This window comes from Neofelis nebulosa, chromosome 8 (assembly GCF_028018385.1).
Source record: "Neofelis nebulosa isolate mNeoNeb1 chromosome 8, mNeoNeb1.pri, whole genome shotgun sequence".
NCBI classification, from domain to species: Eukaryota; Metazoa; Chordata; class Mammalia; order Carnivora; family Felidae; genus Neofelis; species Neofelis nebulosa.
In genome coordinates, this window is record NC_080789.1 from 7,002,547 (window position 1) to 7,563,025 (window position 560,479).

The following is a 560,479-nucleotide window of genomic DNA, read 5'->3' on the forward strand; positions in this document are numbered from 1 at the left end:
GACCGACTTCAGCTCAGGTCACGATCTCGTGGTCTATGGGTTCGAGCCCCACGTCGGGCTCCACGCTGACAGCTCAGAGTCCGGAGCCTGCTTCGAATTCTCTGCCTCCCTCTCTCTCTCTCTGCCCTTCTCTCGACCATGCTTTGTCTCTGTCTCAGAAATAAATAAACATTAAAAAAATTTTTAAACAAACAACAAAAAAAGAGCTATTATTTTCTCCCTTTAAATTGGCAAAACTGTAAAACTGACAATGTTCAATGCTCAGGTGGGTACAAGGAACCCAGTACTTTCAATCACTGATGAGAGCAAAATTTGGCAACATCTATTCAAAACACACATACCTTTTGCCTCAGCAATTCTATTTCTGGTTATCTACTACAGAGAAATACCCACTCAGGCAGGCATAAATGAGGCATGATCGAGGATGTACTTTGTTTTTAAAGATTCTTTTTTTTTTATGTGAGGGGGAGGGGCGGAGGGAGAGAGAGAGAGAGAGAGAGAGAGAATCCCAAGCAGGATCTATGCTCTGCGCAGAGCCTGACGGGGGGTCCATCCTTGACCCGGGGATCATGACCTGAGCCGAAATCAGGAGTCAGATGCTCAACCAATGGAGCCACCCAGCCTCCCCATATGTATTTTTTTTTTAATGTTTATTTATTTTTGAAGGAGAGAGTGTGACCAGGGAAGCGACAGAGAGAGAGGGAGACACAGAATCCGAAGCAGGCTCCAGGCTCTGAGCTTCAGCACAGAGCCCGATGTGGGGCTTGAACTCACGGACCGCGAGATCATGACCTAAGCCCAAGTTGGACGTTTAACTGACTGAGCCACCCAGGTGTCCCGTATGTCTCTTTTTTGTTTGTTTGTTTTTTTCTTGTTTGTTTCTTTGTTTTAATGTTTATTTATTTTGGACAGAGAGAGAGAGACAGAGCATGAGTGGGGGAGGGGCAGAGAGAGAGGGAGACACACAATCCAAAGCAGGCTCCAGGCTCCAAGATACCAGCACAGAGCCCGACGCGGGGCTTGAACTCACAGACCACGAGATCATGACCTGAGCCGAAGTCAGACGCTCAACCAACTGAGCTGCTCAGGTGTCCCTGTCTCTTGTTTTTAATAGCACAGAGTTGGAAATCAGGCCTATGAATAGGTGAACAACTGACATACGAAATATGCTATATCCACATTACAACTTCTTTCCAGAACTAAAATGAATCAGATCTAGATGAACTGAGAGAATGATCTTGGAGAAAAAAGGGAGATGCAAAACAGCAGGTATGATAGAAGTCAGGTATGGACACCCTCCCCCAAAATTTCAGCCCACAAATTCAAATGTGCAAGAAATGGTAAAATAGCACACTTCTTTCTTGTTACATAAACATTTTAAACTCCAAGCTCTCAAGGATCCTCTGTCTCCCTCTCTCTCTGCCCCTCCCCTGCTCACACGCATGCACGTGCTCTCTCTCTCAAAAATAAATATTAAAAAAAAAACAAAAAAAAAAACAAAGGGGCGCTTGGGTGGCTCAGTCGGTTAAGCGGCCGACTTCAGCTCAGGTCATGATCTCGCGGTCCATGAGTTCGAGCCCCGCGTCGGGCTCTGTGCTGACAGCTCAGAGCCTGGAGCCTGTTTCAGATTCTGTGTCTCCCCCTCTCTCTGACCCTCCCCCATTCATGCTCTGTCTCTCTCTGTCTCAAAAATAAATAAACGTTAAAAAAAAATTTTTTTTTAAAAAACCAACAAAAAACAAAACTCCAAGCCCTCAAGTTTGTGGGAAATGAACCCTAAGTAATTCTTGAGGCATTGCTGCCCCTCACCCTCAACCCAGAATTTTACCCAGATTTTGCGCAGTGCCGAGGCTTGTGAGGGTGAGGACTGTGTCTCCGTCTTCTCCAGGTCCTCTGTATTTGGCTCAATGACCAGCAAAGAACGCCACTCAGGAAATGTCTGGAAAATGCATGCGATGGTCACACAGAGGATAAGTGGCCGGGCCCGAGATCCAGACTCCTGTCCACTGCTCTCTGCTGTGCAACATACGCAGCCCTGCGGGGCCCTGTGCTGGGCTGTACCACACTTGGTGATCTCCCCCTTCCTACTGAATATTGTCAAGGGAGACCTAGTGGAGAGTCAGGACTTTCACCTTCGATCACAGGTAAAAAGAAACCTCCCTCTCATGGTGTCTGTGGAAGCCACAAGGGGAGGAGCAGTCATGAGGCACTCCCACCCTTACCAGCCAGACAGCAGGGAGGTATGAGAGGAAGACTTGTAGGGAGCCGGAACTCCCACTCCTGCTAATTACCCTGAGGGCTCCCCACCCCGCTGCTTACAGTCAACTGAGGCTCAGTGGAGGGCCTGGACCTCTTTCCTCACTTGCAGTAATAAGGACGCTCCACCATTTCCCCTGCAGGAGTGGTCTCAAAGGAAGCTACCTTAAAAAAAAAAAAAAAAAAAAGTTTAGGGGCACCTGGGTGGTCTCGTCAGTTAAGCTTCGATTTCAGTTCAGGCCATGATCTCATGGGTGAGTTCAAGCCCTGTGTCTGGGCTCTATGCTGACAGCTCAGAGCCTGGAACCTGCTTCGGTTGTGTTTCTTTCTCTGCCCCTCCCCTGCTCGCACTCTGTCTGTCACTCTCTCTCTCCTCCCAAAAATAAATTATAAAAACATTTAAATTTTTTTTCTTTAAGTTTAAATAAGATCCAGGGTCTCCTAACATAATATCCCAAATGTCCAGGTTTCAATTAAAAAAAAAAAAAAATCACTCATCATGCCCAAAACAAAGAGTATCTTAAACTGAATGGAAAAAAAAAAAAAAATCACTAGATGCCAACAGCAAGATGATAAAGGCAGAATTATCTGTAAAGATTCTAAAGCAGCCATCGTAAACATGCTTCAACAAGCATTTATGAACATGCCTGAAACAAAATAAAAAATAGAGTCTCAGCAAAGAAACACTAGATAGAAAGGAGAACCAGATAGTGATTCTAGAACAATAATTGAAATAAAAAGCTCAGTGAATGGGCTCAAAAGCAGAAAGGAGAGGACGGGGAAAAAGCCAGTGAACTGGAAGGTAAAACAATAGAAATTATCCAGTCTGAACCACAAAAACAGACTGAGGAAAAAATGAGCAGAGTATCAGGGACGTGTGGGGCTATTTCAAAAGATCAAACATCATGTTATCAGAATGTTAGGAGAGAAGAAAGAGGGCAGAGCTGAACAAATACTCAAAGAAAACTTTCCAAATTTGGTGAAAGGCATAAAATGACAGACTCAAGAAGCTGAGCGAACTCCAAACAAGATAAATCCAAACAAGTTTACACCAAAACACATTATGGTCAAACTTCTGAAAACTAAATAAAGGAGAAATCTTAAGAGTAGCCAGAGGAAGGGCGCCTAGGTGGCTCAGTCTGTTGAGCATCCAACTTCAGCTCAGGTCATGATCTCACAGCTTGTGGGTTCGAGCCCTGCATCGGGCTCTGTGCTGACAGCTTGGAGCCTGGAGCCTGCTTGGGATTCTGTCTTCCTCTCTCTCTGCCCCTAAGCCACTCGCATTCTTTGTCTCTCTCAAAAATAAATAAACATTTAAAAAAAAAAGAGTAGCCAGAGGAAAACCAACTCCTTACCTACATGGGAAAATCAACTCAAATGAGAGCTAATTTCTCATCAGAGGCCACAGACACCAGAAGAAAGTGACACAACATTTTCAAGTGTTGAAATGTCAACCCAGAATCCCATATCCAATGAAAATGTCCTTTCATTGGATGTTGGAAGAAATCAGGAAATTCCCAGATAAAGGAAAACTAACAGAATTTGTCACCAACTGATATGCTCAACTGACTTCTGATAAAGGGCCAAAAGCAATTCAGTGGAGGAAAACTGGCTTTTTAACAAATGGTTCTGGAGTGATTGGACATCCACAGGCAATAAAAAAAAAAAAAAAAAGAATATCTAAATCTAACATGTTATACCAAAGTTAATTCAAAATGAAAAATGCACCATGTACTTAAATATAAAACATAAAACTTTCATTTATTTTAAAGTTTTATTTGTTTAAGTAATCTCTCTACCCAACGTGGGGCTCGAACTCAGAACCTCAAGATCAAAAGTCACATGCTCTTCCAACTGAGCCAGCCAGGCACCCCCAAACATAAAACTTTTAGAGAAAACAAACAAACAGATAATCTTCTGAATGTAGGGCTTGGCAAAGTGTTCAATTTGACACCAAAAGCACAATCCATTAAAGGAAACAACAGTGGCAAGAGGGGCTGGGGGTAGTGGGTAGCCTTTAACCTACATCTATATCAACACATCCGCCCCAATAAAGTAATCTGGTTTGCTACAGAATATTAACGTTTTCTTAATTTGGAGTAAAATGTTTAATGTAAGTGTAAATAGGGGCTTAGATGCAAACATAGGACCAAGACAATCTCCTGGATAAAATCTAGCCCACCTCCACCCTCAACAACACTGCTACCCTTCACTGGCTCGTGATCACTAGGATCTACTCTGTGTGACATGTGATAGGGATTGAGGTTACAGAAGTTAACAGGATTAGGGGCCCCTGGGTGGCTCGGTTGGTTGAGCGTCTGACTTTGGCTCAGGTCATATCTCGTGGTTCGTGAGTTCGAGCCCCACGAGGGGCTCTCTGCTGACAGCTCAGAGCCTGGAGTCTGCTTCAGATTCTGTGTCCCCTCTTTCTCTGCCCCTTCCCCACTAGTGCTCTGTCTCTCTCAAAAATAAATGAACATTAAAAAAAATTTTTTTTAAGTTAACAGGATTCTCATAATCTGATTGGTAGACACAGGAAAGAAAACTAATACTTATCAAACATCTGTGTGCTTTGAAACACTCTCCTAGGCACTTCACATTATCTAGATGATCTCACTTACTCCTCACAACCCTGGGTGGTAGCCACCATTATCCCCATTTTACAGATGTGAAAACCAGAGTTCATGGGGGAAAGGTAACTTGACATACAGCTTGTAACTGGTATCAGGAACGGACAATAAATGTTTTTCACCATATACTACATTGCTTCTAATTCTACAGAGGTATTTGTTTTCTGTACTGTCCTATTTCCCAATCTTCTAAAGTCATTTTTAATAAAGACAAATAGGTTTTTTTTTTTCTTTCTGTTTTTAAGGTGATGAGAGCAAGAAGGCATTATTATCTGGGCTTTACACATTTGAGAAATCATCAGATTCCATGTTTTCCAGCAGCTTTGTTGAGATATAATTAACATAACGTAGAATTTATCCTCCATCCGTGTTAAGTGCACAATGTAATGAATTTTAGTTTATTTACAAAGTTGTACACTGTGCCACAAACTAATTTTAGAGTATTTCCATCAGCCTCAACAGAAACCTTATGCTACATTCGCTCCTCGTTTCCACTCAGCCCACTCATCTATATAGATTTGACTTTTCTGAACCCTTCATATAATTGAAATCATACGTGTTTTGTATCTAGCTTTTTCCATTTAGCATAATGTTTTCAAGGTTCATCATAGCTACAAAGTATTCCATTGTATGGATATGCCACATTTTGTTTATCCACTTTTTTTTTTTTTTAGATCCATCCAATTCACAGATTTTTGGTTACTGTGAATAATGCTGCTATGAACATTTGTTTATATGTCTTTGTACGGACAAATGTATTCATTTCTTCTGGGCAGATACCTAGGATTGAAATTGTTGGATCACATAGTGAGTCTATGTTTAACTTTTCTTCCAGGGATACATTTATTTATTTTTTAAAGTTTATTTATTTATTTTCAGAGCGAGTGAGAGTGGAGGAGGGGCAGGGAGAGAAATCCCAAGCAGGCTCTGTGCTGTCAGCACAGAGCCCAACGTGGGGCTCGATCTCCCCAACCGTGAGATCGTGACCTGAGCCGAGATGGAGAATCAGATGCTTAACGGAATGAGCCACCCAGGTGTCCCTACGATTAACTTTTTAAGAAACTGCCAGACTGGTTTCCGATGTGGTTGCATTATTTCACATTCCCGCCAGCAGTGAAGGAGTGTTCCAATTTCTCCACATCCTCGCCAACACTGACTATTGTCTCTCTTCTGTCCTGGGCATTCGAGTGGGTGAGAAATGGCATGTTGTTATGGGTTTGACTTGTATTTACCTAATGACTAACAATGCTGAGTGTCTTTTTGTGTTATTCGTTGATCGTTGTGGCTCTTCTTTGGAGAAATAGCTATTCACGGGGCGCCTGGGTGGCTCAGTCGGTTAAGCGGCCGACTTCGGCTCAGGTCACGATCTCGCGGTCCGTGAGCTCGAGCCCCGCGTCGGGCTCTGTGCTTGACAGCTCGGGGCCCGGAGCCTGTTTCGGATTCTGTGTCTCCTTCTCTCTGACCCTCCCCTGTTCATGCTTTGTCTCTCCCTGTCTCAAAAATAAATAAACGTTAAAAAAAAAAAAAAAAGTAAAAAAAAGAAATAGTTATTCACATCCTTTGCCCATTAAAAGAATAAGACTTTATTTTTTGGAGCAGTTTTGGTTTCACAGCCAAACTGAGCGGAAAGTACAGAGATTTCTCATATACCCCTTTCCCCCACCCCACCCCCAGACTCCCCTACTATCAATATTCCCCATCACAGCGCAACATTCGGTACAATCGGTGAACGCTGACGTACCATTGTCATCCAAAGCCCATAGTTTGCATTTCGGTTCACTCTATGGGTTTGGACAAAGGTATAGGACATGTATCTACCACTATAATACCATACAGAGTCTCATTGCCCTAAAAATCCTGTGTTGTGCCGATTCATTCATTGATTCCCTCCACCCCCTCCCCGCCAGCCCCTAGCAACCAATGATCTTTTTATTGTCTCCATAGTTTCGTCTTTTTCCCTTAAGCCTTGCAGCTGGAATTATACCGTATACAGCCTTTCCAGGTTGGCTTATTTTCACTTAGTAATATCCGTTTAACTGTCCTCCGTGCCTTTTCATGGCCCGATAGCTCATCTCTTTCTAACGCTAAAGAACACTCCACTGTCCGGATGTACAAAAGTGTACTTACCCATTCACCTCCTGAAGGACTTCTTGGTTGCTCCCAAGTTTGGGGAATTATGAATAAAGCGGCTGTAAACCTGTGTGTGCAGGTTTTCGGGTGGACAAAAGTTTTCAACTCCTACCCATCACACCAAGGAGCGCGATCGCCGGATCATATGGTTGAGAGCGCGATCACTTTTGCGAGAAACCGCCAAGCCGACTTCCACAGCTGCTCCACATCCTCACTGCCATGCGGTGCTGTCGCCTTGGCTTGTTTTTAAATTGGGCTATTTGTCTTTTTATTGTCGAGTGGTAAGAATCTTTTACATGTCCTAGATAGAAGTGCTTTATAGCATATACATATACGATTGGCAAATAGTTTCTCTCCAGTTTGTGGGTTGTTTTAGGGGCCTTTTTTTTTCATTGAAAAAAAAATAATTCATGAGAGTTACTAAATTCACGATAGTGGTTACTCCTGGAGGAGGCAGGAGCATGGAGCGGGTTAGACTGCGGCAAGGAGATGTAATGATGTAGGTGGATATAATGATGTAGGTGCTGTGAGAGACAGAGCACAGACTCCGGGGTCAGCTCCTGGGTCTCACACCAACCCTGTCAAGTAACTTCAGCTCTCCGTCTCAGTTTTCTCATCTGTAAAATGGGTCTAACAGTGCTTGTTCCACTGGTGTGGTGTGATGCATAAACAAGTTAATGCCCCTGGAGAACTTAAGCCAGTGGCTGTCAAGAACACAGTATGCTTATATAAACTTCTTAAGGTGGGCCCGGAGGTTCTGAAGTTTCCATTTTCTTCTAATGCTTTAAACTTGAAGACGGTGCGTGCTTTCTTTTAACGCACAGCACACTTAAATGCACAGATTCATTTTAAAAGGTGCTACAGGAACAAAAATCTGATTCTTAACCCTTTCGAATGGGAAAGCCTGGGACAGATGCCAGGGCCATGTTCCATGCAGCCCTGGCTCCTGCTCCTCCCCCAACACACTCACAAGGTGCCTCCCAGCTGCGCTTGGAGGTCAGGACAGGAGGGACACATCACGTAGCAGGTGGCCCAGACCTTACACCTCAGTTTCCTCACCTGTAGAAAAGGGGTGCTAACAGAACCTCTCTGATCCATGAGTTTAAATACGACCAGGTGGAATACCTAGCGCACGTTAACTGTTACTTTTCCCCGGGATGGTCAGGGGTAACCTCAATGCCAGCAACGACGGGGATACCCAGGATGGATAATGCGAGGCTCCTTCCAGCCCCAAATTTCTAGGCTGTTTTTCAGAGAGATCCACAGTTTGGCACGAAAATGTTCTTGCATAAAATGGGGCTGATGATAGAACCTACCTTCCCGGGGTGTGGAGAAGCGCCCCGAAGCTAATGGCCAGGAAAACGCTTTGGCATCTACACAGCCCTTGCAAAGAGTTGGTTTAGAGGGGGGAAAAAAATGTTGTCGCAGAAAAACCGCACAGGGGCCAGGCCATCGCCACGACAGCCCAGGCGCCACGTGTGCCTCCGCCGCCCTCTGGGGCCGCGGCCAGCGCCGCGAGGCTGACCGGCGAAGCTCTGCGACGCCCGCGCGCCCCCAGGCGCAACCAAAGGAGCGAGGCGGGCAGGTGGCCGGCGCCACGAGGGGGGAGGCCGGGCAGCTGCTCGACAGCCACCCTGACGCTCGAGCGTCCCCTGGCGGCGCGATTATGCCACGCTTAGGACCACCAATGTCTGAGCTGAAGTTTCCGCACAGGAGCATGCGCAGCCCCCAGCGGCCATCACCGAGGCCTCCCAGCCAATCAGAGAGCCCGACAGCTCTCCTCCCGCCTACCCGTGTCGTTTAGGGGCACGGCGTTCAGTTTTAGCCAATGAGAAAAGATTTTCGTCCTTAGGCCGTACTCGGGGGAGGGGTTTCTTTAGCAAGATGGCGGCGAGCGGCCTCCGGCGAGCTGCCGTTGCGGCTCCCACTTCAGTGAAACCCGTTTTTAGTCGGGACATGAACGAAGCCAAGCGGAGGGTGCGCGAGTTGTACCGCGCCTGGTATCGAGAGGTGCCGAACACTGGTGAGAGGCAGCGGCGCACGCGGGGCTCCGGATGCAGCCGCCCAAGGTCGCAGCCGTCCTGGCCTCCCATTTCTCCCAGGACGAGCTGAGGTCACCGACTTGGGAACAGGCGACTCTGGGTGCTTCAGGGGAGGAGGGTCCCTCGAGCATTAGTGGACCGGATCTGGCGGCCGCGCCCGAGTCAGACCAGCCGTGCCCCGCATCCGGATCGCGCTTCTAGGCGCCCTGGGCGCTTTGGCCCTTTAGTAATTCTTACCGAACCCGTGGGAGGGAAAGCAGGGACTGTCATTGACGTGCTTCATTTTACAGATGAGGCACCTAGAGGCGAAGTGACGCCCCTGAGGCCCAGAGCCAGCTCTTGTTGGATCTGGAACCCAAAGTCAACCGTAGAGTTCCTGAATATATGCACAGGTGCCCATTAGGTTATGTAAACAAAGTGGCCGTAGGACTTGAGCGATCATCCCCCCACACAAAAACAGACAACCAGAGAAGGGACGTGATTTTCCCAAAGTCATCCAGTTAAGTCAGTGATGCCTCTTCCAGTCCAGGTGAGATGAGTGTCCTCCCATTTCCAGTTTCCCAAGCTTGTTCCCTAGATCTGTCTGTGTGTAGTATTTCTCAGGAACTCCTCCCCCACCCCACTAATGGCCTGCTCCTACTACCTCCCTGTCCCCTGCCTTCACTTAGATGTCGGAGAACCAATCTGTTCACCCGAAGGATTGAAATAGAAGCTCCCTGGGTACAGAGATTCTGTTTTCTTATTTTGGTATTCCAAAAGGAATGGAAGGAAGGAAGGAATGACAGGAACATTGGGGGAAATTCCACTAAACCGTCAAGGGCAGTACGAATGTCATTGAATGGGCTGTCGATATTTTATTTTGTTGATTTGATTTAGTTTAGTTTAATGTGGACTGTCAGTGCCAGTCTGAGAGGGAAGGTGTTTTTAAGCAAGTTGGAGCATAATAGCACCCTTCTGGGCTGCCTCTTCCCTGCCTGTGAGAAGCAATGGAATGTGGTGGTTACAGAGACTTGCCTCCAGACCTTGCCCCTTAATATAGCTGTATGACCTTGAGCAAATGATTTCATCTTGCTATGCCTCAAGTTTCCTCGTCTGTAAAATGAGCATCATGATAGTCCCTTCTTCAGAGAGTAGCCCTTATTAAATAGGAAATATATCTAAAGTGCTTAGGGTAAGTCCTGGCACTTAGTTAGGCATGCATTGAATGTTGGCTGCTACTGTTATTATTATTATTATTATTATTATTATCACTGTTATTTATAGCAGGAGCCTCCATGCAGAATCCAGGTTTGTTTTTTTTTTCCATCTTTATTTATTTATTTTCGAGAGAGAGCAAGAGAGGGAGAGAGAGGGAGAGAGAGAGAATCCCACACAGGCTCTGGCGCTGGATCTCACAAACCATCAGATCATGACCCCAGCTAAAATCAAGAGTCAGATGCTTAACTGACTGAGCCACCCAGGTGCCCCAGAATCCAATTTTTTGATGTATGAGAACTGTTTGTTCCCCAGTGTCCCTGACTTTTTGAGAGGTTGCCAATGACCAGAACTTAGACCCACAGGATACTAGGGAGGGAGAAACTTGAGTGCACTGCTGGTTTGGGGACTGCAAATTTAAATGCCTTCAGGGCGCAGGTGGATGATAGGTATAGGGGAGTGACTGTAGCAAGGGTGTGCGGATATGTGGGGAGGGGGGCGGTGTATTCAATTGCAGATGTTTAAAAACAATGTTTGCCTGGCAGAATACTTCTGTGAGTGTCCAGAACCCTTTCTTTTTTTTTTTTTTTTTTTAATTTTTTTTTCAACGTTTTTTATTTATTTTTGGGACAGAGAGAGACAGAGCATGCACGGGGGAGGGGCAGAGAGAGAGGGAGACACAGAATCGGAAACAGGCTCCAGGCTCCGATCCATCAGCCCAGAGCCCGACGCGGGGCTCGAACTCACGGACCGCGAGATCGTGACCTGGCTGAAGTCGGACGCTTAACCGACTGCGCCACCCAGGCGCCCCCAGAACCCTTTCTTGTTGCAGAGAGGAGCAGGAGGTGGGGAACGAGACCCAGATGCAGGAAGAATGGTTTGCGTAGGGTTAAAAAAAAAAAAAAAAAATCCGGTGGCTGAGTTGAGGATAGATCCACTTATCCACCCTCAGGAACCAGCTCTTTTTAAACCATCCCCTCCCAGGAATTCCCCTCAAATACTGTTCGGGAAGATAAACCCAGAGTCGGAAGGGTCCTGACAGGAGGAGCCTAGAGAGCAAGGGAAGGAATGAGAGGGAAGGGGTTAAGGGGGTGGTACATTCTTATGGGGAGGATTGGTGGTCTGTAGCTGGTCAGTTGCTCAGGCCTGTGTCTACACCAGTGTCATACTATCCATCGTTGGGATTCCAGCTGAGGACCCAAAGCAAAGAATTGGGAATAACTAATAGCATATATAGTAACTAACGTTTATTGAATTGCATACATAGAGCCCAGCATTATGCTAAATGCTTTACATTGCTTTCTTTTAGGGTAGGTTCTGATTGTTTCCCTGTCTTTCAGAGAAGAAAACCGAGGCATGTAAATGTATCTCACAAAACACCATTAGTAAGGGGAGGAGCGTGACATAGGAGACCCTGACTGTCCAGCTGTTACACCTGGCTCCTGCTGTGGTTTTCCCTGCATCTCAGGGGACCCAGTTATGCCGCACTTGGAGAGCAGCCACGTGCCTGGGTGGCGGCTGCCTTGCATGGGAACACAGGGACAGAACTACCTGCCGAATCCCTCCACTGAAAAAATATTCACCTGAGGCTTGGTGGTTACAGAACAGGAGACTTTCTGTAGAAACCATTTAATTTCCATTTCATCGGGTATCTCTTGTACTACAGGGTCAGTACTAAATGCTTAGAGATACAAATGGGAATAAAACAACCCTGCCTTCAGGGGTCTTATGGACTAGTCAGGAAGATCGGCATATATCCAGATTATTAAAACTTAAAATAGATGTATGGGGAATAAGTGCTGAAAATTTTAACAGCTAACATTTGCATTAGCTTTACTGTTTACAAGATGTTGTCACTTGAGGGGCGCCTGGGTGGCGCAGTCGGTTAAGCGTCCGACTTCAGCCAGGTCACGATCTCGCGGTCCGTGAGTTCGAGCCCCGCGTCAGGCTCTGGGCTGATGGCTCGGAGCCTGGAGCCTGTTTCCGATTCTGTGTCTCCCTCTCTCTCTGCCCCTCCCCCGTTCATGCTCTGTCTCTCTGTCCCAAAAATAAAATAAAAAACGTTGAAAAAAAAAAAATTTAAAAAAAGATGTTGTCACTTGAGTTTTGCCATGGTCCTATAAAGGAATTAAGTCAGAGGTTATTTTTTTTCGTATTTAAAAAAATTTTTTTTTTTTTTTAAATTTTTTTTTTTCAACATTTTTTATTTATTTTTGGGACAGAGAGAGACAGAGCATGAACGGGGGAGGGGCAGAGAGAGAGGGAGACACAGAATCGGAAACAGGCTCCAGGCTCCGAGCCATCGGCCCAGAGCCTGACGCGGGGCTCGAACTCACGGACCGCGAGATCGTGACCTGGCTGAAGTCGGACGCTTAACCGACTGCGCCACCCAGGCGCCCCATTTAAAAAAATTTTTTTAATGTTTGTTTATTTTTGAAGGAGAGAGAGACAGCGTGAGGGGGGGAGGGGCAGAGAGAGGGAGACACAGAATCTGAAGCAAGCTCCAGGCTCTGAGCTGTCAGCACAGAGCCCGACACGGGGCTCAAACCCATAAACCACGAGATCATGACCTGAGCCGAAGTCAGAGGCCCAACCAACTGAGCCTCCCAGGTGCCCCATTCTTTCCTATTTTTAATTTTTTTTTATTTTTTATTTTTCTTTTCAAAAAAATTTTTTTAATGTTTTTATTTATTTTTGAGACAGAGAGCATGAGCAGGGGAGGGGCAGAGAGAGGGGGAGACACAGAATCTGAAGCCGGCTCCAGGCTCTGAGCTGTCCGCACAGAGCCCGACACGGGGCTCGAACTCACAGAGTATGAGATCATGACCTGAGCAGAAGTCAGACGCTCAACCGACTGAGCCACCCAGGTGCCCTTCTTTCCTATTTTTTAGATGAGGAAACAGGCTAAGGAGGCTGTACCCTAGGTAAGGTCATAGTTCACAGAGGTGTGGAGACCTTACCCAGCTTGTTTGACCCCTGAGCCCATGCTCTTTTCCAACACACTGGGCTGCCTTCCCATCTAAGGATCTCCCAGCGCCTGTTATGAACGCTACCAAGATGAATTGGAGCAAACAGCTAAGAACTATATCACTGTCTTCCTTTCTTAACGTGTCAGAGCCTTTCTGACTCAGAAGAACCTTAACAGTAACTTTGGGAAAACACACAGAGGCTGTAGAAAAGGCACCTTCATCCAGAAGGGCCACATTGATATCTTCCTCTTAAGCCTCTCAGATCTTTTAAATTACAGTTTAAATATTCAGAATTCGAAGAATAAGCCAAAGAGCAGTTGGAATTAATTTATACCAGGGTTTCTTGACCCATTTGTGCTGGATAATTCTTTGTTGGGGGGGGGGGTCCTGTGCATTGTAGATTAACAACATCTCTGGCCTCTACCCACTGGATGCCAGTAACACTCTCTCCTTGGTTGTGACAACCAAAAGTGCCCCCAGACATTGCCAAATGTTCTGGTGGGCAGAATCATTGCTGGTTTAAGAACCACCGAGTTAGACCAAAGAACAATTCCGCAGGCTGTAACTATTTACCTCCCGCAGCCTTTCTCACTGGTGGGGGGCTTGTTCAAGGGGTTGGGATGGGAGGAGGGAGATTAGGAGAAAGCTATGGAACTTGTCTCTCTAGAGACAAGGGTTCTTAACCTCAGAGGATGGGCATTCAGGGATCTGTGAACTGACACTGTAAGCAAAACTTGGCGTTTGTGCCTGTGAACATTTTCCTGAGGAGAAGGTTTGTACACCTGATGCCCTGGTGTGTGGTTCAGGAGGTCATGAGGAATGAGAGAAGATGGACACCAGCCCCCCTGGTACAGAGGGACCTTATTTTTTTAAACTCCCAAGGTTGGACAGGAATCTAATATAAAACTGCAGGAGACATAAGCACTGACAGCAGGGGAAGATTCCTCATATTCATTTCCTTTAAAAAGCACCAGATTGTAAATTAAAAAAAACAAGGGCTTTTGGGTGGCTCAGTCAGTTAAGAGTCAGACTCTTGAGGGGCACCTGGGTGGCTCAGTCAGTTAAGCATCTGACTTTGGCTCAGGTCACGATCTCACGGTTCGTGGGTTCCAGCCCCGCGTCGGGCTCTGTGCTGACAGCTCGGAGCCTGGAGCCCGCTTCAGATTCTGTGTCTCCCTCTCTCTCTCTGCCCCTCCCCAGCTTGTACTCTGTCTCTCTCACTCTCAAAGATAAATAAACATTTAAAAAGTTGAAAAAAAAATGTTAAGAAAAAAGAGACTCTTGATTTCCACTCAGGTCGTGATCTCACGGTTCGTGGGTTTAAAGCCCAGCATCGGGCTCTGCACTGACAGTGCAGAGTCTGCTTGGGATTCTCTCTCTCTGCCCCTCCCTGCTGGCACACTCTCTCTATCTCAAGATAAATAAACTTAAAAAAAAAAAAAAATAGAAAATTAAACCTGAAAAACACTAAACCTGGATTCCAGGTCCAGGTTTGCCAATAGTATGACATCAGACAGGTACCCACAGTGCTGTAGGCCCCAATCTCCCCAAGTGGAAAGGTTCTAAGTTCCTGGGTGCTTGTTGGTTTGCATTTGTTTTTGTGTCTCTTTGTCTTATTATCCCTGTGTTTCCTCTTTTCTAAAATTCCTACTATGATACTGACTGTGGTGGGAACCTAGATTTAGAGCATCGACCATTTCTCGTGGGGCCAGTCCTCCCACCACGATTGATTTGAAGCTGCCAAAGTGAAGTCACTGAAGGCCGACTTGGGAAGAGAGCCTCCATGAGAGCCAGCTCCATCACACCGCTGGAACCGAGTTGAACTCTTTCCAGTGGGAGTAATTTCTCTCCTCTGTTAACACCTATGAAGCTGGGATACAGCTTCTCCTATTATTTTTCCACTGTTGCTTACTCCCTGGTTGGATCAGCATGGCATGGGATTTCCCTCAGCAGAAGCCTTATTTTTCTAACACTGCCGCTAAATTAGGAGTAGAGTTAAAGACTCAAACTTTATTGTTGATTAATTCAGTCACTACATAGCCCTCATGGTTTTCGGAGCTGGCTTTGAGAATCCTGTAGACTAGAGTGGACATGTCCTAGGAATGGCCACAATGCAAGGGGTCCTCACCAAATGAGCACACAGGTCTCAACCACAGGCTCATTCTAGACTGTGAGCCTTGTTTATGCTGTTCACTCAGCCTAATGCACCCCCTCTTCCTAACTCCACCTACCACACAAGGCCCTGTTCGTGCCCTTGTTGTCATCCGCAAATCCACTGAAGGCTGACTTCCAGAGGATGGGAACACAAATGACTAAAACCTAATTTTCAAAGGACATAACATGGGCCTCCTCTGAAGTCCCAGGTCCCTAAGTCTGTGCCACTATTTTAGGCACTTCGGGATTGCTGAATATGGTGATTTTTCTTTGCGTTCGTGGGTGGCTACCTCTGACTATAGAGTTTAAGAGAGTAGGAGTCCCATCGTAAACTGCTCCTTCCTTCCCCCGAGTAACCTAATGTGGTGGTCGTCCCTGGCTGGACTGAAGCCCCTCCTCTCCGCACAAACACTCAGCAGGCTCCCTCAACCCTAAGCTTGTGTGCTGCACAGACCTATACCCCCATCACTGTCGGTTAATTTCAACCCTGTCCTCTTTTGCCAGTTGTTCTCTGTAATAATCATGCTAATGTTTTTGAGAGCTTATTCCATGCCAGGCATGTTCTAAGCATCTTGTATCGTCTCCAGGAATCCACAGTGGCTCTGGGGTTATACATGCTCTTTTTTTTTTTTTTTTTTAATTTTTTTTAACATTTATTTATTATTGAGAGACAGAGAACACGAGCAGAGGAGGGCCAGAGAGAGGAGGAGACACCGAATCCCAAGCAGGCTCCAGGCTCTGAGCTGTCAGCACAGAGCCTGACGCGGGGCTGGAACCCACAAACCGTGAGGTCACGACCTGAGCCAAAGTCAGACAGTTAACCGACTGAGCCACCCAGGCACCCCAGGGGATTATACGTGCTCTTCATCATCCTCATTCACTCAGAAATAAATACTCTCAGGCACAGAGACGTTAACGTACGCAGGATCATGTAGGTGACAAGTTGACAGAGCTGGGGTTTGAAGCCAGGTTGTTGATATTCAAACTACACTGTGCTGCCTCGGGTCTGGTCTCCTCAAACTAAACTCCTTGAGAGCAAGCGCCGTGTCTCAGTCTTCTCTACAGCCTCAAGCACCTAGTTTAGGGTCAAGCAAATACTTGGTGAATGAAACGAATGGGGAACCTGTTTGTGTCTATGAATATCCACTGACTCAATTTTTGTAAAACATGTCTTGATCACATAGTTTCTACCCTGAATCATGTTTTCTCTTTAGTGCACTTATTCCAGCTAGACATCACCGTGAAACAGGGACGGGATAAAGTTCGAGAAATGTTCATGAAGAATGCCCACGTCACGGACCCCAGGGTGGTTGATCTTCTGGTCATTAAGGTAACTGACCCCTCCTGGACTGACTTAAAAGAGCAGCCACCTTGTCCAGAGCTTCTCAGTCGTCCCGTTTGTCTCCCAAGCCTGAAAAGCAACTACTAGGTCAGCTACTTTTGCTTAGGGTTTCAAAGAAATAGATGAACTTAGAGGTTATCACCTCTAAGATTGTTCAAGAAAAAAAAAAAAACACTGGGGTTTGCATTTTTAAAAAAGATGAAAACATTTAAAAATTTTTAAAAAGGAGGAGGAGGCGTGTGGGTGGCTCAGTTAGTTAAGTGTCCGACCTCTGCGCAGGTCATGATCTCACGGTTCGTGAGTTGAGTCCCGCATTGGGCTCTGTGCTGACAGCTCAGAGCCTGGAGCCTGCTTTGGATTCTGTGACTCCCTCTCTCTGCCCCTCCCCCGATCTCACTCTGTCTCTCTCTCTCTCTCTCTCTCTCTCTGAAAAATAAATAAACATTAAAATTTTTTTTAAATAAAAAAAGATGAGGAAAGTTTGAAATCTTCTTGAACCTCCTTCCTGGAAGTTACTGCTTCACTGCGTTGCTGCTTACAGCTGGAAGAGGCAGGCAGGTTAGCTGAGCCCTGTGCACATAGTTCAAATCCCAGACCTGATTCTGTATCTCCAGTCAGTCACATTAGCATCAGTGCATACTTTAGCACGGACCAGTACACCACATGGAATGTTAAGCAGAAACCAGCCAGTCAGGTTAGGCAGTCATGGGGCAGGGGCCTACTGACCTGGGAGTCTCTCCTCTTGGAATCAGTTAGCTACAGAGTTAAAGAATACTGGAGAGGCCTTAAAGATCAGCTAGTACAACCACCTCATTTTCCAGATGCCGAAATGTGGTCTAGACCAAGGATGTTACTTGCCCAGAGTCACTCGACAAGCCCGTGCAGAGCAGAGCACAGAATCCTGGCCTGTATGGTGGTATTCTTTCCAGCCACTCTGACTGAACACCTCTCCCCTCACCTGTGCAGGGAAAGATGGAACTGGAGGAAACAATTAACGTCTGGAAGCAGCGGACACACGTTATGCGGTTCTTCCATGAAACAGAAGCGCCGAGGCCGACGGATTTCCTGTCCAAGTTCTACATTGGCCATGACCTGTGACTCAGTGGAAAGGTGCATGTTGACATTTAAATATTTTAGAACACAAATAAACTCAGTATGTGATGGTCACTTCCTAATAGAATTCCACTGGTGAGCCAGGGGGAAGTTCTCCTTCTGCAGTCTCTCTCACTTTTTGCCTGAACAAGTGGGGTCTTACTATACACACCACCTGTTCTTTCCCTTTCCTCAAGTGTGGTGTTTCCTATAAATCAGACTCTCTTTTCTCAGAGCCTTGCATGTCAGTAAACAGGAAGGATGAGGCCATCTGCTCAGAAACCATCATTCCGGGTGTAAGGCTGGATGACTCTGTTAATTTAGCTGTGTTTCCACAGCCTCCAGGATAGCTTGGTGTCACGGCACAGATTATCCAGAATTAGCTCTTGCCGTTCGGGAGAGATGAGAGTAACGCTGAGCGGCGCAGAGTTAGGGCTGACGGGCTGGGCTGTTCCTCCCTGGGCTCTGGAGAGAATGGCAGCTCAGAGGCCCAGCCCCTCTACCGGCAACAAGAGTCAGTTCTTAAAATGACATGAGCTTCCTACCCAGTTAGGCGCTCTGCTAGGAACACAGCTGTTTAGTGCACAGACAACAGAAATAGCTCTACTGTTTGCAGATGGGACTGTGGCTCCAGGGACAGGAGAATCAGTGTTGACGCAGATTAAATAACTCATCTTTGTTTGCTTTTGGTGGTTCCTTCCCTGGGCGACTAAATGCTGCAGATGGGTTCATTATTTGAGTCCACAGTCACCCTGGGCATTGCCAGATTTTTTAGCACCACCAACCCCTTTACTATCTTTTCATCTAAGGAACCCAAGTGTTGAAAGATTCATTCTAAGAATGATGTTTTAAAATTTTTTAAATTTATTTTTGAGAGAGAGAGATACAGAGTGCAAGGGGGTGGGAGGAGATGGAGAGGGACACACACAGACTCTGAAGCAGGCTCCAGCCTTCGAGCAGTCAGCATAGAGCCCGATGCGGGGCTTGAATCCATGGACCGTGATATCATGACCTGAGCTGAAGTCGGATGCTTAACCAACTGAGCCACCCAGGCACCCCTAATAATGGTATTTCTTAAGGAGTTTTAAACAACGCTTATGATTAGCAGGTGAAAACTAGCCAGCATTCCTCAACACAAAAAAAGCTGGAGGCTTTAGTTAGCCTGTGCATCTTTACTGAGGGGAAAGTTTCTGCTGGGCTTTTGTAAATAATGAAAATAGGTCCAAGGCACCCGTAATTACTTTCGTAGCTCCAGAGGGGCCTGGGAATCTTGGGTTATAAATCAAAGACCTGTTATGTTCAGCTGCTAGAGAAAGGTCAGCAGGGACGGGAAACGGCAACTAGGGTCTTCCTCATATTGAGACACTTCAGCCACCACTCAGTCATACAGAGCTGATATTTATTATGTTTATTCGTAAGTTGATTGTGCTCAGTGGATAGTACATTTTTGGGGAACCTCCCAGAGCCTGGGGATCTGGGGTATGGTCACAGACGGTGCAGGAGGCTTCGCTGGAGTCAGGAGGCTGAGGGGTTTCCCTGGGCCCTTCTGCTGATAGGGAAGTAGGAGAGGCTATGAGGATCACCATATCTGAATTAAGGGCTGTCTCCTTTCTGTACTTCTTCCATGTCCTGTAAGAAAGGAAAGTAGCAGTGAACTGGGCACGGAGCAGCGCTCTATCCACACACCAAAAAGAGAATTCCAGGGAGGTTCTACCAAACAAGGCAGGAGCAAGGCAGTTTTATTCTCTCATACATGTACCGAACATTCACCGGAGACCAGGCACTGGGGGCCCAAAGGTATAAAAGACATGTTCCTTGGGGCACACGGCTGGCTCAGCTGGTAGAGCATGAGACTCTTTCTTGACCTTGGGGTCATGAGTTCAAACCCTATACTGAGTGTAGAACTTACTTTAAAACAAAACAAAACCCCCTGTCCCCTGCCAGGAGGAAGCTCATTGTCTAGTAGAATCTGGAGGTGTGTCTGTGTGCTTAAGTATATAATAGTGTCACAAGAGGGACTGGGCAGAGGGCACAGCCTCACTTTCAGATGGAGGAATGAGGGAAGACTTCATCAAAGATCATGAAGAACTGGCGAAAGTTAAGAGTAGTGAGAAATAGCCTTCCAATGGCAGGAAGAGTGAGCCACTGCTCGGGGGTGGGTAAGCCTGTCGGTAATTCAAGAAACAGTGAATAGTGGGGAGAGGTGTGTGGTTGGGAATATGGAAGATGCGGCTGGAATAAGAGGTGTGACCAGATCATGTGACCAGATCATGGCAAGCCTTGAATCCCAGACTACGGAGCCAGAACTGTCTTTATCTACAACAGAGAGGCAGCCAAGCAGCCCACGTTAGAGCACCAGAAGCCAAGACGAGAAAGGTGAAAAGGACAGGCACCGGGGGAAAGGTTTGTGAACAGCCAGGTTGCGGTGCCTGTACAGCCTGTACAGGTACGGAGTTTGGTGACCTTGCGAACCATGGTGAGGATGTGCAGTTTCTAAATTTCAACGTGGAGAACGAAGCTGTTCGGGGTGGGTGTGTAAAGCATATTAAACCGTTAAGAAAACTTACGGGTTGAGAGAACGAGGGTACATAAAGGGCAAATAAAAAGGCTGGTTGGGATCAACTTGGTCGGAAAAGATCCCAGTGAAGTTCTAAGTCAGTAAGATAGTTGTCCTCATCCAATGTAGAGAAAAGGCAAAATAAGACCATCAGCCAAGTGAGTCACTTTACTAAGGGTCTGCACTTCTGCTTCGAGTGAGGGAAACTACTACGGGGCCAAACTGCATCACAGTTCAGATGTCCCACCCCACTTCCTGTTCCCAGTCCATGTAGGGGAAAAGAAGTCTCACCTGTTAGTCATCGTCGTCGTCATCCTCTGGGACAAAAATGTCATGCTCCTCAAGTAGAGCAGCAAAGTTCTTGCTAATGAGCGTCCCGACATAGAGAAAGGGGATCACAATGGAGAACACACGGAGAAGGCCGAAGGACATCTGCGGAGGGTCAGAGTGGTGGCTGTGAGTTCCAGAGCCCACTCTGGTGGGACCACAGAAGGCCCGGCCCTCAGGGGCACTCCTGTGGACCCCAGACCTGTGATAAGCAACTACTTGATTTTAAAGTCCTCGGAAAAAGAGCAAGAAAAATAATGCAAAGAATTGATAAGATGATGGTCGTCAAAGTGGATACTGGGAAGAAAAGTATAAGGCATTCTGGACATCTAAAAATTAGGGCACAACCTGGTAATTACTTGCAGATACAAACAGGTAAGAAAGTGCTAAGAGCTGGACTGTGGAAACAGAGCTCACCAAAATTTGAAGACACCAAATACATGAAAATGGATTACAAAACAATGAGCATGTACAGTGAAAGGATACAGTCCTTTAACTGATTCCCCAGGGCCTGAGAAGTTTAATTGCACCACATTAAATGTTCAAAACAACCATGTTTTGAAAAGTGAGCATGTCTTCATGCTAAAAGACTAGCTGTTTTAGATGGACTAAGGGAGTTTCAGTATAATCTCAACATATCCTCTCATATTTTCCTATGGAGTTTCCAAAAAGAGTTTTTTTTCCAGCTGTGCCTTTTTATGCCTTTTGTGCCTTTTCCCTGGCCAGACTAGCTTTAAGAGAATTTGTTTTTGTTTTGTTAACTCCCACGCAGCACCGGAGTCAAAAAGCAAACTTGTTTGGCTTAAAGGGCTGTTTCCATTTTACTTAGAAAAATCCAAGGGTACTCAGGGCACGTGAGAGCATTCAGTGGTGGAAAAAATAGGACCTGGTGGAGGTGGGCGGGGGAGGAGGGTCGACCAGCAGGAAACCTGGATTCCAGGACCTGACGGGCTGCTCGCTTTGGAGTCTCACTGGCTTCACTGCTTTGGCCCGATTCTTCATTTATAAAAACTGACTGTAATACCTCCTGCACACCTCTCAAGAGTTGCAAATTACATGAATTAAACACTAGGTCAAAACTCCTACGAAGAAAAGGTCTGTCCCACGTACAATTTATTTACAAAGTCCTTTCACAACTCGTTATTTCATCCCATCAACTCTGAGGCTGACAAGAAAGAGTGGTTACGTGATTTGTCTATACTGGGTGCATATAGCCGAGTCGTGTGGAGAACTAGCGCACCGCGCTCCCCACGATAAACTAGTGCAAAGTAAACTCGGCTCTCGCTCCCCCACCCCTCCATCCTCTGTCTCCTTGCGTCCAACTCAATCAACACCGGGATCTGACCCGACCATCTCCTCCCACCTGTCAAAATTCGCAGGGCATCACTGCTAAACTTTGTCCTTGATCCGTCTTCCGGTCTAAGGCGGTGGTACGATTGGCCTTTGCACCTATCAGTCGGCGTCGACCCGCACACACTCCCCATAATGATTGGCCTCGGCCCCTTCGCCCCGCCTCCAGGCAGACACTCACTTTCACCGGTTTGGGCAAAATGGCGCCGCTGCGAGTAACGATGACTGACCTCGACGGTACCAGGCTCCGACCTGAGCCACCCCCTCCGGCGGAGACATCGCCACCTTTCCTCAAGCTCGGCCCGCTCCGTAAAGCCCCGGATCGGACGGATGCCAATGCCAGCCAGCGAGCCGCTGCGGACGCCATCTCCCAGCTCCGCCCCTAGCTCGGCACCCGGGCCCCACCGCCCAGCCCCTGTGACGTCCTCAGGGAGAGCACGGCCGCAAGCCTCGCGAGACTCTTGAGATCAGACGAGAGGCCCAGCTCTCACACTTGCGCAGTGCGCCTAGTTCCCTATGCGGTAGAAAAAAGGCGTTTGTTACCGGCCGGACGTGGTGACGTCGCGAGGAGGATGCCGATGCCCCAACAGCCGGCTGATTCTGGGCATGCCGGGCGGGGTCTTCTGGCAGGCGGTCCTCGTGGACCCCTCGTAGTGTTCACTCCCCCAGAACAGCCGGGGTTTGGCAGAGTGGGTGATTGTTGAAAAGAGATATCACTTTAATTGAGCTTGAAACAATTGTATTTCTCTTTTTAATATTTAAAAAAATATAAATTTATTAGTTGTACTACTTGGGTGATTTGGGAATTTTATTTCTTGCCAAGGTATACGTTCTCTATAGGCACATGTAAACCATAACTGAAGGGGAGAAGTGGGGCTTTTGCACAAATTTGTCAAGTGGTTGTTAAAATAAACTTTGAGGAACCAAAATGAGTAATAAAAACCTAATGTTTTATTCATATAAAAATACTGTAACCATAAGAAAGATAAAAGCCTATAGTGTCTGTGTAGAAAACAAGGCGCAGTGGGCTGTGGGACTCCTGTACAGGGTTCGGAAGGGAGCCCCTCTTCTTAGGACACAAGCCTGGCAGGAACCGGTTCTGGACTCTGGGTGGCCTTGGGCGTGCTGGACTTAAGAGGCTGTCGGTCACAGCCTCTGGACCTCGTTGGCCCTGGTCAGGCTACCCAAGGCCCTAATAAGGGATTGAGAGTCTACGAAGGGGCAGACTGTGTGTATGGAGAGGGGGGGGGGCTGTCTTGACCAGGTTCTGCATCTTCCATCCAGCCACTGCTGCCTCACCTCTAGGGCTCAGGCTAGTCTGGCTGCTGGCTCTCTAGACGCAGCCACTTTGCCTCCCGAAACAATCGATAAAACACTTGGCGCCATGCTGCTGAGAGTAGCAGTGAGAGGGTCTTGGCAGATACGCGCTGGCTGACAAGCAGGATGGTGAATGAGTTCCTAGGAGGGGTTCAGGGCTGGGAACAGCTCTCTGGGAGCAGTTAGAAGAATTTATCCTGGTGTTCAAACTCCCAGAATGCCCTCGACTGAAAACCAAAATAACAACCTGGCTTCCCCAGGGAGCCACATTGCCTCCTCGCTTCTTTGGCTTCCCACTTGGCAGCTCCAGGAGCTGGCTGCTAAGGACAGAATACAGGAAGGATTTCTGCTGACATAAAAAGCTCCCAGCCCGTCTTGGGACAATGACCAGCACCATCTATAGACAAGGCAGCCAGGGAGAGAAGATGGGGGCCCCAACACTTGCTGAGAAGAATCAATCCCTCTTCGTTGGCTGAAGGCCCTGTCCCTCCAAAGGGCCCCACCCAAACTGCAGTTCCTATGCCCAGTCTTCCCACCGCTCAGGAAGAGCTGGGCCCCAGAAACCCCCAGGACAATAAATCCACTTTCTCTGACAGTGTCAGTCCCTCGAGCCAACATTTCAGCCAGCTTCTGGTATTTAAATGTACACACGACTCCCTGTGTTAGAAGTTGTGGTTGTAGAGTCTGTTGTTAGAAGTTGTGGTTGTAGAGTCTGTTGTGTAGGTAAACAGGCAGGGCAGCCTGAGGCCATGCAATAGTCCCCACTTCCTCCATTTCATTAACATTCCCTGAGAGCGGAGCAGTCCAGCACAGAGTCAGGAGACTTGGGTCTGGCCCTGTGGTTGCTGAGCAAGCATCCGATCCTCCTCTCTGGGCCTCAGGAAACAAAGGGGTTGCAAGTAACGATTCCTTGGTCCCCCTCCAGGCACAAAGGTGGATCTGGAGCCTGGAGGAGGCCTAAAAAGCAGGAAGGAGAGAACCCTCTCAAAAAAAAAAAAGGGAGAGAACCCTCCCTTTAAAGAGGGAGAAAACCCTCTTTAAAACAAATAAACATTAAATTCCTGGAGAAGCACTGGCTCTGGTGTCCTGACCAGCAGGACAAGGGCAGAACCCAAAGAGCCGAGGCTCAGTGCCCATCCTGTCTCTCACGTTCTGGCCGGCTCCCCCGGGCCCTCTGCATCCACCTCTGCCTCAGCTCCGAGATCTCCTGGCCATACCAATTGTGCAAGGCAGAGAAGTAGAAGGTCTCAGGGAACAGGGGGCTCTGCCTCCTGCCCAGGAAGAGGCTGGCAGGGCCCTGCAACTCCGCCAAGCCCTGCCCTGCTGGCCTGCTGCCCCTTTCTTCACCCAAGTCCACAGGGCTGCAATCCTTGGAGAGGGAGTGGCCGTTTTCCAGGCCCGGAGGCCGATGGTCAGGAGCCTGGGGCTTATAGCGGCTGGTAATGGCCTTCCAGGATGAGTGGCGAGGCAAGGCCAGACTGTGGCGGGCATCTCGCAACTGGCTCTCCAGCTCGCGCACCACCAGGCGCATGTAGCCAAAGCTGGCCCTGGACAGTGCCTTCACCCAGGCCTCCTGGGCCGCGGGCCCATCTGCCGCGAGCAGGTGTGGGCGCACACCAGGGGCGTCGAAACGGATGGCGAAGGCAAACTCCTCAGACATTGGAGCCTCGGCCAGCTCCACCGTGCAGCCCTCCAGCACCACCAGGCTCAGCGGGGCCCTGCTCTCTCGGCTCTCAAAGGAGAACAGCAGGTTGCCTTTGAGAACAAACCAGCACCTCCGGCCAGTGCCACTGGGAGTGGGGGGAGTCCCTGCCCCGCCCCAAGTGCGCAGAAAGCCCGTATGGTCTGCTGGGGAGTCGCTCAGTGCATAGTGGGCTACACTCCTCTCGTTCAGCTTCATGGCTCCCATAAGAACTGTGAGGGGAAAACATTTTTAAAAAATTTAAAAAGGGGGGGCACCTGGGTGACTCAGTTGGCTAACCATGAGTTTGAGCCCCGCATCAGGCTCTGTGCCAACAGCTCAGAGCCTAGAGCCTGCTTCAGATTCTGTCTCCCTTGCTCTCTGCCCTTCCCCACTCGCACTCTGTCTCTGTCTCTCTCAAAAATAAAATAAAGGGGGGGCGCCTGGGTGGCGCAGTCGGTTAAGCGTCCGACTTCAGCCAGGTCACGATCTCGCGGTCCGTGAGTTCGAGCCCCGCGTCAGGCTCTGGGCTGATGGCTCGGAGCCTGGAGCCTGTTTCCGATTCTGTGTCTCCCTCTCTCTCTGCCCCTCCCCCGTTCATGCTCTGTCTCTCTCTGTCCCAAAAATAAATAAAAAATGTTAAAAATAAATAAATAAATAAAATAAAATAAAATAAAATAAAATAAAGGGGCGCCTGGGTGGCGCAGTCGGTTAAGCGTCCGACTTCAGCCAGGTCACGATCTCGCGGTCCGTGAGTTCGAGCCCCGCGTCGGGCTCTGGGCTGACGGCTCGGAGCCTGGAGCCTGTTTCCGATTCTGTGTCTCCCTCTCTCTGCCCCTCCCCCGTTCATGCTCTGTCTCTCTCTGTCCCAAAAATAAAAAAACAAAAAACGTTGAAAAAAAAAAATTTAAAAAAAATAAAATAAAATAAAAACATTAAAAAAATAAAATAAAAAAATGGCGGCGGGAGAGGGCCAGAGAGGGAGGCAGCCTCTGTGCTCCTGCGGGGAAAAGAACGCTGGCTCTGGAGGAGACCTGGGCCCCAGCTCTGTGGCCTCTACTCACTTGCTGTGTGCCCTGAGGCTCTCACTGTCTTCATCTGTGAAATGGGCTAGCCTCCCCTGACTTTTCTCTCAGAGGGTTGTTGTGAGGGTCATGGAAAAAACTGGACACCAGAGGGCTCAGAGAAAATGATAACGTGTACCAGACCAGGAGGTATGGAGGGCTTTGACACAGCTTTTTAAAATCCAAAGAAAAAGGTATCGGCTGAGCTGAAATGGATCCTGAGCCCACAGAACCCATAGAAATCATTATGCTTAAACCATCCCCTGATCCAGGGGCCCCTCAGCTCCAACCCTGAGGCCAAACCTCCAGGGTTTCTGTGACCCTCCTGGGCCCCTGCGGCCTCTCATTCGTTGATGGCGCAATTACCAGTTAGTAAGAATCTGCAGCCTTCAAGGCCAGATGAGCGCAGGGTGAGGCAGGCCTGCCCCATTCCTCCATCAGCGGGGGCTTAGATGGGGATCTGTGCAGTAAACAAGAGTGCGGTACAAACACAAGGCGTGGCTGGGTAGGACCGTCCTCAGCCATTGACTGTCGGTGCCTCACGGATCATAAGTGACACCTAGTTCAACTGTCCTCCTGACTCATGAAAAACTGAGGCCCAGAGCAGTGAAGATGAACTGCCCAAGGCTGCATGACCAGCGAGAAGCAGAACTTGGGTCTCCCGATTCCCTCATATCTTCTAGGGGCAAGCCTTGGCAGTGACTCACTTACCAGCAGAGCTCGCAGCAAGAGGGTAGGGGCTTGGCTTGTCTGGCCACACGCCACGGCTCAGCCCTTCGACTGTGTGGTTCCTAGGGCACCTGCAAAACAATTGTCAAACCCAGTGACCCCCTCCTAGGGGATGAGAACTCCTGCTCAGTCTTAGGAGCCCAGTAAAACCACCACCTCTTCCAGGAGGCCTACCCTGATCATCTCCCTACCCACCCACTCACCCAGGCCAGGCCCTTAAATAAGGAGCAATTGAACATCACTTCTCAGAACTCAGTACTCTACTCCCTAAGGCTAGGTCAGAGTTAAGTGTCCTCAGCTTCCTGCTTTTCCCTTCTAGCACATGTCGCAGGTTGGCTTTAAGTCACCTAATCTGAGAGGTCTGTCCTGATGGCTGTATCCAAAGTGGTCCCGATCACCAAGGTGACCTGATCTAAGGTGACCCAACCAGCAGCCCCCTCACTTCTGTTTGCATTTCCTTCATGCCACAATGATCGATCTCATTTGTGTTTACAGCATTATCCCCAACCCCAGAATGGGCAGGACTCACCTTGGCTGCCCGCCCCCCTCTACCCCCCTCCACCCCCCCCCCCCCCGTTTGACTTCCAATATCCAGGAAGAAAGTATTCAAATAAGTGAGAAAACGCCAACGGACAAAGCAGCCCCTCCCTCCTGGAGCCTAAATTCAAGCGGGGAGACACAGTGTAAACAGACAAAAGTAAATAATAAATGAATGTAAAAATGAATTACGGAAGAAATAAAGTAAGGATCAGTCATGATAAGGCCTAAGCGGGGGCCCACGAGGGTGGGGTGGTCGCAGGAGGAGGAGGAGCTCACTGAGGTCTGCCCCGGCCGCGCCTTGTGTCCGCCCGGCACCGGGGCGCGGAGAGGGGCTCCGGAGCAGGAGGAGCAGGGCTCCCGCCCCCGCCGCGAGCCTGGGGAGGGGTGCGAGGCCCCGACCGCGGAGCCGGCGGGGAGTCGGTGCACCGCGTCTCGCCGGTCTTTTTGTTAGAGGAGCTGGACGGGCTGGGGCGCCGGACCCACCGGCCTGGGGCCACCGGGTGGACCCCTGACCCGCCACCGCCCTAAAACGGCGGTCGCCTCGCGGGGAACCTCAGTCTCCGGGTCCGCGCAGTGGGGCTGCCCCGCCACGTCCCCGCTGGCCACGCCCTCCCAGGGGCCGCCTCCTCCAGAGCCCGCGGGGCCCGCGCTCACCTCCGCGCCGACGGGCGCGCCGAAGCCCGGGAGGGCGGTCCGCGCGGTGGGCTGCGCCCGCGGCCTGGGGCGATCCGGGCTCCGGCCCCCGCGCCTCCGCCCGGGCGGGAACGTGGCCGCGGACGCCCCCTCCCACAGCTCACCCGGGGATCTGCGAAGCGGCTTCTGGATCCACGCGGGAGGGAAACTGAGGCCGGAGAGGCCGAGACTTGCCAGAACCACGGAGCTGGTCAGCGGCGGGCGACCTCGAACCCAGGGCCCCGCCGCAGGCCGTCCGCGGGCCTCGGACCCAGCCCACCGCCAGGAGAACTCGGAGTCCTTCTCTTCCCCTCTCCAGCCCCCTCTCCCCGCCCGGCCCACTTTTCCCACTGAGCCAAGCCTGGGACGGCTTGGGCCCGGCGCCTCCTTTGGGCGGGCTCCTATCCAGTCTGCGAGGCCCCGCCGAGCTTCCTGGCAACCCCACCCGGCTCCAGAAGCGCCCACATTTCTGTTTCTGGGGATTATCGATTTCCGCTTCCGCCACTCCCACCGGCCTGCAACCCACCCGCGGTCCCCAGGGCTCTGCCTGGAATTGGTCCAAGGGTAGGCTTGTGGTGAGGGTTCCCCGAATGCACAACCAAACGCAGGAGGCTGGGGGTTCCTGACGGCCCTGGAAGCCGGGGAGGTCGGAATATCTGCCCATGAATTTGGTGGTTCCCAGCTCAGAGCTCTAGCCTTTGCAGTTCCTGCAGCCTAGAATGTTCCTTCTTGCCTCTATCCCTCAGTTCTAACTTCTCGGGGCTCCTTCACACCAACTAGGTCTCGACTTAAATGTCCTCTCCCTGACTATGCGATGTCAAGTAGGCTATCCTCAAGTTTATCACATCCCTGGGGTGTATTTTCATGATAGCGCTAGCCACTACAGAACATTCCCTATACTCATGCTTTTATTTCCTGTTTATTATCTGTCTCTCCCACTAACTTTTATTCAGTTAATAACAGAAACCATAACAAATGTGTTAGAAGGTAATAAGTGGTATGGAAAATATAGGAAGTCACACGGAGCTTGGGAATTGCTGGAGCAGCGAGGTTGCAATTTCAAATAGGATGGTCAGGGTAGGCCTCACTGAGAAGGTGGCATTTGAGAAATACTGGTAGGAAATAAGGGAGCCAGTCATGCCAATATCTGCAGGAAGATGATTCCAGGCAGAGGGAACAGTTAGTGCAAAGGCCCTGAGACCAGTTGTGTTTGAGGAACCGCAAGAGTGTGGCAGAGAGGCAGGGAGGAGGGGGACAGCAGCAGATGTGGTCAGCATGCGTGGGGTTGGGCTTTGTAAATCTGTGAGTCTCCAGACTGAGATGAACAGCTGTCACAGGGTCTTGAGCAAGGAGTGACCTGAGGTATGTTGTGAAGGATTACTCCAGGGGGGCCTTGGTGGCTCAGGCAGTTAAGCATCTAACTTGATTTTGGCTCAGGTCCCTGAATCAGGCTCTGTGCTGACAGGTGGAGCCTGGTTGGGATTCGCTCCCCCTCTACTCATGTGCACGCTCTCTCTCTCTCTCTCTAAATAAGTAAATAAACTTTAAAAACATATTTGACGAGGGGTGCCTGGGTGGCTCAGTTGGTTAAGCGTCCAACTTCAGTTTAGATCATGATCTCACAGTTTGTGGGTTCCAGCCCTTGTTGTGACCGCTCAGAGCCTGGAGCCTGCTTCAGATTCTGTGTCTTCCTCTCTCTCTGCCCCTCCCCCTCTCATGCTCTGTCTCTCTCTGTCTCAAAAATAAATAAAACATTAAAAAAACCACATTTCATGAATGAAGGAGGGAAGGAATATGTAGAGTGCCTGGGGCCAGTACAATGCGTGGCTGGCCCAGAGTGTCAGGTAGGGGAGAGCCTCCTGGCTTTGCAAAAACAGTGCCCTACACCATGCATCATGGCATTTTCTCACTTCTTTTCTAAAAAGCAGGTATTCACTCCATAGTATTTATTAAGCGTTTACATTGTGTCGGGCACTGTACTCGCCTTCAGGGACTCCGCAGAGGTGAAAGGACTAGCCTCTCGGGGAGCCACGGTAGTCAGGTCACCCAGTCCATAGACTTGCTCCGCGGGTGGTGCCTGCCTGAGGTGGGCGCGGAGAAGGAACTTGAGGGGGCGGGGCTTTGGGAACTTCGGGGGAGGGCTTACGGGCCCACAGGGGGCGGGACACGGCATTGCTAGGGGGATTCTGATAGGTTCCGCCGGGTAGGCTTGCCGCCGTCAGGCTCCGCCCCCTGTGGAACGCTGTAGGCAAATCAGGTTACAGCAGCAATCGGCGTTCCAGAGGCCGAAGCCTGTGGCAGTTCTGGGTGCGTCCGCAGGGTGAGTTCCGCGAGCGGGGCACTCTGAGGGACGGTCCCCGCGCTAGGGCTGCTGGGCTGCTGTCCTTGGGGACGGGGTGGGGATAGGGTGGGGGCGGGGGCAACCCAGAGCCGGTGGGAGTCCGAAGCCTGGTCCCAGGCCGACGCCTCCGTTCTTCCAGGGCGTCCCAGAGGCGGTCGCTGCCTTTTTCTGGTCCCGGCTCGGCGGAGGGCCGCCCGTGGGGCCGGGGGTTCCCGGCACTACAGAGGGGGTGGGGTCTAACGTCTAAGACATCTTGTTTAGTATTTCTGAAGGAAGAACCCAGGCTCGGGGAAGTGATAGCTGGGGGCCGGGGGTGGTGAACAGTGAGGGCGGCTTGTGGGATCCACGCTCAAGGTTGAGAGCGGTAGAGCTAGCGAGGCAGTAGTGGACCCCGGTGCTTACCTAACGTTTACCTTCCAGAATCCAACGCATAAAGCTGGTGAAAGGAGAGCAGATCCGGTCGGGTCCTGAGACGCTGAGTCCAGAGCGATGTTGCTGAAAACAGGTACCTACGCGGGTGGGGGTGGTTTGGGGAGGGCAGGAGACCCGATGGGGATAGGGGCTCCCCGGAGGAAGTTCCAGCCCTCTGGTGTCTGGGCCTCTTTCTTTGATGTGGGTATGTGGGAGACATGTTCCTCTCTCTTACTCTTGGAGCTGGGCCAGCAAGAAGGAGATGCTCCCCACCTAGGAATCAGTTCCCTTCCAAAGAGGCCACTTCCTTTCTCTCCCCTTCTCCCTCAAAGTACAGAGAACCTGCTTTATGTGTTATCAACACCGCAGTAGTTGTTCCGTAGATGGCTAGATGCAGATCCAAACCTGGCTAATCTCTTAAGCCCTTCTGAGGCCTTTTGGGGGTCTGTGGTAGAGAGCAAAGGGCCTTGGGTGAGACTCAGGAGACCTGGAGTCTGGCTATAGTGCTCAAGTTCTGTGTATACCGAGTTGGGGGAGCTAGTCAGGGTGCAGAAAGGACACAACCTCAAGTGTTAGTTTTTTACCGATTCCGGCACTGCTGTGGCAATAGCAGGTGGGGACTCAGGCCTCAAACACATTGCCCTGCCCCAGGCACCATGAGCCCATTCACTGTAACTGCTGGAGAGGGCAGTTACAATAGGAGCTAATTCTTCTCAAGCCCAGGAGTCTGGTTGTTCCCCTAATGGGAAGTCCAGCGGCCTCTGCAGAGCCCAACAGCATATGGGTGGGGTGGGGCGAGGGCTGGGGCTAGGGGAGCCACTGACAGTCATCCTTCTGACTCCCCTGCAGTGCTCTTGCTGGCCCTGGTGGCCCGGGTGCTGGTGCTAGAGAATGGGCTCCTGCGGAAGCCACCCATGGGCTGGCTGGCCTGGGAACGTTTCCGTTGCAACACTGACTGCGACGAGGACCCGAAGAACTGCATCAGGTGAGCGAGGTCCACACCACCTAACAAGCCTTGCCTAAGACCCCGGGGAGTAGGGGCAGGGAGTGGAGGGCAGGAAAAGAGCGCCCGTGCCAGAGAGAATGCAACCAGAGGTGACCTTTGGGACATTGACAGCCTTGTGACCTGCTTGGGGCTTCTGTGGGAGCTGTCAGGCCTGTGGGGCAGGGGCATTGTGGCGGGCCCAGTCCCTGAGATCGCTGAAAGGAGATCATTGCTACAGCCAGGCTGGCTCAGTCTTGCAGCCTGGGGCCAAACGGCTCCTTTCTTTCCACCCTGCTTATGGTTCTCATAGCCTGGATTCACACTCAGATCCTCTGAAAAGTCTGAAAAGCTCTGAGGAAGGGGGTGGGGGGTGACTGAGCTGCCCCATCCCCTGCCTCTCACCAGCGAGCGGCTCTTCATGGAGATGGCCGACCACTTGGCACAAGACGGATGGCGGGACCTGGGCTACACATACCTTAACATGGATGACTGCTGGATTGGTGGGCGTGACGCCAAAGGCCGCCTGATACCAGATCCCAAGCGCTTCCCCAATGGCATTGCCTTCCTGGCTGACTATGTGAGCCCCACCCCAGCCCTGCCCTTTAGCCTGGGGTCCAGACCAGGGTCTCCACGCAACCCCCCCCCCCCCCCCCCCCCCCCCCCCCCCGCTCAGGGCTTATTTCCATAATCTCTCTTGACAAATCACAGTCTGGTGGGGAAAACAGATAAATGGACAGCTAGTTTCGGCCCACCGTGGTGGGTAAGAGCCAGGAGGGGCATCTTTTCCAGCCTGGGATTTCAGAAAGATTCACCGGAGGAGGCAATTCTTGAGCTGCTATAGAGAGATGACATTCGAGGCAGAGGGGATGACAGAAGCAAGGCCTGGAGGCCAGAAGCTGCCCATGGGAGGTGTGTGTTGGAGTGAGGAGAAGGACCACAGTTGGCAGAAGACAGACCAGCAAACACACTCTTTCCTTTCGATAGTGGGGAGCCGAAAATTTTCTAATGAGGACTGGTCAGATGTGCCTGTGAGGTGGCTCCCTGCGGGTCCTGCCTAAGCCCACTTGTGTCCTCAACCCTCCACAGGCTCACTCCCTGGGCCTGAAGCTGGGCATCTACGAGGACATGGGCAACTTCACCTGTATGGGTTACCCAGGCATCACGCTAGACAAGGTGACTCAGGATGCTCAAACCTTTGCCGAGTGGAAGGTGGACATGCTGAAGTTGGATGGCTGCTTTTCGACCCCCGAGGAACGGGCCATGGGTGGGTCCTGGAGCTGGCCAGGGGCCATCAGGTAGACAGGGAGGGGTGGCCATGGAAAGCTCACTGGGGCCTACCTGGCCAAGCTTGTCTGTCTGTATGGCCCCCAGGGGGTAGTATTTGCCAATTCCCTGCATCCAGAGGCTGGGAGAATTATTGCCTCCCAGGCTTCCTAAAGATGGGTTGGCACCATGCCCGCCCAGGAAGTGTTTGTAGCTCTGGGTACAGGGGGAGGCACCTCCTCTTTTGGGCCTCAGTTCCCTCACATTCGGTGGGAGGTTTGGGCTGAGGCCCCAGATTTCATCCTGTGCCTCCTCAGGCCTAAAATGTAGGGGTGGGGGTTTTCCAGGATACCCCAAGATGGCAGCTGCCCTGAATGCCACAGGCCGCCCCATTGCCTTCTCCTGCAGTTGGCCGGCCTATGAAGGGGGCCTTCCCCCAAAGGTAAGCCATTCCGTGAGCCCACCTGGCAATGCTCCCCACACCCAAGCCTCCTCCCCTCCTGTGCAGTCAGGGTTGCTCACATCATAGTTGCCGGTGTGCTGATTTGTCAGTCTAGGAGAGGGTTCTGAGTGCCCCAGAGGGGGCCTCAGCCAACCCCGGGTCTAGAGAAGAGGAGGCACTTCTCAGGTGGGCCGAAGGGATGGGCGTCCAGGGCATGGAACTACATGTCATATGCTGACACACATCATCCACCCAGTGGTCAGAATCCTGGTTGTACTGAGTGGGCTAGGACATCTAGAAGGCTAGTGAGGCCATGCAAGGGGGGCTGAGCCTCTGAAAGGCATTGTGGGCATATCACCAGGGGCCCTTTAGCACCTAGGACACTAGAAAGGGTGGGATCAGACTTGTAGACCCGAGGGAGAATGCTGGCAGACGGCGGGGCTCACTGAGAGAATACAGGGGTGGGTGTGCAGTAGCGAGGGCTGTGGGTGTACCAGCCTGGCCCCGTTCCCCGGGCTTGGCCCCAACGGGCATGAGAGGGCAGGGCAGACTTCCGGCACCAGCACAGGTGGAGATGAGGCCTGGGAAGCCCCAGGGCAGGACCCCGCTTTCTGAGACCTTCCTCATCGTGATCTAGCTCAGGGCCTGTTCTCTTCCCCCTTCTGCACCCTGTGTGTCTCCTGCTGAGGCTCCTCAGCCCCCGTGCAGGCCTCCAGGCAGCAAGGCGTGACTCTGCTGCTGGACTCTGCCATCCCCCGACATCCAGGTGAACTACAGTCTGCTGGCAGAAATCTGCAACGTCTGGCGCAACTATGATGACATCCAGGACTCCTGGAGTAGCGTGCTGTCCATCCTGGACTGGTTTGTGGACCACCAGGACATACTGCAGCCGGTGGCAGGCCCTGGACACTGGAACGACCCAGACATGGTACCAGCATGGAGGGGGATGGCCCAAGGCCTGCGGGCCGCGACAGACCTGCTCCCCCACTGCCCTGTGCTGTCTTCCTGGACGCTCACTGCCAGGTTCTAGATCAGTGTCTCTGAAATGTGTCCTTGAACTAGCTGCATCAGACTCACCCTGGGGGCTGGTTTACATGTCTCTTCCCAGGGCCCCACCTCCACTTTTTGGATCAGGATGTTCGAACAGGGCCTGGGAATACCCATTGTTAACAGTCTTCCCTGGCGGTTCTGATGTTTCTTGAAACCTGAGAACTTGGTCTGTAGTGACTCTTGTGGGACACTATTCCTCGGGACAGTGAAGATAATGAAGAGTCCACATACTCCAGTCATTCCTTCCCTAGACTGTCCTTGCCAGGCCTGCTTCTGACCACCTTTCAATGCCCTGTGCCCTCCTCCCCTCCCACAGAGCCTCTGCAGGCAGAGTCGGCCCCTCACACCTACCTCGCTCATAGCCCTGACTTCAATGTTTTTTGCACTTTATCTTATGACTTGCTAGCTATCTCTTCGTTTAGTCAACAAGCATTTACTACCAGTGATTACAATAATTACAGACACCAGGCCAGATAGACACCTGGAGAAACACCAATTAGCCTGCTTTCGAGTTCTGGTTCCCGCTCGGCCACTTACCCTGCAGGTGGGTGACTTGTGGCAGAAGCAGGGACTCTGTCCAGGTCTGGTACCTACCGCTGCCACCCTGACTGTATTTTTTTGACTTTAGTGTGTCGGTGTATACATGCTTTTGGCAGCAGGACTCCACTGGATCCTCTGAACAACCGATGCCATGGCATATTACCACCCCATAATCTTGGTGAAATAAAAAAGCTGAGGCTCAGAGGGAGAGCGACTTACTTGACACACCCCGAGGCCACGCTCCTAGGGAATAGTGTTCGCTGAACCAGGCCCCACAGTGTCCTCCCGCTCCATCTTCTCTTGCCTGGGCTACGTGTCTAGAGTTGGTCCCCGTGCCCACTTTCCTAAAGAGGGCAGAGCTGACCGATCCCCTCCTCTGCCCCCAGCTGCTCATAGGGAACTTTGGCCTCAGCTTTGAGCAAGCCCGGGCCCAGATGGCCCTATGGACAGTGTTGGCAGCCCCCCTCTTCATGTCCACGGACCTGCGTACCATTTCTGCCCAGAATATGGACATTCTGCAGAATCCACTCATGATCAAAATCAACCAGGATCCCTTGGGCATCCAAGGACGCAGGATTCTCAAGGTACTGGAGCGTGGGGGGAGGGAAGGGGAGGCTGAGGGACTAGGCCCCCCGCTGAGAACAAGGTTGCCAGCCTGGAGGTTATGGAAGGCTGGGCCTCAGATCTGCTCAGCTCACCTTCCTGGTTGCATTCGGTCAAGGATTCCACCGGGAGCTGCTCCAACCGTCCCCCCATTTGCCTGGGTGAGAACAAGGCCAGAGCAGGACAGCTCATGGGATCTGGGAAAGGGAGACATTACCACACAGGTGCACACGGGAACAGTGGGGCCCCTAGATTTGGAAGTACGAGACTTCTGCACATGTCTGTGATGTCTGGCAAATAGCTAGGGCTTCCTTCCAGAGCTTAGGAGTTGTTTGAGCCAAGGGATGCAACTACTACTAGCACTAGACTAGCATTTACTATTTATTGAGCACCTACTGTGTGCTGGGCACTCTGGGTCCCTTTTCTGAGAAGGTAAATACTTCCCTGCTTAACAAACGAGCGAACTGAGACTTGAAGAGTCTAAATAACCCAAGGCCACACAGTTGGTGAAGGGTACAACAGAACTTGACCCGAACAGCATAGAGCCTCCCAGCTTGTGCTCTTTGCACAGATCCTCACCTCTCTAGTTAAAAGAAATCCACACAACTATAGAAGGCACATAAAGAACTGGTGATCCCCAGAGGAGGGAACTAATCCTGCTGGAGGAGCTGATGGTGGAACCAGGCCCACGGACCTTCTGAAGGACGGGGCATCACCCTCCCGGTTCCCCGGGCAGAGCTCATCAGTCTTATGGACAGTGTCCTCCGCTCCAGTGCCAGCAGCTGCCCACGTCTATCCCTCCCGTTAGCCTATGAACTGTCTGAGACAGGACCTTATGCACTTCCGTCTGTGTTCTAGCGTGGGGCCTGGCACAGATTAAGTGTCGGGGAGCATCTGCTGAGTCAGGGAAGAATAAGTTGGGGGTGCTGGAGGGCTGGGGTATCCTCCAAACTTCTGCATGACATGGAGCCATGGGTTAGGGGGACCCAAAGCTCAAAGGAGGGCCAGGGAGGGGATTTCGGGGCCTGCCTGAGCAGGGAGCCCAGCCGGTAGCCACCTTCTGTGTCCAGGAGAAATCCCACATTGAAGTGTACGTGAGGCCCCTGGCCGACGAGGCTAGCGCCTTAGTCTTCTTCAGCCGCCGGACGGATATGCCTTATCGCTACCACTCCTCCCTCGCCCAGCTCAACTTTAACAGCTCCAACACCTATGAGGTGAGTATCCTACTACCTGTGGGGCTTCGGGCTTCCCCGGGTGGGTGTTGCTGGGGGTGGTCCTCTGGCAGGAGCGCAAGAGGCAGCTGCAGGCATCGAGGGCTGTGGCTGGTCCCCTTCCGGGCTCCCACTTCTGTGGGGCACGCTGGAGACCCACCCCAGACAGGCCAGAGTCCAGGCTTTGACACCCTCTGAGGGGATCTCTGCAGCCATTCTTACATGAGTACCGGCGATATCTCTTTCCACTACAGGCCCAGAACGTCTACACGGGTGATGTCATCAGTGGCCTCCACCCTAAAACCAACTTCACGGTGGTCATCAACCCTTCAGGGGTAGTGATGTGGTACCTGTATCCCATCAGGAAGCTGGGGAAGTCCCAGCAATGAGGAACTGAAACATGTGACAGGCTGTGGCGGCATCACTGAGCCCAGACCATGGAGCCTCCACATGCCGAGGGCTAGTAAGTGGGGTTCTCTGACACCCAGGCCCACTCAGTGACCTGGCCCCATGAGACCCAAAGTGCAATCTGAGGGCCAGGTTCCACACCCTGCCCAAGTGTGAACCTTCTTGGAAACTTGTCTTGGGGCGATTTCCTATGGCCTTCCTGGTTTCTACCTTGTCTGCATAGCCCCAAAGATGTTACTGAACAACTGAGCCAGCCTCCTGAGCCCCCACAAGCAGGGCCACTGATACCCTCCGATCTTCTTTCTGTTGACTCTGAAATCAGGACTTGGAATTTTTCTTATGATTAGGACTGGAGATCTGACCTCTTGTCAGGAACTCCCACAAGTTGTGTGATTGGTTTGCCGGCCTGGATAAGGCCTTGCAGGCTAACACCAGCCAGGTTACCTTGGTTCCCTCTGGTTACCAATAAAGCTGTTCTTTAATCGGGTAGTTGCAATATGGACGTGGGGTCGTGGGCACCTTCAGTTAGGGACTCTGGGCAGCAGTGCACAGGGTGCTGGTTTGAAATCTCACCTCACGTGGAAGATGTGTGGCATCTTCTGGCTCCTTATTTTCCAAAGTGACCTACAGATTATACTTCCTAGACATGCCAGACTTGCCTCTCACCAGGGAGCCATCCTGCTCTGCCCAACTCAAGTGGTGGTGACAACACAGGCAGGCACAGGCCTTTTGTCTCGCGCACCCCTTCCCCACTCCCTTCAGACTCACTCCTCAGCCCTGCTGCTGCACACAGACCCTGATCTGCTAAGGATTTTGCATTGTCTTCTGCACCTTTCAGCTCATGTCCCCTTTTCTGCCAGGGCTTCATTCAGTGGCACTCTGGGTTTGGGTGCCAGTGAGGGCCAGCTAGCCTCTCTCCCACCGGGCTGCTGCAGTTGGTCCTTTGCCTGGCAGCACCCCCAGCCCCTCCATTCATTTCTCTTCTTCTAACCTGGCTTCAGAGGAGGTTCAGACCCACACCCACCCCCCACCAGTGTCCGAAGACAAGTCTAGGGCCTCTTTGTGTCTTTTTTTTTTTTTTAAGTTTTATTTATTTATTTTGAGAGAGAGCACGGGCAGGGGAGAGTCAGAGAGAGAGGGAGGAGAATCCCAAGCAGGCTCCGTGCTGTCAGCACAGAACCCAATGTGGGACTCAAACTCAGAAAACACAAGATCATGACATGAATCGAAACCGAGTCGGACGCTTAACCGACTAAGCCACCCAGGCGCCCCTCTCTGTATCTTAAAATATATTTCCTGCTCCTCCTCTTCAGGAAAGTAAAAGAATGGCAGGTTCTTGACTGCCTGCCTTTGTTGCTATTTTCCAAGCCCTGTTCCTTTAGCTAAGGCCACAGGGTACCTGTGGTCCCTGATGGTTCTTGTCCCCATTTGGAAAGCTGGCAGCAGAGCAGGCTAGGTAGGTTTTCCTTGGGCTTGAATGTGGGAGCACACAGCGCCCCGGGTCTGCACTGTCTGGCCCTGTGGAACTCTTCTGGGTAGATCTCCCATACCCCTTCCCTCAGGGTTTGAGATCCTTGTGATGAGAACAAAGGCAAGAGTAATGTAGTTTAAATGAAATCTCCTTACAGCCTGCAGCCCACTGACAGATACCTGAGACATGCAGTATGTGACATTCCTCAAGGAGTCGATGGCTGCCTTAATGCCTCAATGTTTATATTTCATTAAAAACTAAAAATAATCTTGTCTTGACACTAGTTAAATCTTCAGTGTCCTATAAGACCCTGCTTTCAGCATACAGAAATTCCTTAGAAACCTCCCCTGCCTCTACAAACTTAAAGTATATAATCAGTCACCCCTCACACTTGCGGGTGCAGCCCTTTCTGCCCACGGGTTCTGTCCCTGTGCTCTAATAAAATCCCCTTTTTGCACCAAAATGTCTCAAGAATTCTTTCTTAGCCGTTCGTTCTTGAACCCTACTTCAAATCTCATCACTGGTATTTAGAATACGGTGTAAAGAACTTACAAGTACATATTTTACAACGTCATTTAAGATTACTGGGGTTTCACTGATGGAGTCTGGAGTCATCAGAGAGCATTCTCTTTCCCCAGTTGATGTCTTAAGGCTGTGGGTTACTTAGAAGGTCAGAAACCTACCACATCCCAGGCCTCTGTCCTTGGAGGCCTGTCACCCCATGCATAGCTCCAGCTTTGGGTCTTGATCATAGTGCTGTTTTAGCCAAATGGAATGGTCTCAGGTGGGTACACTTCTTTGGCCAGTCCCAGGAAAGAAGTCTTTCCCACTACCCTGGGAAGTGGCAGGGGATGGTGGTTGAGACCATGGACTTGGGAGTCAGGATTAGGGAGCAGCCTTCCAGACTGAGACACGGTTACATGTCTTCACTTGTGATATAACTTGTACTTTTATCCTGGGGGTGCCTGATTGATTCTATCCTTTTAGCCTTCATGCTGTCAGCATCACACCCTGCCTATCTTCCAGGCATTGTTTTATTCTCTTCTACCCACAGCCAGTTAGGGACTCAATTTTTTCCCAGTTCAAGGCAGTCTTGTTTGGATCCAAGGGCACACCTCTTCTTTTAAGAATTATTTTATTATATGGGGCGCCTGGGTGGCGCAGTCGGTTAAGCGTCCGACTTCAGCCAGGTCACGATCTCGCGGTCTGTGAGTTCGAGCCCCGCGTCAGGCTCTGGGCTGATGGCTCGGAGCCTGGAGCCTGTTTCCGATTCTGTGTCTCCCTCTCTCTCTGCCCCTCCCCCGTTCGTGCTCTGTCTCTCTCTGTCCCAAAAAAAAAAAAAAAAATTATTTTATTATAAAAATTTTCAAACACAAAAATAAAATGGTGCAGTGAACCTCCATGTACCCATTATTCAGTTCTAACAACCATCAATATGTGCCATTATTTCATATCTCTCTTCCCACACATACTTTTTCCTTGTGAGCTAGAGTATATAAGTATAGAGTATATTAAGGTCACCTTAATATATGTGACCCTAATACAATTTTCCTGTCCAAAAAGTTAAGTTTTTAATAATCTAACAACCATTCTGTGTTGTTTTTGCCAACTGTCTCAAAAATATCTTTCTATAGTTTATTTGAATCAAAATCCAAGCAAGAAGTCAACAAAAAATGGTCCAGTAATAACCACCAAATGTTTGTTCCCTCCATAAAAGCAATGAAAACCTTGCCACGTATTATCAGAATCAACTTTCATAGAACATTGGAAATTAACCAAAAGTCTGCAGCAGCCCAGAGAGTATTCAGTTAAGAAAGACAGTTGAATCTTGGTAAGAACAGAGCAAGCTTTTTAATGTCTTTTTTTTTTTAATGTCTTAATTTACCCTAGTATTAAATTTTAAATCAGCTAGTTTAAATATGTTCGAAGAGCTAAAGGAAGCCATGTATAAAAAACTAAAGGAGAGGCACCTGGTGGCTCAGTTGGTTGTGTGCCCAGCTCTTCGTTTCAGCTCAGGTCATGATCCCAGGGTTGTGGGATCAAGACCCATGTCAGGCTCAGTGCTGAGCGTAGAGCCTGCTTGAGATTCTCTCTCCCTTCCTCACCCTCTCTCCCCTCCTCATGCTCTCTAAAAAAATAAAAACAAAACAAAAAAACAGAACTAAAGGAAATAATAAGAATGATGTCTCAGTAAATAGAGAATATCAGTAAAGATATTGAAGTTACAGAAAGGAATCTACAAGTTGAAAAGTCTAGTAACTGAAATATATATAAAAAAAAAAAAATTAACTAGAGGGGCTCAACAGCAGACATGCCCAGGCAGAAAAAAAATCAGCAAACTCCAAGATAGGGCCATTGAAATTAGCCTGTCTGAGGAACAGAAGAAAAGAAAAATGAACAGATGCTCAGAGACCTACGAGACACCGTGCAGCATACCAACATACACAGAAGAGAGAAAGGGCAGAAAGAATGTTTGAAAAATACTGGCTAAAAGTTCCCCATATTTGATGACAAAAATTAAGCTACACGTTAAAGAAATTCAATGAATTTGCCCTCCAGATAAGATAAACTCAAAGGGATGCATACCTAGACACAGCATAACCAAACTCTCAAAAGACAAAGGCAGAGTTTTGAAAGAAGACAGAAGCAAGTCATCACATACTAGGGAAAATACTTGACATGAATGAAAATGAACATAAAATGTACCCAAAACACTAAAATATAACATACCAAAACTTATGGGGTGAAAGTAGTGATCAGAGGGAAATTTATAGCTATAATTTGCCTCTATGGAAGAGAGAAAAGACAACGCCCACAATGGGAGAAAATATCTGCAATTACATATCTGCTGAGGGACTTCTATGTAAAGTATATGAAGAACTCTCACAACTCAATAATAAAAAGACAACCCAATTTAAAAATGGGCAAAGGATCTAAACAGACATTTTTCCAAGGAAGATCTGCAAATGGCCAGAGCTCAACATCACTAACCATTAGGGAAATGCAAATAATAAACACAAGACACCACTTCACACCTAGAAAGGTGGATAGAATAAAAAAGTCATAGTTATAAGGATGTGGGGAAATTAGAACCCTCATATATGCTACTGGTAGAAACGTAAAACTGGTACAGCTACTGTGGAAAATAATCTGGCAATCCCTCAAATGATCAAATACAGTTACTATATCACCCCGAAATTCCACATCTAGGTATATATCCAAAAGAAATGAAAGCATATGTCACACAAAACCTTGCACACAGATGTTTACAGCAACATTATTCATAGCAGCCAAAAGGTGGAAAGAACCCAAATGTCCACCAACTGGTGAATGAATAAACAAAATATGGTTAACCATACAATATATTATTATTCAGCCACAAATGGAGTAAAGTACTAACACATGCTACAACATGCATGAACCTTGAAAATTATGCAAAGGGAAAGAAGCTGGTCACAAAAGGCCACATACTATATGATTCCATTACTTTGAGGGTCCAGGAAAGGGAAATTTGTAAGACAGAGAGTAGATTAGTGGTTGTTTAGGGCTGGGTGGGGAGAATGGAGGGATAAGGGATAACAATTAAAAAGTACAAGGTTTCTTTTGGAAGTGATTAAAATGTTCTCTCTCTCTTCTTTTTTAGATTCAGAAAGAGAGAGCACAAGCTGGGAAGAAGGGCAGAGGGAAGAGAAAAAATCTGAAGCAGGATCTGCGCTCATCATGGAGCTAGACAAGGGCTGATCCCATGACCCTGGGATCATGAGCTGAGCTGAAATCAAGAGTCAGATGTTCAACTGACTGAGCCACCTAGGCACCCCTGAAAATGTTCTTGAATTGACTAGAGCCATCGATGGTTGCACATATCTGTGAATACACTAAAACCCATTGAATTGTTGGGGCGCCTGGGTGGCGCAGTCGGTTAAGCGTCCGACTTCAGCCAGGTCACGATCTCGCGGTCCGTGAGTTCGAGCCCCGCGTCAGGCTCTGGGCTGATGGCTCAGAGCCTGGAGCCTGTTTCCGATTCTGTGTCTCCCTCTCTCTCTGCCCCTCCCCCGTTCATGCTCTGTCTCTCTCTGTCCCAAAAATAAATAAAAAATGTTAAAAAAAAAACAAAAAAACAAAAAAAACCCAAACCATTGAATTGTATACATTAAATGAATTATAGTATATGAATTATATCTCAATGAGGCTGTTAAAAAAACTCACACCAGGGGTGCCTGGCTGGCTCAGTCAGTAGAGCATGTGACTCTTGATCTCAGGGTTGCAAGTTTTAACCCCATGTTGGCTGTAGAGATTACTTTAAAATCTTTAAAACAATGACAACAACGATAAAAAAAACACACCCACGTCTACTGCAGTATTATGCACAGTAGCAAAGACATGTAACCCAAAAGTCCATTATTGGATGAATGGATAAAGAAAACTAGGTATATACATACATATTATTTTCAGCCTTAAAAAGAAGGAAGTTCTGTCACATGCTACAACATGGATGAACCTTGAGGATACGTTAAGTGAAATAAGCCAGACACAAAAAGACAGATACTGTATGATTCCACTTATGTGAAGTTCCTAAAGTAGTGAATTTTGTAGAAACAAAGTAGAATGGTAGTTGCCAGGGGCTTGGGGGAAGGGAAATGGAGTTGTTCAGTGGGTATAGAGTTTCCGTTTTGTATGCAAAAATCCTAGAGATCCACTACTCAATAAAGTGAATATAGTTAACACTACTGAAATTTACACTTAAAAATGGGTAAGATAAGCTTTCTGTTCTGTTCTTACCTCAACTTTTAAAAAAGAGATATATCTCTGAGACTCAACCAGAAGATACCCAGCATTTTAGGGGTGCTGGCTGTGGAGAGGCTCAGGTCAATAGGGTCCAACACAGCTAGGAAGTAGTACATGAGCTTGTGAAGAATATGCTCAGTCTGGATCACACACAGGACAGCAGCATTCCCCAGGAATGCAACAATGAACACAAAGAAAAGGGGAGTCCAGTCCAGATGCGTACATCTTCCAGGCCTGGGATGCCCAAGAGGAGGATTGAAGAAGGATAGGACTGGGTATCATTAGGAATGGACATCCTCCTGCCATTTTCAGACCTTGTGCATATCAGTGCAAAGTAACATTGTAATATTCCTTTTATCCCATTCAATGTTATCCACACTTTTCTGCCATCCTTACCTCATTATCAGATGGCTCCAGGAATGGAGACAGCCTCTCCCTTTCCCATATCATTTCCCTCCAAAAAAGGGTGAACAAGGAGAAGGGAGAACATAATCTGTCAGGTGGATATTCAGGGTAAAGAGTAAGAATTTTTAAAGTGGGGTAGCTAAATAAGCTATCCCTCATGTACCACACCCCCACTCAAAAGTGCAGACAAAAGTGCCTGGTGGGAGATATGAGATTCAGCACCACACACCAAGGAGACTGGGAGGGAAGAGTCTTGACCACCAATGTGTCAAGTAATAGGTGTACAGACCTCAGTCCCACCTTGAACCCTGCAGTGGCCTGTGAACTGGCTCCAGCTCCTCTTAGCCACAGCCTAGGAGACCCCTGGAAAACTCTGTCTTAGACAATCACCCACAGACAAGAGAACCTTTGTGGAAGTTCATGCCTCCAGTAGAGAAGTTCTAGCACACCACTGGAGAAAGAATATAAGAAACTGGACTCACTGGAGAGGGAAAGAGGAACAGTTTGACTTTACGCACATCCCCCTTCCCCCAAGGCTGCACAGCTCATGCTAACGGAGATATTCTTGGACCTTGATTTCCTCCACAGGGGGAAATGCAAGCATGTGAGGGAGTACATGGCTTCCCCAGCTGTGCAGCATGTTGCCAAATGGGTCTATTTCTCACTCACTCCAACCAGAGTACTAAGTCATAAGCTGCATGACTTGAGGGTGGGGAAAGGCTGGGAGAGTGACAGATAAGACTTTCAGGGGGCATTAAAGGGAAATGGATCCTACGTGTTTCAGACTCCAACAAGAAGCCTGCCCACAAGCTGCTGGGGAGACCTTGACTGCAAATCCCCCCAACTGGCCCAAAGGCACCCCTGGTGATCCATGCACCTCACCCCACACACCTTCACCCTACAGCTGGCTCTCTGTGCAAACTCTTGATGGTGGCAAGAGTGAGCTTTGGCAGATGGCTAGTGAGCACACATGGAAAGCCAGCCTGAGTCTGCAGATCAGGGGAAGACCACAAACTTGAACTCTAACCCTACCCTTGGGAAAAAAAAAAAACAAAAAAAACAGGCTGTCAGCACTCTTTCTGGTACAGGATCAAGAGAAGGCAAACAAGCTTAAGAATTCTGACACAAGTGGGAGCAAGAAGTATGGAGGAGGTGTATTCATAGAAAGTCTGAGAAAGAAAGCTTCAGTCTCCCTAGCACGACTGATAGGAATTTCTCCCCTGAAGTCAGTTAGCAAGAGCTGAAGGAGGTGACTGCTACCACAACATGAAGACAGCAAAGCAAGACTTCAAGGAACATGAAGAATCAAGGAAACATGACACCCCCACAGGATCACAATCATCTTCCAGTAACCAACCCCAAAGACGTGGAGAGCTGCATTTTATCTGACAAAGAATTCAAAATAGCTGCTTTAAGGAAGCTCAATGGGCTATAAGAAAACACAGAAAAACAATTCAATGAAATCAGGAAAACAATACATGAATAAAATGAGAAGTTTAATAAACAATAGAAATCATATCAATAAAAAACCAAACAAATTCTAGAGCTGAAAAATACAATGAATGAGTGAAAAATGCTACAGAGGGCATCAGCTGCAGAATGAATCAATCAGGAGAAAGAATCTGTGAATTACAACAAAGGGACTTTGATATTACCCAGAGAGTGACAAAGGAAAAAGAAGGCAAGAGTGAAGAAAGCCTATCTGATCTATAGGATGCCATCAAAAGAAGCAATCCGCAGATTATTAGAGCCCCAGAAGGAGAAGAGGGGGAGAAAGGGGGGGGGCGGTGGGGAGGGGGGAGAAACCTTAAAGAAATAATGGTCTAACTAAGTAGAATTTAAATTAAAAATAATAATAATAATGGCTGAGAATTCCAAAGGTCTCAACTTCAATAGATCTCCTCCAAGATACATTAGGATAAAAGTGTCAAAAATCAAAGACAAAGAATCTTAAAAGCAACAAGAGACAAGGAAGAAGTCAAACTTTCACTCTTTACAGACAACCTACATGGAAAATGTATAAAATACCTAGGTATTAACCAAAATACCTCAGTATCAAAATACCTAGGCATCAACCAAAGAGATAAAAGATATGTACGCTGAAAACTATAGAATGCTTATAAAAGAAATTGAAGAAGACACAAAGAAATGGAAAAACATTCCATGCTCATGGATTGGAAGAATATTGTTAAAATGTCGATACTACCCAGAGCAATATGCACATTCGATGTAATCCCTATCAAAATAACACCAGAGCTAGAAAAAACAATTCTAAAATTTGTATGGAACCAGAAAAGACCCCAAAGAGCCAAAGTAATGCTGGAAAAGAAAACCAAAGCTGGAGGCATCACAATTCCGGACTTCAAGCTATATTACAAAGCTGTAATCATTAAGACTTTATGGTACTGGCACAAAACCAGACACATAGATCAATGGAACAAAATAGAGAACCCAGAAATTGACCCACAAATGTACAGCCAACTAATCTTCAACAAAGCAGGAAAGAATATCCAATGGAAAAAAGACATTCTCTTTAGCAAATGGTGCTGGGAAAACCAGACAGCAACATGCAGAAGAATGAACCTGGACCATTTTCTTACACCATACACAAATATAAACTCAAAATGGATGAAAGGCCTAAATGTAAGACAGGAAACAATAAAAATCCTAGAGGAGAAAACAGGCAACAACCTCTTTGGCCTCAGCCACAGCAACTTCTTACTTGACATGTTCCCAGAGGCAAGGGAAACAAAAGCAAAAATGAACTCTTAGAAGAGCATTAAGATAAAAAGCTTCTGCACAGTGAAAGAAACAATCAACAAACTAAAAGGCAACCGAAGGAATGGGAGAAGATATTTGCAAATGACACATCTGATAAAGGGTTAGTATCCAAAATCTATAAAGAATTTCTCAAACTCAACACCCAAAAAACATATAATCCGGTTAAGAAATGGGCAAAAGACGGGGCGCCTGGGTGGCGCAGTCGGTTAGGCGTCCGACTTCAGCCAGGTCACGATCTCGCGGTCCGTGAGTTCGAGCCCCGCGTCAGGCTCTGGGCCGATGGCTCGGAGCCTGGAGCCTGTTTCCGATTCTGTGTCTCCCTCTCTCTCTGCCCCTCCCCCGCTCATGCTCTGTCTCTCTCTGTCCCAAAAATAAATAAAAAATGTTGAAAAAAAAAAATTAAAAAAAAAAAAAAAAAAAAAAAAAAAGAAATGGGCAAAAGACATGAATAGACACTTTTCCAAAGAATACATCCAGATGGCTAACAGACACATGAAAAGATGCTCAACATCATTCATCATCAGGGAAATACAAATCAAAACCACAATGAGATACAAACTCACACCTGTCAGAATGGCTAAATTAACAACTCAGGCAACAACAGATGATGGCAAGGATGAGGAGAAAGGGGAACATTTTGCACGGCTTGTGGGGATGCAAACTGGTGCAGCCACTCTGGAAAATAGTATGGAGGTTCCTCAAAAAATTAAAAATAGCTCTACCCTATGACCCAGCAATTGCACTACTAGATATTTATCCAAAAGATACAAAAATGTTGATTTGAAGGGGCACATGCATCCCAATGTTTGTAGCAGCACTATCAACAATAGCCAAATTATGGAAAGAGCCCAAATGTCCATTGACTGACGAATGGATAAAGAAGATGTGGTGTATATGTACAATGCACTATTACTTGGTGATCAAAAAGAATGAAATCTTGCTATTTTCAACAACATGGATAGAACTAGAATGTATTATGCTAAGCAAAATAGTTAATAAATATATGATTTCACTCATATGTGGAATTTAAGAAACAAAGCAGATGAACACAGGGGGAAGAAAGGAAAAATACGATAAAAACAGAGAGGGAGGTAAACCATAAGAGACTATTAAATTCAGAGAAAAAAGCTGAGGGTTGCTGGTGGTGTGTCGGGTGGGGTGTCCACTTGGAGGTGGGCTAAATGGGTGATGGGCGTTAAGGAGGGCACTTGTTGGGATGAGCACTAGGTAACATAGGTAAGAAATGAATCACTAAATTCTATTCCTGAAACCATTATTACACTATATGTTAACTAATTTGGATTTAAATACAATTGTAAAAATAATCCCTGAAATAATAATAATAATTTTTTAAAAAGCAACAAGAGGGGTGCCTGGGTGGCTCAGTCGATGAAGCATCTGACTTCAGCTCAGGTCATGATCTCATGGCTCGTGAGTTCAAGCCCTGAGTCAGGCTCTGTGCTGACAGCTTGGAGCCTGGAGCCTGCTTCGGATTCTGTGTCTCCCTCTCTCTCTCTGTCTCTCTCCCACTCTCTCTCTCTCAAAAATAAAAATAACATTAAAAAAAATTTTAAAGCAACAAGAGAAATGAAGAGTGTAACTTACAAGGGAATCCCCATAAAGCTATCAGTGGGCTTCTCCGCAAAAACCTTATTGGCCAGGAGAGAGTGGGATGATATATTCATAGTGCTGAAAGAATAAAATTGCCCACCAAGAATGATCTGGCAAAGCTGCCCTTCAGAAGTGAGAGAAAGATTACCCCAAACAAACAAAAGCTGAGGGAGTTCATCACCACTAGATGTGCCTCATAAGAAATGTTGAAGTTCTTCTTCAAACTGAAATGAAAGTATGCTAATTAGTAACATGAAAACATATGAAAATATACAACACACCGGGAAGGTAAGTACAGCTGACCCTTGAACTACGCAGGGCACTGACCCCTGCAGAGTCAAAAATCCCCTTATAATTTTTGACTCCCCAAAAACTTAACTACTAATAGCCTACTGTTGATCAGAAGCCTTACTGATAACATAGACAGTTGATTAACACATATTTTGTATGTTATATGTATTATATACTGCACTCTCATGATGAAGTAAGCTAAAGAAAAAAATGTTAAGAAAATCGTGAGAAAGAAAAAGTACAGTACCATATGTGTATTTATTTTAAAAAAATCTGCGTGTAAGTGGGCCAAGCCAGCTGGGCAGTGTGGCCTGGGATGGCTATGTTCCACAGCCTGGTGGTTTTTGGCTTAGTAGCAGTGGCCACCAGGAAGGTCTGCGGCAATGACAGTGGCCTGGAGGTGAGCTGTCCCATCCGCTTGGAGGTACATCACTGGCCTGTGGCCATCGGCAGCTGCAGCTACATGTGAATGCACTGGCTTCTGGGAAGCCAAGGGTGGGGATGGGGGCCACTGTGGGAAGGGGTCCACACCCAACCCTGGAGGGAGGGGCCCAAGGTCTATGGCTGCCCTGGCACAGCCCTGAAACCCATCTGGAGCACTGAGGGGGCAGGGGTGCTGGGGTGCAGGGCCCCCTGTGCAGCACTGTGTCTGCACACACAGGGCACCTTGCATCCCTGCCTGGTCCTGAGTCCCCTGCAGTTGCTGACAGTCTCTGTGGGCCTCCCCAGGTACCTACAGAGCAGCAGGTATGACCTCTGCACCAGTAACCTTCTATTCAGTCTGTGATGACTGGGGTCAGCAGTTGTAAATAAATGCCTGTGGCTTTTGCTGTCAACTGTAAAAAAATTCCACGTGTAAGCAGACCTGCACAGTTCAAATCCATGTTGTTCAAGGGTCAACTGTGTAGTCAAATTCAGAATGTTCTAATACTGTAATATGGCAGTGTATTAGCCATTTAATTCTAGTATAAAGGTTAAAGGACAAAGGTATTAAAAATAATTATAACTACTTGGGGCACCTGGGTGGCCCAGTGGGTTGAATGGCCAACTCTTGATTTCAGCTCATTGTGCTGACAGCATGGAGCCTGCCTGGGATTCTCTGTCTCTCTCTCCTCTCTGCCCCTGCCCCGCTTGCACTCTCTCTCTCTCTCTCTCTCTCTGTCTCTCTCTCTCTCTCTCTCTCTCTCTCTCTCTCTCAAAAATAAATAAAAAACATTAAAAAATAGTAATTATAACTATAATAATTTGTTAATGAATCCACAATATAAAACAAGGTAAACTGTGACATCAAAAACATAAAAAGAAGGAAGGTAAAAGGAGAGATTTTAGAGAGGGAGGCAAACCATAAGAGAGTCTTAAATACAGAGAACAAATTGAGGGTTGCTGGAGGGAGGGGAGGGCTAAATGGGTGACAGACATTAAGGAGGGCACTTTTCAGGATGAGCACAGGGTGTCATATGTAAGAGATGAATCACTGGGTTCTACTCCTGAAGCCAAGACTACACTGTATGTTAACTAACTTGAAAAAAAATGCTCATAAAAAAAGATAAATAGGGGCACCCAGCTTGCTCAGTCGATAGAGTGTGTGACCCTTGATCTTGGGGTCATGAGTTTGAGCCCCACATTGGGTGTAGGATGATTTGAAAAAATAAAATCTAAAAAGAAAAAAAAAGGAGTTTTGCATATGGTTGAAGTAAAGTTGTTACCAGCATGGAAAAGACTTGTATCTATAAGATGTTTTATGCAAGCCTCATGGTAACCATAAAGCAAAACCCTGCAATGATAGATAAAGGCAATGGAATCAAAGCATAACACTACAGAAAATCATCAATTCACAAAGGACGACAGAAAAAGTCGTAGAAAGGCACAAGGGAACTAAAAACAGCCAGAGAACAATTAGTAAGATGGCATCAGTAAGTCCTTACCTATCAATAATTACTCTTGATATAAATGAATTTAAAAACAAGATCCAACAATATGTTGCCTACAAGAGACTCACTTCAGCTTTAAGGACATACATAGGCTCAAAGTGAAGAGATGGAAAAATATATTCTATGCAAGAGAGAGCAGGGATAGCCACACTTACATCAGACAAAATAGACTTTAAGCCAAAAACTATAACAAATGACAAAGAAGGTCATTATATAATGATAAAAAGTTCAATTCATCAAGAGAACTTAACAGTCATATATGCACCCAACATAAAAGTAACTATATTAAGCAGATATTAACAGATCTGAAGGGAGAAATTGACAACAATCCAATAATAGTAGGGGAATTCAATACCACACTTGCAACAATGGATACAGACTGAAAATCAAAAGGAAATGTTGGACTACCAACCCAATGGCCCTGACAGACATATGCAGAACACTGCATTAAACAGCAGAATACTCATTCTTCCTAAGTGAACACAGAACATTTTTCAGGAGAGATAATATGATACGTCACAAAACAAGTCTTAGCAAATTTAAGATTTAAATCATACCAAGTATCTTTTCCAACACATCGGTAGGAAACTAGAAGTCAATAACAGGAGGAAAACTGGAAAATTCACAAATATGTGGGAATTAAACAACACACTCCTGAACAACCAGAGGGTCAGAGAAGGAATCAAAAGAGAAATAAAAATATCTTGAAACAAACAGAAACAAAACATACCACATGCACGGTAAAAGCAGTGTTAAAATAGAAAAGTTTATAGTGATAAATGCCTACGTTAAAAAAAAAAGATTTCAGGTAAACAAAATTGATAAGCCTTTACCTAGACAAAAGAAAAAAAAAGAGAGAGAAGACTTAAATAAAATAAAAAATGAGAGAGCAGACATTATACATGATACCAAAGAAATATAAAAGAGCATAAGAAACTACAATGAACATTTTTTTTTTTTGAGCAGCAGACAGAAGTTTATTAGAGTGTAAAATCAGAAAGTAAGAATAGTAGGGAAGCTCTCTTTACAGAGAAGGGGAATTTGAAAGTGAATGCCCCACTACTAAGAACAATTATACACCAAAAAGTCAGATTATCGAGAAGAAATGGATAAATTCTTAGAAACATGGACCTAACAAAACTGGATCATGAAGAAATAGAATATCTAAACACACATAATGAGTAATGGGATTGAATCAGTAATCAAAAATCTTCCAATGCAGAAAAGCCCAGGACCAGACAGTTTCTCTGCTGAATTCTATCAAACATTTAAAGAATTAAGACCAATCATTCTCAAAATCTTCCAAAAAAAACTGAAGAGAAGGGAAGTCTCTCAAACTCATTTTACAAGGCCAGAATTCCATGATACTAAGGACAGATAAGGACACTATAAGAGAATAAAACTATAGACCTATATCCCTGATGAATATAAGTGCAAAAATTCTCAAAATATTAGCAAACTGAATTCAACATCATATTAAAAGGATAATACCATGATCAAGTAGGATTTATCTCTGGGATGTAAAGATAGTTCAACATATACAAATCCATTAATATGATAATGATAATGTTGTTGTCTACCACATTAATAAAGTGAAAGATAAAAATCATATGATCACCTTAATAGATGCAGAAAAAAATTTTGATATAATACAAATCCAAACATTGCTGAAAGAAATTAAAGACCTAAATAAATGGAAAGACATTCCTATTTGTGGATTGGAAGATTTAATATTTTTTTAAATGTTTATTTATTTTAAGAGAGAGAGAGAGAATGCCAGCTGGGGAGGGGCAGAGAGAGGGAGACAGAGAATCCCAAGCAGATTCCACACTGACAGCACAGAGCCTGATGTGGGGATTGATCTCATGAACACTGAAATCATGACCTGAGTTGAAATCAAGAATCAGACACTTAATCGACTAAGCCACCCAGGAGTCCCAGAAGATTTAATATTGTTAAAATGTGCCCCATATAGATCTAACAGATTCAATACAATCCCTATCAAAATTTCAATGGCCTTTTTACAAAAATGGATAGCTGATCCTGAAATTCATTTGGCAAGGGACCCAGAATAGGTAAAATAAATCACGAACAAAAAGGAACAAAGTTTGAAGACTCATACTTACAATTTTAAAACCTATTAGAAAGCTACAGTAATAAAAACAGTGTGGTACTAGAATAAAGATAGACACATAGATCAGTGAAATATAGAGTCCTGAAATACACCCATACATCTATAGCCAACTAATTTTTGACAAAGGCACTAAGACCAATCAATGAGTAAAAATGGGTCTTTTCTTTTTTTTTTTTTTTAAATGTTTACTTATTTTGAGAGAGAGAGAGAGAGAGAGAGAGAGAGAGGGATAGAGAGAGCAAGCAGGGAAGGGGCAGAGAGAGGGAGAGAGAGAATCCTAAGCAGGCTCCACACTGTCAGCTTGGAGCCTGACATGCAGCTCAAACCCACAAACTGTGAGATCGTGACCTGAGCCGAAACCAAGAGTCAGATGCTTAACCGACTGAGCCACCCAGATTCCCCCCAAATTGGGTCTTTTTAGTGAATGTAGCTAGGACAACTAGCTATCCACACAAATTAATTTGGTCTCCTACTTCACACCATATACAAACAATGAATTCAAAATGGATCAAAGACCTACATGTAAGAGTTAAAACTATAAAACACTTAAAAGAAAACATAGGTGTAAATCTTCACGACTCTTCATTAGGCAATGGTTTCTTAGAAATGACACTAAAAGCACAAGCAACCAAAGAAAAAATAAATAAATTGGACCTCATTAAAATAAAAAAAAAATGTGTGTCAAAGGACACCATCAAGAAAGTGAAAGACAACACACAGAATGGGAAAATATATTTGCAAATCCTGTATCTGTTAAGAGTCTATTTTTGGAATATATAAAATACATTTACAACTCAATAATAAAAAGACAAATAGCCCAATTTAAAAATGGCAAAATATTTGAATAGACATTTCTCCAGAGAGATTATACAAATAGCCAATAACACTATGGAAAGATGCTCAACACCATTAACTATCAGTCACTGTGTAAAACTATCTGGAAATTCCTCAAAATATTAAACACAAGTTACCACAATGACTCAGCAATTGCACTTGGATGCATATACCCAAGAGAAATGAGAATATATGTCCACAAAAAGACTTACATATGAATGTTCACAGCAGCATTATTCCTAATATCCAAAAAGTGGAAAAAACTTAAATGCATGTCGACTGATGAATGGATGAATATGTGATATATCCATACAGTCCATACAATATATATTTGCACTGATACATGTTACAACATGGATGGGCCTTGAAAACGATACAAAGTGAAAGAAGCCAGCCACAAAAGGGCTCTTATCATAGATTCCATTGATATGAAATGTCTAGAATAGGGCAATCTATAGAGCCAAAAAGTAGGTCAGTGGTTGACAAAAGGGAATGTGTAGTGATTGCTAATGGGCAGGGGGTTCTTTTTGGGTGATGAAAATGTTCTGGAATTAGATAGTGCTTATGACTGCACAACCATCTCTCTGTTCAAATAACTGATGTGGTTTCTGTCTCGGCTGGACCTTGACAGGCACCCAAAGAGCCTGTAAACAGCTATGCAAGGGTCCAGTTGAGAGACAGGAAGGCAGGGGACAGGGGGTGGTTGCAGTGAAGATTAAGCAGAGGGAATGGCCAGACAATCCATAACTGAGTGGCAATGGGGAGAGGACTGCTAAGGCAATATGCATAAGCCAAGGACATGCTGTGTTGTCCTGGTTGATAAGTACCTATTCCACTCCTCTGTCTCTGGCAACAGTCTAGCATTTCTAGGCTTCCCTGAAAAAAGGGAAAACGAGAAAATTGGGTTCCTGTTTAATATTCCCCTAGGCAGTCCCTAGATAGGGTGTGTGTGGGAGGGGTCCTACAAAGCTGACCTCTTGCTGAAAGAGACCCTTTGTCTTTCCGGGTTGGAAGAGAGGCATCTGAACTGACTTGAATGTGAAAAATAATAAATTGGGATGATTTTTCTCATTCAAAAGATCGCCCAGTTTATAGAATGAGAACAAGTTGCATGTAGTGATTTACTTACATAGTCTAATATCTAGATTTAAATCTTGGCTCCGCTTAAAAACTGTGCAATCTTGAACAAGCTACTTAATTTCTCTGTTTTTCCATTTCCTCCTCTGTAAAGTAGGGATGTTAATAGTTTATATAGGATTATTGCTCAAGAACTACATGAGGTAATTTATGTAAAGCACTTAGAATGGCACCTGAATAAGGAATTATCCATGCCCAGTCTTCTTTATGTTGTAGGTTTTGTCCCTAAGCTCGGGAGCCCACTGCAGGAAGCTGTGGGAAGTAATAGCCTCTCCCCATTAAGGGGTCCCCTGTCCCCATCTCTTCTTCTCTGCTACTAGTCCTCATCTTTCCCTCCCACCCTTTTTAAAAGAGCAATTCTAGGTTTAGTGAAAAATTGAGCAGAAAGTCAAGTATCCATATATCCTCTCTACTCCCCAGGCCTCCTCCACTGTGTCCCCTATTATTAGCATTTTGCATTAGTGTAGTACATTTGCCATAACTGATGGCAATATTGATATGTTATTAGCTATAGCCCATAGGGTTCTCTCTTTGTGTTGTACATTCTATGGGTTTTGACCAACCTATGACATGTAACCACCATTACGAACTTCACAGAAGTGTCACTGCCCTAAAATCCTGGGCTCCATGTACTCATCTCTCCCACCCGCACCTCAACCCCTGCAACTACTAATCTTTTCATTGTCTTCCTAGTTTTGCCTTCTCCAGAATGTCATAGAGTTGGAATTACACAGTATGTAGCCTTTTCAGATTGGCTTCTCTCATCCCACAATATGCATTTAATGTTCCCCCATCTTTTCATGACTTGATAACTTATTTCTTTTTATTGATGAAAATATTCCATTGTACATGGATGTACCACCACTTATCCATCCACTCAGCTACTGAAGAAGAACATCTTGGTTGCCTCCAGATTTTGGCAATTATGAATAAAAACCTTCAGGTGCAGATTTTTGTGTAGACATAGGTTTTCAGCTCATAAGTACCAAGGAGCTCAACTGCTAAACCATACAGTAAGAATATGTTTTGTTTTATAAGAAACTGCCAAATTGTCTTCCAAGTGGCTGTTTCATTTTATACTTCTACCAGGAATGAATGAGAGTTCCTGTTGCTCCACATCCTTGCCAGAATTTGGTGTGGTCAGTATTCTGAGTTTTAACCATTTTAGTAGGAATATAAGGGTAGCTTATTTTTTTTTTAATTTTTTTTCAATGTTTATTTATTTTTGAGAGACAGAGAGAGACAGAGAGTGAGTGGGGAAGGGGCAGAGAGAGAGGGAGACACAGAATCCGAAGCAGGCTCCAGGCCCTGAGCTGTCAGCACAGAGCCCGATGCGGGGCTCGAACCCACGAACCGTGAGATCGTGACCTGGGCCGAAGTCAGACGCCCAACCAACTGAGCCACCCAGGCGCCCCAAAGGTAGCTTATTTAAACGATTTTTTAAAATGTTTATTTATTTCTGAAAGAGAGACAGAGCATGAGTGGCGGAGGGGCAGAGAGAGAGAGAGAGAGAATCAGAAGCAGACTCCAGGCTCTGAGTTGTCAGCACAGAGTCCATCACAGGGCTTGACTTAACGAGCCATGAGTCATGACCTGAGCTGAAGTCGTTCACTTAACTGGCTGAGCCACCCAGGTGAGGGGTAGCTTATTTTAATTTGAAATTCCCTAATGACATGTGATGCTGAACATCTTTTCACATGCTTATTTGCCATCTGTATAGCTTCTTTAGTGAGGTGTCTGTTCAGGTCTTTTGCCCATTTTTAATTGGGTCATTTTTTTACCTTATTGTTCAGTTGTAGAAGCTTTTTTTATATTTTGGGTACTCTACCAGATGTGTCTTTGTAAGTATTTTCTCCCAGTCTGTGGCTTGTCTTTTCATTCTCTTGACAGTGCCTTTCACAGAGCAGAAGGTTTTAATTTCAGTGAAATCCAACTTATCAATGTTTTCTTTCATGGATAGTACTTTTTGGTGTTGTTTCTAAAAACTCATCACAGGGGCGCCTGGGTGGCGCAGTCGGTTAAGTGTCCGGCTTCAGCCAGGTCACGATCTCGCGGTCCGTGAGTTCGAGCCCCGCGTCGGGCTCTGGGCTGATGGCTCGGAGCCTGGAGCCTGTTTCCGATTCTGTGTCTCCCTCTCTCTCTGCCCCTGCCCCGTTCATGCTTTGTCTCTCTCTGTCCCAAAAATAAATAAAAAACGTTGAAAAAAAATTAAAAAATAAAAATAAAAATAAAATAAAAACTCATCACAAAAGCAAAGGCCATTAGATATTCTCCTGTGTGATCTTCTAGGAGTTTATAGTTTAGCCTTTTACATTTAGGTCTTTGATGCACATTGAGTCGATTTTCGTGAAAGATCTGTTTCTAAATTCTTTTTTATTTTTTTCCAGCAGGTGCATGTCCAGTGTTCCAGTGCCATTTGTTGAAAAGACTATCCCTTTTCCACTCAATTGTCTTTGTTTCTTCTTCAAAGACCAGTTGACTGTATTTGTGTGGTCTGCTTGTCCATTCTTTTGCCAATACCACACTGTTTTGGTTACTGCAGCTTTAGAGCAAGTCTTGAAGTTGGATAGAGGCAGTCCTCCAAATTACTTGTTGTTCTTCAATATTGTTTTGGCTATTCTTGATCTTTTGCTTCACCATATAAAATTTAGGATCAATTTTCTGGTATCCACATATTAACTTGCTAGAATTTTGATTAGGATTACATTGACTCTATAGATCAAATTGGGAAGAACTGACATCTTGACAGTATTGATTCTTCCTATCCCTGTACATAGCTCTGTTAGTAACAAATGCCCTTAATTTTGAGGAAGTATTTCTTCATTTTTGAAGGATAGTTTTTCTAGATATAGAATTCTACATTTTTATTTAAAAAAATTTTTTTTAAGTTTATTTATTTTGAGAGAGAGAACACATGTAACCTGGGGAGGCACAGACAGAAAGGGAGAGAGAGACTCCCAAGCAGGCTCCGTGCTGTCAGTGTGGAACCTGATGTGGGGCTCGATCCCACGAACCCATGAGATCAAGACCTGAGCCCAAATCAAGAATTGGACGCCCAACTGACTGAGTCACCCAGGTGCCACTACATGATTTTGCTTTTAATACTTTAAATATTTCACTGCATTCTTACTTGTATAGTTTCTGAAGAGGAGTGTGATGTAATTCTTATCCTTGTTCCTCTATAGGTAAGCTTTTTCCCTTCTAGCTTCTTTCAAGATTTTCTCTTTGTCTTTGACTTTTTTAATGACTTATTTTATTTTGAGAGAGAGAGAAAAAAAATCTTAAGCAGGTTCTGCACTGTCAGTGCAGATCCCAATGTAAAGCTCAAACTCACGAACCATGAGATCATGACCTGAGTTGAAATCAAGAATTGGACGCTCAACTCACTGAGCCACCCAGGCGTTCTGATATATATTTTTACAGTTTTAATATGATATGCCCAATTGTAGATTTTTTGGTATTTATCATTTTTAGTATTCTTTAAGATTCCTAGATTTGTGGTTTGTTGTCTCAATTTTGGAAAATTCTCAGTCATTATTATTTCAAAAATTCTTTTGTTTCTATCTTTTTTCTTCTTCTAGTAGTCCCATTACATGTATGCTACCCATTTTGTTTTTTTTAATATCAAATATAATTTATTGTCAAATTGGTTTCCATACAACACTCAGTGCTCATCTGAACAGGTGCCGTCCTCAATGCCCACCAATCCTTTCCCCCTCTCCCACACCCTCCATCAAGCCTCAGTTTGTTGTCAGTACTTAAGAGTCTCTTATGGTTTGCCTCCCTCTCTCTCTGTAACTTTTTCCCCCTTTCCCCTCCCCCATGGTCTTCTATTAAGTTTCTCAGGATCCACATATGAGTGAAAACATATGGTATCTATCTTTCTCTGCCTAACTTATTTCACTTAGCATAATACCCTCCAGTTCCATCCACGTTGATGCAAATGGCCAGATTTCATTCTTTCTCATTGCCAAGTAGCATTCCACTGTATATATAAACCACATCTTCTTTATCCATTTGTCAGTTGATGGACATTCAGGCTCTTTCCATAATTTGGCTATTGTTGAAAGTGCTGCTATAAACATTGGGGTACAAGTGCCCCTATGCATCAGCACTCCTGTATCCCTTGTATGCTACCCATTTTGTAATTGTCCCACAGTTCTTGGATATTTTGTTACATATTTTTCATTCCTTTTTCTCTTTGCATTTCTGTTTTGGAAGTTACTGGTGATATATGTTCAAACTCACTGATTATTTCTTTGGCATGTCCAGTTTACTGATGATCCCATCAAAGGTAATGTTTCATTTCTGTTAAAATGTTTTTGATTTTTAACATTTCCTTTGATTGTTTCTTGAAGTTTCTATCTCTTAGTTTACACTTTCATCTATTCTTAAATGTGGCCCACTTCTTCCATTAGAGCCCTTAGCATATTAATCAGTTGTTCTAAATTCACAGTCTGATAATTCCAACATCTTTACCATTTATGAATCTGGTTCTGATGCTTGTTTTGTCCAAGCTGTGTTTTCTTGTCTTTTGGTATGACTTATAGTTTTATGCTCAAAGCCAAACATGATACACTATGTAAAAGGAATGGAAGACAATAGGCCTTAAGTGTGAGGCTTTATGTTTGATACGGTTAGGAGCTAGACTGTGTTTGCTGTTTGTTTTGGCTGTAGGTATTAAAGGTAAATTTCCTCTGGTGTTCTTGTTTTTATCTCCCCTGTTATCTTTGTATTTATTTCCCTAGAGACTTTCAAAATATGGCCTGAGATATGCAGTTCTTTCATTTGTAGTCTCCTGTTATGATGCAGGGGCCCTACTGATGTGGTAGTAAGGTATTGGGGGAAGGGAAGCATTCTATAGTCCTATGATCAGGTGTCAGTCTTTTTTGTTTTTTAATGTTTATTTTTGAGAGAGAGAGACAGAGCATGAGTGGGGAAGGGACAGAGGGAGAGAGACACAGAATCCAAAGCAGGCTCCAGGCTCTGCGCTGTCAGCTTAACTGAGGTGCCACCCTGGGTGCTACCTAGGCGTCCCTAAATTTCAGTCTTTTAAGGAACCCATGGGCTTTGACCACAAGTGCTCCCCAGTTGCTGGTTTTCCCCACCCCCTTAGTCAAGGCAGAAAGGTTAAAGGACTGGACTTAGGTATTTCCTTTCCCTGGGTCAGTTAGGCTCTGGTTAATTAGTTTCTCTTGAGGGCAGTCCATGTTAAGAAAAACATAATGCTTTGGGTTGCTTTTGATATAGCTAATTTTCTATTCTCCCTGCTGGCAGCACACAAGGATTTTTCTTCACTCTTTACTGTAAGGGACCTGGAGGGCTCCTGGAGGTAAAACTCACAAAAATGTCAGGCTCCTCCTAAAACTAGGCCCTCCTGAAAATTTTAACTCTCAAGTTTGTCTACACAGAGCCTCCAGCAATTCATCAATTACTGTTAAGTCTTCCCACCCAGGTACTGGCTCCATCACTGGGGTTCCTTACCTGAGCTTTTGCTTTTGGTAAGTTGTGACTATTTGTGTCCACCTGTCTCTCCAATTTTGCAGGTGGCCCTCTGCCCTAGGACTTCCATTTTCTGATGGAACTAAGAAGATGTGTGGTTTGTTCAGCTTTTTTTGTTGTTGTGAAGATGGGAGTGTTGACTTCCAAGCCTCTTCCATGCTAGACCAGAAAACCTTGGTCTCCTATTTAAGAATCAATCTATGAAGTGGATTTTCAGGCAAGAAATTTGCACAAGGGCACAACTGGTCTCCTTACTAAGACTAGACCACATGCCCAGACCAAGGGCTTTCCCAGTTGGGGCATCCTCTTCTCCACGAAGCCTACAAGACAACCTTAGGCTGAACGGAACCTCTCACCTAAACCCCGTGCAAACCTCTATCATTGCACTTTTGTCAGGAATTAAGAGTGTCTTTCGTATTCATCATCAGGTAAAAGCCAAGGGCCTAATGCCAGCCATAGGTTCAAGGGAGAACCTAAGCTTGAGTAGAAATATTTCTAAAATAGTTCTCAAATTGAGATACATCAAGGCCCACACGGGGGAAAGTAAGACCATCAGAACAAGCTTAGAGATCCAGACAACCTCCCCAGGAGGACCACACAGAGGGTAGAGTACTTATCTGCTGCTGTCCTGTATTTTAGGGCTGGGTGGGGTCCAGGACAGGGTGGACACTGGCAAAGCATAATAAAACCATCGATCGCTGGAGCAGTCTTAGTGCGCCTCAAGATCAGGACGTGTCAGATTCCTCTGAACACGGGGCTGGCATAAAGCAACCTCAATAAGCATGTGGCCTGGACTGATCCTTAGAAAGCCCGGAACCCAAAATTGGGCAGCACGACGAACAAGGGGTCAGCCCACAGCTCTTACATCATTCTATCCCTGTCCCCTTTCCATGGAGAGTCAGAGAGCAGGCTCCCCAGCTTAGGCAAGTACTCCATCAAGGGGATTCAGAGATATCTTCACTAAGATGATCTATCTGTCTCGGAACCAGACAATGTACTGCTGAAGCAGGACAAGCGCAGAGCCCAGACAGGAAGCTGAGAAGTCTAGGTATGTCCAAGCTGCCTACTGGGGTGGTACCAAGGCCCCAGCGCCAGGCAGTGCATATCTCAGATGCCCTCAGAAACAGAGAGACCAAGGGCGTGCCACAGGTATTGCGACAGCAAGCGGACTTTAATCGAGGGTGTAAAGCCAGGGTGACCCCAGCCTCTTCGGTTACACTAGCTTCTCCTTTCTCCTCAGGACATAGGCAGGAAGGACGCCTGTTTTCTACCGAAAACCTAGAAATCAGTCTCCATCCCCAAGCTGTATGACGTGGACGGATTCGGATCTCTCTCACTCTGGTTGGCTGTTTTCAAGCATTTTCCTTCCTTGAGAACAGGAGTCTTCTCAGGGTCATCTATGTCTTGAGCCACCTTGGAATTAAGCTGCCTTTTCACTCTTCCACAGAGATCAGAATGGCCAGCTCCCTCACCCCTTTTACCCTTCAAATCTTCACTCGGACATTACCTACTTGACAAGGCTCTGCTACAGTCTTCTCCCTCTGCCAACCCCCCGGCATTCCCAATCTCCTGCACTTTGTTCTGTATGTTTTCATACAGAACTCTTATCAAGTTCTCTGTTTTTGCTTTTTTCTGCAGTTTGTGTATGATGTGCCTAGTTACATCACATAACCTATATATTGACTGTATCTTAATATCACTAGAATGTGACCTCCATAAGAGCAGGGACTTTTGTGTGGTCACTGATATCCCAAGTGCACAGAAATAGGACACAAACGGCATTCAGTAAATGAGTGTATGTCAATGAGGAGCGAAACCTAGGCTTATCTCCTGCCCCGTCACTTCTTAGCCCGCTGTGTGCCTTAGGCAGTTTGTTTCCCTCTCTGCCCCAGTTTCTCAATCTATGAGATTGGGGTCCGTGCACTCACCTTGCTGGATTACGCCCGTGAAATGCCTGACAGGGTGCTTGGCATGAGCATATGGTTAACAAATGGGCTGGCCCATTGATGTAATTACCGCCCCTCTCAAACTCTTCACTTTCCGTGTTATGAGGACCCTTTGCTCAGGGGCATCACTAAGGCAGCTGATGTGATGAGGGGTTTGTGATGAGGGCACAAGGCCAAGAAAAACTCAAAGGTCCAGGATTCCCTCTTTCCTGTACCAGCTTAGCTGACTTGAGGGCAGCTAGCCTCAGGCCCTCCAACCCCGACCCCCAGTTACATGGCAGCAAAGGATCTGGAACCAATCTTCCGGTCCTGTGAGAAATCTGAGCCCTCTTTGACCTACTATACCATATCTGATACAGTTGATTTTCTTAGCCCTCTGACCACCAGGGATCAAGCCCACAACAAGAATGGGACTCAGCGCTCACCAGGACCCCACAGATGTGCAGACAGGATCAGGCCACCACATGCACAGGAAACGCTTCCGACTGCCTGGCACCTGTGGGATGAAAAGAGGATGCTAGGGAGTGGGTTCCTCCGTCAGAGGTTAGGGTCGCAGGCTCTGGAATCAGCCTGAGTTCATGGCCTGCCTCCACCACTCAGTCATTGTGGATTCTGTGGTTTCCTAAGGTCTCCAAGCTTTAGTATGCTTAGCTGTAAAATGAAGGCATTAAAAGTGCCCACTTGACTGGATTGCTATGGAGACTAAGTGAGATATGTTCATAAAGTACCTTAGCACATTGCCTAGCACCCAGCTTTAGTAATGATGTTTATTCACTTTCAAAGGCCTTTAAACACCAGGTGAGTTCTATGGAACCACCTTGCCAGTGGTGGCTTTGGCCAGTAGGAACCATGTAAACCATGGCTGTGAGCTAGGTAGAGGTGAAACATAATCGTGCCTTCAGGACTGTTCAACTCAACCAGCCAGAGAAGGGGCAGCTTCCTCTAAAATCTGCAATGCGAATCCTCTCTAACAGCCTGCCAAACGAAACTTATTCTGCAAATTATAATCTTCAACTTGTGGCCAGAACTTGGTGGAGTATATATGTGTTATAAGTGTATATCATAAATCAAGAAACACAATGTATTCACATCTTTATTCCCTCAACAAATGTTTACTAGACACATGCTCTGTGCAGTGCTTTCTGCTAGGTGTCCTGCAATGGGATACAGTCTCTGTTCTCAAGGAGCTCACAGGCCATGGGGGAGACGGGCACACAAATAATCTCAATAGGTTTGGCACAGTTTTTCACCAGAAACAATACAACCTCAGTAGAAGGGCAATTACTCTGGAAGGGGAGATGAGAAAAAGCTTCTCAAAAGAAAGAACTTCTGGGCTATTTTGAAAGATGACTAAAACACAGTGGGGAGGAAGGCATAGAGGCAGAGGCCATGCCCAGTTCAGTGTCTGCATTTTGTTCTGCTCAGCTGGATCACATAGCTGGAGAGGTCACTGGAAGGGCCAGACCACGCAGGTCCTTAAATACTAAGGAGCATAATGTGATCCATGTATACAGTAAACCAGGACTTTGGACTTAATCCTGAAGGTTGCAAGGAACCACTGCACAATTTATAAGCAAGGTAGAACCTAGCATATTAATTTATCCTTCGCGTTTAAAATGAGAAACACACAGTACACAGGCATGTAGCACAAAATCGAAAGATCCAAAAGGGTTTAGAGTGGGAAAAATTCATCCTGTCTCTCAGTCCTTTCCCCCAGCCATGCAGCTCCCTCGCCCTGAGACAACTCCTGCTAACAGGGTCCTGTGGAGACGAGGCTCCATCACTCTGGCATGTGCGGAAGATGGTGGCAAAGTAAACATGCTGTTTCGTGGCTTTTTTTTTTTTTCCATTTATTATCTTTTGGAGCTTAATCCCTATTAATACATTTCCAGTTACCACATTTTTTTAAATTGCCCAGTGAGAGATATTTAGATTGTTTTAGGTTAGCATTTCAGAAGGTGCCCGCCCTCGGGCCGGGACCTAGAGAAGGGAAGAGAATCGTAGGTGGCACAGCCCTCTGCCCTCCCCGCCTTCCTCCTTGGAGGCGGGCACAAGACTGGAGGCGGTCAGCTGTCCTGACCATCCTGGCCAACACACTAGGGATATCAGGGTTGGCAGACTAGAAGGCATAAGGAGCTGAGCCTCGAATGATGTGGTTGAGTTGCAGCACCTATCTGGGTCTGCCCGCCTCCTGAAATATTGTTATGTCAGGAAAATTAGCTCCTATTTATTTAAAACAGTGTAGTTGCTTTACCTGTAGCTGACCGCACTCCGAATTGAGAGAGGAGTTTCCTTCCCTCTTCCCTTTCCTTTTTTAATCCTGCTTTTCAGAGATTCCACATAGAGGGGAACCCAATGAGGAAGGCCAGGGACCTAGTTTTATAACTGTATTAATCATATCTTTTATTTTCCATATTCTGATACTAGGACATCTGGGGACTTGCAACCCCTAAAGGGACTGGCCCTTTCAGGGTTAGCCAATTTCTTTCTTCTTTTTTAAAAATTTTTAATTAAAAAAAATGTTTTTAATGTTTATTTACTTTTGAGAGAGAGAGAGAGAGAGAGAGAGAGCAGAGGAGGGGCAGAGAGAGAGAGAGACTCAGAATCTGAAGCAGGCTCCGGGCTGTCAGCACGGAGCCCGACATGGGGTTTGAACTCCCAAACCTTGAGATCACGACCTGAGCTGAAGTCGACGCTTAACCGACTGAGCCACCCAGGCACCCCTGGGTTAGCCAACTTCTAAAGATGGTAAGCAACCTGCCAGTGAATGTGTCTTTCAAAAGGAGACCAACCATTCTGGGGCCATTCCCCCAACCACCTCTCTCTCTCTCTCTCTTTTTTTTTTTTTTTTGATATATGGATTGCTCCTTTATTTGTTTGATTCAAGTTTTTATTTAAATTCTAGTTAGTCAACATATAGTGTTATATTGGTTTCAAAAGTAGAATTTAGTGATTCATCACTTACATAGAACACCCAGTGCTCATCATAATAAGTGCCCTCCTTAATGCCCATCACCCATCTAGCCCATCCCCCACCGACCTCCCTCCGTCAACCCTCCATTTCTTCTCTATAGTAAGAGTCTCTTATGGCTTACTTTCTTCTCTTTTTTTCTTCCTTCCCATATGTTCATCTGTTTTGTTCCTTAAATTCCACGTGAATGAAATCATATGGTATTTGTCTTCCTCTGACTTATTTCACTTAGCATAATACATTCCTGCTCCAACCACCTCTTTTATCAGGCTCCACCTGCTCTAATCACCCCCAAGCCAGGTACTAAACAACCAGGGACAGCCTCTATGCCCCCAAGCCCACTGACATTATTCAAACTATGCAATCCTAAACCTGCTTACCCTGCCTCACCTGTTCCTTCCCATGGAGACCACAATAAAGGCTGTGACAGTTTCCCCCTTGTCCCTGGTGCTTCCCTGTGTGGCCCTCATGGCGTGGCACGCCCTTGCCTTCAGATCTATAAGTATAACAAACTACCTTTTCGATGGCAGCTGTCTCCTGATTGGTTGCCCTTACCATGCCTGAACAGTAATAAAACCTATATTAAAACCAGGAACTCTTTTCCCTGGATCCTCCAGAAGAGTGGCAGAGTGAGGCAATTACTAACAATGAGTTCCTTTCTTGCCCTAAAGCTCTAAACAGTAAGTTCTTAGAAAACAGGGACTATATTTGAAACAACTCTGTCTCCTCTCTACAGCACTGGAAGTAATGCCTCACATCAAATAATGACCCAATAATGGTCCTCGGAGAACTCACAGTTCCGGGCAAAGACAGACATATAAACCAGCAATGAAAATTACTCTGTAAATGCTCTCTAATGGAGTCGTGCACAAAATAGAGTGGGACAAAGGAAGAAATAACATCTGAATTTGGTTGGGAAATGCAGGAAGGTTTCAAAGAGCATCTGGGTTGGGACTCAGCAGATGACTAGGACTCGGCCAGGAGGCCAAAAGGAGAACAGTATTGCAGTCGGGAGAGGGGTAAATAGAAAGCATTCCAGACACAGACATGGTGAAAGAGGAGAGCAAGATGCATTCTGGTAACTTGTCTCCAAGATGACCGTTACCTCCTTCTGAGATGGAGGATAAAACTGTCCTTGTTTTTTGTCACAACTCAAAAATCTAGCTCCAGGGGCCTCAGCTATGGCACTCAAAGATTTGTCAAATGAGTACTTAGAACCTAAATGGAATTTAGGAACTATGTTCAATATTAGTAATTATTTATTAATACCCAGTCCAATTAATACTGTCTCAAGTTTAATAAAAAAAAGCCGATTACTAAATATTACACAAGTTTTTAACTATTAACTATTAAATACATATCGAGACTAATCAAACTGCTGGTCAAATCTCTCCCTTAGACAGAATCCCTTCTTCTGGAGTCATTTGGGGACCTTCAAAAACAAGTTTATTCTCTAAGAGTCCATGGTTGAGTGTGCTACACCAACTCCCCTCTCCTAAAGGTGCTCCAGGTAAAGGTTGGGATGGTTGCCACATGTTTTACTTTCTACTAGATGACTAGGTAACCTGTACAGTGTGAATTTGAATTGGGTGTTTACATTCTATACATAGTCACACATACATAGTTTCAAGCAAGCAACCCGGCAGTGGGCAAGAAAAATCAAGTCAACACGAAGGCAAAGGCTCTCTAGTATCCTCTGTGGAAACCCAGATCCTGAGATTGGGATTAGGATGGTTGCTCAAGAAGTAGAAGGGATGGAGGCAGGAGAATCTGAGAGGTTGGGGAAGGAACTGGCAGTCCTCTCAAGGAGTAGGCTTTGGGGTCCTGCTCCCCAGTGCTCAGGGGTGTGGAGTTGGATCTCTGACAGCCAGCTTCCAGGCCCCATCTAAGATTCTGGGGGCATAAGGAAGCAACCCAGCTATCAGACTTGATGTGACTGCCTGGACTGGGCAGTAGCTGTTTCAGAAGTAATCTGATGCCTAGAAGGGCCTTCTTGGCATCTTGATGCCACATAAGATCTGGATAACTTTGCATAATCTTGGGAGTTTGGGGGAGCCCACCAGCAAGGCAGATGGTGGGGGGGGGGGTCTGGATAACAGAATTAAAAGAAAACAAAGACATGCAGTATTTCCTGCATATATTAATCTATAGGTTGAAAAATCCCACCAACTACACATTTTCCTCTTGATTCCTCAGGACAGTCAAGCCCGAAGTTTCTGCAGGCTGGCAAGCGTCCACCTATCTAGGAAAAAGAGTATTTGGGTGCTTGTTTTGTGGGTCCACTATCAGTCCAGAGATAAAAGGTCTTCTTCCTTTCCTTTCCTATTCCTAATAGGAAATGAGGAGGCAAAGTACAGAAAGCAAGAGCAGATTCTGTATTGCAGCTGGGGAAGAGACAGGAAGAAGGTGAATCCACCAGCTCAGGGATGAATCAGGAAGGAAGCATCCAAAATGTCAATGGGGACCCGAATGACCCAGCATTAGTGCTTTCAGCACATAACAGGCTTAGCTGAACTCTCGCTGGATTTGTCCTAAGCAGAGCAAAACCGGATCCCTGTGAGTACACGGGACCCAAAGCTCTCCTTGTAGGATGCGCTTGTTATAGAAGGAATCTGACTCTCTGCATCAGGCAGTGGGAGCTAAGAGTAGGTGTGCCATACAGCCCCCAATGGGTCCAAACTGGGGCTCTGCTTGGTCCCATCTCTATACAGTTACCACCTTTGGTTGTATTCCAGCAGCTTGGTGAAACAGGTGAACAAGTTCCCTTTGCAGGGGAGTCCACTTTCAGGAGACTTGGACCTGCTTACCCTTCTAGGTTGTTGGACCTCACTTCAAGTCTACCTGGTACATGTATGGCTAGAATGAAGAGCAGAAGAGAAAGTCTACTTGCTACCCTTTTAGAATTCTAATCCCAGAATATGCCTGTTAGACGTCAGTTATTTAGAGAACTATTCCAGCATAAAAGAGGCCTCACTCCTTGCCCCTATTCCCAACTCACCATCACATTCCAGCACAAACCGAAAAGCTGAATGAGGGGAACTTTATTCCTGCTCTGGTTTGGAGAATCTCTCCCTCTTCCTCTCCTTGTCACTTCTGCCCATGTAGAGAGGTTTAGAAGTGAGAAAAGAAGAAACTGTTAAAAGAAAAGAAATCCTCATCACTTCCCTCAAAAATTTTTAAGAGAAAGAGATCTGGGGCCTGTGACCCATGTTTAAGATCCATATGGTCTGAGGCACCTGGGTGGCTCAGTTGGTTGAGCATCTGACTCTTGACTTCTGCTCAGGTCACGATCTCACATTCGTGGGATTGAGCCCCACGTCTGGCTCTGCACTGACAGTGAAGAACCCGCTTGGGATTCTCTCTCTCTCCCTCTCTCTCTCTTTCTGCCCCTCCCTCGCGGTCTCTTTCTAAACAAACAAACAAACAAACAAACATTAAAAAAAGATCCATATGGTCTGAATTCTCTGTTTGGAATCTTTAGAAAAGGGTTATACCTATGTTTTCTCTTTTTACTTCTTCCCTGCATGGTTATCTGGACATACCAGCAGTCCCTGTACCACTGACACTCCAGTGTCCCAGACCCATGACTCTGTGCCAGTAATTTCTAATAGGAATCCGTAGCTACTTTCTATATTATCATGTGCCTTCTTCAAGAAGATCTGTTCTCTACACACTGGACATGAAGCTCTTTTTCTCGGAAGGGGAAGAAGGATGGTCCTTGACTCGTCTCATTGTTGGGAAGAGTTTTAAGGGCAGCATATCCCAGACACTTAACAGTTCATTTTAATTCTAATATCCACTCATTCCACAAAGTGTTTCCCGAAGTTTGTTCCACTAAATAATAGTTTTTCCAAAATGTTTAGTGAATAAAATAGACTAAGGTCAAATAATTTTGAAAAAATATGTGTATTTTGAAAATGTCTCCCTCTTAGAGATTTATGTTCACTAGTATATTCAAGGTGCTGAGAAGTCATGAGGTAAAGAAATCTGTTTACCTGGCTTTTTCAAATATATTTGACTCAATAACCACCTTTTCCACATAAGACCCATTAACATCCACCAACTTCCTTAGGAAAAGCTGTCCTTGACAACATAGGAGCATCTGGTTTCCTAATTGTTACAATGAGGATCAATCAATAACTCTAACCCGTTTCAAGGAAATAATCCAAAATTAAAAAAAAAAAGCTCTATATAAGAGAAGTTAATCACAATGTTGTTTGTAATAGCAAAAACCTGGAAACAACTAAAATATTTTAAAATAGGGATTGAGAAAATATGTAATGGTGCAGCCATGTAGCCACTAACAATATTTATGAATAATTCTTTTGTTTTTAATTGTTTTTAAACGTTTATTTATTTTTGAGACAGAGAGAGACAGAGCATGAACGGGGGAGGGGCAGAGAGAGAGGGAGACACAGAATCAGAAGCAGGCTCCAGGCTCTGAGCCATCAGCCCAGAGCCCGACACGGGGCTCGAACTCACGGACCACGAGATCGTGACCTGAGCTGAAGTCGGCCGCCCAACCGACTGAACCACCCAGGCGCCCCTTTATGAATAATTCTTAAAAACCTATGAAACTCATCTAACTATACATTAAGTATATTCAATTTTTAATATATCAATTATACCTCAAAGCTGTAGGGTTTTTTAATTCTTTTTTTAATGTTTACTTATTTTTGAGAGAGGAAGAGAGACAAAGCATGAGTACGGAAGGGACAAAGAGACAGGGAGACACAGAATCCCAAACAGGCTCCAGGCTCTGAGCTGTCAGCACAGAGCCCGATGGGGGCTCGAACATATGAACCGCGATCATGACCTGAGCTGAAGTCAGACGCTTAACTGACTAAGCCACCCAGGCCACCCTACTTCAAAGCTGTTTTAAAAAAAAGCTGGGGCGCCTGGGTGGTTCAGTCAGTTAAGCGTCTGACTTCAGCTCAGGTCATGATCTCGCGGTTCATATGTTCGAGCCCCCATCGGGCTCTGTGCTGACAGCTCAGAGCCTGGAGCCTGTTTGGGATTCTGTGTCTCCCTGTCTCTCTCTCTCTCTGCCCCTCCCCAACTCATGCTCTGTTTCTCCTAAAAAATAAACATTAAAAATATTGTTTAATTTAATAAATAAATAAATAAATAAATAAATAAAAGTTATGAAAATGTAAAGTGTCAGGTGAAACACTTGTATATACAACATATTCTCAACTACACACAAAATATTCATAGAAAAAATATATGATTTAAATGTCTTCTGGGTCTGGTAATATTATACACTAGAGCTTCTAAAACCTTTTGGTATATAGTATCTAAAAACACTTGATATAATATTTTTAAGGCCTCCTTTTAGGCGGCTTGATGAGCCTGTAAGAAAGCAAGGAAAGGCCAATGAAATTAGGAAGTCGGTCAAGGTAGCAGAATAGTGAGTTTTTAAGAGGCTGACAACCTCAGAATAGTCTAAAGTAGTCCAGAATGATAGTTCTTGGCAGGGAAGGCATTGACCCCCAGGGGGCAATTATGAAATAACTGGGGGATTTTTGGTTATCACAATTAGAGGCCACTGTTGGTATCTGACAGGTGAGGGGTCAAGGATGCTAGACGTCCCGAAAAGTACAGGGCAGTTCCTCACAACAAAGAATCGTCCTACACTCCTTCATGATTTTCAAATGAATCTCTGGCCATCGATGTAGGTGAAACACATGCTTATAATCATTTGAGCCTAGAGCCTAACCCTGCATTACATGATTTTAATACATGCAGAACTTTTCAGGAATTCAACCACTGTGTAAATCAAGGGAAAACGAAACTTTGTTTTATTTGGAAATTTGTCAAGGATTGTTCATCATTTTGGAAAACGACATTGCCAATAGCATTGCCACCATGGTATTCAAGTCACCAATACAACACACATGGATCATTTCTAGTGTTTATGAATTTGGTGAATCTACATACAGGAGGTGAGCACTTGATTACTTTGTTATGTCTTCTAGTACACTGGAATTTGAACATTTATATATTAAAATACTTAAAATTTTACTACAAACTAGTTTTATATTATTTCTTTATATCACATTTATGGCATAATTTATTGATTTTGGTTGAAATGGTATGGAATCATATGCAGTTGTCTACAAATTTCCTTCTGATGATCTAAAGGAGACATTACAAATTATTTGTTATGGGAGGGGCATGTGGGTGGCTCAGTCCATTGAGCGTCCAGCTCTTGGTTTCAGCTCAGGTCATGATCTCACAGTTCATGAGTTCAAGCCCCATGTCGGACCCCACACGGACAGTGCAGAGCCTGCTTGGAATTCTCTCTCTCCCTCTCTCTCTCTCCCTCTCTCTCTGCCTTTCCTCTTCTCGCTCTCTCTCGCAAAATAAATAAATAAACTTAAAAAAAAACCAAATTATTTGTTATGGGGGCAGTCTGATGGGATTGAAAATCACTGCAGTATATAATCCCTACAACTTGCTTTTCTTATTTTAACAATAAGACAGAATTTTTGCATATTTAGCTTTAAGACACCATAGTTTATATAAATACTATTAATGACCACATAGCTTATTTCCAATTTTGTGATGTTAGAAACAATGAATGTAATTAAATCTTCCCACACACATCTTTGTGCACAGGTGCAAGCGTTTCTCAGGAATAGATATTGAGAAGTGAAGCTGCTAAATCAAGAGTAGATATCTTTTACCTTTTAAAAGGCACTGCCAGATCTCTTTCTAAAAATGCATTCAACTTACATTCGCACCAATACTGTATAAAATAACCTTTCCCCACATGTGTTCCTTCCTAACACTTAAATTTTTCTATCTTTTTAATATTTATAAATCTTTGGAGATAAAATTGTTTCTCATGTCAAGTTGCCTTTTCCGAATACTAGTGAAGTTGATTGAACATCTTTTGAAATGTTTCTGAGCCACTCTACTGCCTTGGTTAATTGGGATTTCATATCTTTTGTCCATTTTTAATTTTTGGTTGACTTTTAGGAGTTCTTCATATATTCTAACTATAAATTATTTGTTTAACATGTATGTCGGAGATTAACTTTCTCCTATTCTGTTTTCTATCTTTTAATTGTGGTCATACAGATGTTAAAAATTTTGATATAGTCAAACTTATCACCGTTTTCCTTTATTGCATTATTGGGTTTGATTTTCTTTTTTGGGGGGGGTTGATTTTCTTAAAGAAGGCTTTTCCTAATCTAGATATCATTTTCTTTTTGTTTTAATTTTTTTTTTTACATTTATTTATTTTTTGAGAGACATAGAAAGACAGAGCACAAGTTGGGGAGGGGCAGAGAGAGAAGGAGACACAGAATCCGAAGCAGGCTCCAGGCTCCGAGCTGTCAGCACAGAGCCTGATGCGGGGCTCAAACTCAACAAACCGTGAGATCATGACCTGAGCCGAAGTCAGATGCCCAACAAACTGAGCCACCCAGGCACCCCTAGATATCATTTTCAATGGACACATAATATTCCATTATATGGATGTACCATGATTTATGAGATTCTCTCTCACTATTGGAAATTTAGTGATGGGCTGGTCCATCCTTTCACTAATATAAACAATGCTGTGAAAAACAACTGAGTATTCTACTTGATATTTCTTTTTAAACTTTTTTTAAGTTTATTTATTTATTTTGAGAGAGAGTTTGAGCAGGGAAGGGGCAGAGAGAGAGGAAGAGAGAGAAAATCCCAAGCAGGCTCTGTGTTGCCAGCAAAGATCCCAATGAGGGGCTTGAACTCATGAACCATGAGATTATGACCTGAGCCAAAACCAAGAGTCCAACTGCTTAACCAACTGAGCCACCCAGGTGCCCCTCAACTTGATATTTTTAACATATTTTCAGGCTTAGCAAACAGCGCAATAAATAATTTCTAGAGGGGGAGGGAGAAAGGCAGGAAGCCTTTTCCACCCTACATTCAAGGTTTGTTTAAAAATGCAGCCCATCGATGGGGCGCCTGGGTGGCGCAGTCGGTTGAGCGTCCGACTTCAGCCAGGTCACGATCTCGCGGTCCGTGAGTTCGAGCCCCGCGTCGGGCTCTGGGCTGATGGCTCGGAGCCTGGAGCCTGTTTCCGATTCTGTGTCTCCCTCTCTCTGCCCCTCCCCCGTTCATGCTCTGTCTCTCTCTGTCCCAAAAATAAATAAAAAACGTTGAAAAAAAAAATGCAGCCCATCGGGTATCTGAGTGGCTCAGTAGGTTGAGCCTCTGACTTCAGCTCAGGTCATGATCTCACAGCTTCTGAGTTCAAGTCCCCATCTGGCGCTGGATCCTCTGTCTCCTTCTCTCTGCCCCTCCCAGCTCACGTGCATGCTCTCTCTCAATAAATAAACTTTAAAAAAAAAATTACAATGCAGCCCAATGTCAACCAAATTATTGGGGAATTAGCTCTAATCCTACTTCTTCTTTGGCCCATCTAATCAAGAGTTGACTCAGCCTCCCCCTAAGACTGCCCTTCCACAGGGCAACACTACGTCAGACACACCTTTAATCACATACCTGAGTCTACCTTCCTATTCTGACTTCGGTTTTCGGGTGCCACTTTGCTTGGCGAGTCTTCAAGGTTTAATTCCTGGAAGATGGTGAATGGCTCTGAGAAGATGAGGCAGGGGGAAGAGAAGCCTCATACCCAGGAGGTTGGATTGCCACAGATTTGCCAGTCCCAGCTCTAATTCCAGCAGGTGAAACTTCATATCCTGGAGGTGGGGCTTGATTTCCAGCCCCTGGGTTTTCACTTCCAGTCGGTAAGGTTTCGTTTCCGGCTGGGAGGGCTCCGTATCCCACAGGCAGGGCTCTGTATGCTCCTGGTGGGGCTCCAGATCCCACAGGTGGGGGTCCGTATCCTGCTGGTGGGGGTCCGTATCCCCATGGCAGGTGTCCATATTCCACCTGTGGGGGTCCATATCCAGCCTGTGGGGGTCCATATCCAGCCTGTGGGGGTCCATATCCTGCCTGTGGGGGTCCATATCCTGCCTGTGGGGATCCATAGACAACAAATGGGTATGCTGAGAAGGAAAAAAAATCAGTTACTCATTTTTTAGAGTGGACAAGGAATGGGTAAGAAGGAGAAAGACAAAAAAACTATGCTGAAGCAAACTGACACAGGATGAGAACTCAGGCAGAGTAATGCTAAAGCCAGATCCTTCACCAGGTGAAGGCTTTATCATTTCCTGTTGTGGAGGGATTCAAATTAACATGAAAATATTCCTACAGTTATATCTCTACATTACTTATACTTGTGCTCAGATACATATTTTACTTAATAAATTTTATTTGATTATGAAGAAAGTAATACATGCTCAATGAGGAATATGTATTTGGAAAATAGAGAAAAGATGAAATTTAAAAATTACCTATAATTCCACTATCAAAGACAAAAACTTAGTATTTTGGTATATTTCTTTGTAGGATCTGTTAATATTTTTTATACAATCACAATCATAACAACCATACAACTTTTTATCTGGCTCTTTTTATTTGGCATTATAAAAAAGTCTTTACATTATTAACACTTCATAAATTAAAAGCTGAACAACATTTTATCACATGGATAGGTGCTACGTAATTCCCCTGTTCTAGAAGAGTGCGTCGTTTCCAACTTTCTGATTCATATTACAATAATCATGGGTTGTATTTATTTCCTTGGCTACAGTCCCAAAGTGGTTTAATGAGTCAATGAATGGACAACTGTAGAGTTATTTTGCTGTAATCCATTTTTATGTTTGAGCTAATTAGAAAAAACTTTAAAAGAACTGTCTTAAAGATGCTCAAAGACTAAAGGAGAATGTGAAGAAAGTCAAGAAAATGATGTATGCACCAAACAGAAATATCAGTAGAAGTGGAAAACTTAACAAGAAACCAAAGCAAAATTCTGGAGCTGAATAGTATGATAGCTGAAAAGAATTCACTAGAGGGGTTCAAATTCAGATTTGAGTAGGCAGATGAATGAATCTGTTAACGTGAAAATAGAACAACAGAAAAAGCAGAGATTGAGAAACAGCCAGAAAATATATTGAAGAAGAGTGAACAGAGCTGAAGGACCTGTGGGATGCCATCAAGCAGACCAACATACACGCTGTGGAAGTCCCAGAAGGAGGAGAGAGAGAAAGGGAGAGAGTAAATATCTAAAGAAATGATGACTGTGCACTTCCCAAACTGGATGAAAAACATGAATATAAACATCCAGGAAGCTCAATGAGCTTCAAGTCAGATGAACTCATACAGATCCAACCGAGATGCATTCTAATTAAACTTCCAAAAACCAAAGATAAAGAGAGAATCGTGAAATCAGCAAGAGAAAAGTGCATCACCCAGATACAAAGGATCCTCAATAAGACAATTAGCAGGTTGCTCATCAGAAACTTTGGAGGCCAGAAATAAACTGTCAAACAAGAGTCCTCTATTTGCCCAAACTCCTTCAAGAGTAAGGGAGAATGGGGCGCCTGGGTGGCGCAGTCGGTTAAGCGTCCGACTTCAGCCAGGTCACGATCTCGCGGTCCGTGAGTTCGAGCCCTGCATGAGGCTCTGGGCCGATGGCTCGGAGCCTGGAGCCTGTTTCCGATTCTGTGTCTCCCTCTCTCTCTGCCCCTCCCCCGTTCATGCTCTGTCTCTCTCTGTCCCAAAAATAAATAAAAAACATTGGAAAAAAAAATTAAAAAAAAAAAAAGAGTAAGGGAGAATGAAGATGTTTCCAGATAAACAAAAGCTGAAGGAGTTCATTACCACCAGACTGGCCCTGCAAGAAGTGCCTCAGGGAGTCCTGCAGGGTGACCTGGAAGCACACCAGACAGAAATCTGAAGCCATATGAAGAAATGAAGATCTCAGTAAAGGTAAATCGCTGGACAATTATAAAAGCTAATATTACTGTTAACAATGGCTTATAATTCCATTTTTTGTTTTCTACATAATGCAAGAGACTAATGCATTTAAAAGAATTATTAGATTATGTTTTTAGGCATACAACATATAAACACGTCATTCTGTGACATCAGTTAGTATACAAAACAAGAAGCCAACAGACATGCATGTCATGCTCCAAGGAGAACCCAAGGAAGGGCCGCATTTGGGGGCCCGTCGGCAGCCTGTCAGGAAACCCTTTGTGGCCCACCAGTAGGCTGTGGACCACATTTGAGAATCACTGTGGACAGGCACAACTGTTAGAGGGTACAGAGCATAAAGCCGGAGTCCTCAGTGAGGTTGAAGGGCATGGCATAAGCATGATGGCTATACGTGTGTGAAGCTGGAAGGGGGAAGCGGGCAAGAGCACACATTTTCTGCTCAGGCTATATGCAGGAAGGGACTGCTCCCACTAATGGAAGTTGCCCAGCTATACTCTGTATGTGTACGTTACGGTTAAAAGTAAGCCTGAAACTGAAGCCCAGTCACTTGCTGACATGCCACTGGGTTTCAGTCTAGAAACAAAGTCATGGACTTCCCCATTTTCCAATTTCCTAAACCTCTGCTGTTTCTCCTACAGCAGAGTTGGAAGCAAACTAGCAGTGAAAGGATCTTTGAGCCCCTGGCATACTTTTCCACCTCCCAACAAGAACTTCCCTGCCATACCTTACCTGGACAAGGCATCTGTTGAGTGCACATCATGTTCCCCTGCCCAGTAACTACAAGCAGTCCTGGAGGGCTGAACCAGTAACTTGCACTTCCAAGTGGAACTCCTCTGGCAGCTGAGAAGACAAGTTTGGCAAAATAGAGACTCTAATTTGTTCAATGCAGATGTACAGCAGCCACCAACCAATTAATAGGGTATTAACCATCATCTTACACAAGTGTCCAACAATGCTCCTAGGATATAAGATAAAACACATACACCTCCCTTGTCCTGAACTGTATGCTTTTTGAGGGCAGAGACTGTGTCTTATTGGCCTGTGCTTATTCAGGGCCTAGGATAGCACCTACCATAATAAATATTCAGAAAAAATTTCCAACTGAGGCTTCGATCAAGTTGGCAAGATACATCTATTAAAAACCAATGTAATGGCAACGTGATACAGAAGAAAGCACTTCTGTTTGTCTCCCTCTGCATCTCTCTCATAAAGATCCTTGCGATGGCATCTGGGGCGCACCTGGATAATCCAGGGTAATAGCCTCAAGCCCCTTAAATGAATTACATCTGCAAAGATTCTTTTTACAAACAAGGGAACATTCACAGATTCTGAGGACTAGGCAAGGATATATCTTTGGGAGCTATTATCAGTCTACTACACTAATTTCTGGCATCTAGCATCTGACCACAAGTAATAACACTGCTTCCAGGCCTGGCCCATGCAAGCTTTCCAGGTGAAACATTTGTTCTATTTCCCTCTCTGCTGGCTAGCCAGAGAGGCTGTGGAAGCCATGTGTTAAAAATGGCATAGACCCTATTACCCTGAGTCCCTGAAGGGTTATGTAGAACACAGCCCCCTTTTATCCCTGCTGATTGACCTTTATATAAGCAGCAATATCTATTGTCTTAAGCTATTGATAATTTGGGGTTTATCTGTTTTAATAACTAGCATTATCTTAACTAATTCATTCTAAATCTAAACTTATCTAAATCTAAATCTAAAGTTATCTAAATCTAAATCTAAATCTAAACTTATCTAAATCTAAATCTGAAGTTATCCTCCTTTTCAATATCCTATTAGTATCCTTCCCAGAAATATTATTTTACTAACTTATATGTTTGCGTATTTCTTTTTTTTTTTTTTAATGTTTATTTATTTTTGAGAGAGAGAGACAGAATGCGAGGGGGTGGGGAAGAAAAAGGGGCAGAAAAAGATGGAGACACAGAATCCGAAGCAGGTTCCAGGCTCTGGGCTGTCAGCACAACTAACAAGCCATGAGATCATGACCTGAGCCGAAGTCCGATGCTTAACCAGCTGAGCCACCCAGGCACCCCGTTTGTGTATTTCTTATATGACTCTCACTAGACTGTAAATTTAACAAAGGCGGGGGACTATGTATGTCTTGTTCACTATTGTGTTCTCAATCATCTCAATCATACCATAGTGTTTGGTATACAATAAGGGTCAAAGAGTCAAACCATAAAGTATGATGGGTAGTTAATTCCAAAGGCCTCATGGAAGCCCATCTCACAATCCCTGACTCTTGCTGGGAAAGCAGGGGCAGGTTCCCACACCTAAGCCGTGATATAATCAGACCCAGAGTAGGTTCAGACATTTGGTCAAGTTCACCTAAGTTGCCTAAACCCTTTCCAAGAGGCTATGCAACTGCTAGGACTCTGTACCTAGCTTTGCAAGCCAAGAAGCATATCTTAATAAGAGCACTAAGAAGTTTCCCTCAAGTTGCCCGATCCTTAGCCCATAATCCTAAAAATAAGCTCTCTCTACTGTGAGGTGAAAAATAAGGGCAAATTCAGGACCCAGTATGCAATTACTCTGAGTTTTCCAGACATCTGTAGCAAAGAAGAACTGGACTTCCAAGTACCCCCTGCCTCTGGGTTCCACATGGCCATACTCTGTGAGCCAGGACACCTTGTTATCCAACGTCAGGCTTTAGATGCTGTCTGCCTTCTGGACAGTGAAGAGCTGTTGGCTGGGTTCAGTATGTGAACTCCTTGGTCTTCATATCTTGCACTGTATCATTAAAGGTAATATTAAACATTTTCTTACTCCTCAATTTCCTGTATATGGCTTCTCCACCACCTGTCTTTAGCATTTCTGTCTTGCTAAGACCACCACGAACTCAAATTTCCACATGCAATGCACACTTTTCAGTCTTCATTTTATCAAACATCTCTGCAGCAGCTGACAGATGACCGCTCAGTAATGCTTGAAATTTCTCTTTCTTTTTTTTATTTTATTTTATTTTTTTATTTATTTTATTTATTTATTTATTTTTGGGACAGAGAGAGACAGAGCATGAACGGGGGAGGGGCAGAGAGAGAGGGAGACACAGAATCGGAAACAGGCTCCAGGCTCCGAGCCATCAGCCCAGAGCCTGACGCGGGGCTCGAACTCACGGACCGCGAGATCGTGACCTGGCTGAAGTCGGACGCTTAACCGACTGCGCCACCCAGGCGCCCCGAAATTTCTCTTTCTTGATTTCTGGGGTAATAAACTCGATTCTCCTCCTACCTCAGTCGGCCCCACGCTACCCATCCCTTCGATGTTGAGGACCTTGGAAGACCATCCTTTATTCACTGAATAAGCCTTTCACTCACATGGCTCCAGAGACGACCTGTGTGCTGAGGATCTCCAAATGAGTCTCTAGACACAGTTCATCTTTGTGGTTCTGAGCTGCCGGTCCACTGGCCTCTAGCATTCCAGTGTACCTCACTTCAATATGATCCAGCGGTTAAGGGTATAGGATCAAAAGAGCACAGCATCACTTACATACTCTACTTATACAGTATTTCTGCCAAAATGCAGGACCTGCATCTAAGCATGAAGAAACAGATAAACCCAAATCTACAAAACAATAAGCCTGTATTCTTTTAAAAATGTTAATGTTGGGGCGCCTGGGTAGCTCAGCAGGTTAAGGGTCTAACTGTGGCTCAGGCCGTGATCTCATGGTTCATGAGTCTGAGCCCTGTGTCAGGCTCTGCGCTGACAGTGTGACAGTGCAGAGCCTGCTTAGGATTCTCTCTCTCCCTCTCTCTGCCCCTCCCCTACTCATTCTCACTGTCTCTCTCTCACAATAAATAAATAAGCTTTTTAAATAAATAAAACTGTCAACGCCAAGAAAGACAAAGAAAGGCTGAGTCCAGACTAAAAGAGACTAAAGAAATAGGACAATTAAATTCAGCGTGTGATCTGGGATTAGATCCTGGATTGGAAAAATAAACAGTGCGCCATAAGAATTAGGAAGAGTGATAGGTTAATCATTTGAATTTGAATATGAACCAAATATTAAATAATAACATTGTTTCAGTGTTAAATTTTCTGAATTTGATAAGTAGACTTAGGGTAGATAAAAGAATACCCTTGCTCTTAGCAGATACACACTTGAATACTTAGGAATGAATGAAATGAACTTTGTAACTTACTCCCAAATAGTTCAGTAAAAACAAAAACAAACGAAGAGTAACATAAAGCAAATGTGGGAAGATGTTAATGATGGGTGAATCTAGATGAAGGGTCCATGAGAGTCCACTGTAAATTCTTGCAACTTTTCTAAATACGATTTTTTTTTTTTGAAATAAAAAGTTTAAAAAGAGAGTGAGAGTATGTTTAGGGTCCAGATTCTAGCTCTATCAGTTTCTACCTGTATAGCCTTGGGAACCTGTAGAACCATCACTGACTCAGTTTCCCCAGTTATCAACTGGGGACAATGATTGTACCTACAGCCTAAGTTTTTGTGAGGATTAAAAAAATTGACACATGTAAAGGGCTTGGAACGCTGCCCACTGTATGGTAAGCATTCAATAAATGTTAGTATTATTAGATCTAAAATTGAACTCGTTTCCTCTCCAACTTAGATGGTCTCTTATATTCTTAACTGTGGTTTATAGTATCATGATCCAGTCAGTCTTCTGAGCTAGAAAATTCATTCCACCCTCTGGTGTGTCCCCAGCACTTTGCCCATGCCTCTAGTTTGGAATATTTGCATGTGTGTGTCTCTTCTAGATTGTGTTCATCTCAACTAGATTGGAGTTGGGGTGGAGGCAAGGGAGAAAGAGAAAGCATTCCGGATAGAGCAAATTCCAGGGCACCTGGCTGGCTCAGTCAGTAGAGCACGTGACTCTCGATCTTAGGATCATGAGTTCGAGCCCCATGTTGGGTGTAGAGTTTACTTAAAAAATAAAATTAGGGGCGCCTGGGTGGCGCAGTCGGTTAAGCGTCCGACTTCAGCCAGGTCACGATCTCGCGGTCCGTGAGTTCGAGCCCCGCGTCAGGCTCTGGGCTGATGGCTCGGAGCCTGGAGCCTGTTTCCGATTCTGTGTCTCCCTCTCTTTCTGCCCCTCCCCCGTTCATGCTCTGTCTCTCTCTGTCCCAAAAATAAATAAAAAACGTTGAAAAAAAAAAAAAATAAATAAAATAAAATAAAATAAAATTAAACAAACACATTAATAAATAAAGTTATCCAGGTAGAGCGAATAGCATGAAGGCTCGGAGATGAGAGAACAGGGCACAAAGAAGTCCAGCTGGACTGGAGTACAAAAGCTGAGACAGTAGGGGCATGAAGTGAGACCAGATTGAATAAAAATGTACCACAAAAAAGATTATTTGTTTTCAAAGTCTGAAAGAGTTCTCTGGTACATCTGTTAGATCAGTGCTGTAGGGCTGGATAGTACCTCTTCCCTCTTCTCATGGAAGACGGGGATTAAACCCAACAGAAGCAAAGGCAAAGCCAGAGAGGAAAAAAGACAAAAGGCGTGACAAAGGAAGAAGAACTCAGGCAACTGGGGATTCCTGATCTGAAAATGAGAGTACGCAATGATGTATGAGACCAACATTTAAAAGGATAAAAGAGGGGCGCCTGGGTGGCTCAGTCGGTTAAGCGTCCGACTCTTGGTTTCAGCTCAGGTCGTGATCTCACAGCTTTGTCGGTTCGAGCCCCACATTGAGCTCTGCACATCCAGAGTGGAGCCTGCTTGGGATTTTCCCTCTTTCCCTCTCTCTCTGCCCCTCCCCTTCTCACGCTGTCTCTATCTCTCTCAAAATAAATCAATAAGCTTTAAAAAGTACATTAAAAAAACATTTAAAAACGGACAAAAGATTATCAGGTATAATTAGTGGTTCAAGTGTCTGAGTATAAACTTCTGCTAGCCTGCAAACTCCTTTAGGACAAGGAGGGGCTGAATAATCTTGTTCCCAGCACGTAGTATGGTACTTGTGCCATAATAGGAAGGCTCAGAAAATGCCTGCTGCATACGTGTGCAACTACCAGCTGCCTGACGTAGAGACCAAAGTCGTGGCTGGGTAGCGGTCCTACTTCAATTCCGCAGGCCTCCAAACCCCAAAGTGTTTAGTGTCTTTATTAGCATTGCTCACCGGCAGAGGCAGCTTTCACCATCAGCTGGGCAAATTCGATGGCACCTCCTTTTCTGAAGGCTAATTTAAAAGTAGCCTGTCCTTCCCAGCCACCTGGGGGAAGAAACGGCACACGCTAAGATGCTGGCACCACTGGTCGGAGAAGGACAGCCCCAGACAGAGAGACAAGCACTACCCGACAGAGCAGTGCAGCTTTCTTTGAATTCCAGCATGAGCCAAGTCTGAATCTTAAACCTTCTGGAAGCTTTTGAGGGAAAAAAATACACTTCTGAGGGGGAACACTCACCATCCGGAGCTGCCTGAATAGTCCCTTTAATGTAGTTGGCAGCAAAGACCGGTTGTTCAACGGTGCAGTTACTCATCAGATCAAATGGCATCATGAAAGAAAACATGGGATCACTGACTAAGTGTGAAGTCACGAAGATCACCTAGGAGAGGAAAGAAACTTCGGAGAAGGCATGCAGCTTGTCCACGGACTGAGACATATTAGACCAACTCTAAGGTCGAGGCTGTCTGACATGCCGGCCTGAGAAACATCACCCGTGTTCTTCCATATTCTCCAACATGGAAAATCATAAAATGCCAACTTTGAAAGTCAATGTTAAATCTCTCTCCATTTGAAGGAAAACAAATGTAGCGGTAATAGGTCAAGGTAGAAGTAGAATTACCCGGTATGAAGTGAGAAACAGTGTCCCCCTCTTTGTCCCACTGAAGAGACTGGATCTCTCTGGTTGCTGTGGGAAGGAGAGGTCCACATCCTGAGACTGCATCAAGACACTGCAGAAAAGAAAGGGCAGACACCACACGATTTAGAAGTTATACGAAACGACGCGCATAAAGTTCTTAGCACAATTCCAAGCCCAGAGTAAGCACTCAATGTTAGCTGCTGCCGCTACTATCACTATTGTATTGAAATAGAAAGGAATTTAAATCTTATTCTCTGACTTTTCACACTTACTCCTCTCCCTCTTTACCACTGGATTCTTTTTTTCTTATCAAGCCTACCTTCTTCTTAATGTTTATTAAGAATAACAAATGGGGGGGGGCCTGGGTGGCTCAGTCGGTTGGGCGTCCGACTTCAGCTCAGGTCACGATCTCACAGTTCGTGAGTTCGAGCCCCGCGTCGGGCTCTGTGCTGACAGCTCAGAGCCTGGAGCCTGCTTCACATTCTGTGTCTCCCTCTCTCTCTGCCCCTTCCCTGCTCATGCTGTGTCTCTCTCTGTCTCAAAAATAAATAAACATTAAAAAAAAAAATTAAAAAAAGAAAAAAAAAAGAATAACAAATAAGAGTGTCTGGGTGGCTCAGTCGGTTAAGCATCCGACTTCAGCTCATGTCATTATCTCACTGCTTGTGAGTTCAAGCCCTGCGTCAGGCTCTGTGCTGACAGCTCAGAACCTGGAGCCTGCTTCCGGTTCTGTGTCTCCCTCTCTCTGCCCCTCCCTTGCTTGAGCTCTGTCTCTCTCTCTCTCTCAAAAATAAATAAACGTTAAAAATTTTTTAAGGAATAATAATAAAAAATGTATTAAAAATAATAAATAATAATAATAATTCTTATTCTTCATATGCAGGAAGTATAAAGCACTGTGCTAATGGAAATGTTTCTTTGACTCTCATAGAAATGGCAAGACACACAGAGTACTCCAGATTCCTCTGACATGTTATTCCCTCTGCCTTTTGTGTTCTCCCCTCACTCTTAACCTGAGAAACTTGGACTCATCCTATTCCCACTCATAGAATCCTATTGGGTTTCTTTTCTTTCTTAGTAATTATTATAATATATATATATATATATATATATATATATATATATATGTTTATGTGTTCAATGTCTTAACTAATGATCCTGCCTTTGCACTGTGGCCCTAGCAAACAGTGGGTGCTATTAAATATTTATTGAAAGAATGAATGAGTGAAAACATGAATAAACATAATAATGCAAGCAGTAATATCACATACATCACGTTAATGGCACAAAAATGTCATAGCAATTTAGTGGAAGGAGGGATTAGCTTTGGTTGAAATGACTAAGAATGACTTTATACAAAGGTTGAAGTTGTTTCTTTCTAAGTTTATTTGTTTATTTTGAGAGAGAGAGAGAGAGAGAGCGCGCATGCATGCGCAAGTTGGGGAGGGACAGAAAGAGAGAGGGAGAGAGAATCCCAAGCAGGCTCCACTCTCAGCACAGAGCCCAATAGCCCCACATTAACCAATAGAACACGTTACATTAACCATGAGATCATGACCTGAGCAGAAATCAAGAGTCAGACGCTTAACCAACTGACCCACCGAGGCACCCCTGATTCTTAAGAGAAGAGTAGTGTTTCAGTAGGCAGAGGTGAGGGTAGGGGATGATCCAGATGGGGCGCAAACAGCATGAATGGAGGTGCAAGAGCAGCATTAATGGAGGTATGTGGTGGAAAGCAAATTGCACACTTGGGAGCAGCCCACCTGTGTGGATTCATCAAAGCAGCATGGAGGTGAAGGTGGGAAGAATAGTGAGATCTAGCTCGAAATCTATGCTGGAACTAGAGCCTGGAGATATCACTTAATAGGCAAGGAGAATCAATCAAGGAGGTGGTGGTTTATTAGAGGTTAAGAAATCCTAAGGGGCACCTGACTAGTTCAGTCAGTAGAGCAGGCAGCTCTTGATCTCAGGGTCATGAGTTCGAGCCCCACATTGGGTGTGGAGATTACTTAAAAAAAAAAAGAGGGGCACCTGGGTGACTCAGTCAGTTGAGTGCCCAACTTCAGATCAGGTCATGATCTCACGGTTTGTGAGTTCAAGCCCTGCGTGGGGCTCTGTGCTGACAGCTCAGAGCCTGGAGCCTGCTTGGGATTCTGTGTCTTCCTCTCTCTGCCCCTTTCCCACTCACGCTCTGTATCTCTCTCTCTCTCAAAAATAAATAAACATTAAAAATTTAAAAAAAAAAAGAATCCCTAGAATAGTCTTGATGTAAGGTAGTAAGAATTGGAACTAGGGTGGTGGTATGCTGATAAAAAGGGCTTTTTAAGACAATGAAAATATGATGTCAGCAAAAATAGGGAACTCCAAAAGTCAGTCCAGAAGTTTGGAATCTAATCAAAACCTTATAACAACTGAGAGAATGTTTAGTCAAGAAAAAAATAGCTGAGTCTGATAACAGAGCTTCGTGACACTTACCCCAGTACCATCTTCCAATCCCCAGCTTGGCAATAGCCTTAAAAACAACCCACATTCCTGGTGTAAGTACTGAACACCAAAGGGAGCAGAATAGACCTTATTCTCAAAGAACTCTTGTTTTAAAACTTGTCTGGTGGCTTCCTGAAGGGCAGGCTCCAATGGTGTGTGCCTAATTCAGAACTCTCCCAAGACTGAGGGGACTACTCAGGGTCCATTTGTCAAAAACATTTCAAGGTAAATGTATTAGTTGCTGCTGTCTGGGGCAAAGGATGAATTTAGTGCAAACAAACTGAAAAGTTAGGGAGGAAAGAAAGGCTAGAGAATGAGATACTTTGGGGAATAAAGGCTTTGAATAGCTCTGACGTATTCACGGGAAACTAGAAAGTCACATCCATGCCTTCCGAGGCCTGGGTTCATGCTCAGATGGGAACTGAGAAGGTCCAAAACTTTTACCTCTGGATGACAATGAGGCTCTGTTCAAGTAGGAAGTGAAAGCTAAGACAGAGTTGTAAACTGCCTGGCTGAGTGATAAAGACATGCTCCAAACACACAGGCAGAGCCCATCTACAAAGGCTGGAATTTTTTATTTATTTATTTTTTTGTTTCCAGATATATAAGAAAGTTGTCAAATCACTAGTTGGCCACTAAGTTAATATAAAAGAGACTTCAGTGCCTGCACGTGACAAAGACTGTAAGCTTTAAAAATTTTATAATTTAGAAAAGTCACTAAACAAACAAAAAATAAGTACAGCAAGCAGCAACAATGTACCCTGAGGAAGAGAGAAAACCTGATTTCCAGAGTTGCCATATCATAATCTTCTAAATGTCTAGTTTACAAAAATTTTTTAACATTTTATTTTATTTTTTGAGAGACAGAGAGAGAGCATGAGCAGGGGAGGGGCAGAGAGAGAGGGAGACACAAAATCAGAAGCAGGCTCCAGGCTCTGAGCTGTCAGCACAGAGCCCGATGTGGGGCTCAAACCCATGAACATGAGATTGTGACCTGAGCCAAAGTTGGACACTCAACCTACTAAGCCACCCAGGCACCCCAAAATGTCTGCTTTTCCACAACAACAACAACATCATGAGGCATGCAACAAGAAAGTATGGCCCATATGTTCTTCTGTAAACAGAAAATGAAATTAATAGAAAACTGCCCTTGAGGAAGCCCGCACATTGGATTAACTACACAAAGACTTTATTCTTTTTTTTTTTTTTAAAGGAAACCTACCCCCAGTGTGGGACTCAAACTCATGACTCCAAGATCAAGAGTTGCATGCTGTACCTACTGAGCCAGCCAGGGGCCCCATTAGACAAAGATTTTAAATAAACTCTTTTAAACATGTTTAAAGAGTTAAAAGAAACCATGTCTAAATAACCAAAGGAAATAATGAGAGCAATGTCTCAAAAAGTAGAATATCAATAAAGAGATAGAAATTAGAAAACTGAACCAAATAGAAATTCTGAAGTTGGAAACTACAGTAAGTAAAACAAAAAATTCAGTAGTGGTGGGTTTAATGGCAGATTTCAGCAGGCAGAAGAAAGGATCAGTGAATCTGAAGATAGGTCCATTGAGAATAACAGTCACTACCTAAGTAACAGAAAGAAAAAAGAATGAAGCAAAATGAACAGAGTCTTAACAGACCTGTGGGACAAAATCAAGCATACAACCATATGCATAATGAGACTGCAAAAAGGAGAGGAGAGAATAAAAGGGGGCATAAAGAAAATTTGAACAAATAATGGCCATAATCTCCCCCAGTTTAATGAGAGACATGAATCTACACATCTAAGCTCGACAAACTCCAAGTAGGATTAACTCAAAGAGATCCACACCAAGACACAAAATCAAACTGCTGAAAGCCAAATACAGAGACTCTTGAAAGCAGCAAGAGAAAATAATCATCATGCACAAGGAATCCTTAATAAGACAAATAGCTGACTTCTCATCAAAAACTATGGAGGCAGGAGTAGTAGGATGACATATGCAAAGTGCTTAAAGGAAAAAAATCTGTCAACCAAGAATTCTATATCTGGCAAAACCATCCTTCAAAAATTAAGGAGAAATTAAAACATTACCAAGTAAACATAAACCGAGAGTTCATCGGTTCTTATATATCATCATATAAGAAATGCTAAAGAAAGTCCTTCAGCCTGAAATAATAAGACACTAGGCAGTAAATCAAACCCATACAAAGAAACAAAGAACATTGGTAAAGATAACTACATAGGTAAACATAAAAGTCTGTATTGATGTATTTTTGGCTTGGAACTCTTCATTTCTTCCTATATGAATTAAAAGGCAATTGCAAAAACAGTAATTATAAATCTAATGTGATGCATACACAATGTATAAAGATGTAATTTGGGACAATAACAGTATAAGAGGACAGAGTTATATAGGAACAAAATTTGTTCATACAATTAAAACAAAATTGTATTAATTTGACCTAGATTGTTATAAATTAAGATATTAAATGTAATCTTCAGGGCAACCACAAAGAAAATAACTAAAATATATACAGTAAAAGAAATGAGGAGGGAATCAAGATAGTATGTTAGGAAATATCTATTAAACACAAAGGGAGGCATTAATGGAGGAATTGAGATATAGAAAATAAAGAGCAAAAGAGCAGAAGTTAAGTCCTTCCTTATCAATAATCACATTAAGTGTAAATGAATTAAACTCTCCAATTAAAAGTCAGAGATCGGCAAAATATATATTTTTGAAAACATGATGCCACTATATACTGTCTACAAAAGACTTACTTGAGATTCAAAGACACAAACAGGTTTAAAGTGAAAGGATGTAAAAAAGATACTCCATCAAACAGTAGCCAAAAGAGAGCTTCAGGGGTTATACTAATTTCAGGAAAAATAGACTTTAAAACAAAAATTACTATAAAACAATATTATATCATGATAAAAGGACCAATCATCAAAAACATATTACAAATATAAACATGAATGCATCTAATAAAAGTCAACTAGACCTAACATATAAGGACACTTCACCCACAAAGTACAATACACACTCTTCTCAAATACACATGGCACAGTCTATAAGACAGACCACATATTAGGCAACAAAACAAGTCCTACTAAATTTATGAAGATTGCAGTCATACAGTATCTTTTCTGATCAAAATGGAATGAAATTAGAAATAATAACAGACAAATTAACAAAAATGTGAAAATGAAACAAAATGCTCTTAAATAACTAATGGGTCAACAAAGAAATCACAAGTGAAATTTGAAAACAGAATTGAATCACTAGAAATTAGAAATTTTGAGATGAATAAAAATGAAAATACATATACCAAACTTTTGAGATGTAACAAAAGTAGTGCTTAAGAGGAAAATTTTTGCTTTTAACGCCTGCAAGTTTTAAAAAAGAGATCTCTGGGCACCTGAGTGGCTCAGTCGGTTAAGCGTCTGACTTCGGCTCAGGTCATGATCTCAGGGTCCGTGAGTTTGAGCCCCACGTAGGGCTCTGTGCTGTGCTGCCATCACAGAGCCTGAATCCTGCTTCAGATTCTATGTATCCCTCTCTCTCTACCCCTCCCCTGCTCGTGCTCTGTCTCTCTCTGTCTCTCAAGAAATGGATAAATGTTAAAGAGAGAGAGAGAAAGATCTCAGGGTACCCGGGTGACTTAGTTGGTTAAGCACCTGATTCTTGATCTCAGCTCAGGTCTTGATTTTAGGGTCATGAGTTCAAGCCCCAAACTGAGCTCTGCATTGGACATGAAGCTTACTTTAAAAAGAGAGAGAGAGAGAGATCTCAAATCAATAATCTAATTTTCCACACAAGGGAACCAGAAAAAACAAGACCAAACTAAACCCAAAGCTAGCAGAAGGAAATAAATAATAAAGATTACAGAGAGAGAGGGAGAGAGAGAATCCCAAGCAAGCTCTGCACTGTCAGAACAGAGCCTGATGCAGGGCTTGAATTCATGAACTGTGAGATCATGATCTGAGCCAAAACCAAGAGTCGGATGCTCAACCAACTGAGCCACCCAGGGGCCCCACCCCTAGAATTTTTAATATTTTTTAAAGTATTTATTTTTTTTGAGAGAGAGAGAGAGCAGGAGTGGAGAAGGGCAGAGGAGGAAAGGGGGAGAGAGAGAGAGAGAGAGAGAGAGAGAGAGAGAATGAGAATCTTTTTTTTTTTTTTTTTTTTTAATTTTTTTTTCAACGTTTTTTATTTATTTCTGGGACAGAGAGAGACAGAGCATGAACGGGGGAGGGGCAGAGAGAGAGGGAGACACAGAATCGGAAACAGGCTCCAGGCTCCGAGCCATCAGCCCAGAGCCTGACGCGGGGCTCGAACTCACAGACCGCGAGATCGTGACCTGGCTGAAGTCGGACGCTCAACCGACTGCGCCACCCAGGCGCCCCGAGAATGAGAATCTTAAGCAGGCTCCATACTCAACATGGCGCCCAACAAGGGGCTTAATCATACAACCCTGGGATCATGACCTAACCCAAAATCAAGAGTCAGATGCTCAACTGACTGAGCCACCCAGGTTCCCCTTAAAATACATTTTAATCTTTTAAAAAAAGTCTATGTCCTCTGATGCCACAATTGCACTTTAAGGAACATATCCCTGAGAAACATTTTGACAGGCAGGCAGAGATTAGTTTTCAAAAATGTTCATGAAGCAATGTTTATGGCAATGACAAATTACTACACCCTGAACATCCCGAATAGAGGCTTGAGCAAAGATTCATGCATATTGGAATACCAGTCATTGAAATTAATGATGTAGATATTGATACTGGAGAGTATTCCCAATATATTGGTAAATGAGGAAAACAAATTACAAAGCAGTCTTGAGTGTGGGGGAGTTGCATATATTTCCATGGAGGAAAGCGCAGAAAGACACATACCAAAATGTAAAAAGCACTAGATGTTGGAGTCTGGGGCGATTTAAATTTTTTTCCCAATTTTTCTACAATAAACACATATGGTGCTATCTGTACAAGTTTTAGAATATTGGTTAAAAAAAGAAAACTCAACGTCTTCCCTATTTACCAGTAGAGTCCTATCTGTACAATTATGAATTCTCAGCTGGGATTTAAAAATCTCCACAGAACACAGCCAGTGTGATGAGTTTCTCAAATGTGTATTATGAATAGGCAAGAGAAGTCAAAAAACAACCAATCTTCTCCTTCTCAACCTATTTCTTTAAAGTAGTTTCTATCAACACCAAAAGAACCCCAAATAATCCACTTAAAAATGGGCAGGGGAACTGAGTAGACATTTCAACAAAGAAGACCTACAGATGGCCAACAGACCATGAAAAGATGCTCAACATCACTCATCATCAGGGAAATGCAAATCAAAACCGCAACAAGGTATCACCTTACGCCTATCAGAATGGCTAAAATCAAAAAGACGAGAAATATTGGAGAGGATGTGGAGAAAAAAGAACCCCCGTGCACTGTCGGCAGGAATGTAAATTGGTACAGCTACTATGGAAAACAGTATGGAAGTTCCTCAAAAAATTAAAACGAGAAAAAAATTAAAAAGAGAAATACTGTGTGATCCAATGACTCCTCTACTGGGCATTTACTTAAAGGAAATGAAAACGCTGATTTGAAAAGATACATGCATCCCTATGTTTATTGCAGCATTATGTACAATAGTCAAGATATGGAAGCAACCTAAGTGTTCACTGGCACTTAGATAAGGCAGATGTGGTATGTACACACACACACACACACACACACACACACACACACACACACACCAGAATATTATGCAGCCATAAAAAAGGATGGGATCTTGCCATTTGCAACAACATGGATGGACCTTGATATTACATTAAGTGGAATAAATCAAACTGAGAAAGACAGATACATAATTTCACTCACACGTGGAATCTAAAAAAAGAAAAACAAATGAATAAACCAACAAAAAGCAGATTCAGACCTATAAATACAGAGAACAAATGAGGGTTGTCAGTGGGACGGGGGTGGGTAAAATCGGGGAAGGGGAGTGGCAGATACAGCCTTCCAGTTATGGAATGAGTAAGTCACAGGAATAAAAGGCACAGCATAGGGAACAGTCGGTGACATTGTCACAATAGCACTGTGTGGTGACACTTCTGGTGAGCATAGCATAACTTACAGAGAGATCTAGTCACTATGTTGCACACCTGAAACTAACGTTAATGGTGTGTCAACTACACTCAAATTTTAAAAGTAATAATAAAATAGAAATAGAGGAATACAGCATTTCTACACAGGAAGCGGGCGCCCCCACAGGGTGGGGCATCTCTGATGAAGAGAAAGCCCAGAAGCGGCCCTTTTCCTTTCTGCGGGACCGCTGGAGTCGAGCAGTTCAAACCCCCGTCAAAGGTCTTCCACATGCAGGGACCACACGATTGTAAGCAAATTCCTTCTCTTTCTTTCAGTTTCCCCACCTGTGAAATAAGGGGATCCTCACTGTAGACAGAGCAGTTGGAAGTATAAAGCTCTTAAACAGTGGAGACGATTACGTGCTCAAGAGCACAGAACGGACCCCATAAAGATCATTCGAAGGACCATACAGGATCAGCGTTTGTGTTGTAATTTTTTAGAAACAAGCTTCACGCCCCGCCTCCAACGCACGCAGGGAAACAGACAAACCCGTGGCTGAGGGAGAGGACGCCGACACCCCAGATCGGAAGTGGCCCCAGGGCACCCAGGCGGGTGTGCAGGGGACCGGCGGTCAGGGCGGTGGCCGACGCTCTCCTACTACTCAACTACGCACAGCGGCAGAGCACAGGTCCTTCGGGAGCCGGGGAAGACGCACGGCCTCCGCCGCCCGTGGGAACCCGGCAAGGACACTTTCCCGGGGGAGGAAGCAGAGGAAAAAGATCCATCCGGACATCGGCTTTCGGGGCTGTCTTGGTGGATCTTCCCGACAAAGGCGCAGTCTCGCCGCCACACGCGAGCGAAGGAAAACGGGGACAAGTGGGGGCGGAGGCAGCAGCTGGGGGGGTGGGGGGGACCGCGCCGGAGTCTGGAGAGCCGGGCGGGAGGAACCGACGAGAGGGGCCGCGTGGAGCGGAGGCCTGAGGCGGGAAGGCGAGCGAGCGGCGGGCCCCGCAGGCCCCGCGCACGGCCACGGGCGCGGCCCGGCGAGCGTCCTTCTCCCTAGACGGCTCTTCTTTCCGTCCCGATCTTTATTTACAGGGAAGTAAGAGCCATCATCTCCCCGTCGGGGCGAAAAGAAAGGGGGCTTCGGCGAGCGCCCCCCACCCCCCCGAGGGCGCGGGATCCTTCAGAGGGATCCACACCGCCGCCCCTTCCGCGTCCGCGCCCCCGGGAGTAGGGGCGGGGCGCACCCAAGGCCCCCCTGTCGCCGTCACCCCACGGAGGTTTGTGCTCCCAACGGCGCCCCCCCCGGAGGAACGGCGCGACACCCCACCACTGCCAGTGCCCTCCCGCCTTTCTTCTGGGGCGACGCGCGCCTCGCACGGCGCACCCGCCCTTTACCTCAGCGAGGCCACGGGCTCCGGCCTCTGCCCACTCTGTGCGCCGGAAAGCCCGCGGGGTCTCGAGCGCCCCAGTGGAGGGGGCGGGGCTCAGCCAGCCGAGGCCGGAAAAGGCGGGAAAGGCCCTGATTGGCTAAGAGTTTCCAAGCCGCCAGTCCCACCGGTCGTCGGTCTATCCCCGGCTCTGACAACACCCCTCCCCACCGGCTTCCCCTCGGGCACCTGTCGCTGGAAGGAATGAAAGCCCCGCGGCGGTTCTCCGTGTGGCTCTGATTCACCGCCATCTTGCCCCAGGCGCCCTTCTGTCGCCCCTCAGATGGAAAGGGGCGGGGCCTGTGCCAAGCCGGGGGGGCGGGGCTTTGAAGGGGAGGTGCGCCAAACCGGGGGGCGGGGCTTTGAAGGGGAGGACAGAGATTATGGCGCAAAGACAAGTGGGGGGGGGGTTGAGTGGGCGAAGGGGCTGGTCACGTGAGGGGCGGTGGTCAGAGAACCAGGTGTGGTGCCGCCTGGGACTCCAGCTGGTGAGGGGGGAATTGACCCCGCCCCAGAGTGCGGGGATGTTGAGTGGTAGGTGAGTGGGTTCCTGGATCCACAGCATGGTAGCTGGTTGCTGGGCTGCCCTCGGGAATGGATTGAATGGGTCAGGAATCAGAAGCAGGATTTTCCTGCGTGCCCCCCTGGCCTGGGTCAGAAGGCTAATGCATTTTGGAGAAAGGATCCAGAAAGATTTCTCGCTTCTCCTAAAGGCAAGCAGAACAACTTTTCCCCACCAGAGAAAGCCTGGAATCCGAGCTGGTTTCTTGTGAGGTTAGCATCCAGGAAAGGGTGAATGAACTGCGTCGGGGGAAGTCTAAGCCGGTTCCAAGATAGAGAGAACCTTTGGCATCCATCATACCAGCCCTGCCTTCTCCAAAGGGTGAGAGTGAGGATCCGGTGGGATACAGCATACTGGAATTGCTTTGAAGACTAAAATGTTGTACATCTTCTCGTTTCTTTTAGACTTCACAAAATAGCACCAAAGGGCTTCAAGCAAAGGGATGGTAACGTCTGGATTACCGTATTTCATCAAGTTTAAGATGCTGTCAGTTATAAGATGAACCATTTTTAAATGTACCACAGAGGGGAAAAAAGTTGCCAAATAAAGACGTCATCAGTTATAAGCTGATTTTTTTAAAGTAATCTCTACACCCAACACGGGGCTTGAACTCATGCCCTGGGGATGGAAAGTTGCATGCTCTACTGCCTGAGCCAGCCAGGTGCCCTAAGCTGATTTTTATTTATTTTTTTTTTATTTATTTAAAAGTTTTTTTAAATGTTTATTTATTTTTGAGAGAGAGAGAGAGAGAGAGAGAGAGAGACAGAGCTCGAGAGGGGAAGGGCCAGAGAGAGAGGGAGACACAGAATCTGAAGCAGCCTCCGAACTGTCAGCACAGAGCCTGATGCGAGACTCAAACTCACAAACCGTGAGATCATGACCTGAGCCCTGAGCTGAAGTCGGATGCTCAACTGACTGAGCCACCCAGGCACCCCTTAAAAGTTTTTTTTAAGGTTTATTCATCTTTCAGAGACAGAAACAGAGTGTGAGTGGGGGAGGGGCAAAGAGAGAGAGGGAGACAGAATCTGAAGCAGGCTACAGGCTCTGTGCTGATACAGAGCCTGACGCCGGGCTCAAACACGAGAACTACCAGATCATGACCTGAGCTGAATGAAGTCAGCTGCTCAACTGACTGAGCCACCCAGGTGCACCCCCATGATTTTTTTTTTAAACCTAAGACTGTTGGAACAAACTAAAAACAATAGGAATGGTATGAAGCTATAGAAAGACCACTGAGATAGAGCCCCCGTCTTGCACTGGTAACTAAGTGTGCAACTTTGGGCATCAACCATGCTCTCTGGACTTCTGTTTCCATATCTGTATGAAAGAACGGGACTAAAAGAACTGTTTTCCCTTAGCTGTGATATTTTAAGTTTGCAAAACTACTCTGTCACTCAAATCTTCCCACCTCTCCATCTTGATGTGGCAATTGCCCTCTGGTTCTGGTCCTCATCATTTTACCTGAATGACTCCCCCCCCCCCCCCGCCGCGCCCCACCGTTCTTCTATACCTTGCATTCACCCTACAGAATACCGAGGCTCCAAACAAAATTGTGTATGGTCATCACCTTCAAATTCAGAAAAATAGCGTGTGGTGTTATTTGCTGGCTGCAGAAGAGACCAGGAACCTCAAAGAGAGGAAGTTTGGTTTAAGTTTGGAAAACACAAGAGACAAGCTAGTGCTTAAAATTTAAATTCTTTAAAAAAAATTTTTTTTAATGTTTGTTTTTGAGAGAGAGACAGAGACAGAGCGTGAGCAGGGGAGGGGCAGAGAGAGAGGGAAACACAGAATCCAGAGCAGGCTCCGGGCTCCGAGCTGTCGGCACAGAGCCCGACACAGGGCTTGAACTCACAAACCGTGAATCATGACCTGAGCTGAAGCCGGACGCTTAACCGACTGAGCCACCCAGGTGCCCCTTAAATTCTTACTCTTAAAGCATTCACTGTAAAGCAGGCAGGTCTCTAGGCAAGATGGGTCCACTCCTTCCATAGAGTTGGGTTTCTTGACTTCTGGAGAAAGGAGGGAAAAGCTAGGAAATTCATTAAGTGAAAATAAACCCTGTTTACATTGAAGGAGACAGATCACACAGAGCACAGCATCCCTCAAGGTCTAGCATACTAGCTCCATCACCCATGTTGGATACAAAACCCCAAGGAGGGGCGCCTGGGCGGCTCAGTTGGTTGAGTATCCAACTGTTGGTTTCGGCTCAGGTCATGATCTTGCAGTTTGTGGGATTGAGCCCCACATGCATGGTGCCGAGCCTGCTTGGGATTCTCTCTCTCTCCCCCTCTCTCAGCCCATCCCCTGCTCTCTCTCAAAAGAAATAAACATTAAACATACACATGGAATAATGACCGAAGTCCATCCTCAAGCCAAATGAAGAAAAACTGGACTCACGAAATGTTTTCCATCTATAATTTCTGTGGCTACTTCTTACCAAGATGGTCCCTATCTCACCCTCCGCCCATGGGTGAGATGATGTAATGGCTAATTTGGCCAAGGAGTGAGCACAAATGAGACACAGGCCAGGCAGTTATTGTTCAAACAGCAATGTTTAGTTGTACAACACATAAAGTCTAGCAACATTTACACAACCAGTTTGAGTGTCTGTTGGCTTGCTTTCAATTGGGAAATTTAACCATAATGTCACCAAAAGGTTGGCTGGGACTGGTAACATTTAAGAAATGGGTCGTTCTTGCATCCCCTAGGCTTGGGCCTCTTGCTCCGTCAGGACTTAGTTGTAGATGAATGGCCCACAAGTCACCAGCCTTTGAGAGAGTAGTGTCCAGGTGGAGATGGTCGGGTGGGTGGGTGGGGGGACGGGATCCCATAAAGACACAGTATGTGGGGCAGTGGCAGCCAACATTCGCAAACATTCATGCATCTGATGGGGGGCTCTGCCCTCCAGTGGGCATTTTCCACTAGCCTACAGTGACCGACTGTGGCCAGGCTAATTCATTACTCACATTAACAGGGTGGAGGCGGGGATAGGAGTAGTCGGGGTAGGTGGGAAGGGATCCCTCTTATTGCTAAGTGGACCGAAGGGTGGGTTTTTTTTTCTCCCTAGAGTTCCCATTCTATGGGGTTCTGGAATTTTCTGTTAAGTTCTTTTTTGTTGTTGTTTTGGGGTTTTTTTTGTTTTGTTTTTTTTAAGTTTGAGGATAAAGAAGGCAATTCCAGAAATGTCTCTTCAGGAAAACCACTCTTCCTAAGTGGCTGCATTATGGGAGCAGGTGTGTGTGTGTGTGTGTGTGAGAGACTGCATCCTGGGCCAGCCACAAGTGGTGATTTTTTTAAGTGACCCTAGCCCTTGCTCCCCCCACATCTGTAGTGACCCATCATTATAAATAAGCTTTAGGCAATGAAGGAGACACCCTTGTCCCACACTGGGGCTCACACAGCTGACATCAACAAACCTGACAAGCAGAAAAGTTGCTTTCTTGACCCTTGAAGGAAGCCAAGAGGAGCTCATGCAGATGAACGGGCAGGGAGCAATGCCATTTCTCTTGGAGATGGTTACAAGTAGCTGGTATGGGTTTGCAAGGGCAGAAGGAGCTCCTGATGAGTTCTTTCACCCTACGGATGGGCTGGGACCGGCTGACACGGACGATGGAGGAGGGCAGTGCTGGCGAGAGCTCCGTTCCACTGGGAGGAGAGGGGGTGGTTTGGATAAATGGAGGAAGCCACTGTCCTAAGGAGGCAGCTTGGCCCCTCCAACCTGCTGAGAGCTGAGGGGGGCTGTGGTGGTGGGCTGGGCAAGCACGGCACTAAAAAGGCCACGGCCCCGCAGCAATAACAGCTGGGAGGGATGGAGGGAGAAGCAGCACTTGGAATGGCCTTCATTCAGCAGTGGGGCAGGGGGTGGCTGGCACGGGTGGAAGGACAGTGCCCAGGAGGCCTTCTCCCTGCAGGGGGGTTGAGAACGGTTGAGGGTGTGGAGACCAGCAGCTGGCAGCAGACACATAAAACAGCTTCTCCAGGGAGGCTGAGATCATGGCTTAGGGGTGGCCAAGCACCATTCCCTACTCAACCTCTCCAACGCCCACCACCCCCGCCAGACCTCCCCCTGCTAGTCCTAGGTGGCCAGTCCCACGTCTGCATTCACGACTGCCTGCTGTATACACCAGGGATCCCTCTTCCGTTGACATGGAACCACCTCTGGGCTTTAACCCTGCTGCTGTTCTAGGCTGACAGGTGCTTACCCTGGAAGAATTTTGTGGGGTGGGGGAGGACATGTATGGGATTGGTAAAGAGCCTCCAGGAAAGATTGAGACCATAGGTTTTCGGTCACTGGTTTGGGGTCACCCACCTCTTTCTCCTGGTCCACCGAATCTTGGTCTGTGTTTTCCTAGCACCTGAGTGACAAGAGACTATAAATGCTGGGATTTGTAGTGGACCAGTAAAACACCTAGGGCTGGACCAGGAGATGGAACAGGAGGTTGTATGAGGTTATTGTAAACTGTAGCAGTTGGTGTTTTCCCTTACCTAAGGCTACATTGTTTCCCCAGCCCCAAGTTTCAGCCACCTTCCAGACTAAACGAGAAAGAGTAATTTGTGAACTAAACAGGGGAGATATATGCATTGATAAATACAGGGCTGAGGGCAAGGCAAGAAAAGGCTAACTGTATGTGGGTATGGTTAGGAATGTCTACAGGGGTCAGGAAGGGGAATCAGGGAAAAGCAGAGAAAGACAGACCGACAGACATGCACAGTGAGAGAGAACGGAAAAGAAGTCAAAAGGGAGTCAAGCATATATGGGAAGTGAGTAGCAGAGAAGCCAGCGTTAAGGAGGAAGAATCCTGATGGGGAAAACTGAGGTGCCGTTTAAAATTGGTCTCTGAAGCCAAACCACTGAGAAAGGCAAAGATCGTGTATCGCTCTTAAAACTTGTTGAGACTCAAGTCTTCTAGAACTTAATGCCTAAGGAAAGACTGTCTCACTTGACCAGCACATGTGCTTTTGAGCCAGATACTGGGAACTGCGTAACTCGTTGTTTCCTCCTTTGCCTGGGCCAACACACATTCATTGTGCGCGCCAGAAACTTTCTTTCCCACTCCTCCCTGTGGATCTGATTTCTCTCGTAATTTCGGTTTGTACTGTCACGTGCCTTGGCTGTGATTTTATTTTAAGGTGGCCTAAAGTCATTTTTGAAAGTAGACTGGGCATAAATCCTAAATATAGAAATGTAGCTAAAGTGGATTAGACTCAAAGCAATTGAAAGAAGTCAGAGAGGGGCAGGATGAAAGAATGAGGGCAGGGGGAAAAAGGGAGAAAATGGGAGGAGAGGTGAGTGAAGCGAGGCATGTGTGCAAAGCAGCAGTCTGCAACCACGACAGACAGTGACAGGTGGTGGGGTTTGGACAGTGAAGGCAACACAGACTCAAGGGTAGAGCTCTCTTCTCCACCTCTGGGCACTAAATCTTTCTGCAGGAACCCCGCTCCGGTCTACCCTGCTCTCCCTTGACCTTCCTCCCCTAGGCAGTCCTAGCCTCACCCTAGACTGCCACCCCCCACCCCCCACCCCCGCCAGGTCCAGCTCCGAAGCTGTCCTCAGAGAGTCTCTGCAGTTCCAGTTTGTGGGCGGGTTCAGAGATAAGAAAGAGTTACCTGTGGCTCACCTGCTCCCCATCATTTTTAAATGAAACCTTCCCTAGACCTCTTGAGTGAGGCACACGGCTTTGTTCTGGGACACAAGGAAAGGAGACAGATAATGGACAGCCATGGAGGAACCAAACTTACAAGGGACTTTCCAGGGAGGGCAGTGAAAATACCTCACCCCTGCACATGTATACACACGCGTGCACACACACACACTCTCTCTCTCTCTCTCTCTCTCTCTCTCACACACACACACACACACACACACACACACACACACACACACACTGTAGACAAACTCCACAAACACCAGACAGGCCTGGGGGACAGAGTAGAAAGGAAGAAGGTGGGTGGTGGTGGTACCGGGATGCGTGTGTGGAGAAGTGGGTATGTGTGATGATATAGAGAAAGGGTCGTCATGGGTTACTGTCGTGGCTTTCCTCTGTGTCCACGCTCACCGGAGGGAGGCCTCCGTTGTCATTAAGCCGCTTGGCCCTGTAGGTCTCATAGTGGATGTTGTGTGTCACTTCCTTGAGGTCCTGGAGGTGGGTCCTGAAGGACAAAGGGTGAGAAGAGAGAGGGATGTGATGAAGGGTGGGAAGAGGAAGAGACTGACCCACATCCGAGGTTAACATGTCACTTCCATGGCCTGGCCCCAGTGACTGGGACCCATGCCAGAGAACTAATGATACTTCTTCAGCCCCTTTGCTTCATGATGGGAGCTGGAATGGGGGCAGAGAGCTCTGTCAGAGAATCCCGGAGACGGAGGAAGTCGATCTGAACCGATGGCCTCCTGACCCCGAATAAATAAACCTGCCATCCAAGGGAAGGGGTGCATCTCACCTGATGACGAAGTCTCGAAGCAGGGCAAACTCACAGTGGTTGAGGTTTTCCACTGTGAACAAAACAAAACAGGTGGTCACTTCACTAATGTAGCAACCCCCAGCAGATGAACTTCTGTTCAGATCATGTCGGCATTTAGGAGGGAGCCACAGGACACATAATGTATTGTAAGCCTTCCAGAGGTTTGCTCATCCTGGCACTTCCGTGCATGGGATTTTATTCATTGAACAAATATTTATTTATTTATTTTTGAGTAGGCTTCATGCCCAGCATGGAGCCCAACGTGGGGCCTGAACTCATGACCCTGAGATCAAGACCCAAGCTGAGACCAAGAGTCAGATGCTTAACCCACTGAGCCACCCAGGTGCCCCTGAGCAAATATTTATTGAGCAGCTACAATAATACGATACTATTCTAGACTCTGTGAAATAACAGCTAATAGGGACAATTTTATTTCCCACTTTATAGGAAAGGAAACTAACACACAGAGGGTCTAAAAATCTGCCCAAGACCTAAGACACAATTCCTATCCTTAAGGAGCTTATAACCTGATTGGAAGACAGTAACACACACAGCAAATAACTATCGACCTATCTTAAAAAAGTGATGCACTACATGATGAATCTAATTCAATACAGATTGAGTACCTACTATCTGCAAATCACTTGCCAAGGACTATGGGGGCAGAAGGGAATTAAGACATGAATCCTCTAGTCCCACAATCTAATGGACAAGACAGACATTCTCATGAAAAGATTCCAATTCAAAATAAATAAATAAATAAATAAATAAAAGATTCCAATTCAAGGGGCGCCTGGGTGGCTCAGTCGGTCGAGCATCCGACTTCGGCTCAGGTCATGATCTCATGGTCTGTGAGTTCGAGCCCCGAGTCGGGCTCTGTGCCGACAGCTCACAGCCTGGAGCCTGCTTCCGATTCTGTGTCTCCCTCTCTCTCTGCCCCTCCCCCGCTCATGCTCTGTCTCTCTCTCTCTGTCAAAGATAAATAAACGTTTAAAAAAAAAGATTCCAATTCAAGGCAGTGAGAAAATGATATTTAAAAAAAAAAAAAATCCCAACACAGGGCCATAGGCAAATGAGAGACAATGTGGTACAATGAGATGAACTTGGTTTGGAAAATGGAATAAATTCAGTTGTGGAATTGAAATCTGGGTCTGAAGTCCCAGTTTCACCCCTAACAAGTCATGTGATCTTGGCCAAGACCCTTAACCTGTCTGAGACTCAAGGCCCTCAGAAGCTCATGTTCTGAGAACAGTCACGTCACCCTGCTCCCTGCAGAAGGTTATCACATTGAAAGAGATCGCTAATGCAACTCTTTGAAAACTTTCAGAATCGCTATTGACCTTCTAGAGGCCCCGTCCATTCATAACAAAATGAAAATGGCCACATCTGAACCACCCTTCAGCAGTCTGTCGGCTCATGTCCCCTTTCATGTGAAAACCTTTCTCTGGCTTTTTCAGTGCTCATTAACCTCTCTATGCTCTCAACTCCTTTGACACACGAGTCAAAGTCAGCGTCTCCCAGTCAGGTGCTAACTTGGCCTTTAATCACTTCCTGCCTCTGAGATTCATCTTCTCAATTAGATAGTAAGCTCCTTACGGCAGGGTCTGGCTGGCATTCAGTTTACATCTTACGTGCCAGGACAGCGCCCTGAACTATAGATGCTTAATAAATAAGCGTAATTGACCAGCAACCAGTTTTTCAAGAAGATGCATTGGATTACCTTCGATGATCCCCCAGGGAGTTTTTCTGCCGAGGACCCGCTTGCCATTCACTTGGTACTCCTTGTCACTGCCCACCACAGCGAAAGGCATGCTCTCCTGCTGACAAACCACACACATGTGCACGTCAACCTCCTGTGTCGTCTGGGCCTCCAAGGACGGCATAGAGTCTTGGGCCTCTACCCTGGAACTGCACATTTCTGATGCTCATTCAGTGATCCCACTGATGGCAAGGGGCAAGGGCAAGGCTCTTGTCTCCTGAAAAGGAGTCTGAAGTCCTGGGTCCAACCCCTGACTGCACCCCTACCTGGCTGGTTCACCTCAGTAAGTTGGCCTTCCTTCACCAGGAGAACGCTTTGTACTTTTTATTGCTTTAATGCGTTTGGTTTGGCTTGGAACAACTCTGCGAGCTAAGAGAGGATAGAAAGACCTCTCTGAAATGATACCTACCCATCTGACAACCACGTAACTGATGCTTCACGCTACCTCGCCTGAAACCTACTGGCAGAAGCCCACGTCCGCTGACCTCTCAGAGCTCCAAGGCCACTGTCTGATGTTCGTGGGCTCCTCCGCTCCCCCAGATGGGCTGAATGTTCACCAAGACAGCCGTTTGTTCCCAAATCTGTTTGCCTGATGTGTCCTTGTTACTGGACAAATGAACTATTATGGAAGCTGAGGACGTATGACCGTGGAGAGTTGTTTCTCTGAAACGTGAGTTTCACAAAGACCTGATAAAGGTGAGCTGCGCTTGTCTTAAGATTGAACTTATTCTCAAAGAAGCAGCCTTGTCTCAATATGAAAAGAATGCTTAATGAATGGGATGTACATGTTTTATTTTCACTTAGTCATTTAGTGAAATATTTCCTTAAAAACACTGAGGATTTGTAGGCATCGTTTTTTAAATGATTTCTTCACTTTGATGGGCTTTTCCAATTAACCTGTACGTGTCTCAGCTATATCAGGTAAGGGGCTTCTGGTAGATTTTTCACCCTTAACCCAGGAGGAGACACAAGACCATAGCAAGTAAATGATCTGTCTTAGGTCACAGTGGTTAGTAGAAAAGCCCAGACGAGAACTCATGATTATGATGTAAAGTCCCAGAATTGTAGAAGCTTGACATTGAAAGGGACCACGGACATCACATGAAGCCTTAGCATCCCCAGGAAACACCCCAGGGACTGCTGAGAAGACAGTGCTCTGTGCCTGTGTCGCTGAGCCAGAGCAGCTCTGTTTTCATGTTTCATACACAGAAGGTCTGTCTGATGTTTCATTTTTTAAAACGGTTCCTCTAGGGGAAAGAAAGCCTCTAAGCCACTCACTTAGCCTGGGCCCTGCACTTTATGGAGGGGACACTGAGGCAGAGCTCTGACTAGAGCATAGACACCTTGGACCCCAGCCTGATGCTCTTCCTGTCCATGCCCTTCCATCAACCACACCCTGGTTTTGCCAGGCCCTGTGGGGGAAGAACTTTTTGGGTGGCCTGGGATGGACACGAACTTTGGCTTTCTGGGTGCAAAGTTCACAGTCCCGGCAAGGGCCCCAGTCCTCATCCTGTCCCATGTCACTTCTGGTCTGGGTCAGGAGAGGTGGGGCAGAGAGTATGAAAGGGGAACAGCAGGTGGAAAGACAGGAGGGGTACACGGTCCACATCCCACTGGTAACAAGGGGGGCATTTGTGTGATGAACAGAGCCCGAGGCACCCACCCGGATTTTGTCATTCTCCGTCTTGTCCTCCAAATCCTCATCAAATTCCTTCTGTGGGTAGAACTCGATGCCATTTACTTCAAGCTCCTTTCGAACCTAGGGGCAAGGAAGAGAAGCAAGGTAGCCAAGTGTCAGGATGATGCGGGGAGGGGGTGGGGTACGCTCACACAGGTGTGAGTGTGTGTGTATGTGTGTGCACGTGTGTGCTGAAGTCAGAGGGATGAATCAGCCTTTGCTAATCCAGTCATCTTCGAACTCCAAGGCCCTGAGCAGCAGGAAGATCCTAATAAACATGAGCCCCAGTCATACAGCCACTACAGCCCAGCCTGAGCTGAGGAACAGTCTGGGGGTGCAGCTTGCTCATCGCAGGGTCCATAAGATTAGGATTTAGACAAGCTGAGTACAGATTCCACATATTCCTGTTTGCAGGGAAGAGAAGTGGGGCTCCCCACCCCAAGCCTATAGGCCTGCCCTCTCCCAAAGCTCGACTTATGTCTCACCTCCTCCAGGAAGCCACCCAGGACTTCTTCAGTGGTCTACCTGATTGTAATTTTTTTGAAGGGAGCAATGTCTTTATACTTCACCCACATGCCCCTACCTCCAACCCCATGCATCCAGCACAGGGAGGAGCTTACAGAAGACACTAATAAACACTAGCGGGAAGTTAATTAATTAGTTTAGCCCTTCAAGCAAGCTAACATCGAGGAGTGGTCTCTCATGTGTATGGTGGTTTATGTATTCAGCGGTCTCTGCCAGTAAGTTTGGTGGCTGGGAAGAAGGCAGCCTGAGGCTGCAAACTTCTCTGTGTCCACAGACACTGTCAGCCCAGCTTCTTTAATGGCTAAACAGGAGCTGGGTGGGAAGGGGGGTTGTATAATAATCAAGGAGAGGACATGGTTTGGACCAGAGGAGGGGGAAGGGTGGGGACAGGAAAAGGAGGAGGGGCCTTCTCACCCTTTGCTTGAATTCAGACTTCTCCTCCAGGGTCATGGTGTCAGCCTTAGCAATGACAGGGATGATGTTCACAACTTTGCTGAGGTGTTTCATGAACTCCAGATCGAGAGGTCGTAAGCTGGGGCCCAGAGAAGGTGGGGTGTCAGAGCCACCTTGCCCTCCCCCACTCAGCCACTGCCACCACTCCGGGGCCACCCTCGGGACAGAGGGACTGGGCCGGGAAAACTGGCTGAGGCCAAGGGGCTGCTCCCTCTCCTGACAGCCTGCGGAACAGACTCCAAGTCTCTGCCCCCACTTGGACCACCATCTCCCTTTCTCTTCCAATCCTGCCCTACTCACACTGCTCCTTCAGAACAGCTTGCCTGCCGTGGGGATCTTTTTCTTCTGGGAACAGCTGTGGACTGTCGTCTCTGCCTATGTGTCCTTGGGTCACGGTTACGTGTTTATCTTATTCTGCTAATGGGACAGCACTTTTTTGTTGTTGTTGTTGTTAAGTAATCTCCATGCCCAGTGTGGGGCTGGAAGCCACAGCCCTGAGATCAAGAGTCACGTGTTCCGCCTGGGGCTCCAGGCGCCCCCAGGACTGCACTTTTTCATGGGCCTTCTCCCAGCCCGCACTTAGTCCTCCAGGGGCCCAGCTCCCCCGAGGCTCTGGGGCCCCAGTCTGGCTCTAGTTCACAGTCCTGGGGACTTACTAAGTCAGGCTGTCTGCTGGCTTGCTCTGACCTTGGGTCCACATTCCAGGGAAGGATAAAGCAAACCTTTTTATTGAGTCCCTGGGCCCCACCCTCAAACACCTGCTGACTACTTGGTTCCCCCAAACCTGGGGGTCTGCCTTGCCTGTGTCGTCCTCCCAAGAACTGAACTCTGGCCCAGCAGACGGGCTCAGTACTAAGCTATGGAAGGCATGCCTGCGTGCCCACTTGGATCTCTCTACCCCAGGTCCACACTCCTTTATCGTGCTGTCCCATCTGCGACTCACAACTGGACTTCCCAGCATGCTCTGCTCGTTGCCAGCCTTCATCTCTAGACATGCTGGGCTGGCCACCCACCAAATGCCTACAGCGGGGTCCCACACCCACCCCAAACACCCACCCTAATTCAACAACCCTGCCTGCTCCCGTTTTACTCTTCTGCTGCCCATCCCCCACCCCCAGCCTTGGGCAAAGCAGAGATCTACTGAATAAGCGAGGAGCCCTCTGTGTTCACATGTCGACCCCTCTCTGCTGGCACAGTTGTGCTAGAACACCAGTGGGCAGCATGGGGGGCTGGTGTTGGTCAGCTTTACTCTCCTGGTAAGAAAGTCAGCCTTCTTGGGGGGAAGTCTAGGGGATCACAGGGCCATGACTACACTGGGGCTCATCCGGGGCCCCAGCTGAATCCAGGGATTAGTTATCCACTGGAGAATGACGCAAACCAGAGCTAGGTGTGGCCATGGGCATGGGACTGGTACATACGAGTGTCCCGTGGGGGAGATAAAGTAGAGGCAGCAGTGGACACGAGTGTCAGGGATGCGTTTCTTCCTGGCAATGTTGACCTCCTCCTTCAGGAACTTCTCATACTGTTCATTGATGTACTTCTCGATGGGCTCCCAGCTGGGGGGTGGGAAGAAAGCAGACGGATGTCCCAGAAAGACAGGACTTGGAGGCTCACCTTAGACATGGTCAGGCAGCAGGGCCCTCACATCCCTCTCGTTTCTACCTCCCCTGGGGGGGCCTGGGGTGGGTTGCCCACCCTCCCTCAGGCTCCCACAGACGGCTTTCCTCATCAGCAAGGCTAGAACCCCCATGGAGACCCGGTCCTCTGACTGGGCCAGAGGATCCTGCAGAACCCCGTCCCACTCTTTCAGAAAGCAACACACACTCTCCCCACCTCCATTCCTTATTAGCCGGGAGGCTCTGAGGAAGTCTCTACCCCTCCCTGAGGCTGTTTGCTCACAAGTAAAATGGGAGGACCCACGGCTGCCTAGAGGCACGCACAAGAACAGAGGTTGGGTCCTTAACATAGCAATGGCATACAGAAAATATTCAACGTGGCAACAACTCATTACCCTGACTGCTGCCAATGTTATGATCACTTTTCTCCTTCAAGGAGCATTCAAAACACCAGGAAAGAGGACGATGGGTCACTTTTCCAAGAAGGTTCCAAGCTGTGCTGTCCAGTGGCCCTGCCTATCCGTGGCAGAACCCAGCTCCCTCACAGAGGAACAATGGTCTCCATCCCTATCTGGGAGCAAACTTCTGCCTGGAACTTCCCATCTACATTCTGCACAGCCCTCCTTGGCTGCATACGCACTGCAGCTTTGCTCGGTGAAGTCCCAGAGGCTCTCTCCTCATAGACATGGCCCACCCTCCTCTCTTCTTCCAGGGCTAAGACATTGCCCACAGGCCAAGCTCTGCCACAGCCTTCAGGTCAACCTACCACCGCTCCCCTTGTTCTGTCCACCCTGCCCTTCGGCCACCTGTAGGTAACCCCACAGCCCAAATTCCTTCTGCACGGGCCTCCCACCAGAGCCTCTTCCCTCGCCTCTTTATAAAGCCCCTCTGTGGTCCGTTAGTAAGCCTTCCCACTTAACCCCTCGGCATGAAGGGTACAGATGGCTCTCGATGGGAATGAATCTGAACCGTGTTCAGCGTCTTCCTTGCAGAGTCTTTAGGGCAGAAATCTCACAGGCAGACATATACCAGTTTTCATTGTTGATCTGGTCTCCGAAGCCCGGGGTATCGATGACCGTCAGCTTCATTTTGACCCCGCCTTCCTCTATCACTGGGGGGGGGTGAACAGAGAAGGCACCAGGGAGGTCACTCTTCCAGCTGATGCCGGGTACCCTGCTTCCTACCGGTCAGGGAGACCCAGGCTCCTTCCTTCCTTCCTCAGGACCAGTTACTGGAAAAGTCGAGTTCTGGGTCTTCCCACCTCCATAGCTCTATTCACACTGTTCCCTGCACCTGCCGGGCCCTCCCTGCTTCTTTCTGCTTGTCTAAATCCCACCCTCGTTTTATCATCCAGCTCGAGCTCCACCTCTTTCCTTTTTAATCCCCCCTCCCTTTTCTAGCCAAGGAGTTGGCTTCACAGACTTCAGACCTCTGTTCTCTTCTGTCTTGAGATTGCCTTTCATTTGCCCGTCTCTCCCTCTCTGGCAGAGACCCTTCTGAACAGCGGCCACAGGGGTCCTGCCCGGTCCTCACCGTGCCCAATAGCTTTGATCTCCACAGTCTTGGGGATCTTCTCCTCCCGGTTCCAGCTGGAGGCCTTGCGGCTCACCTGGGATTTGAAGAGCGTGTTGACCAGCGTTGACTTGCCCAGTCCGCTCTGACCTGCCACAAGACAGGAGGAGGGTGACACGGTGGGGAAGACCCGTGTCCACCTCCTGAGCAGGCCATCTCTCCCATGAGCCTACAGAATTCTAGAGCTTTGATCCAGGCCATGCCCCCAGTTCATCATTCACTGGGGGCAAAGGACTGAGTGGGAGAGAAGGCAGGTGGGAACAGTTCCCTGGTACTGGAGGGGGACTTGGGACATCAGTTGAATTCCACATTCTTTCCTCCTTTCCAGAGTTCCAGGACCACTGGGAAGGGGGAAACCCGCTGTATTTGTCTAGTGTAGTGACATTCTGTTTTGTTTCTGCTCCACTCACGTTTTTAGTCTTTAATAATCTAAATGTCACGGCGGAACTCCTTGGCCCTCTGATACTGCCTCAGTGCATACATAACATCTGCTAGCAAAATTTGCCTTTGAATCCCACAGCCCTGTGAATCCCATGGTAGAGCTCTCTTTATCCCCAGCTGAAGTGCTCCTAGAGAGATTAGCCCCCACCTAATATGTGCAAGGTAGGGCACCTGGGTGGCTCAGTCGGTTGAGTGTCCGACTTCAGCTCAGGTCATGATCTCGCGGTTCGTGAGTTTGAGCCCTGATCGGGCTCCGTGCTGACAGCTCAGAGCCTGGAGCTTGCTTTAGATTCTGTGTCCCCTCTCTCTCTGCCCCTCCTCCCAGGCTCACTCACTCTCTCTCTCTCTCAAAAATAAATAAACATTAAAAAAAATTTTTTTTAAGTCACATGCTCTACTGACTGAGCCAATCAGGCACCCCATTTTGACCTGTTTTACACACATCGTGCAACAACAGATTTCATTCCAAGGAGGAGTTTTGCAACTAAAGGGTACTTGAAAACCACTGGCCCAAGCCGTGCTCCTCAAACTTTTTTTCTTTTAATTTTTTTTACATTTATTTTTTTTTTTTGAGAGACATAGAGAGACAGAGCACAAGTTGGGGAGGGGCAGAGAGAGAAGGAGACAGAACCTGAAGCAGGTTCCAGGCTCCAAGTTGTCAGCACAGAGCCCGACGCGGGGCTTGAACCCACAAACCATGAGATCATGACCTGAGCCAAAGTCAGACGCCCAACTGACTGAGCCACCCAGGTGCCCCTGTGCTCCTCAAACTTTTACACACACAAGGATCACACAAGCAGGCCCTGCAAACTGCTGAATGGTGTCAGCATCACCTGGACGCTTGAAATGCAGGGTCCCGGGCCCCGCCCCAGCCCTATGATTCAAAATCTGCACTTAGGCAGGACTTCCAGATGAATCATGTGTACAGTAAAGTCAGAAGTGCCGGCCTGGGGGCCCCCGGGTGGCTCAGTCGGTTAAGTGTCTGACTCTTGATTTCGGCTCAGGTCATGATCTCACGGTTTGTGGGTTCGAGCCCCGCGTCGGCCCTGCACTGACAGTACGGAACCTGTTTGGGGATCTCTCTCCCTCTCTCTCTGCCCCTCGCCTGCTCGCACTCAGGTACATGCTCTCTCCCTCAAAAAAATAAATTTTTTAAAAAAATTTTAGGGGCGCCTGGGTGGCGTAGTCGGTTAAGCGTCCGACTTCAGCCAGGTCACGATCTTGCGGTCCGTGAGTTCGAGCCCCGCGTCAGGCTCTGGGCTGATGGCTCGGAGTCTGGAGCCTGTTTCCGATTCTGTGTCTCCCTCTCTCTCTGCCCCTCCCCCGTTCATGCTCTGTCTCTCTCTGTCCCAAAAATAAATAAAAAACGTTGAAAAAAAAAAAAATTTTAAAAAGAAGTGCTGATCTAGGGCATCCCTGTGGTATATGCGGAAAAGGACCAGGCTGGCGGGGGGAAGAGCCTAAAACTCCAGACCCAACTGTGCTCCTTCCCTGAACACCTTGGACTGGCCGCGTCTGCTCCCCTGGTTTCTTTACCGACAACACGGTGGCAAGCGGGGGAGCTGATGAGACCAGAGATAGCAAAGAAGCTGCATTTCTCATTCTAGCTGCTCAATCGATAGTAGCCACCAAGACCCATACGTTAAAAAGACTACCCGTCAGCTCAGTCCTGAACGTGAGCCATGGCTGATCGGCAGCATCTCTCCCCACGGCGCGGATGGAGAAGCAGCCCATGTAGCCTGTACGTCTCTCTCATTCCTGGTCTGGTTGTTTTCTGAGGTCTCTTGCTCACTAAGTACTCTTGAGTGCCAAGTGCTGTGCCAGAATTGGAGGTGGAGAGGTGAACAAGACATCATCCTTACCCTCAAGAAGCCATTTAGCATGAGGAAGACCAAAACATAGTAAGCAGGAGGTTACGGTATGTCACAATAATTGCTATGAAAGAGATAGCCCCGGGGCATTATAGCAGCAAACTGGAGGGAATGTAATCCAGTTTTTCTGCAATTGAGGACTTCTAGGTACAAGCAACAACGAAGCTGAAACCTGCAGAGTAACTTTGAAAGACCCAGGAGAAGCTGGAAGGGAGTTCTAAACAGAGGGAATGGCATAGTCAAAGGCTCAGAGGCAGGGAAGAGCACAGCAGAGTCCAGGAAAACTTTCCTCACAAGCAAGGAGGAGAACGCCAGGCTGGAGGTGGTAACAGGTGAGTGGCAAGGTAGCACCCAGACCAGGCTAGGAGTTTAAGTCCTTAAATCTACTGAAGGGTTTTAAGTAGGCTGGGTGACCTGAGGAGTTCTGCAGGTTGGAAAAATTATTCAGTCACTGATGGATAATGGAGTGAAGCAAAAGGAAGACAGAGGACCAGGAGGGTCACTGCCCCTCAAAGTGTGGCCTGGGGGCCGAGGTCCATGAACCATTTGCTACTCATTCTTGAGATAAGAAATTTGCACCAGAAAGTAAATTGACCTTAACACGAAGCACACTGTTTAGTTCAGTTGATGGGGCATTTTTCCATTTTTTTTTAACATTTATTTTTGGGAGACAGAAAGAGACAGAGCACAAGCAGGGGAGGGGCAGAGAGAGAGGGAGACCCAGAATCTGAAGCAGGCTCCAGGCTCCCAGCTGTCAGCACAGAGCCCGATGCGGGCCTCGAACCCACGAACAGCGAGATCATGACCTGAGCCAAAGTCAGACACTTAACCAACTGAGCCACCCAGGCACCCTTCAGTCGATGTTTTTTATAGCAAGACTTGTCAGATGATTTAAACTCCAGCCAGCCCCTTATCTCTGAGCAGCACTGAGTCCAGTGGCTGTGGCAATCCAGGTGGGAGACCTAGTTCAACAAAGAGTGGTCACAGTGGGGGCGCCTGGGTGGCGCAGTCGGTTAAGCGTCCGACTTCAGCCAGGTCACGATCTCGCGGTCCGTGAGTTCGAGCCCCGTGTCAGGCTCTGGGCTGATGGCTCGGAGCCTGGAGCCTGTTTCCGATTCTGTGTCTCCCTCTCTCTCTGCCCCTCCCCCGTTCATGCTCTGTCTCTCTCTGTCCCAAAAATAAAAAAAAATAAAAAAAAATGTTGAAAAAAAAAAATTAAAAAAAAAAAAAAAAAGAGTGGTCACAGTGGAGATGGAAAGAAGTCGACAGACCTAAGGGAGATTCACAAGGCAAAACTGACAGGTCTTGATGACCGATTGGACTGGGGGAGAAAGGAGAAAGAAAGATGATGCCCAGGTCCCTGTTTCAGCAACTGAGTGAATGTCCTACTGATATCAGGCAAGGGTCCCTTCCTGCTCTTACATTCTGTGACCCAGCGACACTACTCAGTGACCAATCAATGTCCTGGAAATTCTCTTTAAACTTTAAAGTACTACAAAAGAGCAGAAACAAGACCACCCTCGGGGTGCCTGGGTGGCTTAGTCAATTGAGTGTCTGACTTTGGCTCAGGTCGTGATCTCGTGGTTCGTGAGTTCGAGCCCTGCATGGAGCTCGCTGCTGTCAGCGTAGAGGCTGCTTCGGATCCTCTGTCTCCCTCTCTCTCTGGCCCTCCCCAGCTCATGCCTGCTCTCTCTCACTCTCGCTCTCAAAAATAAATAAACACTAAAAAAAAGAGTAAGATCACCCTCTATCTGACACCAGCGGGAAAGGACACTGACGATTTCCCCACGCCACACACCTGAAAACAGGCTGAACATGCCTAAGAGGCTGCCTGTGTCCATCCACCCATGGATGGGCCAGGCTGACAATCCACCCAAAGTTCCCACCCCTGGATCAACTAGTCTTGAGAAGAGGCTTAAGCTTTCGTGATCAGCATTGTGAAATCTTTCCTCCCGGAAAAAGCTCATCCTAAGGAAGCCAGGGCTGAGGCCAATCCTAGGGAAAGAAACAGGATCCTCAGCGCTGCCCACCACCGTGGCCTCCAGTGACCCCATTGCCTTTCATACCGACCACCATGATGTTGAAGTCGAAACCAGTCTTCATGGTCTTCTTGCGCATCTGCTCGATGATGGTGTCGATGCCAATGTAGCCCAGCAGGTTTGAGTTGATGCTAACGGGTTTCATGGGCACTGCCGGCTTAGGCCTGGGCTCCGGCACCAGCTCTGACATGGCTGCGTCCGTCCTGGCCTCTGGGAGCCCTGCAGAGCCAAGGTGGGAGAAGTGGGCTGGAGGCAAACAGAAGTCGCACAGAAGCTACGGTATTGTTCTGTTGATACAGAATTACAAAGAGTTGGGACTGGAAGGGACCTCAGGTGTCACCCAGTGTGGGCACCTCATTTCACGGAGAGAGCGAGGTCCAGGGGGAAAGGCCTTCCCTAAGACACAGAGCAAGTCAGATGCCAGACTGGGATCAGTGCCCAGCCTCTCCAGCCGCTGGGGCACTTTCTTGTGCACTCGCTGCTCCAAAGCATGTCTGTGTGTCCAGTCCCAGGCTTCTCCACCTTGGTCCTGTTGACATTTGGGGCTGGATAATTATTGCGGGGGGCTGTCCCGTGCACTGTAGGGTGTTTGGTGGCATCCCTGACGTCAGGTGTGACAACCAAAAATATCCCTAGACAGTGCCAAACGTCTCCCGGGGGTAGCATAACCCTAGTGGCGAACCACCAGTCTAGAAGATATTTGGGGTTATTCTGACCTGACTCATGCCTCCTCAGATAAAGTGCTAAGACCTTTTAGGATACTGAACCTAACATCTATTAACTGTCCCTGACCTCAGTTGCTCTTTTAGAAGCAAATAGGGTTACCCCCTCACACCGCGGGAGTACCACCCCTGCCCCCAGCTTCCGTGTCCCCTCTGTTCCATGAGCACCACCGCAAAGTAGGGGTGTCTGTGCCCTGAGGGGTCCCAGACATCATCCTAGCCATAGTTTTCAATCTGTGGAAGGAATAAGTCTCCCCTTTCAACCAGTGGGAAGAGGATGAGACGCAGCCAGATTGGAGCAGTCACTTGCCTAAGATGACATAGCGTGTTCATGGGATGGTGGGTAGCAAAGGAATGATGGGTAGCAAAGAAAGAGGAGGCTGAGGACACAGCCCTTCTCTAGGAGGGAAAGGCCAACATCCCTCCGGGTCTGGCAGATCACAGGTATGTTCACACACAAGAGAAATCTGTGTGTTTCCTTGCAGGACCAATGTCTACCAGGGTAGGCTTCAGTATCGAGCAACTCCATTTTCCCATCCATAAAATGGGTACGTGTGGTACAGCGGAACGAGCCTGGCCCTGCTACTTGCCAGACGTGTGGACTTGGGCAAATCATCCCCTCCCACCCCCCCACTCCCCCCGTGAGCCTGCTTCCCCATCTGGAAACTGGACAGGATCATGATTAAGGCTGTGGTGAGCATCGCATGAGCCATGATGCCTAGAAGCCCCCAGCACAGTGCCTCACACTCACTCCCAGACCCTCTTGCCCCCTGCCCCTTTCAAGTTCACCAGCTTGTCAGCAGGGCAAAATGAAGTGGGGCGTGTGAAAGCAATGCTAATTACACAGCATAGTTATTGGACTCCACGCTCCCTTAAGGACCTCTTCCAGCTTTGCCCTTCTGGAATCCTGTGGTTCCCGCAGATTTCTCAGGCTCACAGGGAGAACCGACGGAGCAGCAGATGGGCAAGAGGGGGGTGGGGGGACAGGAGTGCCTCCCTCCCCCACCCCCAGACTCAGCCAGGAGTCTGTTCTCGTACCCCCACCACCTGGCCCTTCCACCAGCCCTGGCAAGACTCTCTCTCCCAATGGGAAACTGTTCTTTCCTCGTCACTCCCGGGCGCAGCCAAATCTGACAAAGCCTGGGGACCTCCCCAGGGCCTGGCGTGGCTCCCTCCTACCTCCTAGGAAGCTGTTGCCAGCCAGGCGGCTCCAGGCAGCGGCAAGATTGGTTCAGCCCTGCAGCAGCTGACTCTCACAGCCTGGCCTGCTCCTCCACTCGCTGCACGTGGCTCCCAGGCCCCCACTCCACACACCTGCACTGGAGGCCATGCCCCACTTTCCCTGCCCAGCTGCTCCCACGGCTGGCCCAGGCCCCTTCCCTCATGCCTCTACAGCTAAGCCCATTCGGTCTCACAACCTATGTTCTGAGACAGATCCATCTGGGGGCGGCTGGGGGTGCGGGTGGGTCTTACCCTGTTCTGCCAACTTGGAAAGTGAGTCTTGTATTTCTTCAAGGGGGATTTTGTTAGTATCCTTGTAAAGTGTGTGCCCTTAACTATGGCCCGCTCTGCTCTGGCCCGTCCATGGCAGCATTCTAAAAGAGCATTCCCAAAAGACAGACCCTGGTGCCAAGAAGGGGCTGCCTACCAGATTCCCAGGCAACTTCTAGGACCACCAAGCACCTACTAGCCCCCGTGGGCACACCGTATAGAGCACCTGATGGCATGTTACCTCTCTCAACCGCATGCCAATCACATGCCAGCCACATGCTAACAACAACGCATCTTCCACGAGTACTGCAAACGTGTGGCGGGTCACTATGTCACGACCTTTGCTGGACGACCCTTCCCCACCCCAGCCTGTGGCTGACTCCTACTCCGTCTTCACCATTGTGCTCAAGGGCTACCTCTGGGACAACCTCTGCTTTCCTCCCTGAAATGGGCGCCCCTGTTCAGTGCTTCCTTGTCCCCCCTGAATACCCTGTATTCATCACGTTCGTTCTTTCCCTCCATCCCTTCCAGGACATTTCATATGCTGCCAAATGGGAGCCTACTCCAGCCAACCCGAGACTTAATACCAAAGAGAATTTTGGACCCCAAACAAGGACCTTGCCCCGAGGGTCCATCGTCTGCTGAGGGTGCCCGACAGCTCCCAGGAACAGGACAAACACTGCTCTGGAGTTGAATTCTATAGCTCCATCCTCTGTGTGGACAGCTCCCTTGGTCCCACCATGCCAACCCCAGATGGGCAGCTGGCCCAGGCTTGATTCCCACCTGGATGACCCCTGTGAGCTCAGTTGTCTCCTCAGGAAAATGTACCTATCTTGCTGGGTTGCTGTGAACGTTATACAAAAACATGGACATAAATTACCTGGCACTGAACGTAGGTTAGTTCCCACCCTTCTTCAGGGAAGAGGTCATGTCCCATTGATCTCTGTGCCTCATTGAAACTAGCATTACACAGGCACTCAGCAATGAATGAATGAATGAATGAATGCCTCACAGGGAGACACCTGTCATTTCAGAACCATCACCTTTCTTCTCCCTCACATGCTGTTCCCTTCGAAGAGCAGCTGACCCCCCCAGCCAGCAAATGGCTCCTGTGTCGGCCACAGTCAAAGGGGTAGACTCTGTTAAGAGAGACCCTCTCCCTCCCCTGCAACAAGGATGGGGGGGAGGGGTTCCCCAAAGGTGGGAAGAGCTCAGGATGAAGGTGACAGGATATAGTTCAAGTGCCATCCTGCCTCGATGGCCCCCTGGGTTCCTCCTAAGCTCCCAGCTCTCCCGGGGTTTCTGGAGAGGAAGAGGAGCTGTCAGCATCCCCCACCCTCCGACCCCCCTCCAGGAGCCACCTGCCCCATCGATGCTCTGGGAGAGGCATTGTCCACCTGACTCAGCTTTGAGTCCCCCACAGAAACAGCACCCCCCTCCCCAATGCCAAGCAAGGACCCTGGTGCTTTCTTTTACAGACAAACAAATGGCTTTGTCTTTGTCTGGCCCGGGGACCCCACCCCTCTGTTGGGAAGGTGGCAGCAGGGGGAGGGGATCTTTCCAGAACAGCACCTGCCTGGGGGGCGAGGGGGTTGAAGGGTCTCTCCCTCCCTTCCTGAACTGGAATCTTCCCCTGTTCCCAGCCCTAGCAGCCTTCAAGACCCCACCCGCACTGGCAGAGGCAATTCCAGACCGCCCCAGCTCCAGCCCCGCTCCCAGAAAACGAATCACAGAAGATATCTTAGTCCTTTCCCATTCACAGTTGCAAAGGGCCCTGGGACACCCCCTTCCCCCATTCCCAGGCCTCTGGAGGCCAATGAGTTCCCTTGGAGACCACCAGCTGTCTCAGTGCCTCTGCCTGTCTCAGTGTGCGCCTGTGTGTGGGGGAAGGGTCTCTGTGTCAGAGTACAGGTCTCCCATCTGGCTGTAGGTGGCCCTGATAACCTGTGCGTGGTGTGCGTGTCTTGGTGTGCTCTAGCGTGGGGCTTTCTGTGTGCGTCTGGGTCCCCGCTTGTGTGTCCGTGGATCTCTGCATCTCCCCGCGATCCCGTGTGTGCATTTCCTCGGGCACGTATATCTCGGGGTGTGTGCCACCGTGTGTGCGTGTGTCCGTGCCTATGTCACCGTGCGTGGGCTCCTCGGCGCATCAACCCTCCCTCTGGCAGCACCTCCAGCCGGGCTTTCCGGGGCCGCAGCCTCCTCCCAGCGGGCGCCGGTGGCCCGGCCGGCCGCCCTACCTTTGGACATGAATCCTCCTTTGTCTCTGTTCCTCCCGGGAGATGCTCTCAGGGCGCGGGGCTGCAAGGCTGAGCGGGGCGCGGGCTCCTCCTGGGCAGAGCGGCCCCCGCAGCCGGGCCTCGCCCCTCCGCGCTCTCCGCCCACCCGCCCGGCCCGCGGCCCGGCCGCGCCGTCCCTGCGCCCCGCGCCGCCGCGCCCGCCCAGGACCTCGCTTCGGCTCGCTCGGCGCCGCGCTGCCCCTGCCCGCGCACACGGATGCCGCCGCCGCCGCCGCCGCCGCCGCCGCCGCCGCTGCCACCCGCACCACGTGACCCGCGCGCCTGTCGGCTCCGCCGAGGGCCCCTCCCCCTCCCACTGCGCCCGCGCCCGCACCCGCGCTCCCCCAGCCCGCGCTACCCCAGCGGGTACCGGGTTCCGGCTGCGGGCGACGGGAGGGGGAGAGGGTGGCGCGCGGGTCGCTATGCCTGCAACTCGGGATGCCTGGCCGGGGGAGGTGCCCGCATCCCAGTCCCGAGCCCCGCCCGCCCCGCCCCATCCCGCTCCCGGCCTCTTACCCTCCAGGCTGGGGCGGGGCGGGGGGCGCCGGGGACCGGTGGCTGCGGCGAGCGGGCGATGCGCGCGCGAGTCACGAGGTCGGTGGGGATGCTGCGCGGGCTCAGCGCGCTTCTGCCCAGGCGCGGGCGCCTGCGGAGCCCTGAGTCAGGGGCCCGGGTTCCAGGCCCGGCTTGGGGATGGTGAGCCCTGTGACCTTGAACTGGGCAGGAACTTTCCTGAGCCTCCATTTATCCATCAGGAAAAAAAAGGTCATGCATTCAGTCACCATTAATGGACAGTGCAGTGCCAGGCCCTGGGGGCCACAGGGACGAAGATGACCATTCTAGTCTCCAGCGAGGGAGACAGGAAAGCTGGACTGTCCTAATGGAGAGGGCAGGGGGTACGCATAGGGTACTCCGGTGGGCATCCCGGGGAGAGAGGGATTTTGGAAGAGCTCATGGGGAAGCTGGGGGCCAAGACAGGAAGGCAAATAAATGCTGGTGGGAGGGAAGGGAAGGGCACTCTGTGGATAGGGGCAGCAGACGTGAGCAGACCCAGAGGGGTAAGCAGCATGGTGCCGTGGACGCCGCCGCTCCTGATGCAGCCAAAGCAGAGAACATTCCAGGTGGAAATATAGAGCTAGAGGCTGGAGAAGTCCGAAGACTTGGAAGCCAGGCTAAGGAGCTGGACTTTTGAGGGAAGCCAATAGTCCCTATGGCAGTTGCACGGAGGACTGAGAGCCCTGGGGGAGGTGGGGGAGCAGGAGGGAGCTGTGGCATCACAGGGGCAGAGGGTTGGAGCGGAGGGGGTAGACAGCCAAGTACCGAGGAGGTAGATCAACAAACTTGGAAATAGACTGGTTGGGTGAAGGAGAGCAAAGGATAATGAAGAGGAAGAAACCCAGGCTTCTAGGGTCCCGGTGCTTGTAGCTGAGAGAGTGGTATCAGGGAGCAGGGTCCGTTCAGGAAGAAATGGGCTGTCAGGGTTGAGGGGCCCCACTGGAAGACCAGGGCCTGGGAGAGCTGCCCCAGACTGAATGTATGGGGCAAGAGGAGGAGGGTCTGGCTTCCCAGAGACCCAGTTAAGGCACTGACGGATGGGATGCTTTCCAAGCTCCAGAATCTGAGCCTGTGCAATGTTGGGAATGTTGGGATGGCCCAAAGAAGAATTCCAAGATCTGGGTTCCCACTAGCTTATTGCCACCGACCAGCTGCATGACTTTGGGCATGTCACATCCTCTCTGAGACCAAATGATCGTCTAGCCCTTGTGTTGGCCTACTTAAAGCTCTGTGCAGGACTTGCATACGTACAAGTCTCCAGCTTACCTTTTGGACGAAAGGGCTAGGGGTAAGGGATCAAGGAAGAGCATGCCGGGTGAGGCACCTTTCGAGCAACAGATAGCTTCTTGGAAGGCTGAATGTGCATGAGTTAGAAGGTCTCAGGTGAGGTCACTGCTCACATTGAGAGGAGCACTGTAGTGATGGCTTTTGGACAAATCACCACTTCCTGACGTGCTGGTCTGTATTTTCCTGCAGGTGGTTTGCTTTTAAAGCTGGACTCACCTACAGATCACCTGACTCCTCCAGCTCTTCAGGGAACAAAGAAACAACCATGGAAGATACCAAAGGAAGGACCCGCGTAATTCCTCCTCCACAAGTTACCCCTGTACACTTTCTTTCTGGTGACTTCGCTCTACCTCACCTCTGATTGGCAGGTTGGGACCCAGCTCAGTGTGCATCCCCTGTGTTCTGCCCGTCAATCTCATTCCCCTTGCCCCCAGCACTTTCGTCTCTGACCTTAGTTCCACCTCCCTTTCCTGACGTGTCCACCTCTTGGCCAATAGATCCTGACCCCCTACGGCAGCCCACCGCATCCCCAGCCAAGCTCTTTGCATTACCTTTGGTTTCTCTGGCTAGGTCCAGCATGATGGGCTCTGCGGTCCCATTGGTCACAGCATCCGCAGTAGCACGGTCCGGGGCTGGGTCTGTGCTTCTGCTTGGCATCAGTGGGTAGGTGGCTGATGTGGTCAGGTTAATGACTCTGTCCAGTGTGGTCTCCCCCGTGGCTGTGCCCAGCTTGCTTGTGTCCAAAGCAAAAGAATCTGTAGTTATGTCTAGCTTGGCTGTGTTCGCTCTAGCCAAAGCCATGGCTGTGTCTGTCCTGGTGGTGCCCAGCTTGACTGCACCTGGCACCACCAAATCCATGGCTGCACCCCCTGTGGTTGTATCTGACTTGGCTGTGCCTGCTGTAGCTATGGCTTTGCCCAGCTTCTCTGGGTCTGGGGTTACCAAATCCATGACCGTGCCCAACTTGGTTGTGCCTTCTGTTGCAAAGTCCGCGGCTGTGCCCAGCGTGGTATCCAGAGCAGGGAGCTCTGTGCCTGTATCCACTGTGGATGTGCTTGGTGCGGCCAGATTGATAGTCAAACTAGGCTTGTTGGTGACCATTGTAGTGACATGTCTGACTATGCCTGGCCTGGTTGTGTCCAGAGGAGCCAAATCCATGGCTGTCGCAGGACCCGTGGTGGAGGTGGCCCTTTGGAGATGCAGCTGGGGTCTCGGGATACCCCTGGACCGGGGCTTGCCTCTTCCTGGAGAAGTTCTGGTAGTCACGTGGGCAGCCACTGGGAGAGGGTGTTTCTGACCCACTGAGCCTGGCCCTGCAGGGCCTGGTGATTTCTGGGCTAACCGGGATTGAAATGGCAGGGCCAGGTAGGAACTCACCAGGGGCTTCTCCACTATGGGCATCCTGCTGGGTTTGGCCAATCCTGGGTTCCCTGGGCCCTCAGAGTGGACTCTGCCCCCTGGCACTAGGGAGACAGATCGTGAGGCTGGGGTGGGCAGCCTCCCTCCTCCATGGGTGGCAGCCTCCCTGCTCGGGGCGGGCAGCTCTTCCCAGTGAGAAGGCAGGGGGCCCAAGGGCCATGCCTGGCTGTTCTGACGGAGTGTTAAGGAGGTGGAGCTGAGTTTCCGGGGCTTGGTCTCCGGTGAGGACACACTCCAGGCTCCGGCTCCCCGGCCCGGTAGGCTGGAAGCCTGTGGGATGTGGCTTTGAGGGAAGGCATCCAGATGGATCGTTTTCCTGAGGACAGGGATGAGGGGTGACACCCCTCCAGGGAGCTTTGAGGAGCGGGCAGGACGCCCCAGCAGGTGGCTGCGGGAGAGGGAGTTTCCAGGGCTGGGGGCTCCATGCTGCTGCATCTCAAAGCTGTGATCCATGCAGGTCTTCCCCTGAGGCAATCAACAGAGAGAAGAGGCCAAGCAGGGGTGAGGTGCTCAGCTTACATTTCTTGGATTCCTAGTTAATAAAGAGCATGAAAACTTCTTTGCTAAGTAGCAGACTAAGTTTTAGTTGCCGGCGTTTGCCAGGGTCTTAGGAAACAAGACGCTATTTTAAAACGTAAAATATTTAAGTTAGGTGAAATGTTATAGAGTAATTGTTCGTTAAAACACGATTACCGGGGGCGCCTGGGTGGCTCAGTCGGTTAAGCGTCCGACTTTGGCTCAGGTCATGATCTCACGGTCTGTGAGTTCAAGCCCCGCGTCAGGCTCTGTGCTGACTGCTCGGGGCCTGGAGCCTGTTTCAGATTCTGTGTCTTCCTCTCTCTCTGACCCTCCCCCATTCATGCTCTGTCTCTCTCTGTCTCAAAAATAAATAAATGTTAAAAAAATCTTTAAAAAAAAAACACGATTACCATTTTAATATTATCTAGCCACTAAGGTATGAAATAGTTTCGAAAATTGTTCGGTTTGTAATTGAAAAAAATGGGCAAATATATATGTATATATATAAAGCGTAACTCTAAATATAATTTTTAAACAATGAGAAAACAGAAATATATTACAAGAAGTACATTTACAAGAAAACTTGTGGGGTGCCTGGGTGGCTCAGTCGGTTAAGTGTCCGACTTCGGCTCAGGGCATGATCTCACAGTTCGTGAGTTCGAGCGCTGCGTCAGGCTCTGTGCTCACAGCTCAGAATCTGGAGCCTGTTTCCGATTCTGTGTCTCCCTCTCTCTCTGCCCCTCCCCTGCTCACACTTGTCTCTCTCTCTCAAAAGTAAACATTAAAAGAAAGAAAGAAAACTTGTACTATATCAAGCTATAAAAATTATGGGATCCTCAGTGGCTTGGGTTTTATACTAATTATCAAAAATACAGATATCTAAAGGTTAAAAAAAAAAAAAAGCACTACCAGTCTTGGGGCCTTGGTCTGAAGGGGCCTTGTTCAGGGACCCTGCAGGAGGGCAGTGGTTATTGGGAGCCTGTCTACCTGTCTTTTTCAGGAGGGGCCAGAGTGCTCTGGGTTCCCACCCACGGCAGCCAAAATAGGAGTCCAGGCATCCAGGTAGGAGGCCGAGGGGTGACCCATTTGGCTTGGAAACAGAGTCTGCCTCTGGGGCTTCCGCCCAGAACCAGGAAAAAGCCCCTGGCTACTGGAGCCAGAATTTGCTGGAGCTGCAGAGGAGCCTGGTGAAGGTGAGGCTGGGGAGGTGAAGAGACAAGTGCTCGCAGGAGGAGGCTTGTCCAGTAAACAGGCCACAGTCCCTGGCCCGGGGAGAAACCTACCATCCCCAGCGGTGCCAGGCAGTGAAGCAGGCAGGACTAAGCTGGAGGTGAGCTTTGGACCAAGCATTAGCTCAGTGTTGGGCCTCAGAGGAGGAAGGCTGGACCAAGGGGTTGTTCACACCAAAGACCCAAAGGTGAGGGTGTGGCATCTTCCTGAAAATCCACTGTGGGAGTCCTAGGCTGTAGGGGGTGGGACGGAGGTGCAGGGAATAGAAACCACGGGTGCGGTGAAGACCAAGCCAGGCCACAAGGATGCTCCGCCCTGGAAGATGACCTCGTCAGATCTGCTGGTGGGAACAGTCACTCCCATGCAGTATGACAGAGGGATCAGAGGGGAACGGAAGTGGAGGCCAGGAGAACGGCAGGGACACTGTTGAAACTCCGCGTCTGGGGTTGGGGCTGGAGAAGGCTGCCCAGCCCAGGGATGGAAGTGACAAACCACCTGGAGGTGGGGAGAGGTGGAGGTCAAGGACCGTGGCAGGTAGTCTGTGTGGATGAGCCATTCCCCAAGGTGGGCTCCAAGGCCCCCAGATGGCCAGCCTGTACACACCCTGGGCTCCATCCAACTTACCTGTTGTAACAAAGTTGTTTCTATTGCTTTCTTTTTTTTATGTTTTATTTCTTTTTGAGAGCAAGAGAGACAGAGCACGAGCGGAGGCAGGGGCAGAGAGAGAGGGAGACACAGAATCTGAAACAGGCTCCGGGCTCTGAGCGGCCAGCACAGAGCCCAATGCGGGGTTTGAACTCACAGCCCTCCAGATCATGACCTGAGCCGAAGTCAAACGCTTAACCGACTGAGCCACCCAGGCTCCCCTCTCTTGCTTTCAACACAGCAGGCGGGGCAGGCCGGTGCTGGCAGGAGGAGTTCTCAGGAGAGCGCACTGACCCTAACGCCAGGTCCCTAAAGTCTGCAGCAAGGGATCTTCTCATCCCTCACAGTGACACTCCAGCCCCTCTCCAGCCACATATTTGTACCCGAGACTGTGTCAGCCTCCGTCACTCCCCACTGAGCACGTCCCTCAGGCCTGCTCTCCTTCCCTTGTTCACAACCACACATACCTGGACACACGCACGTATATCCTGCACTTCACCCCAAACGTCTACCCTCAGTGTGCACGCCCACACAGAGACAGCAGGCCTGGGGATCGGATTTCTGAGGTCCATTTGGTCCAGTGTCACCAGATCCCCACCCCTCGCTGAGTCTACACTCCTGTCATCTATCCCTTGGTCCTATGCCACCCACTCCCCCAAACACGCACACATAAATACCCACCTACCTTGATCAGAGGACAAGAAAAGTCCAGTGCCCCTCAGTCTGGGAAGCTGAGGCTGATACAAGCCTCTCACCTCCCCTGTGCCCAGACTCTGGCCAGTGTGGCCAGCTCAGGGGCCTCTTCCCTCTGGCCCCCTCATGGGCCTCCACTCAGCGCCCAGGCCATAGTCCCCAGGCCTAGGGCCCAGCTCTCTCCTGACCTGTCCCACCAGCTACATCCCCAGCGGAGCTGGCTCTGGGGCAGGGAGGGAGGGGCTGGTTTCTCAGCAGTGGGCGTCAGTGAATGGCTGCTCTGAGCCTCTGGAATCCTGAAGGGCCATGGGAGGCTCCTAATGGCCAGGCTGGGCTGCCCTGGACTCAAGGCCACCTGCAGGGGGGTGGGAGGGTGGGGGGGTGGGGAGGGGGGTGGGATGGTGCCCCGCTGCCTGGCCTCCCCAAACCAATAGTAATGATGATGATGGTGCTAATAATGCTGCCATTTACTGAACACTTACTATACTCCAAACACTGTGCCAGGGCTGGGCAGGAGCTCACAGTCCGCTTAGGAAGATGGGGACGTAGACAGGTCCTTACGGTAACACCGCAGAGATGGTGGATGACATCTTTCCAGCACTCACCCTGAGCCAGGAAGTAGGCTAAGCATTCTCCTGGCATCTCCTGTAATCTCCGCCTCGTCACCTGCTTTTTGCTGATGAGCACACCACAGCCCACACAATGCTGTGAGGTCAGGTCGATTTTCCTGTGTATTGCTCTCCGTAGTGAGTGAGCTTCTGGAGCCGTGCTGGCCAATAGAACATTCTGTGACAATGGAAATGTTCTATATCTGCGCTATCCAGTGTGACAGCCACTGGCCACTGGTGGCTATTGAGCACTTAAAACGTGGCCACAGCGACCGAGGAACTGAATTGCTTATTTTATTTCATTTTAATGTGTGTTGTCATATTGGACAGTTCTGAGGAGCCTGAATTTTCTTTTCTCTGGGTCCTAGGGCCTGGCAAGAGCCGGCCTCCTGAGTGTCTGTAGAATGAGTGAATGAGTGAATGAATGAATGAGTGAATGGCGAATATGTGGACCTGTGATCTTCCCCTGTTCATCCGTTCTCTCGCTTTCGGCCCTTCTTTTCACACTTGGTTTTCTCTGGTTGCCAGGACAACACCTGCTGGAGTCCAGTGGATGGGGGAGGGAAGCTGTCTGGAGTTCCTGCCCCGTCCCTTCTTGCTTTGAGGCCTGGGGACCAGCCGAACTTGAGGAAGAACGGAGGTGTTTGGGGAGGGGACAGCACAGTTCTGCATGGACCGATTGGGCAGGGGGAGACTTTACTGGTCACCCCCAGTGGACTGCATTATCTCCGAGATGAAGAAACCCTGAGAAGAAGTCAGGAGTCCCGGATTCTCTCCCCACTTTGGCAAATGAGTCATTATACAGCTGCCATCAGGTCACTTGCCTTTCTGGGCCTCAGTTGCCTTTGTAAATAGGTCCCAGGTGCCTGCATGTGATCTCTTCTAGCTTAAATATCTAGAATTCCTCCCTCCGGCTACCTGCCAGGCTGTTAGGGCCTTGAGAGCCAGAAGCGAATCTGGTTCATGTCTGTATTCCCCCCCTGCCCATCGGCCCTGTTCTGTCCTCCAGGGTTGAGGGGGCCAGGAGGACACTGCCTGCCCAGTAATGACAAGCTGCCCTCTAGTGGCCCAACGAGGTAATGACCTCACATCTGTACTGCTGTTCTTTCCCACCAAAGGAAAGATCCACAAACCTGGCAGTAACCTCAGAGGACAGACTTTCACCCAAGCAAAAACAAAAAAACAAAAAAACAAAAAACCATTGTGGTGGCCTCCCAGACAAGCGGCACAGGCTTTAGAGTATCCAACTTGGGTTTGCTATAGCTGTGTGATTTTGAACAGGTTACAAGCTCTCTGAGCTCTTCATCTGTAGAAATGGGGATTATTATCAGTCAGCACGGGTTAAATTATACTGCAATAACAAGCAATTCCAAAATCCCAATGGCTTATAAAAACAAAGATTTACTTCTCGTTCATTTCTCACGTCCACACTGGTTTGCATCCATGGAGGCTCTGCTCTGAGTCATCTTGACTTTGGGACCCAGGCTGATGGAGCAGCCCTATGCTGGAGCCTTTCTCCTCATCGTGGGAGAGGGGAGAAGGGAGTGGAGAGCTGTGCACTTGCTATGAAATGCTTTGGCCTGAGGGCGCCTGGCTGGCTCAGTCTGGAGAGTATGCCGCTCTTGATCTCGGGGTTGTGAGTTCAAAATCCGCGTTAGTTGTAGAGAGAACTTAAATAAATTTAAAAAGAAAGAGAGAAAGAAAGAAAAAAGAAAGAAAGAAAGAAAGAAAGAAAGAAAGAAAGAAAGAAAGAAAGAAAAAGGGAAATATAGAAAAAGGAAGAAAGAAAGAAAAAGGAAGGAAGAAAGAAAAAGGAAGGAAGGAAGGGAGGAAGAGAAATGCTTTGGCCTGGACTCACATCTGATCACAACTCACTGGCGAGAATTAGTCGCATGGCCCCACCCACCACAAGGAGGTAGAGAGGTTAACCCTACTATACATGAGAGTTGAAGAGCCAGAAATATTTGATGAACAGGACTGATGACCCACTTGCATGCTTGTGGGAATACAGTGAGAAGTGCAATGAAGTCAATCCACGTTAGCCATTAAAACTGTTACCTTGTAATTCTGTTTTCCTTTTGTATTTACCCTTATGATTTCCTGTGACGTCCACATCAATTCCACCTGCTTACAGCTGCAGGGAAATGGACTTGCGGAGATTCACACAATGAACCAGTGGCTGGACGGAAGGAAGGAAGGGAGGAAGAGAAATGGAAGGAAGAGAAATGGAATGGAAGAAATGGAAGGAAGGAACCAGTGGCTGGAAGGAAGGGAGGAAGAGCCCCTCCTACTATATGGGGAGGAAGAAATGGGGCTTTGCCCACCTAACGTTCTCTGTGAGTGTGTTGACTGACAGTGTGATGATCTTTTGAGGAAGCCTGAAGCCTCTGCCCTCCTCCCAAAGCTGGTCTCTGGCCTTTCCAAGCCCTTCCCGCCCCGCCAGAGTGGAGAGCCGAGGGCGTGGAACAATGAGAAGCCTGTACCACCCTCCAGGACCAGAGTCCGAACATTGCAACCATTCCTACGCAGGGACCCTGCACATTCCCGCCTCTTGTCCTCCTGTTCTGGGCCTGGCCCAGACACACCCACCATATCCTGACAGCTCCCAGATGGTGGGAAAGGAAAGCTCTCAGGACTCTGCAAAATCCCCCCAAACATTTAAAAACCTGCACAACAGTTGTTTCCCGCCCCCCCCCTCCGGCCCCCAGGAAGGCTCTGAGCCATTCTAAAATCTTAGCATCTAAGCAGATGGGTAGCCCCTGGCAGGACTTCCAGAGACCAGCCCATTCATTCAAAAAGCATGCTTTCATGGAGGCCCTGCCCAGTGCCAGGCAGGGTGTGGTCTGAGATGAAGAGGCACCATTGCTACTCTCTACAGACGTACGAACAAAATCACACTACGAGATTAGGGCTGTAATGGGGAAAACTACTCGTGGGGTCAGGGAAGTCTTCCTGGAGGAGTCAAGCAATTGGAGAGTCATCAGGTTCTCTCCTTGGATCTAAGCCTTACTTGAAAAACCACCTTCTGCTCAGTCTCCCCTCCCACCACTTACTCACTGACTTACTGACATTCTGTGCTTCAAACACGATACCACTCACAGGTGTTTTTTGTTTTGTTTTGTTTTTCATGTTTATTCATTTTTGAGAGACAGAACACGCACGAGCAGAGGGAGGGGCAGAGAGAGAGAGAGAGAGAGAGAGAGAGAATTCCAAGCAGGCTCCACGATGTCAGTGTAGAGCCTGATGCAGGGTTCGATCCCACGAACCTAAGCTGAAATCAAGAGTTGGACGCTTAACCGACTGAGCCACCTAGGCACCCCACCACTCACAGTTTCTAGCGAGGACGGGTTCTTTCAAGCCGTTATGGGTCTGCACTTGCTGACTCCTTTTCCCCTTAGGGAAAACTCTTATTCAGCCTTCAAAACCCAGCTGAGTGGTTATATCCTCCAGGAAGCTTTCCTTGACAAACCCCATCCACGAGAGTAGGCATGTCTTCAGTTGTCTTCAGTTTCTCGTACATACTTCTCTTGCTGCAATCACACTTTTGTAATTCGTTTACACATCTGTCCTCCCCTCCAGTTTGTGAGCTCCTTTGATACAGAGACTTCTTCTTCTTTGTCATTGTATTCTTGGTGCCAGGCCTAGTGCTGGGGTAGAGCAGGTATGTGACATGCCTCTGTAGGGCCTTAACATTTGCCACAACCAGTGGGGCAGGCGAAGCAGGGATAAGGAAATAACTGGCAGGTTCTTTTTCTTTTTTTTTTTTTAATTTTTTTAACATTTATTTATTTTTGAGACAGAGAGAGAGAGCATGAACAGGGGAGGGTCAGAGAAAGAGGGAGACACAGAATCTGAAACAGGCTCCGGGCTCCGAGCTGTCAGCACAGAGCCCGACCCGGGGCTCGAACCCACGGACCGCGAGATCATGACCTGAGCCAAAGTCGGACGCTTAACCGACTGAGCCACCCAGGCGCCCCGCAGGTTATTTTTCCATGGAGAACCTGCCATGAGCTGAGCACAATGCCAGGCACTGGCAGCGGACATTTATCTGGGCTTTAATCACCTGTGGTTCTCAGTGCCTGGCACACAGAAATGCTTGGTGAATTCCCGTGTGTGTCCGAGAGCCAAGGAAGCTTGCCCAAGGACGTCCAATGTAAATGAGCAGTTTTATAGGATTTAGTATTGTCAGGTCCTGACCTCAAGGTGCTCCCAGTGCAGTCCTCTAGCATGCCCTGGCAGATGAAAAAATCTGTCTTCGCGCACTGGCCTCTTTCTGTAGGCTCTGCTATCTGGGTCAACCCTCCCCCTTGTAAAAAATGCTGAGAATGGGGGCGCCTGGGTGGCCCAGTCGGTTAAGCGGTCGACTTCGGCTCCGGTCATGATCTCGTGGTTTGTGAGTTCGAGCCCCGCGTCGGGCTCTGTGCTGACAGCTCGGAGCCTGGAGCCTGTTTTGGATTCTGTGTCTCCCTCTCTCTCTGACCCTCCCCCGTTCATGCTCTGTCTCTCTCTGTCTCAAAAATAAATAAACATTTTTTTTTAAATGCTGACAATGCAGTTTGTTGTGTCAACAACCCATATGAGACATTTCTTTTTAGTATCTAGAACCAGAAATTTGTCTTTCATGAAGATTCAGTTTCTCCCTTCTGTCACATAAAAAGAATAAAATGACCTCTTTGTGTTTCTTCTTTCCCTGTGGCTGCCAGGAAGCTCAGAGATAAGTAATAGTATGACAGCAGGGGTCAGAGTTGGAACATTTCTTTCTCACCCCCATGTATGTGTGGCTTCTTTAACAGAAATCTTCTTGTGTTCTTTATGAGAAGAGCAGGTGTAAATAAACATTTATGTAAGAAGCCCTGGGAACTGGGAAAGGGCCCAGGTTTAAGAGCAGAAGACCCTCTCTGAGCCTCAGCCTTCTCCTCAGCAGCCCTTGTACAGAGGCAGACGTCCTATGAGAAGGATTGGCCACTGCCCAAGCCTCACGTGGGGTCACAGTCAACGTCTTCCCTGCCGAAGTTATGAGTTTATAACCTTGAACACATTCACTCTTCTGACCCAGTGTGGCCAGAAGTTTTATTATTTATTTTTTTAAGTCTTTTTATTTTTTCAAGTTCATTTATTTATTTTGAGAGAGACAGAGACAGTGCAAGTGGGCTGGGCGGGCAGAGAGAGAAGGAGACAGAGAATCCCAAGCAGGTTCCGTGCTGCCAGCGCAGAGCCCAACGCAGGGCTCAAACCCACGAAAACACGAGATCATGACCTGAGCCGAAACCAAGAATCGGATGCTTAACTGACTGAGCCACGCAGGTGCCCCCGAAGTTTTATTTTTGAAGAGGAGTCAGAAAAAGAGATTTTTCACGTGAAATCTCCTGACATAAATGTTGCCAATTGATTTTCTTCCTTTTTTTTTTTCTCCAAAACACTGTGTAGGGTAACACAACAATCTGGCTGTAGGCCGGGTCTAGCCTGAGGTCCTCCCAGGCCCAGCCAGTCCAGCCCAATCCACGTCCAACAGAGCCTTTTTGGTGTGTTTGGACTGGGGGTCAGGGGACAATTTACATGATTTCTGCTGAACTCTCCCCTCTGCCAACACCCAAGAGAACTGCCTTGTCCTGAGATGACCCCGGCCTGGGGCCATGTTGGTCCAGGTGGGCCCTGACCCAAGCTGGGCCATACACAGGACACTGCCCCAGCCTTGGATCACTGGTTTAAAATAGGCGTCTGACCTAGAATGAGCCAGTGAATCCCTCCCGTGAGATACTTGGGCTTGAGGCCAGAGAGAGGGACAGATAACTGACACCGATGGCTGGAGCAGGTAGGATATCAAACTTGGACAGCAGGTGGCCATGATCAGGGGGTCAGGTGGTGACTCGTGAAATAGGTGTGCAGAAGCAAGAATAAAAAATGGTGTGAGAAATGGGGCGCCTGGGTGGCTCAGTTGGTTAAGCGTCCGACTCCTGATTTCACCTCAGGTCATGATCTCACGGTTCATAAGTTCGAGCCGGCATTGGGCTCTGTGTGGACAGCGCAGAGCCTGCTTGGGATTCTCTCTCTCTCCCTCTCTCTGCCCCTCCCCTGCTCATGCTCTCTTCCTTTCTCTCAAAATAAATAAATAAAGTTAAAAAAAAAATTTTCTTTTTTTTTTTTTAATTTTTTTTTTTAACGTTTATTTATTTTTGAGACGGAGAGAGACAGAGCATGAACAGGGGAGGGGCAGAGAGAGGGGGAGACACAGAATCGGAAGCAGGCTCCAGGCTCTGGGCCGTCAGCCCAGAGCCCGACGCGGGGCTTGAACTCACGGACCGCGAGATCGTGACCTGAGCTGAAGTCGGACTTCCAACCGACTGAGCCACCCAGGCGCCCCCCAAAAAATTTTTTCTTAATGGTGTGAATCTGAGTGCCTAGTTCTCGTTGTCCTGACGTCTGCTACTTTCCTGTCCTGCAGGGTCTGAACACCCCAGTGTCCTCATGGAAACTTCCCCTTCTTGCCCAAGCCAGTGGAGTTGGGATCTATGATGTTTCTTGCACTCATGGACAGGGCATGTGCTTGGGCCCTTCCTGGTCCTGCCTCTGACCAGGGCTGGGAGACAGTTTTCTGATAAATAAGTAGCACTGAGCTTCTAGCCCTGGTGCCCCGGCTCTCAGCCCCAGGCCTCACACCTCTGCTCACTTAGCTCGTGAAATCCAGAGCCTCAGAAGATAAGAAGTTTACCCCCTCAGGGAAGGGAGCCCAGATACATTGGGGCTGGCCCAGCCAGAGAAACTGAGGCAGATTGGGACCGGCTACCTGGTGGGTGGTGCTGGTCCCCCCTCCATTCTTGTGTGGGGTGATCTTTAAGGCCTTGGAAGGGCTCCACCCTCCAGTGGGTCCCCAGAGAGCCCACTCACCCGCCCACCTACTTCTGCTGCACCCTGCCTGCCCTGACAGCCAGACTCAGAGCCCCCACTCATATGCTCACCAGACTCTGGGCTTTCCTGTCCACCCTTCCCCTCCCTCATGCTGCAAACCCAGGTGGTGGAACCCTCTGGATGGCCTGGGTGGGTTCTTTCTCTCTGTACTTATTTCCTCCTCTGTAGAACGTTCTCAGCCCCACTATTTTTCACCTGGCACCCGTTCCCTCTTTTAGGCAACTGCCACTGCCTACCCCTGCCCCCCTCCTCGGACCATGTGATCAGCAGGCTAACTGCCCCTGGCTGCAGTGGTGGGCACCAGAGCTGCCTGGCAATCGGGGCATCCCACGCCCTCAACTCATGTGCCCTGGGGGCCAATGCGAGTTCATCCCCTGAGATTTCACCACAACAAGATGCATGCCCTCCCCTGAAATCAGGGCGCCAAGGGCTGTGGGAGCCGGGGACTCCCAGGGGAGCCTTACCACCCGGTGGAGAATGCCCGCACAAAGGAAACCAGGACTGAGGGAGACAAAGAGACAGACGGAGAGATGGCATGTCCTGGCGACATCCTTGAGCCCTAGGGTTCCAGCCAAGTGCGAGTCTGGAACCGAACCCTTTTATTTCAGCTGTTTTCACTTTGGTGTCTTGTGCCTGCACAAGGGCTGGGTGGCAGTGAGGGGCAGCCACGTGGTCGGGGAGGGGGTGGGAAAATCTCCCAAGCTGCAGAATGCCCTGCCGGAGGGGCAGGCACAGCAGGGCCAGGCTCGGGTGAAGCCAGAGACGCACCGAGGGCACAGGATTGAAGGGGGCACCTGGGTGTGAGCCCGAGGCGCCTCTCTGGCCTCACCCCAGCCCGGCTCTGCAAGATGGTGTGTACAAGACCCGGTTTGCCCCCTGAAGCAAGAGCAGCTCCAGCCCTCGAGGCAACTTTTGCCTTCCTTCATTCCTTAGATGGGGCCTGTGCAAGAGTGAGCCCTGGTCTGGGGTCAGGATTTCTGGTCCAAATCTCAGCCCACTGCCCTGTGGCCTCAGCAAATCCCTACGACAATAGAATGATAGTTGTGACCGTGTGTTCTCCCCCTTTCAAGGAGGCAGACGTTTGGGTTTTTGTTTGTTTTGAGACAGAGAGAGAGAGAGAGAGAGAGAGAAAGAGCGCGCGCGCACGCGCACACACACACACACACACACACACACACACATGAGCAGGGTACAGGCAGAGGGGGAGGGAAAGAGAAGATCTCCAGCAGGCTCCACACCCAGTGCAGAGCCTGATGAGGGGCTTGATCTCAAGACTTAGAGATCATGACGTGAGCTTAAATCAAGAGTTGTGGAACGCTTAACCGACTGAGCCACCCAGGCACCCCAAGGAGGTGGACTTTTTGTTTTTTAATTTACATCCAAGTTAGTTAGCATATAGTGCAACAATGATTTCAGTAGATTCCTTAATGTCCCTTACCCATTCAGCCCATCCCCCCTCCCACACCTCCTCCAGTAACCCTCTGTTTGTTCTTCATATTTAAGAGTCTCTGGGGCGCCTGGGTGGCGCAGTCGGTTAAGCGTCCGACTTCAGCTCAGGTCACGATCTCGCGGTCCGTGAGTTCGAGCCCCGCGTCAGGCTCTGGGCTGATGGCTCAGAGCCTGGAGCCTGCTTCAGATTCTGTGTTTCCCTCTCTCTCTGCCCCTCCCCCATTATGCTGTGTCTCTCTCTGTCTGAAAAATAAATAAACGTTAAAAAAAATTTTTTTTTTTTAGGGGCGCCTGGGTGGCGCAGTCGGTTAGGCGTCCGACTTCAGCCAGGTCACGATCTCGCGGTCCGTGAGTTCGAGCCCCGCGTCAGGCTCTGGGCTGATGGCTCGGAGCCTGGAGCCTGTTTCCGATTCTGTGTCTCCCTCTCTCTCTGCCCCTCCCCCGTTCATGCTCTGTCTCTCTCTGTCCCAAAATAAATAAATAAATAAATAAAAATTTTTTTTTAAATAAAAAATTAAAAAAAAAAAAAAGAGTCTCTGGGGCGCCTGGGTGGCTCAGTCGGTTAAGAGTCCGACTTCGGCTCAGGTCACGATCTCACGGTCCGTGAGTTCGAGCCCCGCGTCCGGCTCTGGGCTGACGGCTCAGAGCCTGGAGCCTGCTTCCGGTTCTGTGTCTCCCTCTCTCTCTGCCCTGCCCCGTTCATGCTCTGTCTCTCTCTGTCCCAAAAAAAATAAATAAAAAACGTTGAAAAAAAAATTTTTTTTAAATAAAAAATAAAAAAAATAAATGAACATACAGCCCCCCGGCTAAAGAATATACTTCCCAGCCTCCCTTCCAGCTAGAAGTAACCATATGACTAAGTATTGAGCAGTAGGATGTAAGGGGATGGGAGGGGGACGGCCATCATGGAGTGTCCTCCAAGGAAGGAAGGGGTCACACTTCCCTCCACCTTGTTGCTGGGGGTGCAAGCGAGCCCTCTGGATTTTGCCAACCAAGGCATCATGCCAGGCACGGGGAATAGCCACAGAGAGGCACAGATCCCTGGACATGTGTGGAACCAGCCATCAGACCAGCTCCAGAAAACTTCCCATGAAAGGTGCTGTGAGAAAGAACATTCTATTTGGTTTAAGGCCCCGTTGTTTTCGCGTCTCTGTGCCCGAATTCACATCCTAACTGGTACTCTGCTTCGTGTACTCCAGCTACTGGTTTGGTTGTCCCAAGTAAGGGAAGGGGGTGAGAGCTACTGGTTTCTAGTGGGTGGAAACCAGAGATGCTCATTATCCCACAACACACAGGGCAGTCTCCCACCACAAAGAATGATCTGGGCTAGGGGCACTTGGGTGCCTCAGTCAGTTAAGCATCTGACTTCGGCTCAGGTCATGATCTCAGGGTTCTTGGGTTAGAGCCTCGAGTTGGGCTCTGCTCTGACAGCTCAGAGCCCGGAGCCTGCTTCGGATTCTGTGTCTCCCTCTCTCTCTGCCCCTCCCCCACTCACACTCTGTCTCTCTCTCACTGAAAATAAATAAATATAAAAAAAATTTTAGTGAAAAAAAAAAGAATGATCTGGGCTAAAATGTCAATAGTGCTGCTGCTGAGAAATTACTTTACCTACCCTCTCTGAAATAAGTGTCCCCATCCCTACAAAGGGTTTTATGGCAATATTATGGTTTTTTTTCTTTTATGAAGATCCAGTGAGATGACAGACATGACCCTACCTTCAGGAAAGGAGACAGTCCTGCAGAAATAGTCATGAAGTCTTTATTATTGCAAGAAACTAAGAGGGAAGCCCCAGAGGAGGAGAGTGAGACAGGCTGCTACTCGGCATCCCAAATGAGGCAACAGTGTTCCACAAAGGAGGAGGGCTCCCTGGTGGGGTTGGCTGGGCAGGGGGATGGTGCTGGGGGCTGCAGTACAGGGCAGGGGCCTTGGGGAAGGAGAGAGTAGGGAAACCTGGCACAGGGAGGGAGGTGAGAACCGCTGTGGGCAGCCTATCACAGGCTCGCCCCGTCCCCGCCACCTCCCGCCCTGCTTGGGGCCCCCCCGCTCTCCCTCTTACACATACATACCTGCCTGTCCCCCTCCCCACTCCCCCCTCCCAGACTCTCTCTCTCATCTCTCTGTCTCTCTCTCTTTCACACACACACACCCCTCCGTCCTCTGTGGTCTCACCCCTCTGCATACCCCGTCACACACGCTCACCGTTGCCAAGTCTGAGTCCGGAGGGGTGGGGCTGAACTGGAAGGAGCAGACACCCCTCCAAATAGGGCCTTTCCCTTGGGTCAGCTTTGAAGCCTGCCATGTGAGGCTGCAGGGAGGTTGCCTCCTCGGGTGGAGCGGGCCGTTGAGTGTCACCGGGGATTCAGTGGGGAAGTGGGAATCTAGACACTTAGGACAGGCAGGGGCGGCGGCGCCTGACTCCAGGTGAGAGGCGAGAGTGCTGGGCAGCACAAAGGCACTGGAGGCCAGCGGGGGATAAACCCAGAGCTGGGGAGGGCAGGTGTGGAGAGAACTGGCTTGAGGTGGAAAGCAAGCCCCGGGCCAGCAGCAGTGACACCTCAAGATACCCAGGTGCCCCTATCTCACCAGGTGCAGCCAGTGTCCACCCGGGGCACCCAGAAGCTTCTGCTGGGAGGGCCCAGCTCCAGAGGGGTGGCCCGGAGGAGCAGACGTTGTCCTCTCTCTGCCTCAGGGTCTCCAGGCTGGGCGAGGCGGGGGAGGGCGCCCGGTGCCCGGCGCCGGTCAGCTCAGACCTCTGGGCCTCCGAAGGCCAAGTTGTCGCGGACCATCAGGGTCTTGCGGAGGTCACGGTCCACCAGGGGGCGCTGCATGCGCCACTTGTGCGCCTCCTGCAGGCCAGGCTCGAAGTAGTAGATGCAGGCGCCGAAGCCCACCAGGATGAGCACGGAGATGACCAGGTACACGGGCACGAACCAGTCCAGGAAGTGCGGCATCGCGGCGGCCTCAGCTGCCGAGACACGGGCGGTGAGTGGTGGCGGAGGCGCCCCTTGGCCCACCTGCCAGCCCGGAGGGAGGCGCGCAGGCTTCGCCCAGCCAGGAGGTGTGAGCATCACCTTATAGATGGGACGGCTGAGGCCCCGGAGAGTGGAGGGCAGTGGCTCAGCAGCCTGCCCCCTGCCCCCGCCAAGAACAGAGCTGCACCCATCACAGGGTGGGGTGGGGGGACCAGCTGGCTCCTACCCACCCTTTCAGTTATACTGAAGGCCAGGCCTGGTTCAATCCCCTCTCAGGCATATGTGCCCTCAGGCAAGTTGCCTAACCTCTCTGGGCCTCAGCATCATTGTCCCCTGTGGAAGGGGACACTAACAGAGCACTCAGTAAAGGACGACATGGGCTATGCCTCCTCCTTGCCACCCCTCCCGGCCCTGACTGTGCGGTCTCAGAGGCTGCTGCTTGCCAAGCCCTCACAGATGAGTGGGTCCCCAGCCACCCGCACATCCTGGCAGGGTGTGGTTTGCTGAACAAACACCCAATCCCCAGGGGATCTCGTTGATATCAACAGGGTCTGCGCAGGCTCTCGAATTCAGGCCCATGCCCAAAATCATAATTATAAGACTGTGGACAACAAGCACCGGCCCCAAATCCTTGGGCCTTGGGTTTCCACGTCTGGAAAGTGGGAATGAAAATAGCACCCACCTAGACCGTATGGCTGTTGTGACAGTTCAGTGGGTTAATTTATGTAAAATACTCAGATTTGGCGCCTGGCACATAATACGTGCTACCTCGTTGTTTGCTCTTGCTCTCTGAGCCTCAGTTTCCCTAACTGTAAAATGGGGATAAGAAATAGGATCCATTTCTTAGGGTCGCTGCGAATGTTCGACAAGATAACGCCTAAAGAGCTTTTAGCACCAGGCTGCATCGGAACCAGCACTCATGTAACATTACCTATTATTTCCAGTGAACCAGTGGCAGGAAAGCAGGAACATGAAGGGCAGCAGGTGCAAGGTGCCTCATAAATGTTACATACACACAGACCCCTTAGAATGACCCAGAGATACCCCCATCTGTGCTCTGCCAGCCCCCCCCCCAACCTCATCTCCTGGCCTACCTGGCATCATCTCGAACTGCTTGCCAGCCACCCATGCGCACCTGCGTATCATACAGTCTCTATCTTTCATATGCTTTCATTTTCCCCGGAATGTCCTTTGTTCTGTGTTCAGGTGACAAACTTCTATTCGTACTTCAAAAGCCAGATCACAGACCATCTCTTCCAGAAATGGGATAAAGCAGGACCCATTAACTTACCCTCAAACCCTTCCTAAGGTATATAAAAGGAGTAGGGTGAGAAGCCCCACCTCTGCCTGCCCAGGCAGGGAGAACATTCTTAGAATGTGTTCACAAACCTTATACGGGGCCTGTGGGGTAGGTGTTAATGGCTACATTTTACAGATGAAGAAACTGAGGCCCACACGGGTTCACTAACTTGCCCTGGGTTGCCCAATTGGAAGGGAGCTAAGAGCTAGACCCTAAACCCCCTGAGATGGCCTGAGGTTTGAGTCCTGTGGGGTGGGCAAAGACCCTTGAGCAGAATGAAATGAGCAGAGGTCCCCCATGGCTTCTGAGGGAGGGAAGAGGGGGGAAAGACGGAGCGACCTCCAGGACAGGCTAAAGACAAGCCCTAGCCCCTCAGACCTCTGTCTCCAAACTCCAGCTCCTCTTGTCCCATTACTTCCAGGTGGGTCTTCAAGGCGGGCTGTGACCCCGGGGTGGGGGCGGGGGGGGAGAGATGCTGCTTCCCAGGGGTAGCCATCCTGGGGCCCGCCCCTGGCCCCCCGGGTCCCCGTTGGCTATTCCGAAGCACAATGTCTCAAGGTGCCCTAGTCATGCCCTCCTAACCATCTGCCTTTCTGGAAAGCCAAAGAGTTCAGAATCGCTTGGCGTTGCCTGTGGAGGGGAAGTTGGGAAAGGGGGCTCCCAAGCAGGAAGGCTGCTCCAAACTAACCTGACTGAGGCCAAAAGATTCGTGTCCCACCCTTGGCCGCAGGCAGGACCCCAGTCCCCTTGCAGCTTAAACATGAAAATGAGGAACTTGGGCAGAGTTGTAGCAATTTTGGCTGCAATGGTGTGAATCTGTGGAGCCCAGCTTAGGGCCCCCCAACCTCTCTAGCCCTGCGATAAAAACCATTCTGGGGCAGATTGAGGACCCCTAGACCTTCTCCTGGTTGAGACAAATCACTCACTGGCTTTCTGTGTGACCTTGGGCTACTCCTCACCCTCTCTGGGCTTCAGGGTTTCCCATGCACAGTGACAAGATGGGAGGGGGGGGGGGTTTCCAGATGATCTGTAAGGAATTTTCCAGCCCCCACTCTAGCCAAAGTCCCATCCAGGACAGTGTGAGGGTCGTAGAGCCCCTCTTTCTGCCCCCCCCCAAGGCATTGGCACTACTCGGTGCCCCTTTCCCCCCACCCCCTGCTTGTCCGCAGACCCACCTCACGACCTGCAGATGCCTGTTCCAGGGCCTCTGTGCTGAGCGCACCGCCTCGGCCTGAGCAGCTCAGTGTCGGCCTGTGGACTCAGTCGTAGCTGCTGTCCCCAGAGACACTTCCCTCTGCCCCCCGGCCCTCAGGATGGCAGGAGGCGGGACGTGTCTCAGCCAATCAGCAGCCTGGCAGAGCGAGGGCTTTATCCTCCGTTGCCCTGGCAACCAGCCTTCTCTTCTGGATCCCTCGCACTGTGCACGTGGTACAGAAATGACAGGGCAGGGTTGGGAGAATTCGGGGAGGAATGGGAACCACCCGGAAGGCTGCTGAGTCCCGTGGTTGCTGAGCCTGGAGAGGAGGGAACCCCAGCTGAGATAAATGGAAGGGTTTGGAGGCTTGCCGTTTGTGGGTAGGGAGAGACGAGGGTCCCTGGCAAGCGGGTGGGGACACAGAAGTAATGACGAGTAGAGCCAACCAGGGCCATATGTCATAGAGGAGAGAATCAATTCTGAGACAGGGACTCCGGACACGTTGGTCCAATGTGGACACTGCTTCAGTGCTTTATTCATATTAATTCATTTATCCATCTTCCACGGTCACACGGCAAGAAAGTCACAATGCCACAGTCAGACCCTACCCTGGCCTTCAGGCCCCCACACAGGTTCTGCCTCACCAGCCCCCCAGCTCCCCTGGGCTGGGATAGAGCCTCAGATGGCTGTGACTCCCAGGCACTGAGGACCCCCACACATCATTTCATTCTGCTCTCAGTGGTGCTGAGAGCCCATGTGGGGACGAGGCAGCCTCAGCTCAGAGACGTGATGCTGCTTACCGTCTCCTTCATCTAGGTCATTCAGCTTCTCAGTGACAAAGCTGGGGAGTGGGGGTGGGGTAAGGGGTCCATCCCCCAAGCCTGGGCCCTCCCTCCTGTGCTATGGACAGAGTGTCAGCAAAGTGTCAGGCGCCCAGTGTGCATCCCATAAACAGCAGTGGTTATTGTCTCAGGAGGACAGAGTGGCCCCAGAGGCCAGAGGCTTCAAGGAACCCCCTCCCCAGAGAGTCCGTTCCCAGAAACCTGAGGACAGGCAGGTGGGGAAGGCTGTGGGGGAGATGCCTTCAGGACCCTGGGTCCCCCACCCCACAGACACCCTGCCAGCTCTGGGCCCATCTGGACCCCTGCAAGGATCGTAGGTCCTCTCCAGCATATATAGGGCAAAGGGAATGGGTTTGAGTTCACAGAGGGATTTGTATTAAGACAAATTACATGGAGTAAAATACAACTCTTTTTTTTTTAATTTCTTAAGTTTATGTATTAATTTTGAGAGAGAGAGAGTGCATGCGTGCATACGTGCACAATGTGAGCAGGGAAGGGGCAGAGAGAGAGGGAGAATCCCAAGCAGGCTCCTCGTTCACCCCAGAGCCCAATTCAGGGCTCCTCAATATGTAATGTTACATGAGTGCTGGTTCCGATGCAGCCTGGTGCTAAACGCTCTTTAGGCGTTATCTTGTTAAACATTCGCAGCGACCCTAAGAAATGGATCCTATTTCTTGTCCCCATTTTACAGTCAGGGAAACTGAGGCTCAGAGAGCAAGAACAAACAACGAGGTAGCACGTATTATGTGCCAGGCGCTAAATCTGAGTACCCACCATGGTGGGTCCATGTAAATGGACTCAAATACAATACGCACTCTTTTGTGGCTGGGCCTGTCCCTCAGCACAACGCTTTTGCTGCTCACCGATGCTGTTCCATTTATCAGTATACCACAACTTGTTGATCTGTTGACCACTGAAGGACATTTGGGTTGTTTCCAGTATGGGACTATTGTGAGCAAAGCCGCCAAAGCGCTTTTCAACAGTTTGGAGTAGGAGAACAGATCGGAGTTGGGGGAGGGAAGACAAAGGGGCACAGAGAAACCAGCCACAGGATTCTTTATTTACACAAAAATCTATGGGAAGCTTGGGGTGCCTGGGTGGCTCAGTTGGTTAAGCGTCCCACTTTGGCTCAGGTCATGATCTCATGGTTCGTGGGTTCAAGCCCAGCATCAGGCTGCTTTGGATCCCCTGTCCCCCTCTCTCTGTCCCTGTCCCACTTGAGAGTGCATGCGCTCTCTCTCTCTCTCTCAAAAATGAACGAGCATTAAAGATATTTTTTCAGAACTAGGGGAAGCTCAATATGCAATAGAGACAAAGCCTGAGCTGCTTCTGTGAAATGACAGGGTGGGCTTTCTGGATTCTACCCACTCAGCTTCTCCTTGTCCCCTCCAGCATCCCTGAGGTATCTCCGCAGAGTTCCACAGAAGCTGATTTCAGAGACAGTATCCCAGAGAGCGTCTGACGGCCCTGCCAGCTCTGGGTGTTCTGGGGGTTGGGGGGCGGGGGGGGGGGGGGGGAGGAATCCCAAGCAGGCTCCACACTGAGCACTGGGATCGTGACCTGAGCCAAAATCAAGATTCAGATGCTCAACTGACTGAGCCACCCACGCACCCCTGGGTGTTCTTGATACAAGAGTTTCCATCCAGGCCTGGGTCTGCCCTTCCTGCCAATCCCCACCCTTCATCACGGTGCGATTCTACTCACGACTATTGTGTATGGCACTGCCCGTGTGACAAGCACCAACTCATCTTAGCACCACAGCCAATAATCACCTCCCCCAGCGAAGTGTAGCCATGGCTCCCCAGGGACCCTTCATGCCTCTGGGCTCCTCCGCTCCCTGGGGCGGCCCTCACCAACCGTGCTGCTTTGGTTGTTGCTATCTGTCCTTCTACCACGGAAGCAGGGGTGACACCTCTGGTGCCTGGGTCGCTAGTGCCCAGCACCAGCATTGGCCTGAGGCAGGCACACAGCACGTGTTGATTGAATGGGTCTCAGCTCAGCCCCTCCTAGAAAGTGCTGACCGGAGCCAGAATCTCTTTGTGACACACTAAGGACCTCTGAGACCTCATTCTCCCCAGTTTCTCCTCATTCCATCCACTTCAGCCACTGGCCTCGTTGCTGCTCCTCAGAAGTGACAGGGGTGCTCCCCCCCCCCCCACCCTCCAGGCTCTCAGCACCTGCTTCTCTTTCTGCCCAAAGCCTCTTCTTCAACGTACTGAACTGGCTCCTCTCTCACTAAATTCAGGCATCTGCTTAAATGTCACCTTCTCTCTTTTTTTTAATTAATTTATTTTTTCAGAGAGAGAGAGAGAGAGAGAGAGAGCAGGGCAGGGGCAGAGAGAGAAGGAGAGAGAATCCCAAGCAGGCTCCACACTGTCGGTGCAGAGCCCGATGATGTGGGGCTCGAACTCACGAACTGTGAGATCATGACCTGAGCCGAAATCAAGAGTTGGACGCTTAATCGACTGAGCCACCCAGGTGTCCCTCAAACACCACCTTCTTGGGGCCCCCCGAGTGGCTCAGTCGGTTAAGCATTCAACTCTTGGTTTCGGTTCAGGTCATGATCTCACGGTTCGTGCCTTAAAGCCCCACATTGGGCTCTGCACTGGTGGCACGGAGCCTGCTTAGGATCCTCTCTCTCCCTCTTTCTCCGTCCCTCCTCTGCCTGTCCTCTCTCTCTCTCAACATAAATAAATAAATTTTAAAACAAATTTAATAAAACAACAAAGAAAACACATCACCGTCTTCCAGAGGCCTCCCCTGACCTAACATAGCTTCTTCTTGTCTGCCCTGTCCTCCAGCCCACCTTACTTTATGTTCAGAGCACTCATTACTCTCAGACTTTTGGTGAGTCTCTTCCACACCCTCTGCCGGAGGAATCAAAGCCCATCTGTGCTGGGGCAGGGACTCCATGAAGTCATTTATTTCCAGCTCTTTCTAAGCAAAATATAGTTTAGTCCGCAGTGAGGATTTAGGTTAGATGGGAATATGCCTCTGTTGTTCTAGGTATCACAGCAGTGAGCACACTGTGTGATCAGGGTCTGACTCCCCCACCCCAGGGTTGATAATGTCTGATTCATCTGTATTCTCAGGGTGGCGCATTGGGTCTGCCCTAGGATACGATGAAAGGCTCAATGGATGTAAATGAATCCATTCATTCAACAAATAATTACTGAGCGACTACCATGTACCAGGCACTTTTTAAAGGGCTGGACATGCAAAATGACAAAGTCTCTGCTCTCATGTGTCTTATGCTCTAGCTGGAGAGACAGACAGTGAGCAAGTAATTATATAGCTGTTGGGAGAAGCAATCTGCCATGGGCCCTGGAGCATCCCTGCGGGTTCTTGCTGGGTATGGCAAGGCCCTGAAAGCTCTTTGCCCGGGCTTGTCTCAGGGTTGTGTTTGCAGCAACCTTGGAGAATGAGGTGACATCTCCCCCAATCCCCGACAAAGAACAGGCCTGCCTACCACTCACTATAAAAGCAGTGAATCTCTAATCCCCGTGTTCCTCCTCTGGGCTGCCATCCACCAGGTGTATGGGCCTCCATGATGGGTCCTTTGCAGGGCTCAGGGGACATGGGGCACTGGCGCACACAAACGTAAAGCCCTAGCTACTGGTTTTACCATGAGTAATGGGAAACATAAGAGACAAATCTTACCCAGGAGTTTCGTGTCTTCTGCCAGCATCTATGAAACAGTAATGGACGATTACTAAACAATAATGAACAGTGACAGTTTATTAGTTTGTAAATACTGTAAAATCACACAGGCTGTACAGTTCTTAACTGTATGTGAAGTGGAGATTAGTGCTATTGAGAATATAGAGCAGAAAAAAGGAAAAGAGGGAATATGGGGGAGATTTGCTATTTTTTTAAAGATAATGGGGGGTTTTTTGTAATTATTATTTTTTTATGTACACCCCTGAACTCACAACCCCAAGATCAACAGGGGCATGCTCTACCAACTGAGCCAACCAGGCTCCCCGAGACTTGCTATTTTTTTTTTATATTTATTTATTTTGGGGGCACCTGGGTGGCTCAGTCGGTTGGGTGTCCGACTTCGGCTCAGGTCATGATCTCGTGGTCCGTGAGTTCGAGCCCTGCATTGGGCTCTGGGCTGACAGCTCAGAGCCGGGAGCCTGTTTCGGATTCTGTGTCTCCCTCTCTCTCTGACCCTCCCCTGCTCATGCTCTGTCTCTCTCTGTCTCAAAAATAAATAAATGTTAAAACAATTCTTAAATAAACATTTATTTATTTTTGAGAGAGAGAGAAAGGCAGAGCAAGAGCAGGGGAGGGGCAGAGAGAGAAGGAGACACAGAATCCAAAGCAGGCTCCAGGCTCCAAGCTGTCAGCAAAGAGCCTGACGTGGGGCTCGAACTCACAAACCATGAGATTATGACCTGAGCCAAAGTCGGATGCTTAACCGACCACCCAGGCACCCCACTGAGACTTGCTATTTTACATAGAGTTGTTAAGAATGGCCTCTCTGCTAAAGTAGCCTTGGAGCAGAAACATGGAGGAAGTGAGGAGACGAGCCAAGTGACTATGGGGGAGAAGAACTTTTCAGCCACAGGGAGCCGCAGGGACAAGGCAGGAGGTGGGAGGATACTTGGAATAATTTGAAGAACAGCCTAGTGGCCCATGTGGCTAGAGGAGTGTAAGAGGGAGAAGAGCAGAAGATGGGTCAGGGAGATTGTCAGGGACCAGAACACATAGAGCCTCACAGTCCATGTAAGCCGTTCGCAATGTACGCTGAATGAGATGGGAACTATTGGTGGGTTTTGATCAGGTTCTGTTTTATAGGGATGACTCAGATTGCTGTGTGGAGAAGAACCGGTAGCCCTGGGGACCAGAGTGGAAGCAGGGAGCCAGTGAGAAGGTTGTTACAATAGTCCAGGTGAGAGATGACAGTGGCTTGTCCTAGTGGTGGTAGTGGAGGCGGTGAGAAGTGGTCAGCTTCTGGATGCATTTTAAGACTAGAACTCGCAGGCTGGCTTATGGGTTGGATGTGGGGGATGAAGAAGAGGAGCCAAGAATGACCTCAAGGTTTTGTTCTGAGCAGCTGCATGGATGAAGTCAAATGAGATGGGGAAGAAGAAATGAGAGGGGCAGGTTGGGAAGGAATCAAGAGTATGATGAAATGGGGTGCCTGGGTGGCTCAGTCCATTAAGCCTCGGACTCTTGATTTCAGCTCGGGTCATGATCTCATGGGACATGAGATTGAGCCCCGAGTCAGAGCCTGCTTGGGTTTCTCTCTCTCTCTCTCTCTCTCTCTCTCTCTCTCTCTGGCCCTCCCCCGTCGTGCGCCCCCTCTCAAAATAAAGAACCATGAAAAAAAAAAAAAAAAAAAGAGCATGATGAATGAGCCTTAGTGAACAAAAATGAACAAATGAATCACTAAACACCTTCTTTTTCTGAGGCAAGGCCTGTCCCATTGACAGCACTTTAAGAGCCTGGGGGTCGGAGCTGGAACGCCCCCATCAAAAAAGGGGGTGTGGATTCCTTTAAGAGAGTTACGCCCTACCACGCGAAGCCCCGCCCAACTATGGTCACGCGACCCTCTGTCTTGCACTTAAGGGCGGGCCTCCGGCATTTTGAAAGATCCGCGCGCACTTCCAGAGCTGCGTTTCACCCGCCGACTGGGATGTCGGTGTTGCGGCCGCTGGACAAGCAGCCTGGCCTGAACACGGCCACCATCTTGGTAGGCGTCAGCTGCTCCGCTTCCCCTGACCGCCTTTCCTCTTTGGCGGGGCCTCCACCGTCTGTCTGGTCCTCTGGGCTCTCTGAGGTTCTGAGGCGCGCTTTTCGGGCTGGGGTGTGGTGGGCGGGAGGGCCGCATTCTGAACCAATCGGGGTAGCCGCCCTCTGAGTCTGAAGGACGCCCCCACCAATAGGTGCGCGGAGGGCTCTTTTCCGGTTTCTGATTGGTGGGGCGGCTGGGCGGGCTGGGACCCGGGAAGCTTGTGTTCGGCGCCGGACAGGTAATGGTTTTCCCAGCGTCTCTTGGGTCCGGCCGTCCGAGGCAGAGTCTAGGGCAGTTAAGAAGCGCTACCGGAGCGGGTGCATTCTGGGCCCTCAACTGGGGCCTGGCGGAGCCCTCTCTCGGCAAACGGCGTCCTGCGCGTGGGAGCGGGAATCCTGGGAGTCGAGCGGTCTTGGGTCTGTGGCCTGATCCCCAGGCCGTCCAGCGGGACTGCTGTGCCCAGGCATCAGTAGGCCGCCTTCTCTCCCTGGACAGCTGGTGGGCACGGAAGATGCTCTTTTGCAGCAGCTGGCCGATTCGATGCTCAAGGAGGACTGCGCCTCGGAGCTGAGGGTGTAAGTAGCTGAGGCTGGCGGGGGGGGGGCGGAGGGGGGGGGGTCCCATCGCTCTGCCGTGGCTGAACTGCAGCCTGCTCTTGTAGGCGGGCATAGGAGCTGCCAGAGAGGCGGGCGCAGGTGGGGCCAGCCCCTCAAGGCGTGATCTGCCTCCAGCTAAGATACCCTCCATCACTCTCTCACACATGTGTTCTGTGTTCCTCTAGCCCTTGTCATCATAAGAAATTTCCTTGTTCGCCTGTTTATTTGTTTCCAGCCTGCCACCCCCGTGGACCCCAAGGTCAGCTCCTTGAGGTCAGGGGCTTTGATTTTTGTTCACCAGTGAATCCCCAGTGCTTTGAGCAGTACTTGGCACAGAGTAGTGTTCAGTTACCCCCCTAATTTGGAGAAAAGATGACTAAGCAATTAGGTTTTGTTTTTCTTTTTCTAACTGATGGAGAGTAGAAATAGCTGCTGGTGGGAAGCAAGGGACTGAATGCATGTGGGTGTCATTGCCCTTCATAGATAAGCTCCAAGGGTCCGTATGGAAGGAGCATGACCCCACTCTAAAGGGTGCTCCTCCGTGGGAACTTGAAACATCCCTTACTAGGAGAATAAACCCCGTTACAGCACTTTAAAGAATCTCCAATGAGGGAACAAGTTCAGGCGAGAGTGATGAAGGTGACTTACCCAAGGTCACATAGCTGGTAATTGGCAGACCTGAGATGTGAGCCGACTTCCATTGCCCTCCAAGGGGCTTCAGTCTTAACCCCTAGTCTTCACAATCTAACGCCCCTCTTCTGGGTCTCATCTCCCTCCCAGCACACAGTGTAGCTGGCTCGCCCCATGCTATCTATAGCCCCAAATCCCTCTTGCCAAGGCAGTTCCCAACTTTGAGGCAGAAGGAGTCAGACAGAAGTCATCTAGAAAGGACCGGCTCTGCCCTGCCCCTATGCTCGCCTGAGGAGTCTTGCCCACAAAAGCATCAGGGGCATAGGGGAGGAGCCCTTGACACCGTCTTACCCTAGGAAGGTCAGTATGTGAATGGTCACTGTGATGTGGGTACATATATCTTTAGTCTTGCAATTTTTTTGAAACGTTTGTTTATTTTTGAGAGACAGAGAGAAAGCACGAGTGGGGGAGGATCAGAGAGAGAGGGAGACACAGAACCTGAGGCAGGCTCCGGGCTCTGAGCTGTCAGCACAGAGGCCGATGCAGGGCTTGAACTCACGAACCATGAGATCATGATCTGAGCTGAAACCAAGAGTCAGATGCTTAACCGATTGAGCCACCCAGGTGCCCCTATCAGTGTCTTTAAAATATCATACATATCTGAGCTGTCAGCACAGAGCCCGACACGGGGCTCAAACTCATAGACCGTGAGATCATGACCCGAGACCAAGTCGGACGCTTAACTGACTGAGCCACCCCGGTGGCCCTAGTCTTGCAGTTTCTTGTTTTTCAGCCACCTGGCAAGGTCCCTCCCTCTGCCCTCCAGTGTGGATCGGCCCCGAATTGACTTGATCGTGTTTGTGGTCAACCTTCATAGCAAATACAGGTGAGATCCAGAGAATGGGTACCTTCAGGACTCTGGTAGACCTGGGATGGTGACCTCACCTATGCCAGGAAGCAGAAGACACAGGGAGAGGCTGCCTGGGGTTACCCCAGAGGATGAGGATGGGGAACCAGTGGCAAGTGTATGATATTTTAACTTTTTTTTTTTTTTCAACGTTTTTTATTTATTTTTGGGACAGAGAGAGACAGAGCTGAACGGGGGAGGGGCAGAGAGAGGGAGACACAGAATCAGAAACAGGCTCCAGGCTCCGAGCCATCAGCCCAGAGCCTGACGCGGGGCTCGAACTCACGGACCGCGAGATCGTGACCTGGCTGAAGTCGGACGCTTAACCGACTGCGCCACCCAGGCGCCCCGCAAGTGTATGATATTTTATTTTATTTTTTTTTTTTTTATTTTTTTTTTTTTATTTTTTTTTTTTTATTTATTTTTTTTGGGACAGAGAGAGACAGAGCATGAACGGGGGAGGGGCAGAGAGAGAGGGAGACACAGAATCGGAAACAGGCTCCAGGCTCCGAGCCATCGGCCCAGAGCCTGACGCGGGGCTCGAACTCACGGACCGCGAGATCGTGACCTGGCTGAAGTCGGACGCTTAACCGACTGCGCCACCCAGGCGCCCCAAGTGTATGATATTTTAAAGACACTGATAGGGGCACCTGGGTGGCTCAATCGGTTAAGCATCTGACTCTTGGTTTCAGCTCAGATCATGATCTCATGGTTCGTGAGTTCAAGCCCTGCATCGGCCTCTGTGCTGACGTCATGGAGCCTACTTGAGATTCTCTCTCCCTCCCTCTCTGTCTCTCTCAAAAATAAATTAAAAAAATAAACATTAAAAAAAAAAAAAAAAAAAAAGACTGGTAAACCCCAACAGCGCCATCAGTCATTGAGCTAATGTTTTCTGTAGCCTTCTCTGTATCCCTGATGGCAGGCACAGACAGGAATGAAACAGACCCCTGTCCCCAAGGTGTTCCCAGCCCCCTGGGGGAGGAAGCTGGACTCTTGAACACAGAGCTGTAGTAGCTAGCATAGGTACTATAAAAGAAGGAGGCACTGGGCTACGAGAGCCCCAACAAGGCCTGTGACTCTCAGGACATAGGGCAGGGTAGACTTTCTGCTGGAGATGACCAGGTTGAGGTACCGAGTTAAAACGGAGTGAGCAGAAGGTTCCAGGTGAAGGGTTAATGTAAAAGGTAAGAGGAGCATAATGTGTGCACAGGACTGTAAGGCTGGTCCAGGGTCAGGGGCCCAATGTAGCAGCCAGGGAGGCATGAGCGGGTGGTGATGCTTGGGGCCCAGCCTGGCCTCCCCGTGGTGCTGGCAACCTGGGGACAAGACTGCAGCCAACCTGGGGAGCGCAGGAGAAGGTTCGCTCTCTCCCTCTGGGGGCGATGGCTGACTGAGGGGAGGCAGGACGCAGCATCCAGCACAGAAACCAAGGCACACGCCTAGTCGTGTGGTGTGTGTTAAGTGAAGGCTGTAGTGGAAACACCTGGAACCAGGGACAGGTCGATACCAGCTATAGCCAGCAGCAGGATCAAGTCCAGACCCGCTGCCTGGCCAGCTGGAACAGACGAGCAGTGACTTGGGCCCACGGTGGGGCAGAGAAAGGGCCGAGATCTGCCATGATTGCCAGGGGTCCTGACTCAGCAGATCTGTTCTTTGGGTGGGACCCATCGCTTCACCAAAACTGACTGGGTGTTTGGGGAGATTCTGCTCTATAGTCAGACTTAGGGGCCGAGAGCCATCCTTTACTGTTTGCCTTAGGCCTTGCTTGTTCAGGCTGAAACCTTGGCCTGGGTCACCTGACTAAGATGGCTTTTTGACCAGGAGATGACAGATTTCTTTATCATTCCTTGGACACCAGTGAATGAAACCCTTGGCCCAGAAGGTTAAAGGGCCCTTTTCCTGGAGGAAAAGAGTGTTTTCACATACTTGATGTAACTGTAAATATCTAACCTTATTGGAGAGCAATATGGCAATACCTAGGTACATTTATTTATATATTTATTTGCTTACCTATTTATTAAGTTTATTTATTTTGAGAGAGAGCACGAGCAGGGGAGGGAGAGAGAGAGAATCCCAAGCAGGCTCCACACTGTCAGCACAGAGTCCAATGTGAAGCTCGAACCCATAAACCGCGAGATCATGACCTGAGCTGAAACCAAGAGTCGGACACTCGACCGACTGAGGCACCTGGCGCCCACCTAGGTACATTTTAAAAAGACACAGAGCGGGGCGCCTGGGTGGCGCAGTCGGTTAAGCGTCCGACTTCAGCCAGGTCACGATCTCGCGGTCCGTGAGTTCGAGCCCCGCGTCAGGCTCTGGGCTGATGGCTCGGAGCCTGGAGCCTGTTTCCGATTCTGTGTCTCCCTCTCTCTCTGCCCCTCCCCCGTTCATGCTCTGTCTCTCTCTGTCCCAAAAATAAATAAAAAACGTTGAAAAAAAAAAATTAAAAAAAAAAAATACTCCAACAAAACGAAAGATGAAGTATTCCTCTAGGGGTGTTTCCTCTTATCCTCGTCTCCTTCTTTGGCCTCTCTGGGTTGAGGAACACAGCCCTCCACCTTCTCTGTGGTAAGGTTTGTCCTGTGGTTCGTTTTCTCGCGCCAGCCTCCGGAACGTGGAGGAATCCCTGTGCCATGTGGACGCCACCTTCTTCCTGGGGAAGGCAGCCTTCCTTGCCACCGGCGGTAAGTGCATCCTCCCCCTCCCCCCACCGCGGGCGCTGTGTGGCCGGCACTGCGGTGGGGGACTTCTTACTGAGGCCACCCAAGGGACCAAAGAACGTGAGCTTTGGAATCTGACCTGTTGGCGGTGTCTCGGAAAGTGAATCTGAGCAGATCGTTCTGCTGAGATAATTGCTAAGAGTTGCCTGGTGGTTCCCTGTGGCTTTCAGAGGAAAAGCCACGGTCGGTCCTGTAAAGGCACAAGTTTGGCCTTCCACCTTCCTGTCTAGTCTCGTCTCCTGTTCCCGTCCCCTTCTTTGGTTCAGCTTCTCCTCTGAGCAAGGCCTGCCGTTCCTGAGAGACTTTGTAACACTGACGGCGGAAATAGCAATAACTGACCTTTATTGAGCGCTCACTGCGCACCAGACGCTGTTCTAAAAGTGCTTCATTTCTGGATCACTTAATCTCCACTACAAACAACGCTCTGAGGTACATGTTGTTAGCTTGGTTTTAGAGCTGAGGAAACTGGAGCCTGGAGCCAATATTCATCCCTAGATGGTCCTATTCCAGAGCCCATGCCCTTCGTGATTCTATCACAGAGCTTCTCCCGGATGCTTTTTTCTTCTTTGTCTAGCTAACCCCTATCTCCTGTCCCCTCGGAGACACCTCCCTGACCGGCCCTGCAGTCTGGGCCCCGAGGTGTCCATCCCACGCATGCTTCTGTCGTATAGACTCCCCACCCTTCCACCTACACCGATGGCGTGTCTGAGCTGCCCTCCTCCACCCAGCTGACCTGCAGAGTCCTTGGGGGGAGGGCCTGGCACAGATTATGCTCAACGAGCATTGATGGATAAATGAATGCCGGGTCATTTCTGTATATTAATTCACCGAATCTCTCTAGTAACTCAGTGGAGTGGGGGCTCTTAACCATCCTCCTCTTCTAGATGAGGAAACTCACGTTTTTACAGAGCACTCTCTCCAAGCCCTTTCAGCTTTATTTTCTAATTTAATGATCTTGGCTGCCCCGAAAAGAAGGTTGCACAGGACTGTCCCCTCACTGACTAGTAAGCAGCTGAGGCCCAGAGAGAGGTAGTGAATGACTTCGCCCAGTGCTTCCTGGATGACCGCCACGAAGGTAGAGGTGACAGCCTGTAGCACTCACGGCTTCTTTGCAGCTGGGCGAGAGAGTCACTGCAGTGTCCACCGAAACACGGTCGTGAAGCTGGCCCACACCTACCGAAGTCCTCTGTTCTTCTGTGACCTGGAGGTAAGGACAGTAATCGAGGGGGTGCAGGGAAAGGGCAGTCAGCACAGTAGGTGTGTCGAGAATGCTCTTGGAGAGTCAAGTGCCCGAGTGAGGAGGTCCTGATGTGGAGACCCAAGATCCTAATTTGGATCTTGGCTTCTCTGCTCACTGGCTGGACCTTGGGTAGGTCTGTCACCCTAAGCGTTGGGGCGCACAGATGTAAAGTAGGGCGACAGTATGCATTCAGCCTGAGTGCCTCTCTCATGCCGAGTGCAGTCACTTGTTGCCTTCTCTTCTTTTGCTTCGTTTTCTCTCAAAACTAAGTTTTATGTGTGTCATGTGGGTCCTTGTTAATATCTCACTCTCCCGCTGGGCTGTAAGGGCTGTGAGGCCAGGCGTCTTGTCTGTTTCATTAACCAGTGCCCCCTCATGCCCGTCCACAGTCAGAATGCCCCTGTTCCCCTTACTCCCCTGGACCCCAGACCTTGTCTAGTCCCAGCCTGGGGCAAGGCATCCAGCAGGCAGCAGGGAAGACGGGTGGGTGGGTGAGTAGAGGGTTGGAGGGACCCATAGGGTGTCCGTTCTGTCCCAACTCACTTCTGTTGGTGTTTCTCATAGGGTGAGTCTAATTATAAGCGTCTCAGAGCAGATTTCTATTTTGCTGATATACTTCGCTCTCCAGCCTCGCTTTCTGGAACATGAATCCTGACGTTTTGCTAAAAGTACTCAGCAGCTGTCCCCCTCTGGGAGGCTTGCTGAGGGCTCCCGGCACCTGGGCCACCCCACCCACGTCGCAGGCCTGCTTGGTTTTAGAGTGTGTTTATTGGTTTTGAAGTTCATTTCTGCTGTGTTCTTGGTCTTGCACCTATCCCCAAAGGTAAAGTGATATAATGCAGAGAGAACTGAGTCAGCACACTGTCCCTTACCACCACCCAGACCAGGGATTCTTATTCATGGGTCTGTGGACCCCTCTGGCCTGAGGGTAGAATTCAGGGGATCGGTGAACTTGTATGAGAGAAAAAAAAAAAATACTTTTTTTCCCATTAAACTCTAAGTGAAATTTGGCGGTACGAATACAGGCAAGAGATGTCAGTCTTAGCAGTATTTGCCTGGGGCTGTTACCAGCAGAAAGGGCAGATATTTCCATCTCATAAGAGGATGGGGCAGATCTCCTTGTTCAATGCATCCATGAAGATGCACATACCCCTTGGTCACAAATTCGTTTTTCATGCTTGACGACTATTTTAGTCAGCACTCTGACCTCACAGGACGCTGAGGCCTAGGGCACACGCGAAGTGCCCGCCCTTCCAGACTTTCCCCACAACATACCCCAGAAACCCAAGACTTCGAGAGGAGAGGCAACTCGCTCAGTCATACAGCTAGTAAGTTAAGCGGTAGAGCCAACAGGATTTGCACGCTGCTGTCTCTTTTCCTTCTTAGGCTGCTAACTGTGGCTTTGAACAGTCACTTCCCCCACGCAGCCTTCGTCTTCCTGTCTCTAAAGGGGAATCATTATCTTTGCCCCACAGCTCAGGTACCTTAAACCTTAGGCGGTTCTGGCTGGGAGGCCCCCCAGCCTGGCGCCGTGTGGTGTAGTTCCCTTTGTGGTCAGTAGGTGGCAGGCCGTACCAGGTATGAGGAGCCTGACCGCTCTCAAGGAAAAGGCCTGCGTCCGCCCGTCTAGTTCCAGCCGTAGCAGCCGGCCTGCTGGCAACGCGAACCTGGCATTCCCTCACATGAAGCACCCGGTGGTTGCACAGCCCTCACTCCTCGTACCTGTGCTGTCCTTTTTATTTATTTATTTGTATTTAGTTAATTTTTTTGAGAGAGAGAAGGGGTGGGTACAAGTGAGCGAGGGGTAGAGAGAGAGGGAGGGAGAGAGAGAGAATCCCACGAGGGGCAGAGGGGCAGAGAGAGAGAAACGGGGCTCACCCGAAGTAGTGCTCGAGCTCACCCGCGGGGAGTGGGAGAGGTTCGAACTCATGAACCGTGAGATCATGACCTGAGCCCACATCCGATGCTTAACTGACTGAGCCACCCAGGCACCCCCTGTGTTGTCCTTTTTGGGGCACAGTCCTCCACATATCTGAGTTCGAGCTTCGCCGTGTTTTAAGGTCTTGGCACGGTAGGAATTATCAGCCCCCTTTTACACGTGAAGAAACACATTCACGGAGCTGTGGGATTGGCCCAGTGAATTTATCTCCTAGCTCTGCTCTCCTAGCTCTGCCAGTGGGGCCCCACGCTGCTCCCTGAGCACACGAATGAGTCAGGCATGGAGCCTGCCCTCCCAGAACCCGGTGAGGCAGAGACTTCTACCCCCGGCGGCTAGACCCAGCAGTCATGGTGCAGGCGTGAAGGAAGTGCAGAGACCTGGTGGCCTGGCATGGGAAGAAGCCGTTCCTTCCTGTAGGTGACAGGAGCCATCTGATGTAGTCAGGCTTGGGTTTGGGGGCCGCACCTCTGGAGTGTCGTGTGTGGATTGGAGGAGGCTTGGCCGGAGCTGAGGCTTGGGGTTGAGGCTGCTGCTGCAGGAGGCCAGCCGGGGAGCCTGAGTGAGAGTGGCAGCAGCAGCTGGGAGGCCTCTTTCTGAGACCAAGGCCACGGAAGTCGGAGTAAGGATTTAGTCAACAGATATTTTTAGGGACTTACAGTGTGCCAAGCACTGTTCTGGGCCCGAGGGATGCATAGAGCAAAACAGTAAAAAAGGGGGGAAAAAAAAATCTCAGCTCTGTCGTAGCAGAGGAAACATGTAAAGAAGTAAAATGCGTGGGGCACCTGGGTGGCTCAGTCACTTAAGCATCCGACTCTTGGTTTCGGCTCAGGTCATGATCTCACGGTTCATGAGTTTGAGCCCCACATCGGACTCTGCACTGAGCACGGAGACTGTTTGGGATTTTCTCTCTCCCTCTCTCGCTGCTCCTCCCCCAGTCATGCTGTCTCTGTCTCTCTCAAATAAATAAACTTTAAAAAAAGGACCAAAAACAAAAAAGTAAAACGCGTTAGAAAATGAGGACGTGACAGTCAAGAGGTGGTAAAGCAGTCAGGTTTAGTGTCAGTGGCCGGGGGTGACTGTTCAAGAGATCTGTGAAGGCGGTAGGGAGGCAAGCCGGGGAGACTCCTGGTGGAGGAGCACGTGGGGCCAGAGGAGTGTGGAGACTTGCCTGGTGGGTCCAGGGTCCCCCAGGGAGGGCTCCCTGGAGATGCGTCAGAGTGACAGTGGGGCCAGAGCCGGGGGGCCTCATGGGTCTTAGTAAAGGCAGTGGCTTTCACTCTGAGTAAAACTGGAGCCACAGGGAGGGGTGTGGGGGCAGGGAGGGGTGTGGCCCGACATGGGTTTTACTTATTTTTATTTTCCACTTACGTGATGTGGGTTTAAATGGATCCCTCAGATGTGGCACAGAGGAGGGGGCAGCCTGTGAGGCCAGAGGAGAGGCCAGGGGAGTGTGGGGTCCCGGGGGCAGGTAGAAAAGCATCCCAGGGACGGGGCGTGGCTGTGGCAGGGTCTGCTGAGAGGACACTCAGGGAGAAGGACAGCTGCCTCTGGATTTGGAAAGAGGAGTCGCAAGTGACAAAGGCGGAAGCAAGAGGAGGAGGGCCGAGGGTGCCCAGTCCCTAGTTTGGGCGACTGGTTGGACGCTCATGTCCCCTTCCCCGGTCAAAGCAGGAGCAGAGGGAGGACGAGCTGGTCCTGCGGCGCCAGCCCCGTTTGGCGGGGGAGGGCGGCTCAGCATCGTTCTTCCTTCACCAGGCACTGATTCCCTGGTGCCAGGCCCTGGAACAGAGTCACCCGCCCTACGTGACCCCACCCCACAGCGCCTCTGGGCCCCTGCCTTCAAAAGCAGGGACTCTTTGCTGATGGCACCTCCCTGTCCCCCTGAGGGCCACTGCCTGTCGGCCCCCCTTTTCCATCCCTCAGCTCCCAGGTAAGGAGCCTTCGGGGCCTCTGCCTCCCGGGCACTGTCTGGAACTAGCCCGGATCCAGATCCCCGTTCTGCGGCCACTAGACGGTTTACCCAACTTCGCCAACCTTGCCTGCTAAGCCCCACATCTCGGCTTCCAGCCCCTTCTGGCAGGCCGTGCGGCAGGACCGGTTGCCCCCGACCCGCCTCCCCCATCCTCTCTTCTCCCCCTGCAGATCGAAGGCTTTCGGGCCACCATGGCACAGCGCCTGGTACGCATGCTGCAGATCTGCGCTGGCCACGTGCCCGGTGTCTCAGCCCTGAACCTGCTGTCCCTGCTGAGGAGCTCTGAGACCCTGGCCCCAGAGGACCTGTAAGGGCTGCTGGCCCCCGAGCCGCCGCTCCCCCCGCCTGGTGACTGGTAGACTTCCGCTGTCGCTGAAGACCGGGTCTCGGCTTGGCGGGCCCTGGCTCAGCGGTCAGATGCCCGCACGACCCAACTCGTCCCAACTCGTCCGCGTTCCAGCGGGGAGCCCAGCTGGCGGGCCTGCAGCTCCTTCCCTCCCGCAGAGCCCGTGTCTTCACCCACCTGCCCGGATACATCGCCACTTCAGGCTCCATTTGAACAAAGCGTCCACGGCTCAAAACGATTCAGAAAACCGCTGGCCTCCTCCATCACCTTGATTTTGCGGATGAGGACACGGACTCGGAACAGTGAGGAGGGCCGGGCAGAGGGGGCATTGCACTCTGTGACCCAATCCGACCCACATCCTGGCCTTGCCGTTCTTCAGGAACCTGGTGTTGCCGTTTGGAGCCTCAGTTTCCCCGGGTGCGGAGTGGAGGTCGTCCTGCTGACCTTGTTGCGTTGTGAGGACTGAGTGAAGTGACTGAGGGGACAAGGCTGTGGTTGTATTTCTCCCTCCACTTGTTGTGTGCTCTAGGTATTCCATAATCCGTTGTATCGAGGTGCCAGCCAAGTGCTCAGGGAACAGTAACCATTGTTTGAAATCACACAGAACTGGGTTCAAAAGCTGGTGCAAAGCCAGGAATTAAACCGTTTGTGAACTCCTAAGTTGCGGAGAATTATGGGCTGGCTCCCCGCTCGGCAGTGAGAGGTTGTGCCTTGACCGTGGCTCCTCTTCTCCTTTGGGTCTAGTTAGAATTTGCCAAAGTGCCAGGGTCGGAATCCAGAAATGCTGTCAGCCAGGTGAGGGCTCCTGCCGCTCCTCGGTGGCCAGCTGGGCACACAGGAGTTTGGGGGCAAACAGGGGTTGGTGGATGAGACCTCAGGAGGAGAGCCAGGTCTGGGCTCCCTTGGACCATGCCGGCTCCCCCCACCCCTACCCTGCTTGTCTGTGCTGGGGCCTCCTCGTGCCCCAGCCTGGCACCCTGGGCAGGGCCGGCACTGCCACAGCCCCAGCCCGTGCTCTTTGCGAGATTGGGCCGACTTGAAACTCATGGCGGGCGTCTTGAGGACAGAGCCTGCCCTTCTTTCCATGGGCTTCTGCCAGAGCTTGACCCAGCACCGCACCCCTAGTGCTCAGTAGGGTTTGGCGGCCAAACACCGGGCTGATTTGAGGCCACCCCGTGGGCCCCCCTGAGAACGTCAGCTGCGCAGATTCGGGTCAGGGTCCCCAGTGTCCCCAACACAGCAGGGCACCACACGCTCCAGTCTCCTCGCGCCGCTGCTCCTGTGACCCCCAGCAGATCTGTGAGGTGGGCCGTGTTTCCCTACTTCAGCTGACAAAGCACTGCTGTCACCAGAGGCGTGTCCTTGTCACACAGCCATTTGGGCAGCCGACCTCCGGCCCCACCTTCTTTTTCCTTCCAGTTGTTTTCTTACATGCCTAATGGTTGAACAAAGGTTTGGGCACTTCTGGGCAGGCCCGGACTGGCAACACAGAAGTGGACGCACAGGCCTCATGTCTGAGACAGCAGCTATCGGGAAGGGCAGGCTCTTAGGGAGCCACTCGCTTGGGGCGGGGTCCGCACCTCAGGACAGGACTGCGAGGTGCCAAGGTGGCCATTAACACAGGGGCAGACCTGCTGGAGGAGGGGGCGGGGAGCAGGGCAGGAGCGCTGCCCGTGCCAGGACAGTCACGGCTTCAAGCACGGGGCTCACAACACGCCCGCAGCCCGCTCGAGGGGCTCCTCAGCGTCGGGGAAGGCAGGCCAGCTTCTGTGCTGAGGTGGACGCATCCAGGGTTGAAGGAAGAGGCCAAGGTGAGAGGTAAAAGTGGTTGTTGATCTCAGAGGAGATGGGCAGGATCGGCAGAGGTCCAGGGAAAGCCAGCCTTCTTGGTAGCCTGGGCCATAAAGGGTGGGGTTTTGCAGGGCAGCGTGGGGAGCAGGTGGAGGGCGGGCAGGTCTTTGGGAGCTAATGGAGCATGGTATCCAAGCAGGGGAGGAAGGCAGTGTGGATACAGCCTGCCTGCCTCTGCTGAGCATGTCCCTTATCGGAGACAAGGGGAAGTCCTCCCATAACCCTTAGCCTCCCCCCAGCCAGCATGGGGCACATGTTCTCTCTCTCTCTCTCTCTCTCTCTCTCTCTCTCTCTCTCTCTCGTCTCTGTGCCATGTTTTCTTTGCCACCTGGTGCCATTTAACAAGAGAAGTGGCATCACACTCCAGCCAAGGACTTGAGAGCTTTCCAAGTGCCGGGGGAACACGATGCTGTCGACTGCTGTCAGCTCCAGCGGGCTTGGCAGGGGCCCAGGAACCAGAGGCTGCCTCTGCCCCACAGCAGAGCTGAGCAATCAGTTCCCAACCAGCAGTTAGCGGCCCTCCCAGGCCTGCTGCCCCCGGCCAGGGAGTGTGGCTGCTCGGCCCTGTCTGGAGGCCAGGGATACGGCCTGGGAGGCAGTCCTATCAAGGGAAGTGATGGAAAACCAGTCTTTACGCCCCAGTGGTGCCTGGAATTGGTGTTTGGTGCCGTGTGGAATCACCATGGTGGAGGGAGACGGGAGAGGCTGCCCTTGGCTTCTTATGATCTCGTGACCTTGGGCAGGTCACTTACCCTCCAGAGCCTCAGGTTCCTTATCTGTAGAATGAGATCAGGCTAATTAACACCTTTCTCCCCAGCCGGTGTCAGGACTGAGCATGAGAAACCGTTATTTTAAACACAAGACTTTAAGCAAACGTCAGAACTCTCAGGCTGGCCTTGGTCTCAAGGTGGGCATGTTGGAGGCAGTTACAGGGGGTGGGCTAGCGGTCTGAATGGGTGGGCAGCCTGAGGCTCCTGGAGGAGAGGCCTTTGTGCCGGACCTCGAGCTGCCGCATCCATGCTGTCTGAGTACGCGGAGGGAAGAGGGGGGATCGGGCCCCTGCTGTATGGATGAGGTATCTGAGGCTCTCAGAGGGCGGGGCCTGTTCGGGGTCCCAGGTTCTTTGTTCCTGGGGCCCACCCCAGGGAGCTCACACCCTCCGTAGGAGATGGCCCAGGCCTGCGTGTTCTGGCCCTGATCTGGTGGTGTTTCCCACCCCTGCCGAGGAGGGGGCTCTGCAACGTGGCACCTGAGCCTCCTTCACCCCTCAGTGAGCAAAGGCAGGGGCGGCCCGGGGCTGGGCTCAGACAGGGGACCCTGGTCACAGAGGGGAAGTGATGCAGTGGGAAAGGACCCAGCCTCCGAGTCTCACTGACTTGGGGTCTGTGGCCAACCTGCAGTGTGACCTGGGGCAGCTCACTTCCTGTCTTCCCGTCCCCACGGCCTCTTGAGGTTCTTGTAAGTCTCAGCTGCACCTGCCCCGTGTGTGCCCTCCACAGGCTGGTTGTGCCCAGGGGTGTGGGCGGCAAGGGGAGCCCTGGGGAGTTCTTGAGATAAAGGCCTGCCACAGCCTGCCCCTCCCCCCACGTACCTGGTGCTGGGCCAGGCCTACCTGACAGGCCCCCCCGGGCAGAAAGGTACCCTTTGCCCGAGGTACCTGCTGGCTTAACCTCCTTCCCTCAGCCTCCCCTGCTGAGGACCAGCTCTGGAAGGGAGACAGGGTGGGTTGTCCCAGTGCCCCTGACCTGGACGGAAGGCAGCCTTCCTTGGAGGCCGCGCTCTTACATCAGAAGAAATGCCAGAGGCATTTGGGGATCCCTGGGAGCTAACATTTGGCAGATGCCCGTTCTGGCGATATAATGGCCCTGCAGAGCCAGGCCCAGAGGGCTCCCACAACCTGATCATCCTCTGCCGTGTTCAGCCACAGGCTCCTCAAGGGCTGGACCTGACCTCCTCCCACCTGCTGACCAGGAGAGGACCCCACAGATGTGTGTGCCGTGGTAGCATGGTGAGAGCTCAGGACCGGGGGGCTGCCTGGCTCGTCCCTGATCCTTCTGACCCTGCTTTCCTCTTTGTAAAGTGATATTCACGATGCCACTTCCCCTACAGGGTTGAGGCAAGCACTGTGGATTCATGCAGGGCACAGGGCCAGGCAGGTGACTAGTCGGTACTGGCCACTGCCGTTTTCCTGGTTGCCGTGCCGTTCCCTGGGCCTCGTCTGCTCCTCCCTAGACATCCTGGGGGAGTCGCTCTCCCCTCGATCCCTGTGTTCCAAGGTCTCAGCAAGCCTTCCCGGCACCCCCCCCCCCGGCCCTCCCTGCCACCCTTCCCTCCTGAAACTGTCTCCCCAGCACTTCCCAGCCCCTTACCCACTGTACGGTTTCACCATTTAGGTTTTGTCCCGGTTGTCCCCCCAGAACGTAGAACAGTGCCTGGTACATAGTGAATCTCAGTAAATATTTGGTGAACAAATGGAGGTGTCTGCTCACGGAGTCGGCCTGTGCATCATTCATACGGGACCAAAAACCTGAAGGAGGTCCAGAGCCAGCGGCCCTTGTCCCCACCTGGTGCCTTGAATGAGGCCTGAGGGAAGGCAGCCGCTGGGGAGGCTCCCTGCTCTCTCACCTCCCCACCCCTGCCTTACAGCAGCCTTCCACGTTCCACCTGCTGGCCTGGAGCCCAGGAGATGGGGACTCTACTCCCTGTGGCTGTGATGCTAATGAGCTGGGGTCTCCATTCTGACCTCACTTTGAGGGCCGTGTCCTCTATCTCCGGGCCATGCCGAGAACGGGCTGCCCTGGCCAGCAACCCCGAGGAGCATTAGACTGCGCGTGTGTGTGTGCACGTGTGCATGTATGGAGGTGGGGATGAGGGCTGGAGGAGAGGCAGCTTGGGCGTGTGAAAATCTGGGCAAGGATATTGTAACTGCTTCCTGGAAGGGCGTAGCCGCCCTTTGCACAGCTTGGAGTCAGGGGGAGAAGGGCCGGGGACTCTCCAGCCCCACAAGGACTTTGTGTCCATCCTCTGCCTCTCCCACCCCTTGTCCTAGTGTCCAGAGGCCCAAAGCCACATTCTTCCCGCTGTCCCCAGCGAGAGGGACTTTCTGGCAGTGTCCTGTTTGCTAGAGCTAAACACACGAGAAAGGCAAAGGGAGTCTCTACCCTGGGGACCCTGGCCGCTCCTGCTCCTGTGACGAAATCGAAGGGGAGAGCCCACAGGGCCCAGGAGGGCAGGGAAGCCAACAGAACAGCTCACACTGCAGACCCCTGTATGAATCACAATACCCGCTCTTCTGCAGGAACTTACGTGAGAATTTAAAGGCGCAAGGCAGGATAGGAGGAAAAAGTCCACAGGCTCCCTCTGGGGACAGCTGGGAAAGGCCCCTTCTTACTCACAGATTTCTGTATTGTTTGAGGGTTTTTTCATGAGAACGTGTTCAGGTATTACAGAATTACAATAAAAGCAATTTTTACGTCAGGAGCACACACATCCTGGGTCTCCGCGTACTTTCACAACTAGATCTAGGGGGCCGGGCGTCTCTGTCCCCCTGGGACTGCCCCAGCTTGAAACTGAGCTGGCCCAACTGGCAGTTTCCTCATTTCCCCCACCCTGTCCCCGAGGCATGAAGGGCACCGGCCACACTTCGCAGTCGGGTGGGCACAGACCCTGTCCAGACTCCCCGTTCGCACTGGGTCATCCCTTTGCCCTCGAGAGTCCCTGTTCCCCATCTGGAAAACGGACATTATAATACTGCCTGTGTCAGAGCCATTGGGAGGGTGTTTCGGGGGGAATTTGAGGGACAAAGATCGTTGGAGACTCCTTTTTCCCTGACCCCAAATTAATTATTTTTTTAAACAATTCATCAGTGAACGAAAACGTGAGAACACTAAGAGACATTCGATTAGGTAGGCTTTTTTCAGCTACAAAGTCCCTTATTTTCTATTCAGTACGTATGAGGTGATGATATCAAATTATTTAAAGTAAAAACTATCAGGCCACCTGGCTGGCTCAGTCAGTGGAGCATGTGACTCTTGATCTCGGGGTTGTGAGTTCAAGCCCCACGTTGGGTGCAGAGATTATTAAATAAGTAAATAAAAATAAATAAAAATCTTGGGGCACCTGGGTGGCTCAGTCGGCTAAGTGCCCAGCTCGGCCCTTGATTTCGGCTCAGATCATGATCTCATGGTTTGTGAGATTGTGCCCCACGTTGGGCTCTGCACTGACAGCACAGGAGCCTGCTTGGGATTCTCTCTCTGTCTCTGTCTCTCTCTCTCTCTCTCTCTGCCCCCTCCCTGCTTGTGCTCTGTCTCTTTCTCTCTCAAAATAAATAAACATGAAAAAGATTTTAAATAAAAATCTTAAGTGAGTAAAAATGATCAAAAGAACAAAAATTTGCAAAAACCACATTGATTTGCGAAACTAACTCCTCTCTCGGACACATCTCCGTCAAGAAGTGACGTAGAAGACTTGAATAAAGAAATTCCTGATCTTGAATGAAGAGCTGTGTAAACCAAAATAAGGACTACGTTGAGGATTTAACCTAATGTTTACCACATTGGTCTGTTGGGGAAATTTCTCTTAACTGCAGAGTCGAGATTCAAGGCCTCCCACCCCCTCCCCTTTCAGGAGCCACGAGTGAAGAGGTTTGTCCAGGGCCAGGCACCTGCCCATGCCACTGACCTGGATCGCACATGCTTCTCGCTGTTACCCCTTTGTCCTGGGCACGTGCTCCGGGCACACAGGAGGCACCGAGGGAACGGTCGCTGTCCTTCTCTGGCTTGGGCCCCTGAAGACCACCTCCCTTGCTTTCTGCTGGAGCCGGTGCAGCCACAGTGAGACAGACAGAGGCCCACGCGGCCTGTGCAGAAGTGGCTCACGGAAGTGGCCCCAGGCCGGCCCCACCGGCCCACCCTCTCCTAGGGACGGGGTCCTCACGCCAGGTTCCCACAAGACTCCGTCCGCTCGGCCCGAAGGCGTGAGGTTTAAATGAGGCGTCCGGGTCCAATGTAAGGGCTCTGCGGTCCTGAGAGCGAAAGGTAGTAACGGCACCACTGTGATGAGGGTGGGGATTCCGCCCCCACCTCCCTGCCCCCGCTCCCCTCCAGGCCCCTGGCTCCCCCACCCCCTCACCGCACACCCACACTCGCACCCACACCCACCATCCCGGACCCACTTCTCCTTTGCAGCTGCCCTGCCGCCTACACCTTCCTGCCATGGAGTTGCTGGCCCGTGGGCAGGGGACGGAGAGGCAGTGGGCCAGGGCTCCTGGGGGTCAGCCGACTCAGGGGTCCGTGAGTCCTCAGGGTCCCCTGAGCCAGAAACCTGGGGACCAGCCTTTCTCGCCTCACTCCACAGCATCACTCTTTGCTCCTAAACAACTTCTATAGTTTTACTGTTTTTAAAATTTGTTTAAAGTTTAATTTATTTTGAGAAGAGAGAGAGCACAGGGGAGGGGCAGAGAGAGAGGGAGAGAATCCCAAACAGGCTCCGTGGGGCTTAATCTCCTGAACCCGTGAGATCATGACCTGAGATCAAGAGTTGGATGCTCGACCGACTGAGCCAACCAGACTCCCAGCTCCTAAACAGCTTCCAGATGGTTCCCCTCCCTGGTCCATAGTGTCCTGTCTCCAACTCTGCAGCAGCCAGAGAGAAGGCCCCTTCTAAAGCAGAGTTCAGAGAAGCTCTCCTTTCACTCCAGCACCTCCTGGGGCTCCTCACTGCCCAGGAGCCTGAGGTCTGAGGCCTGGCCCATCTGCCTCCCCCCCCACCAGTCCTTCTGCAGCATCCCCTGGGGCAGTGGCCATGCTGTCCCCTCTCACCTCTCTCTGCCTTTGCCCTTGCCAGTCTCTGCCTGGAAGCTTTCCCTACACCCTTGCAGCTGCTAAAGATCTACTCCTGCCCCCAAGCCCTTGCCCTGTCCCCTGGACAGTAATTCCTGCCTCTGTGCCCCCCACCCCAGACCTGAGTGCTTCGGGGTCTGGTATGGCCCACCAAATCCGTGCTGAGGCTCTCTGCCAGCCCCTGCCCGCAGGGAAGGGGCAGCAGGTGTCAAGGAAGGCAGAGGGGGCCTGTGCGTATGTCTGACGCTCAATCTGAGAGAGCTGTGGATGACAGGTGGGGGAACCCAAACACTGGAGAATAGAGACAGACAGAGGGGACCTCCGTGAGACACAGAGGCAAGCAAGCCAGGATACACACAGCCCTGGGGAAAGGAGTTGGGATGGGCAGGCTGCCCATGGGGTCTTGGTCTGTCTGTTCATCTGTCGGTCTGAGTCTCTCTCCTGCCTAGGATCTGGAGACGGAGCTGTCTGTCCTCGAACCCTCGGCTACCCTCCCCCTATCCTGACTGTGCTCTCTACTCCAGCCAGAGGGTCCCCACTATCACGCAGATCTGACTATGACACTCTCTGCTTAAAGTCCTGCACGGTCGGTTCCCCAGTGCCCTCAGCCAAAGCTCCTTAGCCCTCAGTTGAGGGCCCAGCCTTCTAACCCAGCACTCCCTGGGCCCGTCCACTGTTATGCTCCCCTAGACCCCCCTCCATCTGGCGAACACCTCCTCCTCATCACCTCCTCTACAAAGCCTCCTCCCTCTCTCTCCATGTCTGCTGCTGCTGCTGCTGCTGCGAGGCGCTGTCTTTCCCTAACATTCGAAGAACTGAACCCGCTCTGCCCTGGAAGATCAGGAAGTTCCCCCAGAAGAGGAGGCAGGTGAGGTGGGGGGGACATGGGGGTTGGGGATTGTCTGGGGCTGTGGGCTGGCCTTGGGGAGAAGGACAGGGGAGGCCACCCAGAGGTCTGTGTCCTGACTACAGGGGCCCATCCTTTGCCGTCCGAGAGAAGGCCCCCATCTGAGCCCAGCACGGTCCCAGCGCCCAGCAGAGGGCGGCCCGCCCAGCATCTGGGGGTGATGGTTGAGTGGTTGAATGGAGGAACCACAGGTAGAAGAGAAGGTGTGGGGTGCAGGGCCTCGGGGCCCTGGCGGAGAGTGGTCCCACCCCAGCAGGCGGGAGGGCGGGGCACAGTGGGTGGGCCCCTCCCGGTTTCCTCCTCTGGCTGCTGAAGCCAGACTCAGTCCCGGCTGTGTGCGAGGCAGCATGGGCAGCCAGAGGAGAGGTGCCAGGAGCCTGCGGGGCAGGGAGGGGGCGGCCCCCACCAAGTGTGTGGCGGACAAGTGCTTTGACCCTCTGGTCCGAAAGTGCGTGGACTGCAGGCTCCTCCGGACGCCAGAACCCAGACCGGGTAAGAGTCGACCCGCTCTGCCAGCTGGTCAGCGGGGCAGCCCTGGGGAGGGGGAGGAGGTTCCTGCTGCCGCTGCCCCACCGCTGCCAGAGCCCCAGGCACGGCCCCCATCTGCCCCAGGATGGGTGGGGAGGGGGCGACTGGGTCGATGGGGGGCCGTAAGCAGGGACCTGGATGGGGACCAGCGGTCACCACGTGGCCCTCACCGCCCCCTCTCTTTCCCTTCCCCTGTCCACCCCGCCCGGCCCTCCCTCCCCTCCCCGGCCCAGCCTCGCCTCCTTCCGACCCTCCCCCTCCCCGGCCGTCCCTGCCCCCTGCCCCCTGCTCTCTCTCCCCGTCCGCTCCGCCAGCAGCCGGGCCTGGCAGCCTGGCGCCGGGGACCGCGCTGCAGCCGCAGGAGTCGGTGGGCGCGGGGGCCGCCGCCGAGACCGAGGCCGAGGCCGCGCTGCCTCTGCCCGCGCTGCTCTTCGGCGCCCCCGCGCTGCTGGGGCTGGCGCTGGCCCTGGTCCTGGTGGGCCTGCTGAGCTGGAGGTGGCGGCGGCGGCGGCGCCTGCGCGCGGCGGCTCCCCCGGGGGACCCGGACCCGCACCCGCACGGTGAGTTCTGCGGGAGTGGGGGCAGTGGGAGGGAGACTGGACCCCGGGGCAATGTGGAAAGGGGGAGGGGGGGGTGCGCGGGGCACCAGGGCGGGCTCTGAGGACCTCAGGCTGAGTCGGAGTGAGGGACACAGCTGTGGCCTCCCAGAGCCCTCTGAGCAAGAGACACAGGGCTCCCACACTTCTCCCTTCCCCCTGCGCTCCCCGTTTTGCCAGCGCCCTCTGCGCTTCCTGTCCTGAGGGCGATCACGTGCCACCCCTCCCCACCCCTGCAGGGGGGAGTTCATGACTTATCTCTCCATTGGAGCTTCCAGAACAGGAGCTGGGGGGGGGGGGGGGGGGGGGGAAGGCTGTGATGCAACCCTGACCTTGCATTCCCTGCCTCCCCCCCCCCCCCCACCAGAGCCCCTGGACGATGTCATCATCCATCCCCCGAAACCCCTTGATGCCACAGCTCCCGTCTGGCCTCCACCCAGAGAAGACCCAGCCAACACCCCACCTGCCCACAGCGTCCCTGTGCCAGCCACAGAGCTGGGCTCCACTGAACTGGTGACCACCAAGACTGCTGGCCCTGAGCAACAGTAGCGACGGAGGGGGCAGGAAGCGACCCCTGTCCTCCCTGTGAGCTGTCAGCCAGGGGCCTGGAGGTTGGATTCGGCTCTTGACTGCAGTGTCCACCTGCCCCTTTTCTGGGAACCTGGCTGCTCCCCAGCTAACCCTGCAGAACCACAGACTACAGACCGCAGAGTTCAGACGGCAGCGCGTCGTATGGCATGTTAGCGTGTGGCTTAAAACCAGACCATCGCTGGCCACCGTCGAAGGTGGTGGCTGAGCTCCTGTGCCTTTGTGTGGCTGGGGCACTCTGTGTAGGAGGTTTTTCTTTAAGTGCAGGGAAGCCACCGTAAGCCAGAATGAATCTAGGAAAATGACTGAGTAGGAGGATGCTTAATTTGTAGCTGGGTGTTGTATTTCTTTAATACTTGCTCTCGGAGCTGTCCTGCCTTAAAGCTGATGCAAATGGCAGTAATGAGTAACCAACTGAGGGGTTTGCTTCAGGGTTTAATAGAAGGTGATTTTGACAAAGAGCCTGGATTGCGCTGATTCTCGGGTATCTGTACCCCAGGGTCAACCCTGCGCTTGGCCCAGTCTTCTAGGACCTAAGATGCCTTTTTTACCCTCATAGCAGCTTCCAGAGCCCCCAGCTTGCACCGAGAGAGGAGGTATACAGCCCCTCTGGGGCTAGACTGCAAACTCATGATGAAGGCACCCAGACGAAAATCTCCCCAGAGACCCCACCTGGGGTCCCAGCTGCCTTCAAGGCACACTCAGCTGTACCTAGGGAAAGGCCCAGAACCTGCAAGAGGTTCCTTTGTTCAGAAGCCAGAGCGGGGCTGTGGCCTTGAACCAGCGGGACCCGATGCCCCTTGAGCTCCCCTCTGTCTGTGGTCCACCCTCCTCAAGCTAGGCCCCAAGTGCTGGGGTCACTTGGCCATTCTATGCCAGCCCCTGGGATCACCCATTGTCCTAGGGGAATTGCTCCTCCGACAGCAGTGCCCCCTGCTCTGCGGCCCGAGGCTGAGACCATCTCCTCTAGTTGTGGACCATGCTACACTTGGTCAGGTTCTGCCTCTCCTACTGGCCCTCCAACACAGGGTTAGAAACTCCTGACCGGATTGGACAGTCCTTGGGACTTGTCACAGCTTAGCGCCCTCACAAGAAGCGTGGACTAGGAGTCAGAAGACGGAGTTTTGGGTACTCCGTGTCTCACTGGAGAGCCTTGGTCATGCTCTGTTGCACGCATCAGATGCTTTCGGCCCACCTCTCCCTGACCTTCCCGGCAGACCTTCACCCTTCCCGCCCACCCCCCTTCTCAGCCCAGAAGATGGTCTGGAGCCTCCAGGACCCTGACCCTCACACTGAAGTCTTCCTAGCCACTCCCTCCCTGAATGCATCCCAAGTGCCCCTATCCGCAGGCTGCCAGGTGGCTGGGGTAAGGTCAGGTGGCTGGCGGGAGGCAGGAGGGTGGGAAGCAGGCCCAGACATCCAGTCCCCTTCAGCTCGGGATCGGGGAGTCTGAGCTGTTCCTCCTGGCCACTCCTACCTCCCACTCACCTTTTCCACCGCAGTGGGGGACCGGGCCCTGGAGGTAAAACATGTGCGTAAAACCCCTCTGGGGTCCAGACATGCAAACCTCTGGCACCACTGTGTCCCAGTCAAACCCCAGCTTCCCCTCTGGTCTCGGTTTCCGTTTCTGAAAAATGGGGGGTTGGATGCAAAGTGCTCCTCTGGGCTTATGGCCCTTAGAGGAGAAGAACTGGAAAGAACCTTAAAGAATCCTTACCCCCACCTCCCTCCATTTTATAGATGAAGAAATTGAGGCCCAGAAGAAGCAAGTTTCCTGGGAGAAGAACCGGGAGCAGAGGCGGGGGGAGAGGTGGGCAAAGAGGGGGCCAGTCTCCCCCAGGCCCCAGTCGCCCAGGGGCTTCCAGTCCCTGGCTCTCTGTCCGGGCAGTGCTTTCTAAGGAGTCTTCATGAAGTTACTGCATTTGACCTTAATGACAGCACCTGGAGGAGGGCATGGGTATTCGTTTGCTTTAAAAAAGGTTTTTGTGTTTTGTTTTTTTCATTAGAAAAAAAAAGGGACGCCTGGGTGGCTCAGTCGGTTAAGTGTCTGACTCTTGGTTTCTGCTCAGGTCACAATCTCACAGTTCATGGGTTCAAGCCCCACACCGGGCTCCATGCTGTCAGCGTGCTTGGGAATTCTCACTCTCCCTCTCTCTCTGGCCCTCCCCCAGTCACTCTCTCTGTCTCTCTCTCCCAAAATAAATAAATAAACCTAAACACAAAATCGAGACCTGATTTGTTGACATTTTGGAAAGTTCGACAGTGATCCAGGGTGGAGTCTATGGAGAAATGACCCATAACTGGTGGGTTCTCTATGTAATCGTAATTACATAAACTCATATCTTGGCTGCCATATTTGGTGAGTTTTCTCTTGTCTTTAAATACTTTGCAAACAAGATTTTCAATATTTGTAAAGTTTTCCGCTTGAGCCTTTGGTTGCTTTTGGTTTTTGCTGCTGTAGCTGAGGCGGGAGTACCTCCTCGACATAAATCTTTGCCCGAGTTTTTCTAGGGCCCCTGTTGGTTGAATTGATCTGCTGAAAATCTGATTTCCTGAAAATCTAAATTCTGTTCATGTCCACGAACAGGGATTAGATGTCCCATTTTGCAGATAGGAAGAACGAGGCCCGGGAGATGAAGGGATCTGGCCCAAGCTGCACTAAGCAGTGGTGCAGCTGGGCCATACCCAGGCTCCTGTCCGTGTCCAGAAGGTCATTGGCCCAGGTGCCCTCCTTGGGAGTGCTGACTCCAGGGATTGATTCCAGGCTTTACGTCTTGTTTACATCACTGCTCAAAGATTTCTTTCCCAACTGGTCTCTTTTGGCTGTAAGAGGCACCCAAGATAGACTTTGGAAAAACTGCTTGTTGGGTGGGATCCAGCTGCCCCTCCCCCAAGCCGGTGTTTCTGGCCAGTTTTTCCTGAAGGAGGGTCTGGTTTCCCCGGGGTCCCCAGGGCCCAGGCAGGTGGAGGCGGGGTTGGCTCAAGTCTCAGTTCCTCCTGGGGCTTCCTGCAGGCACTTTTCACTTCCTGCCCAGCAGCCCTGGGCTCTGGGCTCCTGGTGGGGGTGGGGAGGCCCAGCTGGGGAGGCCAGGGAGGAAGGACTTGACCCCTTACCTCCCGCTGTCTCAGCAAGGATGGCCCCACACAGCCCTTGCCTTTAGAAGCTGGTGGCATCTCTCTGAGCCCGTCTCATCTAAATGGAGCCCAAGGGCCAACCAGCTGTCCGAGATTAAAGAGGTCATGTGGCAAGTCGGGTCCTCATCCTGGAGTGCCTCCATCCCATCCTTCCCTGGGACGCAGACACTTCCTGCCCGGAGCCCCCAACCCTCAGAATTTCTCCTGGAAAGCTAGTTTCCCAGAGCTGGTCTGAGGCTCTAGTCTCGGCAGTTACCACTCCCACCGCTCATCCATTTACTGTCCCACTGATCACACCAGATCCAAACACACCGGCTCTGTGCCAGGGCCATTCTGGGCAATACCTGGAGGGTGGCCTCAGGCCCCACCAATAGGTCCTAGTGCAGTGGGAGAGATGGAGTGAGACACAGGGACAGGGCTGGCAATCCCTGCCAGACCCAGGGAATGCCCCAAGCAGGGAGGTCATTAATCCAGCATCTAGAGCATGCTTTGGACCGTGGGAGGTATGCCCTGAGTCTTGCCCAATTTTCCTACTGGAATGGAGCAGAGAATGGGCATTCCTGGCCCAAGGGACTGTGGAAAAAGGTACAGAGGAGAGGGCACAGAAGGGGTCAAGAAGCAGGCCACAGGGGCAGGGGGAGCTAGAGGGTTGGGCACCATGGCCTCTGATTGCCAGGTGAGGCTCAGAATCTCCTTGGCACATAAGGGCACCCATCCTCAGGGAACCCAGGTTCTTCTCCAGCCACACCATTTAGCGTCTCACCATTCCCTGTCCCGTTCCCTCTGAGAGCCTCCGGGACCCTTCTGGCACTCCTCTGGCACAGGGTGGGAACTCACTCCCATTTGCTCTTTTGTGGGTGGCTCAGGCAACATTCTTCCTCACTCAGGGCTGAAATCTGACCTCTCTCCAAGCTGTGCCCTCTCCCCAGCTGCCTGGTCCTGACCTGGCGCTGAGGGTGAGGGCCGGGTAGGAACGACTGCCCAGGGTCACGCGAAGAAAGGGTCAGGGAGGAGCCAGGAAGACACATGCCCACGTTCCCAGCCCAAGCTCTTTCCCGGGGCTCTGCAGGGGGGAAGCTGCCCTGGGGACGCTACAGGGGTCCCGGGGCCCAGAGGGCCTCTGAACATCTCCTCCTTCCCTTGAGCTGCAGAGAGTCTGGGATCTAGGAAGATGGCAGCGACTCCAGGGCAGGTGAAAGTCTCCGCGACTCTTGCGGTCAGCCCAGCAGGTGGCACCTCGACCGCCGGCCGCCTGGCTCGGGGAGCTGGGCTGCGGGACGGAGAGGGTGGGACCAGGACGAGAGGCGCGGCTGAGGGCGGGGTCGGGGAGGGAGGAGGGGCTGACGGACCCCGAGTCTCAAGGGAGTAGGGAAGGGGCGGGGCCAGGGCAAGGAGCAGGAGGGGGCTCCGGGCCGAGGGGCGAGGAGAAAGGGCGGGACCTGGTGAACGGCGGGACCAAGACCCACAGCGCCCTCTCCAAGCCCCGCACCTCCACGCTCACGCGGGGCTCCCGTCCTCACGTGTGTCCCGTGCCAGGAGAGGCCTTGGATGCAGGGCATGGCCCCGACTTTGGGGCGAAGTGTCTATGTCGAGGAGCGCAAAACGCCTCCCCCACCCCGGGCTGGGAACCGACTTCAGAATCCTGTCCAGGACCGGCAGGCCGGCGGGACAGGGCGGGCCTGTTCCAGGTGGGTGGACGCGCTGTGTGGCCTCCGCTGAGCCCTGTCCTTAGTGGCCAGCTCCAGATTTGCATGTTCACTGGGGCCTTTGGAGGGTCCTGAAGGGGGAGAGTAATGCGGGTAATTCAGGTAATTCCAGCTGTGATGTCCTGAGCGTGACTCCGAGGCAGGGGAGGGGAGGGTCAGGGAGAAGGTGCGGCGGGACCGGAGGCTACACCCCAGCTCCCGGCACCACTTCCATCGTCCCCCCACTCATGCCGCTCCCTGGCGACCTCAGCCTGGGTGCCCCCTCCCTCCCACAGGCAGCTGGAGCCTGAGTCACGAGCTGCCTCTCGGGGAGACAAAGGAGCCAGGAGCCGAGCCCTCCCCTCCCGACCCCCTCCCGGCACTGGCATAGGCATCTGTGTTAGCAGCAAGTCCTTAGTTCTCTAGAATCTGCTTTTTGGGTAGCCCTCCTTCGTGGAAGAAATGAAAACAAAACGGGCTTGGGAATGTGGCCTTTGAGGCTCGTGGATGGCACCCAGAGTGGCAATCGTCATCTCAGCATGGCGGCAGTGGGAGCCCCCACCTGACTGCACGGACCCGGTGTTTCTCCATCTGGGGCCCATTTGGCTTCTCCCTGCAGCCCTGCTGAAGAGGTGCTAGCAGCCCATCTTGCAGATGAGAAAACTGAGGCCTAGAAAGGTTGAATGGCCATATTAGAGCAGGAATTCCAACCCACATTATCCAAAATGAAGGATAAATAGGCGCTGTCTGTGTGAGGGGCTGGAAAGGCATTCCAGGAAGAGAGAACAGCGTGTGGAAGGCCCGGGGGATTCTGTAAGAGTCAGGGCACACTGAGTGTGTTATCAGGGTGTAGGAGCACTTCCCTGGGCTCTGGGTTGGGGTCCTCCAGCTGCTCTCTCTTTTTATACTAAACTGGCCAGACAGTAGGTTTGGGCCTCACAGCGAAGGTTCCAAGCCAGACCCTGGCCCTTCCTGGCCGTGTGCCATCCACACCAAATCATTTCCCCTCTCTGGGTCTTGGGTTTGTCTCTAGGAGATTCCAATTCCCTGGCCCACCACTGGGCAGACTGGTCACTGACCCACAATCTAAAATGGAGACACCGAGACCCATCCGAGGCTTTCCCTAATGTCCGTGACCTCTCAAGACCTTGAGCCTTGCACAGCCAGAGCCGGGCACCAGGCAAGGGCTCAGCAGCGTAGGAAGAACATGTGTGCACAGGGGCATCCACACTAACACACGTGTGTACTCACTCATGATACATGCCCATGGTGGAAGGAAGGCCCTCGTAATCATGCTCGCACCAGACATGCACTCTGGCTCACATTCGCGAGCACATTTAGACACCCTCACACTCAAGCTGCCAGAACTCAGAGCTGGGGGCGGGGCGGGTGCCCTTCAGGCACAGAGACACACGGCTCCTCTGCCCGCCCCGTGGGGCTCGCTGCAGATGCCAGGGGTTATTTTAAGCCTGGATCAATGGGCGATTTTTGGTGACACAGGCTTGGTGGGGGGGCAGGCAGAGGAAACAAGAGGCAGGTGCCCTGGTGCTGTGCTGTGGAGAGAGACCCCAGCGTCCAGGGAGGACCGCCTGGGCAAAGGGGTCGGTCTTCAGCTGAGCTGCTCCATTTCTAGATCCCCTCGCCCAGCAAATGTGCGGGCACCTGAGAGGCAGTGCCATGCAAATGAATGGCCAGATCCCAGGACTCAACCAGTCAGCTGTGGTCTGTCTCTGCATTTGCCTTCTTCTCCTGTTCCCCCTCCCCGCCCCCAAGGCTGTATGTTCATATGAAGAGGGCATTAAGTGCCTGACATGGGTCCAGTAGATGTAGGCACCTATGGTTGCTGGCTGACCACTGAACCAGACTTGGATAGAGAAGAAGCCATGGGTGTGGGGAGGAGCTGGAGGTTGGACATCAGTCCTGGGGTGGGGGTGGGGGAAATGGAATCCAGCATCCAGCTCCTTCACTGGACAAATGGAGATGGCAATCAACGTGGGGTGGAAGGTCAGTGGAGCACCTGATGATGCAGGACAGTGGGGTAAGAGAGGGGCCCAGGGAGGGGACATAACTCAGGGAAGAGCATTAGGAGTTCAGGGCCAAGTGGGGTCATCCTACCTGGGAAGAGGCCACAGTGCCAGGCGGGCAGAGACAAACCTCTTTAAACCTAGTGCCCAGCAACAGGGCGGGGAAGGGGGAAGAAGCAGTCACCCCAAAGCCCCAGTGACCCAGAGGGCAGCTTAGCAGTGTGTGTGTGTGGGGGGGGGGGCGCTGATACAAATCTGACAGTTTGTGCATTTGTAGGACTACCACTCCCAGAGGAAGCAGGAAAGTCTGCACCAGAAAATATAGCGACAAGTTCTAAGCTGAATAACAAACGGAAAGTTTGACAGCAGAAAGTAAACTAAAGACCAGTCACTGAAAGACAGTATGTAAAATGGGGCATATTTTAGTGCCCCTGGTGATGGGATTAAGGCAATTTCATTTCATTCCTTTGCTTATCTATTTTGTCTCTAAAATTGTAACATAGTCTTCTAAGGGGGTAGGGTCTTCCCACCTGGATCAGAAGAGTGTGTGTTGTGGCTGAAGGGGGAGGGAGCAGGCTGTCTTTGGACAGGGCGCAAGGAATGCCCCTGAGCGGACGGCATCTCAGCCACTAATACCTGAAATTAGCCTGTCAGCCCCTCATCTCCGCAACACAAGGACTTGATCCTCCTTTAAATGTAAATCCTTCTCCCTCTTCCTCCCTCCACTTCCTCCACTTTTATAAGCTGATCCCAGTCGCTGAGTTAAGACATGATGCAAAGGGGAGCAGGAGAGCCCTAGGAGCCCGAATTCTTCATTTTACAAAAACTAAAGACTGAAGTCACTTCATTCATTCATTCAGCAGACACGGTGCTGTGTGGGAACACCGGGGCGAACTGGACGCCCAGCCCTCGATCTCCTGACGATCTCGTCTGGACAGTGGGAGGCACCATATTGACCCTTGCCTCCTGGAAGAGGGGCATTATGAATCCGCACCCTCCCCCCGCCCACCTTTCCGGAAAAGTTTTGATGTTAAGATGAGAAACTGAGGCAGAGAGAAGCAAGGCGCCACCGCTCGGTCACATTTTCCAGTTAAACCCAACTTGGAAAACGCCAAGGGACGGCTCCGTGATAGGTTCAAGCTCCGGACCTCCTTCCACCCCCTTCCCCCGCGCAGGCCAGAGGACCGGAGCGGCCTTGGGGGGGCGGGGCGGAGGGCCGGCCGATGGCCCCGCCCCCTGACCCGGTCCCACCCCCTCTTCTGGGTCCAAGTCCAGCCCAATCTTCTCTCCCTCACACCTGGGGTAGCGAAGCGCTCCTGGGAGAACGCGGACCAGGCCATGCCCATCGCCATAGAAACGGGGACACCCCAGGACCCCAACCCAGGGTCCAAGAGGTTCTGGGGCCAGGGGGCGCGCCCCGGGGTTAAGGCGGTGCCCCAGGCGGCACGTAGGCGGCACTTGTCCTTCTGCAGCGGCTCCGCTCGGGATTTTCTTCCCATTTGAGAGGCGGGAACATCGAGGCGCAGAGAGGGCCAAGGGCCTGCCACATGTCACCCTTCGGTCTCGGTCAGAACTGACAGCAAGAACGGGAAGGAGGAAGAGCGGCGGGGGCGGCAACGACCCTCCGGGGGCCTCTCTGTCCCCTAAGTCCCCGCACCTGTGAAACAGAGGCGCGTTCACGCGGGCCTGTGTCCGAAGTAACAGTCCCGAGAGTCATAAACTGAAGGGTCTGGGGCTCCTAGTTCCGAGGAATGTTTCGGGGACGCCTTCGGGGAGGGTCCCCGGCGGGGCGCCCGGGCTGTGCGGGGGCCCCGCCGCGCCCCCTCCCTCCCTCCCTCCCCTCGCGGCGGCCGCGCTCCTCCCCCGGCTCTGCCTCCCGCCCGCCCGCCCTCCTTCCCTCGCTCCCTCCCTCCCCCGCCCGCCCGCCCGAGCCCGCGCGGAGCCCGAGCCGCAGCCAGAGCGCGGGCAGCGCGGAGCGGGCGGCGGGAAGGCAGCGGAGTCGGGCGGCCCGCCGCCCCCGCCGGGCCCGGGCCACGCACACCCGCCAGGCGCGGGAGAGGCCGGGGGCCGCGCGCGGGCGAGGGAGGACTCGCTGCCCGGCCCGGGGGGCGTCCCGGGGCGAGGACTGCCGGCTCGGGTCCGAAGTGAGTGTCGGCGGAGGACGCGCCCACTGGAGGTGCGGCCCGGCGAGCTCCCGGCCCAGCCCGCCGGGCTCCGGGGTCCGAGGAGGAAGGTGACGGCCGGGGAGGCGCCCGGCGGAGCCAGCGCCCGGGCGGCGGGGCCAGCGCGGCCCCTGAGGGCGCGGAGGAGCTGGCCCGGAGGCCCGGCGGGAGGGAGCCGCGGCGCGCCGCCATGGGCCGGGCGCTGTAGCCGAAGGCGCGGGCCCGATGGAGCGGGCCGGGGCGCGGGGGCTGCGCGGCGGCGGCCGGCCGGGGCTCCGGCTCGCGCTCGGGCTGGCGCTGCTGCTGGCGCGGCCGCCGTCGGGCCGCGCGGGCGCCCCCGAGGCGCAGGAGCCCGCGGCGCCCGGCACGGCGGCCCCGGCCGGGGGCGACCGCTGCCGGGGCTACTACGACGTGATGGGCCAGTGGGACCCGCCCTTCAACTGCAGCTCGGGCGCCTACAGCTTCTGCTGCGGCACGTGCGGCTACCGCTTCTGCTGCCACGACGGACCCCGGCGCCTGGACCAGAGCCGCTGCTCCAACTACGACACGCCGGCCTGGGTGCAGACGGGCCGGCCACCCGCGCGTGCCCGCGACGCCGCCGCGCCCCGGGACCCGGGCCGCGAGCGCAGCCACACGGCCGTCTACGCGGTGTGCGGCGTCGCCGCGCTGCTCGTGCTGGCCGGCATCGGGGCGCGCCTGGGCCTGGAGAGGGCGCACAGCCCGCGCGCGCGGCGCACCGTCACCAGGTGAGCGCGCGCCAGCCGGGGCCCGGGGCCCCCCCCGCCCCTCCTGGACGGTCCTTCCCGAAGGGTGGGCGCCCCCTCGCCAGCCTTCATCCTTCCCGCCCGTCTGTAAATTCTGGTCCTCTCAGCGGCACCCTCCTCCTGGCTTTTACTTCCGCTCTCAGTCGCCAGGTCTGTTATTCTCCCCCCATCCGCCGCCCTCCCCCCCCCCCCCCCCCCACTTCGTGGAGGGAGACAGCTGATACCGTCTCCCCTTGACCTTCCGGAGGGAGCTGGGTGCGGAGCCGCCCTCTCCCGCGGCTCCCTCCTCCTCTGGACTGGTCGCCCCGGACAGAGGGCGCACAAAAACCGCACCCAAGAAAGGGGGTCTGGGGCCTGAGTCCCACTAGTACCGGGTGGGGGCCATAGCATAGGGCGTCCTAGGTCCCCAGAGTAGGAAAGGGAAGGATGGGGCATTTTCTGTAGCTCTCTTGGGTCTCCCTCCTCTTGCTTCTTTCTCCACTTTTTCGCCTCTCCTTCCACTTCCCTCCCATCCCCACCCCCACCCCCACCCCCATAGCTGTGACTCAGGCCTGACCTTCTTTTCCTGGGGAGAAGGCCTCTCCAATCTGCCCTACTCAGTAACCAACCCCCCCCCCCCACCCCCAGGCAAGCGTCAGGGTCTCTCCCTGTGTAGAAAGAGGCCTGAGACGTGGGGGACACAGATTTGTTGCCGCTGAGGCCAGGACCGGTGCTGGCTGAGTCTGAGCTTTGTGTGAAGCGGGGGTCTATAGGACCCGGGTTCCCTTTCTCAGCTAGAATGGGGACTCTGGGATTCTGTGTCCTCACCCTGAAACTCTCACCGACACCCACACACTCACACACTCACATCCCCCCAGCCACCCCCATGTCTTGGGGCCTGTGCCCGCCTCACCTACCCAGATCTGGGCTCCTTTTGGATATGCGACAGGCTGGTATTTACAGGTGACAATAGAAGCCCCCAGGCCTGGGTGCTTCCCACCTCATAGACTTGAGGGCCAGGGGATGAGGGCTTCCTAGGCACTCCGCAGCACCTCTGTCTCCCAGACCACCTAGCCCACCCCCTACTAGACAGCTGTAGGGCAGAGCTGGGGGTGCTGGCCTCAGCTACTGTGCTGCCTCGGGCGGTGTGGAGGCTCTCATCCTGGCTTCTGGATGCTACCGGGGGCAGGCCCTGAGTTTGGAGTCCCTCATGCAGGGCCAGGAGGAGAAGACAGGGCATGTCCTTGATTACAACGGGGCAGCAGGAGCTGAGGGCCGTGGTGGTGCAGAGCGGTGGCTTGGGCAGTCTAGCTGATGTGTCCACCTAGAACCCACTTCATCCACAGGGGACAGTGAAGCAGGTCTGGTGATGCTTTAGGAAGAGCTGGCCCACTCCCGATGTGCTGTGTGGCCTAGGCCAGTCCCTTCCTCTGTCTGGGCTTCAGCTCCCATATGCCCTCTTTTTTCTCCTCTGGGGAGACCTGAAGCCCAACTTGAGCTCATGTGTGGGCATGTGCTGAACCGCCGCCCTCTCCCCAAGTCTCACCCTTAATTCTGCCGTGTTGAGGTCGACGGTCAGCGCCCCTCCAGCTCAGAGGGCTTAGAAGGGAGTTGGAGTCTGTCCCTAGAGAAAGCTTGTGCTGAGGCCCAGAGGCATGAAAATTACTCAGGTGTTTGGGAGAGCTGGCAGGTGCGGGCTTGCACAGAGATGAGGCCACACGGGTGGGCAGCTGAGGAGTGGGCAGGACTAGGAGGCTTTCAGCCAAACAGTACCTACCCTAGGTGTTGCACCTCTCGTGTGCTTCTTCATGAAGCAGCCATCTGAGTCCTCAGCACCTCGGTCTCCCCCACCCCGCCCCGCCGAGGTGGGAAGGTCAGAGTGAGCCAGAAGAAAATCGTGGATTCTGGGCACCAAAGGCAGCTGGCCTGAAGGCTGTGTCTGGCTGTCTGCAGGGAAGGCTCAGTCAGACGCTGTCACAGCTGGGTGGGGCTGGGTGTCCTGGTACCAGGCAGGTGGCTGCCCAAGGTCACATAGTCTTTGGCGCTAGGCTTCCACCCTGGGCTCTCCTGGCTCCTCCCTCCCCTTACGTCTGTTCTCCCCTCCGTGCCTCTGTGACAGCTTTGTCCCGGGGACTCGGACTCGGCAGAAGCCCCTGCTGCAGGAAGGGAATTAGGTTAAGCAGATCAGGAAGGCTTCCTGGAAGAGGAGGGATTCTGGTGGGGTTTGAAGAATAAGTAGGAGTTTTGCAGAATGAGATGGAGGAAAAGATTGTTGGCCCAGGGAGCAGTGCAAGCAAAGTCCAGGAGCCTGATGCACTTGCAGAGCTTTCGTTGGGAGAGGAGGCTCCACTCGGAGTGTCTCGGAGAATGGACTCTGGGAGCGGGGGAGTCTTTGGAAAACAAGGTAGCCCTGGTGACATGTGACCCCATTAGAGTTTCCTCACCTGCTCTGGAAGTGGCCATGTGTTGGGGCCACAGGTCATGCCTGACAGTGGAGACTAGATGTGTGAGAACAATCACAGGGAAGAAGGGAGGCCAGATGGGTTGAAAGGGTGACAGTGGTGGGAGGGCTGGCCTTGGGTAGGCCAAGGCCTGGCCAGTGGGGAAGCAGGAGGTTGGGGGGACTGCCTCTTATCACTCTTTCCCCACAGGACACTGACAGAACTTCTGAAGCAGCCGGACCCCCAGGAGCCGCTGCCTCCACCTCTGGGCCCACCTCTGGGTAGCTGTGTCCAGGTGCAGATGGGGGATGGCCTCCCCAGGGGCTCCCCCAAGAACACAGGTGTGCAAGCTGGTGGGCCAGCATATGTCGATCCACAGCACAGGCCTGGGAGCAGAGGAAGGGGTGTGTTGAGGGGTAAGAGGCTCTTAGCTCTTTCACAATTGGAACGAGCTGCCTGCCTCTGCAGGCGTGTGAGTCGGGGCTGGGCAAGCCGGTCAGCTCCCCTTGGTGGAGGGAGACCCTCCGAGGTGTCCAGTAGCTTCCGGTCAAGGGGACTCTGTGAGGAAGCTTCCAGATTCAGGGATCTGGAATCAGGCTGTGGTTCTAGGCCTTGGCTCAGTGCCCTGGGGTCAGCTTCGCACCAGCCTGTGGACGCCTGTGGGCCTTTTCCTCCAGGCTGGAGCTTCCCTCTTGGGCTCTAGCCGGTGAGGCGGCAATCCCGCTCCCCTCCCCTGTATGGGTTCTAATTTTCAGACATTAACTCCATCTCCTGAGAAGCAGGTCCTGGGACCCGATGCCTGGCCCAAGCTGAACATGCTGAGGAGTCATCCGTCAGGCTAGCACCCACTCAGGGCTGGCTGCTTTTTTTTTTTTTTTTTTTTTAATTTTTAAATGTTTATTTATTTTTGAGAGAGACAGAGACAGACTGTGAGCAGGTTAGGGGCAGAGAGAGAGGGAGACACAGGATCCGAAGCAGGCTCCAGGCCCCCGGCCGTCAGCACAGAGCCCGATGCGGGACTCGAACTCACGAGGTGTGAGATCATGACCTGAGCTGAAGTCGGAGGCTCAATCGACAGAGCCACCCAGGCGCCCCAGGGCTGGCTGCTATTAATCGCGTTATTCTGAGCCAGGCCCTTTTCCAGGCGTTGGCGATTCTGCCATCGGGTTAGGTTTGGCTCTCAGTCCCGCCCAAGTAACCATCCCCCAAGTTCTCACTGGGGAGGGGGCCGCGAAGAGGTGGTCGTGCAGGTGGAGAATGTCCTCCTGTCAGCAGGCCGGGTCTCCTCTTCCCCCTCCCCGCTCCAGACAAGAAACGCCCCAACAACGTGCCCCTGGGGTCAGCGACACCAGGACCCCTGCGTGGCCCCAGGCTGCAGGACGGCGGCAGCATGACGCTGCAGAGGGACTACGCCAAGTACGCCACCCTCAAGGCAGCCGCGCTCAAGGCCGCAGGTGAGTGGCCGGGTCTGTGCGGGAGCGCCGGGCGCCCCGGGTATCCAAGCTCCTAGATGACAAGGCTTGGGTCCTGGTTCGAGTTCCACAGTTGCCAGCCTTGCGGGTCAGCGCTCCAGCCAAATATTGTATCGGGCCTACGCAGCCAGTCGGCTCCCGCGCCTCGGCCGTGTCGCGCACCCTCGCCGGGCCACCAGGCTGTACCCCACCGAGCCCGGGGCGTGAAAACCCGCGTCTCCCAAGGCGGGTCCCGGGCCTGTCCCGCCCGCGAGGCCTGACTTTCCCTGTCCCACCCAAGAGAGGGCTAGGCCCCGCCCCTGAGGCGTGGCTTCTCCCTGCCCCGCCCCGGGGCCGCTGGGACCCCGCCCCCCGGCCCTGACCTCGCCCCTTGGCTCGTCCCCACCATCCCCGCAGAAGCCACCCCGCCGGACTTCTACCAGCGGTTCCCCGCGACCGAACCTGCCCCGCTGACCGTCCCGGCGCGGCCCCAGCGGCCCCGCGAGGACTTGCCGGCGCTGCTCGACGCCTGCCCCTGGGCCCCGCCGGGCTACGCGCCCCCCGCCGGCCTTGCTCCTTCGGGCCACTACAAGGCCTGGATCGCCGGCCGCCTGGCCCGGCCCGCCCCCCGCGGCCACCTGGCGGCTCAGGCCTCCCCCGCACCCCGGCGGCCCGGCCACGCGCCCCGGCGCCAGTTCAGCGTGGAGAAGCCGCCCGAGGCCTTCGGCCCGCAGCCCCCTGGACTTTACGGCAGTGCAGGCCGCGGGCCCCGGCACCTGAGCACCAACAGCAAAGCTGAGGTCACCGTGTGAAGACAGCCGCTGGTTCTCCCGAATCATCGCAGTCTCCGGGGCGCCCTCATCTGCCTGGAGGCCGCCGTGGGCCGGTTCCCGGGGCCCATACCGTGGGGGAGGAGAGGCGCCGGCCGTTCCTGCCCTCATGCCTGCCCAAACTGGACTGGGGCCTTGGAGCCTGCAGGGCTAAGAAGGGGCCCGCTGGGTGAGGCCAGTGGTTCTGTCCTTGGGGCCTTAGGGCCAGGGTTCCTCGTGTAAATATAAAGCCTTTTCTGTGGCTCCCATCCCTGAGAATAAAGGAGCCCCAGCTTGGCTCTGAGAGGCACGGATGGTGGAAGCTTTGGTCATTGACTGGACAGACGGCGGTACGGGCAGAGGGCACAGCGTGTGCAAGAGCAAAGGACTGCTCCTGAGAGCTGGCGGGCAAGTGTCCTGGGAGCCAGGGAGAGGTGGCTGGAGAGGGTAGTCAGGGCTGAATGTCAAGCTTAATGTCCACACCAGTGGGAGCCATGGGGGAGGGAGCACTTGGGCCCCAGCCACCTGGAGGCTCCCGAGCACAGGGGAGAGGGCTGTGGGGAGCCTGAGGCCCCCTGGAGGGTCCATGCCCCTTACTGGAGGTGAGCCCCTTCCGGCCACTCTACATGTTGAGTTGGTTAAACCTAGCTGATTCTCACGGACACGGTCTGGCCCTGAGCCGGCACCTGGCTTGCAGGCCACTTGGCCAGCTTGGTCCAGGGCCACCCCCCTAATGGGTGTGGGCAGTGGGCCAAGTGGACAGCTGGTGCTCAGGATGGGGGAGCCTCCTCCCAGTAGCTGCTGTAGGGGGGAAAGGGGATGGGGATGCTGGACGCGGAGCCTTGGCAGTGACCCCACCGGGGTGCTCACACAGGCTTGCATTGCCAGCTCCCCCTTCCTGCCAGGTGGGCTCTGGGTAGCTGGCTGCGGCTCAGGGCATTGCCAGCAGCCTGGGTGCATCGAGTTCCTTTGAGCCAGGGATGGTTGGGAGGTTGAGGTCTGGGTTATGTCCCTCACTGTGTGACCTCAACAAAAGCCACCCAGTTGGGCCTCTGTTTCCCTCCTGTGTGCCCTAGGCATGATATATATATATATATATATATATATATATATATATACTGTTTTAATAACAGTGGCCACCATCTATTGCTGTTTCTTTTATTTAATCCTTGCAAAAGCCCTATGGGTGTGTGGCTTTACAGATGAGGAAATTGAGGTTTTGAGACCCAAGTAACTCGCCAAGGTCACCCAGCTGATTAGGACTCCTGTCCTCTGCCGCTGTGAACCTGAGGAGCGGCAGGCAGGGCACTGTGGGGAAGAGGAAAGGTATGAACGTGTGTGCTGGCAGGGAGGGGCTCCGCTCAGGAGGTTCATGGTCTCAGATCTTCCTCCTGCCGCGCGGGGCCGCCCTGAGGCACCCCAACCCCCAGCTCTTCACCTGTAACAGGGCCCGCCTCACTAGCTCTTCTGGCTTTTGAGGAAACCAAGGCTCAGAAGCCCCAGGACAGAACAGGGTCAAGAGTCTATGGTCCTGCCTGCAGTGAGGGCCCAGTGGCGTTAGGGGAGAGAGCCCTCACACCCTCAACTGGGGGTACGGTGCCCCGGGGCCTATCTGGCAGCTGTGTAGAGGGAGGTGGAAGGGGGGTGGGTGCTGAGTCATGGAGCCTGCCAAGACTTGAAAGATCAGGTTCCTGGGTCATCGGCCACTCACAGCCACCCACCCTGGTGACACAGGCCTTGACAGGGCTTTGTTGGGAGGTGGGTGCAACCCCTTGCTCATTCGCAGTCCCCAGGACCCTAGATCTCCATCCCAGGACTGCCCTTCGGAGAAGACTTATTTCTCAGCCAGGCCAGGTCACTGACCTTGCTCTCCATGCTCCATGCTCATCCCCAGGTCACTCCGGACTCCTCCGCTTCCAGCCCACTGCTGCTCCTCGTGGTCTTGCCTCTCGCCAGCCTCATAAGGCACTTAACTGTACATGGAACTTTGTGTGTGTCATGTCACTGAAACTGGCCAACACGTCTATGGGCACTTAAAGGCAGGGACTGTCATCCCTGTGGGGCACACGTGGAAGAGGAGGCAGACAGAGGTGATGTCCTGCCCCAGGCGACCAGCTGGGTACAGGAGCTGGACCTGGATGTGACTTGTGGGCAGTGAGCCCTCAGGGGGGATGGGGATACAGCCAGTAGCGGACAGATTTCTCTCTGAGGGGTGAACACGCATGGGCTTGGCACCCCAAATCTGAAACAGCCGCTGCTGTGAGTGGCCAGCTGTGTCCTGGATACAGTGGCCTCTGACCCAAGCAGCACCTCTGGCTGCCCTTTTATCCCAGACTCTGTTCCAGCCCAGGAGTGCGCGCCAGCAGCCGGCGTTGTAAGGAAGCGGGTGGATGGTCGAGGAAGGTCCTTCCAAATGAAACCTTCCGGGAGCCTCTCAGCAGAGAAGGAGGGGCTGTCCTCAGTCCCCGACCCACCAGAGGCCAAGCTTTGCAGCCACCTGGCTGAATCACCACGGCGGTCACACTACAGACCCTCACACGCCTCATGCTGGGTGGTACCAATCTGTTTATTGAATAACCTACATCCAGGACACAGTGAACGATTCCATATCAAGGAAGCCATAGGTGTATCCCCCTTTCAGCGAAAAACTACCCCCTCCCACCCCTAAACAATAATGAGAAAAGGCACGGTATATACACATGACACAAGGGCTGGCTCGCCTGGTGGGCAGGGGCCACGACTTACAGTGTGTGGGGGGAGGGGCAGCAGGGAAAGAACGTGGGTAAGTTCCAAGCTGAGCCACTCTAGCCTGTCCTCGGCATCAGGGGGAGCCCCCGCCCATTCTCTACCCCAACTGGCCTGAGGGGTGAGGAACACAGGCAGGAAGGGAGGGAAGGCAGCCCCTCTCAGCCTCCCGGAAGGTTCTGAGGTCTCAGGCAGTCCTCAGGTCCTGGGAGAAATGGCCTCAGGGGCTGGGCACCAAGCCCGGGGATCCAGAAAAGTGGGACCACTTTTCCTCCAAGGACCCTCATCGAGGCAGGGGCCTTTATTCCTAGTGTTTACCCTGAAAAGGGGATTGTCACTGGGGAGAGACTGGGGGTTGGTCCCTGCCACCCTGGCTTATTTTCAGGTCAAGAATTCGGGATAAAAATAGACTGTGGAGGTAGGAGTTGGGGTGGGAGGGAATTGAGAACCCACACTGAAGGCCCCCGGTCCCCAGTCCCAATGGGTGGCTTCATGTCTCCCAGCCCCCTGGGCCTACCCTGAGCTTGCGCTGGCATCCCAGGGGGCGGGGGAGTGGGAAGGAACAGGACAATTAAATAAGATACCATTTATTTTTTAAAAAATTAAAAAATAATGCCGACATTATTTCATCCAACCCCAGGCCTGCCCCCTGCCTCCCACTTGCCTCCCCAGAGCTGGGCCTCCCTCCTACCCTGGCTGTCCTGTGTAATGAAGAGAAAACAATGAACTGGCTTTGTCAGGCACAGGGGAGGGAACACAGATCCAAGGAGAGAAATAAAGATACCACAGCAACTCAGCCCTGCATCACGGCAAACCCAAGCACACGGATATAAAAACATCTGTATAAAAAGGGGGAAAGGGGCACGCTGGGCACAGTGCCAAGGGTGAGGCGCTTTAGTGCCCAGAGACCTATGTCCCCCACAGGGAAAGCCTGATAAAAAACAAGGAAGCAGGAAAGGGGGGGTGGTGTCTGGAGGAGAGAAAAGCTGGGGAGGGCTGAGGGCTGGAGGCAGGGACCAGGCAGCTTGGGAGCCCCCTGCCACTTTTAAGTCAGGAAACTCCCCAATTCCTGCCCTGCTCTTTCCTCTCTCAGACCCATGGGGCCCTGGACCACGTGCATCTGTCTACAGCAGCTTTTGGGGCTCTGCCCAGGGGCCTACCGGGCTGAGGTGCTCCACAAGCCTCAGCAGGCAACAGCTCAGAAGACAAGGCTCATCCCACAACTCCCAGAGGGAGCAGAGAGATTGAGAGACAGGGAGGAGGGAGACAGACTGAGAGACAGAGGGAGGAGGGGGGCGGGAGGCAGGGGCTGAGGTGGGCAGAACCCAGGGGTCAGGAGGCGGCGATGGCAGTGCCGCCCCCCAACTTGACAATCATCTGCTGGCAGTCGTTGCATGAGCGCCGGTCGCCTGCCTTCTCCAGGGTGCGGGCTGCCTCGGCCAGCAGCACGGCCCGCTGGCCCGGGGAGGAGAGGAAGGACAGGGGAAGGTGGCGGCAGGCCAGCAGGATGGCGGTGGCCCGCTCTCGCTGGCCGGGCCAGGCGTCCACCTCTCCTGCAGGAACGACGAGGAGACGCGTGGAGGAGCCGCTCACCGAGCTGTTCCAAGGGCTCACCCTGGACTCGTTTATTTAAACTCAGAGCCAGCCAGTGAGGCAGTGCTGGGGCCGGGACGGCATCCCCAGCCCTCCCAGAATCCCCAGCCCTCCCATCCTCACTCCTGAGGCTGGATCCACAACCCAGCCAAACCCCAGCCCCACAGCGTGGTCACGGATCCTCCCCCGCAACTCAGAGAACCGGCCTCGGGCCACTGCTATTCTCGCGCCACCTCTGAGAACAGCGCAGGTGAGGACAGCCACCGGGGCTCTGCCAAGGGTAAGTGGTGGGCTGGGACCCTCCTCCCCTCCCCTGCTCAGGCAGGGTCCCCACCAGGCCTGGAGCTGGGGCGCAGATAGACTCACCATGCTTGGTATTCTGGGCAGTCCGGCGGCGTAGACTGTGCTCCAGCAGCTGGTGCGTGCGGGTGGGGCTGGCTCCCGCCATCAGGCGCACAGTGGCTTCGTGCAGGAACACCTGGGGATGGTGCAGGGGGACGCACCTGTCTGTACCCCAGTGGTTACCTCTCTAGGAGGCATCGCGTCGGCCACCCAACAGTGGCCCTTCTCTCCGCACTACCCTGCCCTGCTCTCCCCTTGGAAGCAACTTCCGTCCTAACTCTGAGCTCCGAAAAAGCCAGACACCTGGAGGAACAGCAGGAATGGGGAGCACAGCACAGGCCAGCTGGAAACAGGCAAGGACGCTCTCCTCTACAGGAGACAAAGAGCCCAGACGTTGCCCCCGGGGGCTGGAAGAGAAGTGGCCTGGGTGCAGCCTCAGGCCTTGGGGGTGGCGTCCAGCTTGAAAACAGGCAGAGGTGAGGCTGGGAGGCGGGTGGCAAGAGGAGGGGAACAGCTAGCTGGACTGGCACCAGGGAGGCTCGGTCCTGTTTCCTTCAGTTTCTTTAGAAAGAAATAGAGGCCAGAACGTGTCCAGGGGAACTGTGGCTCTTCTGTAAATATGAGTCACTGGGGAACGGGGTGGGGGTGGGGGGCAAGGCCTAGATCTCTAATTCCTTAAATCACAAGGCTCCTTTATACCCTTTCCTATCTCCATCTGTGGGGAGGGTCTCGAGTGCCACTGGGGAAGGCAGTGGGGCCAGGGGAGCCACTAAAGAGTTGCGGCAGGGGAGAGGCAGGTTGGAAACGGTGTCTCAAGAGGAGGCCTCTGATGCCAGCCGTGCCCTGAGCAGACCAGAGGGCCCTGAACCTTGGGGTACACTTCCTCTTTTCCCCAGTGGAGCAGGTTCAGTGGTGATTATGTATGTTTTGCCCGCTGTCTGTCCTGGTTCACTGTGAACAGTGGCCACAATGTGGCCCTGGGAGGGACCAAGGAAAAGGCAGACTCACTGAGCCCTTCGCCCCTCACGGACACTAATGGCCTTCTCACTTGAAATTTTAGAAAATAATTCAGGCAAAAACATGTTGAGTACATAACTCTAATTAGCAATCACAATAAAACAAGCAAGGAAATTATTTGGGTCCCGTCAGCCCAATTACACAACTGCCCTGGGAGACTTCTCAGATTCTGTGGCCATCGCCACGGGGATATTGTGTGCAGTCAGGCAGCAGAGCCAAAGCCCCCGGCGACTCAGAACAAGAATGAAATGAAGTGCTAGGGAGATTCCGTCGCTCTGACAACAGGAAATCAAGAGTGGAGCTCTCTCCATGCCCTTCCCACCCCTCCCGGGGCCAGGAGCCCTTCCCATCCCCGCATTTGACACGTGAGGTGCAGTCGGTGCGGCCCCCTGCCTGTGGGCCCTCGGCCTGCTTGCCACACTGCAGGGCTGGGCGCACAGCGGCTACTCAACTAACACAAGCAGAAGAAAGGGATACATGCAGCTACCCCCATGCATGACACGGGGGTGACCGGCTGACCTCCGAGGGCCAACTCTGCAACCCCGTGCTGGTGCTTCTAGAACCCCACCTACCCTCCCCTGCCGGCTGGCTGGGTCTCACCTTGCGGTATGCTGGGCGGAAGCTGTGCGCCAGCCTGCGGAGGCTGCCCAGGTCCCGCTGGAAGCCGGCCAGTTCAGCACCGGATGCGTGGTACGTCTCACCCAGCGCCTGGCTGGCTCCTGCCTGCTTTTGCCAGAGCGCTGTCCTCAGCGATAGTAGCAGGTCACAGGTCAGCAGCTGGACCACCTGGGGGATGAGCCACAGGGAGGAGACCGGTGACTGACCTATCGCGGGGATAGAGATCCCAGCGGTTATCAGGCCCTCCCAAGCCCAACCCTCGGCAGCTCCGGGAGGAAGTGGAGAGTCTCAGAGGGGCAGCCTGGAAAACGCTCCCCAGACAGCAAGAGAAGAGCTGAAGGGCAAACGGGCTCACAGCATCTAGTCCTTTCTATGACCCCAGGTGGAAGATCTGTTTCTCCCATTCTGTGGGTGAAGAAGTGAGGCCCAGAGAGGGCAGGAGCTTGTGCAGGAGACATGCAGCAGGCACCGGAATAATACCTTCGTGGGCCTGACAGGAAGACACAGGCTCCTCCCACCTCACAGGAGGTGGCCTCACGGCAGGCCCATGCCCCAACTGGGCCGCAGCCCTGCCCCGCAAGTAGGATCAAAGGACCCGAAGTGGCAGCATAGCCAGGAGATGGAGGAAGGGAAGGAGGAGGCTCACTTCTACAGAAGGCAGCCAAGGCTCGGCCCCAGTGGTCTCTGGGGTTGGGGAGACAGGAGTCCAAGAAGGCGAGACCACGGACCAGTTGAACACTTGGGTTTAGCCCACTGACCTAAATCAATTGCGGTTTGGCCACCAACTGGCACACAACTGACCCTCTCTCAGCCTCCGTTTCCTCATCCACAAAACGGCACCACAAGGCTACCGTGTTACAGGAGAGCACCGTGCGTGCCTACTACACCTGGCCTTTGGAAGCACTGTCAACGCCAGCCACCACCAGGCACGGATGCCGCACAGCGTGCGAGTGGGGGACTCACGTACTGTCCGCACGGCACCCATGAGGCTGGGCCACCTGCGCGGCTCCCATCAGTACCGGGGGCAGTGAGAGTGAGGACAAAGCAGACTTCCTTGTGAGAGGGGTCCCATGGGGCCCTACAGGTTCCGATGGACTCCCCCCGGGAGATTCCTCTTCGTGTCCCTTCACCAGGGCACTGGACCCACCCTGGACTCTGCCTCGTGCCTGCTCGTTGTCTTGTCCCTTCGCCACACTGTTTTCTGGCTGGTGATGGCCTCCCTCTTCAAACCAAGCCTGGCTTTTTTAAAACATTTGTCGTAATGTTTATTTTTTTGAGAGAGAGATAGACAGAGTCAAGCGGGGGAGGGGCAGAGAGAGGGAGACACAGAATCGGAAGCAGGCTCCAGACTCTGAGCTGTCAGCACAGAGACCTGAGGAGGGGTTCGAACTCAACGAACCGTGAGGTCATGACCCGAGCCGAAGTCGGGCGCTTAACCGACTGAGCCACTCAGGCGCCCCAAGCCTGGCATTTCTTTTTTTTTTTTTTTTTAATTTTTTTAACGTTTATTTATTTTTGAGACAGAGAGACAGAGCATGAACGGGGGAGGGCCAGAGAGAGGGAGACACAGGATCTGAAGCAGGCTCTAGGCTCTGAGCTGTCAGCACAGAGCCCGACGCGGGGCTTGAACTCACGGACTGCGAGATCATGACCTGAGCCGAAGTTGGTCGCTTAACCGACTGAGCCACCCAGGCGCCCCAAGCCTGGCATTTCTAAGAGGTGAGCGCTGGGGGAGCACCTTTGGGCGGCGGGAGCGGCCTGGGGCTGGATTCTGCCCTTTGACAGATGCCAAGCTCCACGGGGTCTCCTCCTTGGCCCATTGTCCCACACAGAACTGCTGCCCAGGAACCCCAGCCCCAAGAGTGCGAAGCCTCTCTCTCGTTTCCCAAAGTCAGCTGAAACTATGTGGCTCCTCCGTGGGCCTTTACTCTTGGGCCCCTCTGGCACAGTGCTTATTCTGTAGGGCTGGCAGGCTTCCGGGCTCCCCCTAGTATCTGGGACTGATACTCACCACCTCTAGCCAGAAGTGCCAACCTAGCTACCTCGGACCAAACCCCAGTGCGGGGCTCAGAGTCTGACCGTCCGGGCCATAGCCCGTCCCTCCCTTCACGGAGGGAAACCCAACTCCTGTTGAGTGTGCAGACCGTGCTTCGCTTTTAGCTGTGCCCACCCTGCCCCTCCTCTCTCCCGGGGCGGCCATGCCTTGGGATCCAACAGTGACGGCAGCGCCCCCTACCAAGGCACGGTAGGAAGTCTCTCGAGGGCCAGGCAGGCCTCTGTGATGCACTGTGGAAACATTGCACGGGTACCACCAGAACATGCAATGCAACTACAATGCACCACAGCTGCCCGCTAGGAGGCGGGCACCTGGCCTCGGAGGTGCCCAGGCCGGTCAGTCAGCTCGGGGTGCGTGTGCGCGCGGCTCGGGGCCCCTTCTAAGGCTGGCCTGCAGCGGTCTGCGGGACTTGTGCAAGCTGCCCGGAGCAGATGCAGAGCCCTGACCGTCTCTGGTTCACCTGGGGCTGGCAGAGCTGAGGACCAGCAGGACCCGGGACTCGGGGAACCCAGCAAAGGCACAGGTGGAAACATGCTCGCCCTGAGGACTCCAAAGGGGCCTAACTGGGCCAAGAGGCTATGTCTGGGGAAAGGCACCGCTTGCCCGGTTTGTCTTTGGGACGGCCCCACAGGCCGGGCAAGCTCAAGGTGGGCAGGGGTGTTCCTACCCACCACAGCTGAGCACCTCCCCCTCAGATCCCCCTGGTAGGGGGCCAGATCAGCCCCCACTCACATGATTGAGGGTGAGGTCGCAGGTGGCCCCGCTAACATTGAGGCTGCTCCACAGGTGGCCACTGGCCCGCTCACAGTGGCAGAAGGAGCTTTGCTGCCCGTCCGCCTTCCCGGAGAGTGAAGTGTGCATGGCTCTGCAGGTGTGGAAGACGGCCTTCACCAGGGGGCTCCTGGACAGTGAGAGGGAGGTGAGAGGCAAGAGGTCAGTGAGTGTCCCTCGGGCGGCATGAGGAAGAGCCTGAGTCGGTGACACATGGGTCTGTCCACTCACATGCGGCCACAATGGCTCCAGATCTGAGATGCCGGGGCCCTGAATGAGGGCGGGCTCCCCACCCCTACAGCCTCCTTCATTCAGGGAGTATTGATAGAGCCCCGGGCCTGGCGATGCAGCAGTGGGCAACCCAAGTCCCTGCCTGCAGGTGCCTTCGAGTGCGGGAGTCAGATAATAAATGCACTGAACACTGAACATGTAATGCCAGGCAGAGCAAGCGCCATGAAGGGAAGCTGAGCAGAGGAAGAAGGTGGCATCTTATAAGGGATGGTGGTCAAGGATGTCCTTGCTGGAAAAGTAACATTTGGGCAGAGATCTGAAGGAATAGGGGAGTGAGTCGTGTGGCATTCTGGGAGGGTTCCAGACAGAGGTGCAACATGTGCAAAGGCCTGGAGTCTCTGATGCATGGGAGAATATCCAGGGGCCAGAGGCTGGAGGGAAGAAACCGGGGGGCAGCACAGGGAGGGCAGCTGCAGGCCATTCACGGCTGAACAAGGCCCTTCTCAGCCCAGCCATGGCCCCCCCCCCCCCCCCCGTCCCGCACCACCTCGGACTCTGCCCCAGGATGCAGGCATCGGCAGACCAGCTCTTTTTCCTTTCCCCCTTCTGTGCCTCTGCTGACGTGGGTGCACAGGAGTGTCCTGTCTCACCAACTTGTCTCCTGAGACTTATTCCACCTGCTGTGTTCCCGGGGCTGCCTTCTCCTGTCCTGCCCTCTATACGCCTCCTCAGGCTACCCACTGGGTCAGGCCCTTTGTACTCACCTCTGCTCCCCTCAACACCAACCTGTGGTTATGGGCCTCCCTCCCTCTGGCCCAGAACCCCTCCCAGTGAAGAGTTGCACTGGCTGCTTCACAGAAGCCACCACTGGTCTGGCAAAGGCAATGGCACGAGCTGCCCACAGGAGAGAGCACCTCTGCAGGTCGGGCCACTATCCATCTGCTTATGGCCGCAACTTGCTCTCTTGTCTACTGCTGCCTCTCAGAGCCCAGAACACAGCTGGGCACCAAGGGGGCCCTCAGTTAAGTATCGACTAAATAAACAATGGAATCATGGAAGGGGTGCAGGAGACCCAGGAACGGGGCATGTGGCCGAGAGTCAGGGATCAGACACCCAGCTCAACCACCAGGATTACCACTAAGGAGCCACCTAAAACAGTCATTCAAACAATCTGTGCCTCAGTTTCCTCATCTGTAAAGCGGCCATAATCCTACTTGCTGCCACCTGAGATGACATAAAGTATGGACTCCATTATTTGTGCCTGCTCTCTGAGGGGCCGCTCCCCCAGAAGCTGGGTATTAAGCTCTCCAGAGAAGAGTAGCTTCTTTTCATAGAGCAGATCGGGGAGAGACTGGGGAGGCTGGGGTGGGGGAGGGTTCGTTCCCACAGCATTATTATTCCCCAAGAGCAAAGGGTCCTTAGAGTGACTGAATTCAGGGGAAGGAATGTCAGCTGAGGGTCTTAGCTGATTCCAGGGCTCTGCTGCTCACAAATGAGGGGACCCTGGACAAATCTACCCGCCATGTCCTCAGGCACACTGGCTGGGAGAATGTAAGGTGGGTGCTCACTGGTCAGGGTACTCAAAACTGGGTTACTTAAATGAAATTGGGGTGTGTGACCTACCTTAGGGAACCTGCCTAGACCTACTTTTCTCAGCTCTTTCCTGTTCTCCTGGTTGAGAGTCTGCGTGACAGGAAATGTTCCGGCCTTGGGTCTGAGGACAAGAACTTTCTGTCTTGGAGCATTGTACAATTTCTCTGGGGTTGCAGAAGATGTTAGGGGCACTCAGATCCAGTCAGAAACAGACAGGGGGTTGCACGTTACTAGGGGCCAAATGCCCCAGAGGCAGGCGTTGGGTCCCCAAAGAGGAATGTCAAAAGCTCTCTGGTTATGCCTCGTGCTAAAGCCTTTTAGTGAAGGGCTGACTGGGGCGGAGGGGGTGGGTGTTGACAGGAAGCTGAAAGGAAACGGGGTACAATGCTGGCACGCGAGAGACGGGCCCTCACAAGCCCTGTGCTGGCCGTGAGCCATCACCACGCGGCCTGGCTGCACCATGAGCTTCTGAAGATGCCGGGAGCCACACTGCTCTCCATCCCCATTAGCCTGTGGTTCCATGAGAATGGGGGACGAGGCCCCGGAAGTAGCACTGGCAGCTGCTAGGACAACGCACGCAGATGGGCTTGCTTGCCATCGGTTTCTCCGTGCTGCCCTCTTCCTCCCTCTGGCTTCACCTCTCCATCTATTATGTAGTCCCCAAGCTGCGCAACCTTTCACCCCAGTGGCCACTCTGCTGACGCACAGAAGTGAGCCTGGCACACCTGGGATTCCCCTGGAGAGAAGCCAGCGAGTGGCCAAGGAGGCTTACGCACTCTGTCACTTCCAGGGCCTTGGGGACACGCTCTGCTTCAGTAAAGTGAGCGCGCACAGCTGCGTCATCTCCCTGGAGCCAGCCGATGGCCATAGTGATAGCAGACGTCCACCACCGACAGATGACATCTGGACCTGGAACGGAACAGCACCAAATGTTACTCCAGCACCCACACACCTACGGAGCTCAGCCTGGCCGCCTGCACCTAGTTCCCATGTGCACGTGCCATCTGTACCTTCTGGCGATGGGCCAGGGGCCTTTGCGTGGCCCTCTCATAGAGATGCCGGTGGGAGCGCGAGCCAGCACGTCCTTTTGGAAAGTACTGGCAATCTGTATCAAGAGCCTTAAAGATGCCCACTCCTATTACTCTAGTAACTCTAGTAATCCCGTTTGGGGCAGTCTATCACCAAAAAAAAATGGCCTAGAGAAAAAAAGTACAGCAAAGACGTTCACTGTCATGTAATTTTTAAGGTAAGTGCTGGAAACGTCATGAATCTCTAATGAAGTCACAAAGAGTAGAGTTTCTCAAGTGTTTCCAGTAAGAGGCTGTGGTTAGAATCTTCAGTGTTTTCTTCTCAGAGGCTCAGCTTTCTCAGCTGCAGAATTACGGTGCTAGTGATCTCGCGATGCCAGGGGTGGTGGGGCAGGAAGTGGAAGCGTAAGATAAAAGGCGGAAGAGCCTGTGCTTTTCTAAAGACAGGCTGCAGGGTCAGGGGTCACGATGGGGTGGCCGCTTTTCTGGAATCCTTCCCTCCCTGGCGAGAGTGGCCAGAAGACAGCCTGAAGGCCCCCCTCTCCCAGCAGCCTCAGAAACAGCTGCTGTGCTATCATCCTGATGGCCATCTAGGGACAGAAGCAAAGAATGTCAGTCAGCGGGTTGCACTGGCTCACCCAATGGGCAGCCGCTGAGCAGTAAAGATACCCGGGTGAAAAGTCTCTTCAGCAGAGACTGTCAGACCCAAAAGCAGCCTCAGGGCCACCGTGCATCAACAAGTGAGCTCCTGGTGTCCGGACCACTTGTTGCCCAGTCTGGGTGTTTGGGAAAGTTCCAAGGAAAGACATTCACTGCTCATCGTCCCACTTCTAGGAGAATCTTTATTTCTTGTCCCCAGAACGCCACCCAGCAGGGGGTAACTGTGCGTTGGAGCCACGTGGGGCCATAGATACACACCTCAGATCCAGAGAAGATTCTCAAGTGAACACTCACAACTGACCTGGACCCGCTGGGACAAAAGGGCTGTGAAACTGAATTAAGCAACACGAGGCCTGAAGAGCTACCCTGCAAAGTACTTACCAAGGGCTGACTTGAGCACGGAATTGCTGGAGAAGGGTGGTGTCACAATCCCCACAGAGTCCACAAAAGAATTAAGTAATTTCAGGTACTCCAGAGCATTAGAGAACTCACTAGAAAGAAAATAAACGGTTCCATGGTACATCATAATGTACAGAAGGACCACGCTCATGCCTGGCTTCGGCGCTCCAGTTCCAAGACCCAATGGCTATATTGGCCTTTGCTCCCCCCGACCCCAATCACACCAGGCACACCCTAAGCCCTGTCCCCAACACCACTGACACCATTCACAGTCTCCACAGGCTTTCATTCTTCACACGTCTGGGCTGTTCCAGATGCTCCTCCCCTCAAGGCCTAGTTCAAATGTCATCTCCTACCACAAGTTCGCTGATCTCACCGGCAGAGCTGCCCTCCCTTCCCCGCTAAGGTGCACTCCAGTCAGGACCTGGGCCTTGTAGGAGAGTGACTCTGGCACCTGTCCGCCCCTCAGCTCTTACTCTGAGGAAGAAAGACTGTGCTTAATAGCTCTGTTAAGAATAAGAAATTGCTTGGCACGCTGCATAAAGGTCTGAGTCCCCCAGATGTCTGCCTTCTGCTCAGCCCTCCACATTCCATTCCTATGCCCTCAACAGGCCACCCCCCCCCTCCCCACTGCCAAAAGCAAAGCAACCTGATCACATCTCTGATCTGCTCCGAGAACTGCCTCTGCTTGGTGAAGGGATGGGGGAAAGGAGAAAGAGGGGGGAAGTGGCACACCCGGTATGGGAGGAAAGGGCACAGAGGTCAGGTCAAGGGACTCTTGTGAGGCTGGCAGGTTTGAGAAATACCCTGGAATCATTCGATTTCCCTACAGACCCTACACTAGGGATTGTTTGCTTCCAGGAACGTGGGCCTCCAGTTGCCCCCAAGCTTCCTGGGCAGATGCCTGAGGCAGGGGCCCATTCTGGGGACATTACCAGCTCTCTTCTTCCTGTTCTCCCGCCTTCTTCTTGGCCTGAGGCTTCACCAACGACTCAACAGCTCGTTCCAGCAGGTTCTTGCAGAAGGCCTGGTGGACCTGGGCAATGGGGTCAGCTGAAGAAGAGGGGAGAGGCCTGAAAGGTTAGATGGTCTCATCATGAGCCCATCTTTGTCTTTGCAGAGAAACAGAGGGTACTGAGAGGACCCCGAGAAACAGCTATCCGCTCTGAATGGGGATCGAACCCCCTTCTCAACCAAAGCCCACAACCACCTTGTTAGACAGTTGGAAGGCGGGGGAGGCATGTGCGAGGGGTGCTGGGTCTCCTGGCACAGTATTCAGTACTTTCCTTCAAGGCTGGGGCTGCAAGCCTTTTCAGAAAACAGAAAATGGGCAGGAGGATGGCCAGCTGAGAACAAAGTGGTGGCCGCTGCCCTGACATGACACAGAAGCCCTGCTCCTGTTTTCCAGACCTCTGCGGCCAGCGACGGTCTGGCTGCGCTGATGAAACAAGTGGCCTTGCAAAGCTCGCCACGGCTGTCACGGCCAAGTCGCCACTGGCGGGCCCAAAGTGGGGTGGCACCAGCCCCTCCCTCCCCTCACACGTACAGACACGGGGGCCTCCATCCGACCAGGACAGGGAGGCAGGACACTTCTGAGCACGTTCTGGGCAGTCAGGCCTAGAAACAGAGTCTGCACGAGGCGAGAAAGCCAGTAAAGTCTGTGGTATAGACCAAACAGACCGTGAGGATGGGGTTGAGACTTAAGATTGCTTTTACTTTTATCCTCCCTTTTTGGTGTCGTGCACCGAAACTTCTTATATCACACAACACAGTTGTTTTTTAAAAAAGGATAGCAGAAGCTCCCACGCACGCCGTACCTGCAGAACACGCCGCACTCTCCCGAGGCCCCCACTTTCGAGAAAGGGGAAAGCACACAGAAAGCAGAAAGCCTATACCGCTCGAGTTTGAGCACTGGGCGAGTCGCCTCCAATCACTGTCAAACACCAGGGACAGCAAGCCAGACTCTCCTCTGATGCCTGGAGCCCTGTCCCTGCCACCACTCTAAGCACTTGCTGACCGCCTGTCGCCTATTGTTCTCTAACTGCTCCGACCACGTCTGCTTTCCAGCGGGACCAGGAGGCCGGGGCCAGTGAGCAGCAGCCCCACACATCTTTTGTCTCCAAAGCACCCAGAACAAGGGCAAGAACGGCGTGACTGATGTGAGGACCACGGGATCTGAATGTCGGAGAGAGGCGCTGCTCACCAGGCTTGGGACCTCCCTGAGCTTTGGGGAAAACAAGACTGAGACCACCTGTGTCCCCCATGCGTTTGGAGCACAGTCCCCCTGAAGTACTGGTGCCTCTCACGGCTCTCCCAATACCCGGTGGCTGCAAAGGTGTTCTCACCTGGGTTCCTCTGGGCACAGTACAGACTCTCCTTGGCAGCCGACTTCACCGACCAGCTCCGCTCCATGAAAAACTTCTGGCCCAGGGGGTGGCAGAGCCAGCGCAGTGAGTCAGGGACAGCGCTGCGCTCGGGGCCACACAGGCTCTGGGCTCTGCTGAGGAAGTAGCTCTGTGGAAGGACACGGGCCAGGGGTAACACTGGGGTGGCGGAACGCTGGCTGTGGCCACCATGGGGCCATCAAAAAGCGCCACCGCGGTGGAGGCAGGCTGGGGAAAGGAGGTCGACAGGAGGGCCGGGACGCTCACAGACCTGGAGGTAAATGCCACTACTGTAACTAGGGCAAGTGGCTCTGGTGGAGCCGTCTGGACTTGGTGACCAGGTCCAACCTCCAGCAGGAGGGTTGGACAGGGCTTCGGGGCTCCTGTGGGGCCCCCGCCGCACCCTGCCCTGCTGGGTCTGCCTAATCCTCCTGGAAGCTCCCTCTGGCCCTGCTGGCATTCGACCTGCAGAGGCGGGGAGGGGGTGCTTCATCGAGGAGGGGTCGCGGAGGCCTCCCGGCTGCACGCCCACCCTCAGCCCTGTGAGCACCTGTGTCCAAGCCAGGCGGCCCCTTGGATCCTGGGACTTTTCTTATCGGTCATTTTAATTACTTTTGTGATATTTTTAGACAAAAGCATGTTCTGCTCTAATTTTTCATCTCTTTTACCTTTTTAATTTTTTTTTTTTTTTTTTTTTTTAACGTTTATTTACTTTTGAGACAGAGGGAGACAGAGCATGAACCGGGGAGGGTCAGAGAGAGAGAGGGAGACACAGAATCCGAAACAGGCTCCAGGCTCCGAGCTGTCCGCACAGAGCCCAACGCGGGGCTCGAACTCACGAACTGTGAGATCATGACCTGAGCCGAAGTTGGACGCTCAACCGACTGAGCCACCCAGGCGCCCCATCTCTTTTACCTTTGAGTATGAAGAGTATATATAGTAAAGGCACACAGCAAGTGACTAGTAACTGTTAGTTACACCATCATCACACTGGAAAGCACGAGAGTGAAGGAGTAGCCCTGAGGCTTGTCCCAGGACCCATGCAGGCATGCATGCCTGTGGATGATGCCTCTCCCCCCAGAGTTGGCCTGTCAAGGGCTTTATCTGGCCCCCTAAAGAGACCTGCACCCCAGCCCTAGATGAGCCCTTGATGTGAACACCAGCTGGTGAGGAAGGATGAAGAAAGACTTTGAAAGCCGCTTTGCTGGGCAATTCGAAGCCAGTGCCCATCTCCCCAGCCCCTCCTCTGCTGCAGGGGAGCATCACTCTAGGTCCCCAGGAATCAGAGTTGCAGGCATTAGGCTGTCTACCCATGTTTTCAGAAGTTCTATCACTTATCGAGTGAGGATATGTTTATTCCAAAACCCATGATTTCCAACCCACAAAACCACTCAGTGCAGGCTAATCTGAATGAGGAGCTGAGCAGAGGATGGGGGGAGGGAGAAGCATAAGACCCAGAGCTCAGGGAACCTGGACGAGGGGCTGCTGGGACAGGCTCGCAGATGTAAACCTTCATACTTCCGCCCTTGCCTCCACAATGAGGGCAGCGCCTCCTTGTCCAGTTCAGTCTGATGGTTCTGACCTTTACTGGGCTCTAAGTAGCCATCAGCTAATATAACGGCTTCAGAAGACTTGAATGCCAGGGTCAGAAATAGCACCACCGAAGTGCCACTCAGGAACACAGACTGAAATGACAGACTCTCTTGGGGGGGGGAGGGGTGGATCTGGCGATTGCTGTCTGAATCTGAGAGAGAATGACCTGGTCAAGCTGCTCTACAGGTATACTTGAAGACTATCACAGCACTTAATTCACTGAAGTCTCCAGTCACGGAGCCAGCAGCACTACTGGCCTTTCCTCCTCTTTGCTGGCCGCCATATACGAGACAGGATACTGGAGAACACACGAAGAGGCACCCCTACGACCTTCTCCCGACTCTCAACAAAGCACTTGCTGAATCTGAGCTTGTAACTGCAGTGGAGGAGCCTGAATGGGACAGAGGCTGGGGGTGGGGTGGCGGCAGTCCCAGCGCCTCTTAAGTCAAAGAACCTTCTAACAGTTGCCTGCTAAGCAAGGGAGCACGAGAGCTGCTCCAGGGAAAACGGAAAACAACTGTTCCCTGAGAAGGGCCCAAACGTCAGCAAAAGAAGCAGAAACAAAGCTTGGTCAGGTTGCTCTGCAAGAGGAACCCAGAGAAGCCATTTAGAAAATCATTAAGTTAAAATACATTTTTAGGTTTGATTCTTTTTTGAAAATTTTTTTGAATGTTTATTTACTTTTGAGAGCGAGAGAGAGCACATGCGTGAGAACGGGTGCATGAGTGGGGGGAGGGGCAGAGAAAGAGGGAAACACAGAACTAGAAGCAGGCTCCAGGCTCTGAGCTGTCAGCACGGAGCCCGAAGTGGGGCCTGAACTCACAAACTGAGATCATGACCTGAGCCGAAGTCGGATGCTTAACCGACTGAGCCACCCAGGTGTCCCTAAGCTTAATTCTTGAGAAAAACCTTAGTTGTAAGAAATTTCACTCTGTGTGTGTGTGTGTGTGTGTGTGTGTGTGTGTGTGTGTGTGTATGTGAGCTGGAATTTGGTGATATGAATTAATAAGAAATATAAATCCTGGGATACAGTCTCCACAGCATAATTTCTAGAAGGAAAACTAAAAAAATAACTTCTGTTGCTCTTCAATTTTCTTGGCATTATCACCTTATGATAATTTCCCTAAATTTTACAGACACCAGAATCTCCCCAAGCTGCGGGTGTGAGCCCCCTCCCCTCTAAGGCATCTGCTAACTGCCAAACTGAGCAGCTGTGGCTGGAGACTCAGAACTGCTTAGATCCCAAGAGCCACCCTGTACCACCCAGCCAGTCCCAGTTCCACAGTCCTCCCACACCGGGCTTCCCCTATGGTTCTCAAACTGTGTGCCAAGGCACCCTGAAAGCAACATCCTGAACTTGGGAGGGGCGCCACCGGATATTTTACAGGGGATATTTTCTGAGGTAAATACAGCCATGCTCAACACAAGTCAGACACCAGGTAAAGTAGTAAATGGGGGTAGTTGGAAGTCTCAGTGGGAGACTGCACGACCTTCCTTTGGATGATATCACACCTTTAAGAAGCTGGGATTTTAGAGGCTGTTGTAATAAAAAGCAAGTGCTGCATGAAAATCACTGTGGAACAGGAGACGAAATTGGCGGTGTTACTCTGATTTCAAAGTTTGAGAAGGTATGTGGTGCCCAACAGACACATGTACCCCAGCAGTAAGTAACCATGGTTATCAAGAATAAAAATATTATTTCCTTGGGGCGCCTGGGTGGCTCAGTCGGTTGAGCGTCGGCTTCGCCTCAGGTCACGATCTCGCGGTCTGTGAGTTGGAGCCCCGCGTCGGGCTCTGTGCTGACAGCTCGGAGCCTGGAGCCTGCTTTGGGTTCTGTGTCCCCCTCTCTCTCTGCCCTCCCCCACTCGTGCTCTGTCTCTCTCTGTCTCAGAAATAAATAAAACATTAAAAAAATATATTATTTCTTCTTTCAATTTTGTGTATATTTTTTAATGGCTACTAAATTGTTAAGAGATAAATATGTATCAAGATATCAAGATGTCTGTACCTAATGAATTAAATGGAACTGTTAGGTATTTCTGGGGCGCCTCGGTGGCTAAGTGTCAGACTCTTGATTTCCGCTCAGGTCATGATCTCATGGTTCATGGGTTTGAGCCCCATGTCGGGCTCTGCACTGAGTGTAGAACCTGTTTGGGATTCTCTCTCCCTCTCTCTCTGCCCCTCCCCAACTTGTGCACGCTCTCTCAAAATAAATAAACATTAAAAAAATTAAACAGAACCGTTAGGTATTTCCTTTAGCCCAGGGAACCATGAAAAAATTACTGAGACACAAAGGGTGCCATGAACTGAGAAAGATTGCAAACCTCTGGTCTAAATCATTTTCACAGAGGCCAGCCCTCCACCTGCCTTCAAAGTCTGACTCATTTGCTAGCTAAATATATTTGGCTGAATTCAAAGCTTCTTCTTCCTCTTTAGGAGAGTACTATCTGGGTCTCCTAATCTGTCCCCTCCCAAGAGAAGCAAACAGATGAAAGGGGCAGTTACCTTCCTAGGAATCAGTTCCTCTCCTCTGCCCACCTTACTGAAAATGCAAATTTGGCAATACATCAAGTGTTCCAGATATTTTTGGCCTTTGAGTGAGTGTCACCATCTCTAGAGATTTAACCTCAAGAGACACTTCTACAAGTGGGTGAGGAGAGTGTGTGACGACTCTCTCTGCAGCACCAGAACCGCAAATCCTGGAAACAACCCCAGGGCCCGACAGCAAACGTGCCGGGGTACCAAGTCCCCCGGCGGAATAAGGAGGCAACAAAGAAAGGGGCCCAAGACTTACCGCTTGGTTGAAAAAAGCAAGTGGTAAACTAGGGTTTCTGGTATGATCACACTAAGTAGATTATAATGCATATATATATATATATATATATATTAGTACATGCAAGAAGAAAATTCTGAGGAAGTACACAACACATTGTTCACTGCTTATCAGGCATACCAAATCTTTTTGAGGATGGGGCCTCATGGGCGGGGGGTGGTTTTAAGGGAAACACTTTCCCGATCCTCAGCTGCCACACATACACCTTCCTCAAATGGGCTGAGTCCCTCTGAAGGGTAGCTGCGTCTTGGCAATAAGGACAATCAAAACCCCAGAGGGACTTCTGGGATGACAGGATGATCCTAAAATTTATAGGGGGAGGTAACACTAGTCACTAAAGCTAGAGGGCTGATACATGCAGATATCAGGACATATTAGAAGACTCGACCATTAGGGGTGTGTGGTGTTGTGCAATGGAACAGATCAGAGCATCCAGAGGCAGACTCGTTATATACGGACACTTGATTTATGAAAAAAGTACCACTTGGTGCAGAGCAGAACGGACAGTCATTTTAATAAGAGTCTGGGGCAGGGAGACATTCAAGTGGAAAAAAAAAAAAATAGCTCTTGCATGCCTACCTCCATCTCATACAAAAAATCAACTCCTGATAGATATGGACTTGGATGTGGAAAAAAAAAGTCCGGTGTCTCGCAGACAACAGAGGAAGGTGTCTTCACAAGTGAGACAGGGCAGAGATTCACTGAACAGGACACAAAGTGTATGTAACGGAAAAGACTAATCATCTGATTTGACAAATATTCAGAACTTGTGCTCATCAGTTGACAGCATTTAGAGAGAGACTAGGCAAGCCCCAGAGGGAGAGAGATCCATACAAAGCACACATCCAACAAAGGTTTGGAGCCAGAACAAAGAACTCCTTGAATCAATAAAAAGGCCAGCATCCCAAATAAATAGGTAGGACTCTTCTGTGGTTTTCACAAAAGAGAAGATCCAAACGGCCAATGAAAAGGTGCTCGACATCACTAATCCCCTGGGAGTTACAAGCGAAAACTATCAGGCACCACCAGAAGGGCGAGAGATGACACTATCCTCTGTTCGGTGGGGATGTGGAGCTGGAACTTTCTTTCATACACTGCTGGCGGAGTGGCAACCGGTACGTCTGCTTTGGGAAACCGTTAGGCAGCGTCTACCAAAGCTGAACATCCACGTGACCGCTGACCTAGCAACACCAGCCCTAGAAATGCAATCTCACGCTCACCAAAAGATGAATGTTCACCGCGGCACTATTCCCAATAACCAAGGACAGGAAACAACTCAGCGGTCCATCTATAAGTCTAGTCATAGAATGGAATACTATAAAGCAAGAATAGACCATCCATAACTATATGCAACAACACATATGAATCTCACACATGACACTGAGCAAAAGCACATACTGTAGGACTCCCCTCATGCAAAGTTCCGAGGCAAAACATGCGAAGTGATCAGGATGGTGATCACTCTGGCTGGAGAGCTTAGGGGTAGGGGTAGTTTGCTAACTGCAAGGGGGCCCAAGGGACACTTCTGCGGTCCTGGTCATGTTCTGTTCTTGATCTGTCTGCTGGTTTTATGAGTGCATTCACCCTGTGCAGTCACTGAACTGTGCACTTATGATTTACGTACTTTGCTACATGCATGTTATACTTTAACAAAAAGTTTATAAAGGGGCGCCTGGGTGGCTCAGTTGGTTAAGCATTCGACTCTTGATTTTGGCTCAGGCCGTGATCTCACAGTTTGTGAGATCAAGCCTCAAGCTGGGCTCTGTGCTGATAGTGCGGGGCCTGCTTGGGATTCCCTCCCTCCCTCTCTCTCTCTCTCTCTGCCCCTCCCCTGCTCATACACTCTCTCTCAAAAACTAGTAAGTAAACTTTAATAAAAGTTTATAGAAATAACAAATGAAGAGGCAGATTAAACTATGGTGACCGAATTCAGAATAATGGTTATCTTTGTAGGGGGCAGTGTGAGTGAAAGCCTGCAAAAACTTCTGGGCATGATGGGAAGTCCTACTTCTTTTTTTTTTTTTTTTTTTTTTGAGAGAGAGAGAGAGAGAGAGAGAGAGAGAGAGAGAGATCACACAAGTATGAGCAAGTATGAGTGGGGGAGGGGCACAGAGGGAGGGAGAGAGAGAATCCCAAGCAGGCTCCATGCTGTCAGTGTAGAGTCTGATGCAGGGCTCAATCTCCGAAGCTGTGAGATCATGACCTGAGCTGAAAACAAGAGTCAGCACTTAACTGACTGAGCCACCCAGGCACCCTCTTCTTCTATTTTTTCAAAGATTTTATTTTTAAGTACTCTCTACACTCAGCATGGGGCTTGAACTCACAACCCTGAGATCAAGAGTCACATGTTCCACCAACTGAGCCAGTTGGGCGCCCCAGAAGTCCTACTTCTTGGCTCTGGGCAGTTGTTACAAGCTGTAAATTAAAATGTGCACATTTTTCTGTATGTGCATTGTATTTTGATAAAATTAAGGTCCTCAAAACACCTTTGGGGGGGCACGAAGTTACAAGTGTGATAATATGCCTATGTTATCAGACATTAGGACAAACAAACGGAATAGGGAAACAGCCTGGCTGATGCCTCCTGCTCTTAGCCTAGATTGGCCTTGCCCGGAAATGCCACCTTGACTTCTCTGAAGACTGGGTTAAGAGCCCAGTGTGTTCTCTGGGCAGCCAAATAAGCCTTGCACTCACCTACTGTCCTTAAGGCCTGTTCCTTGTCTGAATTCCCTGCCAGACTGTGTGCTCCCTGAGGACAGGGCAAGTGTCTTGCTCACTGCTGCGTGTCCACTGCAGAGGATGCAGCGGACTGAGCAGGGACTCAGTAACGTTTGCTGAATGAACATGTTATCTAGGGTCACTGAGACAAGACTGAGACACAGAAAGTACACTGGGCTTTCCCATGCTCTCTGTCACCTAGACTGTGGTGACACACTTCAGGAAACATCAGTGTCACCACAGGGCAGATTCCTATTCATCAGCTCATCAGTGTCATTACTGAGATATGCCAACAAACGGAGATGTGATCGTTCTGTTCTGAACACGGCTGATGTATTCGGCAGCCTACTCAAAGCGAGCACCGAATAAAACATGCCTGTTTCTGCTGGAGTAAGAAAGCCTGAGGTCAGCAGATGCTGTGAACTAGTTGATAACAAGGACTGTGCATTAGCCAACTGTGAATTCCCAAGGCTGGCCCCGTGCCGGGCACAACGGAGGCGCCTGATAACAGCAGTTCCTGCCCTGGGTCTGACCTGAGTTCCTTGAAGACGTGCACGGTTTCCCATTTCTGGACTCACAGTGCTGTGATTAAGGTATGTACTCACTACCTTCCTTTGTGAATAAAAACACCAGGAGACACAACCAGAAAATTTCAAAAATCTTTATGACCACAACGGGGCGCCTGGGTGGCTCAGTCAGTTAAGCATCTGACTCTTGACTTTGGCTCAGGTCACGATCTCATGGTTTGTGGGTTTGAGCCCCACGTTAGGCCGTGCACTGACAGTGCACAGACTGCTTGGGATTCTCTCTCTCTACGCCATCCCCCTCTCGCGCCTTCTCTCTCAAAAATAAACCTAGAAAAAAATTTTTTATGACCACCTGAAGAGCAGAAGTCATATATTTAACCCCTTGAATCCAGGTCACTCTGTATCACTGAGTCCGTCTTACTTCAGGTGCCAAAATGCCCCACTTACGCTTATAAGAGCCATAAGGGTTTGGGGTTTTGGTTTGTTTTTCTTTTTTTTTTTGCAGGGGGGTCTGTTTTGTTCAGCGCCATAAATATTTGTGAAATAGCCTAGTGGATGAATACCTACTCCTCTAGATAGTCAGCACCCAAAGGCAGACCCACACCCGTTTCTGCATCTTAGCTCCTGGCTGGGGAAGGGCGCCTCGTGCAAGTCTGCAGAGGGGACCTGCAGGGTACTCACCGCCAGGAAGCCCAGCTTGCCCCCACAGCGGGTCTTGAGCCCCATGGCAGCAGTCAGATGGATCTCAACCAACATGCTCGGCGGGACTTTTTCTTCTGCACACTCAGCCAGGTTCACGGCGCACAAAGCCATGTGCACCTCCGAACAGGCAGATCCTGCAGGAAGCTTCCCTGTGGCAGGCAGACACAGACGCTGACGTTAACACATTCCTCCAAACCAAGGTTTTCTCTAGTGCGGTCAGGGTGAGAGCGGAAGGACTGAAGACAGTACTTGGACTCTACCATCAGATGGTCCTGGACGGGATGCTAGGCTCTGCGACTCAGTAGCTCCTTTCTACCTCATAGGTTCCTTTCTACCTCATAGGTTGTTGGGGACAAGAGAAAATGCATGTTAAGTACCCGGCACACGGCACATGGGACGTATAAATGGGAGCCACTGTGATTGCAGGCTGTCGTATGGGACTCGGAGATGTGCACTGCAACATTTTCCAAACAGTGCCAACAGCACAACCGTGTTCTGCTAACACACCCTATGCCTCCAAATATCGAAAGAGGTGATTTTAAAAGAATCTACAGTATATAAGCACGCATCTTTTTGAGGGAGAAGTAACCTAAAACAGCCAGGACAGCCAGACACATCACGGGTTAGTAGGTGGAAGGCTAGGAAAAGCTTACTACACCTCCCATATGAGGGTCGCACAGCTCACATGGCGTGACCTTGAAGTCACGGGCCAAAGTGTCCTTGCACAGGCACGGGGGCTCGTCAAGGCTGCGAGGCTTTCATGCTGTTTCTTGCTTTGGTCCGCACTACAGGGCTGGGAGGTGGCTGGGGCGAGCAGTCCCCTCGTTTTGCTAAGGGAGGCTCAGCTTCAGGGGTGGCCCCATGTCAAAGGTCCAGACGGTGGCCAAGCCAGGCCTCCTGACCTCATCAGCCCCACGTTCTTCCCACGGGGCCACCCTGCCTGCCCCGTCTTTTTATCAGCCCTTACACTTTGTTCTGCACAGGCATCGGGTGTTGGTCTCCCTCAAGAGGCACAATCTGGCTTTCTCTTTTCAGGGGAGGGAGGATGGAAGCAATGTGGGGACCATACTTTAGTCACCTGTCCTCTCAGTGCCTTGTATAAAGCCAGGTGCACAGAGCATTCAGCAAATGTGGAGGGAATGAGTGATGGGAACTATCCCAGCTGGTATAGTTCCAGCCCCCAGGTGGGGCTCCTCCCTGGGAATGTCCTTCTGCCTGGAAGGCACATCCCCTTCCACGCAGCTGGCGTCCTCTACGCATCCTGCCATGCAAAGCCGAGACTTTTCAGAAAGCTTCCTGAAACCCTCCTCAACAAGTACCCCCTCCCTCCCGCCTCCCGCCCGAAGCCCCATCCTCTGCTACCACTACCACACTAAACTGTCATTCACTTGCTGACCAGCCTGCCTATCCTTAGAGCAGGAGTTTGTTGAAAGAAATAAATGACGTTCCGTTGAATCTAAGATGACATCGATTTGAAGTTTACTATTAATTTTAGGTACCACTAAGGAAAAAACAGTGCCAATTCACCCATTCCGTATCTCTGTGATTCCATATCACTGTGTAAATAAGGGACACAACCCAAGGGTAGAGATGCTAATGTGAAAAACTGTGCATCTTAAACTGATGAGCTGCAGTAACGAGCTATCTTTACAGCCATGAGTGTGGGTGGAAGGCCTGTCTAACCATTCGAGAAGAGTAGTGTAAAAAGGGCTTCAACTGGGACCCAAAACTGGCAAACCAAGCCAGGGTGGAGACGGCACGGGGCACCTTAAGGCCAGCCGGCAGTGGTAGCCGCACCCCCCGCCTCACCTGTGATGTGCAGCTGGTGCAGCCTGTGATAGGCCAGGGCTGCGTCCCGGGCGCTGGCCTTGGCCTCGTCCTCGAAGCCCGCTGCAGTGGCTGGGGTGGCCCGCCGGCGCTGGAAGACCTTCTTGAGCAGCCAACGCACCAGGCGCAACTTCTGCAGGCTGTAGCGAATCACATTCCAGGAGAGGCTGCAGGCCAGGTCCAGGCGGGAGGTGGGCAGCGCCCGGCCCAACACTGACAGGCAGGTCTGTAGATTGGCCGCGGCCGCCGCAAAATCCCCCTAGAAAGCAGCAAGAGGTATAATGTTCGCTGGCCTTGCTGTGGCCTTTTTATTTTGCTTTACCAAAAACTTTTACCCTCCCTTCACTTCCTAGATTATCAGAGTAAACAAATCACTAGGAACCTTATCCCCCAGAAAGAACGATTGCTGACATTTTCATATGTTTTCTCCTGGCTTTTTTTTACTAAATTGGGATTGTACTGTGGTCTATCTATGATCAAATACTGTTCACAAATTCCCGTAGTAGTTTTATACGTAAGATGATAAAATGGATTTAGATGATCTTTTAGGCTTTTGCGTTCTCAAAGTGTGGTTCCTGGAGACAAGTAGCGTCAGCCCCTGGGATCTTGTCAGAAATGCAAATTCTTGGTCCTCCAGCCCCACCCTCCCCCACCTATAGAAACCGCCTCTCCCTGAGACCCCCCGCTTTAGACGAACACACGGCAAAACTACTGTGACCAAGGATCTGGATGAACTACTCTTTGCCAGCCTGAGAGGTTCTAATGGAGAATCTATGGCTCTGTATTGGAAGATCTCTTTCTGTCTCTGTTTCTCTCATCAATGGGAAACAGAAGGAAGCCATCCTCTCCTTTCCCGTGTCCTGCGGTGAGTACGACACCCGTATCTCCTCCCTGCACCATTATGGGAAGTGGATCGGGACAAAGGGAGCACCCTCTCCCAGCTGATGCACAGCTTCTAACACACTCTAGTGTGTTAGAACACACCTGCCTCCGGGTCCCTTTTCACCCCCAGGGCCCGCTCATGGCACTTCAAGTAACACCGCTCAGACAGAGGATCCCACAGCTCCAGGGCTCCCGACCCTGGAGTCAATGCCACATCATTTCCATTCCACTTTACGGCTCAAATATTTCCCAAGTCAGTCTTTCCTCTCCATTCCAGGTTCTTGCCACCTCTCGACAGGTCTATTCCAGGAGCCGCGACCCTGCCTCTGTGTATTCGGTGCCCCCTCCTCCCAACCCCACACTTCACACAGCTGCCAGAATGACATTCATTAAACACAGACCTGAACCTGCCTTTAAGACACACATCTTGAAATGCTTTTTTTCTGGGAATAGTCCCGCTTCAGGGGATAGGCCCCCAACAACCACATCTACATTCCAGTACCCACAGCCCTCGGCATGGCTGACAGCTCCAGGCTGGTCAATCAGATTCTCTCTTGTGGGCACTGCAGCCCGCAGGAGGGGAGGGTGGCCTGTAGTGTACTGCAGCCAAGGACTGTTCTGCTTCTGGTGCCTCTGACATGTGACGTTTAACTCTTCCTTTGATGCTGTGTGTTGCCCCAGAATCCTCCCCATAAATTTTCCTTTGTTGATTTCTATTTTTTTTTTTTTTACTTAAAAAGAATTTTTTTCTTTTAATGTTTACTTATTTTGAGAGAGAAAGACAGAGTGGAAGTGGGGGAGGTGCAGAGAGAGAGGGAGACACAGAATCCAAAGCAGGCTCTAGGCTCTGAGCTGTTAGCACAGAGCCCAACATGGGGCTCGAACTCGTGAACCATGAGACCATGACCTGAGCTGAAGTCAGATGCTTAACTGACTGAGCCACCCAGGCGCCCCTGTTGGTTTCTATTTTTTTTTTTTTTAATTTCTATTTAAAAAAAAAAAAAATTTTTTTAACGTTTATTTATTTTTGAGACAGAGAGAGACAGAGCGTGAATAGGGGAGGGGCAGAGAGAAGAGAGACACAGAATCTGAAACAGGCTCCAGGCTCTGAGCTGTCAGCACAGAGCCCGACGCGGGGCTCGAACTCACGGACCACGAGATCATGACCTGAGCTGAAGTTGGATGCTTAACCGACTGAGCCACCCAGGCGCCCCTATTTTTTTTTTTTTTAAATGTTTGTTTACTTCTGCGAGAGAGAGAGAGAGAGAGAGAGAGAGAAACAGCTCAAGTGGGGGGGGGGGGGGCGGGGCAGAGAGAGAGGGAGACACAGAATCTGAAGCAGGCTCCAGGCTCCAGGCAGTCAGCAGAGAGCCAGATGTGGGGCTTGAACCAACGAACTGTGAGATCATGACCTGAGCTGAAGTTTGATGCTTAACTGACCGAGCCACCCAGGCGCCCCTCTTTATTGATTTCAAAAGAAAACATTCAGCTAATTTTCCTGCTCAAAAACCTTCCTGGTTCTCCTTGGGGAAAAAATCCCCAAATCAGTTACTAGTCAAAGACCTCTCCAATTTGGGCCCTAGATACACTTGCAGCCTTAGCCCTCACCTGTCCCAGACATATCCTATAACTCCAGACATACTGACCTGCCTGCTGGTCCCCAAATATCCCATCTACTCAAGACTTCTCCACCTGGAAGGTCCTCCCTCCCTGACCACTCTCTGCTCAGGTCCCAGATTCCCTCGGCCAGAATTTGTCCTTCTTGCCCCAACCCCCGCAGCACTTTCTTCTTCCTCTGTCACAGCACAGACTGCAGATCCACCCATGTCCACGGAATCACTGACACATAGGTGTCCTCTCACCTGCTGCCCTGTGACTGTCAGGGGCAGGGTCCCATCCTGCTCTTGCCACCCCCAAGCACCTATGACAGGACTTTATACACTGGCTACTCAATGTAAGTCACTGAGTTATCAGCTGAGCCTGGGTGAGGAAGGGGAGAGGTGGACGGCCGGACTCACCCTGGCGAGGTCCAGGTCTGCCTGCTTTCGGTGCCTCCAGAAGGTGACTGAGGAGCGTGAATGTGGCCGGATCACTGGCTCCCCGTGGACCAGCAGCTTCACAAAGACGCTCAGGACAATCACACCATTCACCAGCCATAAGAGGATCGTTGGCATCATCCAGTCAAACCAGCCCCCGGAGCCTAAAGAGGAACATCTCAGCTGAGCCGGGAGGAAAGGCCTCCCAGAGCAGCCGTAGGGGACCGCAGGGCACCTCGTGAGCCCCAGCATTTGACAGGTAAGAGCCTTCTACCTCACTTTCAGAAGAAGTGTGGATGACAAGACTGCTTCATTTATTTATTTATTTATTTATTTTTTTTTTTTTTTTTTAATTTTTTTTTTCAACGTTTCTTATTTATTTTTGGGACAGAGAGACATAGCATGAACGGGGGAGGGGCAGAGAGAGAGGGAGACACAGAATCGGAAACAGGCTCCAGGCTCTGAGACATCAGCCCAGAGCCTGATGCGGGGCTCGAACTCACGGACCGCGAGATCGTGACCTGGCTGAAGTCGGATGCTTAACCGACTGCGCCACCCAGGCGCCCCAAGACTGCTTCATTTAGTAACAATGTCTAAATGCTTTAGGTAGGGATCGCTATCAGCAAATCTGGGACAGTTCTGTAGCCTAAACAGGAACCCTGTTGCCCTTGTCATTATGGAGCTGGGTGCCACAAAAGTCTGTGTTAGTCAAGGTGGGGTCGGACCACTGGTTTCATGACTCAGGCAAAAATATCACATCTTCCTTCAAATAGGTATATCCCCATTTCCCTTATCCCTGCCCCCATGACAACAGCAGTGTGGGTTCCTGATTTGTTCTGTTCTTACTGAACTTGGGCTTGCCCTGCTACTTCCAAAATGTGACTTATGCCAGTCCCTACCAGGCCTGCGACAAAAGCCCTTCGGGACCCCATGAATGAGCAGAGCATTTTGCACACGCAGGGCCCATCTCCTGCCACGGCAGCCCACCCATGCTTTGGTGGCACGAAGGGCCCTCTACCTACCTGACTCAAGGGACAGTATGCTGCGGCCGGAGCCAGAGTACGGGTGCTGGTCAGAGCTGGGGGCCCCTCTCCACCGCAGCAGGGCAGTCAGGGGGTTAAAGGAGAGGCACAGGAAGGTGAGGACACACAGCAGAATTCGAGAGCGGTCCACCATGCCCAGGGCTACAGGAGGAGAGTCCGGCTCATCTTTGACCTTCAAGACAGGGGAGAGAGATTGGAATGAACATCACATGGGTTTTTGCAGCATTTTACTAACATTTATATATGTACTGGAATCAGACTGGGAGATTTAAATTTAAGACCACCAAATCAGACAGGAAAATAGAGCCAGGAGGCAACTAAGAAGTCCACAGCTCTCCCACTGCTTCTCAAACGCTGGCACGCTCGTCCTCTTGCCACCCGAGACAAGGACATGTTCTGAAGACCAAAGGTAGAGGAGTCCTACTTATAAAACAGCGCTCTGTCACAGAAGAGAACATTATGCATGATTTTGTTTCTGTAGAATTCCACAACGGACAAACTCATCGGAAGTGGCAGAAAGCAGATCAGTAGCTGTCTGAGGCTGGAGGGGGTTGTGTGAACTACCTGCCATGGTATATGAAGGGGCTTTGTGGGTGATGGAAATATCTTGATTACAGTGATAGTTACATAAGCGTCTATACTTGTTAAAACTCAACAAACTGCATGCAGGTGTGTTTTACTGTGTGTAAATTAAACATCAGCACAGTTGATTAAAGGTGTCCAACTTCAGGATGGATCTGCTTGCGGGAGTCTGCCTGTTGTAAAAGCATCATGTTGCTTTTCTTCCCTCCCCATTTCACAGAGGGACAACTGGAGGCAGAGGCCTGCCTGCCCGGGGAGCCTTCCTCTAAGGGAGGAAGCCTAGAGCCAGAACTCCCTGGATCCCAGAGTGCACATACTACACCACTCCTTTTCGATATTTGAAAGCCATCTGAAAATGTCCTCTGAGGACAGACACCTAGCTAATTCAGCGTATCTACCATATGGTCTTTTGTTATCAAACAGAATCACATTTATGAAATATTTCAAAACTAGAGCTCCGTCAGTAAAATTAAGTACGTGTTACTACAACAGTTTGATCAAAAACTTAGGCTACAAGGGAAGTTTGCGCTTTCGAAGTCAGAAATTGCCAATGGTCTCCGCAGGTTCCCCAGGCTAGATCATTAGGCTCGAGCCTCTTTTGGCTAATTCCATCAAAACAATTGCCAGGGGCTTTCTTTGACAATTAAAGGCCCTGGGTTGGAATGTTTTTTGTTAGATTGCAAATTGTAATCATTTCCAGAAGAGGACCCAGAGGCAGCCTTGCCCTAAACCAACTGAACAACCTCAAAAAGTGGTCTTGCCAGGCCCATTATGGGCGAAGGATGTAATGAGGCGCCTCCGGCAACTCCTCGTGCTGGCGTGACAGCTGCTGTGTGTTCCCGTTCTGAATCTGGCCCTTAATCCTCTCAGATGGGCTCTTTCAGCAAGGACCAGTTAAGACCAGACGACATTGAACCAGTTAAGCAGATTCTGTGGGGGTGGGGGAGACAGGAGGACCTGACTAATTTCATTGAATTCCTGGTCTTCTCCAGCCCCGGTCCTCTAAACACCTGGCCTGGCCCCTGCTGGCAGCTTCTTCCACAATTAACTCAGGAGAGATGGGGAAGATCCCAGGATCAGGGGATTTCAGAAGCTCATACCTTCGCATCATCCAACAGAGGGCTTCCTGGCTCAGAGTCGATGGAATAGGGGGAGAAGCCAGCCTGCGACCCTGAGTCAGAGGCCGGAGGGGACATCAGAAGGACATTCTGATTAAAGTCATCGATCTTCAGCTCCACATCATTGTCCACCAGGCTGCCTAGGTCGATGCCCTTCAGGAGCTCTGCAAAGAAAACCACATCTGGCAAATGGTCTGTTTCTACAGAGCCCCGCCTGGGCCAGGGCTGGGCTGGGTGAGGGGCACATGGTCCTTGCTCTTGCTTCACCTCTGAAGGCACCCTGTACACATCAGTGGGTCCTCCCCAGCGCCCAGCACAGGACTTCTACAACCGGAAGTGAGCTTACTCACTGTTTTTCTGATTTGCCAGCTTCAGCACCATGTTCTCCTGGCGCAGTTTATGATTAACCTGCTGCAGGTATTTGATGTAGTCAATGGCCTTCCTCAGGACGCCAGACTTGTGCATCTGGGAAGGAAGATGGGTGAAAACACAGTGGCATCGCTGCAGGCTGCAGAGCGAGAGGGGAGAGACCCAGAGCTCATGGGGTGAAGGCGTGGCTCCAGGTTCAGATGCTGCCTCACTCACTGGTTAGCTGTGCAACCCAGGACAAGTTACCCAACATCTGTGAACCTCATTTTCCTCGTCCTTAAAATGAGGATAATGATAATATATGAATCACAGGCTTGTAGTGAGGGTAAAATGAGATAATACATGTAAAGAGAGTAGCCCCTGGTCTGATGCATAGTGACACTCGATAAATAAAAATTAGCTAGTACTCCCACTTCTTATAATAATCTTGGAACCAAAACAAAACTTTGTTTTTTTAATTTTTTAAAATGTTTATTTTTGGGAGAGACAGAGCGACAGAGACAGAAAGTACGAGTAGGGGAGGGGCAGAGAGAGGAGGAGTCACAGAACCTGAAGCAGGCTCTAGGCTCTGAGCTGTCAGCATAGAGCCTGACGAGGGGCCGGAACTCACGAACCGTGAGATGACGACCTGCCGAAGTCGGATGCTTAACCGACTGAGCCACCCAGGCGCCGGGAACCAAAAGACGTTAAAGAAAACAAACGACCAAAGACCAGAGCATTGCTGGATAGCTACCTTAAGTAAAGTTATATTAGTACATTTCAGATCTATAGGCTACAAGGAATATAAAATTTTCTTTCAAAACAGAGAGGAGAAAGCAAAAAAATAAATAACAAGAAAAATAATTTAAAAAATAGAGATGAAGATAAACAGATAACAGGTTAAAAAAAAAAAAACAAAAAACACCTACACGACAGAAGACACATTCATTGAAACACCAGAAATAATGAAAAATCTATTTCCTCTATTTGCTGTTAAAGACCCAATCTCCATTTCGTCTCCTCCCTCAAAGGTACGGTATTGCTAACCACCCCTGAACACAATTAAACATATGGTGGCAACGCCACCAGCCGACTCCACGGTACACACAGTCCTGCATCTGCCTGCTGGTGAGCAGGGGGCAGTCCTCTGCCTGGGCTACAGGGACCCATGATCACTGCAAAGCAGTCTCAAAGGTCTAGGCAGGTCACTGCTTTTCCAATCCCCAACAGTTCCCTTATGTTGGTTAATATTTTATAATCTTGAAAAAACCCCAAGATGCTTTAATTAATAAGAAAGCACCTCTAAACCATCCCTATGTTCACTCACTGGATCTGGGTCTTCCAAAATTCCCACAGTAAAGACCAGTGGAGGACAAATGGTGGGACATGAAATACCATTTTGCTTGGCACCTACCTTGGCATCCGTCCCCATGACCAGGTCTTTCAACTCTATGATTTTGTCATTGATAGAGGAGCGATACCGCTTCTCAATGATGTTGTGAGTCGTCCGCCTTTCTCCTTCTTTGGGGGGCTCCAACTGCTTGACTCCCCCCGGTACCTGCTTAATGGGCACTTTCTCTTGCCCCATCATCACAGGCATTGTGGTCAAAATGGTCCCATTGCTGCCCACCAGAGTCTAGAACAAGCACAGACACGGGGCAGAGTTACCCCGTGGTCAGTCTGAGTCAAGCAACTTCACAGCACAAACCTGCTGGCCTTGGCCATGTGGCATTGCCTGGTCTGACCCCTCTCCTCAATTAAGTCAGGCCCCAGGAAGCTGCAGGAGCCCTGGTACCTTACTTACTAGGCCCCTTTCAGAACCACTGTCAACAAACCACACCACAATAGGATCAACATGGATAAATAGGTTTCAACCTTTGATCTAGGGGTACCCGAAACAAGTCATATGATTTCTGCCTTGCGGGCAAACCATTAACCACCTCTGAGCTCGCATATAAGGAAAACTTACTCTTGGTGTGGGACACATCTTTTCCTTTCCTATGACAGTGCAGTCACTTGCTGCATTTCCTAACATAATTTGGCCATCAAAATGCACAAGGGCAGAACTGACAGAGCCATCCTATTAGATAAGCAGGCCAACTGTAGAGGCCTTCCTCCTTCCCCCTCAGCTCTGCTTTCCTCTGTTTCTATTTTTACTAATTTTAGTTTTATCTTCTTCACTAAACGACCTCAATATCCCAACGGCCAATGAACAAATAAGAAGCCACTCAACTTCACCACTCATTAAGAAATAATTCACACGTAATAAAAAACACACATTTTACGTGTGTGACGGAGTTTTAATGTTTGGATACGACGTGTAACTAAGATAATCCAGACCAAGACACAGACCATTTCTATCCCCTTAGAAAGTTCTCGTGCCTCTTTTCAGTTTCGCCTGTCCCTTCTCCCTCTTGCAGTCACTGCTCTGACCTCTATCGCCACAGCTTAGTTTTCCCTCTTCTTGAATTTCATGTAAATGGAATCATCAGCATGAATTCTTTTGTGACAGGCATCTTTTTGCTCAACACACTGTTTCTGAGGTTCGGCAGCTGTATGTATCAATAGCTCTTTCTGGACGTGTGGGCTGTTTCCAGTTCTTGGCTTCTATGAATAAAACTTACTTCCAAATTCTGATCACCTTTGACTCTATTGGACTCTCCTGCCGCAAGATGCTGACAATAGCTGTGGCCCTACAACCCAAGGATGGGTGCCTTCCATGTCCCTCACCTTGGAGCCCCTCCCTGCCTGGTGGGCCTGGGGTCCTTCAGAAGCCAAACCGCCATCAGCAGGACCTAAGAGTCCTCCATACTGATGGCCCTGTATAGAGGTGCTGCCCAGGAACCGGGAGTTAAAAAAGACTAAAAGGGGGTATATTTGCAATGTGACACATTCCATGGAGCTTCTGCACCTGCCCACCCTGTGTAGAGGCTTTGTTAACATCTCTGAGGCCTAATGCCTCCAAGAAAGGAGGAAGAGAGGGGAGAAGGGAGGACAGGGAGGAAGGCAACTCTTACTGGTACTTGAAGGGCAGCTGTCTGGATGGGGGTGGTGAGGGCGGTGAGGGCTGGGTTCTGGACTGCGGCCATGACAGGGCTGCCATCTGTCTTTAGTGTGGTCAAAACAAGGGAATCTGTCTTGATGATCTGAGGCTGTACCAGGACCTGGATGGAGAATGAAGAAAAGGAAAAGGAAGGCAGTATTATTTTTCTATTTTGCCTTACTTTCTTACTACACAGAGACTCCCTCCGGGAAAGAATGAAAAAATAACATGTTCCTAAAACTGAGAACACAACTTGATTACTGGGTTGAGACGGAGAAAGGGTATAGCTAAAGAGGGTCCTGGGTTTTAAGGGTGAAAGGCTTCGAAGACGGCAGTGCCAGCACCTGGCAGGGGCAGAGTGGGGGGTGGTGGAGGGGAGGGAGGTCCGATTTTGGACAAACTCAGGAAAGCCAGGAACATGGCTGAGAAGCAGAAAGGAAGAGCCTGGATTTTTTTTTCCAAAGATTAATTAATGACCTTGGTAATAAGAAAATATGGTCCACTATGATACATGACTCAGAAATACCTTAGCACACCTCTTTCCAGTTTTACACCCATCGGATGCTTAAATATCACAATCCACCTGCATTTACGGAGGCTGTGAGGGCCAGTCTACACCTACAGATGAGACCTTAGCCAGGTCTCCATTCCGAGCTCACTGGTGCCTCACAGGGCCCAGGCACCCCAAATGCTGCTCCCTTACACTCCGCTGATCCTTCTGAGTATGTGGACCACACCTTCAACCAAAGACCAGCCCCAACCGGTGCCTCCCTGGGTCCTCACCAGCCACCTACCGGGACCTGCTGCACCTGGGGGGCAGCAACTGTCTGTACCGTGGCCGGGGCGAGGGTCTGCAGCGTGCCATTGGCCGTCTGCGTCAGCACCCGCTGGGCCTGCACCGTCTGCACCTGCTGCTGGATGGTGACTGGCTGCACCTGGGAGGATGTCACTAGGCTTTGGACTTGAGGCTGAAGGACTTGGGAGAAGAGGAGGGAAAAGTCACATGGACGAGAAATGCACTCTGTTGTCACTGTAGCTGCAGTAATAACCGAGGACAGGGTGCCCCAGAACGCTCCCGACTCCCCACCTGCTGCTGAAGAAGATGTGCACGACCATTTACAAGCTAATCTAGGTAACAAGAACATTCCCTGAGAGCTGCATCAATTTCTGAGAGAACCAGAACAGATTATTTTATTGCTCTGGGTGCCAGGGTGGAGGTGAGGGGAGCTAATCAGCAAATGACTGCACCCAGCAAGGGAGTTCATAGATACAGAGAACCAACAACTCCACGGGGCTTCACTTCCTCTCATGAAAAGAATGGAAAATGCACTTTGGGACGACGGTCTCAGCTCTTTGCTTTGCTGCCTCCCCACAGCCCTTAAACCCCCCGAAGCACATAGAACTGTCAGAGCCTTTGAAATAAAGAGTAATACCAATCCCGCCCAGGGCTCCCCAAAGGGTCGGAGGGAAATCTGATGCAAAGGCACTGGGCAAAGCACAGCAGAGAAAGCCACTCACTCAGCCCCCCCGCCCACGGAAGGCCTAGTATGAGGCCTGCTGCACGGAGACCTAACACCTGCTATGAGTCATATATTCTCTGTAGTACGTGCTCAGGAGATGTTTGCTGAATGAATGGTTCTCAATCTATAGGTGCCAAGGGCTGGCTGGTGCTTGGGTCAGTTTCTAGACTCATTGTATTCCAGCCTGTAGCTCTAGTTAGCAGCACAGCCCTGTGTCTACTATGCTTGTTAGATTCTTCCACCAAGTATCCTTGAAGCAGGCACAATAGATATTAAGGTATCTGAAGAGGCAGAATGTGAACGGTTCCTGTACCCACTGTCCTCACTGCCCATTACCAAAAGCCCCTTCAGACAGGGACCAAACCGATGGATTCTGTCATCCCCAAACAGGACAGAACGATTTGCCTCAGAAGGTCTGCAAACTGGCACGTAAACTTTTGAACCAACCCGTCACTATGGGATCTGACTTCTGAATCACCTTGAAAGCTGGTAGCTGCATTCTGGTATATCAGAGGCTGCTGGATGATCCTTGTCTGGGGAGCCGTGCTGAATGTCGGGGTGATCATCACCGTCTGCTGCTGCAGCTGAGCTGGAGGCTGGGGCTGGGGCTGGGGGCGGGGCTGAAGAACGGGAGTTGCCCTGGGTGGGGTGGGAACTGCAGTGGGGGGAACTTTGACCTGCAGGGCTGGAGCCTGGGGGGAAGCGGCCGAGGGAGAGAAGGAAGGTAGAGGGACCTGGCTGAAGGACCGCTGCAGGGAGGGGTCCACGGCTCCGCCCCCGCCATTGCCACTGCCGCTGCCACCACTGCTGCCACCGCTGCCGCCACCCCCGCTGCCACTGGGGAAGGAGCCACACAGCTGCTCGGAGAACAAGTCAGGGAACTCTCCAACTTGATTGCTGACAAACTGCAGCATCTCTGTGAATAAATAAAAAGGGGTCATTCTATCGCCATCCAAAACATCTAGCAACTTTCAAATCTGCTTAAGAAATGGAGGCCTGCAAATCAAAAGGTGTTCCCATGACCCTCTCAGAAATGGGTCGGGGAAACCCCCCCCTCCCTCTTGGGAGGTGAACCACCTGGGCTAAGATGGCAAACCACTGGGGCAATAGGGCAGGACTTCATCTCTCGGATGTTCTCTCTCCCCACCCTACCTCCAGGCCCCTTCTACCAACTTTCCTGATCAGTCAGGCCAAACAGAAGCTATCTCTGTGCTGGGGGAGTATTGCTTTTGGAAGTTATTGCTGGTCTCATCGTACAGTTAGGGACACTGGGGCAGGAACTGGGTAGTGGCTGTCTTAAGGCTTTGGAGCACCTCCAGTCTCTGGCACTGCTCTCCGCGGCAGAGCAGGAATGCGGGAGTCAGGCTCTCACCCCAGGCTGCCCTCCCTCCTCACCACAGGTTAAGCTCTGGGCCTTCTCTCCAAGAAAGGTACATCCCTGGGTACTGCTGGTACCCTCAGGAACACCCAGGGATGCTGAAGTCATGGATCGTTAGGAGTGGAGTGGGTGGAAAGATCATATATGAAGTCCACAACAGTGAAATAACTTGGCCAAGGTCCCACGGCTCATCAGGGCCCCGCGAGGATTAGAACCAGTTCTCTGCCTCCCAGCTTCCTGTTCTTCCACTGCACCACGGTGCACGCATTGCCAGGTCAGGGCAGAGCAACCCCAGCCTTGGACTCTATGCTCTAGGGGGCCCACCCCGATACTCCCCTGGTTGTGTCCCTTCTCTCTGGGCAAGGAGTCTGTGAGACCAAGGGGATGTCCACCTGGAAGCCATGGCCCCTGTCTAGATCATGCTCTAAGTACCTGGGACCCCTAAATTCCCAGCCCAAAGGGCCTCAAGCCTGCCTCCAGGGCCTCTTACCCTAATTCGTCCTCCTCAAAACTTGCCCAAACCCAAGTTAATCCACAACTAACAAGTCATATCACGACTCCTTCCTCCCTTTAGGGCTGGTCCCCATTAGAAGTCTGGGGCCTCGGCTTTGTCCCAGGTATTTTCAGACGTACAGTTCTTTCCACTGTCTTCACTTCCTCCCCCTTCCAGTACGTCCCTAAGTGGCTACTGCTTGCTCCTGAACTGTACACCCTCCTCTCTAAACATTCAAGGCCACACGATGCTCTTAGTCACCAAAATTCCCCAAACCAAGCACAAACCAAAAAAAGCCACTACTTCTTTTCACTCCCCCAAACTGTCCACCAGCGAGTCCCTCCCAGGTCTTTAACAGTGTGTGTGTACACGCTCTATATGGAGGTAGCGGGTCTGGGCTACGAAGAGTCTTATGTTAGGCAAGCAGAAAGCTACTGGGGTTTCCAGGGTGACCACACAGGACTGAAGCTCAGCAGTTCGACCTGCTGGCAAAACAGCATCTCGTAAGATTAAATGACTACGTAGTGGTATTATTTACCAACACCTCAACACCCTGCCGCGTCCCCTCTACACTCAGCCTGTTGTATGTGGGAGGGAGAAATGGGCACATTGCCACGTTGTAACTGGTACCAACCAATTCCAATTCCTCGTCCAGGAATTAAACTAAGAAATGTCCTGAAACTCAGCACAAAATTTAAACAAAACACAATTTAGTGCTGACACACTCCAAGGACAACACAAGATTTCTAAAAAAATTTTAAGAAAATGCTTAAGAGAAACCTAGTAATCTGCTGAGCTTCCCAGAGTTCCCATAAAAATCCCAACCCTGGGGAATCAACACAGAGGCCTGGTTTGTGAGCCAAAAGAACATCACATCCGTAGAAAGCTAAGGTGGACACAAGGCAAGGGAGGCCAGAGGTCTGGTAGGTGGGCACGGGCTTTGGTACTAGGTGGGTCTCAGGAGGCCACCTAGTGTGTGAAGGGTAAGTGACCCTTCTACATCCTGGCTTCCTCACCACAAAAGGCTGCCTTAAGAATACTCACTCGGGGGGCGCCTGGGTGGCGCAGTCGGTTAGGCGTCCGACTTCAGCCAGGCCACGATCTCGCGGTCCGTGAGTTTGAGCCCCGCGTCGGGCTCTGGGCTGATGGCTCGGGGCCTGGAGCCCGTTTCCGATTCTGTGTCTCCCTCTCTCTCTGCCCCTCCCCCGTTCATGCTCTGTCTCTCTCTGTCCCAAAAATAAATAAAAAAAAAAAAAAAAAAAAAAAAAAGAATACTCACTCGGGGGGCGCTGGGTGGCTCAGTCGGTTCAGCGCCCCACTTCAGCTCAGGTCATGTTCTCATGGTTCGTGAGTTTGAGCCCTGCGTTGTACTCTGTGCTGACAGCTCAGAGGCTGGAGCCTGCTTCAGATTCTGTGTCTCCCCCCCTCTCTCTGCCCCTCCCCCGCTTGCTCACACGCACTCTCTCTCTCTCAAAAATAAATAAACATTAAAAAAATTAAAAAAGAAAAAGAATACTCATTCCGTTTCTTTGTTGTAAGGATTAACAAAGATAATTTGTGCAAAGTGCTTGGCAAGGGGCAGACCCTTACAAAGGTCCCTATTAGTGGCAATTCCAGAGCACCTACTGCCTGGGCACTTGGCTCCCCGATCCCATCTGGCTGAGTGCTCTCCAAAGCCTTTCCTGGAGAACGGCAGGGGCTGACACAGTGAAGTAACCTGCAAAGGTCACAAAGCTTGTTCACAAAGCAGGTTGAGAGTGTGTAGGCAGATGGGATGCAACTGCTTAAATTAAAAAAATAAATTCTTTTCAACCCCCACACGACAAGCTCCGGTGGTGTTATCTGCAGCCAGGCAGCCAGGCACTGGGTTGAGTGGCGCAGAGGGGCCCATTAAGACCAAGTGTTTGAAGGAAGAAGTAACGGGAAGAGGCTCTTTGAGCCCCTGCTCCAGCAGGGCACACCAGGCCTCCCCGGAACCCCATCTGGTCTGCAGTGACAGAGACGGGGAGGCCCTGCCAACCAGAACGAGGCCTGGAGAACCAGGGTGCAGGAGGCCCACCCCGGATGCAGTTTTGCGCTAAAGCTCCAGGCCGTACCCTGTGGGAGCATCGTAATGCCTCATGTTCCCCACTCTGATCACTGGAGTGCTGCAATCACACAGGCTCTCATTTCCGCCGAGAGCCATGAAACCCAGAAAAGGGAAGCCTGGAGAAGGCACAGGTTTTATGGGGCTTTGAAAAATGAAGTTCCAGGGGCGCCTGGGTGGCTCAGTCGGTTAAGCGTCCGACTTCAGCTCAGGTCACGATCTCGCGGTCCGTGAGTTTGAGCCCTGCGTCTGGCTCTGGGCTGATGGCTCAGGGCCTGGAGCCTGCTTCCGATGCTGTGTCTCCCTCTCTCTCTGTCCCTCCCCCGTTCATGCTCTGTCTCTCTCTGTCTCAAAAATAAATAAACGTTAAAAAAAAAAAAAAAAAAGAATAACTGAATGTTTAAAAAAAAAAGAAAGAAAAATGAAGTTCCAGAACCTGCATGGTGAGTGGAGGGCCAGTCAACTTGGGTCTCCTTGGAGCTCCAGGCCTGCAAACTGTAGTTTACCTGGTACTGATGCTCCTGGTGGTTACCCTCTCCAACTAAGCCACAGTCCTGGTTTTTTCTTTTGTTTTTTGTTTGTTTTTAGTTTATTTTTTGAGAGAGAGAGAGAGAGAGAGAGCAGGGGAGGGGCAGAGAGAGAGAGGGGGACAGAGGATCCGAAGCAGGCTCTACACTGACAGCAGAGAGCCCAATGTGGGGCTCAAACTCATGAACCTTGAGATCATGACCTGAGCTGAAGTCGGACACTTAACTGACTGAGCCACCCAGGTAACCCCCATGTTTTTTACAGTTTATTTATTTATTTTTGAGAGCGAGAGAGAACGCACCAGCAGGGGAGAGGCAGAGAGAGAGAGGGAGAGGGAATCCCAAACAGGCCCTGCGCTGCCAGCACAGAGCCCAAGGTGGGGGTTGAATTCATGAACTGTGAGATCAGGACCTGAGCCGAAGCCAGAAGTCAGGCGCCTGACTGAGCCACCCAGGTGCCCCCACACTCCTGTTTTTTTAGGTGCTTCTTAAAGGGATAAGTTTGCTTAATAAAGTAACCTGGGCCCCAAGAAACAACACCTGGGTTTTGGTCCCTTTAAAAGCAGGTAACCAAAATCAGAGGCGGCAGCTATCACCTGTGCATTGCAACAACTCTGGAGCCTCATCCAAAGACACCCCAAGTTCACACGCACTTAATGGAGCTTGCAACCTGGAGGTAACATAAAGCACTCTGTCCAGCCCAGCTAGCAGGATCTACCTGGGAGTGAGGTGACCTGAAATCTGGGCAGATTAACTTTGGTCAGGAATAAAGAATTTAAAGCCCCAAATGAGGTAACATGGCCTCCAAACTGCAGTCAGCCAACAATCCTTCAGTGGCCATTTGCTACTTAGCCCAGTTAGGTGCTGAGAGCACGATTTTACAAAGTAGGTCATTTATTCTTATAGTTTGTATTTATTACCCACCTTGTGTTAGATAATGTTTGAAAGTAACTGTCTTTTTTAAAATTGTAAAAGTGGGGCACCTGGGTGGTGCAGTCGGTTAGTGTAGGACCCTTGATCCAGTCTCAAGTTATGATTTCAAGCTCGTGAGTTCAAGCCCCACATTGGGCTTTGTGCTGATGACACGGAGCCTGCTTGGGATTCTCTCTCTCCTTCTCCCTGCCCCTCCTCCGCTTGTGCATGTGCACACTCTCTCAAAATAAATAAACGTAAAAAAATTAAAAATAGAATAAAATTGTAAAAGTAACATTCACCATAGAAAATTCCAGAAAATAATTAAATGAAAAAGTCACCCAGCAATTCCACCTCCCTGAGACATCCACTGTCAATGTTTCCATGTGTCCTTTCTACACGAGCATGCATGTGTGTGTGAGCAGTTTTACAAAAATGGGGTCACACTGAAGATGTATTTTGTACCCTCCTCCCTTTACTTAATAAAATATGAAAAGTATTCCGTGTCAGCCATGATGGATAGAACGTGATGGTTTGGGAGAGCCCCACAGCACTGTACTGCGTCGTATCATATTGTATCAACCCATTAGAATTTAACCACTTAGGGATGACAAATGGCTATTTTCTTTAAAAACATTTTTTAAAAAATTTTTATTTATTTTTGAGAGAGAGAGACAGAGAGTGAATAGGAGAAGGGCAGAGAGAAAGGGAAACACAGAATCGTAAGCAGGCTCCAGGCTCTGAGCCATCAGCCCAGAGCCCAACGCGGGGCTTGAACTCACGAACCGCGAGATCGTGACCTGAGCTGAAGTCGGACACTTAACCAACTGAGCCACCCAGGCGCCCCTTAGTGCAATGATTTTTAATGAAGGTATATGTTGCATTATGGCAGAACTGACTGTATATAAATGCTAATATTGTGTAATGAAATGACATGGTTTTTGTGTTACACTTAAAAAGTCCCTCATCCCAAAGATTGTAAGGATATTCACCTAAACTTTCTTCATGTGTTGTTCATTTAATCTTTCACACTGGATCTGGCCAACAGGCATAAGAACACAGAAATAAGTATGGTGTATGATGTTTGCAGGCTGATGGGAATCAGATGGACCACAACCAGTGAGCGAGAGGGAGGTAATCACAAAAGTTAATTCACAACAAGTGCGCTTAAGAAACAAGTATCCTGCTTTCAAGCTGAAGATCTTATCTTCCCTCCTAGGATCAAAAAAAAAAAAAAATCAGGGGCGCCTGGGTGGCTCAGTCAGTTAAGCGTCCGACTTCGGCTCAGGTCATGATCTCACGGTTCGTGAGTTCGAGCCCCACGTCAGGCTCTGTGCTGGTAGCTCAGAGCCTGGAGCCTGCTTCAGATTCTGTGTCTCCCTCTCTCTCTGGCCCTCCCCCATTCATGCTCTGTCTCTCTCTGTCTCAAAAATAAATAAACATTAAAAAAAAAAAAATCAAACCAGTATCACACCTGAGGGTCAATAGATAACTTTTCCTTCCTCCATTTTGCTATCTGTGATCACCACTGCGTTCTCGGGACCTGAAACGTTAGTTACCCCCATTCAGGTCACCCAGGAGAGCAGTTCAAGAACTGGGCTGTTGACTAAACCCATCAACGCAGAAACCCTGAAATGCAAGAATATAAGGAACACAGGGACACTTATCACAGGCAACCGGGTGCCTAAAATCACTTCAAACACCAGGGGGCACATTTGCTAAAACACTCAGAGCACAGGGACAGCATCATGCACTTCAAGGGGATTCTGGGTCACCTTCCTGGGGGACAGGGAGTCTGGAGGAGGGCTGAATGACACAGGATGGCAAACTAGTGACTCAGGCATCCTATATTTTAAGCGAGGGATGAGTAAACTCTTTTTACTGGCAAAGAAACCACAAAAGAAAATTGGGCAGGGAGGTGGGGGTTCTCAAATGCCTGTGTTTCATAACACAGAAATGTGTCACTGCATATATCAAATATTACATAATAAAATAAAACATCTGAAAATTAAGAGAAAAAGAAAGCACAAAGGGAAGCCAAAGTCATTCTCAAATGGTCTTCTGGTCTCCTCTCCCTATATCTCTCTCTTCCTATCTGCCCAGCTGGATGTTAGGGGCAGCCTCAAAAAGTCCCGGCTGGCCAGTCCTGAACTCTCTGGTCCAACACAGCAGGAGACCTGAGCCAGCTCTCAGTTTCAACCAGGAGAGTGATCTTCAGCACCCCCTTCAACTGTTCTTTCTTCTTCTTCCCTCTGCCCTAAGTTTACTATGAACTCCTGGCAAGCCTCTTTTCATGGTATCACAGTTATCTCTTTGCTTCACTTCCATACTCTGCCTTGATTTCAACCACAGCCTCCTACCCAGTGACAAGTGTCTTCTGTGAGTATCTTGTTGGTCCAACAGTCTTTCAAATCAAATCAAATCTCTTAAACACAAGTTTCAAAACTTCCTGCCAATTGCTCCCTCCTACTCCTAGGAATTTCACTTCCCACTCACCTTCGCTCATCATCCACCTGGGGGAAAAAATACCCCCTCCTTTTATCCGTACATGCCTTTGTGGGGGGAGGGGAGTTGGGGAGGAGATCTTTCCTGAATGTGACTGCCATAGCACACCTTTTCTGCTCCTTACCACCCTCTTCCTTTCTGAATTCCATAATTCCATTTCAAAACCACTTAAATGACTTTCAACAAGGACTCTTCTCTACCTCAGACCCAGCCATCTTTGAGCTCTTGAACCCAATTATGATTTAAGAAAAATTATCCAAAACTTGAAAACAAAGCAGTGTGTGTGTGTGGATATATATATATCATACTGTGTCCCTTTACAGTCATAGTACAGGTAATAGTACTTACCGTGCCTACTAAAGGTCATCCGATGCTCTGTGGAAACAAACTTATTTTTTTAAATTTAATATTTATTTATTTCTGAGACAGAGAGAGACAGAGCATGAGGGGGAGGGGCAGAGAGAGAGGGAGACACAGAATCAGAAGCAGGCTCCAGGCTCTGAGCCATCAGCACAGAGCCCGATGCGGGGCTCGAACTCTCAAACCGTGAGATCATGACCTGAGCCGAAGTCGGTCGCTCAACCGACTGAGCCACCCAGGCACCCCAAAACAAACTTGTTTTGACCTGCTATTTATCACAGATTAGGTAAAGTTAGATGTTCACTTGTAGAAAATTGTTAGATTGCGAATGATTTCTCTCTGGTAAAAAAGATAAACTATGTTTGTATTGCCCTGTAGGACGTTAACCAGTTCTGCATCTAAACTTGCAATCTTATTCCTGCATCCTTTTTTGTAAAAACTATGTAAATATCAGTTTCTTACATTCTCTTTTGATCCAGCTTTGTCATCCTGATGGTTTTCTCATTAATAATGTTAACAAATCTCTGATATGTGCTGATATGTTAGCTAAGAGTAGGTTTTTAATATTCAAAAAATTTTATCTTGCCACATTACATACAGGAACGTATATTTTTTAATGCTTTTCTTATAGATTATGCTTCACAAGCACATGGACAAAATCTTCCACTCCCCTAAACTCCTCCAAGTACTAACCATTCTGGCAGTTAAAAACACTGGCATCAATTCACTGAAATGCTCCCCAAAGCAACTTTCATGCAATCTGTAAAAATGGCATTTATGCTTTCTGAACCAAAACTGGAAGGGACATGTCACCTCACAATGGGACAAGATATTTCTGAAATTCAGGTTATCCTGGGAAATCTGGACAAATCTGCTATTTCTGCAAAGCTTCTACTTTTGGTGAAGTGGGTATGTAAATGCGAAAGGATTAAAACGTGTGGAGCACCCACTGTGTGCTGGCCTAGAGAGATGATAAAAAATTCACAATCACAGCAGCAAGGAGGACACAGGGAAGGTGCAGGTGGAACGGCCTCTTGTGGGAACTGGACTGAAGGCTGCTGGGCACACAAAGGGAATTCTAGGCCCAGGGAATTTCAGAAACCAAGGCTTGGAGGCACAGAGCTGGCACAGTGGGCTGCTGAAGAGAATGGACAACTGCCAGGGCACCGGGCTGGGCAGGAGTCAGGATCAAATCATGACAGGTTATTCTATAGCTCATGGTGATGAACTTGGTCCTTCTCTTTATTAAAGAAGGAACAGTGAGTCATCCAACAATGTTCTGGGAAGAGAAATCCCTCTGGCTCAGCGGCTGCTCATGCTGGTTTGTACAAGGGGGCTGCTGGCTTCCCCAGAACCCCCTAACGTTGTGAACGCATTAAGTATCATTCTGAGCACAAACTCAGGGCTGAATTCTGACTTGAGAGGGTATCCGCATAGCTGAAACAGAAACTTGGATAACTTCATCAACTGATGAAGAGAATCTTCTGAAAACTGATTAAAGAAAAGGTCTGGTTACATATGAGGTTCTAAAAGATGGTCCACATTGGGAAACAGGCCACCTCCTGGAGACTGTGTGAAGGAAGTGTGGCAAAGAATCATATTAAGGGAGAAAAGCAGAATATCAAAAAAAAGCTAAACCAAGAACTAACCAGAAGGCCAAACCGAAAAGGGATTCCCAAGTAGAAGTTCAAAGAGTACTGGCTGAAGAAGACCTGGCTATCTGTTAGCAAAACCGAACCATGAATCTGTGACTGTAACTGCTGTGCTGCCTTTGGGAAAAAAATCTCCCTGAGGCTAATTTTCTTGTAAGTATGGGAATAATCCAAACTCTGATATATACACATTTTACATTTATTTTCCTGTCCATATATACTCCTGTCCATACATCTAGAACATAAAAATGTATTTGATTCTTTCAGTGTTGTTTTTAAAATTTTTAAATAATAATATTTTTTTTTTTGAGAGAGAGAGAACGAGTGAACAAGGGGCAGAGGGAGGACAGGGTGAGGGGAGAGAGACGGGGGGGGGGTGGAGAGAGAGAGATAGAGATAGAGATAGAGAGAGAGAGAGAGAGAGAGAGAGAGAGAGAGAATTCCAAGCAGTCTCCTCACCCAGCACAGAGCCCAACATTGGGCTTGATCCCACAACCATGAGATCATGACCTGAACCAAAATCAAGAGTTGGACACTTAACCAACTGAGCCAACCAGACACCTGTTTTTGTTGTTGTTGTTGTTACTGTTTTTTTTTTTTTTTTTAACACAACAAACACTAAAGGGTGTCATCTCCAGGTTAGATTCTAGTTTAACCCCTGAAAAAAAGTCAGTGGTCATGCTATTGATGTTTAAAAGCAAAAATAACTCTGCAACAAAACTAATAAACTTATTTTCTAACTGGAAATCACATTTACATTTTATTTAAAATTACCGGGGCGCCTGGGTGGCTCGGTCGGTTAAGCGTCCGACTTCAGCTCAGGTCATTATCTCGCGGTCCGTGAGTTTGAGCCCCGCGTCGGGCTCTTTGCTGACAGCTCAGAGCCTGGAGCCTGTTTCAGATTCTGTGTGTCTCTCTCTCTCTGACACTCCCCCGTTCATGCTCTGTCTCTCTCTGTCTCAAAAATAAACGTTAAAAAAAAAATTTTTTTTAAAAATTACAGAGGTGGTTATGACTAAAATCAAATTCATTTCATATTGATTCTGTGTGGACAACACAGTAATAGCTATCACACTGATACTTAGTACTTTATATAAACCCTAAGACCAGTATTATTAATAAGTGTGGAAAATAAGGTTCAAATAAATTAAATAACTTGCCCAAGCTCCCCCCTCCCCCCATAAACTACAAAGTGGCTGAACCAAGATTTGAACTGAGATTGTATTTAGGTCTGAGCTTCTCCTCTATGCTATTTTCCTCTACAAAACAAACATTTCTTAGATTTTACAGTTATGCTCATCACCACTTGGGAGAAAGATGCAGAGAGACCTGGAGTGACAATAAAGTAAGGAGAATTTGGGGAAAGGGGTGTCGAGGGGGGTGCTTATGTAATCCATCTCATTACTTCCAATATTAAGTTCAAAGCTAATGGAAGGTTAATCTCAGGGTAAGCATGCATGTAACTGACTCACCGAGGGAACAGGGGAGAGATATTTTTGCCTGGCTATTTGTTTGTGAGCACACCTTCCTACCCAAATGATTAAATTATTCTCCAAATGAGACTTTCTGCCTCGACAAGATGCTCTTTCTAGAACAGTCTTTTTAAATCAGTAAAGACACATCCTTTAAGACACGCATTCAAGAAACATTAACTGAGTTTGCTATGCGCCAGACACAAAACTAAACGCTTCAAAAGAGGCACATGTTCTGATGGCGAAACCCTGGGCAAACATCTGCCAGGGCCAGGCACCAAGTGTTAAGATAAAGAGGTGCACAATGCAAGAAGAACCTGTATAGATAGCATGTTGCTTAAAAAGCCTTTGTTGTTGTTGATTTTTACTGCTATTTACCTGTTTGTGTGTGAGTATATATTTATACACCAAGTTTAAATATGTTTTTTGTTTTTGTTTTTTACTGGAAGAGAACCTCATTAGCACTGTCTCCCAGTTGTTTTTGCTTTTAACACCTGGCTGGCACTTTCACACATACTGTGGTATATATCTTCAAATTACCCTGTGAAGTGGTGGATTCAAGTCCTCTTTTAAAAAAGAGTCCATACGTGTAAAGTACTTAGAACAGTGCCTGACACATAAGTTCTTGAAAAGTGATGGTGGTGGTTACACAGGAAGAAACAAGTCCAAGTCCAAAAAGGGGGTGATTTTGCACACAGTCTTAGGCAGGTGGGCAAGCGAGCGGCAGTGAGGTAGGAACCTCGTCCTCTTCCTCTTCCAAAGACTGTGCTCTTTTCACAAGCACCCTGCACCAGAAGTTGCCCCAACAACCACACCTTGGGGCTTCCTCTCCGGAAGTCCTTCATCGTGGATGCCCCGCCTCACGGCCCAGGCCTCACAATGCTGCAGTCAGTGAGCCAGCCAGCCGCACCACCCATGCAAAAGCCCCACCCTGGATCCCAGCCGGCGAACCTAGGCCTCCCAATCCTTAGGCAAGTTAGAGGCATCAGATTGTTGGCACCCCACATTTGAAAGGCTGTCCCTCTTTTTCCATTTAGGACTTTGCAATGTCTGCTCTTAGAAAGAGGTCAGGACTAGACTCTGAGAATAAGAAAAATCTTGAGGCAATCAGTAGTAGCAATAATAAAAATAGTACAGTAATTGTTAACATTTACTAAGCTCTTACTGTGCGTCGGCAATTGCGTTAAGCGCTTTGCATAGTTTTCTCATTTCATCTCACAACACTTTGAGGCGGATACCATTATCGTTTCCACTGCACTGACAACGAAAATGAGACACAGAGAGGTTAAGGAACTTGTCCTACGTCACCCAGTCGGCAGGTAGTGGAGCTGTAATTTGAGGTCAAGTCTCAGGCACCACACTGTACAGATGCTTTGGCTCCATTATTGAATGGATGTCACCAAACAGACCCTGGAATCAGGCAGATGCTCGTTGGGTGCCTCACTCATGAATAAGAGCCCACATCCCCCACCTGGGAAGGGCAGGAGCGTCATCTCAGGTCTTCCTGTATTTCCTGTCTTCACCTGCTCCCACCCTGCACCGCTGCTCTTTCACTCTCCTGGAACAAGAGACTGAAAGGTGAGCAAGATGTGGACAGCAAGACTCCCAGGAACCAATCCTGCATTGTCCTGTTCTAGAAGACAAGGGCATCGCACTTCATGGTGCCAGATAACCAACCGAGTGTCAACAAAGTCAGGTGCAAGCTGAACCACCCTCCCGACTCTCCTGGGGGCACAGTCTCCACAGCAGGGGATCTCAACCTTGTTCAGTTCTAAAACCAGTCAGGCAAAGGTGAAAGACCCCAACAACCCACCATCCCATCCTTCCACTCACTGCCCTCCCTGAGACTAAGGACAAAACAAATACTCACAAAGCAGATTATTAAGTTGTGCTATGAACACCCACCCAGCACCCACAGACACTGTGTGCTATGTTGCTGGGGGCTGGAGGATGCTGAGCACCTAGCATGGGTCCCAGCCCAGGGCAAGGATTCCAAAGGGGTGTGGTTCCCTCCCCACCTTCCCATCTCAAAGGGAAAACCCAACCAACTCTCCTCCACTGTGACAAGGGCAAGAACAGACAAGTGCCTCACAAAGAGAGGGCCGTCAGAGGGGGCGCCTGGCTGGCTCAGTTGGTGGAGCATCTGACTCTTGGTCTCGGGATCATGAGTTCAGGTCCCACGTTGGGCATGGAGCCTACTTAAAGAATAAAAAAGACTTAAAAAGAAAAAAGAAAGGAAAGGCTGTCTGAGGGTAGAGGAAGGACTGATCCACACTGGCAGGCAGTGGATAAAGAGTTTTAGGAGTTAAGAGAGAAGGAAGGTCATGACAGACAGGGAACAGGCTGAGAAAAACCACCACAGCACCATGAAATGCCCTGCAAGCTGCTGAAGGGCAGAGAACGTGCAACAGAGTAGAGAAGTGGAGCGGCTTACAGTCATGTTCTAAAAGGCCTTAATGGCACCATAAGGCATTGGATCTTATTTTGGAGGCAAGGAGAGGCACAGAAAATGCAGTGGACACTGGCACTTCCGTTGTTTGTCCATCATTCAACCCAACCCTCCCATCAGCACCCTGCTCTTCCTTTCGGAGAACCCCCGTGAGTGGTCTTGGTGGCAGGTGAGGTTTCCCACCAGGCAGCCCTGATTCATGCATACCCGCACCAGGAGCATGACTCTTGCTGGAGTGACCCAGGAGAGCAGCAGCGGTGGGGTCCTAACCCTGTTGCCCCTGGGCTATCCTCAGCTCCTAAGGCTATCCTAAGGCTATCCTTAGCTCCTGAGCCTCCCTTGGTTCGGGCCCATTTTCCAAGTCGGGCTCTGCAGCTTTCCGGTCAGTCCGCGCACCACTGTCCTTCCAATAAACTCCTTTTCTGTTCAGGCTAGCCAGACGCAGTTTCTGCGACTCACCACCCAGCCTCCAGACTGATACAGAGCACACTGAAGCACAAGAGGGAGGGACCGGGTCAAAAGCATGTTTGAGAAAGATAACAAACACAGTTATCAAGATTGTAGTCTGTAAATCACCCACACACCCAAATGCCTTTCCAAAGGGCTGTTCCCTCGGCCTAGAATATGACTCCTCTCTCCTGCCCCTTTATCTAGCCTGAAGACCTCAGCTTATATGGTACCTCCACAAGAAAATTCCTCTGATCCACCTTTCCACTAGTTAGGTGTCCCTCCTGGGTGCCATCCCAGACCTCCCACACTCAGATCTCAGGAGGTGCACCCTGGTGGGTTCTTAGACACGTTACAGTTTGAGAACCTTGATCCCACGGTGAATCACATGTTCCCAGAACGTGCCAAATTACTCCCAAGTCTGGTCCAACTCTGTCAAAAAGAACATCACGACACTTTTCCCTTGTAAAGTTCTATTCATTCTTCCCTCACATCTCAGCTCAAATGTCGAAGTCCCTGTGAAGATACTGCTAATTCCCTTCCTTAGTGCTCAAAACACTACTTGGAGTTTGCTTCTCTGTTATGGCCTCTGTTGCATTTCACTTTGTATTGTCTGGTTGTTTAGATGTCAGCTCCCTGAAAGTCGGGACTGTTTCACTCACCTCCAATACCCCAAGAGTCTAATGCTGTGCTGGGCATATAACAGATACTCACTCATGCTGAACTGGTTTGAACACGTTTTAAAAACCGTATTAAATTTTTTCAAAATAACTTCTGACCAGAAGGGGTTCCTAGACAGCCTTCCTGAGTCAGGACACACCCCACCTCATTCCCATGGGGCAGAAAAGTATCTGGGATCCCATGTTAGAAGGCCCAAAGTCAACTCCCGACTCCATCAGCATGGGGAATCCTGGGCAAATTATTTTATCAGTCTCAATGTCTCATCTGCAAAATGGGAAGAAAAAGGAAGCATCTACCTCACAGCACTGTTAGAGAGACAAATGTATCAGAAGGCCTTTTGTGAAGTATAAGGCTTCACCATCAATTTCACACTTAGCAAGAAGCATGGTTTCCCTTTTGCTGTGGGACAGAGAGGGCCTGAACTGAGCAGACGCCAGCTTAGGCAGCTCTGCATCTGGTTCAGCAGTCGGGATTTCATCACTGGTCCAAACCAGACTCTGAACCCAACAGACCAGTTTCACAGGCCAGATGCAGCAGCCAGATTATAAGGGACATTTAGACACGTATTCATTAGCAATTCCAAAGGCCTAAGGAATTCAGAAAGCTCTGCTTTTCCAGTTTCCAAACCAGTCAATGGTTTAGGATTAGTTTCTAAACAGAGGTTCCCCAGGGACCCTTACCTGGAGGCCCAGGCTCTGGGATCTAGCTACTCTTTAAAAAATTCCATCAAGTCAACCAAGTTTAACCTTTGAATACTGTGGTCCAGACGTGCAACACTTTACCCTGCACTCTGTGACTCGTCCTTTGTGTCCCGCCCACCACACCTACAAAAGCCCTTACGAAAGGAAAAAAATGCCGTATTCTAAAAAAAGGCCCTTTGGTCCTAAAAGTCAACTTGCAAAGTGAACTTCCTTATTCATTCTCAGATAGAGTCAAAGGAGAATGTCAGTTCCTGCCTCCTTCCCTTTATGTGCTTTGGCTCCCTTAATTCTTGGAGCACCTGTGACATAGATGTCCCCAGTCCCCACCATACAGCAGAAACGAAGGCTCCGAGAAGTGCTGCGGACACAGGGAAGGTCACTTGAAGCACTAGCACAGAGCAGACCCCTCTTGGTAAACACATGTCACCAAGTGTGTACCTGAGCAGAGGATCCCGGGTCTCTCTGGCCTTAGCCCACCACACACCATCTTGTGTTTGCAACTTGGAAGCCACATCAGACAGAGATGTGGCTGGCACAAGACACAAGGAAAGTACATGGGGTTTGGAGTTAGACCCGTCTGGACTGAAGCCACCTTTCTACCACTTACGAGTTGTGTGATCTGGGCCTCGGTTTCTCATCTGTACATTCCACAGAATCAGGAGACAGGATTAAAAGCAACAACATTTTGGGGTGCTTGGGTGGCTCGGTCGGTTGGGTGTCCGACTTCGGCTCAGGTCATGATCGCACACTTCGTGAGTTCAAGCCCCACAAGGGACTCTGTGCTGACAGCTCAGAGCCTGGAGCCTGCTTCAGATTCTGTGTGTGTGTCTCTCTCTCTGCCCCTCCCCTGCTCACGCTCTGTGTCTCTCTCTCAAAAATAAACATAAAAATTTTTTTTTAAAGCAACAATGTTTTAGAAGACAACACAGGTAAAGGGCCATACACACTGTGTGAGGGCAGGGTCCTCGCTTACCCTGCCAGCACGGTATCCAAAGCCCAGCTCAACACAGGCCCTAGGTAAAGGTCCGAACTGCGGGTCTGACTAGACGCTGCTGGGCCCACAGCTGGTGCTGCAGACACAGTGATTTCAAAACCTGGTGACGGATGGAAAAATAGAGGCGACTGCAGGGACAGTCAATAACTAATAAAGAAAAAGATGAATCACATTCTCCTAGGGAACACCAATGACTTAAGGTTCAAAGGAAGGTATTATGAAGACAACTATTCTTAACAAAGGGTACTTCCTAAAATGCCTGCCGATTTGGGTGAAAAGTAGCCGTAAGAGAATTACGGTGAAAGGAAGCAACTTCCAGAACACCACTTATAGTGATGGAAAGCCCCCAAAATTTTTTCAGAGAGGACGCACTGAAATCTCGGGGGCGGCAAGGGCTGCCGCCAAGAAACTACATGAAAGAGAGCGCAGGCAGAGAAGAAAGTCCCAATGGAACCACCTAAAACAAGAAACCAGTTTTCAAGTCCCCCAAAGCAGAGAGCCGAAAATAAGGAACTGCTGTACATTAAGGGGCAATTTGAAAAGTAGAGAGAGCAAGCAAACGAGATGGAAGCGGCAGAGGTGTCAGCCAGTCTGAACCACGAGCGTCCCAGGCAAGCGAAGGAACATCTGAGGCAGAGGAAGGGATCGTTCAGAAAGCTGGTCGCTACTCACTGTCCAGTGGTCCTGAATACAGAAAAGTGAGGCACTGGGAGGCCAGGACGGAGGGGTCTGTATATTATGGGGGGAGGGAGAAGGGATGGCGTGAGCTCTAAACTGGCACCCGTGTGGCAAAGTCAGGCGGAATAAAGGGACCAGAGTCTAGACTCCGCCGGGAAGCTGACGGGCACAGGCGCTCTCCTACACACCGTGGTGGGCATACACTCGCACATCTTCTGTGGACAGCAGTTTCACGGGGTCTCTCAAAACCACAAACGTGTGGAGCCAGAACAGAATGTTAGTTGCTGCCCCTTCCTTTTATATGTTCCCCATCATTTGACTCTTGTGGCATCTGTGATGGAGATCATCACCAGCCCCACTCCGACCCAGCAATCCCGCTTCTGGTCCTTTATCCCGCGCTTACACCCACACGTGTGTGAAAATGACGAGTGTACAAAGCTAGTCGCCACAGCACTGTCTTTAATAGTAGGACTGGAAGCACCCTGAAACGTCCATCAGAAAAGGACTGGATGAATGAAAGCACAGCAGTACATCTGTGCAATGGAAAACCATGCAGCCCTGAAGACTGGAAAGATCTCTGATATACGTAGTTAAGTGAAAAAAAAAAAAAAGAAAAACAACAAAGGCAAGGTGCAGAACAGAGCTTGTAGCATGCTCCCTGTGTAGGGATAAAAAGGGGAGCAAATATTAAAAGCCATGCTTATCTGCTTATATTTGCATTAAGGAAGTTTTGAAGAAGGTAAAGAAACTTAAGAATGAATTACTTGCGAGGAGGCGGGGCTGGTGGGTGCTAAGCAAATGGGAGCAGGGCAGGGACATGACTCTTCACAGTCCTTTCTCACATTTTTTAATTTTGCCACACGAATGTATTGCCTTTTCAAAAAAATAAAGATATTTTCCAAGTGGTTAAGTCCCAATCACCACAGTAATCACAGTAATTTACAGCAACTGGAGAGTTTCAAACATTAGAAGGGCTACGGCTGGCAGGGTGAAGGAGCCGTCACCCCTTGTGTCGCGGAGCTCTCTCCAGAGTGACTTGCTCGTCGTGTTCAGGACAATGGTATTTATTGTCCTGCAGGGACATGGATATGCAAGGGCCTGCCGGTGCAGGGGGGTGGGGGGTGAAGGGTGGGGGGTTAGGCGGGATCATCCGTCTATTAAAGCTCAACTGTTTCAACATCTAGCAACCTGTCAGTGAAAATGTTGTAACAATTCGTGCACGTGTTAATCAAGCTCAGACAGCATCCAGGAGATACAGACAGACGATTTGATCATCAGAACGCGCTTTTTTGAATAAAGTTTTTTAAGAACTTTTTCAACTATGAAATGGAGGACAGAAGAGATCCAGTGGAGACAAATACAAAAATATATTTTTAAAAAATGCCAATACATGAGCTGAGTAGGAGAACAACAGAAAAGACTGTTCAGTGAACATTAGGCCGAAGGGTGTGAGTGAGAGTGTTTGTCAAGGGCAAAGCCAAACACACCCGGGAGGGAGGAGAAACCCAAGGAGACTGGTTCAGTGGCTGGAGCGAGCGACCCCGGAAAACTTTATATCCCAGGAAATGGAACTGGATGAGAGCAGATCAGGAGCTAAAACCGGGTAGAAAATAAATAAGCTGTGAGCAACAGCTGTACTTTCAACCCAGACATTAACCACAGTGATGTATACTCAAGTGTCAAAACAAAGTTTGTCTTGAAAAAGCTATACACAGGGGTAGAAAAGTAGATCTGTGCTTTACCTCACTGAGCAGTTTCCCCAAGTATGACTCACCGGAGAAACGTGTTTGGTTTCCACACCTCTCCTCACCTCCCAGTGGGGTGTTGGCCACACCCTCCCAACACTCACCCCTGGCTCACCCAGTTGGCCACGCCAAACTCCCCACCAGATGCGGACACCCTGGCCGGGGGCTCACACAACACCTCTGCAGAGTACCCCTTCACTGCCGGCTGGTGTCGGGGTCTCTTTCAAAGATGCAGCTGACCGCAGGGAGAAGACAGCCGAGGACAAGGCAGTGCCACCCAAAGGCTCCAGAACGGGAAGGAAGTTCCGCAGGCTGGGGCACCGCGTGGGCTACCAGCAGGAGGACTGCGTGAATGCGGGTATCTGACACAGTGAGCCCCACCCCCACCCCCACCAGAGCCCACGAAGTAGAGACAGCGACTGACAATTCAGTCACATCAGTGTGTATTGCCATGGAATTCAGAAACCCAGGATAAAGACCTTACAAACTTCCAGAGGAGAAAACAGCTGGCACATGAAGGATCGGGAATCAATTGGTATCAGATCTCAATGAGCAGAAGCTAGAAGACAATTAGGCGATGCCTTGAAACTTTTTCTTTTTTCATTTCTTTTAATGTTTTTATTTTTGAGAGAGAGAGAGAGAGAGAGAGAGAGAGAGAGAGAGAGAGACTGACCAAGTGCGAGCGGGGGAGGGGCAGAGAGAGAGGGAGACAGAATCTGAAGCAGCCTCCAGGCTCTGAGCTGACAGCAGAGAGCCAGAGGAGAGGCTCACACTCGTGAACCGAGCTGAAGACAGACGCTTAACTGACGAGTCACCTAGGAGCCCCATCAAACTTCTGATATAAAATTAGGTCCAACCTAAAATTCCAAACTCATCCCAACTATCAAATTGACATGAGGTCAGAACAAAGATATTGTAAGACAGACAAGGCCCCCCACCCCCACCCTAAATTTACTTCTAATGTACTCTTTCTGAAGAAGCTGCTGGAGGATGTGCTCCATCAAAATGAGGGAGTGAAAAAATACCACCTAGGGACCAGTGGCTTCAATTATCACTCCCCAGGGTGATGACTAAGGTAATCCCAGGATAAGTGCGGGACAGCGGAGCTAGACAAACATCAGATGGGGCAAAAAAGAGGGAGCGACAAGGGGGTAAAAGGAGCTAACTTCATATTGAGAGTTGCTGTCACAAGAACTAGGGCAGAATTCATTGAGAGAACACAGAAAGTTAAGCAAGTGAATAACCGGTACTATTACAGGGTCTAGGAAAAATACAAACAGCAACAAAAAACGTAGAGGATCGGGGCGCCAGGGTGGCTCAGTCGGTTAAGTGTCCGACTTTGGCTCAGGTCATGGTCTCCCCGTTCATGGGTTCAAGCCCCGCGCCGGGCTCTGTGCTGACAGCTCAGAGCCTGGAGCCTGCTTCTGCTTCTGTATCTCCCTCTCTCTCTGTCCCTCCCCTGCTCACGCTCTGTCTCTCTCTGTCTCTCAAAGGTGAATAAATGTTAAAAACAAAAAAAATTTTTTTTTAAATAAAAAAAAAGGTAGGGGATCTACACACGAGAAACAAAAGGCTATGTCCAGACAAACTCCTGCACACAAATGTTCACAGCAGCTTCATTTATAACAGTTCAAAAGTAGAAACAGCCTAAATGTTGGTCAACTGATGAATGGACAAATAAAACACGATGTATCCACACAAGGGAACACTCTGCTGCAACACTGATGAACCTTAAAGCCATGCTAAGGGAAGGAGGCCACATATTCCATTTCTGTGAAGTGTTCAGAACAGACCGATCCACAAGGACAAAAAGTAAAATAGCTCACTGAAAAGTTTCTTGACCCTTCTCCAAAGAAAACAGCTGCCTCTACTTGCCATCATCCACTCACTCCCGACCTCTTTTTGGCTCATCTAGACTTGGACCCCTTCATCTGACTTCTCTGTCAAAGGCCGACCTCCCAACTGCCAAATCCCATGACTCCTTTCATGGCCTCGTCATCCCTGCTGTCCTCTGCAGCATGATCCCTGGCATCCACTAACCACTCCTTGAAAAGTTCACCTTCCTTCAGTTTTCTATCACACTTTCCTCACCTGACCTGACTTCCCAGTTCTACCTTCTCTCACCTCTAGCCTCAACTCCACAGTAACTACTGTTCAGTCTCCATCCCCGGCTTTGACCTTTTCCTGGATAACTGGCCCTGATTTCCTAGTGGATGACCTCCCGTCCACCAGCACCTCAACCACTGCACATTTAAGACAAATGTTTATCATCTCCCCAAGCCAGCTCTTCCTGCTGGCTTCTGAACTGTCTCAATGCCGGAGGATCAAAGCCCTGATGGGATCATAGAATTCCACCTCTCCTCTGCCTTCAGGGCAAGGTCTTCACTGAGGCCCCAGCCTGTTATGTCCACCATCTTGCACAATGGCCACTTCCTATCCAAACCCCATCACCCCCTTAGTATTATCACCTCACACCCAAATAGCTGCAATTCCCTCCTAAACTGGGCTCCCTGACTCCAATCCTCCTTGCCCATCACCACAGCTGAATTCTCTTAAAACCTGTGATTGATGCGTCATTTCCCTAGTTCAAAATCCTCAGCAGGTCCCTCTCCACATTCCACAAAACATGTGCATCAGGTATGAAGACCCCCCCAGTTTGGCTCCAACACACCTTTCAGACCTTATCTTCTACCGTTGCCTTATACACACCGCGTGGTCCAAGAACTCACTAGTAATCCTCGATCTCTAAAGCAGCCATGTGATGGTCATGATTCTGCCACCCACCCTTTTGGGTCTTATGGGAAGGACACCTCTGTCATTGTGCCTTTCCTGATCCCGGTGGAAAAATCTCTCCCCTCTCTGCCTTTGCAGAAGACCTGGTTTATTACAACACGTGAGGCGCTTTCTCATGACGCGGCTATCCACCATAAAAGAAAGTGCCCTAGATACTCTATCATCAGAGGACCGGAGGCCTGGGACAGCAGATCATCCTGCGGTGGAACGGGGGCCCTGGAGACCAACTGACATATCATGCTTTGTTGGGCCTACAGTATGTTTCTTTAAAAAAAACAACCAACCACTTGGAGCCACCATTTAAAAATGTGGACATTTCACATAAAAATCCTGACTTGGGTACCTCCTGAAAAAGAAATGGCAGATCCCTTTGCCAAGAGGCCTCCCTCACCTGAATTAGTCTGCCCTAGTCATTCTGTATAACATGAACCCGTGTTATTTTCTTCACGTGTCCTGCCAGAGCTATTCATTTAAGTGATTTGTTCTTCTTGTGTTTCTTCCCTCAAGAATTTAAGTTCACTGAGAGGGAAGAGAACGTGGATGTCTTGCTCAAAGCTATCCTCAACACTCTGTCCATCGTAGGGGTACTTAGGAGCCACTCAAGACATGTGCTGAATAAATGAATGGATGTGGCCTCCATGGACTCACATCTTTGAAGGGCACTCATAGATGACAGCACAGATGAGGCTGCCCAGGGAAGGATCTTGCCCAACTGGTCTTCCAGGAGGCAGACATGAAATCCCCAGGCTGCAAGCTATGCAAACTGCACACCACCCCCCAACACACACACACAAAGTATATTTATTCATTCTCATGGTCTCTTCTTCCTTACCTGACTGGCTCTGGAAACAACGGGGCAGGTTACCCCTGATCTAACCCAACCCCAAAGGCTGTGTCTAGTACAACTTAGAATCCTGCCCAGCCCAAGGTCACTAGATTCATTCAGGTAGTCCACAAATACTTATTCTAAGTGCTAGAAATACAGCATGAAGGAAACAGAAGGACCTGGCACTCATGGAGCTGAACTTCTGGAGGGGGAACGGATGCATAAGAATTCAGGAATATTTGTAACTGCAGACCACTGGCCTTCAGCCTGCCCAACCCTTCTTGTGCTCCAAAACCCAGTCAAAGTCCACGTCCTTGGAGTGGTCTTCCTGGTATGCCAGCCTTGACCAGCTCCCTCAATGCTGACTTTCACTTATTGCTCTGAGCAACTGTAAGCTATTCTATACTGAGCATTACGGTTTTACTGTTATTCCTCTTAGGCTCCATGAGGCCATAAAATCTTCTTTCCTATCTTTCATGTTCCCTACAGCTCAGAAACCACAGCTGGCACTTGAATACTTGCTGACCAACTGAAGGCAGGGAGTCACTTTTTCCCAAATCTGGTATGGGGACCCCTGAAGCCACTGAACCACTGCACTAAGTTTCCAGAATGTACATTTTACTCAGAAATCTACGGGGAAAAGGCTAATACTTGGCCATTAGATAAGTGAACACATTACAAACTAAGAGAAACAGGAACTGGTTATGGAATGAGAAGGCAAAATGCACATGAATGTCTTCTGGCGAGCTTGCTGGCAGGCAGCCTTAGGCATACTTCTTACTGGCTGGGTAACCTTGGGTAAGTTAATGAACCACCTTGAGCCTCTGTTTCGGGATCTATGAAAGGGGATGAGAGTAGTAAAACAGATGTCTCTACCTGGTGAAACTGTTGTTAAGGATTGAGAACATTCATGTGTATGAGTGCTTAACACAGTGTCTGGCACACACATGCTCAAAACATGTTAGCTGTGCTTCTTAAGTTCAAGAACCTCTCTCCTCCGTTTGTTAACACATCTCTGTATTTAGGAGCACTTTGGGGGAAAATCTGTGGGAAGACTTGGGGCTTCAATTAAGGGTCTTAGCTCACTGCCAGGATGACCTGAAACAGAAGGCAAGGACAAGCCAAGGAGTTAAATGTTACAGAAGCAAAATGGGAAACATTCTTTTCAATTAACTGCTGTCACTTATCTCTTCCCCTAGAAGAGAATTCTCTGCGCCTCAGTTTCTTCATCTGTACAACAGGGATGTAGCTGTCGTTTCTGCGGGCAAGACTGTAGTGAAATCCTGGACATGACAGGACTTTATAAAACTCATGAGCACAATGCACTTGAGTTACTGCTTAAGACCATGGGTTCTGGACAATTTAAGGTTAGTGACCTTGTACAAGTAAACATCTGGCCTCTGTCTACCATGGGATTGTAGGGAGGCATAAGTGAAATAATATAAAGAATTTGGGGACTATCAGAAGAGCCCAACTACTGAGAGTTATTATTATGGTTATTAACCTATTCATTGGACTCCTCACTCCCAAGTGTCAGATGAAAGCCTGCTATAGTGACACTGGCTCAGGAACTGGGCTCTATAACCAGCTGGTAGACCTTGGGCAAGTAACTGACCTTCTCCAAACTTTGGCTTTCCATGGTCACAAAATGAGAGCATTGCAAGAGAGAATCCCTGGGCTCCTACCAGCTCTTCCACTCCGCTCTTAAGGTCGCCGGAACAAAGGCTACCCGCTCCCCAGCCTGTCCCCGAAGGGCCACAACTCAAAATTCTTGCTGCTCAATTCCCTCTGCAGCGCGATAGCAGGAGCGCCCGAGTCTCCATCCCGGAGAGAAGCGTCCATACTCTGCCGCCACCGCTCGCTTTCATCAGCAACTTGCTTCCGCAGGAGCTCCCTGCCCAAAGTTTCCCAGAGCGCCAAGTGACCCGGCCGCCAAGTCACCCCCCGGAGGGCCAGAGAGGAGAGCGCGGAGCCTGGGGACCCTATTTCGGTAATCCCAAAGCCGCCCCCGCGGCCGGGCGGGGAGTGACAGGTGCGACGCGGAGCTGCGGGCAACGGGAGAGCGGGACCTGGCGCGGCGCGTGTAGGCGCGCGAGGGAGGCGGCGGCCGCGCGCTCTCCTCGGGCTGCTCCCGCAGGGCGCTCGCGAGGCCCCCAGCTCCGCGCCCCCGGCCCCACGACCCCCGCTCCGCTTCCGGACACGCGGCACCGCAGAACCGAGCGGCCGGGCGGGGACCCAAACCCGCAGCACTCCGAAGGGTTGGGTTCCGCCGGGCCGACCGCGCGTGCCGATGCTTCCCGCGCGAGCCAGGGCTGCGGGGGGTGGGCGCACGCGCACCCGCGCGCTGCCGTAACCCCTTCCTCCCCGCGCGCCCCCGCACTCCCACCCACCCACCTACCACTCACCGTCGATGTCCCCCAGGGTCAGCTCGTCACCCAGCTCTGTGAGCGTCTCCATGGTCTCCAGACCTCCCAGCTCGCCACTCTCGTCCATCGCCCGGCTCGGCGCGGAGGCCCCCCTACCGTCCCGCTCAGGGAGACGCGGGGGCGGTGCCGCCGCCACCGCCCATGACACCCAACAGCCCCCTCCCGGTACCGCCTCACCGGCCGGTGCCAGCCGCCGCCATGTTTGCGCCGCGCGGGAGGGGCGGGGCGGGATTCCCCCGCCCCAACCCGCGCCCTCTGCGGCCCCGCCTCCAGGCCGCGCGCCCCCCTTGTTTGTTGTCAATGGGACCAGGCTCGTCGTGGCCAATCAGCGCGCGAAGCGGCGCGTGGGGTGATGGCGCGTCATCGATCAGCAGCTCAGATTTGCATAGCGAGGCCCCGCCCCGCGAGGGCTCGTAGCAAATGCGAAGTGAGGGCTCCGGGTCCTCAGCCCAACCTTACTCCCCTTGTTTAAAGGCGCCGCTCCATTTTCAGGTGGATCTGCCTCTGCAAGCTAGTCCATCCACCGGCTGGGGGTGGAAGGGTTAACACCCTCCGCCCCCGCTTGCGGGTCGCCCCCGGAGCGCGCTGTGAGCACATTACGTCATCTTCCCAGCTGCTCCCCCGCCCAGCCTGCCTAGGAGAGCGGGTAGAATCAAACCTGGCCCCCAGCACTGGGGCCCGGAGGAGTCTCGATCATTCAAGTCGCGTTCCTAGCAAGCCCCTTGCAAAGGCGGAAATGGAGGTTCGCCGTGGGCCGTGAACTGTCCCAAGTGCAGAGTGCATTTTACAACCTCTGTGCCTTTGCACCTGCCGCGACCAAGCGCTTTACTCCGACGGTCTCACCCTCGGTCCCTCCGAACCTCCTGCAGACTTTTAAAGCAATGCTAGAGCCCGAGACCCACCACAGGCCTCCTAAGGTGTGACCCAGGCTTGAGCGTTTTGGCCGTGAAGCAGAGATTCTGACGTGCAGCCCGCCCACAAGTTCCCACTGCCCCACCTTGCAGCTGGTCTCCATGTAAACAAATGTGCAGACCAGTAGGAATTTATCCTATGGAATAAAAGTTATGAGTGCTCAAAGTGCGCAAATATATAAGTTCAGAGACGTAACTGGGGCAAATATTGGGAAGCCCAATAAAGGACTGGATGAATAAATTACATCCACACAATGGAATGAAATATCATTAAAGGTCATGTGCATAAATGCCTATTGACAAATGCTCTGACAATATATTGTTAAAAAGGAAAAGTATGTTAACAGAGCTGTCGCTTTTGAGGTAAAGAGGAGAGCCCGTAGTAGCCTGTGTGGAGGCAGACATATGGATCCACTATGCAGTGTGACCTTGGCCTAACTGCTCTAAGCCTCCCATTTTGTCATCTGTAAAATGCAGGGAAAAGTGTCCTCTCAGTTTTGAAGATTAGAGATCATGTGCACATTCACTTGACAACATTTATTGAACATTTCTGACAGGCAAAAAAAGGCAGTTCCTGCCCTCTCAGAGCTTCCAGTCTAGTGAAGAGAACAGACATTAAACAAAAATAGAAAGCAGGTAAGGTACAGGTAATCAATGGAGAGTAAAGGGGGTGATGAAACTAACAAAGGACCTAACTTAGGTTGTCAGTTAAAGGACTCTGACATTTAAGATGAAACCTAAAATTTTGAGGAATCATGTCTAGTGTAGCCAGGGGAACAGATGATATAGACAAAGGCCCTGAGGCAGGAGGAGTTGCCAGCAGCCAGCCCTTGGCATAAGGCCTGGCATATAGTATGTGCCCGTACAAAGCAGCTACTGCAATCGAAAAAATAGGGATCTATGTGCTCACATGAAGGGCAAAAGGCTGGAAGGCCCAACAGCTGAGTTGTCAGTCATGATTATTATGGGAGTGGTTGGACTTAGGGTGAATTTTATTTTCTTCTTGGTGTTTCAGTATTGTTTAAATTACTTCTTATAATGAACATGTATAACATAAGAAAAAAGTGACTTATTTTGGGGGGAAAAAAGGACAAGAATGTTTCTTCATTGTTTACATGCAGAAGAGTTTATACGCAGACTACACCTACCAGTGTCACCCTGAAACAGAAAACTAAACCCTGATGCCCTGCCCTGGATCAGGCATGGAGTTGGGCAGTGCCACCTTGGACTGCACCTCTCACAGGGCTCCCCCCACTGAGGGGTGACTGTCTCGGACTACCATACCTCAGTTTGGTCCAGTGGTCTCCCAACCCAAAGCCCGAGTATCGCCCTGCAGAGGGCAACCTAAGCAGCAGGTCGGGCACAGTACCTCCCACTCTGCGCTGTCCCCACAACTCCCTACTGGATCTGCCTAGAAGCGGTGGGGCCTAACAAAGTGGCCTGAGGGAGCACAAATGAAGGCTCAGGAGAAACTGCAGAAAAAATGTGGCTGCACTGCACCCAGCGAAACACTGGCATTGTCCCTATGGCCCTGGATCCCACCTAATTGAACATCTCTCCCCGCGGGCATCTTGCCCTGGCTGGGAGAACAGAGACTGGCTCTCAAGAGTGGACCAGTCTTAGACAAGTCACTCCTCAGGACCTGGGTTCTTCATCTGGAAAGGGAGGGACTAGACAACCATATATGCAGAGATCTACCACAGACTGGGCAACTACTACAGGTCATAGGAGAGAATGTTGCACATGCTTTTTCACTGAGTGCCTTTGATGCCTCCCCTTTTAGGCCTCTGCTCGCAGTGCCTTGTCACCTTCTCCCTCCTCCCCCAATCTTTCAGGATTTGTCACTTCCTCCAGCATTACGCAAGAACATGTACCCCATGGTTCGACACAAAGATCAGGCTGCCTTGGGGATGGGAAATTACAAGTTTGGTTTTGGATAAGCTGAAACCTAAGGACTGAGGATCATCAGTGGCAAGAGGGAAGGTGTCATCAGCTTTGGGGTCTCAGAGGATAAAGGTGCCAAGCAGAAAAGAGCAGAGAGGAGAGACGAAGCTAAAACTCTTCATTTAAGGGGTGGGGAAGGAAAGAGGAATCAGGAAGAGACAAAGCAGATTGAGACTAAGGGCAGAGAACCAGGACAACATAGCAGCCCAGAAGCCTGGAAGGATCATCTCAAGGAGCTTCCAACAGCATCTCTCTGAGGGCAGTGACTGGGGACAGCAGAGGAAGATGTAGGGCTTGGATAAGGAGGGACAAGCGCTGTGGACCAAGGAGATTTTGTCCCCGGGGGTCATGTGGTAATGTCTGGAGACTGCTACTAGCATCTGGTAGGCAGAGGCTAAGAATGCTGCTAAATCTCCTACACACACAGGTCAGCCATCCTCATATACACAGCAAAGAACTATCTGGCCTTAAGTGTAAATAGTGCCACTGCTGAGAAATCCTGCCTCAGAGGACACAGGGGAGCTAGCTCCCAGACTCTCCAGGGGTGCCTGAGATTGAACTAGGAAGCTCAGCAGACAGGAACAACATCCTAGACCATGCTGAAAACACCAGTGAAGACATCACTGTTGCCACCACTGGGCACCCTTGGTGTTGGTCTGGCCACTAGAACCCCCCACCCCCTGACCCCCTACCTCTGGTCCCAGTGGCCACTACCTTCACCGGCACAACTCCCACACAGGCTGGTGCATCTGGTTGATGGCACTTTGCTCCTGGGACTGAATCCTAGCTGTAAGGAAGCTGGACAAACACGTGCCCTTGGGCCTCGAGGTGAGAGGGCTCTGTCTGCAGTAAGACTTGAGGGGGAATCCCAGGAACAAGTAACGACAATCAGCAACGGCATCAAAGGGAAGGAGAGGGGGAGAGCAGAGTGGTTCTGCCTGTTTCTTTGAAGGTGTCAGATGGGAAAACCTGGGCCCCTTTGAGGATGAAGAGGAAGGAATCGACCAAGATGAAGAGGCGAAAAGTGTAGAAGGAAGAGCCTAGGAGGATGGGGGGTGCCAGATGGGACAGAGGTGAAGATAGGGAAGACTGGGTCCTTCTCTTCGGCTGTGTAAATAGGGATGCTCAGCAAACCTATGGGATGGTGAAGAACCATGAGAGAAGGGCATCTGTCACTGAGAAACCAGGCCCCAGCCTCAGAGAAGCAGTTTAGGGCTGGGGAGGGTTCAGACATTATCAAATTCATTTTGCCAGTGAAGCTACAGGACAGGGACGGGCTGGGCCAGGATCACTCGGCAAGTCTGAGGGGCTGAGACAAGACTCAGGTCTCTCTTGGGCTCTGTCAGTGGTGGGGGACTAGGGGGTTCTGGGATGGTCATGCGTCCCTCCTCTTTTAAGGGGCAGACCTGGCTTGGCCAGGTCAAAGAGACTTAAGTAGAATTCCCACCAGAGCTTTTCCCTCTTCTGCCTGGGAGGGGCATTATTACAGGGTAGCTGCCCATTCAGGGCCTAATTCCCCTGCAGCTTCCCTGCTCTACAGCCACTGGTCTCTACTATGGGGAGCTCAGTCTCACCAATCCAGCTTGCAGCAGCTCTGCCTTTACAAAGCACAGCCTCCTGTAGAGCTACAGCCTGTCTCCCAACAGCCCCTACCCACAGGCCAAGGATCTCCTAGAGTTGCCTGGAGGACAAGTTGACTCTACCCTGCACCTGCTCACGGACCGTCCCAGATGTCAGAGGACAGAGATCATGTTGCTCTAAGGTCTTTGGCTAAACACCCTCCCGGGACACTTCTTCATGAAGGATGGTGCTGAGAAGGGGAAGAGAAGGCCTAAGCCAAGCCCCTGCTTCGCTGCCCTGCTAGGGCCTGGGGCTCCTCCTGATGAGGTGGGAACATCCTCTAAGGTAGTTTCTACATCTGTAGGGACCTCTGGTACCCACCCACCCCCCACCTCCAGGCCCCTACCCTGTGAAAGGGCTCACAGCTCCCAGGGGCCCAAATCAGCCTCGGTTAGCCCAGAGGGCTTGCTGGCTTCTCCTGTGTCTCTGCAGGGGGCTGGGACCTGTGCTGAGCAGCTCAGTGCCACAGTGGGGCCATCAGTAGGCATGGCACTTCCACAAGTGGCTCAGAGCCTGATTTTGCTGCCTCCTCATGAAGGGTGGCAGCTGGCTGGTCAGCGGTCCTAACTCAAAGGGAGGGTCCAGTCCAGGATCCTTCCAGCCTCCCCTAGCATCTCAACATGGTTTGATCTGCAGCATGGCATCCTCTGAAGGCCTTCTTGGCACCCACTCCAGGAAGGCCCCAGGAAGGAAATCCAGCCCTCTGTGGCCCAGTCACTTCAGTTAGGGCGCAGAGCCAGCTTCAGGGGGCTGAGCAAAGGCCACCTCCCCTTTCCCAGAGCTGGCTCTCACCACCAGTAGATGCCTCTGCCTCTTCCTCCGGACTGGTCTCCTCCTGGCCCCTTGAGCCCTGGGCCACTCCTGCTATAACTCAGACTGGGATCTCGAGATCCGGGGGCCTTTTCGCATCTCTTTCCGCTTCTCCTCTTTCTTCCTGCGTTTCTCCTCCTCCCTCAGGGCCTTCTGGAAAGGGTCAGTGCTGGAAATGAACTGAGAGAAAAACAACAGTCTGGTTTAGTCTGTGGGGAGCAAAGAGTTTGTCTGAGGCTAGGCTGCTGTGGGCTTGCAGCAGCAGGAAGATCACCTAGACACAGGCCCTGCCCTCAAGGAGCCCGCAGACTCTTTCGAGATAGTTCAATGAGCTTGGGGAAAACTGCTTAGAGGGTCTTGAAAAACAACCAGGAGCTCACCAAGCAGACAGGATGAGGGAAGAAAAGGACATTCCAGGAAGAGGGACAGGTGCTAAGGTGTGAACCTACATGGGGCATTTGAGAAACCATAAGCAGACTTCTCTCAGGGTGAGGGGACTGAGTGCCCAAGACAACCACAGACCCCCCCAGGGCCCTGGCTGCTATACCCCTGAGGAGGAGAGGGCAACCAGTGAGAGCAAGAGACCGCAGGCATCCTGCTGCTTGTGAACAAGCTGCAGAGAAGCCCAGGCAAAGGAGTGCATGGGAAGCAGAGGGCCAGAGGTCAAACTGGCAGACCCTGAAAAAGAGGTGGAGGAGATCGTGGTGCCCAGGCTCACGGCTTCCACGGTGCGGGGATGGTGGTGCTTGATGAGGTGACAAGAACCCAGAATGAGTCAGGGTGGAGGAGGAGGACTTCAGTGGACGCATTTCTCGACTGCGATTCCCAGGGCCTTTGCTCTTCTCCCTCTGCCCTCTCCAGACTGGCTCATCTAAACTCATGGCTTCTGTTAGGTATGTATGTCAGTTTCCCCTCATACCTGCATCTCCATGTCTAAATGCCACTAGGATGTCCCAAATGTGCCCCAAACTTGGCATGGCTCCATCTTCGCAAAAACCCAGTCCTCTTGCAACGTCACCGTCCTCGTGAAGAGTGAGGCCCCGGCCCCCACCCCTCTCCCTCCTTGGCCAAGGCCTGGCTCGTTTTAACTCCTAAGTGTCTCTCAAACTCATCTCCTCCTCTCCGTCTCCCCTATGGCTACCCTCATCACCACCCCCACCTCTCTCCCAATGACTCGGAGCCTCCCAGTGCTCTCCACGCCCACTGTGGTGCCTCTCAAGACCTTCTCCTCACTGCAGTGAGTTCTTTCCAAAATGCAAATCTGACCATGTCACACTCCTGCTTAAACCCTTCTATGACTGCATTATTCTCAGGATAAAATTCCACATGCTCCATCTGCAGGCCCGTTCTGCCCACCTCTGTGTTCCTCCCTCACACTCCCTGTTTTGGGCTCTCAGGTTCCCTGTTCCCTTCCACCCCCAGGCCTCTGCATGTGCTGTGAAGGCCCAGAATGCTCTTTCCAGCCCCTGCCACCTTTGCCACATTAGCTCCTGCTCAGCTGTCGCCATCCTGGGGGACCTGCCCTGAATCCCGCCTGGCTCCTCCATTTCCTTCTCAGGGCTTCTCCCTCATGATCACATGCTTCGTGCCTGTCGCCCCCACTGGAAAACATTCTCTGTGAGGACAGGAGGATCCTGTGTTGTTCACGAGTCCCTAGCACAAGACCTGCCTGGCTTATAGAGGGCACTCGGTATGTATTTTTTAAATGAACAAGTGAATCATGTTAGCATGTGAAATACCATAATAGTACCCCAAACTCATGTTAACTATGCTGTGAAATATGCCTGCTTTATTTGTTCTTAGGACAAATGTGTGATCGAGGCAGACATTAAAAACAAACTAGAAGCTCTACCTTGTGCAGAAATCTACTTGCCATGTTAGGCTGAACTATGAGAGTCTGGAAGGTGGGGTGAAATCAGAGAAGTGTGGCCCAGGGAGGGTAGATGATATACTTAAGTCACACAGCAAGTGGGAGGCACAACTGGGACGAGCCCCCAGGCGTCCCACCTCCCCGACCAGTGTTCCCCCTACCACACTCTGCCTCCTGTTGCTAGGAGTTAATTCTCATCCTCTTGGGAGGGATGAGGAGCTGACCTCCCAGGTCACAGAGGACCCCATACCCTCTGGCTCTGGCTGGGGTACAGCAAGTCAGAAGATCTGGGCCTTCCAACCCCAGCTGGCTTAGCCTCACCAGGAGGGCCCACACCTAGCTGGGTCAGAAGAGAAACACTGACTCTCCCTTTCTCAGACCCCTTCCCCACTAGGCCTAACTAATGCCTACTTTAAATTCCTGATGCTAACCTCCAGCGGGCCCTTCATGCTGCCTGGCAATCCAGGATGTCTTCCTGGTCTGCTCCCTCAGCCGCTCTCCTAGGCACACCTTCTCTAGCCCCCCAACCCTCCTCCCCTCCCCCACAGACCATGACCTGGCTATTTCAAGAACAGAAGAAAATTCCACAAGCTCCCACCTCCACTCCCACCAACCCAGCCGCCTCTGTGCGCAACCTGTTCTTCCAGACAAGATGGACTCTTCCCCCAGGCGCCAGATCTTCTCCCCTGCCTTCCTTCCTCAGGATGGGGCTCCAGCAACTCTTCTGCCCCTGCACCATCAATTCTTCCTCCTTAATGGGCTGTCCCCATCAACATGCCAACATGCCTAGTTTCTCCCATCTGACTAAAATTTTCCCTGGAATCCACACCCCCTCCAGCTATGTTCCCATTGGTCTGTTCCTTTTGGAAAGAAAGCTCTTTGAAGGTAGTCTGCTTTTGCCGCGTCTACTTCCTTGCCTCTCATTCTCAAAATCCAACCTTTGTCCCCACTGCTCCACTCAAACAGCTTATGTTATGATCTCTGATGGCCAGTGTCCATCTTGCTAAACCCACTGGCCAGTTCTCAGGCCTCACACTACTTGGCCTTCCAGCAGATTCTATGAGCCACTCACTCCCTTTGCTGCACTTTTCTCATAGGGTCTCAGAAATTATCCTCTCTGGGTTTCTACTCTCACACTGTCATTCTGGGGCTTCTTTGCTAGTTCCTCCCGATCCTCCCTCCTCTACCAGTAGGCACGTCCCTGGATGCAGCCCTCTATCTGTCCTGACACTCTACCTGCCCCGGGGTGGTGGAACATGACCTGTACCACGGCTCTCCACACCTTCCTTCATAGGCATGACTCACATTGGCAGTCCCAGCTTCAACCTGAAATCTAGAGTCCTATTTCCAATCGCCTCCTTGACATCTTCATTCAGATGCTCACCAGGTCCAGAAACAAAGTCTTGATTCCCCTATCCAGGCCTCAAACTTGTCCCACCACAGTGTGCCCATTTTACAAAATGGCAGCCCCATTCTTGCATGTATGCAGGCCAAAAGTCTTCTAGTCCTTCTTACTACATCCCTCTCATGTCACATCTGCTTCCTTAGCTAATCTTATTGGCTCTACCTTCTAAACAACCAGAATCTCATCATCCTCAAAGTTGTCACCCTGATTTTGGTTTAAGCCACTATTAACTCCCAAATGGACCAGCACAGCCGCCTCCTCATCAGTGTCTTTGTTCCCACCCTGGTCCCCTAGATTACTCTCCACAACAGAGGATCAACAGCCAGGTTGATCCTCTACAGGGGGAAGTCAGAGCCTATCACCCTGTTCTCCACGTGTCTCAGAGTAAATGTCAAAGGCCTGGAGAAGACCCCCAAGGGTCTTGTGATCTGGCCTACTCTGACCTTTTCTTCTCACGTTTCCCCTTCCCCCTCCAAATATGCTTCCAACTCAAGGCCTGTGCACTGCAGCTCCTTCAGCATGGAATGTTCTTCCTCTAGATACAAGACTCACTCTCTCACCTTGTTCAGGTCTTTTCAGTAAGACCTTCTGCATCTAAGTCACACGAAATAGCAGTTGTACTCCCACTTCATCCCTGATTCCTTAAGCACATTCCCCTGCTTTTTTCTCCATAGCCTTGTCACCACCTCCCATTATTATATGCTTTTTATTGACTGTATCTTCCAACTAGAATGGCACTCCCAGGAGAGCAGGGCTACTCTGCTTCTCTAGCAGCTGGGATTCGGTAGATGCTCACCAAATGATAAATAAATGCATGTGCTATGCCTCCGAGGCTCTGTGCAAGCCAGTGCCTTGGCCTAGAGGGTCTTCTCCAGGCCAGTCCACCCAGCAGCTCTTACTCATCCCAGAGCCTCCACCACCTACCTGCTGAAGCAGGGTCAGGTCCCCTCTTAGGGTTCCACAGCTCATCACACTTCCCTCCTCCACTGGTGCAGTGATCATGCTAGATTGGGACTGTTTCCCTGCCACCTTCCCCAACAGACTGTGAGCAGGGAGAGGGCCAGCTCCCTCTGGACAGGGGCAGTGGCCAGCATACAGCCTGACACCAGTTGACTCTAGTTATGGGTACATAAGAAGTACTTATGTACAGAACACTCACTAGCACAGAGAGTGCATGAAGGGAGCTGAGCAAGCCTGGGCTGCTGGTGGGACAGGTCCATGCTGGATGCTAAAAAGCGAGTAAAATCTTGAGACCATCCCTAGCCAATGAGAAGTAAGGAAAGCATGTTGCTGGTATGGTTACTTCCAAGCAGAGTACATTGTGACAAAGCCAAACTCAATCTATCCTAGCACCCATTCTCTCTGGTCTATGCTCTCACCCTCCTCCCATGTCAGAGGCCTTCGTGACCTGCAGGGCCAGGAGAGCCAGCCTCACAGCAATAAAGCATGTGGGTGCCCCTCCCGGGGAAAGGCAATTTGCCATGGCCTTGAGTGTCCTTCTGTATTCTTGCTGGGTATGCCCTGACTATTCTTTTTTTTTTTTTTTTTTTTTTTTTAATTTATTTTTGGGACAGAGAGAGACAGAGCATGAACGGGGGAGGGGCAGAGAGAGAGGGAGACACAGAATCGGAAACAGGCTCCAGGCTCCGAGCCATCAGCCCAGAGCCTGATGCGGGGCTCGAACTCACGGACCGCGAGATCGTGACCTGGCTGAAGTCGGACGCTTAACCGACTGCGCCACCCAGGCGCCCCAGCCCTGACTATTCTTACACTGGCCATTTATCAGGGTTGTGATTATAGCAAGCAATCTCGAGGGATGTTATGTGATGAGGTAACAGCAACCCTAGCAGGGAAACCCTTACCTCCCATTCTGCTGCCTGAAGCAAAGCCACTGGTTCAAAGGGGCTCTTGATTCAGAGGTTCCCCTAAATACTCAGGCCTGGCTCACTGATCGTTCACCTAAATTAAGAGCTAATGGTACTGTGCAAGAGTTAACATAGCTGGCCCGACTGCTATCCTTTGAAAGGCCTGTTTCTAGGGCTGTATCTTGGCTGGTGTCTGGGAACTTGGATTTTGGGACGACTCCCACCAAGTGATAAGAGTGACTCACTGAGCCTAAACTGTGCAAACAATAGAGTTTATGCTGAACCCCTTGCTTTCGTCCTGGGACTCTGGAATTATGGAATGCACTGGGCAGAGGGAGCTTAAGTGACCAGCTCCCAATACAAACTCTAGGCACTGAGTCTTTAATGGGCCTCCTTTCAGGACAACTTTTCACATGTCACATCTTGTTGCTGTGGAAATTAAGTATGTCCTGGGTGCTTCCATTGGGAGAGGATTCTTGGAGGTTTGTGCCTGGTTTCCCTCAAACTTCACCCCAAGAGCCTTTTCCCTTTCCTGATTTCGCTTTGCATTCTTTTGCTATAATCAACTACAGCCATGAGCACAACTGTACACTGATTCCCGTGATTCTTCCTAGCGAATCATCAAATCCAGGGGTGCTTTTGGGAATCCTAGACACTGTTGTGCATTGGCGGTGGCAGCCATCCAGCCCCGGTGATAATGCCATCAAGGCCAGTCGGACAATGATCTGAATTAAAAGCCACCACCCTTGCCTAGATAATATTCCTAACACCGTGCATGTCTTATTTCTAGCGACCGTTGTCAGCGTCCTAGCTGTCCATATCAGAAGACTGGCAGATCAAAGGCAGCCATTCCTCTTTGGGGCCATGAAGTATGGAAACAAACTATGGTTGACAACTGAACAGTCCGGGTCAGTTGTTTAGATGCCCATCATAAGGCCCATTCTCTGATGACACCAACCAGAATCAAAACGCTGATCAAGCCTATAGTGCCCAGTTAACTGGCTTCGCCATCTAAATACATCATTGTACTAGATGTGGCATTGTACTTGCCACCATGGACGGGCATGAAGCAGAGGACTCTGTATTTCTGGCTTGACTGCCTAGAGTCCCTGGTTGAAATGGTATGACATGAAATCATTAGGATAATGACCGTTTGGCTAAGTATGCTCCCTGCCAAGTCCCCCTACAGTGGCCCAAGATGGAAGGTATGATGGGTCTCTGAAAATGACAAATGCCCTTGTCCCATTCACATCTGACCCTTCTGGATGAAAGAAAGCTCCAGGTGAGAGTAGAGGAGGACTGGAGAAAAAGTGGACTTCTATCTAGGTCCTGGGATGTGCCACACCGATTTTGTAGCAATAATCTTAGCATCTGGGGAGGGAACAACTAATCCTCTTGGTCTCTTTGATCTAGCACCACCACTTGGCAAACAATCCTAGGATCTGTCCAAGCCAAGTGGCAGTTGCAGCTGATAGTGTGATTGGCTGTTGGGTGTGTCATCTCAGCCCTGTGAAAGGAAAACTCACAGGGATGTGGTTAGTAGTAAACTACTCTGCTGTGCCTGATGCCATCAAAAGCAGCTCCCTAAGTGACCCTGTGCAGGCACAAAGGCCAATACAACCTGTTTTAATCTGACAGATACAAATCCATCTGCTGCTCCTGATGCCTGAGTGGCCTTGGGTTATGCCACATAGGGCAAATGAGGCTGCAATCCCATAGTGACACTGCTCTCAGGGCTCAGAGAAACAATATAACAGTGGCTCAAACCATGTCGTGACAGATGGGAGACAGTGGGCCATGAAATGTGTCTTCACTGGGGATGAGGGCTGCTCTGGGTCCATCTATTGCTCCCTGTAATTGTTGACAATGACATCAAAGATCAATAGGTCAGTCTAAACTCTTGTGTGGGTGGTCATGGGTAACAGATTGGCCTTAGACTATTCTGACTGTCTAATATAAACCCTGCTGGTGGGGCACCTGGGTGGCTCAGTCAGTTAAGCATCCGACTTTGGCTCAGGTCATGATCTCGCGGTTCGTGAGTTTGAGCCCCGCATCGGACTCTGTGCTGACAGCTCAGAGCCTGGAACCTGCTTCGGATTCTGTCTCTCCCTCTCTCTCTGCCCCTCCCCTGCTCACGCTCTCTCTCTCTCCCTCTCTCTCAAAAATAAACATTCAACAACAACAACAACAACAACAACAACAAAAGCCTACTGGCCCACCCAGGACTTATCCTAGCTGGCTGAGTCTGCAAGCTGGGGGGCTGAGATCAACACTGCAGGTTGGCCTCATCCTGCTGCTTAGAGTCCTATTGATGGTAGCCAGAATCAAATGGCAATATGAGACATTTGGTCTAGGACACATTTGGTCCTGGCCTCTACTGATCAATCAGACTGAATAGCACGTTCACGTGGAAATTTAAGTTAAGCCAAAACACACAGGGTTGACAGGTAAACTGTGGGGGAGGCAATCAACCACGGCCCTGAGCATCCTGCACGTTCTCACTGGGTACAACAAGAAAGCAAAGCCCTGACCTCTCTGTATCTGGGTATTATTTGTCAGGACTGCTTGCAGAGAACCACCTGGAAGGGTGACAGGATGACCGCCCCTCAAAAAGCAGGTTTGCCGCTATTCACTACAAAGGCTGTGAATATCCCAAACTCGCTATTCCTCACCTTCATGCAAAGCCACTGCATGTGCAGCATCTGCCTGGGCCCCTCTGTGTCACTGTGGATGACTTGAACATGGGGAACCCACACGGCCAGGCCAACAGGCCAGATATTGCTTTTGCTATAATGAACTCTGATGCCTCTGACCTGTCAGTATCCATGAAACAGTAGCAGGCTAAAATCCTAGACCCCTCACGGACCCTGACACCCCTCCCTACACCAGAGGAGAGCCTATGATTTGACAAGTCCAGTCCTCCAGGCTTTCCTGCCCCTGATGCACTGCCCTGCCACCTGATTCCCTCCTCCCTTCTACTCTGCATGTCCCCATCTGTGGTCCTACCCTGTAGCCTTCAGCCCTCAGAGCCCACCTCAGTCCCCTAGGTTGAAAGCATATGCAGGAACGTGAGACAGAAGCCTGGCTGAGTGCTCAAAGGCTCAAGGGTAGAGAAGCACGGCCTGACCTTGCCTAGCAGCCACCTGATGTGAGATGCCTACTATACATCAGGATGGGTGTGTTCATAGGCTCTGACTATCCCCCACAGCCGGGGTCCATACCCCATGATAAGACAGGGAGCCTGAGGCTAAGACAGGGGCAGTGGCTTGCCCAAAGGCACCAATGAGCAAATAATGGTATGTGGATCCAGACTCAAGCCATGTCTGGTTCCAAGTCAAAGGCTTTCATGCTCCACCCCAGGTGTCCCATCCCCAGTATGACCTGGCTTCCCATGACCCCGCAGAGGCAGAGCAAACATGGCCATAGGCCCCAGCAGCTTACCTCTGGGCGGTCTGCTTTAAATGGGTTCTGGAAGTCAGAGTCTTTCTCGCTGATCCCCAGCTCCTGGGCCATCTGCGGATGAGGAAAAGTTAGTCATCCTCTGCCTCTCCTGACTCCTTACCCGCGGCTACTCCCTCCACAGTGGGACTCAGGCCCAAGGCTTAGGCAGACGTGAAACAGGTGATGACCCCTAGGGACCCAGGTCAGCACAGAACCCCTTGAGACTGCATCTCAAGGTGCCCCGAGGCTTATCACAGAAACCACAACCAAGGGCTGACATTCAGGCCTAACTGAAGGCAGATGCAAGGTTCATGGTGCACCACCAGGCAGAGGGCTCCTGAACCTCCTCTGCCCCCAGTCCTTACCAGGCTAAGGATGGGCGAGTGGGGTCCTTGGTCAAAGACGCCCGACTGGTTGCAGAAGCTGATGCCCCAGCGGATGAGAAGATTCCAATTGGAATTGTGGTCAAAGTAGTGGTGCACAATCCTCGGGAAGCGCAGCACCACGTCACCGAAGAAGGCTGTGTTCTCCACTACTTGGGAGAAAGCTGGCAAGAGGATCCTGATGAGTGGCCAAGACAGATGCCCTTCTCCTGCCCACCTGGCCAGCCCCAGACACCCTTCAGAGAATGGAAGCCCACTAAGCCTACTACTCAGAGAAGGGAACTGTGCCCACTATCCATAGGGGCTGACCACATGTGTAGTGTATGCTAAGGGCTTTATGACCCCCAGAACACTGAATCCTCAAAACCACCTTTAGAAGGAGATGTGGCTGCTGTTCCCATTTTACAGATGGGAAACAGAGGCTCGGGTGGCTATATCTCATAGCTTAGAAAACTCATTTGTTTTAAGGACCAGAGAGGTGGGTACCATTTCGCACATTGAAGACATGTATTGCATGAGGCTTGGCTGGGTCAGACCTCCCCAACTTGGCCTCCAAACATCCAGAGCCAGGCCCCAGTGTTAACACAGAGCTGCAGTGTATGTGAGGAGTCAGGTTTGTTAGGATGACCAGGGAACACATTAGGGTTTGTTTTGGTTTTCTTAATATCTTCCAATTTTATTTTAAATATCTGTTTGTTTGTTTGTTTGTTTGTTTGTTTGTTTGTTTTAGAAAGAGAGAGCATGTGCAAGCAGGGGAGAGGGGCAGAGAAGGGAGAGGGGATGGGGAGAGAGGGAGTGAGAGGGAGGGAGAGAGAGAGAAGGGGAGAGAGAAGGGGAGAAAGAAGGGGAGACAGGGAGAAAGGGGGAGAGAGGAGAGAGATAAGGGGAGAGAGAAGGGGAGAAAGAAGGGGAGACGGGGTGGGGGAGAGAGAAGTGGAGAGAGGAGGAGAGAGGGAGAAGGGGGGAGGGGGGAGGGAGAGAAGGGGGAGAGGGAGGGAGGAAGGGAGGAGGGGTGAGAGAGAGAGAGAGAGAGAGAGAGAGAGAGAGAGAGAGAGAGAGAATCTTAAGCAGGCTCCATGCTCAGTGCAGAGCCTGACATGGAGCTCAATCCCACAACCCTGGGATCGTGACCAAAATCAAGAGCCGGATGCTCAACTGACTGAGCCCCCCCCCCCCCCCCGCCAATTTTATTTTAAATGCTTCTGAGGTTCTTATATTAAAATAACTTTAGACTTCCATCATGCATCATAAAACTCCTACACTTGGCTTCCTCTAATGTTATCATCTTACATAAGCATTGTACAATTATCTAAATAAGGAAATTAACGTTGATACTAATCAACAGACCTTATCTGAATTTCACTAACTTTCTCACTAATATCCTTCCTCTGGTCAACAGATCAGTTCAGACTAACTTAGTGTGTCCACCATGGCGGCAGGTCCCCCCAACCTAGACTATCATGAAAAATAACTATATACCCAGCCCTGCCAGAAGTCCCTGTTTGAGCCACCCCTGCAGATAAGACCCAGGCAGGCCTCACCAGCACTGGCCAGCCCACACAGAGAAAAGCAGACTCCTCCAAAGACATGCCAAGTTGGGTCTAAGACTAGTGGAGCAGGGACCTCTGGACCTCAGAACAATCTTGAACCTCAAAGAACTCGGGAGTTAGCTTGGTTTACAGGTTTGCAAGAGCAAAACACTTGTCCTCTTTTACCTGGAAAATGAAGGCAACAGTGCCTTCCTCAGAGTTATAGTGGAGATTTGAGATGATATTTATAAAGTGCCCACCATTTGATATATAAGTTCTATTTCCATCCTCTCTCAGACAGTATAATCTAATGTTTTATCGTTAGAATATAATCAGTTAACAGGGGGTGGGAAGGGAATTACCACTGGAGAAAAAGTCTTAGAAAAGGGGATGAAGGGACACAGAAACATTCCGTTCTCTCTTATTTATCTGTTTTCCCCACCTTGTCTCAAAAAGGATTTAAGGGGACTGAGGCTTTAAAACAGTAGAAAAGAGTGCTGTTAACTGCCCCCACTGGCAAGTCCCTTCAATAGGTCTGTTCTGTGTTTCTCCTATAAATGGGAACAACGCTTGCCTTCTCTACCAGAATGGTCAGGGTGATAGAAAAGGCAAGAGCCCCTGAGGTGGGGCTGTGGGCAGAGGCTCCCCGCCCCGTTTCCCCTGCCCCAAGCACAGTACAGTACAAAGGACTATATCCATGTCAGGGGCCCAGAAACTGGCTCTGAAGCCTGGAAATGCCCAGAGAAATATGAATTAAGTGTCCATACACCCAAGGGGACCACTTGGAAGGTTTTATAAGAGGATACTTCCAGAGGGAAAAAGAGTGAGGAGAAAAGGAGGAAAGGAGCAGCGAGAGAAGATCAAGGTGGTGGGAAGGAGGAAAGAGCAAGACTGGGAAGATCATACCATCCTTCAGTTTCTCGTCCTGGGGGAAGGGCCCATCTGGGAGCACATTGGCAGCAATGAGCACTGTCCGCGAGTCCTCCAGCACCTGAGGGAACCCACCCAGGCTGAGTGGCTCTGCAGAGCCCTTCACAGACGGCCCTATTTATTTAAAATCTATTTCAAATCTGTGTAGTTCCCCCTTGTTAAATACCAGCCCCTCAGGGAACTCCTACCCATCTATCAGTGCCCAGACCAAAGACCTGGTGGTGAGCTGTCCCATGCCCACACGCACCTTAAAGAGCCCCTTGAGCATTACGTCAAGGATCTTATACTGCTGGTGGACATCATTTAGCTGTGCCAGGTTTTTCAGTGCCAAGAGCTGCTCCCGCCGCTTCACCTCAAACATCTTCTTATCTGGGTGGCATTAAGTCAAGGGGCTGGCCTGGACAATCCAGTGGTCCCAATCCAGAGGGCCCATTCCCAAACAGCAAGTATCTGCAAGGGCCATAGATGCCCATGGCTGAGACACTCCCCCTGCCCCCACTCCCACAGAAGAAACAAACTGAGAAGCAGAGGCATCCTGCAAGGTATCATTTGTCCATTTCACTGAGGAGTCTACATCCAACGCCCTGAACACAACCCTCAGGACCTGGCTCCTAACCTCCCCTCCTCATGATCTTCCCATCATCCACTGCAACCATTCACTATTCCCAGAACCTCCACTCCTCTGCTCCCGCTTTACACTTTGCCTGGGATGCCCCCACCCCCACTCTTCTCCATGAATTTCTATTCTTTCATGACCCAGTTCAAAAGCCACAGCGCAGTATTTCTCCCTGCCCCTCTTCCCCCACCATGTTTCATTAAAGGGCTAACCACAAAGTATAGTGAGAGGCCTGTGAATTCCTCAAAACCAGGGATGACTGGTCCTGATTCTTCTTGTGTCCCCAAGGTCTGGCCCAGAGTAGGTAGCCCCTGTATCCCAGGGCCTCCACCCTGGGTCTCCACCCAGCGTCTCACCCATAAGATGCAAAGCACATGTACAATCCTCAGAGCCCTCATGGCTCTGAGAAGTATGTTTTGCCTTCTCCATTTAACATGTGGAAAAACTGAGGACCAGAAGAAAATTGACTTGATCAAGGCTTGATTAGAGCACCTCACCTTTTCTCCCCTATTCCCATAGGCTGAGTCTGCTCCAGCTCTGGAATCCAAGGGGGTGTGGGTACAGACTTTATTTACAGACCCTTCAGAAACAGCTCATTAACCCCCACCTCCAACCCCAAAGGATACAGATCTCTAGGCTTGGGTCCAAGGAGGTCCTCAGGGTACCTGTAACTCCTGTCCCAGACAATGGCATGACAAAGATGAAGGCCAGGAACTGAAGAAGGTCCATATCCAAGATCCTAGAGCTAGGAAAGTAACCCAGAGAGAGGAGGTGAGATCCAGAGCTTGGTTATATAAAATAAAGAGTGCAGGTGAATAGCAACTTCCCAACTTGATATAGCCTCCAAATACCAAGAACCCAGCTTTGGGAGGCCCCGGAGCCCCATCCCCAGCCCAGGGCCTGTGACCAACCAGACACACAATAAACACTGTGGGATGGTAGGAGGTAGGAGAAAAGATAATATTGGCAATAAAGGAATGCTTAGAGCACAGGGGTTGGTGTCTAGAGCTCTGGGCTGGAGCCCTGGCTCTGCCTCTGTCTGTGGGCCCTGGGGCAAATAGCTTAGCCTCTGGAATGTCAGCTTTTTCACCTGTAAAAGAGATAAGGAAGTCACCTCCTTGCTCTAGGGAAAAAGGACTGGGTAAGGCATCACGCCTGGGGAAAGTGGGGGCTGGCCAGTATCATTCCATTTTAGCACCCCTCATCCTGGACCCCAAGAAGGTTATCTGGTTAAGGAAGTCCAGGCAGTCAGGGGGGATGTGAAACTTCTGAGTTTCCCCTCCTTCTCTGACTTCTGTCGTTAGAACAAAAGAAGTCGGGGGGGGGGGGGGGGTGCTGGGGAACCTGGTTGGCTCAGTCAGTGGAGCATGCAACCCTTGATCTCAAGGTTTACGTTTGACCCCCACATTGGGAGTAGAGATTACTTAAAAATAAAACCTAAAAAAAAAAAAGAACAGAAGAAGGGATGCAGGCAGGAATGGAGGCAGCACAATCTTGGATAAGCAGGCTGCCATTCATTCACTTGGAACTACAGGCACCACAAGTAACACCTATTTCTATTCAGGCACCATTCCTTAATTATTTTTTGAGTACGACGTTCAAGGCACTGTGTTAGACCTGGGAATACAGCAGTGCCTACGGCAGACAAAAATTACTGCATTTCATGGTACTTACGTTCCTAGTAGGGGAAACGGAAGATCGATAAACTTGTAAAACAAGCACAGAAGGATGAAGGAGTTGGTGGGGTGCAATATTAAACACAGTGGTCAGAGGAGGCCTCACACTGATGACAGTTGATCAGTTTTACCAATGTGGAAACCAAGGCACAGAAAAGCCAGATGACTGCCCAAAGTCACTCAGCCATTCCCAGGCTAAACCAAGAGTCTAAATGAGCATAGGCTACCTCAAAGATGCCACTGGTTTATCAGGACGCCTGCTCCAGGGGACTGATGCTCAGTTATTGAGCTGGCAGAGGTCATTCAGAGAACCGCCCCCACCCTACAAAGACCGGACACCTGAAGCCTAAAGAATGGGAAGGAGTAGTCCAACTTCACCCAGGACCTGCCTTCCAACGCCACGCTCTAGACTCAAGGGAACCAGACCCGGACTAGGGCAGAACTTGGGGCCAGGGTATCAGACAGCCGGTAATGACTGAAGCCGGAGAGAAGTGGGAAAGGAAAACCGAAAAAGCAGAATGCGTGGGGGCGGATCCTGCTTTTTTCCACTGTTATTCCCACTTACCCAGCCTCTCAATTCTCCTCCTCGCACCGTGCATTCCCAGACCTCTTCCAGGTTGGGTATGCGACTCTGAACACATTCTGCAAGGATGGCGTGGCGGTGGCGGGCTCTGAGACCGCTACGCGGGCTCGCGGACCCGGCTTGCTGCCCCGAGCCTTGCGGGGCTCCCGGAGGAGAGAACGAGTCCTTCCAACCAGACGCGTTCGGGGCCGCGAGTCTCACCCTCTACCCCCAGCAACCGGTTCGGGGGTCCTTGGTCCCCACCTACCCCACGCCCTGCCCTCGCCACCTGGAGCCTGCCTGCGCGGGACCCCTGTCCCCACCTACCAGGCCAGGAGGTGCGGAAAGGGAAGTGCGGATAGGACGTCAGCGTGCAGCCCGGCTCCAGGGTCCGCGGGGTGAACACCGAAGACGCGAAACCCCACACTTGGCGCTAGCAGCCGCTCAAGGATCCCCGCGCGCCGCCCCGCCCACCGCGCCGCTCCCGGCCAATGAGCGCGGGCCGCGACAACCGCTCCGTTGACTTCACTTCCGGCCCCGCCCCGCCGGGCTCCCGCGCGGGTCCTCAGCGCGGTTAGCTGGAGTCCGGTCCCGCCAAGCTTGTACCGGGGCGCGATCGTTCGGCGTTCTGTCACGGTCAGATTGGAGGAAGTTAAGTCTGTGTGGGGTCTGTGCCTGACTTACAGGGCGCGTCAGCGGACTGAGGCCCTGACCCCTGCCGTCCGCGTGACCTTCCAGGTGCCCTGACCGAAACTTTTCATAAGCTGACAGTGTTTTTTAAATCATAGTTGGCAGGATCAGTTTGGTGGGTCACGGACTAACAGTGTTTTTGGTTTGGTTTGGTTTTTTTAAGCCTGTAGGGGCACCTGGCTGGCTCAGTAGGGGAGGAGCATGGGACTTTTGATACCAGGGTTGTGAGTTCAAGCCCCTCTTTGGGTGTGGAGATTACTAAAATAAACAAACTTTATTAAAAAAAAAAAAAGAAGAAGAAGAAGAAGAAGAAACCTACAGTGTCTGCAGTTCATTAGGGCAGAGTTCATACCAGTTTTGTGCAGGGTCCACACAGCCAAACCCAAGGGGTAAGGGTGGGCTGTCCGCTTACGGGCACCCGGATTGGGGACGGCAGGCAAGAGGCACAGTGGGCTGAGCTGGGAACAGGAAGCAGGCACAACGGTGGAGAGCAGACATTAAAAGAACCGCACACGTGGGGATAAAGATACAAGCTCTGGGAAGGGCCCACAGAAAGAAACAAAGGACCTCCTTTAGCCAGGGACGGGCTGAGCTGGAACAGTTCCACCGAGCTAGCAAGGCAGAGAAGGATTTCACCTGCTCAGCGTCCTGGCCTCAAAATTGTACCTCTCTCCAGCTCCATGTGAGGTGAGGCTGTCTCTTGGAGCACTTGGATCACACCGGTACCAAACATGGACTTTCTCTGCACTTCTAGCCCCGTGGATGGCCTGCGAGTGGCATTTTCTGGGTACAACTGAGGCATCCAGCTGGTGCTCCTTACATGTTAGCAGAACACATCCCACCCACTGTCCTTGAGGAGGCCATCCATTCCTTACTGAAGCAATCCACTATCCTACTGGCAGAGTTATCAGCTCCAGGGAGCCAAGGTAAATTGAGAGTGAAATGTTTTTTGGAGAGCCCACAGAGACATGTGAGTGTATCATTTTATTTCCTGATTCCACTTCAACAATAGAGTGAACGGCTACAATTGTCATCCATTTCTCCAACAATTCTGCCCTGACTTTTTCTTCTCCAGGTCACAGTTCTCTCTGTTTCTGGGCCTTCGAGTCATGAGGATCAGTCTCTGATGTGGGACAGGGATACAGCCACCCCTCCCAGGCAACTGGCAGCAAAACATGAGAGGAGAACAGCAGAAAGGTGGAGCCAACCGTGGGAGAACCACACTTCTAGAGCCCAAAAAGGGCAAAAACAGTCACACAAGAACAGAAGAGCTCTTAAGAATAGTGGGCTGGATTCTAAAACTGGGACCCAAACACCTGGGTAGGTAGTTGCTATTCAACAGGGAACATTCCATGCACAAGGGAAAGAGGAGAAAAGAGGAGAGAGAAAAAGGAGGAGAAAGAAGAAAGCCAAGGAGGTAGCCAGTGGGGGTGGGGAGGAAGTACCACCAAACAGCACACAGACTGAAGTGTCTCTGGAGCACCACAACCACCCCCAAAGGGCCTCTAGTTACTGCCCACAGCCCCAGGCTTTCTCGGGGACATGTCAGTCACACAGCACCCCCCATGTTAGGCTGAGGGAAGCACCCGTATCTGGCTTTGGGCAACTTTCTCCAAAGCTTTTGGGGAAGGACTAGCTCCTTCCTGAGTTTGGTGATACAGCTTTGGAGATAAACAGGGGTCAAATCCTGATGCTCCTGATGCTATTACTGTGTGATCCTGGGCATGTCATGTAACCTCTCTGGTCTAAGTTATAGCTATATTAACATCCCTGGCTTCTGTGGGGACTAGACACAATACATGTAACGTGCCTGGCCCTTGGTGGGAACTTAGAGTACGTCATTGTCGTTGCTATCACTATTAATTATTCTCACTGACCCACATGCTTTAAAGTACAGGGCTGTAGACAGTGCACCCCTCTGAAGCATGATGCCACAGCCTCCCATAGCCTGGATGACCTTGCCCAGGCCAAGCTCCCAGATGCAGGAAAGGATACAGCATGTCCACGGGCGGCTCGGCTGAGGAGGTGCTAGGGGAGAGGCCCTCCAAGGAGACGTGCAAGGTCTGGGCCGTGCTCTCATCAGCCAGGAGGCCCATGCTCTGGACCTGGAGCAAGAAGAGGGCAGGGGAGACAGGCCTTCTCAGTGCCTACTCCATCAGATCCTCTCTACCCTCCACCCTCTGTACTCCTGACCTCCCTCTAGCTGCTGTGGCCAGAGGGCTCATCCTCCACAAAGAAGATGGCGTGGAGGGTCTAGCCTTACAGAGGCTCCGTGGCATCCCCTTCCAACCCACCTGCAGGAAGAAGCCACGCAGAGCCTGGAGTGTGGTATTCGACAGGGTAGAGAGGTCAGCCAAAGCTGCCCCTTGCAGAACATGACCCACCTCCTCACGAGAAAGGACACTGCTGCTCTGGAACCGCACAAACTAGGCCAGGGAGAGAAGCCGCAAACACACAGTGATTTGGTATCTCCTTCATTCACAGACATTTCCCGTGTCCCTGCTGTGATTGGCACTGGGCTGGGGGCACAGATCTGAAGCCCACAGAACCCTGCCTTCAGGAGCTCAGAGTTGGTGGGTCCAGGAGAAGTGGAATAAATGAGGCAGAGTATGAAACCCTGAGAGGGTTGGTCCTGCTGACCTCTTCAGTACCCTTCCCCTCACCCCTTGGCCTTGTACCTCACGCTCATGGTCAAAATGGACTATGGTGGTTACCCAAACACACTGCCAGGTGCTCGTACCCCTGCTATTTTCACTTCACTACTTGGAATACTTTTCCTCCTCTTTGCCTAATAATCCTTCAAGCCTCAGCTAAAATGTTACCTTCCTGCTGAATGTTCTTTCATTTTATTAAAGAAATACAGGCATTAATTGAGTGCTTACTACACTCTTACTCACCTCTCCCTCCCAGCTCTGGCAGAAATAATTACAGTGGACCCTTACACCACACGAGAGTGAAATGCATGGGTCCACTTATACACAGATTATTTTCGATAAATACTGTACTGTACTTATGATTTTCTTAATAGCATTTTCTTTTTCTAGTTTATTGTAAGAATACGGTATTCAGTACATATAACATACAAAATATGTGTTTACTGACTGTTTATGTTATCAGTAAGGCTTCCAGTCAACAGTGGGCTATTAGTAGCTAGTTTTGGGGGAGTCAAAAGTTATATTCGGATTTCCAACTGCTCAGGGACCAACATAACCCCCACATTATTCAAGGGTCAACTGTACTCTTCTCTGTGTTCCCACACCAACCACTGATTTATCGATTGATCTGCTTTACTATCATTCACAGGCTCACTGCTTTGTTGTTTATTCAGTGGGCACTTACCACAAGCTAGGTTCTTAGCATATCTTCTACTCTGCCACTAATAACGTCATGTTTTAACTATTAGTTTCCTGTCTATCTCCTTCTCAAGACTGAGAGACCCTTAAAGGGCAGAGCATTTGGCTCAGTAACACCTTTGGTCCCTAGCATAGGATCTGGGTGCGGCAGGTAGGCCCCAGCCAATGATTCATGATTCATATGCAAATAAATTAGGAGTATCTGGGTCTTTTGGGGTGAGAAGATGTGGGTGTTTAGAGGAATTCTCTGAGCAGGCCTCTTGTAGGGTGAAGACCCACCCAGCCCCTCTACCTTCTACCCCTCTACCTGGTCTCCTCAGGACCACCCAGCTCATCACATTCTTCAGACCACAAGGCCATCCATTAAGTACTTACCAGGGTCATGAGCCTCAAGATCTCAGGTCTGAGGAAGGAACTCTCTCCAGCATCCAGGAGGGTAAACAGCAAAAACCGATTCCAGGGCTGGGAGACCACATGGAATGCTACAGGAAACACCAGTCACTCTAGGCTGTTACTGCTACTTTTCCATAGACCATGGAGCATTGCTGAAGAGGACTTTCTCTGATTGGCTCAAACAGGGGTTGCCCAGCTAGAGGCAGGGCATTGGACAAACTGACCTGAACGCAGGAAGTTTCTTTCTTCCCTGGGCTTCTATCCACCTATGCTACCTGGCCCAGGGAAACCACATATCCCACTATTGTGGGAAGCAGGCATAGGAAGGGCTCTGCCATTTAAGAGCTTTTGACCTTGGTTGGGCAGGTTCCTTGATCTCTCTGAACTACAATGTCCTCATCTGTATAATGGGCATGGCAATGCCCTTGTAGTATTATGAAAAGAATTAAACAAAATGAGTGTGAGTCAAAGAACAGAGGTTGGAAGTCTGGGACAGGAGGGTGGCAGGGGCTGGCTGCCCCTATGAGAACATCAGAAAATAGGGAGGGTGTCTACCGATGTCTGGGCTCCGGGCATGCAGGTAATCAAGCAAGGCTTCCAGGCAGGCAACACAGGCATAGGACAACAGAGGGTCCTTCTGCAAACAAACAAACAAAACCCCACAGAAGTTAATGTCAGGTTTTGCTACCAATGAGTTTTGGTGTCAATCAAGAAAAAAACATCTGGTTTTCAGAATAATTTGGATTTCAGAATTTCAGATATGGTATTGTAGCCCTGTAGATAATCAAGGAATGTTCGTTGGTTTCATGTCTAACACACACACAGAGCAGAGCACAGTGCTTATACTGATGATTCACCTATGTTCTACCTACATTCAAGAGGCTGTTTCAGAAAAGGAGATAAGTTGGGGCGCCTGGGTGGCGCAGTCGGTTAAGCGTCCGACTTCAGCCAGGTCACGATCTCGCGGTCCGTGAGTTCGAGCCCCGCGTCAGGCTCTGAGCTGATGGCTCAGAGCCTGGAGCCTGTTTCCGATTCTGTGTCTCCCTCTCTCTCTGCCCCTCCCCCGTTCATGCTCTGTCTCTCTCTGTCCCAAAAATAAATAAAAAAAAAAAAAAAGAAAAGGAGATAAGCCCTGGGCCCCATTAAGAGATTCATAGATTACAGACTCTGTAAGAACCTCACAGTTTATCTACGCCAGTAAGTTTCAACCTTTTTTTAAAGCAGAACGTTTCATCAAACAAAATTTTATGCTCTAATAAGCATGCCAAAAGATCTCATTGTCATCAGTCATTAGGGAAATGCAAATGAAAACTACCACTACACACCCACCAACAGCTAAAATTAAAAAGACTGACGATACCATGTGGGTTAGAATGTAGAGCAACTAGAACTCTCATATAGTTCTGGTGGGAAAGTAAACGATGCAACCATTTGGAAAACAATTTGATGGTTTCTTATAAAGCAAATATGTACTTAACCATATGTGCTAGGTGGAATTTTAAGATAGTCCCATGACCTTTGCTCCCAGATGTTATTCCTGTGATTATGTTACATTATAGGGCAAAATGAGATTGTTGGGGCCTTGAAAAACCATTTTCTCTGGCTGGTGGCAGAAGAACCAGAGAGCCTGGAGACGTGAGAAGGACTCAGCATGCATTGCTGCTTTGAAGATAGAGGGGCCCAGTGAGAAAGAATGTGGGCAAAGAGCTAGAAGAGGCCCCTGCAGAAGAAGTGGATTCTTCCCAGATTCCCGAGGTAAGCACCCAGTCTGGCCAACATCTTGATTTCAGCCTTGTGAGACTCTAAGCAAAGAACTTGCTCAAACCCACTCAGACTTCTGATATAGAAAACTGTGAGGTGATAAACGGTGTGGTGTTAAGCCATTAAGTTTGTGATAACTTGTTACACACATTAGAGAACAAATACCTCATTTGACCCAGCAATTCCACTCCTATATAAGAGAAATAAAACCATATGTCCACACAAAGACCTGTACTTCCAGATGAAGAACAACTGGATGCATAACAGTCAAAAATCTGGAAGTCCCAAATCAATAGGTTAATAGGTAAATAGCTGTGGTATGGCCATATAATGGATGACTACTCACCAGTAAAAAGAAATGAAGTACTGACACACACACCAATATGAATGAAGTTCAAAAGCATTAAGCTAAGTGACAGAAGCTAGACACACAAGACCACATACTGTATGATTTCACTTCTAGGAATTCTAGAAATGGCAAAACTATAGTGACAGAAAGCTGATCAGTATGTACTGAGGGACAGGGATGAGAAGAGATTAACTACCAAGGGGCACCAGAGAACTTTCTAGGGTGATGGAAATGTTCTATATCATGACTGTGGTAGTGTTTATGAAACTACATTTTTGTCAAAACTCATTTAACTGTACACTTAAAATCAATGAATTTTATTGCATGTAAGTTATAAAAAATGATTTTTTTAAATGTAAAAACAAACAAAGCTATGCTGTTTTCATACTGTTCTTTCAAAGGCAGCAATGTGATGGTTAAGAACATAGGACAGACTTGGGTTTGCATCTTTGCTTAGTCACTTACCATCTATGTGACCCTGGCTAAAGTCACTTACTCTTGCTGAATGGGAATTTTAAAATTACCCGAGTTGCTGAGAGGGTTGAAGGAGAAATGGATACAGAGTGCTCAGCCAATGCTTGCCACAGAGTACACACTCAATTAAGGGTGCGAACATCCTCATGAAATGCATAACAGGAGAAATACGCCCTCCCTTTAAAAACCCCTGGGTTTTCTACACAGAACTCCTAAGTCCTGTAAGGAACACAGCTTGAAGTGTTTGAGCTATCCATTTACCTCATTTTACAGCTGAGAAAGTGAGGCCCAGAGAGAAAATACTTGACCTGAGGACACCTGCATATATCAGTAGGTGGCAGATCTAGAACCAAACCCTGGGCCTTGTGCCCTTTCTCCTTCTCCAACCTAAACTTAACTCTTAACCAGTGGGCACTTCCAGCCTCTTCCCAGGCACACACATGAGCCAGCACGCCTTGGTTTCCCCACCTGGCAAAGAGCTATGGCCCCAGCGCCACTCTCTGACTCTGTCTCCATATTACCTTAGAAACCCAGCAAGCACCACCTGGATGAGGAGCTGGGACCACTGGGCATTAGGAATGCCAGGTACCACCACTCTGGTAACAATGACCCCTGTTCACAAGATGCACTTCTCGGGACACTGAAAGAACATGGATTTTGTAAACAAAAGGACTTAGGTTTAAAAATTTTTTTTTTTAACGTTTATTTATTTTTGAGACAGAGAGAGACAGAGCATGAACGGGGGAGGGTCAGAGACAGACAGACACAGAATCCGAAACAGGCTCCAGGCTCTGAGCGGTCAGCACAGAGCCCGACGCGGGGCTCGAACTCACGGACCGCGAGATCATGACCTGAGCCGAAATCGGCCGCTTAACCGAGCCACCCAGGAGCCCCGAAAAGGACTTAGGTTTAAATCCTGACCTAAAAGTGTGTGAACTTAGGCAGGTTACTTAACAGCTCTGGGATTCTGTTTCCTTGTCTATAAAACGGAGATGATAATTTCTACCTTACAGAGCAGTTGTGATGAATAAATAACATATGTCAGGGCACTTGGGTGGCTCAGTCAGTTAAATGTCTGACTTCAGCTCATGTTGTGATATCATGGTTCTGAGTTCAAGCCCCACATTGGGCTCTGTGGTGACAGCTCAGAGCCTGGAGCCTGCTTCAGATTCTGTGTCTCCCTCTCTCTCTCTGCCCTCCCCTGCTCACGCTCTCTCTCTCTCTCTCTCTCTCTCTGCCTCAAAAATAAATAAACATAAAAAATTTTTAAATAAATAAATAATGTAGGTCAAGTGTTTGTGTGGAGTAGGCACTTGATAAATGTCTTCTCTCCTTCCTCCCCACCTCCTACTCTCCTAGAACCCTAACCTGATATATACCTCTGCTCTTGTAGGAACGATACCTGAGGTCAAAGCCTCACATCTTGTAAAACTAACCAGCTCACTGATTTCCAATCTGGTGACAACATTCTACTCCAACCCTAATCACAAAGCCAAGTCTAAGCACAAGGATAATTGTTTCTTCCCTGCTCAGACACAGCCTTACCTCTCCCCAACTCTCCCCAGGGATGTAGCAATTGGACTGGAATCTAGGAGTTCTTGCTGGGTTTCTGCTTGGAGATCCCCAGCCACAAGACACTCTTAATTCCTCCCAAGGTGGCCTGCTCTATTGTTAGTCCTGGCCACAAGAAAGGGCCCCCTCCTGTCTTCCTGCAGCTCCACCTGCTGGCCAAGGTCTCCATCTCCAAAGAAACCCAAAACAAACGTACTGTATGTATTCTCTGGAGACAGAGATTTATAGTCCTGTGGCTCCTCTGAGAACTAAAAAGGGAAGTTTGCCCTGGCTTCTCCCTACTCCAATGCCATGCAAGTCCTCCAGTACACAGCCCTCCCCCCCACTGCTATTAACCTGCTCTCTTTGCCCCACGTGACCCAGCATGGTGAACCCTGAACACTGCCTCCATCCTCACTACAACCAATGCTTTTCTGGGCTGTGCTCCATTCCTGGGGGAATGGAGGCTATTGTCATAGGCCCAAATTGCTTAATGCTGAAAGACTCCTTACATTTTGCAGATAGAGAAATCAAGGATCAGTAAGAGGAATTGACTTGCTAAACTCCTTCAGAGTTAGGAGCGGGGCAGGGACTATGATGCAGATCTCTATGATTCTGGCCAGTGCACCTTCCACAGCACTGCACTGAGCTACCTCGGCTCAGACAGCTGAAGACTGCACACTCTGCCCAGCACTCAATCGTTGGTGCTGATGTTGCATGGCTGCTTTGGACCAGAGACGTCAGAGGACTAGCACCCAGTGCCCTTAGCTTAGGTCTTACTGTCATTTTTTCCCTCTTGATACTGCTTTTTTTTTTTTTAATAACAGCTTTAATGAGATATAATTCATAAACCACAAAATTAATCTTTTTAAAGGTACAGATCAGGGTACCAAGGTGGCTCAGTCTGTTAAGCATCCAACTTTGGATCATGATTTTGCGGTTTGTGGGTTCAAGACCCACGTCAGGCTCTGTGCTGACAGCTCAGAGCCTGCAGCCTGCTTTGGATTCTGTGTCTCCCTCTTTCTCTGCCCCTCCTCTGCTTGCTCACAAACTGTGAGATCAGAACCTGAGCAAGGACCAAGAGTCACACACTTAACTGAGCCACTCAGGCGTCCCTAGATCAGTAGTTTCTAGTATATTCACAGAGTTGTACAGCTATTTAATTCCAGAATATTTTCATCATCCCAAAAAGAAACCCCATACTCATTAATAGTTGCTCCCCATTCCCTGACCCCCAACCCCGGTCCTAGGCAACCACTAATCTACTTTCTGTCTCTATGGATTTGCCTATTCTGGACATTTCGTCCAAATGAAATCATGTAATATGTGGTCTTTTACATCTGGCTTCTTTCACTGAGCATGTTTTCAAGGTTCACCTGGATTGTAGCATGTGAGTGCTTCATTACTTTTATGGCCATATAGTATTCAATTGCACGTGTATACAATTTGTTGATCCATTTATCAGCTGGTGAACATTGGGGTTGTTTGTACTTGGAACTATTATGAATAGTACTGCTATGAACATGTGCGTTTAAGTTTTTGTGTAGACACACACTTTCTTTTTTTTTTTTTTTTTTTTAAATTTTTTTTTTCCCCAACGTTTTTAATTTATTTTTGGGACAGAGAGAGACAGACAGAACATGAACGGGGGAGGGGCAGAGAGAGAGGGAGACACAGAATCGGAAACAGGCTCCAGGCTCCGAGCCATCAGCCCAGAGCCCGACGCGGGGCTCGAACTCACGGACCGCGAGATCGTGACCTGGCTGAAGTCGGACGCTTAACCGACTGCGCCACCCAGGCGCCCCTAGACACACACTTTCAATCTCCTTGGGCATATACCTGGGAATAGCACTGTTGGGCATACAGAAATTTTATGTTTAGCTTTTTGAAGTACTTCCAGGCTGTTTTCCAAAGTAGCTGCACCATTTTGCATTCCCACCCCCAATTATGTATGAGGACTCCACGTACTCCACATTCTTGCCAACATTTGATATAATCTGTCGTTTTCATTTTAGCTATCTCAGTGGGTGTGACATGGGCCTCGGTGTCATTTACTTGGGTAACTGTAACAATCTCTTGCTCAACAGTCCACTTGCCTTCAGGCTTTCTCCTCCCACCCCTCTTTCCTACTGTGGTTGCCAGTGACCTTTCAAAAACTCAGTCTGATAGAAGCCCTTCATGGCTCCCCACAGCACCTCTTGGCCTGGCACGTAAGATACTGACTAGTCTGGCCCCCGCCCAGCTCCTCAGGGTCATCTACTTCTTGCCACCCCTCAACCTCTCCCTCCCCCATGCACTTCCATATTATGCACTTTTTTTTTTTAAAGCTTTTCTTTTTTTTTTTTTTTAAATTTTTTTTAATGTTTATTTATTTTTGAGACAGAGAGAGACACAGCATGAACAGGGGAGGGTCTGAGAGAGAGGGAGACACAGAATCTGAAACAGGCTCCGGGCTCCGAGCTGTCAGCACAGAGCCCGATGCGGGGCTCGAACCCACGGACCGCGAGATCATGACCTGGGCCGAAGTCGGACACTCAACTGACTGAGCCACCCAGGCGCCCCCATATTATGCACTTTTGCTCGTGCTGTCCTCCCTGCCTGGAATGCCCTTCCCTCTACCTCTGCCTAGATAGACACTGTTCAAGGCTGAATTCAAATGTCACCTTTTCTGTGAGGCCTTCTCTGACTGCAACCCCCACAAGCAGCAAAAGTTTTTGCCTAAAAGAAATTCATAGTTTTACAAGAGGACAGAAATTCAGACCACTGACCATATAATAAAATATGATAAATACAATCCTCATTACAGGACTGAATAAACCACTCTGGGAGCTCAGGAGAGAGAGAGAGACCTCCTCTATTCTTAGATTGCTGTGGGATTAATATTTGCTGAATGTATGAATAATTGAACAAATAAAGAACCATTTTTAAATGACAAAACTATGGAAGGTCTGAAGAAGGCTTAGCTCCAGCCCTGAGGGAAGGACACAGAAACAAAATGATTCTTCCATATACTTCCTTGGATTAAGGGCAGTGACAGAAAGGTCACTATGGCTGAAGGCAGGAGGCCAGGGAATTTCTCAGGAGTGTGTCAGTGAGAGAAAGGAGAAAGGGGCTCCTTGGTCCTGTTCATCAGGCAGTAACAGGGACAGTGACTGTGAGGCTGAGCGGCTCCTCACCACACTTTCCTACAACAAGCACAGGCCCAGTAGCCTCTCATGAAGAATTCATGAGTTATTCCAGTTGGTTCCCCTTCCCAGGACTGCTGAGGACAGTCCAAAACTTCCAGAGAGACAAATACTATATTATTGTACTTAAATGAGCTACCTAGAAGAATCAAATAGTTGAATAGAGACAGAAAGTAGAATGGTGACTGTCAAGGGCTTGGGGAGAGGGGACAATGGAGAATTACTGTTTATTGTGGACAGAGTTTTAGTTCGACAAGATAGATGAAAAAGTTTTGCATATGGAAGGTGGTAGTGTTTGTACAACAATGTAAATGTACTCACTGCCACAGAATTGCAACTTAAAAATGATTAATTTTGTGATGTTAATTTTACCATGATTTAAAAAACAAAACAAAACCAAAAAAAAACCCACCAGAGCCACAGGAGAGTGTCGCAGCCCTGGGCCCTGGGCAGGGAAAGTGAATGGTGATGGTGCTAAAGGAAGTCACTGATCCCTTAGTGGTTAAGCCACTAGTTTAAGGAAGGTTTCCATCACTCAAGGCCTGGTTCAAATGTAACCTCTTCTGTAGAGATTTTCTTGATTCAAATAATAGGTCATTTTGGCATTAATTGTAATTGTGCTTCCTACAATCTGAGTACTTAATGTCATACTCATTTCTGTGTCCTCATTCATTCATTCATTCATTCAACAAACACTGGATGCCAATTTAGTGCCAGGTTTCATGCTGGATATAGAGTATAAGGGAATAATTTTTTCCCTATGTTCTGAATGTTAAAATAGGAACTTCAGCCCTTTCAGAAACATTGAAGAGAAAGCATTTGCCCTTCCTCCCACATTTAACTGGCTCCTCCTCACCCAAGGACAGATTAATCTAATAGGTAAGATACTAGCTTAACATGTACTATGCCATCAAGACAGGATCAAGGTATTAAAGGTCATGCTCTCATGAACTTAAACTCTTAAGGTCTTGGCCAGCTGGCTAAGTGTCCACAATGCAAACATAATTTCCCTGCATATAGGCTCCTGGTCTGGCCTGGGGGAAAGGCGGTGGTTTAAAAGCTCTTTTTGAATAGATATGATAAAGCAAGTATAGTAAAATGTTAATAAAATCTAGGTGGTGTGTGTATGAATGTTCACTGTAAAATTCTTTAATCTCTGCTGTATATGAAAAAGTAGAGACAAAAAAAAAATAATAATAATAAGCCCAGTATGACCTGAAGTCCCAGCTACACTCTACTACAGTGTTTACCAGAAATAAAGCTGATGTTTTGGTTCTCATCTGATTCCTGATTTCTCATCTGGTTTTGAACCCACAAGGGGAACAAGACACAAAGATTAGTCAGACACAGTTCCTACCTTTGAGGAGCTCACAGTCTCGGGAAGACTGATAGGAAAATGGGAAGTTACAACAGAGACAGCTAAAGGTACAGAGCCTTGTGCAGAGATGTGCTGGCAGGACAAATCTCGGCAACCACAGAGCCAGCAACTTCTATCTCCTGACATTTCTCAACTTTCCCCATACTGTGCCCAGGCTCAGTGGGGATCAGTCCTTGAACATGATCTCCCACAATCAACAGCCGTATCATATATGTGCAGTCATCATCTGGACACCAAGTAGTGTCTACTCAAATGAAGGCCCACATCCCACCCAGGAAGTCTCTGCAACTCCCCTCACTCATTTGCTGGCTCCCTCCCCAACCTCCCTCCTCTTGTCTTATGAATGACTTCCCCTCAGATCAGACCATAAGGATCTCTCTTAGACAAGCTCCAAAGGGCAAGAAGAGAGAATCCAAGTCTAACAAAAACAGCATAAACATCCAGGGCTTCCGTAACTCTACAGTGACCAGCTCATATTTGAAAATAATACACAATAGGGGTGCCTGGGTGGCTCAGTCGGTTAAGTGCCCGACTTCGGCTCAGGTTATGATCTTGCAGTTCGTGAGTTTGAGCCCTGCATTGGGCTCTGTGCTGACAGCTCAGAGCCTGAAGCCTGCTTCGGATTCTGTTTCCCCCTCTTTCTGCCCCTCCCTGGCTCACGCTCTGTCTCTCTCTCTCTCTCAAAAATAAATAAACGTTAAAAAAAAATTTTTTTTAAGAAAATAAAATAATACACAATAAGCCTCTTAAAAGAAAAGAAAGTTCTAGGGAATCAAGGGTTGGAAACAGGCCACAAGGCCAGGAACAGGGAATGAGTCCATATCAGAGAACAAAATGGTGCTGCCATCAAGATCAATCCTGTTTCTGATGCCCCCCTGCCCGTAGGGATGTAGGACAAATCACTTGGTCTTTTCAGCTCAGCTCAAGCATCCCTACCAGGAAACCTTCTCTGACAGCCAGCTTTGCACTAACCCTATACTAGGCTATCAGTTACACCCTGTACCCCACAATGCAGTGTGTCCCTTTAGCCCAGAACTGACCACATTGTGTTATCACTTCTTGTCTACACAGCAGTTCCCCACCAAATGTTAACTCCTCAAAGGCAGGCATCTAACATACCTCCATGCCCCACCACCCTTCACAGTATATGATGGCTGGATAAACAATGATCTCCATGGCACAAAAACAGACACTCAGATCAATGAAACAGAATAAAGAACCCAGAAATGGACCCACAAATGTATGGCCAACTAATCTTTGTCAAAGCAGCAAAGAATAATAGCCAATGGAATAAAGACAGTCTCTTCAGCAAGTGGTGTTGGGAAAACTGGACAGCGACATGCAGAAGAATGAACCTGGACCACCTTTTTACACCATACACAAAAATAAACTCAAAATGGATGAAAGACCTAAATGTAAGACAGGAAGCCATCAAAATCCTCAAGGAGAAGGCAGGCAAAAACCTCTTTGATCTTGGCTGCAGCAACTTCTAACTCAACAAGTCTCCAGAGGCAAGGGAAACAAAAGCAAAAATGAACTACTGGGACCTCATCAAAATAAAAAGATTCTGCACAGCGAAGGAAACAATCAACAAAACTAAAAGGCAACTGATGGGATGGGAGAAGATATTTGCAAATGATATATCAGATAAAGGGTTAGTATCCGAAATCTATAAAGAATTTATCAAACTCAACACCCAAAAAACAAATAATCCAGTGAAGAAATGGGCAAAAGACATGAATAGACACTTCTCCAAAGAAGACATCCAGATGGCCAACTGGCACATGAAAAAATGCTCCACATCACTCATCATCAGGGAAATACAAATCAAAACCACCGTGAGATACCACCTTACACCTGTCAGAATGGCTAACATGAACAACTTGGGCAACAACAGATGTTGGCGAGGATGCAGAGAAAGAGGATTTCTTTTGCATTGCTGGTGGGAATGCAAGCTGGTGCAGTCACTCTGGAAAACAGTACGGAGGTTCCTCAAAAAACTAAAAATAGACCTACCCTACGACCCAGCAATTGCACTACTAGGCATTTATCCACGGGATACAGGGGTGCTGTTTCGAAGGGACACACGCACCCCAATGTTTATAGCAGCACTATCAACAATAGCCAAAGTATGGAAAGAGCCCAAATGTCCATCAACGGATGAATGGATAAAGATGTGTCTATACACACACGCACACACACACACTGGAGTATCACTCGGCTATCAAAAAGAATGAAATCTTGCCATTTCCAACTACGTGGATGGAACTAGAGGGTATTATGCTAAGCGAAATTAGAGAGACAAATATCATACGACTTCACTCATGAGTACTTCAAGACACAGAACTGATAAACATAAAGGAAGGGAAACAAAAATAATATAAAAACAGGAAGGGGGACAAAACATAAGAGACTCTTAAATATGGAGAACAGAGGGTTACTGGAGGGATTGTGGGAGGGGGGATGGGCTCAATGGGTAAGGGGCATTAAGGAATCTACTCCTGAAATCATTGTTGCACTATACGCTAACTAATTTCGATGTAAATTAAAATACATACAATAATAATAATACAATACAATACAATACAATACAATACAATACAATACAATGATCTCCAAAAGTCCTCTAAGCTGTGAAACATAAAGCCCTCTGGGGTACACATCTACTGTTTTGGCTTACACAAAATTCACTCCTCCTTTTTCTGCAAACAGTTTTCTTTTGTGGAACTATCCCTCTTTCATATTCTGTCTACAAGGGTAATAGAGAGCTGACCGCATGGCCCCAGACTCCGGGAGAGGGCACTGACTCAAGCCACATCAGCCAGAGCATCCCATGGCCCAGCCACAGTGATTGGCACATTACCCAAGCCAGACTAATGAGACTCAGTTCTGAGGACTGCTGGGAAACAGAAAGTCTCTTGCTGCTGGAAGGATATAAGCCAGGTGCTGCTGTTGGTCATTCTACCATCCCATGAGAATAAAGCTAATAGAGAAAAATGCAGAACCAAGACATGGAGACAGAGCTCTGATGACACTATCTGGGCCTCTGGGATCCAACTGTGCCTGAAGCCAGTAATGACCCCTGACCTTCTCAGTTATGAGCCATTTTGTGTTTCATTTCTGTCACTATAACTTTAAAAGTCCCAATCAATCCACCCTCTAATCCTAGAGGAAATACCAGGTCCTTGACAGGCAGCCACTCCTCCCTACTGTTGTTCTGGGAGAAGCAGACTCCACTGCCAGGGTCCCACTTGGCAAGGGCCTTACCTGCACCAAGAGGTTCTGCAGTCCGATGACCAGGGACAACACTTGTGATGTTCCCAGCGGAGCGAGGGCAGTGTCCTCAGGGGCCGGTGGTGGCTGGGCCCCTGAGGGCACCAGGGCCACAAGGGCAGAGGAGAAGCTTTGTTGCAGGGCTGTCCGCAAGAAGCATAAGATGGCAGCTGAAAGCAAGAAACTCCTTCCAGTCAGTTCCCGCCTCTTTCCCTACCTTCCACCTAGCTCTGTCACAGTGGGGAGACAGTGTAGATAATAATGGGGTGACCATCAGCTAGTCTGGGAGGGGTGGTCCCATCTCACAGTCTAAGGGAAAAGCTCATCTTCTCCTACTCGAGGATCCTGGGGCCATACCTGAGAGCAGTGCAGCCTTTTTCTTCGGAAAGCTGAGGACCTTCAATACTTGGTCCAGTTCCACGGACAGTGTCTGGTGAACCTGGCAGGGTAGGGGGTGAAGGGGTGACTCCCACATTCTGGCAGCTTGAGCAGATGATAACCTGTCCCAATATCTCTTCTATGCACCCACACATACCCACTGCATCAAGAGGGACAAAGGAGGCCACACAGTCTTGTGAGCCCACCAGTCCTAGATTCAGGAGTGTAAGGAGGTGAATTAAGCCTGTACACAGAGAACACTTCTTCCCCCAAATCTCCTCCATCGTCAAGGAACTCCTCCAGAAGGGAGCCTGCCCGGCCTCGTCTGTGATTCAGTCTCCATCTCAGCCCACCATCCAACTAACTTAGATCTAGAGTCAGACAGCCCAGAATCAAAATCCTGGCTCTGCTACTAGCTAGCCTGTGGCCAAAGGGAAGTCACTGCACCTCTCCCAGCCTGCCTCACTTTCTTCATGTATGAAATGGGAATATGCCACTTGCTTTCACTCCCTCCAGAACTATTGTGAAGAATGGCTGAGGATCAGCATTGGTGAAGGTGCTCTTTAAAATTAAAGCGACGTCCAAACTGACGGGTTAGCTGGAATGGTAGGTTCAAAGCTGAGTCTGGCTCTGCTCTCCTCACCCATCACACACGCTGCTTCGAGGCAGGAATTACTTCTCTATTTGGATGCATCACAGTTTGACACAAAGCAGTTCCTCAAAAATACTTGTTGGCTGGTGGATCAGCAGGTTCTGGGCAGAAGAACCAACTTGTACAAAGGTATTGAAATAACATACCAATGTAAAGTGTAATAGAGGAAACTGTGTGGGAGTTATTTGGGAACTCTGTGCTATCTACTTTTCAGTACACCTAAAACTCTCTTAGAAATAAAGGCTATAGGGGCGCCTGGGTGGCGCAGTCGGTTAAGCGTCCGACTTCAGCCAGGTCACGATCTCGCGGTCCGTGAGTTCGAGCCCCGCGTCGGGCTCTGGGCCGATGGCTCGGAGCCTGGAGCCTGTTTCCGATTCTGTGTCTCCCTCTCTCTCTGCCCCTCCCCCGTTCATGCTCTGTCTCTCTCTGTCCCAAAAATAAATAAAAAAAAAAAAAAAAAAAAAAAAAAAAAGAAATAAAGGCTATTAACAATGAATCAATCAATCAGAAACAAACTATCAATGGTATGAAGATGTGAAAAAGCAGAGCTGATCTGGAGAAGAGCCAATAGTTGGTCAAAGGACAGAGAAGGAGGGTGGAATGGCAGTAAGTTAGGCTGCCGAGGGGCCAGGTGAGCAAGGTCTCAGTGGCCGTGTGGAGAACAGAAAGGCTGCTGGAGGAGTGTGGGCTCTGGAGGGCAGACAGACTGGCTGCAGGGACAGAAGATATGGAGGAGGGGACAGGCCAGGGGCCAGGACACTGAAGAGGCCACATTAGTGGTAAGGACAAACCATCAGGCCTGAGCTAAGGCAGTGGGAAGGACTTAGAGAGGAGGTGGTTAGTAGGTAATTGGCTGGGTGTGAGCTGAGGACCAGGGCAGAGCCAGGCACACGGTGTAGGCTACCACCCAGGGAAGTGACTGCAGGGGTAAGGGTGGGCCCAAGAAAGGGAGAAAAGGTTCCTGTCCTAACTCAATGCCATGGACGACAACCAGAAGACCAGTTATAGAATAGATCTATCAGAGCTTGCTGCTACCTTAGAGGCCAAACTTTAAAAATGGCTTCAGGGGCTCCTGGGTGGCTGAGTCAGTTAAGCGTCTGACTCCTGATTTCAGCCCAGATCATGATCTCATGGTTCATGAGTTCAAGCCCTGTATGGTGCTCCATGCTGACAGTGCAGAACCTGCTTGGAATTCAGTCTCCCTCTCTCTCTGTCCCTCCCCTGTTTGCTTTCTCTCTCTCTCTCTCAAAATAAATAAACATTAAAAAATTAAAAAAAATAAAAATAAAAATGGCTTCATAAATGAGTGTGTGCCTGGCACTAGACTGGCACAGGGCTAGGCACAGTGAGAAGATACATCAAGGCTAGAAGATGTTTCTACCCATAAGGAGCAGCCAGGCTTAGAGAGGAGACACCAGAATGTGGAGCAGCCCTCAAAGGAGCCTATTCAGGGCACTATGATGACAAGGTCCTATATAGGGGGGGGCAGGTAGGGACTGAGAGGAAGGGAGGTGATCTGTTGGTGTGTCCACTGCTCCCCTGTTCCCTGCATTACCTTCTCCAAAAATCACAACAGCTTATACATGTCTGGCATTTCACAGCTTACCATCCAGTACTACAAGGCCACAGGCTGGCTTCTGCCTTCCTGTCCGATCTGACAGTCACTCTCTACATTCTAATCACACAGTCACTCACCAGTCTCCAAACATGTACACTATGTCCTAAATTTGTGCGTCTTCCCGTCTTTGCTCATACTGCTCTCTTTACCTTGAATGCCTTTCCCCGCTATCTTTGCCTGGTACAGTTGTACTTACTTTTCAAGGCTTTGCTTAAAGAGTACAATATAAGTTTCCGAAGTGTGGGGTACACGCTGTATTTACGTCCTATTCCTCTGTGCCTAGAACACAGCCTGGCAGGTAGGTGATCCATGTGTGATAAATTAATGTAAGCCAACCTGACAACCCTGGTTTTTTCCCCATTTTGCAGGCAAGGAAACTGAAGCTCAGAGATTTAAATTTTTTTTTTTTAACGTTTTATTTATTTTTGAGACAGAGAGAGACAGAGCATGAACGGGGGAGGGGCAGAGAGAGAGGGAGACACAGAATCGGAAGCAGGCTCCAGGCTCTGAGCCATCAGCCCAGAGCCCGACGCGGGGCTCGAACCCACAGACCGCGAGATGGTGACCCGAGCTGAAGTCGGCCGCCCAACCGACTGAGCCACCCAGGCGCCCCTGAAGCTCAGAGATTTAAATACCTTGCCAAGGCTACTCAGTTAAATACCTTAGCAAGGTCACTCAGCTAATAAGCCACAGGGCTGAGACCAGAACTCAGGAATTTTGTCACTCCTCTGTGTGCCACCCCATGCCCCAAAGCCACAGGGCTTAGAGACTAACCTGCAGACTGCCATCGTGCTGCTGAGCAGAGAAGGAGGCGGCGAGCAGCCAGGCGGAGCAAAGGAGTGCAGTCCTGGGAGAGTCCACCTCTGTCCATGTGAGAGCCAGAATCTTCTCCAGAAGTTCTATCAGAGCCGTGCTGCTAAGGAGCACTGCAGCAGCTATAGACAGTTTGGCAGGGCGAGAGCCACATGAGTTACACAGGAGACCCTGCTCAGCACCAGCATCATGGTTAGCACATGATGGGGACCTCATGCACACACGGTGAATGAACAAAAGACTCAGCTTGAGGTTCTAAGGGTTTCAACTTCATTCCAGAACCACAAGATATCAGAACCAGAAAGGATCTTATGGCTATCTGGTCCAGACATCTCCCCCTATATATTTCCATAAGAGAAAAAAAAAAACAAAAAAAACTAAGGGCAGCAATGGCCACAGACACTGCCCAGCACCCTTCCTCTTCGCTATCTCAGCCTGGGCCCCGGTACCTCTTTTCTGACTGCTTGGTGTGGTCTGATGAAGGCTCCAATACAGGAAGTTGAAGGAGGGCTGCAGGATATCCACATCAGCGGGGCTGCACTTCCCACACAGCTTGCTCACTGCAAGAGAGTCCCCAGGAACCCCATCACCTAAGCACTCCATGGCTTCAATGTGCACCAGCACTCACAATTATCACAGATAATGCCCTTCCTCTGGCTAATTTCAGATGTCAGTCTGTCAGTCTTAGGGACCAAGCACAAACTAAGTGTCCCTGGTAATAACAGCCAATGAAAAGAAACACAGTAACAAACCTGAAGGCATGTTCACACTCTCCATCTGAAAAAAAAATTCAGGCAAGCAGCCCATAGCTGCATGTTAGAACAGACTGCACAAGTTTAGGTGATCAAAAGGCATCCCATAACAGCATTCATGCCAGCAAAGACTCCATGATGAGAGTCTGCAGAGGTCATCTAGGCCAGCTTGCCACCCCTGGCAGGAAGAAGATCCAGCCTCTGAAATCTTCCAGCAATGGGGCATTCACCACTTTCCCAGAGGACTCCACCACCATCAACATGCAATTCCCTGAACCTGCCATATTCTCTCTTTCACCCTCTCTTTCGCCCTCATCTGGCTAACTCCTTAACACCTATTCAGCAATCAAGATTCAGCTCAAAGTTCACCTCCTCCATGAAGCCCTCTGTAACTTAAACCAAGATGAGATGCCTCTTCATGATCCCCAGCCCTCATCAGAACAGTTACTACACTGTAGAATAGACATCTATAGAACATTATCCCTTTCCTCCTAGGATTCACCACTCTGCTCCCCTGCCCCTATTGCCTCAATATGAAACCTACCTAGGTCTCCATTCGCTGTTTTGGCAGCCACATCACACAGCCACACAGACTTCTAATTGGCTTATGGGCAATCAGACAAGCAGCCCCCTTCCTCAACTCTGTCCTCTACCTGCAATGCTCTCAAATTAAAGTACTCAAGGATTATATATAAATGTATATTACATTTCACATGTATGTTTCAGGTTGTTACTCTCCGGCCGCCCCCCCGCCCCCCGCCCCCCGCCGCCGAGGCCCTTTGACAGCTGGTTTGATTTTGTCATATGCAGTTTTCCCTCCCAGCTGAGTGTTACCCTTGATCTGACAGATAGGCTGGGGTGACCAGCATCAGACCAGGCCTAGAGGCCCTTTTTAAGTCTATCAGGCCTGGGATCGGGCAGGGAAAGAACCAACCCCCTCTGTGGCCAGAGTGCCTGACAGTCCATAGTACTGAAGAAATGCCATTTTTTCCCTAGTAATTTCAATCTTTCTGCAAGAAACCTTTCTAAGGATGGTGCTTATGAAGTGGCAACTGCATTAATGAACAATGAAAAGTCCTAATGAAGTTTGGGTATGGGTGGAAGAGGCCTAGAGGACTGTGAACTGAATCATCAGATCCTGAGTCAGTTGTGGAGTGGGGTGGAGAACTGAGCTTGTGCCAGGAAAAGTGAATCTCCACAGAGAGTCTCCACTGGAGGCCTACTGTGTGCCAAGTATTGCATGGCATTCAACATGTAGCAATCCCTTATCTCAACCCTGCATCAGCCAAGTACTACTGTTTTACCTGTGAGGAACCTAAAGCTAGGTGACTGCCTAAGGTGGCATAGCTAGTGGCTGAGAACAAACCCAGGCGTTCCCAACTCCAGGGCTGTGCCTGTCACACAGTGTTGTGGTTTTGTTTTTGTTTCATTTCCTAAACCCTCCCAGAGTGTAACTAAAAAAGATCTAAAAGATCCCCTAGCAGGAAACCCACGGGAACAGAGTGACCCACTAGCTTCTTTCAAAGAGGTGAATGACAGAATGAAGGAGGAGGCCCAGCCCTGGGCCCTCAGGCACCTTGGTGAAGGAGCTTCATGGCCATGCTGTCCAGCTCTTGCTCTGATTTGTTCTTCAGCTGCACCAAAGAAAGGAGGCTCAGTAGCAACGGTAGGTTCCCCGAGTCTGTGAGGAAGAAGGAAGAGGGCTGGTCAGGATACTCAGATCACCCCAAGGTCAGAGAGACATCCCCTACTATAAATGTTTGTTGGGATTCACCCCTACTTCCTGCCTTCTTTGGGCAAAGGGGCAACTGACATACTGAGTGCCAACTCTGGGTTGGGTACCAGAAATTCAATATTTCACTTGGTTCCCCTTGTGAAATAGGGATAGTTATTTCTATTTTGGCCCAGAGAGGCTGAGTAACTTCTCTAAGCTCCCACAGTCAGTTAGTGGCAGGGTCAGAACTTGAACCCAAACCTGAGTTTAGTGCCCACGTTTTTTCAACTATGTTTCCATGAAATCTCATGGCTCTTAAGCATTATCTTCAGTTAGATGTGGCTTATCCTTCCCTGAAGAGGAAGGACTCAGTTCTTCCACATACCCTTAAATCTACCTCCAAACTTCCATCCTCAGTCAGCACTGGATCTAGTGAACCACAGCTCTCCTCCCACTTCCTCTTACTTGCTTGGAAATCTCATTTAAAAATTCAACTTTTTAAAAATAGGAAAAGACAAACCAATCTCAACTTTTTAGTGTCTTCATAGCATACCAAACATCAAACTTCCTGGACTCCAAGGAGTCCTAATCCAGATTTGGAAACTATCCTTCTGGATTTCACTGGCAGCTTCTAACACATTTCAGATCCACCCCATTCCCAGCCCCTACTGACTCCCACTGCCTCCCTGGCCTTCCCTATATTTCCCACTTTCTTCTTCCCAACTGGGGACTACCATTCTTGTGACAAACAGCTCTGAGCACATGACAAACTCACAGGGTGAGGACATGCATGCATACATCATAAAAACTCACCTATGCTAAACACACAGCAACATTAAACATAAACACTCTCACACCATACACACACACACACACACACACACACACACACACACACACAACAAATATGTTGAGCGCTCACTCTCTGATGAGAGGAAGGAGATAAAGTTTAGCTTGATTCCACACTGGCCTGACTTCTCTTTTTCAGAGAAAATTATTATTCTGTCTCCTGGAGCAGACCTCATCAGGGCAGAGATGCCCACCCCTAACCGAGCTTCAGGTCAAAAAATGCCCCCCACAGCTGCAGACTGACCTCCTGAGGGAGAGGCCCCATGTTCCACCAGTAGATGCTGTAGGATCAGCAGGAAGTGGCCTCGGATGAGACCACCCACTTGGACATCCTCATTCCTCCTCAAAAAGGTCCTTAGGACAATCAGTACTTTGCGGGCTGTGTCCACTGGGCTGGAATAGATGAGATCCTAGGCAGGAGAGAAGGAATCCAGAGCTCAGAGGACATCACAGTTGGGGACAGGCAGACAGTTGAGAAGACAGGGGCTGAGGAAGGACCCAGGATGGTAGTGTCACAAAACCTGGGGAAGGAAGCATTTACTTACTTGGCACCTATTATGTACCAATCTGTTGAATAGGTCCATCCTAAATAGGAAGAAACAGAGACTCGGAGAAATTACTGGATGTGCCAAAGGTCACATAAGCCAGGAAATGGCATAGCTAAGATTTAATCTCCTACCTCCAAGCCCAAAGCTCTTTCTACTTTCCAGGAACCCTGTCTCTGACACATGTAAGTTTTAGGGTCAAGAAGAGGTTACTTCAGTACAGAGAATGTGAAGGAAGGAAAAGAGAGTAGGGGATGGAGATGTCACAGGGCAGGGAAAGGATGGGTTAGGACAGATTCGGGGTACAGGAAGCGAAGCGAGGACCAGGTCAGGCCCCTTCTCTGCCATGGCATCTGGCTATATTTCTGTCACAAGCTATAAAGGCCTTGGGTTCAGAAGGTGGGAAAGGACGTTGCTTTTTATTTGTTTTCAGAGTTATTTTAATGAGTATATGATAAAGACAAAGCCAGTCAGAAGCCACACCAGAGACTACTCTACTGATAGCTCCTGGCACCTACCAGCTCAAACAAGCCAATTCCTTTGGACAGGCTAACATGCTGGGTGCTATGAATCCAGGGTCACACACAGACTCCCTTTCTTGGGAGGACAGCTGACACACAGAGAGACATGGCTACAGGGCACCCAGCCAGACAACTCCAGATGTGATCACTGGGTGGCACATGGGCATCTAGGCTTGGCTCTTCACAAACTTCCACAGCTGCCAGAGAAACAACTATAAATCAACAATTGCTCAAATAGGGATTGATAATGTCAGGTGCTGTGATGTGTTAAAACTGTAGCTGTATGTTTATTTATATATTATCTGTATCTTCATAACTCTTCCAAGTAGGTGTTAACCTAATTTTTCAAATGAGGTAACAGGCATATTACATAGTTTGCCTATTAAGACAGCAGTGGCTCTATAAAGTCTACTATACTCTGAGTTAATGAAGAACAGGGATGAGGTTGGCTTCATCTTTGTCACCTTGTAGGGACTCAGAAAACATCTCTGGAAGGAGAGGATCACAGCATAGGAGGGCAAGAAGGAATCTCAATTCATTTATATCAACCCATTTTTACAGGGCATGAGGCTAAAGCCCAGAGTGGGTGTGATTTGCCCAGGGTCACAGGGCCCAAGGCCAAACCTGATCCTGGTCCTGGTCCTGGTCCTCCCCCAGCACGTGGCTGCCTAATAGAGAGTTGGTCCCTCAGAACCCTGAGTTAAAATGTTAAAGTCCAAAAGGAAGAGGGCTACTCGGCCCCCAGTGGCTGTGGAGAATTCCAGGGGAAGGGGTGCGCCCCACTGTGGGGGTCAGTGGGAAGGCTCTGGGTGGAACAGGGCCCACTCTGCAGTCTCTCCTCCCAGAGATGTCCAGATTTTTCTGGAGCTGGATCAACCAGGGTGATGTGGCCAAGGAGGGAACAAACAGAGCTTCTGTGATATCACTGTTTTTCACATTTAAACAACCTACATGAAAGACCACCCATTGATAAGAGTGGCAATTAGCAGCTTTGTTTTCAGCTGCTAATTACCCATATCAAAACCAGAAATTGGTACCAACAACATATTTTTAGACTCTTTTTCCCTCCTGTGGCTAGAAGCTGGGAAGAAATGGTAAGAATTGTATATATAAACAGATAGCAAAGTTGTTCCTTGCTATTCTTTTTCACCACTGATGTTTCTAGGATCCAATTTAGTGAAAAACTCATTAACTTTAGGTTCCATAGTCATGACCCTTACTAGTTATATGACCTTGAGCAATTCAATAAGCTGCTCTAGATTAACATTCTCTCTCTGATTCAGAGTAAGTCAATGATCAGGGAATCATAGGCTACTGTGTACAGGATAGCAAGAGTGCCTTTACATATTCTTTCCACATATTATTCCTATATATCCACATGTTATCTCCATTAAAAAATTTTTTTATTATGTTTATATATTTATTTTTTGAGAGAGAGAGAGAGAGAGAGAGAGAGCGAGAGCGCGCAAGTTGGGGAGGGGCAGAGAGAGAGGGAGAGAAATCCCAAACAGGCTCCATGCTGTCAGCACAGAGCCCAATGCGGGGCTCAAACTCAAGAACTGTGAGATCATCCCCTGAGCTGAAACCAAGCCGGACATTTAACCAACTGAGCTCCCCAGGTGCCCCCACATGTTATCTCCATTTTACATATGAGGAAACTGAAGCTCAGAAAAGCTTTCACCTTCCTGGATCTGTATGTATCATCCAGCCCTAAGGATAGATCTTTCCTGTTGAGCTCTAGGCCTGGTGAAGCACAAGGCTCCTCTCTGCCCAGGAAGGAGGGGTGGTGAGGGTGGTTCACATTCAAGGACAAGAACTAGGCACAACAACAAAGGATGGGGCACCTGCTCCAGCTTGTCTGAGACAGCGTCTCTCTAAGGATTTGGTCTCTTGAGATTCGTTTTCTTTTAAGCTTGCTTCCTTTAAGTACTTATGTTTCTTGAAGCTAGTGGGCTAGGATAGTCTTCAACTAGGGAGAGTCTTCACCCTAGAAAGACTCACACTGAGAAAAAACTTGGGTGAGGAAGATAATGAGCTCCATTTTAGACAGAAATGTCAAATAGATGCTTAACTTTATGGGTCTGGAGCTCAGGAGAGAGTCACAGATGGAGGCAGAGATTTGAGTCATCAGCATATAGTAGGAGGCCATGTGAATTATTGACACAGCCCAGGAAGATGACACTGAGTAAAAAGGAAGCTGAGGACAAAGCCATGAGGAACATCAATTTTCAAAGACTAGCCAGAGAGAAAGCAACAAAAGAGACTGGGAGAAGCACCAAGAGAGGTAGGAGAAAAATTAAGAGAGCTAGTATTTCCATAACCAAGCGTGTGTCGATAAAAAGGAAGTGGACAACCATCAAATAATAACAGGTCATGTAAGAGGAGAACCAAAAAGTCCACTGTAATTAGCCACAAGAATATTGTTGACGATCCTGGTAAGAGTGGTTTCAAGTAGCAATGGGGGCAGAAGTCAGAAGACGGAGGAATAAGGGAGAGTGACAATTTTGCAAGCAGAAAACTACTTCTAGGAGTTGGCCGTAAAAGGAAAAACATGAATATGGAAAGGTTGGGAGGGCAGGGACCAGTGAGAACAACCAGGAGTAAGTCTAGAGGGGCTTAGAATCCCCTACCACTCCCACAGCCCATTGTCCTGACCTGAGATTTTTTTCTAGCCTCGCCATTCTTTGATTCTCTCCTTCCAATGATGCTTTGGAAGTCCCTGTAAGGTGAGAGAATGAAACAAGCATCTGTGGTTTCCTCAAGGGCAAGGACCAACTGTATCGGAATTATCTTTGTATCCCCAGTGCCTTCACCAGCACATGACTGCCTAATAAGTACCAATGTATGTATGATAAAAACGTATGATAAAAGAAATGTGTTTAAATGTATGATAAAAGAAAAAGTGAACAACTAAACTCAAGACCTCTGAAATTCTGCTCCTCCCTATCCTTCTCCAGCCTCAACTCCTGTGACATACCGTCCATACCGAAACCACACCAGACCACTCACCACCTGCCCTGAATTACAGTAAGCACGTCCGTGCTGCTGGGCTGGCCTGGCAGGATCGTCCCTCAGCACTCTCTCTTGTCAAATCCTTTGCAGATCAGCATTTATGACACTTTTCTGCCCTCCCTACAACCCAAGCACTCTGCCTGACCTTTACTGCCATAGCGTTAGAACAGGTATTAGTGGTCTGTTGTGTCTGATTCTCTCCCTGGCCTGTGCAGCAGGCACTAGGTCCAGTTCTTCCCTGTATCCCCACTGCTTAGATAAACAGCTCCCCCTTTAGTTGGAACACTGGATCAGGGTTGTTTTCTCTTTTGTTCTGAGAGTTTGCTCAGTTTACTCGAAGAACATCAGATAGGGAGTCAAAATCCAGGTTTCAATCTCAACTTTTGTGAACTATGGCAAATCTCTCTAAATCTTTTTTTCATTTATTTAAAAAGAAAAAAATAAGATACCATAAATATCTTTCTCAGAAGAGTTGCTTTTTTGAGAGAGAGACTGACTTAGATCTGTCCAGACCCTTAATTCAATGGGTCAGCAAATATTTATAAATACCTAGTCTATGTGAGAAACCGACCCTGAATGCTTCATCTCACAAAGAAAACCCGGTATCTTAGCTCTGTCCATTACTACTTTCCCTGGAACGCCTCTTGCTTTCCTCCCCTATGAACTGATGCTTTATTTTTAACCCATTCTTTCTCCTTTCTTCTTCCTCCAAGGAAAAATTTCAGCCAAAGCATGAATGCAGCCCCTATCAAGCCAACACATGTGATCTCACAAGATGACAGATCTGAGGGATGGAAGGTGAAGGTGTAACTCCGAGTGGGGAGTGTGTGCATGCGTGCGTGTGTGAATACGGACAGATGTACGTATCTAAGTGAGGTGTACAACATGAAGGTGCTATTTCCGCCACAGTCACCTCAATAAAGTCAATCCGAAAGAAAACATTCCAATGAATCATGTTTGCTGATGATTACAAACATCAAAGGAATCCCCACTCTTCCTAGTGGGCTGTGTCAGTCTTCCTGGACTAGGAAAAGGTAAGTAGGTGAGCTGAAATTGAAGGCAGTGGTTTTAAACGAAGTGTCTCCTATGCTGCCGTGCTATAGGCAGTTTTGGACCTGCCACTAGAAATCACTCACTAAGTACAAAGTGGTGCAAATGATTTTCTTTTTTAAATAAATAATAAATTACAGCAGTTACCTCTATAATAATGTCACTCCCATTAATTTATTTTCCAATGTGCTTTCTTGAGCGAAAGAAGAAAAGAGGGAGCTAAAGCTAGTGTATTAGAAACTGCAGAAGACAGACAGCCGACTTATGTGATATACCTGATAGGAATTATAGGGATGTCTTAATTCATGAAAAAGCACTAGAGTTTCTCACAGTTCTGGGTTTGCCCGAGGGAGTGTGTTGCACATGTAACATTATCCTGTGAATTATGGCAAAAAAGAGGCCATGTCCCTCTATAATCAAACATCTCCATCTACATGCCTCAAGGGTCTCCTTTGACATTAAGTCCTTGTTAGCACAATCTGCTTGAGAGAAGACAGAGAGGTGAGAGGGAATGGTGACTGAAGTCAGCATTTCATAGATCTGTCCCCTGAAGAGTAAAGAGGGACATGTCTCTCAATGAGCAAACCTCGATCAGACTTAGAAAGGGTACGGATTTAAAGAAATCAGGCACCTGCCAGCAAAAGAATCTCCCACTCCCATGGAAACACCCATAAATCCAGAGACAGGCAGAAGCATGCAGCTGCCTCCTGACTTCAGTAAACCAACTGCCAGAAAGAAAGGGCCCACCATCTCTGAAAGCAGAAATGAGCAAATGGTCACGTACTAGCAAAATGAGCAGGATGCTGGGGCTACTTCTGAGCATGTAGAACAGGGCTGCTAAGCTGGCAGGAAGTGGGGACTGCCCAGCAGAGGAGACATCATCCAGCTCCTCATAGCTGCTCTCTTCCCAGGAGAACCAAAGTTCCAGGACACGGTGCCCAAATCTACTCATCAGCTCTGGATACAACAGGAAAAACCTGAGCAGGAGGGGATGGTGGATATAAACCAGGTGCAGGTCCGGGATGCCCTCTAAAATTTTTCTGATGGCACTGACCACAGCCTGGAGACAAAAAAAGAAAGAATGAAAGAAAGGGACTAAATAAATCTTGCAGAGGACTCAATACAGCCCAACAAACATAGCCAAGACATCACTGGGAAAAATGTACTTGGCATCTCAGTACTCCAGTACATCTTCACTGGCTCATCCCAGGGCTCTCCGGCGAGAAGGAAGCCCACAGTGCTTACTTTGTAACAGTGGTTCTCAACTGAGAGTGATTTTGTTTTCCAGGACAGTTTTGGAAATGTCTACAGACATTTTTTTTATTTTCTTGACTTAGGGAGTGCTACTGGCATCTAGTGGGAGAGAGCAAGGATGCCGCTAAATATCCTACAATGTACAGGACAACCTCCCACAGAAAAGAATTATGGTATGCAAAGTGTTAACAGTACTGTGGCTGAGAAACCCAGCTCTAAAATGATACCATGGTGTGCTGTAATTACCAGCAGACGTGTCTACCTCCCACACGAAACTTGAGCTGCTTGGGGAAACAGACTGATGCAGATTAATCTGTGCACCTGTCTGTCATAGGACCTGGCACCGAGGGGCCAAGGGGCATGTGTGTTGAATCATTTATTAACCCTCAAAAACCTCTCTTCCCATTGCACACATAACGAAATTCAATCCTTAATATGTTATTCTAAGAGTTTTATAGTTTATAGTGTGGGCTGTTTCATTTAGCTCTTTGATCTATTTTGAATTAATGTTTGTGTATACTACGAGATAAGGGTCCAACTTCATTCTTCTGCATGTGGATATGCAGTTGTCCTAGTACTATTTGTTAAAAAGACTGTTCTTTCTCCCTTTGAGTTGTCTTGGCATCCTTATAAAAAATATATGGGTTTATTTTTGGACTGTCAATTCTATTTCATTGATTACATGCCTATCCTTATGTCAGAAACACAGTCTTGATTACTCTAGTCTTCTATTTTTTCTTTTTTCAAAGCAGGTTCAGTGCAGGGCTTGAACTCACAACCCGGGGATCAAGACTTGAGCTGAGATCAAGAGTCGGATGCTTAACTGACTGAGCCACACAGGCGCCCCTCTAGCTTTTTCTTTAAAGAAATATAAAACCATTTATTGACCACCGTTTACCAGTATTTACAATAAAGTAAACAATATGCAATTGGATAACATTCTCATTACTACAAAGTTATTGCTTTTCCTGGCTTCTGCTGATCCAGTAACCCAAATATTGAGAAGACTGAGCCTACATGTAGGGAATGAGTTAGGAGAAAGAAAAACATGCAGGTCAAGAATTTAGATCACAGAAGTTTGTTCACCCATTTATTTCAGCAGGTCCTAAATTGCCAACATCTCTAACCACCTGATTATGATCAAGTTTCCATGAACAAAGTCTTAGACATTCCATGAATCATGACCTTTTTTGTCAATACAGCACAGGATTTCAACTTCTTGAAAAGTAATGGCTCACTAGGAGGCATTTTTTTTTAATTTTGCAAAATGTTTATTTATTTTTGAGAGAGAGAGAGAGAGAGACAGAGAGACAGAGACAGAGCATGAGTGGGAGAGGGTTAGAGAGAGAGGGAGACACAGAATCTGAAGCAGGCTCCAGACTCCACACTGTCAGCACAGAGTCCAACATGAGGCTCGAACCCACAAACCGCGAGATCATGACCTGGGCTGAAGTCAGATGTTTAACCAACTGAGCCATCCAGGTGCCCCTAGAAGGAGCCTTTAAATGTCCATTTAACCAAGTTTTGCTTAACTAATTAAAACACACCAGGACTTGTCTAGTTTTCTCATTTGGGTGGGGAGGTTGTTGGTAGTGATAAAATTTTCCTTTTCTTTCCTTCCTTTACTTTGCAAATAAACTTGCATTTATATAACTATAGATATGGCTACTTTTTAATTTTGCTTTATTTAAGTAATCTCTACATCCCATGTGGGGTTCAAACTCACAACCCTGATATCATGTGTTCTTCCACTGAGCCAGCCAGGCACCCCAGATATGGCTGCTTTTAAATTGTCCAATTTAAATTGTTTACATTATATTTAAACGGTCCAATTAATTACAAAATTTGAAAGGTTAAGGTTTTAGGGAAATTTTCAATTTTTTAAAAAATATATTTATTTTTGAAAGGGAAAGAGAGACAGAGTACAAGCAGGGGAGGGGCAGAGAGAGAGAGGGAGACACAGAATCTGAAGCAGGCTCCAGGTTCTGAGCTGTCAGCACAGAGCCCAACGTGGGGCTTGAACCCATAAGCCATGATATCATGACCTGAGATGAAGCTGGACGCTTAACCGACTGAGCCACCCAGAAACCCCTAGAAAAAGTATTCTTGAATGCAGGGGAATAATATACCATGGTCTCAAATATACTTTTCTGCTAAAGGAAGTAACCACAGAAAGCTTTTATTTGTTCAAAGTAACCAGTACTATACATGCAAAGAACCCCAACAACTCCCCCAATACTACTTCAAAACAAACACACCAAACTGGATTTTCATTAGAATGTTATTTCTTCACACTAATAAATCTAAGAACCAAGGCCTAGATTCTATATACATATATACAAAAAGCAACATAAACAATTACTGAGCTTCAGCTTCTGGACAAGAATTCTGGGTTACTCTCTCTTCATAAAAAGCAATCACAATTTGAGAGCATTTCACATTTGTCTGTTTTGCCAGCACCAAGTCTGCCTATCTTTCTTTCCATTTCCCAAGAAACATGAATTCTCCACTGCTGTCTGTGGCACCAATTCTTCGTTCAGGATCAAGACCTCCTGGCAAAGCCTCTTGGTCTATTCGCAGCATCTCTCTTCTTCTCCGAGTTGCTACCATCACATCCACTGTCAGATACAGATTTTCTTTTTGTACCATCTTTTTCTTTACCAGCCTTTTGAGAACTAAGAACTGCTTCAATTAACTCTGGAGAGTCTAAATTTTCTTCAGGTTCCCAAGTATCGTCAACATCTGTGAACCCCTTCCACCTCAGGAAATACTCCACCTTCCCATTCACTACATGTTGCTCCTGCACTCTTTCCACAATAAATTCTTCAGGCTCTGCCTCTTCTCCTTTTTTACTCTTTCCATTCTGTTTCTTTACCTTTTTTTTTTTTTTTTTCAATGTAGGCCATTTTCTGTTGCAGACTTGAAGAGTTGTTATTCATCGCCTCCAAGCTGCACCCAGTCCCGGGTCTACAGCGTCTCCTTTGATTGCTCTAGTTTTGTCGGAAGTTTGAAATCCAGAAGTGTGAACCCTCCACCTTTAGTCTTTTTCAAGATTTTTTTGGTTATTTTGGGTCCCTTGAATTTCCATATGAATTTTAGGGTCAGCTTGTCCATTTCACCAAGAAGGAAGGGAGGGAGAGAGGGAAGCAGAGGCAACTGGGATTTTGATTGGGATTGTATTGAAACTACAGATCAACTTGGGGAGTACTGTCATTTGAACACTATTAAGTCTTCTTATTTCCCCAGTTTTATTGAGATATAGCTGCCACATAACATTGTGTACGTTTACGGTATACGACATAATGATTAGATACGTGTATATATTGTGAAATGATCATCATAATAAGTTTGGCTAACTTCCGTCACCTCACATAGTTATAAAATCTTTTTCACTGGGATTAGAATTTTTAAGCTCTACTCTTCTTTTTTTTTTTTTTTTAAGTTTATTTATTTTTGAGACAGAGAGAGACAGAGCATGAGCGGGGGAGGGGCAGAGAGAGAGGGAGACACAGAATTGGAAGCAGGCTCCAGGCTCCGAGCCATCAGCCCAGAGCCCGACACGGGGCTCAAACTCACGGACCGCGAGATCGTGACCTGAGCCGAAGTCGGACGCTCAACCGACTGAGCCACCCAGGCGCCCCTAAGCTCTACTCTTCTAGCAACTTCCAAATATACAAAACAGAACTAGCAGCTGTAGTCAGTATGTTGTACATTACATCCCAGAAGTTTTTTATCTTCTATTTGTTAAGTCTTCTGATTCATGAACATGGGATGTCTTTTTTTTTTTTTTAATGTTTATTTATTTATTTTGAGAGAGAGAGATAGAGAACTACTGGGACAGGGGCAGAGAAAGAGGGAGACAGAATCCCAAGTCGACTCCGTGTTGTGAGCACAGAGCCCAGAGTGGGGCTCGAACTCACAAACCATGAGATCAGAACCTGAGCTGAAATCAAGAGTCAGACGCTCAACCAACTGAGCCACCCAGGTGCCCCACGGGATGTCTTTCTAATTACTTAGGTCTTCTTTAATTTCTTTCAATGAGGCTTTATAACGTTCAGTGATCAGAAGTGTACTTCTTTTGCTAAATGTATTCCAATGTATTTTATTTATTGATGCTATTGTAAGTGGAATTGTTTTCTTAATTTCGTTTTTTAGCATGTCATTAAAGACTTGAGTCTACCTTTCCAGCTTCTCTCCACTCTCTCTTAAATGACTTAGTGAAGGCATGCTAAACTAGACTTTCTTCCTTGAAGGGACAGCCTGGGAAACTTCCCATTTCTGTATCTTAATTCTCTCAATAAAGCCTCTCCTGATGCCATAATCCAATACAATCTCTTTCTCTGTGTGTTTTTATAGCTCTTGACCAGTCCTCCAGCTCCAGGAGAGCACTTGTTGCTGTTAGTGCCTACCTGGAGAGGATCTTTTTGTCTCTCCTGCCAAACTGGTGCTCCCTGAGGGAGGGATATGTTTGATTCACTCCAATCCTGACAGGAGCCCCCATGGCACCTGACACATATCAAGTGGTCAAGCCACATTGGGGAGTTATTATTTAATGAGTATGGAGTTTCAGCTTTACAAAATGAAAGAGTTCTGGACATGATTGATGGTAGTAGTTGTACAACAATGCCAGTGTACTTAATGCCACTGAACTGTACACTAAAAATTGTTGAGATGATAGATTTTGTTTGTGTATTTTACCACAATAAAAAGCCCTAATACATAAAAATAGAAGAACAGAATTGAGTTTAAAAACCAAGCTGTGATTATATGTTGCCATTTAGATATTTATATAAAATTTTTAAACATGCAAAACAATGTCATACATCATTTATGGGTTCACACCTAAGAGGCAAAACCTGGAGTTCCATGAGCTACTATGTTTCCACACCACCACTGGTAGATGTGAAGAGAGACCCCCCCCCCCCAACAAATCTAATATTACTACCAGTATTAATCTTGAAGCCATCAGGGCTATTCCCATCGTGTCCTTTTCTCCTGTTTACATTAGTCACCTCAGGAAGCCCAGAATTTCCAGATCATCTTATATGGCTCAAAACATTCCCTTTTCTGTTCCCTGTTCCCATCTCTCACTCTTTCCCAGCTCCTAAAACCTTTCCACAGTGTCCTCTAGAACTCACAGTTATCAGCAAATTCCTTGTCCTGTGCCTCTTCCTTGAATATTCCCGTCACCTTGTTGTTTTGATCCTCATCCAAAAACCTGCCTTGCCTACAATCTTTCAAGTTGAAGCTGTTTTTGTTCCCATCTCCCTAGTTCCAAAATCATGGCCTCTAAATTCTCTTTCTGCCTTCTAATCTCCTCCACTTGCCTCAGCCATTCATCCCATGGTCATGCCCCTAGGCCTGTCATTACCAAGAACTGTACGCTCCTCAATAATCCCAATTCAAGCATCCCACTTTACCACCACCACCCCTGTCTTTCCAGCTCACTTCCTCTTCAATATAGCAATTCTTTGAACCCCATCAGAAACAAAATCTTAGGAAACATCCTTTTATCCTCTCTTATTCTTACACCTCACACTGATCCATCGATCAAGAAATTCTATTGGCTCCTGTTTCAAAATATTCAGAAGCTGCGGCTTCTCCTCTACTATCTCTTGTCTACATTATTGCTGTAACCTCCTAACTAGTTTCTGCACTCCTACCTTGTACCCTTTTGGTCTATTGTCCAGAGTCACCCCTTTTAATTCAGCCATGAACCAAACCATGGGACTATATGAGATCACCAAAGAAACAAATTTAGAGAGAAAAGCAAAGCTATCAAAGACTGAGCCCTGGGGCACTACAACACTTAGAAATCAGGGAGATAAGAGAAAATCAGCAAAAGACACTGAGACAGAACTGCCAGAGAGGTAGGAGGAAAATCAGGAGTACACAGCATTCTAGATGCCAAGTAAAGACAATGGTTCAAAGAAAGGATGCTGTTGATAGGTCAAGTAAGGCGATGACTAAATACTGACTACTGGCTTTAGTCATGTATCTGTTACTGGTGACTTTGATAAGTGCATTTTCAGAGATGTGCTAAGGGTGAAAACCTAACTGGGGCAGGTTCAAAAGCATATGGGAGAGCAGGGAGTGTATACAAGCCTAAAGCATCTTGTCATAGTAGAAAACCCAAATGCTGTCACAGACTACTAGGGTTATCAAAAGGACTCAGGAGCTACCCTGAATAGGCTCCCACTGACCAAAGACAGGACAATTTGAGCTTCAAAAGATAAATAACTCCAGTGGATTGAACACATCAAATATTTTTAAATCCATGAGTTCATAATGACACTAAAAAAAATCTCTTTGGTCACCTTTGAGGAATACTAGGTAACCAATTCCTCTTTTTAAGCTGTAATTAAAAGGAAAGAATCAAACCTTCTACCTATGCTTCCTATACAATCTCCCATTCAGAGTAAATGAGTAGTTGATGAGGGAAGCCCGGGTGGCTCAGTTAAGCATCCAATTCCTGATTTTGACTCAGGTCATGATCTCATGGTTCATGGGATTGAGCCCCTCATTGGACTCTGTGCTCACAGTGCAGAGCCTGCCTGGGATTCTGTCTCCATCTCTCTTTGCCCCTCCCCCACTCGCACTCTCTCCCTCTCTCTCAAAATAAATAAACATTTTAAATAAATAAATAAATAAATAAATAAATAAATAAATAAAGGTTGAATGACAGAATTAGGATATTGTTATTTCACAATCTCTAATGAATTAATTGTAGGCAATGATCACCAATGGCTTCAAATATCACAATAAAAGAGACAATGGGATATTGTATCTCTAGATCTACTTACTTGAAAACTCATGCACTTTCACTACAACTTTCTGCTTCTATCCAAATTAAACTAGGTCTTCTTACATCATGTTCATCCCAAAGGTAATCAAAAAGAAGCAAAATTATGGAGCACCTGGCTGGCTCGGTCAGAGGAACACGTGGCTCTTGATCTTGGGGTCATGAGTTCGAGCCCCATGTTGGATATAGAGACTAGTTAAATTAAAAAAAAAACTTCAAAAAAGAGGCAAAATTACTTGTCAGTGAAGAAAGGGTATCCTTAGGTTGAGGCTGAAGTGTCCATATCTAACGAGTAAAAGCAATCTTTAATGAAAGAGGGGAGAGATTTAGCAATCGATTAGACATAGTCCTTGATCCACAAGAATTTATAAAGAATCTGGAAACAGGGGGCACCCGGGTGGCTTAGTCAGTTAAGCATCCAACCCTGGCTCAGGTCATGATCTCGTGGTTCATGGGCTCAAGCCCCATGTCGGGCTCTGTGCTGATGGCTCAGAGCCTGAAGACTGCTTCAGATTCTGTGTCTTCCTCTCTCTCCGCCCCTCCCCTGCTCACCCTCTGTCTCTTTCTCTTTCAAAAATTTAAAAAATTAAAAAAAAAGAATCTGAAAAGAAAAAACTTGCATACACACAACCACCATCAAAGTGATCCAAGGTCAGCCTGATTAACAATGATCGGGTCCCAGAAAACCACTTTGTTTAATAAACTGTTAACAGAAGGATATACCTCACATCTCTCTCTTGTCCCGCTCAAACCAGAGGTGGTACTAATAAAAGAGCCTTGGGAGTCTAAATTGGAATCCTGGCATCCCCATCAATTAATTGTGTGACTTAGAGAAAGTTACTTTAACCTAAGTCTTGATGTTCTTACCCGTAAAAAGTGGAAATAATAATCTTTGCCTCTCAGGACTGTTGAGAGAATTAGCTAAATTATATAGGCTCTGAACGTGTCAACCCCCTACCCTGTTCCATTCCACCAAGACTCCCCCCCTCCCTCCCTCTTTCTCTCTCTGTCTTCCACCTACTTTCTCTCTATATATATCATCATGGTCTCAAGGAGCCATGATGTAAAGAGGTGCAGCAGGAGGAGGAAGAGTCCCAGGCATTTTGGTCCATACCTCATCTAATGCATCGTCTTTGTCCTGGCAGATTGCAAGCAGATAGATGGAGGCTCTGATGACCGTCAGCGGAGGGCGCTCATCCTGGTCCTGCAGAGACAGGAGGAAGCTTTGCACGGCCACAAATAATTCTGCCTCTGAGACAAACCTGTCGACCAAGGAGAGTCTGAGTGAAAAAAAAAATAAATGGCTGTCCTGCCTTGACACGTCCTGTCTTGCCATATTCTCCCTCTGCCTTCTGTCCTTCTGCTCTAGCATGTCCACAGCCTCAGGACACCTTGCACAAAGAGCATGCTTTGTATACTTACAAAGCATTGTCATATACGCACAGCACATGGTTCTATGCTCTGTACAAGGCTCTGTCTAGGGGCCAAAGGCTTCTCACTCACACCTAGGAGGCAAAGCATCTGCCAGTACTGTTAGGCAGCATCTGCCAGGACTAGTACTGTTAAAGAGAAGGATGCTACTACTGGGGTTTAGGAGTCCCTGTTTTGGCAACCAGTCCACTGTTCTTTATCATTGAACATTTGTGTGTTCAATAGGATACTTTCTGGGGAAGGAGACATCTATGTTTGTACATGCAAGGGAGATGGAGATGAGGAGACTGACTTTTTTTTTTGTAAAATATAAAAGGCATAGGGGAGCCTGGGTGGCTCAGTCAGTTAAGCGTCTGACTCTTGATTTCAGCTTAGGTCACGATCTCATGGTTCATAAGATCAAGCCCCACGTTGGGCTCTCTGCTGACGCAGAGGCTCTGTGAATCCCAAGCAGAGCTTGTTTGGGATTTTCTCTCTCTCTGCCCCTCCTGCTCTCCCTTGCATGGGAGCACATGCTCTCTCTCTCTCTCTCTCTCTCTCTAAATAAATGAATAAATGTTAAAAAGAAAAAGCTATAAAAAATGGGCGAAGGACTTCTTGAACAGACATTTCTCCGAAGAAGATATATAAATGGTCATTAAGTAGATGGAAGGATGCTCAACATCACTAATCATTAGGGAAACGCAAATCAAAACTGTGAGGTAAAATCAGAACCCTTGTGCACTGTTGATGGGAATGTAAAATAGTTTAGCCACTATGAAAAAGAGAATGGCATTTCCTCAAAAAATTAAAAACAGAACTACCAGATGATCCAACAATCTAGATATATACACAAAAGAACTGAAAACAGGGTCTCAAAGAGATATTTGTACACCCATGTTCACAGCAGCATTATTCACAATAGCCAAAAGGTGGAAGCAATCCAAGTATCCACTGACGGGACAAATCCATAAGCAAAATGTGGTATATACATACAATGAAGCATTATTCAGCATAAAAAAGGAAAGAAATTTTGACATGCTATAGGATGGATGAATCTTAAGGACATTGTGTTAAGTGAAATAAGCCTGTCACAAAAAAGACATACTACATGATTCCACTTATATGAAGTACTTAGAGTAGTCTAAATCATTGGGACAGAAAGTAGAATAGTGGTTTCCAGGGACTGGGGAAAGGGAAATGGAGAGTTATTGTTCAATAGGTATAGAATTTTGCTTCTGCAAGATGAAAACAGTTCTGGAGATGAATGGTGGTGATGGTAGTACAACAACATTAATGTACTTAATACCCATTAACAGAACACTAACAATGGTTAAGATGCAAATTTTATGTTTGTGTATTTTACTACAATTAAAAAAAATGGAAAAATTACCAATGTACCAAGGTTGGTGTCTTGGTTTGATAAATTTATCATAGTTATGTCAACATTAGGAGAAAATTAGTGAAAAACTCTCTGTATTCTTTGCAACTTTCCTATAAATCTATAATTATTACAAAATAGAATTTTTATTTAAAAAATAAAAGGGGCACCTGGGTGGCTCAGTCAGTTAAGCATCCAACTTTTGGTTTCAGCTCAGGTCATGATCTCCCAGTTTCCTGAGTTCAAGCCCTATATCAGGCTCTGTGCTGACAGCGTGGAGCCTGCTTGGGATTCTCTCTCTCCCTCTCTCTCTGCCCCCGCCCCCCCGTCTGTCTGTCTGTCTCTCTCTCTCTCTCTCTCAAAAAATGAACTGAAAAAATTTTTAATTAAAAATGAAAATAAAATGGATAATAGCCATAATATAAATACTATACAGCTACCAAAAGTATGAGGTAAATCTACTAATACATGTACTAACATGAAAAGAGGTCCAAGATATATCGTTAGGTTAAAAGGCAAGTGGAAGACCTTATATAATATCCCATTCTGTATATTGAAAAAAAATCAGCATATGTTTGTTTCAGTAAATGGTGTTGGGAAAACTGAACAGTGACATGCAAAAAAATAAAAGCGGACCACTATTTTATACCACACACAAAAATTGACTCAACATGGATTAAAGACATGAATGTTAACAGCTGAAACCATAAAACTTCTAGAAGAAAACACAGGCAGTAATTTACTTGACATCGGTCTTGGTGAGGACATTTTTAGATCTTATACCAAAAGTAAAATTAAACAAATGGGACTATTTCAAACTAAAAAGCTTCTGTACAGCAAAGGAAGCCATCAACAAAATGAAAAGGCAGCCCACTGAATGGGAAAAAATCTTTGCAAATCATATATATATCTGATAAAAAAAATGAATATGCAAAATAAAGAACTCACACAATTCAATAGCAAAAAAAAATCCAATTAAAAATGGGCATAGGATCTGAAGAGACATTTTCCAAAGAACGCATACAGATGGCCAACAGGTACATGAAAAAATGTTCAACATCACTGATTAGCAAGGAAATGTAAAATCAAAACCACAATGAGGTACATTCTCACACCTGTTAAATGGCTATTATCAAAAAGACAAGAAAAAACAAGTGCTGGCAAGGATGTTGAGAAAAGGGAACATTTGTGCACTATTGGTAGGAATGTAAATTGCCACAGCCACTATGGAAAAGAGAATGGAATTTCCTCAAAAAATTAAAAATAGATCCAGCAATTCCACTTCTGGGTATTTATGCAAACTCAAAAGATATCTGTACCGCTCCCATGTTCACTGCAGCATTATTTACTACAGTCAACACATGGATAAAACCTAAGTGGGGCGCCTGGGTGGCTCAGTTGGTTAAGTGTCCAACTCTTGATTTTGGCTCAAGTTATGAACTCATGGTTTGTGGGTTCAAGCCCCACATCAGGCTCTGTGCTGACAGCTTGGGATTCTCTCTCTCTCTCTTTCTCCTTCTCTCTGCCCCTCCTCTGCACTTGCTCTCTCTCTCAAAATAAATAAATAAACATACAAAAAAGAAAATGTGGTATGTATATACACACAATGGAATACTGTTCAGCCATAAAAAAAGAAAGGAATCTTGCAAACAAAATGGATTGACCCTGAAGGCACTAGGCTAAGTGAAATAAGTCAAATAGAAAAAGAAAAATACTGTATGATTTTACTTACATGTGGAATCTTAAAAAAAACAAAAACAAAAAACCAAACTCATAGAACAGATTGGTGGTTGCCAGAAGTGAGGGGTTGAGAGTGGGCAAAATGGGAAAAGGGGGGCAAAGGGTACAAACTTCCTGTTACAAAATAAATACACCTTGGGGATATAATGTACAGAATGGTGACTACAGTTGTTAATACTACACTGAACATTTAAAAGTTGCTAAGGGGTGCCTGGGTGGCTCAATCGGTTGAGCATCCAACTTCAGCTCAGGTCATGATCTTGCGGTCTGTGAGTTCGAGCCCCATGTCAGGCTCTGTGCTGACAGCTCAGAGCCTGGAGCCTGCTTCGGATTCTGCGTCTCCCTCTCTCTGACCCTCCCCTGTTCATGCTCTGTCTCTCTCTGTCTCAAAAATAAATAAACGTTAAAAAAATTTTGAAATTAATATACTACATGTCAATTATATCTCAATTTTTAAAAAATCACAAGGGGCCAAGTGATTTTCAGTGAGGGTGTCAAGACAATTCATTACAGGAAAAAACAGTGCGTTTTTTTTTTAATTTTTTTTTTAATGTTTATTTATTTCTGAGACAGACAGAGCATGAGTGGGGGAGGGGCTGAGAGAGAGGGAGACACAGAATCCGAAGCAGGCTCCCGGCTCTGAGCTGTCAGCACAGAGCCTGATGCGGGGCTCAAACTCACAAACCGTGAGATCATGACCTGAGCCAAAGTCAGTCGCTCAACCGACTGAGCCACCCAGGCACCCCTAAAACAGTGTTTTTAATACATGATGCTAGAACATCTGCATAAGCCACATGAAAAATAATGAAGTACTGACACATGCTATAAATATTATGCTAACTGGATGAATCTCAAAAACATTATGCTAAGTGGAAGAAGCCAGGCACAAAAGGTCATCTACTGAATGATCCATCTATAGGAAATGTTCAGAACAGATAAATCCATAGAGACAGAACACAGATTGTTGGTGCCAGGAGCTGAGCAGAAGGAACGGGGAATGAATGCTTAATGGGTACGAGATTTTACTTTGGAGTGATGGAAATGCTTTTGGAACTAGAGAGAGGTGGTGGTTGCACAATACTGTGAATATACTAAATGCCATCAAACTGTTCACTTTAAAATGGTTAGTTTTAGGGGTGCCGGGCTGGCTCAATCAGTTGAGTGTCTGACTTCGGCTCAGGTCATGATCTCACGGTTTATGGGTTCGGGCCCCATGTCAGGCTCTGTGCTGACAGCTCAGAGCCTGGAGCCTGCTTTGGATTCTGTGTCTTCCCTCTCTCTGCCCCTCCCCCACTCACGCTCTGTCTCTCAAAAATAAACAAATGTTAAAAAAATTATTTTAATGGTTAATTTTATGTTATGTAAATTTAACCTCAATAAAATTATTTTTTACACTTAATTATTGTTTACACTAGTCTCCTTTGATTTTAAATTTTTAATAAATTGTGTAAATAATTCTTAAAACCAAAGTAAACCACAAAATTTTTTTCTGTGTGCAAACAATACTTTTAAGGATACTAAAAAGTTCTCATTCGCATTTTAGGCCTCTGCTCTCAGCACTGTGACTACCCTCCTGCCTTAACCCCTCTCCAGTGTATGAGCCCCTCAGGAATATAACCCGTTTCTCACTTATCTGTGTCCCCAATACCCAGGGCCAGGCTTGGAGTGGATGCCTCTGTGAATATTTATTGAACTGAATTGGACTGCAGATGTGGGTTCCAGGACACACTGCCAGCCCCCAGCATCGAACACTGACCTGTCCTCATGGATGTAGGCCAGGTAGAAGAGGAGCAGGATGCAGTACTGTCTCTGGCGAGCAATTCCCTCCACATACTGGCGATCAGACAGGAAGGCAAGGCTTTCAGGGCTCCTGCTGCGTATCTCGGGCAGCCCATGCTGCAGGAACGCAGACACTGCAGAGAGTTCTGGGCAGGGAACATGCGGGAGAACACCACACAGAGAACACAGGAAAGCAGGTAGTGAGCACATGAGTACCTACTACATGAAAAGGGTATAGGGCACAGAGTACCAGGGTACATGCAGGATGAAAGGAAATCAGTTTCCTCTTCCTTTCTGTAGCTTTCAGCCTGCCAGCAGAAACTAAAGGTAACATGTGTAAAGAATGAATACATTCCTTCATTCATTGACAAATTTCAGAGTGGCTACTCTAGGCCAAGGTGTGACACACAGGCTGTGTTTCCAGGAGCTGGTAGCTGGGAAAAGACAGACAAGGAGACGGACAATTATAGGAGACATGATCAAGTACCATGTTCAAGTACGGAGGAGTGTATAACTCATACCACCTGGGGTGGGGAGGGCAGGCTTGAAAAGGAGGGAAGTGTGGAAGGTGAGCAGAAAACAGGCAGAAAAGTGAGAGCAGAGAATCCTGGGCACGGAAGAAAGGTGTTCAGAGGCCCAGAGGCACAAGAGGACATGTTTTAGGTGCAGCAATGAGCCTAGTCTGACTGACTCAGCAGTGAATAGATGTGGAGTGTCAGGAGTTGCAGAACTGTGGGACATAATTAGTAGCTAGAGTGTGAAAAACCTTGAATGCTGAGTAAAGAATCTGAATTTTATCCTGAGGACAGATTCTTATGAAATCTGTTTCATAAAAGAAAGAGTATTTTAGGGGCGCCTGAGTGGTTCAGTCAGTTAAGCGTCCAACTTGGGCTCAGGTCACGATCTCATGTTCCGTGAATTTGAACCCCACGTCGGGCTCTGTGCTGACAGCTCGGAGCCTGGAGCCTGTTTCAGATTCTGTGTCTCCCTCTCTCTCTGTCCCTCCCCTGCTCACGCTCTGTCTCTCTCGCTCTTAAAAAAAATAAACATTTAAAAAAAGAAAAAAAAGAAAGAGTATTTTAATACCAAAAGAGTATGAGAGGAAAAGATATCAGTGCTCTAGATGTCTTTTAGACTTTTTAAAAACTTTATAGAAAATTCCCTATATTATCCTTATTTTCCACATTTCACCACAGATCAGAGGAAACTTCATCCCTGTCTGACAGCCCCACAGACTGATGTTTGGGGACTATGGCTGAAGGCCAGGGTGTTAGGATGATAAGACTTGGGTTTTCAGATAGATCCTTCCAGCAGCGGGTGGAGATTCTTTGGAAGATGAAAGAATGAAAGCAGGGTGCCATGCTGGAAGTCAAGTTAAGTATGTCCTGCCGGTGCAGTGGACTTAGGACCAAGTGGAAGGTGAGAATGGAGAATGCCCCACAGCAGTCTGGCAGCACAGACAGGGCAGGTCTCCTAATTCTAAATTTTGTGACTTTTCCACTAAGCTGTGATCGTTATCATAAAAATGAAACTGATATCCCATGCATCCACATGCCCTTTCTCCTGATACATGGAAGAAAGAAGGACTCTGCATGTACGTGCTCTTCCCAGCACTCTGAGACTTGACAAGGCCTCAGGGTCTAGGGAGGCAGATACGTGGGGCTCCTCCTTTCCCCAAAAGAGAGGGAGCTGTCAGCAGCAGTGGGGCCAGAGCTGGTGAGCACAAGAGGCTGCTGTACAGCGGCTGCCAGCGTGGTCCTAGGCTACCACCATGGCAGAAGTAGTTGTGCTCGTCTCTCTGCAGGCCAGACCACACCTGGGCAGGCATAGAGCAGGGTACCAGGCAGAGAGGAGAGGCTGGCATAGAATTAGGAGCCAAGCCATGTGGGAAGGAATGAAAATACTCGCCTGGGCTTCTGTCTCTCTCAGCACAGCGCTGGAGAAAAAACAAAGGAGGAAGAGAGGTTTAGGAAGTGGGGGGAGATGACACATCTTTGTAAATGTAAAAAGAAGAAACATGGCCAGTACCAAGTCTCACCCACAAAGAAGGTGCCGTATTTGTTGAATAAATGAATAGAACAATGATTAAATTGTTTTATGTTATACCAAAAGAGGTTTAGGACAGAGGAACTCCTTAGGGCAGAGAACATAATCATAATTATCATTGTATCCACAGCAGCACTCAGGCCTCCCCTGGCATGTAGGGAAGCTCTATGTATATTCAACCGGGGTAGGTGGGGGCGGGGGGGTGGTGACTTCAGCTCTCAGCCCCCATCTGCTGTTCCCCCGCCTCGATTCTGCATGTGCCTCCTTCATTGCATTCAGACCTCTGCTAACATGCCACCTCCTCACAGAAGCCTTCCCTGACCACCTATCTTCTCCCTTCATCACCCTCTATCCCTCTGCCCAGTTTTATTTTTTCATAGCACCTACTCATTTATGACATTGCATATATGTGTTTATTGTCTCTCTCTCTCTCTCACTCCATGAGGACGGGACATTGGAGCTGTGTCACCATAACCTGAAATAGAGTCTGACACACAGTTGATGTTCAAGAAATATTTCTTGAACGAAGAAACAAACAAACAAAAAAATGGAACAGACCATTCAAGGTATTTTGAGCAGAAGTCTCGGAATGTAACAAGCAGGGAGGGAAAGGTCTGGTGTGAGGGATGTTAAGAGGAGAAGGCCAGGGTGAGGACCTGGGCTTGATAAGCTTTGGGGTCTTTCTCAACCCTTAGAGTCTAAGGGTCCAGGAATCTTGGATTCTATTGTTTCCTGATTTGATTATCTTATCTCCCTAGGTGTCAGCCTATAGTCTCATCATTCCATGACTTCACGGTTCCTCTGGGCAGCTTCTAGCAAAGAGATAATTATGATTCTGACTCACTACCCAGCCTATCAACAAAGGCATCCAGACCGTAAAAGACCACCATGAGCCTGATAAGTGGTCATGCTGCAGCATCTTACCTTCTTGAGAAGGTGGCTCTGTCTTCTCTGGAGCTGACAGGAGGTTGAGGCTCATGTCGTAGAGGAAACTGGAACATACCTGATTTAGATCTGAGTGACTTAGAGGGTGGAAAGGAAAAGAGAACAAGAGAGAAGACATTGCTACTTTGGCTGGGACAGCATTATCCCTGCCATATACTGGGACACCACTGCCTTGTGCCAGAGCCCAGTGAAGCTCTAACCACGGCCCGGGAGGAAGAGTTCTGGAGGTGGCTGTGAATAATAAATATGGAACCCGCTGCTACAGCTGTAACTTAGGCACACAGGCATTCGCTAAAATTTTACTGAAAAAATAAATCAGGGAGGGCTACCGAACCCCAGTTTAATGAAACATAAAACAAAAAAAGTGCTCCTAGTTCAGGAAAGGCCTTGAGAGTCCTGGGGAAAAAAAAAAAAAAAAAAGGAAGCTGTTGAACCCAAGATGGGTAGTCAAGGTATTCCTTCCAGAAGGCTGGGTGTTCCAGTCAGAGACATGCAAGGAGAGCTAGATACTATACTGTGGTCATCTTGCAGGCTGTAGGCAATAACAAATGGAATCTGTCAAGTAAATGCAGAGACAGCTGGCAAATCATAAATGGGAAGGAACAGAAGATTACTCTAGAAACTTAACAAGACAGAGACTGAAGTAGCCACCTCTTGACTTTGAACCTCTCTACATTTCCTCTGGAAATGGTGGGCTGGCAGCAACCAGCACGTGGCTCTGTCTTTGTGGGCACTGCTTTCACTACCCTCTGAGGGCTTCTGTCTCCCCATTTGTAAAATGAGGAGTTAGACAAATGATCTCCAAGAGCCCTTCCGGTTTTGATGTAACAGGTGCCTGTCCAAGTATCACATGGCATGAGTGTCTTACCAGAACCAGATGAAATAAAAGCTACAGGAGCATGTCCAGCTCACACCACCAGGTGCTGAGCAATTCCGACATGGTGTCAATCCTCCCCATGGTCCTATGACTAAACCACACCAGTCAGAAATTTCCACTTATCCCGACAAGGACACCGGCACCTGAAACCATACATACCTTAGGCTGCTGCAGAACCTGGCCTTCAGTTCCAGGGTTAATCGTATGAAAGATGAGGAAGCTTGAGAAGTAGGAAGAAAGCGGAAAGCAATTTAAACCAGACTCGTTACAGAAATTCTCAAAGTTGAGTGGTTCCAAAGAGTACTAACTTTGGAGCCATGTAGACTTAGGTTCATACTACTAGGGTCATCCTGGAACACGTATTTAACTTCTCTGCGACTCGGTTTCAATATCTATACCTCACAGGTTGTTGTGAAGCTGAGTAAGAGAAGTGTACATAGACTATCTAACAAATGCCTAGCACTGCACTGTGGAGTAGGTGTTGAATAAATGTTCATCTTCCATTATAATCTGGGACGTTTGACAATGACCTAGGAAAGACATATCTGCTTGTTCTATCCCTTCTTCCAACGTTGTAGAAAATAACCCAGTTTCAGACTCAGGAAGAACAAAGGGTAGTCACTGCTTTATCCCCATCTCTGAATGCCTGTGGGGAAGGACTGGTTCTCACGCCTGAGGTCAGGTAACAGGTTCTGTGTTAGTTGATGACCCTGGCCCAGGCCCCTGCACTACCTGCCTCCTCCCAGTCTCCCCACATCCTGCGCCAAGCTTCCCTGTCAAATCTGACTTCTGTCCTGCCCATCCTGCGCCCCTATAAAAGCAGGAGTCTAGACAAGAACATCAAGAGGTCCCACTGCACCAGCTTCAGACTTGGGGACAATCTGTGTTCTATCCTGGGGCTAAAGCATATGGCAGGAAATTCATCCCTCAGAGTTTCACAGCAACTTTCTGGGACACACTTCAACTCATGACTCCCCCCAGGGAGGGGACACACAGGGTTCCTGCTGGAAGGGGCTCTTGGCCCAGTATCTCAGGGACCCAGAGTTTCTCCACCCCCTATTCAGGGCCTCTGCCCCCTCTTGGCTGGCACTGCCTGCTTCCTTCTTTTCTCTTGCAGGTTGGGCCCCAATCCTGTTCTATCTGCATAGATCTCCCTGTACACAACCATTCTCCACATCCCCTCCTCTCTGCCACTGCCCCCCAGAGATCTACACTTCTGAAGTTGCACCCATCCAACATCCCAAGACTGGATCTTCTTGGCTCTTGAAGTATGGCAGACAGAAAGAGTGGATGGAAGGAAGAAAAGAAGTATAGGTCAGTTGTCATAACTAAGAGGTAGAATCATTCAGGAGACATATATATATATATTACAATCTCATTTAATTCTGTTATCACCATGTCTAGCTAAAGACACTGGAAACAAAAAATTAATTTGTCCAATGTCAATAAGTAAGTAAAGGAGGGGGTAAGAATCTCAACCCACAAGAGCTAATGACAAAGGTCCTGCTTTTTCCCCCTCTTCCACACAGCCTCTCACTCTCTCCTAGAAGCTCCCACTTCTACTTTCTATGACAAATAGCTTCAGCTTCCTAAGGGTTTCCTGTCTTCTGTTCTTTGCCTGGACAGAACAAAGATCCCTCTGAGCTGTGACAAGGGACCTCCCCAGGATGACCTAGACTATTAATCAGAAACTCCCTCAATATCCCAAATCAAATTGTGAGGCAATTGCAAAAGGCATGCCCCTCATCACCCCAGCTCTGGATCCAGCCCCCTTCTTCTTTCCAAGGACCTTGCTCTACTGAGGAGCAGGAGGTCTCTATTGCTCCTTTCTATCAGCTACTAATCAGAATAAGTGTTTCTAGTGTTGGAGGGTAAAAAAACCCTCTAATTTCATGTTCCCTTCCAATTATACCCCCATTTCTCACCTCCTCTCATACCAAACTTACCCAAAGAGCTGTCTATCCTGTCTCTACTGCCTCACCTTGCACTCACTCTTCAATTTACTACAGTCTGGCATCCACCCCAACTATGTCACAGAAACTGCTCTGGCCAAGGTCACCAACAGCCTCCATGATGCCAAATCCAATGAACATATTTCAGTCCTCATCTTCCTTGATCTCTGGGATGCATTTGACACATCAACCACTCCCAAATCTACAAAACTCTCTTGCTTGGCTTTTCTAATGTCATACGCTTCTGGTTTTCTCCCTACTTCTCCAACTGTCCCTTACCAGTGTCCTTTAGTGTTTCCTCCTTCTCGTGGCCATTAAAATGTTGCCCTTGATTCTGTCCTGGTTCCCTCTAATCATCTCATTTTACACACTCCCTTGAAGGATTTCAGCTGTTTCCCACTAGACAGTTGGCCCCACGAGGACAGGGTTCTATTTTGTTCACTGCCGCATCCTCAGCCCCAGGACGGCGCCTTTCATGAAGTAAGTGCCCAATCAGTATTTGTTGAGTTAATGAAAGGCTAGATACTGAAGACTTGCATATCTGTATCTAAAGACCAGATCTTTCCCCTGACTTCAGACACAGTCAATCACCTACCTAACCTCTCTGCTGGTACGTCTCACAGGCATCTCACGCTCATCCTGACCCAAACCGATCACATCCTCTACTGCCTTTCCAAATCAGATCCTCCTATGGTGAGCCTTCTCTTGATAAAAATCACCACCATCCACCTAGATGGCAGCCAAAACCCAAGGCATTACCCTGAGCTGTTCCCTCTCTCTCCTGCCCTACATCCAACTGCTGCACCCACTCCCAACACTTCGTTTAGTTCCTATCACAACCTGAGTTAATGCAAGAGGTTAAACTATTGTCTGTAGTCTTGCCTCCCTCTCACTCATGGTCCACACTGATCCAAAAAGGATCTTTCTAAAACAGAAAGCTGAGCCTATAACTTGCCTTCTTTTAGACTCAAAACTCCTAGGATAAAGTCCAGATTCCTCACACGGCCAACAAAGCCCTGCATGACTGAGTCCTGGCTACTCCTTTGTGGTAGATTTTCCACTGCCTACTATGTGATAGGAATAAAAGAAGACATTAAATGGCAATGATAAGAGGCAAGCATACCATCGAGATGCAGAAAGAAATCAGGCTCCAGAGCCAGATTCTCTGAATTTGAATCCTGGGCACACTACTTCCAGTGTGACCCTGGGCAAGTTATTCAACCTCTCTGAGCTTCAGTATGCTTCTCCATAGAATGAAGATAATCATAGTACCTACTCCCTAGGGTTTTTATGAGAACTAAATGAATTAATACATGTAAGGCACTTAAAACAGTATCTGACAATAATAAGAGTGTCATAAGTATTAGTTATCATTAGTTATTACTATATTTCTCTCTCCTCCCTTTTCTGTTTTTGGCTATCTTCCCCTTCCCATTTTCACCATCACTCCTACTTTCTAAGGAAAATAAAGGAGACTCTGACTCTGACTCCTAGGCTTATTCTACATGTTGAAGTATTCATAGTGTGACAACAGGACAAGTGAGAAAGGAAGGTTTACACTTGAGGAGGCAAAATGGCTAGTCAGAGAAGAAAATAAATAGATGCAAGAAGGCCTGGAGAAGGCCAAGGGAGTCAATAGCCACTGGGGTTCAGTTTCCGGAAGGCACTTCAGCGCACAGACAGCAGCTTTCACAGAGTGCCACCACTCCCCCAGAAGGCATGTGGAAGTATGTGGGGACGTTTTCCAGGTGTCACAATAACTGGGGGTACTTCTGACATTTAGTACTCAGGAGTCAGAGATGCTGAACATCCTGTGAGGTCTGAGGGAATGTGAAGGATGAGGGCAATGCAGAAAGATGCATGTTGTGGACTCTGAACTGGAACCTCCTTGATATTCTGAGAGAAATATCAATAAATTTGAAAACTTAATTTTTAGTACCTTTGATTGTTGAATGGTATTCCCTCTCACTGAACACTGGAAAGAGTGCAGATATTGATTCTGAGTGATTATGTAAACCTCCTGCCCACAGGTTATGCTCTCTTTGAGCATAAGCACCTGCCTCCCTCCCAACTTCCATACTTGCCTACCGAGCTTCTTGGAGAATTTTTCCTTCATGTGGGGAACGATGACAAAGAGACTGTGTAGAATCGAGAGGAAAACTTCCATCAAGTTTGGTTGGGTGGCCTGCTCTGAGTGCCTCTGCAAAGAACCAAGAGGGAGAACACAGCCCACCAGGACTGAGCCTCTGAAGAAGAAAGCATCAACAAAACTGGCATCAAATCAAGCAACAACAGACCAACCCCTTTCACTTGAAGGGCACAAGAAAAGCTAGGGAACCTGAAGTCACAAGCTTGCATCCAAGAGTTATACCCACCACTTAATAAGTTGTGTAAGACATATTACCTTTCTGGGCCTCTGTACCAAAAAGAATAAAACATGGCCTATCTCCTGGAAACAAATGAGATCTGATGTGTAAAAAGTACTTTTTAAACTATAATGCACAATAACACTCAAGTTCCTATGACTATAGCCATTTAGTAATAATCATATACTTTACAAACTGTCTTCACATTTATTTTTCATGTGATCTTTGAACAGTCAGTCATGAGGCAGCCTGATGTAGCAGACAGAGCTCTGGATTAAGGGCGCCTGGGTGGCGCAGTCGGTTAAGCGTCCGACTTCAGCCAGGTCACGATCTCGCGGTCCGTGAGTTGGAGCCCCGCGTCAGGCTCTGGGCTGATGGCTCGGAGCCTGGAGCCTGTTTCCGATTCTGTGTCTCCCTCTCTCTCTCTGCCCCTCCCCCGTTCATGCTCTGTCTCTCTCTGTCCCAAAAATAAATAAAAAACGTTGAAAAAAAAAAAAAAAAAAAAAGAGTAGAGAAACCTGGATTCAAGACCAAGCTCTACACAAAGTTGCTGTGTGCCCATGGGTCAGCCACCCCCTCCCCTCTTGGTGTCTCATTTCCCTACCTGTAAAAGCTTGGATATCAGAGACATGATTCTTATAGATATCTTTCCTTTTATTTTTTTTTTTTTTAAGTAGGCTTCATGCCCAGCATGGAGTCCAACACAGGGCTTGAATTTATGACCATGAGATCAAGACCTAGGCTGAAATCAAGAGTCAGACACCTAACTGACAGAGCCACTCAGGCGCCTCATTTCCTTTGGTTTTTAAACCAAAAAAAATTTTAATTAGAAAGGTAATAATGCTCATTAAAGAAATGTGTAAAATATGGAAAAGTAGAAAGCAAGAATAATACAATTCTATCCTCTAGTTCTAGATCTGACTCTTAACGCTTCCTAAGTCTAGGAAGAAGGCAAAGCAGATGAGGAAACCAATGTGAAGTGCCCAAGTGTTACTGCTCCTGAGTACCAATCAGAGCATGCATGCAGCCCATGGCTTCTGACAGTTACCCACCTGGCATGCTGGCTCAAAGGCTTCTTCAAAGAGGTTCTCTGTCCCCAGAACCAGAGGATGCCTCCCTGCTGCCACCTACTGTTCCCAGTAGGTATTTGGAGGTGCCCTGACTAAAAGGGACCTCTCACAGGTTCACAGGATGACCAAACCTCAAAGAGGAGAGGACTCATCCAAAGTCATCAGAGCAGTCAGCAGCTCCGGACCCAGATCTTCCTACCACCACTATCTCAAGTCAGCTCAAAACGAAGCTCTTTAGGACCAGGTCTCTCTTCAGAATGGCCAAATCTCATTTTACAGAATACATATGGGTTCTTTAGTGAGGCCTAAATCAGACATTCACCACTGCTCTTTATTAATCATAAGAATGCATGGGTTCAGATCTCAGCACTGTTGTGCACTTGCTTTGCAGCTGTTGTAACAAGACAACCTCATCTTTCGCTTGGGGATATTATAGCACCCATCTCACACAGTCATTGGGATGACCAAATTAGGTAATGAATACGAAACATTTATCACTCCATAAACACTACCTATTTATTTTATTGTTACTGCTTTCTACTTTTACTTAAGAGGCATCTGTTGGTTTACAATGAAACACTACATCTTGGGTTTTTGGTGAGGGGCGGTTAAGATTTAAAAAAAATTTTTAAGTAATCACTACACCCAATGGGGGGCTCAAACCCATAACCCCAAGACCAAGAATCACACTCTCCACTAAATGAGACAGCCAGGTGCCCCACGCTTCATTTTCTTTTTTTTTAAGAAAAGGAAAACTGGCTGAGGAACAGTACTACTGAGACCCTCTGAAGGTCTGGTTGAGTACTCGCTACCTTATGTCTCTCGGCTTGGCTCAACCTCACATTCTCCTCTACAAACTTCATGCTATGTGTGCCCCAGGGGAACCCACCATCACCATGGGGATACAAAGGGAGTCACAGGCACTGAGAAGAAATTCTGAGAAGGCCTCCAAAGTGTCTTCCTTCTCGGCTCCAGGAGCTGTGAATGGATTCTCGTGGGCTGAAGGCTCGCTCTGGAATTCCATAGCCAACCTAAGAAATCAATGTGTGAGCATATCCATACTACCTATACAACATAAAGGTTAGAAGCATCCTCTCAGAGGGACACCTGAGCTCAGGGTCCAGGGAAAGTATCCCCATCAGCAGATCTGGAGAAAATGTAAGAGGACTCAATGAGGGAGGACCTGGTCCTTGGATGCCTCTCCAGTTTTGTGCTCCCCACCCCCTCTCTCATAATACATGATTCTTCTACCTTATCACATGTACTTCCCTGAACATACCATGCTACTTGCTGTTTTATATCTCTTTCCCTTTATATATCCTGCTCTCTCTACCAGGAATGCCTTCCCCACATTGTGACAAGCTAATGAATTCCATATATATATATATATATATATATGCAAAACCGCCTCTTCCCCAAGACACCGTGAGGTCCTTGTGGGCAGAGGGCAATCTGATTTATCTTTCTACTCCCACTGTCTAGCCACAGGCCTGACATAGAGTAGATATGACAAATTCTGTTAATATGAACTAAATTAGTCCAACCGGCATTCAGCAAACACCTATAGGGCTTCGTTATTTGGGAAGAAGAACAAAGCCAAATGAGACACATTCATGAGTCTCACGTACAAGGAGACTCATTGTATAGTAACAAAAACTTCACCAGGAGGGAATCTTTAGAAGTCTCCTACTCCTGCTCCTCTTCCTCAAATCACCTCTACACACCCCTCCACATACACACATCTCCAACCTCTGCCCCAGCCAAAGTCCTCTCACTATGCAGCAAAGCATCAGAAATCAAGTGTTGCTTCTAGAATTTCATCCTTCATCTGACTCTTTTCCACTCCCACCCTCTATAATACTGCCTCAGACCACAGAGGGTCCCTCACCTGCAGGCATTTCTAAATCCCTCCAGAGTGCTCAGGAGGAACTTTCCCCTTCGCAGAATGGCCTTGTTCGAATCTCTACTGGAGGCATGGCCCTGAGGTGAGAAGGAGAGGTGGGCACCTGTTAGTCAAGTATCTACTCTGTGTCTCAATCTGTGCTTAGAGGACTATAGACCTCTTCCTCTCACACCGGAGTCTGGCATTCCCACACACCTAACACTTCCAGGGCATCTTGATTATATCCTCACAAATCTAGTCACCTAATAGCTCTTTTAAAAATGGTATAAGAGGGAACATTAACCATCTGTCCCCCTGTGAACCACAGGACTGGCTCTTGTATATATACACACAAACACACACACACACATTCTATTATATATATATCCTATTATATATATATTTATATACGTATTTTATATATATATATATAATAGAATATATATATATATATAATAGAATATATATATAGAATAGAATATATATATAGAATAGAATATATATATATAGAATAGAATATATATATATAGAATAGAATATATATATATAATAGAATATATATATATAAAATATATATATATAATAGAATATATATATATAAAATATATATATATAATAGAATATATATATAATAGAATATATATATATAATAGAATATATATATAATAGAATATATATATATAATAGAATATATATATATAATAGAATATATATATATAATAGAATATATATATATAATAGAATATATATATATATAATAGAATATATATATATATATATATATATATACATACATACACATAAGCTGTCACAGGCTGTTGGACATTAGTCTAACTGGCTATAATACCCATATCAGTTGCTCCAACACATATGAAACTCCCACCCCATCGCGTATGCAAAGCTTAGTTTTCAAAGTTAATTTTGAAAGACATAACCAGCATTCATATTAACTGTATCTTTTCTGCTATGTTCAGTCCATGAACCACTAAAAGCCAATAATTGCAATACATTGCATATCAGTCAGATTCTTTCTAAGATTCTAGTGAATCCACCCTTAAATAATTTTGGGAGCACATTTACCATAACTGCTTGGATGATATAAAAGACAAAGTGGTATAGTGTAGTAGGTTTGGGTACAAATACCCTGGGATTTACTATCCAAATTCAGGTACTTGCTAATTTTGGGCCTTAGAGAAAAATTATTTAATCCTGTGGCTTCAGTTTCCAAATCTTTAAAAACGAGGATAGCAGTTATTAAGCTTTAAAGCTCTGCAGTGAGGAAAAAAAAAATCTCATTATAGATATGTGTGCATGAGAAAAAGCTACAAAGAGTCAAAAAAAGGTAAGGCAATTATCTTCTTCAAATACATTATAGCATGATCTTCAGAAGGAACAAGCTGCATGCAGTGTACTGACCAGGGGCCTCCTGTTCAGTGGAGTCTGGGAAAAATCTGCACACCGGTTCAGCATGGCTTCAAGCAAGGCCCGCAGTTCCCTATACTGCACAGGGAGAGCACTCTGGTGGTCCTTCCTGCAGCCAGAGAGACAAAGGCAGGCTTAGGGTAAGGTAAAGGTAGTCCAAGATACCCTCAGGTTCTCAGGCAAGGGGGAGGGGGGCAGTGTGATGGGTCCAGGATTTGACCTGATAAAAATACTTGTTCCAACACTTGTCTAGCTGCGTGACTTTGTGCAGATTCCTCATCTTCCCTAACCCTCAGTTTTCTCATCTATTAAATGAGAGATCATAGTACTTTCCTCATAAAATTATTTTAAGGATCAAATTAGATAAAACACTTAGAATGATGCTTAATAGATAGTAAGCCCTTATAAATGGCAGCTATGACTATTATTGTTGTTATTAAGTAGACAGGGTTTTCTCACAGAGAAGAACCTCCTGGTGAAGAAGTACTATCTAGAACTGAAGGCGCATCAAGAGATGTATATGGCCACTGTCCTCAACTTAGTGATGAGCTCTCTTGGAGAAGAGAGATCAAATTTGCTCTGTTACCTTGATAAGGAAAACCACAATCAACAGGTAAATGTTATCAGGACTCAGACTTTATTTCAGAATAGGGAAGAACGTTCTAAGAGTCAAACTCTATAGAGGTAAAGGGGAAAATCTAGGAGGAGTGACTCCCCATTCTTAGAAACTGTAAGCAAAAACTAGAAACTACTTTTGGAGATTCAATCATTGTGAGTATGGGATAAATATAGAAAGTAACACTTAGGGTCCATTTGAACCTTCATATTCCATAGATTCAGGAAGGCAAGAGTCATTGACTAGTCTAATTGTAAGCTCCAAGAGGCCAGAGTCCAGCTACCTAAACAGAGCTAGATGCATTATAAACTGATGATAAATTTTTAAAAAGATGTTAAATGAATGAATGACTACTTGGCAGGGTATAAGGTAGCTGCATTTGTTGCCTAGGGATGCTGTAACAAATTGCCACGAACTACATGGCTTAAAACAACAGAAACTTGTGCTCTCATAGTTCTGGGGACCAGAAGGCCGAAATCAAGGCGTCGGTTCCCTCTAAGGGCTCCAGGGAAGAATCCTGCCTTGCCCCCTCAGCTGCTGATGGTTGCCAGCAATCTTTGTCATCCTTTGGCTCACAGCCGAAGTTACATTTCTATGTCTTCTTCACATGGGTACCTTCCCTCTGTGTGTGACTGTTACTATATGTCCGAATCTCCCTCTCCTTATAAGGGCACCAGTCTTTGGATTTAGGAGCCCGTACTGTGTGACCTCATTTTAATTCAATCAAAGGCCCTATTCCCAAATAAGATCACATTCAGAGGTTATGGGTGAGCATGAATTTTACAGGGGTGCTATTCAAACCAGCATGGTAACTCAGGAGAAACCTATGTTAACCTTCAGCCGTGGCCCTTTTTTGAACACTAACAGTTATCTGTTGGGCCTTCTAACAGGCACTCAGTTCACTGCATACAGTTAAGGCTTGATTTCCCTTTTTTTCTTCACTTCTAGGAGCTCTAAGCTTCTACCCTACACTGATTGTCAATCCTTAGTTCTGCCATCTTTAAATTCTTTTCAGCAATTCTCCCTCCTCATTCCTCCTTCCAGTTGTGCTTCCCAGAGACCCACTGAACCACACTCTCCCTCAGAGGGAACACCTCAGTAAACCTTCTAGGAAACTAACATGAAAAGTAAAATCATCTTAGGATTAATAACCGCCTCCTCCCTAGCACTCTCCACAGTTCTGACCTACTCAGCTTTCCCAGCTTCTTCACGCACTACTCCCTTCACACAACCTGCTAGCTAGACTAGCTACTGTACCCTAAGTAATCCCTATACTTCCCCACCCACATGGTCCTTCCACAAATCTAAATTTCTCTCATCATCCACCTCCTGCCTGAAAGGAGCTACCAGTCCCCTATAACACTAGCCTCCTGGGAGACCTCCAGTTCTGCATGAACACCTCTAATTGACACTGCTCTTATTCTGTACCTTTATTACTCGATTGGTTTCTCATCTCACCCTCACTGAGATTCATGCCCCAGATTTAGAGATTCAAATCCAGGAAAGGACAAAGGGGGAAAAGAGACAGACTGAAGTCATTGTAATATAAATGTTATTTTTTGCTTCCATTTTTAGAACCAGCCTAGAGTCAAATCACAAAGACTTCAATATAGTCACAAAGAGACTATAAATATTAACCTTTACCATGTAAAATTAAAGGTACAGCTGGCTGACATTGAGAAGTAGAAGGTAGAGAGGAGAGGAGAAAGGAAAAGTTGTATGCTAATATACTCGGCTAACCAAGTGGGGAGTCAAGAGAAAGCTCTTCAAGTTGAGGGAACAAGAAATACAAGTTTTAAGTATACTATTTAATGGTTTGAAAACATAAAATATTATGTTGGCAAAAATGCCAAGGAAATGTAGAGAAGACAAAATAACATGAACTAAATCTTGGTCTTTCTTACTGGTGATTCAATGAATAATGTCCTAAATTGACAAAGTAGCACCATTATAAGCATATTGTTTAGATGTAGGGAGATAATCACCAGAATTAAAACCAAAATGAATTAAAGTTAGTTTCCTTTAGGAAGTGGGGACAGGAGACTGTTCTTTTCCATTATATACCTGTATATTTTATTTTTTACTATTTGAATATATTACTTTGTTAGAGTTTTAGAAGGGAAAACATGGAAACAGAATTTATTCAAGTTTCCTCCATTACTTTTTTTTCAAGATATCCAGCATCTTTCTAAGTTATAATTTCCATCCTGACCCTAAGATCTCTTAGTCTTACCATCTATTTTGACATCCTTCATTTATACACTATCTTCCAGAAATGAGGCTTATAGTAGTAAAAGAACTGACATGGTCCCTGATCTTTTGGAGATTATTATTATAATGAGGAGAGACACAAAACAAAAGAATAAACAAGAACATCAAGTGTTTGATAGGCGCTATATAACAGCCTAATGGATTAGTTAGGGAAGGATGCTCTGAATGCGACCTGAATGATAATGGGAAGAAGCCACTCATGCAAAGATTTTAGGGAAGAACATTTTAGGCAAAAATAACAATTAGTAGAAAGGAAGTAGGAGAAAAATCTTGACTAAAAGTTTTAAAAAATTACATCCATGAAATAAATAGAATAAAATGCTATGTAAAGACACGCAGATGGGGTGTCTGGCTGGCTCAGTGGAGTATGCGATTCTTGATCTCAGGGTCATGAGTTCAAACCCCACATTGGGCATAGAGCTTACTTAAAAAAAAATTAAGGGGTACCTGGGTGGCTCAGGTGGTTAAGCATCTGATCTTGATTTCAGCTCAGATCATGACCTCATGGTTTGTGGGTCCAAACACCACATCAGGCTCTGTGCTGACAGCACAAAGTCTGCTTGGGATTCTCTCTCTCTTCCTCTCTCTCTGACCCTCCCCCACTCATGTGCTCTCTTTCTCTCAAAATAAATAAATATTTTTAAAATTTAAAAAAATGCAGAGAATTGGAAAGAACTCTTCCAAATTAAATATGAAAGCAGAAATAAAACACACAAATGAAGGGCTGAAAGATAAAGTCAACTGGGGCACCTGGGTGGCTCAGTCGGTTGAGTGTCTGACTTCAGCTCAGGTCATGATCTCACAGCTCGTGAGTTCGAGCCCTGCATCAGGCTCTGGGCTGACAGCTTAGAGCCTGGAGCCTGCTTCAGATTCTGTGTGTGCATCTCTCTCTGCTCCTCCCCCACTCACGCTTTCTCTCACTTTTTCAAAAATAAACATTAAAAAAAATTTCAAGAAACATAAAGTCAATAAAATTTCCCAGAAACTAGTGCATAATGAAAAAAAAAAAAGAAAAGCTTTCAGAAAACAAAGAAAATTAAAGGACCCATCCAGAATGTCCAACATTGGAATGGCAGTTCCAGAAAGAGAGAACAGAGTAAATAACGTACTGGAAAGAAAAAATTCATGAAAATTTCCCTTGCACCAAAAACCATAAAATACCTAGGAATAAACCTAACCAAAGAGGTGAAAAATATATATACTAAAAACTATAGAAAGCTTACTAAAGAAATTGAAGATGACACACAAAAAAATGGAAAAACATTCCATGCTCATAGATTGGAAGAACAAATATTGTTAAAATGTCAACACTACCCAAAGCAATCTACATATTCAATGCAATCCCTATCAAAATAATACCAGCATTCTTCACAGAGCTAGAAAAAACAACCCTAAAATTTGTATGGAACCAGAAAAGACCCCGAATAGCCAAAGCAATCTTGAAAAAGAAAACCAAAGCAGGAGGCATCACAATTCCAGACTTCAAGTTATATTACAAAGCTGTAATCATCAAGACAGTATGGTACTGGCACAAAAACAGACACATAGATCAATGGAACAGAATAGAGAACCCAGAAATCGACCCACAAACATATGGCCAACTACTCTTTGACAAAGCAGAAAAGAATATCCAAGGAAAAAAGCCTCTTCAGCAAATGGTGCTGGGAAACTGGACAGCAACATGCAAAAGAATGAACCTGGAACCACTTTCTTACACCATACACAAAATAAACTCAAGATGTATGAAAGACCTAAAATGTAAGACAGGAAGCCATCAAAATCCTAGAGGACAGAACAGGCAACAACCTCTGACCTCGGCCACAGCAACTTCCTACTTGACATGTCTCCGGAGGCAAGGGAAACAAAAGCAAAAGTGAACTATTGGGACCTCATCAAGATAAAAAGCTTCTGCACAGCAAAGGAAACAATCAGCAAAACTAAAAGGCAACCGATGGAATGGGAGAAGATATTTGCAAATGACATATAAGATAAAGAACTTATCAAACTCAACACCCAAAAAAAAAAAAAAAAAACTAGTGAAATGGGCAAAAGACATGAATGGATACTTTTCCAAAGAAGACATCCAGAAGGCTAACAGACACATGAAAAAATGGTCAACATCATCCATCATCAGGGAAATACAAATCAAAACTACAATGAGATACCAACTCACACCTGTCAATGGTTAAAATTAACAACTCAGGCAACAACAGATGTTGGCGAGAATGCGGAGAAAGGGGAACCCTTTTGCACTGCTTGTGGGAATGCAAACTGGTGCAGCCACACTGGAAAAAAGTATGGAGGTTCCTCAAAAAGTTAAAAATAGAACTATCCTACAACCCAGCAACTGCACTACTAGATAATTATTCAAAGGACACAAAAATGCTGATTCGAAGGGGCACATGCACCCCAATGTTTATAGCAGCACTATCAACAATAGCCAAAGTATGGAAAGAGCCCAAATGTCCACCAACTGATGAATGGATAAAAAAGATGTGGTATATATATTTAATGGAATATTACTCAGCGATGAAAAAAAAATGAAATCTTGCCATTTGCAACAACGTGGATGGAACTAGAGTGTATTATGCTAAGTGAAATAAGTCAGTCAGAAGAAGATAAATATCATACGATTTCACTCATATGTGGGATTTAAGATACATAATAGATGAATATATAGGAAGAGAAGTAAAAATAATATAAAAACAGAGAGGGAGACAAACCATAACAGACTCCTAAATACAGAGGACAAACTGAAGGTTGCTGGTAGGGTGTTAGGTGGGGGGAAGCGCTAAAGGGATCAGGGGCATTAAGGGGGACACTGGTTGGGAAGAGCACTGGGTGTTAAATGTAAGTGATGAATCACTAAAGTCTATTCCTGGAAAAAAAAAAAAAAAATATATATATATATATATATATATATTTTATTGAAATAAATAAATAAATAAATAGGAAGGAAGGAAGGAAGGAAGGGAGGGAGGGAGGGAGGGAGGGAGGGAGGGAGGGAGGGAGGGAGGGAAGATTGATTGATTCCCTGACCCAAAGGACAAGTACCTCCCAGAAGCTTCCCTGACTTGACCTGGCCTGCGGGACACGCAGAGGTAGAAAGTTCAGCCCACCTGGGTCTCTCACCTCAGAAAGGCAGAAATGGCCTTCACTGCCTCAGCAGCCACTTCCAGCACAGGGCTATTTACTGCCTCTTGGAGGGCACGGCCAGCATCTCTACACATGGTTGAGCTTGTGAACAGTTTGATCTCCTCTGGCTGCCTAAGAAATGGTAAATGAGCAATGAGTAAGTGAATGCCTATCACTGACTCCACCTTCTTTCCTTCTCCAGTCTGGCTCCTACAGGTCAATTTCACATCACTTTGCTCACCGAGTGAGGATCTCAGCAAAAAGCAGCAGGCCCTCCTTATGTAGCTCTGTGTTGTTCATCCGCAGGCTTCCCTGTAGGCTCCTCACCACTGACTCAATCCCTATTTCAAAATGACATGGCAGAGGCCAAGGATCAGTAGTTGGTAGTTTCTTCAATGCCTGCCCAGGAGAAGTAAGAGGTTCTGGGTAGCACATTTTTGCTGGTGACCCCTCATGGAGAGGCCCTGACAAGGTTGAACTGATGGGATGGGACTGAGATCTTTGAGGGCAGGCCCTTATCTGATTCATCTCTGTCTCCCTGAAACCCAGCACAAGCCATAGCACAGGCCCTGGTACTCGAGGTATTCAGTGAACGTCTACTGACCAAGTTGTGCCTTTTCTACTAGACACACTCCTATTCTTTCTCAAAAGTCAAGTCAGAGCTGTGGGCCTCAGGCAGAGCTGTGGGCCTCCACTGAGCTCCCATATCCCCTGTATTTTCCTCTAGCAGAGCCCTAATCAGCTTGTTTATATCTCTCTCCCCTTCCAGAGGACAGGGACCACATTATATGTATCCCTAAATCTCTAGGTCCTAGCCTGGTGCCTGGAATAGAACAGGAACACAGAATATAAAATGAATGACTGTGCCCTGCCTAAAAATCCAGACAGGATGTAAAAAGTCCCAGACAAGGGGCGCCTGGGTGGCTCAGTTGGTTAAGTGTCTAACTTCCGCTCAGGTCATAATTTCACATTTCACAGGTTCGAGTCCCAGGTCGGGCTCTGTGCTGACAGCTCAGAGCCTGGAGCCTGCTTTGGATTCTGTATCTCCCTCTCTCTCTGCCCCTCCCCAACTTGTTCTCTGTCTCTCTGTCTCTCAAAAATAAATACACATTAAAAAAAAAAAAAAAAAAAAAAAGTCCCTGACAAAGAAGGTATCACCAAGAAGGAAAAGGAAGGGACAGTTTCAAGAAAACTTGAAAGGCTGAATCAGCAAAATTTAGGGATTAACTAGATGGACAGAAAAGGACTGAATCCAAGGCTGAGTAAAGTTGTTCTTAAGGTACAATTGGAATTCATTCAGCAGCTAATAGGAGTGCCTTTTTCTCGCCAAACATAGATACTTCTGTCAATCTGTGAGGGGAACTGTCTGGATATCATTGCTTCCGTATGGAATCTGGTAATGAGTTTGGGCTAATAGAGATGACCAGACCCAGCCATCCCTCCAAGGTATAGGCTAGCCCCCCATCATTTTCACTACTACCCAACTTCAAAGTGCTGACCACCCTACCCAGAGCTCGTGGAGGACTCCCATCACTCACCATACACCGTGTGGCACTTGGAAAAGAAGAGGGGCTCTTCCGCCAGAAGTATCAAGCAGTTATAGCTGAACCAGACGAGCACTTCGCTGGAAGAGGAAAGGTGCTCAAAGAGGAACTCTGGCCGGAAGAGGGGAGAAAACAATGGATGACCGTTGCATGATCACGATCCATTAACTAAAGCTAGGGCCATGGATTCGTTCTGCATCTCACACCTATTACTTCATCTCTTTACACACCCTCTCCATGAGACATGATCATGAATTCACAGATAAGCCTGGAAAATAACCTCAGGGTTAGGATCTAACCTCATCTTTTTAAAAGATGAGGTAACTGAGACCCAGAGAGAGGTACTGTTAGTGGTAGAGGTGGGACTGGAATTCAGGATGGGTAATAGCAGGATGCAGAGAAAAGTTTTTAAAGCCAGAGAGGCTTGATTTCATATCCCTTCTCTGTCAGTGACTAGCCTTATAAATTTCCTTCTCTGATCCTCAATTTCCTTATCCATAAAACAGCAAAGATGAGAACCTGAACGTGGCAGCACTTACAGTGCACCTCAGGGCATATTTCCTGGTCATGACAAGCCCTCAAGAAACATTAGTTCCCTTTGCCTTCCTGTCCACAGGTCTGTCCACCACCTCACACTAGGTGCTTTTTCCTAGATGGTCAAATAAATGACAAAGATCAGTAACAAATTGCTCAAGGTCATCTAAGAGGTCCGTAGCAAGAGGATTCACTTTATGAGGCCTACTTCCTAGAGTCTGTCCTGTACAACTGAGCCTGCCACCAGCCCATCCCTCCACAATGTATTATCAAAGAACCCCAATAGCACAGCTACCGCTGTGTGACTCAAGGGTCTCCAGTCAGAACCCCAGGGCCCTCAGAGGAGATTAGATGGAGCTCCCTACCTGGGATGTCGGCATGGATGAAGGCTGGGGCATGCTTCGCTGGAGAGTGGACCAGCACCGCAGTTATACAGTGGGCACTGGCCACTTGCAGAGTCTCATCTCTAGAGAGGAGAAGCTGGAGAAACAGGCAGCAAAAAGTGCTGCAGTCACACCACTGACAGGTAGAGGGTAGCAGCCTGAGTGCCACAGGGCAAGAGCCCAATTCCTCTCTGAATCCCTCCTGCACTAGATGGCATCAGGCACAAGGATGGTACTCAGGGAGAGCAATTCTAGATTATGGAAAGGAGTCTGCCTGAACAACAGTAAGTGAGAAACAGAACAAAAGAACACAATGGCACTCAAAGAACACTAAAACTGTCACCAGGAAGGGTTTGGGCCTTCATTAACAGAAGTACTTTCACAGCCCTCATCTGGTTTTGATGCTTGCAACAAGCCTGAAACATACCAGGGGAAAGTTCTACTATGAGCCTCACTCTACAGGGTGTGCTGAAAGGAACCAACATAGCAGGCCTGAGACTGTTATCCTTAGAAAGGCCTGTCTATAAGGTTGAACACTGACTAGGTTTGGGAAGTTGGATTTTAGGAGGGCTCCCACCACTCCCTGAACCGTTAATATTGACTCTCTGTGACTAAACTATTTGTACAAACAATGTAGTTTATGCTGAATACCTGCTCTTCCTCCTGGGAGTCTGTACAACTTTGGTTGTACTAGGCAGAGGATGCCTACATGATCAGTCTGCCCACAATAAAAATCTTGGGCACTGAGACTCTAATAAGCTTCTCTGCCAGGCAACAAATCACATGTGTTGCCACAGTTGATTGCTGAAGGAATAAAGTGCATCTTTGTCTGACTCCACTGAGAGAGGACTCTTAAAAGCTTGTGCCTGGTTGTCCCCCAGATTTCACCCCACACAGCTTTTCTCTTTGCCAATTTTGCTTTGTATTCTTTCACTGTAATAAGTAAGAGGCATGAGTATGACTATTTACTGAATCCTGTGAGCCCTCCTAGTGAATCATTGAACCTGGGGGTGGTCTTGGAGACTCTCAACACACAGAGGAAGGAATTAAAGCTCATGGAGGTTAAGTCACTTATTCCAGGCCACATAGCTAGTAAGTGGAAAAGGTAAGGCAGAAACTTATGTCAGCCACATCCAAATTTAGGCATCCTCCTACAACAGAGATGCCTCCTCCATCAAATTTTAGATCAGATTATTCCACTACTCAAAACATTTCAATGAATTTCCAAACTCCTACTGGACACCATAGCTATCAGAAGTCCTATAGCACTTTCAGAAATCAAGGAAAGGGTTAATTGCAACTACATATTTCTTTTAAGTTTTATTTATTAAGTAGTCTCTATACGCCACCTGGGGCTCAAACTCAAGACCGCAAGATCAAGATCACATGCTCCTCTGACTAAGCCAGCCAGGTGCTCCCAGATTTTAAGTGTAGGAGAAACTGGAATTCTAGGGGAAAATGATGAGTAGAACATATATCATGAGCCACAAAGGAGGGTGTGCCTGGTTTTAGAGTTGCAAAGGAAAACGACCAAGTCACATTCATATCTGGTAGAGAGGCATCTGAGGACTGCAAGCTTAAACCCATCTCAGTTATGTCAGGCTTGAATATGGACACATGATCAGCCTTTCTATTACTATGCAAAGGGGTTTCTATACAGCATTAATCTTTATCTTCTATTTTATATAGGAAATGACATGTATCTTAAAATGCTACTGATGTAAGGTAAACCATTATTTTATATACCACTAAGAGTAAAAGAGCTATTATTAAGCTATAACACAGCACTGATGGTAAAATGTCTCCCAATTTCAGAGCTGTTAAAATGTAAAAAAAACAAAAAACAAAAAACAAAAAACTTATCTTAAAAAAAATGATATTCAGGAGCACCTGGGAGTTCCTAATGATATTAGGAGTTCAGTCAGTTAGGCGTCCAACTTCGGCTCAGGTCATGATCTCAAAGCTGACAGCTCAGAGCCTGGAGCCTGCTTCAGATTCTGTGTGTGTGTGTGTGTGTGTGTGTGTGTGTGTGTGTGTGTGTCTCTGCCCCTTCCCCATTCATGCTCTCTCTCTCTCTCTCGCTCTCTCTCTCTCTCTCAAAGGTAAAAAACATTAAAAAATAAATAATTAAAAAAAAAAAAGAAAAACGGTATTTAACTGCTAAGCAAAAACAACAATTCTTGGCTTAAAGTGCATGTTCCTTATTGTGTTGAGAAAGAAAACACTCCAAACCTATTTTTCATCATAAACAAAATTAATTATGAACATCTGTCTTTAAAAAGATCCTAATTATTTACCGTGACCCATCAGGGCTAGCATGATTTTTCCTGTTTAATCTCTAGACTCATCTTAGGCTATCACTTCTTGGCCTTTTGGCTAAGATCAAGTGTAAATTCATCTTGGGCCACATCACATTCCACCCACCATCCATCCCATTGGCCTCCATCTGCTCCTAGAACACATCGGGCATCTCTCTTCCTCTAGCCTTTATTTGCTGTTCCCTCTGCCTGACATACTTTTCTGCCCACTCTTCATATCACTAGCTTACTTACTTACTTAATTTACTTATTTTCAGCCTCATTGAGGTATAATTGATCACTGGCTGACTTTAAATCTTCAAGCATCAGCTCAAGTGTCAACCTTTCAGAGAGGCCCTGCCTACCACTCAACCTGTAGCTGGCCTTCCTCACTACTATCTCATCTCCTCTTTGTTTCCTTTATAGCAAAACTAGAATACTTTGCTTGTTCATTTGCTTGTTTATTATCTGCCTTCCCCAGGAGACCATGTAAAGGCAAGGAACTTGTCTGTTTACATACCATGATATTCCCAGTGCCTAACACAGTAACTAACACCTCATATTAGTGCTCAGTATATATTTGACTAAATGAATGGATCAACATTGCAACAGAAGAGACACAAACATTGACAATATATTCCTAGGGATCTGAATTAAGGGGGAATAAGTTGATTACCAGCCAAAATCAGGAAGGAATAGCATTAGACTCTGACAAATATGCCAGAACAGAGATAAAAGGATATATGATGATCTTATCTTTATTTAAAATTTTGGTATTTTGTTCACTATGAATTAACTTTTTTTTTTTTTTGCATTAACTTTGATTTTTAAAAAAATATTGCAGGGGCACCTGGGTGGCTCAGTCAGTTGAGTATCCGACTTCAGCTCAGATCATGATCTCATGGTTTGTGAGTTTGAGCCCCATATCAGGCTTGTTGCTCTCAGTGCAGAGCCCGCTTCGGATCCTCTCTCTCCCTCTCTCTCTGCCCCTCCTCTGCTCATGCTCTCTCTCTCAAAAAAATAAATAAATATACATTAAAAAAAAATATATATATATATATACACACACACACACACACACACACACACACATACATACAGGGCACCTGGGTGGCTCAGTCAAGGTTAAGCATCCAACTTCGGCTCAGGTCATGATCTCACCATTCGTGAGTTCTAGCCCCACTTTGGACTCTGTGCTGACAGCGAGGAGCCTGGAGCCTGCATTGAGTTCTGTGTCTCTCTCTGTGTCTGCCTCTCTCCCACTCAATGCTCTCTGTCTCTTCTCTCAAAAATGAATAAACATTAAAAAAAATTTTAATTATATATATATTTAAAAAAATTTTTTTTAATGTTTATTTATTATTGAGACACAGAGAGAGACAGAGCATGAGCAGAGGAGGGGCAGAGAAAGAACAAGACACAGAATCCGAAGCAGGCTCCAGGCTCCGAGCTGTCAGCACAGAGCCTGATGCAGGGCTCAAACTCACAAACCGAGAGATCATGACCTGAGCCAAAGTCGGACACTCAACCGACTGAGCCACCCAGGCAAACCCTACATATATATATATATATATATATATATATATATATATATATATATATGTATGTAGTATATATATACTATATATTATATATATATATATTTTGTATATATATAAAATATATATATATTTTTTTTTTTTTTAATATATAAATATATACAAAATTGAGCCTGGGTGGCTCAGTCGGTTGAGCATCCAACTCCTGATTTCAGCTCAGGTCATGATCCCAGGGTCATGGGATTAAGCCACACATTGGGCTCTGCACTGAGCACAGAGCCTGCTTAAGATTTTCTCTTTTTCTGCCCCTCTCCCCTGCTCATGGGCTCACACTCTCTCAGATTTAAAATACACACACACACACACACACAGATAAAAAAATAAAATAAATAAATAATTAATTAATTAATTAAAAAATAATAATAATAAAAAAGAATTAAAAAAATAAATAAAATACACACACACACACACACACACACACACTGCATTAAAACACTATCCTGATTGCTGAGGTTTTTAGCACCCCCTGATTTTACAACTAAGGCAAATATCTCACTCATCTCACCCTAGTTCCAACCTTGCTGGCTGCTGTAGTAAAATAACACACTGATAATTCAAAGTTGCCAAGAGAAGAACAGTCTCCACATATGAGTGGAGGCCAGGGCCCTTAAGTCAAGATTCCTATCTCTCTCCCTAGGGAAGTGTTGTCTAATCTCTGTCCCTGCCACCATTATGCTGCCTTGGTGCACTGTGAGGACACAGACCTTGTGTCCTGCTGAGCCTGGGATCAAATGTTCTAACCAGGGGCGCCTGGGTGGCGCAGTCGGTTGGGCGTCTGACTTCAGCCAGGTCACGATCTCGCGGTCCGTGAGTTCGAGCCCCGCGTCGGGCTCTGGGCCGGTGGCTCGGAGCCTGGAGCCTGTTTCCGATTCTGTGTCTCCCTCTCTCTCTCTGCCCCTCCCCCGTTCATGCTCTGTCTCTCTCTGTCCCAAAAATAAATAAATGTTGAAAAAAAAAATTAAAAATTAAAAAAAAAAAAATGTTCTAACCAGATGTTACCATGGACTTCAGGATGGCAGCAAAAAAATGAACACAGAAAAGAACCCAATCTGAGATTTTCTGATTCAGAGACACAGAACTTGCTCTTCAGAGTTCACGGGCCTTGCATGGACCTTTCTAGAGGCATCCCAGGGAAATAAGGAGGAGCAGTTTACCCTGGCTTTTTAATACCCGCCTTTTCTATCCCCAACTGTCCATTTTCCACTTCTGACCAGGGCCCCTCCTCTTTCCTGCAGAAGGAGTCCTACAGTCTAGTCAATCAATGATATCCCCACTATCAGATGAGGGCAAGTAGCTCTGCCAAGCACTGTGCTGCGCACTACAGAGATACAGCCAGACTCAGGTCCTGCCCTAAAGAAGCTCCCAGTAGATCAACCACAATATAGTGAAGCCATGACACAGGGCACATTCTGCCTAAAGGAGCCAAGAAGACAAAGGAACCCTATAGGCTTTGAAGGATCAACAGACAAAGGAGAGGGGAAAGGCTTTACAGGCAAAGGAGAAGTGCAGATGCACAGGCACAAAGACAGAATGTCCTAGCATATGCAGGGCCAGGGAGAAATTACATATGGCTGGAGCACTGGATTGTGGGGTGGAAGAGATAGGTTAATAAGGCTAAAGGGATAAGGAGGATCCAGAGAAAGAGGACTCTAGGTACCAAGCTAAGAAGCTTGAGTTTTATCACTAAAACACCTGAGATAGCTTACTTTCTGTTGCTGCATATATTCTCCATTATCAGCCAGCCAAGATGTTAAGGGGGAGGTGTGTATATAAATATTCACAACTGAAATAAAACCTACAGTTGAACCTTGAACAACGTGGGTTTGAACTGCACGGGTCCACTTACATGCAGACTTTTTTCGATAAATACAGTACAGTACTCCAAATATTTTCTCCTCCTTAGGAATTTTTTTTCCAAAGGAGATAGAAGTTTATTAAATATACCACAAGGGAGAGCAAAGGAGAGGCTGTCTGCCACCTCCTTATGAATTTCTTAATAACATTTTCCTTTCTCTAGCTTATTTTATTTTAAGAATACAGAATATAATACATATAACATACAGAATATGTATTAATCGACTGGTTATGTTATTGGTAAGGGTTCTGGTCAACAGACTATTAATAGTTAAATTTGGGGGGAGTCAAAAGTTCTATGTGAATTTTCAACTGCAGGGGAAATCAGGGCCCCTAGCCCCCATGTTGTTCAAGGGTCAACTGTACTTTGAGTACTCTAACAGCATATTGTTTGAGCCAGTAAGAAAACACCTTAGAAATCTTAGATAGGAGTGATACAAGGCCCAGGAGCCATACCAGTTCCCTTGTTATTGAACCTAGAGACCAGAAATCACAAGACAAGCACCTTTTTGAGCACCAAAGGCAGTGAGGTCTTTCCTGGTGGCCCCTCAACACCCTCCGTACTTTCCGCCAGTGAAGATTCATTCATGATTACAGACACAAAGAGATCGTACTTCAGCAGCTGCCTCAGCCAACCTAGAAAACAAAAGGGTTGGGAGGTGAGGCGAGAGAAGTATAGGCACCAGAGTATGCCTAAGGTAGCCCCTCAGACATCCTCTAGAAATTTCATCATGTCACCACAGACATTCCTAAGTATTTTGTTATTTTTTTTAATATATGAAATTTATTGTCAAATTGGTTTCCATACAACACCCAGTGCTCATCCCAAAAGGTGCCCTCCTCAATAAGTATTTTGTTATTTTTAATGCTATTATAAATGGGATTGTTTTAATTTATTTTTCAGATAATTCACTGTTAGTGTATAGAAAAACAACTGATTTTATATCCTGCAACTTTACTAAATTCATTTGTTAGGTTTAACAGTTTTTTGGTGAAGTTTTTAGGGTTTTCTATATATAAGATGATAGCATTTGCAGAGACCATTTTACTTCTTCCTTCCTAATTTTAATGTCTTTTATTTCTTTTTCTTGCCTCATTGTTATGGCAAGGACCTCTAACATTATATTAAATAGAATCCCATGCTCTTGTATGCAACCTCTGGGACAACACTTACCACACTAATCTTTAATTGTCCACATCCTTCTTCCACACTAGACTATGAGCTCCCTCAGAATAGAGCTTGGGTTTGATCACCTTTATGACCCCAGAGCCTGACACAGGGCCTGGCCCAAAATGAACACTCACTATGTATGGCCAGACTGTTTATAACAGAGCTCTTGGCCCAAACTGTGAAAAGAAACTGTTGTCACCCATAGACAATGCTTTTCCCTGTAGCTCCCGCTTTGGAATAGGCCCTCACCCAGTTACCAATCATAGTACCTCTGTTCAAAATGTGAAAGCTCCTGGGGCACCTGGGTGGCTCAGTCAGTTAGGCATCTAACTCTTGATCTCAGCTCAGGTCTTGATCTCAGGTCGTGAGTTTAAGCCCCATGTTGGGCTCCATGCTGGGTGTGGAGCTTACTTTCAAAAAATGTGAGGGGCACCAAGGTGGCTTGGTTGGTTAAGCATCCGAATCTTGATTTCAGCTCAGGTCATCATTTCACAGTGTATAGGTTTGAGCCCCACATTGGGCTCTGTGCTGACAGCGCAGAGCCTATTTGATATTCTCTCTCTCCCTCTCTCTGCCCCTGCCCTGACTGTTCTCTCAGTCTCTCTCTCTCTCAAAATAAATGAAATAAATTTTTTCAAAAATGTTAAATCTCTTTAGTCGGAAGCATTTCGAGGGTCTTGTGTACCTACACAAGGAAACAGCAGAAGAGGCTGAAAGGGTACACGGGGGCTCCTAAGGAGCCTCAAATAACAAGTAGGAAACCTGCACATCACCTGGAGGCCAGAGGGAGCCATAGATGATTTTTCAAATAGGAAACAGGAAACGCAAGCTATGCAGTGTGAAGATTAACTAGGCAGCAAAAACAGGATACACCAGAGCAGGCAATAAAAACCAGAGGCAGAAAAATTGTTGTCCCACTTTCTTCTTCTCCTTGCAAAAGCAAGGTTCTTTTTTTATTTTTAATTTTTTAAAAGAGAGTACGCACAAGTGGGGGAGGGGCAGAGAGAAATGGAGACAGAGAATCCCAAGCAGGCTCCATGTTGTCAGTGAAGAGTCACTGAAGACTCAGCACTCGTACCCATGAACCATGAGATCATGACCTTAGCTGAAATCAAGAGTCGAATGCTTAACATCCTGAGTCACCAAGGTGCCCCCAAAGGCAAGGGTCTTAGACAGGCATCTATCATAGTCTGTGCATCTTTTCTTTTTCAAGATTTTTTTTGAGAGAGAGAGAGAGAGAGAAAATGCATGCGTGCACACGAGTGAGGGGTAAAGGGACAGAGGGAGAGAGAGAGAAAATCTTGAGCAGTCTCCATACTCAGCACAGAGCCCAATACAGGGCTCAATCCCACTGAGACCCTGAGATTATGACCTGAGCCAAAATCAAGAGCTGGGCCCTCAACCGACTGAGTCACCCAGGCACCCCCAGCCTGTCCGTCTTCTGTCCTAAACCCATGGCTTCTACCCTTTTCAAAGAGGCAAACTTCCCTACCACTAGAGAGCCAATATCTCAGGTCCTCAAGCAAAACATCAAAAGCATTCTCTCTTTTCTCTCCAGTCCTATATCTTACCCAAACAGTTGATCTGTAGCTCCTTTGTCTGGGCACCATCCAGGGTGGAAAGGAAGAGAGGACACAGCTTCTCCCGGAAATGGCCTGAAAGCATCTCAGCAGCCACTGGTGAAGAGTACAGCTTCCCATAGAGGTAACAGACAGAAGCTCGCACCCCCTCATTGGGGTATACTAAACCCCTCAACAGATGTTCCATCAGATTACCTGTCCAGAAAACAACCGAGGGGCCAGGGAAACCTCACAATGTCAGCTGCTATATGAAACTCCAAACTATTCTGCCCCGTAGGGTAGTAATAGTGGTAATCCTTTATAATCTCCCATAACAAACAATTTCTGGACCCTTAATCAAAAGAGAAAACCAAGGTTTAAAGAAGTGATTAACCCTGGAGTAAATCCTCTATGAGATATTTATTTGCATTTTATTGATAGAAAAAAGCACTCTGTATTCCAGAATTAATTCCTCCTTCCATCTAAAGGAAGGTCCATAAGTAGATACTTAATTTGTGTTAACATAACTTAATTAAGTAGATACTTAATTTGTGAAATAACTCAAGACCAGGGTCAAGAATTTTTTCAACTTGGCCAACATAGAGTACATTTTGCAGATGGGAAACTGAAAGCCTAGAATAGGAAAGTAACAACTTCCCAGGTGTGTATAGTGAGTGGACCACCCAGATGGTGATATAAAGTGTGATCAAAGCTGGTAAAAGGGTAGTAGCATCTCTTCCCCAGAGGTTACTCACTGTGCTCCATTACAAGCTTGTCTGCCAGGGGAGGGATAGCATCCACCAACTTGCCGAGAAGGGTCAGGGTAGCCAGGCTGTCTCGCATGGAGGGCATGTTACACAGCTATAGAAAATGAACACGCTCCGCTGTATGAATTAGGATCAGGACAGATCTCCCAACAAAATTTATCTTGCCCTATTTACACAAAGCCTGTATTGTATGTGTCTCTCACCACAACCAGTAATCAGCTTCTTTAACTAAGTATCTATCTCCCCTATTGGACTGGGAAGACCTTGAGGAAAGGGACTGAGTCAGATTCCTCTCAGAGTACTCAGTACCTAGCTCAGTACATGACTGTTAAACTGGATTAACATTAGCATATTTTGTCTTCTATAGAGCCAGAAACTGGGAGAGTGAAAGTTGGGAACATCATAAAGACAGAATTCTGGCTTAGTGCAAAAAAAAAAAAAAAAGTATTACTATTATTATCATTACCATGGCCATTACTGAGCCTTCTATTCATCAGACCCTATGCTTGATGGCTTACAAGTAGAGTCAACAGTATATATTTCACCATTTCTACTGACCAGCTATAGCACTTTAAGTAAGACTCTTAACTCCTCTGGTAGGAAATAATAATAGTATCAATTTCATAGGGTTGTTAGGAGGACTTAATGAGATACTGCACATAAACCACCTAACACAGTGCCCAGCATATAGAAAGTGCTCAAAAGGGTTAAGTGGAATCATCTTAATAAGTATTGACATATATGACGATAAATTCAATCTGATATATTAATCATATGCAGAGTAATTATAATGTATGACAATTTAGTATAATTCATAATTAAATGTTCTTGGTGTTAAGATGAACATTTGTCTTCCTTTTTTTTTAATGTTTATTTATTCATTTATTTAGAGAGAGAGAGAGAGAGACAGAGACAGAGAGCACTAGTAGGAAAGGGGCAGAGAGAGAGGGAGACAGATTCCCAAGCAGGCTCCACGCTGTCAGCACAGAGCCTGATGGGGGGCTCAACCTGAGATCATGACCTGAGCTGAAATCAAGATTCTCTTGATTAACTGAATCAAGTTAATCAAGTAACTTGATTAACTGACTGAGCCACCCAGGTGCCCCCATTTGTCTTCCTTTTGCAAAAAAATAAAATAAAAAGTGATTCTGATATTATTCCTAAGTCTTAAACACAATGCAAAAGCTCCTTATTGAATGGTATCTGTGACTATCTGTGAAGAAGGCAGGTTAAATATATCCACTCAGTGCTTGCCTTAGATGCTGACAAAAACAAATGACTTCAGTATTAAATATTGTATACAATTCAAACCAAAGAAAAACACTAAGCCAAGACATAGTAAATATATTTCCTTGCTAAGTTGGTCAAAGAAATCTGTATTGTACTTAGGGGGATATAGAGAATAGCCATGGGATGATTATGTCAGAAAGATGAGACTTCACCACACAGAGGGAGAGGAAAGGGGAAGGAGGGAAGATACAAACAGTATTGGGGCAGGATCAGAAGACCCAGGCAGGCCCTAGCTCTGGCTCTGCCACTGACTCAGTGACCTCAGGCAGGTCCCTGTCCCTCTCTGTATTTCAATCTCCCCACCGATCCAGAAAGGCGTGGGCCCAGCTCTGATATCTGAGGATTCTGAGGGGTACTCAAGAACCCACCGCTATTTACTGACCTCTTTGTGGCACTCATCCAGCAGGCAATGAACGGTCTGCTCTAACTTCAGCTGAGTTGTAAGCTGGATAAGGACTGAGCAGACACAGTAGTGTTACTAACCACAAGACAACCTCTGGCCCACACCTCACCTTTCATAGCCCTTCTACTCAAAGTCATTTGCTTGTGTTACCAGTATAGTCTTTTCTATCTCCCCAATTAAACTAAGTGTACATATCCAAATCAAAGGATTTCTGGCTTCTTCGTTGTTTTACATCAGTAGTTCACAATCTGGCTGCACATCAGAATCACCCAGGAAGTTAAAAAAAAAAAATACTAATGCCCAACTCCCACTCTAGATCAATTAAATCATAATCTCTAAAGAAAGAGCCTAAGCATCTGGATGTTTTTTAAGTTACCCGTGTAAGTCTATTGTGAAGCTAAGGTTGAAAACTATTATTTTATATTATCTCTACTTTATTCCTGCCTCACAATTGCTCCTTCATATACTAGAAAATAGAATTATGGGTGAGTTCCTGTGCCAATAATTGCCTTAATTGCCTCTATTACCTCTCAACCCCAAACTCATCCTTGTATACAATCGTTTGTGATGCTTCTGCTGGTATGTTTGAGGAGCAGTGAAAAAGAGACTGGCTCTGCACGTCTGGGAAAAGCTACAAAACTATACTCAGCTGCTGCCGCAGGAAGACTCTGGCACTTCCAAGGTAAAGAAGCATTCTGGGATAACAGTCACAGAAACAGGAAGAAGGCAGGCAACAAAGAGGAAACAGCGAGGAAGGAGCAAGTCCTTCTTCCCTCTCTGGCTCTGCAGTCTCTATCTAGTGCCTACCACCTCAGTTAAGTTCTTGGGGTCTGATGAAGGTTTACAAGTTATGCTGGCACCAACCAGCAATGGACAGCCTTAGGATTATAGCCCCACTCAAGAGTGGCATAATGGTGACGGGAAATCTCCCCATTCCTGCCAGTGGTCAGAACTTCAAGTGGTACATTTGTTTTTCCACATTCTAGACTGATAGATGGTCAGAGGTATACACAAATCATGCTTACTTATGATCTGTCACAGCTGCTAAGCGTGTGGTTGGATGGTCATGGACCCAGCAGCAGCCAAGCAGCATCCTCTCCTCAGAGAAAACTTATGTTTTAATAATTCCAACCTCATTTTGTTTCCTCAGCCCTGAGGGTGGAAGCTGCTTTCTGAAATTCCTACGTCTGTGAAAACCTGGTGTTTTCTTTTGCCTTCAGTTAAATAGTCAATAATTCTTCATATTAAAGTTTTTTTCCTGTTCAAATAACTTATGTGGTTTCTGTTGCCTGACTACACCCTCACTGATACAATTCTTACTCTTTCTGCAAGAGTCCTCCTATCCCAGTGCTCTTGTGTTCTTTCTCCTTGAGCCTTTTAAAGTTTATTTATTTTAGTAATCTCTACACCCAACACAGGGCTCAAACTCACCATCCCAAGATCAAGAGTCACATGCCCTTCTGGGCCAGCCAGGTGCCCCACTCCTTCAGTGCTTTATAGGTAAACAGACACACTTCCGCAGCCTTAACAATCACCTGTGTGCAGACAACTTCCAACTAACCAATGTGAAAGTAATGAAAACAGTTTGTGCTGCCTTTGTAACAGTACTTATCAGCTCTCATTATTTACTATCCAATCCCTCCTCCAGATTGTAAACTCTTTTTTTTTTTTTTTAATTTTTTATTTTTGGGACAGAGAGAGACAGAGCATGAACGAGGGAAGGTCAGAGAGAGAGGGAGACACAGAATCGGAAACAGGCTCCAGGCTCCGAGCCATCAGCCCAGAGCCTGACGCGGGGCTCGAACTCACGGACCGCGAGATCGTGACCTGGCTGAAGTCGGACGCTTAACCGACTGCGCCACCCAGGCGCCCCCAGATTGTAAACTCTTAAAGGGCAGGAACCATGTCTTATCCATCTACGTATCCCCAATGTCTGATACAGTACTCGGCACAGAGGAGGTGCCTGAGAAAAAAATGCAGAATCAATGATTGACAACTAATTGAGTTTTCTTGATCTGTCTCTAAAATGAAACATTTATTTCATCAAGGTCTCAAATAACCAGAGTTGCAATATACCCAGCTAATATACCCAGCTTCAAATGCCAGGTACACATAGTTTCACCTTACCTTCAATACAGAGGTCTATTACACTTCCATCTTCCACATTACATAACAGCCCTTGGAGTAGAGGGAGGAGAGAAAGGAATGGTTAGTAGTTAAAAGAGAAACACACAAAGGCACATTGTAAATTCTAGACTAAAAGTAGCTTTAAGCAATGTCCCAGATAAATGCTATCCTCAACACCAAGTGTGGCCCAGCATAAAAACTGAGTGCTTTGGAGTCTGTAACGGACCTCGGGTAAAATTCCTGTCCTGCCAGTTGTTTTGCTAGGACTTCCCTTAGCCTTGGGGATCATCCTTTCTCCCTTAAAGGACTGACTTGGCAGTTAAAAGCCTGAAAAGCCACTAGCAGAGAAAAAATATCCAATATGAGTTAGCTTCCCTCCTCCCTGAAAAGGGCTCTTTCCATAGGACATCATAACTATATTAAAAGAAGGGACCTTTTAATTAATCTCAGGCACAGGAGGGGGAAAGTATTTCAATCAGGGTCACACCCAGGTCAACAGACTCTAGTCTGGCTCTGATCCTCTTCAAAGACCAGAGTGGACTCTGAAAGATCACACGTTTCCCATATTCATATTCACACTTTTACTAAACTTTTGGCTGTAGTAAAGCTAGTTACCATACGATGCATCATGTGTTTTAGAAAAGGGACCATTTCTTCATCATTATGACAAAACAATTTGCTAATAAGTTACACTGTTACATCGTAAAAAGTCTAAATTATCTTTCCAAGACCATTTCTCCAAGACCCCAAAGTAAATATACATGCTATACATGCAAAATGCATACCAAATTTCCCTTTTAATCTCACCGAAAAGCATGCTTATGAAGTGGATACAGATTCTCTGATCCTGAGCCACAAGCTGCATGACCAGGGAGGCATGTCTCAAGAGAGCATCTCGGAAACAGGAGAGCACATGCTTCTTGCGCACCAACTTGGGGCAGATGAAGAAAATATTCAATAGCAACCAAGTCTCAGCCATTCTGAACCCAAACAACTATAATTTCTAAATACAATTACAAGATGATACTGGAAGGTTCATCTAAACTATGGTAAGGTCATAATCCCTGAAAGTAGTAACATTTACACACGGGAATCTATGTGTTTATACAGAGGATTATACATTAGCTAAGGTTCCTACTACCCTATATTTACAGAGCACTTTAGTGTTCACAAATCACTCTTTTGTCTAACAACTTAGTGAAGCAAGTAAAAATTATTGTCACCATTTACAGATGAGAAAATTGAGGCCCAAAGACATTCCCAAGGACTCAAATCTATCTCCAAACAGGTCTGGTCTAAGGTCAGCGTCCTTTCTACTTAACAGTTCAGGAGAGTGATGCTGGAGACCCTTTGTGAGCCTCAAAGAGGCTGGTAGAGAAATGCATCCTTCCATTCAACTCGGACATAAATCTTCACACTCAATTCATCTCCCTGTACAGGGAACTGGGTAGTAGCTGTGCAAAGTGCTCAAGACAGTAGCAAAAGTTAGGTTAAAAAGGGGAGCATACACCGAGGATAGAGCAGGAACTTGGGTGCAACTGACTATATTACACTTTTTCAATTGATGAGAGATGAAGCTAAAAAAAAAGTGCATTCAATAAAAAGTGAAGTTGCATCTCTTATTGTCTCTAACCTGTTATTGCAAATCTCATGTTTTTCCTCAATTCCTCCTACATAATACATTAAGCTAGTAATCTAAATGAGTTACTCAAAAAATCTCAATGACTTTCTTTCACCTGTTGGATTAAATCCAAGCTCTTCAGCCTGGATTCAAACTCTTGGAACTTATCTTAACCTGGCTTTTCAATCTCACCTCCCTCAATTTCCTTTCAAACACTCTGATTACCTCCCCAAACTCATCCTTACTAATGGGATAAGCCCTGCTGGTATAAGCACCCTCCCCCCAACTTCTCCTCTGGTCCAAAGCTCACCCATCTTCTCAAGCCTAATTCAAATGCATCCTCTTCTCAAAACCTTTTCCCAATTTCCCTCCCTATCCCAACAGCACTTGACCACAAATATGTCTGTCTACTAAATTCCCAGTTTTTAGCATTCTCATTTTCTCCCCTACTGTCGTATTTATCTCTGTATCTCTGACTCACTGTCCAAGAATGGCAGCCTCAGAACTTCTGGCCTCAATGATAGCTCAAATGTTATCAGCTAGCCCAGAGGTTCTCAGAGTGTAGCCTGGGAACCCCTGAGGGTACCCAAAACTTTGAAAGGGTTCAAAGATCAAAATTATTTTGATACTAAAATGCAATTTGTCTCTTTCACTCTTACTCTCTCACAAGTATACAGTGGAGTTTTTCAAAGATTACATGACAGGTAATATACAACCGATTAAATGCTAAAATACTTGAGAATCCAGCTGACTTCTATTAAGCTAGACATTAAAGAGACTTAATAGATGTAAATAAAAATGTAAAACAAAGCTATTCCTTTCATTATCTTTTTTCTTTTAGAAAATATCATCATTTTTATTTAAATTACTTATGCCACAGAACTGCGTGCTTAAAATGGTAGGCTTTATATCATGTATCTTTTACAGCAATAAAACCAATTATGCTAATACGTAATGATTTACTACCATTTTTAAATTGATATTTAATTGGTTTCTTTTTCTAACACAGTAAATATCAGTGGATACAACCCATATAAAAGCTTTTTGAGGTCCTCAACGCTTTTTTAAAGTATAAAGGGATCCTGAGATTTAAAATTTTGAGAACCATTGATCCAGCCCCTCCTCCCAAGGCATGAATTCCCCTCCCATGAATGTGAGATAAAAGTGATCTCCCAAACTTTTCTTGGATGGCTCCAAGGACCAAAAACTCACTACAAAGGTGCGTAGGCATTGAGAGAACTGGCAGCCCATTTTTCAGCCAGCTCTGCTATTAGAAAGGTTCCCCTTCGCCTGGGTGGCTCAGTCAGTTAAGCGTCCGACTTCAGCTCAGGTCACGATCTCACGGTCCGTGAGTTCGAGCCCCACGTCGGGCTCTGGGCTGATGGCTCAGAGCCTGGAGCCTGCTTCTGATTCTGTGTCTCCCTCTCTCTCTGCCCCTCCCCCGTTCATGCTCTGTCTCTCTCTGTCTCAAAAATAAATAAACGTTAAAAAAAATTAAAAAAAGAAAAGAAAAAGAAAGGTTCCCCTTCACCCCACCCCGCCTGGCTGTAACTTCTTCCCGCCTCGCTGCCATCACAGAGACCTAGGCAGCCCCCTCCTCCACACTGACGCCCTAAGAAATCTGAAGGGAATGAGGGGCCCCTACTACGGGTGTACCTGGCCCGCGGGCCGAGCCAAGGTTAAGATCCTGGAGGAATGGCGGGGGCAACAAACGGCAGGGCAGCTGCTGAGACGCGAAGGGGAGGTGGGCCTGCGTGCCAGCGAGTCCTGGAGGGGAGGGGGCTCAGTGGGGACAGGGATAGGCCCAGCTGAGGCGCATGGCCAGGCGCAGGGGCTGGTTTGGAAAGGGGACAGCCCGCTCGGAGCAGGGCAGCCGGCAGGGTAAACTGAGGTAGTCTAGCAAAGAAGGCCGCTCTGGCCTGGCGAGGGCGCAGGCCTGGTTAGGGGGTAGGTTTAACGAAGCGGGTGGGCCCGGTTTAGTTCCAGGGAAGGTGCGTCAGGTTCAAGGGAGATGGCCTGGCGAGGGGCGGCCCAGCTTGGTGAGGGAAATGCCAGGGGCCCAGTTCGCACCGATACGCAGGGCTCCGGCAGCAGCTCCAGCACGCACGCCAGACAGAGCCGCGGGGGTACGGGCAGCAGCCAGCACGGGTCATGCCGGTAATGGGCCCTCTCGTAGAGCAGCGCGGTCTCCTCGTCCCTCCCGGGCCCCCGCGGGCCCGCCGCCGCCTCCCTCACAGCCATCTCTCGGCTGGGACCTCACCGGAGCAGCACGGGGTCCCGCGCAGCTTGTGCGCAAGCGCACTTGAAAGAGACCCCGCCCCCGGACGCCAGAGGGCGAAGTGGGGGCTAACGCAGCTGCGCAAGCCCAGGGCGACGCCAAGGCGCGATCTCCGTCGAGGGACGGGCGCTGAGGGCATGTGGGGGACACGAGGACGGTCGGTATCTGACAGAGACCAAAGCGACTTGCTCTTTGAGCCCGTAGGAATTCGTCTTGACCACACTGTGGATTGAAAAGCATTTATAAAGAAGCTGTCATTAGCCTTGAGGAAGGAAAGGAAATCGTCTCTTGCTACTAGTAAAAAATGAAATAGGAGAGAGGGGGAAACGCCTGGGGGTGGCTCACTCGGTTAAATGATAGACTTTGGTTCAGGTCATGATCTCGCGGCTGGTGAGTTCGAGCCCTGCTTCGGTCTCTGTGCTAACAGCTCAGAGCCTGGAGCCTGCTTGGGATCCTGTGTCTCCCTCCTTCTCTGCCCCACCCCTGCTCGTGCTCGCTCTCTCTCTCTCGCTTTCTCTCAAAAATAAATGAACTTAAAAAAAATTTAAATAGGGGCCCTTGACTGGCTCAGTCGGTGGAGCATGCGACTCTTGATATAAGGGTTGTGAGTTCGAGGCCCACCTTGGGTGTAGAGATTACTTAAAAATAAAATCTATTTTTTAAAAAATTAAATGATCTCAGGGGTCTAAAAGCTGTTAGTATTATTTTAAATTTATGTGACCCTTTTCTCTCGAAGAGCCTAAGATGGTTCCTCTAAGCTATCCTTTCACAGGAGCGCCTGGGTGGCTCAGTCGGTTAAGCATCTGACTTGGTCTCAGGTCGTGATCTCGTGGTTCGTGGGTTCCAGCCCCGCATCTGGCTCTGTGCTGACAGCTCGGAGCCTGGAGCCTGCTTCAGATTCTGTGTCTTCCTCTCTCTCTCTCTCTCTCTCTCTCTCTCTCTCCTCCCCCGCTCGTGCTCTGTCTCTCTCTCTCTCTCTCAAAAATAAATAAACATTTAAAAAAATATATCCTCCCACAGACATCTGCACAGCACTTGAGACTTTGTGAGCGTGCAAAAAATACTGCAGAAGAAATTGTTTATCGTTATATTTACTAATAATAATAATAATCTATCAATCTACAAGGATTTATTTAGCACCAGAGTGTCCAGCAACTGGCTAATGGTGAAGGAGGTAAGTTCAGGAGGTGTTCTCTACATTCGGAAGCAGTGTGACTGAGTACAAAAAATTACTTCCATGTCAAAATAGTTTAGAAAATAGTGGCTTATTATTCGATGTAGTATTGCGAAGTAATGTTTGAGAAAAGTATGTGTTAACATGGAAAAGTTCTCATTAAAATACTGTGTACAAAAGATGCAGAATTATATATACGAGTAGATAAAATAAATAAGCAAAAAACACTTATTCGACACATCTTAAATTATAACAGTAATACATATTCAGTGAAGACAAAGGAAAGATAATACTTTGGTATATTTTCTTTTTTTTTTTTAACGTTTATTTATTTTTGAGACAGAGAGAGACAGAGCATGAATGGGGGAGGGTCACAGAGAGAGGGAGACACAGGATCTGAAACAGGCTCCAGGCTCTGAGCTGTCAGCACAGAGCTCGACGCGGGGCTCGAACCCACGGACCGTGAGATCATGACCCGAGCCGAAGTCGGACGCTTAGCCGACCGAGCCACCCAGGCGCCCCTGGTATATTTTCTTTTAGTCTATACATATTTACAACAGTAACATGCAAAAGTTTGTAAACTGCTTCTCCCAGAGAAAAATGTTACTCATCGTCCATGTCATTAAATATAATCCTGTATATTTTTTAAATGTTGACAAAATAATGTATTGTTTTTGGCAAAGTTTTGAGCCAGAATCCATTCTAGAAGCTAGAGGATTCAAAAGTGAGCAAAGACCTTCTTGTCCTCAAGTTCAGTCAGGGAGACGGATGAGCAAATTATTACAACGGAGTATATACGTATTAGTTATCTATTGCTGCATAACCACTTACCCCGTGTGATGGTTTGAAACGGTGACCTTCAAAAATATATCTCCATGTCTGCTATGGACTGAATTGTGTCCCCCCAATTCAAACGTTGAAGCCCTAACTCCTAATGTGACTATTTGGAGATAGGGCCTTTAAGAGGTAATTAAGGTTAAAAGAGGTCACAGGTTGGGGGCGGGGGCAGGGTTCTAATCCCATAGGATTGGTGACCTTACAAGAAGAGGGAGAGGGGATTCTGGCTGGCTCAGTCAGTAGAGCATGAGACTCTTGATCTCGGGGTTGGGAGTTCAAGCCCCACATTGGATGTAGAGATTACTTAAAAATAAAAAAATCTTACAAATAAAAAAAAGAAAGAGGGAGAGAGAAAGATCTCTCACCTCTCTTTCTATATACATGCACCAAGGAGAGGCCATGTAAAGCCATAGTGAGAAGGCAACTATCTACAAGCCAGGAAGAAAACTCTTACCAGAAACTAAATCAGCCAGAACCTCGGTCTTGGACTTTTGGCCTCCAGAACTGTGAGAAAATAAATTTCTGTTGTTCAAGCCTTCCAGTCTGTAATATTTTGTTATAGCAGCCAGAGCAGATTTATAAAACATCCTAATCCCCAGAATTTGTAAATGTTACGTTTTTTAGAATAGGATCTTCGCAGTTGTGATGAAGTTAAGGATCTTGAGAGGAGATCATCCAGGAATTTACAGTGGGCCCTAAATCCAATAATTAATTGTCTTGAGAAGAGACACACAGTAAAGGAAGAGGCCGCGATTGAAGTGACGGTGCCGACGGTGCCACAAGCCAACAAACACCTGCAACCACCAGAGGCTGGAAAGAACAAGGAACTGATTGCCCTCTAGAGCTGGAGGGCCTTCTGGCATCTTGATTTCAGACTTCAGGCCTCCTGAAGTTGTTCTAAGCCATCAGGCTTGTGGTCATTTGTTATGGTAGCCACAGAAAACGAATATGCCCCAAAGAAACATTATCTCATAGTCTCTGTGCATCAGGAATCCAGGCACAGCTTAGCTAAGTTACCCTGGCTGAAAGTCTCTCGTGAGGTTGTGGTTTTCTCAAGACTCACTAGGGCTGAAAGATCTGCATCCACGCTCACCCACGTGATTGGTGGCAAGATTCAGCTCCTCAAAGACTAAGTGAGCCCACATTGGGCGCTGCACTGAGTGTGGAGCCTGCTTGGGAATTCTCTCATATTCTCTCTCTCTCTCTCTCTCTCTCTCTCTCTCTCTCTCTCTCTCTCTCTCTCTCTCAAGTAAAATTTAAACAAATCCTTGGCTCCAAGATGTCCCATGCATAGGCCAGGCAAAGCAACAGGTAATTATGGTTGGCAGTGCTTGAGAAGTGAAGACCTGGGGATGTTTTTTCCATGAAGTGTGTTCATGGGCAGCAGAGTCCCTGCGGGGCAGAGGCCCAGTGATCAGCTCCCTTCCTTGTGACCTAAAGGACTTGAATAATAGTGTCCGGTGTAAGGGTAGGGCTAACCTGTAGCCTTAAGAAATAAGAGCTTTGTTTTAACACTATAGGTTAAGAGATAACAGCCTTATCCTATCAATCAAGGGATGGATTAGCACTTGATTGGGTTGGGGCAAGGGCCTGTTTGAGCTGTTTCCACCTGGGAACTATTCCTTTGTTCTGTTCCCAGGTGATAATATGATGATGTGGTAGGCTATAAAAACTCTGTACCCTGGCTGTTCGAGACCCACTCTGGTCAAGACTGTCGGTCCCGATCAATCAGTTTGCCTTGCCTCTCATTGCAATAAACTTTGTTGTAACTGTCACTGGTGCCCGTAGCATTCTGTTTCAGGAGTCGTGTGGATGCAACATCCGGTGCAGAGCACCACCCCACCCCACAAACAGTTGAGGCTCAGTTTGAGCATCCTTCCTCGATCAGAATTAACTTAGACTAGGGCAGGACAGAGTCACAACAGAAACCTCAGTAAACCCTACTGTGAGGAACTGAGAAGAGGAATGTGTTTAGGAGATGACATTGGGTTGACCCACAGTCCTCAAATCTTGAGTACCATAGAGTAGAGTGGCTTCTGCCCCACCCACAAAGTATCCCAACCTCCAAAAGGGGACACTCAGACAACATATGCCAAAAATGTCAGAACCCCACAGGCCCAAATAACCAATTTTATTAGAGACTTTGAGGGTGAGCAGACCACCCTCATGCCTTCTCTTCTGTGTTCTGAGAACTCTGGGCCTCCGGCCTACTTTCTAAAGCCATGCTGGAGCAGAAAACATCTCAAATGCTTCATAAAACCAAACTTTCGGGGGGCTGATGGATTATGTGGGGCTCCATTTAGGTTCTCAGGTTCCCCTTGACCCTGGAAGCGCTCTGCCTTGGGAAGAGCAGCCCCAGCATAGCAGTGACCTGGTGGCTGAAGGTCCCTCTCCAGAGAAGTATGGACTCCACGGCTGTGCTCTCTCACATGTTGGTCACCCACTTTGGGAAGCAGGGTAGGATCAGGACCCCTCAGGCTCAGGTTGGGGACTGAGTGCTGAGGCTTGGCCAGGTGTGGAGACCAGGATACCTTGTTTAAAAGGATCATGGGGGCGCCTGGGTGGCGCAGTCGGTTAAGCGTCCGACTTCAGCCAGGTCACGATCTCGCGGTCCGTGAGTTCGAGCCCCGCGTCAGGCTCTGGCCTGATGGCTCGGAGCCTGGAGCCTGTTTCCGATTCTGTGTCTCCCTCTCTCTCTGCCCGTCCCCCGTTCATGCTCTGTCTCTCTCTGTCCCAAAAATAAATAAAAAACGTTGAAAAAAATATTAAAAAAAAAAATAAAAGGATCATGCTCCACCTTGATGCAGCAGAGTGAAGACTATATTTGAAGCTGGAGGTGTTTGTGGAACAGGAGGAAGGCTGCTGCCCAGCCCCTCCTCTCTCTGCAGACTCCAGCCTCCCTCTCCTCCCATGTGGAGGCAGCTGACATTTAAGTCCGGGGGACTTAGGAACCTCCCGGGATGTGCACTCCTTTCTCCAGTGGTCGTGGCCTGCCCTGAAGTATGAGGTCCTCATTCTGCAGGGAGCCCTCTCTGCCATCTGGGAGACTCCTGGCCTGACTGTTTTCCTGTCCCTGTTGTTCTCACTGGGACAGTGAGCCTCTCTGGAAGGCTCTTGGCCACACCAGCTCCTAGACTGTGCTGCGGGCCTGGGGTTCCTGTGAGCAGTGGGCTTGGCTCTAGGAGGAGCCTCTTCTTGGACAGCCTGTGGTTCTCTGGCGCCTCCTGGCGGCCTGACTCTCCCAGGCTTTTTGGAATGGATGGAAATGCCCATGGGCTTGCACCGGTGTGGCCCACATTTCTCCAGAGCTCTGGCCCGTGTAGGAAGTTTTGAGCTTTGTCTTTCTGGGGGCTGAACCCTCTGGGACCTCTCAGTTGACTTAAGGCCTGGCCTGAAGCCCTTGGCCTCACAATGCCTTTCCTGCCGTTGTTGGAACTCACAGGCTGTGTATAATCCAGGGAACCTCACCCCAGCAAGGGGCAGTGGGCAAGGTCCTAACAAGTTAAAGAGCAAATGGGACTCCAGGATCCGCTGGGGGAGGCCCCATTTCAGGTGTGCAATCTTCCGTCGCATGAGGGACTCCAGGAGGAGTCTTTGGCTCTTTTTGAGGACTGGCCACTTGGGCATGACAGTGAGGACAATGGGAGCACCCACCAGAGCTGTGGCAGCTTGGGGGGCTTGGCCACGTGAGGTGGAGGGGCAGACTGAGGGAAGGCCGAGAGAAGCAACCAGAAACTGTAAATTCTGGAGCTGCCGAGTCAGGCCAGGAGCCTTTCCTGGATCCACCTTTTTATCCCTTTGTTGGCTTCTCTGGGCTTCAGGTGGGGGCTGCTGGGAGGCTAGACTGACCTCCTTTCTGTGTTTCTTGGCAGAGGCCGTGCTCTGGCTGACCAAATGCTCTCCCTCCCCACTGGTAATCGGTTCCATTCTCACCTCCTGTCTGCTGCTGGTTCTTCCACTCTGATAAATGGGTCTCTCTACCAATAACACCTTTTAACTGGCTCTGGTTTTCTTCTCCAGCTTCCCAGGTCTCCGTATCATCCTCACCTCCAGCTTCTGTCTGACTTGTCTTCTCTGGAGCTTGAATCTCTGCACCATTCTCCTCTCCAACCTGCTCCTCTTTCTTCCATTCTACTGAATGGGTTTCTCCATTAATTTTACTTGTTAATTCTCCCCTGTTGTCAGCCTCAGATGCCTCTGTGTTGGCCCCATCCTTGCCTCTAATGTATTCCTGATTCTTCCGCTTGGGTGTACGAATCTTGCCATTAATTTTACTACTTAACTGACCCTGGTTTTCTTCCCCAAGTTCCAGGGCCTCTTTGCTATCTTCGTCTTTAACCCCTCTCAGATTTCTCATCCCTAGTGCATGAACACCTATATTATTCTCATCTCCAAACTTCTCCTGGTTCCTCCTCTCTGGTGGATGGGTGTCTGCATGAGTTTCATGTCTTACTTGTCCCTGGTTCTCTGCCTCAGGAGCCAGGGTATTTATACTGTCCTCATCTCCATCTTTTCTCTGCTCTCTCTTCTCTGTTGCCTGAGTTTCTGCTCTGTGTTCACCGCCAGTCTGATCCTGATTCCCCCAACAGGGTGTGGCAAACTCTCTGTCAATTTCGCTTCCACTCTGGCCCTGATCCCCCCAGCATGGCATCTCCCATTCTCTGTCAATTTCACTTACTGCTGGTCTCTGGTCTCCCCACCATGGTGCCTGGATCACAACCCAATCCTCCACTTTTACCTCCCTAAGGTTCTTCCTTCTAGATACCTGGGTTTCCCCAGCATCCTTCCCCCTTCTCAGGCCTTGGTTTCTCCACCCCACTAGAAGTTCATGTTTCAGTTGTTTCCAAATCTCTCCCCTAATGCCTGGATCTTCCCAGCTTTCTCACTTCCACCTTGATCCTGCTTCTCCCGCCCTAGGGTCTGGATCTCTGTAACATTCTCACATCCAATGCATTCCTGTTTTCTCCACCCCAGGGCCTGGGTGTCCACACCCTCCTCTCTTTTTACTTCTCCCAGGTTCTCCCTCCCAGATACCTGGGTTCGCAGAGCATTCTCACCTCCAATCTGGGCCTTGTTTCTCCTCTCTTGTGCCTGAATTTCTATAGCAGCAGCATCTCTAATCTTGTCTTGCTTTCCCCACCCTGACACCTGGGCCTCCTTACCATTCTCACTTCTAGTCTGGCCTTGCTTCCCCAATCCTTGGGTGTGGGTCCCTCCTTCATCCTCTCCTCTGGCCTCTTTCTTGTTCTTCTCAAATGCCTGGGTCTCTACAGCATCCTCATTTCTACTCTTATCCTGGTTCCCCCACTTTGGTGTTTGAGTCTCTGCATCAGCTTTACATCTTAAATGTTCCTGGTTCTCTGCCGTATGTGCTTGGGTTTCAGGAGGATTCTCACCCTCAGCCTCCCTCTTGTTTCTATTCTCTAGTTCCTGAATTTTAGCTCTATTCTCAATCCCCATCTGGTCCTGGCTCTTTGGCCCTGGTGTCAGGATATCTCCATCAGTCTTACTTATTACTAGTCTCTGGCTTCTCCACTCCAGGACCTTGGTCTCTGCATCATCCTCCATCTCAGAGTTCACTGGGAGCTGCCTTCCAGTTGCCTGGATCTCCCGAGCACCCTCCCTACTGCTCTCTGTCCAGTTCCCCCACCCTACAGCCTGGGTCTCTCTACTATCCTCTCTGCCTAGCACCTGGTTTTCTGTCCCTGGTGCCCAGGCCTCTTGTGGGCAGACCCAGGACTTCCAGGGGGACACTCCCACTTGGTTGGAAGGACCCGGCAGGAACTCTCCGGAGCAGAAATGCACCCTCTGAGACGAAAGGAGGTTTGAGAGAGAGGTGGCTAGCGTCATGGGTGTGAGGTGGGACCTCATGCTAACAACAAGCTCCAGTGGCACCAGTTCTTCCTGGGAGTGGACAAACAGCTGCTCCATCCTTTGGTACATGTCCAGGGAAGGGGATGGTGGCCTGCAAATCAGGTGAGACTGCTCATCACTGAGACACCAGGGTACCGGCCGTGCTTCCCGAGCACTGTCCTGAGGGAGCATACAGGTGCTTGAAAAAGAGGTGGTGCGAAAGATGGGATCAGAAGGAGTGTGGAAATCCCAAGGTGGGTCCTGACACGGGTGCTGCCAAGAGACCAGGTATCGGGTCCAGGATTCCTGGAGGCTCCTCCGGTGTTCATACATCTTCTTTTGTGCCCGTTGTTGGACGTGAGCCTCCAGGCCACGGAAATCTCCAGGGCTGAAGAAGAATTCAGGGGTCAGCCTCAAACAAGTGTCATGTCTCGTGGAGGGCACCCCCCACTTCTGCGGTGGCATCTGTAGTTGAGAATGGGGAAACGAAATCCTTGCTCACACACTGTCTCATCTAATTCTCACAGATTAGAATTACAATCCCCACTATCCAGATGGGGATTCTGGGGCTCAGAAAAGAGGGAATCATTTCTTTTAGGGTATTCATTCAAGACCAAAAAAGAGTTTACTCCAGGCCAGGCACTATTCTAGATGCTGGGGTTACCAGCATGAACAAGACAAAGTCCTTCTTGGGAGCTATCTTCCAGATATGGAAGACATAATAACCAAGTATACAACATGTTAGGTATGAAAAGTGTTCAGGTGGAAATAAAAGTGGCATGGCGATGGGGTTAATCTCTTTAGAAAGGCTGGTCACAGAAGGCCTCTCATTCTCAGAGGAGGTGACATTTGACTGGAGACCTGAGTGAAACAATGGGCAACTAAGTGACATCTGAAGAAAGAGCACTGAAGGCAGAGGAGACATTAGTGCAAAGGCCCTGAGGTCAGAACAAGGCCACGTGCATCAGAACATCAAAGAGTCCCTATGCCCAGAATGAAACAAGTGATGAAGAGAGCCGTGGGAGATGAGGTCAGAGAGGAATGTAGGACAAATCACGCGGGGCCTTGGACTTATGGTTAGGAGTTGGTGTTTTATTCTGAGTTTGACAGGGAGTGTACCTGTTAGAGCTGTTTCAGGGCTTCGAGGGGCAAAATTCTATGATCCCTTTTTTTTTTTTTTTAACATTTATTTATCATTGAGAGACAGAGAGTATGAGCAGGGGAGGGGCAGAGAGACGGGGAGACACATAATCTGAAGCAGGCTCCAGGCTCCGAGCTGTCAGCGCAGAGCCTGATGTGGGGCTCGAACTCACAAACCATGAGATCATGACCTGAGCCAAAGTCGGTCGCCTGACCAACTGAGCCACCCAGGTGCCCCTATGATCCCTTTTTAAAAATTGGTTATTGGGATACCTGGATGGCTCAGTCAGTTAAGCGTCCGACTTCTGCTCAGGTCATGATCTCATAGTCTGTGAGTTCAAGCCGTGTCGGGCTCCGTGCTGACATTCTGTGTCTCCCTCTCTGTCTGCCCCTCCCCCACTCGTTCTCCCTCTCTGTCTCTCTCTCTCTCTCTCTTTCAAATAAACATTACAAAAATTTTAATTAAAAAATTGGTATTTAGGGGGGCACCTGTTGGGGATGAGCACTGGGTGTTGTATGGAAACCAGTTTGACAATAAATTTCATAATAATAAGAAAAACAGTGGTTCTTGCTCACAAGCATCATGTAAGGCCTAAGCCAGGTGCAAAAGAAGACCTACCATGCCCAAACTAGTCTATGTTATTAGGAATCAGCATAGTTATGACTGCGAACTTCTGGGCTGCAATCGTGGTCTGATTCTTAATCTGGATGCCACACGTGGATGTATTCAGTTTGTGAAAAGAAAGAAAGAAAGAAAGAAAGAAAGAAAGAAAGAAAGAAAGAAGGAAGGAAGGAAGGAAGGAAGGAAGGAAGGAAGGAAGGAAGGAAGGAAAGAAAGAAAGAAAGAAAGAAAGAAAGAAAGAAAGAAAGAAAGAAAGGAAGATCATTTTATTGGCTGCATGGAACATTGTACTTGGCTGAGAGAGACTGCAGGAACCAGGCAGAAGGCAGTGCTACAGTGTAGGTGAGACATGAGGGAGCCTTTGCCCAAGGGACTGTGGGGAGGTTTCGAGAAGTGATCAGATTTGAGGTATGGCTAGCAAGTAGAGCCCATAGGACTTGTAGAGGCAGAGTGAGGGAGGGAGGGAGGGAGGGAGAGAGACTAAAGTGACTGCTGGGTTTGGAGCCTGGAGGTGCTCCCCCTGACCAGTCTAGGCTCTCCCGTTCCCACACAGGGCAGAGAACAGGGTCCTCATAACAAATGAATGAGCCAATCGTGGTGCCCGAGGGAAGGAGGTGTGTGGGGGCGCCCTCACCTTGGTGACCTTCCTCGTGCTGGGGTGGGTCCTGGTGACCCGGTGCCAACAGCTCTGGACCTGCCAGATCAGAAAGAGGCAGAGCACGAGCAGGTTGCCACAGCACCGAGGGTCCCTGCAGCTGCGATCCTCAGAAAGTAGGCCCCGCACTGGCTCCCACTCAGGGCCCTGGAATGGTCCCACCACAGCACAGGCGCCCAGCAGCGGCAGCAACATGACAAAGCTTCAGTGAGCAGGTGGTGTCAGGGAGATGGAGGGCAGGACTGCGATGGGTGACCCAGCCAGTCTGGGGTGTGGTAATCCCCGCCACATAGTGCCCCTGTCACTGAGGCTACCTCACAAAGGAGCCACAGCTAAGCTAGTTCCAGCTCCTGAACCGGGCACCAGAGCTGGCTAACATGTCCTCAGTGCAGGCAAGGACAGCACTGGGGGACTGCCCAAAAGGAAGGAAGAGGTAGAAGAATTTATTTTATTTATTTTTATTTCTTTTTTTTAGAAGAATTCATTTTATTTTATTTTTTTTTATTTTTTCAACATTTTTTATTTATTTTGGGGACAGAGAGAGACAGAGCATGAACGGGGGAGGGGCAGAGAGAGGGAGACACAGAATCTGAAACAGGCTCCAGGCTCCGAGCCATCAGCCCAGAGCCTGACGCGGGGCTCGAACTCACGGACCGCGAGATCGTGACCTGGCTGAAGTCGGACGCTTAACCGACTGCGCCACCCAGGCGCCCCAGAAGAATTCATTTTAAATATCCCGTCTTCTGGAATGAAGAGATTATATTCCCCCCATGTGTGATGGGGTGACGTAGCCGCGGTCTGTGTGATTTCTTTCTTCCTATTCGGTGCTTTCGTCCATGTGTCCATCTGTCTATCCACCACCAGACACTTAACGAACACTGTGTTGAACACGTGTATCCTTGTTTGATCACCACGCATCCCTTCCTCTTTGCTCACAGTATTTTGGTTTTCTGTCGGGGATTACTTTTGCCATCTCAGGATCTGTGTTGGTAGGAGGATAAATGCCACCCTGAAGATTGTCTTTCACCCGAAGGTTATACTCAAAATTTTAAATAATGGAGCAGGAAGGGACATCAGTCAATCAGAGGGGCCAGGCCTTGACCCTTTAATCACGGCATTTTAAGTGTTACTGAGCACCCCAGGAGAGGGGCATCACCTACTTACCAACCAGCTGTGATGTACTTCTCTATATTAAGAACCCAATATGCCACACGATGTATCCTGACTGAATCACCCCAGCTTATACCTGATACTCTCCCGCAGAACAGAGATTCAAGGTGGGAATAGGAAGCTGGTGAGAAAAAGACAAAGAAAAGGAGCCCATGACAGCTAGGAACTGACCCAGTTCTACCAGTTAAGACTCGGTGTTGCTAGGAGCTGGCCTGACACTCACAGCTGGGCCTCAGCATTCTCCTGTTCAACATAAACGATTTCATGTCGATAAGATCATTAAGATGCCAATCATAGAACTATTCACATTTCCTGATGACATCTAATCAGAGCAGACCCCGGTTCCTTGAACCCTCCCCCAAATCACCTAATAGAACCCCAATCCTACAGTAAATCCTTTCAAACACCCTCTTTTTGAGAAGACTTATCATTTCCCATGGTGTGCATTCTCCCTTGATGCAGTAAGAATTAACACTTTGGGTGGGTTCCCAGTAGTCCTTGGCTGGAGGGCACTAACAGTGGAGTGAGACTCTGGGACTGGTTCTGCTCTCACAACCAGCTCCCCTGGAATCTGTGGGCTCCATGACAGAGTTTTTTCCTAAACTCCATTTTGATTGCTTGCTAGCAAAAATCCGTAAGTGAAACAGGTACCTCCTTTGGGCCAGTCATAGTGCTAGAAGATAGGTATCCAAAGTACCCAAGGCATCTACAAACTCTGCTCTCATAGAGCTCTCAGTGTAGTTCAAAGGTGGACGCTGAATAAAAGGAAGTTTGACAAGTGCCATAAAGGGCAAATACAGGGGGTTTGTGGGTCTATCCAGCAGGGGCAGTTACCTGGTCTGGATGATCAGGGAGGCTTCACTGAAGAGGTGATGAGCAGGAGCTAGCTAAGCAAAACAGTGGAGCACAGTACACACAACAAAGGGTGATAGATGGGGTTGGAAAAATTGGGGTGTGCTCAGGGGAGAAAAAGAAAGTGGGTACAGCTGTATTATGGAGATGGGGGTGAGGACATCAGGGGCACCTGGGTGGCTCAGTAGGTTGGGCGTCCGACTTCAGCTTGGGTCACGATCTCACAGTCCGTGAGTTCAAGCCCCACATCGGGCTCTGTGCTGACAGCTCAGAGCCTGGAGCCTGCTTCAGATTCTGTGTCTCCCTCTCTTTCTGGCCCTCCCCTGCTCATGCTCTGTCTCACTCTCTCTCCCAAAAATAAATAAACATTAAAAAACATTTTTTAAATATGTAAAAAAAGTAAAAAGGACATCAAAAAAGCAAATGATAAAGACATGTCTATGACTGTAAATTGAATAAGGTTTAATTCCCCAACAATGGTGGCTGATATACCTAACTAATATGGAAACGTGAAACAGGATCTGAGAGGTGAACAGCAGTATCCAAACCACAGGTTCTACTTTTTTTTTTTTTTAGAGGGTGGGGGAAGGGGCAGAGGGAGAGGGAGAGAGAGAATCTTAAATCAGGCAGCATGGAGGCTGATACAGGGCTTGATCTCAAGAGCCTGAGATCACAACCTGAGCTGAAATCAAGAGTCGGACACTTTATTAACTGAACCACTCAGGTGCCCTGTCACAGGAGCTACTCTTAAACAGGAAGCATCTGTGGGTATTTCTCAATTCGGAGACAAATTTTGTTCTTCAACAAGTCGTACGTGAGGTGGGGTGCCTGGGTGGCTCAGTCAGTTAAGCATATGACTCTTGATTTCAGCTCAGGGCATGATCTCATGGTTCCTGAGATTGAGCCCCACGTTGGGCTCTGCACTGACAGTGCAGAGCCTGCTTAGCATTCTCTGTCCCTCTCTCTCTCTGCCCCTCCCCTGCTCATGCACACACACTCTCAAAATAAATAAACTTAACAAAATGATTTGCATGAGGTGAAGTTTGATGGAGGAATTTTTGGTGTAATGAATGTTCCATCCTGGAGCCAGTTCAAACCCATCACGTTGCCCCATACCACAACTGGTTTCAAGCATAGCAACCAGATGGAGTGGAAGCAACCCAGGCCAATAGCCAAAATCGCAAGGTCCAGTTCTGGTTCAGCCACTGCCTCACTCTGTGACTTTGGGCAAGGAGCTTCCCTTCTCTGGGCCTTAGTATCTGTAAAATGAAGACATTGCTGCATGATTCCTAAGAGTCCTTCCAGGTCTCTACTAGGTTTCCGAAATAGTTAACTGGAACTAGCATATAATGGTCCAGTTTGGGCTGATCCCAGTGGTCCCGAGATGTGCCTGGTATCATGTTGGAGAGAAGAGTGAGGGCCATAGCAATCAGGAAGGACTTCTTGGAGGTGGTGAGGCATGAGTCTAGCTTTGAATAATGGAGATTTGGAGCAGCCTAGAGAAAAGAGCAGTGTGCTGGCCAAAAGAAACTGCTTGTCCTATGACATCTCCAAACTCAACCTGACAGAAACTCAACCCTCACCCCCAAACCTGTTCTTCCTCCTGAATTCCCTACTCAAAGGATTCCATTTCTGGTGGACTCCACACTTCCCACCAAATTTTCACAAGGATATCTAAATATGGAGGAAAACATTTAGGATTACCCATCATTCTCTCCATACTGTTTCCTCACCAGTGTAAAAAAAAGATGATTTTGAAAGCTCAAGAATATGCTTAAAGATAAACAGGCAATGGAATGATGACATCATTGAAACCTTTCGTTCTGGGTGTTTGTCCGTGTGTGTATGTATGAATGTTTCATTTATTCTCCCTGCCAGAAACGTGTGGTATGACGATAACAAAAACAGCAAATTACTGTCCCTCGCCTAGAAACGACTTGGTGCCCCTGCGGGCGCCCTTGAAAAACGAGGTCCGTCCCCCTGCAATGGCGTCACTTCCGTTTCCTGCCGCGCGCGGCCATTTCCACTCCTCCAGCGCGACTTTCCGGCCGAGGCGCGCGCTCCCGCCCTGACGTCAGCTGCGCTCCCAGACGGGTGGCGAGACCGCGGAGTCGCAGCTATGGTGAGTGCGTGCGCGTGGAGGAAGGGCTGGGACGCGCGAGACTCCGGGACCGGTTCACTCACTAGGCTGCCGGGGCTTAGAACGTACGCTGTCGCTGTCTCGATCGCCCGGCGCGGGGTCAGAGCTCCAGCGGCCGCGGAGTCCCAGGCTCCTCCCCCCGAGTTAGAATTCGGACCGCCGCGGGGCCCCAACAGCTCCGCTCGAGGTTAGAACTCGGAAAGCCTCAGGGTCCCAACAGGCTGTCGGGGGTACTTTGCAGCTACTCCGTGCGCGTGGCTGGAAGCCTCCGGGGAGTGAAGGAGTCCCGGCCCAGCGTGGGAGGAAACAGACCAACCCACGTGGGAGAGAGTAGAAAGTTGGATGAGAAAACCAGGCTCCGTCTTTTTTATTTCTCTTGTTGGGGATCGCTAGAGGATGGTGGGGAACCCTGAATTCAAATCAGCCTCCCCTACCCCACTTGCCCATTTGTCGATGTTCCGGAGAGGGAGATCTAGATCTCCATGGGTCTGAGTCTTAGTGCCCAACCCCGAGTTACACGTGCCGGGGACTTGGCGTTTGAGGGCCTTTGGCGGCTGTGGTAAATGTGGAGTGATTCCGAACCCCGGTTTGGGTTCAGGAATGGTTGCTGCGAGGCGGCAGTCTCAAATCAGAGGTCTCGGTAGCACCACGTGCGGCTTCTCTAAGCTGTTGGTGATCTCCAACCTTTAATCAACTCCTGTAGCTTGGTGGCTAGTTTTGTTTGGTACTTGGTAAGGAAAGACGAGTTTACAAAGCACTTCCATTAACATAGGGAGGTTTAATCATTCCAACGGAGCGTGGATCCCGTTGGGCAGCTTCCCCCTTTCCTTCCCCCTTTCCTTCCCCCTACCCCCTATTTTGAAGTTAGTATGTGGCTGAGCCTTGAACTTGAAGCTTCTAAACCAGTGCTCATTTTACGGAATTCTACGGAAAGTTTTGGAATAGGATGGTCTCGAGTTAAACTTAAGAGAAATTTTCCTCGGGGTCCATGAGTGGCTCGGTCGGGTAGGCACCCGACTTCAGCTCAGGTCATGATCTCACCTTTCCTGAGTTCGATCTCTGGGTTGGGCTCTGTGCTGACAGCTCAGAGTCTGGAGCTGTTTCAGATTCTATGTCTCCTTCAGTCTGTCTGCCCCTCCCCGGCTCGCACTCTGTCTCTGTCGCTCAAAAATAAACATTAAAATTTTTTAAAAAAGAGAGAAATTTTCCTCAACTGTAAAATGGGGATAAAAGATGAATGAGAGTGTTGGAAAGATTTAAATGAGAATGCATGTTAAGCACCTAATCCTAATACTTGGTACGGTGTTAATGAGCACGCCTTGTTAAATCCAAACCTTGCTGGGTTTTGTTTGGTGTACAGGGAGACCAAATAGATCAAGCTAGGGATCAAAGTTAGCTAGCAGTATTATTTCATTCGTTCACTCATATAAATAACCCTTGAAAAACTTAAAAGGAATAAATACAAAGCAAAATTTCAGTTACTATTTATGAGCTAGGTAGTTTGTTTTAAAGTTGAGCCAACTTTTTATTGTTGACTGATACTGAAACAATAAGGTGAGGCCTCTTTAGTTGTTTGGGCTCCTGAAGTCTTCCCTTTTTGTGCATTTAATGTTTTGTTGAGAATTGAGAATCCTAAGTTCCAGAAAGGGGTTGTTGGAGCTGCAATTTAAAGTAGACTTTTGAGGAGTGATTGGGATTAAAGTGTTGTTGAGCCCTTTTATGTTTAGGAGGAGGACACCAGTGTGGATGAGCATTAGATTTTGATAAGTCAAGGACATGTGTTGTGGTCTCTGAGGTAGCCACCAAAAGAATAAAGATAACATAATTCCAAGCCAGTAGAGGGAATAGTAGAGTGAAAAAATAATAAACCCAGAGGAAGGAAAGAAAGAAAATGAAACGTAGCAGTTAGGACAAATAGAAGGCACAAAAGAAGGAAGATTTGAACTTAATGTTATCAGTACTTAAATAAATATAGGAGACTAAGTGCTTCTGTTAAAACAGATTAAAGTAGAAAGAATGGTAAATGTATACCAAGTCAAAAGGTGTGATGTAGCCTAAATATAAACATCAAAAAGAAGTTTTAAGGTGAAAGGCAACTGAAGATAGTGGCTAAAAAAAGGTATGTGCTTCAGATTCGGTGTCTCCCTATCAAAAAATAAATAAACATTAAAAAAAATTTTTTTAAGGGGCGCCTGGGTAGCTCAGTTGGTTAATTGTCCGACTTCAGCTCAGGTCATGATCTCACGGTTTGTAAGTTCGAGCTCCATGTGGGGCTCTGTGCTGACAGCTCAGAGTCCTGGAGCCTGCTTCAGGGTCTGTGTCTCCTTCTCTCTCTAACCCTCTCCCATTCGCTTGCTCGCTCTCTCAAAAATAAAGATTAAAAAAAATTTTTTAAATAAGGTATGAATAAAATAAAAATGATACAATTATAAGAAGAAATAGACAAATATGCAATTATATAGCATTTAAGTATATAAATGATAGTTGGTGCATCCAGAACATCAGTGTGGAAAGAGGATTTGAACAACACCATCAATAAACTTGATCTGCTGGTCATAGTGAATCTAGTGAACAAAATTATGGAAATTTGAAAACAGAACTAAACGATAGTGAGAATACCACACACAACAGCTAAAGTATTACCTGGATCTTAAAATGCTTATGTTGGAGGGAAAGGAGCTATAAAAAGGTAGGAAAAGAATGAAAAGACAAAACACCAAAGAAAAGCAGAAATTACTGAAATAGCAAACAGATCTGACTTATAGGATGGACAGAATCAGAAGATTTTCTCTGAAAAGTCCCCTCCAGCGAGATTAATCAGGAAAATAAGCAAAAGAGATGAAAGTGAGGAGTAACAAACATGAAGGAGTTATAATCTTCAGATATTAAAAAGGATATTTGAACAGTTTGATAGCTATAAATACAGAAACTGAGATGAAGTGAACAAATGCCTGAAAAAAAGTATATCAAAACCAATTTAAGTACGAATTTAAAACGAATAAAGAAATTTTTAAAAATTTTTAACAGGAGGGGTGGCTGGATGGCTCAGTCTGTTAAGTGTGCAACTCTTGATTTCGGCTGGAGTCATGATCTCATGGTCTGAGATTGAGCCCCACGGCTCCTGAGCTGGCAGTGTGGAGCCTGCTTGGGATTCTCTTTCTTCCCGTTCACTGCGAGCTCTCTCTCACTCTCTTCTCTCTCTCTCAAAATAAATAAACATTAAATTTTTTTTTGACCTGAAAAAAACCCTATACCTAGTTGTTGTTTTTTTTAAAAACCCTATACCTAGTTTTTAAAATAGCTTTATTGCAATAATTTGTGTACTATAAGAAGTTCACCTGTGTGAAGTGTATAATTCAGTGGTATTTCATATATTTACAGAGCTGTGCAACCATTGCTATAGAATTTTAGAACATTTTTATCATCTCTTCCCCCCAAGAAACCTTATGTGTCCATTAGCTAATGGATATAAAATTAAAAACCTATTTAAGTTGGTTTTATGTCAGGAATGCAAACTTCGTTTTAACATTAGAAGAACCGTAAAAAATTAAAGGAAAACATTTTTCATCTGAGTCAGCACAAAATCTGATCGAATTCAACATCAATCTGTTTAAGAAGAAATTCTTTTTTGGGTCGCTTGGGTGTCTCGGTCGGTTAAGTGTCCGACTTCAGCTCAGGTCATGATCTCACGGTTTGTGAGTTTGAGCCCCACATCAGGCTCTGTGCTCACAGCTCAGAGCCTGGAGCCTGCTTCTCATTCTGTGTCTCCCTCTCTCTCTCTCTCTGCCCCTCCCTGGCTCTCACTGTCTCTCTCAAAAAAATAAGCATTAGGGGCGCCTGGGTGGCGCAGTCGGTTAAGCGTCCGACTTCAGCCAGGTCACGATCTCGCGGTCCGTGAGTTCGAGCCCCGCGTCAGGCTCTGGGCTGATGGCTCGGAGCCTGGAGCCTGTTTCCGATTCTGTGTCTCCCTCTCTCTCTGCCCCTCCCCCGTTCATGCTGTGTCTCTCTCTGTCCAAAAATAAATAAAAAAAAAAAAAAAAAAAAAAAATAAGCATTAAAGAAAAAAAATTTTTTAAGAAAAAAATTTTTTAATGTTTGTTTATTTTTGAGACACAGACCACGCATGGGGGAGGGACAGAGAGAGAGACACACACACACAGAATCCAAAGCAGGCTCCACCCTGTCATCATAGAGCCTGACATGGGGCTGGAAGAATTTACAAACCATGAGATTATGACCTGAGCTAGAGTCGGCTGCCTAACCGACTGAGCCACCCAGGAGCCCAAGAAATTCTTAATATAGTAGGAAACAGTGAATTTTCTTAGCCTGAAATATCTAGGAGTAAATCTAAAAGATATTAAGCCTTTTGTAAAAATTGTAAAGCCTTACTGAGAAGTACCGAGTTAAGCATATATGTTTAAATTGACAGATTCTGCATACTAAAGGTCCTTTACCCAAATTGGGATTGTATCAAATCTACGTATATCAGATTATCCCAGCACATTTTTGTGGGTCTTGAAAAGCTGATTCTAGAATGTAAGGAGAAGAGCAGACCAATAATGGGGAGACCTTTTTCCCACTTCTTCTGGGAACTCTAGCCCTCACTTAATTCCACATCACCCTGGAACCACTGCAGTTTCAGGGACCAGGCGTTTGGTGCAATCTCACGCTCGATGTCACTTCCGCTGACGTCACCACTGCGTCATTTCCTGCTTCCTTGCGGGTGGGTCATTTCTGTGTCCTTGCGGTGCTGGGCAGGAGACCACCGAGGCAGACGCGATGGTGAGTGCTCCCACCGGGGCGTCACCCACGGGTCACCACTTAGGACTGGGGTGCCGCGCGCTGCGTGCCGCGGTCCAGCCTCCAAAACCGGGGTTAGAGCGGGCCGCAGCGGGCGAACCACGCGTTGCTCGCGATGGTAACGTGGGGTGCGTCCAAGTTTTATATATAAATACATATATTTGTAAAAAGAATCACAGGGAAAACAAATGAGAAATTAATGAAAATGCTTGAACTCGAGAGGTAGGGATGAGGAAGAAGGAATGGTTTAAGCAGGCCCCTCCCAATTCGTTCCCTAAATGGTTTATTTTGAAGCAAAGCCAGTGACGTAACATTTTATTCATAGGTGATAAAGTATGTATCTGTAAAATCAGGATTTTTAGCAACTGCAGTGCCATTATAATACCCCAAAATTTAATAATTCCTTAGTATCAAATATCTAATATCAGAATCAAAGGCTTGATCAGATTTTTCTCCTTTCCTTTTGTTTTTCCCCAAGAATACTTGGTCATAGATGTTTTTGTTCTTCAGCAGGGGCAGTGATCACATGGTATCTTTTATGATATTGGTAGCTGTTAATGTCTGGATCCATTAATCTGTGTCTGGATTAATTGATGAATATGGGTTGCAAGATGGTGGGATTTGATTGACTCATTCCTTTAGTAGGTGGAGTAGTGATACAGTCTGTATGGGAAAGGCAGGATAAATGCTTTACTGTTTGCCAGTTTTCAGAACAGTTTTAGTTCACTAACAGCTTTGACTTTGGAACCATGTAGATGTGTTACATATTTGAAAAGTAAAATCTTAATTTTTTTTTAACAAGCTGAATACAAAGGAACCCTAATTGTATATCAAACTGATAAACCACAGGGAAATATTAATTTGAATAACTTGAATATCGTACTCTGACTGGGTGGCCTTAGTTGGATATGTTGTAAGAACAAAAGGAAATTTTGACCTTGGTGAGCTTGTCGGTAGAGGTACCGACCATTTTGTATGTATTGTAGGGTCAGATGAATGAGAAAATATTTTGAGGGATTCCTGCCGAGGACAGAGGAAGATTTGAGTATTGGATGGGAAATGGAGAGAGAACTCTGTGCTACATTTCTATAAACGCCTTAATTTTTATTTCAGTAAATTTGGGGTGGAGTGTGGAAATCCCAAATTTAAAAACTGTCCCCATGTGACTCAAGTGGATACTGAGCCATGAGAACCTATTAAAAATCCATTTGCTATAATATTACCAAGCAAGAGAGGCAAATAAAAGTATATCGGCTTTAGTGTACATCATTGGACTATGTAATTGCCAAAATTCTTTTATTCTAATATATTTCAGTTTTTCTGAGTTGGGAATAGGCAGCCAGTGTCAGTTACTAAGTGTCTTTCTGAGGGCAGAGGAACAGGGAAGCTGATCACTGTCTCTCTGGGTTGTTGATTATAAAGTATTTTGTGATTTGTCCGGAACAACTTCTGGTTCAGTTTGACTGAGGGTTTGATGACTTCCCCCACTTCCCACCCCATAGACTGAGGCTGATGTAAATCCGAAGGCCTACCCCCTCGCAGACGCCCACCTCACCAAGAAACTACTGGACCTTGTTCAGCAGTCATGTAACTACAAGCAGCTTCGGAAAGGAGCTAATGAAGGTAAGGCAGCCAGAGGGTGCTTCAGGTGGAGTGATCAGGCACTGGCTCTGGTTTAGATGTCCAACTGGGAAAGAGGGCTGGACACTTGATTGGGACCAGTGGGAGGACTTAAGAGCAGCATTTGGGCAGTAGCTGCTAAAGGTTAACGGTGTAGGAATTCTTTTAGACCCAGTTATTCACATCTGTCTTGTGAGGAGAATGAGAGTCGGAATTTGAACTTGGGCAATGTGGCTCCACAGTCTGTGCTCTTGTTCGTACTCCAGCATTAACAGAGTGTGGTCTGGGGACTAGCACTGGGCCACAGAGATATAAGCCATCAGGAGTAAGTGTTTAAACGGTGATATGGGGTGCTGATTTTTCTTCGAAGTTGCATGTGGTGTGAGCCTCCCAGAAATACTGCTTGTGACAGACTGGGATGGTAAAACCCTGATCCTTGATCACAGAGTTCGAGAAATGCTGTACTGCGAAGCCCGTGTGAACGCTGTTGCAGTCAACCAGGCAAGAGGTGGTAGTGACTTGGACAAGTATGGTGGCAGAGAAGAAGAAAGAAGTGGTCTGTTTCAGGATGTGTTGTGACAGAGCTGATGGGTTTGATGGAGGGTTTGAGAAAGGCATTGAGGGTGGCTAATTGGTGATTAAATCCCATATCACTTACCAAAGCCACACTGTAAGACAGAGGATTGCTTGTGCCTGGGGATTTTTGCTCAGAAAGCACTTGTTTCTTTCCCTTGGAAATTGCTTTTTTGTGGCTTCCATGCCCAAGCTCCACCCCCATCCCAGTCACTTATTGGGCCTCGTGTCCTTCTCTCTTCAGCCACCAAAACCCTCAACAGAGGCATCTCTGAGTTCATCGTGATGGCTGCAGACGCTGAGCCGCTGGAGATCATCCTTCACCTTCCGCTGCTATGTGAGGATAAGAACGTGCCCTACGTGTTTGTGCGCTCTAAGCAGGCCCTGGGGCGGGCCTGTGGGGTCTCCAGGCCTGTCATCGCCTGTTCTGTCACCATCAAAGAAGGCTCACAGCTGAAGCAGCAGATCCAGTCCATTCAGCAGTCCATTGAAAGGCTCTTAGTCTAAACCGGCGGCCTGTGCCCCACTCCTCACTGAGTCCTCCCCTTGGGGTTGTGTATCCTATTGTCTGTGTTAGCATGTAGTACCTCCGGCCACGTTCTCTTGTTATATCACAGTACTAAATCCGGGTTTTGCATTTTTGTATTAGTTTTGTTTTACGGGGTGTTATCCGTATATTAATCCTCCACCCAGCCCAGTCTCCCATTCTTCTCTGCCATCTTATCCTCCCTTTTGAAAAATGAACTAATGCGAAGAACAGGCGGAGACAGAGTGGTGATTCCATTCAAAGGCAGGGAAGAGCCAGGATAGAGATCTCGTTCCAGCTTTCAGGCGCTGACTTCCCCTTGTGTGCAGGACCTGATGGGTGTAAACACCATTCACTTTGTATCCCTCGTGCCTGGTGTACAAAATCATTCCATAAGCGTTTGCTCTCTATGGAGATTGTGTAGCATTTGGGGAGAAAGCATGTATCCTGTGAGGTTATTAGGTGTATGTCCAAGTGTCGTGTGCTAATCTGCCCCTGCCGTTTGCTTCGGTAATGTGGTATTGTTCCCCCTCTCCCCCAACTCCTAACCATGCCCCTGAGGGCAGCAGGGCAGCAGCATAGCAAAGATGTGCTGCAGAATTCCAGAAGCTGCCTGAGCAAGTTAGACATGGGGCAGTTGACCTAGGTCTTGAAGGAGTCCAGAGTGGCAAGAGAAAAGAGAATCAACTGATGCTGAAATGAAGAAGTCTCGTGAGTCCCGGAGGCCTGACTGGAAGCTACAGCAGAGATGCTGGAGTCCAGGAAACATCCTCTCTGGTGAATGCAAAGGTCTTCAGTGGACAGTTGGTACCAGCTCTGAAAGCCATGACCCCTGTTCCCTGCCACAGTGTGGGGCAGGTGTGTGTATTCTTCATCACATCAGAAGGACAGTGCTCGTGTGCCATTCTCGTGAGCATTCTAATAAAGAGATATATTCATATTCCAGTTTAAAGAAAGTGTGGTTCTTGATAGGTATCCAGCTAATACCTGAAATGAAGAACTGTTTCGCATTCTTAGAACAGTGATAGCTTCTCAAACTTTCCACCAAGAGGCTGTGAAAAAGCCATGACCTCCGGTGGTTTTCTAGCAGCTCAAAGTGTCTTGTACTGACATGATCATTGAGGTGGTGCTCTCCCTCTACAAAGGGTTTCCCCGCCTCAGCACTAAGGATGTTTTGGGCTGGGAGATTTTTTATTTTTTAACTTGTTAAAATTTAAGTCCAAGTTAGTTTACATCTAGTGTAGTAATGATTCTAGGAGTGGGCTGAATGATTCTTTATGGGAGAGGGGGGGCCCTGTATGCTGTAGAATGTTCAGCAGCATCTCTGGCCTTTACCCACTAGATGTCAGTAGCAATCGTCTCCCTCCCCGAAGACACTGCCAGGTGTTCCGGTGGCAGAGTCACCCCTAGCTGAGAACTGTTGCAGAATCAGGGCTCCTAGTAGCCTTTGCCACATGCTAGGGAGTTGGGGGTTGTGGCGGGGAGGTGATGACCGAAGCCACTTCTACTTGTTAACCTGAGGGAAGGCACTGTGGGATCCTTGCGTCTCAGCAAGAGAAGTTTTCTTCCAGGGTATAGATAATACCATAATGGTCAAATTAGTGCAGGTTATATTTAGTGTTGTCTTGGCCAGCTTGGGCCAGTGTGCACGTTTCAGTCAGAAGCATATGTAGGAAATCCAGAAACCACCCTATCCTGCTAAAGTGTTGTGTGCCTACTGGGCTAGGCATTGCCTCCAGCTGACTCCAATGTTCAGATACCCCCATCTCCCCACCCCGACCCTGCCAACCCAAGCAGCTTTATATTTGTAGGTGGTGGGGTTCAGGTTGCTTACTATCTTTTGTCCTATATGTACATTTATAATCATACTTTAAAAGAACAAAATAATTTGGGTGGAGGAAGATCAAGTTCAACCTCCACTTGGTTGGAAACTCAGCCTTATCCACTAGAGCTTTAGGAAGTGAGGTGGGGCAGGGGCTCCTGGGATCTTCAGCCCTAGTACCCACTTTACTCTGGAGTGTTAGCTTAGTGGCCACAGCTACATTTTAAGCCTTCAGAGGCCAGGGTGCCCATTTATGATCCTTTGAAAAAACTGGCTCTTCTCCCTGCTCCTAATGGCCCCCCTGCCTGTCCTGTGTCTGCATCTCCACGATGTTCTGTCTTCACTCAGTGTTTCACATTTGGTTTCTTGAACATTCCAAACGTACTTTCTTCTTGTTGGTTGTATCTCATGTTCCTTTACTGCACTGGTGGCTTTCTTCTCATGCCAGTCTTAATTCAAGTATCACTGCTGTAGGACCTTTACAAACTACCTCATTTCTTTCCTTTTCCCCCAGCACTGTGACATCCTATTTTTAGCTTCTTCTTTACTAACATCTGAGGTGGTTTTCTGATCATTAACCCTCATTGGTGAGCAGGAACTTGTGTGATACCCTAGCACCTGTAGCAGTGCCCTAACATAGATGCTTCAAAAGTGTAGAATGATGGGGCACCTGGGTGGCTCAGTCGGTTGAGCGTCCAATCCGACTTTAGCTCAGCTCATGATCTCACAGTTCCTGAGTTCCAGCCCGTGTCAGGCTCTGTGCTGACAGCTCAGACCTGGAGACTGCTTCGGATTCTGTGTCTCCCTCTCTCTGCCCCTCTCCTCACACTGTCTCTCCCTCTCTCAAAAATAAATCAACATTAAAAAAAAAATTTTTTTTTAAGTGTAGAATGAAGAATTCCTAAAGGGTAGACACACAAGCAAGGAAATCTAGTAATTTCCAGCCAGCCACCTATGAAGTTGGTTGCAGAATTTTGCATTTAAACATTTTTGTAGAGAAAATCAGGTCAGTCATCAGGTCTGAAAGGTTCCTCTGACCCCTAACACACAGTGGTTAGGAACTTCTGTTCTAGAGTGCAAGTTTCCTGAGTGGACTAAGATTAAGGAGTGTTTTTATATTTACAATAGTGACCTTGGTAAAGGTCATCTGTAATACGTTAAGTACTAAACAATGCATTTCCGTTATCGTTAAGCCCAAACTATGAGGGCTTAAAGGTGGTGAGGAAGGAAGAGGAACTTGTCGTCAGCACGGTATCCCCGAGTCCCTCTCAATGTCAGCTAAGTTACATTTTGAAAAATCTCTGCCCCACCCCCACCCACCATCCCTTTTCTATCCTCTCTGTCCCTTTTCTGCTCTTTCTGCTGCTACTGCTTTTGAAGAATTAGCCTGAGAGAAGGAAGGAAAGCATCTGGAAGGATTTGCATCCTCCATGGATGGCTGGAGATTCAGGGTCTGTAGGCCGTGTGTCTTCCAGGACTAGAATGAGCATCTCATGAGATATATGACGGGTCAAGTTACTCTTGTAAGAGATTTTCACTTTTGGATTCTTTGTTCTCTGAGTGTTTAAGGTGTTTTGTTTTTACTTGGAAAGCAGGTATTATATTCTTATTTGGCTTTCTTTCCTTATGTGGGGGAGAGGGAAGTTAACTCTCCGATGGGAAGAGAGGCTTTTGAGGATTAACTTCCCTCTAATTCTTCAAAAGCAATAGCAGCAACAAAGAGAAGTCACCCTGCTCCTCTTCCCCTTTTCCTAATGCTAGGACCTCTCCTCACCCTACCACAGCTTCCCTGAAAAAACACGAGGAATAACTCCTTTCACGTATGCTGGAATCCAAATTCTCAGGGCAACAGAAAATGTATCTTCACGTACCTGAATGCCACATTAAGAGGAATGCAGCATGAAAGGGGCTGCTAGTCACTCATGAAGCAAATGGTACCAGAATTAGAAATGTTCCATTCTTAGTGCTTCTGAACTCTAATCTTTAGCTCTATATTGACACAGTGAAAGGGAAAACAGGTGGGGGGGGGGGGGGTGGGCGGGGGGCGGGGGCGGGGCAGAGGATGAAAATATTGCTGGGGCTTGTCATTCCTCAAGTATGTCTACCTGTCCTTAATTGTCACATTCTCCCCTATCTTCACTGATACTTTATTTCCATGATGATGATGTGTTCCTAATGGGAGAGCAAATAAAGCCAATAGCCAATGGCAGGTGATCTTTGGATGTGAGACAGACACATCTTTCTCTTTCATACTAAAGAACAGTAAAGGGGCACCTGGGTGGCTCAGTCAGTTGGCTAAGCATCTAACTTCGGCTCAGATCGTATCTCACGACGAGTTCGAGCCCCACATCAGACTCTCTGCTGTCAGCACAGCGCCCGCTTCAGATCCTCTGTCCCCTCCTCTCTCTGCGCACCACCCCCCCCCCCGGCTTACACTCTCAAAAATAAATAAAAATATGGAAGAATAAAAAATAACAGTATATAGTACAAAGTTAGAGCTCTTTATTCAGACAGTAAAGCCCAGCAAAGTGGGAGGGCTATGCTGTCTCCATGGCAACAGAAAGTCTCATAAATGTAAAGTTCCTGGCTTCTATCAGACAGACTCTTCCTGGCCCAGAAGAAACAGGTTTTAACTTGATGAGAACAACCCAGGCAGCCTGGCTATAGCACAGAAGGGTGGCTAGCTGTTCAGTCTCTGGTCAGTTCTTCTGGAAGTGCTTAGTGAGCATGTTCATCAGCTCCTGCTTCTTCAACCCACCCTTCAGCCCATACACCCTGCAGACTTCCTTCAGCATGGGCACAGTGAGCTTACCCAGCGTGCCCTTGCTGACATGGGCCTTCAGCTCCTCTTCAGATAACTCCACTTTGGGTCTTTTGCTTCCAGAACCTTCTTCATCTGGGGAAAAAGGTCAGGAGGGAGTGATTGGAAATGCTAACAGTGGCCCTTCTACAGTGGCCCTTCTACGGTCTGGGCTGTAGTTAGCCATTTTCCATAAGCTGGGATGCCCATGGGAGCGTGTTTTGATAAGGTAGCTTCATTTAAGCATAAAGTCAAAACCATATCAGACCTAGAAGGAAGTTCCAAGTAGTGCAGTTGCCATCGGTTTACCCAAAATTGGTGCTCAGCCTGGGGAAGTCATTCCTTCCTTCGTTCAAAAAGCATTTACAGAGCACCGTGTCAAGTACTAAGGCGCCATGCTAGATGATAAGCAAGTGCAGACTGAGTGAGATAAACAAGTAAATCCCTAAAGTGTGCACATGTGTGAAGAGCTATGGTAACAGCTCACACAGGGCACTAGGAGTCACTTTTTGGTGTTTTTTTTTTTTTTTTATAAATGTTTGGTTTTTTTGAGAGAAAGCATGCACACGTGTTTGTGAGAACAGGGGAGGGGGAGAGAGGGAGAGAGAGAGAGAGAGATATGATCCCAAGCAGGCTCCACAGTCTCAGCACAGAGCTTGATGTGGGGCTCTAACTCACCAACTATGAGATCATGACCGGAGCCAAAACCAAGAGTCAGATGCCTAACTGACCAAGCCACCCGGGGTGCCCCTAGAGGAGTCACTTCTGATGGAGAAGAGAGAAGGCTCCATGGCCACCAACCTAGCCTCTCACAGCTCCATTTCCTTGGAAGGCTGCAAGTTCGAGCCCCACATCGGGCTTTGCGCTGATAACACGTATTCTCTGTCTCCTTCTCTCTCTGCCCCTCTCCTGCTAGCACTTCCTCGCTCTCCCTCTCCCAAAAATAAACACTAAAAATTTTTAAATTAAAAAAAAATTAAAAACCAGTTCCTGGGTCGCCTAGGTGGCTCAGTCAGCTAAGTGTCTGACTTCAGCTCAAGTCATGATCTCACGGTTCATGAGTCCGAGCCCTGCGTTGGGCTCTCTGCTATCAGCACAGAACCTACTTCAGATCCTCATTCTCCCTCTCTCTGCCTCTCCCCTGCTTGCACCCTCTCTCTCTCCTTTTGCTCTCAAAAATAAGCTTAGAAAAATAAATAAATAACCCAGTTCCTCACCTTGTTTCCTCTTGGAAACTTTTTCTTCAGGATTATAATCAGGTGGGTAGACAAGCTCCTTAAACTCATCCACCAGGGGGCCGAGTCTCTTATCTATTGCTTCAGTTTTAGGCACTAGAAAATCAAAACACAAGAAGAATGAGTCAGGTGAGTCACAAGCCCTGGCTTCCTGTCCAGTTCCAAGTCTACAGGGACCAGAGGAGAAAGCACCTAACTGCAGGGGTTGAGGGAAGTCAGGAAAGGGTCCAGGAGGAGGCAACTAACCTGGTCAAGAACACATTCAACAAAGTCTTCCTAATATTTACCAAGTACCTTCTAACAATTGAGTTTAATGAGCACTTACTACAGCCAGGCACCCTTCTCACTGCTTTAAACTTATTTTATTTAATCCTCTAACAACCTCTAGGGTAGGTAAATTTGTTTCCTTGTTTTATAGAGGAAAGCAGAGAGGTTAAACGACTTGCTCAAGGTCAAACAGCTGGGAGTAACAGAGTTGAGAATGGGTTTAGATTCTGGGGTTTCAAACAAGAGTCCGTGCCCCCAGTGGGATTACAGTCTAGTCAGGGTAAGGAGGCAGTAAAAACATAAACACAGTGGCTGGCAATGCCATGATGGAAGGGACCGAACAAAGGCACACTGGAACACAGGAGGGGTCAGGAGAGATTTTCTGCAGCCAAGTCTGCAAAGCTGAGTGTTCTTCCTCAGGCAGGGACTATTCAAAGCAGGAGAAGGCACAGGATAAGAAATAGATAACATACAGCTTGAAGGTAGAATGTCAGGAGTGTAGGACCGGTGAGGAGGCTGGAAAGGCGATCATGGCAAGGTCATGGAAGCCTTGCATGCCCACCCAGGTCGTAGACTTTATCCTGAGAGCAGTGGGGAAACTCTGAAGGGCTATGAGCAAGGGAACAACATGATTCCAATTACATTTCCAGTTTAGAAAGATCATCCTGGGGTGCCTAGGTAGCTCAGTCAGTTGGGTGTCTGACTTCAGCTCAGGTCACGATCTCACAGCTTGTGGGTTCGAGCCCCACGTCAGGCTCTGTGCTGACAGCTCAGAGCCTGGAGCCTGCTTCGGATTCTGTGTCTCCCCCTCTGTCCCTCCTCTGCTCATGCTCTATCTTTCTCTGTCTCTCAAAAATAAACAAACATTAAAAAAAAAAAAGAAAGAAAGAAAGAAAGAAAGAAAGAAAGAAAGAAAGAAAGAAAGAAAGAAAGAAAGAAAGAAAAATCATCCTGAGCTGTGTGTGGATGGAAGGTGGGTGAGACAGAAGGCCAAACCTGGGATGAGGGTGGAGAGGATAAGGGACCATAAAGTGGCAGAATTGATGGATGTACAGATAGAATGTGAGGTGTAGGGGTGGCCAGAGGGAGGTGGCCACCAGCTGGGATGGCAGGAGCATTCCCCAGGACTGATACAACAGAAAACAGGTATCTTTGGGGGAAAGACAGTATTTTTGTTTTCTTTGTTACCTAACCATTATATGGTTTGTTGAGCTTGAGACCTGAGCTGTGTCACATCAAGGACAGGCATGAGGAGACGAGTATCTCATCATCTCCTCATGTGGCCACGTTTCCAAAGTATTAAGGGAAGATCCTGCCGCCTGGTGTGCCCAGAAGAAGGCACAATGTCACAACCAACCTGGGCTCCTGCTGAGACAGAAGCCCCATGTTCCAGACTATAGGAGTCTCTGCGAGAGCTTTGGTTCTCAACCCGGCAACCAGCTGAGAATTTTAAAAAATACTGATGCCCAAACCCCACCCCCAGAGATTCTGATTTAAGTGGTCTGGGGGTGAGGCCTAAATCGCCAGATTTTTTGAAGTCTCCTGGATGATTCTGTTGTACAGCCAAAGTTGAGAACCAGTGTGCTAGAGGTTAAGAGCAGGTCTCGGAATAACCTGGAAGGCTTGTTGTAAGACACAGGTTGCAGGGGCCCAACCGGAGTTTCAGATTCAGTCAGCCTGGGAAAGGGCTCAACATGGGCATTTCTGACAAGTTTCCAGGAGACACCAGTGCTGCTGTTCCAGGAAGCACACTTGGAACCACTGGTGGAGCCTGAGGAGGCCACCTGGGGAGAAGTGAAGTGACAGAGAAAGATAGGGCCCAGGATCACCTAGTGCACTCGCTCCCATGTTTAGAGGAGAAAAAAAGGGAAGCAGGTCCAGCAAAGGTGTCTTAGGGCACTGTCAGCTCAGGAGAAAAACCAAGACAGCCTGGTGTCACAAAGCCAAACAGAGAAAGTGAGAAACAGTTCTGAGTCTTCAGGAAGTTATTTATTCAAAGGAAACCATATCCTGTGTCAGAGGGAAGCAGCTACACATCGGATTAGAAACGAGTGAAGAACAGAAAAGAACAAGCGTCAAAGGGGGCAGGTGTCTGAGCGGTGGGACACCTGGGGCCTGCAGCAGCCATCACCAGGCAGCTGCAGTTCCGGCCAGAGCCCGGGACGAAGGGTATGGCTGGAGACAGGCTCGGGGGTCACAGACATGAGGGATACAGCAGGCTGGGGGAGCAGACAAGATAACCAACAGAAAGGGAGAGCAGCGGGGCTGAGGACAGAAACCTGAGCCCCTGGAGTTATAGGAAACGTCAGAGCAGCCAAAACTGTTTTGAAAATAGAGGCAGGAAGAGCAAACACAACTTGCAGTACAATTACAGGACAGGAGCCAGAATGGAAGAGGCCAAGGCCCCGGTGAGGAAGAGAGAGAACGCTGTGGAATAAAGGGGAACAACTGTGTTTTGAGCACTTCCTGACAGTCAGGACCGAGACGGTGTCAATAGCTTATAAGAACAGTATCGGGGCGCCTGGGTGGCTCAGTCGGTTAAGCGTCCGACTTCGGCTCAGGTCACGATCTCACCGTGAGTTCGAGCCCCGCGTCAGGCTCTGTACCAACGGCTCAGAGCCTGGAGCCTGTTTCAGATTCTGTGTCTCCCTCTCTCTCTGCCCCTCCCCCACTCACGCTCTGTCTCTCTCAAACATAAACATTAAAAAAAATTTTTTTTTAAATAATAATAACTGGAAGCTCAGCAGGCCACACTAATTGTTCTGATCTTTTCAACCTCTGTTAAGAGCCTTCATTAAATCCCATCTGTTGCCCAGCTGATATTTACCTGTATCACTAAACTGTGTGTGTCCTCTTATGAAATACATAAGAGAACCACAATCAAGAAAGGGACTGGCAGCGAGCTCAGAGCTCAACCGAGGCGGCCAGGCAAATCTCCCCGATGCTGGGTGACAAGGATCTTCTGAGGCAGAGCCTACAGTCTGATGGAGAGACAGGAAACACAGCGGTGCAGAGCGAGGGCTCTGGGCCAGACGCACTGGATTCTAAACCTGGATCCACCGCTCACTACGTAGTGCCTTGGAGAATTACTACCTTCTCTATTAAATAAGGACAACGGGGGGCGCCTGGGTGGCTCAGTCCGTTAAGCGTCCGACTTCAGCTCAGGTCACGATCTCGCGGTCCGTGAGTTCGAGCCCCGCGTCAGGCTCTGGGCTGATGGCTCGGAGCCTGGAGCCTGTTTCCGATTCTGTGTCTCCCTCTCTCTCTGCCCCTCCCCCGTTCATGCTCTGTCTCTCTCTGTCCCAAAAATAAATAAAAAACGTTGATTCTTAAAAAAATAAAAAAAAATAAATAAATAAGGACAACGGTGCCTACCTCATAGTTACCAGAATTGGATGAGTCAACAGCTAGGACAAAGAGTGCCTGGCACACAGTAAGCGCTCAATAAATGTTATAGGTTTTTTGTTGTTTTTTTTTTTTACTTTTACCAACATGTAGTCATGAGGGGGCCTGGTTCAAAGGCAGGTTGCAGAAGCCTGGCACACTCTCCTCCTCTTACGGCAGAATGAGCCAAATCTCTTCTGAGACAGTCTATGCTGGTCTAGAAAATCTCTCAAAGAAGGCTGGAAAAACGAGGTTGAGTCTTTGCAGGATACTAGAAAACGCATCCGTATTTCCAGTCCAGAGTGAAACCGTTATGAAAACCTCCCATGGAAAGAGCTCAGTCCCAGTCTTCTTACATGTCAAATCCACTGACTGTTCAGGCTCCATCAAATCCAAAGCCAGGGCCTCCAGGTTTCTGAAGTGCTGCTGCAGCACTGGGTTCTCAAAGGCGTCACTTCTAGTAAAACAGTAACATAAATAAATTGAAGCATTTAAACATTAAAAAATAATAATAAAATTAAATAAACCCGACTGAGATACCACAGGCCCAGGGTCAGCTGAGGAAAAGAGCCCAGATAAAACAGCTGGGAGTCTTGTCTCTGGAATCAACTTTTCTCTCTCCAATTTCCAATTTATTGGAATCCAAAAGCCGATCAAAAAAAAATTGGTGGGGGGGGGGGGGGTTGTGCCTGGGTGGCTCAGTCAGTTAAGCGTCTGACTTCGGCTCAGGTCATGATCTCACAGTTTGTGAGTTCGAGCCCCACATAAGGCTCTGGGCTGGCAGCTCAGAGCCCAGAGCCTGCTTCGGATTCTGTGTCTCCCTCCCTCTCTGCCCCTCCCCTGCATGTGCTCTGTTTCCCTCTGTCTCTCACAAATAAACATAATAATATTAAAAAAAATTTTTTTAACACTTTATTTATTTTTAAGAGGCAGAGAGAGACAGAGCGCGAGCAGGGAAGGGGCAGAGAGAGAGGGAAACACAGAATCTGAAGCTGTGAGCTGTCAGCACAGAGCCTGACGCGGGGCTTGAACCCACGAACCGTGAGATCATGACCTGAGCCGAAGACAGACGCTTAACGGACTGAGCCGCCCAGGTGCCCCTAAAAGCTGACTTAAAAGCTAACAATCCCTGCCCATCTGTCTGTCACTGGAAGCTGTGGGCAGAGGGAGAAATGGAGAAGGCAGAGCCATGGAAGTTAAAAAAAACAAAAAAAAAAAACAACAAAAAAAAGAAAAGACGAAGGAGAGGTGGTAGGAGATGGAGAGAAAGAAACTGAATACTTTTTCTTCCCACGCTCAGCAGCAGCATGGGAGTAAAATAATCCTCTCACCCCAGGAGACAGTTCCGGAACAAGGCCTGACACTAACCCACGACTCACCTGTAATTGAAACGGAGCTTCTGAACAATGGCCTTCATCTTGTCTATCTGCTCTGGATTTGCCATGACTTTTTCAGTAAAGGGCACCTTCCGTTTATCGTCGGCATAGGGTAAGAAGACAAGCTGGAAGCCTGAAGAAAGGACATTAGTTTCCCAAGATTTGACTCAACAAACGGTTTCAGTCGTGGAGTCGTCATTTGTCTCTCAACTTCACACTCACCCTTCTACGTCCCGTGATGCTGGGGCTGGGACCCTGCCGGCCCTGTTTCTCCTCTATCAGCTGATTCCCATTAGCAGCCTCCAGAACAGAGAGGGAGGCGGGAGCCTCCCATACCTGCCGGCAGTTCCTGCCGGCAGTGGCCCGGCCAGGGCTCTTCATGGGCCAGCAGCAGCTGGATCCAGTCTCCAGCTTTCTGGACACACCCAGGGCCAGCTAGACAGTGCCCCCTCCCTGGAGGGCTGAGACCCAGCTCCATCAGGCCCTCCTCTGAGCCTCAGCCTCTCCCCTCTGTTCCCCCACCGCCTCCACACGCAAAAAGTAAAGAGGAAGGGTTATCAGGCCGATCTTGTTCCAGTTTTCTGTCAGGTTCCAAAAGGCGGCAAAATCTAGGCTGGAACCAACTGCTGCCGCCAGGTGAGGGGCCCTTGCTAGCAATGCCCACGACACTGAGCAAGAGGAAGGAGCAAGTCCCTCTGCTCTCCTCTGCCCTACAGTCTCGCTCTAAGCACTCACTATTGACAGAGCCTCATTGCGAGCCAGCTGGCAAAGGAGGAACCCGAGTTGGAGAGTCTCGGCCTTGACAGCACAGAGCCTAACAGGAGGAATTTGGAGCTGACAGACAAGAGCTTACTAACTGATATGCAAAGCTATTCCTCAGCATTTTGACAACCAGGGCTAGAGATATAACATATTCAAAGAGTTACTTTATAAAGTTCATTAAAAAAAAAAAAGTTGGGATCTCTTCTTCTTTTTTTTTTTTTAATGTTCATCCATTTATTTTTGAGAGAACAAGCAGGGGAGAGGAGACAGAGGGAGAGAGAATCCCAAACAGGATCTGAGCGGTCAGCACGCAGCCCGACGTGGGGCTCAGTCTCACTACTGTGAGATCATGACTTGAGCTGAAATCAAGAGGCGGACGCTTAATTGACTTAGGCTCTCCACAAAATTCATTTCTATTAATGTGGCTAAAAAAGAAAGAAGACTACCTTCTCTTGGCTACTTTGGGCTAGGCCCTTGTACGTTTATTAACTTATTTCAAATGTGAAACAACCTGAAGGGAAAGGTGTTCCAGAATTCTCATCTTTACAGGCAAGGAATATAAACAGAAAAGTTAAAATTATTTGCCCAAGTTAGCCAGGTGATGTGTGGCAGAGACGGGCCTGAAACAAAAGAAAGTAAACTTTTCCACACATAAGAGTAAGATATGGTCGGGGCGCCTGGGTGGCTCAGTCGGTTGGGCGGCCGACTTCGGCTCAGGTCATGATCTCGCGGTCCGTGAGTTCGAGCCCCGCGTCGGGCTCTGTGCTGACAGCTCAGAGCCTGGAGCCTGTTTCAGATTCTGTGTCTCCCTCTTGCTGACCCTCCCCTGCTCATGCTCTGTCTCTCTCTGTCTCAAAAATAAATAAAACGTTAAAAAAAAAAAATTTTTTTAAAAGAGTAAGATATGGTCAAGTATGACATCAAAACCCATGGTCTTTCTACTACACATCACTGCCTTGGTGTATGCAGAAAATGAACCAAACATTAAACATTGCAAGGGTGGGGCGCCTGGGTGGCTCAGTCGGTTAAGCGTCCGACTTCGGCTCAGGTCACGATCTCGCGGTCCATGAGTTCGAGCCCCGCGTCGGGCTCTGGGCTGATGGCTCAGAGCCTGGAGCCTGCTTCCGATTCTGTGTCTCCCTCTCTCTCTGCCCCTCCCCCGTTCGTGCTCTGTCTCTCTCTGTCTCAAAAATAAACGTTAAAAAAAAAATTTTTTTTTTGAACATTTCAAGGGTGCCAAAGAATTGCTTTTAGTAAAGAAAAGTATCAGCAGTGAGCCATCAACTTGGTCACTAACCTGCCAACAGTCCCTATGCAGCCAATTCTTGACTGTGGCTGTAGAGCTGCCTTGTACAGCTGTACATGTTGTGCACTGCACAACCATATTTGGCAGCTTTACCTGGCTCTGCATCTGTGTCATCTGTGAAACCCTGAAAATGCACAAATGCCCCATTCCTGGAGACTATGGTTCAGGAGGTCTGAGTTGGAATCCTATGAGTGATTCCAAAGTCTGAGCAAAGTTCAGTAGCACTGAAAGGATCTCTTCCACATACCTGGGGGAGTCACCTGAATTTTCTGGTCATCCAGCTCCTCTTCCTGTGGCAACAAGACCACAAAATAAGGAGGGGTGTTCCGACGGGGGGTGTATCTGCACACCGCCATGACCTCCTTCTCCAGACACTTGGTGAGTAGAGCACTGAACAGAGTTGAGCTCCCTAAAAAACAAACGGCCCAAGGATCTGCATCCCAAAAGTGTCTCCTTTTTTCCCTGGTAGCTCATGTTATAAGCCTACAATTTCTCTCCCATTTTCTTAAAAGGGCTTGTGATACTTCACCAAGTAAGGTGTGAGAAGCCCAGAGCTGACGAGCAGCAGAGGCACAGAAGGGAAGAGAAAGGGATTAGATGCCTCGAATACCCCATTTAGAGGTGTGAATTATTAACATTAGTTCACTTTTACTATATTTAGGCTGACAATGTAAGTAAGCCCCAGTTACTAATGAAAGCCAATCAGGTCAAATCCAGGGGGTTCATTAGCTACAGCACAGAGGAATAGAGGTCTGGACAGCACAGACCCAACGACCTAATTCGTATCATCTTTAATTGCCAACACGAAGGAAGAAACTGGTTTTTCTTCTTTGTTAACTCTGTATCTGATGCCTCAAAGAAAGAATTCCATAGGAAGTAAGTTTTAAAAATACTAATTCCCTATCTCCCCCACCACCCTCCGGATACTCACAATGCATAGCAGTGTATCATAGGTCCTAAAGAAATCTCTTTAACTTTGTTTAGTCCCAAATTTCCAAAGCTTATCTGACCAGAAACACTTTCAAAATACCCCCTTTAAGGCATCCTATCCAGTTTGCAAGCAGCTCGCTCGGTAAACTACCTTCTGTTACTCATTCATTTACCCTTGATCGAAGTCACATACCATTTACCAGGGACTCCTCCGGGTACACAAATAGGGAGGGCCTCAGGTAATGGTGCTTCTTCAGCATTATCAAGGGCTTGAAACCGATGAGAATCAAACCCGGTTCATCAAACCGTTTCAGCTCTTCCGTTTCCTCTTTCTCTAGCACAATCTGACGATTCCCATAGATCTAAAGGAAGGGGAACACGAGGGCCACATAAAGAGGCTACGTGGAGATACTTAGTTGATCCTTGGTTGGTCCTTACCTTATGCAAAAAAAATCTCAGATTCTCTCCCACATTTTGTACAATTAAAAAGGATGACTCATTTGATTTTAATTTTAGCTATCAAATCATTCCTCAGATTGCACAAAGATGAGAGAATGATGGAAGACAACGTTCTGCGTTCTCAGTCTGTCCTTCTGATTACGAAAGGCATACGTGTATCATTTCAAAGCATAGGAGAAAATTTCGTTTGGGGAAGGGAAACAAAAACCAAAACTCTCCCTAAAAAAGTGCAGTTTACATCTAACATACTTCCTTCATTCATCTCCCTAGTTGATTCTAAAGCAAGGAATTTAACTATTAGAACAGAATGCAGAGTGGTCAGGGCTAAAGTTTCCACTGACATCTCTTTCAAACACTGGCTCTAACTTTCTAGCTCTCAAGGTATTAATGATCTAGATGCCTGGCTGGCTCAGCCGGTGAAGCATGTGACCCTTAATCCTGGGGTTGTAAATTCAAGCCCTACATTGGGTATAGAGATTACTTAAAAATAAAATCTTTAGGGGTGCCTGGGTGGCTCAGTTGGTTAAGCGTCCGACTTTGGCTCAGGTCATGATCTCGCGGTCCATGAGTTCGAGCCCCACGTCGGGCTCTGTGCTGACAGCTCAGAGCCTGGAGCCTGTTTCAGATTCTGTGTCTCCCTCTCTCTCTGCCCCTCCCCCACTCGTGTTCTCTCTCAAAAATAAACATTAAAGAAAATTTATTAAAAAAAGATAAATAATTAAAAAAATAAAGTCTCTTAAAAAAGATGATCTAGGGGCACGTGGGTGGCTCAGTTGGTTAAGCAACTGACTTCGGCTCAGGTCATAATCTCACGGTTCATGGGTTCAAGCCCAGCATCGGGCTCTGTGCTGACAGCTCAGAGCCCGGAGCTTGCTTTGGATTCTGTGTCTCCCTCTCTCTCGCCCCTCCCCCACTTGTGCTCTGTCTCTCTCTCTCAAAGATAAATAAAATGTAAAAAATAAATTAAAAAAAAAAAAAAAGATCTATATGCCATAGTTCCAAAGAGTAATGGCTTTGTACTTTAACAGCTTAGCTACAAAGATGCATACATGAAAGACACTTAACTAGTTAGGCTGATCAGTGTCTCCCTCCCTATTGACTCTTCAATGTGACAAAACTCAGTAAGAAAGCAGGCCTACCTGAGACCTCTTCGTATCACTAGGCAGAAGCAAACTGCCTGTGTTTACATTAAATGTCCGGGTCTTGGTTTTCACTGGTTCATTGGTTTCCCGATAAAGTCTCACTGGAGGAGGTCTGTAAGCCTTCTGGACCAGATTATAAATGCCGACAGTGAGCGCTATATCTTTGCTGAGTTTAAGCTTCAGGCTGGAGGAGAGAAAAGTATAAAAACAAACAAACACGGGACTGAGAGATTATGCTTTCCTAGCTAAATTCTACTCTCTCCAATAATCCAAATTCTTAGAATATAAATAGAATACATTTTAATAATACAGTGGAGTTTGCTATAACATTACCTCAGGGTCTACACCACAAAAATTAGTTTCAGTATTGTTAACTACTTAAAATAATGATAAAGAATGCACTGTAATAAAAATAAGGGTTATTTTTGAGCCCAGCACTGTACCATCACTTTATAGCTATTTTCTCATTCAATCATCATAATAACCCTGTATTATATGATCTATTGTTTCTGCTTGTGTCTAGTATCCCCTCCCCCTTTTAACAATGAAACCCCAATTTTTCTTTGGGAACCACCCTTCCCCCACTGCAGTTTTGGGGGAATGTTAATCAAAGTACTATACTCTCCTCTGGCCAAGTGGTGGGCATATCTGGCCTAGGCTTAAGCAGTCAGACCTATTCTCCTGACAGTCTAGGTCATAAGCGGTGACCAAGGAAGGACAAGGTTGCAGGGGATGCTTTATGACAGTGGTACCCTGAGGACACGGTCATTAGTTCTTGCTATCTGGATTCCTGGTGCCACCCTGGTTCCTATACTGATCACCCTGTTCAGGCTGATAACATCTGAAATTAGTCAAGAGCCAGTTTCTGTTGTTTATCCCCCAAAAACCTTATTACTGTCCTTTTTTACAGTTGAAAACAATGAGGCTCAGAGAGAGGTTATCTAACTTCCCCGAGGACAGACAACTAATAACCAGATTGTTAGATTATCTTCTGTTTTTCTTTTCATGTTCATTTTTTTAATGTTTATTTATTTCTGAGACAGAGAGAGACAGAGCATGAGTGGGGAAGGGGCAGAGAGAGAGGGAGACACAGAATCTGAAGCAGGCTCCAGGCTCTGAGCTGTCAGCACAGAGCCCGACGCGGGGCTTGAACTCACGGACCACGAGATCATGACCTGAGCTGAAGTCGGACGCCAACCAACTGACCCGCCCAGGCGCCCCAAGGACTTATACGTTTAATTACTATTTTACCCTCCCTGCCATCCCCACCAAAATGTGTACCAGATTTCCAAATTGTAGTAACAACACTCCACTACTTCAGGAAGGGAGAAGAGATGCTAGGGTGCTTGTCTGAGAAAAGGAGAAATTCCTAAGGAGGAAAGGAGAGCCAACTGCCATATTACAGCTGTGGCAATGAGCTGGTTTCTGGTTTTCCTACAATAATCTCATGGGCTTTCTAGTAGAATTGTCAGTAATCTCTTGAAAACTGCTCAAAAACTACAATGGTCATATTCTCGTATGTTGTAGAAACTAGTCTAAAATGAAAGCCTGATGTGAACCTTCAGAAAACAACATAGGGGAGCCCTTAGGATTCTAATGCCAACACTCTCTAAAGATAACCTAGGGTGCCTAGGTGGCTCAGTTGGTTAACTGTCCAACTCTGGATCTCAACTCAGGTCATGATCTCATGGTTCATGGGTTTGGGCCCCACGTCAGGCTCTGCACTGACAGTGAGGAGCCTGCTTGGGATTCTCTCTCTCCTCTCTCTCCGCCCCTCCCCTGTTAATGCTCTGTCTCTCTCTCTCTAAGTAAATAAATAAAGAAAAGAGGGGCGCCTGGGTGGCGCAGTCGGTTAAGCGTCCGACTTCAGCCAGGTCACGATCTCACGATCCGTGAGTTCGAGCCCCGCGTCAGGCTCTGGGCTGATGGCTCGGAGCCTGGAGCCTGCTTCCGGTTCTGTGTCTCCCTCTCTCTGCCCCTCCCCCGTTCATGCTCTGTCTCTCTCTGTCCCAAAAATAAAATAAAAAAAAAAAATAAAAAAAAAAAAAACGTTGAAAAGAAAAGAAAAAAAGAAGATAATCTAACAATCTGGTTCCTATTGGTCTCAGGTTTATAAGAAATCAGAATAACTTAACAACAGAGAAAATAACTAGCACTTTCTGAGTTTTTGCTCTATATTAGGTATTGCTGTTATCCACAATTTACAGAGGAGAAGAAAGCAGACGGTATACTAATGCATGCAACTGAGGACAGCATTAGGCCACAACTGTTTACCCCAAGCAAACAGAGAGCTGTGTTATTTTGCAAAACTAGCATACTAGCTCTTTCCAGAGAAAAAGAAGCAAACAGCTTGTCCATCCCGAAGTAAAGCAAGTGTTTTAGAGGAAGACAGTGAGGCACAGCCCAGAGGTAAGTATTCAAGGAGGTCAAGGCACTGCGGTGCTTAAGATTAAGTAGGGGACTTGTGGGCAACTAGCCCAGGTTCGAGCATACCTGGAGAGCATGCGCTTCTTGTTCTCCTTGGCCCGAACCTTCCTCAACAGGTCTTCCAGCTTGCTCGACTCTTCAAAGTGAACCCCTAGGTCCTCATCGTCTGCTATGCTGATGATATCTCGGTAGAACAAGGATATGTCAAAGCCCCCACGTTTCTTCAGGTGCATCAAGTCCAGGAAGATACCTGGGGCAAGGACAGCCAAAAGTGAGGGGAAAACAAACAGTTTTCATCAAGTGAGAATTTTTTTCAGTTGAGCTCAAATATGCAAAGAACTAGTGGGATTATTAACGTTTTCAGGACTTAAAGGGAGTCAGCTGCTATAATGACAACTTATTCAAACCACTGCCACGCCTGGTAGCATGAAAAGTCAAGAAAAGCTCACTCTAGTGGAGCCCTTCAGAAAGCCAATGGTCTAAGGGCACCTGGTTTCAGGTCGTCATCTTATAGTTTCGTGAGTTCGAGCCCTGCATTGCAGAGCCTGCTTGGGATTCTCTCTCTCTCTCTCTCTCTCTCTCCCTCACTCTCTGCCCCTCTTCCACTTGAGCTGTTTCTGTCTCTCTCAAAATAAATAAATAAACTTAAGAAAAAAAGAAAGTTAATGGCCTAGTTATTTTTAGCAGGAATGTTATACCTGTGTAACTTCATTTTATTCTTTTATTTCACTCTGAATGGTGAAAAGCAAATGTTTGACATCATCTATAGAGAAGTAGTAAGATTAAGTGCCAACTTAAAAGATCAGGGAAAATGCCAACCTGTGTCACGGAGATCCCCAGCTTTGGTCCTGGCCCGGCTGGCTCTGGCACTGTCATTGCCATGGGGGTCATCTTCATTGGTGAACAGCATGATCCTCTTATGGCTCATCTTGACCTGGACATCGCTAAAGAGGTTGGCACAGACCCACAGCACTTCACTTAGTGAGTAGTCAGATCCATGGCCAATGAGATCTTGGAAATGTTTTTTCCCCTGCTCCCCCTTAAACTGGTCAAGCTCAAGCACTCGCTTAGCACCTGATCAGAGACAGGAAGTCAAACGGGCAGAAAAATCAGAATAGTGTCAGTGCTGCTTTGGTAAGGCTAAAAGAAGAGCCTAGGGTCCTATTCTCACCCCGGAGGTGTTTAACCCACAAAGTCCTCAACCCAGGATCTACCTCCTTCTCCACGCCCCTCTTTGTTCAGGGTAGTGACCTTCCAATGTAAGGGAAAAGCTGATCTTAGAATACTACTGACCTGGATTATCCAACTCCTGTAAGACGTAAATATTTTTGAAATTCACTGAATTTTTATCTTTCTCAGTACCATAGAACACCACCGCCAAGAGATCTTGATTACTGCTTATGATCTTATTGGTATACACACTCTGGATACACTGATAAAAATCAAAATAAAATCCGATTAATACTTGACTACTCACCACTAAAATTAAGCTCCATAAGTGCCTTGCACGTCGTAGGTGAATTTATACATGGCATTAGGTTAAGGAATGACCCGTATCTTCAGGAAAGTCATGAATCAGTGAGAGGGATGGGCATATATATTACACTATAACAGAAGGCAGAGTGTGGTAAGTAGATAACAGAAGTATAAGCAGTTCCTACCATAAGAAATCAGAGAATTAAAACATATACTCGGGGAGGAAATTCTGCTATAAGGGGGAAAAACAGCTCAGTATTGGAATCAGAAAATCTGGATGTGAGTCCCACTAATGCCATTTACTTAACTGACTGAGTTAGTAAAGTAAAGGGATGGGGCGCCTGGGTGGCTCAGTCGGTAAGCGTCCGACTTCAGCTCAGGTCATGATCTCACGGTCTGTGAGTTCGAGCCCCGTGTCGGGCTCTGGGCTGATGGCTCAGAGCCTAGAGCCTGCTTCCGATTCTGTGTCTCCCTCTCTCTCTGCCCCTCCCCGTTCATGCTCTGTCTCTCTCTGTCTCAAAATAAATAAACGTTAAAAAAAAAAATTAAAAAAATAAATAAATAAAATAAAGTAAAGGGATGATCCCATCCCTCAAGTAGCTTGATACCAAGAAACAGAATTTACATACATAAATAATTACGTATATAAAAGGTTAGGCTAACAATAATTAGATGTGACCCAACAATAAGTCCATAACTACTAACAGCATTTTTTTTCCTAACAGCATCTTCTGGAATAAATGTGCTTCATTACACAATTAAGTACACCAGTATTCCAGGAAAGTCCTATCTACCCATTTAAACTAAGGTCGGCGTCAGGGCACCTGGCTGGCTCAGTCGGTAGAGCTCGCAACTCTTGACCTCAGGGTTGTAGGTTCGAGCCCCTCGTTGGGTGTAGAGATTACTTAAAACTGGGGCGCCTGGGTGGCGCAGTCGGTTAAGCGTCCGACTTCAGCCAGGTCACGATCTCGCGGTCCGTGAGTTCGAGCCCCGCGTCGGGCTCTGGGCTGATGGCTCGGAGCCTGGAGCCTGTTTCCGATTCTGTGTCTCCCTCTCTCTCTGCCCCTCCCCCGTTCATGCTCTGTCTCTCTCTGTCCCAAAAACTAAATAAAAAACGTTGAAAAAAAAATTAAAAAAAAAAAAAAGAGAGATTACTTAAAACTAAAATCTTTAAAATAAATAGATAAATGAGAAAAGAAACTAAGGCCAGCATCGAGTAAATCAGGGTCTCATAACAGCTGGTCAGTCCTTTGACCTACTTAATTCTGGGAGGCATTGACATGAAGTTTCTGAATGTGCAGAGCTGAGAAATAGAGAGACCACGGCGACACCCCCAACCTGCCCCCATGCCTGGCTGAAGACTCTACCCAGACTTCCTCAAAAGTAATTCTCTCCCGGGGCGCCTGGGTGGCGCAGTCGGTTAAGCGTCCGACTTCAGCCAGGTCACGATCTCGCGGTCCGTGAGTTCGAGCCCCGCGTCAGGCTCTGGGCTGATGGCTCGGAGCCTGGAGCCTGTTTCCGATTCTGTGTCTCCCTCTCTCTCTGCCCCTCCCCCGTTCATGCTATGTCTCTCTCTGTCCCAAAAATAAATAAAAAATGTTGAAAAAATTTAAAAAAAAAAAAAAAAAAGTAATTCTCTCCCTAAACGCAGAACTTAAGGGGCGCCCGGGTGGCTCAGTCAGTGAAGTGTCTGACTTGGGCTCAGGTCACGATCTCATGGTTTGCGAGTCCCAGCCCCAGGTCGGGCTCCGTGCTGACAGCTCGGAGGAGCCTGGAGCCTGCTTCAGATTCTCTGTCTCCGTCTCTCTGCCCCTCCCCTACTCGCTGTCTCTGTCTCTCTCTCAAATATAAAAAATAAAACATAAAAAAAAAATTAATAATAAATAAATAACAAATGCAGAACTTAAACTGTGTCTACTCACTGACAACAATCTGCATCGCAAGGAGTTACTCCTGTAAGTATTTTAATCTATTATCTTTTTATTGAAGTATAGTTGACATGTTACAGCAGTTCCAGGTGTACGACATAGTCACGTGACAAGTCTACACATTATGCTTTGCTCACAAGTGTAGCTACCATCTGTCACCATATAATGCTATTACCATAACTATATTCCCCCTATGCTGTATTTTTCATCCCCATAACTCTTTTTTTTAAGTAGGCTTCACACCCAGCACAGAGCCCAACACAGGGTTTGAACTCATGACACTGAGATCAAGACCTGAGCAGAGATCAAGAATCAGTCGCTTAACTGACTGAGCCACCCAGGCGCCCCTCATCCCAATGACTTTTAATCTACTTTGAGGAGCCTATAAACGTTTACAAAAATCTGTGAGGGCTTCTTTTAGGTTCTAAGAATTAAGAAAAAAAAAAAAGAATTTGAGGAAATGTTTTTTCATTGCTTATTAAATACATTATACTCATCCGTGAATGTCTCAATTATATGCTATACGATACTACATTTTATTCTGGGTTCTTTTTTTATGTTTATTTTTGAGGGGGGCGCAGACAAAAAGGGTTCTTTAGGCATTGAGGTTTCTAAAACATTTTTTTAAGTTTGAATTTATTTATTTTTAAGAGAGAGAGCAGGGGAGGGGCAGAGAGAGACAGAGTCCCAAGCAGGCTCTGCACAGTCAGCGGCATGTTACTCAGGCATCAAGGTTTCTAAAAACCCTTTGAAATTACATGTAGAACTATGACTGTATCTTTTTGAAGAGAGGGTACACAGCTGTCATCATATCCTCAGAGAGGCCCATGAGTCCAAAAAAGGTTAAAGCAATGCTCCTCAAAGAGTAATCTCCAAGCTAGTAACAGCAGCATCACCTGGGAACTTGCTGGAAAGGCAAATTCTTGGTCCCAGCACTAGACTTTTACAGAATCAGAAATTCTGATTGTGGGGTAAGTCCCTGCAATCTGTGCTGGCCCTGTGTGTGATTCTGAAAAACGCTGCTTTAAAGTTAAAGTTAAGGACTGTTCTCATTTTTTTCTAGATGCAAGATATTCTGATTTGCCCAAAACAAGAACTGCTTGTATACAAATTAGAAAATGAGAAGCTTCTGTTTGGTTCCAAACTCTAAAAATATAAGATATACAAGAAGTCTTTGTAATTCTTCTGTATAAAGAAATGGTAATCTTTTGTTTTATTCTTTTTTTTTTTTTTTTTAAGTTTATTTTGACAGAGAGAGAGAAAGAGAGAGGGAGACAGAGAGAGAAAGAGAGGGCAGGCGCATGAGCAGGGGAGGGGCAGAGAGAGAGACAGAGACAAAGAGAGACAGACAGAGAGAAAATCCCAAACAGGCTCTGCCCTATCACTATGGAGCTTGATGCAGGGCTCGAACTCATGAACCAGGAGATCATGACCTGAGCAGAAATTAAGAGTCAGACACTTAACCGAATGAGCCACTCAAGCGCCCCAAGAAATGGTAATTTTTTTGAGGTAAAATTCACATAACAAAATTAACCATTGTATTTGAAAGCAGACTCCATGCCCAACATGGGATTTGAACTTACAACTCCAAGATCAAGAGTCTCATGCTTTAATGAATAAGCCAGCCAGGCATCCCCAAATGAACCTATTTTATTTTATTTTATTTTATTAATGTTTTACGATTTATCTTTGAGAGAGAGAGACAGAGTATGAACGGGGGAGAGGCAGAGACAGGGGGAGACACAGAATCCAAAGCAGACTCCAGGCTCTGAACTGTTATTACAGAGCCCAACACGGGGCTCGAGCTCACGAACCGCGAGATCATGACCTGAGCAAAGTTGGATGCTTAACTGACTGAGCCACCCAGGCGCCCCCCAACACTTCTTAGTATCCTTTTTTTCCCCTCTATATTATAGCCATGCTAGTGACTTGTGATACCTCACTGTGGTGTCGATTTGCTTTTCTCTAAGAACTACAAATGTTGTGGGTCTTTTTGTGGGCTCCTTGGCCATCTGTGTATCTTTAGAGAAATGTATTTTCAAGTCCTATGCCCATTTCTTAAAAAATGTTTTAATGTTCATTTTTGAGAGAGAGGGAGAGAGAGAGACACACAGAGCACGCATGCAGGAGGGGCAGAGAGAAAGGGGACACAGAATCTGAAGCAGGCTCCCGGCTCTGAGCTGTCAGCAGAGCCTGATGTGGGGCCCGAACCCACGAACCGCGAGATCATGACCTGAGCGTCCTGAAGTAGGACGCTTAACCAACTGAGCCACCCAGGTGCCCCAAGTCTATGTCCATTGTTAAATTAGATTGTCTTTTTGTTGTAGTATTTTTCAACCACAGGTAATACTCAACTTCCAAATACCAATTACAAGAAGACTCATATTGACACCGTACCTGCTGAAACTTTCTTTCTTCGTTCACACTCACACCTCTACAGGAGGAGCCTTCCTGTGCTACCAGAGCTAACACAGAAGGTGGGAGCAACGTATTACTAGGGTCTGAACTTCAAACACAAAATAAAACAGGCCTGTTCTCCAGCACTGCTACCCTTTTTTATCTCAGAGTATAGGTAGCATTCCTGGGAAGCTAACCACTAATTATCATTCACCAACAAATTTTCAGAGTGCATAATTTTTAAAGTGGTGTTAATAATTTTTTCTTTCATTTCTTTTTTTAAATTATATAAAAGGTAGTCTTACCTGGATGCTCATGTCAAAAGGAGTCAGTTCAACTTCACTCTGAGATTCAAACATGGCCTTAGAACCATCAACCAAAAAAATCAAACTGTCTCTTCCTGAATATGTATATTCTCCTATGGGGGAAAAAACAGGAGAAAATGTTTGCTCTTGTGCTCATATTTATGATGTTTATTATTATTCATATAAAATAGAAAAAATCCCATTACAATGCCCACTCTCCTCCCAAGAGTAACCACTATCCTGATTTTTTTTTAATTTTTTTTTTTGACGTTTGTTTATTTTTGAGACAGAGAGAGACAGAGCATGAAGGGGGGAGGGGCAGAGAGAGAAGGAGACACAGAATCGGAAGCAGGCTCCAGGCTCTGAGCCATCAGCCCAGAGCCCGACGCGGGGCTCGAACCCACGGACCGCGAGATCGTGACCTGAGCTGAAGTCGGACGCTTAACCGACTGCGCCACCCAGGCGCCCCTATCCTGATTTTTAATAATCATTTCCTTACTTTCTTTATAGTTTTATCGTCCAAGTGAACATTCCTGTCTAAATTTTTTTGTTAGTGTTTATTTATTTTTGAGGAGGGGAGGGGCAGAGAGAGAGAAGGAAATAGAGAGTCTTTAACAGGCTCCAGGCTCCGTCCAAGCTGTCAGCACAGAGCCCAATGGGGGGCTCGAACCCATGAACCATGAGATCATGAGCTGAGCCCAAGGCGGACACTAAGCCTACTAAGCCACCCAGGCACCCCCAAGTGAACATTCCTAAACACTAGTTTTGACTCGAAAAAAAAAAAAATGTTTTTGAAGCCTCTTAATCTATAGATACCCCTTCCATCTTTTGTGTCTTATAACTTATTTGTTGAAGAACCAGAATGTTGTGTTATGTACAGTTTTCCACATTATGGATTTTGCTGACTGCATTCTTTTGGTGTAGACAGACACAGTCCTCTGTCTTTTCTACTGAGGACCTCGAGAGGCTTCGTCAGATTCAAGTTTCCTAATCCCTTTTTTGGCATCATAGGCAATGTTTAGTTTTTTAAAAAAAAAAAACAAACACATAAAATATCTGGTTGTCTCCCTTTTTGACACTGCTGCTTTCTAATACAATAAATGTAATTGCCCATCTGTAAAACAACATGATTATGGGTCAAGACCCCTAAACAAAAATTCTACCTTGACCCAGTGAATTCTACCTCTTAGCAATCTAAAGAACATAAGATATGAAAAATCCCTTATGCAGAATTGTCCACAGTGTTGCTTATTAAAGTAAGAAATTGAAAATAACTGGGGCGCCTGGGTGGCTCAGGCAGTTAAGCGTCTGACTTCGGCTCAGGTCATGATCTCACAGTTCATGGATTTGAGCCCTGCGTTGGGCTCTGCACTGACAGCTCTGAGCCTGGAGCCTGCTTCAGATTCTGGGTCTCCTTCTCTCTGCCCCTCCCCAACTTGTGCTCTCTTTCCTCTCAAAAATAAATAAACATTAAAAAAAAAGAAGAAGAAAAGAAAAGTTTTAAAATAAAAATAGAAGTACTGGGGAGAAAAAAAGAAATTGGGTCACCAGGGTGGCTCAGTCGGGTGAGTATCCGACTTTGGCTCAGATCACCATCTCACAGTTCGTGGGTTCGAGCTCCACATCCGGCGCTCCGAGCTGACAGCTCAGAGCCTGGAGCCTGCTGCAGATTCTGTGTCTCCCTATCTCCTTCTGCCCCTCTCCCCACTCATACTCACTCTCTCTCTCTCTCTCTCTCTCTCTCACAAAAATAAACTTTAAAAAATTTTTTAAAAATTGAAAATAACTAAAATGGGGGCACCTGGGAGGCTCAATGGTTGAGCATCCAGTTCTTGGTTTAAGTTCAGGACATGATCTCACAGTCTGTGGGTTCAAGCCCTGCATCTGGCTCCACGCTGACAGAGCAGAGCCTGTCTGGAGTCTTCTCTCTCTCCCTCTCTCTCTGACCCTCCCCTGATCTCTCTCTCACTCTCTCAAAATAAACAAATAAACTAAAAAATATATTAAAAAACAAAACAAAACAAAACTAAAATGTTTAACAGGAGGCAGACTGAATAAATTATAGTACGTTTAAAATGACTTATAAAGACAACATATACATAATTACATGGAAAAATATATCTGTAATTCATTAAGGAAAAAAGGCAGAACTCAAAATTGTGTATATAAGCTTAAGATTCTCTGTGTATATGGGAATGCAAGCTGGTGCGGCCACTCTGGAAAACAGTATGGAGGTTCTTCAAAAAACCAAAAATAGACCTACTCTACGACCCAGCAATTGCACGACTAGGCATTTATCCAAGGGATACCGGTGTGCTGTTTCGAAGGGACACATGCACCCCCATGTCTATAGCAGCACTATCGACAATAGCCAAAGGATGGAAAGAGCCCAAATGTCCATTGATGGATGAATGGATAAAGAAAATGTGGTGTATATATACAATGGAGTATTACTCCAATCAAAAAGAATGAAATCTTGCCATTTGCAACTATGTGGATGGAACTGGAGGGTATTATGCTGGGTGAAATTAGTCAGTCAGAGAAAGACAAATATCATATGACTTCACTCATATGAAGACTTTAAGAGACAAAACAGATGAACATAAGGGAACATAAGGGAAACAAAAATAACATAAAAACAGGGAGGGGGACAAAACATAAGAGACTCATAAATATCTCCGGAGAACAAAGGTTAACAGGAGGAGGTGTGGGAGGGGGGGATAGGCTAAATGGGGAAGGGGCACTAAGGAATCTACTCCCAAAATCATTGTTGCACTATATGCCAACTAATTTGGATGTAAATGTTAAAAAGAATAAAATTAAAATTAAAAATTAAAAAAAAATCAAGCAGGGGCGCCTGGGTGGCGCAGTCGGTTAAGCGTCCGACTTCAGCCAGGTCACGATCTCGCGCTCCGTGAGTTCGAGCCCCGCGTCAGGCTCTGGGCCGATGGCTCGGAGCCTGGAGCCTGTTTCCGATTCTGTGTCTCCCTCTCTCTCTGCCCCTCCCCCGTTCATGCTCTGTCTCTCTCTGTCCCAAAAATAAATAAAAAATGTTGAGAAAAAAAAAAAATTAAAAAAAAAAAAAAAATCAAGCAGATACTCCTCGCTATTTATACAATAAATAATAACATTACTAGTGATGTTTAGTTGAATTTTCACAGATTTTTTGAATTATCAGAGCTGATTTTTTTATACTATCTGGTCTACCTTAGAAGACTTATAGTCTTCTATAGTTATAGAAGGTGCTATAACTTCAAATATACTTTTTTCGACAAGAACGTTTATTCAGGTTTTAACTTAGACACCACTTTCTTCAGAGAAGCCTTCCCTGACCACCCTAGCTAAATCAGTACCATTCATTCTCTATTACGAAATGCTAATTTTATCTTTGTCACTGCCCTTATCAATACTTGGCATTAACTTATCTACTCCTTGGCCTGGCAAGATCCTCAAAAGGACTTTGTTTACCCCATTGCCAAGAGCAGTGTCAGGCCCCACAAAGAGCTCACGCTTGACCAGTTGATTGCTGCGTACTAATAGACGGTTTCAAAAGCAAATAGTTACGTGAATTTCATGTTTACATTCTACTGGTGTGATTTTTACTTTTTATTTAATTCCAGTATGGCTAACATACCGTGTTATTTTAGGTTCAAGTATACAATATAGTGATTCAACAATTCTATACATTACTCAGTGCTCATCATGATAAGTGTAGTCTTTAATCCCCATCACCTATTTCACCTATTTCACCATGCCCCCACATACTTCCCCTTTGATAACCATCAGTTGCTTCTTTATACTTAAGAGTTTGTTTTCTTATTTGTCTCTTTTTTTCTTTATTCATTTGTTTTCTTTCTTGAATTCTAAGAGTGAAATCATATAGTATTTGTCTTTATCTGACTTATTTCACATAGCACTATACTTTCTAGAAATATCCATATTTAAAAAAAAAAAAAAAGATTCTCTGTGTATATATGTTTAAAAAAAAAATAGGGTGCCTGGCTGGCTCGGTCAGTAGAGAATGCAACTTTTTTTTTTTTTTAAACATTTATTTATTACGGAGAGACAGACACAGAGCATGAGCAGGGAAGGGGCAGAGAGAGGGGGAGACACAGAATCCGAAGCAGGCTCCAGATTCTGAGCTGTCAGCACAGAGCCCGACACGGGGCTCGAACTCACAAACTGTGAGATCATGACCCGAGCCGAAGCCAGTCGCCCAACCGAGCCACCCAGGTACCCCTTTATTTACTTTTTAAATGTTTATTCATTTTTGAGAGAGAGAATGTGAGCAGGGGGAGGGGCAGAGAGACAGAGGGGGACAAGGGATCCAAAGCAGGCTCCAGGCTCCAAACTGACAGCAGTGAGCCAGATGTGGGGCTCAAATTCACCAAGGGTGAGATCATGACCTGAGCCAAAGTCAGACACTTAACCAACTGAGCCACCCAGGTGCCCCTGTTTCTCACTTTTAGTAAAAACACTTTAAAATGTTCTTACCCAGGACTTAAATCAACCAGTATGTAGATTACATGTACCCCTTATTTCTCTTCGTTTATCCTTTGTCTTACTGTCTTGTCTGAACATATACTCCCAAACCTGGAGGCTATAGCGAGGGAATGACTCTTATAACTGTGTTGCTAATGTTTTCTCTTTGGTTGCTGCAGTTACTGTAGTACTACAGTACTACTGTATTACTACTGAGGTCCTACAATGAGTAAAATAACTTTTCTGGGTGAGGAAGGGTCTTACCTGGGCCACCTAAAGCGACTCAAAGGATACCAATGTTCGGGGTCAGTTATTGGAGCTAACAGATGTCAAGCTACCAGTACCCAGTAAAAAGTTCAAGGCTAAGAATGTCCCATAGACTAGAGCAGAATCTGAATAAAAGAGTCTAGGGTAGTTCTGCAAAGTTCAAAGGGAGAAAGCACTGGACACTGGGGAGAGAAGGGTGAGCCATGAAACAGCAGAAACAGACAGGGAAAGGCTTTCTTACACACAGAACAGCAAAGGTTAAAACCACTTACCACCTGCTTCAAGGCCCTCTTCCTCTTCTTCTTCTTCATCGCCTTCGTTTTTGTAATAAGACTCCCAACCTGACATAGCGTTTACTGTTCACCCGGTGAAAGAAAGTTATGATCAGTAACAAGCAAATTTAAACCTAAAAGATATCGAATCCTAGGCTCCTAAAGTCTCGAGATTATTCGTGAGGAATGTGGAAGCGGATCCTGCTGCCTCCAGATCTCTCAGTGATTGAGATCCATTAGTCACGGGCATCATTCCAGCAGCAGCTTCACTGCAACTATCCCTTAGGGCCTTTTTTGGGCTGGTGGTGGCCCGGGTGGTCCTCTGATTGGTGTGCTGGGGCAGCCCAACCTGGAGGTCCCGTCTGGCCTCCGGCACCAGCTGGACATACGATATTCCTGCTCCAGAATACTCCGTCCTCCAGCGAACCCACTACTCTACATCACGCCCAAAAATCTCCCCCAACGCCTCCTCCAGCCACGCCCAGCGGAGTCTCAAACGTAGGTGGGCCTCAAAGGCCAGGTGCCGCCCCCTACGGAAGACGGAACTGGGGCCAGAAACTGTCTCTACCACGCAGGTCCGCACGCTTTGTGCTGGCCCTGCTCCGTGGTAAGGCTAGAAGGACGCGCAAGACTCAGAGAGCGAAGCAGGCCGAGGGCAGCCCTGGCCGGAAAGCAATGCACGCAGACAACACTCCCAAACCGCCTACCTTAGGTGCAAGGAACAGATCAATTTGGACAGAAGGCAAGGTACCGCGCACGCACGGGCTCTAGTTCTCGCTCCCAATCAACGTCCCCTACGTCATCACGCACAGTGCGCGCATTTCCCGTCAAATTGACACGCCCACCTCCACCTTCCGCTTTCCACAATCGTCCCTAACTAACCTAGCCAATCTGCGAAAGCCCCGCCCCTTCCTGCGAAACCCCGCCCCTCGCCGCCCGTCGGGACGGTAGGCACTTGCGCAAGAGTGCGTCCTCGCCCCCGCCTCCTCTTCAGCGCGGTCCCTGCCCGTCCCGGCTCTGTCACCTCACAGTAGTCGTTGCCCGTGGCGGGTGTCGGGGCGCGTGCAGCGCAGGGCCGCCTTTCCCCCGCCCCTCAGGCCGGGCCTGGGCTCGGTCCCCCGCTCCCTACGCTCCCCACCCCCGTCGGGTACGGGAAGGTCCAAGCTGCTACCGGGTGCCTGAGGGACTTCGTGGCCACCGCCGCCACGGGTCCCGATGGAGCCGCCGAATCTCTATCCGGTGAAGCTCTACGTGTACGACCTGTCCAAGGGCCTGGCCCGGCGGCTCAGCCCCATCATGCTGGGTGAGGGGGCTGGGGGCGGGCGAGAGGGTGCCGGGACGGCCGGCCGAGGTAGGGAGGCCTGGACCGCGGCTCAGGGGGAGACGCGGGGCCCAGAGGATGGAGAAAAGCCCGAGTGGAGAAGGGAGAGGTCTGAGGTTTGGGCGCCTTGAACCCCACTTTTTCTGTCTTGACGTTTGAGTCCAGGAGGAAGGGACGGAGGAGTCACGCCCTCCCGCTGCCCCTCAGAGCCGCAAGCTAAGCTGGCGCTGCATCCCGGCGTCTTCCCTGCCTCACTTGGGGAACCCTTTACGCTCCTTCCTCGGCGCAGTGTAAGAGAGGTGAGGGTGCCTGCCGCGCGGTGCCCCTCGTGATGAAAGGGACACTGCGGAGGAGATTCCGGGGTGGCCCTTAGAGAGCCTTCCCTCCGTGCCAAAAGGAAACTGCAGTCTCTGGGGTAGATGGGAATAGAAAGCTAGAGCTGCGCAGGGGCCCAGCCATCGCCCCCAGGTAGAGGTGAAGTCAGGTCTACTGGAGTCCGGACTCGAGAATTTACCAAGTCCTGCCCTGACGATGCGGTCTTCTCTACAGTTTCTAACTTAATTGCTTTTGCCCAGATGGTTAGAAAGCAGTTCTCGCGGAGGACTGGATACTGTTGTGTCAGTAAGGGTTAGTAAAGGAAGTATTTCGGTTGTGCTCCGTTAAACTACTTAACTGCCAGGAGAGAAAATCAGCCCTAGTTCACTGCACATCAAACCTCATTATAAGCCAAATACCAAAAATGTCTCATCTAACATAGAAATGGTCGAGTTTGTGATTTCAGGTGATATTGGGCAGGAAAGGATTTTAGGAATTGAAAAATTGAACAACTTTGGCAGCATTCGCTGAAATGGCTAGTTTTTCCTGGCTTTTATGGACGCATTAGAAAATGTGTCCTTGGAGCGCCTGGGTGGCTCAGTCGGTTAGGCAGCCAACTTCAGTTCAGGTCATGATCTCACCACTTGTGGGCTCAAGCCCCGCGTCAGGCTCTGTGCTGACAGCTCAGATCCTGGAAACTGCTTCGGATTCTGTGTCTCCTTCTCTCTGCCTCATGGTTAAGGCAAGAGGGCAGAGGTCAAGTAAGCAAGGCTACTTCTGAGGGCCTCTTTTCAATGTCCTTGAGTTTCTAATGTATCTTAGTGAGTTGAACTCAATCTCTTAACCCTAGGCCACTGAATGGTTACTCTTATTTGGCTTCACATCAGAATCACCTAGGATGCTTGTTCAACAGACAGGGAACTTCACTTTCAACGTTTTGTTGACTACGAGTAGAAAAAGCAAAGTTGGAACAATTCTTTAAATATTCAGATGTTTTGAAAGCAAAGGATTTATACATGCTCATGTAGGCAAATAATTATCTGGAAGAATACATAAGAAACTGAAACAGTGGTAACTTGTGGCAAGGGAAACTTGATGCCACAGGAATAGAAGGGAGACTTCACTATAAACTTTTGTTGTACCTTTTGAATTGTGTACTACACACATAACCTTATTCAAGATAAACAAAGTTTTAAATATATGGATTCTAGAGCCTCATTACACAAGTACTAACTAAGAATCTTCTGGAGTTTTGATCTAAAAATCTGTATTTTTAATAAGCTCTTCAGATAATTGTTATGTAGCCAATCCATTGTAGGGTAGAAGTCTGGGCCTAGATCACCAGTTGTTAAAATGAGTAAGGCAAAACTGAAAGCAAAACTTACAAAGTCATTGGGGAAGGTGCTAATCACTAACAGATTACATCAGTCAAGTTCCAACTAAACTTCTTGCAATGGAGCCATTTGACTAGTGTAATCATAGCTGTAAGTGCTCTTAGGAATCACTGCTTCATGACTGATTCAGCAGATTTTTTTTTTGAGTGCCTACTATGTGCTAGTCTGAATGGTAAGCTTAACTGAGGATAATATATTGAGCAAAGATGTTCACTACCATCCTGGAACTATTTAGTCAAGAAAACATAAAAAATAAGCAAAAAATAATAATAATTAAATTATTTAAAATAATAATCATGGTAAATGCTGGGCAGTGCAAGAAGCAAACAGGATGCTAAGGTAGAAAGTAACAAGGGAAATTTAATTCAAAAAAATTTTTTTTAATGTTTATTTATTTTTGAAGGAGAGAGAGAGACAGAGCATGAGCTGGGGTGGGCAGAGAGAGAGGGAGACACAGAATCCAAACCAGGCTCCAGGCTCCAAGCCGTCAGGACCACCTGATGCAGGGCTTGAACTTCCGAGCTATGAGCTCATGACCTGAGCTGAAATCAGACACCCAACCGACCAAGCCAACCAGATGTTCCTTTTTCTTTTTTTTTTCTTTTTTTTTATTTTTGAGAGAGAGAGAGTACAACTGGTGGAGGGGTAGAGATAGAGGGGGACAGAAGATCTGAAGCGGGTTCCCTGCAGAGTGCCCAATGCAGGGCTCAAACTCGTGAACTGTGAGATCGTGAGCCAAAGTCAGACGCTTAACCAACTGAGCCACCCAGGCACCCCAAGAGAAACTTACTCTAAATAACGGTGGCAAGAGTAGTGACTTTTAAGTTGGGAATTTCAGGATGAAGAAGTAGCCACAAGGAAAGTGGTGAGGGAGTTACAGTGTTCTAAGCTTAAGGGGGATCAATCTGCCAAGGCCCTGAGGCAGGAAAGAGCTTGGCCTTGTCCTGGAACTGAAAGAATGCCTTTTTGGAGTGTCATGGGTAAAGGGAAAAGTGCCATCACTGAAGGTGGAGTGCTAGACCTATCCCCTTCACCTTTTTTTTTTTCACATAGATTTGAAATCCTAGCCAACAATGGTAACTTAACCAACTTTGCACACCTGACCACAATGGTATTTCTAAGAACATCACCTTACCTGCCGATCTAATTCTCTCTTCCCTATCCCCTTTTTCCCATATTGCTCTTACGCCTTTTGCAAAAGTAATGAAAGTGTTATCAAAGCTAATGGTCATTACCTTCTAGAGTTGAAAACTTAAGGAAAATGGGCATTGCTGTACTGGTTCATCCTGTCCAGACATCACCAACCTTAAGGTTGGGTATGTCCCAGTTTTGTGAGTAACCATATATTGATTTCCCATTCCTAAATATATTTGAACCTTTCAAAAGTCAATTTGTTTCCTGATTTTTGCTATGACTTCCAGAAGCATATTAATAGCTAGCATTTATTGAGAGCTTACCATGTCCCAGACTCTTTTTTTCTGAGTACTTTGTGTGTGTCATAACCCTCACCACAATTTTGTGAAGTAGGTCCTGTTATTACTTCTGCTTTTCGTTTGAGGAACCTGAGGCGTTAAATTTGCCGCCAGCTCCCACAGCTGGTAAGTGGCAGGGCTGGGTTATAAACGCAGGCATTCTGACTTTCAGAGCTCATGTTGTCAATCATGTTGCTGTACCCCTTCTACTGTGTAATGCATCCCTTTATAACTTTTGAAGTTTGTAAAGGCATCTTTGGTCACGTGTTTCAAATTTGGATGAGAAAAATATCTGGGTTCAATGTGTATGTGCCATTCATAATCACAGATATATGATCATTCCTCAAACTAAGTTAGTGTGACCTCATCAGTAATACCTTCTTTTCTTGTTATGACAGAGCCTCATGATAAGACCCCATCTAGCTCTGTTACCGTCATGATTGGACTAGATAAAGTCCAACATAATTCCCTGCTCCCCCGCAAACCATGCAGACTACACAGTTCTATGCTGTCCAGTTTTCAGTCTCCTAGAATTGCTTCCATGAACGTACTTCTGTACCATTGTCCTTCAATCACCATGAAAATGGCCCCAAATTTATCTTTAGCATTCTAATAGACAGCTGATTGCACCTCTTTTTCATAGTGTACCATTTGCCTACAGTAATTAGCTATTATAATTGTCCTTTAAATTTGTCCTGTTAATAATTGCGGCTGTTCTCTAAATCTCATGACCTTTTTTTGTGCTAAAGTACATAGGCATAAATGCAGAGATGTTTGGGGTTTTTTTTTTTTTTTTTTTTTTTTTTTTTTAATTTTATTTTTTGGGACAGAGAGAGACAGAGCATGAACGGGGGAGGGGCAGAGAGAGAGGGAGACACAGAATCGGAAACAGGCTCCAGGCTCCGAGCCATCAGCCCAGAGCCTGACGCGGGGCTCGAACTCACGGACCGCGAGATCGTGACCTGGCTGAAGTCGGACGCTTAACCGACTGCGCCACCCAGGCGCCCCTGGGGTTTTTTTTAGTTACAGTAAGAGGCACTTGATATTTGTTGATTGTTTTCTGATCCAAAGTTTTGTGTATATGCACGTGTCCTGGGATTACATTTATTTATTACTTTTTTTTACAAGCCTATCTCAAAATTGTTCCCAGGTTTAAAGACGTAAAGATATAGAATACAGACCTTTATTTCTTGGCAGAATGCAATCTAATGAATGTTTGAAATTTTACTCTGGACTCAGGTCCTTGCTTAATTCTGTAATACAAAATAGTAATGAAGTAAAAAACATGAACTCTGTCCTCCAGGGGTTTATTTCACAAAAAAATAACATGCATACACATACAACATTAGAGAACAGCATAAAAGAAATTATGACTAGATACCAAAATGAGCGAGTGGTGAAGCGATCATTTTAGGTCTTGAAAGGAGAGGCCTTGGTGGGCTGAATGTGTCAGAAAGACTTCATCAAGAACCTTGAGCTGCTGGAGGGCAGAGACTCTGTCTCATTTCTCAGTACATCCCAGGTAGCCAGTCAGAGCTGATGCTCAAAGAATTTTTGTTTTTTAAAGTAAACGCTGCACCACTGTGGGGCTTGAACTCATGACCCCAAGATTGAGTCGTATGCTCCCCCGACTGAGCCAGCTAGGCGCCCCGCAATAAATATTGATTATAGGAACAATTGGGACTTGAACTCAAGCTTGAAGATTACATAGAATTTATTTGAATCTGAAGGGGTTTTTAATGTTTTAATGCCATCTATTGTGCTTTGTTTTAGATTTTTATTGTCCATTGTATGAACTGTTCTATATCCATCTAAGGAATTAATTTAGTAATCATGTGATTTCATTATGGCAAAATGAAAACTAATGCAGCTTACAAGGCCCTTCGTGATCTTTCTCCGGCTTTTTTCTCCACCCTCACCTGTCTCCACATACTGAACACAGTCAATAGGAGCCTTTCTCAACTGGATTACACATGAGAATGAAGCTCTGAGGGAAATGATCTGATAGACTATTTTCTCAATTCTGCCAATAGATACCCTGGGGCATGAGGGCTTATTCTCTTTCGGAATCCCAGTGGAAAAGGGCTGCTGTACACCCTAACAGGACTGAAACTGTTCAGCTCTTTTTTACCTCTTAGCTTTTCAAAGGCTGTGCCCTCTGCCAGGAATACTTTCATTTGGCCTGGCTAACTTCTGCTTATCCTTGAAATCTCAACTAAAGTGTCACTTCCCCCAGGAAACCTTCCCTGACCACCACCCCTCCAAATCTTGGTTGTGTGTCCCTAGTATGTGCTAATAACACAGTGTACTCTCCTTTAGTGGCATTCATCATTCTATTTTATAATTGTTCATTTTCTCATCAATATCCACACACACACCCCCCCCCCATCTGGACTGGAAGCTCCACTGGGGGCAAGAACTCTAGATATCCACAGTACTTGGTGTTCAGTAAATACAGCCTGGGTGGAATGTTGCTCCTCAAAACATTGCTACAAGGCCTGACTAATAAAAATAAGCAGTGATTAAAAGGGAACCCTCTCCGGCACCTGGGTGGCTCGGTCGGTTAAGCGTCCAACTTCAACTCAGGTCGTGATCTCGCGGTTCATGAGTTCAAGCCCCGCATGAGTTCAAGCCCACGCGTGGTGCAGAGCCTGCTTGGGAGTCTGTCTCTCTGCCTGTCTCTGCCCCTCCCATGCTCTCTCTCTTTCTCTCTCTCTCTCAAAATAAATAAACTTAAAAATATATATATATTGGCAGAGGCCCAGTTATGTTATACAAATGTTTCCTTTTACCTTTTTCCAACCTAGATTCAATATTTATCCAGTGGCCCAAAGAAGGGCAAGCTGATTTCTTAAGTTAACATTAACCCCTTCACATTGATGGTAATCTGGCAAATGCTGAGTCACCCAGCACACTAGAACATTGTCAATTAAAAACACTATCAAGCGTCTCCTCGCTGGCTAAGTCAGTGGAGCATGTGACTCTTGATCTCAGGGTTGTGAATTCAAGCTCCAGGTTGGGTATAGAGATTACTTAAAAATAAAATCTTAAAAAAACCCACAAATATATATCTATACACACACACACACAAAATTAATAACACTGTATGTTAACCAATTGTGTGTGTGTGTGTGTGTGTGTGTGTGTATACACACACACACACACACATATTCACACACACACACACACACGCAACTATTAATAACACTGTATGTTAACCATACTGGAATTAAAATAAAATAAATAAAAATACTATCATGAGAAGAGAAATTTGGGAAGTGAGCTGGCACTGCATTTGACTTATACCAGTGAGCTAATGCTACCTGCACAGAGGCCCCTGCTGCCCCATCGCCATCATCACTTATGCTTATTAATAGACATTGGTTAAACATCAGCAGTATTCCAAGTGCTGATCTTGAGCGTGTCCTACAACCAGCATGTAGGTCTACGTGCTCCATCCATGTTAATTGATGAGGTGGGTGGAGTATTTTCTCCTTGGCTTTTATATACTAACTTAACTCTTACAATCAGTGGAATGCTGACTAATGGAGACCTCACTCTACATTCTTTGTTATTCATGATGGAAATGAGGCTATTCTCCATGTCTTCCATTTGTTTTCACTTGCGTCCTTCATAGGCCTTGAATTCAGTGCTTTGGCTGTGCTGGCAGGCTTGGAGACATGCAGGCATCTGACCCACCCACTCTCTGGCCTGCTGAGGACATCCTAGTGGGAAAATAATCTGCTTCTGTAGTGTGTTAATATCCACTGAGCCTAATTCATGTTCCAAAATGGCCTTGTGACCTAATTCAAATCACCACCTCCTACTCACCTCCTCCCACCCCAGTGAGGAAGGAAAAAAAAAAATTTATTTTAAATCAGTTAAGTTCTACTTTGCAATGCCTGTCACCCTGCGGGGAGGAGACTGTGGCCCTTGTTTTCTTTCTCCTGAGAACAGACTACTGAACAGCTGCCCTTGGGTTTCTACCTCAGCTGCTCCCACAAGTACATTGTCATATCGTGTTTTTTTTCTTCTTGCTTTTATGCTGGACAAACCATGCATCTTTATTTACCTGTTTGTAAAATGATGTTAATAAATATTTGCCCTACTGTACCACATAAGGATGATGTGAGAATAAGGATAACTTGGGAGCAGTTCAGATTCAGAAAGGATGTACGTCTAATCAGTCCATTTGAAGATGCTTGTCGTAAATGGGTTACCACTCCCCTTCAGCATCCAGTCTGTTTCACATCCACCTCTGTGGAATTTGAGCTGTTTGAGTAAGGGCAGAGCCTGCTCCACAGCCTTTAGAGGGCTACCCCAGAAACCCCATTTGTGACCTCGTGGGCCAGAGCAGCCGGTCTCTTAGTGAAAAGCAGACTTGTCTCCAACTGGAGGACGGACAGAACTCTGCTACATTTGATTTTCCTTGTTACTTCACTTAGCCTCATAACACTAACAGAGAATGAAATGTTTATATGTAAAATAGACACAGCATTGGGGCACCTGGGTGGCTTCGTTGGTTAAGTGATTGGCTCTTGGTTTCGGCTCAAGTCATGATCTCACAGTTCATGAGTTTGAGCCTCACATCGGGTCTCGTCATCCTTAGCACTGTCATGTAGTGTCTCCCATGGACTATTGCAAAGACCTCACTCCAGTCGGCTCTCTCTATGACCTGCCCTCCTGTTCATCTTCTATGTCAGGAGTTCTCTTTTAAAAGATATAATTGTCGGGGCGCCTGGGTGGCTCAGTCGGTTGAGTGTCCGACTTCAGCTCAGGTCACGATCTTGCGGTCCGTGAGTTCAAGCCCCGCGTCGGGCTCTGGGCTGATGGCTCGGAGCCTGGAGCCTGCTTCCGATTCTGTGTCCCTCTCTCTCTGCCCCTCCCCCGTTCGTGCTCTGTCTCTCTCTGTCTCAAAAATAAATAAACGTAAAAAAAAAAAATATTTAAAAGATATAATTGTCTTGGGCCGCCTGGGAGGCTCAGTCAGTTAAGTGTTCCACTCCAGGTTTCAGCCCAGGTCATGATCTCACAGTTTGTGAGTTCAAGCCCTGAATCAGGCTCTACGCTCTTAGCTCGGGATTCTCTCTCCCTTCCTCTCTCTCTGCCCCTCCCCTGCTTGTGTTCTATCTCTCTCTCCCTCTCTCTCAAAATAAACTTAAAAAAATCATTAAAAAAATAAATAAAAGATATAGTTGTCTTTTAAAAACATGGAGCTGGGGGCTCCTGGGCAGCTTAGTCGGTTAAGCATCTGACTTTGGCTCAGGTCGTGATCTCACTGTTCATGAGTTCGAGGCCTGAGTTGGGCTCTGTGCTGACAGCTCAGAGCCTGGAGCCTGCTTCAGATTCTGTGTCTCCTCTCTCTGCCTCTACCCTGCTCACATGTTTCTCTCTCTCTCTGTCTCTCTCTCTCTCTCTCTCTCTCTCTCTCTCTCTCTTTCTCTCCCTCTCAAAACTAAACATAAAAACAAAAACATAGATCTGGTTAAGGCACTCTGCTGGCTGCCTAACAACCATGAATGCCCCCACGGTGTAGGACAGCCTTCTGTCTGGGCTTACCCTACTTTCCTGGCATCCTTGCTGACCACTTTTCCTCCTGTCACCATCACTACAGTCTTTGTTCTAACCTGCAGGACCTTGATCTTTATCACAGCCGTGGGTTTGCACATACTATTCCCTCTGGCAGAAACGTCCATCCCTGCCCCTACTTTTCCTGGGTTGAATTACAGTTTATGAAGGTAGTTCCTTATCTTTATCATATATAGCATCTTATTTTTACCACTGTATAATTAGAACCTATCAACATTGTGTTTTACTTAGTTATGTGTGTCTCTCTTTCCATTTGACTTTGGGCTCCTTAAAGGCAGGACAGTGGTCTGTTCGTACTTTCACTTCCATATCTAACATCATTTCTGCCATATAGAGGTACAGAATACATTTGCACTGACTATTCCAAATGGACGGCATTTGTAAAGTTTCGCTCTGCCATTTTCTGAAGGGTTTCACCTCCCATATGCTCAATGAAGAAGTGGATAATAGCTTTTTTATACCATTGCTTTACTTGTCACTATATGTGAGACAAATTAAAGGCAAAGTTGAATTGACCCTGACAGGGAAAGAAAAGCAAACATAAAATTGGGGTACATCTATGCCAGTGTTTTTATCTTGCATTCTGATGAAGGATTCTGATAACCGTTCAACTTACTTCACATGACATACCTATATCATGACCTAAGGACCTTATTGGAGGAAAACTGCATTCCTGGAAAATCCCTCCAGAGGTTTATAGTGGGTTAAAGTGGGTTTGAGTGTGTTTATAGTGGGTTAAATTGGGTTTGAGTGTGTTTATAGTGGGTTAAATTGGGTTTGAGTGGGTTTATAGTGGGTTTGAGTGATGTTGTGAATTTGCTCAGGCTGGGAGGCCATTTATTCTGGTCCTGAGTAGCTAAATCTCTTCTTTTCTCTACAGGGAAACAACTGGAAGGCATCTGGTAAGTTGGGTGGGACTCCTTACAATGACTGACTGGTTTATGAAACAAAGCAGTACCTGTGCACTTCAGGTTCCAGTCTATGTTTCCAGCTTGAAACCTAACTCTCTGTATCATGAAACTTCCAAGTTCTAAAGCAGTGGTTCTCAACCAGGGGTAATTTTGTGTCCCGATCCCCAGCCCCAGGGAATTTGGCAGTGTCTAGAGACAGTTTTGATGGGTGGACGGAAGCCAAGGATGCTGCTATAAACACCCTACAATGCACAGGGCAGCCCTTCACAACAAAGAATTATCCAAGCAAACAATGGCAGTGGTGCTGAGGTTGAGAAACCCTCGCGTAAAGAAAGGTAGAATGATGTCATGCCCACGCCTGACCAAGCCTTCTAACTACAGAAGTCTCAAGGGCTCCACATGGCTGTCTTAAAACACATCTGCCATGGTCTGTCAGCACTGGACCCACCCCTTTCAGACAAGATGGTAGCTGAGCTCTCAGTTCCGTTAATGAGAGGAGACCATAGGTCAGTATTCCATCTGGACTCCTGGAGCCTGCTGACATTTGGGATGACCAGAATGTCTTTTTGCTTCGTTTGACTCAAACCGAGTAATATGAGCACTTCCACCCGAAACAGGTCTTGCCTCAGCATGGTCCAGGTTAACCTCTCCTGTTAACTGCCTAGGAACGCCCCTTAGTCTGCAGAGCTTTATTTCAGTAAAGGTGTGTCAGTATCAGGGTGAATCTAGGGACTCCTCTTCTGCTGTGTTCTATTCTGCCCCAGGAGACATTGAGCAGTGTCTGGAGACCTGTCTGGTTGTCACAACTGACTGGGCGGTGCCGCTGGCAACTAGTGGGTGGAGGCCAGGATGCTGTTAAGCTTCTAGAATGCACAGGACAGCCCCCCAGCAAAGAATTTTCCAGCCCCAAATGTTAGTAGTGCCAAAGTTGAAAAACTCTGATCTATGGTATTTATGCCTTTGGTTAGTTTTATAAGGCTGCTGACCGTGTAAGTCCTATTCTTGGGCAGAAATTATTCTCCTTGAAGTGTGGTGTTTGCTTTTTCTCAGACCAGTTTGAAGTTTTCTGGCTTATCCTGTCTCTTCTCTGCATTGCAGGCATACCTCCATAGTTGTGCACAAGGATGAGTTCTTCTTCGGCAGTGGCGGTATCTCCAGCTGTCCCCCAGTGAGTGGCTTCCCCCACACCCTGCCCTGAAGTCTCACGTTCCCAGGGTTCCCATAGGCCAGGAACTTTACTACTACTCTGTATGTCTGGCTTCTAGCCCAGTGGATGTCAGCCTGTGGCTTAGTTCCTCATAACTACCTTAAGACTCAGCTCAAAAACACCCTTCCCAGGCCTCCTTTGTGCCCCCTCGGCATATGTGGGTCCCTCTGGGTCACACCGAGCATGGTATGATGGATGAGCTGTTCCTGAGTCTCTGCAGGGAGCTGTGTATAAGCTCCTTGTGAGCTGAGACCGTGTCTCACTCTCTGTCCCTGTCACCAGCTCAGTGCCGAGCTCATAGTATGAACTCAGTCAATGTTGAGCTGAAGGATGAGGGCTCTGAGGGGTAAAGTGAGTTGCCAAAACTTACATGGCCAGTAAGTGGCACCAGTACTAAAACTCAGGACTCTCTGTCTCTAAAGCCCATGTACCTTGCCACAAACTTTCTCTCCGAGCAATCTAAGGGTTTTTGTAGAAGGTGCTCAAGCAAAGACCAACCAACCATTCATTTTGCTATTCATAAATGGAAAGTCATTCTTGATTTCTTCCTCTCGCTGGTCCCTTACCTCCTGTAACAAATCCTTCGTTAAGTCCAGTCAATTCTACCTTGTAAATATATCTTAAGTCAGTCTCTGTTCATCTCTTCCCATATTTCCAGAGCTTTCACCTTCATCCATGCCACGCTCACGTCCAGCCTGGACCACAGCAGTACCTCTGCTCCTCCTCAGTCAGGTCTCCACACAGGAGGCAAAGTGATCTTTTCAAGATGAAAATCTGATCATGGCATTCTCCTGCTGAAGTCAGAACTCTGCCCACTGCTCTTGGGATAAAACCCAGAAAGCTCAGCATGGCCTCCAAGGCCCTATCTGATCTGGTCACTGTCTCCCTCTCTGAATGACCTCTTTTCAGGTTGTGCCTTCCCACTACCCCCCCCCCACCTTCTTCTCATTCCTTGAACATACCTTGACATTTAAACCTACTCTCTCACTTCGTCCACCTCCCTGATCCTTCACCTGGTTCTGCCTCTCCATCCTTCGGATTTGAGCTCAATGTCACTTTCTCAGGCAAGCCTTCCCAGACTCCTCAGACTGGAAAGGTCCCCTGTTATATGTACTGATGGCATGCTGGACTTTTCCAGCAATAACCTTATTGCAGCTCAAAATTATATATTGGTTTATGGGATTTTTTTTTTTGTCTGCCTTCCCTGCTAGACTATAAGCTCCATGAGGGCAAGAATCTCGTCTGTTTTGTCCACATCGTACCCCCAGTGCCTAGCATAGGCCTGGCACATAGTAAGTTCTCAATACATATTTGTTATATGAATGAATAACAGGGGGTCAAATAGTGATCTTTCAGTCTCTTACAATTTTGAGACCATTATTCTTAGACGATTGTAATGATCCTGCTCACCAGGCTTTCCCCAGTGCCTAGAACAATGTCAGCCACACAGTAGGTGCCCAAGAGCTATTGGGTGAATTAATGATCTTTCCAGGGAGCTCTGCTCAGGAGTGCTCTCCCTTACCCCCTAGCCATTCCCAGCTCTGTCCTCCCCAGTGATCTGTTACACACCCATGGCTGCTTTCCCCTTGGCCTCAGGCTCTCCTTTAGTCTGCTATAGCAGTCTATTAACCCATGGTGGAGGGTTTCCTGTAGGCCTTTCATGGGCCATTAACTCCCTTGCCTGGGGAACCCTATCGACATTGTTAGATTAGCCTCCCAGATAAAATAGAACTAAATTGTGGAAGTGTTTGCCAGCCTGCCAGACTTCTCACAGTCTTCACATTTCCCCAGTGTTCTAAGGGATAGCAAGTATGTCACAAGAAAAAACTGGCTGCATACACTTAAATATAGGCATGGAAAGATGGCCTGTCAAGTGCTAGCCATTTCTGGTTCTCCTTTTGTGCCCTTGGGATCAGGCCTGTTGGGAACAAAGGGAGACTTCAGATTCTGGGTTTCTATTTTTTTATCAACTGGATGAGGTGACAGCATCAGGGGTCTGGCCTGAGACTGGCCAGAGACTCAATTTCCCAGGGCCCCACCAGAAGAAAGCAGCCCAGCTTCTTAGCCACGTTGCCATCATTTGGCAATGGAGAGTTAACAGGAAGCTCTAAGCCATTGCAGCCTTGATACAGATAGGAAATGACACTCTTCATCTGCCCTGGATGCTCTGAAAGGTAAACGTTGGAACAGAGCATCTGTGGTCTCCCAAGGGAAGCCACATTAAAAAATTCAGTGGAGATGGTGACTTAATGACTTTCTTTGGGTTGGCTCTTTTAGGGAGGGACATTGCTTGGGCCCCCAGACTCTGTGGTTGATGTGGGGAGCACAGAAGTCACAGAAGAACTCTTTCTGGAATACCTGTCCTCCCTGGGGGAGTCTCTGTTCCGGTGAGTGGAGACAGGGGTGGTGGTTAGTTGTGTCTGTCCCCCTACTAGACGATCAGCCCCAGAGGGCAGCCACAAGGTCACATCCCCCAGAGCACTCAGCACAAGGTCTGGCCCAGTATTTGCTGAATAAATAGGAAGAGAAGGCAGTTATCATGCCACAAAAAGAGCTCAGCTTTGCTCCCAGGCAGATATCCCATCCCAGCATACCTTCTGCTGAAACCCTGAGGACAGGAAGGGCTATTTATTCCTTCTGATTAAAATCAGCTGCTGCTGTCTCAGCACTTACTGTTCTCAACCCATCCTGGGCCAGTATCTCATCCTGAAAAATCAAAACCAGGGTTTGTGGAGGGATTTGGATGAAATGCCAACTTGAGCAGGTTTTCTCTTAAGCTTTAGTCAATTGTCATTGTAGTAAGTGTTTAACACTAGAGCTCTGCTTTTGTGACTGTGAAGATTCTACTGAAACTGTAGAGGAGCCATATATTTTTATTTCATCTTTCCCTTAAAAATCTGTTTTTTGTGGTCCAGAGTGGCAAATCAAGCAGTCCTTTTGGAGTATGAGAAAAGGAAAATCACAGTCCTCTTAACTCAGCTATGCTCTCCATGCCATTTCCTGGTTTGAGTTATTTCACATATGTGCTTGCTGACTCTCTCAGATCTGTTCTTCAAACCTTTCTCACAATGTACAGAAGTGAGGCCTACAACCTCTTTGAACACAACTGTAACACCTTCACCAACGAAGTGGCACAGTTCCTGACCGGGCGGAAGATCCCTTCCTACATCACTGACCTTCCCTCTGAAATTCTATCCACGTAAGTGGCCTTCGGTCTCTGCCCCAGCCCCTGAAATCCCCATTCACAGTCCGTGCTGCTCGTCTGGTCCCTGATCTCAGCAGAATCCTCCCGAGCTAGGTGGGCCCTGTCATGATGGCAGCTGCTACCAGGTAAAGCCACCATTCTCTCCACTCACTGATGCGTGCCTGTAATACTTCACCCTCCTTGGAGTTGAACCAACTCTATCCTGGCCTGAGTGCAACCACAGAACTTAGAAATCCACTTGACGCCGGCTCCAGCATTTGTACAGAGCCCTGGCATCTCATGAAGCGTGCCACTCCCCAGAAGTCCTCGCATAAAGTGTACTTTTAGATAGACAGGCAGAGAACAGATCAGAGGATTAGTAGGGTGGCTTATTTTGCGAATGTCATTTGTTAGTCTTTCTTCCCCTGCACCGTGAGCTCTTTGATGCCCTCAGAGACAACCTCCTACTTGCCCTCATACCTCAGTAGATGTTTTCTTCAAGAACGCACTGTAGCCCCTCCCACCCTGATGTGGTCCGAGCTTTGTGGGCCATCATCTGAGCAGTGTCCCCTGAAAGGACACACACAACACACACACACACACACCCAAAGCCATCACACCCTTCCCTTCCTTTGCTGTTGTGTTCAGGCAAGCCTCTAACCACTCCAGGACCATGTCTGTTTGCGAACCCTGACTCAGTTTCTCCTGAACTGGGGCCCTGTCCAACAGAGATCCTGGCAGGTTTAGCAGGCTCAGCAAGGTGAGCTGTTTTTCACACCTGGGTAGAAACCTCCTAGGAAAAACTTGCAAGGGAAACAAGGCTGCGGTGTGAATCTAGTGAGGAAAGCCCCATCTCCCAGCCCTGCCTCTGCCTTCCCGTTCCTTGGTGGGTGTGTTAAGCCTCACAGCCTTACTAAAGGATCTAGGTTATGAGGCCCTAAGCAAGTATAAGTAGCTGGAATGTTCTTGCTGTTATTATTTGGTGGGTGAAGCTCCAGGACTTGTCTGAATTAAGGTTAATACATCTTGGTGTCATCTGTTTACGCTTGAGAATGCTCCCTTTGAACCTGGACATGATTTTCAAAAATGGCAATATCCACCAAAGAAAAAGAAAGCCAGTAACTGAGGTGTGTTGTGGGCACCCTGATTTAAGGTTCTAGGAATTTTGAAAAGTCTCTAAGGTTCCAGTATCTGCAGTGTTTTTTTCCAGCCAAGTTACTCTGAGAGCAAACTGGGAGCCCTTTAGAAAGTGGCCTTAACACCTCCTGGCAACCTGCATTTGTCATTTTTCCTGAGTATTCCCTAGAAAATACCTTTTTCTTATCCTTTTTCTTCTGCCTCAGTTTCCTCACTTACACTTTATTTTTATCCATGTATACCATGAGAGTTAAAGATTCAAGTGCAGAAAGGTCAGAAAGCTCTGGTTCCCTGTATGCAGCTAGCCTGTTCAAGCCAGAGCTAACCAGGGTCTACAGGTGAAGTAGTAAGACGGTAGCATCTCCACGGGGTGAGGGGGACCCCAGGAATAAAAACACAGAGCAGGCCCTTTTGAGGGCTCCTCCATGAACGTGATGTGCGAGGTAGGTGAGAAAAGCGAGTGAGGTTATGGGTGTCCTTCTTCCCTGTGTGGTGGCGTCACTGTACCCATGGGCGCGGTTGTGACTGTCTGCACCCAGCCCACCCCGGCCCCTGGGTCTCTTTTCTCCACAGGCCCTTCGGACAGGCCCTGCGGCCCCTCCTGGACTCCATTCAGATCCAGCCTCCTGGAGGGAGCCCCGTGGGCCGACCCAACGGCCAGAGCTAACAGGACTGCATGGGACCGCCCTGCCTCACCAGGGCTTTTCCTTTTTAAACAAAACAAACCCTACCAGATTTCTATTTTATAATTTTACATCAGAGCTAACAACCAGGGGAAGGCTTTTTAAATTTCCCAGGAAAGGAGATCACCAGGCTGCATGTAGGACAATGCTGCTAAGAAACAGAACAAAATGCCACCCCTTCTAATAGTATTATACTAATTTATTAAGGCTGTCTTGTCTGTGAGTTCACTCTTGACGCTGCTTCCTAGGCGTCCTCCACACTGGAGAAAGGGAGAGGGTTTATTTAAGCAGAAGGCAAGAGGCACAGTTTGGGGGAGCCCCAACCCAGAACCTCTTTCCAGAGAACGCCCACGCTGTACCCAGGTTGCCACCACCTGTGGGACCCAGGTGACTTTTACAACATCCACGAAGCAGCCATTGCAACATCCCGGAAGCAGTTCCTCTCTAGCGTTAAATGAACCAAAGGATTTGGTGCACGTGAGACCAGTTTCAGGATGACTGACCCAACCTAAGTGAACTCTGTAGCCACAGCCTCTCTCACCTCCTCTCCCTACCCCAAGCAAGGCCACGGGGCCAGGGCTGGAGCAACGAAAAGCCTCAGGATCAGGGGAGAGTGACAGCAAGTGTCAGGCCAGAGAAAACAGGATAAAGCCATTCTTCCTTCCACCTACTGATTGCCAATCCTCTGACATCAATTTTGGAGAACCTGCCTTGCTGGCTACAGGCTGCTCTTCCTCAGCATGGCTGACCTCGTAGTTTGTGAAGGTTTGGGCTGGAGTGGCAGAGACCCAGGCCTATTGTCTACAAGTAATAATGTAGATTGTTTGTAGTCCCTGTACCACCCCCCTTCACCCCCAAACCAGATGCAATATTCAGCTAGGGACCAAGGGGAAATGATTCCCTGTTCTAGGAAAATATCCCTCATGTAGAAAGATAGAATAATAATGCAGAATCAAGGTGGCAAGCAAATTTTGAGTTGTTTCTGATAGAGATTTTGTACATTATCCTCAGTGTGTTTTGAAGGCACATGTTATTTCTGTTGTCATTCTGACTTTAAGGATGCATTGTTGAGAGCCTGACTGGGCATTTTCCTAATGAGCTGCTGCTAGGAGCTTATAGGGAGGACCAATCTGGACGTTTCTTACCTGGAGAGGCTTTCAGATTCCTTTTCTACACATGCCTCCCTTAAGTTAGTTTTTGGGGGGGGTGTGGAGAAGGGTCTCAGAGCTGTCAGGTCCCTGAGTCCCAGCCCTGGCATCTGTGGGTCCCTCCCGCCACAGCTCCTGCCACCTCTCAGACTTGAATTATGTTCTCTTTCCTGGGGTCCGGCCTGCAGCAGGTGCCTTTGCTCTTCAAAAAGCTGCTGCTCATCTCCCCCTGTCTCTACCATTAGCCATAGCAGTTGGCGTCATCAGGGGCTTGGCTAGAGGAAAAGGTGATTTTCTGCCTTTGTGTTTGCCTATGACCTGCCCAGAGGCACCTCCATGGTGACCAGCTGTGATGTCAATTGACATTTTGGAGAGCAGAAAACTAGCAGGGACTCTTATTTAATGTTGACCTACTGGCAGAATTGGGCTCATGGAGAATAGGTTTCGGGCTGGGTACCTCCCGGGAAGGCAGCTTACTAGTGGAGTCCTTCGCTTCCCACCCAGGTTTCTCTCCTTTTCCAGGTTGCCTTGCCCAGCCCTCTGTCTCTTCCAGGCTCCTGTTCCAGACTTTCCCTCCCAGGGCTCTCAGCTCTAGCCAGAAGGTGTGGCATCACAGTCTCCTTCTCTCTTCTCCCCCATATCCAGGCTCAGCTGGCTTCACTCCTAATAGCAGTCACTCCAGACCCAGGAGAAGTTAGCCAAAGTAGCTACCCTGAGAGACTGTCACTTGGTTCACTGAAAGTCCCCCTTGATGCCCAGCAGCCGTTTGTGCCAATGCCTGGGCTCTAGGCTTGTGGGGAAAGATGGAGGGATCAGCCAGCAAGCAGCCTTCTCTGAGCTCTCCAGGAAGGCAAGCTCTCTCCCCCCACCCAAATCCCACTATCACTCATTTTGGAAGCCTGGGCTCAGGCTACGACCGCCAACCCAATCCTCACATTTCTCTGTCAATCCCAGAACCTCAGGAGCGTGCTCATTATGACCAGCTAGCTCCACACAAGTGTGCGAGGCAAGCAGAGTGAGAAATGAGCCATGTGTGTATCATACAGTAGACACCTCCATCAAGGTCCATTGGTTTAAAGGGACAGGGAAGGAGGAGGGATGGACCTCACCCCTTCCCCAAAATAAAGCTTGTACCTTTGAGATTCCTTTTTGCCCTTGAAGTCAAACTAATGACTGTGTCTAGTACGGAGGTGTTTGCTGGTTTTCTTTGATGTTTTTTCTAATGCAATAAACTCATTTCTGCCTGCTGCATTTGCGTCGTGCTTAAGGTTTGGGTATGCGTCCAACATAGCCAGGCTTCTTCTCAGTCTGTCTCCCTCTGAGCTTAACTCTGCTGAGTCTGGATATGCTGCCTTTGCTTGTTTGTTAGCCTTGTGGATGAGAAGTGACAATAACAGGGAAGAATATTTGACTTTCACCATTGGTTTACAAAAGTGGAGAAGAGGCCCCGAGAGAATACTACTTGTCCAATGTCACCTTGCAGCTGGTGGGAGAGAAAGACTCAAAGCCTCGTCTGCTGGCCCCAGCTTCTGAGATCTTCCTCTAGAGGACCTTGGCCATCAGAGAGCATCTCACCCCACCAAGAAGCGTATACTTATGGTTTCAGTTTGGCTATAGGCTGGGTCTGTGGCGCCAAGGATCTCTGCCCACCTTATTACGATGACCTCACTGAACAAGTGTGGAGGTGGGTGGATGGCTCTCCGAGCGTCCCCTGGCACTACAGACACTAGTGTGGCCGCAGGTGTCTGTTGGTTCAGTTGGCTTTGAGTGAACACGTTCCACAGGCTGAGGCGAGGCTAGGTACTTTCGCACACAACGGATTTGAGGTGTAGGTACTGGTCTCGTGTTACAGATGGGGAAACAGGTACAGAGAAACTAAGTTATCCAGGTGGCAAACGGCCGGGCCCTTGAATCCAGGCCATGTTCTCACCACCACACCTGTGAGACCTTATTATTGAGGCACTGTGTCTTTCCAGCATGCTAGCTGAAGAATAAGGCTCTGTCTCTCCAGAGGACACAGAGGGTAGGTGGCTTTGGCTGACATCTCCCCCTGCCCCCAAAGCTGACATGTTCCGAGGCAGGAATCTCTAAGAGTGCCTGCTCTGAGATCACACAGCCTGTGCTTAAGTCCTAACGTTGCCACTTGTGGGCCAGTCTGTTTGTCTCCTTTTCTGTAAAATGGAGGAAATGGTACCTACCTCACAGGGTGGTTTTCAAGAGAGTAAATGTAAAGTGCTATGCTCGGTGCCTGGCACAGATCAAACGCTCAGTGAATGTCAGGCTGAGAGCAGAATGCATTCAACAGCCACTGACTGGGGGCTCCTGTGAGCCAGCTCTGGGCAGAGGCCCCTGCCAATCCTCTCTGCTGAGGACAGTTTCCAAGACAAGATGCCGCTGATGTGTACTGCCTGCTTCTGTGGGAAACGACACATGGTTTTACCCTTAGACTTTGTGACTCACGGCAAGTCAGTCTGGGGTAAATTCATTCATCCCCACAAACGTCTTCCTGGGAGCCTATTGTATGTAAAGCAGCCCTGGGCTCTGTGCTGAGGGTACAGGGGTGAGCAGGACCAACAAGGCTCCTGCCCGGCAGGAATTCTATTCTGAGGACGCTGGGAGACAAAAGGGTAGAGAAGTTTGGTGATCTCAGGTGGCCTAGTGCTAGGGAGGAAATACAACCAGGTGGCAGCAGGTGTGAATTCCCCAGGTGTGAAGGAATACGTGTCAGGAGGTTGGGGAAGTTGTGTGACAAGGTGATGTTTAATCTGAGGCCTCACTGACAAAGTATAGATCAGAGAGAAGAACACTCCAGGCACAGGGAGCAGCAAGTGAAAAGAATGTTGGAAGGACTGAACGGAGGCCAGAATGACCGGAGCACGAGAGCCAAGGAGGTGGTGGAAGGTGTGGAGGCTGGAGAGGCCAGCGGGCCAGACGGCGCGAGGCTTTGTAGGTCAAAGAGTGACACAGTCGATTTGCTATGTTGAGAGATGGGATGGTGCAAAAGGAGCAGAAAACGAGGTGGGGGGGGTGGGGCTTGCAGTTGTCAGGTAAGAGGTGAGGTGTGTCGTGCATCTGCTAAGTGACTGGGGAGCTGCGAAGAAGCTCCCTGCTCCCCTGGTGGTCAGAGTGTGGGGAGGAATGGACAGCTCCTGTGAAACAGGAAAGGCCAGAGCTGCAGGGTGGCGCAGCCACTGCCACAGCCCCTTGTCCTGCATCCATGAGCTTCAGCGGAGCTCCTCCAGCTTTAGTTTGGGGTGTGCTTAGATTTCTTCATTTGTTTTTTCCAAAAAGTATTTGTTTTGATCATATTACATATCTAGAAAATGTAAGCAACCAATGAAAGTACAAAGATGAGAGGAAAAGTCATCTGCAATCCCATCATCCTAAGAGGTGTTGGATTTTGTGAACATCTTTGCAGAGGTTTCTGTGGATTTGAAGACACACATGCTGAACATGCTGTGTGGTACCTGCCTTTGTTCTCAGCATGTAGTGAAGATCTGTACGGCCCCAGCAAGGTTGAAAGAAAACCATAGAGGAGGGAGTGATGGTGCCTGGCGGTACTGGATAGAGGAAGCTCTAAGGAGAGGACATTCCGGCAAAGTTCCCTAAAGCTTGAGGGAACCATTAGGTAAGAGTAGGCTGCTCATCACAGCTGTGTGCGTGGAGGCCGGACCTGCTCTGGAATGGGATCATGGTGTAAGAGGACGCCTGCCTGGGCGGGTGGGTTGGACCATGAGACCCATATCTCCTCACACTCATAGGGGCTCTGGCCTGAGAGGGCAGCAAAGAACCAGGAGGGGTCTGGCACATCACTGAATGTGACCCCTTGACCACGGAACCTGGCTGCTTTGAAGGGGGTAGGGCTTCGGGGACTGACCCTTGTCTGAAGGGTGGCCTGGGAGCCCAGAGTCCCCTGCAGAGATCTCTGCTCAAAGGTTTGGCCCCCCTGGAGAAAGCCCCACAAGGTCACGCTGCAGTGAGAGGGGTGGACACCAGGTGGCGCTGTGGATGTACTCGGGGCCCAGCCCACCCCCAAGGGGCTAGTCTCACCTACCCCAGGTCACAGAAGCAAGCCCTGCCCCCTACACACCTCAACCACTGTGCCGCACCCCCCCTCCCCCCGCCCAGAAGCCCACAGTACGACAGTCCAATTGTTCTCACATTTATCAAGGCCCTTCCTAAGTTTGTCCCTGGACCTCTCCAACCCCCATCCCCTGCTGTTAAGTGTAAGCCACTGTCACTGCAAACAGTATCCACCTCCACCTTCAATTTACTGTTTGCTGGACCTGGATCATCTCTCCCCAACTATCCTCAGAGCAACCCCTTTCTCAGAGCTAAAGGCCCAGCTACAGCATTTCCTCCACAAAACCTTCCTGACTTCTCCCTACCCCAGAGCAGACCCCTCCTCTTGTGGGTGCTTCCTGGCAGGCTCCCACTAGCTGGGGCACCCTCCAGGGGTAGGGTCTAGCTGTGATCACCTGAGTGCCTGAGCCCAGCACAGGACCTGGCACAGAGCCAGCATCTTCTTGCGGGGCAGACATCGAAGGGGAGGGTCGGCCATAAAAATTTAACCCTGGATTTGGATACATACCTGCCTGGATTGGCCCTCTGACTCAAATGACCCTGATCAAGGCCTCCCTCTCTATGGGCCTCTCTGAATCTGTAGAATAAAGACTATAGATCAGTCTCTACCACCCCTCCTGGGGAGCAAAACTCCTCTCCCTGCCCATGACTCCAGAGACTAGTTCTCAGTCCTGGGGCTGAGCTCTGATCCACAGAGATCACTAACCCCAGGTGTAGAGGGGGAGGGAGAGTTGCCGCCCCTGCCCCCCATCTCCAGGTGGGGCAGTGCCATCCCTGGCCCCACTGGCTTTGGCCCCAAGGGAGCCTGTGCCAACCCAACAACAGCCTCCACCCCCTCCACAAACACCACCTCTGAGCATGTGCCCTTCTGCTTATTTAAATTCAACGGGACTTGTTTATTGTGAAAACAATATAAGTCCTGCAAGTGTTTTGAAATATGGAGGAAAAAAGTCAACATCCACAATCTCCCAACCTCCTGCTGCCCATAAACTAAGGGAATTAGCACAAACAACCAGCCCTGACTGTTCTTTGCAAAGCCCCTTTTAGCACAGCTCCTTTCCTGTGCCCCCTCATCTTCCTGACAGCCTGGGAGAGGCTGGCAGTGGTGGCCCCATTTGTAGATGAGAAACAGGCTCAGAGAGTGGGAGGGACCTGCCCAAGTTCACCTAGCTGCGGAGGGACAGCCCCAGGAGGGACAGCCGAGGAACCGTCAGTCTGCCTGTATATACACTGCATCAAGGCTGCTCCTCAGGCCGGGACTGCACCCCTGAAAAAGTCACACTCCAGGGTCGCATGGGTGACTCAGTAGGTTAAGTGTCCGACTCTTGATTTGGGCTCAGGTCATGATCTCACAGTTCAAGCCCTGTGCCCGTGGACCCTGCTTTAAGGTTCTCCCCTTCCCCTGCTCATGCATTCATGCTCTCTCTAAAAAAAAAAAAAAAAAAAAAGTCATACCCCAGATAGGGAAAAAGAGGGTCAACACCTCCCATATTCACTCAGCACATGTTGACAGTTGGCCTTCCGCCAAGGGGGCAGGGAAAAGCATGGGCTTTAGAGGAACAGAACTTAATGTGAATTCTGACCTTGCTGTGATCCTGGGAAGCCAAGGTCACCCCAGAGGGTGTCAGTACTCTGGTGTCAGTACCTACCTCTAGAAATCGATATAAGCGTACTCACCTCAAAGGGTTCTTGGCAAAAGCAAGTGAAGTACCCAGGGTAGAAGCTACACTGTCCAAACCAAATATGGAAGCCACTAACCTCCAAATCTCAGTCAAAGGTCTGGCCCCAAAGAGCCAGAGCCTTCCTTTTTGAGCAGGATCCTTCCAGGCTAGGGTCTCAGGCCCCCTGTCTTCAGACCTGGCTTCCCTTGGTGCTCTCAGAATGCCCTCTGACGACCAGTCTCTGCAGTCCCAGTTCCCCCAGTCCTACTTCTGCCTCTCCCTAGGGCCTCTCCAAGGCCCCATCTGGACACCAGTTGCCAGGGATGAGCCTCCCTCTTAAAGGGACACACTGGTAGCCACAGAGCTACTCCGTCTGGTACTCCTGGATTTGTGCCTCAGCGCACTCACTCCCCCTCCCTGGGTTTCGGTAAAAAAGGTTGAGGTGAGAATTCTGGAAGAGACTGTGAAAGGTATTTGTAAGGAAACTAGTTCACTACAGATGTGCTATTGTTGGGAGCTTAGCTTTGTTTGTATTTGTAAGAGTGGAGACTCTTACAAATAGGAGACAAAAACCTGTCCTGCCTTGTGCGCCCCATCCTACAGCTTCTGGAGCCCAGCAGCAGGGTGGGGCCTGGGTATCTGCATTTAACCAGTTCCTAGGAACTCTTGGGCAATGGAGCAGGTAGGTATTGGCTGTGAGATATGAGAGACTAATTTAGGCAACTCCAGCCCCACCCACCGGCTCTATACTAGCTAACTGGGCCCTGGGAGGGGTCTCAGGCCCTGCCAGTGATGGGGTTTTGGAGTGGTGGGGGTCCAGAGCCGATGGCCAAGAAAGAATTCTGGAAGATGTCTTTGGTGCAAAAAAGGTGATTTTATTAAAGCACAGGGACAGGACCCATGGGCCAGAAAGAACTGCACTGGGGTTGTGAATAGTGACTGGTTATATACAATGAGTTAGGGGAGGTAAAGGCAAAAGGGAGGCCTCCAAAAGGACTTTCATATGCTAAAGAGGACTCAGAAGATAGGAGGCCTTGCAATAGTCAAGCTAAGGTTGTTTTCCCTCTAGTAGGGCATTAACATGAAGACCGTAGAGAGTTCCTAGAGAAATGCTATGCTCTGTATTTGCCTCAAGTATTTGCCAAGGGGCTGCAGGCTATAAAGAAATTTAATTTTATTTACCATTTCCTTCTTGCCTTTGTTTCCCAGATCACTACGGAAGGGAGGGTGATGTTGGGGCTCCAGGAAACTGAGTCTATAGGTTTCTGGAGATCAGGCTATTGATAAGATTGCCTTTTTCTTGTAATTTACTAAAACATTTGCATTTGTAAACTATTGGTGACTCCTGTCCTGCATGACTGTGATTCCTATCAGTTAACTATTTCTTTTTTCCTTCTCTCAGCTTTAGGGCAGCCAGGAGTGCCTGAGGAATGTCACAAGTATCCCACCTGGGGGGAGGGGCGTGTTTGCTAGTTTGCACTTTGCCCTCAGCTTACCTTATGCTCCCTCAGCACCAGTGCCCAGACACCCAAGGACCAGATCTGGATGGAGCAGGAAGAGCAGATCGAGTTGGGTTTTCCTTCCCGCGGAGATGGTTCTGCTTGCTGTCAGTATTCAACAGAAAACAAACGCTTCTTGAGGGCAAGGCCCTTGTTTTGTTCTCTACAGTATTCCCAGAATCCAGAACAGTGTGTACCCCAACACATTTGTTTAATGACTGAACCAAACTCTGGCATAGGGCCTGGAAACAAACAAACAAACAAACAAACAAACAAACAAACAGGTGTTTTCCTATGGCCCGGATTGAATATGGCTCCTCAGCAGGGCACAATTATTGATCCTGTCTTTTACATTTTTTTCTATATTTTGCTCATCACGAATTTTTTTGGCATTAATTTTTATTTTTAAAAAATATTAAATTAGAAAGAAAAAAATTAAAACGCCACTTATTTTGATGTTTATTTTGGTGTCCTCCTAAGTTTTTTGCCTGTGCAGGTAATCACCTTACCTGTTCACTCTGGTCTCAGCCCGGCAGGCCTGCCAGGTTCTTTATATAGCCTTGGGTACATCCCTTTTGTTTTTCCTCACCAAGTGGAGACAATACCTTCTAGAGCTTCTGTGAGAATGCATGAAGATATGCAGTCAACTGTCCAGTGTGATGGCTAGCACATAGTAAGGGGGTCAATAAATAATGGTTATTCCTAGCTCACTGTTCAAGTCCTATCAGGTGGGGATTACGTCCCCATTATGTAGATGAAGAAAGAGTTCGGGAAATGTGACTTGTCCAAGTCCTTATAGTTAGCAGGGACCAAACTGCGGTTTTCTGGACTCTGCCTCGAGCGATCTGATGAGAACAAAGGCAAAAGGAAATGTAGACAAAATTAAATTTCCTTATAACCTGCAGCCCATTGACAAATCCTTGAGACAGACAGAGTTTAATATTCCTCCTGGAAGTCCCAACTGTCTCAACGTTAATGTTCTGCTACAGTAAAAAAAAAAAAAAAAAAGATCACAGTTTGACAATAGCAAGGCCTCTTAGATCCTGAGAATCTTCTTTAGCATATGAAAGTCCTTTTGGAAACTTCTCTTTGTCTTTACCTTCCCCAAATCCCAAAGTATATAATCAGTTACTCCTCACAACCCATTCCAGCTCTTTCTGCCCATGGGTCCTATCCCTGTGCTATAATAAAAACACATGTTTACACCGAAGACATCTCCAGAATTCTTTCTTGGACTTCAGCTCCAAACCCCAACATTTCAAACCATATCAGATCTTCCTAGGGCACTGCAGCTACCAAGACAAAAAAACAAAACAAAAAACTATCAAAAGCATTGTGCACTGAAGTGCCACTCATAGGCGTGTGGATGTGTGTCTTTGCATGGCCTAAACTGCCAGAGCTGATCACAGGTGATGAGGGGGTGTGAGGTAAGCTGAGGGCAAAGTAAAGCTGGCACACACCCCCTTCCCAGGTGGGACGTGTATTTATTCCTTGGACACTCCCAGCCACCCAAAAACAGGAAAGGACAAAAAAACAAATGGTTAAACAGATAAGAGACTCCACCAGCTTACCAAAAAAAGGCAATCCCATCAATGGCCTAAAGTCCAGGAACTCCCTGTTGTCAATATTAATGCTTTGCTAGAGGGAAAAACCACCTTAATTCAACAATAGCTAGGCCTCCAGTATGTCTTTAGCATGTGAAAGTCTTTAGAAACTTCCTCCTTACTTCATCTCCCCGACTCCATAAAAGGGTCACTCCCCACACTCGCTGTACAGCTCTTACCTGCCCATGGGTCCTGTCCCTATGCTTTAATAAAATTACCTTTTTGCACCAAAGACGCCTTCAAGAATTCTTTCTTGGCCATCGGCTCTGGACCCCACAAACCATCACCCCCAAACTTCATCACAGGCATTAGCAAGAATAGTGGATGCAGCAAAAATGCCCACCCAGGCATACTCCCAAACTGAATGGCACTCCCTGGGAGCACAGAGGGAGGTGGGGGGGGGGGGGGGCTTGGCTCTAGCAGTATGGAAGGAAGCCAAAACAGAATCCTGGAGAAGAGGAAGCTGTAGTCCATGCATTTCAAAGGGAACTTTGAAATTCACCATAATACCAGCACCCAGAGACAGCCTGCTGCTTTTCATTACCATGCTTTTTCCACGCTAAATATTCTATAACACAGATTTTTATGGTTTCGCGGCACTTCATCTCATAAATAGATCATAATTTAACCAATCCCCATTTTTTCCCTTATTTTCTAAAAGTTAAATTGCTGGCTCAGAGGTCTGCCCATTTTTAAGACTTTTGACGTGCAATACCTGTTTAATCAGTAACGGTATCAAACACATCTATACAAATTCTCCTTTGGAATAGGCCTGCTGTGTGCCAGGTCCTATGTGGGCTCTTTTACATTTTTTCTTTGCATATGCACAACAACCCTACAGAGTAGGTGATATTCTTCCCATTTCACAGATGGAGACACAAAGCCTCAGAGAGGTGAAGTGACTTGTTCAGTCACATAGTGGTGGAGCTGGGAGGGAAGGCAACCTAGGACTGATTATAAAGTCAACGTGATGGTTAAATAATTATGAATAGAGGGATCCAGAAAGGTTTCTTGAAGGAGGTGATCCATGAGCTAGGCCTCACGGGGTGGACAGAATGACAGTGGAAGGATTATTAGCCCGCCAAGGCCATCTGGTAAAGTCCAGAGCCTGAGCAAAGGCCATCAGATTAACGCTTAAGATTTGTAGGGCAAAGGCATTAGCAAGGAACGGGTGAGTCACGGAGCGACTGACGGCGGGCGGGAGACTCGGGGACAGCTCAGGTTCTTGGAGTCCCGCCCTCTCACTGCACTGCAGGGTTTGAGGCTCCGCCCCCGTCCAGCCACCCAAGATCAGATGCAATCAGAATATTCCCGCCGAGCACCAACTCTGGCCCCGCTCCTCTCTTCCGGGTTCTATGCCTCACTTCCCGTCGCGCCCAGGCTCAGGCCCCGCCTACGTCTGGTTTGGAACAATCAGACCAGCCTGCTGCTCTCTGCTCCTCCTTATGCCACGCCCCCTCCCCACCTGGTGCAATCAGAATCAGCCTTCGTGAGTCAGCTCAGGCCCCGCCCCCGCCCCGTCAGGGCAGTCCTTCTCCCGCCGAGATCACGCCCTGGCCCCGCCCCTCCCGCGCCCCGCCTAGTCTAGCCTCTTTCCTACTCGGCTCTGGAGGCGGCATCGCTGCACTCTGCCGCGCGCGCCGAGCTGCAGCCATGGCGGTCGCCACTGAGGGCGCCCGCAGGAAGGAGCGCGTCCTCTGCCTGTTTGACGTGGACGGGACCCTCACGCCGGCTCGCCAGGTAAGGCCCTGACGTTCAGCAGCTCCCGTCGGGAGTGTCACGTGGACAGAGAGGGCTGCAGCGACGTGACCCTGGACACCCCAGGACCGAGTGTAGGATGCAGCGGTATACAGCCCCTAATGCCCCAGGGCCGCCTACTGGGAGTGATGGGGACTCGGTCCTCCATGTCCCATCCCCCGAGCGTCTGCGCTCACCTTCTGCCCGGGAGCGTCGGGGCGGGTGGGATTCTGGAGGGAGGAGGCTGCGAGTGGGGACCTAGCTTCGCTGCCCCCGCTCAGGCCTCCTCTCGCTGAGGCCTGGTCCCCGGGCGCCCCCGCCTCGCCAGCCCGGGCACCCGCCCCTAGGATGCACCTGTAGCCCGAAGCTGGCGACTGAGCCCGGGGCTCTAGAGCCCTAGCCCAGAGCCCTCTGCGCGCACCCAAGCATCAGAGTCGCCACCTAGTGGGATTCGGGGGTCTCGGAGCCAGCCCACCAGGCCTTTACAGGCCTGGGTGGAGGTCTGTTTTCTCAAGCTCCTCACCCACTTTACCTCCCATCCCCAGTTATGGAAGGAGGTAAGGCTTCTGTAACTTTTCGGATTAGTTTTGGGCTCTGACCACCTGGATGGAGATGAGAGTCCCCAGGCCTGGTCTGGTCACTGAACATACTGTGGCACAAGGAGGGTGGGAGTACTGCTTGCTTAAAGGCTTGTCGCCAAACTCTGCTCCACGCTCAGTTTTTCTAGCTTTGGATCTCACCCTAGATGAGCCCCCAATCTGATCCTCACCAGCTGGGTACATAAATAAGCAGGCCTCTTTCTTGTTGGCCCTAAGGGTATTCTGCCCTCCAGTCCCTGGGCATAAGGAACAACTAAGATCCCCTAGAGCCGGGGAGCCAGTAGGGCTGCGTTGCAGGGCAGAGACTGATGGAAACCCAGGCCTTAGCCTCCCCTTTTAGGGCCTGAATGCCCCCCCTTCCCTATTGGACGGCCCTGGATTGGGTTCTGGGGGCACAAGGAGGTATTTGGCTGCCCTGCCTCCAGCAGCTCTCAGGGTCCTCCTCAAGGATGGCAGAAAGAGGTCAGTGGAGGGAGGGTGGCAGGGTCGAAGACACAGCCCCAGCCCCTCCCTCTGACCCTTTGCTCCACTGACCCATCAGCCTATATAAGAACAGTGTGGGGGCGCCTGGGTGGCGCAGTCGGTTAAGCGTCCGACTTCAGCCAGGTCACGATCTCGCGGTCCGTGAGTTCGAGCCCCGCGTCAGGCTCTGGGCTGATGGCTCGGAGCCTGGAGCCTGTTTCCGTTTCTGTGTCTCCCTCTCTCTCTGCCCCTCCCCCGTTCATGCTCTGTCTCTCTCTGTCCCAAAAATAAAAAAAAAATAAAAAAATTTAAAAAACGTTGAAAAAAAAGAACAGTGTGTTATTATTGTCCTTCAATGTTCATGCCAAGCCCTATCCTTAGTGCTTTTTAAAAGCTAATTTTTGGGCTACCTGGCTGGCTCAGAAGAGCATGCACCTCTTGATCTGGGGGTCGTAAGTTCTAGCCCCACATAGTGTAGAGATTCCTAAAAAAATAAATATATAAGCTAAAAACTAAAAGTTAATTTTTTAATGTTTATTTAAAAAATTTGTTTTAAATGTTTATTTATTTTGAGAGAGACACACACAGTGTGAGCAGAGGAGGGGCAGAGAGAGAGGGAGACCATCTGAAGCATGCTCCAGGTTCTGAGCTGTTAGCACAGAGCCTGATACAGGGCTTGAACCCACGAACTGTGAGATCATGACCTGCGCTGAAATTGGTCGCTCAACCATCTGAGCCATGCAGGTACCCGTAATGTTTATTATTTATTTTTGAGAGACAGCGAGCGAGGAAGGGACCGAGAGAGAGAGGGAGACAGAGGATCCTAAGCAGGCTGTGCACTGAGAGCACTGAGCCCGACGCGGGGCTCGAATTCAAACCGTGAGATGATGACCTGAACTGAAGTCTGACACTTAACCTACTGAGCCACCCAGGCGCCCCAATAAAAGTTAATTTTTAATTGTACACGTATTCATAAACACTTTCTTTTGTAAAGAATGAAAACAACAGAGAAGGCTAAAGTTCCCTCTATGTCAGGATCCCTGGCCCACCCCCTCCCAAAAGAAAGGTGGTTGCCTCTCCTGTGGCTTCCCTCCAGACCTTCATCTAGATCTGTTTGCTCAGAACAAATATTAAGCATTGTTTTGTGAGGCTTCTTTTATTTATTTATTTTTTTAATATTCATTTATTTTTGAGGGAGAGGCAGACCGCGAGCAGGGGAGGTGCAGAGAAAGAGGAGACACAGAATCCGAAGCAGGCTCCAGGCTCTGAGCTGTCAGCACAGAGCCTGACTCAGGGCTTGAACCCACAGACCGCGAGATCATGACCTGAGCCAAAGTTGGACACTTAACCAACTGAGCCACACAGGCGCCCCCCCCCTTTTTTTTTTCCTAATTCAATGGGTGATATCATACTGTGTGTGCCTTCCTGGAACTTGCTTTTAACAGTTAACAGCATGTCTCAGGACTCTCCCATATTGGAAGCACAGGCCTGCCTTATTCTGTGTAACCACAATGTAGTATTTCAGAGCAGGTATTTACCATTCTCTGATTGATAAGCCTATGAGTTGTTTGCAGGTTTTCACTATTACAAACCATACCCCAGGAGACCCCCATATACATCCAGGCAAGAGAAGCGGAAGTTCTGGGTAACGGGGCACATGCATTTTAAGTTTTCATAGATATTGCCAAATTACCCTCCAAAATGGCTACACCAGTTCACACTCTCATAGGCAACATCTGACATCATCATTTACTACACATATTGTGAGCTTTAAAGAGCTGAAAGTTTGAAAACATAGAGTGTAACTCATTAGTTTGCATTTCCTTGGTGGGGAATCCTCATGTGATTAGTCACCAGTTAATTGCTTGTTTATTTCCAAGCACTCTGGATCCACGATCTCATTTAATCTTAGCAGTGACTGCCTCCATCTGGTTGCTACTCTGTTTCCCCCATTTTATAGATGGGACAAGTAAGGCAAAGAAAACAAAGCCCATTGCTCAAGATCATCCTGCAGCTGAGAGACTTTTTGAACCCATTACATCTAGTTTTGTGGTCTGGGTTCTAAACCTTGAACCTCAGATTCCAATGGAACCATGGGCTTCCTGGATTCTGAGCACCGAGTGAGGATTGAATGGGGGTCCCAGACATGCTGACAGCCACAAATCTTGTGCTTTCCCCAACCTGTCCCTGCAGAAAATTGACCCTGAGGTGGCTGCCTTCCTGCAGAAGCTGCGAACTAGGGTGCAGATCGGTGTCGTGGGCGGCTCGGACTACTCTAAGATTGCTGAGCAGCTGGGAGAGGGGGATGAAGGTACGAGCAGCGCCCAGAGCCACCCACAGTTAGGATGGGGGGTGCAGGGAGTGGGGAGTTTGGGAGGCCCCTGGACCCATGTGCCTTCAAAGACCCTGCCCCGATTCTGTGCTGCAGAAGAAGTAGGGGGAAACAGCGAAATACTCCCCTCACTGATTCACAGTGAGCACCTACCATGTGCCTGGCACTGTGCCAGGCTTTGGAGAAACAGGGAACAAAGCAGACAGAATATTGCCCTTGAGTAGCTCACATTCTCTGCTCTCTTTGCTGAGTCTAGGATGATTTCCTTGTCTTTAAAATGCACATAGTTATGCCTGGCTGGCCCAGTCGGTGGCCCCTGCCTGGCCCCTGAAATGCATAGTAGTTAGTAATGGCTACCATTGCTGAAAATGGCCATATGTTAACTTCTTTTCATTTACTCCTCACCACCAACTTTAGGAAGGGCTTGGTTATCCCATTTAACAGAGAAGGATCTGAAGTCACTCAGAAGTTGTTTTAGACCCAGAGCATCTGTTCTCAGCTGAGTTCCTGGTCTCAGCTCAGTTAGGGCAGATCCCACCAGTTCTCAAACCAGAAACTTACTTGACTTTTCCCTTTCCCGTACCCCCTCGTGCATTCTCCAGGAAGTCTAGAAATAGCTCCCTGTGTGTCCATGTCTGCGTCTCCACTGCCCCTCCATTGTCCAGGTGATCGCCTCCACCTAGACCCTGCACCAGCCTCCTGGCTGTGCCCCCCGCACCTCCTCCTCCCACACCCTCCAGCCACTTACGTGGCAGCCAGAGCTGAGAATCCCCCCATGCAACCAGTGACAGAAGCCCCTGGATGGTGCCTGGATGGTGGCGCTGTGAGATCACAGAGCAGAAATGACTCCCTCTGTTGAGGAGTCCTGGAAGGCTTCTGGAGGAGGGAGCCAGATCGGGGAGTGGGAGAAGGTGGTCCAGGCAGAAGGACCTGTGTGAGCAAAGGCCCAGAGGTGTGACTGGCTTGTGTGGGGAAAAAGCTGAAAGTGAAGAGCCTAGAAAAGCAGGTTTGGGGTGGAATAAATGGGCTTTGAATGCCAAACCAAGGAGTGTGGGCTTTATCCCTCTACTTGGCTCTGGGTACCTGGGCTCACACTCTTTCTTTCCCCCTGGCCTCTACATGTCCCTGAAGTCATCGAGAAGTTTGATTATGTGTTTGCCGAGAATGGGACAGTGCAGTATAAGCATGGACGACTGCTCTCCAAGCAGGTCAGTGGCCCCCAGAGCCTCAGCCCGGGACACTTTTCCATAGTGACATAGCCTGTGGTGCCTCTGTCCTGGGCTGGGGGAGGGCACTGTGCCCGCCAAACCCAGAGCCCCCTGTTCCTTGCCCAGACCATCCAGAGCCACCTGGGGGAGGAGCTGCTGCAAGACTTGATCAACTTCTGCCTCCGCTACATGGCCCTGCTCAGGCTGCCCAAGAAGCGGTGAGACCCCTCCCAGCCTTGCATCCGGCCTTCCCCCTCCGTCCCAGGCCTGAGGGAGGACAGGGGTGGGTCTCTCAGATGGGACCTGCACGCTCCAGGGCCCCAACTTACTGGTGCGTGAATTCTTGTCTCCTGGGAGGTCCAAGGAGGCCGTGGTCCCAAATGGGGCTGGATTTGAATTCAGGGCCATTCTCCTTCTCTCTGGCTCCCTGCCCCCCTTCCTACCCCCGTTACCATCAGTGGAACCTTCATCGAGTTCCGGAATGGCATGCTGAACATCTCACCCATCGGCCGGAGCTGTACCCTGGAGGAGCGAATCGAGTTCTCCGAACTAGACAAGGTGCCACCAACTGTGTGACCTTGGGCTGTAGGGCCTCAGTTACTCGACCTCTGTGAACCTTTGTTTTCCCATCAGTGAAATGGATTAGCAGTGGTGGTCTGATTCAACCAGTCCCCTTTTGGACACCCACCATGTGCCATGGTCTAGGCACTTCTGCGTCTTTCCAACATGGCTGGTTTCCCTCCACCACTAGCCACCACTTATCTAAGCCAACAGCCTAGGGTATCATTTCCACCTTCCCACCCTTGTAGGGTACAGCAGTAACTCCTCTTTTTTTTTTTTTTTTTTTAATGTTTTTATTTTATTTTTGAGAGAGAGGGTGCAAGCAGGGGAGGGGGAAAGAGAGGGAGACACAGAATCCGAAGCAGGCTCCAGGCTCTGAGCTGTCAGCACAGAACCTGATGCGGGGCTCGAACTCACAGACTGCGAGATCATGACCCAAGCCGAAGTCAGATGCTTAACCAATTGAGCCACCCAGGTGCCCCTATCACCTACTTTTCAAATCTTGGTTATTATCTGTTTCCCCTGCTGAAGCTATAAGCTGCTTAAGGGCCAGGATTTCTGTGGCTGTTCACCGCTGGATCCCCTGTGCCCAGCACGTGCCCAGCACGTAGCAAGTGCTCGAGAGAAATACTTGCTGAATGAATGAAATAGGTGGTGTTATCCCCATTTTATGAAAGAGGAAACTGAGGCTCAGAGAGGGGAAATGCCTTGCCAAGGTCACTTAGGGAATTGGTTACAGAGCAAAGATTTGAACCTGGGACCTTGGGACTCTACCTGTTCCCCTCTGGTGTTTCCCTGAGGGTGGGTGGGACTCACAGGGATGCCTTCCAGCTCACCGACCCCCCATTCCCACTCTGGGTCCCAAGGTTTAGAATAGGCAATGCCCACAGGCATGAAGACTTTTTCTTTTTGGGGTGGTTAACACTGACCATTGGCAGAGAGCCTCTCCCATGCACATACTGAGAGGTGGCCTCTACTCAGGCCACCCAGTTTCCAATCCTAGCTCCACCTCCTGCTTGCTGAGCAGCCTGGAAAAGTGGCTTTACTACTGTGTGCTTCTGTTTTCATGTCTGTAGAGTGGGGGTAAGCATAGTTACCATCTCGTGGGCTATAATGACTAGATGAGATGGAAGTCTAAGACACTGACCCTTCCCAAAGCTCCCAGGGTCTTCTCTCGTCTTTCTGGCTCCTGTTCGTCCCCTTCTGATATTGGAGGTGGGGGGCATGAACTTCCTGATCTGTATGCCCTACACCAGCCAGGATCCCATATAAATATTTTATTCTCTGGTCCTTCAGATCCCAAGGGCAGGTAGTCCCCTTCCTCAGATGAGGACTCTGAGGCCAGAGGTTAAGTGACCAGCTCAAGTCACAGTGCTCGTCCTTGCTGACGCTGGACTTGACACAGGCTGTCCAGTGATCAGCTTGGTTCTGTAGACCCAGGAGATACAGCATCCTAGGCAATGTGGGAACGTTTATTCTGAGCCTGGGACACCTTTAACTCTAACCCTGGGCCCACAAAGTGGCCCCTGGTGGGGACTCTGGGCTCCCTGGGGGCCCGCCTGCCTGCTAAGAAGGCAAAACCAAGGCAGGCAGGGGACTCACATGCCTCCTGTCTGCTTTTCTAGGAGACGCAGGTTAGGTAGGGTTCATTTATTACCTCCATCTTTTAGTCCAGGAAATAAGCTCAGAGAAGTCAGGCAACTTGTCCATAGTCACACGGCCAGGCCTGGAACCCAGAGGGTCTGCCCTTATCTCTCAGGTTGGGTCATATCTGGCCTTATAGCTCACCCTTCCTGGCCTACTGCAGACCCCAAACCATTGGCCACTGCCTGCCTCTCTCCACTCCAATACTACACAATGTGGACTGACTAAAATAGTCCTGGGGACTCTGTTCCCAAGAGTCCCCAGTGACTCTTGGTTCCCCAGGATGTGTCCAAACTCCCTTCCAGGTCACCTGTGAGCTGACTGGCCAGGCTCTCATGGCCACCTGGCATCCTGCTGACCTCTGAGTACACACAACCACTTAGTAACAGGGCTCCCCATCCTCATGGGCATCTCATGCCCATCTCTGGTGTCTGGTTTGTTTTGTTGAGCTGGGCAGAGCCAAAAGGACTGAGCCCTGCCCTGAAGTGGACCTTATGACCTGGGACTCAGACTGCCCCGTCCCCTCAAATTCCTCCTCGTGCCTCCACTCCGAGGCTTCCTCCAGATACCCTGCCCACATCCCCACTGGCAGGATCCGGCCCTGAGTTCAGTCATAGACTTTCTGACTCAGGCCCTGGCTCTGCCACTGAGGCTGCATGACCTTGAACAAGGCACAGCCCCCTCTCTGAGCCTCTGTTTCCTCATCTGTAAAGTGTGTGTGGGGGGGGGTCACGGTGTCTACCTGAGCTCACACGGGGCCTGGCTCACAGCAGCCCCCTGAGTCTCCTCCCTCCCCTCTTGCAGAAAGAAAAGATCCGGGAGAAGTTTGTGGAAGCCCTGAAAACAGAGTTTGCCGGAAAAGGGCTGAGGTTCTCCCGAGGTATGTCCATCTGTTAGTCCTGTGGAGGGTCTTAGAGCCTGACACAGAAGCCAGCCCAGCGTCTCGCTCCCCAGCACCTCTAGAAAGCTTTCTTGCCCCCAGTCTTCCCCACCAAAACCCAGCCCATGTCCTGCCACCCACCCAGGTGCTCAGGTCAAAAACCAAAGCATCTCCCTCAATTTTCTCCCTCACCCCTTCCCACCTGCAGTCTACTAGCAAATCCCAAGGCCCTGTATCCAGAATGGTTCTGGAATCTGACCACAGCTCACATCATCTCCTGCAGCCTCTTCTCAGGCTCTGGCTAACTCCAGCACAGCTGTCCTCCCACTGCCACGTCACCCACTGCCCAGTGTCCGGAGAGACACTCACAGAAGAGCAGACCATGCTGTACCCTTGCTCAGAGCCCTCACTGGACCCCAGGGCCTGTATGGCCTCACCCCTGCCCTGTCCCAGCCTTCTCTGGTGCTGGCACACTCCATGCCCTTCTTGGGGACCCTGCCTGCTCCCCTGCAGTTGCCACTCTGGTTTAGGCCTTAGTGTTCCCTCCCGGAGAGGTCTCCCCAACCGTGCTGGCTGGGGAGCTTCTCTCCCCCGACTCCACTGACTTACATGCTCCGAGGTGGTCTGGTTGGTTTACTGCCTGTTCTTCTCCCTGGATCGCAACTCTCGTGAGGTCCCTGAGTCTTCCGTGCCCTCTGCCAGGCTCTAAGCCGGCACTCAAGGGTTGTCGAGTGAATGAATGAGGGATCTTGCCCAAGTTCACCCAGTGGGCCACCACTTTGTTAGCCGTGTCCGCCATCCCCCACAGGAGGCATGATCAGCTTTGACGTCTTCCCTGAGGGCTGGGACAAGCGCTACTGCCTGGACAGTCTGGACCAAGACAGCTTTGACACCATTCACTTCTTTGGGAATGAGACCAGTCCTGTGAGTATGGCTCAGCCCAGGTGCTTTCTGGCCCAAATCACCCCCAGGTCAAGGCCAGGACACAGGGCAACAGAACAGGCCCCTGGGAGACTACCGGAGACCAGCTAGTGTTCACCAGCCCCATTACCCAGATTGGAAGGCTGGGGCCAGAGCTGGCTGGACACTTGTCCCATGTCACACAGTGAATCAGGGCAGATCTGGTGAAAGCCCGGAAGGTGGGCTTCCTCGTGGTTCTGAGAGGGCAGAAGAGGCAGCTCCAGGAGCCAGTGTGGGGAGGGGGACTCCTCGCCAGGGCGCATGCTGGGCCATAGCCCTGGGAAGCTCCTTCAGGCGTTACATGTTTGTGTCTTCCCTGCCCTTTCTTGTGTGCAGGGTGGGAATGACTTTGAGATCTACGCTGACCCCCGGACCGTCGGCCACAGCGTGGTCTCTCCGCAGGATACAGTACAGCGATGCCGAGAGATCTTTTTCCCAGAGACCGCCCATGAGGCCTGACCAGGACCCACACCCGCTCTTAGGGACTTCCAGAGAGTTCTACCTGGGCCTAAAGAGGGCCCCTGGCCCTGGTGTTGAGGAAGTGGGGAGCCAGGGCCCCTCCTCCTCTGGGCTCAGGATGCCTGCCTCCTATACCCTGCTGCAAGGCCCACCTTAATGGGGCCAGGGTCCACGAGGACCACCGTCCCCATCCGGTCAGCTCCTGGTGGGACCAGCTCCGTCCTTCACCCTGACAGCCCTGGCTACAGCTGCTGCCCGTCCTTGTGAACAGAACAGATCTGCCTGCGCTGGGAGTAGGCACGTGCTAGTGTCAGACGAGAGAGCCAGCCCTGCTCGCCTGTGCTGGAGGGGTACAGAGCGCTCGGGAAGGTGCGTATTTGCCAGAACTTTCTCTCACAAATATTAAAGTTCCTGGAACAAGGTATGGTGTAAATTCCATCTGAATGGATGATTGGTCCCAGTCACAGATGACGTTACAGCCACCGCTTTGCAGATGAGGAAAGAGAAGCAAGATGGCAGGGACTCCCTCCACTCCCCATGGGGTCACACAGGAAGTCTTTGATCCACTTGAGGGGAACAGGCCATTGAAGCCCTGAACAAGGGTTGGTTTGGGGTACCCTCCCCAGGCTCCTCCCCGGGGACCCAGACAGACAGGCAGCTCTGGGCCAGGCTGAGTCACAGTTGAGGGTTTATTGCCAGTGTTAGGAGGTGGGGAGGGGGCGTCCGGGAGGCTGTGGGTCTCAGGGGGATCTCTGACTTGATGATGCAGGGCTGTGGGTCTGGAGGAGCCCTCCTGCCCCTCCCTCCCCGCCAGGCAGCCCTGGGCTGATGTCACCACATCCTGTCTCCCAGCAAGTGCCTTAAGGGAGGGGTGGGGAGGGCACCAATAAACCTTCCACCAAGGAAGCCAGGAAGTCCTTGTTCCTCCAGGGCAAGCCCTAGGCCTTGCTGGAGTAGCTGCAGCTCAGAGTGGGGTGTCAGGCTGGGCCATTCTCAGTTTGCAGGGGCCATCCAGCATATCTCAGCAGTTCTGGCCCCCTAGCCTTGCAGGGACTGAGAACAGGGGAGGGGGAGTCTACCCCAGCTGATCTCTCTACCTTGGGGCCTCAGGGCTCCCACAGGGCTGGGGATCCTTCTAAACAGATACCCCCTCATTCTGGGCATTTGAGCCCATTTTATTCACAGACCCAGTCTCCTAAGGGTCACTGTCCCTGGCAAGACTTCCTTGACCCCCATTTCTTTTCCCATCAAATGATGTGTTTTATGGAAAGGAGGGTCGGGGTGGGGGTGGTGGTAGGACGGAGGCAAAGCTGCTCCGTCCTGGCCTCCCAGGCCAGACCAGCCCCCCACCCAAGAGTGAACACACACACACACACACACACACACACACACACACACCCCTTAAGGGACTCGAGAGATCGGGATCACACCTCAGCCACTGGCCTGTTGGGGCACAGTAGCCACCTACTATAGCTGCAGGAAGAGGCCAGCAAGGGGTTGCAGGGCTGGTGGTGTCACAGGCTGAGGGCCATCCTGTAGGTGCCCATGCCTGGCCCTGCCTGAGGGGACATGCGTCTGCATCACTGGGTCCTCAGCAGCCAGTGGATCTGAGCATGGGCGGAGTATCAGCAGAGCCTGTGGGTCAGGGCAAAGGGGATGGCTCCATCCAAACTGGGGGCGATGCGCCCCCACCCCTCCCCAGATCTGCGTCTTGGAGGGTGGAGGCAGCATGGCTCAGCGCAGTCCCGGGGAGGGGACATGGCCTTACCCGAGTTCATAGAGCTGTTATCAGGCTGGGGAGGAGGGACTGTGGCCGGCAAAACCAGGACCCCAAAAACTACATTCCACGCTCGGCTCCTTCTTGCCTACTTCTCCAGTATGCCAAGAGAGAGCAGGTGGAAGGAAGGCTGGGCCGTGGCAGTGAGGAGGGCTCTGTCTGCCTCCAACGTTTGCCCTCTTGCCCTGCCAGAGGCTGGGAGGCTCCCCCAGAGCTCTCGCTGGCCTGGTTTCTGAGAGAAGGGGTACAGGCCACAGTGGGAGACCCCAGCCCAGGGTGGGCGGTTTAAGTACAAGCAGAGTCTGGTCCCGGGGCCAGGCCTGGGGCAGAGGCAAGGGGAACAAGCTGGTACGGTGGGCCCACTGGTGCCCCCGCCTCCCAGGCCTGACGCAGGCCTTCAGAGGCTCAGTGGACAGAAGGGCGAGGGAGTCCTGTGCGGATGTGGCAGGGAGGGGGAGGAGAGAGCGGACAAACAGAAGGCAGGTCTGGTGGCCTCCCCTTCGGTCCAGCTCACACAACAGTCACTGGTCACGGGGGTGGATGGAGGCACACGCTCACGGCCACAAGCACAGACAGACTGACGTGTACACTGAGGCCGCCCAGGGAACTGGGTCAGCCGGCGCAGCGGGGCCCGGAGCCCGAGGCTGCCCATCTACCCAGTGTGGCTCCCCACCCGCCCAGCAGCTGACCCGTGAGCCCCCCAGCCTAGGAGCCCACGACCTGGCCAGACCACGTCTCGTGGGGAGTGTGTGGGGCCAATTGTGTGAGCACCACCTCCACAGCCTGGAACTTCTGATTCTTGGGTGGGATGGGGCACATCTTGTAGGTCACTTCGTCGCCTTCCACTGGCACGTATTCTCCCTCGATGCTGGTGGGCAGGAGAGGAGCGTCAGCTCAGCAGTGGGTCCCCTTCCCAGACGGGCTGGGGGCGGCCTCCCTTCCCTTCCCAGAGTTTGAGCTCTCGAATCCGAATCCGAATCCATATAGTGGGAACCCAAAGCAGTCCCTCCCCTGCTGTTTGAAGATTGAGATGTGAAAGGCACAGGAGGTCTGGAGGCCTGGAGAAGCTCAGTGTCCTCTCCAGGTTCTGCCGGGCATCAGGGCCGGGGGCCGGGCCTAGACCGCCTCTCCTATGTCTGCCCTTCAGGCTGAAAAACTCAGGGGCCAGCCCAGCCCTCTCAGTTTTCAAGATGCTGAAACAGGATCCCAGGGCTCAGCCAGTGGGGGGGGGGGGGAGGGGTGGTGGTGAGTGTCCTTGCTCCAGCCTAGCCCTCCTCCTCCTCCTCCTCCCATGCACCCGCAGCCCCTGCAGCAGGAGAAAGATGCCAGGAACCCAGATTTCAGCCAGGCAGGGGAGAAGCCTGGGGAGGCATTTCTTGAGGCACTGCCAGGAACCTGCAGCAGGGACCCAGCCAAGAATAGGGACACCGAAGGGACTCACTCAGATACGTGCACAAAGATGTCCTCGGATCCATTCTCAGGTGTGATGAAGCCATGGCCCTGTGAGCGTGAGAACTGCTTACAGACACCCTTGAACACTGGGCCAGCCGAGGCACGGGCTGTCCTGAGGATAGAGCAGGGGGATTAGAGCTACGGTCTGGGGACTCCACCCCCACCCCCGGATGCCCACAGCCCTCCCAGGCCCTGCCTGCAGAGCCCGTCTCAGGGCTGTGGAAAAGCCTCCCCAGGTCAGAAACTGCGCAGTTATGTTAGCCCAGCCCTCTCGTGGTCCCATCGGACAGTAAGGAGACTGAGGCCCAGAGAGGGGAACTCGCTTTCCCAGGGTGCACAGCAAGAGGGTCTCCTGACTCCCAGGGAGTGCCCCCCCACACCCCCACACTCTCTACACAGCACCCTCGCCTCCTGAGATTGGGCTTACATAGGCTCCTGTTGTAAGATTTCTTTTTATTTTTTTTTAAGTTTATTTATTTTGAGAGAGAGAGAGCACTTGCATGCACACGCACCATAAGCAGGGGAGAAGCAGAGAGAGAGGAGAATCCCAAGCAGTCTCCAAGTTATCAGCTCAGAGCCCAGTGCAGGGCTCAAACTCACAAACCATGAGATCATGAGCTGAGCCAGAGTCAAGAGTTGGACGCTTAACCGATTGAGCCACCCAGGCACCCCCTGTCATAAGACTTCTGAGTGAAGAATATCTAGCCTAAACTTGAGTGCCTCCTGAAACAGGGAGCTCACTACTTTTTGAGGCAGCTGTATCCTACTCACGTACTTGTCACTCATCCATTCATTCATCATTTATTAAGCATCTGCTCTGTGCCTGGCCTTGGGTTGGACATAGGGGACAATTAGTGCCTGCCATCAAAAGCCTCTCCTTTAGGGACGCCTGGCTGGCTCAATCAGTGAAGCATGCTACTCTTGATCTTGGGATCATGAGTTCAAGCCCCACGTTGGGCACAGAGCTTATTAGAAAAAACAAAACAAACAAACAGGCGGCTGGGTGGCTCAGTTGCTTGGGCATCTGACTCTTGATTTTGGCTCAGGTCGTGACTTCATGGTTTGTGGGTTTGAGCCCTGTGTCTGGCTCTGTGCTGATGGTGCAGAGCCTGCTTGGGATTCTCTCTCTCTGCCCCTTCCCTGCTTACTCGCTCTCTCAAAAATGAAATGAAATGAAATATAAAATACTCTCTTCTGGGGCGCCTGGGTGGCGCAGTCGGTTAAGCGGCCGACTTCAGCCAGGTCACGATCTCGCGTCTGTGAGTTCGAGCCCCGCGTCGGGCTCTGTGCTGACAGCTCGGAGCCTGGAGCCTGTTTCCAATTCTGTGTCTCCCTCTCTCTCTGCCCCTGCCCCGTTCATGCTCTGTGTCTCTCTGTCCCAAAAATAAATAAAAAACATTGAAAAAAAAAATTAAAAAAAAAACAAAAAAACAACTCTCTTCTTTGGCCAAGGCAAGTCAGTTTCCTTTGCAATTTCCACAAACCCCCTCCCCCCCTGTGATCCCATCCAGTGATCTATCCTAGAGGCTCAAGGCTGGTCTCTGTCTAGACTGCCCACCCCTCACCAAAGGTCAATCGCATGCTTCCATTTCTGTCCAGGTTGATGCACGTATGTGGAACACCCAACTTCCTTCACCTAATACATCTTCCAAACCCACTAGGACCTCACCTTCCCCGATGCCTGAAGCTGGGTCCTCTCCCCCTACCCTGCAGGGTGGAGGTGAATGGTAGATAAATTACTTCTGGATTATAGGCAGTTAATGGGCAAAGACTGTCTTAATCACCACTGGATCCCCTGGTCAGGTGCTCAATAAATCTTAGTGGAGTGAATGAATGAATGAATGAATGAATGAACACAGTAGTTACTGGAAGGTTCATACACAGCTCCCCTGGACTTGAGTGAGGACAACAGGGGTCGGAAAAGGATGGGGCTGGGGACTCGTCCTGGGGAAAGATCACTGGAGCCTGGGCGGGGGGGCAGGTACTCACGCTGAGTATGTCCTGGTCCGTTTGGTGGGCAGAGGACTGGGCAGGTCCCGAGATGAGACACCTCCCCGCTCCCAGACCCTGCTGCCCTCCCGGTGGAAAGGGAAGGTGGGCCAGACAGGAGACTTGGGAGAGTGGAGTGGGGGCACTACTGGGGGTGACGTGGGCTCTGAAGTCATGGCGGATCCAGCAAGAGAGCCTGGTGGGCTCCCGGGCTCAGGGGCCGGTGAAGAACTCGGGCGTCCTTGCGGGCAGGGCCCGGCCTGGCCCTGCTCGGCAGCCGCACCAGCCACAGGCTCCGTCTGGAATGGGGAGAGAGAGGTACAGGTGAGTGTGGTCCAGGATGAGCAGATTCTAGACACCGGGCACAAGTCTGGAGCTCTGGGCCTGCTTGTGAATCCTCACACAGTGACTTCAGGACCCTGACTTAGGGTCCTCACCAGGAAGACAAAACAGTCATCTAACCTTGCTATGAGCTGAATTGTTTCCCCTAAAATTCATATGCTGAAGTCCTAACCCCCAATGTGATGGTATTTGGAGATAGGGCCTTTGGGAGGTAATGAGGTATCGGTGAGGTCACAAGGGTGGGGCCCCGTGATGGGATTAATGCCCTTGGAAGAAGAGACTCAGAAAGCTTGCTTCCTCTTTGCCAGGTGACGAACACTGCCGGAAGGAGGAGGTCTACAAAACAGGAAAATGGCTCGCACCAGAAGGAGACCGTGCTGTGCCCTGATCCTGGGCTTCCAGCTCCAGAACTGTGAGGAGTAAATGTCTGCTGTTTAAGCCCCCAGGCTGTGGTATTTGGTCACGACGGATGGTGCAAGCTAAGACTAACCTCAAAGTCCTTCCAGCTTGAAGCTTAATTCTCTCACTCTAGGGGTCCGGGAGGTGGGATGGGTAAGGTGACCAGTGATGGTCTGGAACATAGTTTCGCACAAGCGTCAGCAGCTTCAAATCCACAGACCTGGGTTTGAACCTCAGCTTTGTTGCTGTAACTTCGTGACTCCAACAGTTCCATCATGGTGGGTGGGAACGCAGGCTCTGACCCAGATGGGCTTGAATCCCTCCTCCTATACCTAACTGGCTGTGCAGCCTTTGTCAACACTCTTAACCTTTGGCTCAGTTTCCTGCTCTGTAAAATGGGGATAGTGCTGGTTCTTACTTCATGGAGAAGGTTGCCGTGTGGATTTCATGACTCTCCACCTGCTTCGAACACCATGAGCGCGTGGTAAGCTCTTGAGAATGCTGGTGATTTTTCCTTAGCCCCACGTTCCTCTGCTCCAAAATGATGTTGAAGATACTCACCATGCAAGGTTGCTGCGAAGTCCACGATTGAGTGTGTGTGACAGCGTCTGGCATCTCAGAGATGCCCAATAAATTGCTGTCATCAGTGCTGATCAGTAGAAATTCCCTCATCACCTGCTCAGTGCCTGGATGACCTTGAAAGAATGCGTCCTCTATTTTCCTCTATTGGGGAAGAGAACATATTCACTCTCCCCAGGGGTTGGGAAGTCTTAGGCCCCAAGAGACACTGCTGTGGAACCCTGGGGAGGATAGCTCAGTAGACCGAACCAGGCTGTTGGCCGAGCCTGCGGCAGGCGGCCTGGGGCCAGGCAGGACACCCAGACCAGGAGAGCACGAGCACCCCAGCCCCGCTGTGTACTAGCTGCTGACCTCGGGTAGCACTTCCACTGGCCTCAGTTAACTCATCTGTATAATGGATCTGATAAACACCACCACACTCCCTCACAGGCTATGGCCAGGCGTGGCTAAGCCTGGGGATATAAAGAAGCGCTCATAATCCACAGTCATGTAGGAGGGAGGATGGCGAGGTTCTCTACTTCCTCACCCCTGTTCTTCACTACCTCACCCCCTCACCCAAAGGCCCTGGTGCCAGAGGTAAATCCCTGAGCCTCAAGCCTATTTCTGGCCTCCATCTTGCGCCCCACCCCAGCCTAGAATTTCCAGGGAAGAGTTTAAGGCTCCTTAGGAGTCCAGAGTCCAAGGAGCCCCAAAACACGGCATGGCAGGGCTCTGGGAGGACTGAGGACTCACATCACCCAACAGCAGGGCAGGTCTCCTGGCCGCCGTTCAAGGTCACACAGCAAGCGGGATTTTTCTGGGTCAGGATGATGAGCTGTCTCTGCTGTCCCTAGGGGTGGAGATGCTCCTCCTGCCCAGCAGCCCCCATCCCCCTCCGGCCAGGAGAGCTGCAGGGGAGCGGCCACCGCCTCTCAGGCCCCTCATACCTCCTCATGACCGCTCAAACTGAGGTGGGCTTTTTCTTCCTGAGCCTGCTCCAGGAGGCAGGGCCAGGTGTGGCATTTTTATTCCCATTTTAATTTTTTTTTAATGTATTCGTTTTTGAGAGAGAGACAGAGCATGAGCGGGAGAGGAGCAGGGAGAGAGAGGGAGACACAGAATCTGAAGCAGGCTCCAGGCTCCCAGCTGTCAGCACAGAGCCTGTCGCAGGGCTCAAACCCACGAACTGCAAGAGATCACAACCTGAGCCGAAGTCAGACGTCCAACTGACTGCACCACCCAGTTGCCCCTTATTCCATTTTTAGAAGAAAAGCAATCACGCAGAAACTTATACAGGAACGTTCACAGCAGCATTTTTTATAATAGGCCCAAAGTGGAAACAACCCAAAAGTCCATCAACAGATGTATGGAGAAACACGATGTAGTATAGCCATAGATTGGAATATTACTCAGCCATGAAAAGGAATGAAATGCCAATACCCGCTCCAATACGGACGAGACTGGAAACCATTACGCTACGTGGAAGAAGCCAGTCACAAAAGGCCACATTGCGTGATTCCAAACACGTGAAATGTCCAGAACTGACAGATCCACAGAGACAGAGAGCACATTAGTGGTTGCCAGGCCTGGCGGGGAAGGGATAAAGGGGAGTAAATTCTTTTTTTTTTTTCATGTTTATCTATTTTGAGAGAGAGCGCATGCGTGCGTGTGTGTGTGAGCGAGGGAGGGGCACAGAGAGAGAGAGAGAGAGAGAGAGAGAGAGAGAGAGAGAGAGAGAATCCTAAGCAGGTTTCATCCTGTGAGCCTGGAGCCTGACTCGGGGCTTGATCTCATAAACCCATGGGATCATGACCTGAGCTGAAATCCAGAGTCAGACACTTAACCGACTGAGTCACCCCGGTCCCCCAAGGGGGAGTAAATTTTAATGGGTGCCAAGTTTCTTTCTAGGGTGATGAAAATGTCCTCAAACCCACTGTGGCATTGTTGCACAACTCTGAATATACTAAAAACCACTGACTTGTCTACCTTAAACAGTTGAATTATATGGTATGTGAATTATATTGCAATTAAGCTGTTATCAAAAAGGAAAGCAGGTGGCAAATCTACCCAAGATGCCACCGCTGGGAAAGCAGGAGGCATCGGGCCCTACAGCTCACTCCGGGGTGCCTCCCTCCCCCGCGATGTGGGCACGGAGGGCAGGTGGACAGAGGTTCTGCTCCCTTTTCTCCAGGACGCAGGGCAGGCCTGCCCACTGCACAGTTTTCCCAGGGCTGGTATTGTGCTTGGCGGTGACAGCCGGTGCTGGGAGGTCTTGGGGGGGAGGGGCACAGGCAGCCCACAGTGGTTTCCAGGGAGACACAGCTGAGCTGGGCCCTGCTCCCGCCAGCCAGCCAGGCCTCCTAACCCAAAGCCTCTTTCAGGGAAGGGGGCAAGATGCATTGATTACCCAGGGTTAGGGTTGACAGCAGCCCCCCTTCCTGGCCCTCCCCAGAATGGGTTCCCCATAATGGACCAGGCAGCGGGAGAGAAGTGGTTGGAATAAGAGCAATGACAGGTGCTCCTGCCCTCCAGCCCTGTAGGCCTGGCAGGGACTGCTCCCTGACCCTTGAACCCCATCCCACCCCAGCAGCTCTCTAGAAGAAGCCCACAGTTGGCCTTAGAGCAGGAGTTAGGGCTGGGGGGTGGTGACCGGGCAGCCTCCACAGTGCAGAGAGCACTGCTCTGCAGTCTCCCCTCCCCTCCTTCCTCTTCTGGAAAACGGGGAGTACAAGAAGGCCTCCTCCAGAGGACACCGTGAGGCTGAGATGGGATGGGATGCGGGAAGAACTGGGTAGGTGCCGGGTAAGAGCTTGCTCCTCCCGGACAGGGGTGCTCAATTGGGCTTAGGACGAAGGAGGAGTGGGTAGAAGGAGAGACCCAGCTGAGCTGAGCCGAGCCCACCCTCACTCTCCTCTTCCCCGCTTCCCCAGAGAATTGCCCACACACCAGGTCCCTGCCTTGCTTCTCCTTTTTCTTAAATTCCTGCAGCTGCCCGTTAAGGCGGCTGCGATCACTACTATGTTTTGCAGATGAAGAAACAGGCTCAGAGAGACTAAGTCACCCACTCAAGGCCACACAGCAATTAATGTCTGAGCCAGGACTTGAACCAAGGTAGTCTGGCTCTGGAGCCCTGCAGTGGGAAGTCAGGAATCCTGGGTTCAGGCCCTGCATTGCTACTGAGGGGCTCTGCGACCTTGGACAGCCTTCCCCTCTCTGGGCCAGACCAGGGAGAAGGAAAGAAGGGGATGGCTCCAGTGCAGACCCTCCAGTGCAGTGCCTCCAGAGTGTTGTTGCAGAAAGGGGCAGGCAAAGGCCCAGCTTTTATCGTCTGAGTGCTGCACACCGTGCAAAAGTCTTTGAGGAGGCTGCTTTCCATTTCAAAATCTCCCAGTTGCCCTGAAAGGTTGGAATTACAATTGTTTCTATTTTACAGATGAGGAAACTGAGGCTTAGAGAGGCTCTAAGTGACTTGCCCAAGGTCACACAGCAGGGAAGTGACAGAGCCCAGGTTCGTCTGAAGGCGAACAGTGCTCTTCCTGTGAGGTTAAATTCTGTTCCTGGTTCAGCCAAAACGCGGCTGGAGTTTTACCAGAAGAACTTTCCCTGAGAAACTAAAGGGGAAGATAAACTCCTCCAAAAGCAAAGAAACAGATGTGTTTGTAGAACATTCGTTTCGGTTCAGACAGAATTAAAGCCCAGCCCCCAAGGGACTCGGTATGTCTGGGAGCATCTCTTACAGAAACAATGCCCTTCACGATGAGCCAATGGACATTCAGAGGGCAGGTCGGGCCCCGGACGGCCTGGGTTGGAACCCTGGGTCTGCAGTGACCCTCTCTCTCTCCGAGCCTCAGTTTCCTCCTCTGCCAGATGGGGCTAATAGCAGCACCTGTCTCGCTGGTGGGAGGAGCTGAGGAGCTGCTGTATCAACGGTCCACCTGTGAGAGGGCATCTCCCTCTCTGATCCTCCCGGCCAAGCTTGTCTTCATTTCCCTGCATGAAGGCCAAACCCCAGCAATTCTGCAGACAGAAGGACCAGGGGAGGTAAAAGCCAAACATCAGGGCTGTTCAGAGGTAACCTGAGGTGAGGCCCTGATACGGTGTCATGGGGCCGTGGGGCTGTGGGCAGTGACTCAGCCCTGTCAGCAGGTGACTGCCGTCCTGGTGCTGGGGCTCCTCCAAGTCTCAGGTACCCCAAAAAGAGTGGGGCAGGAAATGGCTACCAGAGTCCTCTCTTGACCATGAGAATCCCTCTTGTTCCGGGCAGATTAGGAAAAGCAAACTAGCTCAACCACCCAGTGCTATGTGATCTGGAGCAAGCACTTAACCCTCTCTGGGCCTCGTTTTTTCCCTTCAGCTACTCGAATCATCACTGGTCCAGATGACTATTGAAGGTCAGTCCAGCTGTCCTCTGAGATTGTCAAAAACCCACGTATAACCGAAAGGAAACCGAATGCCAGGCATCGGAACAACAGACACGAGAGGAAACAGGCCCACCCTTCGAGGGCCCCCAGTCCAGTGGGAGGAACAGATTGACCAGAACACAGCGTGGGAAGTCCTAACATGACAAGAGGCGTGGCCACCACGTACTGATTGTTAGCCGCGTGCCAGTGGTGTGCCAAGTCCTTGGCCCCATTCCCTCAGGTAGACCCCACGACCCCCTCCCACATAATTACATTATCCCCATTCTTTAGAAGAGTAAACAGGCCCAGACAGGGGAAGTGTGGGGTCACACGGCAGGTCAGGAGCTGTGCTTCTGCACCTGGAGAGGTTGGGGGGCGGGTTATAGAAAGACCTCTGGGAGGTGGGGGGGGGGAGCTCCCCGACATTTCCTGCCCTCCCCTGGAGAAGGAAAAGCAGGGGTGCGGAAGAATTGGGGAGACAGGGCTTGGGGTTCTATTTCTGGCTTTGTGCTGACTCAGACCATGACCTTGGGTGAATCACTTGCCAACTCTGGCAAGCTTAAAAACAACTCCCCCAACAGAAGTGTCCCGGCCCCAAGTCCCTGGTATGGAGGAGCAGCCAGGGGGAGGAAAGGGTATAGTGGCTAAAAAGGGGAAGGACAGAGAACACAGGACGGCGATGGGAAGGCTTTCTGAACGTTGGGGTCTTGTCCATGGTGGGCCCAGGAGGGTGAGGAAACGGCTTCAGGACCAAGAGCCAGAAGCCAGCACTTCCCCGGCCACCCCCTCCCCCCAGCCACCAGACATTCCTTAAAATACATCAGTGCCAAAGCTGCTCCAGCAGCTGGAGGTGACCTAATTAAACCTCATTCTTTCCCCTCCTACAGTGTGTGTGTAAGGGGGTGAGGGGCTGCCCCAGCCAATACTCGAGCTTCATTGAGGCCTTTTGAACTCTCCTTGTCACGTGCCCCTACGTCCCTGGGGGGCTGTTCTGATGAAGGCCTTTGGGCTTCCTTGGCATCGGTGGGGGTGAGGATGCCAAGATGGACGGCGCAAGAGCCGTGCTCACATCCCAGCTCTGCCGGGCTGTGTGACCCTGAGCGAGTCACTTCCCCACTCTGAACCCCCCTAGACAGAGGAAGGGGTTGGTCAAAGTCACACTGGTAGCTGAATTCAAATCAGTGTGACCCCAAAGCCCAGAGCTTTCCAACGTGCCGTGCCCCCACCCCCGTGACCACGATTCCACCGGCTTTGGAGCAGGGGAAAAGCGCCCCTGCTACTTTCTGCTCCCTACCCTGCTGCACCACACGGACGAAGGTCTGAACTGCCCCAAGCCCCCTTCCCACCAGGCTCTGGGACTTGGCTGTGCTGGTGGTGACCCGTAGACGGGACCAGCTCAGCCAAGTCCTGAGCGCCCTCTGCTGGTGCCAATCTAGGGGACCTGCCTCCAGACCAGCCTGTGGGTGTCCCCTTTCCACGGGCTGGCTGTATAAGACCCCCCTGTTCCTCCCCCCTTGAGCCCCTCCACGGCCAGTGGGCATCCGTGAACATAGCCAGGCCTGGGAGGGGACTCTGTGGCCCAAACTGTCCTTCGGCCTTTCCCAGGCCCTCGTGCAACCAGTTCCTGCTTAGACCTATTTTTTTGGAGTAGGGGGCAGACACATCCAGAGGGGTGGGGGCAGATACAGGAAACAGATGTTAGAAAGGACTTCAAGGAAATGGTGGGGGTAGGCGGAGGGAGTCTGGGTGAAGGAGACATCCAGAATTTGGAGGGCCCAGAGGCCTCTGGGATGGAGTCTGTTTGGGGGAGCCGGCTCCCCATCCTCCGGGGGGCTGGAGACTGCCCCATCCCATCGAGAGGCCTCTGCTGGAGCACATCCAGGTGGGCATGGTGCCGGGCTCTCAGAGAGGTTGCCCACCCCTCACCCCCCACCCGGGCACGCTTTCCTCCTCCCCTCCCCCAGCCCCAGCCGCTGCAGCAGTTCACACTGTATTTATTATTGTTCTCTCGCTCAGCGTCCCCCTCCCCTCTCCCTGGGAAGAGCCTGCAGGCTGGCAGCTTGGCAGGAACCTGCTGTCTCCCTTGCGGGTGCGAGCATCACCCCTTATCTCTGCCTGGACTCCTTGTGCCGGGGCAGGGGGCAGGCCACTCAGGGACGGGGCGTCCCACGGGGGGGGGGGGGGGCAGCCCCTGGCTTATCATTCTAGCTCTCCAGGGACTGCACCCTGGCAAGAGTGGAGGTCAAAGCCAGACCTGCAAGCAGGGGAGAGGAGTGGCCTCAGGAGAGGAGAGCTCTGGGTGGGGGTGGCTCTGAGGTGAAAATAATTACATGGAGCCACCTCTCCAAGCCAATTAACACAATTATCCCCATCGCGTCTGGGAAGAAATAGAGTCAGGACAAGACAGCCGCTCCAGGTCCAACTGTCTGCCTGCCCTAGATGGTCCCTCCCAAGCCCCAGCCCCAAATTCCAGGGAGAAAGACCCATCTGCATTCTCATTTTGGCAGGAGCACGATTATTTCCCCGGTCAGGGCTCTTCCCCTGGTTCTCAGACAGGAGGCTGCGGCTTGGCAGGTGTCTGCTGTTTCTCTGCCTCTTGAGCCAGACACAAGTCCCAGACACACACATACAGACACACACTCTCTCACAGGGAACCACACAGCCTCAGCTTCCCTTGGGGGCCGAGAGGAGGGAGGGAGGCAGGGGAGGAGGGAGGACAGGGTGGGCTCATCTACACATCCTCCTACGTCCCCGGAGTAAACTGGACTGGGCTGGGCCAGTCTCAGGGGAGGTAGCCACCTTCCCCGGCCCGCCACCTCGTGCCTCCCTGCTTCGCCCCTGCCAAAGCCAGTTTCTGGAGCTGGTGTGCCCTCCTCCCCCAACCAGCCCCTTACCTCTCCCTGGCAGATGAGGTCCAGGCACTGCCTCCTGCTGCCGCCTTCAGCACTCTGCCTCTCTCGGGGCGCTTGGAGCTGGCCAGCAGGGGAGGGTCTGAAAGATGTGTTGTGTGTACGCCTGTGTGTGTGTGTGTGTGTGTGTGTGTGTGTGAGAGAGAGAGAGAGAGAGAGAGAGAGAGAGAGAGAGAGAGAGAATGCAGCACCTCAAGCCCCTCACTCACTCACTCACACACGCCCTCCTCCTGACGTCAGGAAGAGCGAGAGGGAGGGACTGGGTTGGGAGTTTGTACTCCCTGCTTAAAGGGACATGGGGCCCTGTTGCCTCTGGGCCAGACACCGCCTCCTGAGTCAGGCACAGGCTGGGCGAGAGAGTTAGCTGCGTCTCTCAGGGCCCTAAAGCTTCTTTTTTTGGAAAGTGGCTTTTATTGCCAGGCCAGGGTATAATTTGCCCTGCCAGGTGGGAGTAGCTGCTGAGGAATGCAGGGGGAGAGTAGCTGGGGCAGCCTGCATTCCTGGCAATTAGAGAGCTAGTGGGTGGGAGTGCGTGTGTGTGTGTGTGTGTGTGTGTGTGTGTGTGTGCGCGCGCGCACGCCGGGGGGCTGGGGGCTGTGGCGTGGGGGGTGAGGCTGGGAGAACTGAGGTCGCAGCAGAGAGGAGCTCTCTCTGAGGATGCTCCAGACAAGAGTGTGATAAGCCAGGTTTCCAGGGTCTCTCAGACCTTCCTCTACCCTCTGGTTCCTCACAGTGTCCCCTGTCCTCCATTAACACTGACACTGTGCTCAGATCTGTCCTTCACTTGGCCGAAATCTTTGTGAACAAGGTACATGAACATTGGCAAGTCACAGAACTCATCTGTTTCTCTGGCCCCCAGTAGAAGACATTTCAATTGAATTGAATTGAATTGAATTGAATTGAAGAAGACCCTAAGGGAAGAGTAAGCTTGCTACAGGCACATATACACACACACACACACACACACACACACGCACTCCAGGCTGTACGGCTCCCCCTCCCTTCCCAGGCTCCCCCTCCCTTCCCAGGGCCCAAGTTTTAACTTCAGAGAGGCCCTGGGTGTGAATCTCCACTCCAGCACCTCAGGCTGTGTGCGCTTAGGAAAAACTTACTGATTCTGATCCTCCACAGCCTTTCCGTAAAGTAGAGAAGAGAGGCCCTTTCTGAGAGGGTGGTGGTGCCAGTGCAGTACGTAGATAAGCCCCAGGCCCCACTGAAGAGGCTTCCACAAAGAGGTTTCTCTTCCTTCCCATCCTCTTTCCTCAGCCTTGGCTTAGAAGGAAGGAAGACTTTCCTGTATATATCCTTAGTCCTCCCGAGGCAGGCTGGCACTTTCAAAAGAAGTCTTATTGGAGCGCCTGGGCGTCCAACTTCGGCTCAGGTCATGATCTCATGGTCCGTGAGTTGGAGCCCCGCGTCAGGCTCTGTGCTGACAGCTCAGAACCTGGAGCCTGCTTAGGATTCTGTCTCCTTCTCCCTCTGCCCCTCCCCTGCTCACGCTCTGTCTCTGTCTCTCTTTCTGTCTCTGTCTGTCTCTCTCTAAAAAGTAAATAAACGTTGGGGCGCCTGGGTGGCGCAGTCGGTTAAGCGTCCGACTTCAGCCAGGTCACGATCTCGCGGTCCGTGAGTTCGAGCCCCGCGTCAGGCTCTGGGCTGATGGCTCGGAGCCTGGAGCCTGTTTCCGATTCTGTGTCTCCCTCTCTCTCTGCCCCTCCCCCGTTCATGCTCTGTCTCTCTCTGTCCCAAAAATAAATTTAAAAAAAAAAAAAAAAAAGTAAATAAACGTTAAAAAATTTTTTTTCAAAAGGAGTCTTATTAAAATTAAAAAGAGGAGGGTGTTAAAAGAAAACAATCCATAAAAATACAAATAATAACAACAGCTTGTAAGACCCACTGAGGGCCGTGTGCCAGGCAACATGCTTTGCTACCATTTAAGGCTCACAAAAAGCCAGCCATTTATTATCATCATCCCTGTCTTGCTGGCGAGGACGTGAGGCTCAGACAGCAGGGAATGGACTGTGTTCATTACCTGGTTAGAAGGATATTTGAATCCAGCGCTGTCCAAGGCCACCACACATCCCCACCCTTCCAGAATCAGGCTCAGACAGTCTAGGTTTCTGATTCACCTGAGAGACGGTGATTTGTGCATCGTTACCTGAGGCCTGGGGTTCTGTTTCTATTCCACCACTAGGCTGGGGACCCTCACCCCGCTTAAACCTTTCTCTGCTTTCCTTGGTTTCCTCCCTTCCAAAGACCATAATAGTTTCCAAAGTACACGCACGGGCATCAGCTCACCTGCTGCTCACAGCAGCTCTGAGGTTTACTTGGATGAGGAAGCGGGCCGGGAGAGTTGGGGACTTCACTGAGTCACCGGCTGAGAAGCAGCAGAGTGACAGAACAGGGGCCTGAGCCCCAGGCTCTGGGCCCATGGTTCTCATGCCCCAAGAGAAGGGCTGGGGCCAGGGTGGATGCCTGCGATCTCCCCTGCCCACCACCCACCGTCCCTTCTGGAAGGAACAGCCTCCCTGCTTTCCAGTGGAGAATCCCCTCTCTGCTCTCCTAAGCCACAGGACCCCTGGCCCTGGCCGGCCCATCCGAACCAGAGTCAGGACTTGAGCTGGAAATTCAAGGACAAGGTCGGCTCTTCTCCCCATGACTCCTGAGTTGGCAGAGCTTTGGCCTTGGGCTGTTGGTGGCCTATGGATTACAAGGCAGTGGGCCAACGGAGGGGAGTGGCCAGGGAAGACTTCTCTGAGGCAATGATATTTCGAGCGGAGCTCCAAGGGACAAGTAGGAGCCAGGCTCGCCCGAATCTAGAGAGAAGACACTGTGGCAAGAGGGAGTGGTTGGTCAGAAGGTGCCCAGGTGGGTGTGAGCGTTGGTGCGCCCGAGGAACAGGAAGGAGGCTGCTGCGGCCAGAGGGGGTGAGGGAAGCAGGAGGTACGGTCTGACGCTGGAGGCCGGGAGGCGGGGCCCGGAAGGCCACTCGTGAGAGGCCGAGGCCTGGTCATTGTGGACAAGGCCAAGGCCAGGGCCACGGGCCTGAGCCTGACCCTCACTTCCGGAGGCCCCTCCCTGCCGGCTGACGAACACGTGCAGGGCTGGCTGCCAGGCAGCCGTGAATGAAGGAGGCTGGGCCGAGGCTTGAAGTAGTGTTATGATTATTCTCGACAACGAGGAGAGGGCACAGCTGTTCATTCAGGAAATGAGCAGCCCGTGGCACCACCCACCCACCCACCCACCAGCAGCTGAGCAACAAAGAGATTGTCTGCTGGAAACCAGGGGCTCTGCCGGGGAGGCTATTTTTGTGAAAAGCTGAGAATTCAAAAGCTCATCTCCTCGAAAGCCTTCCTCACCTCAGAGAGGTTGAAACAAGCGGGTAGGAGCAGAGTAGCCCCGAGTCCTACTGACTCCATCCAACTCATAATTCCCACCCTGTTACCTGCAATCAGCCCACCAACGGGGGCCAGTCCTGGGCCTGCCCGGCCTTGAATCCACATACTGCTTTAAGATACACTAAGATGTTGGTGCCACTAGATGGATGTGGAAACTCAGGCACAGAGAGGTTAAGGAACTTGCCTAGCATCACACAGCTGGTAATGGGGCTGGGATTAAAACTCAGGAGTTCTCGGGGCGCCTGGGTGGCTCAGTCGGTTGAGCGTCCAACTTCAGCTCAGGTCATGATCCTGTGAGTTCGAGCCCCGCGTCGGGCTCTGTGCTGACAGCTCAGAGCCTGGAGCCTGTTTCAGATTCTGTGTCTCCCTCTCTCTCTGTCCCAACCCACTCGCATTCTGTCTCTGTCTCTCTCAAAAATAAATAAACATTAAAAAAAAAAACAACAACTCAGGAGTTCTGGCTTCATTATACTTTTTTTTTTTTAAGTATATTTATTTATTTTGAGAGAGGTAGGGACAGAAAGAATGGAAGAGAGAGAATCCCATGCAGGCTCCACACTGTCGGTGCAGTGTCCGATGTGGGGCTCGAACCCACGAAACCATGAGAACATGACCTGAGCCGAAATCAAGAGTTGGATGCTTAGCCCACTGAGCCACTCAGGCACCGCATCGCACTCTCATTCTTTCTGCGACACCACACTGCCTTTGAAATATCTTTTCAGTTCCCTAGATGCCCATCTCCTCGGCCATGGGACTCCTCTCCAGTCTGTTCTAGCGATTTTGCCCTGGGGTTCAGAGTGGTTCTCCGTCCTCTCTTCCTGTCCCCCAGCCATCTTCTCCAATCTGACTATCGCTCTTTTGCCAGAGACCTTTCTCTGCAGCTCCGACCACGTCATGTTTCATTAATTCAAACATTTGACGAATATTTATTGACTACTTACTCTGTGCCAGATGGTCTAGGCTGGAATACAGCAGTGAATGAAACAGATACACCTTGAGTTTGTAAGTCCCATGTCTTATCTAGGAAGAGACATAGTACTGGGTATGCAAACAAAGAAATGTATAGTCACAGATTATAAAGACAACAAACGAGCAGGGTGGGGAGAAGGAGACTGGCAGGACTGAGTCCACCTGCTGAGATAGAGACTGAGAAAGGCCACTTTGAGAAGGGGCCCTTGTTAGCTGATCCCAAAGGATGTGAAGGAGTCAGCCTTGTAAAACACAGGGGAAGAGTGTTTCCTAATGAGGGAAGAGCATAGGTGAACTCCCAGAGGCAGGGAAGAACTCTACATGTTCAGGGACCTTAAGGTCGCTGATGTGGCTGGATCAGGAAGTCAGAGGAGGGCAGGGGCCACATTGCATAGGGTTTGGGGGGCCTGGCAACAGGCTTGCTCCTCATCTGAAATGAGATGGGAAGCCACGACATGCTCCTGCCTCCAAACAGTGTCCCTGGCAGCCTCATAGCCTAATCCAGGGTCTGGAATGATGGATCCAGGCAAGAGACTGAGGAAAATGGAGGGGTCATCCGGCCCTGGGCTCCAGGGCTGGAGATTACCCTCTGGGCTGCAGGTGAGGGTCTCCTTGTGATGTAGCTGCTTAGATCCCCTCAAGTCATTGAGAAGAGCTGTCTGTGATGGGGAGCAGGGGTCCCTGCCAAGAGCCGGCCTCCTCTGCACCTTGCTCTGAGGCCCCGGGGTTGGAGCAGCCAGGCTGACCCCCAGCTAACCCAGGGCTGAGATGAGCTGTGAGCCAGGCCTCCTTTGCCCATCTGTACACACACACACACACACAAACACACACACACACACACACACACACACACACACACACACACCCTTGAACACCCTGAGCCACGGGCCTCCAGCCTTCTTAACCTTTAGGCTCACCTCCATCCACACCTTCTGAGTGAGGCAGGCCCTAACTGCCCTGGGAGACCAGCATGCAAGTCACTGGCTGTCACATTATTCATGCGACACCTTTCTCCATAGCAATGCCTGGAATGATCCTCCACGTCTGTTTCCTGTTTCCCACTGGGGCCCCTCTCTGGAGCACAAGCTCCAGGGCCTCATGGACAGTGGCCCCAACAAATACCAATTGACTTTCTGCACTTTGCTTTTGGCCCAAGCCAGAACAGAGAGCAATATCCAGGGAGGCTTTGTTCTGTTCCCACTGGTGCTTCGGTTGTGCTTTTGGCCTCCACGGAAGGACATTTTAGAAGTGCCCAATGGGGGCCGCCTGTGTGGTTGGTTAAGCGTCTGACTGTTGGTTTTGGCTCAGGTCATGATCTCATGGTTCACTTCATGGGATTGAGCTCCACGTCCTTGGGCTCTGTGTTGACTCTGCTTAGGATTCTCTCCCTCTGTCTCTGCCCCTCCCCTGTGTGTGTGCTCTCTCTCTCTCTCTCTCTCTCTCAAAAATAAATAACTATTAAAAAAACAAACAAACAGGGGTGCCTGGGTGGCTCAGTTGGTTGGGCGTCTGACTTTGGCTCAGGTCATGATCTCAGCCTGTGAGTTCAAGCCCCATGCCGGACTCTGTGCTGACAGCTCGGAGCCTGGAGCCTGCTCGGGATTCTGTCTCTCCTTCTCTCTCTGCCCCTTCCCTGCTCATGCTCTGTCTCTCTCTGTCTCTCAAAAATAAATAAACATTAAATTAAAAAAAAAAGTGCACAAATGATGGGGTGCCTGGCTGGCTTAGTTGGTAGAGCATCTGATTCTTTTTTTTTTCTACTTTTTTTTTTTTGAAATATTTATTTTTGAGAGAGAGAGACAGAGTGTGAGTGGGGGAGGGGCAGTGAGATAGGGAGACACAGAATCCAAAGCAGCTCCAGGCTCTGAGCTGTCTGCATAGAACCTGATGCGGGGCTAGAACACAAACCGTGAGATCATGACCTGAGCGCAAGCCAGTCACTTAACTGACTGAGCCACCCAGACTTCCCGAGCATCTGATTCTTGATCTCTGGGTCATGAGTTTAAGCCCCACATTGGGTGTAGAGTTTACATTTAAAAAAAAAAAAAAAAAAAAAAAAAAAAAAAAAAAGTTCCCAAATGAGAATTGTTCCTGGGCCTGTTCAGACAGACTGTCACAGGCCTTGTCCTGTTCCTCAGAGCTTACATTCCTAAGAACCTGGAGAGAGCCCTGTGGGGCTCAGAATCAAGACAATCTGGGCCTCGTTGGCACCTGGTCAGTTTCCACATTGTAATTGAAAATGTTTTTCTCTTGGCTGTGGCTGCTAGAAAGCTTGGAGTCAAATCCCTCTATCATCAACAACCTTCCAGACCACAGTGGTCCCAGGGCTGATCTTTTCTTTCCTTCCTTCTCTCATTCAATTACCTGACAAATATTTGTCCTGAACTTCTTGTGTGCCTTTCTAGGTAGTGGGGAGTCAACAGTGAACAAAACAGACAAAATGCCTGCTTTCGTGGGCTTTACAGTCAAGAAGAGGGAGAGGGGTCATCAAACAACCTAACAAACCCGGTCCTGTGCTGGGGAAAACTAGTAAGTGGGAATGTGGGGCGGGGGTGGGGTGGTTTGCAATTGAAAATGAGGGGCTTGGTTGGGGGAGGGGAAGTCAGGAAAAGCCTCCCCGAGGCTTTAAAACAAGGGTGTCATTAAAGCGAGGGTCTGGAGGAGATGAGGAATGAAGACAGGAGGGCGGGAGGGGAGAATGTTCTGGGGAGACGGAAGGGCACCAGCAGGGGCCCTGAGTGGGGAGTGTGCCTGGGGTTTCAGAAACAGCCACAGGGCACAGCAGTGGGGCAGGCGGTCACAGGGGTGAGGGGCAGAGGACCCTAAGCGCTGTGAAGGACGTCCTGAGGCCTGGCTTTTCTGCTGGATGAGAGCGAGCACTGCAGCGTCTGGAGGGGAGGATTGAGATTTCTGACAGGCATTTTACCAGCGTCTCCCTGGCTTCTGTGTTGAGCAGGGACTGTGGGGGATGAGGCCAGGATGAGGCAACCAGAATGGAGGCTGCAGCAAAGGCCCAGGTAAGGGGTGAGGAGTGAGGGTGGCTGGGACCCAAGAGTTGCAGGAGAGGTGAAGGGGAGGGCAGGGTTCTGGATACACTGGAGGTAGAAACAAGAGGATTTGTTCAAAGATGTGGAGGGGAGGGCGTGAGAGACCACGAAGAGGCAGTTCCTGGGCTTTGGCCTGAGCAACTGAAGAATGGAGAAGTCATTTTCCAAGATGGGAAGACAGTGGCGGGAGCAGGTTGGCCGCAGAGGCACGACCGGGAGTTCTACTCTGGCCCACACTAAGCTTGAGTTGCTGAACAGAGATGTGGAGCGGGCAGGGGGATGCTTGGGGACAGGGCCACGAGGAAGCCTCAGTGGAGAGGTGCTGGTCACAGCCCTGAGGCCGCGAGATCCCCTGGCGCTCTAGATGGTAAAAGTGAGCCCAGGGGCCACCAACATGTAGAGGTGGGGGAGGTCCCGGGTGAGTGTGGGCCCCTAGAAGCCACGTGGAAGGCATGTGCAAAGATCAAAGCGGGGTCAGCTCGGGACAAACGCCGTCTCTGAGGACTGACAATCACCGCTGCCGTGGAGGCCATTGGTGACCCCGAGAACACAGTATGAGCTGTGTGGTGGGGCCCAAAACCTGACTGGAACAGGTTGAGGGGAGGACAAGAAGAGGGGATTTGGAGACCATGGCCCCTTTGAGCAGTTTTGCCAGTAAAAGGAGCAGAAAATAGGGCACTAGCTGGAGGGCCAAGAGAGGGTTTTTTTTTAAGACATAAAAGACCTTAGGGTACCTGAGCTAAGCATCTGACTTCCATTCAGGTCACGACTTCGCAGTTCATGAGTTCGAGCCCCGCGTCGGGCTCTGTGCTGACAGCTCAGAGCCTGGAGCCTGCTTTGGATTCTGTGTCTCCCTCTCTCTCTGCCCTTCCCCCACTCACGTTCTCTCTCTCTCTCTCTCTCTCTCTCTCTCTCTCTCTCAAAATAATAAATAAACATTTAAAATCTTTTCTTTAATGTTAATTTTTTTGAGAGAGAGAGAGAGACAGAGTGTGAGCAGGGAAGGGGCAGAGAGAGACACACACACAGAATCCGAAGCAGGCCCCAGGGTCTGAGCTGTCAGCACAGAGCCTGATGCAGGACTCAAACTCACGAACTGTGAGATCATGACCCGAGCTGAAGTTGGACGCTTAACCGACTGAGCCACCCAGGCGCCCCTGTGAGATTTTAAGTAATCCCTATACCCGGCGTGGGGCTCAAACTTACAACCCTGAGACTAAGAGTCCCACGCTCTACCGACTGAGCCAGCCAGGAGCTACCCTCATCCTTCTTTTAATGGCTTCATATTCTTCCATTCTATGATACACCGTATATATTTTTTATCCAGTCCTCCACTGACAGACAACCACCTGAGATCGGGTCTATTATTATTTCCACTTTCCAGAGAGGCAGCTGAGCCCTGAGAGGTCCATGGGCCCCACCGTGGGTGCTCAGCTAGCGTGCTGTGGCGTGAGAACTCCATGCCCTTAACCACTCACTAGACTCTCCTCCTCCTCCTGGATTAGCTTCCAACCCTATTTCTCCCTCACTCCAACACCTTTAGCAATTATGTCGCTATCCTTTTGTTCATCCAAATAACACATACTTACAAGCCCTGACCACGTGCCAGACACAGGGCTGGGCCCAGAGGATGTGGAGGGACCTGACAGAGAAGTCCTCTGCCAGCAAGGAGCTTACGGGCTAAGTCTTTGTGCGGTTTTGTAAGCCACCTCAAATCTTCCACGGAACAACGCAGAGAATTAATAAAGGAGCCTGGTCCCTGTTTTTCCTAATGAGGAAACCAAACGTGCCAACAAATCACTGTTGCAGTCCTGTGAGCTGAATACCTTAACAGCCTGGGAACCCAAAACACTGAACTCTGCAATGCTGGCCCCATCCCCCCAGCCTGGCTCTCCTCCAGTTTCCCATCTCAGTGAAAGGCCCACCGCCCAGCTAGTGCGAAAACCCTCCTGCTTTGGCTCTTCCCACTTCCGTCCCTAGGTCACCCACTCTGTCGCCGCCGCGACCACCGCCTGAAGGCATCTGGACTCTGCCCAACTGTTCTCTCCATGGCTACCAGCCTTACTCGGTTCTTCTCTTAGAGGAGCTACCCAGTAACTTCCTCCCCGGTCTTCTTGTTTCCACCGCAGCCCCTTCCCATCCACTGTCCTTCCAGCCAGTGTATCACTGTGTCATTTCCCTGTTCTAACCATCTAAGTCTTCCCTTTGCTGTCCTTGGGCTAATAATGTCCTGGTGGCACAGGCCGGTAGTTAGGATCATGGGCTCTGGAGCCTGAATCCCAGCTCTGCCACTTAATACCTGTGTGACCTTGAACGACCTACTTAACCTCTCTCTGCCTTAGAGGAGGCAAAATAATACGATAAATGAGAATGATAAATGATAATGAGATAAATCAGATAATAATAACCCCTACTTTATATAGCTGTTGTAAGGATTAAAAGTTAATGAATATTATAATGATAAGGCACTTGTGATCTGGACCCTGCTGAGCTCTCCAATCTCACTGGTTCTTATCTCCCTATAAACCAGCTAAAATACTTTTGATTCCCAGAGAGCATCAAATTCTCTCTCTCTCTTCCCTGCAATCCCTCTGAGCTGAAGCTGGACTTGGGGCCCAGTTCTTCCCCACTGGATCTCCAAAGCTGGGCACACAGTATGTTAAGTGAATGAATGAATGAAATAGGCATTGTATTTGGGTCCTGATGGATGAGTGGGAGTTTTCCAGGTAAAGAAGGGTTTGAAGCAGGACTGTAAAAGAACTTGCTCCATCCCAGTGCTTGGGGAACAGAAGGGAGGTGAGACTGGAAAGAAAGGCTGGGTTCAGTCCAGACCTTTCTGCGTGGGTAGAGAAGGGAAGGCTTTCGTGACAGTGTGGAGGTCACTTGCAGGAAAGACTGAGGCCGGGAACTGGGGTATGTGGCTAAGCTCCAGGGGAGTAAAGGAAGGGCCTGAACCAGAGCAGTAGCAGTGGGAATGGAATGAAGAGGGAGTTTTGAGAGATTGAGAAAAAGACTTAATATCATCTCCTGAATGCTTTTCCTGAATGCCTCTTAGAAATGATATTAGGGGATTGTGGGAATAAAGAGCTGAAGTGGCATTTCCCCGCTGTCTTCAAGTAGCTCAAATCTTAGGAGAGGCAGACAGACCTAAAAATAAAAATATGGATGCAGAGAAGGCCAAATTAAGTATCACAGCCTCATATCTCTACACGTGTAAAATCAGCAAATTGAAGCACCATACATTTCTGAGTGCCTGTCATCTACCCCAAGGCTTTTTTTAAGTTCTCAAATTTTTATTTGGTTTAAACACACTACAGTACATTTCCACAGTCCACCAACTTTGAGAGGCAGTGTGGAGGTTTAGATGGGCCCTCTTCAACCACTTAACAGCCCATGACCTTGGCCAAGCTACTGAACTGTCTCAGCCCAAGTTACCTATCACATGAAGGTGAGGGAGGATAGCACCCTTGGCAGCCAAGAGAACAAAAGGGGGCTGGAGGTGTGGGTGGTGGTTAAGATTCTGCAGTCTTGTGAGGTACTATAAAGCTTTTGGACTTTTTTTTTTTTCTTTTTTTTTTTTTTTATTAAGTAATCTCTATACCCAAGGTGGGGCTTGAACTCACGATCTAGAGTTCAATAGCCCAATGCTCCACCCACTGAGCCAGCCAGACGCCTCAAGGTTTTGGACTTTATTAATTAGTTCAGTGGGAAGCTACTGAGGTTGTTTTTTGGCCCCAATCTATTATCACTTTTCAGTTGAGATGTAATCTGCCTACAATTACATGCAAAGATCTTAACTGTTGAGTTCAATGAGTTTTGACAATTGTATACACCTGTGTAACCCACCCCTTAGAAGATACGGAACATTTCTATCACCCCAGAAAGGTCCTGCCTGCCCCTTTCCAGTTAATTCTCCTGCCTCCAGGGTACTGAAGGGCCTAAGCATATCGTGCTGCCTCTTGAGAGGACCCCTCTGGCTGCAGCGGCGGCTCAGAGCTAGGCCTGAGACCAGCAAGGAGAGAGTACTACACAGGCCAGGTGAGAGAAGGCTGAAGCGCAGCGAGGTTGCCTAGCAACCAGCAAACGCGGTCGGAGCTTTGGCTGCTCCTCCCAGGCTGAAGGGGAGGCCCCGCCCCACCTCGCGTCACGTCGGCGGGCGGGCGAAAGCTTCTTATTGGTCTGTTCTCCGGAAGCGACGGGATTCGGAATCTCGCCCAAAGTCGGCAGCGCGTGGCAGCGCGGTGCGTGGCGTTGGCGCGTGGCTCGGGCTGGGGGGGAGGGGGGGGGCGGTTTGGTAGGGTCGTGTGGCGGGCGCTCGTACCCCTCCCACTGGAGCGAGGGTCCCTCCCGCTGAGCCTCAGTTTCCTCTCTTTGCAGAGGCTGAGCGCGCCCCACACCGGTTACTTGGGGCCCTGCCGCGCCGCCCCATTGCCGGCCTGGGTTGACGGGAGCGGGGAGTCTCAGCAACTGGGACGGGACCGAGGGGGTTCGGGAGTGCCCACCGCCCCACACCCGGTGCTTGACTGACGCTCCCATTCCCAGGACCCCCGCGCGGGCCGGGATGTTCGTCCTGGTGGAGATGGTGGACACCGTGCGGATCCCCCCGTGGCAGTTTGAGAGGAAGCTCAACGACTCCATTGCCGAAGAGCTGAACAAAAAGTTGGCCAACAAGGTACTGGACCGACGGGGCCGTGGACGGGCCTTGGCACGGGAGGGCCCAGCACTGCCCACCTGCCCGCTGCAAGCCTCGACTTGGTCCTGACAAACCTTGGCCTTGGCCAGGTAGCTTAACGTGTCGGAACTCGGTTTCTACACCTGTACCTGGGATGGGGGCTAATCCACCTGCACATGGGATGTTAGAAGGGATCAAAAAGGGAACTGGGATCGAAAAGGGTCATTGTAACTGGGAGGTGCTGGACTCTACACTGCCAAATTACTTTGCAGTCTTGGGCAGGTCACTTACCTGCTCCGGGCCTCAGTTTCCGTTTGTAAAATGGAAATCATAGTGGCTGCGTAACCATGCGTTGTTTTGTGAAGATGGCCAGTGGTTTAGAGTTCACTGTCAGGAGGTTTATCCGTTCATTTCTGCGAAAAAGTATTTGTGCACCTTTTATGTGCCAGGCTTGCATGCCTTAGTGCTAGCGAGTACCGAGTGCGGGGCCTTCCCACTGCCTTCTCTGTAGTAACCCTCCCTCAGTTACTCTGTGTCATTATCACTCTTTCCTTCTTAGCACTTATCAGCACTATTTTCTTATTTGTTTACTTGGTTACCGTTTTTCTTTCCCTCCGCATGAGGGCAGGGACTTTTGCCTTTTTCCTCAGCGTCGCACATATTTTGCCGGAGCCTGGCACACAGTAGATGTTCTGTAATTGTCTGTTGATTGTATGAATGAAGCGGACAAGGTTCTGCTGTGTCGTGTGGTGGGAAAAGCAGATATGAATGAGAGGGTCCCACAGTTGAGTATGTGATGACAAGTTGCGGTAGACGCTGTGAAGGATAGGCACTCGCGGGCCTGTGGAATGAAGGAGAACTCTGCCTACGATGAGGGACAAAAGAGGCTTTGTTAGGGATGTGGTACTTGAGTTTGAGCTGAGATCTGATGCTGAGAAGAGGCACTAACTAGGGGAATTATTTTTGAGGGTGGGAGAGGGCTGGGCAGAGAGAAGAGCTGGGCAGGCAAAGGAAACGGTATGTGCAAAGACCCTGTGGCAGGAGGGACTATTTCACCCATCATGACATGGAGGAGCCTGGTGTGGCCTAGGCAGAGGGGGAGAGAGAGGAGAGGGCAGACTGGGAAGGTGGCAGGAGCCAAGGCACACGGAGCCTGAGGGACATCATGGTGGTACTGGTCTTCATGCCTAGAACAGCAGGAGGTGATAGGCTGAGGAGTCAGCAAGAGGAAGGTTGGCTGGCTTTAGACAGGAGACCAGTCCCTTCGATAGAGGCCGAGGTCATAGAAGGGAGGTGGACAGATCTGGGGAGCTGTTGGTGGAGAGAACTCATGATGTTCTTAGTGGATGGCTTGTGGTTACTTTGCGAGGTAGAAGGCAAGGGGGTCTGTGGAGGGACCAAGTGTGAGCATCATGGAGAGAAGAGGGGCGAAAAGCCCAAGAAGGGAAAGTAGTCCCTTTGGGATACAAGTCCTTCAGTGACCTGTTGAGACAAGTCTTCTGTATTTGAATCATTTGTTAAATTTTTTTTTTAAACGTTTTATTTATTTTTGAGACAGGGAGAGACAGAGCATGAACGGGGGAGGGTCAGAGAGAGGGAGACACAGAATCTGAAACAGGCTCCAGGCTCTGAGCGGTCAGCACAGAGCCCGACGCGGGGCTCGAACTCACAGACCGCGAGATCATGACCTGAGCCGAAGTCGGCCTCTTAACCGACTGAGCCACCCAGGCGCCGCTGTATTTGAGTCACTTGAGCAGAGGCTGCACAAAGAGGTCCACGGTCCAGCCAAGGCCACAGATCTTGTGCTGCCAAAGCCGGCCGGACTGTATACCTCATTGTGGTGAGGTCTGGCCAGGACTCTGAGCTCTCTGAGCTTCTTGGTAATCCTTGAACAGTCCTTCAGGGTCTCTAACTGGGAGGTGATGACGCTGGTGGCAGATAAGCTGACACCAAAGGGGTTCAGTGGTTTGAAGCACCATGGGGTGGGGATGGGGGCATGGGATGCTCTCTGCCCAGTCTCAGGGCCTTGGCCGTGCCTCAGTCCCTGTGGCCACTGGTGTATGTCTGATACTTTGTGAGCAGAATGGGGATTAACCAGGACTCTGACACTCACTCTGAGCTCTAGTATAGACCTGGAGACTTTGGGAAGTGTAGGTTTGACCAGGGTCCCCTCCCAGTGTTCCTCACTGGCAATAATAGTGATCTGTGGGTTGACTGTTATTATTTCCAGCATGTGAGCCAGGCACTGGCATAGGGGCTTCACATCCATATGTCTCCTTATTTAACGAGCCTGCAGCCTGGTAGGTTCATTTTTGCAGATGGGGGAAACTGAGGCTCGGAGAAGTGACCTTGGAGGTCACACAGTGGGTGGTGGAACTGTCACTGTGACCTTGATCTGCCTTGCCACCAAAGGCCCTGCTCTTTCCAGAGCTCCACATTCTTCTGAGGCTCCTTACCCATGGTTACCTCACACCGTGCCTCGACTCCTTGCTGGCTATAAAATGGGGATAATCCTACCTGCCCTGGGTGGGGAGGGTCTCAGGAGAGAATGCTGGGGAGCTGGGCCTCTGGGTCACTGTGTGTGTGTGTGTGTGTGTTTGTGTGTGTGTGTGTGTGTGTGTGTGGATGCACACAGGTTGTGTACAACGTGGGGCTCTGCATCTGCCTGTTTGACATCACTAAGCTGGAGGACGCCTACGTGTTCCCAGGAGACGGCGCGTCACACACCAAAGGTGGGTGCCCTTTCCTCGGTGTTGGGTTTCTTGGGGTTTGGGGTTTGGCTGTGGGAGTCCTGGTCTAGGGATTGGGAGACCTGAGGCCTAGTCCTGACTCTGCCAGGAATTGACTGAGTGACAGTGGGCAGAACCCTCCCCTGTCTGGGCCTTGGTTTCCTCATCTATGAGAAACGGTGCACAGGCGATTCTTGAGGCCTCTCTGGCTCTGAGATTGTGGCTGTGTGGCTGTGCCCCCTTTGGTCTTGTTTATTACTGAGCTCCGCTCTGCCTGGCCCTCTAGCTGCTCAGTCTGGTGGAGGGTGGCCAGACAGAGATGAGGACACTTGGAGTAGTCATCGCTGGGTTAAAAGTGTGGAGAGCAGAGGTGCCTGACTGGCTCGGTCAGTAGACTGTGCAGCTCTTGATCTCGGGGTTGTGAGTTCGAGACCCATGTTGGGCTTAAAGATGACTTAAAAATAAACTCTTCAGGGGCGCCTGGGTGGCGCAGTCGGTTAGGCGTCCGACTTCAGCCAGGTCACGATCTCGCGGTCCGTGAGTTCGAGCCCCGCGTCAGGCTCTGGGCCGATGGCTCGGAGCCTGGAGCCTGTTTCCGATTCTGTGTCTCCCTCTCTCTCTGCCCCTCCCCCGCTCATGCTCTGTCTCTCTCTGTCCCAAAAATAAATTAAAAATGTTGAAAAAAAAAAAAAAAATTTAAAAAAATAAACTCTTCAGAGGCACCTGAGTGGCTTAATCAGTTAAACATCCGGCCTCGACTCAGGTCATGATCTCACAGTCTGTGAGTTCAAGCCCCACATCGGGTGAGCTAGAGCCCCGCTCAGGGCTCCACACTCTCTCTCCTTCCCTCTCTCTCCCTCTCTCTCCCTCTCTCTCCCTCTCTCTCTGCACTTTGTGGGATTCCCTCCCTTTCCCTCTCTCCCTGCCCCTTGCTCGCTCTCGCTCTCTGTCTCTCAAAAGTAAATAAATAGGGCCGCCTGTGTGGCTCAGTTGGTGAAGCGTCTGACTTTGGTTGAGGTCATGGTCTCAGAGTTTGTGAGTTTGAGCCCCTCATCGGGCTCTGTGCTGATAGCTCGGAGCCTGGATCCTGCTTCGGATTCTGTGTCTCCCTCTCTCTGGGCCCCTCCCCCACTCCTGCTCAGTCTTTCAAAAATAAACATTAAAAAAAAAAATAAAGCAAAAATAAATAAAATTTTAAGAGTTTTTTTAAAAAAAAAAGTGTGGAGGGATGCCTGGGTGGCTCAGTCAGTTAAGCATCCGACTTCAGCTCGGGTCATGATCTCGCAGTCTGAGTTCGAGCCCTGCATCGGGCTCTGTGCTGACAGCTCAGAGCCTGGAGCCTGCTTCAGATTCTGTGTCTCCCTCTCTCTCTGCCCCTCCCCTGCTCATGCTCTGTCTCTCTGTCTCAAAAATAAATAAAAACATTAAAAAAAAAATTAAAAAAAAAAGGTGTGGAGAGCAGAGGGGAGTGCATCTGTTTCCTGGGGAGGAGGCTTGTTGAGGGTGGGGGACTTTTGACGGGCACTATGGACATAATGGTTAAGCGTGGCCTCTGCATTTGAATTCCGTCTCTGCCACTTATTTGCTGTGTCTCCTGTGCAGAATATATAACTTCTGTGCCTCTGCTTCCTTGCCAATAGAATGCAGTTAACAGTAGATTTTATATTACAGTACTGATGTGATGATTCTACTGACTTAATATGTGCAAAGATCGTAGGACAGGACCTTGGTTCTTCTGGACTGGCTTGGCCAGTAGGGTGTAGGGTGGCCTCATGTGACTGGCGGCTGGCAGGCTAGTTGGTGGGGAGGGATGGCTCATCTCTGCTGCCTGTGGTCTCATTTTTGCTTAGGGGACACTGGGCACCATAGGGCAGCTGGAGCCCCCATGCACCAGCCACTTTTCAGTGTCTGCTTCTATCCCATTGGCCAGAGCAGGTCACATGGCCGAGGCTGGCGTCAGGGGATGGAAAAATAGCAGCCACCTCTTGCTGGGAGGAGCCAGAGTCACATGGCAAAGGGGCACGCACCCTAGGAAGGGAGGGTTGGTTATCAGACCTGGAGGTGTACAGGGAGGGTCACCTTGGCTACAGCTCTCAGAGAGGGAGTGGGGCATTCTTCACTCTCCTCCCTGGACCCCACCAAATCAGAAGCAGAGGGCAAGGGGGCCGCTGAGGTGGTTCGGGGCTAATCAGTGTCTGCGTGCGGCTCAGACCTGCTGAATCACAGTCTCTGGGGGAGAGCCTGCAGGCTGTTTTAGCAAGTAGCCAGGTGATTCTCCCACCAGGCCCTGTGTGAGGAGCCCTGCCCTAGCCCATCCTGGTCAGCCTCTGGGCACAGAGGTGTCGAGCATTCTAGAATGTGCCATGAGGCTGCCTGATGCTGTCTGGGATCCAGAGACTTCATTAGTTCACAGAGATGTTAACTGCTCTGTGGGCAGCCCTAAGAAACGGGCTGCGTTTGTAACGACTAGAAGCATTTAGCAGAAAAATAAGACGGTGATATAAAACAAAACCAAGGGCCTCTGTTTAAAAAGAAGGATGCCCTTAAGCTGAGCCCAGTTTCTGCCTTTAGCTGGTGGTCCAGGTGGTAAGAGCCACCAGAACTTGAAGGAAAACTGGGAGAAAGAAAGTTAAAATTGAGGAAATTCTGTTCTTTCATTTTGTTGTTTCTGCCACTTAGTGTAAGATTTCCACTTTGGGTTTTCATCATCCCCCACCCCCAGTTCACCCTGGACCCCCTGGTTCTTTGGGAATGAGGTGTGAGGATTAGGGCACTGGGCTAGGCATGTCACATGGACTTGGATTTGAATTCTGGCTCTGACCCCTCTCTCCCCTGCATTCCTTGGGCACGTATCTCTCCACCTCTCTTGGCTTGGGCTTCCTCATTTGTAAATGGATTAACACTCGCAGCTATAAAGCTTCTTGCGGTCCGCCAGGCATCATGCAGGGTGGCATTTTATGGTGGGGATTGGTTGCCATGCTTTAAGGCTGATTCTCGACTTGCCCCATTTCTGTTCCCCCCCCCCCCCACTACCTCCCCCTGGGCTGTGGCCAGGTGTGCTGAAGGAGGCCTCAGCCTTTGCTTTGAGGACTCTTTTTTTTTTTTTTTTTTTTTATTAATCCTGAGAGAGAAAGAGGGAGAGGATCCCAGGCGGGCTCCTCGCTGTCCGTGCAGAGCCGGACTCAGGGATCGAACCCACAGACCATGAGATCATGACCTGAGCTGAAATCAAGAGTTGGACGCATAACCGGCTGAGCCACCCTGGAGCCTCTGGAGGACTCTTCTTTTGCTCACTGCCTTCTGCTTCTTCCTCCCCCCTCCTCTTCCCCCTCCTCCTCCTCATCTCCCTCCTCATCTCCCTCCTCCTTCTCCCCAGGCCAGATTGCTTTCCCTCTCGACAGTAAGTGTGTACAAGATGTCAGCCTTTGGGATTTGTGACACTGGCCCCAGTTGTCTAGCCTCATCTCTTGTCACTTAGGGTACGTTTACCTGGCCCCAGTCCCATGTTCTCTATGTCCCACAAGCCGACTGGACCCGGCCTCCCTGGGGAAGCCTCTCTCGACTTGCCCCACCACCCTGTCCCGCTGGGAGCTCCAGAGCAGCCTGACTTCATGCCACCATTTGCTTTGTTCTGTTTTCTTTTCTTTTTCTTTTTTTTAAAGTCGTGATAAAATACATATAACATAAAATTGACCATTTGAACTATTTTTAGTGCACGGTTCAGTGGCACTGAATACATTCACGTTGTTGTGCGACCATCACCAAACTTCTTCATCTTCCCAGGCTGAAACTCTGTCCCTATTAAGGATTCACTCCCCATTCCCCACTCCTCCAGGCCCCGGAAACCACCGCTGTACTTTGTCTCTATGAATTTGAGTATTCCAGGTACCCATATAAGTGGAGTCACACAGTGTCTGCCCTTTGCAGAAACTCACGTGCACCCCAAGGGAGCCCCGCTTCTCCTGGGACAGAGAGAAGCCCAAATCTGCACCTGACAACAGGTCTTCCTCTCAATGATCCCGCAGACCCACTCTTTCTGACTTTCCAGGCCTCTCGCCTGCCCACTGAACACCCCTGGAACTTCAGGTGGGGCTCTTGGGAGGCGGCTCGAAAGAGCACTGTCCCTCCGGCTGGTCTGTGGCCTCCTTTTTAATTGAGATCTAATTCACATATCGTAAAATTCACCCTTTGAAAGCTTAGGATATTCACACACCGTGCAACCATCACCACTATACAATTTCAGAACATTTTCATCCCCTCAAAAAGAAACCCATACCCATCAGCAGTCACTCCTCATTCTCCCCCTTCCCCCAGCCCCTGGCAGCCGCTGATGTACTGTCTCTGGATTTGCCTATTCTGGACATTTCACATAAATGGAATCACACAGTATGTGGTCTTTTGTGACTGGCGCATTTCATGTAGCGTAATGTCCTCAGGGTTCGTCCATGTTATGGCAGGTATCAATACTCCATTGCTTTTTAATACTGAGAAGTATTCCATTATATGGATAGGCTACATTTTGTGTATCCATTCATCTGCTGATGGACACTTGGGTTGGCCACCATATGCTTTTGGGTGTAGTTGTTCCAGACTGGAGCGCCCTGGGCACAAGACCACATGCAGTTCTGCCCCCATAAGCCCAGTGCCCAAACAGGCCCTGGCACAGACTTGGTAGAGGCTCTGTGGGGATTTGTTAAACTGAACTGAATGTTGGGTCAGATGGGGGACAGGGTTTTTCCATCCTGTGGCTAGGTGACCCTTGGCTGCCCTCAGCTGCTCTCCGCAAGGTCAGCAGGAGGCTCTCATCACAAGGAGGGGAGGGGATACCGGCTGCCCCCTCTTCTTTTCCCATGCTTCCTGCCCGGTGGGGCCACGGAGAAGCAGCCTGGCAGTGAGCTGGGGGCCCAGTAGGCCCTGCTGTCCTCAGTGCAGTGTTGGGAGACCAGGCAGCTGAGGCACCCTGCTAGTGGCAGAAGCGTGTGTCTGGGGATGAAATCTGTCCGAGGAAGGCAGATTCCACCCTGTGGCCCTGTCTGGTGGTCCAGGAGGACTTGGAGTCTTCTGTGGCACAACAGGGCAGAACGGCTGTGTGGCTATGAGTAGGTTACCCAGCCCCTCTGAGCTGCTTCTCCATCCTGACAGTGGGGAAGCATGACGCTGATATGGATGCGTTGTGCTGGGCGTGACCAGCAGGAAGTAGCCTCATGGTTATTCTCTAGCTCCGGCGGTGTGTTTAGGCCAGTGGTGGTCACCCCCTTTGGGGCTTTGAGGGGCAGGAGTGATGAGGTAATAGTGGGCACAGACCCTACCTGATGTTTTCCTGGGGGGTCTGGTGAGTGGGGAGCACTAGGGCAGGGCCTGAGAACCCACAGAGGGCATTTCTGTTGGGTTATTGCCTCTGCCTCCCCCCCACTCCCCCTCAGTTTCAGGGCATTTTTAACATCATGTTCCAGGTCAGAGCTATGCCTGGGGCAGACTTTCCAATCAGAGGGAGATGGGGAACTTGTTTCCAAACCTGGCTTCCTTTGCCAATTACTTCCGCCCTTTTTAGAATTTAAGGGAGAGAGTCTAGAGGAAGGGTGGGATTGATTCTGGAGTTACCCGTGGCCCAGAATCCGGGCTTGTCTAATGGGTTTGGGGGCCAGCCCTCACTTCCAGGGCCGCCGCGGTAGGCCTGTTATGGGGGCCACACTGTGGCCTTGCAGGGGGCTGGGTCTGGGTCCAGGGGCACTGGGTGTGGACTGCCCAGCAGACTCCTGGGTGGCCAGAGGGCCTCCGGGTCAGCAGGCTGGCCAATGGGGTCAACACTGGAAAGCCTGGGCCGCCCCAGAGCAGCCGTCCCTCACATGTTTGCTCGTCACCGACATCCTTATCCTTTTTTCATTTCCAGTCCATTTTCGCTATGTGGTGTTCCATCCATTCCTGGATGAGATTCTGATCGGCAAGATCAAAGGCTGCAGCCCGGAGGGAGTTCACGGTAATGGTGGCCCCGACTCGTCACACGAGGCCTGGGAGCGCATTGGGGCAAGTGGCCAGGCCAGCAGGCCTCCCTTCAGCTTCTGTCTGGGCCACACAGTCAGGGGAGGGGTCAGGAAAGCTCATGGGTGAGGGGAACACACAGCCCCATCGTGCTCATGTAACCATGAAGACCTTGGCCAGCTGTGGGCCTTCCCTGTGAGGCCCTAACTCAGCACCTCGGGCTGGGCACTGGAGCTGGCAGAGGGGACTTGGGGTCCCAGGCGCCTCCTGGTCCCCGTTGTGTGTGGTGTCCGCCATGGGTTTTGGTGGCCGCTCAGGCCGTGTAAGTGGCATCAGCAGAGGTGTGGGGCTTTGGGGTGGGGGAGGCACTCAGATTTCCATGCCAACAACTGCCTCTGTCCCATGCTGTCACTTTCTTCGTTTCTTCCAGTCTCTCTAGGGTTCTTCGATGACATTCTCATCCCCCCAGAGTCGCTGCAGCAGCCAGCCAAGTTGTATCCTCCCAAGGTTAAAGCGGGTCACAGGGGGGCTCAGGTGTTTCCAGAGGACAGTCCCGCTCCTTGGGGTGGCCCTGGCTCCTGTGATCTGATACTGCTGACCTCCCTGCCCCCCCCCGCCCCCCCCCCCCCCCCCCCCCAGCCTGCACATGTGCTCTGGAAGCACTGGCCTGCCTGTGCTTCCCGTGGTCATGGTGTCCACACGCCTGTGCTTCCGTCTGGGCTGTCGGGCCTGGTTGGGTAGGTTGTGCTCTGTAGGTGGCATGCTATTCACTTCCGGTTCACTTTGCTTCGGGTGTCGTCTCCGGGATCATGTCAAAGCTTCCCTCCCTGGAAAGGTCTGCCCTGCTTGGCTCACCTCCCCTGGTATGCAGACAATACCACTGGCTGACATTTGAGGGCTCAACTGCCTGGGCCTGCGACGGGTTGTTTGCCTCTGCTGGGTTCCCCCAGTGCCCTGCCCCAGCCCTTCCCCTGCTGCGCTGAGGTGGTGTTTCTGCGGGTCCTCGTCGAGACTGCTCACCGGAAGGGACCCCGTCTTGTCGGGACTCTGTCCACAGTGCCTAGCGGGGGGACCTGACACAGAGGGGTTAAGGCAGGACCCTTTGCAGCATCGCCACTAGAGGGCGCTGTGGCCCCTCGGTGTGCACTGAGGGAGGGGTTGGGCTTTGTAGGGAGTTGGGGGTGCTGCCCTCACCGGATGGTCATCAGATCCGCTCTGCCTGGGCCTCTGTGGGCCAGGGGCAGGGTCCGTGTGTGACTCCAGAGCTTGTCGGAAAACCTGGCCCTGCCCGGTTGGGCCCCTTGCCGGCCACGGGCCCTCAGGCATGCGACCTTCCATCTGCCACGTCTGTCCTCCTGAAAACCGGGAAAGTCCTTGTGCTGTGTGTTGGTCATGGTCGCGGGGCATGGTTGGGAAGGGGTGTGTAGTCGCACTGCGCAGAGGGCATAGGACAGCTCCAGCCAGCACTCCAGGACCAAGTGTGCAGGTCCTGGGGAAAGCACTTTATTACCTCCACCACAGCCCTGTGAGGGCAGGCCTTGCTCAATTCCTGTTTTACAGATGGGGACCTGAGGCACAGAGCTTGGGCCTGGCCCCGGTCACAGCTGGCGGAGCCGAGGTCTGAACTTGGCAGTTGGACCGAGAGAACACCCAGGCAGGGAGAGGACCCCAGGCAGCAAGAGGCCCTCGTCCTTCCTGCCTCAAGAGACAGGGGACCCGCTCTGCCCTTGAGCCTCCTTCCTGCCCTGAGGATGTATGTTCCCAGCCAGGGCCCTGGTACCCCAGCGTGCCTGCTCTTCACTGTGGGGCCCGGGGCGGGCCCAACCTTGCCTTCTGCACGTGGTGTGGGCTTGCTTTTCCTGGACTTCCCAGCCACGGTGATCTCCTTCTGGGATTGGATCTTCCTGGGGGTGGGTATTGTGGGAGGAACCCCCACCCCCACCCTCAGGCTCTCCCATGCCTGGTTGTTGCCTTGACCCTGCACCCCGCCCAGCGACGAGGCAGAGCAGGTGTGGGTGTGGGAGTACGAGACGGAGGAAGGAGCGCACGACTTGTACATGGACACCGGCGAGGAGATCCGCTTCCGGGTGGTGGACGAGAGCTTTGTGGACACGTCCCCCACGGGGCCCGGCTCGGCAGAGGCCACCTCTTCCAGTGAGGAGCTGCCAAAGAAGGAGGCTCCGTACACGCTTGTGGTGAGATGTCTTGACGCCGCTGCCAGAACGGCGGGGATGGTGTGGGGACAACCCAGGCGGTGGGGTGGCGGGGGAGCCGCTTCTGAGGGCGTTCGCCCCGGGTTCACCGCCTCGAACCCTTCTCCCCGCAGATCAGGGTGCGGGTCCCTGTTTGGTTCTTAGGCGGTCGCTTCTCCCTGGGGAGCCTGTTTCGCAGGTCACAGGCCAGGGCATAACACTCATGAGGTGACGAAGCTGCCGCGGCTATCTGGGAGGGTGGGGGGGTCAGGCTCCTGACCGCAGGAGGGACAGGGCCCAAGTTGGGTGACAAGGCTGCCCAGCAAGACGAGGCCAAGGGAAAGAGACACCAGGGAAGGGGTTTGGGAGCGAACCAAAGGTGGGGCGTCAGGGACGGGTGACCCTCAGTCAGGGCTGTGCCTGTACCAGACCCTGTACGGACGTGAGGTGGCAGGGGAGCTGCGACCAGCCAGATCTGATTTGGGTTGTCGTCTTCCCTCATGGGGTGAGACCGTGATGCAGGACAAAGTGGGACACGTTTCGGGGGCCTGCTAGGGGGCTTTTCTGGTCTAACGTATGCTGCAGGTTGTTCGCTCGGGGGTAGCCGTTCTCTGTCAAGGCCATCCCCTCTGCGTGTATTTGGAGGCTGGGACTTTCTGGCAGGACTCAGCGCGTGTCCGGGACTGGCCTGCCAGTGCCCGTGTTTGGGCAGGCCTGGCGCAAGGAAGGGTACCTGACTGAGCCGAGGCCCTGGGGCAGGAAGGGCGCGCATGGGCTGTGTTCCTGTACGGCAGCTGGGGGCGCTGGTGTGGCTCCTGGGTTTCCCCATCCCCCGGCCAGTGTGCGCGTGTGTCACCACCGTTCCCTCTGCCGGTGCCAGGCACCCGGAAGGAAGGGCCACTTTGCCTCCTGTGTTGGTTCAAGCCCTTGAGGCGGACATGTGCCTGTTCTCTGTCTACCCCTGGCAGGGATCCATTAGCGAGCCAGGCCTGGGCCTCCTCTCCTGGTGGACCAGCAGCTAGCCCTGGGGCTGGACGACAGACCCCCACCCCCACCCCACAGTCCGGAGAAGGAGGTGCCGCTGGCCATGGAAACAACAGCAGCTTCTGCAGGTGCCAAGGAGCAGAGTGTGTGCCCCACCGGACTGTCCCCTCCCTCGCCATCCTGGCCCTGTTCCTGGAACTACCCTGAAGTCACTGTTCCTGTGGACTTCTGCCTCTTGGTGACAGCAAAGACATTTAATAAATAAGGGCAGCATCAGTCAGGGAGGAGCCGCCCTTGTGTCCGTGATCTAAGGTCACCGCGTTGCCACAGCTGGGACAGCATGTCCTTCCTCTCCCCGGATGGCTGCTGGAGAAGAACTCCCCCTGATGGCAGGACGTGGTGGTGAGAGATCATTGGCCTCATGGGCTCTGGGCCGGCCTAGCCCCGTGGCTCCTAAGGTCACCAAGAGAGGCTGGCCTGGGGCAGCTGCCAGCTGTTGGTCGGAGTCTTGACCTTTCAGGGATGACCATCTTCTTTCCCACCAGCATTTGGAAGGTGGGGGCCTGGGGTTAGCTGGCCCAAGGTCAGGGCTGGTCACCAGCCATGTCGTCCCTCCCACCAGAGGTACAGCTGTCACTTCCAGACCCTGGCCACGCCAGGAACACCCTGTGGGTCAGCTGGTGATGCCAGATCCTGGACGAGGGCGGACACCACACCACTTACTCAGCCAAATGGCTTTGGCAGGTCCCCCCTGCCCCGTCACTCCCTCGTACACAAACCGCACGCGTGTTTGACGGCACCCAGTGGGTGCCGTGTTTCTGTCGGGCAAGTCTCGTGCTGAGGAAGGGACCTCCGCGGGGCCTGCCTCCTGCTCTGGTCTTTCAGCTCACACAGGCACCGAGCGTGGAGGCGGAGGTACTGCTGGTGGACGTCACCCCAGGGACAGCAGCAGCCGCGGAACGGTGCCCACCGCCACCTGGGGCTGAGGGGCAGGGAGGGGACAGAGCACGTAGTGGACCAGCTGTGTGGCCTCTAAGAAGGGGGGCTGTGCCCCGCCTCAGGGTGTCTGCAGGGCTGACTCTACGCCCAGGGGAAGCGGAGGCTCCTGGCACACGGGGAGGTGGGGGAGGCCGTGCTGTGGGCGGAAGTGGATTAGGGCAGGGAGGCGGGGCTGAGAAGCAGCGCGAGTTCCCGCCCCGTGTGTCCTCCACCACAGTGGCAGGTGTGCCATGGCGTGGCTAGTGGGAGCCTCTGCTGACTGGCCACGAAGACCCAGCCCGAGCCCTGGAGTTGGGGACGATCCGGACACCACCACTCACATACCGGAACAGTCACCGAGTCTGTATTATTTTCCTCATGAGAGCGAAAGTTTCTTTAAAATCTTTCAGCCACCAGTGAAATGATGAGGCAGGAGAAATACTTTAGATGGGAGTCTTGTCTTCAAAAATAAATACAGTTGCATGGAGTTGTTCAAGATCTGAATCAGACTAAAAACAGGAAGGCAGGGGGCTGGAACATTCTTTTAAGAGCCCTCCCCCCGCTCACCCACCCACCTGTGTGTCCCTCGGCCGGCTGAGGGAAGGGACGGCAGGAGGCCTGACCACACCATCTTGGAGCAGGAAGCCAAGGCCGGATGGGGGCAGATCCAGTTCTGATGATGCACCGACTGCACCGGGGACCCCGGAGCGGGGTCCAAGAGGAGGCAGACAGGTGGCATGGCTGGACCTTACTGCTGCTGCAGCTCCTTCATCCTGTTCAGGGCGCTGCCGGCGCGGAACCACTCGATCTGGGTCTCGTTGAAGGTGTGGTTCAGGAGGATGGTCTCCTGAGTCCCGTTGGGATGCTTGATGATGCACTTCAGGGGCTGTAAGAGGAGGGGGAGTGGCTCTTAGGAACATGACCCTCGATTCTGCCAGAGGGTCAGAAAGGTAGGGTGCCCCCAGAGTGGACCGGCAGGCAAACCGAGGTCTAGGCCAGGTCTGAGCTGGGGCGGCCGTGGTCAGACCCGATGGTAGAACTCGCGGGGCCTAGCGAGCCCCGCCAAGCACAGGCTGTTGGCCTCTGACTGCCAAGCCTGAGCTAATGAGTGAGGCCTGAGCTGGTTCCACCCTCGTCTCTGAGGAGGCACTTCCTTTGGGGGGGGGAGGGGGTGCTTGGAGAATTTAAGGGCCCTACCAGCTGGAACAAAGGCTCATGGGAGGAAAAAGGGGGGTCAGAAGTGGGCATAGAAGGAGGGAAAGCAAAGTGGCTGTCCCCGGCCCACCCTCCTTCCCTGGCTCCCTGACCTTGCCAGGAGCGAAGTCTTTCAGGCCCTGGATGGTCAGCTTGTCCACAGGGTGAATCTTGTTGTAGTCAGCTGGGTCAGCAAAGGTGAGGGGCAGCAGGCCCTGCTTCTTCAGGTTGGTTTCTAGAAGGCAGAGGGCACACTCAATCCACAGATGGCAGAGCCAGTCTCCGTTCCTCTGCACAGGGAACCTCACCAGCCAAGAGAGCTTTTCTGAGCCCAGTGACAGCTCTGGGAGAGGCCCCTAGTCTTGCCATCTGGGGTCCTTCGAGAACCTTCTGCGGGTGTGCTGGTTTGGGTCTTGGCCTTCCTGACATTCACAATCAGAAAAATCCTCTGACCGTGTGCCCTGGATTTCAATTGCTTAGGTCTGCAAGTTTGGAAGCAAGACTGGGGCTTCCCGTGACGGGAAGCTGTGGGCATCACTCTCAACACAACTCAGAAGGGGGAGAGACTATGGTGGAAAACAGGAGCCGGGGACACGGCTGGGTAACCTGGCATGTGGCTCCAGGCCTGACTCAGCCACCAGCAGGTTGGGTGACCTTGGGCTGCCAGTAGGGGGAAGCAGGCGTGGCTAGACCCCAGGCTCCAGCTTACCATGGATCCTGGCAAAGCTCTTGGTGATGATGGCCCGGCCCCCAAGGTGGCGAGGCTCCAGTGCTGCGTGTTCCCGGCTCGAGCCCTCCCCGTAGTTCTCGTCTCCGATCACTACCCACCGGATACCATGTTTCTGTCAGTGAGGAGGGTATGAGGGAGAGGAAGACAGTGGTCCCTTGCTGCTGCCCCTGGGCTTCCTGAAACTCAGAGGCCAAGAGGCTAGAGAGGCCCCTCCTTACCTGTTCCCCAAGGAAGGGCTGGTGAAATCAGAGGTGAATTAGGCCCAGACCAGGCCCTGAGGGGACAGAGGTGACCAGACACAGGCCCTGGCTATCTGCAAGGGGCCTGGGGAGGTGGCGCGACCTACCCATCAGTGCCCAGCATAGAGGCAGGCTTCTGGGGGAAGGCCACGGTATGGAATTGAAGCCCAGAGCAGGCGTATATGGTGAGAATGACACAGGACCGCCCCATGGCACCAGGGCGTCCTTCAACTGCAGAGCTATTGGTGTGGAGTCCTGGAGAGCACCCCCCTTCCCTGCACCCCCACCCCTGCCCCTACGGACTGGGACCCACCTTGTAGTAGCGGGCAGTGTCAGGGACAGGGCCAAACTCCTGGGTGACAGCATTGCGCACGGAGTTGGCCTTGCCATTTTCAACGTTGATGGCACCAATGAGCAGATTATTGGAGATGTTGTCCAGGTGCCCACGGAACTTGAGCCAGGGGCCGGCAGCGGAGATGTGGTCAGTGGTACACTTCCCTTTGACCTTGGGTGGGGGACAAGAGAGGACTAAGGTCAGGGCATGGTGCATGCGTGAGAGGTGGATGAAGGGAGAAGCCCTCCTAGAGGCCGGCGGCTGGACCCGGGAAGGGGGACAAGAACAGCGGGTCTGCAGCCCTGGTGCTGCCACACTTTGTCCATGGGGCTCAGGCAAGACTGTCACCCACCCCTCGAAGGCCCTGTGCTGCTCAGGGGCTTGTCCAGGATAGGGCACTCACAGGGACAGAAGCTGGACAGGCAGGACAGGAATGTCTGCTCACTCACCCTTCAGATGCCCAGGCTGGAAAAAACTACTGACCTCATGCTGGACACAGAGGAGCCCGAGGATGTGTCCTACTCCTGGCTGGTGACCAGTTTTATCTATCATGTGGGCTTAATACTGGCTGTGTCACTGCCTGGAGACTCTTAGTAAACAGGACGAATTCATGTCTGACACGGGCCTAAGACCTCTAGCCACACCATGAAGCCTTGTGTCTGCCCAGCTCCCAAACACAGGCCATACTAACTGATGCCCAAGTGTGGGAACTGAGGAGTCAAGATGGCTTTTGGAGCCTACCAGGTCAAGCTAGAGGTGTGGAGACCTGCTGTGCAAGGTCACATGTGTCCTTCTTGCTGCATCCACTGCCCGTGGCTGCCAGAGGTGGCCCTCACCAGCTGCAGCCGATGGCTGCGAGCCCTGGACACAGCTGGCCAGATCCAGCTCAGCCTGGCAGGGGGCAGTGGAGAAGGAGACACGGAACTGTGGATGCCCCGGCTCCTCTCTCCGCAGCCACACCTCTCTCTCTCCCTGCCCCCACCCTAGTCCTGACCTTCCTCCCTGGGGCCCAGGGAAAACACGTGATTTCACAGCCCTGCCTGCTGCCAAGGGGAGGGCCCTTGCCAGGCTGGGGCTGTTCTCCCCCGATCCCTGCCCCATGTCGCTGACCTTGATGAGGATTTGCAGGTCCTCCAGGTCTTTGCCATCCCACTTGTCAAAAGGCTCCAGGAGCTGCAGGCGCTGGCTGGTGGGGCTCACGTCCACTCGCTGCCCGCTGCTGTCCTTGGGAGGGTGCTGGTAGGTGTCCTGCCCAGGGTCAAACTCCTGCAGGAGGAGGCAGGGACGTGCTGGGTGCCTAATTCTCCGTCCTCAAGCAGACAGGCTCTTGTAGGCCCCACACCTTCCCCTCCAGTGCACAGAGCTGCCTCATTCTTGCTAACTGTGCCATCCTGCCTGCCCAGGATGCTGGCATGCTGGGAAGGAGTGTCTTGGCCACAGAGCAACCGGCAGGGGCCCGAGGCAGGCCTACGGCGGCTAACGGCACCAGGTGGCAGTGCCTGCTCACCGCTTGGGGAAGCTCGTCTGCATCTGGGGCCTCCAGCTTGAATTTCTTGCCATCCTTGCCTGTCAGGAAGTCGGTCTCTGGGTTGAACTTGAGGGTGCCCGCAATGGCCAGGGCTGTCACAATCTGTAATAGAGGTGGCCCACTGCTGCTTAGTACCAAACACCACTCCCATCCCCCACCCTAGCGGGAGCCCAGACATAAACTGAGAATGGAGCCCATGTATATCTAAGATCTCCACAGTCAAGTCCCCCCGACAGAGGCCAAAACTGCAACATCATCTCTGAGAATGTGGGCTACTGGGCCTGGACCTCAGCACCCTCCTCAGGGATAGTCTCTCCCCTCAGGGGCATGAGCCCTGGCACAGAAATGATGCTGTGACAAAAATGTTCCCAAATGGGCAGCTGAAGGGGCACCTGGGTGGCTCAGTTAAGTGTCCGGTTTCAGCTCCGGTCATGATCTCACGGTTTGTGAGTTCGAGCCCCGCGTCGGGCTCTGTGCCGACAGCTCAGAGCCCGGAGCCTGCTTCGGATTCTGCGTCTCCCTCTCTCTCTGCCTTTCCCCCTCTTACACTCGGTCTCTTTTTCTCAAAAATAATTTAACATTAAAAAGGGGGGGGGGGGGGAAGCTGAAACAATGGAAGGCACCACCTTTGCACTCATTTTTAGCAAGCAAAAGTATTTCTGGAACACTCCTTTAAAGAGACAAGAAAGACTGGCTGTGCTCAGACAATGGCTGAGGCCGGGAGCACTGGGCTCAGTTGATGTCCGTCATAACAAGAGGCCACCTTCCCAGCTTGAAGACCGTGCAAGTGCTTTCTAGACTTGCTCATGGAATGGTGACAGGACCCCGGGGCACAGAGAAGGGAAGTGACTCGGACAAACCCATTTGGCCAGGAAGAGGCAGGGCAGGTGTTGGTCCTGGGCAGTCATTCCAAGCTGCTGCTTAGGACCCTAACTGGGCCAAGCAAGCACTTGGGGCTTCTGAGACCTGAGGGGGCCAGGCAGGGAGCACTGAGGGAGCAGGATGCTTGGGGCCTGTGGCTCTTGGTTTGCGCCCAGACAACCCCTTGCTCTGTGATACCAACCCTCCCTCAGCAGCCCCACAGGGTCAGACGCCTTGTTGCAGGCTCCATTTTCCCCACTGACCAGCCAGGGGTAGGTCCCCGGAGGCAGTCCCAGGCTATGGCTGGGCTGCACAGTCTCACCTCTGGGGACGTGACGAAGGCATGGGTCTCAGGGTTTGCATCATTGCGGCCCGTGAAGTTCCTGTTGTAGGAGGTGACGATTGTGTTCTTCTCCCCCTTCTTGATGTCCTTTCTGCCAGGTCAGAAGAGACAGGATTAAGCGTGTCTGCCTGCCTTATGACACAGGAGGGGAAATGAAAAGACCCTGGAATAGTCACCTTCTCCCTGGGACTCATGCATACAGAGCAGGAAGGAACCTGGGAGATCGTGGTGGTTTGCCTGAGACCACACCTAAGACAGGGAGAGCCCAGACCAAGGCCTGAGTTTCCTGACCTGGGGCCATTGCCTTTCAAATGCTTCCATCCGGGCTCCTGGCTGCATCTGGCTTCAGCCAGGTGGCCAGTCAGTCTCGTGGCAGGGCTCTTCCTCTTGCTTCCAGACCAGCCTTCTAGTCCTGCCTAGAAAAGTCTCCTAGTGTGCAATAGCCCCTGAAGCTAGAGGCCTGAGTCTCTTTTCTCCACCCAGTAATGTTTCCCTTCAGCATCTAGGACTCGGACCCCAGGACACAAGGGGTTGTCTTAACAAAGGTGCGCCTCTCACCTGTCCCATTGGCCAATGCAGGGGCCACAAGCATTGGCCAGGACGATGCCGCCTACTTCCCTTAGGATTTGTGCCTGCAGAGGAGAGAGCAGGACGGGGAACTGTCAGGGGCAGGCTAACGGCTGATGGGAAAGGCTGGCTGGGCAGCCTGAGTGCTGAAGAGCTGTATCCGAACCCCGGGGCAGCCACGGGGCACCTGTACCCGCCCAGGCTAACAGGGCTGTGGCCTGTCCTGCCCGAAGCCACGCTGCTCAGCAGTGGGGAGGGGGACCCAGGGGCAGGGGGTATGGGCACTCACATAGCCATCCCGCTCAATGGTGGCACGGATCTGCTCAGAGCCCGGTGTGATGGTGAATTGGGACTTGCACTTAAGTCCATGGGCCAGTGCCTGCTTGGCCACGGCTGCCGAGCGCCCCATGTCCTCATAGCTGGAGTTGGTGCAGCTGCCGATCAGACCTGATGCATTGTGGATAGTGAGGCCAGGGGTCAAGATCAGAGGTCTCCACCTGACCTCAAGTATCCAGACTTGGTCAAGAGTTCACCAACTGTGCTGGGCTGGGGCTATCCTAAATGGAGACAACCTGGAAGCAATCCAACTGTCTAATAATAAAGGACAGGCTGCGCTGTGGCCCAGCCACTCAAGGGAAGATGAGGTGCCAATGAAGTGACATGAACACTGAGTCAGAGGGCTCACTCCAGAATATTAACAGTGACCACAGCTGGATGAGGGCTTACAAGAGATGCTAATTTTCTTCTACTTTCAAGTATTCTCTGTTTTTTAAATGCTTTATAATCAGGAAGAAAAAGAATTATTTTTTAAAAGTCTATGATGGTTATTCAAAAAGTCAGTAAAGACTGGATGACATCACATATTGTTTACAGATATCAAAACAATCTCTCTTACCAGTTCAGCAATTGATTTCCAATTAAATCACCAAAGTTTTAAAAAAATGTACTTAATCTGCTAAGGGCGAACAAATTACATGGCACTTGTTCTGTGCCAGACACCGAAGAAAGTTCTTTGCACACATTAACTCCTCACCTCTCTCAACAACATTAACGGGGAAATACGGTATCACCCTCATTTTCCAGACAAGGGACCAAGGCACAGGTAGGTCAAGAAACTTGCTCAGAGTCACCCAACGATGTAGCACCGGAAGCTCATTCAAAGCAAGGCCACCTGGCTTCGGGGTCCATGCTCCGGTCACACTGTACTGTGACAAGAGCAGGTGCCCGTCATCCCAATATGCTAGTGTATCTTCCATGTAAAGCACGTAAAGTGAAATCAGGCAACAAGGTTGGGATGATGAAATGTTTGCAAAGCAAAAACAGACACACATCAGTATGTACACACACATGGAAACGGTATACCTCAAGGAGCTTCTGAGCTGGTTTCTGGTTGGGGGTTAAGATTAGGAGTCTTTAAAATTCGTTTTGTCTGTCAGTATGCTCTACAATGAGCATGTGTTTCTTTTATACCAAGAAAAGGTAATTTTTTTTAAAACCCATAAAGAAGAAACCAACTATTTCAAAAAGTGCCTGGTACCTTTAGGAAGCGCTCTGTGGTAAGCACAATGGTAACCCACCGGCCCAGAGGCCTGTTAAACCCACAGGGTGGAAGGGACTCACCCACTCGGATGTCCAGAGGCCATCCTTCCTTCTCTGCCACAGTGCCGACCTCTGCCACAGGGTGAGCCAGGTCGGGGGTGAAGGGCCCATTGATATGCGGCTTCAGCTGAAGAAACAGAGAAAGGGGAGAGAACAAATCTTGCAGTGTGGGCAGCCTCTGTTCTTCAGAGGCTGCCTGACTCCCACTCAACCAAGTCGAGGACCCGGAAGGCCGACTTACAGCTCAAAAACTCAACCCAGGAAACACCCGAGCAGCGAGCTCTATACATGCACCAGCTCCAGGATCCCTCCAACCCCGTGAAGCTGGTATTATCTCCATTCTGCCAATGAAGGCGATGGCATGCCTTGCTCAAGGTCACAGAGCTAGGAGATGGCAAAGGCATGGAATAAATCAAGGAGGTCAACTTCGTAAGTCCATTATCCCCTACAGTGTGATGCTTGTGTAACCTTATGACAAAAATAGACTTCAAGCCAGGTGCTTTGTGATAATACTTACCAAAAAATGGAAACGTTTAGCAAAGTGCCTGGCACACACAGCTCTCAATAAACGTTCCCAATTAGGACTATGTGAATTGGCGCATTCAATTCCATGGCCACCTGAGATTTTACACATGATAAAAGTAGGGCCCACAGAGGTTGAGTAACTTGTTCAGGGTCACAGGATTAGGTGGCAGAGTCAGGAATTAGGACTTAAATTCACGGAGACGGGCTTCAGGGCTAAACCCTCAACCACTCTACTTGGCTGCTTCCGTTCCTCCAGTCTGCCTTTCCCGTGGCCTTCCAGATGCTCACTCTGGCCTGCAGGTCTCAGGGTGCCAAACCCTGCACAGGCCTGGGAATCTCGGGCCTTGACCTCTAGCACTCTGACAAAACTCCAGGGCAAAAATCATGGCTTCAGCTAATGGTGAGGTGGAGGCAAACTGAGCCAGTTTCTGAATCACCAGCCACAGCCACATCTCCTGCCAACCACAGCCTGATTTGGGCAGCAGTGTGCAGGGGCACTGGGGAACCAAAGGCCCCCACACCCTCCTGGGTGTGCAGACAGGGCCCACTAGGGGTCCCAGATGAGGCTTGAACACCCCAGCCTCAGAAATTCCTTGGTCTCCCCTCCCTTCCTCACCTCATTGAGATTAATTTCAATTAGTTGGTCATAATGGCAGCCAGGGTCAGGTACCAAGTGATCCTTATATTCATCAGCTAGTTTGGCAATGTCTGAAATCAATAAGGGAAGAAGATTAAACCGTGTGGAACAGGAAATGGTCATGAGACAGACCAACTGACTGACTACCCACCCACCCACCCATCCATCCATCCATCCAAGCCAGTTACTTGGCACCTGTTAAACTGGGCCCTGGACACTGACTAAGCAAACAAAGGAACAATGAAAACAGCACAGGACACAGTCCCTGCTCTCAAGGAGCATGCAATCTAATGAAGGAGCTATCAATGAACTGGTATGATATGATACAACAGAGACACATAGGGACACAGAAGCACCAACCAAGGTTCAAAGTCAAGGAAGGCTTCCTAGAGATGAGAAGTGTTGAGTTTTGAAGAAGTTACTTGATAATGAAAGAGAGGGACAGGACTTCCAGGTAGGACTTCATGTGCTCAGCACTTGGACACAATTGGACAAGCTCTCCCCATGACCCCTGCCTGGCCTCTGCTTCCACCAATCACCCTTGCTCATCTCCCTTCAGAGGCTCCAACAATCCCTCCCACAGGCTCTATTTCTTCCTCTGAGCTTCAAAGAAGTCAAGCTAGAACCTCAGGCAAATGGTTGGGCGGGGGGGGGGAGGCTGGGAATGGTTCTGGTTCCAGATGTTTTTTTCCTTCTCCCAGACAGGAATCATGAACAGATCCCTGTCATTTCTGGAGCTTCCTGTAGGGGGCACCAGGGACCAGACCAAAAGACCCCAGACCTGGCCCTCCTTTCAGGTGAAACTAAACTCCAATCTCAAGGCAGGGGGATCTCAAACTTAGATGCCAGGCCCTTTGACAAGCTGTTGGAGTTGCAGACACGCTACTCAGAAACAATAACACATATAACTTCATACCCCTCTAGGGGCTTCTCAGGGCCTCTAAAGCCAATCTAGAAACATGAGATTAAAGACCCCTGCCCTAAAGGGAAAGGTGTAGCTCACGGGTCTCCATGCGATATGACTGCTCTGCGGACCCCCTGCCCCTGTCAGCTCACCCTCCCGGCCTGTCTTGCTCAGGTACTTCTTCATCCTGTGGTTGTAAGGGAACACGGACGTCGTGGCCCCGATCTCTGCGCCCATGTTGCAGATTGTCGCCATGCCTGGAGAGAAACAGAGCTGGTGAAGCTGGCCTAGCAGCTGGACACGGGCCCCATACACCTATCGGGTGTGCACACACATCTTCACGCCAGGGACCTGGGGTCACTTCTTCCCTCGCTCACGCAGCCATCTAGTGGCAGCAGGCAGACTCGTTCCCCATGACCCACAGTTAAAACCAGGGCCAAAGAAAACACAAGATTCAGCCCCTGCCAGCTGGGTTCTAGTTCTGGGCCTGGCTATCCTGGCCAGACTGCCTCGCCATTACTGTGCCCATCTTGCAGGTAAGGGAACTGGCTCAAAGAGGTCCAAAGTCATGCCATAAAGCAAATGCAGGTGCTGGCATTCAGGTCTAGGCCGGACCTGCTCTCTTTCGGTCACACCACGGTGCTGTGTGGAAGTGTTTCTGGGTCTCAGGTTTTCCAGCAATAAGACTGGAATGAAGTGCACTGTCCCGACCACAGAGCCTCACGCAGAACGGGTCAGACTTACAGATATCCTGTTTCATGGGGTTGCTGGGACATGGGACCAGGCTTGTTATCAACTTCGGAACTGAGCTGTCCAATGGTAATAAGCACTACCTGTAAGAGTGAGCCCTGGTCTCTGGAGGGGTGCAAGGGCAGCTGAACAGGAGCCCCGTGGGGCTGCTGTGGAGCTGAGGCAGGCACCGGGGGGAAGTCTGGGCTGGACCATCCATAAGGCTTGTTCCAAGTCTCCCTGCATTCCTGAGGGCCCAGGCATTGAGGCCAGGTCACCCGGAGTGATGAGTAGAAGGGGCCCGCTCCTACTTGGTCTTAGAGCCTCGTAGGTGATAAATCTAATCCAAGTAAAGTGAGTGAGGCTCCAAGGAAGATGTGGGGACGGGGCTGCTCTGTGAATGAAGCCCTGGCTCTGGCTCCCCATTCCACCACCACCTCCATTCTCTCTGGGATTCCCTTTCTGGATCACCCAAGGCAGCGCAGTGCCAGGGCAGGCGGGGTTGGCTTGGTCCCTAACTCTGCGTGGCCACAGGGAGGTACCCGCCCACCCCCCCCCCCCCCCCCGTAAGAGGCCACCATCTCTTAGACTAGAGGAACCTAGACTAATCCCCCCCCCCACCTCTAGGTGTCCATCACGTCCCCAAACTGGATGGATACTCAGGGGAAGGCCATTCACTGCTTCCACGGATCAACTACCGGCCCCATCAGGCCCAACACAGGCCGCGGGGCGCGTCACATGGCCGCCCTCCTCACCGGTGCAGGAGATGGAGTCCACGCCGGGCCCGTGGTACTCCACGATGGCACCCGTGCCACCTTTCACTGTGAGGATACCCGCCACCTTTAGGATCACGTCTTTGGGGGAGGTCCAGCCAGAGAGGGAGCCCGTCAGCTTCACACCAATCACCTGAACAGGAGGGGCGAGACAGCAATTACAGGCGCCGTGTACCATGCTCCAACCAGGAAGCCAAAGCATCTGCCTGCTGGGATTCCCATTTCTGCTTATTTACCCCTGGCTCTCCCCCAAAGAGACTGGAGTCTGAACTATACCCTCATCCCTTTTGGGTTTCACAGGCTCCCATTCGTCCCCAACAAAAACACCCCTGAAAGAGCGTTTCCCCACTCCTCACCTTGGGGCACTTCAGCTCCCAGGGGATCCCAGCCATGACATCCACTGCATCAGCACCCCCGACTCCGATGCAGATGCCCCCCAGGCCACCGCCATTGGGGGTGTGGGAATCAGTGCCAATCAGGAGAACCCCAGGATATGCGTAGTTTTCCAGAATGATCTGAAAAAGAACCCAAGATCTTCAGCTTACCAGCCCTCATCAGAGAATGGAGGTGGGGAGACCAAGAGGGGTCTGCAAAACTGGCCCCCTGGGCCATTTCTAGGCACCCCTCCAGGAGAGGGCCTCTCAGGTGTGGCTGGAAGGGCCAGGGGCTCGGGAGGACAGGTGGCTTGGGCTCCCGAACGGCTCCGACAGTCCTGGACTGCCTTGGGCTCGCAAGTGCCTTCTTGCACCTCAGCGTCCGTGTTTGCGGCACGGTAACAAGAACACGTGCACCACGCTGAGCCGAGAACCGTGGTGGGAAGCAGATGAACTGGGATACGGGAACGTGTCCTGGGACAAGCGTGACTGCCTACTGGGCTTCACCGGGCGGACAGTTCCTTCAGGACCCGGCTCCAGTCTCCGCAAGGAAGCACTGGGAAGCCAGCAGGAGCACAGGCCACGGGCTCTTCTGCCGCTGACCTGAAAGGAAGTACAGACAATGCCTCCCCAACCCAGAGGCCTGGTGGGGCTTAGAGAACTGAAGTGACCTGCAGTGAAGATGGCACCCTGCCTCCTCACCTTTCCTGTTTTACTGTGGCTCCTTCATCGAGGGACTCCTAGCCGGGAAGGCACCGACCATGAGCATTTCTCCAAAACATTTGATTGCAGAGGCATGGCTATCGTAGCGCGGACCCTATCCAGGCACCTGAGGCTGCAGCACCCCACGGGAAAGCCCTGGCCCCGGTCTGAGCTCCGGCCCCACTGCCTAAGAGTAGTTGTGGGACGTCGGGCAAGTTACTTCACCTCCCAGGCCTGTTTCCTCGTGGGTAAAAGTAGCCAGTTCTGCTCACCTCATCGAATCACAGTGATAACGCCATGAGAACATGTATATTAAGCTATAAGAGTACCTGGGAGAGGCCTTCTTTTTACTTATGCTGTAGCACACACTGGGATGTTAGGAAGGGCAAAGGAGGTCAGAGACAAGAAAGGCTCCATGAACGGTCAGGCCTGACTAAATGGTGAGCAGGCTCTGTGCACTATTATGGAAACCCCATGGCCCCTGCCCTGGGACAGGGCACACTCCCAGCACACTCAGCAAGGTGTGAGTGATCTTGCCTGTCGGAATGCAGTTAGAAGACCTGGTCTCTTCCCAGGAGGGTGGCAGCTGTCTGGGAGAAAAGGCCAACACAGAGGAAATCCTGAACAAACAACTGTTGGACAGGACACTCGCTGCTCAACTGTTTAATTTTTCTGGCCTCCTTGCCCCAGCCACAAAGATTTAAAACTAGTTAATCTCGAGGCGCCTGGGTGTCTCAGTCGGTTGGGCATCCGACTTTGGCTCAGGTCATGACCTCATGGTTTGTGGGTTTGAGCCCCACATGGGGCTCTGTGCTAACAGCTCAGAGCCTGCAGCCTGCTTCGGATTCTGTGTCTCCCTATCTGCCCCCACTCCCCCCCCCCCCCCCCCCCGCTCACACTCTGTCTCTGTCTCTCTCTTCTCAAAAAAATAAATAAACGTTTAAAAATAACAAAATAAAATAAAATAAAACTAGTTAATCTCTAAGGCTCTTCAAGGTTCTAAAAGTTTGATCCATGAAGACCAGACACAGAATTCAGTGTGGTCTACACAGTATAGACCACGAATATGGCCCATGTTCAAAAGGGAGAGGGACCTTGGGTCTGAACTAAGGAAAGAGTCACAGTGAAGCTGGCTGTACAGGGACCTCCGCAGTCAGCTGGATATGGCTGTGTGGATGGGGGTGAGGGTGGGGCATCAGTGTACTTTAGTCTGGACTAACACCTAGAACATAAATCTGGAAATTCAGCCACCCCCAGGGTGCTCCTTGCTGGCTCAGTCGGTATAGCATGCGACTCTCGATCTCAGGGTTGTTAAGTTTGAGCCCCATGTTGGGTGCAGAGACTACTTAAAAGAATAAAATCTTACAGAAAAAAACAAATTCAGCCTCCATCTGCACAACACATGTACACCGAGGCCTCATTCTGCACCTACCTGGCCCCAGGCCCAGCACCAGAGAGGAATAAAGAAGCCACAGTCTCTGTCCCCAGGGCGTGTGGTGCGGTGGGGGAAGCACCTGGCACATCCTGGGGTCATTACGTGAAGGGTCCCACAGAGGATCACACAAGGGGGCTCCAATGCCCAGCACCAGGGAGGACTGGGGGCGGGGGCTTCACAGAGGTGACCAAAAGGCAGAGATGTGGAGGAGGAAGGATGTGCCGGGCCTGGGCACAGGACGTTCAGGGCGGAGGGAAAGGGGTTAGGTTTGGTTTGGTAGATTAAAGCTGCCGATGGCCTGACATCAAGGGGGAGAGAAAAGCAAAGCTGTACAGAGATCACACGCTTCCTGGGAATTTTCTTTTTAAAGGAACAAATCTACCAGGCTATACGCTTAGCTGGTGGCCAGAGGCAGGTGTGAGCTGCCATCACTCATAGCCCTGAACTTTGGCCATGAGCCGCCAAAAACGCCCGGGGGGTTGGAATGAGGTGGAAAGGGAGACACTTGGGACTGGGGAGCCGTTCTTGACGGAAGTCCAGAGCTGGATCTACCCAACTCCCTAGCCCTGCTGTGGGGAGAAGCTTCCTAGCCCCTGCAGACTGACGTGACCTGCCATTTGCAGGCAGTCCCTTCTTGGCAAGGGCAATATTTTTAAAGGGCAGAGCAGTGACCCATGGGCTCTGGTTTCAGAGTGGGGCAGTGCCGGGAGCCCAACGCAGGGTCGGATTACAGCCTGACTCAGCTCACCCTGAAGGAGGGCTGGGATGGAGATGGGGAGAAGGGTCACCTTGGGAAGGTGCGAAGAGGCACATACAGGATGGATGGCAAATAGCCAGTACAAACTAGCGCTCCCCACAAACCAGTCACCCTGGATGAAAGCTGAGCACCTATCTCCCAGAAACACGCGTGCACACAAAATCGCCCATCAAAAGAAAATCCATCCTTCGGGAGACCCCAGAAGAACTGGCTGACACCGCCACGTGACCTATGGTACCTCCATCCCACACAATACCACGAAGGGGCCAAGAAGACCCCAAGGAGCGCTATGTGCGCCGAGGAGGGGAGAAGCCTTGGTGTGACAGGAGGCACACCAGCAGCACGCGGGGCGGAGCACTGGCTGTGGGGCCAGACTCTTGGATCAGCCAGCTGTCCCTGGGCAAGTGGATTAACTCCTCTGCGCCTCAGTTACTTCACCTACACAGCGTAGATCATGAAACTACCTACCTCACAGAGTTGCGGTGAACAATGAGTAAGTTAGTATCTGTCGAGCGCGAAGTCTAGTGCCTGGCACACAGAATGTGCCATCAAATGTTAGGTATCCACACAAAAAGGAATAACATTTGTGGAAAAAAGCAAGAGAAAAAAATAATACAACACCCCTCTGCCCTCCCGAGCCTCTGGCCTTCTGCCCCGCAGGCCAGGAGATGCTCTCTGGTTCCCTAAGGTCCCCTCCCCCAGAAAGGCAGGCCAAGCCCTGCTTTACCTGGTGAATGATTCCAGAGCCAGGCCTCCAGAAGCCCACGCCATACTTGGCACCTGCAGTTGCCAGGAAATTATACACTTCCTGGTTTATGTCCTATTGAGACAAATCAATAACCAGAGCATGAGTAACACGGTTTGTGTCTGGGACGACTCCTGTTCACCTCCCCCCCACCCCCCCCACGACTCTGAAATGCTGGCACTGTGAAGTCAGGCCCTCTCCTGGAGGTCTTCTACAAATAATTCCAAAAGGGCTTGGATGTTGGCCGGGTCTCAGCTGGCCAGTCTGGGGAGAAAAGCAAGGAAGCAGGGATGGAGCCTCAGTTCCGTGACACCTGGCCAGGGAGCGGTTCTGGAGCAAGTCCCTTCCCTACCCTGTTCTCAGTTTCCTTATTTGCAGAAGGAACTCAATTACATCATCTCCAAGGGTCCCTCTGGCACTCAGGTCTTCAGTCAAGGCCAGCAGTCGGGGGCACATCCAACAGGACCATCTAACTGGGATATGGTGTTGGGGGAACGGAGCCGTCAAAGGGAAACAGTGGCATCGAGTGGACATTCCAGTTCCAATGTAGCTCAGGCAAGGTGTTGTTAACCTCAGAGGCCTCATTTGAGGCAACGTCAGAATCCTAGCTGACATTTACTGAATGCCCACTGCACTGAACACCCTCACAATCCATCCCGAGAAACAGGGAAGGCACTGTCACCAAGGCCATTTTACAGATGCAAAAACCGAGGCTCAAAGGTGAATAACTTGCTGGAGATCCCTAAAGTAAATCCCAGGGTTTGAAACCAGGCCTGTGCAACCACATAGCCTGAGAGCGACATTCTAATATAAAATAAAGCTACTTCCCCTTATAGCAAAGAGGGCATCTCAGAACACCAGCGTCCGGCATGCTGTAGGCGTTCCATACTTGGTAGTTTGATGGGCCCCAAATGAAAGACTGTCAAATGGACCATGTTCCAAAACGCAGATTTCAACAAAACAAGGCTGGGCCAGGCCCACTCTGCCTAGAATTTGAAGGTGACCTCCTCAGCGGGCATGGAAGGCTTCCCAGGACAGCTAATGTGAGGCCAGGGTTTATCAGGAAGACATGGCACGCTCCTGGGCAGGGGAGACTCAGTGATGGATGGGATGGGACCAGGCGGACCGCAAAGACTCCCCCCTGCAAGAAGGAACGAGGCAGTGAGACCTGCTGGCCTCGGCACAGGAGACTCATGCCCCAAGGCAGAGGGACTCACTGTCAGCTCCCTGGACCCTCAATAAAACACCCTCAAGACCATGCAACCTCCTTCACCTAAACTCCAGACCAACCACACACACTCTTCTGAGGCCCATTCCGTACCCCCAGGCAAAAGAATAGCACACAAAAAACTTGGGCCCCCAGAGCCGTCTCTCTCTGGTTAATAATGAAACAAATATGCCAGCTTTTTCCTTCAAATCCGTCACTTATGACAAGGGTACCAAGGGCAGGAGGCAGTGGCTGTGTTCCGGGTACGTGTCCTCGTGTCTGTGTAAGTGGTGGTAAAAGGACAGGGGTGGCAGGGGACAGAGCTGGGCAGCAGAGTCTCAGCCTGAACTCAGCTGAGAGTCTTCTCTGGCTATGCGACCCTGGATAGGTCACTCAGCCTCTCCGGTCCCTGGCCAGAGGGACTCTTTATTTACAAATATACGTCAATCTGGTCACACCCCTCCTTGCTTAAGCCCTTCAGGGACCCCCTAGGATGGTGCCCATGGCCCTCAAGGCCCTTTCTGAGCCTGCCCCCACCCACTCATACCACCCTCTCTTCCACACACAGCTCCAGCCCCATGGCCCTCTTTCAACTCCACAAATGCATCCAGTTGCTTCCTGCCTTGGGGTCTTTATACACTGTTCTGTCTACAAAGTTCTTCCTCAAGTCAGTATCAGCTTATCTGCACAGGTTTCAGCTTACGTATCACGTCAAGAGGCTGTCCCTTTCCCCCAGAGTCTAAACTGAATGGCTTTCTTACACTCTCACAGTCCTATGTCTTCCCTTCATAACATATATACAAACTGGCAATTACCTATTTGTGTGATGGTTTAACGTGGGTCTCCCTCCTTGTTCATGAAGGCAGGGCTCCTGTCTTGTTCACACAGAAACCCCAGCATCTAGCACAGTGCCTGGCATACGATTAGTGTTCAATAAACACTGGTCAAATAAATGAGTGAGCCCTGAAATCCTTGATTCTGTGAATCTCATCTCCAGAAGGCAGATTCTGAATCCATAAAGCAAAGCGAGGGCCAGACCCCGAAGGCGGCGGTGGCCCTGCTGTGGGCAGTCATCCCAGGGCGGTTCCCGGTCAAGCCCAGCCCCTGGCACCGCAGGAGCCCCTGTACCGCTGCCACCCCCACTGCTGCTAACATGGAAACCTCTGGCCAGCAGGCTGGGCTTTCAGCCCAGAAGAAAAACAACCACCGGCAACCAGGACAAAAACTGGCAGGGCAGGGTGGGAAGAAAGGGCTCCAGTGGGAAAGCTGAGTGCTTCCCATGGGCCTGAGAGGCGCTCGAAGCTCCGCTGACCCTGAAGCTGGAGCACTTTCAACGGCAGCACTGCCAGCATTCAGCTCCTGCCAGAAGCCCCCCAGGAGGGCGCCCCTTCCACTGTGGGGGGGCTGGGGGAGGGTGTGGAAAGGGTGGAGGGCCAGAGCTGGCAGAGGCACACGCAGAGGGGCCACAAGCAGAGCCTGGGGGGAGGAGCAGGAACGGGATTTCATGAGGAAGGGTGCGAGGAACTCAAGGAAAAAACTGCTCCTTGTGGCACACGGCCCCTGCTATGTCCTTAAGCAAACTCCCAGAAGAAAGCCCCCAAAGGAGGCCAGTCAGTAAGAGGGCGCTCGGGACACGGCACTGGTCCTAACCACGTGCCCACGCAGCCGAGGTACCTCACCGCACAGGGCCCTGGCCGCCTCGGATGGACCACGAGCAGCACCGCCTGCCCGCCTCCCTGGCGGGGTCCTCGGGGCTCGGCCGAGCGCCTGGGTGAGCGCACGTGTGACGCCGGCGGAGAGGAAGGAGCAAACTACCCTCTGCAGAGCGACCGGCGATCTGTGTCATAACCTGCTGTTTCTGATGTGACAGAACAATGACCACGCAAGAACAACGTGGTAAGGTTAAGGATGATTTGGGTTTTGTTTGTTTTTAGGCATTCTCTAACATCTTCACAATGAGCAAATGGTATCTTCAGGGTTAGTAAAGAGCAAAGATGTTTTAAAAAAGACCGAACCAAAGAACCTGTTAGAATTGCAAAGCGATGCCTTAGCTCAAGGGCTTTGCCACTCGTCCCATGTCACACCCACCGTCCCCCGATGCCACCTTCAGCTCACCTTGGCCCGACGCAGGTCTTTCTCACCCCCGAGCTGGGCCTCAATCAGGTGGTCGCAGTGGATGGTGGACGGCACAGCCACCTTGGGCAGCCCGCTGCTGATGAACTGCAACATGGCCATCTGGGCCGTGGCGTCCTGCATGGCCACACGGTCGGGCCGCAGCCGCAGGTACGTCTTGCCCCGCTCGATCTCCTGCTTGGCTGGGTCATCCAGGTGTCCATATACAATCTTCTCTGAGAGGGTCAGAGGCCGGTTCAATCTGCGGGGAGAGGGAGGGGTGCCGGCTGCACAATGCCCTGCCTGCCCACAGCCGTGGCAACCGTGAGGGGTGGGCACGAATCAGTCCCTCTGACACTCAGCACTCACTGGGTGCTCCAAAATTACTTGAGTAAGTGACTGACAGCATCATGAGAGGTGGGCAGGTTGCTTTTTCACAGAGGATATCTGCTCTTCCGGCATATTGATCACTATTATCTGATGAATCCCTATTACATGTGTGTCTCACTATTCACTCCTCATTGTATCCGTGTCATCTGATAAGACGGGCAAGAGGGAAGGGAGGCTCGGCAGAGTGGCGGTGATCGCTCCAACTCAGTCAGGGTCTTGCTTGCGAGCCTCTAATTCTCTCTGTCCCCGGCCACTTCTCCTGTGCTCTCAGCCCCACTAAGACACAGAGGATCCCACCAGCATCCCACACAACCCACAACCCCCTGCTGTTTACACTGCTGGGCTGAAGCCCTTCCCATTAGCCCCCCTGCTCTCACCCCGTTCACCCAGCACGGCTATCAGCTCTCAACAACGCACACCCAGTCGCTGTCCCCAGCCCCTCACTAGACCCTCTTCCTAGAGCCCCTCTCCCTGGAGGTCCCACCCCTCCCTTCCCCGTTGGGGCCAAAGTGGCAGTCCGACCCTGGCTCCAGGGTGGCCCCTGCCAGGCCTCAGGCGGCCTCCTCCTCACCAGGCTCCCCCCAGGCCGAATGAGCTCGGTGCAGGTCAGCCCTCAACCGCCCACCCTGAGGCTCCCTGCTGGCACCCACACAACCTGGCTGCCCCGTGCCGCAGAGCAGCCTCCCTTCTGCCCGCCACAGCTGCCCTGGCTAGACCTCACACTCTGCCTCCCAGACCAGAGGCCTCCAGGGAAGGCGGTTAGCGTTCCCTTTCAGGGAAGGGGTGCAGTTCCACTCACACCCCACGAGCCAAGAAAGAAAAGAAGTATCAGACTAAGGAGTCAGAGGCCCTGGGTTTAGTCCTGACCCTGGTACTAAACCCACTGTGTAACCAGAAAAGCCACCGCTCTTCTCAAAGAGCTCGCCACCCCACCTCCGAAGTCCAGGGCCCGGCCTGGACCGAGGTAACAGCGCTCATTCGGCGCTTGTTTTTAAACAGCCTCACTGAGGCGTAACCGGCCTGTCATAAGCCGCGCACATTTAAAGGACACAATTTGGTTAAGTCTTGACACACCTGTGAAACTGTCACCACAGTCAAGATAACGAACACGTCTCCCAAGCAGCCAGTGACCTGCTTTCTGTCACCACAGACTCATTTTCTCACAGGACTTCCTCTTCCCTCAGCTCGGCTCTAAGCACTTCAAGGGATGCAACACGTCGCAGCCTCGTAACGTGGACGAGGGCACCGAAGCCCAGCGAGGTGAAGCAACCTGCCTCGGGTCGCGTGCTGGCGAGCGGCAGAGCCATACCACGAGAAGCCAAGCCGTGTGGCTCTGACGTCTGTGCTCTTTATTTACATAGATTTTTTTTTTTTAATTTTTTTTTCAACGCTTTTTATTTATTTTTGGGACAGAGAGAGACAGAGCATGAACGGGGGAGGGGCAGAGAGAGAGGGAGACACAGAATCGGAAACAGGCTCCAGGCTCCGAGCCATCAGCCCAGAGCCCGACGCGGGGCTCGAACTCACGGACCGCGAGATCGTGACCTGGCTGAAGTCGGACGCTTAACCGACTGCGCCACCCAGGCGCCCCAACATAGATTTTTTTTTAACCTAATCTCATACCCAACATGGGGCTTGAACTCACAACCTCAGGTTCAAGGGTCACTCGCTCCACTGACTGAGCCAGCCAGGCGCCGCGTCCACACTCCTTACATTGCCCTATACCGTCCCTCTGTAACTAATGCCTGGAAACTCAGAACAGGGCCCAGCCTACAGGAAGCGTTCGAGTTCCATCATTACTGCCACTAGGACTCTGCTGGGAAAGCAGAGCAACTTCCTTCCGAGGGCCTGGGTTCTAGCCCCCCATGTATCTAACCCTCAAGAGCAAGAGCTCCCTAAGGGGCTGGCTCTGCGGGCAACGGCAGAGCAAGTGGCAATTCTGAAAACCTCTACGGTTCTGCTGTCATGAGAACCTTGAATAAAAATAGCACTGGCCTGAGGTACAGCCTGCCCCGTTTTGTGGCAGCGTCTCCGAGGCTGGTGTACGGGCAGTGACTCGCTGCGCAGAGCACAGCCCCTCTTTCTGGGCCCCAGGGGAGATGAAAAATAGCACATGGGCTTTAAAACCAAAGACCTTGACAGCAAATGCCCAAAGTTGTACACAAAAGCCTGACAGCAACAAAAACCTAAGAACATGTTCCACACCACATTTCCTTAAGGATTAACCGAGGATGGCAAAGTGGGTCCTCTACGTCCATCTGTCCCTCTGCCATACTGGATGACAAAGACCTAGTTTCTCGAGAACAGAATTGAGCTCCTTCTGTCACGAACACAGGGTGGAGGGTGGAGAAAGAGTTCCTCTGCAAGCCCCCGGCCTTCTAAATTTTTTTTTATATGTTTACTTATTTTTGAGACATAGAGAGAGAGACAGAGACAGAGACAGAGACAGACGGACAGACACAGAATCCGAAGCGGGCTCTAGGCTCCAAGCTGTCAGCACAGAGCCTGATGTGGGACTCGAACTCACGAACCCCAAGATCATGACCTGATCTGAAGTTGGAAGCTTAACCGACTGAGCCACCCAGGCGCCCCAAGTCCCCTGGCCTTCTAAAACATTCTTACATTTTCATCCACTGATCTCTGTTTTGAATAGCCTCATTTCTAATAAGCTCCCAGGTGATGCTGATGCTGCTGACTCACAGACCACATTTTGAGGAACAGGGCCCACACCATCGGAACAGGAATCAGGGCCCAGGTGTTGGTAGTTTTAAAAGCTTCCGAAGCAGGGAGCCCGGCTGGCTCAGTCGGTGGAGTGTGACTCTTGATCTTGGGACTATGGGCTCAAGCCCCACGTTTGGTGTAGAGGTTACTCAAAAATAAAATCTTTAAAAAATAAATAAATAAAAGCTTCCAAGATGATTCTAATGCGCAGCCTAGACAAAACCCACAAGAATGCTAGAACAAACACTGGGAGGCAACAGAGCCAGACAGACCTGGCTTGAGTTTAGGTCCAACCACTCAATAGATGTATGACCTCAGACCGGGTATTTCCCTGACACTCGATTTCCTTATCTGCAAAATGGGGAGATGGATATAATAACAACCTGTAGGGGTTGCTGAGAAGAAAAGAAACGTATGTGAAGTGCCTAGAACAAACTGCACACTCAGGCAGCCACTATCATTATAGTCATCCTTGATGACCATTAATCAGTTCTTACTATAATTAGGTGATGCCGTGCGGGAGGCTGCTGGAGATAAAGACTACGACAGTCCCTACCCTTAAAACCAAAGTGAGGATACCAGTAAAGAGGAAGCAAAGTGGCAGCAGAGAGAGAGCATGGGAGTACAGTTAGAGCATGGGCTGAGGGCAGGGAGACTCACTGTGTGACCTTGGGCAAGCTGCTTCTCCACCTGAGCCTGTTCCTCGGCTATAAACAGGTATATTCATATCTGTTCTCTCTTACTCCCAGGGTCACGGTCACCAGGTGGGTGAGCACCCAGCCCCATCTACTGTCGTTCAAGCTCCAGGGGCAGTGCTTGTTGCTATGTACTACCAGCCCCACTCCCCATCCTCTCGTGGCATCATCCTTCCAGCACCAGCATCTGGCCCAGGACCTGGCACACAGGACAGCAGTGCGAAAATGGCTGCCATTTTACCAAACAAGGAAAGAGAGGCCCAGAAAAAAAGATATGCTCAAGACCCTCTCCCCTGAGCTTTCTTCTGGGTCTCAAGCCTGAGCTCTCCTCTAGGACTACACACTGAAGAGGAAATACAGATATTTATCCAGCCTCTGGGCCTGGTGGATTCCAGAGGGCCAGCTCAGGGTCAGCAGTCCATCTTGGAAAAGGTGGCTGGGAGGTTCAGGCCACAATACCACAGAGTGTCCAAGACCTTCCCTGTGGCCCAAATCACCAGGCTTCTGGTAAGAGATCTCTCCTTGGCAGAGAAGGCCAAGGCCCACCACCAATGTGCAATGCCTTTCCCCAGCAGGGAACTTCGTACCCTAAAGGCCTTGATCCTACCACCATCACCGACCGTCCATTGCCAAGCACCTCCTGTGCTGCCTGAAAGGGGCAAGAAGCAGAAACAGCCCTGTGGCGGTCTCTACAGCTCCCCCATCCCACCCCCCGCAGCCTTACCTTTTGCGAACAATGTTAATGTTCTTCTCTAGCAGGTCATAGCGGATGTACTCATTGGGCTCAAAGTGGCTCATGGCCACCTTGGCCCGTTGGCACCAGACTGAGGCCACATGGTACTGCCGCACACCCAGGGCTTTCTGCAAGAAGAAAGACAAGAGCAACTGTCAATGGAGAGTATTTAGGGTGGCCTGCCCCAGAGGACAGCTCAGCGTGGTGAAGAGAGCAAGGAAGTAGCAAGAGCTCACCAGTGACTGTGGCCTCCATGTCCTCCTCTGAGACAGAGGATGATACAGCAGCCACGGGAACACAGCCCGTGGCAGGAGAGAGTGCAAGGGATTTGCAGTCAGAATTGCTGGGATCAAAGTCAAGTTCTATCAACTTAAGAAAATCCCCCATCATCTGAGCCCCAGAGGAGACGGGCACTGGGGCTGTAACTGGCCACGGTGATCACACAGGACTACCGGGATGGTTAGATATGAACGTATGTGAAAGTCCTAACGAGGCCGTAAAGCACTGTCCAAATCATAGCTATTACTCTACCTGAACAATACGTTCCTTGAGGGTTGGGGTCAAGCCTTATTTGTCTTATTTATTTCTGTGTCTGGACTACTTGACACATAACAGAGATTCGATGAGTAATTATCGAATGGATGGAAAAATGAGGAAAACCCATGCATGAGCTTCAGATGTTTCCTTATCCCTTCAAAAGGTGGTCCCCTTGAATGTGCAGAGGACCGACTTCCTTCTGATGGCCAGAATGGGGCGTAAGTGAGGCTATGTGGCCTCCAAGACCGGTCACAAAAGGACAGCTTCTGCCTAGCCCTCTCTCTGGTTGCTTTAGGAAAAGACAGTTACCGTGTCGTTAAGACACTGAAACAGTGCTGGGAGAGGTCCACTTAGAGAGGATTTGAGGCCTCTTGCCAATAACCAACACCATCTCCCACCAGAGTGCTGTAGCCCAAGGCCTTGCCTTCAGGTAACTGCAGCCCTGACCAAAGTCTGGATTGCAATTTCTTGAGTGACCCCAAGCTAGAACCACCCTGACAAGCCACTCCCAAATTCCTGGTCCACAGAAATTGTGAGAGAGAATGTTTATTGTTGTTCTAAGCCTTTAAGCGTAGAGGCAATCTGTTCTGCAGGAACAAGATAAATGACTGTTATGCTGGGGGTCTGTTAATTTTAAACTGTGACAACCTTCACAGGGTACACTGTGATCAGAGGAGAATAAAGGAACCCAAAAAAATGACACAGGGAAAGGAATGGCTGCTTCCTTTCCAGGTGATGCTCCCTGTCTACAGCAGAGGATCATACCAAGGCAAAGCTCAAGCCACTACCCGAGGCCCCCTTTCTTTGTGTCACCAAAATCTTGAAATCCAAACTCTACCAACCCCGGCACCTGAACCAGTACAAGGGCACAGCTCAAGCCACTCATTAGTGACAGCCAACAGCACCCCAACCACCACCCACCTGCCCACCCTTGCCCTCCAGCAGGGGATCCTCACTATCCGCCCCACGCGGTAACCAATGACACATCAAAGGACTTTCAACAGCCAGGGCCTGGGATGAATGGCATACCGCGGCCACAGCTCTGACCACAGCTATGACAGCAGGGGCCCCAGTGCAAGGCGGGAGGATGGGGAAACCAGAGCCTCAGTCAGGTGGCCACTTACTATCGAGTCACCTTGGTCAATTTACCCTAAGCACTTGCTTCCTCACAGAGCTATTGTGGGGATTAGGAGAGGTTACATAAAGTACTTGGCACAGTTTCTATTACCCCTCATAAGAGAAACCATACAAGCTGCTCTGCAACTTGCTTTTCCTATTTACCAATACACCTTAGACGTCTTTCCAATGTCCGTATACAGATCTTTCTTTTTGTAAACTAACTATCCTAAGCTTAAGTTTCCCTAGAAATAAAAACAAATGTAATAAGATGGGCGCCTGGATGGCTCAGTCGGTTAAGACCCTAACTCTTGATTTTGGCTCAGGTCATGATCCCACGGTTTGCGCGACTGAGCCCCAAGTCAGGCTCTGCATGGTCAGCATAGTCTGCTTGGGATTCCATCTCTCCCTTTGTGCCCCTCCCCTGCTTGTGCATGTGCACACACTCTCTCTCTCTCAAAATAAATAAACTTTAAAAAATAAATTAAAAAATAAATGTAACAACAGCCAGCGTCCGGCCCAGTAGGCAAAACAATTAGCTGTAATCACAGTGTAGAGAAAAGGTAAAGTCCTAAATCTATAGCAAGGGAACACTTAAGCAATCCACGGACGTACATCAATATCTGAAAAAGACGCTTGGGGCGCCTGCATGGCTCAGTCGGTTGAGCATCCAACTTCAGCTCAGGTCACCATCTCGCAGTTTGTGGGTTCGAGCCCCACACTGGGCTCACAGAGCCCACTTTGTTTTTGTTTTTTTTTTAAATTTTTTTTTCAACGTTTTTTATTTATTTTTGGGACAGAGAGAGAGACAGAGCATGAACGGGGGAGGGGCAGAGAGAGAGGGAGACACAGAATCGAAACAGGCTCCAGGCTCCCAGCCATCAACCCAGAGCCTGACGCGGGGCTCGAACTCACGGACCGCGAGATCGTGACCTGGCTGAAGTTGGACGCTTAACCGACTGCGCCACCCAGGCGCCCCGCCCACTTTGGATCCTCTGTCCTCTCCCCTCCCCCATCCAGTCTCTCAAAAGTATAAAACAATTGGGGCGCCTGGGTGGCGCAGTCGGTTAAGCGTCCGACTTCAGCCAGGTCACGATCTCGCGGTCCGTGAGTTCGAGCCCCGCGTCAGGCTCTGGGTTGATGGCTCGGAGCCTGGAGCCTGTTTCCGATTCTGTGTCTCCCTCTCTCTCTGCCCCTCCCCCGTTCATGCTCTGTCTCTCTCTCTGTCTCAAAAATAAAGAAACGTTAAAAAAAAAAAAAAAAAAGTATAAAACAACTAAAAAATAAAAATAAATAAAAAACAGGTTTAAGAAAAATGCTGACCAGGGGGAAAAAGGACAACATAGTATGCTCTCATACAGAACACAACTTATGGGTAAGAGAAAAACATTTATTGACGCCCAGTGATGCCAGCACTGTGCTGCACTTTGCACTTTGCATGTGTTACATCACTTCAGCCTCACAGCCACATCCAGTGAAGTGGCTCCTGTGATTAGTCCATTTTCCAAGTGAGGAAACTGAGGCTTGCAAGAAGTGACCAAGGCCACAGCATAGCAAGTAGGACTCGAATCCAGTCTGACTGATCCGCTTACCTGCCGTGGCCCCAGGCAAGTTATATAACTCCCTAAGCCTTCCCTCCAAAATGCAGATAAACTCTGTTGTTCATAACAGATGAAATCATTGCGTGCTCAATCCTTGATCACGAAGTGCTGTGCTTTCCAAACATCTGTGCGCAACAGCCAGCACCGGCCAACAGGACTTCGTGCCACGACAGACATGTTTTAGATCCACATGACCAATACACTGGCCACTAGCCATGTGGCTGCGGAGCACGTGAAGTGTGGTGAGGAGTGGAGTTTTTAATGTTATTCAATTTTAACGTAAAATGAAGTTGCTACATGGTATGGCTCAGGTTTATACACTAATAAGAAGGGAAAACATTTTTAGGAAGCCCCCAACAACTTACATGTTCGTTAAGCTGCCCCGCTTTAAAGATTTTTACTTATTTATTTGAAATGTTTATTTATTATTTTGAGAAAAAAGTGGGGCAGAGAGAGAAGGAGACAGAATCCCAAGCTGGCTCCATGCTGCTCAACCCCACAAACTGTGAGATCATGACCTGAGCCAAAATCAAGAGTCAGATGCTCAACCGACTGAGCCATACAGGTGCCATTTTTTCTTTTTTCATTATTTATTTTTTTAATTAAATTTAATTTATTGGGGAGGGAAGGGGCAGAGGGGGAGAGAGAGAATCTCAAGCAGGCTCCATGATCAGCACAGAGCCTGATGCAGGGCTTGATCCCACAACCCTGAATCATGACCTGAGAGCCAAAACCAAGAGTTGGACGCTCAACAAACTGAGCCACCAAGGCACCCCTTATTATTTATTTTATTTTAGAAAGAGAGAGAGAAAGCACAAGTGGGGGAGAAAAGCAGAGGGAGAAGAGAGAGAGAATCTTTTTTTTTTTTTTTTCAATGTTTTTTATTTATTTTTGGGACAGAGAGAGACAGAGCATGAACGGGGGAGGGGCAGAGAGAGAGGGAGACACAGAATCGGAAACAGGCTCCAGGCTCCGAGCCATCGGCCCAGAGCCTGACGCGGGGCTCGAACTCACGGACCGCGAGATCGTGACCTGGCTGAAGTCGGACGCTTAACCGACTGCGCCACCCAGGCGCCCCGAGAGAGAGAATCTTAAGCTCAGCACGCAGCCCAATGCAGGGCTCAATCCCACGACCCTGGGATCATGACCTGCGCCGAAATCAAGAGTCAGGACACTCGACCGACAGCCACTCAGGCGCTCCAAGACCCTTTTTCTATAAAGGCACTCTTACGCTTTTAAGTTCAGAGCACCACCCCCATACACCTCCCCACACCAGTGCATCATCCTGTACAACAACCTAACCCATTTCTGAATAATTTCAGAATATTCTCCTGCACACTCAGCCTCCCTGCACAGTCTGCTTTTCGGCTGGGGTCCACCCTTGGGGACCCAACCTCTCTTCCTCAGGACAGCTCCCAGGCCTCAGATGCATCAGAACCTCCTGAGTCTGTTAAAAATACATAATCCTAAACCCTTCCCGCATCAATGACTCAGTCTCCAGGGGTGGGGTCCCTCACCTACTTGAAGTCGGCCATGCCCTGTCATCTTCTCTAAAATCTCACCTTGGCCAAGGGCAGCCCAGAGTTTTTTGCAACTGATCCTTTCCATGGCAAGTTTCCAAATTCTGCAACAGCCCAACCATATCCTGTGCTGAGAGCAAAGGGCTCATCACCTCCTTTGCTGAAGGCTGTCATCAGCCCAGGACAGCCCACCTCACTGCTGACACACATATCGCTTCCAGACACCCTAACACCTCAACAGCCGTCTTCCTCATTGGCTGCTCTTCAGCCATGCTGCGCTTGTAGACTTGGTTTTTAATTTTTCATGTGTATTTATTTTTGAGAGAGAGCGTGTAGGTGAGGGAGGGGCAGAGAGAGAGGGGACAGAGGATCCCAAGTGGGCTCTGGGCTGACAGCAGACAGCCGAAATCAGATGTTTAACTGAGCCACGCAGGTGCCCCTACAGACTTGGTTTTCTGTGCAAAGCTCTACCCCAATCCTGATTTCATTTCATCATCAGTTTCTGTCCGCCTCTAGCCCCTGCAGTCTACAGGAGTCCTGGTCAGTCACCCCGTGTCCTGACAGGCTGGCCCTCCCAGACTGTGTCAGCCACAAACACAGCACAATTCCCAGGTTGCTCATCCAAGCCTCAACACCAGTGTGACCCATTCCAGGCTAGGCTCCCCAGGACACATGTTTGGTCAGGCCAACAGTGGTCTATTTAACAACACTCCTGAGGTGCAGGTCCTTCCTCAACTGCAACAGTCACCCAACTATATATATATGTTTTTTTAAGTAGACGCCACGCCCTATGTGGGACTTGAACTCATGCCTGGAGATTAAGTCACCTGTCCACCAACTGAGCCAGTCAGGCGCCCCAATACCCAAGTAGGTGAACTGTCACTAAGGCCTTGCTTGTTTTGTAGTTAGAGACAGCCTGGCTGACCTGTTGAATTCCCTGCAGAAATCAGTACTCGCTCTCACCAATCTATCTGCTAATCCCAACAAAAAGTGAAAGATGCTCCATTTGCCGTGAGACCTTACGCAATTCACTTCATCCCTCCAGGCCTTAGGTATTCACATAGAACCTGAAATCTCAGCCTTGCTCCCTGCTTCACAGCAGGGCTGGGAGAGGCTGACGTGCATGAAATGTCACGTGTAAACTCTGGAGAGCCCAGCCACCTTAATACGCTGATCCCAGAGGCTGACTTCAAAGGCAAGGACATCATGTATAACTCATTCATGAGACCCACAAATCTCGTATGTAAAATGAAGATTAGGCCAAGGGTGACCACCCCCCTCCAATGAGAACAAAAACAGCTGTTACTTATTAAGCACCTGCTCTGTGCCAAGCACTTTTTGTGCCTAATTTTGAATTCCTATAACAACAGTGCCAGGTAATTGTTATTCCGGTCTCACAGATGTGGGAACCAAAGACCACGGAAGTCACATACTGCTAAGTGGTAAGCAACGAATCCGGGACGCAACTGCAGGTCTCTCTTTTCGAGAGGGGTCAGTTCCCCTGGATTCTGCTACTCTCTTGCCTCTCATAGCCCACCCGTTCTCACTGAAGGTGGCGTGGTGTGATGGTTTGTTCGGACTGAAGTTCTGTACTCAGATTGCCCAACCCTGCACCATCACTACGCAGCTACGGCCCTGGACAAGTTCTTTAGCCTTCTCAAGCCTTAGTTTCTCCATAGAGAAAATAAAACTTCACAGTGTTATTATGAGATAAAATAATCTACATCAAGTTCTTGGCACAGAGCCTGTTCACATAATGCACGTAATCACATAATACATGATTCACGTATTATTTTCCTTCGTAGAGGAGACAGAAGAGATTAGATGCCACGTTGTGTTCCTTCTTTGGACACTGGCAGAAGCAACAGGTCTCTTGCTTACTACAAACACAGCTTTAAAGACTCTTTTCGTTGATGAACATTTTTCAGAAGACTTAGCTCATCTGGGCCTTTAGCATTCCAGACCCTCTTCTGATGTATCCCAGTGGTGGTAGAATTTCTCTTTGGTTATTTGCCCTCAAACTGTGACCAACTTATTCTAAAAATCTAAGCTGATGTCTTTAGGTGCAGCTCTTCCTTCTCTCCTTCAGGGGACTTGCAATTTGTTAGAATTTATCTAGGAAAGCATTTCATCCCTCTGAAATCCTTCCTGCTTATGGGGTCCTGGCAGTGGGAGATCATCTATTTGGTCTCTCAATAATTCAAAATTGGCCTTCCTCAAAGGTACCAAACATGTTGAACTTTGCTGGTCAGTAAACCTTCTAAACGTATCAGCCACAGGGCCTTTGCACATGCTGTTTATTCTGCTCAGAAGGTTCTCTGCCTACCCTCATTCCCAATCTGCTCTTGGTCTAGGTCACTCCCATTGATCCTTCAAAGTTCCAAATAAACAAGGAATTCTTCCTGAACTCCCAGCCCAGCCAAAGCCGCCTATTATTTATGCCCACTTACTACTTCTTGACATTCATTTGTGAAATGGTATCTGTCTCCACTAGTTTGGCAGTTCCACTAAGGAGGGATTGTGTCTATTCATAATAAATTCCCCATTCCTGAACACTAGGTCTGATACATAGGAGGTGCTACATAAATTATCAATGAAACCAACGAATGTTGCCTCTGCTTGACCAACTAGCCCTTCTGTATTGAGGAGGGGTAAATAAAGAGCAGGTTGGGTTAACTTTGTGAGAGCAAACAGTTAACAAGACAAATCAATAATTTACCAGTCTCAGATGCTTTTGGTTACAGTATAAACAGGTTCAACATTTTTGAAAGACAATTAGGCAATACCTATTAAAATGTAAAATGTTTGTACACTCTAACCAGCTTTCCTGCTTCCAGGAAGCTGGCTCACAAAAATGTTCACATAAACAAGCACTGACACAGGCAAGGACGTTCTCTGCAGCACTGTTTTTAAGAGAACAACCCTATTGTCCAAAAATAGGGCAGTGACTGAATAAATTCTGGCTCATCCACCAAGGAATGCCATCTTACAGCTGTTTAAAAAGGTCTGCTCAGGGGGCACCTGGGTGGCTTAGTTGAGCACCTGACTTTGGCTCAGGTCATGGTCTCGCGGTTCATGAGTTCAAGCCCCGCGTTGGGCTCTGTGCTGACAGCTTGGAGTCTGGAGCCTGCTTTGGATTCTGTGTTGCTTTCTCTCTCTGCCCCTCCCCCGCTCGCACTCTGTCTCTAAAATAAACATTTAAAAAGTAAATAAACATTAAAAAAAAAAACAACCAAGACTGGCTCAGGGGCGCCTGGGTGGCTCAGTGGGTTCAGCATCTGACTTTGGCTCAGGTTATAATCTCACGGTTGGTGGGTTCGAGCCCCTGTGTTGGGCTCTGTGCTGACAGCTCAGAGCCTGGAGCCTGCTTTAGATTCTGTGTCTCCCTCTCTCTGCCCCTTCCATGCTTGTGCTCTGTCTCTCAAAAATAAACATTAAAAAATATATAAAAATCTTTTAAGAGGCAGGCTTAGATGAAAGAACATCTGACTCTTGATCTCAGATGCTTGAATTCAAGCCCCATGGTAGGTGCAGAGATTACTTAAATAAATGAAAACTTAAAAAAAAAAAAAATTAGATAGAGGTGGTGGTCCCACAACACTATTAATGCAATTAATGCCACTGAATTGAACACTGAAAAATGGTTAAAATGTCAACATGTTACATATATTTTACCATAATTTAAAAAAAAAAAAAAGAGGGTAGATCTAACATTACTGGAGGAGAAAAACTTCCGTGGCACATTCAGTGAAAACAGTAAGTAGTAAGATAGCATTATGAGCTTATTTCTATATAATAATTAATAGTTCACACATGTAAATGTATAAATATATTTAAAAATGAAATGACAGGGATTAACTGTGCATAGCAGTTATCTCTAGGGATTAGAATTTTGGACACGTTTACTTTCTACGCCAAGTATTTCTGTAACTTTTAAATGTTACAGGATATATAAGAGTTCCTTTTGTAAGCAGGGAAAAAGAACGAACAAGGTATGTGCAGAAAGCATGGTGGCTGTGGAGTGGTAGAGCACAATCATTTACTGGCAATTTGACAACCAACAGTGCTCTGGGTTTGTTTGGTTTTTCCTCCCCAATGGTGCAAACTCTTCATTTCAGCAAGTTAATTTACAGGAATTTATCATTAATAAGAAAAATGGAAAAAAAGGCATCTTTCTACTAGAGGGACCTGGTTACCACCATTATCTTTTTCTTTCTTTTTTTTTTTTAATGTTTTTTTTTTGGTGAGAGAGACAGTGTGAGCAGTGGAGGGGTAAAGAGAGAAGGAGACACAGAATCTGAAGCAGGCTCCAGGCTCTGAGCTGTCAGCACAGAGCCCAACCCGGGGCTTGAAGTCACAAACCGTGAGATCATGACCTGAACTGCAGTTTGATGGTTAATCAACTGAGCCGCCCAGGCGCCCCTGGTTACCACTATTATCTTAAGCCACAGATCAAACTTAGCATCACCAACAGCAAGACTACCTGGTACTCATGCCCCTGATGGGAAAGCATCACCTATGAAGAATTCTTGTCGAAGTGCCTGGCTGGCTCAGTCAATGGAGCATGTGATGCTTAATTATGGGGTCATGAGTTCGAGCCCCAGGTTAGGGGTAGGGCTTACTTAAAAAAAAAAAAGGTGGGGGGGGAGGGGCGCCTGGTGGCTCAGTCAGTTAAGTGTCCAACTTCAGCTCAGGTCACGACCTCGTAGTTGGTGGGTTCCAGCCCCGCATCAGGCTCTGTGCTGACATCTCAGAGCCTGGAGCCTGCTTTGGATTTTGTGTCTCCCTCTCTCTCTGGCCCTCCCCCACTCGTGCTCTATCTCTGTCTCTCAAAAAAAGAACAAACGTTAAAAAAAAATTAAATGCTCAAAACCAAAGATAAACATTGTTGCAGACTCCTTGCTGTGGAGTAAAAGGAAATTGATCTTTCGGTAAAGCAGCTTGTCAATACAAACCCACAGGAACATCCATATCCTCTGACCCAGCAATTCCATATCTGAAATTTTATCCTTGAGAAAGAATTCTAAATATGAAAATGATACTATATGCATCAAATAGTTCAGTGCATTACTACTTATAGCTGCTAAAACTGAAAGCAACTTAACATGTATAATTTCCACTCAGTAGGAATGATGGTTTTAAGCACCAAATAGCAATAGGAAATTGTCTATAATAATATGTGAAAAAGCAGGTTATAAGTTACATACACACTGACTACAATGCTATAAAACGAATGTTCACAGACCAAAAGGAAATACACTAACATCACAGAAAATGTTTGGGTTAAGGGGTGCCTGGGTGGCTCTGTCAGTTAAGCATCTGACTCTTGAGTTCAGCTCAGGTCACAATCTCGAGGTTCGTGGGATCAAGCCCCATGTAGGGCTCCACGCTGTCAGCACGGAGCCTGCTTAGAATCCTCTCTCTCCTTCTCTCTCTCTGGCCCTCCACCACACGCAGATGCTCACTCTCTCTCAAAGAAATTAGATGAACTTTAAGAAAACGGGTTAAGATGGAAAATCATTTTCTCCTATAATTCCCCTAATTTGTATTAAGGTGATGTGTGGTCTAAAAGAGTTGACAGCAAGCTGTTTTCAGCTGGTGTAGAGAGAGCTGGAGTCCCCTAGTGTCACTGTATTTTTGTCCTTGAACGCCAATTTTGCAATCCAACATTCTGAAGACAGCACACTCAGACACCCAAAGAGCCAGAGTATGTGTACCCCATGGGCCACTTCCCCATGTGCAGATTCAACAGTGAAAGCCCCCATGTGACAAGAGGGAACATTTAGGGCATGGGAGTCCACAGATCTGGCCTCCCAGCTCAGTCACTAGGTACCCTTATAGTAAAGTAATCCAGCCTTTCTGTGTGCCCCTTCCCATTTCTACGACATGGGAGAAGTGGATCATTCCAGCTGCATCAAAACCACCTGAGAGGTTTCATAAACACTCAGCTTCTAGGCCCTACCACGCCCAGACCTCTCAACCAGAACCACCTGGAATGGAGCCTAAGCATCAGTAAAGACTGCCAGGTCACTCTTGATACTTCTACGTCTGGGAACCACTGGACTAGATGTCCTCCAGTTCTTTCCAGCTCAGAGAGTCTATAAATATTCCTCCCCAGCAAACAGGCTCTCAGATAAACTTGTGTATTCCCCAAAGGACCAGAGGAAAATGTAGCAATGTCAGAACAGATTTATCTGCACCAGGGAAGAAAACTCCCTGAGCTTAGGCTTTTCTGAATTAGCCATGGCCTTTGCCTTCGTTTACACACAGGCGAGGACACAGTGCTATGCATATATGCACACGTAAAATGCACCCCAGTGTGGTGCCACAGAGGGCGCACTAGATTCACAACACTACCTGCTTCTTATTAGCCCCCTGACTGGCCAAACTGCTTACTCTTCCTATTTTAAAATATTCAGAAAATAGAATAATCCCTGTCTAGACTACTTCATTTAACAAACAACGGAGGACGGGGGGGGGGGGGGGGTCATGATGCCTGCACATCTGTGTCCCATTTGCCACAACGCACCTGATGAAAGCTTAGCTAAACTCTAGCCCACCACCATGCTGTCCCTACAGTCAGGATCACAATCTGGAGGGATAAGACAGACACGAAAACAAAAAGTGTACTAAAGTTGCTATTGTAGACATTAGGTCCAAGGTGCAGCTAAAGCATGGATATAGGAATGGTCAAGAGAAAAGGAGGCCCAGACCTTCTCCAAGATCATGTTTAAGTTCAAGTTAAAAAACAAAAAACAGGGGCACCTGGGTGGCTCAGTCGGTTAAGCGTCCGACTCCGGCTCAGGTCACGATCTCGTGGTCCGTGGGTTCGAGCCCCGCGTCGGGCTCCGTGCTGACAGCTCAGAGCCTGGAGCCTGTTTCAGATTCTGTGTCTCCCTCTTTCTCTGACCCTCCCCCGTTCATGCTCTCTCTCTGTCTCAAAAATAAATAAATGTTGGGGCGCCTGGGTGGCTCAGTCGGTTAAGCGTCCGACTTCAGCTCAGGTCACGATCTCACGGTCCGTGAGTTCGAGCCCCGCGTCGGGCTCTGGGCTGATGGCTCAGAGCCTGGAGCCTGCTTCCGATTCTGTGTCTCCTCCTCTCTCTGACCCTCCCCCGTTCATGCTCTGTCTCTCTCTGTCTCTCTCTGTCTCAAAAATAAATAAACGTTAAAAAAAAATTTTTTTTTTTAAATAAATAAATGTTAAAAAAAAAATTTTAAACAAAAAAACAAAACAACACAACTGGCTACAAATGTAAAAGCCAGAGAGAATGGCTCACTCAAAATCACATGGCATTTGTGGAGAGCCACCATGGAAGGAGGAAGTTATTCAAAGTCCATCATATCCTTGTATAGCCCTCTCAGGACAGTCTTAGCAACTTCCAAATATTGGCCATAGGATGTTCTGAGCTAAAAGGAGCCTTAGAGAGGGGGCTTTCACATTTTGAGAACACACACCCGCACAATACATTTTATGTTGTGATCCAGCCCACAGATACTGCCAGGGTGGTGTAACTAAAACAAAGTTTCACTAAACAATACTTGCCACGTGCGATACACGCATATGTATATTTTTTTTAAGTAGACTCCACGCCCAATGTGGGGCTCAAACTCACGACCTGTGATCAAGAGTCACATGGCCTACTAACTCAGCCAGGTGCCCCTAATGCTTTTTATTCTACTATTATTTATACTGTGGTAAAATACACATAAAATTTTCCACCCTATTAAAGTGGCCAATTCAGCACATGTGAATTGGCACAGCCAATTCGGACCAGCACTATCTGGTCCGAAACTTTCTCATCACCCCAAAGCAAACCCCATACCCACTCAGCAGTTGCTCCTTATTCCCTTTACTCGTCTTGCCCCAGGCTCTGGCAACCACTAATATGCTATTTCTATAGATTTGTCTATTCTAGATAGTTCATATAATCATCCAATAGGCAACTCTTTGTATCTGGCTTTTTTTCCTTTAGCACACTAGATGGTCTTTTTTTTTTTTTTTCTCTTAAGTTTATGTACTTATTTTGAGAGAGAGAGAGAGAGAGAGAGCGAGAAACCCAAGCAGGCTCTGCACCGTTAGTGAAGAGCCCAATGTGGGGCCAGAACTCACAGAACCATGACATTGTGACCTGAGCCAAAACCAAGAGTCAGACACTTAACCAACTGAGCCACCCAGATGGCCCTAGATTGTCTTTTCTCTAAGGCAAGTTGCACCCCATTAATTTCATGATTGGGTAACATGTCAGAATAGGCAATTTAGACAATACCTTAGAGAACTTCCAATTTCTTTTTTAGTTTTATTTTCTGAATTCACATCCAAATTAGTTAGCATATAGTGCAACGATTTCAGTAGATTCCTTAATGCCCCTGACCCATTTAGCCCATCCCCCCTCCCACAACCCCTCTAGTAACCCTCTGTTTGTTCTCCATATTTAAGAGTCTCTTATGTTTTGTCCCCCTCCCTGTTTTTGTATTATTTTTGTTTCCCTTCCCTCCTGTTCATCAGTTCTGTGTCTTGAAGTCCTCATGAGTGAAGTCATATGATACTTGTCTTTCTCTAATTTCACTTAGCACAATACGCTCTAGTTCCATCCACGTAGTTGCAAATGGCAAGACTGCATTCTTTTTGATTGCTGAGTAATACTCCATTGTATATATATATATATACACACACCACATCTTCTTTATCCATTCATCCATCGATGGACATTTGGGCTCTTTCCATACTCTGGCTATTGCTGATAGTGCTGCTATAAACATTGGGGTGCGTGTGTCCCTTCGAAACAGCACACCTGTATCCCTTGGATAAATACCTAGTAGTGCAATTGCTGGGTCGTAGGGTAGGTCTATTTTTAGATTTTTGAGGAGCCTCCATACTGTTTTCCAGAGTGGCTGCACCAGCTTGCATTCCCACAAACAGTGCAAAAGAGATCCTCTTTCTCCGCATCCTCGCCAACATCTGTTGTTGTCCGAGTTGTGAATGTTAGCCATTCTGACAGGTGTGAGGTGGTATCTCATGGTGGTTTTGATTTGTATTTCCCTGATGATGAATGATGTGGAGCATACTTCATGTGCCGGCTGGCCATCTGGATGTCTTCTTTGGAGAAGTGTCTACTCATGTCTTTTGCCCATTTCTTCACTGGATTATTTGTTTTCTGGGTGTTGAATTTGATAAGTTCTTTATAGATTTTGGATACTAACCCTTTATCTGATGTGTCATTTGCAAATCTTCTCCCATTCCGTCGGTTGCCTTTTAGTTTTGATGATTGTTTCCTTCGCTGTGCAGAAGCTTTTTATTTTGATGAGGTCCCAGTAGTTCATTTTTGCTTTTGTTTCCCTTGCCTCCGGAGACATGTTGAGAAAGAAGTTGCTGCGGGCAAGATGAAAGAGGTTTTTGCCTGCTTTTTCCTCGAGGATTTTGATGGCTTCCTGTCTTACATTGAGGTCTTTCATCCATTTTGAGTTTACTTTTGTGTATGGTGTTAAGAAAGTGGTCCAGGTTCATTCTTCTGCATGTCGCTGTCCAGTTTTCCCAGCACCACTTGCTGAAGAGACTGTCTTTATTCCATTGGATGTTCTTTCCTGCTTTGTCAAAGATTAGTTGGCCATATGTTTGTGGGTCCATTTCTGGGTTCTCCATTCTGTTCCATTGATCTGAGTGTCTGTTTTTGTGCCATAGAGAACTTCCAATTTTAAAAAATGAGTTACAAATGTCAGAGCCAAACAGCCATAAGGAAGGAATTGCTCACAATTGCCCTAGGCCTTTGCAGAGCATTATCAGGCTCTCTGCAGCATTCAGTCTGAGGTGCCAGAGGCACCCAAACCTCAGCCTGACCACTTGGTGCCTCTCTCCACACAGCTATCCTCTAGGAAAATGGGAAAAATGAAGACAACAAAGCAAGTTGGTTTGTTTTTTTTTAAGTCAAATCTACTAATTTTTTTGATGTTTTTATTTATTTCTGAGACAGAAAGCATGAGCTGGGGAGGGGCAGAGAGAGGGAGACAGGAACCAAAGCAGACTCTGCACTGACAGCAGAGAGCCCGATGCAGGGCTCGAACTCACAAGCCATGAGATCATGACCTGAGCCAAAGTCAGACACTTAGCTGACTGAGCCACCCAGGCACCCCCCAAATTTATTAAATTTAAAACACATCTTCTGTTCTGAACCATGCCTTCCTATACTTAACATTAGTGTTAAAAAGGCCCTTTCTTTTTAAGAAATGACGCTGATGAAGGAAGGCAGGCAGGCAGGCAGGCAGGAAGGAAGGAAGGAGGAAGGAAGCTGACAGGGGACAATGATTTGTGTGGCATGCAAACAAGGGAGGTGTTGTTTCAGTATCCTTACTTGGAGAAATTCAACACCTGCCACCCCATGTTGATCCCCTCAATTCTGTGTGCACATTCTGGTGCTAGCATACAACTTTTCCAGAACACAATTGTCAATGAGGGGCAGGTACAGTCACTAAAGAAGACACAAAGAAGAAATAGCTGGGATTTTAATTTTACCCTTAGAATCTCAGTAGCAGCCAAATTTGAGAAGTGATGAGCACTGCTGACCGGGGAAAAATATCGGTCTTCACTGCCATTCTCTCTGTCCTCGCTCCCTCCTACCACCAAACCTTATTCATCTATTCATGCATCTGTCTATCCGTCAAGTAGTTACTGAATGACTCTGGGTGCCAGGCACTATTCTAGGCATTGGGATACAGCAATGAACAAAACGATCCTCTTGGGACTTAGAGGAAGACAGAGGGAGAGAAAGAGGGGGAAAAAAAAAAAGTAAAACCTCAATCAGACGTTGATAAGTATCATGAAAGATAATGAAGCAGGAGCAAGGAGAAAAGAGCCAAGGTGGCGGGGGAAGGTGCAGTTTAAAATAGGATAGTTGGGGGGCGCCTGGGTGGCTCAGTCAGTTGAGCATCCAACTTCGACTCAGGTCATGATCTCGCAGTCCGTGAGTTTGGGCCCCACATCGGGCTCTGTGTTAACAGCTCAGAACCTGGAGCCTGCTTCAAATTCTTTGTCTCCTACTCTCTTTCTCTCTCACCTCTCCTCTCTCTCTCAAAAGTAAACATTAAAAAAAAATTTTTTTTAATAAATAAATAAATAAATAAAATAGGATAGTTGGTGGGTGCCTGGATGACTCAATCGGTTAAGCACCGGACTCTGGACTTCGGCTCAGGTCATGATCTCACGGTTTGTGGGTTCAAGCCCTGCATCAGGCTCTCTGCTTCCAGCACAGAGCCAGCTTTGGATCCCCTGTCTCCCTCTCACGGCCCCTACCCAGCCCTCCCTCTCTCAAAAATAATAAACATTAAAAAAAAATTTTTTATAGGATAGCTGAGAAAGGCTTCCATTGAGAAAATGACAGTGAACAATGACCTGACAAAAGGTACAAGCCAACCTACAGACTGAAAGAGCATTCCAGACAGAAAATCTAAGGATCCTCTAAAGTGAGGTGGCAACTGTTGTGTTCAAAGAACAGCAAGGAGAGGTATTTGTACACCTATACTGAGAACAGCATTGTTCACAACAGCCAAAATACAGAAGGAACCCAAGTGTCCACCAATGGATGAACAGATAAATAAACTGTGATGCACACATACAATGGAATATCCCTTGAAAAGAACTCTGGGGCGCCTGGCTGGCTCAGTTGGTGGAGCATGTGACTCTTGATCTCAGGGTTGGGAGTTTGAGCCCCACGTTAAGCATGCGCGCACTCCGTCTCGCTCTCTCTCAAAATAAACACTAAAAAAATAATAATGAAAAAAAAAAGATGATGGTGATTTGGACCAGAGTAAGAGTGGCAGAGGCAGTGAGAAGGGGTTGGAGTCTGGATATATTCTGTAGGTAGTAACAATAAGATATGCCGACAAACCGGCCAAGGAGTGTGAGAGAAGAGTCAAGAATATCACTGAGGTTCTGGGCCCGAGCCACTTAAAGAATGGTGCTGCTGTGCACTGAACAGGGAAGGCGACAGGGAGAGCAGGCTTGAGGGTGAGGACACTTGGGTGGAGATGTCAAGTAGGTAGTTGGATTCTTATCCAAGCCCCCCTCCCCCTCCCCCCACCCCGAACTCGGCTAATTAAACAGTTCATCTAGAATCACAGATTATCAGATGAACCCCAGGTGAGCCGAGATCACCAAGTATTTTTTCTTCATTTGGCAGATGAAGAAATGAAAGCCCAAGGTCACATGCCTAGTCAACAGCAGTTAGGAGAACTCAAGCCACTTAAGCCTCAAGTCAAGCTTTTTCCACCATACTACTTCCCTAATTTAAACGAAGGTGTTACTGCTTCATGAAACAAATATTTATCAAGCCCCAGAACTTGTGCAGTGCTGTCTGAATTAATGATTGGCATAGTCCCTGCCCATGCTGAGTTTACAGTTTGGTGGAGAAGACAGATACCAAGTAATCACTCAAGGGACAATATAAGCAGCTATGTCAGAGAGGTGCTATGAAATTAAAAGTTAATCAGCTGAAACAGTAGAAAGGTGGAGAACCTAAGCTAGACTGGGAGAATGGCTTCTCCCAAGCAAGTGGTATTTTAATCTGAGAAATGAAACATTACAGGAGTTCGCCAGGCAAATCAAATGGGGTTTAGGAGAGGGAGTCCTAGCAAACTCGCAGGCCCAGAGCAGCATGTGCAAAGGCCCCACGGCGGGAAAACACCTGTAACTGAAAGACAGAGAAAGACAGCTTGGCAGGAGCAAAGTGCAGCGGAAATGGCATAAAATAAGGGGAAGAGGTAAAAGGGAATCCGGAATCATGAGGGAACTTGTAGGGGTAGGAGAAAAGCACCCTAGCAACCTTGAACCACAGCTCATCTGAGTCTTGCTACAACACCTTGTGATCCCCCTGGAACACTAGATGGGAGGCCTCTAAAGGAGCTGCTGTGAAGACTGTTTAGCAAAGAAGTCCGTATAGATTTTTTTTTTTTTTTTTTTGAGATCTGGATGCATTTTAACACTTGAGCACTTATGCTGTGCCAAGCAACAGGACACAGACACCAAGAAGAGTAAGACAGCCCCTAAGCTAATATATATTAGTCTGACCAAGTTCAGCACATAAATGCAACCAACTGTCATCTATGCTAAAAAGGAAGCACAAACCAGAGGCAGGAGTGCTGCAGAGGGAGCAATTAACTCTGGGATGCCAGGGCAAAGTTTCACTGAGTGGGGCTGAGGAGGATAAAGAAGACTTTGCAAGGCATTCAGAGGACAGACAGTATGGAAAAGACACGGAATCACAAGTGAAGTGTGTAAAAGCTACGAAGTACTCCAAACGGTAAGATGCAAAAGACAAAGCAGGAAATGGTGGAAGGTCAGGCTGGGTGAGGTTCCCTATGCTAAAATTTGAATCGCAACCTTTGCTTTACAAGAGGCAACGCCACACAATGGAAAACCTAGATCTAGCTCCAAAGCCCAGCTCTACCATTTACTGGCTGCGTGACCTCAGACAGGCTTCACCTTTGAGCCCAATTTCTTTGTGTGGAAAAAGGGGGTAATAGGTGCAGCATTATGTGAGGTTGGAGAGGACATGGATGGGCTCCCCCCAAATGCCAACTATTAGGTAAAATGCTACAAGCAGATTTTGGTTTTTGGTTTTTGTTTTTCAAATAGCATTTACTAGGGTTTTTCCAGCCAGTTCAAAGAGCAGGACATACTTCATGGAGAAAATTTAGAAAGAACCTAATACACGATTTTAGACTCCCTGAAGCCCACCCAGGGATACCTACCACCACTCCTCCCACCAGACTCCCTGGTCTGACACCAGGTACTCGGTGGTATTTAATACTCAGTGAGTCTGAGAGAGGCAGCAAACACCTGCTCCATGCCAAATCTAACCACCACCCCCCAAGTCACTGGCACCATAGCACCCATTATACCCACACCAAACAGGTATCATGGCTGAGGTTTCTATGCAAAGACCATTTTTAAAATTAAAAAAAAAAAAATGTTTATTTTGAGAGAGAGAGACAGAGACAGAGGGAGGGAGGGAGGGAGACAATCACAAGCAGGCTCCACACTCAACACAGAGCCCACCACAGGGTTCAATCCCACAGGATCATGACCTAAGCCGAAATCAAAAGTTGTATGCTCAACCAACTGAGCCACCCAGGCACCCCTGATATTCTTCATACCTCTGTATTTTCCAACTTTCCTAAAATGAGTAATTACCTCCATAAACAAGAAAAAAAGTTAAGAAATTAATTTCACCTTTTTTTTTTTTTTAATTTTTTTTTTCAACGTTTTTAATTTATTTTTGGGACAGAGAGAGACAGAACATGAATGGGGGAGGGGCAGAGAGAGAGGGAGTCACAGAACCGGAAACAGGCTCCAGGCTCAGAGAGAGGGAGACACAGAATCGGAAACAGGCTCCAGGCTCCGAGCCATCAGCCCAGAGCCTGACGCGGGGCTCGAACTCACGGACCGCGAGATCGTGACCTGGCTGAAGTCGGACGCTTAACCGACTGCGCCACCCAGGCGCCCCTAATTTCACCTTAAAAGCAGATATTAACAAGTACTGCAACTTGCTGACTACTGAGGTTGGGGAAAAAGTAGTCTGGATCAATATTATTTGAAGAACGATTATGATTTGTGGCATATAAAAAAAAATAATAATAGTGCTCGCTTCGGCAGCACATATAATAAAAAAAATAATAGGGGCACCTGGGCGGCTCAATCAGTTAAGCATCTGACTTCAGCTCAGGTCATGATCCCATGGCTTGTGAGTTCGAGCCCGCATCGGGCTCTGTGCTGACAGCTCAGAGCCTGGAGCCTGGCTTCGGATTCTGTGTCTCCCTCTCTCTCTGCCCCTCCCCTGCTCCCACTCTGTCTCTCGCTCTCTCAAAAATAAACACTAAAAAAATTTATTTAAAAAAAAACATAATAACCTACTAGAATTTTACTTTTATTTCCTAAGCCCAAAAGTAAAACATACTCAATGCTCAGTTCAACCTGGCCCTAGGACCCACAGACATTCCTGAGATCACCCATAAGGCCAGCCAACTCAAGTATCACAACAACCAAGAAATAGGAAAATTGTTTCCCACACCTGGAACCCAAGTCCCAGGCCTTGTGAAATTCTCATGGGTAAACACCAAGCCCTTATCTAGAAGAGATACTTTCACTAAGCCCTTACTAACCTCTGCTTCCTCTGGAACAAAGGAGCCTAGAGCAGGACTGAGCAGAAACGTCTCTTCAGCAACCTCCCCAGGCCACTAATTCAATAGGATGGGGCCAAGAAGCTCATTTTCTTCCAGAAAGCCTATTCCACTACTGGATACTTCTAATACTTCCCAACCACAACAAACGCCTTTTTTTTTTAATATTTTTTAAAAAATTTACTTATTTTGAGAGAGACAGAGAGAGCATGGGGAGGGGAGAGAGGAGGAGGGAGGAGGAAGAGGGAGGAAGAGAGGGAGAGAGGGAGAGAGGGAGAGAGGGAGAGAGGGAGAGAGGGAGAGAGGGAGAGAGGGAGAGAGGGAGGGAGGGAGGGAGGGAGAGAGGGAGAGAGGGAGAGAGACAGACAGAATATCCCAAGCAGGCTCTGCACTGTCAGCACAGAGGCTAACATGGGGCTCATACCCACGAAACTGGGAGATCATGACCTGAGCCGAAATCAAGAGCTGGATGCTTAAACCGTCTGAGCCACCCAGGCGCCCCCCACAACAAATGCTTCTTATACTGACCTGAAACATGCCTCCATCACATCAGAACACAGATTCCAGCACTGGAGACCTGGGCTCAAATCCCGACTCCACCCCCAACAAGCTATGTAACCTCGCGTGGCTGTATTTATCATCTACACATCCCATCTCTAAGTGGGGATAACCTTCCCAGGCCGCAGTGAGGATTAAGGAGAGCACCTGTGGGAAAGTACCCGGTCCAGTGTCTGACACTCAGCAGGCCTCACTTCCTAGCCCTGCCCTTTGGAACCAGATCAAATGAGCCTGGTCACTCTTCCACACCTCAGCCTTTCCAATCTTTGAAAACCCTAGTCGTGTCTTCAACACTGTAGGAATCCACACCGCATTTCCTCTGCTATCAAACAACTCCCTGATTTTACAGTGGGGTGGAAGTCTCCCATAGTAGCCAGATGCCCACAGAACTGTTCTGGAGTATTAAATAGCTGTTAGCTGTCACTCTGCTCCATTCCAGCTACTCTGCTAAACCTTGCTGTACAAAGTTCAGCCTCTCTAACTGCCCCGAAGGCCCAGAGGCCCAGAGACAGAAGTGGCCTGCCCAAGGTCACATGGCTGGGAAGCTACAGAGCCCATGCTCTTCTCGCTGTGCTACAGAAGGTGTCTCAACCTCTGTTCTGGCCCAACAGCCGCTGCGCTCAGCCCTCGATGGGGGCTCTTAGTCCCAACTGCTGAACCGGACGGAGTGCCTTCGGTGGAGTCTGGCTCCTTGGGTCTTGGCAGTGCCCCCTCCCTTACTGGATGGGATGCAAATCTCTTGGGCTCCAAGGGAGTAAGGGAGCCTCTGCTGATCTTACCTCTACTGACAGAATTCTTTTTTTTTTTTTTTTTTTGATGTTTTTATATTTGAGGGAGAGAGAGTGAGCGCACGAGCAGGGGAGGGGCAGAGAGATAGGGACAGAATCTGAAGCAGGTTCCAGGTTCTGAGCTGTCAACACAGAGCCTGATGAGGGGCTTCAACTCACGAGCAATGAGATCATGACCTGAGCCGAAGTCGGACGCTTAACCGACTGAGCCACCCAGGCGCCCCCAGAACAAATTCTGAAGGGGAAACATACCCACAGTAGACCCCACTGGGGAGCCTGGCAAGAAATGAAATGAAAAAAACTGTGCCAGGCAAGGTCACAAAGGCTATCTTATGTCACCTTCCCAACAATTGTGCCAAATGGGATTGTGACAAGTCAGGTTGTCCCTTGTACAGATGAGAAAATGGAGACTCCGACAAATGAAAAAGAAACTCCACTAAAATGTAAGCTCCCTGCAGGCAGAAAACTTGTCTAGTCAGTGAGGCATTTTATTTGTATGACTGTATTACACCCCTGGAAAAAGAATCTCAGGATTTTCCCTCCTGTGTGTTTTCGCCTTGCTTCTTCATGGTCCATGATGCCAGCTGAGGTTGTCAGTACAATGAAACCAAACTGGCAGGACGGGAGCAGATTATTCTGCCATTTTTCTAGATCTTTGAGTTGTACATCAAACCTGGGGCTGATCACTCCACACTTGTTTAACCTGCCTGTGAGGTTCACAACAATTTTCCCAGCTCTGTGATCATCGATGATTTCAAATTCGCCAATGTAACCATGCTTCACCATCACAGTCAGAAATCGGGCGACGACTTTGGAGCATAGCCTAACAAGAACCTGGCGTCTGCCTCTTTTCAGCATTGTTAATGCTCTTGAGAGCATCTGCCAGGACACTGATGCGCACCATTATGGTGGCACGGAAAGATGGCGGAAAGAGGACAGGAGGGGCAGGCAAGTGCACGGAGTTACGGAAAAGTTGTCTAGTCAGGTTGCCATGTATACTCAGAGCCTAGAACAATGTCTGACACACAGGAGTTCAAGAAATATTTGGTCATGAAAGAGACGAAGGCAGAGCCATAATTTGAACACAAGCCTCTTCATCGTGCTTTCAAGTTCACGTTTTGAGTGCCTCTAGCAGAGGTGCTGAGCCAGCAGCACCCGTTCGTGGAGACAAGCAGAGGAAAAGGGACACACCTCGTGGCACGTCATGCGCACACCCACACAGAACTCTCGCTTTCCCATTTGGCCAAAGCCAGACATGCTACTCTCTCTTCCCAAAGGACAGAAGTCTTCCCTTGAAACCACTTCTATTCAGAAAACAGTCCAAACCAAAAGGACTGACATTCTCGGACAGGAGGCCAGCCTGGTAGGGCCAGTCTGACCTTTTGTCCATCCTGTGAAGCATGGCACATGCCAGCATTGTCTCAGGGAACCACGGGTTGGTGAGCCCCAGAATGTGGGGCAAGCCAAGGAGAAGTGGCTGAGCTGTGCAAACAGGCTGGGCTCCTGGAGGAGGCCTGGTCTCTTGAGGCAGCTGCTTCAGGGAGAGACAAAGAAGTCACCAGCCCCATTCTGACCTGCAGAGTGCCACTGTGGAAACACTCCAACCCATGCCAAGTAAAAGAAAGGGCATGCACTCTGGAACTGGATGGATCTGGCTTAGAATCGCAGCTCCCCTGGCTATGGGACCTCGGACAAGATTGTTCACCTCTTTGAGCCTGTTTCCTGTTCTGTAAAATGGGGGTAAAAGAGCGGGATTTTGCGACAATTACAGAGAATGTACCGCTTTGCAAATGCAGAGAAAAAAGTCTGGAATGATAAACGTGAAATTCCTATCAGTGTTTGCCCTTGGGGACTGTAATGGGGAGGAGAGTTATGAATACACCGCATTCTTTGAGGAAAAAATATATGAAAAGCACAGAGCTCAGTTGCTGGGTTCCTGACAGGCATTCAATAAAGGTAACTTGCTATTACTCAGTTCCCCTTGGAGGATATGCTGCTACTAACACACCGTGTATTACAAAAAGGACCGCGGGGTGCCGTTTTCCACCATGTCCCTAGCTCGCAAACAAAGTCCAGGAGCCCGAGAGCAGGCCCCAAGCACAAGGGCAGCACATAGCAGAACTGAAATGGGATTGAAAAGGTCTCATCTATCCACTCATGCTGCCCTTGAATGTCTAACATGACCTATCCAACCTATGCAAGCCCTGTCCAGCAGCAGGGAAACACACTACCTTGTGCGGCAGCACATCTCACCAGGAGGACTTCAAGGTCTCGGTAGAGTAAGACCCCTGGTTCCTCTGACCATGACCCTCAGCGGCCTTCCGGCTCATAGCTGTTAGCTTGTAGCTGCCCAGCTCTTCCTGGCAGGGAAGCCTCAGGCAGGCTCTGTCTAGTGGGCTACACAGGAATGCCTGTCAGTCAGCACCCTCCTAAGAAGCAGCAGCTTCCCACACCTCTGCTGCTTCTAACAAATTTCTCCCGCCCCTGGGAGATGATGCCTGGCACCTCTCCCAAGAATCCAGAGCTAAACAGTTTTCTCCCGCCAGGAGGCAATCAGCTAGCTTGGTTGCTATGCAACTGGCAGGCACAAAAGGAGATGCAGTCCCGTTCAGAGGCTTGGGAAGGGGGCAGGGAGCTGTGACTCTCCAAGTCACAGTCTCTAAACAGGCTCCAACACTTTCCTTTAAGGAATTGATAGCTGCACTCATCTGCTTACTTGTCCTTTACTGCTGGTGTCAGTAGCAGGGACTCCAGGCACACTGTGAACTGCATGCAAATCCTGAGCCCTACTCTGGCCCCCGGGGCAACAGCTCTGCACTAACACACTTAGGAAGGGCATCTTCTGCAAGCTCAATAGGCAGCCTGTGAGGCCGACCCACAGCTCAGTCAAGGAATAAAGCTGCCTCTGTGGGACTCTCACCTCTAGCCTCTCCCTCTCAAGTTTGGCTGGTATTTGGGGCAGGAGGCAATGAAGGCCCCCAAATAGGGCGGGACCCAAATGAACTGTGTCCCCTATATCCAGCCTACTCCACAGAGATCTACTTTCTACTCCCTATCCCCGGGAAGTGCTCTGGGCAAAGTTTGGTCGAGTGGTAAAAACCCTGGGTCCTGCAATCAAACGAATGTGCATTCAGAATCTGGCTCTGCTGCGTGCCAGACAAACTACTGAACCTCTGTGGTTCTCAGTTTCATCATGAAAACAGGCTAACGATACCTGCTTCTTATGGGTGTTGTGAAGGCAAACGAGGCAGTCGTTGTAAAATGAGAGTTAGCTCAGTGACCGGGATCTCTGACACCGGCGATAGTGTGGAGCACACTAAACACGCCCCCATGACGCCCAAGTTCCACAATGGCCCACACCGCTTCCCTCCTTGCTTCAGCGTGTTGAGGTTAAGTGACTTCTTCCTCACCAGCATATAAGCTCGTCCACAGGCAGGGCCTTTGTCTTAAACCAGCTCTATAGCTCTCTCAGTGAACAGTAAGAACACGGGGGCGCCTTGGTGGCTCAGTCGGTTGAGTGTCCATCTTCGGCTCAGGTCATGATCTTGCAGTTCGTAGGTTCAAGCCCTGCATCCAGCTCCGTGCTGACAACTCAGGCAGAGCCTGGAACATGCTTTGGATTCTGTGCCTCCCTCTCTCTCTGCCCCCCCCCCCCCCCCGCTCACTCTGTGCATCTCTCGCTCTCTCAAAAATAAACATTAAAAAAAATTTTTTTTTAAAGAACACCACCACAAATGTCCAGAAGGTGAAGGAACCCAACTACACAGCACTGAAGTGTAGGGGTTAAGGGGGCTCCTGAGACCTCTTTGGTTCCTTGCACAACTGGCCCCAGAATTGAAGCTCCCAAAGCTGTCTCAGACCCTGCAGGGCAGAAGCAACAATACTCCCCACTAGGCCAAACTTCCCCCAGGACCTGGACTTCGATGATAAAAATACAACAAGTGCAATTCTAAAGCTCATTTTCCCAATGTTGCCCTTCAATTTAGAGAACAAAATCAGGAAGCCAACAGATTCATTTCTGCCTCTTCTCCCAACTCTTTTTTAATTTTTTTTTTAACGTTTATTTATTATTGACAGAGTGACACAGAGTATGAGCAGGAGAGGTGTAGAGAGAGGGAGAGACACAGAATCTGAAGTAGGCTCCAGGCTCTAGGCTGTCAGCACAGAGCCCGACGCAGGGCTCGAACTCACAAACTATGAGATCATGACCTGAGCCGAAGTTGGATGCTTACCCGGCTGAGCCACCCAGGTGCCCCCTCTTCTCCCAACTCTTACAGAAGCACCAAAAGGTTTTCCTGAACTACTACATACCCGAACTCCATGGAGATTAGGGGAGGAACAAGCAGTTTCCTTACAGCCAGTATTTTTTTAAACGTAAGAGCTCAGGAAAAATGCCAAGGCAATGGAGGCTATAAGCCATCTCAAGAGCTGGAGACTGAGACCAACTTTCACCAAGCACCCGTACCTGGCACCAGATTTGCCCTATTTACTTTTTTTTTTTCAAGTTTACTTATTTATTGAGAGAAACAACAAACCAGCAGGGGAGGGGCAGAGAGAGGGGGGAGAGAGATAAGAAATGGGCTCCGTGCGGACAGCAGCGACCCTGATGTAGGGCTCAAATCCATGAACTGTGAGATCATGACCTGAGCCACCCAGGCGCCCCCTGCACTAGGTACTTTATACACACAGTCCTACTATTGATCCCATTTACAGCTGTACCAAAAAACCATAAAATACCTAGGAATAAACCCAACCAAAGAGGTGGAAAATCTATACACTGAAAACTATAGAAAGCTTATGAGAGAAATTGAAGAAGACACAAAAAAAACGGAAAAAGATTCCATGCTCCTGGATAGGAGGAACAAATATTGTTAAAATGTCGATATTACCCAAAGCAATCTACATATTCAATGCAATCCCTAACAAAATAACACCAGTATTCTTCACAGAGCTAGAACAAATAATCCTAAAGTTTGTATGGAACCAGAAAAGACCCCGAATAGCCAAAGCAATCTTGAAAAAGAAAACCAAAGCAGGAGGCATCACAATCCCGGACTTCAAGCTGTATTACAAAGCTGTAATCATCAAGACAGTATGGCACTGGCACAAAAAGACACTCAGATCAATGGAACAGAACAGAGAACCCAGAAACGGACCCACAGACGTATGGCCAGCTAATCTTTGACAAAGCAGGAAAGAACATCCAATGGAATAAAGACAGTCTCTTCAACAAGTGGTGCTGGGAAAACTGGACAGCGACATGCAGAAGAATGAACCTGGACCACTTTCTTACACCATCCACAAAAACAAACTCAAAATGGATGAAAGACCTCAATGTAAGACAGGAAGCCATCAAAATCCTCGAGGACAAGGCAGGCAAAAACCTCTTTGGTCTTGGTGGCAGCAACTTCTTACTCAACGTGTCTCTGGAGGCAAGGGAAACAAAAGCAAAAATGAACTACTGGGACCTCATCAAAATAAAAAGCTTCTGCACAGCAAAGGAAACAATCATCAAAACTAAAAGGCAACCGACGGAATGGGAGAAGATTTGCAAATGACACGTCAGATAAAGGGTTAGTATCCAAAATCTATAAAGAACTTATCAAATTCAACACCCAGAAAACAAATAATCCAGTGAAGAAATGGGCAAAAGACATGAATAGACACTTCTCCAAAGAAGACATCCAGATGGCCAGCCGGCACATGAAGTATGCTCCACATCATTCATCATCAGGGAAATACAAATCAAAACCACCATGAGATACCACCTCACACCTGTCAGAATGGCTAACATTCACAACTTGGGCAACAACAGATGTTGGCGAGGATGCAGAGAAAGAGGATCTCTTTTGCACTGTTTGTGGGACTGCAAGCTGGTGCAGCCACTCTGGAAAACAGTATGGAGGTTCCTCAAAAATCTAAAAATAGACCTACCCTACGACCCAGCAATTGCACTACTAGGTATTTATCCAAGGGATACAGGTGTGCTGTTTCGAAGGGACACACGCACCCCAATGTTTATAGCAGCACTATCAACAATAGCCAGAGTATGGAAAGAGCCCAAATGTCCATCAATGGATGAATGGATAAAGAAGATGTAAAGGGCGCCTGGGTGGCTCAGTTGATTAAGCATCCGACTGCAGCTCAGGTCATGATCGCACGGTTTGTGAGTTTGAGCCCCGCATCGGGTTCTGTGCTGACAGCCTGGAGCCTGTTTCCGATTTTATGTCTCCCTCTCTCTCTGCACCTCCCTGGCTCAAGCTCTGTCTCTGTCTCTCAAAAACAAATTAATTAATTAATTAATTTTGGGGCACCTGAGTGGATCAGTTGGTTAAACACCCGACTTTGGCTCAGGTCATGATCTCTTAGTTCATCAGTTCGAGCCCCACATCAGGCTCTGACCTGACAGCTTGGAGCCTGAAGCCTGCTTCAGATTCTGCGTCTCCTTCTGACACTGGCCCGCTCCTTCTCTGTCTCTCAAAAATAAACATTTAAGGGGCGCCTGGGTGGCTCAGTCGGTTAAGCATCCGACTTCAGCTCAGGTCGTGATCTCGCGGTCCGTGAGTTCGAGCCCCACGTCGGGCTCTGTGCTGACCACTCGGAGCCTGGGGCCTGTTTCAGATTCTGTGTCTCCCTCTCTCTGACCCTCCCCCGTTCATGCTCTGTCTCTCTCTGTCTCAAAAATAAATTTAAAAAATGTTAAAAAAAATTTAAAAAAAAATGAACATTAAAAAAAAAAGATGATATGGTATATATGTGTGTGTGTACACACACACACACACACACACACACACGATGGAGTATCACTCGGCAATCAAAAAGAATGAAATCTTGCCATTTGCAACTACATGGATGGAACTGGAGGGTATTATGCTAAGTGAAATTAGTGAGAGAAAGACAAATATATGACTTCACTCATATGAGGACTTTAAGAGACAAAACAGATGAACATAAGGGAAGGGAAACAAAAATAATACAAAAACAGGGAGGAGGACAAAGCATAAGAGACTCATAAACATGGAGAACAGAGGGTTACTAGAGGGGTGTGGGAGGGGGATGGACTAAATGTGTAAGGGGCATTAAGGAATCTACTCCTGAAATCATTGCTGCACTACATGCTAACTAATTTGGATGTAAATTCAAAAAAATAAGTAAACATACACACAGCCCTACTTAATATTCACAATTATCCTGAGAGGCAGAAGGTACTATGCCCATTTTACAGATGAGGAAACTGAGGCTCTAGTATGTTAATTATCTTGTCCATGGTCTCACAGCAAAGGTGGAATTCTAGACCAGGCTCCAAAATTGGTGTCCTTTCTTTTGACCCAAATTTTGCAGAATGAACCCAAGAAAACCATTATCCATGCTTTTTAGGGCCCCCAAAATAAAGAACAGAGTCTACAGGTTCATTCAGAAATAACGTGAGGAAAAATTCTGCCCCTATCCTCAATGTTAGAAAGGGCCTGTTCCTTAAAAAATAAAGACAAGTGGGGCGCCTGGGTGGCGCAGTCGGTTAAGCGTCCGACTTCAGCCAGGTCACGATCTCGCGGTCCGTGAGTTCGAGCCCCGCATCGGGCTCTGGGCCGATGGCTCGGAGCCTGGAGCCTGTTTCCGATTCTGTGTCTCCCTCTCTCTCTGCCCCTCCCCCGTTCATGCTCTGTCTCTCTCTGTCCCAAAAATAAATAAAAAACGTTGGAAAAAAAAAAAAATAAATAAATAAAGACAAGTAAAAAAAAAAAAAAAAAAAAATTAAGGGCCTATTCCTACCACAACAACAGAAACTATTCACAAATTTTTACAGTGTATCAGAGTTGGCCTTCTGGACCCTTCTTAATGGGAGGGTAGCTATTAAGAGTCCCATTTTTTTAATGTTTATTTATTTTTGAGAGAGAGTGTGAGCAGGGGAGGGGCAGAAAGAGAAGGGGACAGAGGATCTGCGGTGGGCTCTACACTGACAGTAGCAAGCCTGAGCACGATGTAGGGATCGAACTCACGAACCATGAGATAACGACTTGAGCCAAAGTTGGACGCTTAACTAACTCAGCCATCCAGGGGTCCCAATAGCCCCATTTTGCAGATGTGTAACCTGAGGGCCACAGAGGGCTGAAACCCTCCCTGAAGATATGATAGATAAGGATAGATAAGTCTGTCACAGAGGAAGTCTCTCTCAGGTTCCTGATATTCCTTGCAAGGCTTTTTAAAAAGTGCCAGTAGCCTCCATGTGGTCCCTCCCCTCTTTCATACACAAAGGCCCAAAGCCTACCACTACCTTTCTAATCAGGTGCAGGGAAAAACAAGTCAAAGAAAGCTAGAGCCAACAAAGAGGCGGTTCAAGCATCAACACTCACTTGGAAGTATGAACCAGATAGCCCTCTGGGAGACACGAGGCACCAGAAAAAGGCCAGAAATAGAACAGGGCTCACTTCAGAAATGACGCTCATACTCAAGTGAGGGACCCTGGACAAGACACTTGACCCCATCCGCTTCCTCACCTGTGAAATTCAGGTACTGTTGAGAGCTGATGGAAGGTCGAAAATTTGTAAACAAGCTTGGGGCGCCTGGGTGGCGCAGTCGGTTAAGCGTCCGACTTCAGCCAGGTCACGATCTCGCAGTCCGTGAGTTCGAGCCCCGCGTCAGGCTCTGGGCTGATGGCTTGGAGCCTGTTTCCGATTCTGTGTCTCCCTCTCTCTCTGCCCCTCCCCCGTTCATGCTCTGTCTCTCTCTGTCCCAAAAAAAATAAATAAAAAACGTTGAAAAAAAAAAATTTAAAAAAAAAAAAAGAAAAAAAAAAAAAAGAAAATTTGTAAACAAGCTTTAGCCATGTTACAAGGACTATGCAAACACGTGACCAACAAATTCAACTACCCTCAGGTGCTTAGACCACAAACCTAGGAGTCATCCTTAATTATTCCTATCCCTCACATGCTACATCCAATCCATCTGCCTCCAAAATATCTCCACTACCAGAACCCTAGTCCCAGACACCATCACCACTCCCTGGATGATTCCAACAGCCTGCACTGGTCTCCCTGCCTCCTCTTTGTCCCTCTGTGGTCCACCACCCATTCAACAATCCAAATGACTTTCTTCAACCATAAATCAGATCCTGTCGCTCCCTGGCTTCAAACCTTTGTGTGTGTGGGGTGGGGAGCGTGGGGGAACAAAACCTTCCAGCGGATTTTCATTCCACTTGGGAGTAAAACCAAAGCCTACATGACCTTCCTCTCCTCTCAACACCTCAGCCACACTGGCCTTATTTTTTCTTTAAGATTTTTAGGGGTGCATGGGTGGCTCAGTCAGTTAAACGTCCGACTTCAGCTCAGGTCATGATCTCACCATATGCGAGTTTGAGCCCCACATCGGGTTCTATGCTGACAGCTCAGAGCCTGGAGCCTGCTTCGGATTCTGTGTGTCTCTCTCTCTCCATCCCTCCCCCACGCACATGCACTCTCTCTCTTTCTCGCTCACTCTCTCTCTCTCAAAAATAAACATTAAAAAAAAAAAAGATTTTATTTTTAAGTAATCTCTACACCCAACGTGAGGCTCAAGCCCACAAGCCCGAGATCAAAAGTCACACCCTCCACCAACAGGCCAGCAAGGGACCCCAACACTCGCCTTATTTCTTATCAACACACCAAGTTCATATATACATCAGGTGCTTTGCACATGCTGCTCAGACTTGAAATCTCTCCTCCCAAAATACTGAAGGGCTGCCTTCTTATCATCTAAGTATTGGCTCAAATGTCACCTCTTCTGAGGGCCTTCCCCAACTACCCCAGTTAAAGCCGTGTCACATCCCCACCCTTACCCTCTCTACCACACAATCCTACTTGCCTTCCTGGGAGCACTTAGTAGGTACATTTTTTTATTTGTCTACTTGTTTTTTTTCTGTCTCCCCAAAAGTACAATATAAGCTCCACTCTTCTTGTTCACTATTACACTCCCAGTGTCTAGGCATACGTTCAATAAACATTTTGGGCACAGCTGGCTCAAAAGTCCAGTGTGCTTTCCCAGTTCTCAAGATGATTGCTCTATTCCTTCTGCCCAAATTGGAGATTGGAAATTTGTTTATTCATCCATTCAATCATTCATCCATTTACTCAACTCAAATCAACAGGTGACTACAGGACAGGACACCCAAGACGATACTACAGTGACATATAACTTAGAATGACCTGTTTCATAATCCCCAAGGTTTTTTTTTCTTAACACAGCACTTTATCGAGAACTTAACTTCTGCTAAATATGGCAAACTCTTGTATAGTTAACTGTCATCTCAGATTTACATGTGAGAGGTTATAGGACTTCCTCAAGGTCACATGATGAGAACTCAGCACCCTAGTACCTCAAGGCAAAACCAAAGACCTAGAAAATGTATTTGCAAGTGGCCAACCTCTTTTATTTACCATCCATAGTCATGGGCACAAGAATAAAAAATAAACACCAGAGAGTTAATGTGGCTTTTTCAAAATCTTCACCTCTGTTTTCCTCACTGCTTCTAACCCTACTACCTGGTGGCAGGCACTGTTAAATAGTAGACCACTCTCAACTTAAGGAGATCTGTTCTCGGGTTACGAAGCATTAACGTTACCCTGGTTGACAAGCTGAGTCTTTTTTTTTTTTTTTAATTTTTTTTTCAACGTTTTTTATTTATTTTTGGGACAGAGAGAGACAGAGCATGAGCGGGGGAGGGGCAGAGAGAGAGGGAGACACAGAATCGGAAACAGGCTCCAGGCTCCGAGCCATCAGCCCAGAGCCCGACGCGGGGCTCGAACTCACAGACCGCAAGATCGTGACCTGGCTGAAGTCGGACGCTTAACCGACTGCGCCACCCAGGCGCCCCGACAAGCTGAGTCTTGATGTCAAAGGGAAGCAGTATAGTGCAGGTGCTAGGACTTCAGCTCGGGAATCAGAAAGGTACAAATTCAAATCAGACCTGCTGTGGACTGGTGATAAAGCAAGTTTATTTCATCTTACTTAATAATTAATTACACAGCACTAACTAGATATAGGCAAGGGTCTAAATACTTTGCAACTATGGTATGATAACTAGACAAGCCAGATGTACTATCATTATTCGTATCTTACAGGTGAGGAAACACGCACACAAAGTGAAGTAACCTGCCCAAAGCATTAGAGTCAGCATTCGAGACCAGATAGTGTGAGGCCAGAAACTATGTTCTTAACCATTGTACTGTGTTTCTTCTCTAGTCCTGTTTCAACAGGTCTGTCTTATCTCACAGGATCATGTGAGATTACTGGCACACAGTAGGGTAAACGTTATCTACTCTTAGTAGTGGTAGTAATTGCCATTATTCTATTATTTATTTTCACCTTTGGTCCAGCCAAGGACAGAAGAAAAATATTTTGGCTGCGAAAGACCTCCAAGGCCATCTGCAGTAAAATACATTAGAATACAGAAGTTCCATGAAAAGGGGAACTGTCTGCTTCGCCTATCATTGTATCCAAAGCAAGTAGTAGGTATCAATAAATATGCAGTGAATGAGGTAGGAATAAATTGAATGCATGGACAGGGTCCTGCAGACACAACAACTAAGGTAGTACCATCACCTCTCAAATGTAGCTAAACATAAAAGAGGTAAATTTACAAGGCTCTCAGAGGACAGTGTTAACTAGCCATTACTTAAGACAGCCTGGGGGCGCCTGGGTGGCTCAGTTGGTTAAGCGTCCAACTTTGGCTCAGGTCATGATCTCGCGGTCCATGAGTTCGAGCCCCACGTCGGGCTCTGTGCTGACAGCTCAGAGCCTGGAGCCTGTTTCAGATTCTGTGTCTCCCTCTCTCTCTGACCCTCCCCGTTCATGCTCTGTCTCTCTCTGTCTCAAAAATAAACGTTAAAAAAATTGTTTTTAAATAAATAAAAATAAATAAATAAATAAATAAATAAATAAATAAATGACAGCCTGGCTATTGAGAGGCAGTGCGGTATATAATGTCGTTCACTCATTTTAGGTGAATGAACAAACAAGGACACCTGGATTTTAATCCTCACTCTGCTACTGTAAGTTACCTAGGCTCTCAAGTTCTTGGATTATCCATCTGTAAAAGAGGAAGTAGAACTATATGATGATCATAAACAAAAATATCACATGTTCTTATTTCATAACAATCTGAATGGAAGCCTATTACCAAGTATTCAATAAACATTTGTCAATGAAGATCATCCCAAACTGACAGATGAGAAAACCAGAATTCAGAAGTAATTTGCTCAAGGTCACAGGGTTAGGACAGAATATGAACTATGGCCCAGATCTCCTTCTATACCAGCCTAACACTCATGCTTTCCAAGATCTTTTTTCAGTTCAGAAATCCCATGATATTGATCCTCTCTTCCAAGACCACTAAATCCGTAATGATTTAACCATCAAATAATATTGCCTGACATCATTACATTATGAGAGAGCAGGATCAGGAAAAAACAACCACCTGTATTTCTATAACGTTAACCTCGGAATCAAAAAATCTGAAAAAAACAATTAGAGCAAACCCCTTGTCCTTGCCCAGAATTGAGAGATCAGAAGTATTTAAATGATGATTTCATTTTAAACCATATGGTCTAAATTTCAGCAACGTGACTTAAAAAAAAACAATAACAACACCCTAATAACACAACGCTTCCCGAGAGAGTACAGCACATAACTTCTTTAATTTTATCATCAAAGTTGTGCCACTTGATTCAAAGTAGATTCACAAAGTTAAAATGTAAAGGTTGTCAGAAAATGTCTACTTTATTGTTTGATTTTTATTAACAAAACACATGCTTGATATTGAAACCTTGCATATAACTCCTTCCTGGTGCTGTCAAGTTACAAGGGGAAAAAAAAATCTGGCATCACAGTCAACTTTCTAGATGGTTCATAACAGAAGAGTCAAGGTCAAACCGTTGAGTCTCTTTATCCTCCCACCTTGTAATTGAGAAGCAACTAACTGTGAGCTCAAAATACTCTATACAGGTACTCTCACAAATACAAGTATTAGCTGAAGGATCATACTCTGGCCCAGAGAAGTTCTGTGAAGGCAGGCTGACAAGAACAAGAACCAAAGGGTAAGTTGGGCAGATGCTCAGGCCACAACACTTCGGTGACACTCAAAAGAGTAGAAACTTTCACCTACTTTCTAGCAGTTTCGCCACGTATCGAATGAGAATCATCATCTCACCAGATGATTATATGAATCAAATAATATGAGGAATGAAAACAGTCTTGGCAATCTTGCAAAGAAGAAAGTCTCTTGTATTACTATTTACTAAGTCTGGGCCCGGAAAGTCCCCTCGGCTTCTCGGCTATATGTTCCGCAAGACACTCTTAAAACGAACAGAATACTAATCTCTTCTCCAGATTCCAGGCCGGACAATCGTAGATGCAGCCGTGTAACAAGTCTCTGCTGCCGGAAGATGAGAAGTGAGGCCTTTCAGACACCGGGCCTAGTGGACTCAACAACGACCGCGCCCCCCAGTCACCTTGTCCTCACCTTGAGGAACGGAAAGAAACCCTACGAGAGGGGAGTGAAGTCCTCAGAAAGGGGTGCCTCCACTCTTCACCTGGCCGCCGTTTCTGAGACCTACGCTTCCCACCGGGCGCTTCCCAGGGCTGGGAGAGCTGAGCCGGGGACGCCTTGACCTCGGGCGCGGGAGGAGCGGGCACCGGCGCTGGGCCCGCGGCCGGGACAGGTGCAGGAAAAGTCGGCGGGAGGTCGGGCCCGCCTCGCCTTGCCTCGCCCACAGCCGCAGGCACAGTAGGAGGTACCCCGCCCTCGTGAACCCAGAGGTCCCTGAGTTGGCTCACCTGCAGCCGGGTCACTAGTAGACTGTAAGGCGCCATTTTGTGCACTGACAAAGATCAAGTCGCAGGAAAATGGCGTACAATACTGCGTATTTAAAGCTTTCGGGAAGGGGCGTGGCTTGAAGAGAAACTCGCAACAGTGAAGGTGGGGCCTCTGTGGAGGTGCCAGAGCCCGGGGAGCGCAGTGGGCGGAGCTCCCGTTAGAGACGAAGGCCTGAAAGGAAAACAGCTGCAGAAAAACACTGGCGGCAGTAAATACTGGCCACAAAGATGTATTATGGAAGGACAAACTGCACTTATCTCTTCCATCCATATCTGGGAAAGGCATTTTTTTTTTTCAAAACACTTTTACGTCCCTGCCAGGACCTGGCTCGCCAACTACGACGGAGACTCCTGTTTAACTGAAGCGTTTTGATCGCGCGAGAGCGGGCGGAACTTGGTGAAGCCTGGAGGACCAATCACAGCAACCGGGAGGCTGGAAAATGGAGGTTAAAGGGCGGACGGAAGTTCCTTAAACTTCCGGTTGCCGGCTGGTGTCGGAGTTATGGCCAAGCATCATCCGGATTTGATCTTTTGCCGCAAGCAGGCTGGTGTTGGTGAGGCGGCTTCTGGCTCCCGGGTGTCTGGGTGGGGATAGTATTAAGAGCCCGGGGGTCGGAGGTTCCCATCTCATCCTTAGGGTTTAGACTCGGAGGCGCCACGTTTCCCGCCTCCCGGTCGGTAGCGTGAGAGCGCGCCGATTTGCCGCCTCTTCAAAAGAGGGCGGGCGCGCGCGTGCTGGGAGCCAGAGGCGGACGGCCGAGGTGAGGTCAGGAGAAACTCAGATTGCCTAGGTCCTGGGAGCGGCCTCAGGAGGGTGTGGGTTTGCTTCGGATGGAAGCTTATGAGAGTAAGATGGTTAAGGGTCACTGCAGCCCTTGCTCGAAGATGTCTTTCCCCTCTTCGTCCAAGCCAATTCTAATTGTACCGTCTTTGCCTTTGCAGCTATCGGAAGACTGTGTGAGAAATGTGAGTGGAACACGCCCTCCTGAACACCCCACTCCTCCCCCCTCACAGTTTGTGTAGAGCCAGCCAGTGGGCATTTCCAGCAGTGCCGCAAAGAGGGCTTTGAGTAGATGTGCCTGGAAGTATGTGAACACTGAAAGCTAGGCTGCAACCGAAGGCCCGCTCCACCTCACCACTCTAATTCGCGCGTTTTAAACAGGGTTAGGTCTTGAGAAAAATCATTGACTTTGGACAGGAGATCGCCCGACCCCGTCCCCACACACACATGGTTCTTTACCAGGAGTCATATAGACTTACCGTCTACGAAGTGATGTTCTAAGTTCCTTATATATTGGTTGGTGAATTTCTGTGTTGAGGGGATTGAGGTGGACACTGAGTTGTGAGTTGGCCAAAATAGAGGGTCCTAAAGTCACCCTCAGGTGGACACTAGTGTATATCCCCACAGCAGGAGGAGGGCAGTAGACCTGAGGAGGTACTTGGAAGTGAGCATAATTCCATTCTCTCTTCTCACAGGTGATGGCAAGTGTGTGATCTGTGACTCCTACGTGCGTCCCTGCACTCTGGTGCGCATATGTGATGAGTGTAATTATGGCTCTTACCAAGGGCGCTGTGTGATCTGTGGAGGCCCTGGAGTTTCTGATGCCTATTACTGTAAGGAGTGCACCATCCAAGAGAAGGATGTGAGTGTATACCAAGATTTCCATCTGATCTTTGCTGCTTTTATTCAGTAACTCTTTGACAACGATGGCAAACACCTGTGGTCTGTTGAGATTACTATGTTGAGCTGGTCACGTAGGTTATGATTTCATTAAGTTCTGGGAGCTGAGCTAGGTGTAGTCCAATAAAAGGCAGTTATTTTGCATCAAGGGCTAAAATGCAAAAGAAGCAAGTCTTTGTCAACGTCAGCAATTTGGAGAGCCCTCTATTCCTTTGATGTCTCTCTCTGATTATTCTTATTCAGAAACAACATCCTGCGCTTTGTGAGTCCTGGCACAGTACATAGTGTGTAATATACTCAGTAATTCTCTTTACTGTCATTAATTGTTAGAGTGGATGTGGTGACAGTTGAATTTGGGACAACTCGTGTTGATTTCCACTTTAACTGGCTAAAGAATGCCTTTGGTTTGATATTACAGAATTGTCATTCAGTCTTGTGACATATTTGCCCCTTGACATTGTGTGGTGGCAGTGGACATTCAATTTCTTTAGCCAAATGCTAGGATAGAGGGCTTGTAGATCTATACTAAAGGCAAGTTTTACTCCTTTTGTTTAGGTTGGAGGCAGAAGGCTTCTTAGGGGGCTGGGGGACTGTGCATCAGCTTGTTTTCTTCTTTTTACGGCACAGTAAAAAAGTGTGATAATAGTACCATTAAGCTAATAGAAGGTACCTGGATACCTAACTTAGGGTAAAGCAAAAGGTAACATGATTCTTTTTTTTTTTTTTTCAACGGTTTTTATTTATTTTTGGGACAGAGAGAGACAGAGCATGAACGGGGGAGGGGCAGAGAGAGGGAGACACAGAATCGGAAACAGGCTCCAGGCTCCGAGCCATCAGCCCAGAGCCTGACGCGGGGCTCGAACTCACAGACCGCGAGATCGTGACCTGGCTGAAGTCGGACGCTTAACCGACTGCGCCACCCAGGCGCCCCTATAACATGATTCTTAATGTTCACACGTGCAAAGAATAGGTAGTTATAGATGTCATTCATTTTTTTGAGAGAGAGAGAGAGAGCAGGGGAGGGGCAGAGGGAGGGAGAGAAAATCTTAAGCAGGCTTCACACCTAGCTCCGAGCCAAACAGAGCTCCATCTCAAGACCGTGAGATCATTACCTGAGCTGAAATCGAAAGTCGAACACTTAACTGATAGAGCCACCCAAGCGCCCCTGTCATTCTTTATTCTTCACAACAACTTTGTTAAATAGGGATTGTTATTATCCCCATTTTACAGTCTCTAACTCAGACAATAAGTGACAAACACAGCCTATCTGACTAAACCCAGTGATGTCTCCATTATACCTTGTCGTCCTTTTGTAAGTCCTTCTGGTAGGATGTGCCTGTTTTGAGTAGAAACATCCAGCCTCCCCGGCAGTCCTACATATTTGGATCCTGTCTACTCCCAGGAAGTGGAACATACCTGGCCAGATAAGACTGTTCTTATATCATTATGTCTTCTGATTTTTTAGGGAGATGAAAAAGGTCATAGATAAAATACCAAAAATATAATTTCAGCTGGTGTCCTGTCCTAAACTGATTTGCATTTACCTTTGACTCTCAAAGCATATCCTTATCGATCTGATGCTAAGTCGCTAAAGCCAGCTAAGTCGCACTGCTTTAAAGAAAGGACCTATTTGGGGCGCCTGGTGGTTCAGTCGGTTGAGCGCCGACTTCGGCTCAGGTCAGGATCTTGCGGTCCGTGAGTTTGAGCCCCGCATTGGGCCCCTGTACTGACAGCTCAGAGCCCGGAGCCTGTTTCAATTCTGTGTCTCCCTCTCTCTGACCCTCCCCCATTCATGCTCTGTCTCTCTCTGTCTCAAAAATAAATAAACGTTAAAAAAAAAAAAAGAAAGGACCTATTTATCTATCTTTTACCTGAGTTATTGGTACAGTGCTTGACATATATTATAAGCATCGTCCATGTTTTTGGTGCTTCCCCTGTAAGTCATTCATAGGAGTGCTCCGTGTCTGTATATAGTAGGTGTTTGGTAATTATTTGTAATTTATAAACAGTAAAACCATGGAAAGGCAACAGTGAAGAGACAGTATGAACAGCTCTTTTTTTTTTTTTTTTTTTTTTTTTAATTTTTTTTTTTAACGTTTATTTATTTTTGAGACAGAGAGAGACAGAGCATGAACGGGGGAGGGTCAGAGAGAGGGAGACACAGAATCCGAAACAGGCTCCAGGCTCTGAGCGGTCAGCACAGAGCCCGACGCGGGGCTGGAACTCAAGGACCGCAAGATCATGACCTGAGCCGAAGTCGGCCACCCAACCGACTGAGCCACCCAGGCGCCCCTATGAACAGCTCTTAAACTAGCTACAGAGTCCTTAAGGACAACATTTTCCTGAACTTTTGCATTGTTGTAGCTAGAGTTCTTGTCTGGAATAAGCTTGTAACCAGAGTGCTTAATAAATGTTAATTACTGTCTGACTTATCTGCACGTGGTATGTTAACTGATCGATACCTTTGGATCTTCATGCTTCATTCTGTTCCTGAGGATTATTGTAGACATCACTTCGCCTACTTCATACTGTACAGGAATGTTCTGAGGATGCTTGAGATAGCGCCTAGCTTACATATACTCGGCAGTAGTTTCCTAGGAACACAAAGCAGTCCAGTGACATGATCCAGCCTCTCAGCCTTTCAGATCATTGTGTAGATAAGTGCCTAAGACTTTTTCCTATGCAGAAATCCTTCTGTAACCAAAGCAACCCCAGTTATTGTACTCCTCTTCCTGCTGTTTTCATAATTTATAAGGGAATTAGACCAGCAAACTAGACAGGTTCTTCTCACTTAGTCTTTCAGCTCCAAGAATAGGCAGGAGTTAGGGAGAATATCTGTGGGTACTGCTGCCAGAGGACTAATTTGTAGCTTCTTATAATACGGCATCATGCTGATTTGATCCCTGCTTAACCCTTGATTTCTTTGCTCCTTTTGCTTAACCATTTTCTTCAGCTTTCCCAACCAGAAGATAAGAATAGCTGGTAACATTTGTAGAGCTCCTCCTGTGTGCCCCAAACTATGTGAAACATTCTTTTCCAAAAGTTCTTCGTGATAAAAACAAGAAAAAGTAAGGCTTCCAGATGTTAAGCAACTTGGCCCAAGGTCACATGGCTAATCAATGGCAGATGTAGGACTAGAACCCAGGTTACCTGACTCCATGTTTCTCATGTTTTTTGTTTCAGTATTGCTCCCCTAAAGAGAAAAGTTAAAATTCAAATTATAATTTTTTTCCTAAGAAGAGAAGTAAGATTTTGTTGGCTGAGGATGAACTTTAAATCACAAACCCTGGTAAATATCAAAGATGCTTTCATCCCCTTTGAGAATGGATAGTCAAACTCAGAGCGTTCACTCAAACCACCTCACTGTATTACTCTTCTCAGTGTGGTTAAGGATCCCTCTCCCTCTCACTATTTCTACTATTCTCTGCTCCGCTTACTGAACAGCAGAGCCCATTAGACTGATTAAAAATACTTGATATTTTTCAAAGTTAATTCATAAATTTACTTCCTTACAACTTCTTAAACATGGGAAAGTTTTGGGTTTTTTGCCTCTGGGAAACCCTAGTAGTGAAAACACCATACTAAGAGACAGAAAGCCCATATTCAAGTCTTTGCTACAAATGTGGATGACTTTGTGGAATCATCCAAAAAGGAAGTAATAATCCTTATTACCTCATGGATACATTTATTGAGAGATTGAAGGTCTTTCCGAAGAAAAACATGACGCTGTCGTTAAGGTCCCAAACCAATGTACAGTCTGCTTTTTACATGGTATTGACTAAACAGGTGTCAAAAGACTGAACAGCATTTGGGGTGCCTGGCCAGCTCAGTTGGTAAAGCATGCAGACTTTTAATCTTGGAGTCCTGAGTTTGAGCTCCACGTTGGGCGGTAGAGCTTACTTAAAAACAAAAAACAGGGGCGCCTGGGTGGCGCAGTCGGTTAAGCGTCCGACTTCAGCCAGGTCACAATCTCGCGGTCTGTGAGTTCGAGCCCCACGTCAGGCTCTGGGGCTGATGGCTGGGAGCCTGGAGCCTGTTTCCGATTCTGTGTCTCCCTCTCTCTCTGCCCCTCCCCCGTTCATGCTCTGTCTCTCTCTGTCCCAAAAATAAAATAAAAAACGTTGAAAAAAAAAAAAATTAAAAAAAAAAACAAACAGGCACCTGCCTGGCTCAGTCAATAGAGCATGCGACTCTTTTTTTTTTTTTTTTTTTTAATTTTTTTTTCAACGTTTTTTATTTATTTTTGGGACAGAGAGAGACAGAGCATGAACGGGGAAGGGGCAGAGAGAGAGGGAGACACACAGAATTGGAAACAGGCTCCAGGCTCCGAGCCATCAGCCCAGAGCCCGACGCGGGGCTCGAACTCACAGACCGCGAGATCGTGACCTGGCTGAAGTCGGACGCTTAACCGACTGCGCCACCCAGGCGCCCCATGAGCATGCGACTCTTGATCTTAGGGTTGTAAGTATGAGCCCCAGATTGGGTGTAGAGATTACTTAAAAATAAAATCTGAAAATGGGGCACTTGGGTGGCTTGGTTGAGCATCCAGCTCTTGATTTCAGTTCAGGTCATGATCCTGGGGTCTGTGCTGAGCATGGAGCCTGCTTGGGATTCTCTCTCTCTCCCTCTTTGACCCTCACCCCATTAAGTTTTTATTTTTTTATGTTTGTTTTTTTTTTTTTTTGTTTTTTGAATTTATTTTTGAGACAGAGTATGAGCAGGGGAGGGGCATAGAGAGAGAGAGGGAGACCCAGAATCTAAAGAAGGCTCCAGGCTCTAAATTGTCAGCACAGAGCCTGACACGGGACCTGAACTCACGGACGGTGAGATTATGACCGGAGCTGAAGTCAGATGCCCAACCAACTGAGCCACCCAGGCGCCCCAAGATTTTTAATGAAATTTTAGAAATTAAATGGCCGTAAGATGTATTTACAATTCAAGCTACAGCTGCCTAAAATTAAAAGTTCCCTATGCTAGGAATGGGGAAATCTGCCAATCCTCTGGAAGGGCTGAAAAAGGATGAAATTTTTAGTATTTAGACATGCGGTTGCTAAAAGAGCTACTGGCAGACTTTTGCAGGTATTTTTAAAATACCTTCTAGTGGGGCGCCTGGGTGGCTCAGGGTTAAGCGGCCGACTTCGGCTCAGGTCATGATCTCGCGGTCCGTGAGTTCCAGCCCCGCGTCGGGCTCTGTGCTGACAGCTCAGAGCCTGGAGCCCGTTTCAGATTCTGTGTCTCCCTCTCTCTGACCCTCCCCCGTTCATGCTCTGTCTCTCTCTGTCTCAAAAATAAATAAACGTTAAAAAAAAAAAAAAATTAAGAAAATAAAATTAAAAAAAAATACCTTCTAGCTCAGCTCACAAATACTTGTAGGAGCACCTGGGTGGCTCAGTCAGGTAAGCATCCAACTTTGGCTCAGGTCATAATCTCACAGTTCGTGAGTTCAAGCCCCACATCAAGCCTGCTACTGTCAGCCTGTCAGCGCAGAGCCCACTTCAGATCCTCTGTCCCCCTCTCTCTGCTCCTCCCCTGCTTGCGCTCTTCCAAAAATATTTTATACACACACACATACACAAAACAAATACTGTTTCAACCTCTAAGGTTTCTTACCAGTCCTTCCATCTTCCTCTTCATGCTGTTCATTCACAGCATACTCAGCAAAAGCCAGCCAGTTACAGAGAGCACATCCTCATCTCGCACAACATTTAGACCCTTGGGAGATGTATAGGAAATAAAAGGCAGGAGTGCTTAGGCATCAAAACAGGAAACCTGTGGGTCTGTGAAGAGAAGTCCATAAAAATCAAAGATCTCTTAATCTAGTACATTGGTTTTCCAACTTTTATTAAATTTTTTTTTAAGGTTTTGTTTTGAGAGAGAGAGACAGCGTGAGCAAGGGAGGGGCAGAGAGTGAGGAAGAGAGAGAGAATCCTAAGCAGGCTCGGCACTGTTAGCACAGAGCCCAATGCGGGGCTCGAACCTACATATCCTAAGATTATGACCTGAGCTGAAGTAGGACGCTCAACCAACTGAGCCACCCATGCACCCCTCCAACTGTTTTTTAATACATAGAGTCCTATCTTCTAAAAGTATCTTACACAGGGGTGCCTAGCTGGCTCAGTCGGTAGAGCATACAACTCTTGATAGCAGGGTTGTAAGTTTGAGCCCCACATTGGATATAAAGATTACTTAAAAATAAAAAAAAAATCTTTTTAAGTATCCTACACAGAAGCCGAGAGAGAGAGAGAGAGAGAGTGAGTGTGTGTGTGTTAGGTTGAACCATAGAGAAATTGTTGATAGTTGTTTTTGGCAGTTTCTTGGGATTTATCAAGGGCTGATTATATACTTAGTAACTTACCAAAACTCAGGTAGCCTGGCTCCAGAGCCTACTATCTTGACCTAAACTACGAGTGAGAATGGAGCTACCCAGTTTGGAGGATGGATTCTTATATCACCTCTCAGGATTCTCTGGGGCTCTCTGTAGTTTGTAAACATTGACCTGCTCTGGCCCACTTATTTTACAGTTGGGGAATACAACTCCAAAGAGAAGTGACTTGCCCACAGTCATGCAAATCATTTAGGCACAGTAAGCCTAACCAGGCTGTCGTCATAGCATCTCTAAAGATAGCTTAGAGCACTGTCCCATGTAATACCAGACCTTCAGCCGTGAGGGGCAGCTGTTCCTTCATTTGTACCAGGACTTTGAATACGGATTACATAGCTTGAGTTCACCTAGGGAACTATTGGTGGGGCTGAGCCCCCTCCCAGGCTCCCTCAGCACTCAAGCTACTCAGATGATAGTTTTGTTGTTGTTTAATTTTTTTGTTTAATTTTTTTTAATGTTTATTTTGAGAGAGCATGAGCAGGGAAGGGGCAGAGAGAGAGGGAAACTTCGACCTGACCCGAAGTCAGAGGCTTAACCGACTGAGCCACCCAGGCACCCCCAGATGGTAGTTCTTAAGGGTAATATATGCTACGTAGTTTTTAGAAAGTAATCAGATGTTAGTGTTGCCTTTGCATGTTTAGAGGTTTTGTTTTTTGTTTTTTTTTTTTAGTGTTTGTTTATTTTGAGAGGACGGAGGGGCAGAAAGAGAATCCCAAGCAGGCTCTTAGCCGTCAGCACGGAACCCAGTGCAGAGCTCAGTCCTATGAACCACAAGATCATGACCTGAGCTGAGATCAAGAGTCAGATGCTTTAACTGAGCTACCCAGGCGCCCCTAGAGGTTTTTGTACAATATTATATCGATCCCCCAAAAGAGAAATCAACTAAATTAGAAATGAGATGTCTAAGGGCTTGATTAATTCATTCATTCTAAAGCCCATCGTCACAGGGAGCAACCTCCTTTAACGTAGGTGTTTAATAAAATCAGACCTGTGAAGGTTTTCTCTAATAACGCCTCCCCCAGTTTTCTTACCCATCATCCCAGATCAACTGATGGAGTCCTCATTTCTGCAGAACACAGCTTCCCGGAGGCTTCACTGAAACCACTCAAGCTCACAAAATGGCCAGGGGAACATGTCATTACAAATCAGATTATAGACCTTCAGCAGCCATCTCTAGCACAGGAACACTCTTCCCCTAAGACCATGTGTCAAATTCAGTGAATTCATAAGGACACATCAAGCCCAGTTTTCTCCTACTGTATTTAACATGTAAAGTACTATTTCCTAAAGCCTTCAGGTTTTTTTTTTCCTTGGTGGTATTCTTCCCTTTCTTGAGCTAGGGGAGGAGAGCTAGAGAGCTCGATCTGTAGATGATTAATACTGTGTCTTCTCACTTGAAGAAAACCCTTTGGATATCTTAAGAGTTAAATTCTACCTCAGCTGTATCAGATTAGCAACAGAAGTGGGCTGAGAATCCAACATTCTTTTTTTTAATGTTTATTTTTGAGAGAGGGAGATAAAGAATCCAAAGCAGGCTCCACGCTCCCTGAGAGTCCAATATTGTAAGTGCAGGCCACCCTAAGTAGAGAGTGGACAGGCCCTGGGCACATTCTAGATGCTTAATAAATTCTTGATGATAGATTGAATAGGATAACTGAACAGGTAAGGTAAATGGCTAAACCTATTGATCAAAAAGGTTCAGTTCAGACTCAAAGACTTTTAACAACTTCTCTATTCTGTTTTCCAGAGAGATGGCTGCCCAAAGATTGTCAATTTGGGGAGCTCTAAGACAGATCTCTTCTATGAACGCAAAAAATACGGCTTCAAGAAGAGGTGATCGGTGGGTGGCCTTTTCCTCCCACCAAGCTGCTGCAGCTGCCAGAAAAGACACCTACTACCACCAGCAGAGAGTGAGCGGAGCACAGAGCACCACCCGAGTGCCTGTTAGTACACTGACACCTCTGCACCTCTCCTCTTACCCAGACACGTGGTGGGAATGGGAAAGAAATCTTCACAGAGCACTCTGGCAGACGATAGCAGAGAAAAATTGATAGATTGGTCCGTGATTTTTCTTGAACTCGAGAAACAAGCCTCTGGTTTCCAAATTGATATCTTGTCTCTACACCAAGAGCTTCTGAAACAGGAATCGCATCATTTCAGTCTTTTGTTTGAGGAATTGCCCACGAAGCTAGCGCAGTGAGGAGCCTGTTCTGGGCAGCAGCTCTGATGGCAGCTGCCGTTGATGAGGCATCTGCAGTGTGGTGGGGAGCTCTCACCACAATCCGTGTGGGCATTTAATCTTGTAACGCTTAGCAGGTGGTGCCTGTTCATGTTATTCTTCTAAGAACTTGGAAACCCTTTCTGTTGCTGTTGTATTAATAAAACAGGTGTTTCTTTTCTGGTATTCAGTCACAGTCCCAATTTGACTCTAGGAATTTATTTTAGTCACCTAGGAATTTGTAGTTCAGGGTAGATGCATGGGGATTCGTCAAGCACCTTGTTCTCTTATTACTACCAGAAGGGATTCTAAACCATTGACTCCTTTCATTATAGGCAAATCAAAGTTGTTTTTAGAAACTTATTTTTCTGGGGCGCCTGGGTGGCTCAGTCGGATGAGCGTCCGACTTCAGCTCAGGTCACGATCTCACGGTTCGTGAGTTCGAGCCCCGTGTCAGGCTCTGGGCTGATGGCTCGGAGCCTGGAGCCTGCTTCCGATTCTGTGTCTCCCTCTCTCTCTGCCCCTCCCCCATTCATGCTCTGTCTCTCTCTGTCTCAAAAATAAATAAACATTAAAAAAAAAAAAAAGAAACTTATTTTTCTTCCTGTTTAACTTGAACTGAAGAAATGGCTTCCAACAAAATGTGTTCAAGTTGATAAGTTCAGAGAACTGAACAGGGTTGATTTATTTCATAAAGTGCACATATACTCACATCAAGGATATGTTTCCTTTTTTTTTTTTTTTTTTTAAAGTAAATAAACAGAATAAGGGGAAATTCAGACGCATCCTTCACCCTAACATGACTAGAGGTGTTTCTGCCTGCTAGAGGTGATCAGCAGGTTATCCTAAAGAGGCGCAATCACTGGGGCACCTGGATGGCTCAGTCAGTTAAGCATTTGACTTCAGCTCTCATCTTGATTTCATGGTTTGTGAGTTCAAGCCCTGTGTCTGGCTCTCTGCTGTCAGCACAGAGCCTACTTCCAATCCTCTGCCCCTGCCTCTCCCCTCTCCTCACACTCAAAACCTTTAAAAAAAAAATGAAGGCACAATCATAATTTGAGACTTCCAGTCAAGTGGTCTTTGATGCCATGGATTTGAATTTTTAATGTTTTCTTCACTTCTGAGACAGAGCATGAGCAGGGGAGGGGCGGAGAAAGAGGGAAATAGACAATCTGAAGCAGGCTCCAGGCTCAGCTGTCAGTACAGAGCCCAACACGGGCCTCAAACTCACTAGCCATGAGATAACGACCTGAACCAAAGTCAGATCCTTAACCAACTGAGCCACCCAGGCACCCCTGACACCATGGATTTGAAACTGGTTTTGAGTCCTTAGGAATGCAGGGGCTTTGCCCAAAGTTACACTGAAATTTAGTGGCAAAGACAAGGAAAGATATGATAGTCTCCTGACTACTTGTCAGAGCTTTGATTTAGATCAACAAAACTCTTGATTAATTGTGATCTATCAAGGGTCAAAAATTGAATTAAAATATAATCTCTACCTTCAGAGAATTTAATAAAGGAAGCTGCCAGAAACAGTTTAGAATAACCCAGAGAGGGTGCACAAAGGAAGGGTCCTTGGCCTAGGTTGGGGGCACCTCAGGGGTAATAATCTTGAAGGGTTTCCCCATCTCCTCCTGCCACTCTGTTCACACTCCAGCCCCTGGGCCTCCTTTCAGTTCCTCTGCTGGTTTCCTTCCTGCCTCTGCTTTTTACCTATTAAGCTTCCTAATGCTCAGTCCCCCTTTTGCTCAGCTGTTACACATCCTTCAGACCTTAGATAATATTTCCTCAAAAGATGCCTCCCGACCCCCAATCTAAATCAGTTCCTCTTGTTAATATGCCCACATAGCACCCTATCATTACGATTACAGTGTCTAGTAATTATTGACAGTCCTCCTTTAGGCTGGTTTCCTGATGGCAGTAACCAAGTCTGTCTGGCTTAGCAGGTAGCAGGTACTCAGTATTAAATGAATAATGAAAGTTAAACCAGATGATAAACTGGGCTTTGAAGGATATGTTGGAACTTAACAGGCAAAGGGGGTGGGGTCCGTGGATATGTACATCTGTATTGGCGAAACAATCTGAATGGGCAGTGTGTTTGGGGAGCTCTCTGAGCAGTTCTGAAGCATAATTGGGGGGGATTACGGTGTGTCAACATTGTAGAGGCTAGATCATTTTCAGATTAGAATGTGTATTGATTCTATAGTCACTTTAGTTTTAATGTGTAATAGAAGTTAAAAATATTTTGGACAGGGGCGCCTGGGTGGCTCAGTCAGCTAAGCGTCCGACTTCAGCTCAGGTCATGATCTCCCAGTTCGTGAGTTCAAGCCCTGCGTCCGGCTCTGGGCTGATGGCTCGGAGCTTGGAGCCTGCTTCAGATTCTGTGTCTCCCTCTCTCTCTGCTCCTCCCCTGCTCACGCTTGGTCTCTCTCTCCTTCAAAAATAAATAAAAATATTAAAAAAAAAATATTTTGGATAAAAACAAACCAACCTTTTAAACTTGCTTATTAACCACTCTGGTCCACGTAACATCTTGCATCTACAAATGTTATCAAAAGCTACTTAATTTGAGCAAAACACCACTTGAACTGTGCTCCTTCAGCCTCATCAAGTGTGCCTCTGAGAGTTATGGTAAGCAAGTTTACAATTAACACCCAAAGGATTTCAAGGGCATACCCCCTCCATGCTCCACTGCTGAATGGAGCAAGTTCAACCTTAGCCCAGTGAATTCTGCTGAACTCTGTTCCTCTGTCACCTAGTTCCATAATCGCATGCTTGGTTTGTTTCCTCTCAGAGGCCAAGAGAACAATACAATTAATGAGTTAAGAACACCAGAGATAAAGTAAATGGCCCTGGAGCTGGAATCCTTAAATTACTGTCTATTTTGGACTTAATTAAGTCCTTTTCAATTAAAAAAAGTTTTTAGTTTATTTATTTATTTTGCAAAAGAGACAGTCAGAGACAGAGAATCCCAAACAGGCTCCGTGCTGTCAGCATGGAGCCCCATGCAGGGCTCAGTCCTATGAACTGCAAAATCATGACCTGAGCTGAAATCAAGTTATCAGACGCTTAACCGACTGAACCACCCGAGGCGCCCCTAAATCCTTTTCAGTTTTAAAAATTAGGATAATAGCTAGCACCAAATTCTCTGTTGGGAAAGCATCACTTACAAACTGAATTTTAACCTCTAACAACATAGAGTTCTGTGGCGAGAACTAGAAAATGATCTCAGCCAACTGTGTATGTCCACAAAGAATCAAAATGGTCTTAAAAATTAAGTGTTTCTCTCCATCGTTAAATAAGTACTAACTAAAAAATAGATCAATAAATAAGCATTGCCTACATAGTTCTGGTTGAAATAATAGAACTCATCATGGTCAGCCTGAGAAAGTGGTGCCCTTTCCTGGATTTATGAGCATTACTATTATCTATTCAGTATTTGATATTCATTCCAGGCTCTAGAAAGGATGGGTGTCTTCCAGTTTCTCAAGTACACTGTACACACATGGTAATTTAATCACCTTTAAACATTGCACTTATTACATGTGCTCTTACTTAAAAAAAAAAAAAGTGTAATTAGAAATGGGTGGGCTTTATAATTAGACCTGTATTTGAATTGTGCTCTGCTCTTGACTTCTGGTGAGTCATTTAACCTCTATTTGCTTCTTTTTTCTTTTTTAAATTTTTTTTTTTTAACGTTTATTTATTTTTGAGACAGAGAGAGACAGAGCATGAACGGGGGAGGGTCAGAGAGAGAGGGAGACACAGAATCCGAAGCAGGCTCCGGGCTCTGCACCGTCAGCACAGAGCCCGACGCGGGGCTCGAACTCATGGACAGCGAGATCATGACCTGAGCCGAAGTCGGCCGCCCAACCGACTGAACCACCCAGGTGCCCCTATTTGCTTCTTTTTTCTTATCTGTTAAATAAGGACAATAATGCCTACCTCTTCGGGTTGTAAGGATGAAATTTGAGGGGCGCCTGGGTGGCTCAGTCGGTTAAGCGGCTGACTTCGGCTCAGGTCATGATCTCGCGGTCCGTGAGTTCAAGCCCCGCGTCGGACTCTGCTGACAGCTCAGAGCCCGGAGCCTGCTTCAGATTCTGTGTCTCCCTCTCTCTGACCCTCCCCCGTTCATGCTCTGTCTCTCTCTGTCTCAAAAATAAATAAAACGTTTAAAAAAAAAAAAAGAAAGAAAGAAATTTGACCTTGTAAGTTCCTTACCCTTACCGGGAAGTCTTTATATAAATGGTCAGTCTTTTACAGTGGGATCCTACTTTTTCATCGATAAACATTTAAGTCTTGACATGGAAGGGCCTCAAAATGGTTCCCTCTTCCCTACCCCCAAGATTTTCCTCTATTTGCTTCTCTCTGTGCGCTTCATCAGGCAGTTAAAGGAACATTCCTTGCACATATCCTGTCTTCTTGACTCTGTATTTCCTTTGTTCAAAATACCTTTCCACGTTCACATTAGCCATCCAACTGGGTACCTCTTCCTTCTAAGCTCCTGGCATCTCATGAATGCTTCTAGATACACCATACCCCACAACAATCTCTCCCACTTGGACTATTCATGCCTACTATATACATAGAAAAGTTTCATGAAGTGTTTACTGTGTAAACACGCTCCAATATTTTCATTTTATTCTATTCTATTCTAAAACTTCTTTTTTTTTTTTTTTTTTTAATGTTTTTTATTTATTTTTGGGACAGACAGAGACAGAGCATGAACGGGGGAGGGGCAGAGAGAGAGGGAGACACAGAATCGGAAACACGCTCCAGGCTCCGAGCCATCAGCCCAGAGCCTGACGCGGGGCTCGAACTCACGGACCGCGAGATCGTGACCTGGCTGAAATCGGACGCTTAACCGACTGCGCCACCCAGGCGCCCCATCTATTCTAAAACTTCTGCCTGAAACCCACTAAACCAAGTGATTGTATGACCGTACTAATGGATCATGAATCGCAATCCAGAAGTTCACAACAATGAACTAGGTAAAATCCTTGAACTCCTTTTGCCTCTCCCTCCACTGCAGGGCAATCACTCAATTATTTATTACATTGAACTGAAAAATGGGTCACAAATTCAAGAGTCTGAGTAAGCAATATAATTGATTGAAAAAAGAGGGGTGTGAGAAGAATAGCCCAAACAGGGTAATAAATGATTTATGACCCTTGGCCTCAGTGTGGGGAATCTGGGGGGAGACCAGAGAACACAGGACGCGTCTAAAGGAGATAGCTGCTATTCAACTCTGGACAATTTCCACCTGGAATGCCCAGATCCTTTGAATTTAGGACAAATGGCAAATTAAAAAATCTTTGTGCCATCTCCCAATTTTTAAATGTCAACTCATTTTATAATTTTTTTAATGTTTATTTTTGAGAGAGAGAAAGAGGGAAAGAAAGAGCAAACGGGGGAGGGGCAGAGAGGGAGGGAGACACAGAATCTGAAACAGGATCCAGGCTCTGTACCTACGAACCTGGAGATCATGACCTGAGCTGAAGTTAGACCCTTAACTGACTGAGCCACCCAGGCGCCCGTTAAATGTCAACTCATTTTAAAAATTTTAATGTGTCAGTATACACCAAGACAATATATCCACCAGATGTGGACCTTGGCCTGCCAATTAGCAGCTTCTAAATTAAGAAGATTAACTTCAGTATGTTAACTATACTGGAAATAAAAAAGAAAAAGTTTCCAGGGAATCAAACTGAACTGTCTACATTTCAGAAAAACTGTGTCACTCTATTCTGACCTGCAGGTTTTTAGTTGTAGTTTGAAGCTAGGTATAAAGGTGAAAGATTATTTGCCTTGATAGAAATTTTCTTGCCTTAAGAAAAGGATTCCAATTCCCATCTTTTCCCAGCTATTTGGTTGCTCATCAACTCCATCCGGAGTGGCCTGTTACCACCAAGACTAAAATGTTACTTTCTTTGAACTCTGAATTTTTAGTGTCTTAGCAAAGGCCGGGTTTGTTCACTCACGTATTGGTGGTGAATAAATAGCAAATCATTTTGTCCTGCATCCAATCACTTCTCCAAAGTCAGTTTTGTTGTGGTTGTCTTTGTTCCTGCCCAGCTGGAGCAGTGGATCTGAAAAATCAAATTGAGGAAATATTTTCTTAGGTAACATAAAAGTAACTACAAAATCTCTCACCCTAGCATGTGTGTACGAGAGAGTGACTCACCCCTGAGAGTTAATTGGGGTTAATTATTAACCAGCCTGACTTGCCAAGGCAACAAAACATCTGGTATAACTTGCTTACTCTCAGACAGGGGGGTTGCTTCTGAAGCTCACCATTTTGAAACCATGGTGTGTACCTTGCAACGTATGATTATTCAAAATGGGAGGGGACTGTGGAATGCTTGAGTAGGAATTAAGCTCACAATTAAGCCCTGGCAAGATGAAATCACACGTTGAGGAGAGAAAAAGTCCTTCTCTCCTCCAACTCACACGACAAATGGAGCCATCAGCAGTAAAGAATGGTGATTACCTTTTGCTCCTCTATTTTATTTCTTCCTATTTATATGCCAACCCTTTTTACCCAGGGCTCTCAATTGCCAAGGAGGCTGGATTTCTCAGTTTTGTTCAGTTAAATTGCTCAGGCCTGGTGTGTTTCCAGTACTGCAGGGGAGATTAGAATAAAAGCTGGAACACGCAGAAATGTAACGCCTTCTGTCCAGGGATTCACTGTGCCCTTCCTCAGCCTGCACTTAAATGTTAGGAGACGTCTACCTTTAATCTGCTAATATGGACTCTATCTCTCCTTTCTGAGATTCCCTAGGACAGTTCATTTCAGCTCATCCTAACCTTTTTTTCTCTTCATTCTGTATAGTAGGGTTTCTTGTTGGGGAATGCACATCTAACTGTGAACAGGATATGTAGGATGCAATTTGGCCTGAACAGTTACCTTTAATGTTTATTTATTTTTGAGAGAGAGAGAGACACACACACAGAGCGTGAGCAGGAGAGGGACAGAAAGAGAAGGAGACACAGAATCCGAAGCAGGCTGCAGGCTCTGAACTGTCAGCACAGAGACCAACGCAGGGCTCCAACTCACAAATGTGAGATCATGACCTGAGCCAAAGTCAGAGGCTTAACTCACTGAGCCACCTAGGTCCCCCCTGAACAGTTACCTCTAAATTAAGTATACCAACTATTGGAGCCAAGCTTTATACACTGTATCATATTTAATCTCCACACGATCCCCATTTTAAGAACAAGCAGGTTTGATGATGTAAAGAGACTTGCTGCCATTAAATCAAGTTGAACATGGTTGCTGGACAGACAGAACTGGGATTCAAACCCACCTATTTCCAAGGTTGCCTCTAATGAATAACTTCAAATACCAGCATCCTTTGCAATGCCTCACCGCGCAAACGCACACTGTCCCCTTGGGTCGAGCGCCTCGGTTCTTGGCCCGCATTCTTAATCCAAGCTGTTGGAAAGGAAACCCAATCAGATACCGCCTCTCCCTGCTCCCCGACCAATCGGAAGGCTGTTGCTAACACACCCGTTATATTTTTAGCTCTTCAGTGCTCTGGAAACCTGTGGGTCCGGCGGGTCTCTCTGCTCGCGTGGAACACGCTAGGGGAGAACGAGGGAGGAGTGGGAAGAGATGGGGAGGGAGGGAGGTGGAGAGGGAGGAAAAAGGGGAGGAGTGGAGGAGGGCAAAACGGAGGGGGGCGTATATGTGACGCTCTGCCACTCGCTGACGCACGAGGCAAGTAGTCCCTGGAGGTGCCCCAGGGGCTGAAGCGCTGGGGGGGGGGGGGGGGGATGGGCGATTTGGGGCTCAGGCTCCCTCCCGCCTCCCTGTCCCCTTGGAGTTTGCCCTCCAGTCCGGCGTTTTCCTGCTGCAGTCAAGGAAAGCGATTTTAACACCCCACGCCGCCTTGGTCTCTGCCCTTGCCAAAAAAAAAGTGATCAAGGAACAAACAAATGCAAACTGTTCGTAGCTGGAAACTTTTGGATTCCGCCACCCCACGTGGGTTCGGTGACTGCCGTTGGGCTGGAACCGTCTCGAATGAGAATAAAGGTTGGGGGGAGGGGAGAAAATTGGGGAACGGGCGATTGGGGAGACGACAACGCGCAAGTTTCCAGAGGCCCCGGATCTCGCCACCTGGCAGTCCAGCCCGCCTGTGACCTCACCTGGGCACAGCCTCCCTACCCCCAACTCCACGCCCCGCAGTCACAAAGTAGCCGAGTGCGGGGGCCCGAGCGCGCGGGCCTGGCGCACCCCATCCAGGGCCAGGAAGCCCAGCTAGGTCTTGCAGCCTAAGGGACCGTCGAGTTGGGGACCCCGGCGCCCCTAACATGGGCAGGCTCCAAGCCCCGCCGGCGGGAGCTCTTAATAGAAGAAATGTGTCTCTCTCTAGTGCGCCGTACAAGGGTCACCGGCCGGGAGAAAGCAAACGGGAGGATACCCACAAGGGCCGAGCCCCGCCCGGGGCGGGCCGGGGACGTGCTCGCGCGCCTGCGCGGGGCCGGTGTTGGCCTTCTCCGGTCGCGAGGTAATTGGGGGCCAGAGGCGGCAAGTGGAAGGTTAACGTGGCGCTAGGCTCCCTCGCCTCCCCTGCCTCCTGCTCAGTGTGCCTTGGCCCCGGTTTCCCCTTCGCCCTCCCTTCGACATTAGCATCCCCCGACGAGGCCCGAGGCGCTGGGAAGACTCGAGCCAGCCCGAATGTAGGAGCGAAACGTTTCCAAAGCTCGCGCCGTCCGGTCAAAGGACAGTAACTGGGACGGTGCGAGAGCCGTGGGGGGTGGTCGGACGGTTAGACGCCCAGACCCGGAGGGACACGCCAAGGTGCCCTGGAGTAACGGGTCGGGCGACCGTCAGCGCCTGGGCAGGTGTAGGGCCCAAGCCACGGAAGTTGGGGGGAGAGAGTTACCCCTCCCCGCGACATCCATTCATCCAACACGTCTGAAGTGAACAACTTGGTTCCAGTTCAGGCCCCTGCCCTCCCGGAGCTCGGTGTCTACCTGGGGAGAAACACTGTACCCAATAAGCACACTTTCAAAGTGATCTGGGGCATGAAGAAAATAACTGGCACGGCGCTGTGATGGGGAGGGGAAGCGGAAGCGTTACAGGCCTGCCAAAGGCAGCTTTGCTGGCGTCTGGGCTGGGATCTGAGTGAGAAGAGGCCAGCCACGGGACGGCGGGCGAAAGGGGGTCGCGGAGCACCCCCGGGTGGCACACGGGGCTTCGGGCCGCCCTGCGCGAGGGGTTAGGCCTCCCGGCGTGCTGAGAAGTAGTCCCGGCTCGGCGCCCGGCCCCGCCCCTGCAGGGCGGAGGGACGCATCACGCAGGGGTGGGGAAGCCGGATCCATGCGCAGGGTTGCTAAGGGTGAAACTTTTCATTGACTTTGCTCACTTCGGGCCGGGGCGCGGGAAGGTGCGGGTCGTTGCCGGAGAGAAGCGAGTGGCTCGGGCGACGCGGGGCCAGAAGGGCAGGACCGCCCGCTGGCCAGAGCCCGGACCGTCCTCCGCCCTGCGACACGAGCCGCCCTTCGGTCCGACATCCCCGCGCCGTCGCCGCCGGCCGGCCCGCCCGCCTTCCGTCCCCCCTTGGCCGAGCCTGACCTCCAAAAAGCTGAAAGAATTATTATTGAGAATCATAGCCCCAAACTCCCTTACTTGCTCCCAACCTTCAACGAAGAAAAAGACCCATCAGCCTCCGGCCCGGCGGTGCCCGGGAAGGAAGAAAGAACGACCACCGTACCGCGCCCCGGACTGCCCTGGAAGGGAGAAGCCACCCTGAACCGCCCCGCCGCCGCGGAGACCCGAGTGAGTGCGTGGGGGGCGTGCGGGCGGGGGAACCCTCGAGACGCCTTCCTTCACCTCGGTCCCACTCCGCTCTTCGCTTTGCTGGACGCTGCACGTTGCTGTCGCGCCCCCACCCTGACGACTGGCCAACATTTTCCTTTCTCCTTCCACCTCCCCTATATAACCCTCCCCTCCCCCCGTTTCGCCCGGTGCTCCTCTCTTCTCTAGGTTCGGAGTGTGGCCCCCTCCTGGGTGGGGTGCATTTCCTCCCCTCTCCGCCTCCCTCAGTTCTTCATATCGTAGAGACGCGGTAGATTTTTCCTTGATCTCCCCCCCCCCAAACATAACTTCCGCCACCATTAAATGAATCAGGAAAGAAGGGGACCCAGGCCTTGTTTTTCTGCTTCTTGTCCAGTGTGTGGGGAAGGGGGTGGTCATAATTAATAGGGTTTATTTCTGGGCCTGTGGAGCCGAGAGGTGGAAGGTGAACATCCCCTTTTGGCCCGGTCAGTGGTGACTGTCTCCTGGCCGCTGAACCAGAATTCACCATTTTGGCCTGAGCTCTTTATTCTCTTTAGTGTTTTAAGGGAAAACTGTGCAGGGAGGGGGTAAGTACCTTTACAGCAATACCAAGTGAGTGGATTCTGATTGATCCTGGTGAGGGACCTGGGAGGAAGAGCTCTACTTTTAAGCTCCTTCCCCTCGTGTCCAGAGGATGGACTGTGCCCTTGAACAGAGAGGTAGGGGGAGGAGAGGCAGCTGGCAGGGCTTTTCCCACCCCGCAGAAGAACCAGAACCCTACAAAGTAGGCTTCAGGTTGGACCAGCGAAGGGGTTCTTGGGTGCCTGCTCAGTATCTTAACCTTTCTTTTTCTCCTTCCTGTCCACCCGACCCTGGGAGTGAGTCCCTCATCTTTGATTTTCCAGCAGAAAAGCGCTCCTATTGCTTTCTTGGGCGCCTGCCCCATCCCCCTCTTAAGCAGTGGGAGAAAGAAGCTTGTGTGGGAGGGAGGATTAGGGAGGTTTAACACTGTTGGGGAGCTTTGCCGAGGATCTGGTAAGTCTGGTCATAGAGCAGGCCTTGCAATGGGAGGGGACTCACAAACAATTTCAAGTATTAGAATATGTTGTTCAAGTGTCAGATGTACGGTTTTTCCTTTCCTGCCCAGGAACCTTTTCCCATTTCCCTAGCTGGGTCTAGTTACTCTGAGTTGGATTAAAAGAGGGGTGAGGCTTGGGCCCTGCTGGCTTGGGGCCTTTTGATTGTCGGCCCGGCTCCTCCCCGCAGCTTAACTGGGAATTTCTTTGGCTGAGAGGACGGGAGAACTAGGTTTAGTTCCTGCCTTCCCTGGCTCTGGGGGTCCTGGAGCTGAGCCCGCTGGGCATTAAGTGAAAAGGCTTTTTTTTTTTTTCTTTTTTCTTTTTGAATTCACTGTCCCTACAGCAACTCCAGAAGGAGACCACCCAGCCCAAGGAATACAGATTAAGTGGCAGTGTTGGGTGAGGCGCCGGGGGGGCGGGGGAGGGGGGCGGGGGAGGGGGAGGGGAGGGGTGACCTTTATCTGTCCCACCCACCGCCTTCACCCAGAAAAAAACTCACTAGGAGATCTTTAATTCAACAGTCATGAGAGGCAGTGAAGAAAAAGAGGAAGGGGTGGGGAGAATTCAGCCTTACTTGAGGCCAAGACGCGAATACATACAGTGGGGTGGTACAATACGAGGAGTAGGCCTTATGGGTAGAATTTATATAAAATGTATTAGGCGGTGGGCGGGGTGGGGGGGGCGTCCGCCACAGCGCGCATGTGCATCGGAAACTTTTCCTCGGTTCTCGGGACCTCGGCCAGCTCCCCTTACCGGGCATGCGTGATTAGCTGGCCGAACCTTCGCAAAGCGCGCAGGGAAGTGTAGTGTCCACAGAAAGTAGGTCACTTGCTCCAACGTGAGTATGAGGTTTCTGAGGACTACAATTCCCAGAGTACAGAGCGCGCCTTCCTGCCGGCCTACGTTGGAGTTACAGTGAAATCTTCCTGGCTTCGGAGTAATGGAGTGCCCCAGAAAGGGCCTTCTTAGTCTGAAGAGTTGGGCTTGCACAGTCCATGTTTGAGGGGCATGGTGGAGACTCTGGCTGGGGTGTTGCGGTCAGTCAGCCCAAGTCCTGGAAGCCCTTCAACCATACCCGCCGGTCCTGTCATTGCGGGGTGGGGCCGGGCGGTCCCACTGAGCCGGCTCTCCTGGGCATCCGGTTTGTGGCACCTGCTGGCCTTGTCAAAACTGAGGGCCCCTCCTCCCTGACTCCTCTCTCCAGACTCTTTTCAGACTCTTTTGAATCTGATAGCGCTTCAGTTGTAGGACTATTCCGATGTTAGGGCTTGAGGTGCCTGGATTTTTTTTTTTTTTTAAATGTTTATTGATTTTTGAGAGACAGAGAGAGACAGACTGCAAGCCAGGGAGGGGCAGAGAGAGAGAGAGAGAGGGAGACACAGAATCTGAAGCAGGCTCCGGGCTCTGAGCTGTCAGAGCAGAGCCCAACTCGAGACTCTAACCCAAGAACCCTGAGATCATGACCTAAGCCCAAGTTGGACACTTAACAGACTGAGCCACCCAGGTGCCCAAGGTGCCTGGATATTTTTATAGGTTCTCGTGGTTTAGGGACCTGAGGATTTCCGTCACCATTATCCCTCCTTTTCCTCTTTAAAACGTAGCTGCTTTCATTCATAAAAATCCTCCATAGCATATTTGTCGTAAGTTCTTTCTGGAATCACCATTACCACATCACTGACTGCAGCAGCCGCCTTTCTTACCTCATTTTTGTCCTTAAGCACTCTTTAAGACACAAATCAGCACAAGGGATCTGAACCAGAGATTAATTTTGCTGTTGGAAATAAAAAGTGAAGGAGAATAAGATTCTAACTGAATTTGGACAGAATTTACTCTCACGTTTTCAACTTTCTAATATATTAACAAAAGATAGATTTTGCTATTGTTAAATACTTAGCACTGGATTGGGGGGGGGGTGTTTGCTTGGGTTTGTTTTTACTTTTACTTTTTGCCACCTTTCTGGCCTTTTGCACGTGAGTGAGGGTTGGAGGAGATCTTCGAGTCCTTCCTTGCCTCGTAAATCTACTTGTTCCTTGTGTCGAAGAGTAGTTATTGCCAAGCTTTCTAATCTTACCACATTTTTATGAATATTTTATATATAAGCTCTAGAATTTGCCCACAGCCTTAAAAAAAAAATGTACAAACTCATCTGATTGGTCATTCTTATCTTTAGTTAAAGACAAGACAGCATCAGTGCTTTAATCCTCTGTTCCATAAGCTTCTTGAAGTCAAAATTAGAGCCTGAGCTGATAGAGCAGAAAATCTCATTCTGGTTGTCCAGCATTTTTGAAAGGTTCCACCCCACAGCCATCTGGCCTGGCCTGTTCTCCAATTAAAGAGGCAAAGACGGCATTATGTACTTCCTTATTTGTGTAGCAGCATCACGGAGGTATAAATTGGTGTGCAGCTTTAGTTGCTTATGCTGCAGAAAATGGTTAGCTAGGCAGGGCTGATGACAGTGGTTCTATTGTATTTTGGGGTGGGAGGCTTATTTCCCAATGACTTTGGCCTGCATTTAAAATGCTCCCATTGGGGCGCCTGGGTGGCTCAGTCGGTTAAGCGTCCGACTTCGGCTCAGGTCACGATCTTGCGGTCTGTGAGTTCGAGCCCCACGTCGGGCTCTGGGCTGATGGCTCGGAGCCTGGAGCCTGCTTCCGATTCTGTGTCTCCCTCTCTCTCTGACCCTCCCCCGTTCATGCTCTGTCTCTCTCTGTCTCAAAAATAAATAAACTTTAAAAAAAAAAAAATTTTTAAAATGCTCCCATTTTGGGGCACCTGGGTGGCTCAGTTGGTTAAGCGTCTGACTTCGGCTCAGGTCATGATTTCACGGTTCCTGAGTTTGAGCCCCACGTCAGGAGCTGTCAGCACATGCTCATGCTGTCTCTCTCTCCCCCCAAGATAAATAAACAATAAAATTGGTTTTCTTAATGTTTACTTATTTTTGAGAGAGAGACAGAGCGTGAGAGGCGGAGGGGCAGAGCTAGAAGGAGTCACAGAATCCAAAGCAGGCTCCAGGCTCTGAGCTGTCAGCACAGAGCCCAACGCGGGGCTCAAACTCACAGGCTGTGAGATCATGACCTGAGCTAAAGTTGGACGCTTAACTGACTGAGCCACCCAGGCACCCCCACCCCCACTTTTTTTTTTTTTTTTTTTAGTTTATTTTTGAGAGAGAGAGAGAGAGAGAGAGAGCAAGCACTAGGAGGGGAGGGGCAGAGAGAAAGAAGGAGAGAGAGACACACAATCTGAAGCAGGCTCCAGGCTCCAAGCTGTCAGCACAGAGTCCGACATGGGGCTTGAACCCACAAGTGGTGAGATCATGACCTGAGCCGAAGTTGGACAGTTAACTAACTGACTGAGCCACCCAAGCACCCCCCAAAAATTTTTTTTAATGCTCCCATTTGGGGCGCCTGGGTGGCTCAGTCAGTTAAGTGTCAACTCTTGATTTTGGCTTAGGTCATGATCTCATGGTTCATGAGTTGAAACCCCACGTCAGGCTCTGCACTGTCAGCAAAGGGATTCTCTCTCTGTCCCCTCTTTCTGCCCCTCCCCTGCTCGTGCTCTCTCTCTCTCTCTCTCTTTCTCTCTCAAAATAAATAAATAAACTTAATACATAAATAAAAATATTTTTAAAAGTAAAACAAAATGGTCTCATTGTGAAGATGAACTTTTTTTTTTTTTTAATTTTTTTTTTCAACGTTTTTTATTTATTTTTGGGACAGAGAGAGACAGACAGAGCATGAACGGGGGAGGGGCAGAGAGAGAGGGAGACACAGAATCGGAAACAGACTCCAGGCTCCGAGCCATCAGCCCAGAGCTCGACGCGGGGCTCGAACTCACGGACCGCGAGATCGTGACCTGGCTGAAGTCGGACGCTTAACCGACTGCACCACCCAGGCGCCCCTGTGAAGATGAACTTTTAAGAGGAAGTTAACTTGGAAGTTACATATGCAGTAAAGTTTGAGGAGGCCTAGAGAGGTGTAGGAGGCCCCTTGGTCTGGTATACCAAGAGGCCATGTGGTGCTTTGGGAGAAGAGTCACGTCATATTTAAGTCTGTTTTACTTTTAAAAACACTTTGAAAACATTGTCTTTAACTCCAGGCCTATTCTTGGGAACCAGTGCCAACTTTCTTCACACCTTTGTAATCTCCTCCATGCAGGACACCTCTGGTGGCTGCTATGGCCCTTATAGACTTCCATTCCTGGAGGCTAGCCTTGCATCTGGTGATGAACCCAATCCTTATCAACAGAAAACCCTCTACCATTACCATTTTTTTTTTCCTTTTTTAACCTAGAAGGACTCTGTTGACTTGGCATGTGACCCTCTGCTCAGACCTGAAATGAGGGTGGGATAGACTCGTAGCCAGTGTTCTGTGATGCTCCAGATTGATCCAGTGCTGCTTCTCTGATACTCACCCCAGAGAGCTTTTGCCTGAGGATCCAGTCCTAACAATACCCCTAGGAGCCATGGCCCCATTCCTGAGAATTACAAGGAAGTAAGTCGGAGCAGGTGTTCGGAAAACTTAAGATCCTCAAATGAAGAATTAGCAACTGATTATTCTATGCTGGACCCAGAAGGGATTTATATTTATTTATTTACTTAAAAAAATTTTTTAAGAGAGACTCTGTTAATTTTTTTAAATGTTTACTATTGAGAGAGAGCATGAGTGAGGGAGGGGCAGAGAGAGAAGGGGACAGAGGATCCGAAGCAGGCTCGCACTGACAGCAGTGAGCCTGACGCGGGGGTCAAACTCACGAACCGTGAGATCATGAACTGAGCCGAAGTTGGACACTCTACTGAGCCATGCAGGTGCCCCTATTTACTTACTATTTTAAGTAGGCTCCAAGCTGCACATGGAGCCCAAAGTGGGGCTCAAACTCATGACCCTGATATCAAGACCTGAGCTGAGATCAAGAGTGAGACACTTAATTAGCTGAGCCACCAGTCACCACCAGAAGGGATTTTAATCAAAATCTAGCCCCACATCTATCACAGGGCAGAGATGCCCTTGATGGATCATGGATTAGTCTTGTCTCTGTGCTGAGCTCAGCAGCACATTCTCACCCAGAGGCTTGGCTAGAAACATGTTCTGGCCCTGCTGAACCTCGAAGGTGGTCCTTTTCAGTTTTCTCATGGCATGACCCTGGAGCTGCCCTTGTGGAGAAAGTGGGACTGGGATCACTGGCTCTCGGGACTTTACAGATCATCTTCCTGAGACACGAGGCTGGCCCAGACCTCAGAAATAAACCTTTTTGACCTCTGTGGGAGCTGGCTGTGAGAGAATCCCAAAATAACAATCTGAGTGTTTATCTTGGGCTGTCTCCTCTCCGGGGATCTCCAAACACTTGATAAATCCAATCCGATGCCAAGGACAGGTGGTCAGACAGTCCCCAGGAGACTGAGTGATGATGGGTCCCCAGCTGGAGACTGCAGGGTGATGGAAAATTTCTTCTCTTTGCTGCCCTCATCACCTGCACTCCAGCCAGAAGTGTAGAGATTCCCTCAGGCCACACCAGTGCTGTTCTTAAGGATTTTTTGGCCCGCAGGGCTTTGCTTCCCTCTCATTTCCTCTGCTTCCCTGGGACAGCCCCCTCGTCAGCGTTCCCTTGTTGGTCCACACCTCTGGTTAATGCAGGTCTTGACTTCTTCCTAGGGATCATGTTCTCGTCTCCATTCTTGAAGACGGCCTACACGGAAATGCACCCTTTGGTTACGCTGTGGCGTTCTTACATCAGTTCTGCAAACCCAGAGTGAGCCAGAGAGCGTACATACTCAGGGAGCCCAGGATGACAAATTGGATGTGACTGGAGTCCAAGCCCCCACTGAAAAGTTGGCAGTGCTGCTTCCTGTTCAGTGATCTGTATCCCTTTCCATTTAAGGAGAAAAACTAAGGATTTTACACTTATATCTTGGCCTGTGACAGTTTGGGAGCACGACTTCACCAAGATGTTACAGAGATACATTAGCAAGAGCCTTCTCTTCTCCAGCTGAATTAGGGGCTCCTTTTTTTTTTTTTTTAATAGCAGTTGTATAGTGTACCTGGCTTCTCAAAATAGTGGAAGCCACAGCCCTCCTTTAAAATTACTTGAATTCCTTTAGAATTTCTTTAGAATTACTTGCAAAACAGTAGCTCATTTTATCAAGTCTTTACTAGATATCAGGTTCGGCATAAGACAGTTGACATCTTTGAGCTAACTTCACCTCCACGATGACCTTATGTTACTGATGAAACTAAGGCTGAGAAAAAAAGTGGCTCGCTCTCAGTCACACAATTAAGCTGGTCACTGGTGGAGCAGAAAATGGGACCCTGAGTATATGTGGCCCGAAGCTGGTGCTTTTATGCCTTTTGCCATTGAACCCCCTACCCTCTGGGCTTTCTGCATAATCTACTCATGATGCCCTTTGTTCTCATTTCTCAGAGCTCTCTGGAGCCCAAGGCTGCCTATCTTACGTCACCTGCCACTGCCCTTGGTTTGCACTCTTGCCGTGAGCTGACTCGCCACCTAGGAAAGCAAGGACCATGCAGCTGGAGATCAAAGTGGCCCTGAACTTTATCATCTCCTACTTGTATAATAAGCTGCCCCGGCGCCGGGCAGACCTGTTTGGGGAGGAGCTTGAGCGGCTCTTGAAAAAGAAATATGAAGGCCACTGGTACCCTGACAAGCCACTGAAGGGCTCGGGCTTCCGCTGTGTTCACATCGGGGAGATCGTGGACCCTGTGGTGGAGCTGGCCGCCAAACGGAGCGGCCTGGCAGTGGAGGATGTGCGGGCCAATGTGCCTGAAGAGCTGAGCGTCTGGATCGACCCTTTTGAGGTGTCCTACCAGATCGGTGAGAAGGGGGCAGTGAAAGTGCTGTACCTGGATGACAGCGAGGGCTGTGTTGCACCAGAGCTGGACAAGGAGTTCAAGAGCAGTTTCAACCCCGATGCCCAGGTCTTCGTGCCCATCGGCAGCCAGGACAGCTCCCTTTCCAACTCCCCGTCACCATCCTTCGGCCAGTCACCCAGCCCCACTTTCATCCCCCGCTCCGCCCAGCCCATCACCTTCACCACTGCCTCCTTCGCTGCCACCAAGTTTGGCTCCACCAAGATGAAGAAGGGGGGTGCGGCAGCAAATGGCGGGGGCATGGCCGGCGGCGGGGCAAGTGGCCAGCAGCCTCCCCAGCAGCAGCCCCGCATGGCCCGCTCTCCCACCAACAACCTGCTGAAGCACAAGAGCCTCTCTTTGTCTCTGCGCTCGCTGAACTTCATTGCGGCCAACCCGGCCCCTCAGTCCCAGCTCTCCCCCAATGCCAAGGAGTTCGTGTACAACGGGGGCTCTCCCAGCCTCTTCTTTGACGGGGCCGATGGCGGGGGCAGTGGGGCCGGCACGTGCAACAGCAGCGGCTTCGACGTGGCCCAGGTATTCGGAGGCGGCGCCAACAGCCTCTTCCTGGAGAAGACCCCCTTCGTGGAAGGCCTCAGCTACAACCTGAGCACCATGCAGTACCCCAGCCAGCCCTTCCAGCCGGTTGTGCTGGCCAACTGACCGCCCACCCGCCACGGGGCCAGGAGCGCCCAAGACCACAGAAAAGAGAAAGGAAAAGAAAGGCCAAAAAAAGAGGAAAAGAAAAATACACAAAAAGATTTCCAGTCTTCGCACTCTGGCTTCTAGAAAAAAGATCCGGTCCAGGCATGGAGTGGGAGGGGGCTCCTGAAGCACCGAATCTGTTTAACTCAACCCCCTGCTGCTTTCCTGCCTGCCTCTGATTTATTTGATTGGTTTGGGTTTTATATTTTTTCTTTTTTCTTTCTTTCTTTCTTTTTTTTTTTTTACATGTAGTTTTCTATATAACATCTTCAATTAGTGGCTTCCTGTGCTAAGAATGGTCCAGATGTGAATTGCTGCTCCCTGCTCCCTCCCTCCCTCCCTCCCTCACACTGTTGAGGATCTCCTGTCCTCTCTCACAGGGAAGGAAGAGCCGGAAGAGGCGCAGCTGGGGCCTGACCCTGCCCAGAGCAGGGAGAGGCTGCCTTGTGTCACTGCCTCTATCAGCCAGCTATCCTTTTACTCAAAGCCATCCAACCTCAGAGGGCCTTCTTGGGCCCTGCCACCCAAATAGGTCTGACCCCAGCACCCACCCCCCCTGCCTCTCAGGCCTGAGACACGGGGAGCTGCTGACTGGCGACTTGACACCCTCCCACTGGAGCTGATGTCTGTGACTCCAGGTAGCACTCTGTCTGGTGGAACTGCTTTCATCTCTGTCCTGTGTTCCCACGCCACCATCCCCACCTGGCTCGGACTATCATCGTGGCCCTGGAGACCCATCCGCTGACACATGTGGCTCTTCATGCAGCCCCTTGTTCCCGGGGCCTGAGGTTGTGGGTAACGAGGGGGGGCAGGTGCGGGTGTGTGTGTGCGCACGTGCGTGTGTGTGGTTTGCTGTCCTGTTTTAAAGGATTCCAAGCCATGTGAACCCCCCCCCCGCCCCGCCCCCGACATGATTCCAGGTTGCAGCAAGTGCTTATTTATGTAGGAGGTTGGGGAATGGGCCGGGCGGGTGGTCAGTTCTTTTGTAGGGTGGGTCATGTGGTGGGGTGAGACTGCGGCTGAGCCTAAGACACTCCCAGGGGAAAATACTGCAGAAGGAACTGGTTTCCAGACTGCGGAGGGATCTGCACTTTTGTTTTTGACCAAAAAAAAAAGAAAGAAAGAAAAAAAAGGGTTAGCTGTGAGGGGCTGAGGGAATACCAGCCCCTGATGCCTAAGAGAAGTCCCTGGACTCAGATCCTCCTATTTGGTGACCTTAACCCAGGGTGGGAGCCGCTCACCTGAGCACCCTGGAGGGGGGGGGGTGGGAGTTTGGGTCAGTGCCTACAGTGGGCAGTCCTGAGCCTTCAATTGAGACTAATTAGTCTTTTGGTTGTAGATGTTATTTTAGTATGTTTCTGCCCCTGCCTGCATGAGAACTTCTTGGTACCTCTTGGCATCCCCTCTTACTGGCTGACCCGGTCCCACTTGGCCTTGATGCCGTGAGGAGTGGTTTCCCAGGCAGGCCAGGTTGGACAGGCATTTGAGTATGGCAGGCGGTGTGTGTGGATTATAAGAGAGCACCAGCTCCTGCCTCTGCCAGAAGAGGAGATGTTTCTCCCACCCAACCCTAGTGAACCAGCTTTCACGCGGTGATGCTTTGGCTGGTGGGCCACATGGCGGCAGGGCCCCCGTCACCAAAAAGTACCAAAGCCCTTGGCACCCCACCCCACCCCCTCAGTGACCCCCCCCCCCCCCCAAGTGGGCAACCGCTGTGGCAGTGGGTCCGGCCCAGACACTGCCAGCCTCCCCTCCCTGCAGTGGGCACCAGCTCTACCTCCCCCAGCGGGGCAATGCCCTGGCTCCTCGGCTCGGTATCCTCTGTCCCCTATGCTTCTCAGGGGCCAGCCCCATCCGGGCCACCCTCTCCCTAGCCCTCAGCTCCCGCGCAAGTGACAGGCCCAGGCAGATCGCTGCTCTCTGGGAAAGGTTGGATGCTGCCTTATTTATGCCCTCTTCCAGCCCCCCTTTCCCTCACTCACGTGCACAGGTACCTACCACCCCCCAGTCAGCTTGTTTCTCACCACATCTAGGGAGAGGGGGAGACCGACCCCTTAGTGTCTTTTGAAATACGAAGAAAAATGTTTGTTCAGGAGCATGGCTCCAGTGCTGGACTCTTGGGCCCGGTTCAGTCTGTCTCGTCTCAGATCTAGGCATTTTTGCTTCAATTTTATTTTTTTTAAGGAAACAAAAACAAAACTCTGCACTAATTTACCTGGTTTCGTAGGAAAACTTTTTTTTTTTATTTTTTACATTTTTGGTGTCCGTTTGTATTGAATAATTTGCTACATTTGTAAAATGTAAGAGGTATATATAATATATGTATATTTCTAACGTAAAAAACGTAATTTTTTTCTTTTCAAGATTTTTTCTTAAGAGGAGAGAAACGATATTTTTTCAGGAAAAACAAACTTTAAAATAAAAAAAGAGGAGAATTAAACCTATTTCTCCCCTTTCCCCATCCTCTCTCTGTCCCTCTTTCCCAGGAATAAATCAAAAGGTGGATCGTCTTGTAAAGAATGTAAACTCTTAGTCCAGAATGATGTATTTTTCTCGATGCAGTGAGCTATAGATTCTCTAGTTTGACCCCTAGGGATGGGAAGGAGGGCATTGAGGCAACGTGGAGAGGAGCTTGGGGGAGCAGGGTAATGAACTTGTTTTCTTTAGTGAAGGAGGAATACAATCAAGCGTTTTGTATTCAGAATGTTGTGCAATATTTTGGAATGGGACATTGGTGTGTTTAGAGATTTAGTTTAAAAACAAAACAAAAAGATTGATCAAATCTGTACAGTTTATATTGTTCCAGATTTTTTTAAGTTTGTATTAAAAGCATGATATATAATAGCCTTCTGCTTGCTCCTGGCTTGTTTTATTTGGGGGCCCCTCTTAGGATGGAGAACGTGGGAGCAACCCAGCCCCTGTTGGCTTCAAGAGACCGTTGGTCCTCCTGACCTGACCCCTTAGGAGGGCCCACGTGCCACACGCCCCTTTTGACCACCTGTCCCATCAACCCAGGATGTGGAGTCCCCACTTCCAAGGGTTCTTTTCCACTGGAAGTAGGCTCCCCGAGGTTGGGAACTGCCCAGGCTCCCTCTGCTGATAGGCCACGGAGCCAGTACTGGCAACAGAGCCCTGAGAACAGGATAACTTCGTGGCTTTTTTAGGAATGGCCTATTCCTCGGAGGCCGAAGGAGGGATCGGCCTCCAGCCTGCTCTAGATCTAGTATTTGCCGACCTCAGACCGCTAGACCCTTAGAGGTGGGTGAGGATGAGAAGAGCCACCTGTCTGGTTCTGTCCAAAAACCTGGTTCTTGGATTCTGGCCCTTCTCTTGGCTGGGCAGTTCCAGAGCCTGGGGCTGGGGAAGAACTCCGCCACCTCCCTCCCGTAGGGCTGGCCTGTATAATGCCGCGCATCACCGGGGAAACCACTTCCTTTGGGTACCTCCCTGGCCGTGGCCCCCAAGTGGAAGAGGGCATCCAGGTATTCAATGAATCTTTGACCCTCGTAGCAACCTGGGGATAGAGGTGTTACCTCCACAGCACAACTGAAAACAGGGCTCCGAGGTGGAATACCTGCTCAACTCACGAGACTAGTACAATGGGAAGCTGGAATAGTGTGTGACATTTTCACGTAGAGTTGTGAGAACTGCTCTAGAAGTGTAGCACTGGTAGAGGGGACAGGAGGGCGGACCTTGCCACTTCAAGGCTGGGATGGGGGGGCAGGCAGTTCTGGGGCATCAGTGGGATGGGGGTCTCCTCCGGTGCCCTGCTTCCCAAACTGGCCAGCACTGATCCCTCCCTGAGTGTGTGAACTAGGCCTAGAAGCTCTCGGGCCAGACCCCGAATCTCTACATGGGGTCCCAGGAGCTCTTGCTGTCTGGCCCCTCCACGGGCCACTTTGCCACGGAGCCTGTCAGGCAGAGGGAGGCCCCTGCTCAGGATGCCCAGGCCTTTGCCACCCGGAAGTCCACTCCCAGGGGTCCTACTTTCCTGCTGGGAGAAGCCCAGCCTCTCCCTCTGACCCTGTGTACAGCTACCCATCTACCTGGGGGCCCCGGGGCCCCTCGCACACTCATTTTTATTTATGCTGACATAAAGCATCTAGCACAGGTCTTGCCATAGCAGGTACCCGTGGTCCCCATTCCCATTCCCTGCGCATGTGCCAGACCTGACCTGCCTGAGGGAGCCCCGGCTCAGTGCCGAGACCGCCTTCCGGGTCACCCTTCCGGCGGAGAGAATGGTAATTCCAGATTCATACAGCCCCCCAAATTCTCCACGGCACAGGCAAAGAAAGGATTTCTTCATACATCCATGCCTTCATTTATTCACTAAATGCTCACTGGCTCTTGAGGGGTGGAGTGGGGGGAAAGGGCTGCCTGGGGTCCCTGCCCTACCACAGAGAAAGAAAAAGCATTCATTCTGGTACACTCAGCTCCTCGGAAAGAAGGCACATTTCTTCACGTGACAAACCTTCCGTGAACACCCACTGTCCACCCCGGGAGCACAGGTGAGACAGTTACAGGACAGGTGAGCCCAGGGTGGGTGAGAGCTGAGGGATCAGGAGGCGAAGAAAGCACAAGTTAGCCAGGAAGGAGAAAAGCAAGGCCAGGCCCCTCCCCAGGGAACCATCTGGGCAGAGTGACCTCTACTCCCTTTTAGAAGACGCAAGTTCTACTCCCGCCCGCGCTGCTCGCTCGCTGGTGGACCTCCAGCCAAACCATTTCACCTCCTCTGGCTCCTCAGTTCCCTCACTTCTAAAATGGGGAGAATAATCGTACTACCCGTGAAAATTAAATGAAATAATGAATGGAAAATGCTAAGCACAGTGGCTGGCCCAGACTAAATAGCAAGTGTCACTTTCTCCATCGGGGCCATTACTGTCCATCCTCGAACACCGCCAGCCAGCCCAGTCCCGGAGGCTTCTTTGCATCAGCAAACAGGCCAAAACCCAACCCCGCCAGCAGCAGGACCCGGCAGCTCAGGCACAAAAGGAAACTCCATCCTTGGAGCAGAGGCTAGGCCGGCCCCTGCTCTGCCCTCTGTCAAGGTGGGAAGCTGCTTGTCTCCTGGCGATGTCCCTCTCCCCCATACTACAAAGTATGCTGACTGCCCCTCATCCTCTCCGGGGACCCAGCCTTCTGCCTTGGGCTGCGACGGGCCTTTGACCTGCGTCCCGAAACCTCCTGGGAGTTTCTCTCTGGAGAACAGATGGGCGGGTGGGTGTGAGTCATGGCGGCAGGAGAACTCTGCTCTGTTGGTCACTGCCTGCCTGAGTCAGTGCCCGCCCATAGGCCAAGGGGATGCCACTGTCTGGTCCTCGCAACTGCCACCTCCCCGAGTGAGTCAGGGGCAGAGGGGCACACTCCGCCCCCCCTGCTCTCCCCCCGCCCCCCACCCTGGACCTGGCCAGTTTGGCCAAGTCCTGCCTGGGCAGGGCCTAAGACAGGCTGGGACCAGCCAGGAAGTCTCCAAGCCTCTGGGCAACAGCAACCTACTGATCCACTGGTTTTTAATTTGGGGAATTTCACTGCCAGCAAGAGAAGTGGGCTCTCAGACCTCACAGCTGCTCACTTTCCTCTTAACCTTGAACACCTCTCTGCCCTCTTGATGGCTGTCCCACTTGTACCACAAGGGATAGCAAGGGGCGCCTGGGTGGTTCAGTCAGTTAAGCAACTGACTTCGGCTCAGGTCATGATCTCACGGTTCGTGGGTTCCACCCCCGCGTCGGGCT

At 49.1% G+C, this 560,479-nt stretch overlaps 23 protein-coding genes, 5 long non-coding RNA genes and 2 pseudogenes across 58 annotated transcripts; 13 read left to right on the plus strand and 17 right to left on the minus strand.

The window, feature by feature from the left end:
- Positions 1-8,862: 8,862 nt before the first annotated feature.
- On the plus strand, positions 8,863-17,884 carry NDUFA6 (NADH:ubiquinone oxidoreductase subunit A6). Its single transcript, XM_058741139.1, has 3 exons — positions 8,863-9,039; positions 16,590-16,705; positions 17,684-17,884. The coding sequence occupies exons 1-3, from the start codon at positions 8,901-8,903 to the stop codon at positions 17,813-17,815; spliced, it is 387 nt and encodes a 128-aa protein (XP_058597122.1). The 5' UTR covers positions 8,863-8,900; the 3' UTR covers positions 17,816-17,884.
- Positions 17,885-19,194: 1,310 nt separating this feature from the next.
- Positions 19,195-22,487, minus strand: SMDT1 (single-pass membrane protein with aspartate rich tail 1). The gene is made up of 3 exons (XM_058741140.1): positions 22,225-22,487; positions 20,658-20,798; positions 19,195-19,438 (listed from the first exon to the last, which is right to left on the minus strand). The coding sequence occupies exons 1-2, from the start codon at positions 22,408-22,410 to the stop codon at positions 20,661-20,663; spliced, it is 324 nt and encodes a 107-aa protein (XP_058597123.1). The 5' UTR covers positions 22,411-22,487; the 3' UTR covers positions 19,195-19,438; positions 20,658-20,660.
- Positions 22,488-24,393: 1,906 nt separating this feature from the next.
- Positions 24,394-28,346, minus strand: PHETA2 (PH domain containing endocytic trafficking adaptor 2). 2 transcript variants are annotated; one of them, XM_058741143.1, is made up of 3 exons: positions 28,172-28,346; positions 26,817-26,905; positions 24,394-25,274 (listed from the first exon to the last, which is right to left on the minus strand). In XM_058741143.1, exon 3 carries the CDS (start codon positions 25,267-25,269, stop codon positions 24,487-24,489), a length of 783 nt encoding a protein of 260 aa, XP_058597126.1. In that variant the 5' UTR covers positions 25,270-25,274; positions 26,817-26,905; positions 28,172-28,346; the 3' UTR covers positions 24,394-24,486. The 2 variants fall into 2 exon arrangements, with proteins under 2 accessions (XP_058597126.1, XP_058597127.1); XM_058741144.1 differs by lacking the exon at positions 28,172-28,346 and adding an exon at positions 27,651-28,149.
- A 1,907-nt stretch (positions 28,347-30,253) lies between these two features.
- Positions 30,254-37,782, plus strand: NAGA (alpha-N-acetylgalactosaminidase). Of its 2 annotated transcripts, none has more exons than XM_058741141.1 (10): positions 30,254-30,366; positions 30,808-30,892; positions 31,648-31,783; positions 32,189-32,360; positions 32,870-33,047; positions 33,394-33,488; positions 34,255-34,416; positions 35,465-35,662; positions 36,752-36,895; positions 37,147-37,782. In XM_058741141.1, exons 2-10 carry the CDS (start codon positions 30,877-30,879, stop codon positions 37,279-37,281), a joined length of 1,236 nt encoding a protein of 411 aa, XP_058597124.1. In that variant the 5' UTR covers positions 30,254-30,366; positions 30,808-30,876; the 3' UTR covers positions 37,282-37,782. The 2 variants fall into 2 exon arrangements, with proteins under 2 accessions (XP_058597124.1, XP_058597125.1); XM_058741142.1 differs by lacking the exon at positions 30,254-30,366 and adding an exon at positions 30,475-30,616.
- A 23,550-nt stretch (positions 37,783-61,332) lies between these two features.
- LOC131518765 (uncharacterized) lies at positions 61,333-69,250 on the minus strand. Its single transcript, XR_009265273.1, has 3 exons — positions 69,095-69,250; positions 62,554-62,624; positions 61,333-61,595 (listed from the first exon to the last, which is right to left on the minus strand). It is a non-coding gene; the product is annotated as an uncharacterized LOC131518765 (long non-coding RNA).
- Positions 69,251-73,830: 4,580 nt separating this feature from the next.
- Positions 73,831-93,059, minus strand: WBP2NL (WBP2 N-terminal like). Its single transcript, XM_058682089.1, has 6 exons — positions 92,917-93,059; positions 82,718-82,826; positions 82,336-82,477; positions 82,050-82,142; positions 76,668-76,778; positions 73,831-74,072 (listed from the first exon to the last, which is right to left on the minus strand). Exons 1-6 carry the CDS (start codon positions 92,976-92,978, stop codon positions 73,831-73,833), a joined length of 759 nt encoding a protein of 252 aa, XP_058538072.1. The 5' UTR covers positions 92,979-93,059.
- A 230-nt stretch (positions 93,060-93,289) lies between these two features.
- On the plus strand, positions 93,290-93,860 carry LOC131518766 (uncharacterized). The gene is made up of 2 exons (XR_009265274.1): positions 93,290-93,610; positions 93,694-93,860. It is a non-coding gene; the product is annotated as an uncharacterized LOC131518766 (long non-coding RNA).
- A 1,962-nt stretch (positions 93,861-95,822) lies between these two features.
- On the minus strand, positions 95,823-119,926 carry SEPTIN3 (septin 3). 5 transcript variants are annotated; one of them, XR_009265272.1, is made up of 11 exons: positions 118,588-119,920; positions 111,733-111,924; positions 107,316-107,444; positions 106,812-106,893; positions 105,585-105,722; positions 104,128-104,245; positions 103,174-103,269; positions 101,472-101,571; positions 99,731-99,782; positions 97,599-99,439; positions 95,823-97,194 (listed from the first exon to the last, which is right to left on the minus strand). XR_009265272.1 is itself a non-coding variant. In XM_058741145.1 (11 exons), exons 1-11 carry the CDS (start codon positions 119,906-119,908, stop codon positions 97,129-97,131), a joined length of 2,388 nt encoding a protein of 795 aa, XP_058597128.1. In that variant the 5' UTR covers positions 119,909-119,926; the 3' UTR covers positions 95,823-97,128. The 5 variants fall into 5 exon arrangements, 4 of the variants coding, with proteins under 4 accessions (XP_058597128.1, XP_058597130.1, XP_058597132.1 ...); XM_058741145.1 differs by having other exon boundaries at positions 99,346-99,439; positions 118,588-119,926; XM_058741147.1 differs by having other exon boundaries at positions 99,346-99,439; positions 101,472-101,568.
- Positions 119,927-133,241: 13,315 nt separating this feature from the next.
- On the minus strand, positions 133,242-137,075 carry SMIM45 (small integral membrane protein 45). Its single transcript, XM_058741150.1, has 2 exons — positions 136,953-137,075; positions 133,242-134,470 (listed from the first exon to the last, which is right to left on the minus strand). Exon 2 carries the CDS (start codon positions 134,454-134,456, stop codon positions 134,250-134,252), a length of 207 nt encoding a protein of 68 aa, XP_058597133.1. The 5' UTR covers positions 134,457-134,470; positions 136,953-137,075; the 3' UTR covers positions 133,242-134,249.
- Positions 137,076-143,379: 6,304 nt separating this feature from the next.
- CENPM (centromere protein M) lies at positions 143,380-154,567 on the plus strand. Of its 3 annotated transcripts, none has more exons than XR_009265275.1 (6): positions 143,380-143,515; positions 144,053-144,132; positions 145,577-145,669; positions 148,295-148,374; positions 148,694-148,839; positions 149,526-149,615. XR_009265275.1 is itself a non-coding variant. In XM_058741151.1 (6 exons), exons 1-6 carry the CDS (start codon positions 143,459-143,461, stop codon positions 153,870-153,872), a joined length of 543 nt encoding a protein of 180 aa, XP_058597134.1. In that variant the 5' UTR covers positions 143,380-143,458; the 3' UTR covers positions 153,873-154,567. The 3 variants fall into 3 exon arrangements, 2 of the variants coding, with proteins under 2 accessions (XP_058597134.1, XP_058597135.1); XM_058741151.1 differs by lacking the exon at positions 148,694-148,839 and adding an exon at positions 153,732-154,567 and having other exon boundaries at positions 149,526-149,617; XM_058741152.1 differs by lacking the exon at positions 149,526-149,615 and having other exon boundaries at positions 148,641-148,834.
- Positions 154,568-162,386: 7,819 nt separating this feature from the next.
- Positions 162,387-166,410, plus strand: TNFRSF13C (TNF receptor superfamily member 13C). 3 transcript variants are annotated; one of them, XM_058741154.1, is made up of 4 exons: positions 162,387-162,466; positions 162,571-162,997; positions 163,267-163,593; positions 163,997-166,410. In XM_058741154.1, the coding sequence occupies exons 2-4, from the start codon at positions 162,682-162,684 to the stop codon at positions 164,176-164,178; spliced, it is 825 nt and encodes a 274-aa protein (XP_058597137.1). In that variant the 5' UTR covers positions 162,387-162,466; positions 162,571-162,681; the 3' UTR covers positions 164,179-166,410. The 3 variants fall into 3 exon arrangements, with proteins under 3 accessions (XP_058597137.1, XP_058597138.1, XP_058597139.1); XM_058741155.1 differs by having other exon boundaries at positions 162,388-162,466; positions 163,348-163,593; XM_058741156.1 differs by having other exon boundaries at positions 162,388-162,466; positions 163,351-163,593.
- A 7,038-nt stretch (positions 166,411-173,448) lies between these two features.
- Positions 173,449-178,977, plus strand: SHISA8 (shisa family member 8). 2 transcript variants are annotated; one of them, XM_058741161.1, is made up of 4 exons: positions 173,449-173,969; positions 176,618-176,823; positions 177,715-177,861; positions 178,276-178,977. In XM_058741161.1, exons 1-4 carry the CDS (start codon positions 173,449-173,451, stop codon positions 178,668-178,670), a joined length of 1,269 nt encoding a protein of 422 aa, XP_058597144.1. In that variant the 3' UTR covers positions 178,671-178,977. The 2 variants fall into 2 exon arrangements, with proteins under 2 accessions (XP_058597144.1, XP_058597145.1); XM_058741162.1 differs by having other exon boundaries at positions 176,618-176,748.
- Positions 178,978-181,212: 2,235 nt separating this feature from the next.
- On the minus strand, positions 181,213-240,240 carry SREBF2 (sterol regulatory element binding transcription factor 2). Its single transcript, XM_058741160.1, has 19 exons — positions 239,981-240,240; positions 215,355-215,792; positions 214,151-214,332; positions 213,331-213,477; positions 211,728-211,949; positions 210,316-210,430; positions 209,948-210,129; positions 208,245-208,437; positions 207,205-207,386; positions 204,287-204,563; positions 202,457-202,626; positions 194,066-194,234; positions 192,656-192,773; positions 191,703-191,812; positions 190,410-190,542; positions 187,771-187,939; positions 184,965-185,150; positions 183,372-183,483; positions 181,213-182,965 (listed from the first exon to the last, which is right to left on the minus strand). Exons 1-19 carry the CDS (start codon positions 240,066-240,068, stop codon positions 182,745-182,747), a joined length of 3,414 nt encoding a protein of 1,137 aa, XP_058597143.1. The 5' UTR covers positions 240,069-240,240; the 3' UTR covers positions 181,213-182,744.
- A 1,194-nt stretch (positions 240,241-241,434) lies between these two features.
- CCDC134 (coiled-coil domain containing 134) lies at positions 241,435-260,028 on the minus strand. Of its 2 annotated transcripts, none has more exons than XM_058741163.1 (7): positions 259,891-260,028; positions 257,952-258,070; positions 256,957-257,078; positions 256,686-256,770; positions 254,233-254,414; positions 253,868-253,939; positions 241,435-245,466 (listed from the first exon to the last, which is right to left on the minus strand). In XM_058741163.1, exons 2-7 carry the CDS (start codon positions 258,052-258,054, stop codon positions 245,341-245,343), a joined length of 690 nt encoding a protein of 229 aa, XP_058597146.1. In that variant the 5' UTR covers positions 258,055-258,070; positions 259,891-260,028; the 3' UTR covers positions 241,435-245,340. The 2 variants fall into 2 exon arrangements, with proteins under 2 accessions (XP_058597146.1, XP_058597147.1); XM_058741164.1 differs by lacking the exon at positions 259,891-260,028 and adding an exon at positions 259,567-259,702.
- A 99-nt stretch (positions 260,029-260,127) lies between these two features.
- LOC131518775 (uncharacterized) lies at positions 260,128-263,123 on the plus strand. 3 transcript variants are annotated; one of them, XR_009265278.1, is made up of 4 exons: positions 260,128-260,368; positions 260,930-261,179; positions 261,329-261,573; positions 262,738-263,123. It is a non-coding gene; the product is annotated as an uncharacterized LOC131518775 (long non-coding RNA). The 3 variants fall into 3 exon arrangements; XR_009265277.1 differs by lacking the exon at positions 260,128-260,368 and having other exon boundaries at positions 260,553-261,223; XR_009265276.1 differs by lacking the exon at positions 260,128-260,368 and having other exon boundaries at positions 260,553-261,179.
- On the minus strand, positions 261,219-340,244 carry MEI1 (meiotic double-stranded break formation protein 1). 3 transcript variants are annotated; one of them, XM_058741157.1, is made up of 31 exons: positions 340,041-340,244; positions 337,157-337,280; positions 336,350-336,400; positions 334,202-334,275; positions 332,518-332,623; positions 331,775-331,978; positions 329,538-329,668; positions 323,266-323,380; positions 322,361-322,477; positions 321,064-321,163; positions 320,820-320,954; positions 314,795-314,909; positions 313,385-313,476; positions 312,386-312,527; positions 310,149-310,260; positions 306,268-306,328; positions 305,211-305,308; positions 302,218-302,386; positions 297,045-297,192; positions 288,659-288,934; positions 282,991-283,156; positions 281,760-281,864; positions 279,881-279,991; positions 279,393-279,553; positions 276,328-276,409; positions 275,965-276,140; positions 264,555-264,636; positions 263,982-264,088; positions 262,548-262,679; positions 262,249-262,358; positions 261,219-261,415 (listed from the first exon to the last, which is right to left on the minus strand). In XM_058741157.1, the coding sequence occupies exons 1-31, from the start codon at positions 340,209-340,211 to the stop codon at positions 261,370-261,372; spliced, it is 3,819 nt and encodes a 1,272-aa protein (XP_058597140.1). In that variant the 5' UTR covers positions 340,212-340,244; the 3' UTR covers positions 261,219-261,369. The 3 variants fall into 3 exon arrangements, with proteins under 3 accessions (XP_058597140.1, XP_058597142.1, XP_058597141.1); XM_058741159.1 differs by lacking the exon at positions 288,659-288,934; XM_058741158.1 differs by lacking the exons at positions 312,386-312,527; positions 313,385-313,476.
- Positions 291,267-293,629, minus strand: LOC131484096 (chromobox protein homolog 3-like; annotated as a pseudogene).
- Positions 340,245-346,182: 5,938 nt separating the features above from the next.
- On the minus strand, positions 346,183-350,779 carry LOC131518776 (uncharacterized). Of its 2 annotated transcripts, none has more exons than XM_058741166.1 (2): positions 350,509-350,779; positions 346,183-348,577 (listed from the first exon to the last, which is right to left on the minus strand). In XM_058741166.1, the coding sequence occupies exons 1-2, from the start codon at positions 350,722-350,724 to the stop codon at positions 347,093-347,095; spliced, it is 1,701 nt and encodes a 566-aa protein (XP_058597149.1). In that variant the 5' UTR covers positions 350,725-350,779; the 3' UTR covers positions 346,183-347,092. The 2 variants fall into 2 exon arrangements, with proteins under 2 accessions (XP_058597149.1, XP_058597150.1); XM_058741167.1 differs by having other exon boundaries at positions 346,183-348,973.
- SNU13 (small nuclear ribonucleoprotein 13) lies at positions 348,131-363,150 on the plus strand. Of its 2 annotated transcripts, XM_058741169.1 has the most exons (4): positions 348,131-348,235; positions 354,482-354,673; positions 360,994-361,114; positions 361,929-363,150. In XM_058741169.1, the coding sequence occupies exons 2-4, from the start codon at positions 354,671-354,673 to the stop codon at positions 362,189-362,191; spliced, it is 387 nt and encodes a 128-aa protein (XP_058597152.1). In that variant the 5' UTR covers positions 348,131-348,235; positions 354,482-354,670; the 3' UTR covers positions 362,192-363,150. The 2 variants fall into 2 exon arrangements, with proteins under 2 accessions (XP_058597152.1, XP_058597151.1); XM_058741168.1 differs by lacking the exons at positions 348,131-348,235; positions 354,482-354,673 and adding an exon at positions 359,342-359,473.
- Positions 363,151-366,512: 3,362 nt separating this feature from the next.
- On the minus strand, positions 366,513-396,949 carry XRCC6 (X-ray repair cross complementing 6). 5 transcript variants are annotated; one of them, XM_058741172.1, is made up of 13 exons: positions 396,931-396,949; positions 391,248-391,331; positions 386,227-386,339; positions 381,414-381,552; positions 380,940-381,194; positions 380,187-380,370; positions 377,691-377,877; positions 376,286-376,454; positions 375,410-375,571; positions 373,098-373,227; positions 372,075-372,175; positions 368,050-368,163; positions 366,513-366,928 (listed from the first exon to the last, which is right to left on the minus strand). In XM_058741172.1, the coding sequence occupies exons 2-13, from the start codon at positions 391,321-391,323 to the stop codon at positions 366,732-366,734; spliced, it is 1,827 nt and encodes a 608-aa protein (XP_058597155.1). In that variant the 5' UTR covers positions 391,324-391,331; positions 396,931-396,949; the 3' UTR covers positions 366,513-366,731. The 5 variants fall into 5 exon arrangements, with proteins under 5 accessions (XP_058597155.1, XP_058597153.1, XP_058597158.1 ...); XM_058741170.1 differs by lacking the exon at positions 396,931-396,949 and adding an exon at positions 391,955-392,081; XM_058741175.1 differs by lacking the exons at positions 386,227-386,339; positions 396,931-396,949 and adding an exon at positions 391,955-392,081.
- DESI1 (desumoylating isopeptidase 1) lies at positions 392,189-418,687 on the plus strand. Of its 3 annotated transcripts, none has more exons than XM_058741180.1 (6): positions 392,189-392,550; positions 402,219-402,240; positions 403,348-403,417; positions 405,734-405,843; positions 406,533-406,655; positions 416,755-418,687. In XM_058741180.1, the coding sequence occupies exons 1-6, from the start codon at positions 392,463-392,465 to the stop codon at positions 416,777-416,779; spliced, it is 438 nt and encodes a 145-aa protein (XP_058597163.1). In that variant the 5' UTR covers positions 392,189-392,462; the 3' UTR covers positions 416,780-418,687. The 3 variants fall into 3 exon arrangements, with proteins under 3 accessions (XP_058597163.1, XP_058597164.1, XP_058597161.1); XM_058741181.1 differs by lacking the exon at positions 416,755-418,687 and adding an exon at positions 410,254-410,859; XM_058741178.1 differs by lacking the exon at positions 416,755-418,687 and adding an exon at positions 408,351-410,859 and having other exon boundaries at positions 392,198-392,550.
- Positions 405,837-415,731, minus strand: LOC131518783 (uncharacterized). The gene is made up of 3 exons (XR_009265279.1): positions 415,450-415,731; positions 406,051-406,162; positions 405,837-405,965 (listed from the first exon to the last, which is right to left on the minus strand). It is a non-coding gene; the product is annotated as an uncharacterized LOC131518783 (long non-coding RNA).
- Positions 418,688-420,036: 1,349 nt separating the features above from the next.
- Positions 420,037-429,719, plus strand: PMM1 (phosphomannomutase 1). Of its 2 annotated transcripts, none has more exons than XM_058741176.1 (8): positions 420,037-420,195; positions 423,447-423,564; positions 424,717-424,793; positions 424,920-425,011; positions 425,252-425,351; positions 427,803-427,878; positions 428,687-428,802; positions 429,175-429,719. In XM_058741176.1, the coding sequence occupies exons 1-8, from the start codon at positions 420,109-420,111 to the stop codon at positions 429,295-429,297; spliced, it is 789 nt and encodes a 262-aa protein (XP_058597159.1). In that variant the 5' UTR covers positions 420,037-420,108; the 3' UTR covers positions 429,298-429,719. The 2 variants fall into 2 exon arrangements, with proteins under 2 accessions (XP_058597159.1, XP_058597160.1); XM_058741177.1 differs by lacking the exon at positions 420,037-420,195 and adding an exon at positions 421,857-421,997.
- A 249-nt stretch (positions 429,720-429,968) lies between these two features.
- On the minus strand, positions 429,969-443,381 carry CSDC2 (cold shock domain containing C2). Of its 2 annotated transcripts, XM_058741183.1 has the most exons (5): positions 443,109-443,381; positions 437,255-437,400; positions 434,516-434,814; positions 432,516-432,638; positions 429,969-431,942 (listed from the first exon to the last, which is right to left on the minus strand). In XM_058741183.1, the coding sequence occupies exons 3-5, from the start codon at positions 434,689-434,691 to the stop codon at positions 431,780-431,782; spliced, it is 462 nt and encodes a 153-aa protein (XP_058597166.1). In that variant the 5' UTR covers positions 434,692-434,814; positions 437,255-437,400; positions 443,109-443,381; the 3' UTR covers positions 429,969-431,779. The 2 variants fall into 2 exon arrangements, with proteins under 2 accessions (XP_058597166.1, XP_058597165.1); XM_058741182.1 differs by lacking the exon at positions 437,255-437,400.
- Positions 443,382-454,705: 11,324 nt separating this feature from the next.
- On the plus strand, positions 454,706-468,555 carry POLR3H (RNA polymerase III subunit H). The gene is made up of 7 exons (XM_058741195.1): positions 454,706-454,775; positions 455,077-455,206; positions 457,842-457,938; positions 463,826-463,912; positions 464,345-464,408; positions 465,908-466,109; positions 467,075-468,555. Exons 2-7 carry the CDS (start codon positions 455,096-455,098, stop codon positions 467,126-467,128), a joined length of 615 nt encoding a protein of 204 aa, XP_058597178.1. The 5' UTR covers positions 454,706-454,775; positions 455,077-455,095; the 3' UTR covers positions 467,129-468,555.
- Positions 468,509-526,159, minus strand: ACO2 (aconitase 2). Of its 2 annotated transcripts, XM_058741184.1 has the most exons (18): positions 526,000-526,159; positions 490,894-491,030; positions 486,367-486,625; positions 483,027-483,119; positions 479,388-479,546; positions 479,014-479,164; positions 477,682-477,786; positions 476,605-476,696; positions 475,485-475,590; positions 474,154-474,311; positions 473,856-473,929; positions 473,277-473,388; positions 472,073-472,195; positions 471,676-471,831; positions 470,545-470,736; positions 469,972-470,104; positions 469,376-469,497; positions 468,509-468,954 (listed from the first exon to the last, which is right to left on the minus strand). In XM_058741184.1, exons 1-18 carry the CDS (start codon positions 526,033-526,035, stop codon positions 468,817-468,819), a joined length of 2,346 nt encoding a protein of 781 aa, XP_058597167.1. In that variant the 5' UTR covers positions 526,036-526,159; the 3' UTR covers positions 468,509-468,816. The 2 variants fall into 2 exon arrangements, with proteins under 2 accessions (XP_058597167.1, XP_058597168.1); XM_058741185.1 differs by lacking the exon at positions 483,027-483,119.
- LOC131518788 (small ribosomal subunit protein uS8-like) lies at positions 511,001-513,112 on the minus strand (annotated as a pseudogene).
- Positions 526,160-526,410: 251 nt separating the features above from the next.
- PHF5A (PHD finger protein 5A) lies at positions 526,411-536,505 on the plus strand. Its single transcript, XM_058741196.1, has 4 exons — positions 526,411-526,592; positions 526,981-527,004; positions 527,515-527,681; positions 535,849-536,505. Exons 1-4 carry the CDS (start codon positions 526,541-526,543, stop codon positions 535,936-535,938), a joined length of 333 nt encoding a protein of 110 aa, XP_058597179.1. The 5' UTR covers positions 526,411-526,540; the 3' UTR covers positions 535,939-536,505.
- Positions 529,796-544,094, minus strand: LOC131518790 (uncharacterized). Of its 2 annotated transcripts, none has more exons than XR_009265280.1 (4): positions 543,627-544,089; positions 542,301-542,408; positions 533,330-533,431; positions 529,796-530,313 (listed from the first exon to the last, which is right to left on the minus strand). It is a non-coding gene; the product is annotated as an uncharacterized LOC131518790 (long non-coding RNA). The 2 variants fall into 2 exon arrangements; XR_009265281.1 differs by lacking the exon at positions 529,796-530,313 and adding an exon at positions 532,346-532,813 and having other exon boundaries at positions 533,064-533,431; positions 543,627-544,094.
- Positions 544,095-544,540: 446 nt separating this feature from the next.
- On the plus strand, positions 544,541-557,593 carry TOB2 (transducer of ERBB2, 2). Of its 3 annotated transcripts, XM_058741188.1 has the most exons (3): positions 545,557-546,103; positions 547,526-547,581; positions 553,597-557,593. In XM_058741188.1, exon 3 carries the CDS (start codon positions 553,698-553,700, stop codon positions 554,703-554,705), a length of 1,008 nt encoding a protein of 335 aa, XP_058597171.1. In that variant the 5' UTR covers positions 545,557-546,103; positions 547,526-547,581; positions 553,597-553,697; the 3' UTR covers positions 554,706-557,593. The 3 variants fall into 3 exon arrangements, with proteins under 3 accessions (XP_058597172.1, XP_058597171.1, XP_058597169.1); XM_058741189.1 differs by lacking the exons at positions 545,557-546,103; positions 547,526-547,581 and adding an exon at positions 544,541-544,829; XM_058741186.1 differs by lacking the exon at positions 547,526-547,581 and having other exon boundaries at positions 545,562-546,103.
- The last annotated feature ends 2,886 nt before the right edge of the window (positions 557,594-560,479 follow it).

Excerpts from the sequence above, each read along its gene's own strand:
- NDUFA6 (XM_058741139.1), top strand. The coding sequence starts at position 8,901 with ATGGCGGCGAGCGGCCTCCGGCGAGCTGCCGTTGCGGCTCCCACTTCA. Across the intron at positions 9,040-16,589 it reads TCGAGAGGTGCCGAACACTG|TGCACTTATTCCAGCTAGAC; the intron begins GTGAGAGGCAGC and ends TTTTCTCTTTAG. Across the intron at positions 16,706-17,683 it reads TTGATCTTCTGGTCATTAAG|GGAAAGATGGAACTGGAGGA; the intron begins GTAACTGACCCC and ends TCACCTGTGCAG.
- SMDT1 (XM_058741140.1), bottom strand. The coding sequence starts at position 22,410 with ATGGCGTCCGCAGCGGCTCGCTGGCTGGCATTGGCATCCGTCCGATCC. Across the intron at positions 20,799-22,224 it reads TTTTGCCCAAACCGGTGAAA|ATGTCCTTCGGCCTTCTCCG; the intron begins GTGAGTGTCTGC and ends GACCCTCCGCAG.
- PHETA2 (XM_058741143.1), bottom strand. The coding sequence starts at position 25,269 with ATGGGAGCCATGAAGCTGAACGAGAGGAGTGTAGCCCACTATGCACTG.
- NAGA (XM_058741141.1), top strand. Across the intron at positions 31,784-32,188 it reads GACCCGAAGAACTGCATCAG|CGAGCGGCTCTTCATGGAGA; the intron begins GTGAGCGAGGTC and ends GCCTCTCACCAG. Across the intron at positions 34,417-35,464 it reads ACTGGAACGACCCAGACATG|CTGCTCATAGGGAACTTTGG; the intron begins GTACCAGCATGG and ends CTCTGCCCCCAG.
- WBP2NL (XM_058682089.1), bottom strand. The coding sequence starts at position 92,978 with ATGGCGGTGAATCAGAGCCACACGGAGAACCGCCGCGGGGCTTTCATT. Across the intron at positions 82,478-82,717 it reads TGTTTCTCACTTCATACCGG|GTGATCTTCGTGACTTCACA; the intron begins GTAATTCTACTT and ends TTCCTCTCCTAG. Across the intron at positions 74,073-76,667 it reads TCAACAGATGCCTTGTCCAG|GCAGGATATGGACCCCCACA; the intron begins GTAAGGTATGGC and ends GGATCCCCACAG.
- SEPTIN3 (XM_058741145.1), bottom strand. The coding sequence starts at position 119,908 with ATGGATCACAGCTTTGAGATGCAGCAGCATGGAGCCCCCAGCCCTGGA. Across the intron at positions 111,925-118,587 it reads CCTAGCCAGAGAAACCAAAG|GGCTCCCAGAGGCCAGGACG; the intron begins GTAATGCAAAGA and ends TTGGCTCTGCAG. Across the intron at positions 97,195-99,345 it reads ACAACGGAGGCCTCCCTCCG|GGAGAAGGCCTCCTGGGCAC; the intron begins GTGAGCGTGGAC and ends ACCCCCCTGCAG.
- SMIM45 (XM_058741150.1), bottom strand. The coding sequence starts at position 134,456 with ATGCCGCACTTCCTGGACTGGTTCGTGCCCGTGTACCTGGTCATCTCC.
- CENPM (XM_058741151.1), top strand. The coding sequence starts at position 143,459 with ATGTCGGTGTTGCGGCCGCTGGACAAGCAGCCTGGCCTGAACACGGCC. Across the intron at positions 144,133-145,576 it reads TGCGCCTCGGAGCTGAGGGT|CCACCTGGCAAGGTCCCTCC; the intron begins GTAAGTAGCTGA and ends CTTGTTTTTCAG. Across the intron at positions 145,670-148,294 it reads AACCTTCATAGCAAATACAG|CCTCCGGAACGTGGAGGAAT; the intron begins GTGAGATCCAGA and ends TTCTCGCGCCAG.
- TNFRSF13C (XM_058741154.1), top strand. The coding sequence starts at position 162,682 with ATGGAGGAACCACAGGTAGAAGAGAAGGTGTGGGGTGCAGGGCCTCGG. Across the intron at positions 162,998-163,266 it reads GACGCCAGAACCCAGACCGG|CCTCGCCTCCTTCCGACCCT; the intron begins GTAAGAGTCGAC and ends TCCCCGGCCCAG. Across the intron at positions 163,594-163,996 it reads CCCGGACCCGCACCCGCACG|AGCCCCTGGACGATGTCATC; the intron begins GTGAGTTCTGCG and ends CCCCCCCACCAG.
- SHISA8 (XM_058741161.1), top strand. The coding sequence starts at position 173,449 with ATGGAGCGGGCCGGGGCGCGGGGGCTGCGCGGCGGCGGCCGGCCGGGG. Across the intron at positions 176,824-177,714 it reads AGGAAGGGGTGTGTTGAGGG|ACAAGAAACGCCCCAACAAC; the intron begins GTAAGAGGCTCT and ends TCCCCGCTCCAG. Across the intron at positions 177,862-178,275 it reads AGCCGCGCTCAAGGCCGCAG|AAGCCACCCCGCCGGACTTC; the intron begins GTGAGTGGCCGG and ends CCATCCCCGCAG.
- SREBF2 (XM_058741160.1), bottom strand. The coding sequence starts at position 240,068 with ATGGACGAGAGTGGCGAGCTGGGAGGTCTGGAGACCATGGAGACGCTC. Across the intron at positions 213,478-214,150 it reads CCCAGGTGCAGCAGGTCCCG|GTCCTGGTACAGCCTCAGAT; the intron begins GTAGGTGGCTGG and ends TTCTCCATCCAG. Across the intron at positions 190,543-191,702 it reads CGTGCTCAAGTCAGCCCTTG|GTCCAGATGTCATCTGTCGG; the intron begins GTAAGTACTTTG and ends GTTCCGTTCCAG.
- CCDC134 (XM_058741163.1), bottom strand. The coding sequence starts at position 258,054 with ATGGACCTTCTTCAGTTCCTGGCCTTCATCTTTGTCATGCCATTGTCT. Across the intron at positions 256,771-256,956 it reads TGCTCAAGGGGCTCTTTAAG|GTGCTGGAGGACTCGCGGAC; the intron begins GTGCGTGTGGGC and ends GGGTTCCCTCAG. Across the intron at positions 245,467-253,867 it reads TTAAAGCAGACCGCCCAGAG|TTCATTTCCAGCACTGACCC; the intron begins GTAAGCTGCTGG and ends TTTTTCTCTCAG.
- MEI1 (XM_058741157.1), bottom strand. The coding sequence starts at position 340,211 with ATGGCTGTGAGGGAGGCGGCGGCGGGCCCGCGGGGGCCCGGGAGGGAC. Across the intron at positions 264,637-275,964 it reads TGCAGAACCTCTTGGTGCAG|AAGGACCCTCTGTTGTCCTA; the intron begins GTAAGGCCCTTG and ends GTTTGTTTGCAG. Across the intron at positions 261,416-262,248 it reads GAGCCGCCCGTGGACATGCT|TTGCCTGGGAGGGGTGGCTG; the intron begins GTATCCTTTCCT and ends TTTTGCTGCCAG.
- LOC131518776 (XM_058741166.1), bottom strand. The coding sequence starts at position 350,724 with ATGTTGCTGCCGCTGCTGGGCGCCTGTGCTGTGGTGGGACCATTCCAG. Across the intron at positions 348,578-350,508 it reads GCACGAGGAAGGTCACCAAG|ATGCCACCGCAGAAGTGGGG; the intron begins GTGAGGGCGCCC and ends TCTCAACTACAG.
- SNU13 (XM_058741169.1), top strand. Across the intron at positions 361,115-361,928 it reads TCGGAAAGGAGCTAATGAAG|CCACCAAAACCCTCAACAGA; the intron begins GTAAGGCAGCCA and ends TTCTCTCTTCAG.
- XRCC6 (XM_058741172.1), bottom strand. The coding sequence starts at position 391,323 with ATGTCAGGTTGGGAGTCTTATTACAAAAACGAAGGCGATGAAGAAGAA. Across the intron at positions 386,340-391,247 it reads AGAGGGCCTTGAAGCAGGTG|GAGAATATACATATTCAGGA; the intron begins GTAAGTGGTTTT and ends TTTCCCCCATAG. Across the intron at positions 381,553-386,226 it reads CTTTTGACATGAGCATCCAG|TGTATCCAGAGTGTGTATAC; the intron begins GTAAGACTACCT and ends GATTTTTATCAG.
- DESI1 (XM_058741178.1), top strand. The coding sequence starts at position 392,463 with ATGGAGCCGCCGAATCTCTATCCGGTGAAGCTCTACGTGTACGACCTG. Across the intron at positions 405,844-406,532 it reads CTGGGGGAGTCTCTGTTCCG|AAGTGAGGCCTACAACCTCT; the intron begins GTGAGTGGAGAC and ends CACAATGTACAG. Across the intron at positions 406,656-408,350 it reads CCCTCTGAAATTCTATCCAC|GCCCTTCGGACAGGCCCTGC; the intron begins GTAAGTGGCCTT and ends TTTTCTCCACAG.
- PMM1 (XM_058741176.1), top strand. The coding sequence starts at position 420,109 with ATGGCGGTCGCCACTGAGGGCGCCCGCAGGAAGGAGCGCGTCCTCTGC. Across the intron at positions 420,196-423,446 it reads CCCTCACGCCGGCTCGCCAG|AAAATTGACCCTGAGGTGGC; the intron begins GTAAGGCCCTGA and ends CTGTCCCTGCAG. Across the intron at positions 424,794-424,919 it reads GACGACTGCTCTCCAAGCAG|ACCATCCAGAGCCACCTGGG; the intron begins GTCAGTGGCCCC and ends TTCCTTGCCCAG.
- CSDC2 (XM_058741182.1), bottom strand. The coding sequence starts at position 434,691 with ATGACTTCAGAGCCCACGTCACCCCCAGTAGTGCCCCCACTCCACTCT. Across the intron at positions 432,639-434,515 it reads CGGACCAGGACATACTCAGC|GACAGCCCGTGCCTCGGCTG; the intron begins GTGAGTACCTGC and ends CTCTATCCTCAG. Across the intron at positions 431,943-432,515 it reads ATCTTTGTGCACGTATCTGA|CATCGAGGGAGAATACGTGC; the intron begins GTGAGTCCCTTC and ends CCTGCCCACCAG.
- POLR3H (XM_058741195.1), top strand. The coding sequence starts at position 455,096 with ATGTTCGTCCTGGTGGAGATGGTGGACACCGTGCGGATCCCCCCGTGG. Across the intron at positions 463,913-464,344 it reads CAGCCCGGAGGGAGTTCACG|TCTCTCTAGGGTTCTTCGAT; the intron begins GTAATGGTGGCC and ends CGTTTCTTCCAG. Across the intron at positions 466,110-467,074 it reads AGGCTCCGTACACGCTTGTG|GGATCCATTAGCGAGCCAGG; the intron begins GTGAGATGTCTT and ends TACCCCTGGCAG.
- ACO2 (XM_058741184.1), bottom strand. The coding sequence starts at position 526,035 with ATGGCGCCTTACAGTCTACTAGTGACCCGGCTGCAG. Across the intron at positions 479,547-483,026 it reads GCTCTGGAATCATTCACCAG|ATCATTCTGGAAAACTACGC; the intron begins GTAAAGCAGGGC and ends GTTCTTTTTCAG. Across the intron at positions 468,955-469,375 it reads AAGACTTCGCTCCTGGCAAG|CCCCTGAAGTGCATCATCAA; the intron begins GTCAGGGAGCCA and ends CTCCTCTTACAG.
- PHF5A (XM_058741196.1), top strand. The coding sequence starts at position 526,541 with ATGGCCAAGCATCATCCGGATTTGATCTTTTGCCGCAAGCAGGCTGGT. Across the intron at positions 527,005-527,514 it reads CGGAAGACTGTGTGAGAAAT|GTGATGGCAAGTGTGTGATC; the intron begins GTGAGTGGAACA and ends CTCTTCTCACAG. Across the intron at positions 527,682-535,848 it reads GCACCATCCAAGAGAAGGAT|AGAGATGGCTGCCCAAAGAT; the intron begins GTGAGTGTATAC and ends TCTGTTTTCCAG.
- TOB2 (XM_058741189.1), top strand. The coding sequence starts at position 553,698 with ATGCAGCTGGAGATCAAAGTGGCCCTGAACTTTATCATCTCCTACTTG.